The sequence below is a fragment of the Artibeus jamaicensis genome, unplaced genomic scaffold (assembly GCF_021234435.1).
Source record: "Artibeus jamaicensis isolate MK-2021 breed Jamaican fruit bat unplaced genomic scaffold, CSHL_Jam_final contig_415, whole genome shotgun sequence".
Classification (NCBI taxonomy): Eukaryota; Metazoa; Chordata; class Mammalia; order Chiroptera; family Phyllostomidae; genus Artibeus; species Artibeus jamaicensis.
The window spans coordinates 22,228-598,943 of record NW_026521823.1 but is presented as its reverse complement, the minus strand read 5'-3'; the positions used below and the strand labels follow the sequence as shown (position 1 = coordinate 598,943).

Here is a 576,716-nt window from a genome sequence, read left to right as displayed (position 1 = left end):
AATACAACCAGAAACAATGAAATAAAGAACAACCTGACAGTAACCACAGGAGAGGTGGGAGGAGATAAAGGGGAATAAATAGGGATGGGTTGTCAGGAACCCATTCTATAAAGGACACATGGACAACACCAAAGAGGGATAGGATCAAGGGTGGGAAGTGGGGATACCTGGGGTGGCATGGGGTAGTGGAGGTAAAATGGAAATAAGTGTACTTGAACAACAACAAAAAATGTAAAGAAATGAAAAAGAAGATCAAAACTATAAACAAAAAAGTGGCAACAAATTCACAACTATCAACAATTGAATCTAAAAAACAAACTAAGCAAACAATCAGAGCAAGAACAGAATCATAGATATAGATATCACTTGGAGAGTTATCATCTGGGAAAGAAAAGGAGGAGAATTGGGGGAAAGTTGCAAGGATTAAGAAGCATAAATTGGTAGGTACAAAATAAACAGAGGGATGTTAAAAATAATATAGGAAATGGAGAAGCCAAAGAACTTATGTGCCCAACCCATAGACATGAAATAATAGGGAGGGATTGCTGAAGGGAATGGGGATACTGGGAAGAAGAAGAAAAAGGGAGGAAATAGGGACAACAGTAATAGCATAATCAATAAAACAATTTTATTTATGGGCTCACTTTTCTGTTCCATTGATCTATGTGTCTGTTCTTATGCCAATACCAGACTGTTTTAATGATATGTCCTTGTAATATAGTTTGGTATAAGGTATTGTGATCCCTCCTACTTTGTTCTTTCTCAGAATTGCTGAAGCTATTCAGGGTCACTTATGGTTCCATATAAATTTTTGAAATATTTGGTCTATATCAGTGAAATATGTCATTAGTATTTTAATAGGGATTGTGTTGAATCTATAAGTAGCATGGACATTTTAGTGATGTTAATTCTTCCAATTTGTGAACATGGTATATGCTTCCATTTGTCTGTGTCTTCCTTAATTTCTTCAGTATTGTGTAGTTTTCTGAGCACTGGTCTTTTCCCTACATGGTTAGGTTTATCCTAGGTACTTTATTTTTCTCGTTGCTAGTTCAAATGTTATTTTTTACCTAATTTACGTTTTGGATATTTCATTGTTGGTGTACCAAAAAATGTCTTCAATTTCTGAATATTGACTTTGTAACCTGCCATTTTGTGAAGTTCACTTATTAGGTCAAGTAAGTTTTTGGTGAAGTCTGTAGGATTTTATATACACACTATCATGTCATCTGAAAACAATGACAGTTTTACCTTCTCCTTTCCAATTTAAATGTCTTTTATTTTTTTGTCTTGTCTCATTGCCATTGCTAGAACTTCCAATACTATATTGAATAGAAGTGGTAAAAGCGGACACCCTTGTCTTGGTCCTGATCTTAGGGGGAAACTTTTAGTTTTTGCCCATTGAATATATTATGTTGGCTGTAGGTTTCTCCCATATGGCCTTTATTATGTTGAGGAATGCTCCCTCTATTCCCACTTTGCTAAGTGTTTTTATCATAAATGGGTGCTGTACTTTAGTAAATGTTTTTTTTAGCATCTATTGATATGATCATGTGATTTTTGTCTTTCTTTTTTTATGTGATGTATTACACTTATTGATTTGCAAATGTTATACCATTCCTGCATCCTTGAGATGAATACCACTTGATCATGGTATATGATCTTTTTAATTTATTGCTGGATGCAGTTTGTTAATATTTCGTTGAGGATGTTAGCATCTATGTTAATCAGTGATATTGGCCTATACTTTTCATTCTTTGTTGTGTCTCTGTCTGGTTTGGGGATTAGGACATGCTGGCCTCATAAAAAGCACTTGAGGGTCTTCCCTTTTTTGAATTTTCTGGAATAGTTTGAAAAGAATACAAATTAGCTCTTCCTTAAATGTTTTGTAAAATTCTCCTGTGAAACCATCTGGCCCAAAGCTTTTGTGTGCTGAGAGTTTTTTGATTACTATTTTAATTTCCCTAGCTGCTATTGGTCTGTTCAGGGTTTCTGCTTCTTCTTGATTCAGTTTTGGAAGGTTACATGTTTCTATAAATTTGCCCATTTTGCCCAGGTTTTCAAATATCTTGACATAGAGTTGTTGTGGTCATTTCTTATAATCTTTTGTATTTCTGTGTTATCAATTGTAATTTCTCTTCTTTTGTTTCTGATGTTGTTTATTTGAGTATTCTCTCTTTTGTTCTTGATGAGTTTTGTTAAAGGCTTGTCAATTTTGTACATCTTTTCAAAGAACCAGCTCTGGAATTTATCAAAACTTTATACTGTTCTTTTAGTCTCTATGTCACTTAATTCTGCTCTGATCTTGGTTATTTCCTTCCTTCTATTCACTTTGGGCTTTGTTGTTATTCCTCCAGTTGTTGAAGATGTAGGGTTGGGTTTTCCATTTTAAATGTTTCTGTCTTTTTTAGGTAGGCTTGTATTGCTACCTAACTACCTTTTCAGGACTACGTTCACTGTTTCCCATAGATTTTGGACTGTTGTGTTTTCATTTTCATTGTTTCCAGAAACTTTTTGATTCTTTCTTTGATCTCATTGTTAACCTATTCATTGTTCAATAGCATGTTATTCAGTCTCCATGAACTTGACTATTTCTGAGTTTTTTTCTTGAGGTTGGTTTCTAGTTTTAAGTCTTTATCATCCAAGAAAATTCCTGATATTATTTCAATTTGTTCTTGAATTTGTATCCTATCATGTGGTCTATCTTTTAAAATATTCCATGTGCATTTGAAAAGAATGTGCATTTTGCTTATTTGGGTGAAAGGTTCTGTATATATCAATTAAGTCCATTTGATCTACAGTGTCATTCAGTGTCACAGAATTGTTGATTCTTTGTTTGGAAGATCAAATAGATTTTTGTATTTGGAAGATACAATACATTTTTTACAGTGGGACGTTAAAATCCCCTACTATATGTGTGTTGCTGCCTATGTCTTTCTTGAAGTCCTTCAAGATTTTCCTTATGTATTATAAAATATATCTTTTAACAAAAGAAATACTTTGGCAGATGTGGAGTCTAGCCAGATGGAAGCATAGGTAGATATGCTTCACTTCCTAGCACAACCAAAAGAAGGATAACAACCAATTTATTTTTTTCTTTTACTTTAAATATATTTTATTGATTATGCCATTACAGTTGTTCTATTCCCCTCTTCATTCCCCTCCACCCTGCACACCCCTCCCCCACCATTCCCCCCTTTAGTTTATGACCACGTGTCTCAAGTTCTTTAGATTCTATATTTCCCATACTATTCTTGCCCCCTACCTATTTTCTACCTACCATCTATGCTATTTATTTTCTGTACCTTCTCCCCCCTTCTCCTTCTCCCCCTCCCCTGTTGCTAACCCTCCATGTGATCTTCATCTCTATGGTTCACTCCTGATCTAGCTGTCCTCTTAATTTGCTTTTGTTTTAGGTGTGGTTTTTAATAACTGTGAGTTTGCTGTTCTTTCACTGTTCATCTTTTTTATCTTCTTTTTCTTAGATAAGTCCCTTTAACATTTCATATAATAAGAGCTTGGTGATGATGAACTCCTTGAATTTGATCTTATCTGAGAAACACTTTATCTGCCCTTCCATTCTAAATGAAAGCTTTGCTAGATGGATCAATCTTGATGGAAGTGTAGGTGGACACGCTGTACCTTCTCACACAACCAAGTTTAAAAACAACAAAGTTTTAGCAACAAAAATGCAGCCAAACCACAGACAATTGAACTATATGGAAGTCTGACAACAAACCCTTCAGCCAAACCGGTAAGAGGGGCAGAGCCAGCAGCAGAGCGAGGTCAGGCAGGAAAGATCCACCAACCAACTTGGGCGCGTGACCCAGGCACGCGGGCAGCCATGGGCATATCCCAGGTGTGGAGTAGTGGGTGGACCCACAGAGAACGGACCAAGGTCACACATTCTCGTGCAGATAAACCAGTGAAGTAGCAAGCAGTGAGACAGACCCTGCAGGCCCCAGAGGCAGGGAAAGGGCAGAGGAGACTGCTATTGTCCCTCTCTGACCACCCCCAATTTACAACATCACAAACCAGCGACCTGGGTGGCCCCTCTCTGACCACACTCCCACATACAGTGTCACAAACCAGTGACCTGGGTGGCCCCTCTCTGACCCGCCCCCACATACAGTGTCACAAACCAGCGACCTGGGTGGGCCCACTCTGGTGAACACCTAAGGCTCCGCTCCTCATAGTAACCGGCATGATAACAACCAATTTAAAAACAAATGAAACAAGTGAAACTGCCAGAACATTAGACTGTATGGACGTCCGACAACCAAGGAGTTAAAGAAGAAACATTAGTCCAGTAAGAGGGGTGGAGATGGGCAGTTAGAACAAAGACAATGTACAGTGAGGTGTCAGGTAGCAGACCAGGGGGAATATGAAGTGGCTGGAGGACCAGGCAGTCACACATTCACATGTGAATAAAAACCAGGAGGAACAATTGGAGAGCAAGACAGACCACACAACCCAAGTTTTCAGCACCAGGAAAATAAAACCTCAGAACCTCTGGCTATAAAAACCTGTTCAAGAGAGAGCCAACCTGTCAGATGCAGAGTTCAAATCACTGGTAATCAGGATGCTCACAGAAATGATTGAGTATGGCCACAAAATAAATGAAGAACTGAGGCTATACAAAGTGAAATAAGGCAAAATATACAAGGTTCCAACAGTGAAGGGAAGGCAATGTGGACTCAAATCAATGACTTAGAATGAAGGAAGAAAAAAACATTCAACTAGAACATAATGAATAAACAGAATTTTTTTAAATGAGGAGAGGCTTAGGAACCTCAGGGACAACTTTAAACATACTACCAACATTTGAATCAAAGGGGTACCAGAAGAAGAATAGAAAGAGCAAAAAAATTGAAAATTTATTTGAAAAAACAATGAAAGAAAATTTCCCCAATCTGGTGAAAGAAATAGACATCCACGTTCTGGAAGCTCAATGAGTCCCAAAATATTTGGACCCAAAGAGGGACACACTAAGACACATCATAATTAAGATGCCAAAAATTAAAGATAGAGAATCTTAAAAGCATCAAGAGAAAAGGTGAGAGTTACCTACAAAAGAGTACCATTAAGACTATCAGCTGATTTCTCAAAAGAAACCTTACAGGCAAGAAGGGGCTGGAAAGAAATGTTCAAATTCATGAAAGGTAAGGACCTACATCCAAGATTACTCTATCCAGTAGTTATCATTTAGTGTAGAAGCACAGATCAAGTGCTTCCTGGAGAAGGTCAAGTTAAAGGAGTTCATCATCACCAAGCCCTTATTTTATAAAATGTTAAAATGACTTATCTAAAAATAAGATCAAAACTATGAACAGTAAAATGACAACAAACTCACAACTATCAACAACTTAACCTAAAAAAAATAGTAAGCAAACAACTAGAACAGGAATAGAAATGGAGATCATATGGAGGGTTATCAGCAGGGAAGGGGAGCAGTGGATAAGGAAAAAAGTGCAGACAATAAAAAGCATAATTGGTAGGTACAAAATAGACTGGGGGAGGTTAAGAATAGTATAGGAAATGGAGAAGCCAGAAAAATTATATGTACAATCCATGGACTTGAACTATGAAGGGGAGAAATACTGGAGGGAGTGGGGGTGCCAGGCAGAGGATGGTAAAGAAGAGAGAAAATATGATAACTGTAATAGCATAATCAGTAAAATTTACTTAAAAATAAATAGCCTAATGTGTTGGGAAAGCAGAATTGTGCATAATTTTTTCTACTTTCATATTTTAATGTTGTTATGAAACATTATAGAGTAGTAAGTATATATTTTAAATCTCTCTCTCCAGTAAATCTCTCTAGTGGCCACAGTGATGGAGAGCCATGTATTTGGTAAGCACCTGTGGGATTTTGTTATAGATGGTAAAATTCAGAGCAAAAAGGTCTGCCCTCACATCTCCAGGGCAGCTCACTGCTCTAATACAACAAGTTACCAGGCGGCAGGAGGAGCAGTTTAGCTTAGACAAAGAAGAAATGACACCACCATCAGAAAAACAAACCTCCAGGTATGACTCTAAGGTTGACTCTTCTGAAGAGACACCTTATTGGGACACTGGGACTCTTTTTAAGAAATTGCAACTCTACACTGGACTTTCTGGCCAAATTCACTGCAGCTCCCATTCTATAACTGACCCAGTGTTCACAAGTTACCTCTTTTCTGTGTACATGGTAGCACAGTTGGCTTTGGGCTGGGACAATTCAAAAAGCTTTACCAGTGACTGGGGATAACAAAATGGAAAATCACAAAGCACATCGAAATTCTTAGTCATCTCTCTTACAAAAAAACTGCTTACTCCTTTTCAGTTAGCAAAGCACAATAACACTAACCCCTTTCTGCCTCTTCTTCATCTTATCATGACAGCCACCATCCCCAACATCCACCAAGCAGGGGTCTACTCCTAGACATCATTTTTCAGAGTCTAGACAAAAAGAGAGAGTGGAGTTCTATGGTCATTGGTTTGGTTCCTAAGAATCTACCTCTTTTAAAATTACGAGACATAAGAAATTATCTCACTACAGATAATGACCATGCCTTCCCAGAAGGAGGCCGCCTTAATATTGTGGACAATGTCAGAATACCACATAGCACAACCTTCACATTCACATAAAAGAAGCACACATAGTAACAGAGTGTGGCTGCTCTGAAGCAACCCAGAATTATTTCTATGTGCACAGTTCATCAATTTCTATCACTTTCTCTGGAATTTTATGTATGCTCTTATCTCTCATCCAATGCAGCACCTGGCAGAGGTAACTTCCTATGCATGGTCAGTGAATTAGCACAAGGAGGCAGGACAATACAGAGCAGTTCAATAAAGGAGTTTGGTGTGCCTACAGATAGAGCCAGATACCTTGAGTTCAAATCCTACCATTTGTCAATTACCTAAATCTGCAAAATATATATACATCAGTTTCTTGATCTATAACTTGCAGATTGGAACAGTGATGTCAATGAGGATGATGGTGATGATGATGGCAGCAGTGGTGGGAATGGTGATGATGATAATACAGTTGTAAGGAATTGATAAAATAAGCAGGCTAACCCCTAGCTTAGAGTAAAGCACTCAAAATGCCACCATCATTAGATAACTGCAATTTCAGAGCCATTTCTTCCACTGACTTGCTATGTGATCTCATTTTAGTTACTGGCTCTCTCTGCAACTAGCCCCCCCAGCTAAGAAGTGAAGAAACAATCACTATTGCTGTGAGTTGCCATAAAGAAAACTTCACTATGATTATATTTAGACCATCTTCAATGAGGTCATAAATATCACCACCTAATTGTCATTCTGAGGAGCCCTGCAGAAGGCAAGCAGTCTGGATTGGTAACAATGTTAAAGTTAGACATGCAAAGCTCACAGAAGAGCCATCATAGTTTAGCCAGAGAAGAAATGCAGAAAAAAGTATGAACAATATGTTAATTTGTCTTCTGAATAAAAGGGGTTTTCTGATACAACAGAGTCAGAACAACCTTCTTATTCAAGAGAGGCTCAGTATGTTTGACTGCCATGGTTGATCATGTGCACATCTGACCATAGTGTCTTTATAACATCACACAGCATGTATCACCTTGTGAACAACAGGTATTTGGACCCTCATCTTAGAGAGGGACAAGTTCTAGGACAGGCACCAAATCCATACTTGTATAGTTGGAAATCACAGTGGAGATGCTAGTTGTGTGTGAGCTCCCAGGATTGCCTCAGATCCCTCCCTGGCTTGGCCTAATAAATAAATCCCGAATGGTTTAAATCTAAGATTGCCCCTGGATGCACACATAATCTCAGATATGCCACTTCTGTTCTCTGTTTCTTATTTCCCTTTATTGCTTTGTATGAGCTAAGTCATCCTTGCATTCTGTCACACGATTCTACAAGTGACAGTCAGGTCAGGTGACAGCTACTATGCTTTGGGATGCTGAGAGAGGGGCCATAAGTGAAGATAAAGGCCACACTCCAGGAGCACACTTACCCTCCACTGAGAATGAAGGGCAACAGAATCTGCTTTAGCTCTTCTCAGATAAACAGCACCCTGGATAAGATGTAATGCCAAAATGCAGGAGGCCTTCTGCTTGAGGCTCTGTAATCACAATAACTTCATTGAGAGTTCACAGATCATTTTCCAATCCATCATTTCATTTGCTCACAACTTTGGACTTGCCTTCCTCTCCAACAAAACATCTGTGTGGATTACCCATCTGTCACCCTTGACTGAAGTCCCCATGGCTGCCTATACTTACCTTTACCACCGACTTCCATGGTCACACACAGAATTTCTCAGTGGAAACTACTGCACCTTCAAAACCCTTGATTCCAGCATCTTACTCTAAGATAATCATTTCCTCTTTATCCAACTCACTTATTCACTGACTTCCTTTAGGATTATTTCTCAATGTTGTCGAGACCTCCAGTTCTTTGAGCCCTCTGAGTGACTTTTTTTCTTCACTCCCCTCCTAATCCAACTAGATCTATGGCCCATCATGTCAGCAACCCTCTGCCAGAATTCTTAACTCCCTTGCCACTGTCTCTTTTTATCATTCTCAGTGTTTGTAAATGGAGTTTGATGGGCATTTTAGGCAAAATGTCTCTCTGTCACACAGGGCTGCTATGCATAGCAAAGCCCTCAGCCCTGAGCTTCAATAGTATCCCAATCATTGTAACAACCCAAAATCCCCCACAACTCCCAGGTCTCCCTGTCTCCAATCTAGGGACCTACAAGATGACAACCCACCTCACTCCAATTCTCTGGGCCACTGTGGCACAGGTAGACATGGCTCTGTGGGTAGGGAGATGTACTAGTCAGGATTCTGCCAGAGAAGAGAATAGACCACTAGAAAATAAATATTAAGAGATTCATTGCAAGAAATTGGCTTTTGTGATCATTGGGGCCAGCTAGGCAAGTCTGAAATCCACAGGGCAAGGTCTCAGGAAGAATAAACTGAACTCTCAGGCAAGAGCTGATTGATGCTGCTGTTCATATGCAGAATATTTTTCTTCTTCAGAGAAACCTAAGTTCTGCAATTAAGGCCTTTCAAGTGATTGGATTAGGCCCACTGAGATTATCTAGGACAACTTCTTTACTTAAGGTGAACTGACTATAGACTTTATTCCATATCTATAAAATACCCTCACAATCACACCTAGATCAGTGTCTGAAGGAATAAATGAGGACTAAAGTCTAGCCAAGTTGACACATAAAACTGCCCATCACAGGAGACCATAGAATTTACCATCCAAACTTGGATTCTCTTGAGAGTGAAAGCGAGAAATGGTCATAATTATGCCAGGACAAGGATCAACTGCAATAGTCACAAGCAAATTGGGCATATCATCAATGGGAAGGCTAAATATGCTTTATCAAGTCCCCCTGTTCCTTAACAAGTCTCATGAAATGACAAAATATTTTCCAATGGGGCAGAAAATGTTGAAGCTACTATATATGAGCTAGCAGACCTGGAAGGGTCTCAAGCTCATGACCAGGCAGGCTGCAGCAGAAAGCAGAAGTTCAAAGGCCTGGGGGTTGGGGGTGGATTGCTAAAACCTCAAACAATACTAACCCCTATCTAGTTTCTTCCCTGCTTATGTGACCCTTAGGTGATAAATTAGCAGTGGCCTCTATATAACTAGGAGAAAGAAGCACATGAAAGTGGTTGAGGAAATGAGGCCTAGAGCCATATTTCCTCAGTTCAAATTAGTCACTGTGTGACTTTGGGAAAATTACATAAGCTTCTTGTGCCTCAGTCTCCTTATCTGGAAGTGGGAATAATGTGTTACACATTAAGATGTTAGGGTAGTTCTCAGAGATTTAACTGTTACCACCATTACATCTGACAGACACATTTAGAGCTCATCCTGCCTCATCTTCAGCAGCATTTGATCTGTAAATCACACCCTCCTTTTTTAAACACTCATTTCCTGGTTTCCATAAAACAGTACTGTCCTGACTTTCTTCCTAATTCTCTGGTCACTTCCTCTCAATCCACACTTTCCTCCCAAGCAATCTCATCCAAAACCACAAATTCAGTAACCGTCCTAACTCAAATTGCTATCTCTGGGTGAGGCTCTGCTTCCAAGCTTCAGACTCATGTTTTCACCTGCCTGTTGCATGTCTCAGAAGTTCTTAAATTCCACATATCTAAGACTGAATTTATGATCTTCTCCACTAAAAAAACCTGGGCCCTTCTCCATGGTTCTCCATCTCAGAGTAGCACCACCAACCATCCCATCCCACTAATCAGAAACAATGGCTGCAGTCCTCTCCATCACCCTCCATCTTAAGTGATATGTAAGAGATCTCATATGTATCTCTACCTCATTCTCCCCACTACCACTGACCTAGCTCAGTATTCAGCCTTGACCACTGCAGTGCATTTGACTGGCCTCTCCACATTCACTCTGGCTCACCTCCAATTCATTCTCATTTGTAGATCTTACACACACACACCCCTATACAAATGCACATATGCACACAGCTACACATACATACAAACATGTGCATGCACACTTGAAGTTTAAACATCTTTGGTCACCTCTTGTTTCTGTTAGAATAAACATCAGAAACATTGCTATGGCCTGCAAATCCTTACCTGGTCTAGCTCATGCCTGCTTTTCCAGCCTGCCCTCCTCCCATTCTCCCCTCAATCTCTCAACTCCAGTCATGTTGGTATTTCTTCAATCCCTGACTGAAATGTACTGTGCACCCTCCCACCCCAGGGTCTTTGCACACACTATTTTTTCTTTTGGAAACACATTCATTCTACTTTTATTTTGATGTCTTTCTGATCCAAGTTCAAATTTCTTTTCCTCAGGAAACCCTTCCTTAAACCATTTTCCCAATCCACCTTCTCCTTACCCTTTCATTTAGGTCAATTCCCCTGCTATACTCTCTAATAAAACCATACTGTTAGCTCTCAGAGAGTATAATCAGTTTGGAAATACATATTCATTAATGTGATGACTTGATTGTCTCCCTTACTGGAATGTAAATTCCATGACAGCAGGGACCATGCCTCACTTCACATTCCTAGCACTTAGCACAGTGCCTGCCACATAGCAGGTGAATAAACAAATGTATAAAAGTGAATGGATGAATGAACCATGAGATGCAGGTCCCAACCACTGCCATTTTAGGCTTAGTAAACTGATCTGGATATTAGAAGTGACTTGCCAATGATCATACAGCTAATAAGTAATAAAGCCAAGACTTGAACCCTGTTCTGATGACAAATCAAACAATATATCTTTGTCACTTAACAGAGTAATACTTTTCTTAGGGGCTAGTGTAAAACTAACAGTGGAAAAATAAACACCCTGAAAGAACTTTTGCTCTCTGAAAATACAAGTTCTGTACATGGGCACTGAATTAGTATCAATACACTCGACATAAAAGAAATTCCTTCTCAGAGGCAGAAATAAAGGCTCATACAAATTCTTTCACTCAGAGGAGACTTTCAAGATGGCGACAGAGTAGGACGAAGCAGATACCAGTTCCTAGTACAAAAGGGAGAGAAACCTGTCCGATCGGAGGAGGAGAAGCCAGCAAGCCAGCAGTTGCCAAGCATATATGAAAACAAGGGACCAGAAACCTCAATGGTCACAGAGGAACCAGACAGTAGGGAGACAGCAGCGGTACAGTAGTCTTGGGGATGGAGCAAAGAGGAACAGCAGGGATCTCCGCCGGTGCATGGTTGGGGGACCAGCGCCTAGGGGCAAGTGCCCAACGGCGACTGGGGCAACATTCAGCGCCCAGAGGGCTCCCTCCCTGGGATTTTTCGGCCGGGGCTGGCCAAGTGGCCCAGGTAAAGAGGGGCAGAAGGGATTTCAGCCTGCACACAGTTCGGGAGACCAAGCGCCCAACGCACAGTGTATCTGGGCGAGTGCCTGAGGGCGCCTGAGACAGCATCGAGCGCCCAGACTGGTCCCTCAAGCTGTTCCCTCCCTAGGATTTTTCAGCCAGAACCTGCCAAGTGGCCCAAACAGAGAGGAGCAGAGGGGATTTCAGCCTGCACACAGTTCAGGGGTCCAGCGCCTGGCGTGCAGTGTGTCTGGACAGTGCCTGATGGCGCCTGGGACAGCATTCAGTGCCCAAACAGGTTCACTGAGCTGCTCCCTCCCTAGGATTTTTTGCCCGAGGTTGGCCAGGGGACCCAGACAAACACAGGAGCAGAAGGAATTTCAGCCTGCACACAGTTCAGGGGATCAGTACATACCACTCAGCATGCCATGACGTGCGCACAGAGTTTCTAGGTCAGTGCCCAGTCCTCAGATCGGCTCCCAGCTTCCAGTCCATCCCCCTCAGACTATCTGGAAGCCCCAGATGCTGAGGGGTCCTGGGGAAAGAACTGAGACCCTCAACCCCCTCCCTTTCTGGCCAAGAAAAGTGGGGTGACAGGAGAGACTTGTTTGATAGATTTGTAGAGAGGGTGCTGAAGAAAAGGGCCCCAACCAAGGACTCTGTGGTTGCCAGCCCAGGAGAACTGATAGGTACAGCGTGGGGCTCCGAATCCAATAGACACAACAGCCTGGTCTGCTCTACACCCAGCTTGGCAGCGAACCCAAGATTGGGCAGAGGGCCTAGAGCTTCCCCACAGAACCGGAGCAGCTCTGTGCTCAATCCTGAGGGAAGCAGGCAACTAGGCCATCCTAAGCGCCCACAAGCACCGCAAACCAGCCCATGGTGGTAACCCCTGGGAGGGGAGCGCTGTGAGAAAACCCTAGTTCCCCATTGTAGGGAGCTGGGGAGAGGCACCAAGTGTCTGGCTCCTGAGAAAGGGTTCCCAGAAAAATCACAACAATGGACCCTCAGCCAACTGCAGCCAGAAAAACCGGTCCTGCTAGTTTGAAACCAACAAGTGACATTTCCTTTTTTGTTGTTGTTTTGGGGTTTTTTTCTCTTTATTTTATTTTATTTTTATTCTTTTTTTTACTTTTCTTTCTTTTTCCATTCCTTTTCTTTATCTTTTTGCTTACTTAAAGTAATCTGTTATTTCTTTTAAATTTTGTTACTGTTTCATCTTTCAATACTTTTGTCCTCTTTTCTCAGATTTTCTGTATTATTCCTTCTGCTTTTTTTTCTAAACTTATTGCTTTCTTCCATTCTCCTACCCTTTTTTTCTTCCTTTTATTTCTTTCCTTGTCTTTTCTTTCTTTTACCCACAGGAGTCACAATCAACTTGAAAATATGAAAAGATCAGAGCTGGACCCATAGAAGAGGCCTCCCAATAGTAGAGTCAGAGAGACAAATTACACTTTGCTGTAGGAGAGAAGCCAAAAGTTGCTGCATATTTGAGTAGGTGGAAGCAGAGAACAACAGGATAACCAAAACAGACTGCACCACTGAAATTTACAGGCATTCCACCACAGAAGTTCACACCATAAACCCAGGGAATCAAAACAGATTAATCTAAGAAGCTGAGGCTAACAAGAAGAGTCTCACAAACAATGGGAAGACAAAGAAACAATCCCCAAATGAAAGGAAAGGAGGAATCCTCAGAAAGAATGTTAGATGAAGTAGAGGCAAGTCAACTATCAGATACTGAATTCAAAGCACTGGTTATCAGGAAGTTCAAAGAGCTCGCAATGAGCTACCAGAGACTACAGGGGAGCTACAATGATCTCACCGTGAACTATATCAACATGAAAAAGGAAATGGAAACTATTAGCAAGGGCCAAGAGGAAATGAAGAATACAATTTCTGAATTGAAAAAAACAATAGAAAGCATTAAACATGGGGTAGATGACACAGAAGATTGGATTAGCAAGTTGGAGGACAAAGTAGAAAGCATCTCACAGAAAGAACAGGAAAGGAAAAATAGGCTCAGAAAGAATGAAGAGAGATTAAGAGAAATGCAAGACAATATGAAACATAATAATATCCAAATAATAGGAATACCAGAAGGAGAAGAAGAAGAACAAGGGATAGAAAACATATCTAAAAGAGTACTGAGAGAAAATATTCCTAATTTTATGAGAAAAAAAGTCACACAAATCCAGGAATCACACAGAGTCCCAATCAAGAGGAACCCAAAGAGGCCCACTTCAAGACACATCATCATCAAAATGGCAAAATTCCAAGACAAAGAGAGAATCTTAAAGGCAGCAAGGGAGAAAAAACAAGCAACATACAAGGGAGCCCTAATAAGGTTAGCTACTGACTTCTCAATGGAAACACTCCAAGCAAGAAGAGATTGGCAAGAAATATCCAAGTAATGAGAACCAGAGGCCTACAACCAAGGCTACTTTACCCAGCAAGGCTCTCAATCAAGATAGAAGGCCAAATAAAGAGCTTCCAAGACAAAAGAAGTCTAAAAGAATATGCTGCCACCATGCTAGCCCTACAAGAAATACTAAAAGGACTGCTTTAGGGAAAGAAAGGAAAAGAGAGAGACAGCGAGGAACATAGGTACAAAAATGGCAATGAATAAGTACCTATCAATAATAACCTTAAACGTAAATGGATTAAATGCTCCAATCAAAAGACACACAATAGCTCAATGGATAAGAAAGCATGACCCACACATATGCTGCCTACAGGAGACCCACCTCAGGACAAAAGACCATCACAGACTAAAAGTGAAAGGCTGAAAACAAGTTTTCCAAGCAAACGGACAAGAAAAAAAAAAAGCTGGGGTAGCAATTCTCATATCAGACAAAATAGACTTCAAAAAAAGGGCCATAAAGAGAGACCCAGAAGGTCACTTCACTATACTCAAGGGAAGAATCCACCAAGAAGACATTAACATCATAAATACATATGTACCCAACATAGGAGCACCAAAATATATAAGGAAAATCTTAGAGGAATTCAAGAAAGATATAGACAGCAACACAATTATAGTGGGGGATTTTAACACCCCACTATCAAAAATGGACAGATCTTCCAAACAAAATATCAACAAAGATATTGTGGCATTAAACAACACCCTACATGAAATGGACTTAACTGATATATACAGAGCCCTTCATCCCAAAGAAGCTAAATACACATTCTTTTCAAATGCACATGGAACAGTCTCAAAGACAGACCACATGATAGGACACAAAACGAGCCTCAACAAATTCAAGAATACTGAAATCATACCAAGCATTTTCTCTGACCACAAGGGACTGAAATTGGAAACCAACCCCAAAGGAAAAAATCCAAAGCACCCAAAATCATGGAGACTGAATGGTATGCTATTAAACAATGAATGGGTCAGGAATGAAATTAGGGAAGAAATCAAAACATGTTTGGAAACAAATGAAAACGATCTCACAAACAACCCAAAACTTATGGGACACAGTGAAGGCAGTCCTGAGAGGGAAGTTTATAGCAATACAGGCCTACCTAAAGAAGATAGAAACATTTCAAACAAACAACCTTACTCCACGCCTGCAAGAACTCGAGGAACAACAACAAAGACAGCCCAGAGCAAGCAGAAGAAAGGAAATAGCCAAGATTAGAGGAGAATTAAATGACATAGACACTGAAAGCACAATTCTAAGGATCAATGAATCCAGGAGTTGGTTCTTTGAAAAGATAAACAAAATAGGGGTTTCAAGATGGCGGTGGACTAGGACGGAGCAGATACCAGTTCCTAGTACAAAAGGGACAGAAACCTATCGATCGGAGGAGGTGAGGCCAGCAAGCCAGCAGTTGCCAAGCATATATGAAAATAAGAGACCAGAAACCTCATCGGTCATGGAGGAACCAGACGGTAGGGAGACAGCAGCGGTACAGTAGTCTCTGGGACGGAGCAGGGAGAAACAGCCAGTGCAGGGTAGGGGAACCAGCGCCCTGTGGCGAGAGCCCAAGGGCTCATGGGACAGCCTTCAGTGCCCGGAAGGCTCCCTCCCTGGGATTTTTCTGCCAGGCAGGCCGAGTGGCCCAGGCAAAGAGGTGTGGAAGAAATTTCAGCCTGCGTGCAATTTGGGGAACTAGTCGCTCCACACGCAGTGTGTCTGGGCAAGTGCCTGAGGGCGCCTAGGCCAACTTTCAGCGCCCAGAAAGCTCCCTCCCTAGGATTTTTGGGCCCGGACCGGCCAAGAGACCCAACCAGGGGGGAGCGGAGGAGATTTCAGCCTGCACACAGTTCTGGGTCCAGCACCTGGCGTGGTGCTGCTACATCCCTAGGTTTTTTTTTTTTTTTGCCAGAGGTTGGCCAGGGGACCCAGACAAACACAGGAGCAGAAGGGATACACACCACGCAGCGTGCCATGAGGAGCACACAGAGTTTCTAGGTCGGCGCCCAGTCCTCAGATCGACTCCCGGCTTCCAGTCTACCCGCCTCAGACTATCTGGAAGCCCGGGGTGCTGAGGGGTCCTGGGAAAAGAGCTGAGACCCTCAACCCCCTCCCTTTCTGGCCAAGCAAGGTGGGGGGACAGGAGAGACTTGTTTGATAGAGTTTACAGAGAGGGTGCGGAGGACAAAGGGCCCCAACCAAAGACTCTGTGGTTGCCAGCCCAGGAGATCTCAGAGGTGCAGCCTGGGGCTCTGAATCCAGTAGACACGGCAGCCTGGTCTGCTTCACACCCGGATTGGCAGCAAACCCAGGATTGGGCAGAGGGTCTGGGGCTTCCCAACTGAACGGGGGCAGGCCTGTGCTCAATCCCGAGGGAACCAGGCAACTAGGCCGGTGCAGGTGCCTGCAAACACCAAACCAGACTATGGCAGTAACCCCTGGGAGGGGAGCAATGCGAGAAAGTCCTAGTTCCCCATTGTAGGGACCTGGGGAGAGGCACCAAGTGTCTGGATCCTGAGAGGGGCTGGCTGAAAAAATCACAACAATCCACCCTCAGCCAACTACAACCAGAAAAACCGGTTCAGCTAGTTCTAAGCCAACAAGTGACATTTCCTTTCCTGATGTTGTTTTTGAAAGATTATTTTTGTTTGTGCGTTTTTATGTTTTTTTTTTACTTTACTTTATTTTATTTTTATTCTTTCTTTTTTTTACCTTTCTTCCTTCTCCATTCCTTTTCTTTATCTTTTTGCTTTTTAAGGTAATCTGTTATTTCTTTTAAATTTTATTACTGTTTCATCTTTCCATACTTTTGTCCTCTTTTCTTGGATTTTCTGTTTTATTTCTTCTTCTTTTCTTTCTAAACTTAGTGCTCTTTCTTCCATTCCCCTACCATTTTTTCTTTCTTCCTTTTATTTCTTTCCTTGTCTTTCTTTCTTTTAACCACAAGAGTCACAATCAACTTGAAAATATGAAAAGACCAGAGCTGGACCCATAGAAGAGGCCTCCCAATAGTAGTGTCAGAGAGACAAATTGCACTTTGTTGTAGGAGAGAAGGCAAAAGTTGCTGCATATTTGAGTAGGTGGAAGCAGAGAACAACAGGATAACCAAAAGAGGCTGCACCACTGAAATTCACGGGCATTCCACCACAAAAGTTCACACCATAAACCCAGGGTGCCAAAACAGATTAATCTAAGAAGCTGAGGCTAACAAGAAGAGTCTCACAAACAATGGGAAGACAAAGAAACAATCCCCAAATGAAAGGAAAGGAGGAATCCTCAGAAAGAATGTTAGATGAAGTAGAGGCAAGTCAACTATCAGATACTGAATTTAAAGCACTGGTTATCAGGAAGTTCACAGAGCTCACAATCAGCTACCAGAAACTACAGGGAAGCTACAATGATCTCACTGTGAACTATATCAACATGAAAAAGGAAATGGAAATTATTAGCAAGGGTCAAGAGGAAATGAAGAACACAATTTCTGAATTAAAAAACACAGTGGAAAGCATTAAAAATAGGGTGGATGAAACAGAAGATCTGATTAGTGAATTGGAGGACAAAGTAGAAAGCATCTCACAGAAAGAACAGGAAAGGGAAAAGAGGCTCAGAAAGAATGAAGAGAGATTAAGAGAAATGCAAGACAATATGAAACGTAATAATATCCGAATAATAGGAATACCAGAAGGAGAAGAAGAATAACAAGGGATAGAAAACATATTTGAAAGAATAATGAGAGAAAATTTCCCTAATTTGACAAAAGAAAAAGTCACACAAATCCAGGAATCACACAGAGTCCCATTCAAGAGGAACCCAAAGAGGCCCACTTCAAGACACATCATCATTAAAATGGCAAAATTCCAAGACAAAGAGAGAATCTTAAAGGCAGCAAGGGAGAAAAAAGAAATAACATACAAGGGTGTCCCAATAAGGTTATCCACTGACTTCTCAATGGAAACACTCCAAGCAAGAAGAGATTGGCAAGAAATATCCAAGTAATGAGAACCAGAGGCCTACAACCAAGGCTACTTTACCCAGCAAGGCTCTCAATCAAGATAGAAGGCCAAATAAAGAGCTTCCAAGACAAAAGAAGTCTAAAAGAATATGCTGCCACCAAGCCAGCCCTACAAGAAATACTAAAAGGTCTGCTTTAAGGAAAAAAAGGAAAAGAGAGAGACAGAGAGGAACACAGGTACGAAAATGGCAATGAATAAGTACCTATCAATAATAACCTTAAATGTAAATGGATTAAATGCTCCAATCAAAAGACACACAATAGCTCAATGGATAAGAAAGTATGACCCACACATATGCTGCCTACAAGAGACCCACCTTAGGACAAAAGACAATCACAGACTAAAAGTGAAAGGATGGAAACAAATTTTCCAAGCAAATAGACAAGAAAAAAAAGCTGGGGTAGCAATTCTCATATCAAACAAAATAGACTTCAAAAAAGGAGCCATAAAGAGTGACCCAGAAGGTCACTTCATAATACTCAAGGGAAGAATCCACCAAGAAGACATTAACATCATAAATATATATGCACCCAACATAGGAGCACCAAAATATATAAGGAAAATCTTAGAGGAATTCAAGAAAGATATAGACAGCAACACAATTATAGTGGGGGATTTTAACACCCCACTATCAAAAATGGACAGATCTTCCAAACAAAATATCAACAAAGACATTGTGGCATTAAACAACACCCTTGATGAAATGGACCTAACTGATATATACAGAGCTCTTCGCCCCAAAGAAGCTAAATACACATTCTTTTCAAATGCACATGGAACATTCTCAAAGACAGACCACATGATAGGACACAAAACGAGCCTCAACAAATTCAAGAATACTGAAATAATACCAAGCATTTTCTCTGACCATAAGGGACTGAAACTGGAAACCAACCCCAAAGGAAAAAACCCAAAACACCCAAAATCATGGAGACTGAATGGTATGCTATTAAACAATGAATGGGTCAAGAATGAAATTAGGGAAGAAATCAAAAAGTTTCTGGAAACAAATGAAAATGATCTCACAACAACCCAAAACTTATGGGATACAGCCAAGGCAGTCCTGAGAGGGAAGTTTATAGCAATACAGGCCTATCTAAAAAAAAACAAAGCCCTGGCTGGTGTAGCTCAGTGGATTGAGCACGGGCCTGCGAACCAGACAATCGCAGTTCGATTCCCAGTCAGGGCACATACTGGGGTTGCAGGCCAGTTCCCTGCAGGCCAGTTCCCAGCAGGGGATGCATGAAAGGCAACCATACATTGATGTTTCTCTCCCTCTCTCCTTCCCTTCCCCTCTAAAGATAAATAAATAAATAAATCTTTAAAAAAAAAATAAAAAAAACAGAAACATTTCAAACAAATGACCTTACTCTACACCTGCAAGAACTCGAGGAACAACAACAAAAACAGCCCAAAGCAAATAGAAGGAAGGAAATAACTAAGATCAGAGCAGAACTAAATGACATAGAGACTAAAAGTACAATTCTAAAGATCAATGAATCCAGGAGTTGGTTCTTTGAAAAAATAAACAAAATAGACAAGCCTTTAAGTAGGCTCATCAAGAAAAGAAGGGAACGGACACAAATAAACACAATCAGAAATGAAAGAGGAGAGATTACAACTGATACCACAGAAATAGAAGGGATTGTAAGAAATTACTATGAAGAACTGTATGCCAAGAAATTTGAGAACCTAGGGGAAATGGACACATTTCTAGAAAAATATAATTTCCCAAAACTCAATGAAAAAGAAGTAGAACACCTGAGTAGACCAATAACAGCAAAGGAAATTGAAGCAGTAATCAAAAAACTCCCATCCCACAAAAGCCCTGAACCAGATGGTTTCACAGGAGAATTCTACAAAGCATTTAAGGAAGAGTTAACCCCTATTCTTCACAGACTATCCCAAAAAATCCAAAAGGATGGAAAACTCCCAAACTCCTTTTATGAAGCCAGCATCATCCTAATTCCCAAACCAGATAGAGATACAACAAAGAAAGAAAACTTCAGGCCAATATCGCTAATGAACATAGACACTAAAATCCTCAACAAAATATTGGCAAACTGCATCCAACAATATATCCAAAAGATTATACACCATGACCAAGTGGGATTCATCCCAGGGATGCAAGGATGGTTCAACATTCGCAAAACAGTAAATGTAATTCATCACATAAACAAAAGCAAAGACAAAAACCACATGATCATATCAATAGACGCAGAAAAAGCTTTCGATAAGGTACAACACCCATTTACGATAAAAACACTCAGCAAAATGGGAATAGAGGGAACATTCCTCAATATAATAAAGGCCATTTATGAGAGACCTACAGCCAATATCATACTTAATGGGCAAAAACTAAAAGCTTTTCCACTAAGATCAGAAACAAGACAAGGATGTCCACTTTCACCACTTCTATTCAATATAGTATTGGAAGTTTTGGCCACAGTGATCAGGCAGGAAAGGAAATAAAAGTCATCCAAATAGGAAAGGAGGAAACAAAACTGTCACTGTTTGCAGATGACATGATAGTGTACATGGAAAATCCTATAGACTCTACCCAAAAACTGCTCGAACTAATTAATGAATTTGGCAAAACAGCAGGATACAAAGTCAATATCCAGAAATCAAAGGCATTTTTGTATACAAACAATGAATCAGCAGAAGCAGAAATCAAGGAAAAAATCTCATTCGATATAGCAAAAAGAAAAATAAAATATCTGGGAATAAACCTAACCAAAGAGGTAAAAGACCTGTATGCAGAAAACTACAAAGCACTGAAGAAAGAAATCAGGGAAGACACAAACAAATGGAAACATATACCTTGTTCATGGATTGGAAGAATTAACATCATCAAAATGTCCACACTACCCAAAGCAATATACACATTCAATGCAATATCTATTAAAGTACCAATGGCGTATTTCACAGACATAGAACAAACACTTCAAAAATTTATATGGAATCATAAATGAGCCCGAATAGCAGCTGCTCTTTTGAGAAAGAAGAACAAAGTAGGAGGGATCACAATACCTGATATCAAACTGTATTACAAAGCCACTGTAATCAAAACAGCCTGGTACTGGCATAAAAACAGGCACATAGACCAATGGAACAGAACAGAGAGCCCAGAAATCAACCCAACCCTCTACAGTTAATTAATATTCATCAAAGGGGGCAGTAACATAAAATGGAGGAAAGATAGCCTCTTCAACAAATGGTGTTGGGAGGACTGGACAGCTACGTGCAAAAAAATGAAACTTGAGCACCAACTTACACTATACACCAAAATAAATTCAAGGTGGATAAAAGACTTAAATATAATCCATGACACCATTAAAGTCCTAGAGGAGAACATTGGCAAGAAAATCTCAGATATTCCACGCAGCAACATTTTTACAGATATGTCCCCTAGAGCAAGGAATATAAAGGAAAGAATAAACAAATGGGATCTCATCAAAATAAAAAACTTCTGCATGGCTAAAGAAAACTGTATTAAATTAAAAAGACAGCCAACTGTATGGGAAAACATATTTGCCAATGATACCTCAGACAAAGGTTTAATCTCCAAAATATACAAAGAACTTACACGACTCCACTCTAGGAAGACATCGAACCCAATTAAAAAATGGGAAAAGGACTTGAACAGACACTTCTCTAAAGAGGACATACAGAATATCCAGAGACACATGAAGAGATGCTCAATATCGTTAGCTATCAGAGAGATGCAAATTAAAACCACAGTGAGATACCACTTTACACCAGTCAGGATGGCTATCATAAATAAAGCAATAAACAACAAATGTTGGAGAGGTTGTGGGGAAAAGGGGTCCTTAGTTTACTGTTGGTGGGATTGCAGACTGGTACAACCATTATGGAAAACAGTATGGAATTTTCTCAGAAAAATAAAAATTGACCTGCCTTTTGACCCAGCAATTCCACTGCTAGGATTATATCCCAAGAATCCTAAAACATCAATTTCAAAGAACCTATGCACCACAATGTTCATAGCAGCACAATTTACAATAGCCAAGACTTGGAAGCAACCTAGGTGCCCATCAGTAAATGAATGGATCAAAAAACTGTGGTACATATACAAAATGGAATTCTATGCAGCAGAGAGAAAGAAGGAGCTACTACCCTTTGCAACAACATGGATGGAACTGGAAAGCATTATGCTGAGTGAAATAGGCCAGGCATTGAAAGACAAATACCATATGATCTCACCTTTAACAGGAAGCTAAATAACAAAATAAACAAGCAAATAGAATAAAAACAAAGACACTAAAATAGAGAACAAGTGGGCAGCGACCAGAGGGGAGAGCGAAGGGAATTTAAGGGGAAAAACAAGGAGGGATTTTGAAGAACAAGTATGAAAGACACAGGGATGAGGTCTGTGGGGAGGGGGGGATGGGAGGGAGATGGGGAGATGGGGCGGAGGGGGGGTTGGGATGGGAGAAATTGACAAAAGAAAACTGTACTTGAAAAATAACTCAATAAATTAAAAAAAAAAACCACAATGAGATACCACTTTACACCAGTCAGGATGGCTATAATAGACAAAGCAACAAACAACAAATGTTGGACAGGGTGTGGGGAAAAGGGGACCTTAGTTCACTGTTGGTGGGACTGCAGACTGGTACAACCATTATGGAAAACAGTATGGAATTTTCTCAGAAAAATAAAAATTAACCTGCCTTTTGACCCAGCAATTCCACTGCTAGGATTATACCCCAAGAATCCTAAAACATCAATTTCAAAGAACCTATGCACCACAATGTTCATAGCAGCACAATTTACAATAGCCAAGAGTTGGAAGCAACCTAGGTGCCCATCAGTAAATGAATGGATCAAAAATCTGTGGTACATATACAAAATGGAATTCTATGCAGCAGAGAGAAAGAAGGAGCTACTACCTTTTGCAACAACATGGATGGAACTGGAAAGCATTATGCTGAGTGAAATAGGCCAGGCATTGAAGGACAAATACCATATGATCTCACCTTTGACAGGAAGCTAAAGAATAAAACAAACAAGCAAACAGAATAAAAACAAAGACGCTGAAATAGAGAACAAGTGGGCAGCGACCAGAGGGGAGAGGGAAGGGAACTTAAGGGGAAAAAGGGGGAGGGATTTTGAGGAACAAGTATGAAAGACACAGAGATGAGGACCGGGGGGGGGGGAATGGGAGGGAGGGGGGAGACCGGGTGGGGGGTGGGGTGGGATGGGAGAAATAGATAAAAAAAAAAGTACTTGAAAAGTAACTAAATAAAATTTAAAAATAAATAAATAAAATAAAATATCTGGGAATAAACCTAACAAAGGAGGTAAAAGACCTATATGCAGAAAACTACACAGCATTGAAGAAAGAAATCAAGGAAGACACAAACAAATGGAAACATATACCTTGTTCATGGATTGGAAGGATTAACATCACCAAAATGTCCATACTACCCAAAGCAATATACCCATTCAATGCAATACCTATTAAAGTACCAATGGCATATTTCACAGACATAGAACAAACACTTCAAAAATTTATATGGAACCATAAATGGACCCAAATAGGAGCTGCAATTTTGAGAAAGAAGAACAAAGTGGGAGGGATCACAATACATGATATCAAACTGTATTACAAGGCCACCGTAATCAAAACAGCCTGGTACTGGCATAAAAACAGGCACATAGACCAATGGAACAGAACAGAGAGCCCAGAAATAAACCCAACTCTCTACAGTCAATATTCGACAAAGGGGGCAGTAACATAAAATGGAGGAAAGATAGCCTCTTCAACAAATGGTGTTGGGAGAACTGGACAGCTACATGCAAAAAAATGAAACTTGAGCACCAACTTACACCATACACCAAAATAAATCCAAGGTGGATAAAAGACTTAAATATAAGCCGTGACACCATTAAAGTCCTAGAGGAGAACATTGGCAAGAAAATCTCAGATATTCCACCCAGCAACATTTTTACCGATATGTCCCCTAGAGCAAGAAATATAAAGGAAAGAATTAACAAATGGGATCTCATCAAAATAAAAAGCTTCTGCATGGCTAAAGAAAATAGTATTAAATTAAAAAGACAACTGACTGTATGGGAAAACATATTTGCCAATGATACCTCAGACAAAGGTCTAGTCTCCAAAATATACAAAGAACTTACACAACTCCACTCTAAGAAGACATCTAACCCAATTAAAACATGGAAAAAGGACTTGAACAGACACTTCTCCAAGGAGGACATACAGAGGATTCAGAGACACATGAAAATATGCTCAATATTGCTAGCTATCAGAGAGATGCAAATTAAAACCACAATGAGATACCACTTTATACCAATCAGAATGGCTATCATAAACAAAGCAACAAACAACAAATGTTGGAGAGGTTGTGGGGAAAAGGGGACCCTAGTTCGCTGTTGGTTGGATTGCAGTCTGGTACAACTATTATGGAAAACAGTATGGAATTTTCTCAGAAAACTAAAAATGGACCTGCCTTTTGACCCAGCAATTCTACTGCTAGGATTATATACTAAGGATCCTAAAACATCAATTTCAAGGAACCTATGCATCACAATGTTCATAGCAGCACAATTTACAATAGCCAAGAGTTGGAAGCAACCTAGGTGCCCATCAGTAAATGAATGGATCAAAAATTTGTGGTACATATACACAATGGAATTCTATGCAGCAGAGAGAAAGAAGGAGCTACTACCCTTTGCAACAACATGGATGGAACTGGAGAGCATTATGCTGAGTGAAGTAAGCCAGGTGTTGAGGGACAAATACCAGATGATCTCACCTTTAACAGGAAGCTAAACAACAAAAGGAATAAGCAAGCACAATAAAAACAAAGACACTGAAATAGAGAATATGAGGACTGGGACCAGAGGGGAGAAGGGAGGGAATTTCAGGGTAAAAACGAGAGGGATTTAGTATAAAAGACACATGGACAACAGCTAAGGGGGGTGGAAATGGGAGGGAGGTGGGGAGCATGGGGCGGGGGGCTGGGATGGGAGAAATAGACAAAAAACTGTACTTGAAAAATAACTAAATAATTTTTTTAAAAAAGCTCTAACTGGGAAAAAAATTCTTTCACTCAACAGTAATGTCCCCTTTCCTGACTCAAATATAGCCCCTCTCCTTGGCATGTCTGAGAATGTTTCTCTGTTGTTTCTAAGTTTATTTCCCTCAAAGCTTACCTAACAGTGGAGCTCTTCCATTAACTTCAGAAGGAACTTTGAGCTTCCATTAGCCACCAGAAGCAGGAACACGATGAAAAGTGGGTGCTGGATCCTGTGACCAGTGAAGGCCAGCAGGAGAGCTCTGTGGGTAGCACAGACGATCAACAGCCATGGGCAGGTTCACAGCTTTGAAGGGAGAATGACTAGAGAGTTGCTCCATGTCCCATCCAGAAGGTGAGAGGGTTTCTCAGCCACTATTTCCTAGAAATGGGAAGCAGTGGGACTTATTGTAAAAACAACAGATCATCTGGTGGTGTAGATAATTGTAAGTGTGTACAAAGAACAATGGCAAAGAGACCATCATTCTAGTCCTGGCTTTACAACAAACCATCTGAGTGGTCTTGGGTAAACCTGTTCTGCTCTTGGAATGTTAGTTTTCTCTTTGGCAAAAATGAAGGAGTTGGGACAGGATGCCTCTACAACTCCTGATATGTAATACCAAATTTCTGTCCTCATGTAGTAGGTTAGAAATATTAGTTCTTTAGGCTTCAGAAAAGAGTTTTAATACTGAAATGAATTATTGATAATTGAATTATTATTTTTTTTTGCTTCTGCATGAGTTGGAAAATTTCTAAAACAATCACAGACCTTGATATTTCACAGTTATGGAAAATAGAGAAAAATGAAGAAATATATATATATCAAACCCCATTTAGATATTTTTTCCAACTTTCTTCCCTAAAAAGGAACTTAGGAGAACAAAAATATGCAAAACATGATGAATCACCTCACAGGTGGGCAAACAACAAGGGCAATATGGGTGCTGATAATGACCAGCCAGTCCTCAAAGGGATGATCCTTTCCAGAAATCCTGGGCCAGAAAACAATTTGTCTGTGGATTGTAAGCCTTCAGGTTTCATTCACCCACATTCTGTAAAATGCTCTGGTAGATTGCAATTTACCTTCCTTTAAGGACCATTCATTGTCCTATTTTGCATCCCTAAAAAAAGGACTGACTTACAAAAGAAATTGAGCCCAGTATACTGCTCCTACTGTCACCAAAGGAATATGTCTGAACACAAACTTTATCATGGCACTTCTTAGCATAAAACCCTACAGTGGCCCTATACTTCTCTCAGGAGAAAGGACATGGGTATATATACTTTGTACACATTTCACAATTTCCCTAAATGTAAAGAATCACTTAGGAAACTTGTTACCAAAAAATATTCCCCCAACATATCACCAGTCCCTCTCTCTGAGTAAGAACCTCCAGAGAAAAGGCCTAGAGATATGTTAATGCTTATTGTTTTATAATTTGTTTTCTTAATAAATCTTTACTCTTCAACATGAATTCTTTTTCATTAGGAAAAACTGAATACTGTTCCCTAAAGAAATAAGATAACAATGCTGATTGCAACATCACTTTTCACAGCCTAAAACTGAATAGAACCAATATCACCATCAATAAGGAAACAAATAAATAAAATACTGTGTTCATAAAATGGGATTCTATACAATAGTTAAAATGAATGAATTGCTCTATCAATATGGATAGGGTCAAAAACAATGTTGAGGGAAGAGTAAAGCATGATGCAGAATGATGTATTATAGCATAATACTCATGTATGTAAAATATGCTCTAAATAATCTGAAAGGATAAATACAAATGAACAATCTACCTCAGGGAAGGGGTGGAGAGAAAGGAATTAGGCAAGAGATACTGGTTTAAATGTATCTATAGTGTTTATGTTTTTAAGGTTAAAAATGGTTAAATTCTAATGGTTTTAGGTTCTGGGTGATAGAAATACAGATATGGATGTCTACTAAATTACTTTTCATACTTTAAAAATTCTCAATATATTAAAAACAAAGTATAAAATCTTTTTAACATGACGTAGAAACTCTTGGTAATCTGATCTTGCCCTGAATCATCTTCTGCCCCCTTCCTGTGTACACTGTATGTATTCCAGTCATACCAAAGTACTTCCTCTTCTCCTACACAATGGTATGAACAGCTCCTATGACTTTGCACGCAAGGTCCCCTTTGCCTGTTCTGCATCCCTAGAGTTCCACATCTGCCAGCAATTTTCTTCATCCTTCAATGCCCAGTTCTACTGCCACCAGCCTTATGAAATACAATCCACCTTGTTCAAAAAGAAGCAGGCTCTTTGTTCAGAAGTGCTCTTTGTTATACCCTGGCACAGGTCTTATTCTTTGAATGTCCAGCATCTAGCCCAGTGCGTAGCCCAGTGTACAGTCTGTACACTGTTAAATCCTTTGAATGAATAAGGAGTGAAATAGAACATTCAACCAGTTTCCTACAGGCAAAACTCACCTGCATAGATAACATACTAAGTACCAATAAAAAGAAACAGATTTCAGGGGTATGAACATCACTTTCCTTAGCTCTTTGCAACAGGCAAGAAAAGGATGAGAGAAGACTGAGGTAGCCATCTTAAAATATATTAAAAAGCCCTGGCTGGTGTAGCTCAGTGGATTGAGTTCGGGCCTGTGAACCGCACAATCGAGGTTCAATTCCCAGTCTGGGCACATGCCTGGGTTACAGGCCAGTTCCCAGAAGGGGAATCACGAGAGGCAACCATACATTGATACTTCTCTCCCTCTCTCCTTCCCTTCCCCTCTAAAGATAAATAAATAAATAAATAAATAAATAAATAAATAAATATATTTAAATATATATATATTAAAAGCTTTGTATAGAAAATTTAGAATAACTGCTCCATTTCCACCCAGCAGTGAGATAATGAACTGAAATTTTAGCCAGAAAAATATTGATTGGATATTGAAAAGGATTTAATAAGAACAATATACTGTAGTAGGAAAGAACATAGTTTTGGAGTCAGACAGACATCACAATAAATACCAACTCTCCCGGTCAATGACTATTTAACTTTGGCCACTATTTCATCTCTCAGAGCCTCCATGTCCTCATTTTCAGAACAGATATAACATCTACCTTACATGTTACTGTGAGCATTCAAAGGCAGAAAATGTAAATCCCTTGACACATGGTAGTCATTTCCCCTAAATCATGATAGAGCTAAAATAGGAAATTCCTCTTTTGCAACTTTTGAGGTTGGGTCATACAACAGTTGTTTAGTAGAAATCCTAGCTTGAAGCAGAAGGATGGACTTTAAGAACCCCACAGGGACCTTTGTTCCTTCCAGTCTATTATGGCATAAAGCCCCAAGGGCTACCCATGGGAAAGTGCTTTAAATTCCCTGTCTGGAAGGCAGACTATTCAGAACAATAATGTCATGGTTTGAGCCACATGATACTTTGCAGGGCAGGGATTCTGCACTGGTGTTTTTCTCTTATCTCTTTAAAAGAGAGATGTCATTTGTGGTCCTGGTAGCAGCCTAGGCTAAACTGTTTAGCATTTTCAAGTTTAAAGATAATACTTATATTGTCTTTTAAAACTTTCATTGCAAAAGGTGATAGTTAAACTGTCTTTCTTCAGCCCTATCATCAATACCTTCCCTGCTTGCCCCAAGATAATAAACTCTGGGATTGTGCTTGAATTGCCTTTCTCCTTCTCCACTTCTCCCAGTTGCTGACAGAAATGAGGATCTACTCAAGACTCTGAGATTCTTTTCTGTTACAATCCATTCATGCTTAGATCCTGACCTGATTCTAGCAGCCTCCATTTATAATGAGATCAGTCTTTGCTTTAGCCTACTCTAATGGAGAATATATATTTTGGGGACAGTAAGATTAGAATTCACACCTAATTTGAAAATCATATGATCCAGGATCAAGAAGGCCAGCAGAGCTAGAATTGTAAGGCTGGGTTGAAATCCCACATTGCCCCCTACCCTATCCTATCTGCCTCCTGCCCTCTGTTCTTCCCTTCCCCCTCTCCTAACTCCCCTCACCTGTCCCTAGTGGAATGACAAAGAGGTATATTTTCCAGCACTCCCAACCATCTGTTTCATAATTAATAGAGCCCTTCCCCCATTTACACTATTTATACTTGGCTTCTCACGAAGCAACCAAGAAGATGGTTATTTCCTTCACAGAATGTGACAGGGTTCAAAACATAATGAACAAAATGTCATAATAGCTCAATAAGTGCACTTTGTAAACCATATGGAACAAGTAATTTTTTTAGAAAACCCTCTAAATGAAGATTCAATTCCAAAGGGATAAATGCTTTTGGGTTTTTGACAAAGCAAAATATTCTAAAATTTAATTGTATAATAGGACTTTTCCCCACAGCCCTAGCACATATTAATTCTCTTTTCAAGGCAGCACGTTTATTTCGGTTCCAACCTACTTTTTCAATGGTGGGTAATTAGGAAAACTAAAAGTGCATATCTTATTGCTTAATTTACAGTTTACCACTGTGTTCCTAGGCCTTTCTTGGGATGTGTTTTAATGATGCAGAACCAAGAAAGATTTTTATTCAATTTTAACTGCTTGAGAAAAACAGTGAATAAAAGTCAGGTTATACGTCCTGATTTTTAAAATACACCTCATTCTGTTATTTTAAACACCAGTTTTTGAACATGCAAGCTCAGCTCTTGTGTAATAAACTGCACCAGAAGTTCTCAGAACTCTCAGTACCATGTGCTGGTCATTTCTCTGAAATTCAGACACTTATTACATGATTTCCACCTGCATCACCAATAAAAACTTTGTTGGCCATCATGGAAGCCACGAATGTTTATGGGGTGTCTCTCTATCTAAGAATAGGTAAGAATCTACATCAGGGACAAGAACAATTATATAGAATCACAAATTCCCAATGTTGGCAGAAACTTGGGGCACTTCTACTCAATAAAAGTACAATGAAAGCCCCATTTGTAATTTCACATTTTCTAGTAGCTAAAGTTTTTACACATGAAATTAATAGTAACAATGTATTTTATTTAACCCAATATTTGCAAGATATTATTTCAATGAGTAATTCATATAAAATTATTAATGAAATATTTTACAGTTTTTTATACTGTCTTCAAAATCTGATGAGTATTTACACCCACTGACATCTCCATTTAGCTGCTAAATTTTCAATGGCTAAAGTGAAATGTAGTCCTACCAAAACAATAAAGTATGTTTAACAGAAAAAAATATTTTATATTGCTTTGGTTTTTACATGTAATTTTTTCTACAGGTTTATTGAAGTATAATTAGCAAATAAAATTGTATATATTTAAATTGTGCAATGTGATGATTTGCTATTTATACATATGGAAATGATTACCACAATCAAGTTAATTAACACATCTGTCACCTCAGTTATGATTTTTTATTAGAATGCTTGAGATCTATTCTCTTAGCAAATTTCAAGTAGATGATACAGTGTTATTAACTATGTCACCATGATATACATTACTTCCTCGGGATCTACTTACCTTATAACTGAAAATTTGTACCCGTTAAACAACATGTCCCCATTTTCCCTACTTCCAAGATCCCAGCAACCACCATTCTACTTTGTTTCTCTAAATTCAACATTTTTGGTTTTTAGATTCCACATATAAGTGATACAATACTTGCCTTTCTTTGTCTGTCTTATTAACTTTAGCATAATATCCTCCTGGTTCATCCATATTGTCATAAAAGACAATATTTCCTTTTTATGGCTAAATATTATTGCATTATATATGTGATGGATAAAAGAAAATGTGATATGTACACACCATCTTCTTCACCCATTCACTCGTTGACAGACACTTAGATTGTTTCCATATTTAGGTTATTGTGAATAATGCTGCAATGAACATAAAAGTGCAGATATCTCTTCAAGATACTTATTTTGTTTCATATATATATATATACATATATATATATAACCTTAATTAAAATTTAAAAATTAGTTTCTCAGTTACACTAGTCACATTTCTAGTACTCAGTGGCCACGTGTGGCTAGGCTACCATATTGTACAATGCAGTCCTGGAGGCCTTATAATCCAAGCCCACACAGTGGAAGAATCTTGACCAAGGCATCACCAGGCTCTGCACCCTGCCAGTGATGAGACTCCCTACTCCTCCTGCAATATGGCCCAGCCAGTTGTCAGCTCAGTTGCTTAGAAAACTCTTCCTTATTTTGAGCTGAAAACTGCTCCCCTGTCATTTCCGTCTTCAGATCCTAGTTTTGTCTTCCACGAAATATGTTTCTCCCTGGGGGGTGATGGGAAAAGTCCACAAAGCCTCCAGAGGTCAGACAGGTTCAGTGGATCTTCTGGGGTCTCCTCCCTACAGAACAGAGATCTATCTGTCTGCTCATAGGGTATCACGTCTATTTAAGAGGAGTCAAGCTTTATGACAGAGCCTCTTTCCTGCCTCTGTCCCCATGATCGGGAGAGAGAGGAGGGTTGACAAGAAGAGCAGTTAATAGTGTTTTTCCCTGAGGACAAGTGGCTCTGTTCTTTCTTTCTCTGCTCCCACCATAAACAGAGCTGCAGAGCGTGACCCTCCAATGCAGCAGAGAAAGAGCCCACATAAAACAGCACTGGGTACCTGGCACTGAAGATTTTTCAGAGAAAGTACTTTTGGAGGAAAGATGAGCTGAGTAGGGTAAAACAGTTAAACTTTAATACATATATAAACATTAGTTTTTCATAAATCAGGTCAAATGCTGTTATCATGGATTCCTTATCCCATCTCCTGTCAGCATCCTCGCTCCATTCTCACACCCCCACCCCAGTAACTCATTTTAAGATCTCTACATGCATTGTGTCCTAGATTTTCCTCTGAACTTACATAATCTAGTATAGCCCTTCTTATCATACTAACAGAATTTGAGTGGCTTGTCATGGTTTGTTTTACAAAACTAAGATCTTATATACACTTTCCTGCACCTTGTTTTTCTCACCTCCCTTTCAGCACTATGGAAAAGCCAGCCTTTTCTGTATCTGCCCTCAGATACAGATACAGCCCAGTTCTGCCCTCAGATTGGAGGGCTAGCTGGAGACAAAGGACAAGACAACTGGCAGGTGTGCACCCACCAACCACATGCACATGTGCACACTTTGCACACTCTGGAGTTCTGTTCAGTCCTAACCACCAAAGTAGGACTAGCTCACTTGGCAAAGCAGGGTTGATACTGCAAGGAATCCCCATGCCTCAAGGTGGCTGGGAGTGATTCTGCAAGTGTCAGCCTGGCTGTCTTGGAGAACTGGCAGAGAAGAAGTGAAGCCCTTTCTGCCCCCATGCACCCTACACCCGTACCCACAGTGCCCTCACCTTTAGTGCTCTGTGTTGCCAACACACATGCACAGTATCCCCACCCCCAAGGTTGGGGGAGCATCCAGGAATTGAACCATAAGTCCATATTTGGAAACTTATAGGTTTGCAGGTGTGAATGGAATACACCAGGTGTGCCAAGTTGAAAGAAACAATCATGCAGCCAATCCAGGGAGAAGCACTCATTTATCTTAGGAAACCTTCAATCACTACCCATTACTTTGCTTACTTCCCTTCTCCCATCCCTGCCCTCTACCCCAGACCCAGGCAGCGAAATGCCCCCAAGCACCCAGATCTGCCTTTTAGCACCAGTTGTCTCAGGAAAGGAGTGGGAATTATGTTGCCCAAACTTGTTTCATGCATCAGTACCTGAAGTACTACTGAAATCATGGGGAAATGTTTTCTTCATCCATTAATTGCTGCAGATTGTACTGACATTTGTTGAAAAATAAATGCTTAACCACCTTCCCTTAGATTTTTCAGGCCCAAGAAAGATGGTGATGTAAAGCTTTCAGCTAATAGCTTAGTTTATCCTGGTGTCATTTCTTTTCTTTTCTTTCAGCTTATTATTTATGCTTTAAATTTTTTGCACCCTATTGTTTAGCCTGCTTTCCTTGGGAGGATAATTAAGAAAATCAGAATGTGGATGTTTAGGCATTTTTTTACCATTGGGCTGGAGGCAGTAGAAGCATTTAGGGGGAAAGAAGGAAATATGAGAGAAAGAACCAAACACTACTGCATGCAAAACCAAAACCCCAAAATATCATATGTCTGTAAAGTGCATTAAGGTGTTATTCTTGGCATCTGGGACAGCACAACCTATTATTCCAACAGTGGATTCTGTTAGGCAAATGGCTAAATGACAGAACTCTTGCATGTGGACAAATTATCACAGAGCTCCTCTGTGACCAAATGGTCTTATAATTGAAATGGGATCAGGATTCTCCAAAGTGTGTGTGCCCTGCAGCTGACCCAATCTTGTTACACGTCTGTGGGCCTGTGAGACAAATGGGATCAAGAATGAGAGCCAAAATAAAAATGGAAGACAGAAACCAAACACTGCTCCTATTATATAAAGAAGTTAGTGTTTAATTGGACAAGGGTCATGAATTGCAGCCTTCAAAATAAAATAGAGGGGGAAAAATAATAAAACTTTCTTCATGAGTGACTTTTCCTACCCTTGAAGACAATGATAATGAAACTGACAAATATACCTTGGAGGCCAGTTTCAAGAATCAAATCAATTTATTTAATAATTTAGGAATCACTTCCAGCCATCTCTCCCATTAAAATCTAAGGGCCATTGTATTCTCTATTTCCTCGGTTCCTTTCCCTTCTCTTAGTTATGCCTCACTGGCTTTAATAAATAAGTAATACAGAGGGAAAAAACAATTATCTGGAGTGCCTCGTCTTTGCCTTAACCCTGCAGGGATCTCTGATTCTTGTCTACCTGGAAATAAATAGAGTTGAAAACAATCTTTTCTCCCATAAAAGCTGGGGCAGTGGGGTTGGAGACATGTGTGGTCTCAGCAGCCCAGAGCCCGGAGCACTGTTCGAGCCCAAAGAAGAACTGCAGAATAAATAACACATTAAGACAGGCTCATAGAGGCAAAGGCTCATTCCAAAGGCAGAGCATGTACACGCAGGTGACTTTCCAGCTAGTAAATGGCAAGAAACCACACTGACTAGTAGGCGAATTCTGAAAGCATCAAAGTAAACTGTGATCATTTGTAGTTTATTGCTCAAAAACGAGGGCTGTTGAACCCAGCCACAGCTATATTTCCTCCTGATGCTTTGAAGAAAATGGGAAAGAGATTGTTATTATACAGTAGGTCTCAGAAAGCAAACTTGCTGACAAGACAGGATTGTGGAGCTACTCAGGTACAATCCCTCTGCGCTCCCACTTTGGGCAAGCATGCGTCTCCTCACCCTGAGGCCTCAGGGGCCTGGGAGCCCCCCAAATCACTGCCCATCGGGAGTGGGTGAGACATTGCTCCCCAAAGAAGCCACCCAAATAATGGCACAGAAACCACAATTGGCCATTGACCATGCAGAATTCGTCCACCACCAACACCCTCAGCTTCCAGGGCAAAACCGAAGCCTGTTGGCATAACCAGCATCCATGCCCCAGCTTCTGCCTGAGCCCCCACAAGTCGCCTCTCAGAGTCTCCCTTCCTACACCAGTTGCTTCTACAGTTTGCAGGTCCTCCTCCAGACTGTTGCAGGGTTCCTCCCCACTAGAAAGCCTGCCCCACTACACTTCTCCTACCTGCCTTTCTAGCAGACTAAATCTTCTTTTTTACCCTATAAAACATGGTTTAGGCAAAACCCTATGTACACCCAGGAATTTCTTCACATTGCATTCTTGCCACTCACCACCTGAGAATACAATTATCTGCATGCCTTCTTGATTTTGTATCCACAGACCTAGCATGTGCCCTGCACATACAGTAGGTGCTCAACAAACAGGTGTTAATTAAATGTTGAAGGGAGCCAAGCTGGCTCACTGCTCCTAGTCTGAATTTTTCAGTTGTGGTAAAGAGAAGGAAAGAAGGGGCTAGAGTGTTCTGTCTCCCCTGGAAACCAGTGTTTGACTCATCACCCAGCTGCTCTGGTGAAGGTAATTTATCCCTGCCAGAAAATCACAGGCACCAAGCCATATAGCAACTTCTCTCCTTTCACAAATTAATGACGATTATGGTGTTAATCCATAAATAATTCATGAAGTCAAATATGAGATGTCTCTCAGCCCCCACCATTCATACTATGAAACTTCACCTATAGGAGAAATTTAAACACAAACCTGGAAGCTTCTATGGTTTCCAGGAAGTTCCAATGTAGCTACATACCTGTTAAATTTAGCCAAATACTCTTTATTACATAAATACTTGATTGAGTACCCTGCCCATGCTAGGCATAGGACTGGGTGAAACTAAGTAAAGAACACAGTCTCTGTAATAAAGAACACAGGCTCTCTCCTACAACCTATGGACATAGCCAGAAAATATCACAGAGTCTTAAGCACTAAACAGACAACAAAATGAGGTTGTATGGCATAGTGGTTAAGTCTCTGTCCTCTGAAATCAAGTAGTCCTATGTTCCAACCCAAGTTCCTTGGTCTGTAAACTTCAACCAGTTCATATCTCGCTAAGTCTTGGTCTCATTTGTTAAATTGGTATGATGACAATAATAGTATCTACCTCACAGAGTTGGCCTACAGAAGAAAGGCAACTAATGATAGGGATTAACATTAATATCATGATATATAACACACTCAGAGAAAGCTTGGAAAAAATAAGTTTCGAAGGATGTTCAGTAGAGGGTATGAAAGATGTGGAGAAAGACCAGCTACATGATTTTCAGGGCCCAGTGCAAAATGACAATGCAGGACTCCTTTTTCAAAAAGTATTAAGATTTTCAAGATGGTGACAACAAAGCTTTAAAGCAAATGCAGGGTTCCTATAAGCAAAAGGAGCTGGGCAACTGCACAGGTCCTAAGCCCATGAAGCCGGCCCTGGGAAAAGGTGTGGTCCTCACAATTCCCAACACATGGCTGATACTTGAGCTGCAGGAATGGTGGTCTGGGCTTTTTAGGAACTGAACTCAAAGTGTATGAATGGAAGGTGTATCTGACGGAACTACAACCTCAGAAGTGACCTTGCAGGGAGCAAGATACTCTTGGCTGTTGCACTGGGTTGTGTGCACACTTGTAAATGATGTCATTGCTCCCCCCACTCCTCCAACGCTGTCAACAGGCAAGAAAATGCATGTGGCTACTTTCCCAGGTCTCCTATCTGGCATGGGATTTCTAAAAGACGTCAGTGGAATTCCCGGGGTCTGAAAATCAGGACACATGGGTACCAGCCCAGGACCTCGCTCAGGGCGAGTCATCTCACATCTCTGAACATCTGAGTTCCTCACCTGTGAATTGCAGAGACTAAACTTACTACTGATCTCCAAGTCCCTTCAGGATTGAATATTGTTTCTGTGCAGTAACAGCGGGAGAAAGAAAATAAAAGTCTGCAAAGCCAGAGTAAAGTAATAATAATTTTAAAACAAGCTATATACCCGCTGACTTTTTAATATCCCATTTCTGGCATGGAAAAAAAACATATTATGCAAAATAAAATGCTCTTGAAAACTCTCATAACATCCCCATGTGCATTTCATTTAGCAGATGTGGTATATTTCATGTCATTAGTCTGTGTAATAGGGGCTCTGAAGCCCAATCACTGATAACTCTCTATTTAGACCACTCGGCATGGGGAGCATATACTCATATTTCCTGAGCATCACTGGCTGGTTTTATTGCTTAGAACATTTGCATAGAGTCAAGCAATTATCCTCAGAAGGTGGATCATTTGCTCCTGCTTTTCCTTACCTGAAGTTGCCATCTTTAAACTTCCTTCTTGGAATCATCTCCCTGACTCTCAACTGAAACCATCCACTGACCAATACATTCCAGAAACTTGGGAGACCCCAAAGCCTGCCAGGATATGTTCCTCTGGAAACTCACCTAAAGAATTCAGCATCTTAGAATGTTGATTCTCAGACTGTAGTGTGCATGGCAATTACCCAGAGGGCTTATTAGACATGACTGCTGGACGCAACTCCCAGAGTTTCTAGTTCAGTAGGTGTGGGGTGGGGCCTCAATATTTGCAATCCTAGCAAATTCCCAGTGATGTTGATGCTACTAGTCCCAGAATCATGCTTTGAGAACCACTCCATCTGAGAGTACAGAAGTCCCCTCTTATCTATGGGGGTTATATCCTAAGACCCCCAGTGGATGCCTGAAATCCCAAATATCACTATATGTACTATGATTTTTCCTATATAAAGTTTCATTTATAAATTAGTCACAGTAACAGGGATGTCAAACTCATTTTTACCTGGGGCCACATCAGCCATGCAGTTGCTTTTGAAGGGCCAAATGTAATTTTAGGACTGTAACTGCTCCTTAACAGTTAAGCAAGAGCTTGGTGCTTCTGCTGGGTAGAAACAAGGTGCCAGGCCAGATAAAACAAGGTGGAGGGCTAGATTCAGCCCACGGGCCTTGTGTTTGCCACCTGTGCAGTAAGAGATTAAAAACAATACTAATAATAAAGTGGAACAATTGTAAAAATATGCTGTAATAACATTATGGGAATGTGATTTCTGTCTTTCAAAATATCTTTTATTGCACTCACCTTTTTACTTAAAGGAAACATTTTAGTGCTTCTTTTTGGCATATCTAATTTGCTAGCAGCACTATAACGCAAGGGTTATATGTTACGCACTATGAATTGTACACAAGCACTGTGATACTGTAACAGTAGTTCTGATAACCTAGACAGCTACTAAGAGGAGGGGAGTGTCTACAATGTAGACATACCAGACAAAGGGATGACTCACATTCAGGGTGGGATAGAGCAGGACTGCTCAAGATTTCATTGAACTAGTAAGACCAGTGCACAATTTATAATGAGAATTGTTTATTTCTGAAATTTTCCATTTAATGTTTTCAGACTATGACTAACTATGGGTAACTGAATCCATGGAAAGTGAAAACTCAAATAAGTGAAGATTATTGCAAATAATAATAACTTTCTAGTTGAGTCAAATGTCTAAAATAAGATCAGGTGAAAGCTTACATGTATATAATGAATGGAGGGAAAGGCAGTCAGAAATCCTCAAAGGATGGGCCTACTCTAAAGAAGGAGTCACTATCTCCAAAGTAGATTTCCACCTCTGCATAGAGAGATGAGTGTTTTCCTGTGGCCACTCATTTCTGGATGTTGGATTGGGGGTTGGGGGAAGACTCAGCAGAGAGAACCAACCACTCACTCCTCATAGAGAGTTCTCAGTCCAAGAGTGCTCCAAGGGAGAACACCCTTCTCATGTGGACTTGAGCCTGGGCTGGAGTCAAACTCTGAGAGAGGGAGGTGGAAGAGAGAGAACACACATGTGTGGTAATACCGACCATGTTTCCTAGTCCAGACCCATGGCAGCCTGATGTGTTTGTCACGTCCAGGCCAGAAGAGGGGTTGCAAACTCTGGTGCCATGAGGGTAGCATGTGATCAATGCATGAATCAGATAAGGACACTTTTGCTCTTCTGAAGGGTACCCTCCTCCTGACAGGTTTTCAGTTTCAAAACTTTGAAAACTCTGTGCAAACCAAACGCAAGTATTAGCAGGCTGGGCTAAGCTATCTGCAAGGCTGCCAGTTTGGGATCCCATCCCTAAAGTAGTCATTGTATTGGCTGAAATGTACTGGCCACCTACTCCACGCCAGGCACTTTTATCATTATTCCCACTTTACACCTGGGAAAACTAAAATAAAGGCAAAGTGACTGACTTGCCCTTAAATTATGTAGCTGTTAAAGAGAAGAACTGGGATTTGGATCTAGGCAGGGTGGTCACATAGCAGCACAGCAGAGGCTCCTGCTGTGAAGGCCACTCCAGGGGGAAGGGTATGGCATCTCTCCTAAATGCAGCTAGCACGGATTCTCCTGGAAGAAACCAGAACTTGTCAAAGTAGTCTTAGATAGCCAAACAATCTATCATGCAAACTGGGATGTCTTTCAGAATGAAAAGGGGCACTGTTAGAAGCTACGCTGGCACAAGAGGTGTAAACCAAGATAGTCCCCAGTAAACCAGGAGTCACGGAGGCTCCACTGTAGGTCATTCTGGTGGGACTAAGGCTCAAAGATGGTCTCTGCCACTCTGAAGACAGAGAGGAGATAAATGGGGAGAAGACAGGAGCCGAAATAGGATGAATAAACCATGCCTTAGACCATCTAGTTGATGATGATGGGTATTTTTTCCTCCATTTTTGCCTGTTTTTTTTATTGTCCACAAACTCCTGTAAAGACTTATTAAATATGCCCCTCCCTTTCCTAATCACCTTCACCACCACCAATATAGTTAGGTCGAACTAACCAAGAGGGAGAACAGAGTGTTAGGCAGATCCAATCTTCTCTTTCTCCCACCATAGAAACTCTTCCCACTGTTATCATCCTTGGAGGGTCTTGTTTTACAGAGGAAATTTTACCTAAAATCACAATTCCCATTTAAAGTCTCTATAGCAAGATCCTCATCCAGGAATCTATGACTCTAGACTCAAATACCTTGATTATTTTCAAAGAGCTCTCACATATCTCATTTTGCCTTCACAACAGCGTAGGTAATAGGTTATACTACCCCACTCTATACACAAGGCCTGACAAGAGCAGTGACAGCAACCAATGCTCAAATGGAAATAATCAAACCTGATGAAGAGCCAGCTTGATTGGGCTGGTCCATTAACTGGGAATAATTATCATCTCTTTCCTTTAGGACACTGCACAGTGACCACGGGGTGGTCCCTCTTCAGTAAGTAAAATGATTAAGGAAGCATTTTTTTCCATTTTTTATTTAATTATTTTTTAAGTACAATTATCTGCCTTTTACTTCCTTCCCAGCCCACCCCCCCATGCTCCCCACCTCCCTCCCATTTCCACCCCCCTTAGCTGTTGTCCATGTGTCCTTTATACAAGTTCCTCTAAATCCCTCCCCTTTTCCCCCTGAAATTCCCTCCCCTCTCCCCTCTGGTCACCATCCCCCTGTTCTCCATTTCAGTGTCTTTGTTTTTATTGTGCTTGCTTGTTCCTTTTGTTGTTTAGCTTCCTGTTAAAGGTGAGATCATCTGGTATTTGTCCCTCAACACCTGGCTTACTTCACTCAGCATAATGCTCTCCAGTTCCATCCATGTTGTTGCAAAGGGTAGTAGTAGCTCCTTCTTTCTCTCTGCTGCATAGAATTCCATTGTGTATATGTACCACAATTTTTTGACCCATTGATTTACTGATGGGCACCTAGGTTGCTTCCAACTCTTGGCTATTGTAAATTGTGCTGTTATGAACATTGTGATGCATAGGTTCCTTGAAATTGATGTTTTAGGATCCTTAGTATATAATCCTAGCAGTGGAATTGCTGGGTCAAAAGGCAGGTCTATTTTTATTTTCCTGAGAAAATTCCATACTGTTTTCCATAATAGTTGTACTAGACTGCAATCCCACCAACAGTGAACTAGGGTCTCCTTTTCCCCACAACCTCTCCAACATTTGTTGTTTGTTGCTTTGTTTATGATAGCCATCCTGACTGGTGTAAAGTGGTATCTCATTGTGGTTTTAATTTGCATCTCTCTGATAGCTAACAAATTGAGATCTCTTCATGTGTCTCTGGATCCTCTGTATGTCCTCCTTGGAGAAGTGTCTGTTCAAGTCCTTTTCCCATGTTTTGATTGGGTTAGATGTCTTCTTAGAGTGGAGTCGTGTGAGTTCTTTGTATATTTTGGAGACTAGACCTTTGTCTGAGGTATCATTGGCAAATATGCTCCCCCATAAAGTCAGTTGTCTTTTTATTTTAATACTGTTTTCTTTAGCCACACAGAAGCTTTTTATTTTGATGAGATCCCATTTGTTTATTCTTTCCTTTATATTTCTTGCTCTAGGGGACATATCGGTAAAAATGTTGCTGGGTGGAATATCTGAGATTTTCTTGCCAATGTTCTCCTCTAGGACTTTAATGGTGTCATGGCTTATATTTAAGTCTTTTATCCACCTTGGATTTATTTTGGTATATGGTGTAAGTCTGTGCTCAAGTTTCATTTTTTTGCATGTAGCTGTCCAGTTCTCCCAACACCATTTGTTGAAGAGGCTATCTTTCCTCCATTTTATGTTACTGCCCCCTTTGTCGAATATTGACTGTAGACAGTTGGGTTGATTTCTGGGCTCTCTGTTCTGTTCCATTGGTCTATGTGCCTGTTTTTATAGCAGTACCAGGCTGTTTTGATTACGGTGGCCTTGTAATACAGTTTGGTATCAGGTATTGTGATCGCTCCTACTTTGTTCTTCTTTCTCAAAATTGTAGCTCCTATTTGGGTCCATTTATGGTCCCATATAAATTTTTGAAGTGTTTGTTCTATGTCTGTGAAATATGCCATTGGTATTTTAATAGGTATTGCATTGAATCTGTAAATTGCTTTGGGTAGTATGGACATTTTGGTGATGTTGATTCTTCTAATCCATGAACAAGGTGTATGTTTCCATTTGTTTGTGTCTTCCTTGATTTCTTTCTTCAGAATTGTGTAGTTTTACGCATACAGGTCTTTTACCTCCTTGATTAGGTTTATTCCTAGGTATTTTATTTTTCATTTGGCTATATTGAATGGGATTTTTTCTTGATTTCTGCTTCTGCTATTTCATTGTTGATATACAAATTCGCCTTTGATTTCTGGATATTGACTTTGTATCCCGCTGTCTTGCCAAATTCATTTATTAGGTTGAGTAGTTTTCGGGTGGAATCTATAGGACTTTCCATGTACACTATCATGTCATCTACAAACAGTGACAGTTTTGTTTCCTCCTTTCCAATTTGGATGCCTTTTATTTTATTTTCTTGTCTGATTGCTGTGGCTAAGACTTCCAATACTATATTGAATAGAAGTGGTGAAAGTGGACAACCTTGTCTTCTTCCTGAGCTTAGTGGAAAAGCTTTTAGTTTTTGCACATTGAGTATGATGTTGGCTGTAGGTCTCTCATGTATGGCCTTTATTATGTATGTAATGCTCCCTCTATTCCCACTTTGCTGAGTGTTTTTATCATAAATGGGTGCTGTACCTTACAGCATTTGCTGTACAAATGCTTTTTCTGCATCTATTGATATGATAATGTGATTTTTGTCTTTGCTTTTGTTTATGTGATGTATTACATTTACTGATTTGTGAATGTTGAACCATCCTTGCATCCCTTGGATGAATCCCACTTGATCATGGTGTATGATTTTTTGGATATATTGTTGGATGCAGTTTGCCAATATTTTGTTGAGGATTTTAGCATCTATGTTCATCAGCAATATTGGCCTGAAGTTTTCTTTCTTCGTTGTATCTCTATCTGGTTTTGAAATTAGGATGATGCTGGCTTCATAAAAGGAGTTTGGGAGTTTTCCATCATTTTGTATTTTTTGGAATAGTCTGTGAAGAATAAGGGTTATCTCTTCCTTAAATGCTTTGTAGAATTCTCCTGTGAAACCATCTGGTTCAGGGCTTTTGTGTGATGGGAGTTTTTTTATTACTGCTTCAATTTCTTTTGCTGTTATTGGTCTATTCAGGTTTTCTACTTCTTTTTCATTGAGTTTTGGAAGATTATATTTTCCTAGACATTTGTCTATTTCACCTAGGTTTTCAAATTTCTTGGCATACAGTTCTTTATAGTAATTTCTTACAATCTCTTCTATTTTTGTGGTATCAGTTGTAATCTCTTGAGGAAGCATTGTTGTTTTGTGTGAAATTGGCTTTAAGCAGCAGGTCCCCACAAGTGAGCAGCCCCTGGGTTGTGCCTGGTCCTGACTCATCATCTCTCTTCCCTACACAGCTGCCAGCAGATGTCCTTCTCATAGAAGCCCCAGCCATCCAGATGGCATAGAGAGTCTAACTGCCATTGTTAGCACTGATGGTGCATTCCAAAAGAGCAGAGAAAGTCAGCCAGCAGAAAAAAAAATCAGCCAGCAGAGAAAATATCTCTTCTCTCTGAGGAGCCACCCACTGCCTGTGGTTAATACTGAGAAGCATGCCACTATGCTGCTTTTACCATCTGTGTCTGAAGGAAAGGACTAGAAGCCCCTTTCTTGTTTTGAGAACATATGGAAGCCATTAAGAAGGGTGCTCTTGCACTCACTGGGCCAACCCTGAAGAAAAGACATTAGCCTCAAAGACTAATAAGACTGTTAAGACCAACTATTGGTGAATATGTGGCACATTAGGACTCATAATCTGCTGAGAAGCCTGTAAATTGGAAGGACCATTTGGAAATATGTACAAGATCATTTAGAAAAGTTGAACATATTCATTTCCTGTGAACCTGAAATCTCACGGTGAAGTACGTGCCCTACAGAAATGTACACCCACGTGTGCCAGAATGCACAGACTAGAATGTTCATACTGGTGGGTTCATAATTACCAGGAACTTGAAACAACCCAAATGACCATCAACTGTAGAATAGATAAATAAGTTGTGATAAACACATCAGTACTTTTACCATTGTTATTACACAGCAATGAAAATGTCATCATAATCTTAAGCAAAAAGAATATGAAAGACAAAGGAACATGCATAATATGATTCCATTTTGATAATGTTCAAAATCATTAAAATATCAAAACATCCAACATTACCCCCCTTGTTTTAGTATGCATTTGACTGTGGTAAACATTAGCAAAAGCAAGGAAATTATTACCATAAGTCAGTATAGTGTGGGTGGGTCTGAGGGAAGGAAGGACTGTGACGGGGTGAGGGGGCTGGGGGTCATCTGAGGTACAGGCAATATTCTATTTCTTGACTTGAGGGAGGTGGCTACCCAGGTTTTTGCTGAATATGTATATTTTAGATTTTTTTGTTGCTGTGTTATACTTCATACACACATACATACAAGAAAACTCTAAAAGCAAAAAAAAAAACAAAAAACAAAAACATCCCAGGCCTAATGGCAGCTGCCTCTACTAGAACCAAGGTTCAGGAGGGGTGTCTTTGGTGGGTGGGAGGAGAGGATAGCCTGAAAGGGACACATGAGCTGGGGCCACAGAAGAGTTATACCCACATTCCTTTTGGAATTTTTCTAAGTTTTATTCATGAGTTATTAACCATTTTGTTTAGCAAATCGGTTTATCCTAGTGACCTCTGCTGAGGTGGCAGATGGCGCTAAAGAAACCCCTCTAAATGCAGCCCAAGTCTGTTTACTCACCCTCTGCTCAGGCAAGAGTGCAGTTCTCAGGGCTCAGAGTCAGTCGGAGATGGAGAGGAAGGGAGGGAGGAGAAGGTTGAGTCAGCAGCAGGCAGGATCTATGTGGATGGATATAAGCACAGCCTTTAAACAAATAGCAGCCCAGAAATGAGCCTTTTCTGAGAAAGCCTTGCAAGTGCACATAGATATTGAAGCCTGGGAAACCTGAACCGCTAAATTTAATCCCTGGGAAACAGCCAAGGATGTGCTGGAGAAAGAAGCACGGAGAGCATGAATTGGTATGAAAATCCAGCCAGGAATTGTATGAGAGTAAGGATGAGAGCCAAGAGAGTAGAATCTTAGCTCCCTCGTTTCCTCAATAGTTCCATCTGGTCCTTCACCTGCAGGAAAGAGAGAGTCAGTCTGCAAATCAGGGTCTTTTCAAGGCCCTGACAATTCCTCTGAAAAGGGAAAGCCAGAGCAGACGTTTTCAGCAGCTGAAATCTTGACTAAGACAGGAGGGAAAAGAGAAAGTAACGAGATATAGTTCTGTTTAATATTTTGTGAAATGTATAATGGGACTATTCATTAATCAGGTTAAAAGGTGGTTTTCCTCTGTTGTCTATGTTAGTGACAACCCAACTTAGTAAAAGAAAACACTGTGGGAGTCCTTGGGTATGTACTTCAAAATGACATTTTGCATCTCTTACCTTTTTAAATTTGAAGACATTTAGACTCCCATAATCTAACAAAGTCCTCCCCACAGTTCCTGAAAGACTTTATCAAGGACTTTTGAAGCTGTTTCTAATTCATTGCCCCAATTATAATGATGCTTCCAAGCCCAAGGTTGTAGGAAGCTATTCTGATTCAAAAATGACTGTAAGAAATAGATTAAATATAATTCTCCACTAATTCACCAATTATTTATTAAGTGCTGAATCAATGCCAGGCCTAGAACTGGGCTCTGTGACTGACAGTGGAGCTTACTGTCTTGTGGGGAAGGAGGGTGATGAGATCACAACGAAATTTGGGGTGGTGAGAGCTCTGAAGTAGGCAGTGCAGGGGATTCTGGGAGCATATGGAAGAGGCTTTTTCCCTGGCTTGAGGGTCAGGGAAGGCTGCTTAGGGGAGAATGACATATAATCCAAGATATGGAGGATGAGCAGAAGCTGGCCACATAAATGGCAAAGGAAAGCAGTATCCTAAGTGAAGGGAACAGCACGTGGAAAGGCCCAGAAGTTAATATCAGATGGGGCATTCAAGATGCAGAGCGTGTGATGCAGACCCGCCTTGTGGGGTCCACCACATTATAGATGAGATACAAGACATTCACTACCAAGTCCAGTGGAGGAAAAGGAACAGCATGGCTTTTTCTCTCAAGTTGGAGCAAAAGCCACAGCCTTTGCCATTATTGGCCTTTATTGGGTTTCTCAGCACATTACATGATGGTCTTTATTTACTATGCACAGGTTGCTTTAGATGGTTACCTTTTACAGAAAACAAAGAAGCCCATGCTGCTAATCACATCACAGAGGAGGGATATTAGCAAATTAAAAGGGAAAAGTGGTTGAACCAGTTACACTCCTCCATACTGGGGATTTTTAGCATGGATTTTAGGAAGTTACTTTGCAGTAAATGTTTGTTGCAATTCAGGGTAAGGGAGTTTTAGCAAACAAGTCTCAAAGTGGCCTAGGCACATTGCAGGCCTGATTCCCCACAGAATAACCTATCTGTGGGCATGGGTCCTGTGCTTCTCCGAGCAGGAGCTGGGCCCATGCCATGCAGAACAGTCTTCTACAAGTGTGGAACTGAGGAATGGTGAGTAATGAGGCCCTGGAAGCAGCAGGCATCAGATCATAAGGGGTCTCAAAGGCCATTTGAAGGAGTCAAACCTTGCTTTAAGCTTATGAGAATCTAAAGAGTTATGAGCGAATTCTGGATTAGAAATATGTTGGCTACTGTGTAGAGCCTGGAATACAGGAAAACAAAAGACAAGCATTAGGAAGATGAGCTGGGAACCCACATCAGTATCCTAATATGGGATGACAGTGAGCCACGTCCGGAAGTGAAGGTGGTATGCAGATATGTGGGGGGTTGGGGGGAGAATTAGGGAGAATTGATGGTTCTTGGGAACATGAAAGAGGAAGAACCCATACCTATTATATAATTTGAATCAGAGCATAAAGGAAACACTTCAGAACACAGAGCACTAATTTCTAATACAGGCAATTGACCACTGTCTTTTTAGTGTGATTGTGTACCTACTGTGTATTAAGCAGGAACCCATGCTAGGGATTCAAGTGATTCCAACAAGACGCTCAGCAGGCATGCCAGCATGGTGTCATCCCAGCCTCACAGTCAAGGGCTGCAAATTCAGACTGATCTGGGTTCAAATTCTAGCTGCATTTCCTTTCTGCGTAACGAGGAGCAAGACATTTAATCTCTCTAAACCCATTTTCCTATTTATAAAGTAGGAGAACAGGGTCTGCCTTCTAGATTTGTTGGGAAAAATTAAAAAGTCTAGCTCAGTCCAGTCACAAAAGTGTTGTTCCATAAATGGCAGCTATAGTTGTTACTGATAATGGTGGTAGCGAACTTTTCAGTACTGCTTCTGTACTTCAATTCTACAAATCCTGTTTCACCATCGCTGGTGAATCCTGTGCTGACATATAAATATTGTTGCTTGCATTTTTCCTGTGGTTGCCGTGCAAGTGAAAGTCAATGCTGTTGTCCCAAGTGCCCAGCTGTCAACACAGTACAGTTCAAAAGAACATTGATCAGACACTTACAAGTGAGGGGACACAGTGAGATGCCACCAGCATCCGTATGGTCACTTGAATATGATGGTGATGATGATACCTTTGAAATATGGATAACTTTTTCCTCTCAGATCCCATACTCCAAAAGATACACAAACTGGTCTGAGCAGCTTCTCTGGGTCAGCACAGGCTATACACACTAACAATAGAAAGACTGACACACCCCAGATTGCACAAAATGCTCCACACATGGAATTAAAACATTCTCCAGAAATGCTGTTGCCTAGGCAGCCAAACATCCAGTGATGGACTGTGGAACAGGAACTAGGAAAACGTGTCAAGAAGAGTGGCATGACCCCTGCTAGACTGAAAACAGAATGAGGTCAGAGCTGCAGTTAGCTCCCCACAAAACTGACCAGAAGTTATGTCAAATTTTCTTCTTGGCTTCACTACCACTTTCTCCTTCTCCTTCCCCTTCCTCTTCACCTTCCCCTTCTTCTTCCTCTTTTTAATTTGGCCAACAACAGGTCAAAACAGAATCATCCTCCAATAAATGCTCCAACATTGAAGGAAATCAATCTAAAACTGAGCCCCCTGGGGATTAAACTGTATGGAGAATAGATATAATAGCAGTGTAGTAGAGAAGTATTTTAACATTTTAGCCAAGGCTCTCGTGCCCTGAAGTACCCTTGTTCCCTCTACGCACCCCTCTCTCCCCAGGCAGATACTTCTGAATCCCACACTTAGTGCCTCAGGAAATAGATGACACAACAGAAATGCTGAGAATGAAAAGTCGATTCTTGATTTGGGAATTTCAAATTTGAAATTCACAGCTGAGTTTTAGGCAAAGACTTTTGCATTCCAAAAGCTCAGGAGAAAGCTATTGTCTCAACAATCCCACAGAAAATGTGTGCAGGCAAAGGGGAGGAAAAGATCACAAGACACCACAAGATACCGGCTTGTATCTCCACACCAGCCCCAGGCAGGCACAGTGAAGGGCCCAGTGAGGACCCCACTTGGGCTCTTTGGGTTGAAGAGCTTTCCAGGGGGAGCCCACACAGGGGTCAGGTGGTAGTTGGGTGGCTGGGTGGGGACTTCAGGCAACCAGACCAAGGGGGCCTTTCAGCACTCCCAGTGTGATATTGATACAGGGTGCAGCCAGGGGGGCCCCCCCAAAAAGGATTTGGAATGGTGTCCAGAATTCAAAGTGTATAGGAATATTGGAGAGACATATAAGATGTCCCCCCCCCCCCCCCCCACAGGGGGAAGAAAGAATGGAGCCAGGCCATTGAGAGCTATTTTGCATAGCAACAGTTTTGGAGCTAACCTCCGGAGGGTGGTTATTTAACATATCTATAACCTTTAACTGGTTTCATAGATATGTTAAATAGCTGTGGCCAAGTTTGGAGCCAAGGAGGAAGGAGAAGGTAGTAGCTGGGACTCAAGATGGGATCTATGAGCTGTTCTCCTGAGGGAGAAGGAACTAGCAGAAACTCAGAATGTAACTAAGGAGCTGCACACCTGAGTGAGAAGGGAGCTCAGGAGGTAATGAGGGCTGCGCCCCTGAGGGAGGGTGCTGCTGTGTGGGAGCTTGGAAAAGACTGGCTCCAAGACATGAAGGGTCCCCGCTTGGCCAGATGAGAGAGAGCCACGCGGTTTCAGCAGAGTGAGGACCCCCTGTTGGTGAGGTGAAAGAGGGAGCCACGCGGTATTGGCAGGGTGTGGACCCCCTCTTTCCCAGGTGAAAGGGAAAAACCACGCAGCTTTGCCAGAATGGAGATCCCTGCAGCCAGGTGAAGAAGAAAGCCACATGCTTTTGGTAGAGTGCGGACTCCTGCAGCTTTGGTAGAAGAGGCCCACGCGGCTTTGGGGTGCCCCCTTTGCCGCGGGGCCTGAAAAGCAACAGAGACTTTGACTGGAACTGGGTACAAAGGACTCTTGCCAGTGGACTATGAGAGGGTACCACAGTACTTTGGATTAACTCGAGATCCTGCCTGCACAGTGACACAGCTGACGGTGCCAGCAGCCTGCAACACAGACGTGTGCTCTTTTCCTGATTTACGGTACCCGGAGTTGGGACAGTGGGAGAAGTGAGCGCTGTGTGGGTGTAGGTGTACAACCTAAAGGACTTTGATATTTTAGTGGTGGCATTAGGCCTGAATAGCATTAAATAAACATTTTGTTTCCTTTTCACAAACCTCTGGCTTTAAGAGATGTGTTTCCAATTGGCGGCGGACAGAAGGGCCCAGTAGATTTTAGTATTTTGGTTGTCGGGAGGGGCCCCTGTTGTATAGCAGTTTTGGGCATCCCTAGGTGGGCCGAATATTGTATTGCCCCTCCCTCGGACCTCCTCTTGTTCGGTAACAATATGGGGCACAGCCAATTGTTCCATGTATCCAAGAAAAGAACAAAAATGACCATTTAAAAGGCCCTGCAAATGGGAGGAGAAAATACAGCCTCCATCTTCGCTGACAGAAGGCCAGGTGGCTGGTGGGAATGTGAAAGGGGGCACAGGCAGGAGGCGGCCGTGGCAGGCAGTGACTGGATTTCCTCCCCGGGGATCTCATTTGGATTAAGATTCTGAGTCAATTGAGATTGAATTTTCTGGCAATCTGCATAGAGGCTTAAAAAAATTAGGCCATACATATTTTTTTACATTGTTGCTCACCTGATTGTGGCATCACTGTTATTAATAGTGGGTATTACAGATGCCCCTTTGGAAATCACCTACTATGAGCCAGCCACTGAGGGAAGCACATAGTACCAAGCACTTTATGAAAATTGCCCTATATATTCCTCTCAATAACACTCTGAGGGGGCACATTATTCTCTCACTTTTACAAATAAGAAAACCGAGGTAGAGACTTAAGTACCTTGCCCAAAACCTCAGGGCTATTAGGAGGCAGATCCGGCTGCCTCTTAATTTTACCCAGCTCTTTTTCTCCACTGGGGCACAGCCAAGTGGCTGATGCCCAAATAATGATTCTTGAACGACCATTAGCAGGAGGGGTGAGGGAAGAAGGTGCCGAAATTTCATATTACGCAGGGAGACACACTGCTAAGGCTGTGTGTCCAGCCTTCACCCACATCACTGTTCACTTCCCCGTGGTCCAGCACTCTCCAGGATGAGCCATGGGTTTCCCATAAGATCATATGCCCACCTGCATGTAACACTTGCACATGCTAATCCCAGTCTGGGAGGGGTGAGGTCCGCAAGCCTCCTGATGTCCCCCACCAGTCCTCCCAACCAAGTCACCAGGAAGGACAGACCCAATCAGAGTTTTATTTGTGTTTTAAGAGACATCACAAATCCCTGCTCAGTGAGAACTTGGAAGTGATTTATCATTTGAGCAATGGGCTGATGGCTTCCTGCACTCTTTGATTTTAGGCCTCTCATCCTGCCTGGTGGAACTGATGATGGGAAGGCAGCAGAGCCCTGGCAGCAGGAGGGAAGGAGCTAGTTCAACCTTGTGAATAAATAATTCTTTAAGTAAATCTGTTACTCAGATCTCTGAGCTAAAAGGGGAGGTGTGCCCCCAACAGAGTCATTTACAGACAGTCCTCAGATTCCATAATGCACATCGCCTCCTCACAGAGTAGCATTCCAATTGGGAAGCAGTTTTCTCTCACACTGGGATATTAGAGTGCCATCTGAAGATTGTGATTCAGGCTGCATGATTTCAGTGCTTAATTGTCACTATAACAGTAAATCCTTTATCTTCCAAATTAAATTCTTCATTCTAAATCCTCAAACCAATATCTTAAACCTCTTTTTTCCCCATTCTCTATGCCTCAAATTCCATACTATGTTGATTCTTCCCTCGCACTAATCCCAGGAAGTGTGCCTTCCCTGCTCCCTACTTAAACCCTGCATTCAAGTGCAAATCTCACCCTGTCACAATGGATTTGGCCTCTTTGGCCTATCCCTGCCAAGTTTCCTGCCTCTGCAGTTCTTTCCCTTTCTTTTTTTTTTTTTGCAGGGCCCATTTTACCTTCCTCTTGAACTACCAAAGCTCAGATAAGCAACCTGTTTGTCAAAAAATCAACAGATAAATGCTTCGTCATGTGTTTCTTCTAAATCAAATTCAATATGATGATTCACCTTTAAAACTACTTCACTCTGTCCTGCCCCATACTATGGGTTCATTGTTGGTAATGGAGATAAAATTTCCTCCATTGGAAATTTGATTTCTAGTTATAGAAAACTAGATTGATTCTAGTTATACCAGAAGCATTGACTGAGCTCCTGCTCCGTGCCACACAATCTCTGTGCCTGATACCAGGATGGGTAATGGACCTTTCATAATCCTTCATGCCCATCCACATACAAACACCTACACATGCAGTAAGCCCAGTCAGGAAGAGATATGGCCCACAAGCCTCCCAAGGCTCCTCTATGTGCCTGCCTGAACTTACATAGTCTGAACACAACCGTCAGACATCCCAGTGTGCAGGAAACCCACCTTCTGACTGTAGTGCCACTCTTTGTGAGGAGAGGGTGTGCATTGTGGAAGCTGATGGTTGTTTACAAATGATTCTGTTAAGGAATATAAAAATAAAAGTAATGAAACACAAGCTCACAATTATAGTGCTGCTGCAGGCTGTCTCAGGTGCTCCCTGTGTTATCCACTGTTGTCATAATCTCTTTCAAACTCTCAATGAATGTGTGTATTTCCATGACACATTTCAACCATCTCCCAGTCCTGAAAGGCTTCCCCGGAGTTCACTGGGCTTGGAGAGGGAGACATGGCATCTGAGTTAGGTTTTGGGGGTCCCGCCAGTGTTTTCACCTAAATTATTGCATCTACCTGAGATGCCATCTTTAGCCCTTGGCCTGTTTGAATGCACAAAAAGAACTGTCGGCAGTCCATAAACAGGAACTGTAGTTGCCTGCTTGTAGGGGTACAGGGGCCTGTTGTGAATCGTGTGAGGGAAGCCTTTGAACTTGTGAGAGGAAGAAATGTCTGCTTCTTTCCTTCAAGAATGCCATGTCTGAGAGGTTCTCTTTCCTTTAAGAATACCGGTTCTCTCTGAGAGGTTCATGAGAACATGAGTCGAGACAGCAGTAGGGGCAGGCAGAGAGGCAAAGAGTTACCCTCGAGGGGCCTTGGCACAGCACTGCCAGTTCTTTATACTGAATACTAGTCAGTCACAGGTAGTCATTGAAACATTAACTGGTGTTCACCAGTATTTCCAATGGCCATACTTTCCACCACTGAGGCAGATGAGAATTTTGCTTTCATTTCCTCAGGGAAGGCCTGACACAGAAAAAAATGAGAGCAATAGTTTGGGGGGGGGGGGCTTTTAAGTTTCAAAAGCCTAGGACTTTGGGCATAAGCAAAAGATTTGGAGTAAAATGTGATCAGTCAGAGCTAGTTTTTCCTGTTCCTGAGAGTTGGATGAAGTTGGCCCAGCTGGAGAAAGAGAAAAGAAGATGCTGAGTTTCAGAAAACCCGAGCCTCTGAGAAAGGCTCTGTCCCCTGCCCCTACCCAAATCAACCCACACCAGGTACCCCAAGAACCCCCGGGGCCCTGTTTTGTGCTAAGAAAACGCAAAGATCTGGCAGGACCACCAGGTACCTGCAGCCTGCAGAAGACAGGAGCACATGCCTGGTGGGGTGTGCAAGGGAAAGGTCTTGGTCAGCTTTGTGATATTTCTGCAGCCCCAGAGGGACCAGGGAGCAACAGTCATGCCCATGTTTCAGAGAGGACTGAAACAGCTAAAAGAGAAGCAGACTAGGAAAGGAATAGTTGTGACAAAGTTCCAAAAAGTGATCCATATGATTAAACCACTGGTCACCAAGTTAAAATGAGAATGTCCTAGCAAGTGTGTCGACAGATGACAACCCAGAACCAGATGCTCCCTCCCACTTCTGGGACAGTACAAAACCCCTCCACCCACAGCCCAAACTTGGCCCTATTCCAGGAAAGAAAGAGGAGACTCTTAATTGATTCTGATTACATTTCTACCTGTTGGTGTGACAGAGATACAAATTAGAAATTCTGCAGTGATCGAGGACACAAATTAAGCCGTATTTCTTAAAAACATGAGTTTATGGTCTAACCTACTGCATATTAGTATGTTTGTTGCTTGTTAATATCAAGTGGAGTTACATTTTACTGAAGGGTTAAGTCCTAAAGTTGGCCCAGAGTGAAAAACAAGTATCATGACCCCTGAACAACATACTTGCAGGTGCTCCCCCTGTTATCTTCTTCCCTCTGTTACCTTCACCTCTTCAAACTCTTAATAAATGTGTGTGATTTCATGACACATTTCAATCATTGAGGGATAAGGGTTCCAACCCCTGTGCAGCCTAAAATCCACATATAAATTTTGACTCACCAAAAATTTAACTACTTTTAGCCTGTTGCCTACCAGAAGCCTCACTGATTACATAAGCAGCAAATTAACCCATATTTTATGTATCATATATATTATATACTATATTCTTACAATAAAGCTAAAGAAATATTATTAAGAAAAGAAAATCATAAGGAAGCAAAATACATTGCATGTAGTTGTTTTTTCAAATCTACATTTAAGTGGACCTGCATAGTTCAAATCCACATTGTTCGAGGGTCAGCTGTATATTCACAAGTACTATTGAAAATCTCATGATTTACTTATTATTCAATACATTCAAAGTGGCCAGCATTTTCTCCAGCTTTGAGACAGATTGCTGGTTTGTATTTTCCAATCAAGCACCAAATATAGTAATTGTCTTCTGTTTAGGAGTATGTTGTGCCAAAAAAAATAAAAATAATTATTTTCTTTTCAAATGCTAAAAGCATGTATGTTATGATTTGATCACACAGAGGAACCAAGACCTACGAAGGGTGACTCCCAGCTGTGTCTTCCCATCAACTTTAGGGTATACTCTCATGGGTGGAATGAAAGTATAATCTCAACCACAACTTAAATTGTCATTTTTTGTCTCTCGGAAAACCAAACACTGAATCCATGAGTCCTCTCCATATGCGTTTTGTGTGGTTTGTCACCTTTTGACCTAACTTTTTGAATTAAAAAATATTCTGGAAACTATATGTCTAATTGTAACATCACACTAGCTTGAGGCAAGACAATGTTTCTTTACGTTCACCTACAGATAAGTCAGATGTGTTTTCCAGGAGGTTCTGCAGGTGAGTCAGAAGTGTTTACATCACACAGTACACAGCTTCATTGTAAACTCCCCATTAGGCCTCCCTTCTCCAGCCTCCCTCCTCACCTCACAGCTGCTGGGCTTCCTCTCGCCACTATCTCTGTCCAGCATTCCTTCTTAGCTCTCTGTCTCTTCATCCCTGCTCCTTCCTTCCCACAATTCCTAATTTCTCCACCTTTTGTCTACAGACTTTTTCTATTCAAACTTATATCCTCCTGATTATCAATCCATTCAACAAAAAGGCCCCTTCACCCACCAGAATCCACTCTCTTAAAAGGTAAAGGATTACGTGTAACCATCTTTCTTCCCCCATTACACGTTACCTCATTATGAATAAAACCTGAATTTAATTCATATCTTCACAGCTACTACTTAATGAGCTACATAGCTAAATATAATGAGCTGGATACTTTATGTGTTACCACAACTACTTCCTAACAATAACCCCTGACATTCTTTAATTCACAAATAGGGGGACTTGGGGTCAAAGAGGTGAAAGCAAGATGTCCAAAATCACATAACTCAACCTAAAGTCCATAGATTTATTCATTACACTACACTGCTTTCAGCCTGGAAAGAGTAAAATGGTTTTATTACCTGAACTTCCCTTTGTCCAGGGAAGCCAGAATGTTCAGGTAGGTGCCCTACAGTAGCAGGTAACTGAAGATACAGCCTCATTCCAGGATCATGGTACCCAAGAAAAGTGTAACAGAGACTATTGGCCAGCTGATCCAAACTCATCTATCACCTTTCAGTTAGGGGCAGCCATTTGACACAATTCTGATCACTGATATACAAATGGAATCTTCAGGAAACCTTTTCAAAAAGAGACAAATTGAGTAATGCTTTCCTCCTCTTCCTGCCTTCCTTTTTGACCCAGATGTCATGCCTAGAGCTCCAGCAGTCATCTTGTGCCACACTGATAAAAGCCACCCACTAAGATGATAGAACAGAAAGATAGAACCTAAACAACATGGTTGAGACACATTTTCAGCTGTGGACCACTACCATGGTCTGCTTTTAAGGGAGAAAAAAAACTCTTCACTTGTTAAACCCACTATGTATAAGGCTTTCTATAACTTGCATTCAAATGCATTCCTAACTGATGCACTTCCTGTGAATGCTATTCAGTTAATTAGTGGTCTGTCTGCTGCCACAGAACACACCTCAACAGCACTCACTAGCCAACAACTGACAACTGGTCTGTCCCACTCAAACATGCCTCAGTGTCTTCCCTTAAATTTACATCTCAAAACTCTCCTACCTGGGGTGCAGAATGAAACTCATTTAGCAACTATTATATCTAAATGAATCAAAGTTATATAGGCCATACTCATCGAGTGTGTGATTAAAAGAATTAAAATAATGACATGCTCATGGGGAAAGTTCTTTTCATATTTCTATAAATTTTGTTTTTAATGGTCAGAACCCCCTGGGTAAATGGTGTTTCTGCTTGGTTTCAGGGGGGTTCCTGAGGCACAATGAGCTCTGAGTAGCGGAGTTAAGATCAGAAAGAAAAATTCTACTGTGTCACTTTGAAACCACTAAATGGATTCCCTAATGATTCTGGGCTAGGAGTTTCAAACATCTAAAAACCAAAGGAGACACAAAGTCTGCCAAAAAGAAAGCAGGTTGGCAATCAGTGTTTGCCTCATGTTGAATGTCAGTGATGATGTTAACAGGAATGACACTGGCAAGCGGTAGGGTTTGCTGGATTCACACCAGTACTGAAGGACATGGAAGAGCCCTTGGCCTGCCTGGACACTGCTGCCACTCAGAAAACAGACTAACAGTGTCATGGGACTTGCTGCATCACGTCAAGGTTTATACATATCAAAAATTTAGACATTAACCCCTATTTACAACATTTGTTCATAACATACGGCCAAGAACCTTTTTAGTAAATCACTTGAGATAAGCTGTCTGGCCCCAAATAAAAGGTGTTTGCCAATTTCTTGGTAAGGAAAAAGAAGAGCTCTTCATCAGAAGCGTATTAGCATATTTTACCTCGTTAATAACTTCACTGCAGCATTAATTTGTCTAATTATCACATTTGGAATTCAACATGGTATCTAATTAATTCAAAACCTGAAAAACAAATCCAGAATTATAAAGCATGCAACACACTTCTGCTTTAACATTCATTCTTTCCTTTGTGTGTGTTTGTGCAAGCATTTTTGTGTGCCTGGGTGGCTACTTGGTGAAATCATATTCTTTATTCTGTCCCATGTAATAAAAATTCACTTTTAAATAAAATGTTTTCTTCTAATGAGATGATTTTCTCCTAGGCAGAGCAGATTCAGATTCATTTTTTAAGTTACCTTCAGCCCTCTTGCTTTCATTCCATTTTTTGCAGGCCTTTCCTAAGGTTTTCAGGAATACATACTTCAAGAGCAAAAACATCATGCCTTTTTGGCTTATGGAACTGTCATCTCCTTTCTTCACCAGCTAATGCCTTCAGCACTAAGTAAACTAACAGTATTTGTCCACATTTTCTCCTCCATGGAAAGTCTTCTGAACCAATTTTCAGGAGCCCAGAGTAAACATTAGCCCCACACTATCAAAAATAAAAATCAGAGCATATCAGCCAAACCTTCCTGAAAGGTTGAGTTTTTGAAAAATGAAAACTGCAGAAAACTTTAATCTATGTCTCAAAACAATAGCTTTGGACTCAACAATAATATTCTCTCCATTCACCCATGGCCTCTTACTTCCCACAAGAATATCTGATTGTAACAATAGACTATATGCTGCCTCTGTATTGGAAAGATACAGAGAAAGCTTAGATCTATGTGACATTACAGGGGGAAAGTAGTGGTTTAAGTAAATAGTCTTCCCACTATGCTGGCTTTGGGGCTATATATAAAACATTGTTAAAGTTGTGGCTAAGAACAATGAGCTCAGGTGAACATAATAGGAAAATTCAGATTATAAAAGATGCTGCTAACCATCCAATGGGAAATGCAGTTCTGGCAATTTAAGATCTAATAAGTGGAGCCTGCCATTTTGGGGTAATTCATTCTAACTCAAAGAGTAGCTATTTAAAGATGATGAGGCATCACCTCCTCTAGGTCAGATCCCCACCAACAATAGTCTACTTCCCTTGGCAGATAATTTCCTATACAAATACATTTTCAAATGCCCATAAGTTGTATACCTAGTATTTCCAAGTCCTCTATACCATACTCATGAGAAAAAATAGTCTAGTCCAACAGTTTACCTCATGAATATCAGCAATGACCAAGGAAAAAAATGTAGTCACTCCTGAGTTGAGTTTTTCCTTCTGGTATATCTGATGCCCACATGCCCTCGAACCTTCTGAGACCACTTCCAATGTGCCCAAAATGAACAGCTTTAAAATCATTCCAGCAAAATTTCACCCTGCATGATCTTGTGGTAGAAGAAAACCTGGTAAGGTCTTGATGTCTGATCTTCCTATCTTAAGATCAGGTGTAAATCACAAATTTCAAGCTTTCAGAAAATTATGAGTCAATAAACTTTCATCGGAAGAATTAATCCATTTCAATCCAACCTATAAAATGACACCACAGTCAACCCTCTGCTCTGTACTGGAGATGGGCAGAAACTCCAGCCTTACCCTGCTTACAGACACAGGCTTTGACTGAATCACCGGTAAAAGGAGAGAAAATACATTAAAGGCTCTCTCGCGCTCTTCTGAAAATAGGCATGAATTCATATCATAAAGCTGCCACACCATCAGGAAAGATTTACTGTTTATTCGGAAGACACGGAGGCCCAGAATAACAAGGGTCTGAGGTTAAATAGCATAAGCGAGGAACTGTACAAGCCACTCTGGCCACTCCCCACCTCCAAATCTTTATTTCTGTGAGCCTGAGAGGCAGTGAGCCAAGAAAGCATTTTTTTAGGTAAAGAAAAAAGCACTTTTTAAAAATCCTTCATGCTCAATAAAGATTGTGCAGACATAAAATCCCTCATTTAAATGACTGCAGTTTTAATATAAAATGTATTATACAGGAAAAAGATTTTATTACCATTAAATGCTTGCTGCAATCCAACAACAGAGGAAACTGACCTTGATTCTGAATTTCTTGCCTTTTTCCCCTTTATTATCCTGACTGCTACTTACTGAACATACTTTTATTATTTCCCTTCCTTTTTGGAGAAATAATCATTTTCCCGAGAAGGTTAAAAAGTGTGCATTGTTTTCTCAAGACTGTTTTCTCAACAGACAATTTTGCAAATAAGTGCTTATATAAGAATAGAGACAAGACTCTGGAGACCAGACAAACCCAATCTTGGAAAATAATAATAGAAACTGGCTTTCCCTGGTCTTGCAGACTCAATTTGAGGGGAAAAGAGAAAATTCAGAGAGCAAGTAGTAAGGCAACAAGGAAAGTGAAAAATAAAAAAAACTAGCCTTTCTGAAAGTTAAAAATAGGAAATTCTTAGGGAAAAAAGAAGAGACAAGAAACACCACCCTCTTGCTACAAACATCATTGATGGGAGCAACACCAGAACATGGACTCCAACAGCACTGCAGCCACACACTTCTAGTGAGCAATCCAACTGTCTTAATCCAGGGGCTGATTTACAAAAGTGTGGGCAGTGTTTAGGGAAGCACCAGGGACAGCACAGTACCCAGTAGCTAGCACCAGTAGAAAGCATCTCCTTTTCTGGCCCTATCCCCCAAAGTCTCAAGAGGCAAGGAGCTGTTATTAAAACCCAGAAAGGAGAGCTGCATGGAGGGGGCTGCCTGGCAGGACCTGTGGCCTTCAGTGGAGAACCCAACAGAGAGAAAACTGGGGAAATGCCCCATCTGATTTCCCCTCACCTGCTCTCCAATGCCCTCTCTGTGTCTCACACTGGGCAGACCCAACTGTAAGCCAAAGAACAAGGGCACCAGTCAAGATAGGTCAGTCTACCAGGTCACAGAGCAGAGTGGAGAGTAGATCTGAAGACATCAGCATGTAAAGGCTAGGAGTTCAAACAAACAAGAAAACATAAACTCAGTCAAACCAGACTCTCATAATAAGAATAGTAAATTCTCATAAGCCTCTGAGGTCAAACAGCTCTAGATTCAAATAAAGCCCAGTTTTGTCATTAACTGTGATGTTGAAAATCTCACAGACAAACTGAGCCTTAGTTTCTTCCCCTATAAATGAGGATAATGCCACACAACTATATGATGAATCTTAATAAGACAAAGCCAAGCATTTAATGACACTCAGTAACTATGGGTTTCTCCCCCATCCCTACTTTCCTTTCTTCAAAGTGTTAACTGAACTGTGTTTTGTGGAATACAGAAGAGGAGATTGAGTCATATGTCTCTGTAGGTGTAGACACAGCTTCACCACCCACTGGAGGACACAAGGCCACCTCAGCCTGCTATTAAGGTCTGCAGTTTTGTCCAGCAATCTATAGCTAGAGAATAAGCCAGGAGTGCCCAAACCCAAAATTTTGACAGATCCTCTCCCACACTCTCCAAGGGCACTAGTTATGGTGGAGTTGCTGCTGGGAAGGTCATGTGTTCAGGCTACAATGGGGCTGGCAGATCATTTTTCTCCTTGTGGACCCAATTTTTCTTTGATTCACCTTGAATCAGAAACAAGACAGCACTTTAACTGACCAGGTCTGCACAAATTCCTTATAAAAACCTAATGTTAGGCTCTTTTTAAAAGAACGATATCTGTCTGTTTCCTTTTGTCTTCTGAGAGACTACCTGTCATTCCTCAGGGCCATCCCCCCAGCACAAAGATTGCCAGTATTCTAGTTTTCATGAGACACAAGGAAAGAAACTTTACAGCTCTTCGGCACTAAAATGTAATAACTTTCTCCACACGACTGCACAAAGGATTTCTCTGGCAACAAGGGAACAAGTTTCACAGTTGCATAAATATAAACTAAAGTAGAAATCCATCTTCGAGTCTGCAGGCACAGTCAACATTCCCATTTTTCAAGAGTCTCAAGGTCATTCTTTACTATGTGTTCTTTCAGCTTGGCTTCAAAGTTAAGCTAGTTTAATAATTCATGACATCATACCCATTAAAATATGAGTATTTTCTATCAAAGGAAACAGCCTATTGTTTTCCCCACTTTCACGGTGCCAGAGACCCAGACGAGCCCCTGCATAAGAAAGCACTGTTGCTGTGTAACAGCAACTGATGAAGTTTTAGAGAGAGGCTCACAATTTTGTCTGCCGCTGCACACTACTGGTTTTATCGTGAAAAGCCTGTGCCATATGCCAGAGAAGACAGGTTAAGCCTCTTAACTGTTCCTGACAACAATGAGCTTTCATTTGTAAAAAATAAACATCTGCCTCATGGGGAAATAATCCACAAAACAGTGGAGATGGTTATTTGTTTGATTTGTTGTGACAGCGTTAGGGCCTGAGAGCTTTGGATGTCCACAATTTAAAAAATAATAATAATAATTTCTTAAACATTTAAAAAATATTTTGAAACCTTTTAAAGACATCAAAGGAGCACCATGCATGATATACTTACACAGCGAGGAGCTGATGATTTCAAAGATTAGGAAAGAGAAGACCAGAATTCTTCCTGGACCAGCTATGAATCTTGGGCAAATTTTTCAACTTCTCTGGGCCATATTTTCCACATCTGTAAATAAGGGTCAAAATGGAGTCTATTCTACTAAGCCAAGGGTTATTATGAGACAACAATGATTTATGACTCTAGAAGTACTTTGTAAACTGTGCAGAAAAACGAATGTGAAAGTGGTTGTTGGTATTAACAGACAAAAGGGACATTTGGCTCTATGCTTTTAAAAGTCAATAGGCAGAAGATTTATCACCTACCTGGAAAAAGAAGTTTTCTCTTACTTATGCATATTCCCTTGAAATGGCCACAGTCCCTAGTATATCTTAATATGGTTCAGTGAGCAAATGACAATGATCTGTCTCCTGGGAAAAAATGGGCCTGTAGTTATCACTGGTGTTCCTGGGAAGCAGGAAAGATAATAATAATACCTACATCATCAACCCCTATGGTTTGCAAAAATCTTCCAAGTCACTTTTAATATGACGCTTCTAATATCTGTAAGTAGGTATAATTAGTCTTATTTTAGAAATGAGAAAATTGAGATTCAAAGAGGCTCTAAATCATACATAGGTATCAAGGACAGTATGAAACCAAAAGCCACAGACGGAGAATTTAGTAATGACACTCCACTCCTTCTTTGTGCCTCACTGGTCCCGGTACAAACAGCAAGCTTGGCTCCTATGATTTTCTCTATTACTCTGTTTGCATGTCTTTCTTGCCCTCCCAGGCTGTATGTAGATCCTTGAGGAAAGAACTATTTCTTGATTACCTTTGAGCCCCCAATCAATCCTTAAGATGAAATTTGGGGCATAGAACACACATAAAAGTATTTGTTGAATGAAAGAAAAAAGAAAGTAGAAAGTAAAAGAGGAAAATGAGTACTTTTCTCCCTCCTCCCTTCCTTCTTCCTCTTCTTTCTTTCTTTTCTTAACTTGTAGAAAAGTCTCTCCACTTCTCCTGAAACTCCTTAGGCTATGGGAACAAACCCCTCTCTTGGGCTCAATTATGGAGTCTACAGTTAGTTGGAAGGAAGGAGGTGAGAGCAAGAAAGATTCAGGGAGGCTCCAGGCATATACAGCTAACCAAGGAGGGAGTACAGAAAGGAAGATATAGCACGATGCCTCCAGAAATCATTCCAGGAACCAGTCAGGGAGATGTGTGCCAGAGTCTTACCAAACTGTCTATTGTAGTCTGGACCTGGACCACAGAGGGCTTTATCAGTGAATATAAGCAGCCAGCACTGAATCAGAAGTCAGATAAATGAACAGTGTAGTTACCACAGCCTCTGTTCATCATGTGTCATATGACTCACATCTTCAAGCAGATAATCAAATACCTCCTGCACTTGATACTTCTAAAAGAGCAGAATGAGCCAGCTTGAGCATACCATTTTAAAAATATTTTTGCATAAAAGCCTGTTTTAGACATTAACAAACTGCTATTGGCTTATCCCTTTTCCCTGCATCAAAATGGGCACTCTTCCCAGCTTCACCAACACTTCGTTTCCCAGCTTCATAACCTTGGTCATGTTTTTTGTTTGTTCTTTCTTTTCAATTTTCAATTTGAAGGTGTCAAGTATATACAAAAGTATAAAAACCCATATAATACACTCTCATGTAGTCATAACCTAGCTTCAACAATCATCTCTTGGTTGGGTCTTGTCTCACCTATAACCCCACCCTCTCCCCACCCTCATCCTTACATTTGATTATTTTGAACGAAATCCCAGACATTATATCATTTCATCCATAAGTATTTTGGTATTTATCTTCAGAAGATAAGGGCTCTTTTTAAAGCAAAATTCCTGGCACAATTTTAAAGCTATTTCTTCATTCTCACATCCAATTTGTCAATACCACAATAGTTCTTTTTCCATCATGGTATTTCATTTTGTTTGTTTGCATTTCTGATAACTTCACCCTTACCTTACTTCTCAGCATAGAAGACCGAACAGCCTCCTACTCACGGTCTTAACTCCAAGCTCTCCCCTCTACAAGCCAGTTTGTGTTAGATAGCCATTATCATTGTCCGTCAATACCCTTACATTAGCCCTTGTTTAAGTATCCACAGTGAGGACTTCTATTTCCTGTAAATAATATTAGATGAGTTCTCCTGCCAAAACAACTTAAAACTGTACAAAACATATGATTTAATTGTGTTCACAAATCACATACAAAATATATAGTGTAACTATTTTCAAAAACCATGTATAAAATCACAAAACTGATATCTGAGAGAAATGAAGTTCACAAGTTGAGCCCCCAGCTCTACACTAAAGAACAATTCCCCCAGTTGGGCAGCAGCAAGCTCGAGACCAAGCAGAGCACAGAAGTTCTGGTGAGGTAAGTAGGCAGAGGTCAGTGTTTGGGCAACTGGAGTGGGTGGATTCTGTGAGATGGGCACACAAGTTGGAGGAACCATGCAGAGGGGTTCTCAGAAGTCCATGTGGAGATCTCTGCAAGTACTTAGCCAAGGATTGAATTATACATATACAGGGAGAGTTTAAATAAGGCATAAGAGGATTTGGCTATTCTAGGATTGTAAGCAGAGCAGAGATACTAGAGGTTAAAAATTTCTGGGAGATGTTGTCAGCAAGAATGGAGAGACCTTGATAGCACCTGTTCAGCATCTGGTCAGCCTAGACATCCAGCTGAGACACCAGAAACAGCACTCCTCAGGAAGAAGAATCATGTTCTAGAGAAAGGCTTACAACAGGCCTATCTACCAAAATCTAAAACCAAGTTTTTACAAGATTGTAATAATACCAGAAGAAACAGAGATTGAGTTAACAAGTTAAAAGCCTTTGAACACATGTTGGAGTTTTCACAGATACACTCCGAAAAACATAAAACTAAGCCTACACAAGTTCAAGATGATCTACCAGTAACACCACCGGCCACTAAAACAAAAGTCAATAAAAGAATATCACAAGACTTCTGCCAAGATGGAGGCATAGGTGGATATGCTGTGTCTTCTTGCACAACCAAGTTTAGAGATAATTAAATACTAGCAATAGAAAACATAGCCAGAACACAGAAAATTGAACTTCTCGGAAGTCTGTTAACAACAAATTCTTCAGTCTGACTGGTAAGGGGCAAAACCAGCAGCTGGTGGAGCGGGGTGGCACAGGAAAACTCAGTCAGATGGACTCAGGTGCGCAGAATCCAGGCACAGGGTTGGATCAAGCGAGCGACCAAGCGAGCAACCGCGGGGATACAGCGAGGGAGCAGGGCTGCAGGTTGACTGTGGTCACCCATTTGTAGTGAATAGACAAGCGAGGGAGTGGGCGATTGGATGGGGACCCAGCGGGTCCCCACAGCAAGCGGCAGGGAGGGCACCGCCATCTCCCTGCTTTGACCTCACCTCCACGTACAGCGTCATAACCCAGCAACTCTGAGTGGCCCAGCCCTGGTGAACCACATAAGGCTCTGTTCCTCACCCAGCAGCACGAAACAGAAGAGGGTGCCACCATTTCTCCGCTCTGACCACGCCCCCACATACATCATCACAACCCAGAGACCTGGGAGTCCAAGGCTCCACTCCTCACACTTAAAGGATGCAAACAGACCAAAAATGGCTCAAGAAGATCTCAAAGCCCCAGAGCTGATAAATCTAAGTGATGAAGAAATAGCAAAACTCTCAGACGCACAGTTTAAAACACTGGTGATCAGAATCCTCACAGGATTGGTTGATTATAGCTACAAATTAGACAAATATATGAAGGCAAAACTAATTGAAATGAATGGAATTGCACAGGACACCAATAGCAATGAAAAGGAAACTGGGACTCAAATCAAAGGAGTGGACCAGAAGAAAGCAAATAATGGCCAAACAGAAAAGAGTGAAGAAGCAAGAATTCAAAGAAATGAGGAGAGTCTTAGGAACCTCCAGGACATCTATAGACACTCCAACATCCGAATTATAGGGGTACCAGAAGGGGGAAAGGCACAGCCACCAGTGGAAAACTTATTTGAACAAATAATAAAGGAGAATTTCCCCAATCTGGCAAAGGAAATAGACTTCCAGAAAATGCAGGAAGCTCAGAGAGTCCCAAAGAAGTTGGACCCAAGGAGAAACACACCAAGGCACATCATAATTACATTAGCCAAAATTAAAATGAAGGAGAGAATCCTAGAAGCAGCAAGAGCTAAGGGGACAGTCACCTACAAAGGAGTTCCCATCAGACTGTCAGTAGATTTCTCAAAAGAGACCTTACAGGCAAGAAGGGGCTGGAAAGAACTATTCCAAGTCATGAAATCCAAAGACCTACAACCAAGATTGCTCTATCCAGCAAAACTTTCATTTAGAATGGAAGGACAGATAAGGTGCTTCTCAGATAAGATCAAATTCAAGGAGTTCATCATCACCAAGCCCTTATTATATGAAATGTTAAAGGGACTTATCTAAGAAAAAGAAGTTAAAGAAACACAGTGAAAGGACAACAAACTCACAGTTATTAACAACCACACCTAAAACAAAAGCAAACTAAGAGGACAGCCAGATCAGGAGTGGAAACATAGAAATGAAGATCTCAAGGAGGGTTAGCAACAGGGGAGTGGGAGGAGGAGAAGGGAGGAGAAGGTACAGAAAATAAGTAGCATAGACAGTAGATAGAAAATGGATGGGGGGCAAGAATAGCATGGGGAAATATAGAATCTAAAGAACTTGAGACACATGGTCATAAACTAAAGGGGGGGGTAATGGTGGGGACGGGGGGTAGGGTGGAGGGGAATGAAGGGGGGAATAGAAAAACTGTAACAGCATAATCAATAAAAAAATTTTAAAAAAAGAATATCACAAAATCCAGTCTTCATATCAATCCACCCACAACACCCAGTACACAATCAAAATTACTAGACACACACACAAAGTAAAGCATAATGTAGAGTCAAGAAAAAAGCAGGTAACCAAAACCAACCTGGAGGTGTCCTACATATGTAATTTATGAAAGAAGCTGTTATAAATATGCTCAAAGAATCAAAGGAAAATATGTCCAAATCATAAAGAGAAACACCAGAGAATGGAAATTATTAAAAAATCAAAACTTGAAAACTGAAAAGTATAATAATTAAACTGAAAATTTCACTACATGGTTTTCAGCAAATTGAGAGTAGTAGAAGGAAAATTCAGTAAATCTGAATATAAAAAAATAGAAATTATCAAATCTAAAGAAAAAAGAGGGGGGATGCTGGGAAGATGGAGACTGAGTAGGACAGAGCAAATTCTAGCTCCCATACTCATGGATGAAAATCCTGGCAGATCTATAGAGAAACAGCACAATAAACCATCGGTTACCCAGCATTTATGAAATTAAAAGACCAGAGATTGTGACTGACGCTGAAACACCAGACAGCAGCAGAATCAGTTACGGGAGCTGGGGCACACACAGCCCCTGTGCCCCCGCCATAGCAATGGGCCTGGGAGCCCGGGAGTCAGGTACAGGATCTGAGACACTAGACGTCCCTGCGCCACCACCACAGAGATGGGACTGGGCACTGGGGAGTCAGCTAGGAATGATGGGACACTCACAGCCCCTGTGCTGCTGCCATAGTGACAGACCTGGTCTCTGGGGAGTCAGCTACAGGAGCCAGAACACTCAGCAGTGGTAGGCGACCAGCGCGGGGACCAGCGAGAGGACCAGCGTGAGAGTGGGTGGAGATGGAGAACAGCAAGATACCTGAAGGAGTCTGCACAACTGAACTTCACAGGTATCATACCACAGAAGTTCACACCATAAACCCAGGGAGTCAGACAAGATCAATTTTAGAAGCTGAGACTAACAAGAAGAGTCTCAAACAATGGGAAGACAAAGAAACAATCCCCAAATGAAAGAAAAAGCAGAAACTTCAGAAAGAATGTTAGATGAAATAAAGGCTAATCAACTATCAGATACTGAATTCAAAGCACTGGTTATTACAAAGTTCAAACAGCTCACAATGAGCTACCAGAAACTACAGGGGAGCTACAATGATCTCTCTGCAAATTACATCAACTTGAAAAAGGAAATAGAAACTATCATCAAGGGACAAGAGGAAATGAGAAATACAATTTCCGAATTGAAGAACACAGTAGATAGTTTCAAAAGTAGGATAGATGAGGCAGAGGATCGGATTAGCGAGTTGGAGGACAAATTAGAAATCATCTCAAAGAAAGAGCAAGAAAATGAAAAGAGGCTTAGAAAGAATGAAGACGGATTAAGAGAAATGCAAGACAATATGAAACATAATAATATCCGAATAATAGGAATACCAGAAGGAGAAGAAGAAGAACAAGGGATAGAAAACATATTTTAAAGAGTAATGAGAGAAAATTTCCCTAATTTTATGAGAGAAAAAGTCACACAAATCCAGGAATCACACAGAGTCCCAAACAAGAGGAACCCAAGGAGGCCCACTTCAAGACACATCATCATCAAAATGGCAAAATTCCAAGACAAAGAGAGAATCTTAAAGGCAGCAAGGTAGAAAAAAGAAGTAACATACAAGGGAGCCCCAATAAGGTTAGCTACTGACTTCTCAATGGAAACACTCCAAGCAAGAAGAGAATGGCAAGAAATATTCCAAGTAATGAGAAACAGGGGCCTACAACCAAGGCTACTGTACCCAGCAAGGCTCTTCATCAAGACAGAAGGCCAAATAAAGAGCTTCCAAGACAAAAGAAGTCTAAAAGAATACGCCTCCACCAAACCAGCTCTACAAGAAATTCTAAAAGGACTGCTTTAAGAAAAGGAAGGAAAAGAGAAAGACAGAGAGGAACACAGGTACAAAAATGGCAATGAATAAGTACCTATCAATAATAACCTTAAATGTAAATGGATTAAATGCTCCAATCAAAAGACACACAATAGCTCAATGGATAAGAAAGCATGACCCACACATATGCTGCTACAAGAGACCCACCTCAAGACAAAAGACCATCACAGACTAAAAGTGAAAGGCTGAAAACAAGTTTTCCAAGCAAACGAACAAGAAAAAAAAAAGCTGGGGTAGCAATTCTCATATCAGACAAAATAGACTTCAAAAAAAGGGCCATAAAGAGTGACCCAGAAGGTCACTTCACTATACTCAAGAAAAGAAACCACCAAGAAGACCTTAACATTATAAATATATATGCACCCAACATAGGGGCACCCAAATATATAAAGAAAATCTTAGAGGAATTCAAGAAAGATATTGACAGCAACACAATTATAGTAGGGGATTTTAACACCCCACTATCAAAAATGGACAGATCTTCCAAACAAAATATCAACAAAGATATTGTGGCATTAAACAACACCCTAGATGAAATGGACTTAACTGATATATACAGAGCCCTTCATCCCAAAGAAGCTAAATACACATTCTTTTCAAATGCACATGGAACATTCTCAAAGACAGACCACATGATAGGACACAAAACGAGCCTCAACAAATTCAAGAATATTGAAATCATACCAAGCATTTTCTCTGACCACAAGGGACTGAAATTGGAAACTAACCCCAAAGGAAAAAAACCCAAAGAACCCAAAATCATGGAGACTGAATGGTATGCTATTAAACAATGAATGGGTCAAGAATGAAATTAGGGAAGAAATCAAAAAGTTTATGAAAACAAATGAAAACGATCTCACAACAACCCAAAACTTATGGGACACAGTGAAGGCAGTCCTGAGAGGGAAGTTTATAGCAATACAGGCCTATCTAAAGAAGATAGAGAAACATTTCAAACAAACAACCTTACTCTACGCCTGCAAGAACTCGAGGAACAACAGCAAAGACAGCCCAGAGCAAGCAGAAGAAAGGAAATAACCAAGATTAGAGTAGAATTAAATGACATAGACACTGAAAGCACAATTCTAAGGATCAATGAATCCAGGAGTTGGTTCTTTGAAAAGATAAACAAAATAGACAAGCCTCTAAGAAGGCTCATCAAGAAAAGAAGAGAGAGGACCCAAATGAACACAATCAGAAATGAAACAGGAGAGATTATAACTGATACCACAGAAATAGAAGGGATTGTAAGAAATTACTATGAAGAACTGTATGCCAAGAAATTTGAGAACCTCAGGGAAATGGACACATTTCTAGAAAAATACAATCTTCCAAAATTCAATGAAAAAGAAGCAGAAAATGTAAACACACAAATAACAGCAAAATAAATTGAAGCAGTAATCAAAAAACTCCCATCACACAAAAGGTCCGGACCAGATGGTTTCACAGGAGAATTCTACAAAGCATTTAAGGAAGACCTAACCCCTATTCTTTACAGACTATTTCCAGGAGGATAGAAAACTCCCAAATTCTTTTTATGAAGCCAGCATCATCCTAACTCCAAAACCAGATAGAGACACAACAAAGAAAGAAAACATCAGGCCAATATCACTGATGAACATAGACACTAAAATCTTCAACAACATATTGGCAAATCCCATCCAACAATATATCAAAAAGATCATACACCATGACCAACGGTGTTCATCCAAGGGATGCAAGGATGGTTCAGTATTCGCAAATCACTAAATGTAAGTCATGACATAAATAAAAGCAAAGATAAAAACCACATGATCATATCAATAGATGAGGAAAAAGCTTTGGATAAGGTACAACACCCATTTATGATAAAAACACTCAGCAAAGTGGGAATAGAGGGAGCATTCCTCAATATAATAAAGGCCATATATGAGAGACCTACAGCCAACATCATACTCAATGGGAAAAAACTAAAAGCTTTTCCACTAAGATCAGGAACAAGACAAGGATGTCCACTTTCACCACTTCTATTCAGTATAGTATTGGAAGTTTTGGCCACAGTGATCAGGCAGGAAAAGGAAATAAAAGGCATCCAAATAGGAAAGGAGGAAGCAAAACTGTCACTGTGTGCAGATGACATGATAGTGTACATGGAAAATCCTATAGACTCTACCCAAAAACTGCTCAAACTAATTAATGAATTTGGCAAAACAGTGGGTTGCAAAGTCAATATCCGGAAATCAAAGGCATTTTTTTATACCAGGAATGAATCAGCAGAAGCAGAAATCAAGGAAAAAATCCCATTTGATATAGCAAAAAGAAAAATAAAATATCTGGGAATAAACCTAACTAAGGAGGTAAAAGACCTATATGCAGAAAACTACACAGCCCTGAAGAAAGAAATCAAGGAAGACACAAACAAATGGAAACATATATCTTGTTCATGGATTGGAAGAATTAACATCATCAAAATGTCCATATTACCCAAAGCAATATACAGATTCAATGCAATACCTACTAAAGTACCAATGGCATATTTCACAGACATAGAACAAATACTTCAAAAATGTATATGGAACCCTAAATGAGCCCGAATAGCAGCTGCACTTTTGAGAAAGAAGAACAAAGCAGGAGGGATCACAATACCAGATATCAAACTGTATTACAAGACCACTGTAATCAAAACAGCCTGGTACTGGCATAAAAACAGGCACATAGACCAATGGAACAGAACGGAGAGCCCAGAAATCAACCCAACTCTCTACAGTCAATTAATATTTGACAAAGGGGGCAGTAACATAAAATGGAGTAAAGATAGCCTCTTCAACAAATGGTGTTGGGAGAACTGGACAGCTATGTGCAAAAAAATGAAACTTGAGCACCAACTTACACCATACACCAAAATAAATCCAAGGTGGATAAAAGACTTAGATATGAGCCGTGACACCATTAAAGTCCTAGAGGAGAACATTGGCAAGAAAATCTCAGATATTTCACGCAGCAACTTTTTTACTGATATGTCCTTTAGAGCAAGGAATATAAAGGATAGAATAAACAAATGGGATCTCATCAAAATAAAAAGCTTCTGCATGGCTAAAGAAAACAGTATTAAATTAAAAAGACAACTGACTGTATGGGAAAACATATTTGCCAATGATACCTCAGACAAAGGTTTAATCTCCAAAATATACAAAGAACTTACAAGACTCCACTCTAAGAAGACACCCAACCCAATTAAAAAAATGGGAAAAGGACTTGAACAGACACTTCTCCAAGGAGGACATACAGAATATCCAGAGACACATGAGGAGATGCTCAATATCACTAGCTATCAGAGAGATGCAAATTAAAACCACAATGAGATACCACTTTACACCAGTCAGGATGGCTATCATAAACAAAGCAACAAACAACAAATGTTGGAGAGGTTGTGGGGAAAAGGGGACCTTAGTTCATTGTTGGTGGGATTGCAGACTGGTACAACCATTATGGAAAACAGTATGGAATTCTCTCAGAAAACTAAAAATCGACCTGCCTTTTGACCCAGCAATTCCACTGCTGGGATTATATCCCAAGAATCCTAAAACATCAATATCAAAGAACCTATGCACCCCAGTGTTCATAGCAGCACAATTTACAATAGCCAAGAGTTGGAAGCAACCTAGGTGCCCATCAGTAAATGAATGGATCAAAAACTTGTGGTACATATACACAATGGAATTCTATGCAGCAGAGAGAAAGAAGGATCTCCTACCCTTTGCAACAACATGGATAGAACTGGAGAGCATTATGCTGAGTGAAATAGGCCAGGCATTGAAAGACAAATGCCATATGATCTCACCTTTAACAGGAAGCTAAACAACAAAACAAACAAGCAAACAGAATAAAAACAAAAACACTGAAATAGAGAACAAGTGGGCAGCGACCAGAGGGGAGAGGGAAGGGAACTTAAGGGGAAAAAGGGGGAGGGATTTTGAGGAACAAGTATGAAAGACACAGTAATGAGGACTGGGGGGGGAGGAAATAGGAGGGAGGTGGGGAGATGGGGCAGGGGGGGCTGGGATGGGAGAAATGGACAAAAAACTGTACTTAAAAAATAACTAAATAGAATTTTTAAAAAAAGAAAAAAAATTGTGGTTTTATACACAATGGATTTCTATGCAGCAGAGAGAAAGAAGGAGCTACTACCCTTTGCAACAACATGGATGGAACTGGAAAGCATTATGCTGAGTGAAATAGGCCAGGTGTTGAAAGACAAATAGCATATGATCTCACCTTTAACAGGAAGCTAAATAACAAAACAAACAAGCAAGCAGAATAAAAACAAAGACACTGAAATAGAGAACAAGGGGACAGTGACCAGAGAGGAGAGGGAAGGAAATTTAAGGGGAAAAAAGGGGAGGGATTTGGAGGAACAAATAGGAAGGACTCAGGGACGAGAACTAAGGGGGGTGGAAATGGGAAGGAGGTGGGGAGCATGGGGTGGGGGAGGCTGGGATGGGAGAAATGGACAAAAAACTGTACTTGAAAAATAACTAAATAGAGGACTTCCGCCAAAATGGAGACGTAGGTGGAGGAAACACCTTGCCTCTGTGCACAACCAAATCTAAGAACAACTATTTTTAACAGCAGTCACAACCAAGCCACACGGAAAATCGACAATACGGAGTCCAAAGGACAACTAGATACTTAGCTGGACCGGTACGAGGAGCGAGGCCAGCAGCGGAGCAGGTTAGCAAGAAAAAATTCCCGGGGCGGTGCGCGGTGCGCGCAGGCAACCGAGGGCGTTGATCGCGAGCGAGCTGGTTGCCGGAGCGCACAGCGGGTAGGTCCGTGGGTCAGGGGCATCTACGCGCTGAGAAACCAGTGAGAAGGGAAGCCGGCGCGGAGCAGCAGGCTCGCACAATTCCAATCGGATAAACAAGCCCCATGCGCTGGGCTAGCGGAGAGGACCGCCATTGCTCCCTCTCTGACCACGCCCCCACACACAGCGTCACAAACCAGCGACCTGGGTCTCCCCGTCCTGGTAAACAACTAAGGCTTCGCTCCGCTCACTTAACAGCACGAATAGACCAAAAATGGCTCTAGGACAACTCAGAGCCCCAGAACCAATAGACCTAAGTGATGAAGAAATAGCCAGTCTTTCAGATGCACAGTTCAAAACACTGGTTATCAGGATCCTTACAGAACTGGTCGATTTTAGTCACAAATTAGAGAAACATATGGAAGCTAAACTAATTGAAATAAACGGTGATACAAAGGATGCCAATAGTAATGGAAAGAAAATTGGGACTCAAATCAAGGGAGTGGACCAGAAGGAAGAAAAAAATGATCAAACAGAAAGGAATGAAGAAATAAGAATTCAGAAAAATGAGGAGAAGCTTAGGAACCTCCAGGACATCTTTAAACGTTCCAACATCAGAATTATAGGGGTACCAGAAGGGGGAAAGGCACAGCCACAACTGGAACACTTATTTGAACAAATAATAAAGGAGAATTTCCCCAATCTGGCAAAGGAAATAGACTTCCAAGAAATCCAGGAAGCTCAGAGAGTCCCAAAGAAGTTGGACTCAAGAAGGAACACACCAAGGCACATCATAATTACATTAGCCAAGATTAAAATGAAGGAGAGAATCCTAGAAGCAGCAAGAGCTAAGGGGACAGTCACCTACAAAGGAGTTCCCATCAGACTGTCAGCTGATTTCTCAAAAGAGACCTTACAGGCAAGAAGGGGCTGGAAAGAGGTATTCCAAGTCCTGAAAACCAAAGAACTACAACCAAGATTGCTCTACCCAGCAAAACTTTCATTTAGAATGGAAGGACAGATAAAGTGCTTCTCAGATAAGATCAAATTCAAGGAGTCCTTCATCACCAGGCCCTTATTATATGAAATGTTAAAGGGACTTACCTAAGAAAAAGAAGATAAAAAAGATGAACAGTGAAAGGACAGCAAACTCACAGTTATTAAGAACCACACCTAAAACAAAAGCAAACTAAGAGGACAGCTAGATCAGGAGCAGAACCATAGAAATGAAGATCTCATGGAGGGTTAGCAACAGGGGAGTGGGAGGAGGGGAAGGGGGGAGAAGGTACAGAAAATAAGTAGCATAGACAGTAGATAGAAAATAGATGGGGGGAGGGTAAGAATAGTAGGGGAAATATAGAATCTAAGGAATTTGAGACACGTGTTCATGAACTAAAGGGGGAAATGGTGGGGGAGGGGTATGCAGGGTGGAGGGGAATGGAGGGGGGAATAGAGCAAATGTAATGGCATAATCAATAAAAAAAGTTAAAAAAAATAAAATAAAATAAAATATAGTTTATTTTGAAAAAAAACTAAATAAAATTAATTTAAAAATTTTTTTAAAGATTCAGAATGATGTAATAAAATACCTGGTAAAAGTCATTATTAAAATACAGGGTTGGGATAAAGTAGGTTTACAGTTGTTCATGTGAAAATAATAAAATAATTAATAAATAATAATTTAAAAAGAAAAAAAAGAAAAAAGAGGAAAAAAACAATTGCATAAAAGCCTGAAAGATATAAGGACAATATTAAACAGTCTGACCTAGGTATAATTGGAATCCATGAACAGAAGATGATAATAATAGGATGGAAAATTATTTGAGGAAATGCAGGAAGAGAGAGAGACCTGAGCTGTCAGGTGTTAGAGTGGCAGACAAAAGCAACAAGCCAAAAATTAGAGTTAAGCCTTTAATCATTCACTGTAATGGTATAAGCCAGAACCTAAAACTAAAGAAAGCACTAAGGAGTTTTCCTTTTCCCCATGAAATGGCCCACCAGTTGAGAGTCAGGTTCATCAGAGCAAACATGGGAATTGTCTCATAGTTGAGAGAGCCCCAAACAAAAGACTCCAGAAGTTTTATGTACCTTGGAGTCAGGAGAAAGGAAAGAAAACTAGGAATGAAAAAGTACTAGGCACTTAGAATAGAAATACTGTCTTCAAGTTTTCTCCTGTTTTTCCTCCACATAGATGCTTTGGCAGAGACACCTGAAGAAGCAAAAAGTATGAATTTTCAGGTCTGAAATAGGAAATGTAGACTCACATGTAAGAAGCAGGAAGTAGGAAGCAGAACATGGACTCTAACACCTGGTAACTACAGGTGAATTAACACAGAAGATGGAACTCCACTCCAAGATGTTTGAATTTTACTAATAATTCCTAATAAGACTTGAGATCCAAAAAGATTATCTTATGATTAAATCAAAGGCTATGCAGTTTGAATTTTGCAATAGCAATCTCCACCACTATCTGCTGAAGTCTCACATACAGGTAACGTCTTACTTGGTTGATGTAGGTGTCCATGCCTGATTCCAATTCTGAATTTACCACAGTCTTCAATTTACCAGAATCTCCTTTTCACCTACTATCTGTGAAAAATATAGTTTATTTTTATATTCTACTGAATATTATTATGTATTCTATTGTATAATATTTATATCTTGAATTAGGTTTTAATATGTGTTAAAATTATGCATATGATATGATATAATATAATCTATGGTATATTATTATATAACTATTGTAAATTGCAGCATTTTTTATTACATCTTTAAAAAAAGTTTATTGCTCTCTTCGCCAAATATTAATTGCCCATAGAGACTTGGTTTTATTTCTGGGTTCTCTGTTCTGTTCCATTGGTCTATGTGCCTATTTTTATGCCAGTACCAGGCTGTTTTGATTACAGTGGCCTTATAATAAAGTTTGGTATCAAGTATTGTGATCCCTCCTACTTTGTTCTTCTTTCTCAAAATAGCAGCTGCTGTTCAGGGTCATTTATGCTTCCTTATAAATTTTTGAAGTATTTGTTCTATGTCTGTGAAATATGCCATTGGTACTTTAATAGGTATTGCATTGAATCTGTAAATTGCTTTGGGTAATATGGACTTTATGGTGATGTTAATTCTTCCAATCCATGAACACAGTATATGTTTCCATTTGTTTGTGTCTTCCTTGATTTCTTTCTTCAGTGTTATGTAGTTTTCTGTACATAGGTTTTTTACCTCCTTAGTTAGGTTTATTCCCAGATATTTTATTTTTCTTTTTGCTATATCAAATGGGATTTTTCTTTTTTAAAATTTATTTAATGCCTTAGTTTTGTCCATGTGTCCTTTATACTTGTTCTTATGAATTCTTCCCCTTTTCCCTGGAAATTTTCTCTCCTCTCCCCTCAGGTCCCTGTCAGCCTGTTCTGAATTTCAGTGTTTTTGGTCATATTTTGCTTGCTTGTTTGTTTTGTTGTTTAGGAATTTTTTCTTGATTTCTGCTTCTGCTGTTTTATTGTTAGTATACAAAAATGCTATGCAGCAGAAAGAAAGTAGCTCCTACCCTTTGCAACAGCATGGATGGAACTCGAAAGCATTATGCTGAGTGAAATAAGCCAGGTGGTGAAAGACAAATACCATATGATCTCACCTTTAACAGGAACCTAAGCAATAAAACAAACAAGCAAGCAAAATATAACAAAAGACACTGAAATAGATAACAGGCTGACAGGGACCAGAGGGGAGAAGGGAGGGAATTTCAGGGGAAAAGGGGAAGGATTCACGGGAACAAGTATAAAGGACACATGGACAAAAACTAAGAGGAGTGGAAATGGGAAGGAGGTGGGGAGCACTGGGATGCGAGTAAAAGACAAAAAACTGTTCTTGAACAATAATTAAATAAAAATTTTAAATGATTTTAAAGGCCTCTAACAGAAAATGAGCAGAGAATGGAACAGTCCCAAGAGTCAGCACAGTGAAAAGGGACAGAGAAGATCTTAATCGATTATTAGAAGCTAAGTCCTTTAGCTTAAACTGAGAGAAATAATGTCACAATTAGTAAACATTAACTCAAAACTTGAGGCAAAATTAAAAGCATTTTCTCATCAAACCCATAGAAGCAGAGTAGAATGGTGATTTTCAGAGACTGGAGGTGATGACCAGGTGCTGATCACATCACCAGATAGGTTCTGAGCCAAGGTAGCCTTGCCCCAGCTGGGTCTGGGACCTCCAGACTCTTGACTCTCACGGGAAAGAATTCAGAAAAAGTCCCAGTGAGAGTGGAAGCAGGTTTTATTTGGGTAAATAAAAAGATGCCAGGATGCACTGCTGTGAAGGAAGCAAAAGTATGTGTCCAAATGGATACTGGCAACTCATGAGTGAATTGCACACTGCAGTCAGTCAGTTCTTGGGATTTTATATATTTCCAAAAGTAAGTGGCTTATGAACTTTGTGGTACCAAATTCTGACTCCACCTTCTGGTTGCAGTGAGGGTCTGTTCCTACTATGGCCCATTCCAGAAATGTCATGGTGTTTGTTCCTCCTAAGCCTACTTTCCATCTGCAGTGTCAATTTTCATTATAATGATGATATGATGAACTTTGGGGTCAGTCTCTGGTCAGTTTTGCCTTCATCTTGGACTGATCTGCATTTAGCCAGTCCTTGTTGTTGTTGACTTCTACGACCACTGCAGGAGTGTCCTGTCATAAACTGTCTTCCATTTGACCATGCCTGTAGGTGGAGGCTCTGAGAGGACCTAGAGGTTATTTGGCTTATGATGTTCAATTTTACTTCCTCATTCCACTTGTTTGGAGTTTTTCCTAACTTCTTTCTATCTTGTCTCAATCAAAGGGTTCCAAGTTTCAATTATGCAAGATGAATATATTCTAAATAATTACGAGGCCTATGATTAACAATACTATAATGATTACTTAAAATTTTCCTAAGGGGATAAATCTTATGTTAAGTGTTCTTACCACAAAAGAAAAACAACAAAATAACAACAATAACAAAAAAAACATGAGAGGAAACTTTTGAAGGTGATGAAGGCTTATGACACAAGACGTAGGTAATAATTTCACAGGTGTATTCTTATCTCCAAACACATCTAGTTGCATACATTAAATATCTACTCTTTCTGTTTGCCAATCATACCCCAATAAAGAACTTTTAAAAAAAGAATAGTAGGGGTAAAAGAAAGGAAGAATTGAAATGAATGAGTAAGAATTTGCAATGGCCATGAACCTATTAGTCAAATTTTTCTCCTTTGTATATCTGCCTCCCTCCCCATATCAACCTTACTCTCTTATTTTTACTCATTTTTCTCACTCCGTTCTTTACCTATTTTACCAGTCTCTTTCTTGCCATTCTCATTGGCCCCCTAAATCATTTCTCTGAGTTCCCTATAAACTTGAACTCTATCCTCCTTTGGGGTCAGGCATTATTTCTTTAGAATAATGCCTTTCAGGCCCGAGTTTATAATGTGACCCCTTTCAAAGATATCTTTCCATCCCACAAATATAAATCTGCCATCATGAAATGAAGATTTAGGTTTTAATCCTGCCATTTTATTGTTTTTTCCTTACTACTTTGTAATTTGGGTGAATTCTAGTAACAATATATGGGGGATGCCTTGATGTGTTTTCTGATGGTCTAGAGAGCTACAAACAGTTTATAAATAGCCCTCTTTGTTTTTCTGGCTCTTGAATTCCCCAGATGTCAGGACACCAGTTAAAGTAATTTCTGATGGCCTGAACCTGTTATCACTTAAGGCCTCAAGCCCAGACCTTTGCAAATCAGTCAGCAGAGTGGGTGGTTTACTATTCTCACATTTTTTAAGGTTTCTTCTGCTGATATTGTTCCACTTGATTTTCTTTTGCTGGAGAGCATGGGATCAGTGCTGAGGCATCAGACAACAGCTTTTCTCATCATCCCCAGGTGTCTGGGGAATTGATTGGGTAACTCTGCCTGTGCCTGCTCCCTGTTTTCTGCCTCTTTCTATCACTGCCTCTGACTTCTCATTCTCCATACCAAGAAAGGCTGGGATGGGGAGAGGGTGGGAAAGTATGTCCTTTCTAATTTATGTTTCTTTTTATTTATTTTCTGTGCAGAATGTGTACACCCACTTCGAACTCATTTTTAGCTTTTCATCAATAATCCCCTCAAATATTTACAGAGCATCTTCTATCATAGATAGGGCAGCAGCAAATCAAAGCTTATGATCAAATGCGGGGAGGGAGCAGACATTAAACAATTATTCAATTAATAATTTCATTGCAATCGTTAAAGTGTTACATGGGAAAGATGCTGTGAGAGCAGGCAAGTGATGAGCCCACCCCATCTGGAATGTCAGAGAGGGCTTTCATGAAGAAATAACTTTGAGCTGAGAAGAAATTAAGCTGCAAAGTGGCTGGAGGAGGAGACAGAGTTGGAGAGGTGGGAAGGAATATAGCTCTTAGAGACGCAAAGTAAGGCTTCAGGGTGGCTAGGGTTCAGGGAACAGGGCAGAATGCCACAAGATGAATGTGATGAAGTAGGCCAGGGCCAGATCATATTAAAAATTTGGGGCTCTATCAGGAGTAATAAAATCTGAAAGATTTCCAGTCCTCCACATCATCAATTTCAAAGTCAGTTCTGCTACTAAAGAAAACAAATTCACGGATATTGAGACTTTACCTAATTCCTGATGCCATTGGCGGTGTGTAGTAACCCTAAATCCTCCAGCAGCTGCAGCTCTGAGGCTCAACTGTCCTACCCAGGAATGTTCCCGGTTATATCCCGGTTATCTGAAACAGCAGAGTTAACTGCAGGCCTGTTAAACGTGTTCCATCTGGTCCCACTGTGCCCAGGGATAAAGCTCTGCCTTTCCTCTCAAGAAGTTTAGCTTCCTAGTGTATAGCAGGACAAATGTAGTTAACAATACAGTATTCTAATATTGAATATTAGAAATTTGCTAGTAGTTTCAGGAGCTCTCGCCACACACACACACACACACACAAAGTAACCATATGAGTTGATACATCAATATGCTTGACTAGTAATCTTTTTACTGAAGATATGTATATCAAATCATAATGTTGTACACCTGAACTATATGCAATTTTTAGTTTTTAAAATTTTAATTAATTTAAATTTAATTTAATTTAATTTACTTTTTCTTAATTTAAACTTTACCATGTTTTTTCCATTGCCATTTAGTCCCCTCATACATCCATGGCCCAGCAGTCATCACACTGTTGCCCATGTCTAGGAGTCCTTTTTCCTTTATGCTCAGTCCCTCTCCCCCCTAACTTCCCCCTCCCACTAGCTGTCATTCTGCTCTCCATCTGTGAGTCTGATCTCATTTTCCTGGTTACTTCAGTTTGTTCATTACATTCCACATATGAATGAAATCATATGGTATTTGTCTTTCTCTGACTGGCTTATTTCAGTTAGCATAATGTTGTCCAGGCCCATCCATACTGTCACAAACAGTAAAATAAATTTTCTTTATTTTTTTAGCCAAGTAGTATTCCATTGTGTAAATGTCCCATATTTGTTTTGTCCACTCATCTATTGGTGGACAATTGGTCTACTTCCATGTCTTGGTGATTGTAAATAACACTACAATGAACATAGGGGTGCTTATGTTCTTTCAAGTCAGTGTTTTGGGTTCCTTCGGATATATTCCCAGAAGTGGGATCACTGGGTCCAAAGGCAGATCCATTTTGAATTTTTTGAGGTATCTCCACACTGCTTTCCACAGTGTCTGCACCAGTCTGCATTTCCACCAACAGTGCAAAACTGTTCCCCTTTCCTCTCATCCTAACCAGCAATTATTGTTTGTTGATTTGTTGATAGCCATGCTGACAAGTGTGAGATGGTATCTCATTGTGGTTTTAATTTGCATTTCTCTGATGATTAGTGACATTGAGTATCTTTTCATATGTGTATCTTGGCCATCTCTATGTCTTCCTTGGATAAGTGTTTATTCAGGTCCTTGGAGTATTTTTTAACTGGCTTATTTGGTTTTTGGAGTTGAGTTTTATAAGTTCTTTATAAATTCTGGATATTAACCCCTCATCAGATGTATCAGTGAATATATTCTCCCATTCTGTGGATTGTCTTTTAATTTCGTTGAGTTCCTTTGCTGTGCAAAACACTTTTTAGTTTGATGTAGTCCCTTTTGTTTATTTTTTTCTTTTGTTTTCCTTGCCTGGGGCAATATATACAATAAAAATTTCTGTGAGCAATGTCCAAGATTTTGTTGCCTATGTTTTCTTCTAGGATTTATACGATTTGGGGTTTAATATATAAATGTTTGATCCATTTTGAATTTATTGTTTGGTGTGGTGTAAGAAGGTGGTCTAATTTCATTTTTCTGCACATATTTTTCCAGTTTTCCCAATACCATTTATTGACTAAACTATCTTTAGCCCATTGTATGTGCTTGCTTCCTCTGTCACACACTAATCGACTATAAAATTGTGGGTTTATTTCTGGGCTCTCAATTCTGATACATTGATCTATGTGTCTGTTTTTATGCCACTAGCATGCCGTTTTGATTACTATGGCCTACAGGATAATTTGATATTAGGTAACATGATTTCTCCAATTTTGTTCTTGTTTCTCAGGATTGCTGTTGCTATGCGGGAGCTTTTGTGGTTCCATATAAATTTTTGGAATATTTATTTTAGTTATGTCAAATACATCATTGGAATCTTGATGAGAATTGTATTGAATCTATAGATTGCTTTGGGTAGTATGGGCATTTTAGTGATGTTAATTCTTCCCATCCATGAATTCGGTATGTGTTTCCACTCATTCGTATTTTCTTCAATTTATTTCTTCAGTATCTTCTAATTTTCTGACTACAGGTCTTTCACATCCTTGGTTAGGTTTATTCCTAGGTATTTTATTCTTTTTGAGGCTATTGTGAATGGGATTGTTTTCTTAATTTCCCTTTCTGTTAGTTCATTAGTGGCATGTAAAAATGCAACTGATTTCTGGATATTAATTTTGTATCCTGCTACATTGCTGAATTTGTTTATCAGTTCTAGTAGTTTCTTTTTTTTTAGATTTTATTTATCTTTAGACAGGAAGGGAAGGAAAGAAGGAGAGAAATATCAATGTATGGTTGCCTCTCATGGGTCCCCTGCTGAGCACTGGCCTGCAACCCAGGCATGTGCCCTGACTGGGAATCGAACCGTGATACTCTTGTTTGCAGGCCCGCACTCAATCCACTGAGATACACCAGCCAGGGAAGTTTCTAGTAGTTTCTTGGTAGAATCTTTGGGGTTCTCTATGTGCAGTATCATGTCATCTACAAATAAAGACAGTTTATCACTTCCTTTCCAATTTGGATGCCTTTTATTTCTTCTTGTCTGATTGCTGTGGCTAGGACTCCCAGTACTATGTTGAATAAGAAAGGTGAAAACAGACATCCCTGTCTTGTTCCTAATCTTAAGGGGAATGCTTGAAGTTTATGCCCATTGAGTATGATGCTGGCGATGGGTTTGTCATATATGACCTTCATTATGTTTAGGTATGTACCCTCTAGTCCCACTTTGCAGAGAGTTTTTATTGTAAATGGATGTTACCAAATGCTTTTGCTGCATCTGTTGACATGGTCATGTGGTTTCTATCCTTTATTTTGTTTATGTACTGAATCACTTTTATTGATTAGCCAATGTTGTACCAACCTTGCATTCCTGAACTAAATTCCACTTTGATCATGGTGTATGATCTTTTCGGTGCATTTCTGTAGTCAGTTTGCTAATGTTTTGTTGAGGATTTTATCATCTATGTTCATCAGGGATATTGCCCTAGAATTTTCTTTCTTTGTAGTGTCTTCAACTGGTTTTTGGAATTAGGATAATGCTGGCCTGGTAAAATGAACTTGGGAGCTTCCTTCCTCTTGAAGTTTTTGAAATAGTTTGAGAAGGAGAGTGTGGAGCTTTTCTCAGAATGTTTGATAAAATTCACCTGTGAAGCCATCTATTCCAGGGCTTTTGTTTCTTGAGAGTTTTTTGATTACTGCTTCAATTTCAGTAGGTGTAATCTATCTAACCAATCTTCTGATTCCTCCTGATCTAGCTTTGGAAAATTTTATGTTTCTAGGAATATCCATTTCATCTAGGTTGTCCAGGTTTTTGGGCATATAGCTGTTCATAATATTTTTTTACAGTCCTCTGTATTTCTTTGGTGTGAGTTATTTCTCCTCTTCCATTTCTAATTTTACTTATTTGGGTCCTCTCTCCTTTTTCTTGCTGAGTCTGGTTAAAGGTTTGTCAATCTTGTTTATCTTTTCCAAGAACCAGCTTTTGGATTCATTGATTTTTTTGTATCATTTTTTAGACTCTTATTTCATTTACTTCTGCTCTGATCTTTACTATTTCTTTTCTTCCACTCACTTTGGGCTTTGTTTATTATTCTTTTCCAAGTTCCTTTCAGTCTAAAGTTACATTATTTGATCTTTTTCTTGATTTTTGAAATAGGCCTGTAATGGTATGAATGTCCCTCTTAGGACTGCTTTGCCAGTGCTTCACAGATATTGTATTGTTGTGTCCTCATTTTCATTTGTTTCAAGGTATTTTTTTGATTTCTTCCTTGGTCTCATTGTTAACCCATTCGTTGTTTAATAATGTGTTATTTAATTTCCATGTCTTTGTGTGTTTTTCAATGATCTTGTGATTGATTTCTAGTTTCATAGCATCATGGTCAGAAAAAAATGCTTGATGTGATTTCAGTCTTCTTAAGTGTATTGAGACTTGTTTTGTGTCCTAATATGTGGTCTATCCCAGAAAATATTCCATGTGCACTTGGTAAGTATGTATATTCTGCAGATTTAGGGGTAAAATGCTCTGCATGTATCAATTAAACTCATTTGACCTAGTGTATCATTTCAGGTCATTGTCTCCTTGTCAATTTTCTGCCTGGAAGATCTATCCATTGCAGTCGATGTTAAAACCCTGACTATGTCTACATTTCTGTCAGTCTCTCCATTTATGTCCACCAAGATTTGCTTTACATATTTAGGTGCTCCAGTGTTGGGTCGATCAATGTTTACTAGGGTTATATCCTCTTGTTGGATTGTTCCCTTTATTTATGTGGATGTCATTCTTTGTCTTTATCTATAGCCTTTGTTTTAAAGACTATTTTGTTGGATATAAGTGCAGCCACCCCAGCCTTTTTTTCATTTCCATTCTCATTAAATATATTTTTCCATCCCTTTACTTTTAGTCTGTGTGTGTTTTTGGATCTGAGATGGCTCTCATAGAGGCAGCATGTATATGCGTCTTGTTTTCTTACTTGTTCAGCTACCATATGTCTTTGGCTGGAGCATTTAAGTCACCATATTTTTCTGACTAAAAAGTGTACTTTTCCCCAAAAAAATTTGGAGGGAAAATGGGAGTACGTCTTACAGTCTGAATGTAGCTTACCTGGCTCACTGAGCGGGGATGCAGAGGCCTATGTTATTTATGTTATTAAATATTTAGCACATTTTTTTCAAATTGTTTTTCCTATTTTCCTCCTCTAAAACCTAGGTGTCTCATAATCTGGTGCATCTTGTAGTCCTAAAAATACGGTACATTTAAGGTGATTATTGATAGATATACTTGTAATGCCATTTTATTGTTAGAATCTTTCAACCTGTTTTTTTCTTTCTCTTGTGCTTCTTCTTAAAGCAAGACCTTCAACATTTGTTGCATCACTGGTTTTGTGCTAACAAACTCATTTAGCTTTTTCTTGTCTGGGAAGTTCTTTATTTCCCCTTCAAAATTTTTGTGATTTTAAAAATATATTTTATTGATTATGCTATTACAGTTGTCTCATTTCCCCCCCCCCATTATTCCCCTCCACTCTATACCCTCCCACCTGCATTCCCTCTTCCCTTAGTTCATGTCCATGTGTCATACATATAAGTTATTTGGCTCTTCCATTTCCCATACTACTCTTAACCTCCCCCTGTCTATTTTCTACCTACCATTTATGCTTCTTATTCTCTGTACCTTTTACCCCCTCTTCCCCTCCAACTCCCCCACTGATAATCTTCTATGTGATCTTCATTTCTGTGATTCTTTTCCTATTCTAGTTGTTTGCTTAGTTTGTTTTGTTGGGGGGAGGGGTCCAGTTGTTAATAGATGTGAGTTTGTTGTCATTTTACTGTTCGTATTTTTTATCTTCTTTTTCTTAGATAAGTTTCTTTAACATTTCATATAATAAGGACTTAGTGATGATGAACTCCTTGAACTTGACCTTATCTGGGAAGCACTTTATCTGCTCTTCTATTCTAAATGATAGCTTTTCTGGATAAAGTAATCTTGAGTGTAGGTCCTTGCCTTTCATGATTTTGAATACTTCTTTCCAGCCCCTTTTTGCCTGCAAGGTTTCTTTTGAGAAATCTGCTGATAGTCTTATAGTAATGCCTTTGGCAAGTAACTTTCTCCTTTTCTCTCCTTTGCTGCCTTTAAGATTCTCTCTTTATCTTTAATCTTGGATAACGTAATTATTATGTACTTTGGTGTGTGCTTCCTTGTGTCCAACTTCTTTGGGACTCTCTGAGCTTCCTAAACTTTCTGGAAGTCTATTTCCTTCATCAAATTGAGGAATTTCTCCTCCATTATGTTTCCGAGTCAGTTTTCAATTACTTGCTCTTCCTCTTCTCTTTCTGGCACCCTTATGATTTAGATATTGGAACATTTAAAGTTGTCCTGGAGGTTCCTAAGTCTGTCCTCATTTTTTTTAAATTCATGTTTCTTCATTCTGTTATGGTTGAATGTTTATTTCTTCCTGCTGGTTCAAACTGTTGATTTGAGTCCTGGTTTCCATCCCATCACTGTTGGTTTCCTGTACATTTTTCTTTATTTCATTTTTCATAGCCTTCACTTTTTCCTCTATTTTGCAACCATACTCAACCATTTCTGTGAGCATTCTGATAACCAGTGTTTTGAACTGTGCATCTGATAGGTTGGCTAGCTCTTCTTCATTGCTTAGTTGTATTTTTTCTAGAGCTTTGATCTGTTCTTTCATTTGGCCCCCTTTTTTTTGTCTCAGCACTCCTGTTACATAGTAAGGGGCACAGTCTTGGGCATTTGCCAAAGCAGGACAACCCAAGTCACTGTATTGTGGTACTGTATGTGGGGGAAGGGTTAGAGAGGGGGAAAATGCCACTTGTTTGCTCTCAGTCAACTTTCAGTCATTTCCTCTGCTACCCACAAGCAAGTTGGGCCCTTCTGGTGCCGATTTACAGGTGGGTGGTCTTGTGTACATTCTAGAACCCTGTGGGTCCCTCCAATGAACTCTCCTGTGAAGCTGGGAGTTTCTCCCACCACTGCAACCCCTACAGATTTTTTCATTCAGAGGTTTTGAAGCTTTATTTCACTGCTCTCGAGCCCTGGGTTGCACAGTCTGTCTTGCTTTTCAGTTATTCCGCCCAGTTTATCCTCACACAAATGTGGGACCACCCACTCTGCCAGCTGTTGCCTCACCTGCCCTGCTTCTCCAGCCACCACCTTGTCGGGAGTCTTCTCTGCCCAGCTGCCCACCTGTGCCCCTTCTACCAGTATGGATGAATGTTTCTTCTTTAACTCCTTGGTTGTCAGACTTCCATACAGTTCAATTTTCTGTCGGTTCTGGTTGGTTTTTGTTTTTAAGTTTGTTGTTGTCCTTCTTTTGGGTATGCAAGGAGGCACAGTATATCTTATGCCTCCATCTTGGCTGGAAGTCTAGTCTATTTCCCCTTCAATTTGAAATGATAGCCTTGCTGGGTAAAGTAGCTGTGGTTGTAAGTCCTTGCTTTTCATCACCTTGAATATTTCGCACCACTACCTTCTGGCCTGAAATGTTTCTGATGAGCAATCAGATGATAGCCTAATTGGTGCTCTTTTGTTAGCTAACTACCTGCTTTTCTCTTGTATCATTTAGGATTCTCTCCTTGTCTTTAAGCCTTGTCATTTTAATTATTATATGTCTCAGTGTAGCCCCTTTGGTCCAACTTGCTTGGGACTCTGTGAGCTTACTGAAGTTGTTTTCCAGATTAAGGAAGTTTTTGGTCATTATTTCTTCAAATAGGTTCTTAATCCTTTGCTTGCTCTCTTCTCTTTCTGCTATTCCCATGATGTGGGTGTTGTTACACTTAATGTTGTCCAAAATGTTTCTTAAGCACTCTTCATTTTTTAAATTCTTTTTTCTTTTTGCTGCTCTGTCTGTGTGCTTTTTTCTATCTTGTCTTCCAAATCACTGATTCAATAGTCTGCTTCATCTAACTTACTATTTATTCCTTCCAGTGTATTATTTATTGCAGATATTGCATTCTTTATTTCTAACTGGTCCTTTTTATGGTTTCTATGTCATTTTTCATGCTGTTGTATATCCTTATGATCATTACTCTAAACTCTGTATCTGATAAATTGCTTGCCTTCATTTCATATAGTTCTTCTGGAGAATTATTTTGTTCTTTCATTTGGAGTCTGTTTCTTTGTCTTCCCATTTTGACTGTTTCTTTGTATTTTCTTCCTTAGTAGTTAATCTAATAGCTATTAGACTGATCATTTGTTAAACTAATCAAGCTGTAATCAGCAGTCTGGCTTAAGCTCCACAGGGTGGAGCAGAGTAAATCCTGCAGGCAAAGCTTTGGCTTCCCCTCAATCTGATGCCACTTGAAGAGGAGTGCTCTGCCTCAGAAGGATGGCTTCTGCAATATGACGAATTATTTAGCACAAGGATCCTGGCAGCTGTTCCTTCAGTTCTCTCCCCAGAGCCACCAACCCCAGACTCTCCTCAAGCACCTCTAATCCACTCTGCCCTCCCTTTGCTGGAGCCTAGGATAAGTGGCTGCTAAAGAAATTTTGTTCATTGGTCCTTTAAGAGGCTTTTTGTGTCTCTAGCCATCTCTCCTAGCAGGCAGAAACCCTGCTGTTTTTTACACTTGGATGTCATCTGAAATCCTTCCTGGTACTGGTGCTATAGTTTGGGGAGCCTCACTTGGGGTTTAGACCCCACACTTCTCAAGGGAATCCTCCAGCCACTGAAATATCCCTCTGGCACTTCAGCTACTGCCCATAGAAGCCCAGCCTTCTTGCACCTGCCCTGCACTCCCTACCAGTCTTGTGGTGGAGTGATTTCTTTTGTCTCTCCATGGTTATAAGGCTTCTCTCCAGCTAGTGTTCAGTTGGTTATTCAGGATGATTTCTCTGCAATTTATTTGTAATTCCAGATTGATCTTAGGAGGAGTTTCTAAATGAAAATTTTTAAAAAGCATGTTTAAATCTTCCACCTCCCATATGTGGGCACTAGCTGTTGTTCATAAATGATGAGCAGATGGGGCATTGGACAGAGTCTCTGTGCATAGATGAGCATCACTCCAAGGGTACATGCAGTGGTCATCAGGCTGAGGGTTGCTGGGTGGGCCTCCCTGGACAGTGGTGAGACCACCTCAGGCTGCTTGGCTTCTAAGCAGCAACCTGGAGAGGCTACCTTGCTAGGCAGATGGGTTGTGGTTTCTCAGTCTCACTTCTACTCGGCCCCATATTCCCGTCCTCTCTCTAGCCCAGAGTGTCTACATCAGTGTTTCCATTCACACCTTCAGATACACTCCCCATCTTCCTCCACCTGGCTCTGTAACCAGAGTCAAACCCATGTGAACTATATGTACAAGCTCCTTTGCCCTCCAGTTTTAAGTTGAAGTCAGCCCATGGGAAGTACTAAGAGAAAATAAGTGTGGGAAGTTACTGGTTCTGCTGTCTTGTGTCAGTCTCCATGAACTACCTGTGCCATCAACCAAAGGTCATGGTTCTACAGGCAGACCTCTCTGTGAAGTCGTCCTCATCACTAACAGTGACTGCTCCCCCTCTGCACCTTCAGGCCTAGGAGTGATATAGGCCCCTGCTATAGGTGACCCCTTGAACAGGTCAATGTGCCTTCTCACTCCCTCTACCCTCTACCCCCACTTTGTAAATAGTACCTTTATTAAACTTCCCAAGGCACCTACCTCACTTAAGGGTGCCAAGCTCTCTTCCCAGATCCTGACCCATAAGGCACGAGATGGGGAGCAGAGAAATCTCAGCATTCTATCCCCATCTAAGGCCAATACCTGCCTTTTTTTCTCTCTTTTGGCAGATTTTGATTCAGAATCTCTGATGACTGACCTGTATAGGCCCTCAAACAAGCTGCAGGAATCTGGTAGGGAGAAACATATGGGTGGTGTTTCCTCCTCCCTTTCCCCAAAAGGGCCTCCCTGATCTTCTTTCCCTCACCTCCAGCTACACAGGTCTCCTTGCAGCTCCCTGAACATTGAAACAACCCACCGCAGGCTGACAATTCCTTTTCCCTCTGTCTGTGATACCCTTTCCCACCAGCTGCAGATCTGTCCTCAAATGTCATCTTTCCAATTAGACTTCCCTGCCCTCTCTATTTAAATTTGTCCCCTTACCATCTGAAACTTTCTAATACACCCTTTAAGTATTTATTTTAATAAATAAGTACTCAACTTGGCTCCTTGCCTCAGTCGTTCTAAGAAGAACAGAGGAGCACAGAAAGCAAAATTTGATCTCACACACACTTTCACAGAAATGCTCTGTGAAATGCTCCATGAAGGCAGGGATTTTTGTCTGTTTTGCTCACAGCTATATCCCCAATAACTAGAATACACCTTACGTGCCACTTGTTAAACAAATGAAATCCTGGTTCCAGAGATATGGCCCAACAGATATGTAGAAGGGACTTCGCACCAGCGACCATTTTGGTCTCCAAACTTCTGTTCAGTCTCTGAGTGTAGCCACTTTCTGCCAACTCCCATCTGCAGTAAATATCCATGAGTGCCTACAGAACAGAGAACTTAAGCTCTGCTAGGCAGCACCTCTAGTCACATGTGATTTGGCTGCATTCATAGGAAGCTGAAGTATAGCTCTTTCCTGTTTGCATTTTAGAATCTGAATAATGCATTGAAGAAATAAAGTGTCCCTTCATCTGGGAAGATGACCACATTGATCCCAGAGTGAGATCTAACACTTTGAGAAGATACACCAATTCACACTTTATTCATTTTGAGAGCTCCTACTACATACTTGGCTTTGTGCCAGAAGCTGAGAAAGCAAAGATGAGTGAAAGGAGGTCCTTCCTTCTGTTTGCTCTGACACACCACACCAGACTTCTACAGAGTGAAAAAAAGAAAGACATTCTTCTGTAGTGAGGAATCAGCACACTAGACTTTGCCACCACCAGCCAGTGCAACATCACTGAACTGATGTGGAACTAGGAGCATAAATCTCCAGGCATGGTCCATTTCAACATCTGAAACCAGAGAGAAAAATTCCAAAGTCAAGGTGAGTTACTGCCACATGCTGGGACTGCAAGGACCTTGAACTCCCCAAGGCAGAAACAGAACAAAAATCATTCCTCAGGTCCAACACCTGCAGAGTCCCTGGCAAAGAAATATTTGTTGAGTGAGGGAATAAATGAATGAGTGAGAAAAACAAAGCAGATAAAGGTGATAGCAGATTAAAGTCATAGGTGAGCCCAACAGTATACATATTGTCTATCTGTCCTACACTCTTAACACCAACAGTCCCACCCTGGATGGCCACTGAAACTTGTGGGCTGAAGGTCAGTGCCAAAAGAGGGGTTCCAACATTAGAAGAATATGCTCTGTGGTAAAGATTAGAAACAGAAAATGAATCAGTAAATTTAGTTCAGAATTAGTTTTTGGACCCTTAGGTGTCAGCTCAACATTGATTATTCATTAGACAATGCAATTGCACTAAACAAAAGGCACAGCAGGAGCCCTGGGTGGTTTTAAATAGCAACGTTGGCTATTTGTACCCTTCAGGCATGTGTGCTCTGTGAGAAACTAAATGTAGTTTCTCAGGAATAATACCCGGGCACAGCTTTTTAAGATAGCTATTGAATTGCCCAAATACATCATTCTTTTCACATGCTTTCCATTAAATTTCAGTAACTGTCTCCATGAGGTAGACTCCAAGAAGCAGAATCAAGGATGCAGGCTCCAGCATGGCCAAGGGGTGAGAGACAGGTCAGCTGGAGGCCTCATGCCAGGAATTAATCTCTGAATGCTGGACCCAGAGGCTCCCGAGGCTCTGCAGGAATGGGCCTCACTTAGGGATTTGCACAGGCCACCTCCCAGCTGTTGCCTGGTGTTTTTGCTGTTCAGATGGGCTGATCAATACTCTTGTTCCACTGCTTCTCAGAGTAGCACCTGGAACCTGGTTATAAAGCAGCTGAGTGTGGAAATGACAATTTTACGTGAACAACACCTGTGTGCTGCTGTTGCCCGTTTTTGGCATATGCAACACTTAACTGAGTGTCAAAACCTCAACACCACTCTTTAAAACACAGTACTTGTTCTGATTTTGTTGGAATTTCTAAAATGATGATTGGCACAATTTTCATACAATCAATCCCAGAAAGCTTCTACCAACCCCTCTGCAGATGCTTTCATTCCCAAGTATTTCCAGAAAGAACAGTATTCTTCTCTGAATAGTCTGCCAGCTGGCCTGAGAAAAGTAGGTACAGATCTTCTTAAATGCTATATGCATTTGCATACTCTCCCTCCTGCTGCCACAACTTTCAGAAGGGGTTATTTGGTGGTTGTGGGTTTTTTGTTCTACACAATTTTCCCCAAGGCTATTGTGGTCAAAAGACACAGTTATAAAAACCAATGAAAGCTGTTAATACTAGTGATTTTAATTCCAAGTGAATGTTCAGCACTTTTTACATGAAATCCTGTCTGTGTTTGAGGATCTGTCCAAGCCATGCAGACCCACCAAGGCTGTTTTGGAGAAGGCAGAGGAAACTTGACCTCTACCTCACAGAACCAGTCAGCTAAGAATGACACTGTTCCATTTGCTTTCTGCGCTCCTCTGTTATTCTTAGAATAACTGAGGCAAGGAGCCAAGTTGAGTATTTCTTTGTGGTCTTGCCATCACCACCCTCTTGCCATCCCATTAGATTTTTTCATTTTGTGCAGGAATGAAAATAAAGTCACAAGGCCCTAGCTATCCTTGCTACAAGCCTAGAATAGCAACTAGAGGAATAAACAGCTCCACTGCCTCTCCTTGCTCTTTCAGGTAGAATCCTATTACACTTAAAAGTGTCCTTTGAAATTCTGATTAGTCCAAAGCCTTTGAAAGGAAATACTTTTGCAGCAGCCCCACTAAAGCAAAATTGTTCTTCTATCTGACAGCTCCCTGGACTTTGATCCCATACCCTCTGGAAGCCTCTGGTCAGCCTACTTCCTCCACAAGGAGATGCGATGGAGCTCACTGAGATACAAGCCCTCCCAGATGGATATCTGAAGCTGGGAGCAAAGTGCAAACTGGTTCTGTTAAGAAAATAGTTATGCAAATCAATGTAAGAGAACAGAAAGAACCAATGTAAACACAACCTGGAGACACAGAGCCTTCATGTATTCATTCATCATACAAACATTTATTGAGCATCTACTATGCACCTGGTGCTCTGCTGGCTGCTGAGGATACTGTGATGAGAGAAATAATATAACCCTGCCCTCTAGGAACTCAGAGTCTGGTAGAAGAGACATGCATCAATCAAATGATCCCATAAACCATGAATAACACCTGCTGATGACAGTGCACCTAAGTGAGGTCCACAGAGGATCCTCAGAATGTGTGATGAGGGCTTTGACCAAGCCAGGGAAGCCAAGAAAGGCATCCCTGGCACAAAGACAAAAACTAGGAACGTCTTCACAGTAGAAGTTGTCCTGGTCCTTGACACAATCCAACCTGCACAGACACCAGGCAGTCATTAAGCTGCCTCATTAGGCTTATTGTCTGAACTGCACAGGGCTGATGAAGTCTCATCTATCATTTCATATATTCTGAGCATTTATTCTGAATAAGACACTGTGATAGCCTTTTATGAACATTATTACATCCATTCCTTACAGCATTCCTGACAAGTTAGCAGTATTATTATCTACTGACCAAAACAGGTAGAGGATTGAATTTGGCTTATGGATGGCAGTTTTTCAATCTTTGGTCTGGAATGCATGTATAATGGCTGGAGTGACAGCAGCCTCCTGGACGATGAAGTGAATATATCTACTGAGGATGGCAGAAAAACAATCTAGAAGAAACCTGAGTCACAAAACCACACTGTGAACTAGGAAATTAAGGCAGAGAGAGGTTGAGCAACATGTCCAAGGCCAATCAGCAAGTGAGAGACTGCCAGGATGTGAACCTGGGTCTGTGTGATTCCGAAGTTTGTGTTCCTCCCCCTACCCTGTGCCATCTCAAATCAGAGATTGGACATCCTCACATCAGTTTCCCAATATAGCAGTTCATGATTCTGAAAGCTAAAATTTTCTCCTTTAGGTGTAATCAAATCTATGTCTCTTGTTTTGAAAGTAGCCTATTCCTCCCCCCTACCACTTTCCTGAAATATTAGCAACAATTTGCCCACCAATGCTTCATTATACACCACATACATACAGAGCTTTAAATGCTTGAAGACAGAGTGTGAACACATCACCACCACTCTGCCTTCTCTTCTCCAGGAATAACAACCACTTGGCTTCCACAAAGCAGAACTCCTACCCCAGAAGCAACTGCAGCATTGCTTGGGGCATGAGAAGCGTGGACAGGCTCCTAGCAAGGGCTCAGCTACAATGTTCCAGCAGCTGTGGGAAAGGAAAAATTTTTGGAGTCAGACCCAAGTTGCAGGGTTTTTCCATAGCTCTTTTTCTAGTACCCCCTGATTCTTTCCATTTGTGTCCGACTCCCATATCCCATGAAATGGGCTTTGGATTTCCCAAGGAATCCAGCAGAGTCCGTCTCTCAGATGCAAGAAACTAAATTTTTGGAAGAATTACTAAAGGATGCCACCAGTTCTCCCAATACTACTGATTTTAGGGACAGCTTCTGACTGGCAACCAAAAAAAGTGATAAAACTCGGTGTACTTGCATTTGTACCTTGTAAGTCTCATTAGCATGTATCAGAGCTGGGTTCTAGTTCACAGAGCTGTCAGAGGCAGCCTGCTGCCATGAGATGTTCCATCCTGCCAACCCCCAGGGCCTGTCAGTGATATGGACACTCTCTGCATATTTCTCACCATCTTGAGGGTCTCATCACCTTAATCACAAAGTTGGCCTCCCTTAATCAAGATGGGTGGAAAATTCTGGGGGCATACAGAGTACAGAATTACACTCCTAGAAAATGCTAAAACTTTGATGCCATATTCTTCAATAGACTTCTACCCTGTGAGTTGGGCTTAACCACACATGAATGGTGTATTAGTCAGGATTAGGCTCATTTGCAACTGACAGTAGCTTAAGGGAGATAGAAAATTATTTCTCTCACATAAATGAAATCCAGCGGGCTTACAGGGTGGCTCTGTGAAAACTGGGAACTCAGGTTCCTTCTAGCTTATTTCTCTGCCATCCTTGGTACATGACTTCCACTCTTGGACCAACATGGCTAATCTCAGTCCAGCTACCATATATTCATCCTAGACCAGGGACAGGTAAAATACACCCAGAACCAAATCCAATCCTCCACCTGTGTGGGTAAATAAGGTCTTACTGGAACACAGCCATACCCATTCATTTATGCATATCCTATAGCTGCTGTCCAAGTTCAACAGCAGAATTGGGTAATTGTGACAGAGATCATATGACCCACAGAGCTGAAAATATTATCTGTCCTTTACAGAAGTTTGCCCACTGTTATTCCAGATAGAAAGAGAAAGACAAATAAAGCCACAGCAACCCAGGCCATTTCCCTAAATCACCCAGGACATTTCTACTCTCATCCCACTGCCAGAATTTAGTCTCAGGCTGTACCTAGCTAGAGTGAAGGCTAAGAAATGTAGTTTTAATTCTGGGTGGTTGTATTCTTAAGGAAGATTGTATTATTATGGGGAAAAAGGAGAAGGAATTTGGAGATTGATTTGCTGTGCAGAGATGTATTTTGGACCCAGACTCAGAACCTGGACAGAGACAGGCTGACCCCTACTCCAGGTTCATGACTGATTTCAGCCCTAGGTCTTAGCTCTCAGACGGGAGGACAAGGCATGGAAAGTGACCTGAGTGAAGGTGAGGCCCTCCCCACACTGACTGCGGCAGAGCTGCCCGGGCCAGGGCTCCATGCTCCCCTGCTCTGAGCTATTCATTGTGGTTTCTGCTCACTTCCTAGAAAGACCCCCACTCTGAGGCAGATGACCCAGACCCGTACTATCACACCAGCCACGTGGGAGGAGCCACAAACAATAAAAGAGGAGATGATGAGTTGAAGAGGCAGAAGTAGGAAAAGATGCAAAAAAGAGTCCTGAAGCAAGCATAAAACGTTTGTAAATACATATGTGCAAGAACTATTCATCACTTTACTTTCTTTATTAAATCTAACTCTAAAACACCATCCTGCTCAACTGGTTAGGAATTCACAGTATTTGATATAGGGGACCCTCTCCCCAAATTGAGCAAAGATCTGGGGACTTCTGGAGACATCATGGTACCTAAGGGCACCATGGTGTCCCTTCAGGTAAGGCTACAAGAGCAGGCAAACCAGACTCCTTAGATGTGCCACCTCCTCCAAGGCCTTGCCTTCTCCCCAGGCCAGGCTACTTCTTTACTTTCTGATAGAGGGAAACCTCCAGCCACACCTCCAGAAATGTATCTCACTCTCTTCACGCCCTCTGCTCTTCAAGCAGCTTCTATCTTTGGCCCAGAAAAAAAAACATCATAATTAAGAAAATATTAAGAGCCTGACTACCTATGGGAAATAGTAAGAAAAAAAGTGAAATAGTATTTGATAGATATAGGAATGACCAGGTTTAACATCTGTGTTAAACACCTGCCAAGTTCTGTGTATCTCCCTATCTTGTAGCCTATTTGCATGACTGTGAATCCCTTTAGGCCTAGACCCCAGGTTAAGTTTCCTCCTGTTGTAGGGTAAGGAGAGAAGGGGAGCTAGTGGAGTAGTGAATTTGGAGGTTTGGGAAGAGGTGGGCATCTTGAGCGCCCCCTTAAGGTATGTCCTCAAATAGCTTCACCTTGCTCTGGTAATAAGCACACTTAAATTTAAGCCTATGCTAATAGTTGATGTGGAGATTCTTGTCGAGAAAAATTGGTGATTGCTAAGTGGAAAATATCCAGACACTGTGAAGGAATGAAGTTGTACCAAGACCTGTGGCGAGTTCTTCAGAGTGCAGTTAGCAAAGTTAATATTCAGCCTCCACACTTGCCAGGAAGGCTGTGCCAGTTATAAAACACTCAAATATTGCCATACTGGTTGGTAAACATCCACTGCTATGAACTCCCAAGTTCCACCCTAGTCCCTCTCCAGCGATCTTCTCAACTTCTCCCACCATCCAGGAATTAAAGAGTCAATGAAATGCCTGACTCAGCAGGAAGCCTATAGATTCTGCTCCTGGGTTAAGGCCAGTCAGTGTCTATTCTGATTGGTCAGTGTCCAGGTCATACCAGTTGCTGAATATTTTGAAATTTCATTACATGAGAATGTTTTGAAAGGATAGAAACAGGAAGCAAGGAGAGGACTCCCTTCTGGAGTCATTATGCACAGTTGTTTGTGCAGGCTGTTTTCTACACAAGTTCTTCTGAGGAATTGCATTCTAGCTAGTGTTCTGCCAGACAAGTCTTGTGCAGTGCCATGGGACTGCATTCATTCAGAGAAAAGGAAGCCTTTTTTAATATACACAAATGTGTTGTGGGTTCTAGCAGCCAGCTCACCTCAGAAGCTATTTCAGTCATCCAGGTCCAAGTGGAAGAGGACTGACCAAGGGTGGAGACCATAGGCTAGGAAGTCAGAAATAGATGCAAGTGATACTATGGAACATAAGACAATCTTTAAAAAAAAACTGAAGACAGTGTGCTACTGACAAAAAGAGTAATCAGGAAAAAAAGAACCACTTGGAGAAGAGATGGGATGAATTTTGTTTCCTGTCAGCTGTCTGGGAAATTTTAGCTGGGTAGTCAAACCAAATGCCCAGCTAAAAGACAGAGTGGAGCTCAGGAGACGGTTCAGGGCCGACTGATGATGGAAAAGCTGGAGGCCCGCACATTTGAAAATCTTGGAAGGGCCTCTGGGAAAGAACAGAGGAACCAAAAGAGCAGATGGCTCTTCAGAGAGCAAGACCACGGTGAAATTGGGGTATAGATTCATACAACTGAAAGTGCATGGAGTTTTGTACCACCAGAATTGGATTTAAGTTTTGCTTGCCGTTAACCAGCTGGAAGCCCATGCAGACATTATTTAATTTCTCTGAGCCTTGGTTTCTTTTAAAATTATCATGATAATACCTACTTTACAGAGTAAAGTTGAGAGAATTAAACTATGTGAACTGCCTAGTACAATGTATAGCAAAAATCAAGTGCTCAACACTTGTAACCATAATTAAAAATAGTATTACTATTATTATCAGGACTGAACTTCATTCTCAGACTTGCAGAATATGTATAGACCAGGACAAGACACAAAGAGAGCCAGCCAAGAAATACTGAAAGGATATGCAATAAATAACAAACTTCCCAAGATGTGTCCTAAGAATATGCACCTCCGTCCTAGAGACAGAATTTAATATATACATGTGATTTTGATAATTGACATGTAATACAAGCTTATCTATGAATGAACTGAATCTTGGATCCTGGGTCTGCTTGGTCATATCTCTCAACTCACACTTACTAAAATCAACCAGAAGACTATCATCAAAAAGTCAACCAATAACGAGTGTTGGCAAAGATATAGAGAAAAGGGAATCCTCATGTACTGTTGGTAGGAGTATAAATTGTGCAGCCACTGTAGAAAACAGCATGAAGATACCTCAGAAAAATTAAAAATAGAGCAGCCATTCAACCCAGCAATTTTATGTCTACTTATTTATCTGAAGAAAACAAAAATACTAATTGAATAAGATATATGACCCCTAAGTTCATTGCAACATTACTTGCAATAGCCAAGTTTTAGAAGCAGTGCAGTTACCCATCAATAGATGAATAGAAAAAGAAAATGTGAGATTATATATATATATATATATATATATATATGCAATGGAATATCACTGAGCAATAAAAGAGAATAAAATATTGCCATTTGCAACAACATAGGTGGACCTGGAGGGTATTATGCTAAGTGAAATAAGTCAGACAGAGAAAGAGAAATACCATATGATTTCTCTTTTATGTGAAATCTAAAAAAAAAAAAACTGCAAATGAATAAACAAATCAAAACAGAAAAAGACGTATAAAGAACAAACTGATGGTTGCCAAATGGCATGGTTGGGAGTATGCATAAAATTAAATAAGTAACTACATACATAATTACTGAAAAAAATTAACCAAGAGTCCCCTACATGAGCAAAGACAGTGAGTCTATTTCATGCTCCTGAAGGAGATGCTTGTTTCAGTCACATTCAGTCAGTCCCACACATTTTATTGGTGACTTCTTTATGTCAGGCACCAAGGATAAAGCAATGGATGAACTCTTCCCTAACCCATGTTTAGTCTCTAGCTCCTACTGGCCCAAGCTGGCCAGAGCTCTACTCTTCTTCCTTTTGCAACTGCCCACCCCCATCTTTTGAATCAAAGGTGCTGAAAACTTTCCCATAGACTTCAGTCCTAGCCTTTCCCTTGCCCTTCAGCAGTTGCCCCAAGCTGCTCCCCATCCTCACCCTCTCCCCAACCACCACATATCTTATAAAGCTGGCTCCATGTCCCTTCAGTTTAAGCATCCTCTCAGCACTATGGCTGATATATATATATATATATATATATATATATATATATATATATAATGTTTTACAGCACAGGTGGCAAACACAAAGCCTGCAAGTCGAATCCGGCCCTCCATCATGTTTTATCTGGCCCAGCACCTTGTTTCTACCTAGTGGCAGTGCCAAGCTCTCGCTTAACTGTTAAGGAGTAGTTATATTCATACAGTCCTAAAATTACATTTGGGCTTTTGAAGGCAACAATGAGGCTGATGTGGCTCCTGGCAAAAATGAGTTTGACACCCCTGTTTTTCAGTAACAAAAGACAGCTACATTTCTTATGTAATGGAACCCTCACCTCAATTCAGAGATAGGTAGAGCGAGAAGTTTCCACTTCTTTGAACAAATCTGGGCTTGGCCAGGTAGGTCAGTTGTTTGGAGTGTCACCCTGTACACCAAAAGGTTGCAAGTTCGATCTCCAGTCAGGGCTCATACAGAAGGAAACTAATTGATGTTTCTCTCACATCACCATTTCTCTATCTATCTATCTATCTATCTGTCTATCTATCTATCTATCTATCTTTATCTCTCTCTAAAATCAGTAAACATATCCTCAGGTAAAGATTTTAAGAGAAGAAATTTGGAAGCAGAGTGTTTAGATTAGAATCCCAGTGTGGCATCCTGTGTCTCCCCAAATTCTCTAAATCCTACATGAAATTATTGTATTATTTTAATGACTTATACCCCACCAACTTCAAAAAAGTTATGAAGATTATATCATAGTCAGTTCTATCAAAAGATATTTTAGTCCCTGGGTCTTTTGGGTATCGGTTGTTATAAATAGAGATAGAGCTTTGGAAGTACAGTGGCAATTATACTTATACTTAATCCCGAACCCAGTGTTTGCCCTAAAACAGCCCCCTCCTTCTCACAAGGACTTCCTTAAGCCATTTCCTCCCCTTTTTAAGTGAGATCCGAGAATCTGGTTCTCTCTCCTGGACATTTGTCACTAGATTCGTCACCAACCATATTACACTAAAGTTGTGCAATGGTGCAGCTACCTTCCCCACTGTCTATAATGTCCTAGGTGGCAAGAGCTTACAGGCTGGTGTCCAGCACTGTGGGTGGCACCCACAATAATGAATTAAATTCCCCTGGTTCCATTCTTCCTAAATATTGTTCATGATTCCTTCTCTACTGAATACCTTGAAAAAAATTTATTCCCCAGGCTTTCCAGAGTGTCAGGATTCATAGTCATGTTGTTCCCAGTATTTGTTTAGCTGCCCTGAGTACTTCCACCCATATGATTGTAAACCTCTGAAAGGCAGATGATATAACCCAACTGTAAAACACTCAGCAAAACATAGTTTCACAGTCCAAAAGTTGCTTAGTAAAACATTTTTGATCCTGGTAGTCGGTTGATGGTGGCAAAAGTAAAGGCCATTAGAACTCTGATTAATGAAGACACTTTTGTGCAAGCTTTCACCAAGCACTAGCAAGAGGACATGGAATCCCATTACCAATACTCAATTTTTCATTCTTAGGGGATTTCCTCACTAATTAGTCTGAAGCTGTAATTTAGCCTATACTTTAAGGACTGTGTCACATGAGGACACTTCTAATTTATTTCTGACCTTCCTTGAATTTAGAGACACATATGCCTTTGACCAGGCCTCCAGGGAAATTCCTCCCCTGACACTGAATGCTCAAGTGATAATGTGAATGCATTCCTGCTGCAGAAGAAAAGAAAACAATGGTTTTTCCAAAACCTGATAAAGAGAGACAAGCTCAGAGAACATCTCCTGGCATTCAGTCTGTCTAAGGGTTTTGTCTAGCTCTGCTGCTCCATTCCCTCAAGCCTGCCTCCTAATGACTATGAGGCAAGATGAGTTCATTATCAGGATTTTTAAATGGACAAAGGAAATGTAAGCAGAAGTGAAGTCTGAAATATCTGGGTGGAAACTGTCAGAGCCAATGCACAATTTGCTACATCCCCTCTTCCTTCTGCCACAACAAAGAGAAAGTTCCAGATGGTGGCTACTCCATTAGTCTGAGTCCCCAAGTAGAGTTTATGGCACATCCCCCAGCCCAACTGTGACGAACGTGCAGAGTAAGCAAAGAATATACTTGTTTTAAGTCACTAAGACTTGGGAGTTGTTTGTTGCTGAAGCACAACCTGGCCCATCCAGACTATTGTGCTAAATTAAAGAACTCCTACCCTAGACTTTTGCATACTGTATTTTGCTCTTGTCCCCCAAATTTTCTTCTAACAGCCTACTTTAGAGTTGACCTCAGTGAGCAGCCTTTCTGATCCTTATAGACTCCATGACCCCTTATCATTAGAATCCCCTTCCCAAATATTCTACTTGAAACATTCCACTCCTGGAAAAAGCCACTTTACTCCTTCTTTTCTAGAAGTCAACAAAAGCCTCCACTGGGGTTTGATGGAAAGGTGTATAATCCATCACACATCCTATACTGTTCTCTCCTTCCAGCTCCCAGCCCTGAAGGATACAGGATTCAACAGGGCTCCCTGCCCACTGGGGCAACAGGAGTCACCCAGTTGCCATGTTCTGATAGCTTGTCATGTTTTTTCCCAGTAGGGGCCCTGATTCTTCTGTCTAACCCTCTTCTCAGTCCCCTGAGACCCCAGGCCTCTACACCAGGCTCCCCAGGCAAAGCAAAGCAAGGCAAGATTGATGTCCTATAAAAGGCTGGCCATGCCCAATAGGATTCTTAGTTCAATGCATGGAGCAGCCCATTCTTCCTCATTGTGGCTTCTCACACTGGACACAAAAGTGGGAACTCAGATCCAGAGAAGCAAGAATTCAATCATTATCCATCCCCAACACAAATGATCCACCACACTCTCCTGATCTCCCTCTCCCCTAATCTCCTTGGCCCTCTCACGTCACCCCCTCAAAATGTTGCTGAAGTGCCCCCAGGCCTTCTTTAGATTCACACTGTCCTTTGGACAGAGGAGCTGTAATCAAGAGAGGATTCAAACAGTTTTGGGGAAAATTTTTTCATATAAACATTGGCCATGGAGCATCCCTTCTCCCAGTTCTACTCCTACCCATGTGCCTCTTTTCCCACTGGCCCCAATTAAAACATGTAGTGTTTGAGGACTGCAGGCTGGGTAATGAATGCTGCTTAAAAAATGTCACTTAGCATTACTGCCAAAGGTTATTTGCATCCCAGTTCCCTGCATGTGCAGGTAAAAGCCTGCTAAGGGTATAGGCCTAAGAGTAGACTTTTGGGATTTCCGGAGGCTGTTGAGCACTATGTATAATAATGATTTTATCTAAATTCCCTGACAGGTTTCATAGACCAAAACACCTCTGAAAGACAAAAATACAATTATAAAATTACCTAAAAATAAATGCTTCTAAAATATTCAGAAAAAAATCCAGGGCGAGGGGAATTGGGAGACCAATATCTAATCCATCAGCTCATTTTTTTTCCTATCCCACATCTAGGTCTTTTTTTTCCCCAAGGCCGCAGCCTGTCACCATGCAGTTTATCAGCTGTCACTCCATCTCGATTCTAGGTGACATGAGATCAATGGTCTAAAACTGTTCTCAGATCTATGGAGAAATTTATAACACCAGGCTCCGTCATGCACTGGCTGGGCCCAGGCCCCAGGGCTCTGAGGATGAGGCTACTGTGCATTGCATTTCCATTTCAAAAATGGATTGTGACCCACTTGAAGCAGGCAATTTCAAGCCACCAGTTGCAAAGGAAGGACTGAGTCAGAAGTCTTCGCTTACAGAGCAATGACATTGAGGGAAGAACAAAAAAAGACTAGTCAATGGTTAAAATTCTGCCTTTAAAAGGTTCTAGCTTCCTTCTTTAATTTCTTTTGAATCATGTGGGGTTTATTAACAACCAAATGCAGAAATTACAGCAACATGTTTTGAGCTTTAAAAGTAGTTAATCCACTCAGTTTATTTAGCTTCAGAATTCCTGCACAAGGTTAGAACAGAGATTTGTGATTCTTTTATTCCTCATTAAACCCTCTTTTTTTCACCATGAACTCCAATCTAACCTAATTCTGCCTCAAATTGCCCATGAACCATAAACAAGGTCCTAGAAGCCCAGACCATATGTAATATCCCACAGTTTCCAACCAAAGTCCTCCAGGGAAATTCGTCCCCTGACACTGAGTGCTCAAGTGATAAAGTGAATGCTGGCTCTCTGTCCACACCCCCAGGCCACTGCCAGCTGTGAAACACAGGCTCCTGCCCCACCACCATTGTCTTGGACAGATCCTCAACCCTGAGGAATTCCAGACTTGCTTTTGACTGAGCCCAGAGAAGCACACCTTTCTGAGGAAAAAAAAAAACCTGCCTCCCACTCCTGTCCACCTACATCATCCTTGGAAGCAGATATTCAAGAGAAGGTTACCAGGAGGAACTGGAGTCTCCAGAGGACCGGTGCAAGCATCACCTACGAGCTCTTCCCACACCGGTGGCTTCAGCACCCTCTAGCTAAAAGGGAAAGCAGAACTGACAACTGGAAACAGTCCTCTGACTGAACCCACAGATGGCAAGTGCCATCTCAATGCATGCCTCTCTGCCGTGAGCCTCTTGGTGTTTGGCTGGACCACTAACTAGCCAGTCACTCTTTCCTGATCAGTCTTTTGAGAATTGCCCTTCCCCTCCTTCCCGAAGGTCAGTGCACCAGTTCAGTCCTTTTGCTTCACTTCCCTTAGTTGCTCATCTTTCACCATCCCTTTACCCTAGTGCAATGATTTTCAAAAGGTTTGCCACAAAAAATTTTAAAACATATAATACCTGAATATATAGTTAGGGGCACTGATCTCTTTTCCCTTAGATTGTCAAATTAAAAAATGATGACAGCCAACACAATAGCCATCCAGTGTGAATGAATTAAAATTATACCTATTTTTGTCAGATTGGCAAAAAATAAATTTTTGGTGTGCTTCAGAATTGTAATAATCAGTTTATGTGTGCCATGAGATGAAAAAGGTTGGAAATCACTGCCCTAATAAGCTATTGATTTCAGGGGTAGCATCCTTCATAGCTTCACATTGCTTTAAGGATAAAACTAGAACTTCTTCACATGGGTGTCTAAAGCACCTACCTGCTCACTCTAGCTTTATCCACCCCAGTACCTCTACCCACCCTTCATAACACCCTACATTCCAGCTCTCAGTCCTTCGTGTCACTGAGTTTGCCATTCCTTCATCATGGCATGCCCTGTTCATCTGCACCCTTCCTCTCCCCTCATATCCCTAGCTAAGTTCTACTCATCCTTCAAACCTCAGCTCAAAGTCACCTCCTGCAAGATGCTTCTCCTGATTACCACCACTCCCCAGCAAACAAGGACCCCTCTCCTGTGGGTTAATACAAGCATGCAGTGCACACCCAAACTATTGTTCTTGGGGCCGTGTGACACGTGTTCCAGTACTCCGCTCTCCCAAGGACTCTGGACAGCCGCCCATGGTCAGCAGCAGAGTGGGCCTTCATCACAACACTTTTCACACAGATTGCTCTCTCCTCCCTCTTCCATAGCCTCTGTCTCCGGGCTGGCAGGCAGGGTCTATGTGTCTTTTGTTTGTTGTTTTTTTTTAAATAAAATTTATGTTTTAGAACAGTTTAGATTTACAGAAAAATTGTGAAGATATAGAGAGTTCCCATAAACTCCACACCCAATTTCCCCTATTATTAATATCTTACACTACTATGGTACATTTGTTACAATTAATGAACAATATCAATACACTGTTATTATTTAAAATTAATCCTTTATTCAGATTTCCTTGGCTTTTCCCTAATGACATTTTTTATTCCAGGGTACTGCTACAAAAAAAGTGGGATTCAGCTGCCTGCCACCGTACAAGAACATAACACAATAATTGGTGGGGAAGGAAAAAGGTTTTTATTAATAGGTTGCCCAGTTTGTGGGAGCTGGGGCTCCCCTGTTCCGAGCCATTCTCTTCCATAAAACATAGAAATCCCTTTGTTCCCCAAAAGACTGAAATCCAAATCCCAGCCTGCAGACCCCCACCCCTCTATTCTTATCTGCACTTTGGAGTCCAAGGCTGCTGTGCAAACGGGTCTCCCTCTCTCCAGGTCCAGGCTCCCTGTCTCTCTAGGGCACACTTGTGGGGCCAGCATCTTCATCGTTCTGCTGTAGCTTCCTCCCTCTCCCAGGGGCACACTGCCAGATCACTGCAGCCAGTCCTGTGAGGGGCTCCATGTATGGGGCCCTAGCATTCAAGGCTGCTGGTGCCCCTGAGGCCATTGAACCTTCCTGGCCAGCATGTCTGGTGCTGCTCTCAGAGTGAGAGAATGGGAGTGGTCCAGAAACCATGGGCTGTGCATTGTGGGGCCACAGCAACCCACAGGCTGCCACTGACGAGGTGTGCATCCCACACAAGCATGCTCCTGCCTATGCAGGCAGGGCAAGCAAGAGCTGTGAGCAGGGTCAGTGTCTGACATGTCCACAAACAGCCAGTCCCCCCACCTAGGTGCGGGGAGAAGGAAGGAAAAAGGACCGAGTCTTTCCATGCCCTCCATTTTAATTTTTCCCCCAAATTTCTATACCTCGTGGGAGTGTCCAAATACCCAGCCAATTCAGGCTGATGTCCACCGCGAGTGTCAACCTGCACGGTGTCTCTGCCCCACCTTCTACTGCCATGACCCATGATCCGGAAGCAGATAGGAGGGTTTCTAGCCATGCTCAGGGGCACAGCGTCTCTGCTGGGGGTGGGGCGTCACCATGTACACCTTCACAATACACTTGTGTACTGACCTTTCCAGCCTGCACAAACTCTGTGCAAGCTGTGTCATATGTCACGTTAGTTACTTGCCCTTCATGCAGTTTCCGTTGTGATTTCAACCTGCCACCTTGGGGGTTCCTCTGACTCCTCCCTTCTCTGCACAGTGCAGCCTCTCAGGCTGGGTGGGAGTTCCCCACTGCCCAGCAATCTGGCCACACCCCCCTGTTACAATACCACATTGTGGATAGAAATCATGCCCCCCTTAGGCTCTTCCTGAGAGTAAGAGTTTCTCCCTACATGAAGGGTTGCTGTCCACTAAATATTTGAATCTGTGTCTTCAATTATGATACATAGCTTTTGTGGAAATAAGCAATTTTAAAAAAGTCCACTGAAAACTCCTTTTTGTCACCATCTGATCTTAACCAGAGAGTAAGATAGCAAAAAATTTTTATATGACATGAGGGCATGAAATTTACTGCACCCTCACATGACCATTTTCTCCTCCTACCTTTGGGATCTCCACACCTACCACTGTATCTATTAGTATTTCCCAAAGGTGGGAAAACATTAAAAAGAAATCAGAGGGGCAGCTGTAACTACAGCAAAGAAGCAGTAGAGAAATGTGTTTTTTCCTTCTTTCTGAACAAACCCCTTCCTCACCTATAAAATAAAATGTTTTGATTGTATGGCCTCTGATGTTTCTTCCTTGTGCTTCAAAAGAAAATAACTAATGTGTTCGTGGCTTCCTAAACACTTGATACAACTGCATCTGACATAGTTGCTCAAGACAAACTTACAAGCACTGTTATTGTTCCCATTTCACAAATGAGAGAACTCAGGGAGGTAGAGGACAGGCAACTCGCCCAGTGTCACACAGCAAATCCGTGGCAATGTTCACATTTGAACTCAAGCAGGATAATCCCAGAGTGTGCGGTCAATAGCTGTGTTTCTTATCAGGGAAAGTAGATATGCCAGGGCATTCTGACACATAGAACAGACAAAAGGATGAGTGGCCCAAGACCTGGGGCCAATCCAGATCTAGTACTAGCACCGATCCAAAATTAATGATTCAACATAAGTTACCTTCACCCCAAATTGTTTCATTGTCTAGCTGCTGAGTTTGAGTTAGAGCAAGATGGTTGCTCTGTGGCTTGATGCTAAAGTTTAAAAGTCATTATGCCAATATTGACAGCCAAATAACAGCGGAATGCATTTTTAAAGAATATATAAAGTGTTTTGGAATGTAGAAAGAGCTTGGTTACATTTCTAGAGAGTAAAACCCCACGATTTAGGAATTCTAAGAGATTTCTACTGTCTACTGTCATTCTACAAGAATGAATTGGGTGGCCCAGAAAAGATGCTTCTGTTCTCTACTTGGTGGAGCACTTGCTGCCAGCTTCTCTGGGCTGTTTACACGATGGAGTGAACCTGTGGGAGAAACACCGATGGGGCCAGAACTTTTCCCTTTTTAAGTTAAAAGGTTAAAAAAAAAAAAAACCCTCTCTCCCATTCGTCCTTAAGAATTACACTTTCCAGTGAAGTCTAGTTCCTTTTCCTGGCAGATATAATCCTAATTAAAAATAAATTACATGCTGTATAGAACTTGAAATGGAAAAGATAATCCTATTACGTGTGAGAATGTACCCTGATTTTCTTGCCCGCTAAACTGTGGGAGACACCAGATCAGGCCGAGCCCCCCACCCTCACCCGCATTGTCACCGCCTTGAAAACTCTCCGGGAGCCCTAATCCGTCACGTGACGCCCGTGTCAACCTCGGGGTCTGCACGCGAGTTTCACAATGCGGGCATTAGGCTCGGTAACAGAAACCCAGCTTTGCGGAGCCCGGAACATTTGCATTCCGAGAAAACGCCGGCCATTGTGGCGCTGTGTTTGTTCTCAGGATTTCGAGACAGTAGCCGGCGAAGTTGCCGACACCAAGAGAAAGGGGCCCCTTTGAGCCAGTGGAGGCCTTTGGTATGATAACAAGTCGATCTGCGCGGCTTTTGTGGGGCCGGACCGCCTGGGGGAGGGCGGGCTGCCCTCCGAAGCCCCCTCCCCTTCGCCCTCACCTCCCGGGACTCCGAGCCTCCCCAGGCAGTGGCTGCCGGCGCCGCTGCGCCGTTTCAAGTCGTGTTTTCGGAATCTGGAGGCTGCAGGCAGCGGGGGCCGGCGCTCGCTCGGCTCTCGGGCCTTCGCACCTCTGCGCCGGCCGGGAAAGGTTTCAGCCCCGCTCCGCGCTCCCGCCCCAGACCCCCGCCCCGGGCCCCAGACCCCCGCCCCGCGCCCCGCGCCCCGCGCCCCGCGTGGCGGGCGCCACCGCCGCCGTGGCCACTTCCGAGTCGCCGAGGCGTTGGCGGAGGGTTAAAGGCTTTGGACCCGCTGCTGGCCTTCCCACACCCCTCCCTCAACACATACCTAGTTCATTTGTCTTGAGAATGTGAAAGATGACATGGAAGTGTTTTGAGTAAAAATGTTAGGTAGTTCCGATTCTCCCGCCAAGGGAAAAAAAATAATAATAAGCAGCGAGCCGCTGAGCTCCCTGCGCTCCAGCCCGGGACTGAGAGGCGTGGAGGCGCAAGGGGCTCAGGTGTGGGGTGCCGCTCGCAGCCACTGTGGTCAGGCTCTTGGCAAGTGTCTAGTCATGGGAACAGCATGTAGAAACCCTTTCTCGGTGACTCCGGTCCCACTGCCCTCTCCCTCCTTCCCCTCCTCTCGGTGTTCTCGGCTCAGCAGCAGCGTGCAGCGCAGGCCTGACCCCCGGGGCTGCACTGGGGAAGCCGCTGCCCGACTGCCGAGTTCTGAATCCCTTCCGCTCCGGAAAGACACGAAAATGCGGGTCAGGAGGAAAGGCCGGACCCTGGGGGCGCCAAGGGTCACCAGCAGGCCCCAGGCCAGGTGGAAAAGTTGTGGGGTCCAAAAAGAAGACAGAAAGTTCTTTGGGCTGCTCAGAACCCTCCGAGAAATATCTCTTGGGTGCGAGCAGAGACGGAGCTTGCCATTGAATGGCATTAGGAGAGGGGGGAAAAGTGGAAGAGATGCTGAAAATCGGGATCCTCTAGAAGAAATCGCCCTTTCAGTGGCCCTGCGCGGCTGCAGTTGCCTGGACTCCTCGTTTAGTATTCCTACGGCTGCGAGGCGGAGAAGGTGGGGAAGGGAACCGAGAGGCGTGACCGCTCAGAGGAAGCTTCCAATTATCCACCGCCTCCCCCAATCTCCTAAAAGCTTTTATTTATTCATGGCGGGGACTACATTTGTCTGCTCCCACGCAAGCGCCTCCTTCGTTCTCTGCCACCCCCACGACCCACCCAGCTCTCTGCTCTGTCTCCTTATTCTAGGAAGAATACTGTGTCTTTGGCCGGGGGAGAGTGGGGACAGGACACATTCCCTCGGGTTTGAGAGATAGGTTGCTGAGAGCAGGACTGAAATTAAGATAGAAGAATGCTTACTGAATGTAGTTTGATTACCAAATCAAACGTCTTTTTTTTTAATGTTCTAGTATGTGACTTTTGTTGTTACCTTTCCTCTTTCGAGTACATTTTCATAGCTTGCCCAATAAAGCTCTTCAACAAGAATCAGTAAGAATTCCTCTTGGTCCTGTTCAAAGCCCCATCTCCCTAATCTTCAGAGATACTGGAGGGGGATCCCTGTGGGGTCAGCACCATGGCTGACCAGACCCGGAACACACCCAGCCCAGAGCTTGGCAATGCTGAAGCTCAACACTTTCTTAGGCAGATGGTTAAGTTCCCCCAGGTTCGTGCCAGGTTTCAAGGTCATACTGTGATTTTGTTCTTCTGGAGAAGGATGAGTGTTGCTTCCCAGAGCGGCCCTATTAAAACAGAAAGAAAATCCTCTAAATAGGCGGAACAAGGCATCAGGAGGGAAAGTTCTCTAAATGCACTTTAATACGAGTCGGGTATTGTGTGGAATTCAGCGTCCATCACCGTTTAGCCAGAGAGTTATGGCAGTGATTGGGAATGAATAGAGGAACATAATGGATACATGTGGCGTTTGCTCATTATATTCAAGTTAGTCCAACTCCACTGTGGAAACTGTTTAACGTTCTCTTCCCTTAGCTTGTCACAGTGAAATAATACAGACATTGGGGCCTCCAGTGGGATCGCCTGCCACACCATTCTATTTCCACTGCTAACGAGGGCTTCATAAGCCTTTGATACAGTCTGATCTTTGAAACCTTTCCAAATCTCCTCAAGCTTATGCTAAATCCTATTTGGAACTTTTTTCCTTCCCTGTCAGCGCCCAAGGCTTAAGAAAGCCATTTGGACAGTGACATGCATACTAACACATCGCCAGGCTCTTTTCTGAAAGGGAAAGGGCAACTCTGATCACCGGGGCTCACGCGAGAAAAACACAATTGCATACACAAATTTGAATAAAATCAGATTTCCCTTCTTTTGGAATCGAGAGGCTATTCAGGGCGCCGTGGGAACCTGGGGAGGAAGGCGAGCATAACCTCACAGAGGAAGTCTTTGGAGGGGGCTGCGAGCGCTGGGAGGCCTCCGAGGTGCACAACGCAGGGACTGGGTGGGGGGTCCCGAGCCTCCCTGGCGAAATCCCAGCGTGTTTACTCTTAGATCAAGCAGCTGGTACCGAGAGCCACAATAAATGAAACCTGCGCCAACTCCTCTACACGCAGAAAAGGAAAAGCAAACGGAGTGAAACAAAGGAAAGATTCCCTAATTTTCCTTTCGTTTTCCACACGAAGCCTTTCCACATTAAAGGGATTGTCAGAGGCGGGCGTGGCAGTGGCGGGAGGAGAAGATCGCCATTGGCTGCTTGGCTCGGGTTATTTGCATATCGGCTGCTCAAAAAGCGGAGGCGGCGCGCGACCGCGCAGCACCAGCCGGGAAGAGGGAGGAAAAGGTGCCGAGTGAGGGCGGGTCCGCCCGCGTCCTCAAAGCCCGCAGGAGCGGAGGAGCTGCAGCCAGCCAGACTTCTCCCGCACGGAGCTCGCGAAGAGCGTGCTCCCGAGGCTCCTGGGACTCGAGTCCGGACCTGCAAACCAGAAAGGAATCTTTTCTTCAACCTTTTGGAATAGCACTTGGGGCTGGCAGCATGAGTCCAGTAAGGCGCGGGGATAGTCCGTGCCTTTTACCCTTGCAGCTCTTCAGCCTCTGCTGGGTGCTCTCAGTGGCTCAGAGCAAGACAGTGCGATACAGCACCTTCGAGGAGGACGCCCCCGGCACGGTCATCGGGACCCTGGCTGAGGACCTGCATATGAAAGTGTCTGGAGACACAAGCTTCCGCCTGATGAAGCAATTCAACAGCTCCCTGCTACGGGTGCGAGAGGGCGACGGGCAGCTGACCGTCGGGGACGCGGGCCTGGACCGCGAGCGGCTCTGCGGCCCGGCCCCACAGTGCGTGCTGGCCTTCGACGTGGTCAGCTTCTCACAGGAGCAGTTCCGGCTTGTGCACGTGGAGGTGGAGGTGAGGGACGTCAACGACCACGCGCCGCGCTTCCCCCGGGCCCAGATCCCTGTAGAGGTGTCCGAGGGCGCGGCCGTGGGCACTCGAATCCCCCTGGAGGTGCCGGTAGACGAGGACGTGGGCGCCAACGGGCTGCAGAGCGTTCGCCTGGCAGAGCCTCACAGCCCCTTTCGCGTTGAACTGCAGACACGCGCGGACGGTGCCCAGTGTGCCGACCTGGTGCTACTGCAGGAGCTGGACCGCGAGAGCCAGGCCACGTACAGCCTGGAGCTGGTGGCCCAGGACGGAGGCCGCCCGCCGCGCTCCTCTACGGCCGCCCTCAGCGTGCGCGTGCTGGACGCCAACGACCACAGCCCGGCCTTCCCGCAGGGCGCCGTGGCAGAGGTGGAGCTGGCAGAGGACGCACCCGTGGGCTCGCTGCTACTCGACCTGGACGCGGCGGACCCCGACGAGGGTCCCAACGGCGACGTGGTGTTCTCCTTTGGCGCCCGCACCCCACCAGAGGCACGCCGGCTCTTCCGCCTCGACCCCCGCTCGGGACGACTCACCCTCGCTGGACCCGTGGACTACGAGCGCCAGGACACATACGAGCTGGACGTGCGGGCGCAGGACCGTGGCCCGGGGCCTCGCGCCGCCACCTGCAAGGTCATCGTGCGCATCCGAGACGTCAATGACAACGCACCGGACATCGCCATCACCCCACTGGCGGCTCCAGGCGCGCCTGCCGCCTCGCCCTTCGCCGCCGCCGCCGCAGCTTTCGGAGGGGCGGACACGACCTCCTCCACCGGGTCCGAGACGCCAGAGGCGGGAGCCATCTCCCTGGTGCCAGAGGGGGCGGCGCGCGAGAGCCTGGTGGCGCTGGTCAGCACCTCGGACAGGGACTCAGGCCCCAATGGGCAGGTGCGCTGCGCCCTCTACGGGCACGAGCACTTCCGGCTGCAGCCTGCCTACGCGGGCAGCTACCTGGTGGTGACGGCGGCATCCTTGGACCGCGAGCGCATCGCCGAGTACAACCTCACTCTGGTAGCCGAGGACCGCGGCTCGCCCCCACTACGTACCGTGAGGCCCTACACGGTGCGCGTGGGTGACGAGAACGACAACGCGCCTCTGTTCACGCAGAGGGTCTACGAGGTGTCGGTGCGCGAAAACAACCCGCCTGGCGCCTACTTGGCCACAGTGGCCGCCAGGGACCCGGACCTGGGCCGTAACGGTCAGGTCACCTACCGTCTGCTGGAGGCCGAGGTGGGCCGCGCTGGGGGTGCTGTGTCCACCTATGTCTCAGTGGACCCGGCTACCGGAGCCATCTATGCTCTGCGCAGCTTCGACTATGAGACCCTGCGCCAGCTCGACGTGCGCATCCACGCGAGCGATGGTGGCTCCCCTCAGCTCTCCAGCAGCGCACTGGTGCAAGTGCGGGTACTGGACCAGAACGACCATGCGCCGGTCCTGGTGCACCCGGCGCCAGCCAACGGCTCCCTGGAAGTGGCAGTTCCCGAACGCACTGCAAGGGACACAGCCGTGGCTCACGTGCAGGCCCGGGACGCAGATGAAGGTGCTAACGGGGAGCTGGCATTCGACCTCGTACAGCAGGAGCCGCGAGAATCCTTCGCCATCGACCGCCGCACGGGGGAGATCGTGCTCGCTGACGATCTCTCCCACGAGCCGCCGGGCCGAGTGTTTCGGGCGCTGCTAGTCGTATCCGACGGCGGCAGTCCCCCGCTTTCCACCACTGCCACAGTCAGTTTCGTGGTGACAGCAGGAGACGGGCTTGGGCAGGTGGCGCCCGCCAGTGCCGGGAGTCCGGAGCGCTCCGGTCCTCCGGGCTCGAGGCTCGCGGAGTCAGGGCCGGCGCTGCAATGGGATACGCCGCTGATCGTCATAATCGTGCTGGCTGGGAGCTGCACACTGCTGCTGGCCGCCATCATCGCCATCGCCACCACCTGCAATCGCCGCAAGAAGGAGGTGCGCAAAGGGGGGCCCCGCCGGGAAGAGCGGCCCGGGGCGGCGGGCGGCGGTGCCTCGGCTCCTGGTTCCCCGGAGGAGGCCGCCCGGGGAGCCGGGCCCAGGCCCAACATGTTCGACGTGCTCACCTTTCCTGGCAGCGGCAAAGCGCCTTTTGGCAGCCCCGCGGCCGACGCGCCCCCGCCCGCGGTCGCGGCGGCCGAAGTGCCGGGCTCCGAGGGCGGCAGCGCCACAGGGGAAAGCTCCTGTCACTTCGAGGGGCAGCAGCGGCTCCGCGGCGCTCACGCCGAGGTGAGGCCTTCCTTCCGCTGGGTGCCCCTTATCCTGCTCCGCGGACAGACTGGGGGAAGAGACTGGAAGGGTCTGGGTGGGCGTGAGCAATAGAAACCTAACTTCTCGCACTTGTTTTCTTTTTGTTTTGTTTCGTTTTGTTTTGTTTCTTGTCCAACCCTCACCCCCACCCGCTCACCCCCCCCTCGCCGCCCCCCCCCCCGTCCCCCGGTCCTGCGCTTCCCCCCATTCCCTGCTGCAGCCCTATGGTGCCTCTCCTGGCTTCGGAAAGGAGCCGGCGCCCCCTGTGGCGGTCTGGAAAGGACACTCTTTCAACACCATCTCGGGCCGAGAAGCGGAGAAGTTCAGCGGCAAAGATAGTGGCAAAGGGGACAGTGATTTCAACGACAGCGACTCCGACATCAGCGGGGATGCTCTGAAAAAGGATCTCATCAACCACATGCAGAGTGGTGAGGACTCTTCTTTCCTGCCAAGTTCAACGTTCCTCCTCTCCCTCCCTTTTGGCCACTTTACCCCTCTTCTCAATCTCCATTCCCAATCCCACTTCCTCTTCCCCACTTTTTTCAGTACTGGAGTTATGAATCCAGCAGGTCTCACCCAGTGAATTTTAAAACAAGAGGTTGGAGCAGCTCCACCACTTGAATTAAGCACAGCTGCATACTGGTAGGCAGGGGCAAGGCTAGAAAACAATGCTTTTTCTGTTTATTCCTTCCTTCCTTCCTTCCTTCCTTCCTTCCTTCCTTCCTTCCTTCCTTCCTTCCTTCCTTCCTTTCCTTCCTTTCTTTCCTTTCTTTTTTTTTCTTTCCAGCAAAAGAAGCTATGCCAACTTGGAGTTAGGTGGCTTTACAGGAAACAATATTCCTTTCAAATTTTGAGTCACTGGCGTTCATCTTCCTACAGGTTTTCCTTTTCAGCCACCATGACCCTTTCTGACGTTCTGAAAATGGAGGCGTACCAATCTCAGTAATAATTGTGCTGTCTTTTTTTCTCTTTTATGTTAGGACTGTGGGCGTGCACGGCTGAGTGTAAGATTCTGGGCCACTCTGACCGCTGCTGGAGCCCGTCATGTGGAGCACCCAACACACATCCCTCAACTCACCCACCAGCCCAGATGTCAACCTTCTGTAAGAGCACATCGCTGCCGCGAGATCCTCTGCGCAGAGACAATTACTACCAGGCCCAGCTGCCAAAGACGGTGGGGCTGCAGAGCGTCTATGAGAAAGTGCTGCACAGAGACTATGACAGGACAGTCACTCTGCTCTCCCCTCCTCGTCCAGGGAGGCTCCCAGACTTGCAGGAGATCGGGGTACCCCTCTATCAGTCCCCTCCTGGCAGGTACCTCTCCCCAAAGAAGGAAGCCAATGAAAATGTGTAACCCCCCGCTGCATGTCTACACACATACGCAGGTCACTCTAAGAAGCCCCTAAGTTACTGACGGGTTTCAGTGTTGTATATGTAAATATGCAAGATGTGCCTTAAAATGAAGTCGTTGGAAGCTATTTCCAATCACATTGGTACTGTTTGGTATTTGCGAACAAAAATGTAGTTAATGTAATTTTTATGAAATGTGTGCTGTATTTAATTTTTCTTATCATGCTATCGACTTTAATTTCACTTGCAGCTTGCCATTTTCTTAGTGTTTTTAACCTGTACATTGTGTAATGTAATGTTTGTATATAATGAAATTTTGTTATATTTTTATAAAATAAAAGCTAAAGTGGAAGTTATTGCCAAAGGAAATGTCTGTAAGACAAAAAACAAAACATGTTGGAATTACTTAGTGTAAATTTATCTTTTACCTAAAACAACCTAGTGTTTGAGAAGTTTTGCCTTGCCAAGTATAACTTGTATATTTTGAGTCTGTGGTAGATTTGAAGTTCAATGTTATTTAATTGCATTTGGTTTTCTATGAACCATGCCACTTACAAGCACAGTAATAAAGGATTGGTCTTGTGTTTGAAGAATCTGCTCATTTCTTTTCATGAAGTTGCCTACTACAGTCAGACATTCACAAGTAGTTTGAATATCAGAATTAAACCTTAGAAGGGCTAGTTATTTGACCATTAATGTTCACAGAAATACTGAATTTGTGGGATTCAAGTATCAGAAAGCCTCATCAAAGTATTAAAAATATGTGTTGATTTTGAAAAACATGTGCATCTCCATAAACATTAGAAACTCTATGAATTCCTGCCCTTGCTTATTCACTCAACAGATATTTATGTAGCATACACCACAAAGTCAAGGAAACCTGTTAGGGCTGTTCTTCACTAATTAAACAAACATTGGTTGAGATTTTACTAACCATAGTAATTCCTAGGAGCTAGGGTTCAGGATTAAGAGGACATAGTCACAAGGAGTTCTTAGCATATTAGGAATGTTAATATCAAAAAAGACCCTCAAATTTATAAGTGAAATGATATGGTGCTTGGAATTTGCTTTCAAAATTTGTTATATAAAATAAGATTGGTGAATATTTATTACTGTCAGTGCTAGTATAGGTATGTGTGCTGGGAGAGGGTAATTATACCAATCTATTTGTATGTTTGTGTTTGAAAATGGACATAATGGAAAGTTTTTAAGACCTATGCCTTATACTCTATGCATTCATTTCATTTAAAATTAAAATGATAATAAGTGCTAACATTTACTGAACAAGCTTTTACGTGAGTGAAGCTCCTTACAAAAGCACTCTGCATGAATTATCTCATTTAGTCCTCAATCTATCTCCTTGAGATGAGAGCTATCATTATCTCCATTTCACAGATTTTTAAAAAATGGGGCACAGTGAGGTTAGGTAAAATGCCCCAATTCACACAACTAGTAAGTGGCCAGGATGAAAATCAAACGTATTATTGAAGGCAAGAAAATAAAATGAGGGGGAAAAGAGAACATCATAATAGTGTTAACAATAAAAAAGTAAAAAAAAATGAAGCAACAAAAGTTCTTTGCTTGGGGGGGGTTTACTTGAAAGAAACAAAGTGTTTAGGTGGAAAAGTCCCAATGCATTGCCTTTACTGCCTGATTATTGTTTAGCCCTTTACACTTATGAAGTGCCTATGTTCCTTTATTACCAATTATAGAGTGTGAGGCACTGTAATGAATAAAGAAGTGCTCAAAGCTGCCTGTTGAAGCCATAACTGAAACCAGTGGTGTCTCCAAGCTGAACAGCAGGGTGGGCACACACAAGTGCTTCTCCACCCACGGCCTGTGCAAAGTTCTGTGGTTTCTACAGGCAACTGAGCTGAACCTGTGCCTGACAAGCTGATACTGCCCAGAACTCACATTCTGAAAGAAAACATTGGATGTGGCCAGATTATGACAGTTCCAACAGCATGATAACCAGGTGCCAGGAGAGTAGACCTCCTATTCTAATAGCTAAAGCTTTATTCTTGAGCAATCCCAAGAATGCGGAGCAGAAGAATAAATAATCCAGATGAAGTAAAAGACAGAAAACTACTTGAACAACAATTAAATTTTAAAAGGTCATATTTATAAAAAAAGAAGAAGAAATAATTCCACACTACAGTCAAAAAACACCCAGTCTTTGAAGGAAGGTGTTTGCTTGCTTTTGTCCTTCAAAAGTAAAATAATGTCACTGTCATTATTTTATTTCATACTGTGCAAACTATTTCATTATTCCAAAAATTTGCCTTACAAAACCTCTACAACTTCTTTGTCAGTATTTTCCCTTACACATATGACTATTAAAGACCTTATTTTTGCTCGGAATTAAAAAAATATCAAACATGATTCAGTCCTTAAAATTATTTTTTAAAAATAAAAGGGGGTGGGACTCTTCTGGGGGTCAGCAGCAGGAACCCTCAGAGAACCGGGGACTGTATAAAAAAGGCTTCCTGCTTTCCTCCAAAAATGTTTATTCTCAAACACATTTTTAGAAAACACATGTTTTATTAAATTAAATGATATAATATATATGCAGCATACCTAGGACAATGCCTGGCCTATAGTAAAACCCACTACATTCTATCTTCCCCTTTCCTTACGTTCCTTCGGAGCCAGTCTGTACTATAACTGTTAGTGTAGCCCTGCCCCCTAGGGAAAAAGAAACAGACTCAAGATGTCTGGCCTTGTTCTGACACTGGTTTAATCTCTTCACTTTTTCCACTTTCACTCATGTATAGTCAACAATTTACAAACAAGTATGTCTAAAGTAAAGCACACAGGCACACTCACCAGCCTTAGACAATTGTGATGGTACCGCCAATACCTCTGGAGACAGAGACCAACAACCCTTGGACACCTTGGCTGTAAGCACAGGGACCTGGGAAAACCCTTGGGAAAGCAAGAGGTCACCTTGAAAGAGAAAGCTAAAGCCAGACTTTACCTTTTCACATTTTTATGTCTGGCCTCATTGACTCGGGTGTTCTTTGCTTCCTATAATAAAATATCTATCTAAGAAACCACTTCAAAAAATTAAAATGTAAGTGGTTTCAACATCTATTGAAAAATGCATTCTAAGATAGAGCAAAAACAGATGCATGTCTCCAAATACAAATATATACCCACATGGAGAAAAAATACATATATAAAATATATAGAAAACCAGGATAAATTTCATGGCATAATTAGCTAAATATCTGGCTTATCTCACTTGCCAAATATAAGCTTTTATCATCTAAAAATTCCATTTTAGTAAACAAGCATATTCACTTTAGTACTGAATTCAGTAACAATAGGATAATTGGAATGCTGTAAATTTTGAAAGCCAACTGAAGCAAAGTAATTCAATGCTCAATGGGGCACTGTGCTTTGCAACAACTCAGAATAGCTTTGAAAATGCTGTTTAGTTTTCAACAGCTATACAATAACTCAAGAGAGAATTTATTATTCCCTTTCTTCAGAGGGAAATCATCTAAAAGGGAATTCACCCACAAGTGAATTCACCCACAGGTTCAAAGTCATCTAATAAGTGAACAGCAGGTAGAAAGAGACAACAGGAAGGTTTAAAAGCCATCACTTAAAGCACCAGATTAAACATGCTTTTGTAGCAGGGGAAAAAGTATTCACTTGTAATCAGAGTACAGGATTGGCCCCTACAAAACTTATTTAAGGAATCTCAACATGACAAAGTGAAGCCTGCATAATACAGAATTAGAGAAATTTCACTTGCCAACCCAGTATGACACTTGGCAATATCACAAATACCTCACTCGACACGTGCCTCTTCTGACACTATTACCCCAAAAACTACCCCTCTGACAATTGTCTTAAGCTCAGTGAATGGGACTGCAGTTTTTAGACCAAACCCAAAATACAAAAATACATGTTATAACTTCACCATATTTCTTACTTGTACTTATCAAGGTCTGTTTCCAACATATTGCTTAATTGTCCTCTGATATGATGGAGGACAATTATATCCTCCATCAGAGGGTGATTAGATATGATGTTCTCTGCCCACATCCCCACTGCTGACCTCTGAGTTCACCTCAACTGCAGTGGATACTTCTGGCCTCACAATGACAGCTTCCAACTCAAGCATCTGTCTCTGTTGCTTGAGACTTGCTGAAGACTTGTGGTCCCGTCAGTGTTGGAACCATAGAAGCTGGTAGTCTGCACAGGGCAGTCTGGAAGTACTGGAGATTTAAGACCTGCATAGTCATCCTTCAGCCAATCAGGGATAAGTGTTAATGTATAAACACTCCAATTTTCCCATTGCATGCAGGAACAATTCCCATCCACTGAGAGCCCCAAGTGACTTGGAGCCCCAGTTGCCCATAGCAGCAACCCACTTAGCAATGCCCACTCCTTCTCTGTCTCACTTTCCTCACCGTGCTTCCTGAGATCTGCCGCCTACATTCTTGTTTCAGTGCCTGTTTTTAAAGGGACTATCCAAATCGGGCTGGCTGTATAAGAACAAGAATAAGAATAAGGGTATCATTTTTTAGTGATTATTGTATTCCAGGCATTGTACCAAGCATTTATAATTAATTCTCACAACCTTACCAGATAAGAACTCATTAAATCATATTACATATGGGGTGACTGAGACTTGGAAAGGTAAAGTAACTTGCCACAGGTCACTCAGAACTGGCATTAAATTCAATATCTGTCTGATACAGAATAAGGATACCACCTTATTCAAATTTTCATTGCTTCCATCCTGGATTCCAGCAGAAATCTCTTATGGCATTCCCTGGACTCACCATTCAATCCACAAACATTGATGCCATAAAGACCTTTTCAAAACATCTGATCTTTTTGTCACTCTTCTGATTAGTACCCTCATAACTTCCCACTGTCTTTAAGACAAAGTCTGCTGTGCTGTCCATGACATCCCAGACCCTCTGCCTCCCTCCTTGGTCCTGCTGCTGCCCTTCCTCTCCCCAACTCCCTCACCAACACACACACACTTGGCATTTCAGCCAGAAAGATCTACTTGTGTTTTACCTCTCTATCCTATCCTTCTGCCTGGAATGACATTCTATTGCCTCTCTCTCTCTCTCTCTCTCTCTCTCTCTCTCTCTCTACCCCACCTATTCTCTTCTTTGGCCCTTTCTTATTCTTTTTTTAACTTTTATTTATTTATTTTTAGAGAGAGAGAGGAAGGGAGGGAGAAAGGGAGAGAAACATCAATGTGTGGTTGCCTCTCACATGGCCCCCACTGGGGAACTTGGCCTGCAACCCAGGCATGTGCCCTGACTGGAAATTGAACCAGCTACCCTTTGGTTCGCGGTCCATGCTCAATCCACTGAACTATACCAGCCAGAGCTGGCCCTTTCTTCTTGTCCTTCAAAATTGTTGAAGAGTCATTTCACCCCCTCTTCCATCCTCCAGCCAGACAGAGCAGAGTGCACCTCCTGTGTGCTGCCTTAGTATTTACCAAACTGAGGATAATTGTTGCTCCACTTATCCATCTCCTGCACTGATCCATGAAATCAAAGACTGTTTGTGTCCTTCATCTCTCTATCCCTAGCCCTTGGCAAACTGGATGGTACATAATAGGGACTCAATAAAAGCACTTGCTGAATAGAATGATTCACCAAGCCAAGTACAGAAGGTCATGGTTACACACCATAGCCAAGAGACTCTATCTACAAATCAAGATACCTCCCCACAGGTGGTCTGTGCTAAATATGCCTTCAAATCAAATATGACCAATAGATTTCAGCACCTTATCCACCCCAGCTAGTCTAATGACTCCAGGAGTACTTGGAAGACCACTAGCCATGACCATGAAACAAGTCACCTTACCTATCGAAGGTAAAACCCTCATCATCTTCTAGTTTCAATGCAGCAGCATCATTTTAGACCCAATTCACAGAAGATATTCACAGAAGTCTTTGGAAATCATATATGCAGAGGTTTGATGTGGCCTAGTCCAGTTTGGTATCTGGAGCTAAATAATTCAAATAATCCAAATAATTGCCCTGAATAATCTATACGATCATTAAATCTTCACTTGTCTTCTTTAAACACAACAAATCATTAAGTTGATAAAACCATCAAATTGTTTTCTATGCTAATTGTTGGATATTAGTCTCTCATCATATTAGGACTTTTTGTAGTTTACCAAATTTTCTTCATATCAATTCTAGGAAACTCACTGTTGAGGAATGAAGGGTTGCTTCTAATGAACGTCACTAAACCATCCAAGAAAGAGCTGAGGTACTGGAGGTGCTAGGTGAGTGGGTAGGAATGGAATCTTAATTTATTCAGCTAGTGACTTTCAGCTCTCACCTAACCTCGTTGTGATTCATTCTGCTTATCTGTCAAAAAGCCCTCAATCATCAACCTCACTGGAGGTCTGAGAATGGACTAATGAAGATGCCGCTGTGCTGCAGGAATGCTAAGGACTGGGTCAGCATCCTGTGCAAAAGAAATGCAATGTCACCCCTTTGTCCTGGTGTTCCTCCCCATGCGTGTGATGGGACAACTCTCAGGCTAGGACTATGTATGAAAACTAGTAAAAATCACATTCTTCGTAATTCTCTAGATATTTTTATGTACCTATGTGGGACTCTTTATAAATCTTTAAGTATCTATAAGTATCTTTATAAATCCTTCAGTTCCCTGATTAACTTTGAGTGGTTGTCTGAAGTTACTGAGAAGTACATCCCAAGATGGGGATTTTTCTGAAAATCACTTATTAAGAAAGTACTCTGAGAAGGGGAGAGAGGCCAGCAGGAGAGGGCAGGGAATGAAAGCTCAACAAGATGGTGGTCTTAGTTTCAAACTGTCCCATCTGTGCTCTGGAGCTCAAACTGGTCCTCTCTTGAGACAAGGGAGCAGCCTTTTGTTCCCCCCACATCAGTCACTGGCCTCTGGAAAGAGGAAGGAGTTACACTGCATGAGCCCTGATGTTAAGTTGAGGGCAGTTCTCTTGAGAAGGGAGCCATCATGAGCCTTCAGCAGCCAAGACTCACAGTAGCTAGAAAGGCATGCACTGGCCCCATGGGTACCTGCGGGTAGGGCACCAACAGCATTCACTCTAGCTGTGGCTCTTAAATCAGAATCACCTGGAAGGCTTGTTAAAACATGGAGTGCTGGGCTGCAGCCCAGAAGTTTCTGAAACAATACATTTGGGGTAAGTTCCTATATCTGCATTTTTCACAAGTTCCCAAATGATGCTAATGCTTCAGGTCCGAGGACCACTCTTTGAGAACCCCTGCATGATGAGGAATATGCAGTGTTGAGCCAAAATGTATCTTCTGACCTGCTGTGATTCTGTCAGATTTTACCCAGAAGTATTTAAGCTGTAGAATATAATCTTCCAGCAGTGTCTCCAGAAAGTTTAACTCTGTGCTTATCACAAACACAAAGAGCAGACATAAAATCCCAGAGTAGTAAAAAGTGAGTGTGAAGGTTACAAATAAAAGGCAGGGCCCTGTCTCATCTACCAAGGCATTATCAGCACCATACTCCCTCCTTCCATCCTCCCCTCCTTTCCTCACTCTGCTACCATAGAACCCAAGTAAGAGGTTCAGGAGAATGCCAAAGGGGGCATGGAGAAGTCTGCTGCTCCGTGCTGCTCACAGAGGGTTAGCTCCCTCTGTAGTGCTATGCCCAGCTCCGAGAGGTATGCCTTCTGAGGAATATGAACCAACTAGGATATATCCAGACAGGGAGGATTAGGAAATGAGGTTGACTCAATGAAGTAATGTTTCCTGCAGGAGATTTAATAAACCATCTATAATGAGGCAAGATACTCACAACTGAGATAGGCTACCTCAAGAAGTGGTAATTCCCTCTCACTGGGAACTGTCAAGCAAAGGCAAGACCATCAGCTGATAGAAAAGGCTGTTCCCTTGTCTCATGGGAGGACCAGTTTGAGCAAGGAGGTCTCAGCTAGGAGTTGAACCAGGCAACCTTTAACTTCCTTCCCAAGCCTATTAGTTGATAACTTTATGAAAAATTTTGGCATGCTCTTTGTTCCACCCTGCTGGTATTCTTAGGACTTGTCCTGCTCTACCTGATTATCAAATGATAGAAAGTTTAGCACTCTAGCTTTTATTCCAGTTGGCTTGTAAGAGCACCTCAATTCCTCCCAGTTTTCTGAGAAGAGCCATCATAACTCCTGCTTTCCTGGTTGGATGCTTAGCTGATCTCATAGAGTAGGTTTATTATTTTCTTCTTTTATGGTATAAAGCCCAACTCTTGTCCCTGTAAAAATTGCCTTTGATTTGTTGTAAGGTATTTTCCAAAGCACTTTCTAAAATAAACTGCTCACAGTAACAGCCCTCTGAGAGCAGATAATGATAAGTGGTCCCATCTTACAGAAAGGGAAACTGAGAGCAAAAGATTATTAGAAGCAGGTGTTTTCCATGACCTTTCTTTTCCTAATCCTACCACCTCATTCCTCTCTAAAGCTTATTGAATGGGGATATTTATTCAGCATAAGTCTTGAGACTTAAGTTCATTTAAAACCATTTAAGAATTGGGTCACCGGGGCTGTGTTTTGGCCGACCTCTGCATTCATTCATCCCAGACCCATGTTCTAGAATACAAAGGTGCTATGATTCATTTCTGATGTTCAGTTTCACTAATCAGAGAAGCCCATTGCTCTTACCATGAACTGAGTGATATAACAGAAATTCCTAGGCTGAAGGCATTAGTTTCAGATGCAGCTAAAAAAATTATCAATCTGACTTACTGTAGTAGTAGAGATGTAGAGGGAAAAGAAGAGCAAGACTGGGTCGTTTGCTGTTTCTTCCTCCTGACTGTGGGCACAAACTGCCAATTTGCTTGACCGTGTGGACATCGCTCATACAACCAGCCAGACAAGGAGGACTGGATGGGCCTTGGCACTGCACAATCAGTTCATAACTATACCATCGAAATAACTTTTGTCATTCTGGTTGGTGGGGCTCTTGAGTGTTTGTTATTTTTATAGTTTTCAACAATGAAAAAATACAGGTTTGAAGGACCACTCTATTAGCACAGCCAAGGCTCCCATAGGTCTTTATCACACGGTATGGTCACTGTGCCACCTGCCCTCATCTGCACTTCTTATCTTCAACTGAACACTGCTCTGGGCAAGTTAAAGACCAACGTAGCAGTCGTGACCATAATTACAGACCTAAATATATGAACGTATGGATTTCCTGGTCAGAGAGGAGCCTATGAGGGTCTTGGATATATGGATAATGCCTCTAGCAGCCTATCTCTCCTCCAGGAACCACCTCTGAATCAGCAACATCATTCACAGCTAGCACTTATGAAAGGCATGTAGGATGACAATCCAGGCAGTACTTATGCTACAATGGGCTTGAGAGTAGCCCAGGGTCTATGAGGGCTCAGAGTTCAATATGAGCTATCCCCAAGACCTCTTTATGAATACTGGTTTAATGATGTTCACACCCAGTACGTATGACCATAACCCTCTGAATACACATGATCTCTTTTTTTATCTTGGAGGACCTTATCCTTTTAAGCATCAAACATGGTAGAAAAATGAAAATTTAGATTATGGGTTTGGTAAATCAGAGAGGAGCCTGGCTATTGATCTAAATGTAAAGGATTCTGGATGGGCTTGAAATGATTCTTGGAGGGTATAAGGTTAAAGATGTGGTTCTCCAAGTATGCTCATTAGACCTCTAGGGGTCACCTAGAATCATTCAGAAGGTCCAAAAAGGAAAAAAAACTATTTTCATAATAATACAAAGGTGTTATTTCCCTCTTTCATTTTGTTTACAATTGCTCTGTTGATACAAAAGAAATGGTTGGTGCAAATATGATACTTTAGCATAAATCAAGACAGGGGCACCAAAGTACTAATCACTGTATTTCTTGCACTTGCAGAAAAAAAATATCCTCGAGAATGATCTTGAAGAAGCAGTCACAATTATTACTTTTACTAAACACTTATTGACTGCATGTTTTTTTAATATTCTATGGGGCAAAATGGGAAGTACTTAGAGAATACTTTTGCTTCAAAAAGAACTACAATGGTTGTCTCAAAGAAAAATACTAGAATGATTGAGATGCAAGCTGAACAAGCTGCTTTTTCCTGGAATACAATTTTAACTTGAAAGAATGATGGGCAAACAAACCATGGTTATTCGGACTTGAATATTTGGCAGATCTCTCAAAAATGAACAAAGTAATTTGTAACTTTGATTAACAGTGCTTGTTTCAACAATAAAATTTAAATTTTCAAGCTAAAATTACAATTTTGGAAAATTCGTGAGCTTGACAGCTATCTAGTACTAGTGACTAAAATGAGGTCAGTAGTGATATTAACAAATGTCAATATTTCAAAATTTACATGATCTGCATAACTCAGTGAATCAATAATTTCCAAGTGATCAATGGCATTGGTATAATTTCAGATTCCATACTGCAAGAAACACAACTTGTAGAGTTTTGGTGTAGTATCAAAGAGAACCACAATTATATTTTAAAAAGGCTAGTAAAATAGTCTTTCCTTTTCCAATTACATAGTTGTGTGGTACCAAATTTTACTCATATACTTCAACCAAAATAACACATTACTATAGTACAAAATAGGAGCAATCATGAAAATCCAGACATTAAGAAGCTTGAAAAATGTAAAACAATGAGCCTTTCTATAAATTTTTGTTTTGAAAGGATAGTTCTTTTTTATTATACATATTAATATTATTGTTTTTAATTTTATTATTGTTATTTAAATTAAGTAATTTAAAATTTTTTCTCAGTTTTAATTTTTATACAGTAAATTGATATAGGTATAACCTATATTTTAGAAAGTTATTTGAGGTTCTTAATAATTTTTAAAAGTGTAGCCATGGCTGGTGTAGGTCAGTGGATTGAGTGCTGGCCTGCAAACCAAAGAGTTGCCAGTTCGACTCCCAGTCAGGGCACATGCCTGGATTTCAGGCCAGGTCCCCAGTAGGGGGTGCATGAGAGGCAACCACACATTGATGTTTCTCTCCCTCTCTCTCTCCCCTTTCCCCTCTCTCTAAAAATGAATAAATAAAATATTTTTTTAAAGTGTAAAGAGGTCCTGATACCACAAAATTTGAGAACCACTGAATTAGAGTCTTACATGAAGATTGAACTCAATCTTTTATATAATCTAAATATCAAATGTCAGCTTATAAAAAGTAGTCCATTACAATATTAATAGCCTGTATACATTTACCCTGTTCAGGCACCATCACAGTGATCATTTAATTTGCATAACACCTCTGGGAGATAAGTACCATTGTCAAGGAAAACAACTCACAAAGAGGTTATGTAACCTGCCCAAAGTTAAACACTCATAAATAGTAGAAATGGAATTGATCCCAGTAGTTTTACTCCAGAATCTGAACTCCTGGTCTCTGTATTATACTGACAGTACATGTTGGTATTGATGTCAGTAATTGTTGTAAATTAGATTCTGTAGTTTCAGGTTACTCACTGTAATTATTTCCCTCTTATTACCCCCAAGCCATTTATAAGATCTTATTTAATACTCCAAATTAGTCTAAAATGTACTATGGGATATTAAGGAACCAGCTTAAAGGGATGGTGTTAATGGAGAAAGCAGTACCCCCTCCCATTTCTGTGGCGGGAGAAGTATAAATTGACCAGGAGCTCAGAATAATTAGCCGAAAAGTCGAGCAACCCCTCCTCAAGCAGAGATCTTCCCCTCTATAGTCAGCCTTAGAGGATTCATATTATATTTGTCACATAAAATGCTAGTTTCCCTATACATGGACCCCAGCCCTCAAAGAAAAGGCAATCTAATTGAAGGGGATAGAACAAAAATACATGAAATAACAGCCAGAACATATGACAGTAACTAGCCAAGAGCTAAATTAATATGAAACTCAATTGGCTTTTTTAAAGGAAACTTTAGATGATTTTGAAAATACTTTAGGCTCTACAATGCCTCTGGTTACTACTGAAGAGCAGTAATTATTATTGAACACCTGATGTCACAGAATTCTGAGTTAAATTTTTTTACATCTTAATTTGACAAGCTTTTTTCCTTTACTGGTGATCCTATGTTTGGTTTTCGGTTCTTCCCAACACTCACAATGGAGTGCTTTTTTTCAGGATGGGTTTCACTGTGTTGTCTTCAACCACTAGTCCAATACTAAGGGACGCTTGTTCTGTGCACCCTGGAAGGTTGTTGAGAATTTGTGCTGCAATACACAGTACTCTCTTTATGGGCAATGCCTGTCGGTCCTAGCACTGGTCTTCTCTGAGCTACTGGACTGTTTTTCTTTCATGCACATTGTGGATTCTATGTCTGGCTGGGTTTCTTTTTTGTTTTGATGTATAGGTGTGTAGACAGAGTCAAGTTTGTGGTTGGACCTATCCAGGTGGTCTTTTGGTATACAATTCTGTTTTGACCTCACTCTCAGTTCCTTTCTGTTATTTGCTTTCTTCTTAGTTCTTAATAGTAATTGTACTATCTTATATTTTAGTTATTCTTCAAAACTATTTTAAACCTTTACAGAAATAAGGTGGATTATAAATAACTGTTCTGTTCTGGCACCAGCTAGCAATATGGCCTTGAGCAAGTCCTTCAACTCTCTGTACTTCTTATCCATAAAATGCTCCCCCCAGGGTGTCTTCCAATTCAGCTTATGATTCTTAGTAGCAGATAGTGGAGAATTAGGGACAACAGAGAGTTTTAGGGCATGCTTTACAACCTAAAGATGTATGTGTTGAGATTCTTCTTTGATGTCACCAATCAATAGATATCTAGAAATAAGTACAAAAAGTAGAAGGTGTGTTACTGTCATAACAATTCCCTTTTGTCCTTACCTGTGTAGCAAGGACATTTTCACAACTTGTTGAGCCTCTGCTTTGTCCAAGGCAAGATGCTAGGAGGAGAGGTGGAGAATAAAATACAACAGGTCTTTGAATAACATCTTTTTGTCATAACATTGTTAGGAAAAAATCAGTTCCAGGCTTCAGCCACTGTCTGGAGTTTGCATGTTCTCCCATGTCTGTGTGAGGTTTTTTCCAGACACTCTGGTTTCCTCCCATATCCCAAAGATGTGCACTTGAGGCAAATGGATGTGTCTACATTGTCCTAGTCTGGGTGAGTATGAAGGTGGCTGTGAGCGTGCCCTATGCTGGAAGGGTATCCTCTCCAGGGTGGGCGCCCATCTTGCACCCTGAGCTGTCAGGATGGGTTCCCACCACCCATGATCCTGAATTGGAATAAGCAGGCTGGAAAATAATGATCTGACTTGTTTTTATTAATCTTTCTTAAATATATATATATATGTATATATGTATATATTTATATAATCACATTTTTCAATATTTAATATTAGAAGTGTTTTAGATCTTTATTTCAAATTTTGGAGATGTTTTTGTGACCAGAAATTTATTATAGGAACTCAACTCTTGTTTATATCAATTAGCCTATGGAAAATTGGTTTTATCACATGTTATTTTGCTAAAGTTGCAGTTTCCAAGAACCTATCAATGGCAACCTTAAGTGAGTACTTACTAGAGATAAAAATGTGATCCTTGCCCTTGAGAAGCTTAACAAGCAAGGAGATAAACTCTTAGAAAGAGGAGACAATGGGAAGGAGAGGTAAATAGGAGATGTGCTAAGTGAGGGCTGGTTAAAGGGCCAGTGCTCCTTTACCTGCTGGCCACTCAAGCCCAGCCAGTTCTGACTAGAGGAGACCCCAGGGCCTGGGAGGGGAGCCTCTCTGTAGCAGCAGCAGAAGAGGTGCCCTGAGGGGGAGGCAGCTCACAGTGCTGCAGGTGCCAGGACTCCATTCATGTGGATCCATAAGAATAATAACTTCACACATGAGTTAACTTGTCTTTCCAGGCTCTGCCAATTTTATGTGCCAGATGGCACTTGCCTCCCACATCTGATTTACTGCAGGGCAGACCAGCTGCTCTTCAGCCTGTGGCAGGCCCACATCTGGCAGCCAGTTGGTAAAAATCTCTCCACGTGATACTTGTGCCCTCATACCATATTCCCCAGAGCAATTCTCTGTCAAGGTTTTTTATGTTTTTCTCTTCTTGTCTTATTTCTAGAACTGTTGAATACCTGTAGGCAACAGATCCGCTTAAGCACTTTTGTGTCAGAGAACAGGCTCCTACTGTGATAAGTAAATGCCACTAGCATATTCTGTAGTAAAAATACTCACAGATACAGTAAAGAGGCAGACATGTTTGACTGCATAGTCAAGAGCCTTCCCCCCACCCTTATTCTTGTGTTTGCACAACTCCAGTTTTATTTGGGGAGGAAAGTTGCTCCAGGGAGAACTTCAGCCCCCAGCTCCAAAGAAGGTGAACTAATTGTTTCAAGGTCACCTCACTTCTCTTTGTAGGATGAGGGGTATGAGGGTGACCCAGGAACAGCCAGTGATATATGAGTGAAAGTCTCTGGGTGACTTCTGGAAATAATTTTACTGTTAGATAGATAGGTGATAGATAGATAGATGATAGATAGATATGAATGAATGATAGATAATCCAAGAGAAAAACACATGTACACACAGAGTACCTCAGTGTTCACAGTTGCTTCACTCATAATAGGCAAAACTTGAAACAACAAAAATGTTTGCCAGCAGGTAAATAGCTAAACAAATTGTGGTCTATTCAAACAATGGAATATTAATCATCAGTGAAAATGGATGAACTGTATGATACATGCAGCAACATTAATGAATCTCAACACCATCATGCAGCGCCAGTGTCAATGCTATATGTTCCACTTCTCTGAAGGTCTAGAAACAATTGATTTAATTTAGAGTGATAGAAAGCAGATCAGTGATTGCTGGGGGTTCGTAGGAAGGGGATCAAAGTAACTTTTTGAGGTGATGAAAATGTTCTGAATCTTGATTGTGGTGATAATTATACAGATGTACACATTTGTCAAATCTCTTCTAATTATACATTCAAAATAGGTATATTTTAGAGTATGAAATTATATCCCAGTAAACTTGAATTTCTTAAAAAAACATGAATTAGTGAGAAAACATCCTTCCTTCCATGAACATTGTGGTGTAGAGATGTATGTTTGGAGCTGAGGCAACCGTTTTGCAATCACAGCTCCAGGCTGTGTGCTGAGGCCCCTGGAGTGCCCCAGTAAACTCACAGAGGCCTCAGGGGTTAAAGTTTCAAGGGAAAGTGTTAGAAAATGATACCTGGCCCAGCCAGTGTGGCTTAGTTTGTTGGAGCTTTGTCCCATAACAAAAGGTTGTGGATTCAATTCCTGGTCAAGGCACATGCCTAGATTGTGGTTGGAACCTCAGTCCAGGAGCACATAGGAGGCAGCCATTCGATGTTTCTCTCCCTCCCTCTCTCCCGTTCTGTCTCTCTAAAAGCAATTAAAAAAGTCTTCAGATGAGAATTAAAGAGCAACACAGTAACACCCAAAATCTGTCCAACGTCATGCCAACTACTGGATTTAAGTATTTCACAGTTTCCATATTAGGTCTCACTACACTTCTTTGGATGACATATCTTTATGAAGCTAGGTTTTTGGCAGTTGCTGTGATTTTTAAAAAGTACTGTGTGAAAAGCAATATGAAATAGGGATTGAGGGCAATATAAGGTCTGAGAAGTCGTTCATTGCACATCAGGGGCACCCATCCCATTTGTAACTGTAGTTATTGACCAATCAAATAAAAATGATTTTTCTTTCAATGTATGTGTTTTTTTTAAATGGCTACTAAGTTGTTAGGACATAAATACTTATTAAATTCTTTGGGTGTGACTAACCTACTATAGAAATGTTGCAGATTTCTTTTGGCCTAGTGGTGCCAGGCACAAAAATTCTGAAATACTAAGGGCACTGTGAACTGAGAAAGTTTAGGAATGTGGGCAGCAAACTTAAGAATGACAGGCTGATACACTGAGGAACGACTAAACACAGAGAGAAAGAGCTGGAGCCCATGGTGATATTCCTGACTGCTGCCCATACATGCTTTGGAGAACCTGCCTCTACACATTTTAATTATGTGAAATACTTAAATGTTTTTATTGTCCAAGCTCTTATTGTAAGAAAAAAGTCAAAGCAAAAATTGAAAGAAGAATCTACATATTCCACCACTGACTGTCCTCCTTAGAAGTGAGGCATGTATCCTTCAAGTTACTTTTCTATGCATTTGTATTACAGCAAATAGTTGTAGCTTATGTCTGTTGATAACATAAATGTAGCATTTTTATAACCTGATTTTTTTTTGCTTATGGATTAGAGATTTTTTGAAACTGCTGCCGTGTATTGCATTATGTGAATATACCATTCCACTACTGACAGATATTCAGAGGGTATCCAATTTTTAAGATAAGCATCATTGCGATAAATTGCTTTGTAAATGTCTCTTATGCAATGCCAGTATTTCTGTAGCATAGATGCTTGAAGTAATGATTCAAAAGATGTGCAAATTTTACATTTTGAAAGATAACCATCAACTGTGGCAATGCATTCTTTCATCAACAGGGAGAGTACCAGTTTCCCCTCACCCTCCTTAGAGAAGTCCTGATTGTTAACTTCCCAGATGATGAATGTGAGCTCTACCTCCTTCTAAAGCTAGATTTAGAGATGGGAAAAGTCCCAGTCCTAGGCTAACAAAACAGAAAAGGAAATATGTCTGGAGAAACTTCTGGAAAGATTTCCTCACTTCTAAAATGGCCACAAGAAAAGATTTCCTCTTCCTTTGAACCTTATCGGGACTGGATGTAGAATCTGGAACCACCTCAACCCTTTCATTACTATAAAAGAAAAACCTTCAGCTAAAGTTTGGCAGACCAAAAAGAGAGGAAGCATCTGCATCACCAATGTTACTACAAGCCTCTGAAGGTACCACACCTGGAACTACTGTACCTCTTGACTTTCGGTTATGTCAGGTAACAAATTCACTGATTCCTCAAGGCAGTTTAAGTCATGTCTTGAGGCTACTTGCAGCCAAAAGCTTCTATGTGCCATTATTGAATGGTTTCTATGTTTCAAACGTTTTGTCCAACTAATTATGAGTAAAACTTGACACCACATCTTTATTTTAATTAGCACTTCCCTTTTATTAATAATGTTGAGTATTTTCTTAATCCTCACCTGAAGATATGTTTATTGATTTTAGAGAGGAAGAGGGAGAGAGAATGCAAGATTAATGTGAGAGAGAAACATCAGTTGGCCCCACCCCATTAGCGCCCTGACCAGGAAAGCAAACCTGCAACCTAGGTAATGTGCCCTGACTGGGAATGGAACCCCTAACCTCTTTGTGTACAGGATGATGCTCCAACCAACTGAGCCACCTGGCCAGGCCAATAATGTTAAGTAGTTTTTACATACATAGTGACCTTTTATATTTCTTCTATTGTGAAATGCCTATTTATATCCCTTGTCCATTTTTCTGTGTCCTTGTATGTTGATTTATGACTTCTTTAAGTATTATACACATTAATCTTTTGTGTATCTATATCTTTCAAACATTGCCTCCTATAGAATAGTTTTGGTTTTGTTTAGTTTTGGTTTTTGAGTCAGATCCATCATTGTTTTCTGTTCTGATTTTACGGCCTATGTCTTACTCGAATGCCTCCATTTCAACCTGATAATAAAAGTATTCTATATCTTCTTTCAATATTTTATAGTTAGATTTTATGATTAGCTTTTTAATACATCACTAATTTACTTTTGTGATAGTGTAAGATTGAAATCTAGCTTAATTTTTCAAAATGAATAGATAATTTTCTGAACACCTTGAGAGTCACTTCTCCACTAACTGAAATGTCATCTTTATCATAAGCAAAGTTCCATAAATTGATTCATCTGTTCTTGGATCCTCTATTCTGTATTAGTAACCTATTTTTTAGCTTTGCACCAAAACCACACTGTTTTAATCACTAAACTTTGGTTCTGGCTGGTGGGGTTCAGTGAATTGAGCACCAGGCTGCAATCCAAAGTTTCACTGGTTTGATTCTCAGTTGGTGCACGTGCCTGGGTTGTGGGCCAGGTCCCCAATACAGGGGGCGAGAGAGGCATCCCCACATTGATGTTTCTCTCCCTCTCTTTCTCCCTCCCTTTCCTTCTCTCTGTAAATAAATAAATAAATAAATAAATATAAACTTCATAGCATATTTGGATATTGAATAGGGCAAGTATTTCCTTTTTAACTTCATAAAGTGTTTCTCAGTTGTTCATACATTCCCACCCCCACATATTAATTTTAGAAGAAGTTTATCAAACTCTGGGATTTGTATTTGAATTGCCCTGAATTTGTAGGCTGATTTAGAAATAATTGTCATCTTTAGCAATACTGAGTTACTTCACTTAGGAAGTATATTTCTTATTTTATTCAGATTTTGTTTTGTTTCTTTTTATTTGTATGTTTTGCTCTGTAATTTTTGCAATATCCATTTATAGTTCTTTTTTCTTTATCAGACTTGCCCATTTGTGATGTTTATTATATAAGGATTCTTGGTGTTTTGTAGGTTTTTTGGTGATTTGGATCTTTTATCCTTTCCAATCTCTCTCTACTCGGTTATTGCTAGTATGTAAAAAGGCTATTAACTTGTGCAGGTCAGTTTTGTAACTGGTCACCTCATTGACATTTTCTATCAGTTCAGTTCATTTGTTTTCACTTCCTAGCTAGAAAGACATATAAAATATTGTCATTGAGTCATTTTAATGCATTCGACCTTGAATATTTTATCTGATACTAATTTTGCTGTATTTATCCTTTCTGTCAGCATTTTCCTGGGAGATACTTTCCCATACCTTTATTTTCAGCCTTAGTGTGCGTGCATGTAGCATGTGTGCATTGTTTAATTTAGATCCAATTTTTAAACAAGAGTTTAAAAAAATCAAATCTTGGACTATCTGACAATTCATTCATTCAACAAATACTTTTTGAAGGACTCAGAAGTGACCGAAACCCACAAGGATCCAGCCTTCATGGCACATGTATTGCAGCAGCATTTCACCTGCTCACACACTACACTGGTCCCTCTTATGTTGGCTTTAGTCTTGTCAGCTTGTTTTATGTTTTCTCTCTCTTTTTAAAAGGATTTTATGTATTTATATATGTGTGTATGTATATATGTATTTTTAGAGAAAGAGAAGGAAGGGAGAAAGAGGGTGAGAAACATGAGAAACATCAATTGGCTGCCTCTAGTATGCTCCCGAGTACCAAACCTGGAACCCAGGCAAGTGCTCTGACTGGGAATTGAACCAGAGACCTTTTGCTTCACCCAGCCAGCTGAGCTTCACTGGACAGGGCATGCTCCCTTTTCATGTATCTTGTTACTGATTTTTCCCTACTTGCTTTTTATCTAATTGAGATTCTTTTTCCTCTTTAATGGTCTGAAAATTACAAATTTTATTTCTGTTTTTCTAGTAGTAGCCATTAAATTTTGACAATTAAATTTTTCTATCAGTGTCTAGATATAGTATCTGTAGCTTCTACTGAAAAATATGTGACACTTAGTACACTAACAGTGTCTCCCTCCCATGACACAGTTACTCAGAATTTTAGTTCCAGGCTATTGTGCCTATTTTGTATCATGCATCAGTATTTATTCAGATTAATTATAATTTTTACTGATGATGTTGCACAATATTATTTTCCATATTACATGTTCCTCCTTCTTGAATCCATTTTGTCTTTTTGCCACAATACATTCCTGAGGAATTCTTTCAGAGAAATTCTATAAATGGGAAACCTCCCAAGTCATTACATATCCTCGAATGAATATAAAATTCTAGGTTCAAATTATTTTTCTTCAGAACTTTGAAGATTTTTCTGCCTTGTCTTCTAACATCTGTGTAGCAGTAAGAAGTCTGATACCATGCTAATTTTCATTCCTTTGCAGGTACGTTTGACGGAAAAGCAAGGTAGCTCCAGCCAGCAGGAAATTTATCACCTCACACCCAGGAAGTTAAGGTGGGGCTGGCCTCAAGCACGGCTTGAATCCTGTGGTCCCAACAACGACATCAGGATTCTTGTCCAAGCCGTATGGCTTTTTGGTCTGTGTCTATACCGTAGGCTTAGTCTGTACTACTGTGACAAGCTTTCTCTCTATACAAGAAAAATAACTACACACAGCTGCAGCTAACATCCCTTTAGCCACATGGCCCATTAATGCATGCAGAAAATCCTGAAAGGGACTGTGATTGAGCCCTCTGGAGTCCCTGCCCACCCTGAGCTAATCACTCTAGCCATAGAGTAGGATTCTCTGATTGGTCAGGTCTGGGTCCTGGGCCTGTACCTGTGGCCCAGGGGGTGGCCCTGTAATTTATAGTTCCATCTAATGACATGGAAAGAGAAAAAAACTCTCCTTTAAAAAAAAAAGGAAAATGGGTACCCTTGCTGGAAAAAGGATAAAGAAATGCAAACAAGAGGCAAAACCATATTTACTTATCCACTATCATAGAATAAGTTTTCTTTTCTCTCTGGAAGCTTTCAGATTTTTTGTTTTTTAATCCTTGGAACCTATTAATTTTGCTGGGATTTTCTGGTGTGAATCGTTTAACATTAGTTCTACTGGCTTTCAGTGGCTCCTTTGAAATGATGATTCCTGTCTCTCTTTAACTTGAAGAAATCCTTCCTCCCTTTGTTTCTGTTCCCTCACACTGCAATTCCTATTCAGTTGGTGTTCTGGACATTCTGGTATTGATTGTTTTTGTCTTTTAATTTTTCTCTGCATTTTCCATCTCCATGTATTTTTGTTCTGAATTTTTATTGATTTCCTGAGCTTTATCTTCCAGATCACTAATTGGACTTATTTTATTGCTCAGTCCCTTTATTGAATTTCCTATTTCATATTTTTAATTTTGTACTATAACTTTGCTCTCTGGGTTTTTGTTTTTCAGAGCAGCCTATTTTTGTTAGTGTTTCAATGAGTATAGTTGCTTTTTTTAACTTCGCTTCTCTTTCCTGAATTGTCCTTTATTCCTCGAAGATCAGGAGTTTTGTTAACCTTGGTTCTCTCTTATGCTCTTGGTTTTTCTCAAATGTCTAATACTCACTGGTTGTCCTTTCAGCCCAGGATCAGTGTAGGTAGCTGGCAAGTGTTTCTTCTGCAATTGTTTTTGTTTTTCTCAGAAGACCTTGCCTTGAAAGAGTTCTTAATGAGGGGTACATCCCAGCAGAAACATTTGGGCATGGAGTAGGCAGATGAGCTGAAGACATCCCCCAAATGCCAAAGTAAGGAGAATCGTACTCCAGCCATAAAGAACTATGATTTCCTTCTTGGGAGGAAGGTCTCACCTTCTCTCCTGTTTGTATCTCCCACAAAGTCTGGAACGATTTTTTTAAAAGATTTTATTTATTTATTTTAGACAGAGGGGAAGGGAGGGAGAAAGAGAGGGAGAGAAACATCAGTGTGTGGTTGCCTCCCACTTGCCCCCTGCAGGAGACCTAACCTGTCCTGCAACCCAGGCAGGTGCCCTGACTGGGAATTGTACCAGAGATCCTTTTGCTGGCAGGCCTACACTCAGTCCACTGAGCCACACCAGCCAGGGTATGGAACTTGCTTGATGTCATCTTGGTTATTTCATTCTCAATCCCTCCAGTCACCTAAAAGTTTTTTTTAGAAAACCTAGCTGGGCAAGAGGTTAGTGAGAGTTGCACTTGCTCTTCTGGTCTGAACACAGTTTTCAACCCAATTAATAACAATTGTCCCAGAACCTTCTTCCTGTTCATGGTATTTGCTAAAGCTAAGTTCAGAGGCTCCCTTATTCTACAGTTCTTTTCTTCTAGGTGGGTTCTGGACTGTGGTTTTCTGTGATCTTTCTAATCCCATCCATATGAGGAATTTCCTTCAATTTCTGGTGTTAATCTCCTTTCTCTGCATTGAGGGAACTGGAGAGAAAGAAAAGTAGCTTCCTATGTTTGATCCACTCCTTATGTGTTCCAAAGTATTCACTACACAATTTTTGTATGTTGAATACCCCAAGGATCAGTTAAAGGAAGAAGTTTGTTAGAATTTGATTTATATACATGAAAGATATGAGCAATTTTTTTATTGCTTTTAATGTATAGTGAGTGTCACATACTATGTTACTCAATTTACATATATTTCCTCATTTGATATAAACTAATTATCATTAAAAATTTTCTGTGAGCCAGAGATGAAAACTGAGATGGAACAATGAAGAAACCAAAGACGTACAGAGCAATCGTGTAACTAGGCCAAAGTTACACAACTCATATATCACAAAGACAAGACCCAGCCCATATCTCCCTGATCTCAAGACCCAAGAATACTAAATATTATATACATAGTTATCTCCAAGCAAATGGCCAGATTATTTTATGGTAATGTAATTCTGTAATCTTGAGTGTTGGTTGAATTAAGAAAGGTAATATATGAGTATATCTGCTATAATTTAATTGTTTGCAATAGAGCTTAATAGAGTCTGTCAAAAAAGACCTTCCAATTTTCAATTATCCAACACATAGGAGAGTTTGGAACATGCAAAGTGTTGGGAATTAAAAGAATATTAAGTTCTATTTCTCCTCAAGGATTTACATCTTTGGGTGCATACTGTTTTTCTCTGTTTGAGATACTTTTTAGTACATCCTCCCCACCAACTTTTTTATGATTGCCTCCTTCAAATTCCACTAAGCAGTCAAATCCCAGAGCAGTCCTCCTACAAGTGCAACTAAGATAAATCCTCTCCTTCCTGTTCCATCTCTTCTAACTCAACACTTTGTTTTCTCTCTTTCCACAACATGTAATTATTTGATTTACTTGTTTTGGATTTTTTTTGGTCTGTCATTCCCATGTAATTTAAGCTCCAGGAGAGAAACATATGTTTCTTATATCAGTCCCTATTTGTTAAACCATTAGTTAAACTATGGTGTTATTAAAAAGTAAAGTGAAATATTTTTTTCCTGGGCCAACAGCCAGTGCTATGATTAAAGTTAGAGAGAGATATGTAAAAGCAAAGAACCTGGAAAATCTGTAGAATTACTTAATAAATGGTCAGGAGTTAAATGTTGCATCAGAGATGCCCTTTTCTCTAGCCTCTATACATTCTCTTTCCAAGAATCTGCTTCCCTATCCTCCTGCTGAGACCCCAGCCAAACAAGATTAGTCTAAAAGTGGTCACATGATTAGAACAAGTTGGCCAAGTGGACATCTGTATGTCAATCTAATGGTCAATCAGAGTCACTTATTTGGGGAATCTGGCACTAGGACCTTAGGATTCCTGACAGATCAGGAAGCTATGCTTGGTGCTTGTGTGACTTAAGAAAACCTGTCAGTCAAGGAGAGAATGTGAGTTGAGCTGACAAGGGAAGCAGAGATCGTGAGGCTCCACAGAGGCTGCCATGGCTCCTCATTGCTCTTTAGTTCCTGGATTCAGCCTCCTGGGAGCCCCGCCACTGTCTCTGCTCCTGGAGTGTAAGACAAATTTTCTTTTTTGCCTAAGTCAGCTTGAACAAATTGTGACCAAATGGCCTCTGATTAAGACAAGTGTAAAATGATTGTTGGTCCTCACCACCTCTGTGTGTGTGCACACACATGCACACATGTGTGTTGAGGGAGAGATTATTTAACCTCATCCCAAAGGCCTCCCTAGTCATCATATGAACATGACAAAATTCTTTCTTATTGTACAATCAGGTCCTGTCTTATTAATAGGCAACATAAGCTTTAGGGCATGACTTCTAAGACACCCGAAAAGCCCTTTGCCTTCCCCATACTCATCCCACTCTTAAAACTACATCATTACATGTCAATTCTTGGGCTAAGCCTTGTCCCCTGAAAAACTGAAGCCCATCCAGTTTATAAGAGGATTCCTTAAAAGCAGAGCCTTGTCCATTCATATCTGTGTCTTCACTCTACACTGGAAGGTCCAAGAGTGGGACCTGGCACAAGCTCTTCCTGGAATAAATGAGCCAAGTGGGAAAATATGCTCAGGAAGGGAAGGTGAGGGCATCATGTTCAGATATCTTCAGCCTCACCATTTTGAGCAAGGTTAGTTCCAATCACAGGTGAGTTGTAAAATGACAGTCACAAAGAACTGAAAAATCCTGAATTAGGTGACACTCTGCTATCATCCTAGCAGTTTCCATTTACTTTTACAAGCATTAATGCCACCTGGCCAGATTCATTTAAACCAAGAGGAGCAGAAAGATTTACACATGCTGCAGGACTGAAGGGCAAAGAGGGGGAAAAAATAAAGAGCCAGGCAGAAAGTCAGAGCCGTCTGAATCTCTCCCTCCTGCTTTCTCTTTTCCTCACCCTTGCTCTCCGTTACAAGTTTTATTGCCATCCTGACATTATCCGAATTATGATTTGGAATTCATTCAAGTGGATTAACTCATAGTTGCATTTGTAAAATTTGAAAAAACAAATTTAATTTCTTTCTTCAGAAAAAAAAACCTGCAGTGTTGTAAATACAATAAGGGACTATTGGTTGTGTACCCAGTGACTGGAACAAGCAGATGCATGGTTTTAATATCCACTTTCATAAGCCTGGAGGTTAGCCTCCCAACTGTACCCAACAGGATTCCATATGATCTTTTCAAAGAGCTTCACTAATAAGCTGCCATCCTCTATGCAAACAGCCCTGTGAGAAGGAAGAAACTGTAGAAGTTCCATTTACAAATAAGAAGATTGAGGTCTGAAGAAAGGAGATGAGTTTTCCCAACTGCACAGCAAACTCATGGCAGGGCTCAAAGCTCTGAGCTCCCTGTAATTGATCCCTTGAGCCAAGTTTCTATTTGAAATGAAACTCCTTCAGGCAATTAATTCTTAGATTCTAACCTGGCCTTGAGATAGAATGGAGGTAGAAATTCCACAGAGATAGACTTCAACTATACGTTATACAGCATTCATGCACATATACAAGTTAAATTATTTTTTATATGGCTCATGGACAAAGGTTTTAAGAAAAATCATGGCAGTGCCAGGAAGAGTGTTCTTTCTAATAAACATGAGTGGAACACTATTCCACATGGATGGGTGGTCCAACAAGTATTTCTGTAGGCTGTTCTTGTTCTAGCACAGATGTAAATCTAATTGGAACTGTTTTGATCCACATCTGGAATTTTCCAATGAATAGCCTGTTGCCTAATTGGCCCCTTGAGTTAGCAAATGGTTGCTATTTTGATGACTGGATTTTTCTATCTATGGCAACTTTCTACTTCATTCAATTAAACATATATTTATTGGGCAAGGAACAATGCTGGATATCAGGCAAGGCATGGAAGGAGAAAGAAGTTTAGAAAGATCAATAATATGCAGTGTGTTGCTTCCCAGAACATAAAGCCTATTTGTATAACTAACTAACTTAATTATAAGGCAAACAGAATTGGATGCTATAAAAGGCAAAAAGATCAGAAGGCAGAAGAAGAAATAATGAATGTTCTAACAGGACAGCAGGAGGAGGCAAATTATAAGGATTACTGAAGGAGGCAGCATTTGAGATGGGCCATGAAGAATGAATAGAATGTCAATAGATGAAAATGAAAAGGGCATTCTAGACAGAGGAGACAGCATAGCAAATACACCGATGGAAGTAGGACAAGAGAGTAAGTCAGAAGTAGGGGTTAGCATCAGACTGAAAAAGACCTTGGATTTGGTTCTGCAGGCAGTGGGCAGTCCACCAAGCACTTTAGGTAATGAATCAAGAGCTCCTCAGCCAGTCTGAAACAACTGGGTTTTTTCTAAGAAAAAAAAAAGAACTATCTTATTTAAATCACTGTATTTGGAGGCCTTTTTGCCATCCTTGAGTAGCCTCCCCCAACTAATAAAAACACCTTCATTTTACAAAGGAGGAATTTGAAGCTTAGGGAAGACAAGTACCTTAAGTACCTTAACCAGCATTGTGTTACCACTCTGTGGAAGAAGCAGAACCAGACAAGAGAATTAGGCTGGGATATTCCACTAGTTCAAAAAAAAAAATGTGATGATGATGATAGTGAAGATAATGATGGTCATGATGTTGATGGTGATGATGGTGAGGATGCTATTATGATAATAATTATGAAGATTCTTTGTTTTGATAGGCTGGTCTTGAGGAGGTTGCTCATATTCTTTGCATTTTTATATTTTTAAGGTAAAATCACAGAGCATGTAACCACTTTAATCAATTATCTATGGTGATAACTTCCCTAAAACTTAAGAGCAAAGTTACTTCCCAGACTAACAACATTTTATAGCATCATCTAAAAGTTACTTCAGAAAGACAGAACAGTTTATTAAAAATCACTAATGTCTTCAGGGTCTAAAGATGCAAAGTGTTCATTTGGACAATGAGAAATCAACATGCGTTGGCTCATGCTGTCCAAGTTTGTCACACTCTGTACGTGAGATGACTCATGTCGCTGAAACCCAGGTTTAATTAACATGCTTATTCAGTAGTGGTACTTCCATTCTAACAAATTAAATGTTTAAACAGCCAATGCAAACATTTATATCTGAGTCAAAATTGTTTGCACTCTGCCGGTTTAGGCATTTAATTTATTATAATCCTTTCCATAATGCATGCCTTGAAAGTCATTTTTTTTTGCTGAGAAGTATCATTAGTATTTCAACTGATGATATTGAATCTGAGACTGTCAGAATGTGATGTGAGAACTAATTTGGACTGCAGACAAGGGTGATAAGTGAGATAATAAACGAATCTTCATCTGTCCTAACTTCAACAATTGACCAGTTGATAACAATGACAGGTGCCAACTTCGAGCTTGACTTCTCCATAAATCTCTGCTTATGTAGAGAGATGCTACAATAAGAAGAGATAATGATCTTGAAAGGCTCTCAAACATTTGACCATAAGATCCTGACCTATTCCTGCCTGCAGATATTTTTTCAGAATATAGAATTTTGCTAGCTTTTAATAACTTTCCCTTTCCTGGGGCTAAAGAAAGTGAAATCCACTGGAAAGAAAAGCAACAACAAAAACTTTACTGGATCAGTGCTGATTGCACCAATAAAATATCTCAAGCAAACAGCTGAAGAAGCTGGACAGACTGATGCTCTAGGGTAATGACAGTTTGGGGCTCCAGGTGACCACCAGGTGGCAGGGAAGGTCTTCCTCACCCTGTGCATTGGCACCACTACCCCCCCTCACCCCCCAACTGCAAACCCCTGATGGTAGATACCCTGTCTCCTCCCCACCATCTCTCATGGAAACAAATAGGTTCACCCAGATCTAAAGAGTTGACACTTTCACATTTTTAATAAAGACAACTGTTTTATTGTGAATAACATGGAAACTGGAAAATGGTTGGAAATTCCCTTCATAGTTCTTGCTCGAAGAAAATGGAGCACTGTGTTGGAAGCAAGAGGGAAATATCAAAGAGTAACAGATGCTGGTCATGCAAACTCATTAAATCTCAGTTTCATCATCTATAGAATGAGGAGGTGGGCTCCTCTAATCCCTGAGACTTTACCCAGTGATTCTTCCAGACAGAGAGTACAATGGCTGAAACTTACTGTGTGAGCAAGAAGGGGTGGGTGTCAGGGATCAGCAGTCTGTTTGTTGCCATGTGCCAATTAAAGTCACCAGAAACTAAAAAGCTAGATTCATTCCCTCTCTGGCTCTTCAGGCTACCATTTCCTGCTTGGAAGTCTTTCACGGTGTTCAACAAAACATTCCAGATTGTTTATACCCAGAGATTGAATTATCCAGAATTAAACTCGATCAAATTTCATGAGACTATATCTGCCCCAAAATTGGCTAGTGGAAGGAGGAAATAGTTGAATTCAGCCATTCTGTTGCAAAGCAATCAGCTCAGGTCAATCCAGCCTTCTTTGTTTTTCCAAATACTTCAGGTTGTTTAGACAGACACAGGAGAGGTTTTCTCTGAGGGACAGCTTCAGGAACTACCCATTCAAAAGTGCTCTGAGAAATGAGAATGGATGCCTGCCACCTCATCACATGTTTATTGTTTAAATGATGGAGGGTTAATTGAGAAACAAAAGACCAAAATTCTTTCTCAGTGAACATTCATGCTGAGGCATTTTTGCAATCTTTTTGTCTAAGGATTGTAATTAAATGAGGTATTAACTTTTAAAAAAATTAAATATAATAATTATTAGCATTAATTAAGTATTTTTTATATTCCAGGCAGTGCATTAAATGCATTTTAGGTATTGCCTCATCAGTTCTCATTACAACCCTATAAAAAGAATTTGGCACCTCCCCCATTTTATAGAATGTAGAAACTGAGGTGTAGGGAGATGAGGTCACCTGCCCAAGGTCATGAGGCTGAAAAGCTCAAATGCACATCAGTTTGCAAAGTCCCAGCTTTTAAAGGTGATTTATCCAGCTCAATTCTGTTTTTAGTTTTCTCATAATCCTCAAGGATTAGCCCTCTTTTTCTAATGAAACCTGAGGAATTAAATTTCTTTAATATTTATAAAATGTGACTAACTCATTAAACTTTGCAGTGGGAAGCCCAGACTTCTTGTGGTGAAAAGGATTCTAAGGATCACTTAAGGTAGTTCTTGGTTTTTCTGCCATTTACATGAGAGGGCTGCTGGTTCCAGGCTCTGTCTCAAACATGCCACTGAAGGAGATTCTCTTGAGGTTCAGGAATCTACCCTGTCTTAGTCCATTCAGGCTGCTATAACAAAATACCATAGGTTGGGTGGCTTATAAACAACAAACATTTATTTTTCACAGTCCTGGGGGCTGGCAAGTCCAAGGTCATGCTGCCAGCAAATTTGGTGTCTAATGAAGACCTTCTTCTGGGTTGCAGACTTCAGAACTCCCACTGTGTCCTCATATGTCAGAAGGTGGGACAGAGCTCTCCTGCAACTCTAAGAGTACAAATACTATTTGTGAGGCTCCACCTCATGACATAAGCACCTCCCAAATGTCCTACCTCCAAATACCATCACATTGGGGTTAAAATTTCAACATATGGATTTGGGGAGAACACACCCATTTGAACCATAGCACACCCCAGTGGCCTCTGCTACCATGTAAGTGTCTTCCCTCTTAACATTCAATGGGCACAGAGAACAGCTAACTACCACGTTCCTTCTGATACTAAACTTGAGGACTATCAAGTAAATACACAATTCTTCAGCCAGATATGATGTCCAGAGGTCCTCCAGTCCTGTCTTCTGCTTCCAGATAGAGACTGTATAATGGAAAACAAATCACAAATATTAAGGATAATCATTAACTTTTCAGAACACTCACTAGATTGCAATGGACTTTACCTATGGTAACTCATTTCACAGTAAGAGACCAAGGTATACAACTAGAGAGTGGTGAAACTGGGATTGGAATCCACTGTGCTCTGAATTTAATTTAAGTCCCTGCTCCCTCCCTGTGGCCTGGGTTGGTATAGAAAAGACAGGAGAAGGAACCTGCAATACTAGACTCAGGGCAAAGTGTTGAAACAGGAGACTGCACAGGTACCTGAGAAAACTGACATTGTTTTTTAACTCTGAAATCTAGGACTTGGATTCAAAAAGGATAGTTGAATTGACAATAAGGCAAGAAAGCAGCAAGTTAAGAACAAATGGACCAGCTGGTGTGCATTCTGCAGAAATTCTGTACCAGCCAGGAACTTTTTCTTCCATTCTCCCCATTATGCATTCAGCATTAGGCTTCTGTTTTATCTTCAGCATGTTAGTATTACACATTTATATTTTGCCAGTTATCTCTTCTATTAACCTGGGCACTCTGCAAAATGGCTTGTCATTAATAATGTGAACTGGCTTTTTCAGTTAAGACAGAAAGAAAGATATGAAATTGAAGGGATTGTGTTATCTAAGAATTTTCAAAGAAGTGTTTAGAGAGAGAGCTTCTTAGAAATATCTAAGCAGAGAACATCAAATCTTTGACAAAATATATATTAGAAATATTGCTTAGAGGACTTTTAGGGAATAAAGTCTACCAGAATGCATTGCTTCAATATTTCTGACCGACTTTTAGCAGCCACCATATTAGCATCTCATAATCACATTCATAAATGCTATTGCCCAAGTCACAAAGGCATTTAGATGTGGATATTGAGGATATTTTTGTTCAGGGAGGTATTTTTAGCTTTATTGTTTGGTTTGCTAGACTACTTTTATAAAGAGAAGCACAGAATTTTGGAATCAGGCAGATGAGGAAATTGGACCCCGGACAGCCATACTCCCCAGGTGACATGGCACAACACACAGCAGGTCTCAGAGCAGCTGCTCAGCTCCTGTCCCTCCCCAGCCCCGTTATGCCAGCTGTCATGTTCCGCAATAGGACAGAACCAGAGAAAAAGGAGCATCAGAGGGATTAGTCACATTACCTCTGAGCCTAGAGAGGAGCATTCCATGATGGTCATCATCACCCCAGAAAAGGGCAAATAGAATTGATATAAGGAATCTCTGCAGACCAGGGGCTGCAGCTGCAGAGGGCTGAGTCAGTAACTGACACTCCAGGGGCGGAGAACAGGCTTGGTGACTGGCTTGGGAACAGAGATTTATATGAAAAACACCACTTATTAGGAAGCTCTCAGGGTCCCCTCAGGAAGTGAGGGGGGAAAGGATGGGATGTGGGGTCAAGGGAGCCTTCAGTGTTAACGCCAGCTCTACCTCTCACCCTCTCACTGCCTGAAACCCATCTCACTTCACTCTTCTGAGCTTCAGTGCCCCATCTGCATTTTTGTGTGCTTCCAATCCCTATTGTAACAGGGTGCAGTCAAGAGAGGGACTCCAAATAGGGATTTGTAATGGTGTCCAGAACTCAAGGTGTCCAGGAAATATGAGAAAAATATACAGGATGTCTTCACCGCTCCCCCCTACAGGTTTGAGTTGAGGGAAGGGACACATGGAGCAGGGCCATTGAGAGCTGTTTTGCATAGCAATAGCTTTGCAGCTAACCTCTGACATGGTCATTTTAACATATCTATAACCTTTAACTGGTTTCAGAGATATGTTAAATAGCTATGGCCATGCTTTGAGCCAAGAGGATGTAAATGACTTCCACACAAGATGTAAATGGTAGGCAACTTCCCCTGGTTATGGGGCCCGCATGAGAGCTTGAAGATGATTGGCTCCATGCCATGGGGCCACACCTGCCCAGACTTACGATCGCAGCCCAATAAAGCTGGAAAGATACAGGAATGCTGGCAGGTGTAACTGATTGTAGGAGGAGTTGGAAATGGGGCTGCAGAGGAAGATTGGTACCAGGATTTAAACCCAGGCATGGCAGCCATTCAAGGGGAGAACCATGCAGCTTTGGCAGAGTGGGGACCCCTGCAGCCTTGGCAAGAGTGAGGATGATGTGGCTTTGGGGTGCTCCCTTTTGCCACATGGCTTAGGAAGCAGGAGAGACTTTGCTGGGAAGAAAAAGGGTGAGAGGACTCCTGCTGGTGGACCATGAGAAGGTGCCACATGGCTTTGAATTAACTGGAGATCATGGAGGTGACACAGCTGATGGTGCTGGGAACCTGAACCAGGGACTTCTACTTCTCTCCTGAGATACAGTACCCCAGACTGGGCAGAGGGAGAAGTAAGGACTGTGTGCATTTGTGGGTATTCTAAAAAACTCTAGTCTGTATACCTTTTAAGTAAATAGTAATTCCTTTCCTTTTCACAAATCTCTGGCATTGAAAGATCTTTCCTCTGGTGACAGGCATAGAGAACCTAGTTGGGGGGGGGGGTCCTTTCAGTAATAGTAGTATATTGTACATCCACCTTGGCTCTGTTCTGTAACACTATGAGTATGTAAATTTTAATAGTGACCGTGGTTTACATTTGTAAGTTCTTTTAATGCAGTCAGCAAGTAGTCAACCAACCATGACTTGCCTTCTTCATTCACCTTATTCCAAGGACACAAGCAGCAAGCTCTGATTTAGGGAAATGGGGCCTAAGCTTGGATTTCTACCACTAGAGGTAGCCACAAATTATGCAGTGTCAGCCAACATCTGCAGCCTAAACTTTCCATTCCACTAACCAGCTGCCCTGCCTATGTTTAAGTTAATTCAAATACCATCCAATCCAGGGAAACACACTGATGCTATTATAAGGGAGGCCCAAGGCTGACGGAAAGAATGCACCAAATAGCCCAAACAGTGGCTACATTCTGCATTGTGGAGGGGTGGGCCTGCGGAGCCATCTGCCTCCAGCAGGCTTGAAGAAGCGTGCCACACTGCTGGGTTTGGGACCCCAGCAAAAGACAGCTGGCTGCCCTTCCCAAAGGCACACAGTCCACCAAGACCTTGTCAAAAGGTCAGCTTACCACAAAGGACCCAAAGAGGGCCTTTTAGGAACACACCTGCTATCAAGGTAACTATGTCATATACCAGATCAACTACCACAATAGAGAGATCTCAACTGCAGAGCCTGTCTGGAGGCAGAAAAGAGGCCAAAGGGAGCACAAAGCCTAGATGAGAGGCCCAGAAACTTCACACACTAGGTAACCCCTGGTTTTTTGTTTTAAAAGATAAACAGGTATATGAAAATGTTAAGAGTTTGAGCAAAACTGATGCAAATCAGGGAGCATCCAACCTAGCAGATAGAAAGGAACTCTAAGGAGTGGTACAAAGTGGAAGACTTTTATAGGCAGAAGGGAATATGAACAAGGAAGTTATATGAGGCACAAAGAAAAAACCAGGTTGGTTATGGCAAAGGTATTGCTCTTTACAGGACAGCAGGGTCCATGAGGCAAATGACCTAACAGGTACTCTAGTACTGGTCAGGCAACTCCTGACTGGTTTAAAATTCTACTTCTGGATGAGCTGAAGCTATAATTAATTAATTCTCTATTTGGTGACATGGGGCTTAACATATGCAACTCTATTTTGGGCCTGTTGTCTTGTTTTTAACAGTTGTCATAGAGGATCATTTCTCTGGTGGTGTAAAATCTGCAGTCTGTTTACTAAACAAACTGGCCTATAGATTGGTTAACCTCCCTGGACCTCAGATTTATCTTCCTGAGCCTCAGTTTATTTCCTCAGTCCTCAGTTTACCCCCCTGGGCCTCAGTTTTTCTCATAAAAGTCAAGCCCTCAATTACAAAATTTGTTGGTTTTCTTTCAGCCCTAACACCAGAGGTGTCCCTAATTCTAAGCAGAAAGAAATGCACAAATAGTAAGTAACCTAAGTAACAAGTTACTTTGAAATATTAATCAATTGTGCTTTTCTTACTTACGGCAATTCTTCTTCTTCAGTCAGAGGAATTCATATGGCCTTGGGGAGAAATAGGAATGCTTTAGTGGGAATGCAGAAAAAAAATATCTTTTTTGCCTTCAAAGTAAGCTGTTAGTGAAGCCTCTAGGGGAGCTGGAAAGAGGGTTTGTGTCATAACGATGAATTGAAAAGAAGTGGCCTCCAGGTGAGGGTTACCTGGACTGGGTTGGGGCTGAGACAGGATTGGATGCCAGATGAGGATGAGAGGAAGACACCAGGCCTGGTGGGAAAGGAGCAGTCATCATGAGCATGGACCCAACCCAGGCAGTTTCACAGAAGCCAACCCATATTTGACTTCTATCTTCAATCACACCCCACACCCCTTCCATTGGGAAATCCTGTTCTACCTGCAAAATGTATCCAGTATATCACTACCTCTTTCCACCTCCATAGCGACCACCCTGATTCCAGCCACCAGCACCTCTCATCTGAGTCATTAAAGACCTCCCTCTGGGCCTCCATGCTTCTGTCCTTGCTCCCTTCAATCTATTCCCAGCACAGCAGCTGTATACATCAGTCAGATCATGTGACTCCTCTGCTCAGATCCTCCAACGGCCCATCTGATGCAGTGTCAAAGCAACACCTTAAGACAGCCTCCAGACTCTGCTATGATTTGGCTCCTGTGACCTCTGTGACTTCCTGTCCTTGCTGTGTCCTGAACATGCCAGCCAGACTCTCACCAAGGGCCTTTGCACTAGCTCTGTCCTCTGTGGATGCTCCTCAGATACCCTTATAGTTGCCTGCCTCACCGCCCCGCATTTCTGCTCAAGCTCAGCTTCTCATCCTATTGCCAACTGCCCTCTAAACACTCCTGATTCATCTTGACTTGCTCTACTTCCCCTCTTTACATAGCACTAAGCACCTTCTAACATACTATGCAACTTAAGAATTTGTTATATTTAGCACTGATCATCTATCTCTCCCACCGGAACTTAAGCTTGATGAAGATAGGAATCTTTGTTTTATTCACTGATATTCAAGTGCCTGGAGGTGCTCAGTAAATATTTGTTGAATGAATGAAGGAAGGAATCCCCACCACCAGAGCAGTGTCTATGGCTGATTGGCCCAAAAGTCACTGCTTGGCAAGAGCATTGCATCAGCAGCTGTCTATGGACATACAGTCAGCAGGACAAGGCCACACTAGACCCCAAGATTTTTCTTAGCCTTATCCCAATTTGCCCTCTATGAATACTCCCTCTTTAATTGTTCAGGAGGCTGTGGCAGTGAGGAAGGGAGGCTTAAGGACTGATAGCATCTTTTTTGTACTAGTTTGTGCAGAAAAACTTTACTGAATGTGGAAACAGATAGTGCTTAGGGCTGCAGAGAAATTTTTAAATGAATTCACATCAGAGTATGTAAAGAACACTTACAAAACAATAAGAAAAATACAGAAAGCCTAATAGAACAATTAATTCAGCAGACACTTCACAAAAGAGGATATTCTAGTGGATGATAAACAGCAAAGCTGTGCTTTGGTCATAAGGAAAACAAACGCTAACTAAAACTACAAGGTGATACTGTTACCGAACAACAGGAGGTGGTCCGAGGGAGGGGCAATACAATATTTGACCCACCTAGGGATACCCAAATCTGCTGTACAACAGGGGCCCCTCCCAAAAACCAAAATACTAAAATCTACTGGGCCCTTCTGTCCGCCGCCAATTGGAAACACATCTCTTAATGCCAGAGATTTGTGAAAAGGAAACAAAATGTTTATTTAATGCTATTCAGGCCTAATGCCACCACTAAAATATCAAAGTCCTTTAGGGTATACACCTACACCCACACAGCACTCCCTTCTCCCACTGTCCCAACTCCGGGTACTGTAAATCAGGAAAAGAGCACACGTCTGTGTTGCAGGCCGCTGGCACCGTCAGCTGTGTCACTGTGCAGGCAGGATCTCGAGTTAATCCAAAGTACTGTGGTACCCTCTCATGGTCCACTGGCAAGAGTCCTTTGTACCCAGTTCCAGTCAAAGTCTCTCTTGCTTTTCAGGCCCCGCGGCCAAAGGGGGCACCCCAAAGCCGCGTGGGCCTCTTCTACCAAAGCTGCAGGAGTCCGCACTCCACCAAAAGCATGTGGCTTTCTTCTTCACCTGGCTGCAGGGATCTCCATTCTGGCAAAGCTGCGTGGTTCTTCCCTTTCACCTGGGAAAGAGGGGGTCCGCACCCTGCCAAAACCAAGTGGCTCCCTCTTTCACCTCACCAAGAGGGGGTCCTCACTCTGCTGAAACCGCGTGGCTCTCTCTCTCTGGCCAAGCGGGGACCCTTCATGTCTCGGAGCCAGTCTTTTCCAAGCTCTCACCCAGGCCATCTCACTCAGGAGCGCAGCCCCTAGTTTCCATCTTGAGTCCCTCCTCACTCAGGAGTGCAGCCCCTAGTTACATTCTGAGTCCAAGCCCTTCTCCCTTCGGAGAGCAGCCCTTAGTTCCCATCTTGAGTCCCCTAGTTCCATCCTCAGTCCCTGCTAGTTCCATCTTGAGTCCCCATCCACTCCCTTCTTCTTGGCTCCAAACTTGGCCACTGCTATTTAACATATCTATGAAACCAGTTAAAGGTTATAGATATGTTAAATAACCATTCCTCCAGAGGTTAGCTCCAAAACTGTTGCTATGCAAAATAGCTCTCAATGGCCCTGGCTCTATTCATCCCTTCCCCCTGGCGGGGGGGGGGGGGGGGGGGGGGCGGGTGAGGACATCTTATATGTCTCTCCAATATTTCTATACACTTTGAATTCTGGACACCTTTCTAAATCTTTTTTTGGGGGCCCCCCTGGCTGCACCCTGTATCAATACCACTATACATAACCACATGACAAAAACAAAAAGCAAGAAATTAGCAAGTGTTTATGAGAAAGCAGAGCAACTGGTATTCTCTACACTGCTAAAGGGAGCATAATTGGTACAATTACTTTGGAAACCATTAGAAAGTATCCTCTAAAACGGAACGTACCTTATGACCCAGAAATGTCACCCTTATGTATATACCCATCAGAAATGCATGTGTAGCCCTGGCCAGTGTGGCTCAATTTGCTACAATGTCATCCCATACACCAAAAGGTTGGGGTTCACTTCCAAGTCAGGGCACATACCTAGGTTGTGGGTTCGATCTCTGCTCAGGGTGCATATGGGAGGCGACCGATCCATATTTCTCTCTCTCTCCCAAATCAATAAACATATTTTTAATTTCTTTTTAAAAAGAAATATGTATATTCACCAATGGACCTGAGCTAAAACATTCACAACAGTACTATTTGTAACAGCATAAAACTGGAAACTACCTAAATACCCCTACACAGTAAAAGGAGTAAATAAATGATGTTTTATTTGCAATAGAATGCACATACTGCCTGATTCTATGAGTAAATTACAAAAGCAGGCATAATCCATCTGTGGCAGTAGAAGTCAGGATGGTTGTTGTCCTCGTGAGGGAGTGATACAGGGTGCAGCCAGGGGGGCCCCCCAAAAAAAAGATTTAGAAAGGTGTCCAGAATTCATAGTGTATAGAAATATTGGAGAGACATATAAGATGTCCTCACCGCCCCCCCCCCCAAGGGATGAATGGAGCCAGGCCATTGAGAGCTGTTTTGCATAGCAACAGTTTTGCAACTAACCTCTGGAATGGTTATTTAACATATCTATAACCTTTAACTGGTTTCATAGATATGTTAAATAGCTGTGGCCAAGTTTGGAGTAAGAGAGAAGGAACTAGCAGAGACTCAGAATGTAACTAAGGACTGCTCTCCTGAGTGAGTGGACTGGGACTCAGGAGGATGTAACTAAAGTCTGGACTCCTGAGTGAGAAGGTAGTGAGCAGGGACTCAAGATGGGAACTAGGGGCTGCTCTCCGGAGTGAGAAGGCCTGTGTGGGAGCTTGGAAAAGACTGGCTCCGAGACATGAAGGGTCCCCGCTTGGCCAGATGGAGAGAGAGCCACACGGTTTCAGCAGAGTGAGGACCCCCTCTTGGTGAGGTGAAAGAGGGAGCCACGTGGTTTTGGCAGGGTGTGGACCCCTCTTTCCCAGGTGAAAGGGAAAAACCACGCAGCTTTGCCAGAATGGAGATCCCTGCAGCCAGGTGAAGAAGAAAGCCACATGCTTTTGGTGGAGTGCGGACTCCTGCAGCTTTGGTAGAAGAGGCCCACGCGGCTTTGGGGTGCCCCCTTTGGCTGCAGGGCCTGAAAAAGCAAGAGAGACTTTGACTGGAACTGGGTACAAAGGACTCTTGCCAGTGGACCATGAGAGGGTACCACAGTACTTTGGATTAACTCGAGATCCTGCCTGCACAGTGACACAGCTGACGGTGCCAGCGGCCTGCAACACAGACGTGTGCTCTTTTCCTGATTTACGGTACCCGGAGTTGGGACAGTGGGAGAAGGGAGTGCTGTGTGGGTGTAGGTGTATACATAAAGGACTTTGATATTTTAGTGGTGGCATTAGGCCTGGATAGCATTAAATAAACATTTTGTTTCCTTTTCACAAATCTCTGGCATTGAGAGATGTGTTTCCAATTGGCGGCGGACAGAAGGGCCCAGGAGATTTTAGTATTTTGGTGTTTTTTTTTTTCGGGAGGGGCCCCTGTTGTATAGCAGTTTTGGGCATCCCTAGGTGGGCCAAATATTGTATTGCCCCTCCCTCGGACCTCCTCTTGTTGTTCGGTAACAGGAGGACACTGAAATGCAGCAGGAGTGGGGCTCTGGGAAGCTGGTTATGCTGCTTCTTGATTTGAATGTGGGTGAAACAGGAGTGTTAAGTTTGTGAAAATCCATCAAGGAAGATACGCATTCCATGTATACTTTGTTATTCTGTAATTGTATTACACTTTAATGCAAAGTTTTTAAAAAATGAGTCATGTGGGGCACTTTCCTTTAAAGAACTTACTTCTGCTGAGGGAAACCAATGCATGAACCAGTGCCCATGCTGTAAGACAGAGCAAAGGCATTCAAAACAGATATGGGAGTGATGCTCTGAAGGCCAAAGGGGAATGGATTTGTTCTGACTTGAAGGAAAAAGAGAAACAGTTCACAGAGAAATCTGGGACTTAGCAGGGGAGGGAGGAGTAGAATAGATGAGAACAATCCAGGCAGAGGTGTGAGTGCAAAGGCCAGAAGCACAATACAAATCATGATTCATCTGAGGACTGAGTGAAGACAAAGAAGCTGGAGACCGGAGGAGGGGGCGGGGCAGGAGAAAGCAGCCTCTTCGGGCCCCTCCCTTTCCCATTTCCTTTCTGATCCTCACCACCTGCCTCTATTGTGTGCTGGCTTTTCTCTGACTTCTGCAGAACTACAATCTTCACCAAGTATTCAGAAAAGTGTTACATGGACAAAAACATTCAGAAAACACACTTTGCTAAATCTCTCTTAGAGATTCATAAGACACTTCAGCATATTAAAAGTCTGTACCATCCTGCAGTCATGAAACCTGTTTAATTCAATGTTTCCCAAATTTAGTTGACTGCAAAATCTTTTCATTGAACACTTAAGGTACTGCTCTGTTACATCTACTGGGTTTGTTAGGGCGATGCAGCTGCTGACAAAGCAACCCCAAAATTTCAATGGCTTCCTCAATAAAAGTTTACCCCTTACTCACATGGTGCTGTTAGTACAATCCAGGTGTTAGTGGGTACCCTTCCACATGGTGATTCAGGGCCCAGGTTACTGCCTTTCTGTGGCTTTTCTGTTGCCTTTTCTGTTGCTTTTATGTTGCCAAATAAGCAGAAAGGTAAAACAGAACAAAGAAGCATGCCTCTTGACAGTTTTAACCGTTAGTGATAATTAATCATGTGATCCTACCTAGAGTCAAAGGAGTTTGGGAAATGTAGTTCCTGGCTGGGCAGCTATTCTATGGTATTATAGGGACAGCTTAAATTTTGGCGGGCTATCTCTACCATATCTAGCAACCAGATATATTCCTTAAACCATTCGTTTTCTTTATCATTGTGTCTTTAATCATGACATTCCTTTTGCCTAGAAAGTGCTCACACAAACACACACACACACACACACACACACACACACACACAAATCCTCTTTTGTTAATTGGCAAATTCCTATACACCTCTGGGGCCCAGTAGCAAGGTCAGCTTGCTCCCTGAGTCCTTTCAAGACCTTGACTCCATTTCTTCTTTTTAACCTCACCCAAGGACATGTTCATTGATTTTTAGAGAGAGGGAAAGAGAGAGAATACAGATTGGTTGCTTCTCATATGCACTGAGATTGGTGATGGAAACCATAACGTAGGTATGTGCCCTGACCTGGGATCAAACCTGAAGCCTCCTTTTTACATGGGACAATGCTCCAACCAACTGAGCCATCTGGCCAGGGCTGATCCCATTTCTTTTCTCTCTGTGCCTGACTTTGGAGAATGGTCATCAAAACCTTGAGTCTATTTCCAACCAGAAGGGGAGCCTCATATGGGCAGAATCTATACCTCAGCCACCTTCATATCCCAGTACCCAGAGCTATGTTTGATAAACAGTAAGGGCTCAATAGATAGGAAAGGGAGAAAAGAGGGAAGGGAGGGAGGGAGGGAGAAAGGAAAGAACTGTTGCTTATGAAGGAATATAGTGGGAAGAAGCAGCCCCCCCCCAGTCTGTTACTGTATAATTAACAAGGGCAAAGGAGCTTTTTATAAGAGTTTTTCTCTGCGTAAGAGCCCAGGAATTAAACATATGCCACAGTAGGCAATTCATACGCTCACCTTTTCTCTGAGTGTTTTTTATAGATGGCCTTTAACAGCATGCAAATTAGAGCTCCTTCATTCTTTCAGTCCAGGATTGATGCTAATGTAAACAATAATTGAAGTTTTGTATCTGGAAGATGCCTGGGTTATTGTTTTGGTCTGAATGTAGTCAGCCTGAACTCGATGGTATATAATTTAAAAGAACATAGTTAAAATAGATTTTTTCATAATCTGAACAAGATTCACTGTTATAAAAAGAAACTTTCAAAATGCAGCCTAAAAATCTTTTTATTGATATTCTTAGAATAAATATTATTCCCAGATAGATATGTCAGTCTTGCTTCCCCACAAACCACGGGAGGCACCTGACCCAGGTGTGGACACTAGAGAAGCCTCACCTCCCTCAGCCCAGGGTCATACAGAGGTTGGCTGCCCCCACCACCCCATCCGCCAGGAGCCTAGTTCTGGATTCAGAGTTCCATGTGCACAGCTCAGGCAGTATTTGAACCCAGGGCCATAGTGCAAGCCCTTGTCAGGGCTTGTGCTGAGTCAAAAAGGAAAAAATGTGCAGGTCCTAAGGTCAGGTAGGGTGTCAGGGGGTTTCTGAGGAATCTACTTCGACTGGCAGGGAGAACAAATCAAGTCCTGGTCTTGGTCCTGGCTTGTCTTTAAGATACGACATAAACAGTTACTTAACCTTTCTCACCTTATTTTCCTCAGCATTAAAAAGGAGTTAACTCTATCAGAATTTCCAAATAAGATAGTGTATTTACGTCAGCCAGGAGAGACCAGGGGAGAGAGGAAGTGTCCAGATGTTCTTGCTACCCTGGGAGCTCTACCTCTTCCAAGCAGGGGAGCTGGGCCACCCTCACTCACCCTAGAGTGTCCCTTCTGGCATCCCAGTTATTGTCTGTCCACATAAAAATGATCCATTTAGGAGAGCTGCCATAAATAAGAGCTAGAGCCTAAGCTGATTAATGTCCCTTAGGTTCAACAGAGGATGTGTGTTTAGCCAGGGTGTCAGGCAGGATATTGATGATGGCCATGTCTTTAAATGCCTGACCCCTCATTTCACATCTTGACCTGATTTTGAACAAGGCCATTCCCTTAAGAGTCAGTTTGGTCTGATGCTTGATGCCTTGTTTTCAGCAGCTTTTCTTCCCAAGACATGCTGACTTCATTGATAAGTGTTGCTTGCTCCTTATCTACATCATTTTAGAATGTGTTGCCAAGGCAACAGGATTCCGAAATGATTCTCATTACTGTACATGCCCTGACAAATGAGTGTCTGCATTTATATGATCTCAACTGTATTAGCTCTCTCCTTTCTGAGATAGAACACCAACATGTAACAGTTTGCAGCATGCAATTCAATGTGTAATTACATATTGTCTCCCAATAATTATACATCGTCCTAGTGAGCAGTGCAGCTCTGGGCAATCATGCCACATTCACACCTCCTTCATAACACCCTCCCTCACTGAGGAACAATAGTGCTCACTTCTAGATGCCATAAAGAAAAAAGAGATATTTATTGAGTGTATTTATAGAGCAAACCTACACTCTGATTTCTAACGCTACTTTGGTTTCCTTTATGTGAAGCCCTATGACTCCCAGGCCTGGAATGGGCCAAACTGTTACTGTTTTGTTTTATCCACCAGTTTCCCTAGAAGAAAAGTCCCATCACTCTCAGTGCAGACACGTTTTGACAAAGACCTAGTGAGTTCATTCAAACTGGGACAGATTCCTACATATTTTCTAAAACTATGAACCGGGAATGAAACCACAATGTCAAAACAGTCTCCAATTCCAACATGGATGCTTCATCTGGATCACGTACCTGCCCCGTACTCAGAATTATGAAATCCACACTAGCCACTTAGAAACATCACACTGCTTTTCCTCTCCCTGGGGCTATAAAGGAAATCCATGGGGACAGAAAGGCTGAAGAGGAAAACGTTTTTAAATAATGTTAAATCTCTGTGTAGATTATAGCACATAGCTCTTCCCCTGTCTCCCCTCCCCATCTCTCTTCTCCCCACAGAAAAACAAGCTGCAAAGGAGATAACTGGACTATGGAAGGTCTGGGATTGTGAGCACTGAGTTGCATTTTAAAAGAATTGGCAGCTCCAGGTCATTTTAATCAACTTGCATGCCAGCTTGGAAATTTTCTAAATTAGCCGTTGCTAGAGGAGAGCAAGATGTTGTTCTTCTTTCCTAAAGAATAAAACAGCTTGTCATGACATGTTCTCAGTCATAATGATAGGTTGGAGCCACTGTTTGTGGTACAAATCAGAAAAGGAAGTAACGTTTTTACCCCCAAACTCTGGCATGATTAATTTCTGTTGAGGTTTGGGCACCTCCCAGTTTGTCAGTGAAGTTGATGGAGTTCACACAAAAAATCTTGAAAGGCAAATGCAGACACAAAGACCAATTTTAAAAAAAGGTTGGCCCTGGCTTGTGTGGCACAGTTGGTTGAGTGTTGTCCCTTAACCAAAAGGTTTTGGGCTCAATTCCTGGTCAGAGCACATACCTAGATTGTGGGTTTGATCCCTGATCCCTGGTCCCATCCAGGTAGGGATGGAAGGCAATCAATTGATGCTTCTCTCTTATATCAGTGTTTCCTCCTCTCACTCTCTTCCTTCCTCTCTCTCTCTAAAAGCAATGAAAAAAATGTCCTTGGGTGAGGATAAAAAATAAAACAAAACATAAATGAGCTTGATTTTCGCTGGGAAAGGAAGCCTCTTGGTCTTGAGGACAAATCTTAGGAATGCTCAGTTTGCTTGCTATTCCAATGTTGTGCCCTTGAAAAGTAAGGAGGGTAGTGGAAGAGATAGTTGGCACTCCCATCCCCCAGGTGCCTGTATGCTCTGAAGCAGGAATACTCCTGCCAGACAGAAGCTATTTCAGCCATCCCGAATAAGGCTGGCTTTGCACATCAGTGTCTGGCCAGGGTCTGTTCATCCCCCCACCAGTCAATTCAACATCACACCTAGTCAGAATGGCTATGGCACAGATGATTGGTTTTCACAAACCAGACAAGAAGGTTTTAGAACTGTCATTCATCATTAAGTCAACAGATAAAAAGCACATCTTAAGACTACATTTCCAGATTCCAACAAAATGGAATGTTAATTAACATATGCATAATGTAAGGGAGGAAACAGGAAGTTGGGGAATGAATAATTATGGGATGCACAGGAGCGATCCTTTAAAATGCCAAGAAACCCCCAAATAAGCTAACTCCTTCCCTATTATCAATATCTCAGTTTCCCTTGCCAACTAATTCTTCTTAAATCCACTCCTTGTTTGTCACATGGGTAGTAGACTTATCACTATGTTGTATACCTGAAACTATTATAGTATTGTATGTCAACTGTAATTGAAAAAAAATTAAATTATTTTTAAAATTAAAGTGAAAAAATGTACTTCTTGTCCAAGCCCAGCCTTTTTATTAACATACATACCTTTACTAGGTATAGAAAGCAATGACTAAATCTCATGGGGAATTCAAGGATTTCTCTTATCCTTTTGTATGTATTCACAGTGAATATTGAATATGATGTTTTGATTATCTGCCCAAATTACCAACAGATATTTATTGATATTGTACAGAGAATAAGACATTGTGTTATGTGGTCTGGGGGATATAAAGGAACACAAGACACAGTCATTACCCTCAAGCAACTCCCAGTCTTATTGGGAGGCAATGGCTTTCATGTACCACACAGTTGCATATGATTAAGTCCATTAACAAAACACTTGGAGTATAAGTGTTACAGAATAGAGGTCTAAGGAGGGGCAATATTTAGCCCACCCAGGGATGCCAAAAACTGTTACAGACCACAGGGGGCCGAGGACAATATACTAATACCATCTGGACCACCTAGTGGGCTCATCTGTCTGCCGCCAGAGGAAAGATGTCTCTCAATGCCAGAGATTTGTGAAAAGAAAAGGAAATGTTTATTTAAAGCTATAAAGACTTAAAGTAGTGACCCAATGTCCCCATTAAAATATCAAAGTCCTTTTGGATACCCACAGACACCCACAGTGCTTCCTTGTCCCCCTGCCCTAATTCAGGGTACTGTAACTCAGGAAAAGTAGCACACATTCGTGTTTCAGGCCTCTGGCACCATCAGCTGTATCACCATCCAGGCAGGATCTCTAATTACTCCAAAGCCATGTGGCACCTTCTCTTGGCTTAATGGCAAGAGTTCTTTCAGCCTTCTTCCAGGCAAAGTCTCTTCTTTCCTTCACCAGAGCTGCAGGGGTCTGCACTCTGGCCAAAACCATGTGGATCTACCCATAAAGCTGCAGAAAGGGTAGGGTTGCCACTCTGGAAAAGCTGAGTGGTGATTCTCTGCCAAAGCTGCATGGTGATTCTCTCTACCCACAGCTGCAGGGGTCCCCACTCTTCCAGAAGCATGGTTCTCTCTCTTCTTACATGGCTGTGGGGATCCCCACTCTGGCAAAGCTGCGTGACTTTCTCCACTGCCACAGCCATGTGGTTTCCTCTCCTTAAATGGTTGCCATGTCTGGGTTTAAATCCCTGCACCAGTCCTCCTTTGCAGCCCCATTTCCAACTCCTCCTACAATTGGCTACATTTGCCAGCACTCCCGTATTATTCCAAGTTTACTGAGCTGCCATTGTGGGTCTGGGCAGGTGTGGCCCCATGTCATGGAGCCAATCATCTCCAAGCTCTCATGCAAGCACTGTAACTCAGGGGATCTGCCCCCAGTTACATCTTGGATAGAAGTCACTTCTATCCCCCTGACTCAGAGCATGGCCACAGCTATTTAACATATCTATGGAAGCAGTTAAAAGTTATAAATATGTTAAATGACTATGCCAGAGGTTAGCTGCAAAGCCTTTGCTGTACAAAACAGCTCTCAATGGCCCTGCTCCATTTTTCCCTTCCCCAACTCACACCTGTGGGGCGGAAGGGGTGAGGACATATTGATATTTCTTGGACACCTTGAGTTCTGGACCTCTTTACAAGTCCCTTTTTGGGCCCTCCCCCCTCTTAGCTGCACCCTGTTACATAAGTGCTGTAGGCATTTGTGTGCTAGTAAATGACAACTTTAAGAGACTAGAAATGTGAGGAGGGTCTGAAAGGTGAAGGCAGAAATGAACATAGTTTATTTATAGAACACTTCCCCCACTTAGAGCTGAGTGTTTGAGTTGGTGAGAGATGAAAAATTAAATGGGGAAATAGGTTGAATTTATACTGTGGAAAATTTTCTCTTATAACCAATAGTGAATATGTGAAGGACACATAAATGAGAGGCTGAGCCCTGCCTGATGTGGCTTGGTGGACTGAACACTAGCCTGTGAATCAAAAGGTCTCCAGGTCAATTCCCAGTCAGGGAACATGCCTGGGTTGTGGGCCAGGTTCCCAGTTGAGGGTATGATAGAGACAACCAATTGGTGTATCTCTCTCACATTATGTTTCTCTCCCTCTCTTTCTCCTTTCCTTCCCCTCTCCCTAAAAGTAAATAAATAAAATCTTTTTAAAAAGAGAGAGGCTTAAAAAATATGACTCTTGCAGTAATGTGGATGCTGAATTGAGCAGAAGAGTCTGGATATAAGGAGGTCAGTTCAAAGCCAAACACACTGTCCCAGCCTGGAGTACCAAGAACCTACGTGAAAGTGAAGGGCTCAGAAAAGAAAATGTGGGATGAAGATACAAGGTAGGATGGAGAAGGCAATATATCCAAGGGAACTCAAAAGTTTTGAAAAAACTTTTGCTTAGTAACACTTATCAGGCATTATTCTATGAACATTCTAAGACATTATGTGTATTTTTCAATTACCCTCATCACAATCATATGAGGTCAGTTTTATTATTCTCATTTTAAAGATGAGAAAACTGAGGCAGATTCAGTAATTTGCCCTCTTTCAGATGATTAGTAAGAGCAAGGGGAGGCAAAGGTAGCTTTAAACATAAACAGTCTGGCTTTGGAGCATACACACTCAACCATGTTGTCATTGTGCCTTGACATGATAATTGTGCTTTTAATAAAGACAGAGAAGACAGTCCAGCTTTGCCCACACTCTAGGTGAGGTGTTGGAAGCCTCTCTGGTCAAAAAGATTCTTGGAGTTGTCCTTACTGGTGTGGCTCAGTGGGTTAGACATTATTTTGCTGAAAGTTCACTGGTTCAATCCCCAGTCAGGGCACATGCCTGGGTTGCAGGCTTCATCCCTGGTTTGGAGCGTGCAAGAGGCAACCAATCAGTGTTTCTCTTATACATTGATGTTTCTCTCCCTCTCTTTCTCCTTACCTTCCACTTTCTCTAAAAAAAATAATAAACAAATAAAATCTTTAAAAAATGGATTCTTGGAAGAGTTTGAGATATAAGTCTAGAACTTAGAAATTAAGTGAAAACTAGAGATACGGCTTTCAACATCACCCTGCCATAGAGCAGGGAGATACACATTTTAATGAGAGTTTGAGAGTGAGTGAGCTTTCAGAGGAAGAATGAGAAATTATGAGAGTAATATATTGAGCCCTAAAGATTGTGTAGCTCCAGAGTGAAGAGTGGAAGACACATCAAGGAAATGAGAGATAAAAGAAGTCACAAGTGTGAAGAGAGCTCAGAGTTGAGTATCATGTAGGCTTATGGAGAAAAGAGTTTCAAAGAAGATGTGCTATTAAGAGCATCCATGGTTACACAATACTAGGTGATGAGCACAAAGCAACTGGACCATTGGAGGGACACATGTGACCTTCAGGGGTGCCATTTGAGTAGAATCAAGGAGAGGTAGACATTGAAGGTTTAAGGGGGCCCAGGGACAAGAAAGCAGTAACAGCAGATGTGAATGACTGTTTAAGAAGCTCACCAGTGAAAAGTAGAAGTTGGCTTGAATGCATGTCTGAAAGTCTGAGAGGAAATGGTGGATAGAAAGAAAGAGGAGAAATCCAGGGTCAAGGCAGAAAAGATGGCACCAGAGGCTGGCTCTGTTGAAGAGAATGGCTGATAGGGGACTCAAGACTTTGAAAATTTTAGCTTAAGGTAAAAAGTTATAAGTGTAGCAAGTAACGTGTATGGTAAAGCTTTTGTTTCAGAAACTACAGATAAGGCCCATCCTGGCTCCTGGGAAAACAGCTGATCTCCTAGGGCACTGGCTAGAGATCACCACCTGGGGACAAGTTGGAGGCATCTAGACCTTTGTGTTCCAGGGAGACAGATGACCACTGTCCCTGGGAACAGCTGACTTCCCAGGACAGAAATGTTGCAGCTTCTATCACCTAATCCTCCCTGAATCTCAAAGTCCTCACCGCACCTTGTTTATTCCCTGGTATATATATAAAAAAGTCTGGCCTGGAAAGAGAAGGCAAGATGGTCTGTTAGGTTATGAACCCACCATTTTTTTAGATCATTGGCCATCTGAATAAAGAGCCCATAAAGACTCAGTCGCTGTCATTGCTTATTGGGTTTGGTAGTGACAGGCAGCCCGAATGCTGGTATCTTTTCAGTTACATGGCCACCTCATCTTTTGAAACTAGTAACATGGAGAGAGATGACAAACTAGAAATATATTGGAGTGGAGGAAAGGTGACCAAAGATCACTCCAGTAAGTCTTGATCTTCTCAGGGAAACCAGAGGCACAACCTTTGTTGAGTTGGGATGGGAGTGGGAGTGCTTGAAGAGAAGGGAGCATTGTCTTCATGTACCTTGAATGGAACAGTATGAAAGGCACCAGAAGAAAGTGTTTAGCACCAGAGGCTGATGGTGAGAAGTGAATGAAGAATCAAAGTGAGCTAAGTGAAAGAATCAACGCACTTAAAAACCTGAAAAATCAGCAGTGAAAAATATTCACAAGCACTCTTCTCGCACTGGCCTAAAATGGGGCCACAGTCCAGCCAGGCCTCCCACTGTCCAATAAGATCAGCAATGTGTAGGCTCCTCCTCAGGACTCAAGTCCTAGACTCAAGCCTTAATGAGTCACCTGCTCGATATTTTCCACTTCAGGCCTTTGGCTTTCTGGGACCTCAGTCTACTCAGCTGCAAAACTGACTTATGGGATCATGTCAATCACCTAACGTTGCAGAACTGAGGAGAAGAGTCCAAATTCTGCAGGTAAACGAACTGCCTGAAAGGAAATGAGCAGTGATTTCCTCAGGAGTCTCTCCTTCGATGTCATTATAATGTCAGCTTTTGACAGCAAAACAATTTAGGTTGAAGGGTCTGGAGTATCCTGCAGAAGTGCCTGTGCCTTATGAAAATGTCGTCAGTGCATGCTACGTTGCACGTTTCACATACATGAAAACCCCACAGCAGAAGAACTCAGTCACTCAAACAAACTACCCTGATACCTAGCTCCTTGTGTGCATTTGACCTGTGGTGTCCCCCATGACCTCTTCAGGGATTTCAGATGGCAGACAATCCATCTTGGGCTCAGAATCCAGAAGCCCAGAGGGGAGTGCTCTCAGCTTCAACTCCAAATGCCAGCATTTGTGTATCTACAAAGCTCTTCCATTTCCCCCACATTCTCCTCCAGGCAATAGATCATGGAACACAGTACCTCTAGGCCTAGACCCTTTTATTGAGTGCCTTCTCTGTGATATTTACTACAAGATTTGCACATGTTATCTCATGTTACTTCATGACCAGCTTGTGAGGTTGGGGTTATCATCCCCATTTTTATTGCTCATGGTCACAGGTCTGGTCAGTTAAGGGCTGAACCCAAGTCTGTGTGGCACCAAAGTACTGGCTTTTAACCACATTCTAGAATCACCAAGGCAGAGTAGGGAATGGACTATAACCTAGCACATGGGCCTGGAGACTCTTCCCAGTCAGGTATGTCTGAGACCAAGCACTATCTACAGTCCAAGAGCTCTGTAGCCTCACCCAGCTGATAACTAAAGGAAAGTCTTATATAGCATCTGGTAAGATCCCCTTGGACCTTCTAGCCAGGTTAGGCTTAAGCCACCTTGTAGTTGTGGGCCCAGCCACCAAGGGCAGCATGTCTGCCAGTCACTCGCCTGTCACAAAGGCACCAGGATGGTCTGCACTCTCCCAGGCCCCAATGTATCAGCATCAGCCCAAGAAAGCTGGCAAGATGGAGCAGCCTTGTAGTCTGAGCAAGAGCTGGTTGTTCACTTTGCCCTGAGGTGTCAGAATAACTTCCCCAACACACTAAGCCTGCTGTGAGCAGCCCCAGCCAGCTGGACCTGGGTATTCCCTCTGTTTATATGACAGCACCCAGGGAATGCTGCTCCAGAGTTTGGCACCTGTGCCCTCTCTTTTCAGCAAATAGTGACTGCAGGAGAGAGAAGAGAATAGCATTCAGTGACATTCTGAAACAGTATCTTATCTAATCATCACAGCAACCAGGACTATTGTCCCCATCTTAATGATGAGGAAAGTGATACTCAGAGAGATAGGATCAATTGCCCAAAGTCCCTCAGCTGGTCAGTGATAGAGCTAGGATTTGATCCCTCAATTCTCTGGCTCTAAAGCCTAAGCTCTTAGCCTCCCATTCTAATCTTCCCCATGGATCTACTGAGGAAGACAACTCAACTCAGTCTCTGTACTCCCCCTGGCCTTGATCTTAGCCCTGTAGGAAGCTAAACTAGCCTGAGGTTTGCTAATTCAGAATTTGCATCAACTAAACAAAAGCCAAGTGCTTTTTAAAGCACCTTCCAATCTGCAAAGGGATCCAAAAAAATAAGGGTGTATTGCTTGCCTCTAAGGAGCTTACAGCCACCATGAGAAGAAGAGATATACCAGGGAAACAAAAAAGAAAAATAAAACCAGTCTGGCCATGTGAAACGAAGGTGTAGGTGAAGGTGTAGGCAGAAAACCCAGAAGCATTTAGACCTGTGGAGGGTGGGGCAGGGCCAGGAGGTGCTCTTAGGGCTTGCAAGAGGTGGCATGACCCATGGAAGAAGCTGACTCTGCAGGGAGGAAAGAGAGTTCAGGACAACAGAGGGGACAGAAGGTAAAGACATAAAAATAAGAGAGAGTGAAAGTGAAGGTAAAGAATGGCAGGGAAGGAAAGAGAAAAAATGGGGAAGGGAGAAACAAAAGGGAAGAGAAATAAAGCTGCCTTGGAAAAGGCACGTGGGCACCTAGGGGAACTCCTAGTAGTCGCTGAGTTTGTGTGCTCAGCCCTCTGGTAGGAACAGGAGAGAAAGCCTACAGGACCCGCACCCAAGCTTTGGAGAATATTGTCTCTGACTCTGAGCCTGGGGCAAGTGAGTGCCAAAGTAGAAGAACATGTGGAACAAGGTGACATATATAAGCAGAGCCCCAGCTAATGGACTTTTCGAGATGTGGATATGGAGTTAGAGGCTGTGAATGGGGTCTTTCCCCCTGGGGCCCTGTCAGACCAAGCCAGCCTTATGGTTGCTCAGGAGAGCTAATAGGAACCTTAGAAAATTTTGAAAAGATCAAAATTATGGAATACTCCCTGGCCAGCCTAGAGAGTGGAGTAGTATGAGTAAAGGCTGCATACCCCTGATCCCTCATTTCTCTTGGTAGGGAAGCTAAGAGAATGAATCTTGAGAGGCTCAAGCACCACAGTCCTGTCCTCCCCAGCAAATCACAAGTGTAGAAGTGCAATTTCAAATGTGGGTGAATGGAGAGAAGCCTCTTCTCTTCACTTTCATTTCTTCAGCATCTTCTCTGCATCACACCTCTTAGACATTTGGAATGAGATGAAGAGACACAAAGACATTCACATCTCAAAGTTCTCCTGACTGGTGGCCTTCTTTTCTGCTGGGGAAATATCTGACATGCAAAAATATTCCCTCCGTTAGGAATTCTCTCTTCCAGAAGGATTACTCCAAGAATGGAGAAATGATTACCTGGAACATGAATGGAGTGATGAAGACACCCATCAGTGTCTTTACTTCTCTGACTCGATTAGCATTATTTTTATGTTCATTAGGGTTAGACTAAATCTCCACATTAGCCTAAAATTAAAGTTATAAAAATGTTATATTTTTGTTTGAAACTTACCCAACTTTAATACATACTTTGGGGCCGAGAGAGAGAGAGAAGGGAAGGGAAGAGAAGGGAAGAACAGGGAAGAGAAGAGAAGAGAAGAGAAGAGAAGAGAAGAGAAGAGAAGAGAAGAGAAGAGAAGAGAAGAGAAGAGAAGAGAAGAGAAGAGAAGAGAAGAGAAGAGAAGAGAAGAGAAGGATGAAGACGGAGAAGAAAGAAAAGAGTATTTTTTTCTTCAGGTGGAGCAGGGGCATTTGTAGTTCTTCCCCATCCCTATCTACAAATGAAGACATTATGGCCCCACTGCTTTCAAGAAGATCATCATGTTTAATTGTGGGGGCGACTTTGCTCGCAAGTCTCCCTCGAGCCATGGATGAGAGTCACTTATTTCTAACATGCCTGGGAGCCTTACCCACAGATGCCCCTGATCCCTCTGGGGATGAAGCATTGATTTCCATCTTACTTAGGCGTGCATCCGTGGTGATGTGGCTCACAGCCTCTGGATCGAAGGAGGTCCCAAATCCATTCAGGTCCCTGTTTGGACACCAGATGTGGGGGTGACTTTGCTTGCAAGTCCCCCCATGTGCCACAGATGAGAGTAAACATGACTGAGACATTATGTGATCTGCTTGGGAAGGAGGGGTGGCCAGTTTCCCAGAGGAAAAAGGCCTTGAGCAGTGGCCAGTTTCTCAGGGGAAAAAGGCATTGAGCACCTTGCTCCAAGGTCTTTTATTGGGTTGTAATAAACAGGAATATAGGGCAGCAAGGATCAAATAGTAGATAACATTTCAAAGAAATCTGAGGGCTTAGTCCAAGTCAGAGTCTGTCAGGAAGAGTTTTAGGGTTTCTTGCTCGAACCTTAACATATGAATGAAAGCACTCTTAGCAGAGCAGATTTCATAGGTTTATCAGGAAGTCTTTTTGTGATGCCAGATTTTTCCCCAGGGCACACTCTAGCAAGGCAAGGAGCTGCATCCTTCCCCATCAGGTATTCAGGCTTAAGATCAGGGGATTAGAGCCAGGAAGCGCATCTCCCAGAGTACATGGAGACTTGGGCTTTGTCAAAGCTGGGGGGAGAGAGTCCATCACTCCCTCTTTGTTGCAGCCTCCCTGAGTCCTTCCATGATGGCCTCCCAAGTGGTCGTGTCTGGCCTAGGTTGCCCCTCCTCTGAGGGGTCTTACTCATCAAGGACTTCCAACCATGCTTTGGGGGCAGGGAGGAAACTGAGGCAGCATTTGCTACCAGAGACAAGTTTTGTCTCCTGCGGCTCACATTCCAGAGGTCACTGACTACTCCTTAGCCACACGGGGTAGAGTTACAATTCCTAGAACCAGGCAAAGTGGTCCACAACATTTAATAATCAGTACAGCCTGGGCACTGACCATAATTAGTACAGCCTGGACACTGACCACTCAGAATAGATGCTGGACCTGACAACCACATGAATGTTCTACCACATTAGGTCTAGCGAATCTTGTCTTGTTCACACTCAAGCACATGTGTGCACGCACTCACATCAACCATGCCAGAAAGCTCTGCCTCAGCATGCTCATCACAGAAGGACCCTGTACTGAACACCAGATGCATTTCCATTCTAATTTAGTAAGACCTAGCAATTGTCCAAAATTAATGCTTCAAGTGAAGTTTCTTCTACCCTCTAGCTGCAATTCTTAGACACAGCTCCTCTGACCTTTTCAAATTCTTGCTATATTATTTGCCTCTTGTTCAAATAATTAGCAATTACCAGACACCAACTGATTGCAGACAAAGGCTAAATGTAAAAGACCAAAATGGAGTTTAAGATTGGAGTAGTTACTAACAATAAGGGATCAAAGAGATAGACACAAAAACCTTAGTTTTAATTATCTATAAAATGTTCCCTTCATAACTCTAAGACAAGGACTCTAAGTCTCTGTGAGACAATCCAGTACCCAGTGCTTCAGGATGGAAACTCAATTTTATAGGGATATATTCACGATTAGTTTTCTGTTACAACTATGTGGGCAATCAGTTATTAGTCTAGTGGGAAAGAACAGAAACTTTTTGTTTCTCCTCCCTTTCTTCCTCCTTCCTCTCTCTCTTTCCTCCCTCTGTGTCAGTATTTTTCACCTATATTTATAATGGGCTAGGAACTGTACTAGACACAAAGGATATAAAATGAGAACGCTTTCCTTAAAGAACTTATAGCCACTGGGAGAAGAAGACACATAGAAAATTTGAATGCAGTGAAGGGAAGTCTAGAGCATCCCTGGAGCACCTGAGTCAGATGCCCTAGACAAAAAAATAAGATCCAGCTCCAGCATGAGAGAAAGACCCTGAAGAAGGTACCAGCCTGAATGGGCTCTGGACAGACAAGTCCGTGTGGAGTGCTCTGACCATAGGGAGTCTGTGGCTGTGTAAGTTCTGGCAGGCAGAAACAGGAAGCAAAGATGTAACCAGGAAGATGCTCAGTGCCCTCACACCAGCATCTGCGGTGAGACAGGAACTGAATCCCATCTAAAGCACTAGTGTCTGACTCCCTCGCTGTTCCTGCCAAGTAGTTCTACAAGGAAGCTCCAAGGTGTCTGAGATAGCAGCCTTACTCATATAGGAAGATGAGAGCAGACTGAGACAAAGTAGAATAGACCTCCAGACAGCTCCTCTTCGACCTGAAAGGAGTGTCTGAAACTCCACAGTTCTTTGGAATCTAAAAGTCTATCATTCTTATTAAAGTGCAAATTTCCTTGGCAAGTCTTGGCCTCAATTAAGAGAAGTTCCCACCTGAACAGGTAAGCAACCAATAACAGTTTCCTGTGATAGCCCAGGGAGGTCAAAAACACATGGGAACTGTTCTTAGAGAACATAAAGGGGGCAAAATGCACAGAAGTAGAAATATACTTTTGGAAGCCAAAGGAAGCCAAAATGTGGGGAGGGGAATGCCTTTTTGTTCTACTGGAATTTCAACAGGAGTGGGTATCATTTGTGAGCTCCCCCCATATCTCTATCTGAAGCAAAAGTAGACACTTAAGGCTCACTGATTTGGAGCACTTTGTTGTTTTATTCTGCAGACTTTATGGAGCACTCGCTGTGTGTCAGGCTTTGTTCCAGGAGCTGGTGGCTGAAGCAGGAGAGGTGGTGTCTGAAAGGCTTCTTCCTTCTCTTGCAACACTTGGTGAGGTAGGCCTGGGACGAGGGGGAGGAAAGGAGGCACCCTCCAGTTGACCTCTCCCAAAGACCATACACCCTGAAAAGAGTTCTGGACAGCCACAGGATGCACCAGCAAACAGTGTAAGTCAAAAGGCTTACCTAAAGTCCAATGCCTGCAGATTAGAAAAATAAACCAACAGGTGAAATGAACATTATAGTTATAGTAACAACCTGCTGAGCCTCTTAATCTGTCACTTAAATCTAGAGCTTTTAGCTATAATTGAACATCCTACTGTGGCAATTATGAAGAAGAGAAGGAGGAGGTGTCAAAGTTGTGGTTTAGAAAGACAAAGGAAAATAAATTTCCCTTCAAAACTAGTCAATAAATGCATTTGTGTTAAAGGAACGAAGTGCTGGCCTCGTCACTGCAGAGAAAAACAATACATCAGGGCACTTACAAGGCGCTGAGTCACCCAGGCTGCTATTATTCCGTGAGAGTCCAGGAGACTGTTGAGAGCCCCCAAGACTGCAAAAGTACCACTACATTTTTATAAACTTGAAAAGAAGCTGCCTGGTAGATGACTATAAGTATATTATTCTAACTGCTTAATCTTACTGAAAGAAGAAAAGAAAGGAATGGAGGGAAGAAAGGAAGGAGAAAGGAAAGAAATGAGAAAGGAAGGAAGAAGGGCTGCTTCACGTCATACTGATACAGATAGCTGGGGGAGAGAACCAACCCAAGGCAGGGCAGTGTCACATTGCCCTGGTAACCAAGTTAGCCCAGTGTTTAAGGGAGTTGTGCTGAGCATGTGGGAGGCTAGCAAGAGTGATTGACCAAAAATAAGCTCTCCTACCCTCTTCAGGTCCCTGATTGAAGGTGGGACCAGAGGACAGGAGCACAGAGGATAAAGGTCAACATGGAAGTGGGCTGAGGTACTGTCTTGTCAGTCTAGCCTAGGAATAGGAGAGTATTGGCTGGGGGACAAGACCGTCCTGGAACACACAGAAGTTTGGGCCAGGAGATTTAAACTGAGGGAAGGGAGAAATGTTCTTTCTTCTTCTGGGATCCACAGCACAGACATGAGGGCCAGGGTTTGCAGGATCTTCCTGGTCCTGGAAGCTGCATGAAAAATGGCAGTGCTGGACCCCAGGCAAAAGCCTGAAGCCAGATAGCAAGCCACTGAGCTGCCTCAGGCTCCATAGGATGGATAAGGATGGAGCTGGAATTCTGGGCATTGTTTTGAATTTTTTGTGTGTTTCATAGAAGAGATGAGCTTAGAGATGAAGTCTCCAATCTTCACAAATTGTGCAACATTTTAATAAAGACCTCTTTCCTCTCCACCAATCTTTGCCTTCAGAATTTGCCTATGGGTGGAAGCAGGCAGCCAAACCTCACTTTTGTTCAGTAATAGTTTGGTGACACCCAGATGGGACACTGTGGACCTTGAGAAATCCTAGAGATAAATCCAGGCTGCCTGTGAAAGACTGATCTCAAAAGTAGGACTGTGGAGATTTTCCAGTCTCAGGGAATTTCGCTGCACTCCTGCTCAAGGCACCGGCTGCTGGAAACACCTGGCTGGTGGGAGGAAACAGGTCTGGTGGGGACAGGAACCCCAAGATTGGGTGAGCTGAACTGGCATGCACATTGGGGGTTGGGCTCCATGCCATTTCGGTGTGGTTAGGACAACTTGCAGTACCTCTTGGTGGGCTATGCCTGCCATTCAGACTGTGCCATATGGATGCTGTGCATTCAGGCTTTATGCAACTTGAGCTTCACACCATTTGGGCTATAGGCCACTTGAGCATCGCACCTTTAGGGTTTTTATGCAACTGGGATCTGAAGGGGATTGTTTGAGTTCTGGAGGCCATGAACCGGAGTCCAGTGGGGACAGCTCTGGTTCTAGGGGCCATGAATTAGGGTCTGAGGGATACCATTTGAGCTCTGGAGTTAATGAACAGGGGTCTGGGTGAAGACTGTCCAAGTTCTTGGGGGGCCACTGAGGGAAGAGGTCTAAGAAGAAGCCAGGCCCTAAGATTGGATGAGGATCACCCAAGTTTTCGAGAGCTACTGTTTGGGGGCCACAATTTGTGGTCCCAGTTGGCAGAAGATAAGACACTAAAACCTGCTTGTGATAGGGAATTGTGGGTTTAAGTTTTGTTCCTATGTTCTCATTTTTTCTGGACTCTTGTAGTTCTGTTCTTGTGTTTGAACACTTTTGCCATCAGGGGTTGTTCTCTTTTGATTCCTAAAAGCAGCCCACTGGGATGAATTTTAGTAGATTTGTCCATGTACAGCTATCATCCAAAGTCTAAAAAGGAATTGTTTTTTATTGTAACACTGTATGGCCTATGTATTTTGGATCTATAGGGGGAAATGGCCAATAAATGGTTCCCTAAATTACTATATCATCATAAAGTTGGAACTGTATTGCCAAATGTTTGGAGAAGTGGGACAAGTTCCCATATATCTGAGTGGTTGTGTCTTTTCACAGTAGGGAATGTGTTTGCAAATCTAAGGACTTTTAGCTGCCTGATACTGAGTTAGAGTATGGTTCTTTCCATTCTTAAAAGGACAAGAATTGAAAGTCAGTTAGGTTACTGAAAGGTGAATAGAAAGTTTGTGAAAGTCATTGAAAGATATACAGAAGGTTTATAGAAGGTTGTAGTTTGTAAAAGTTTTAGCTTTGAAAAGAAAGAAACTTTAGTTCTTGGTTACAGTTATTCTTTGCTTGCTTTCTTATCTTTTGGGAACTTGGTTTGATCTTTGCAGTTTTGCATACACTGGAAATATAATGTTTCTCCTATATGGGTACCAGTTGATGTACCAGTTTGTGTAAAATAATGTCTCTGCCATTTGAGCTTCAGAATATTTGGATCTTATCAAGGTCATTTAGGGTACCTGTTGGTATACTGATTGGTGTGAGATAATATTCTATGGCTAGTCTCAATCCCTTCTTTTAGCTGTTTTGAAAGGAAATTGAGGTTTGTAAGACTTAAAAGTTCATATTAAGTTAAAAGGAAATTGTATGATTTTAGTAATAAAAGGCATTAGGCATGGAGAGGCAATTTTTGTGGATATTGTAAGGGCAAGGATTTTCCTTTTTGCTTTGCATCTTTCTCCCTGCCTGATCCCTCTAGAATTTGGCATTCTTCATGAGTGAGTGAGTGACTGACTGACTGACTGATGGTATAAAGTTTCTTTGCATATATCTGATAAAACCAGTTTCTAACTGTGATTTTATTAAGCAGTATGTTAACCCTAATGCCATGCCTGATGGATGCACGCTGGACTCTGAATGTCACCAGAAAGCCTTGAGGAATTGAGATCAACTTTTGAAGCTAATGAAAGCCCACTGGAGAAATGGCCTGGTACCTTGTTTGGTCATGTGGTTCAAGGCAGCCTTTCCAGGTAAAGAACAAAAGTTGCTTTCCTGCAAGATGACAAGGAAAAAAATCATAAGACACTTTGGGAACCTGAAGGATTTGAGGGATATAGGTACATATAGTCAAAGCCTTAATGTAGTGTGTGGCTTGGCTTCTGTGCCCTGAAGGGCTGACTAAAGCTCACCCAAATGTTTCCATCTATAAGTTCCAGCAAAGCAGGTTTAAAGAGCCTATGTGATTGATTTTTGTTCTTGTTGTGTTTAAGCAAATAATCAGGAAAAATTAAAGACTGGATTTAATGCAGTCTTTTTTATGACAGTGAGAGAGATCTCAAGGAGAAAAATCATGTTTCAAGGAAAAGCACAATTCCAAGTTGGGAATATTGGACTCTAGTGCATCTGTCTTCAAAGTTTTGTTTTCACTTGGAAGCTGAACTGGTTTCTTATCTCAGCACCTGATGACATCACCAGAAATGTTCAATTTAGAGGCAGGAAGAATTAGTCAAATTGTCACTGTTCAATTTCATTCCAGCAAAGGCCTTGCCACCAGAAGTCTTTTCAAATTACAGTCTTGCAAACTTGGAGACTGGTTTATGATTTTGGGGGCAAATTAACCTTTGTGTTCTTCCTTCTACTTTCATGGAGTGTACGCCTATGACCTCATTTACCTGGTTGCTCATTTACACAATATAGACCTCACTTAAAAAGCTCATCTACATCATTGCCTCCTGAAATGATACTACTGTTTGGCTGAACTGAGATGGTTCAGTTGGTAAAGTATGGGGTAGTCTATCAGTTTTGCTTAAACTGCTTTCCTTTTCTGCTTTAACATTTCATACTGAAAAGGCCCACAATCCTTCACTGGGGTGGAGAAGATCTTAGAGTATTTCCCTCAGCCTAATTTGAGTTCGGTATAGTGGAAAAAATGGCTTCAGACAAGTATAACATGCCTTACACACCTTCCTTTAAGGAAGCCACTTCTTCTTAATCTGGGACAGTGTATAATTAGTCCCTACCTTTGTCACTTAGTTGTTATGGTTCTCCTCATTTTTAGATTATCTCTTCTAACCTTCTTGCCAAATTTGTCAACTATACAATAATAAGGTTGCCAACTTTTCCAGCAATGCATCCTTTGGACATAGTGTACACCATGTCCCAGGGACAGCCAACTGACCTACACTCTATAAGATCCTTCTCCCTCACATAAAGACTACCCTCCATTCCAGGATTCCTTTTTATTAAGAATCTCTGGACCCAGGAATAGATTGGCCAGCATGAAGTAGTTATAGAAGAATGAGGCCTTCATCTACTTGCCCTTGTAAGATTACAAATGTCCAGAGTGTTAGAGGGGGACATTGATACGAATAGACCATGAGAACAAGGGAGGGAACCACACTGAGTCAGGGACAGTGTTGCATTGCCCCAGTAACCAAGCTCACATGTGCTGAAGGAAGTCACTGTGCTGAGCATGTGTGAGGCTAGCAGAGTAATTGAGAAAGAGAAAAGTCCTCCTAACCCCTTCCAGTCCCTGATTAAAGGCAGTACCAGAGGATGGGGGCACATATACTGTAAAGGTTGCATTGAAGCAGGGGGAGGTACTGTCCTGTCAGTCTAACCTGGGAACAGGACAGGATAGGCTGGGAGGGCTGGACCCTCCTGCAGTGCACAGAAGTTTGGGCCGAGAGATTTAAATGAGGGAAAGGAGAAACATTCTCTTTACCCCAGGAATTATGTCACAGATGTGCAGGCCAGGGTTTTCAGGGCCTTGCTGGTCCTGGAAACCACATGGCAAATGGCAGTGTCAGCCCCACATGCAGACCCCTGAAAGGAGCCTGAAGCCAAACAGCAACCCACTTAGCTGCCTTGGGTTCCAAAGGACAGATATGAATGGAGCAGGAATTCTGGGCATTGTTTTGTGTTTTAGTCTTTTGGGAACAGATGAATTTTGTTTGTGTTTTGCAGAAGAAACAAGTCAGGAGACAGGGTGCCCTGCATCCTAACAAATTTTGTAATATTGAATAAAGGCCTCTTTCCTTTCTCACAAACCTTTCTCTTCAGAATTTGCTTATGGGTGGTGGTGAGCAGCTGAACCCCACTTTTGTTCAGTAACAATGTGACATCAGGGAAATGCACATTAAAATAAAATACCACCACACACATATTGGAATGTCCAAAGTACAGATTGCTGAAAACACCAAGTGCCTGTAAGGCTGTGGAGCAACAGAAACTCTCATTCATTGTTGGTAGGCATGCAAAATGGTACAGCCACTTGGAAGATAGTTTAGCAGTTTCTTCCAAAACTAAACATTTTTTTCCACCACATTATCCAGCAATTACACTCTCTGGTATTTAGCCAAAAAAAAAAGTTAAAACTTTTGTCCACACAAAAACCTGCATGTGGATGTTTCTAGTAGTTTTACTCATAATTGCCAAAACTTGGAAACAACAAAGATGCCCTTCAGTAGGTGAATGGATAAACAAACAGCGGTTCATGCAGACAATTGAGTTGTATTCAGCACTTAAAAATGAGCTATAAAGCCACAAAAAGGGATATGGAGTAATATTAAATGTATACTGTAAGTGAAAGAAGCCAATTTGAAAAGGAGTGGGACAGTATACATACTATGTGATTTCAACTATATGACATTCTAGAAAGGGCATAACTATGGAGACGGTAAAAAGATCAGGGGCTGTCCTGGAGAGGGGCAATGAATAGAAGACCACAGATGATTTCTTACACAATGAAAATTCTCTGTATGACACTATAATTTGTCCAAACCTACAGAATGTACTACACCAAGAGTGAACTCTAAGGTAAACAAGGACATTAGGTGATTAGGATGTGTCATTGGAGGGTCATCAATTGTAACAAATGTACCATTCTGGTGGGTGATGTTGCTGACCAGGGAGTCTATGTATGTGTCGAAGCAGGAGGTATATAGAAATTTTAGATACCTTCCTTTTAGTTTAGCTGTGAACATAAGACTGCTCTAAAAAAATAAAGTCTTTAGAAAAGAAGAAAGAGTTCTGACCAAGATGGAGGCATGGGTAGAAATTCTTTGCATCCTTGCACAACCAAAAGGAGAATAACAGCCAATCTAAAATCAATAAGCAACCAGAAGTGCCAGAAAATCAACTGCATGGAACTCCAACAACCACGGAATTAAATCAACAGTCAAACAGAACAACCAGACCGGTAAGGCAGTGGCAGATGGAGAGAACCTGTGGCAAGGCAGCGGACCATTCACGGCTGGCTGCAGGGAGACAGTAGGTGGCCTGCAAGGGGCTGATTTAAGAAGAAAGTGAGACTCAGAGCTTGCTGTGGACTACAGCAGTTGCCTTGGTGGGAGAAACTCCCAGTCTCACATGAGATTTCATTGAAAAGTGAGCTAGAGATGAACAGGGAGCTGCATTGTTCCCTCTCTGGCCCCTCCCCCACAAGCAGCGCTGCAGCACAGCAAGGAGGGTTGACCTGCACTGCTGAATACCTAAAGCCCCACCCCCTTACAACTGAACAGGGACCCTAATCAAAGAAATAGGGCCAAAATGAAAGAACAGAGCAAAACCTCAGAAAGAGAGCTGAGCAGTGAGGAGCTAGGCAACCCATCTGATGGAGAATTGAAAGCCCTGGTAATCAAAATGCTCACAGAACTGATTGAGCTGGGTGAAAAATACAAGAACAAATGAAAGATACCCAAAATTAAATAAAGCAAAATATTCAGGGAACCAACAATGACAGGAAGGAAACCAGGACTCAAATCAATGATTTGGGACAAAAGGAAGAAATACACATCCAACCAGAATGAAGAAACAAGAATTCAAAAAAAAGTGAAAAGAGGCTTACAAATCTCTGGGGCAACATGAAATGTCCCCATATCCAAATTATAGGGGTGCCAGAAAAAGAAGAACAACAGCAAGAAATTAAAAACTTATTTGAACAAATAATAAAGGAAAACTCCCCCAATCTGCAAAAAAATAGACTTTCAGGAAGTCCAGGAAACCCAGAGAGTTGCAAAGAAGTTGGACCCAAGGAGGAACACACCAAGGCACATCATAATTAAGTTTCCCAAGATTAAAGACAAAGAGAGAATCTTAAAAACAGCAAGAGAAAAGGAAAGAGTTACCTACAAAGGAGTGCCCATAAGGCTATCAGCTGATTTCTCAAAAGAAAACTTGCAGGCAAGGAGCTGAAAAGAAGTATTTGAAGTCATGAAAGACAAGGTCTTATATCCCAGAATACTCTATCCAGCAAAGCTATCATTTAGAATGGAAGGGCAGATAAAGCACTTCCCAGATATGGTCAAGTTAAAGGAGTTCATCATCACCAAGCCCTTATTATATGAAATGTTAAAGGAACTTATCCAAGAAAAGGAAGATCAAAACTATGCACAGTAAAATGACACAAACTCACAACTATCAACAAATGAACCTAAAAATAATAAAAGAAAGAAAAACAACAAAAACAACTAGAACAGGGACAGAATCAGAGAAATGGACATCACATGAAGGGTTTTCAGTGGGGAGGGAAAGGAAGGAATGAGAGGGAAGGTACAGAGAGGAAGAAGCATGATTGGTAGGCATTAAATAGATGGGGACAGGTCAAAAATGGTATAGGAAACAGAACTCAAAGAACTTATATGTACAACCCATGGACATGAACTAAGGTGTGGAGGAATGTGGGAGGGGGAGGGGAGATAAAGGGGGGAAAACTCTAATAGCATAATCAATAAAATATACTTTTTAAAAATAAAGCTTTTAAAAGGAGAGGGGAAGCAGGAAAGAGAAAAGAAAAACTCAGTAGAACGTGGCATCAAAAAGTCCATTTATCAGCTCAGAGAAGATCACAATGTCTGAGGGTGATTTTATGAAGATCAAATCTTTTCAGGTTAATCTCACCCAGTCTTCTGGGAGTTCAAGAGGGAGCAATGGTTCATTGCCTTCTGGAAGGAGAGAGGACCTTCGAATTGTTCCATCCCTCTGGAAAGGCAGTGTGATATAAATACAGGAAGTGGGTATGGTGTCTGTATTACTATTAGTATTGGACTAAATTGTCTTTGAGAGATTGTTCTCCTGACTATAAGAGAAATTGGACTGAGGGAGTAAACCATTTGTCCAAATTTCTTCTTTAGAGAAATTGGGCTCCTATGGTCTGAAGAGACACAGCGAAGGGGTCTGGAAGATAACCTAGCAGGCACACTCATTGCATCCTAATCTTCACAGAGAATTAGCTTGAGCACTGGATATTTGATATTTTGAGAGTTTGGTGGAACAAAATTTGCCATAACTCTCCAGAAAGGGCCAAAAATATTGAACTCTTCATATCAAAGCTTTTGTAGGAGCACCAAGAAAGGGCCACTTTCATATCCATCCAGAGTCACTGCCTTTCAAGTAATCAGAACAAATCCTAAAACCCTCTTGCCTTCAAGAATTGTAGTCAGATCCAAGGCAAGAGAAGCAGTAGCCTCCTTCAATGCTCCTTTATATAAATGTGAGTTTCTCAGAACACTTCCTTCACTCATCGCACAAGAAATATAACTACTTGTGACTTATAGGCAATTCAAATCTTAATTCTTATGTATTATAACACCTCATTGAGCTTGTTGTCATAGGACGAGGTATTCTGTGAATGTGCTATGTAATTTAGGCTTACTCCTTAAAGCACCAAATCATAAAAATAAACAAGAAGACTAGTTGTATTGCATACTTTCCCGATAAAATAAACAGAGTACATTTCATACTTACAATTTTATGATTCAGACCATCATCTTAAATGAGAATTATATTGTGTGGTTGTAATTTACATGTGGTAGGTAATAAAAGGTTAAAAGGAGTAATGATTTCTGTTTACCTGGCTGATGGTTTTAATGTAACTGGATTTCTGAGGTAATACACATTATTAAATTCTTTTCTGTTTGTGTGTTCTAGTTTTATCAGGGTTAATGAAGGAAGTGTTAAAATGACATGGCTCAAGGCAAGAAGCTCCAACAAAGAGACTAGAAATTGTGTCAACAATAAGTTCCCAGCATAGTTCAGACCAAGGAGAATAAATATTCTCTGAATAAATATTCTTTTATGTAATGATGGTGGTGGCCATGATATGGAGGGACAACATAACAGTTAAGATTATTTGGTGTAATCAACAGATACCAATTCTGAGTAACTTAAACCAGAAAAGGAATGTACAAGAAGGATTCTAAGTAGGTCCCAGTGTTGAAGTTGTTTCAGGTATCAGGAAGGACTGAACAAGGCTGGTCAAATGAGCTTTGGACCCTGATGTTGCAGGACTCCTCTCCATTCAATCCCAATGCCTGTTTGTCTCCTCTCATAAGTCAATTAATTCTTGGGAAATAGATGATCTCATTGGCCCATTTTGAATCATGGTTCTCTTTCTGTAGCCAAGCAGGTAGAATCTTGTGATTGGCAGCCCCATAAAAAACACAGATAATGAAGAATCCCCAAAGAAAGGAATGTTGGATGTACAAAAAAAAGAGGGCTATAGAGAGCCTCAGTAATCCAAATTGACACAGTATTTCCTCATGTCTCATTCCTCCTGGTTTCATATAAATAAGTCTTTCTGTTGTAAAAGTTTGCCTATACCAACCTTCCCCTGATAGACCATGATAGGCATAATGCCCTGGGTCCAGTGACAACCACACCCAAATCCCCAGGGCAAAAATAGAGGAATTTGCAGATGTAATTAAGATTAGGGACCGTAAAATGCTGAGACTAACTTGGGTTTATCCAGGTAAGCCTAATGCAGTCAGAGAGATGCAGCAGAAGGAAAAGTTGGAGAAATTCTAAGCATGAAAGAGACTCATTCCCTATTGCTGGAGGGAGAAGTCACATAGAGAAAAGAGAAGAAATTAAGCAACCTCTAGCAAAGATCTCTAATAATGATGGGCCTCTGGCTGACAGCCAGCAAGGACACAAGGACCTCAGGCCTACAATTGTCAGGAATTTAATTTAGCCAACAACCTGAATGAACCTAAAAGTGAGTTCATACCCACAGCTTCCAGAAAGGAGCCCAGCCTTGCCCACCCCTTGTTTCAGCTGCATGAGGCTCTAAGCAAAAGACCCAGGTGAGCCACACTGTGCCTGAAACTCTGACCTAAACAGGTGACCTTATACAGGTGACCTGAAACAGGTGACCTAAACCTGAAACAGGTAACCTTATACAAAATTGCATAATAATAAATTTGTGTTGGTTTAAGCCACTGCAGTAATTTATTCTGGCAGCAATAGATAACCAATCAGAGGCCACTCAGATGTTTCAACTACTAAAGCATTAATACCATCATCTTATGATTTTCTTGCTGACTATCTGGGGAGATAAGCTCTCCGGGTTTATCCACCTGGCCACAAATAATTCTTCTATTCTTCTTCCGCATTTTTAGGAATAGATAGCAACAAAAACAACAAACAAAAAAGCATTTATTGAATAACTACAATGTGCTGGGTTCATTATTACCATTATAGTATGCAATCTTCACCAAAAATAAAATAAAATCCAAATGTATTTTACAGATTTAAAAGCCATTTACATCATTGCATCCTAAAACATAGGGATAGTAATAATGATTACTTCATTGGATTTTTCTAAGGACTGAATAAGATACAATGATGTTGCACAACTCACACAAATTCACACAAACAGTGAGTGATAGAGCTGAAATTAAAACCCCATTTGGTCTGACCCTTACTCATCCTCTTTCTAGCATACCACAGTGCCTCAACATCACCACCATGATGACACCCAAAACATGTAGCAAAACAACTAGTATCGTCACTTCATCACCTCAAGACTCTCCAGTGTCTTAAGGTGTCTCCAGGGGTAGTGGCACATGTACTAGACCAGGAGTCACCTGGCCAAGGTCTCAATCTCACTACTGATAGCTCTGTGTGTGTGTGGGGGGGGGGGTTAAAAAACATATTGAAAGTTGCAGCCAGATCTCAATTCTCCTTGTTTTTCAGCTTTCCCTGGGCTCTCTTGGGTCTCCTCCATGCATGCATAATCAGCCAGTCCATCAAGAATATGAGGAGAACTTTTCTCAGCTTCTGTGTAACACTCTTTCATTTCCAGGACTTCCCCCATTAAATAAATTATTGGTGGGCCCTTAGCTCACTCCAACCATAAAGGAAGTCTTAGGCTAGCAAAGTTGCATTTATTCCCAGTTGAGTCCTCCACTTTTAGCCAGCAAAGCTCTAGGTTTACACGTGAGCATGCATGTGTGCACACACACCAAATTGAGTCTGCCGGTTCTGGCTGCAAAGTTGCTCACTTTCATGGCCAGCCATGCACTTTTTAAATTACAATTCTGGCCAGCTGAACCAATGGAAAGGCATGGAAGCAGCTCCTGGCAAAGAGGCCACAGACTCCTGCTGTTCCTACCTGAAACTCCAGATTAAAACCTTCTAAATTTGTTGTTTGCCTTTGGTCAATTTACAGTTCTCTGAAATAGTTTTACTTGACAATTTTTCCAGTTCCATGCTTGTTTTGTGGAGTGGAACCACCGGCTTCCCATGCAGCCATCACTGGAAGTCCTTCCCACCATCTTCTTCAAGTATCTGGAGAAAGCAGTGCTAGGAGCCCTCACTCTCTGATGTCCTTTTTCACTGTCTCAGACCAGCCCAAAACTGTCCCAGAGAGGCAGATGCCTTCCCCAGGTCTATACCCTTCGGAACCATCTCCCAGAACCTGATCACTCTTTCCAGACTTCCTGGCTCTGTCCAGGGATAGGGAAATGGAATGGAGATTTTGCAACTTGAATGACATTTCTGTCATTGTCTAATAACAAAAACGTACAAGTCTGGCTGCCAAAACTCCAGCTTTGACTGCTACTCTGCGTTCTTCAATGCAGTTAATGAACCATAACTGCCTCCAAATACTTTGGCTCTCAGACTATCAAGACCAACATTCCCAATTGGGTATCAGTTAACATTGCATTTATATGAAAGAACAAGAGAGAGCTTTGTTTGTGTGATTTTGTTTTGTGTTTTTCCACTCCAACCTCATTTCTTGTAGCTGAGAGCTTAGCTTTGGACCATTTTAGAGAAAAAAAACAAAACGTTTTAATCTTTGCCTCTCTTTATTTCTGCTACATTACCCCTACATTAATTTCCTCCTTTTGGATTTTTCAAAAAATATGGAAAACAAACAGCCCCCCATAGTAATATATGTGGAAGTCATCTGCCAAGGTGTTCACAAATATAAATGCTACCCAAACATTATTTATAGTCCGAACAAATGATATAGGTACAACCACTTTTGAATGCTTGTACATTTCCATTGTAAATTACTGATATGTGTGAAGTATCTAATAATACTGTACATTTTCTCTAACATTAGCTATCAAATCCATAGCTTCTGTTGCACACTGGAAAAGGCAGGTCTATAAAATTTACTGGTGTTGGAAAGTATTCCTTATTCTCAATAAGATAGGGAATCATTGCTCCAGAGAACCTGGCTCCCTAGCTTACAGCATCTCTTCCCTTTTTTGGTCTAGGGAAGGGCCAATTTCAGAGACAGCCTGTCCCCCCACCATTACCACTACATGCTCATGACATTGGCCAGATGTTGGGTGCAGTGCCCTTATGGAATAGGCAAGATAGTGATCTGGAAGTTTAAAGACTCAACTTCTAACCGAGGTCTGCCTTTAACTTTCTGGAAAATCTTGAGTCTTTCATCAATTTTCTTGGGCCTCTGTTTCTTCACTGGAAAAATGATATCATTAAATGATGTAAAAGAACTTTGTCAATTCAGCCATCCTTTAACTCAACACATTATAATTCTAGGCACCTTATATATACATCATTCCACTCATAAACCCCAGAATGGCATTTTACAGATAGTTGTATTTCCCAGCCAAGTGCCAACAGCCTCTTCACTTGACTAGTGATCATAAAGCAAAATGCAGCTCGGGTATAAGAGGCCAACAGCATCATGGTCCATGTTGAGGAACACTCATAGGCTCACCTGTCCCAAACACAGCCACCACGTCTCAAGCATTTTATCATGTTCTGGGCACACTGATAAGCACAATTTATGTATGAAATCATTTGACCTTCACAACAACCTTGGAGGTAGCTTGTTATTTATCACCCTTCACAGATAAGGAAACCCAAACCCTGCTCTAGTCTGATTCAACATTATCTTTGCATCCATTAAGCCATCTTCCCCTTACAGAAAAATAAATTATGCATTTGTTCTAGAATACAATTTATAAACCCACAAGCCATCACTTTGTTGTTCCCCATCATGAAACACAACAAAATGAAGAAAATAAAAGGTTAATTTAGCTATTACAATTTAGTATTTCTTTCTCTGAGAAAAGTGTCAAATGTCTATGCAATCATCCTTAACTCTCACAGGGAGCAGAGAAGAATGTGGTGATTCAAAGTTTACTACTCCTTTCAGTTCATCTTAGAGAGAGAACACATAAAACAGTGGGGAAGGCTTAAACTGGGCAAAGTTCTTGGTAGCTGGAGGCCTTGAATGATGAGAAAAATCATGACTTCTACACCTGAGTCAGTCTGCCCCATCCCTAACCCTTTTACTGCCTCAGTAGTACCCAGTCCAAAGGAAACTGGGCTCACTCTCTACACACTAAATTTGAACAAGTGTAAGCAAAAAAATGATAATGCACAGGGTTAGTGACATTGCCATGACAGGCTATTCTTCATGTAGAATTTGTGTATATATAATATACATATGACTTAGTGCACAAGTTCTGGAAAGCAACATCACAAAATTAAACAATTCTCAGTAATCCCACTTCTGAGTATCTATCCCCAGAAAATATATTAATAAAAACAAGAAGAATCATACATAAAAATGTCCATAGCCCTGGCCTGTGTGGCTCAGTTGGTTGGAGTGTCATCCCTTAAACCAGCAGGTCACAGGTTTCATTCCTAGTCAGGGCACATGCCTGGATTGCTGGTTCATCCCAAGTTGGAGCATGTACAAGAATGGTCCCAAGTCAGGGAACATATGAGAGGCAACCAATGTTTCTCTCTCATATCCATGTTTCTCTCCCTCTCTTTCTAAAATCGGTAAGCATGTTCTCAGGTGAGGAAGGAAGGAAGGAAGGAAGGAAGGAAGGAAGGAAGGAAGGAAGGAAGGAAGGAAGGAAGGAAGGAAGGAAGGAAGGAAGGAAAAGGGAGGGAGGAAGGAGAGAGAGAGATCCATTGAAAAATTATCTACAATAGCAAAATACTAGAACCAACATTAATATCCACATCCACAAAGAAAATAGTTTTTTCAATTTCACTGAACACCTATTATGTGCTAGACACTATGCCATACCTCAAAATGAATATGGCTCTCCTTGAGGGATGTGCTGAACACTGAGGCTATTTTGTTTCGCTTTCACCTGATTATTTTTAACCATTAGTGTGCATCCTTTTCTGCCTATCCTGTAAATCACAGGGCTGGAAGATTGGGAACTACTTGGCATCCAGGATCCTGGATGTGATTTGTGTTCTGCCAATGGGACATGTTGGCATGAGATTTGGAAGTCAAAAAAGAGGCAAGAGGACCTATTACTCTTCCTCCAATACCAACAATGGACACCTGAGCTTTGTCAGATGTGAGTTTTTCCAGAAACCAGCAAAACTCTTGCCAGCCATCCACTTCATGTTGTGGGACAGCTGGGACCATTCGCAGCATTTTCTTAGAGTTTTCTGAACTCTACACTGGGCAGTGCTTCCTTTCAGATTTTCTGAAAGCCAGCAGTAAACCTCAAAGCTAAGAAGACCCACCCCCCCACACACACACCTGATGCTGATTTTTGTTCCTGCAGACCTAGTTTTGTAAGCACCTAATTCCCTGTGTTAAATCCCTCTGTAATTAAAATACCTAGAGTAATATTTATTTTCCTTAATTCTAACTTACTGCAAAAAGACTACATTCTAGAGCATCACCCCCCAGGAGAAAAATAATGTAAGTCACACGTGCAAGCCATATTGTAATTTAAAGTTTTCTAGCAACCATATTAAAAAAGTAAAAACAAACAGGTGAAATTAATTTAATAATATATTTTATTCAACCCACTATATCTAAAGTATTATCATGTCAACATGTAATCAATATAAAAATATTAATTAGATCACTTGCCCTTTGTACTATCTTCAAGATACAATGTATATTTTACACATACAGCACTCCTCAATTCAGACTAGCCATATTGCAAGCACTTCCTAGCTACACGTGACTATGGCTCTTACACTTTACAACATAGATCTATATAAGAAATGATGGCACAAGATGATAACAAATTGTTTTGCTGCTGTTTAAACTTGCAGGCTTGACAAGGAATTCTGCATCTGCTGCTATGGTTGGCTAATCTCCTCACCTGGTCCTTCTGATGTCTGTCTAGTATAATCTGATTTGCTCCCATGTTGAATTGAAGGCACCCTTGGATGGAGAACAATGGAGCTCTGTAAACACCCCCAAAACTACATGGGAAATCCATCAGACAAGAAGGGAGTCAGGTCCCAGGGTGCTGGGAAGGTCTGCCTTGTGCTGGGGAGAATTCAGTTGCAAGGTAGGAACGGGGTTGTTCCTGGGCAGGGTAGCTCTCTAATGAGACAGCAGACACACTGGTGTGAGCCCTGCTGTCATACGCACTGGGAGTGGGTGGTCTGACAGAAGGGAGGTAGTGACTCGGCTGGAGAAGTGCTGAGCTGGCCACGTAGGCCTAAAACGAAAACCTTATTTATAGGTGTGTCCAACAGCATGAGCAATAGAAACTCAGCTTTGGAGATTTGTATCTTGTCAACAGTGAATCTAAATCAGAAAAGAAAAAAAACAGATGTAAGGATGAATTCTGGAAAGAGCAACAGTTACCAACACCAGGTCAAGCCAGGATGAGGCATGTAGACTATGGACTACCAGAACACATTGAGAGCAACGGATGGCCCAGGAACCAGAAAGCCAGGCGAGTGTGGAAGAGCCAGGTATGCCTGCCCTTAGGCTGGAATCAACTATAGCCTATGGCTGCAAATACATGTTTCTGCTGGCTGCCTTTTGTGTTGTTTCAGCCTAAAAGAGCCTTGCACTGCTGACATATCATTATGACTAATAGCTTATTTGTGAGTTTTTACTACATTCCAGGCAGGCACTGTGCCAGAAACTCTGCTCACAAAATCCCAATTTAATCCTCCCTGAAGTCCGTTGAGGAAAGTACTACTATTAGCTCCATTTTATAGATAAGAAAACTGGTAGACTCAGAACATTACCTGAGGACATATACTTAGTAAATGTTGAAGCTGCAGTTCAAACTCAACAACCACTGCTTTAGTAAAAGTTTGCTGAATTTACTTCAACTGCAAGAGGAAAAATGTAAAGGCAGGGAGTAGACTATTAAAGCCCAATTTTGCCAAATTTGCAAATACTGTGTTGAGGTTAGACCTGGGCAGGGGACAGTGGGAAGCAATACAAATGACATTTACCAACAGAGTCAGTGGCACCCCCCACGCCCATTCCAGAAATTACTGCCTGTGCACACAGGGACCTACTTACAGAGACCTGGTCTGAGGTGAGGGGGCTGGAGCTGCCAACATTGCATTACATCTGAGAAAAATAAATCATTCTTTAGGTAGAAAAAGGTGCTGTTGCTGTGGTAACCACATAATTTTGGCCCAATCCTGGGGCAGTACTTTGAGTGCTAATTCAGAGATTCTTGGTTTTCAGAAAATAAAACAAAGTAAAATAAAATAAAATATAAATATAAAATAAAATAAAATATAATAAAATAAAATAAAATAAAATAAAATAAAATAAAATAAAATAAAATAAAATAAAATAAAATAAAATAAAATAAAATAAAAAGGAAGCACAGTGTCTCAGTCATGGCAGGATTCCACAATCAGGCAGTGTCTCTGCTGGACTCAAAATCTAAACAGATTCTGAACCACAAGCGCCAGGAGGCTAATGAAAAGCAGCGTGCAGAAGGTGAAGCGCCCTTTCATGCCTGACAGTGCCCTGGCTGGGGCTTGGTGTGGATTTACAAGGAGCCTGCCAGAACAAACACAGCACGCCTTGCAACAGCAGCCTGCCATCGGACCCTCACAATGCTGGCTTTTTCTTACCAGTCCATCCTCATTGAGTGAACTAAGCAAAGCCCTGGCAGCTCTGGGTCCTTTCCTACTCAGTCTCCCTCAGTTCTGCCTGTGGCTCAGGCAGATTTCCAATAGCCCCCAGTTTAAACAGAGGCTGGGTTGTAATTCTTCTCCAGTGATGGCATGCTCATACCTTAAGAATTCAGGCCCAGCATGAAGAGTCCTGATACTGCCACCCTGTCCCCTCACTCTAGCTGTTCAGTGTCACCACCTTACTGCCAGGCACACAAACATGCACACGGAAGTCCTAGGACCAAGGACTGCAGTTGGTTTCAACTGCAGTAGCTTCCCCTCCTCATTGGGTTGACTCACAGCACTACCATGTTTTACAGGACACGGTACCACCCAGAACTTCATAAACCAGGCCCTCCTTTTCCATTCTTTACCCCTGCACTGAGGTGACAAACAAAAGTACTCAATGCCTAAAACTGAAAAAAAAAACAACAACAAGAAAAAACCTGCCCAAATTCTAAACCTACCTCAGAAGGGGTCAAAAATAGTGGAGGCAAATCATAAGAATCCATTGACAACAGGTTCCTGATGCTGTATTTTAATATTTACATTTTAGTTCATGAAGCATTTAGTTCATCAAGCATTAAACAGAATTTAAAATAAATGAATGAAAATATTTATCTCATTTTTGAATGCCAATAGGGTAAACTTTATTTGCCTGCATTCAGCTGCTCTTGTGTTTTCACCTTTCTAGAGAACTTTTACTGTTATATCTCATCTGAAGTTTAAGAAGAGTAGAGTAGGTATTATTAATCCACATTTCATAAAGAAAACGCAGACAGCCTCATCAAGTTCAGGGGCTCAGCCTTTCTCTCAAGGTCAGGATCAGAGCACAATCTTAGTGAATCTCAGTCTAGGGCCCTATCCAACTTTTCAGAATATCACTTGTATCAGCAGGCTCCTGTCCCGGGTTGAACCGCCTGAGAGAATTAGGGAGATAGGTTTCCTTTCATTACCGGTAATGGTGATTGCCTCCAGGAGGGCGAACTGGGTGGCTGAAGCCAGGGAGAAGAGGGAGGCTTTCTTTTCACTGCACATCTCTTTGTGCCTTTGAATTGGGCACCAAACACAAGAACCAACTATTCAGAAAATAACTGAAATTTAATTTTAAATGTTAGTTCAAATGTACGTAATTTCAAATTTAAATGTAATTTTAAATTTCCTTTTATAAATCCATTTTATCTTACCCCCAAATTAATGGAATTGAAATATATGTTTTGATTATTGTCATCCTTAATTCTCATTAGAGCTGTGCCTGGGTGTTCCCACATCCAAGTTTAAAGGGAACAGACTGAGAAGGGAGGTGCTGGACACAAAGCTACCCCTCTCTACCCCCAAAGTGCGTAGTTCAGTGGCAATAAAACAGCCAGCTGGTGATCATCTGTGTAGTGAAGAAATATCATGAGGATGGCAGCCTAAAGTATAAGTAAAGATTACATTTTTTTCTTTTTATTGAACTCATTGGACTGATTCTGGTTAGCAAAACCATACAAGTGCCAGGTTCACAATTCCACAGCACATCACCTGTACATGGCATTGTGCACTCACCACCCCAAGTCTACATTCATCACCACTTATTCTTAAAAATTGTATTTAATTTATATTCAGCATTGGAATATGTTTTTACACTATGAAGTATGGATCTATTTTATTCCATAACTGGCAACACTGCAGACTAGATAAACCCAAAACACTAAGTATGGGGGAACTGTCCATATTTTCCCTATGTATCTGTTCAAATGGTTGTGGCTGCAGGAAACAAAACACCTGACTGAAGCTGAATTAAACAATGAGTGAATTCACTGTCCCACAAACCTGAGAGCCACACAGGTCAGGATCTCAGCGTTTGTTGATCTAAGCAACTCAGCAATATAATCAAGGTCCCAGGTGGTTCCATCCCTCTGATCTGCTGGTCTGAGTACTAGCGTCATCCTCAGGCTCATAGCAATATGGCAGCAGGACTTCCAGGCATCATCTCCAGTTGTGACAACATCAAAGGGAGAATGAAAAACCATTTTTCCATAGAACAAGAAAACCTCTCCCAGAATATCCCCACCCCTACACCACCCCAGACATCACTGTATGCCTCATTTCATCACCTGCCATTCGAGGACAAATCAGTAACAGGGGAATAATTGCAATGGACTTGGACTAATCAAAGGGAAAGAAATGGTCATTGGTCAAACACAGGACCCTCTGCATACACCATCACTGCCCCTTCTTGCAGATCTTTTGTGAGAGGCATCACCAGGGAACAGACCAGGGAAAGATTTTTGACTAACACCAAGCATCAGTTTTACAGAGGTACCTCCCTCCTTCCTTTCAGATTTCCTAGTGCTGAGTAGTGGTGAGCAACTATGTATTTTAGTTTCAAGCTTCTTCCAATGTGTTATATGCATATATTACAGAAATACATATAAACAAAGGTAATGTTTCCATCACTAAAATACTGGATTGGCCAAAAAGTCCATTACATTTTTTCTGTATGATGGCTCAAGTAGTGCTGACTTTAACTTCATTCAAAACAATTTATTAAATTGTATCGTGACAGCTATCTTATCAATATACATTTTTAAAAAATCAAAATTGGTGAATTTTTGTGCAGCCATTTTAATATTGAAAATGGAAAAAGATACACAATGTTTTCAGCATATTATGCTTTATTATTTCAAAAAAGTTAAAAATGCAACTGAAATACAGAAAAAGATTTGTGCAGTGTATGAAGAAGGTATTGTAACTGATTGAATGTGTAAAAAGTGGTTTGTGAAGTTTCTTGGTACTATTGATATTTTGGCCAAATAATTCTTTGCTGTGAGGTTGTCTTATGCATTGGAAGATGTTTAGCAGCACCCCTGGCATCTGCCCACTAGAAGCCAATAGCGGGAGAGAGCTGACAGACTCAAAATATCCAAATCAATAAAGTTATTGGTGGAAATGAAAAATGTACCTTTTATTTTATAGAAAAAACTAAATTGACTTTTTGGCCAACCCAATACAACTTAGACTGAATAAGTGGGAGTTCAGTTGAATAAACATTATTCAGTTGAAACAAGATTCACCACAACGGAACATAATAATCAGCAGCTAACCCATGTTCAAGGTGAACATGTCCATTAGGATGGGTATCGTGTTCATTACTGTCATTTCCAGAAATCCACTGGAGCCAAAGGTATTTTTCAACACTAATGATCAGATACAATGTGTAGGATACAGGTGTCAGGGAAAAGTCTCACTGACTCAAAGGTTCCTTGTACAGAGGTCTCGTCCTTGGCTACTGCACTGGCCCCAGAAGCTCAGAAGTAAATACTTGGGGAATATTCTCATTAAAGCCACATGATCCCACAGGAGAAGGGATGGATTGATGTCACTAACTTGCTGAGATAATAACCACTTCAGCTGCACAAAGCCCCATTTGGAGACTAAGAAGAGAATTGCCTACAAGCAATTTACGCAGAGCAGCTAAAAAATAAAACACAGTGTCAAATTGGCCTCTGAAAACCAGTGTGAAAATCTGTTCCTTTTTTTTTCTGAAAAGAAACAGAAGGTACTGCCATTGGCTACATTTATTCTTGGTACACAGAGAAGGGAGAAGAAGAGAAATAGATAGAAAAGAAGTAGACATATGGATTAATATGATTCAACTCTGGGGAAAAGCACCCATCTCAACATGTCAAAATTAGGAAGATCTGTAAATTCGTGACGTTGCCATCAGAGCTGCATAATTTGGCCTTGGTTTTTTTTGGTTTGTTTTTTCCTCACTCAAGGATATATTTGTTGATTTTATAGAGAGAAGGAACAAAAGAGAGGAAATAAACCTCTGCATGTCTGGTCAAATAATTTTTGACAAGTTTATCAAGATTTGTCAAAAGACAGTGGGGAAAAGACAATCTTTTCAACAAGTGGTAGGAAAACTGGATATCCACATACAAAAGTTGAACAGTTACTATTTGTAAAAATTAACTCAAAATGGATCAGAGACCTAAATGTAAGACCTAAAACTATAAAACTCTTTAAAAATAGGGCAAAAGGTTCATGACATTGAATTTGGCAATAATTTCTTAGATATAACAACACAGGTAAGAAGAAATAGACAAGTTAGAATTCATGAAAATTTAACTTTTGCTCATTAAAAGATGCTATCAAAAGAGTATAAAGGCAGCAAACAGAATAAGAAAAACATTTTCAAATTATATATCTGATAAGAAATTCATATTCAGAATATCTAGTAAACTCCTAAAATGTAACAACTAGACAAACAATACAATTCAAAAATGGGCAAAGAACTTGAATTTCTTTTTTTTTTAAAAAACTGTATGAATGGCCAATAAACATATGAAAAGATGTTCAACATCACTAATCATTAGAGAAATGCAATTCAAAGCTACCATAAGATACTATCTACTATCAAGAAAACCAGAAAATAACAAGTATTGATGAGGATGTGAAGAAACTGGAACCCTTGTGTACTGTTGGTAGGACTATTAAATAGTACAACCGCTGTGGAAAAAAGTATGGCAGTTCCTCACAAAATTAAAAATAGAATTACCATATGATCTACCAATTCCACTTCTGGGTATATACCCCAAATAACTGAAAGCAAAAACATAAACAGCTATTGTACATTTGTGTTTATAGCAGCATTATTCACAATACCTAAAATGAGGAAACAACCCAAGTGTCCATCAGTAGGTGAATAGATTTAAAAAATGTAATATGTGCATACAGTGGAATATAATTCACCCTTAAAAATGGAAGAAAGTCTGAAATATGCTACAACATGAATAAGCTTTGAGAACATCATGCTATGTCAAATAAGCCAGTCACAAAAACTGTATGCTTCTACTTATATAAGCTACCTAGAGTAGTCAAATTCATAGAGACAGAAAGTAGTAGGGTGGTTGCCAGGGAAAGAAGGGTAAGGGAAAGAGGAGTTAGTGTTTAATGGGTATCGAGTTTCATGGGTGATGGTAGTGATTGCAAATAACGTGAATGTACTTACTGCCACTAAACTGTACAACTAAAAGCAGTTAAAATGGTAAATTTAATGTTGTATATATTTTTACCACAACAAAGAGTCATCTAACCTAACTCTCTGGTTTCATATAATAAGAAGGTAAGAGAAAGGATTACTGTAAGTGACTAAGCAGAGAGGCACAGCTGGCTGGTGACAGAGACCACAGAGATCTCCTGAGACCTATGTCCCAATTCCATGTTCTTTGACCTCAGAACTCTAATGCTGTGCTTATCTGGAATGATGTACAGATGTAAAATTGTGTAGTGACAAGAGAAGAGGAAACCTAGATTCTGAGGGTAATTCTGCCACTCCTGACTGTGAAACTTTAGATAAAACCTTGACTTTCCTGGGGTTAGTCCTCTTGCCACTAAAACATAGAGACTGACAACATTCTTATCAGTTAAATAAGGAGAATGCCTCCCAAAATATTTTGCTTGGAATACTGATCTCAGGCTATGTCTATGGGGAAGGAAGATACCGTTTTATAGTGAAATATTTGTGAAATGCTATAGAGTATATCTCTTGCAAAGTACATTAGCATGTTAAAGTCTCTGGGAAGTTCTGTGGTAAAGAAATCTGTTCATTTTTCTTTACCCACCTATCTTATTTTGGGCTCCCAAAGCAGATGCTGAGGCAAGAATTTGACAGCAAGTAGTTGATGTGGGAAGTGAAGGGAAACATGGTAAGGAAACTGGGAAGCAAGACGGGAGGGAAAGCAGCTTTGAAAGGTGTATTATTAAACTGGGGGCAGCTGGGGATTGATCCCTTTGAGGAAAGTACAGGAACCAGTGTAGAGTACAGGCCTCAGTTATCCCACCTGAGGGGCAAGATGGCTGGGGTATTTAGTATACATCAACTGTCACCAGTCATAATTATAGACTGTTCAGGGTGGGTGGCAAGGCCCTAGCACCCTTGGCCTATTATGTAAGGACAGACTGGCCCTCTGTGGCTTCAGGAAGGGCTTCAGGAAGGGCTTCAGTCAGAGATTACAGACTCAGGCTGCTAAGATTCAGTCTGATGAGCTGAAGTGGGGCACCAGCAGCAGCTGCTACCTCCTTTATTCCCCAAGTTTACATAACCATGGAACACCTCCAGCCTTATTTATGAATACCTAAAAATATCCTGCAGATCTTTGGGGATTTCTTCTGGTTCCAATGTTCTAATGTACTCTGATTCTTACTTAAAAACAACTTATGATGATATTGGGAAAAGGACAGTCTCTTCAATAAATGGTGCCAGGAAAGCTGGACAGCCACATGCAAAAGAATAAAACTGGACCACTATCTTACATCAAACAAAAAAATTAACTGAAAATGGATTAAAGACTTGAATGTATGACCTGGAACCATAAAATTCCAAGAAGGAAACATAGGCAGTAAGTTCCTTGACACTAGTCTCTTTTTTTTTTTTTGATATGACTCCATTGACAAGAAAAACAAAAGCAAACACAAACAAGTGGTACTATGTCAAAAAAAAAAGCTCTGCAAAACATAGGAAGCCATCAACAAAACAAAAAATCAGCCTATTGAATGAGAAGAGATATTTGCAAATCATACATCTGATAAAGGGTTAATAACCAAAATATATAAAGAACTCACACAATTCAACAACATAAAAACAACCCAATTTAAAAATGGACAGAGGATATGAATAGATATTTTTTCAAAGAAGACATGTGGATAGCCAACAGGCATCTAAAAAGATGCTCAACAACTGCAATTATCAGGAAAATGCAAATCAAAACCACAATGAGGTGTCACCTTACGCCTGCCAGAAAGGCCATTAACAAAAAGACAAGAGATAAGTCTGGGAATGCTGTGGAGGAAAGGGAGCCCTCCTGAGCTGGTAGTAGGCATGTAAGCTGGTGCAGCCACTCTGGAAAACATTATGGAGATCCATCAAAAAACTAAGAACATAATTACCATACAACCCATACATACCAAACACTTCTCAGTATTTATCATAAAAATACAAAAACACTAATTAATTAATCTAATAAAAATAAAGAAAGAAATAGATGCAGAGAACAGATTGGCAATTACCAAAGGGGAAGGAGATACGATGGAGGGTGAAATAGGTAAGGAGGATCAATTGTATGGTGATGGATGATAACTAGACTTAGTCATGACCACTATGTAGTATACATAGATATTGAATTATAGTGTTGTATATGTGAAATATGTATAATGTTGTACACCAATTTACCCCAAGAAAGATTATAAGTTCCTGTTCAAAAAATAAAAATAATAAAAATAATTTACTATGCCTGTTCAGGGCTGATTTAACCATTCCATTTCTAAGCTTTACCCCACAGTCACAGGTGAAGCAAGGCTGGCCTCCTGCCAGAACCAATGTAGAGACAGACGCTGCCCAGGCCTGGCTGGTGGGAAATCTCTGTGTATCCCTCCCTGTCATCCCTCAGATCCATGGGTGTTCGTGTCTCAAGCTTTCTTCCCAAAGATGAAAGGAGAAAGGTGACTGGCAATCCAGTCTTTAAAACAAGAGACTTCCCTTTTCCATTCACAAGTTTGTATTTGATTTTACTATTTCCAATAGCAAACTGACCACCTGAAATATTTTCTTGTGTTCATAAAGAGAACTCTTGTCTGAGCCCACAGAAAATTGAGATCAGAGACCAGTCATTCAGGTCTAATATCATAACTATCAGTAATGAGGAAGAGACAAATCATTAACCAGGTAACTGGGGTAATCCCTCCAGACCAATGGGCTGTCTTTGAAGAAGCTCACTGGTAAGTACTAACCCCACCCAACTGCTGCTGCGGTCTCCTTCTCTTGGAGCCAGGCAGTTGGAAGTCTTGCACTGGGTGAAAAAATCACATTGGCCTTGGTTCAAGCCTCCTAAATCTCTTTAGCTGACAAGTCTTAGAAAGGAATCAAGACCCAGAAAGAGTTAGAGTTTGCCTATTCTTTCCTCACAGTCAGAGGCTTTAGTGCTACTAGGATTTATCTTGAAGTTCCACTTTCAATCTCTTTCTCCCTGCACAAATACCTCAATAGTGATCTGATAATACACATACCTGAACTATATTTATAAAATATGAGCATAAATTATTCAGCAAATCATGTTAACACTTTGAATAAAGGATATGCATGCAAGAAAACATGAAAAATGCCAACAAGAAGTCATTTCAAGTCAGTTCAGCCAAACACCTGGTGCTGTACTGAGCACTGAGGAGACAGCAGACTGGACACATGGGCCTGCTGTTTCGTAGGCCAAATTGGGTTAGACATTGGCAATTTAATGTGGTTCAATCTCCTACCAAACAAATGACTCAAACCTCTGGCTTAAGGAGTTCAGGGCTCAAAAGAAAATATTAGTAAGTTAAACAACCAAGATAGAAACAAGGACTTGAAAAAGTATAAATGATATTCTGAGGGACTGACATGGAGACGCTCAAGGGAAGTAAAGTTTCTGCCTTTTGTAAAAATCTTCAAAATCAAATATTACACAAGTATTGAAAAAGGAGAAAGTCCCTTATAGTCTTATACTTCAAAGGTAATTTATGTTATCAATACTTTACTATATTTCTAAACTTTTCCTATGCCTGTGCTTTTATTTCTTCTTTTTTATTTTTAAGAAAATTTGTTCATATAACTCATATTGATTTACAACCTGGTCTTTTCACTTAACCATAGATCTTGAACATCTTTCTGTGCTATATCAGTATCATTGTCTTCAAACTGCTGCATGGTAATTGATTGTGAGGAATGACCATAATTTATTTTACTCTCCCCTATGAATGGACAAATAAGTTGTTTTTACTTCTTGACATTTCAAAATTGAACATTATTGAACTTAGATCTTTGAATCCTCATATGAGTCTTTTTTCTAGTTTACAATCCTAAAAGTGAAATTGCTAAGTCCAAAGACACAAACAGGTTTGTATCTAACACACTCTGTCAGATTAGAGGAAATAATTTTAAATTGACCTTGAGGATCGGGAGAAAAGGGGGAACAGGATTTTGAGACTTTGGTCAGGATAGAGAATTGTAAGAGTAAACAGCAAGCTGATTCCTGCGACCAACAATTTAGAACGGCAGCAAACAAGGCCAGAAAGATAGTCTGGGAGCTTACTGTGTTTGCAAGGTCCAGACAGCCACAGTTCCTCATGGAGTTTGTTCCCATCCTTCTGTTTTTTCCTCAAACTCACACCGATTGCTATTGTGAATGACTGAACTGTGATTTTGCTGAGGACAATGTGTGTAGCTGCAGTCCTGGGTGAAATAGTGTCTCCACTTAAATAAGAACTCATGAAGATGGCCCTACCCCATTCCCTCTACTTAACCCTGAGCCACCACTATCCCCAGAGGACTAGCCCTTTATTACCCATCAACACTAAAAGGCCAGGGCTTCACCCCAGCTCCAACACTCACTTCTAGCATGACCTTAAGCAAACCATCTACCTTCTCTGCACCTCAGCTGATCAGTGGGCATTAATGCTAATGAAACAGGGTGCAGACTGAATGGTCCCCAAAGTCTCCACAAACCTTGGTTGGGAGATGGGGGACTGTAGATGCTAAGGCACTTTGTATCACAATGGCAATTTGATAGCTAGTTTAATAGCTGTGTTAATAGCTGTGCTACCACCCCTGGGAAAAGGTAGACATGACGTTCAGATTGTATCCTAACTCATGATTTAGTCAAGGGAGGTGGTTTCTCCTGGATCACTGAGTCACTCTTGCCCTGACTGGGGATGGCAGCTGAGGGAATGTAAACTATACAGAAAACTGGCAAATGTAGCTCATAGTGGGAGGAGGGTCTGGGTCAGGATTAAAATTAAGGGTGGGCAACCATGCAGGCGGAAGAGCAAAGATGTAGCTGGTAGTGAAGATAGATTTCAGCAGGCTAATGGTAGTGAGATAGGAGCTGGGCGGGCTGTAGGAGCTGGTCCATCACAGGCTAGCAAGAAGGCAGGCATGCTGCTTTGATTGTGCCAACTGCAAAGCCACCGAGGACTACCTTGCAAGACGCTGACCTGCTGCCATGCAGATCCGGACTCTGTCTGGACATTTGGGACTGGTGCCCTTCCTGGACTTCACTATGATCCAGTGTAACACGGCACATGTATTCTTGGACTATAACATGGAGGCGGATGACAACGTACCCCAGATCCTGAAGTGGAGAGCTATTGCGTGAGGATGGAGACTTTGGTAACTTCCAGAGGGACTGGAGAACTGTTTCTGCAGCTGGCTTAAGATACAGAAATAGGGAACTATGGACTTGGTTTTGGCTTATAGCCTTTTGGGGAACAAGGGAAGAGCTGGATCTTGTAGGAAAAGAGGGCTCTGAGCATTAGTGCTTTGAGTGCCCCCCCCCGATGGCAGAATATTGTAAATAAAAACCTGTTTCTTCCAGCATTGTTAGGTCATTCACCAACGTGCCCCGTGGATGGCCCCTGTCTGCTCAGTTATAATAGCACAGCACTCCATAGGGTTGCCAAGAGGATGAAATGAGGTTGCACCTGTAAAACCTTCAGAAGAGGGCCAGGTGCCTGCAAGAGCTTCAGGATTGTCAGTTTGTGTGATTATTATTATTCTGTGTTAGACTATTTTCAGCCTCTCTACTTTTCAAAAACAGTGAATGAACATCTCTCTATGTGGCAAAGGGAAGAGCATGGGTTTCAGAATCTAGTGGCCTCAAATGTAAAATACAGGGTCCAGCACAAATAACTCCCCCTATTTATTACAAAATATTTTCTTACAAAATCATAAGCATGTATTTCTGTAACATAACAATATCACACTCAAGCACACCGTATGACATTTTAGGTACAATGTTCAAATAGCTGTCCATCTTGTATGAGATATTCACATACCCTACTGAAGCTGGCATTACTTCTGCTGTATAAATAATCCTGTTTACCTTCATGGTTGTTGTGGGATTTAAGATGAGGTATGTGAAAGACATTGCACCCAGCTGGAACTTAATATCTATTAGTTGTTAATATTATTACTTCCAATGTTATCAGGAATGTCCCTTTGCCAATACACCTGCATCCATGTCTTCAAAGGGCGTTAATTCCCTGAGCCTCTCTAAGGTGGCAGACAAAACCCAAGTCTGTGTGTAATACTGTAGATCAAGCAACACTGCTTGAGGTGCTTCAGGCAGACAAGAGCAGTTTGGAAATCAAGAAGTCTGCGATGAGAACACAGGTGGAGCTATTAGTAGTGTAATAACTATTTTCTATGTGTCAACTTGACTGGGCCAAAATGACTGGTGAAACATTATTTCTGAGTGTGTCTTTAAGGATAGTTCTGAAAGAGATTAGTATTTGAATTGGTAGACTGAGAAAATATCATCTCCAATGCAGGTGGGGCATCATCCAATCCTATGAGGGTTTGAGTAAAGCAAAAAGGTGGAGAAAGAGTAAACTTGGCCCTCTGCTCGAACTGAGACATCCATCTGGATTCTACTGACTGCCTTTGGACATTGCACATTGGCTGTCCTGGATCCTTAGGCCTTTGGACTCAGATCAGGACTCTTGGACCTTTCAACTTGGACTTATCCCATCAGCTTTCCTGGTTCTTTAGCTTGCAGAAGCTAGATTGTAGGGCTTATCATCCTCCATAACATCACGAGCCAATTCCTGTAATAAAAATCTTATTATACTTATTTATATCTATATATTTATATTATTTTAGTTCTGTTTCTCTGGGGAACCTAACTAATGCGAAAAGTGTAGACAATGGTAATAGAGTTAACAGAGGCAGGTAGGAGTTCACCTAGGCCCTTCCATTTGTTTGAGGCCTGTGTAAAGGGTCTCCCCTTAAACTTGAAGGTAGGGAAGGTGTTGAGAGATAAAAGAATGCCCTCAAATGCAGAGAATTTGAGACAAAAGCATGTGGAGGGCAGTAGACTGGGGAACCTGAGCCCTGGGGTATACAAAGGTTTCTAGGATATATGGTCTCAAATGGTTTAGAGAGAATTAAGTTCCCTATCTTTCGTTTTCTCCATTTCTGTGCACATTCTGTCCTAGCATGAATCTGCCTGAGAATATGTCATAGCCAAAGGTTTTGGAGATTTTCCTTCTCACTTCCCCTTTCACAAGCACCCATTTCCCATTATTTTGTTGTTGCTGCTATTGTTCATATTGTTGACTATTCCCTAAGTGCATATATTTTCTATATTGGGGCACAATTTTGCCCATAGGGCAGTCTTATAAGACTCCTGTTAAGAGAACAAGGGAAGAATCCTCTCTGTAAATGTCAAGAAACCAAAAGTTTTATGACATCCTGGGTGATAAAAGATGGCCAGATCAGGGCTTTTATTACACTCCATCTAAACAGTGTATCAGAAGGGAATCCAACATATGATGATGGGCTGTATTTTGTGATGTATGGGAAGTTGTCAAAAATGAATTTTAAATGAATTGCTTAGATTACATTTGGCCTTGAGAAAAATGGCCCTCTATTCAGAAAATCTAATTTTTTAGAGAGGCAATTTCAGTAACTAAATATTTGAAAGCAGTTAAATATTTATAGATTCACAATATTAAATATTTAGGTTACCTCTGGTAGTTATATGTTATATATCATCAGTTGTAGTCTCACAGATTCAGGTATCACTCATTACCTGCTTCTTTAGTTATTTTTTTAAGCCCTTTAAAGTCATCTAATTGCTCCAACAACCAGGACACTTTTATCATCTCTTATTAATTATAAGGCTTGGCTCCCAGTGCCCCATCCCTAGAGCTGGATTTACTCTAGAAGTATAACTTTTCCTATAGCTTGGTCCTTTGCCCACCCTACTCCCTGCTTCCAATATCACTACCAACCATCTCCAGCTCCAGCCTGAGCTTGCTGCTACTTGTTTCTCCTGAAGTTCCTACTCTTCTCTCCACCTGAAAAATGAAGAGGCAGGCTTCCCTTATAGATCCCCTTTCTCTGCAGGAGCCAGAGGACACAATTAGGGACTCTGGCCATTGTCTTACAAATCTCATAGTTTGGGTCAAAAGCAATAGGACTGAGATTGCTATCCACTTAATAACATGTTTTAATCATATATGACCCAGATGAGTCCTTCCCACATCCCTTTCTCCTTCTCGTTGCCCATCCCCCTACCCTTATCTTAAAGATAACTCCTAGAGAGAACATGATGAGATGCAAGCCAGGTCTGCATAATACAAAGAGCTGTTGATTCCAGTCCCTGAGGTCCTAGAAATTACCCTACTTCTTCCACCTTCCTCTTCCATTTTGCAAATTCATCTGCTTTCAATAATCTTTTTTTTAATTAAGTGGGTTTAAGTTGGATTTCTGCCTATAATAATCAATGAACATGCAATGTATAAATTTTGATTCCTTTATAATCACACTGGTAGAACAGCTAAGAAGCCTCAGCTTTATTTTTCCATAAAACAATACAGCCCCTGTGATGTGTACTACATGCCAGGAATGCCTAGATGGATGAGGTGCTTATTCACCAGAATCAACAGACATTTTTTGAGTGTCTGATGTAAGTCACTGCCTTCCTGAGTTTGCCACTCAAAGAAGGCACTCACAGCTAATTATGACAAGAGCCATAAGAAAGCAAAAAAATGTTTGTCGTAATGGTTCAGGATGAAAATAATGATATCCCATTCTTGGATAGAAAGAGCTTTATGAAGGAGGAACAATTTTAGCTGGATCATGGGGGATAGCTAGGATCAAGCAGGTGAATATCATGAAAAGGAGCATTCCAGCCGGAGGACTAGGAGAAGGGAAAACAGAAAAGCGGCAGAGTGCAGCGAAGTTCCCAGTACCCAACTCGGAGGACATGTTCAGTGTGTGCACATGAGCTGTGTAAGAAAATACAGGAAGAAGGTGTGGTCACACCTTGCATGAGGCTGAAAGTGTTCTTTTAGTTTAATAGGCAATGGGGAGAAGTCACAAAATGTTTCAGAGCCAAAGAATGACATGATCTGAGCTATACTTTAAGAAGATTTGATCCAGCAGCACTATGTGGATGATTTCAAAGGCAGAGAGAATGGGGGCAGAGAAACTAGAAAGGGAGCTGACGCAATCATTTTAGGCAGGAGGTAATGAAGGATTGGACTAGTGTGGTAGAAATGGCAAGGAGAGAAGTGATGCATGGAAGAGATACTACAGAGTAGAAAACTGACAGAATTTGACAACTTGGAGTATAAAATCCCTCACAAAAGTGTATATCATTTTTATTTGGTGTTACTGGAGATAGTCAAGATTTGTAGACCATCCATCATCAATGCTAAGAAGTTGGATTTTCTCCCCATTTAAAGCAGATTGTCAGATACCCCAGAGACCCCATCCTCACAGTGCAGTGCCTGAGACAACATCAGGCTCCTATATCCTGAACACACTCCCAAATGAAACACCTCAGTAGGTACCTGAACTCTCACTGTGTTCATGAGTTGCCCAGAGAGGTCCAGTAGGCCTGCACTGCACTCAGGGACAAACCTTCAGTGCTCCCCCTGCAAGGGCAGGGACAGAGCATAAGCGTTAGAGGACAAAAAGCAGGCCTGCCTGTGTCTCACCTGCACCATCAGCGTAGAGCCCGACGTGTAAATGCACAGTAAATGAGTGAAGGAATGACTCAGTACAGAATGAATTACAGGGTTTCCTGAGTGCCCAAGCATTCTACTGAGGCCACAGCATCTGCCATTCCTCTCCCTCATAGCCCCTGCTCCCCTTCTGAAGAACTCCAGGAAAGCTGAGCTCTCTGAGGCTTCAGCTGCAGTCTCAGGGGTGGCAAAGAACTACCCCAGCTTTGAGAAGAGGAGAAGCAGGGAGCAGGGGGCCTTGCAGAGTCAGGAATCCAACACTGCTCCACTCCCACCAACTTGGAAGACCACGCAATGCTTGCTGTCTCAAGAGTACACAGAGCCGAATTCATTGAATAATCATTTTTAATTTGAGTCAGTAAAGCATTTGGGACTAACAACAGCATGAACAACTCTCACAAACAAATAACATTCAAGGCACCCAATGCAGTGGCTTCTTATGTCTCAACATTTGTTTCCGTCCTTATCATCTCTCTATTGCTTCAGGCCATGATTTGATGAATTTCTGCACCAGGAAAAAAAACCTTATTAAAATTATGTTGTCAAGTTGTTGTAAGTTTACTTCACCTTACTTTTAATGTGTTTTTAGATGTTCCTTTCCAAGCCCTAAGCTTGGAAACAACCTTGCCTAAGGTCCTTCTGTTTTGTGTTTTTTTCCCTTGTGCAAACAGAAGTGTTTTTGTATAATATTGGGGTCCACGAAGGTCCAGAGGGAGAAATCTCTTGTTATTCCCTCTCCTCTGATTACATGTGGGTTGTGAGGCATTTGAGACTGAGGAATTACAGCAGTCAGGATCCTGCCCCTCCACACCCACCCCACCACACATACACTCAGGCAAAAGCCTTGACCTTTGTTGGGTTGCAGCCATATCAGTGATCTCAGGCCTGCAGATGAGCTAAATAAGAGAATTTCAGGAGCTTCCAATGTGATCCTATGCAATGCTGGACCATGGAGGCGCTGAGGCCTGCCACTTTTCTTCAGGTGGGAGAGGGCCATTATCATGGGGTGATGGTGTCCCCCTGGAAATTAAGCAACCACTGGTGAGTCTCAGCCTTCGTGACCAACAGAAGAAACTAATTCTACACATAGAGGGGACCACCTCAAGAACGAGCTGGTAAATACACCTCTGGGAAACCCTGTCAGCCATTGGCAGAAAAAGAAACAAGAGGTTTGGGGACCTGGTGAGGGGCAGCAGCCAAACCAGTTGGTGGCAGAACTTCAGCACAACTAAGATTAGGAATCAGCACTCTGATCACATTCATCTCCTCAACTCCTGTGTCTCTGTTGTTTGCCTCGGGTTTGTTTCTCCATGCACTTCCTAATAAGATGCCTTTGGGAAAATTCCGACTTTGTTTCAGCTGAAGGAAGGGATGAAAGGATGCAGACAGCTGAAGCAAGTTGACCAATAGCAGTCTGGCCAAGGAGCAGTGGTGGCTGTGGCAGCCACCACTGGTCAGATGGAAGCAGGGTGGGGTGGGTAGGAAAGGAGGAATGTGTGGTACCTGGAGGTAAAAGGCCCTGTACCTCTGGGGTCCTCCCTCTCACCAGCCTGGTTCCTCTGGTCTTTCACCTCCATTAACTGCACTGAAGAACGTGAGCTGGGGCCTGGGAAAGGAGAAAAGTATTAAGATCAGGGATTTGACACTGGGGCAGAATTGGGCTCAATGACTAGCTGTACCACACTTGGCTGAGTGACCTTGGACACAATACTGAATATTTCTAAGCCTCAGCTTTTTAATTCGTTGAAAGGAACTAACATAGTACTTACCCCATGATAGGCTGTTGCCGAAGTTACAAGATAATATGAGATAATATATGTGAAAAATGAGTGTGATTTTATTGCTCAGTCAGCTCATCACCCCCATCTATCTGGGAAAAGCACCCTTCTTTTTCTGGGAATTGCCCTTCTCCCACACCTTCACTATGACAGCCACATGGGAGTTGCTACCTTTTTACATGACCTCAGTAAGTGATCAAGAGGTAACACCCCTTCCAAGGTATGCTGAGTACACCCACAAGTACAGTCATTGTCCAAGGATGGGCACATGTCTTAGGCACATCACATGGACTCCTCACAAGGTACAGGGAGTATAGAAGTTGAAGACTGCAGCTTCAATGACACTGCTCTTCTGTGGTTAGCTCTATGCTCATTCAAATGGTGTTCGTGTCATGTGCAACCCGAAGAATCCTATATAAGCCAGAAGTTGGCGTTTAAAGTGACAGACCCCAAAATATGGCATTGCTGAATTAAGCTCAGTATGGTGGTTCTAATATAAGCCTGCAAATTCCTGGACACTTCTTCCATGACAGAGGAGTATTCTGTTCCCTCCACTTGAAACTTAGCAGGCCTTGGTGGCTTTCTCAAGGAACAGAGTATGGTAAAAATGACACTGTATAATTTCTGAGGTTAGAATAGAGCTTCTAGCCCTGGCCGGTGTAGCTCAGTGGATTGAGCAGGGGCCTGTGAAGCAAAGGGTCACCAGTTCGATTCCCAGTCAGGGCGCATGCCTGGGTTGCAGGCCGGTTCCCAGTAGGGGACACAGGAGAGGCAACCACACATTGATGTTTCTCTCCCACTCCTTCTCCTTCCCTTCCCCTCTAGCTAAAAATAAATAAAAATATTTTTGAACAAAAGATTAGAGCTTCTGCTAGTATTTCTTGGGACACTCATTTCAGGAGCCTTCGGCTACCCTGTTAGAAGCTGAGATCTCTGGGGCTACCACACAGAGGGACCTCGAAAAGAAAGAGCTGACCAAAAAGCCCCAGAGGTCCCAGCCCCAGCCGTTACTCTTTCCAGGTTAGGCAACCCTTTGTGGAATGAAGAAGCCTCGGAGAAGAACCCAGCCCCAGCTGCTGTCTGCAACAACAAGTGAGAACTCCCTAGCTGAACCAAGTCAACCCCAGACTAATGAGCAAAATTAATGATTGCTGTTGTCTTAACCACTAGTTTGGGGTGGCTTGCTGTGCAACAACAGAAAACCAGAACAGCAAATAGAAGGCAGTCAAGATCCCTTCATTCTGATAGCAATCTTCAGTAAGAATCAGTGAAGCTGTTTGTTAAATGATTACTGCCATGTCTGGGGACTCAGCCCACTGAGACCAGAGCTTCAGGAACTGGGGTAAGTTGAGGAAGATTAAATGTTCATATTGTCTATAAGTTGCAGGATCGTAAGAAGCTACATCTGGACCTGATGCAAGGGAACGGGCATCACCAAAGCACAAAATGGTGTCCAAGAGTCAGACATGACTTTGGAACATTTCAGAATGCTGAGGAAATAAGCATGTCTATGGTTTTTCACAGGATAGCTACATAATATAACAGGAGAGGTTTGTGAAAATGCCTCAGAAGTTGTGTGTGTGTGTGCACATGTGCACCCACACGCAGGTACTGAATAGCCAAGGGTGTGAACTGTAATGGATCTATCTTTCCCCTTACCCACACCCCTCCCTTTTTCTGAGAACAACACTCTCTTCCTGCATTAGGAGAACTATCCCTCCCTCTTCACCACAAGGTCTGAGGCTACTATCATTTCACAATAACCTCCTCGCTATCGTGACTAACCAAGTGGTAAAAACCTGGCCAAACTAGCCACCCCCCAGCCTTCTCCAGCATTGTTCATAGCTGACCAGATGGTTGGAGGGAGAGGCCCTTCCTCTGTAGAGTGGAATCTGTAAAGACATAAGGCCAAGTCTGACAGAGGAAATAGTCTATCCTTGTGAACAATTATGCCAACACACAGAGAAAAGAATTGGTATGAGATCCAGGGAGCCCATATCCCTTGAGTCTCTGTTTTTTCCACCATTATTGCTATGAGCCAAAGAGGCATTGCCAAAGAGGCATTGCCAAAGATGTTTAATTAAATCATCTGCAACTGAAAAAGTCCTTAACACAGTTCCAGGAACATAGAAAACAGCCAATGAAGGCTTTCCACACTTAGTGTTTCCTACTGCTGTGCAAGGAGAGAAGTCAACTGTGCTTGAGAAAAGTGCTCAAAGCCACACTTCACTGGGGCTCAGCTGGCCATGAAGTCTGGCTCACCCCTTCACCCTACTGGGAATCCCTAAAACGTAGGCAAGCCCAGATTCCACCCCAGGCTCCTGAATGCGAATCTTTAGCAATAAGTCCTGGGTTCCTGTATATTATTAAAATGATGCCCTGGCTGGTGTAGCTCAGTGGATTGAGAGGGGGAGAGAATTGATTCGGATGCGTAGGGAGGGGGATGAAAGATACATTGATTTTCTCTCCCTCTCTCCTTCCCTTCCCCTCTAAAGATATTATGGGTGGGCTTCTGATTAAATAAGCACAGGTGTTATCTCTACTTCCTCCAAAAACCTGATAAAATGACAGCAAAGGAATTAAAGAACTAAAAATATACCAAAGCAAAAATAATAATAATAGGAAAAGATGAGAACAAGAGATGAGAAATGTCAATATCTTTGTGGGACATGAAAACTATATGGGAGAGGCAGCAAAGACAGCCAGGTCTAAGTGCCTACAGAGGAAGACCCCAGAGGCAAGCCCATGTGCACCCCAAGACTCCTGAAAGGCTCAGCACTTAATAATACTAGATGCCCTTGAAGACAGAGCTACACTGTAGGGCTGCAGAGAGGACTGGTGTAGATCTGTGAAGAAGCCACTCATGCTCCAGATGGCTGCTCCACACACATAGCCAGGCGGCAGCCCCTAGCCCACCAGGTGAAAGATAAGGTTTACCCTGGAAGCATCAGTCAGCCAGATTTTGGAGGCTGGCACAGGTGAGGACAAAATGAGGTGCATCTGAGAAAAGGAGAATTAAAGAAAATACTGCAGGCTAATGAAAAGAGCTTCCTGCCCCCTTCCCTTTTTGCTCCCAAATGCTGAAACTGAAGTTCAACACTAAGACAAGAGTACATACAAGATTCCTCTCTGAGAAAACTAATAAGGCCCAATAGAAAGACATAAATAAAAACATTTGAGTGTCCTCAACAAAAAGTCATGTCCCCATCCATTGATTTCACCATTCCCAATCCTGCCCGTGCACACAGACTTTTAGGGCCTCACACTTGAGTGTTAAAGACCATCAAGGATCCCAGACAAGTGAGGAAAACCATTACGGGAAAAGAGAGACCAAAACAAACACACAAGTCAAAGAACCTGAAAGAAATAAAGAATGCAGGGAAGAAAAGAAAACTTCTTTAACAAATGTAATTAAAATCCTCACAGATATCAGAGAAGGTATTACATCAGTGAAACTAAAATAAAATACTGGTTTTAAAAACCATTTAAGAACAAAAAATATGATAGCAGATAAAAGAAGTGGAATACAAAATTGTAGAAAACTCACAGAAATTAGCATTTTTTAAATGGGAAATAAAAGAGGAAAAGTGAATGCCCATCAAATGTGGGGGCGACTTTGCCCTCAAGTCCCCCCATTCACCACAGACGAAAGTAAACACCTACCAAGACATGATCTGCTTGGAGAGGAGAGATGGCCAGTTTCTCAGAGGAAAAAGGCCAGGAGCCCCTTCCTCCAGAGGCTTTTATTGGGTTGTAATACACAGTAATACAGGGCAGCAAGGATCAAACAGTAGATAACATTTCAAAGAAATCTGAGGGCTTAGTCTGAGTCAGTGTCTGTCAGTAAAGGGGGTTTGCAGAAACTTAGGGAGACATACTCATTTGCTGCTCTGACCCTTAACATATGAATGAAGCACTCCTAGCAAAGCAGGTTTCACAGGACTTTTAGGAATTCTTTCTTATGACAGATTTCTCCCTGGATACCGCTCTAGCAAGGCAAAGAGCTGCACCACCTCCCCATCATAAGTTTTCAGGCTTAAGTGGATTAGAGCCTGGAAGTGCTTCTCCCAGAGGACATGGGGACTCTGGCTATGTCAGATAGCCAAGGGGCAAGGGTCCGTTGCTCCCTCTTTGTCGCAGCCCCCCGAGTCCTTCCATGACAGCCTCCCGAGTGATTGAGTCTGGCTTAGGTTGTCCCTTGCTGTGAGGAGTGGTACCTGTCATCAACATCGACCATGCTTTTGGAGTCAGGAGGAGGAAGCTAAGGCAGCATTTGCTACCAGAGACAAGCTTTTGTCTCCTGTGGCTCACAGTCCAGAGGTCGCTCACTCATCCTTAGCCATGGGGAATAGTTACAGTTCCTGAAACCAAGCAGAGTGGTTCCCAACAATCAAATGATATCCTAAAACATAAACATAAAAAAACTGACCCCCAAAAAAGTACAAGAAAAAATCTTGAAGGGCACATGTTCCCCTTTTCTTTTTTTAAATGTATTTTTATTTTATTGATTATGCCATTACATTTGTCCTATTTCTCCCCCTTCATTCCCCTCCATCCTGCACACCCCTCCCCCACCATTCCTCCCCCTTTAGTTCATGAACACATGTCTCAAGTTCTTTAGATTCTATATTTCCCATATATTCTTACCCTCCCCCCTATTTTCTATCTACTGTCTATGCTACTTATTTTCTGTACCTTCTTCCCCCTTCTCCTTCTCCCACTCCCCTGTTGCTAACTCTCCTTGAGATCTTCATTTCTATGTTTCCACTCCTGATCTAGCTGTCCTTTTAGTTTGATTTTGTTTTAGGTGTGGTTGTTAATAACTGTGAGTTTGCTGTCCTTTCACTGTTCACCTTTTTTATCTTCTTTTTCTTAGATAAGTCCCTTTAACATTTCATATAATAAGGGCTTGGTGATGATGAACTCCTTGAATTTGATCTTATCTGAGAAGCACTTTATCTGTCCTTCCATTCTAAATGAAAGCTTTGCTGGATAGAGCAATCTTGGTTGTAGGTCTTTGGTTTTCATGACTTGGAATACTTCTTTCCAGCCCCTTCTTGCCTGTAAGTTCTCTTTTGAGAAATCCGCTGACAGTGTGATAGGAACTCCTTTGTAGGTGACTGTCCCCTTAGCTCTTGCTGCTTCTAGGATTCTCGCCTTCATTTTAATCTTGGCTAATATAATTATGATGTGCCTTGGTGTGTTCCTTCTTGGGTCCAACTTCTTTGGGATTCTCTGGGATTCCTTTCCATTACTATTGGTTTCCTGTGCATTACCATTCATTTGAATTAGTTTAGCCTTCATATGTTCCTCTAATTTGTGACTAAAATCAACCAGTTCTGTGAGCATACTGATCACCAGTGTTTTGAACTGTGCATCTGAAAGTTTGGCTATTTCTTCATCACTTAGATTTATTGGCTCTGGGGTTCTGAGTTGTTCTTGAGCCATGTTTTAATCTGTTTGTGCCTGTTAGGTATGAGGAGAGGCGCCCTAGGTGTTCACCAGGGCAGGGCCACCCAGGTCGCTAATTTGTGATGCTGTATGTGGGGGCAGGGTCAGAGAGGGAGCAATGGCAGTCCTCTCCGCTTACCCTGCACGCCTCACCACTAGCCCCTGCCTGTTTATCTGAGCGCAAATGTGGGAGCCCGCTGTCCTGTGCTGGGGCCTTCGTGGTCTGTCTCAAGGCTCTGCTCTTCACTGGCACATTATCTACGCACAAATGCACCACCGCAGACAGCCAGCTGCGCAGCACCTTCCCTAGGTCCACCCTTAGCTACCTCACACCTGGGATCCGTGCCCTTGGCTGCCTGCGCACCGCCCAGGTCTGGGATCTTTTTTGCCTGACAGGCTCCACTGATGGCTTCTCTCCTCTCACCAGTTTAGCTGAGCAGTTCATTGTTTTTGGACTCATATTGTTCGATTTTCTGTGGTTTGGTTGCGTTTATTGTTGTTAAAGCTTTATTGTTTTTAGATTTGATTGTGGGAGAACGCAAGGTGTTTCCACCTATGCCTCCATCTTAGCAGAAGTCCCCCTTTTCTGATAGTAAGAGGCAACAAACCCAGTCTCTAAACCCAAAACACACTGGAAAACTTCATTTTTCTCTCTACAGACTTAAACTCACAGGCAATACATGTACTTGCTGAGGGCTTGCTCTGTGCCAGGTACCCACTGCGTTTTACATACCTTCCATCTCATTTAATCTTTATGGCAACCTATGAAGTAGCTGCTATAATTTTTCCCACTTAAAAATTAAGATAAAAAAACTAAGACTCAAACAAGTTAAGTAATTCTGAGGACTGTAAATTCAGCCCAAGACTGCCTATCCTCTTAATTGCTGTGTTATTCTGCCCCTAGTCCATTAGTGCAGACACAAACACAGACACACACAAAGACCTGTGCCATCCCCTTGCTCTTACTACTTGGATAGCCCCTAGCAAGTTTTATTATTTGCCTTTTCTGGTTGTTATTTTACTTTTCAGAAAGACTTAGTCCATTGCACTGCTTCACATTCTCAAATATTAACTAAATTGTCCATTTTCTGCTTTTCATAAAGGGAGCTCTCGTGCACAGAAGTGTAGAAAATAGATCGTCCTTGAGATTGTTTTACCAGCTCACATGGCCCTTTAACCTCCCAGTAATTCTTTGGAAGTCAAAATCCCCTAGAAAAGAAAAACTCGTTCTTGTCCCTGTTTGGTTTAGGTAAGGACCAGCCAGGAAACGACTTTGCAGGGATCTAGACACGGGCAGATACTTGTACTTCCCATCCTCTGTAACATGCAGATACCAGCTTGGGAGCCTATACTGATGGATTTTGGAATAGAAACAAGACTGCCTTTCGCTGAAGAATGCTTCATTTGAAATTGCAAAGATAATGTTAACAGTGTCTGTCTTTGGGCTTCTCTCTAAAGAAAGAGTTATATATTCAGCTGCGCTGAGCCAACCATATCTGAATAAAGGCAATAACAAAAAGCTTTTAAGATATGTTGACTCCTATGGGAACACTATCATACACTGGCTCTAAAAAGCACCGCAAAGCTCATTAAAAATCTCAAAGGCTACATGTTGCTGCACAGCAATAAGAGGACTTTCTTCAAAGAGGCACATTTATGTAATTTCTTAAATTCTGTCTGTCCATCCAGGTGTCTGAGTGTGTCTGTTTCCATAGTGTCTCTGAGGCTCTCCTCCTGCACCATGAAGATTCTGCATAAGCTATGCCCAGCTTCCAGCCAAGGTCTTCTGTTCTGAATTTCAAAGGGTGAAACAGCAATGAGGGAGTTAGGGTTGGCTCCAGTCCAATATGCACCAGCTGCATACTGCCGAAGCAGACAATACAGAGAGTAGAAAACAGGGGAGATACCAACTACAATAGGAGAAAAGGCAGGTACAATGATGAGGCAACTTTCACAAGGTGATGTCCTGTGAAGGAGTTGAAAACAAATCTGTGCTCACGTGAGAACATTATTTTCTTAAATCATCAAATTCTAATTATGCCATTGCCTACTTAAGGGATTATTAGACTCTTGGAAATCACCTGTAGATTAAATGAAACAAATAGCAACATTCAACAAGGAATAGAAATCATTAAATCATTCCAAGGTAGGTAACACTTGAGGCATTTCACTGGATTATTTTAAATTAATTTTTCTAAGTTGTAAAAATAATAAAGTATTTTTTCATTTACCCAATTTTTCCACATTGTTTCATTTTGAGCTTTAAGATACACTAATGGAGTAGATAGGTAGACCCTGTGTCACAAAGAAGGATACCAAGATCACGAAAGCCAAGAGGTTTGCCCAAGGTCTCACAATTAGTAAGAAGAATGGTTAAATTAGTTTAGCACTTTACAAGACACAAAGCACTTTTCAATACATCCTACCCCATGGAGCCCTCCTAACACTCTTGTGAGAAATATGTTCCTAGTAGGACTATTTCTCAGAAATAAACTGCAACTCTGACAGGTGAGGTTTTCACAGTTGCTAACATTGTTCCCTCTGAGATCCACATCCCAAATTCCAAACTCACCTTCTTTCCACTTGAATTCAATCCTGGAGCTACTAATTACAAATCCATTGTCCTTTCTGCTAAACCATCTGCCTTTGAAGAAAATGGAGAGATAAACAGTTACCTTGACTGGTAACTGTTTAGCCAGGTATTTTGAGAGCCTTAGATGCTCATGTTCTGTGTTGATTCTTGCAGCTCAGTGAGTATTGAAGCAGTGGTCTACCCAATAATCAATTTAAGCCAATTTACAAATAGAAGATGCCTAAGAAGCTATAGATGTGTTAACGAGTCCATATATGGCACAATATTTGGCATTTTAGATCCAGCTAAGAAAGGTCATGGCTTTAAAACAACAATGTGCCACAATGGGCTGTCACTAATCCCAGAATGAGGCCAACGTACTTGAAATGAAAAAATGTAAGTAAGGTGATATCAAACGTGGCACTCAAGTGGCCATCTACAAAATGTCCAGTTGTCATGTGTACCCTTTCAGACTAAGTCAGGGTTTAGAGTAGGAGATAAAAATGTATCTACTAACAAAGCCCAAAGGTTATTTTAGTCTTCACTTGGTATTCTGTTCCTTCTCATTTTTTCATTCAAGACTTACCTTATTTTGGCATTTATTTTAGTGTCTAATATAATTTCACTTTTCAAGCAAAATTTCAGGCCTGTCATTTCCACACACTTGTACCCAATGAGAAACAGCTTTGGTGACAACTTTTTATTAAAGGTCCTCATGACCAAACAATAGTGCTTCATTCATCTGAATTGAAAGACAAGGTTGTCTGAAAATCCGCACAATCTTTCCAACACAAATCCCCCAAGGCTGTGAATAGAGCCTCTGTCCAGCCCTCTCACAGATCTGGCTTCAGCACAAAACTTGGCTCAGTAGGTTTTATAAGATTAATCTTCAGATGCCATGAATGCTCAGTGGATTTTGTGTTGACTATGAATATACTGTACAGCGCATTTAATCCTTTCACACAACATGCCCATTAGTTTGGTCTCCACATTCCTGAAATATTAGAAGTTTCTTGTGTGCTCAGGGTGCACTTTTGAGAAATCAAAATGGCTTATTGCTTTTTAAGTTTTACACAAAATAATAAGTACTACTTTTCCTCTCAATATTTTTATTTTTCTAAACAAAATAAAGAAGGGGTGAGAACAGAAAAATTTAATATTGGGTTGCTAAAGTCCAAAGCTTTTCTGTTTTAGTTTATCAAATTCGTGTATAACTATAAAGATGGTCTTTGAATTAATTCTGAATCTCAGTGTCAATAGAAATGTCCTAAGAGAACCACAGGGAACTTAAAACAGAACATAGTTTACTGGGAAGCCAGCTTGTTAGGAAAACTTCCCTTTGAATGCAGCATGAAAGGCTGGTCTAGTTTCTGCAGATAGGATCTTGACTTAGAAAGGGAAGGTAGAGCAGGTGCCTGTGGTGATTCTCAAATTATGCATTTGATTTTTTGCAATTAAATGTAAAGTTAGGAACCACTTGATTGCTCACATTTGTTTTTGCTACAGCTGCTCCCAGAAGAAATAGTATTTTTGCATCTATAAACTGGCAGTAACCCAGCTTTTCTCTGTGTCACAACATATGTTATCAGCAGTTTTCTGTTTCTCATGCACTTGATATGCTCCTTTAAATCTCTAATTGAAATAATATAACATTGTATCTCTGCTGTAATTTAAAAATAAATAATAATTTCTTTTTAAAAAAACTTATTTCCCCATGCTTCCATGTCTTAAACCCTACCAGTTTGCTTCAGTCTGTCACTATTGTGCATCTTCATTTCCCTCCAAATCTGGTTTCTCTTTAATTCAGCACCTACTATACACCTGCTCATTTCCAGCCTGTCAACACCCTTCAGGGATAGGTTTCCAAGTCCAAATTTTACCGATGACTAAACTGAGGTTCAGAGAGATAAAAAGTAACACATCCACAGTCACAAAACTTGTCGGTGGGAAAACAGGGATTTGATTGATGCATTTGAGTGTGCAGTTCCTTAAACATACTCCAGGTCCACCTGGAGTAGGGGAGTACTGTGAACAACTAAGAGCCTCGGCCCCGTGTATAAAGGTCACATGGATCCTAAGTGAGGCTCATTGACTTGACAGGTCCTCAAGATCATCCAGCTCAGACTTCTACCATAATCAGTGACTCCCTCTATAACAGTCCAGCTAAACAACTTCTCAGCCAGTGCTTGAGGTGTTTTTTTTTTTTAAATTAAAAAATGTGGTAAATGGTTGTGGATCACATTTATGTATATTTATACTCCTTTGGTGGCTGGGTTTCTGCAGCAACGTTCTATTTGGGGACAACTGTGCAAACAGCTGTTCTCAGGTTGGATCGTGGTATTCCCACCAGCAGCACGAGGCACCCAGGAGAGATCGCCAGGTGGTGTCATCAGGAATCACTGCCTTCAGTGTTGTTGATGTGCCTTCCTGGGGCTAACAGTCTCGAAATGGTCCCCAAAAGGGCTGAATGGCATCCTTTTAAACTGTACAAACAACATGAAAAACATAACAGACATTCAAAAAGAAGTTCCTTACAATCCCACCAGCCAAACTAATCATCTGTTTCTTTTTTCTTGCTTCCTTCTAGTCCTTGCCCACATGTAAACATGATTTTTAGAGTTGTAATCAAGTATCTGTGCAATTTGCCATTCCGCTTTGGGTGCTTAACATTATGTTATAAGCATTCTCATTTGCTACACAGTCTGCATGATTATAATTGTTAGCAACTATATGATAGTCCATCAAATTGACACAACATAATTTACTTAACTACTCACTCTTAAGTTGTTTCTAGTTTTTCTTTATTATAAATTACTCCACAATGATCATCTTCATTTTTATTGAATTTCCCCCTTCGTTAGGATTATTTCTGATTATTTCCTTGGAGTCAAATATCAGTATACTCTTCAAAAAATAAAGTCAGTGCGAATGGATTCTGCTTTGAATTTTATGACATACAAAAGATCCAAGTCCTTGGCAAAATTAACATCAGGTATAGTTGTTTTTTTCCACATGTTACTTAGTATTTAGGTGTCTAACAACTTTGTGTCATAAATAGATAAGGTTCTGCTCCCAATAACATTACTTTCTAAAAAAAATAAAAAGTAGTTTGGGGGCTTTTTTTGTGGGGGAGCTATATTTCCAATTACAGTTTTATAACTTCACAAATGAACCAGACAAGGGGAGAGTCGCATAGGATGGAGCTGCATGGAACCAAACATAAAGCCTCCTTTGACCTTGCCCTGTGAATTCAAGTAAACTTTTTTAAAAGGTTAAAATAAAATTCAAGTCTTCCTTTTCAAAGAAAGTCTTTTTTTATTTTTTGCTTTTCTGGGGTTTTGTTTTTGGTTACCTTTCCATTTTTTAAGTCTGTCACATTCAGCTCCATAAGGTGGCCTGGTCCAGGTATGGGAGTCATGGAGGTCCAGTTCGGAGATCCAGCCACAGTCCAGGTAGGACAAAGTGAGGCTCGGAGGCATGTGTATGGCAGGTGGAGTAGGAATAGTCAGAAGGGGGCACGTGCAGGTGACACTTCTTACAATGGTCAGGGATTGAAGATCAATTAGGTATGTGCATTAGACAGCGCATTTATTTGCCAGTTCTTTGAAGATTTTCAGAAAAATGATCCTGCCCCAGGTTTAAGTATAGAAAAGATAGACGTCTGCCAACTTGGAGTCATTTGAGGCAGTCCAAAATCGCTGAGCTCACTTGCCAAAAATTCTACCATGTATGAATCATTCTTTCAGTTGACTTCCTGCCTCTCCATCAGCCTCCTGTTACAAGGGACCTGCTCCTGAAGGCATGACATTACCCACAATGTGGTACTGAGGGAAGGGTACTGGGATAGAGAGTCAGAGAATGGAGGCCTAGTCCTTGCTGTGTGGTCACGGTAAGTCACTTGACCTTGCCAAGCCTCCGTTTATTTATCTGTAAAATGAAGGTAAATAATGACTGTCCTACCTGTTTCACAAGATGGTTTTGAGGGCCATGTGAAATCACACGTGCGAACTCTCTTTATAAATTCTGATGTACTACACAGATGTTGAAGGGGTTAAGGGGAGCAGAAAAGGAGGCAGGAAGCTGATCACATCTCCACTTGTTCCTGAACAGTAGAAAGCAGAGCTAAATGAATGGGACACAGGATAGGTAAACGTTGATGTGTGTGCCTCAGGGTTGTCTTAGTGTTCTTGAGCTGCTATAACAAAATAGCACAAACTGGTGGATTAATCAATGAACATTCATTTTTCATAGTTCAAGATCTAAGTGCTGGCAGATCTCATCCTGATAAGACCTACTGTGTGGCTTGCAGATGATCACTTTCTCACCGTGTCCTCATGTGGTATAGAGAGAGAGTTTGGTCTTTGCTTCCTCTTTTATAAGGACACTAATTCCATTACAGGGAACCCCACCCTTATAACCTCAGGTAAACCTGATCACCTCCCAAGGGCTCTGTCTTCATATATCATCACAATGGAGGGCAGGGCTTCAATTTATGAATTGGGGTGGGAAGGACTCAACACTCGGTCTGAGAATCTTGGCTCTGTCACTTTCCAAAGCTGAAGAACCTGGACAAGTTAGCAACTTTGCCACACCTCAACCACCTTCCCTAAAATGAAGAGTCATTCATTCATTCATTCATTCACCAAATGTATTATTGACTGGCTAGTGTGTGCCAGGAACTGTTTTAGATGCTGAGGATAAAAAGGTGAACAAGATAGGCCAAGTCCCCATCCTTGTGAAGTATAGATCCCTGTGGAATGGAGCAGTGTGCCGTGAGGTGGCTCTGAGGAGTGAGTGGTATAATCTACATGGCACAGTAGTTGTGCAGAATAAGTGCTCTAGATTTTGTAGCTGCTATTATCATCTGTCTCACCATTTTTTCCTGGAGCTGGTCCTTTTAAGACACTATATGAATAGAACAAATGAACAGAAATCAGGGGTGTTAACTCAGAGGTTTATTCATACATTGCATCTGTTTGTATTTGCTGTTGTGGACAAAACTTCCAGGGTCGCCCCCATACTGCTCATTGGAGAAGAGAGCCATTTAATCACTTTATCTGTATCATTTAACCATTCTCTGGGCTCCCTTCTCCAGTAAGTTCAGAAGGGCATTGCTTATTTAGAAAATGATACATTCCAAGTTATTAATACACTCCAAGTATTAAAATTTCAGTTGATGCACTGGAAAAACCATGGCAGTATCATAATTTAGGGAGGCCAGGTGGCTAATGAATGCTCGGTGCCCAGGAATATCTTGATTCCTCTGCCCCTCTCCCTCAATTAACAAAAGCACTGATGATCTCAGGGCTGCCTCTGGCCAGCTGGGATAAATCAGCCAGCTGGCAGGTGCCCAAATGATGTATTTTAAGGGCACAGGCCATGTGGCTGTCTATTGCAAAGCAATGGGGTCACTGTGTTTGCATATGGCTTAACTTGCTGTGCGGGGATTCTACCCACTTACTGTGCCCACTGTGGGTTGACACACAATAGCTGTTCAGCAATGATAAAGAGAGGCAGATCAAATGACCCTTCAGAAGTCCCACCTTCATTTCTCTCCATTACTATATTTATTACTTTCAGCAGAGAGAATTCAATTACCTTTTCCTATCAATTTTCACAGTCCCTGTTCTTTGAAAGAATTTCCAACAATTGACAGAAAGAGGTATCTGGATGCCCGTGGATGGAGAAAAGCATAAAAGTCCTTAAAGATGCAACTTGAAAACGATCAGCTTGGCCCATTTGCCTTAGTAATTCCAAGGCAAGATGCGTCAAAGTTATAGTCATTTTGAATAAACTGTTAACTGGGTGAGTTTTTCTCTGAGGAGAAACACAGGACAAATCTCAATGAATGGGATAGTTGGTCATCGTTCTGTTGTGAATAGTGTCTGAAAAGCTGTTGAATATTCACCTCCATCCCTTTAAGCCACCATGTGCAACAGACAGGGCGTAACTAACTTAGTCCCTATTCAGCCCTTCAGTAAACATTTACCAAGGACCTACCATGTTCAGCATACTGTACTGAACACTGGGAGGGTCCAAAGATGGAAGTGTCCCCAGCACGTCTTGCTGTCTTGTAACAGGAATTAGAAATTCACAGAGTAAGTTGCACAAAAGGTCAGTTTAGATGCCAATTGTTCTTTGATCCTATAATCTGTGATCACAGGTCCTAGATATCCTGGACTAGTCCTAATACTTCATTTCCTATGTCATTCCTATAAATCGTTAAAGTATTCCAATAGTCAGAATCTGAACTACATTTCTCAGACTATCTTTTCTGTCTGGGAGCAAGGCAAAAATCCTCTGTCAAACCATGAGTTCTGGGTTTTAGCTAAAAATGATGGTCACCGAACAAATGAGTAGCTCATCCCATAAAGTGACTGGTGGTTTATAATTCTGTAAAGGCTACTCACAAGGAGCATGTTTTTCATGCTCCTGGAAACTAGCCTTTCCAGCTAGTTTTTCTGAACTATGATTGGGCAGATGTTTTTAATGGTCCTGGCACTGCTTTTGATTTATTAATTAATTATGCACCTGTCCAGTGAAAAACCGTGACTAAGATTACAGTCCTGACCTCCCAGAAACTTACATGACAGTCTGGTGGGGAAAACAGACAAATAAATAAGTAAGGAGGTAACTGGGGAAGTGACCAGAACATCATATGTGCTTCGAAGGAATCTGGACTTGACTCTGATGGCACTGAGGGGTCTTAGGTAGATGTGTGAGGGGATGTGAGTTGCATTTTTAAAAAATTGATTTCACGATGGTGCAAAGAGTTGGAGGGGCAAGGCTGGAGGAGGCAGGTAGACAGCAAGGACATTCTTGTATTATCTCGGGGACCACTGCCACATAAAGCCCTATTGACAGGGTTCAGCTCTCAAGAGAGGAAAGGTAAGATGTAGCCAATAAGATAAGAAGTGGCCATCTAGGGGGTGCAGGGGGAGGCTATAGCTCCAATTACTTACACGCAGTTCTATATCCTTACCCTCTGTACGCTTTCTGTGTACTCTGACATGAAGAAGAGAAGGAGGCAGCTTACAGGTAATTGGTTAACGATGACTTAAAAATTAATCTACCTAGGTGGACTGACATAAATTTAAAAGACTCAAAATTAGCTGAACCAAAGGGGAGAAACCCTCCTTTGATAATCCCAAAAGGCAGATAACAAAATAATCCCTGGTATTTCACATTGGAATGTGATTTTTTTAAGTACATCTACTATCAATGCAATGTTTGTCATTTTTCCAATATAAAAATATTGGAAAATGTACAGAAAGCTGATTGCCTGGGACAGCCTTACATCAGAGCCCTCTCGGCCCCCAGGTTGTGGGCATCAGTGTCACCATCAGAAACATCGAGAAAGACTCCAGCTGCCTGAGTGGAAGGACTGTGTGGTAGTGACACTGGGATCCCCTCTCTTTTTTTCCAGTTTATTGAGAAATAACTGACATACATCACTGTGTAAGTTGAAGGCATACAGTGTGATGGTTTGATTTACATGTATTGTGAAATGGCTGCCACAGCAGGTTCAGCTAACATCCATCTTCTCACCTGGACCACTGCAAGAGCCTCCTAAAAAATCTACCCCTTTCATTCCTGCCCCCTTCCATTTTATCATTTTACCCCACAGTGGTCAAAATAATGTTTTTAAAATGCAGACCTGATCATGCGATTTCACTCTATCAAACCACTTAAAGATGTCCCAATACTAAGAGGAAACATTTTTTTAACCCTTACACTGGCTGGGGACCTCACATGCAGAGGCAGCTGCCGCAGTCTCATCTCTTGCCGTTCTTTCTGTGGTTCTCTACATCCTAGCCTCCTCTTGCTCCTTCAAATGGCAAACTCTTTTCTACCTCAGGGCCTTCTAATCCACTGTTTTTCCATGGTTCCCACACCCCTACACTCACCTCCAGTTCTTTCGGTTCTCAGCTGAAACGTCACTTTCTCAGGTGCTGACCTCTTCCCTGGCCAGTGTAGAATAGACGTCATATTACCTTAGGGTACCCTGTACTTTTCCTCATATCTTTTATCACAGATGCAGTAAAACCATTATTTTGTCATTATTGTCTTCTAACTATTTTGTAAGCTTCTCTAGAGCAAGGACCACTCCTATCTGCTTGTTTCTGAGTTCCCAGAGCTGGCACAGGACCTGGCAGGAGCGCCCTGCCTTCCAGGGAAATGAGCCCCTGGATCAGGTCCACGGGAGAGTGCGTGGAGAGGAGAGAGCCTCTGACACGAGCGCCTTCAGCCCCCTTCGGCAGGGACCTCCCTGACTTGCTTCCTTACGGCTGCCTCTACTTGTCTTTTCATCACTTTTAACCATCATCGTGTAAACGTATTACCTTAAAATTGTTGCAAATGAGCCAAACCGGGAAAACGTGCTCAGAGAATGAAACTGGTCTCCCCGCCCACCGCCATCCTTTGTACGCCAATCAGCCACTTTCTGTGTTCTGCCCGCCACACAGCGCATTCACTGTCTGTTGTATGAATGGGGGAGAGCCCTGCATCTACCCCCACTCTTCGCCCTCTCTTCAGTGTCCCTCTCCTCAGAGTTCTTGTGTCCCCAAAGCACCCACACCATCACTTACTCCCCCCAGGCCATCTCTCCTTCTCAAGGTCAATCTTCCTGCTTGCTTTGAACCCATCTCCCCTCTCCTTTTAACTTTCAAACGCCTTTGCAACCTGGGGCAGGGGTGGGGGGAGGTGGGGTGGAGACCTCCCTGATCCTCTAACTCCCTTGATCTATTATTCCTCACACTCTTCTTCCCCCGGGACAAAGTTCTAGAGAGAACTGTGTCCATTTGCTGCATTCACTTCCTCTCCAGCCACCCAATGTTATTTATGATTTGAATGCACTCATTTTTGAATAGTTAATATATGTTCACAATACAGAATTCAAAATGCTCCAGAAGGCACACAGTGAAGCATCTTCCTTTCATCAGTGTCCCCAAGGCCCACCAGCTCTCCTCAGAGGCAATGCCTGCTACCCCATCTTGTATATCTTCCCAGAGAGCATAAGCGTACATATATTCTAGTTTGTATTTCTTTTACAAAAATGAGGCATTTACACATTTGTCTACCCTTAGGGTTTTATTTTCTCTTAAAACATCTTTGAGAGTACTACATGAGTATATCCAACGTTGCTTCATTCTTTAAATGGCATCCCCTCTGAGGACGCACCACAAATTCTCTGCTCTGGACATTGAGGATGTTTCTAGTCCTTTGTTCTAATCATCGCTGCAATATCCTTGCACATACAGGATTTTCCACCCCTCTGAGTGCATCGTGGGCTAAATCACAGAAATGAAGTTGCATTTGCTTTTCAGAATTAATCCACTCTCCATAAAAGTTACACCAATGTACCTACCCACAGCAACATACAGGAGGGCCTGGTTTCCCTTCTTAACCTCCAATAGATTGTCTTAACAAGTGTTTTTATTTGTGTCAGTACAATAAGTGAAAAAGAATACTTTTAACCTGCATTTTTTGTACATGGGGTCAGCATTGTTCTTCTGTTTAAGAGTCATTTGAATCTCCTGTGAATTGTCTGTTACTATCCTTTGCTCATTTTTCCATTACATGATTGGTCTTCTAAGGGTTCCTAAGAACTCTCAGTGGGAGAAAACTAGTTCCTTGATTATGACATGAGTTGTAAATATTTTAGTCACTCTATATCTTGGCAATATGTCTTCTGTGCCCAATGAAACTGCTGTCTTCATTCTTCCTAATTGTGAAATCCCAAGAAAATGCCCTTTCTTGCTTCCATTTTTTCCGGCATGAGAAACTGCTGACCCATCCTTCCTGAACTCTCCTTTTTTCACATCATGACTTTATCTTGGATCATCTGCCAACTCCTATGACTGTGACTTCTTTTACTCCTTCTGAAATTCGTGTGACAAGTGCCCTTGGAAAATAAGTCCTTGAACTCTGCCCCAGGAGTGTCCTGGGGGCCATCCCTTACTGGGGTCATCATGGGAGCTCCCAGCACTTTACATCTCGTGGGAGGTGCAGACTCGCGGCTGAATTCAAGGCAGGCTCAGGATGCCTTGCCCCTTCTTTTCACCCCCTACGTCGGGCTCCACATGTCTAAAATCAGTCATCATATCAGCTCTCTCAGAACTGCTTCTCTCAACTTCCCCATCTCCACTGGGCTCCTGCCACTCTGCTAGAGCTTGTGGGGGAGCAGCATTTGCCATCCCAAAATAAGTCTTTTGGGGTATTGATTATTTTAAGTTTGTTATTTTTGAGAAACAAAAGACTCGGGGAAAACCTTTGATCTTCCCCCAGCAGCCAAAAAAACATTTAGATAGAGGCCCTGCTCCAGTGAGGGCAATATCGCCATAAAGAGCCATAGTTTAATGTGAACTAGTGTGACAGACAGGAAGGAACCTCGCGGGACCCTTTTGATTAAATACTCTCTATGTCCCGTTGTAAAAGATGGCACAGCAAACGTGTGTTTACAAATATTTAACTTTCCGTCTTCATGTGAATTGCCTTCCTGCCCTTTGAAGTCACAAACCACAACACCACCCCCACCAACCACCCCCCCCACACACACACCTCTTTAGCTCAAGGTGGCATATTAGCCCCAACTGCCCCATCTGTCCTTGGGTCTTGTATTCTTATGGAAACCCATACATACATACATAAAAAAATTTAGTTATTTTCCTGTTAATCTGCCTCATGTTAATTTGATTATTAGTTATCCAGCCAGAACAACTTAAAAATGTATATGTAAATATGTGTATGTTCTAGTTATTCTTTTGGACATATCAGTGTTGGGGTGTTGGGAGCTGCCACGGTTGTCTGTTTGAGTTTGTCGACCAACCTGAATGCATTCTCATTCTGGTCTCCCCAGCTCCTTCCCTCCAGACCTTTCTGCTTGGCTTTCAATTTTGCTGCTGCTGTACCCTCTTCCTAAAACTCCTAGAAAAACTGGTGACAGGGGCCATCTCTACAATGCTCTAGTCCCAGGGGATATCAGGAGTTCCAGGCTGATGTAAACTTGACAAACTTTGGCCGTTGTCCCTGTCCACCTACATGGCCCTGTTCTCCTCCCTGTCCTGTTCCACCAGCTTCCCAGGAAAGAAACTGCAGGAAATGGGCCTCCAGCCAGGTGTCACAGCAGAGTCCTCTGACACTTTTAGAGAGCCTTGGACTGTAGAAAGAGTCCTGGCAATTTAGCGTTTCTTGGGGGCGCAGGACTTGGCACCCTGGTCTACCCACCCACCTCACCCGGACCCACACCCCTGACACATTTAGGTTTGCTAGGATGTTTTTACCGCGGTGGGGGCCGGGGGGATGTTTTTATCCGGTGGTCTGGCCATTCCAGGGGCAATGCTGCTGGTGGTCAGTAGACAAGAAAGAGAGAAGGTGTGTCCTTAGTGTAGGACCAGCTCACACTGCTGTTCTGGGCTGGAGAGGAAAGGGAGGAGAGAAGTGAGGCTCTGGAAGGGGTGGGGACCGCTGGGCTGGCCCGGGCGCAGCAGGGCACAGTGTGTACGGTCTTGTGAGGAGCTGAAAAGCCCTGCACGTCGGGGCAGCAAGACAACCTACGGCGTCCTCGGAGCCTCCCAGTGTCTTGCTCCTTTGGCCGCAGCCATGACAGAGACCTCGGACAAAGTTCCTATCGCCTTGGTAGGGCCTGACGACGTCGAGCTTTGCGGTCCCCGGGTGAGTACTGCCTGGGGTCCCCAGTCCAGCTGCAAGGCTGGTCCACACGCAGGACTCAGGCTTCATTCAACTAAGGGTCTGGATCCACGCTCCAACATCAGGAATTTGTGCCACCGAATGTGGGAGGTGAGCGCAAATCGGGCACCCAAATGTGGAGGGTGACGCCCCACGTGAGATCGTGTGCAGGAGCCGCCAGATCCACGGACAGGTGTGAATGGCATGATGGAAAGGGAGTCAGAGGGGGCGTCCTGTGGCCGGCGGGGAGTGCAGATCAACCGGGCGATGGCCCTGCACCGTGAAAAGTACATCCACGCCTGAGTGCCAGGGACCCGCGAGATGGAGCTTGGAGAAAGGGGGAGTCCAAAGGAGCTCAGGGCGAGCCTTTCCCACCCCCACCCCTAGTCCCCCGGGGCACTGCACAAAGATCGCGGGGTACGGGCGGAGCAGACCTGACCTGTCCCCGCCCGTCCCCACCAGCAGGCGTACGCCACAATGACCGTGAAGCCCTCCAGCCCCGCACGGCTGCTGAAGGTCGGAGCTGTGGTCCTCATTTCAGGGGCAATGCTGCTACTCTTCGGGGCCATCGGAACCTTCTACTTCTGGAAGGGGAGTGACAATCAGGTAAGTCCAGGGAGGTTGCACAGGGCCGTGAGGTACGCAGGACCTAGGGGCGCACCTGGTGTGTGGGGTCCTCCCTGTCACTCGCATATTGCCCGCTAGGTGGAGCCAGAGCGCTAGACCGCACGCTCGGGGGCCGTTCTGGGCTGCGGGCGGGCATTTCTGCCCCAGCATCTGCTTCCTCCGGGGGCCTCCATGAGCACTTTGTACCTTCTTCCTTCCAACTCCACTGCGCTGCTTTTGGTTCGCATGACACTTTGTAGTAAAGCAAGTCAGAGTTTTAAGGGACAATATTAAAATGTAGAGTAGAAAAGCAGAGAGAAAATGCCGTGGAGGGTTCAAGAAAAGCACTTTCCTGCAGCTCTCAGCGCCGTGCTTCCCCTGAGCGGTTATGTGGTCGGTAAGGCGTGTCATCTCTCTAGCTTCAGTTTACTCATTCTCAGGGAAGAAATGGAACTAGATGAACTCTAAGGCTTCTCTTGACTGAGAAAGGCAGTGAATTTAAGAACCTAGGACAAAGATAGTGAAAAAATATCTAGACCCAGTGTTGGGAGTTTAGATACTTTTAGATACCGTCCAGGAGTTTTTGTTTGCTTATTTTTTTTGCATGTGACCTATTTGGTAATGGTCTTTTTTCTCCTGTTCTAAGAGGTGGGGAGGGGGATAACCTCCTTAAAAGTGAGAACTCTCTTTAAAAATCCCTTCTGGCCTAGTCACATGTGATTGAATGGTAAATGTTTCGCTAACTGCTGTCCTACTTTCTTTCTTTGCAACTATTTATTGTAAAACTCTATGAGCCCTCAAGGAGTATAGAAAGTGCTTCTAACCTGACTGGGCAGGATTCCAGTGTGTTCTCTAAATACTCTGAATTTTGTTCACCTATGGAACGGAGCGGGGAGGGGGGCATTTTATCTTGATGACCATTGTTAGGCCTGGCATGAGCTTATTTGGACTAATGGAAAAGAATTCCACCTCTGGGATACACACAGAGAGCTGTTTCTTAATCACTATCCTCAGAGGATCTGTGACTGCTGTTTCCCCGCGCCCCCCCCCCCACATGAAATTGAAAGCATGAACGAATGCCAGTGCTTAGAGAAAATGGTGCTGAAAGCAATTCAGCCATTTTACACATAACATCTTCTGCAGTCACTGCCTAATTTGTATTTTTAATTCAAATGCTTAATGTAGATAAGCATGCCATTTAGTGTTGAATCTGTTTTAGAGACTATACCAAATATACAAGCACTGATTTGTAAGATCAGAATTGCACAGTATTTTGTGTGTATTTGAAAAGTGCCTTAATATATTTGTATTTTAAATATGGAAGCTGGGCCAGATACTCAGATTGAAAAGCAGTAACTGAACATGGGGACAATTTCAATATCTACATCTTCATTAATAGCAGGGTTTAGATTGTCATCCCTTGGGAAATTGTATGGTAATAGAATGTGAATGCTATCTTTTAGATGACAAAACCTCAGCGCTACAAGTCACTTGGGTATAAAAATAGTCTTGCTATTTTGGGGGGGCGGGTAAAGATTTGGGTCATGATATATATTAAAATGAATACCCTTTGGCATTTAATTATTCAAGGCAAATACAGCTAATTGACAAGCTTCTAAAAAGAGGGATTGAAATATCATACTGAATAGCCAGGCTTTCTTTATTCATATCTTCTACTTTCCCACAAGATGGTTGGTTCACTGGTTCAAGAAAGCAGTATTAAATTCTAAGAATGCAGAGGAATAGTGAATCACATTTTATTGCCAACAATCAAAGTTATTGCTATTTCCTATATAAGAAGGAGAATGAAGAAAACTGTGATAGTTTGGGTTTTTTTAACTTCCAAGATATTCAGTGCTGACCCATATTACTTAAGTATGTAAAACAAATCATAAAATACCAAATATAGCAAATTCGGCACCACATATGCCTGGTACGTACACAGGTCTGCTTTCCCTGAACACAAGTCTGAGTAGCCCAAACAAAACATAATCGAAACAGGTAAGTCTCCGTCAAACAGAAAGGCATCCCCAGCCAAATGGACTACCCACTTTTTGGGAGTTGTCTGTGGCTCTGCTCCTCTATATTGACTGAACCAGCTGTAATTCACCTCCTACCCCTTCCATGTGGGTGAATGCCCTGAGGACAGGTTTACTGGAAGTCAGCTGGAGGACTATGAGACGTCCAAGTGCTAATAATTGGGGATGAGTGACTGGGCTCAAGTATTGAGGCCATGTTTCAGCCACATTACTGCACATGGAATAAGGCATTGAAATATGGGAAATTCTTACCAATATGAGGTAACTGGCAGCCTCTCCTGTGGGGTAGGGGGTGAGATCATCGCTGGGGGCTTTTCTTCTGAAACTGATTTTTCTAGACATTGTCCTAAACATTATGTAATTAATCTTAGAGAATCCAGGCTTTATTAGAAACTCATTAGCAAATATCCTTGGCTGTAAAAGGCACCATATTGAGCAGAATTTTGGCAAATAATAACTTCACTGTACTTGGATAGAAATAGCCTTAGGTGCCAACAGCTCCATCACTTTAGAGGAAATAATGTGATTACTGCTCCATCAGCCCAGCCTCCTTCCGAGCTCAGGGCTCATACTGTGGAAATCATTTCATTCTGTTTACCACCACTGTCCTCATCGCTTCAGGAGGGTGCACACCTAACACTGCTACCCGTGCAGGCTGTGCACTGCTTATAAAAGACAGTATAGAGCTACAGTAGAAAGGATGCAGTACCCATACATAGTCAGGGAGCTTCTGCTGGGAGGAAGGTGACAACAGGTAATGGTGAAGGAAACTGAAATTAGGATCATAAGCCATTCTCCTAGTGTCAGCATCTTGTCTGCTTTAGACCTGCTAAAAAGGTGGAAACCATTCATTTCTTAAATTTTTCATTGCTTCAGTTGTGAAAGCTTATGCTATCCCCCCAAAAAAGAGCCTCTTGTGGCCTGAGTGAAGGATCCGAGCCAGCAGGAACTCACGTGGTGTTGTCTGCCAAGTTCCCGGTGATGGTCATAATTGCCCATGTGAACAGGAGCTGCTCAGGGAGCACAGGGACAAAACAGAGGCTGCTCTCTGAGCCTCACCTGCAGAAAGCACTGGCTCAGCCAAAGGAAACAGACTTCCCAAACTGGGCTGATCATACAGACCACCTGCAGCACAAAGTGAAACCAGGTTGGCGGGCTCTGCTCCAGCTCTAAATCAAACCCCTGGAAGTGGACCTGAGGCTCAGCCTCGCTTGGGAGCCGGTGCAGTGCAGGAACCGAAGTTCAGCAGAAGGAGGGATGGAGCAGCATCGGCACATGGTTGAGCTGAGCTGGCGTGCCCGTTATCTTCTGTTCTGCTGAAGGAAGGCTGAGGTCTGAAGGGGTGCTGGCTAGCAAAGCCATTTCTCCATCTCCACTGAAGACATAAAGCCATGCCCTGTGGGTCTTATAATAATGAGTTTTCTTCAAGTGATGATCCAGTAACTACAGATCCTTATCCAGTGTGCGTCCATGTTGCATTCTTCAGAATGAGGGAGGAAATCAGACTTGAATGAAAACTGAGCTATTTGTGGTTCAGACCTACTGTCCTGACGCTAAGGAGTAAATGTCTTTCATCAGTTCCCATTCTTTCCCCTTTAAAGAATGTATATATTATATGTCATATGAAATATATAATATGTAAGATATATATGCCTCTAAGTCAGAAAAAATAAGAAAAGAAGCCCTCCTACATTCCACAAGTCAGAGAAAGTTCTAGCAGGGCAACAGTACACTGAGCAGGAGCAAGGTGTGGATAAGTTGTTGAAACAGAGTACCAACAAGATGTCTAAACCAGGAAAAGGCTTTAGACCATCTAATTTAGTGGTAAACTTTTTTTAAAAAGGTATTTAATGGAAGAATGTTTCTTAAGATTTTACTCAGAAATCCAATACGTAAAACAGAAGCCGAGCAACTCTACTTAGATTGTAGATGGATGGGGGGAACGAGACTAACAGTCCCACCTGTTCTGTCACCTTCACCTCTGGGCCACCTCTGTCTTTCAAGACATAAATGAAAAACCACCTCTGAGGTCCAGCTTCTTCATTTTATACTCAAGGCCACTCCTAAGACCCAGGGACAAGCGGTACAGCCACCTGTCTTTCTGATCCTGGACCAGTGCCCTTCTGCAGTGCCAAGCTCCCCTCCCTTCTCACCCTACACGTCTCATAACAAGTGCCCTACAACCCATGCCTGTCCCACAGAGTCATTAAAATGAGTAACTCCCATTTTGAGCTGAAACAGATGTGCACATTGACCTTGCTTTCTGCAAATGCTGCTCTATGTCAGGCAAATCCCAGCCCTGTCTGCAGTCCTTACTATATACCGCATTCATGCCAAATCTTAGCCAAAAGGTTTTTTAAACCTTTCAAATCAAGATGCCTCTGCAGACTTGTTCAGTTAAACCTCTGCCTCATCCATTTTCACTTATCCATCAACAGGGCTCAACTCCAGCTGCATAGTAGAATTGTCCTTTTTAAAAAGAAAATTTATTTACTTATTTTTTAGAGAGAAGGAGAGGAAGGAAGGAAGAAAGGGAGAGAGACATCAATGTGCAAGATATACAGGGATCGATTGCCTTTTGCACACCCTCTACTGGGGACCTGGCCCGCAAACCAGGCAGGTGTCCTGATTGGAAACCTAACCTGTGACCCTTTGGCTTGCAGGCTGGCACTCAGTCCACTGAGCCAGACCAGCCAGGGAAGAATTGTTCTTTAAAAAAAAAAGAAAGATCTACACTCAAGCTCCAAACCTGTAGGTTCTAATTTGAATGAAAACCCAGGCGTGGTAGGTGAAGATTCCACTCAGATGCTTCTACACACAGCCAGGATTAAAAATAACTGAGCTATTTGAATTAGTGTCAGAGAATACCAAATGTTTTACTTTTATTTTTTGAGGTACTTCTAAAGAAATCATTGTATTAAGTGATTGGTACATAGACAAAGTTCTCATATAACAATATATTAATCTCAAGAATGACAGTGTACCTCTGACAAATATGAAAGTTACCTTATACACTGCATGTCGAAAGATAATCCTGGAATTGTTCTAAAAGGAAAGCATCACTGCTCTTATGTTCGCTTCCAGATTTACAATGTCCATTACACCATGAGTATCAATGGGAAACTACAAGATGGGTCCATGGAAATAGATGCTGGGAACAACTTGGAGACCTTTAAAATGGGAAGTGGAGCTGAAGAAGCAATTGAAGTTCATGATTTCCAGAATGTAAGTATATTTCCTGCATTTAGAGAGTTTAACCAGGCAAGCCTGGGAGACTTCTCCAATTCAAAGAGAAGCAGCATCTCTCACTCATACCCAAATGGTAACTGTTTTTTACAGCCCATCACAGCACAACTGCTCCACATATGTCATGCAGCAGATTCTCTCTGAGAAAAGATCACTCTTTGTTTTTAATATTCTTTTTTATTTATCTTTAGAGGGGAAGGGAAGGAGAGAAGGAGATAAATATCAATGTGTGGTTGCCTCTCGTGAGTCCCCCGCTGGGAACTGGCCTGCAACCCAGGCCCGAGCCCCGACTAGGAATTGAATCGCGATCCTTTGGTTCGAAGGTTCGCACTCAATCCACTGAGCTACACCAGCCGGGGCTGTTTTTAATATTTTCAAAATGAGAAAAACAATACCTTGGCATTGAAAAGAACAGGCTCTTGGAACCATGTGAAGTCTTGGCAGAAAGACACGAAAGAGCTGTTTCTTTCGCACAGCTTTCCACAACACAATGAATAAAATACTCAAACTATCTGAGAGAGCTACAGAGTCTTTTTTGGAATTTACAGAGAGGAGGGGGATTTGAATGGTCTAATAATCTCATCAAATAGTGTTAGCACCTATTTATATACTTTTCTCAATGTTTTAGGTTTCTCATTTAACCTAGAAAATTAGCATGGAGAAACCCCCCATTACAGCGTATGTTTTCTGACTACTGCCTATTGTGGATACATTCTAGTCTCCTTTGAAAAAGGTAAACATGTTTGGTTTCAAAAATTCAGTTTACAGGCAATTTGAGACATTAAGCTAAGCATCCATGCTTCAGTGTACAACAGCAAACAAAATGTCACTCCAGGCCTACTTTCCTGTTGGTCAACATAAACATTTTCTTCTCTCTCATGTTGTAAGATAAGCAAGAGGTATCACTATTTGTGCTCTCCTGTTAAACCTGTAGCTGGAGTAGGTGAGCCTTCATAATGAAAATAAGGCACTTGAAAATAATGTCTTTCTGAGCATTTATTGGACCACAAACATCTCATGACCCATCTTCTTTTAATTGATGAGAAAAACTAGAGATGCTTTTCATTTGAATGAAAGAACCCCCTTGTTGATACCAAGACACACTTCATAGACCCTTTAAGTACTGAACAGATCCTAACGTTAGAGCCATGATGATGGTAGGCATTATTCGATGAGGAGGATTAACTACTGACTGTGTTCACAGTGGGCTCCACCCTGGGGACCAGCTCTGTGGCCCTATATGTGCCCAGCTGCATTTCAGTTAGTCATTGCTTTGCAAATGGTTCTGGTCAACCCATGAGGATGATTTCTCTGGACCTATTAAAAATTTTTACTGCAAGATGCAAAATAAGGTGAAAGAAGTTTTTTTTGTATTGCTCAATATAAAATTATAAAACATGACTCCCATTCACATATCATTCAATACAAAATGAAATTGAATATGTATGATGTGCCAAAATACCAGGATATGCAAAAGTAGCTACACAGATGAATAAATATAGTTTTAAAGCATTTTAATTCCAAGCCTATGTCTGTTTTATAATCGTTTGGTTCTAATGATGGTATTGTGTTTTGTTCTCCTAAGCCAAAAGAGCCACAAATATTTTATAAACTGATCAATTCTCTGTGATAACTTCCACTTTTCTCTAAGTCAGAACTGGTGGATCTTTCTTATGGATAGAACCTGTTATGGGTTTAAACAAGCCTGGACTTTGAAAACACATGAATCTGCCACTATGGTAATTGCATAATTCCCTTATATTTTAAACCAAATTCAAGAAGTATTTATTAGGGCCTAATGTGTGCAAGGGATGGTGATAGCAGGGGGATGCAAAGATGACCGACACACTTCCTCCCCACCTGAAGGACCTCCCAGTCCAGTCCAGGGGGCAGACGTCCACACAGAAGCAGCTCAGGTCAGCCACTGATGGGGGGGGACAGCGTGCTGTGGAGCACAGAGCGAGGCCATTGCCACTGAATAGGGAGTTGGAGCAGATTTTACAGAGGGGGTGACGGTTGAATCAGGTCTTGAAGAATTGGGATTTCAACCTGCAGAAAAGTAGGGGCGGGGCTTCCCAGGGAAGAACACTGAATACAAATTCACAGGCCTGCTCTGGAGTTATAAGTAGCCCCGCATGGTTGAAGGTGGGGGAGAGGACGGGGATGCAGGTGGGAGCAGATTAGAAAAGTTTCTGAATTGTAAGTAAACAGTCTCCCCTGCTAACCTAGGACCCCACCAAGATGTTAGTAGAACTGATGGAAAAAAGAACATTCTGAGAGGGAATAACACTGAACAAAGGGGTCCAGGCTCTACATTGTTAAAGAAAAATGATTCAAGACACTTGTTAAAGAAGGTAAGGCAGGTTTTATTCAAGAAGATCTATTGCAGTGGGGTTTTGTAGTAAAGGAAAGATATTGGGCTCAACTCGAAATACAATAAAGAAAAATGGGGATTTATAGCCAGACTGGAAGATGGAAAATTACTAAGAGGTAGAGCAGTTCTTTGCTAAACTGACCTAGCAGGATTTTTGCTAAGGGAAGGTAGGCTAGCATGATCAGATATTGAGGGTGGTTAGACCAAGCTGACTCAGGAGGATTATTGCAAATTTGGAAGAAGCAGGCCAAGACGGAGAACAAGGTCAGCACCTGGTTGACAAGAGGATTCAGAGGAGCCTGACAAGACTTGGGTTGAAGAGACTTTGTCAGTACCCCGAGGAGTACAAAACCTGGGCTTGTTCATAGTATATGAGTTACATTCTAGAACGTTATACCCTGGAAAGCACCAGTGTTGTTGGTTTGTACCAATCCTCTCAGACCTGATGACCCCTTTGTATAACAAAAATCCTGGTTAAAAATCAAAATAGATCAAACTGGTGGGTATATATGGGTATTCACTATACAATCTTTCCAACTATGTATATATTTGAATTTTTTTATTTAAAAAGCTAGAGGGGAATAAAAGATAGCATAACCTACCTAGTAGGTGGGTTATTGATTTCAAAACTCAATGTGGCCCCCGACTATAATATAAAGGAAAAATAAAATGAAAGTTATATTTTTGCTCCCAAGGTTGAATCGCTGTCAGTGGCACAGCTGAAAATACAGACAAACCTAAGTGTGTGTTGGCAAATTATATACCAAGTAATTTTTTCAAACAGTGAACAAAAGTGCCATTGTCTCTTCATTTTCACAGTAATTGCCTTCCTAGGAAAATCATTGTACATTAAAACTATGCCAAAAATCACTTTGTGTTTTTGTGTGAAACCATGTCAGGTTCTAGGCACAGGTACTTCCAATCAGGTTTTTCACCCAGGACCCAAGGCCCTTAGTTCTTCAGGACCTTCCCAGGCTAATTGGGACAAGCACCCTTGGGATGCTTTAGGACGGCCTTCAGGATGATCAGTAAAGATCAGGAGAGCCACCAATCTTTGTGACAACAGAAACTCCCTCAAAGATTTCTATAGTGGCCCCTTAGGGATAGAACCCCTTGCCCTTCTTGGGAACTTCTGGTTTAAGCCCCAGAAATATATGAGATCCCCTAGGAAGAAAAAATATGTGACTAAAATGAGATTACCTAACTCTTAAAAGAATGTTAGGTCATTGGACTCTTCACTCATTATCTTTATGAGCAAATTTCATTATCACCAGCTTCCAAGGCCTAATTTGTTTATAAAAACAAAAGATTTGTTTGACATTCTTCTGCTTTTTGTTCCCTTTGTTTAATCTCTTAATATATCTGGCTGCTTGATATGGATCTGTAGCTAGACATGGTGGTTATTATGTGGGAATTCCTTCCCACAGAACCCATTCTTAGGGTGTTCTAGTCCTCTTTACACCATGCAGACAGTCAGAACTAACTCAATACTCGATTCACAATGTAGGTTGTGAATCCTTCAGTAGAGTCAACTCTCCCCTTTGGGGATATGGTAATGGTTATATAGTGTTTCCTCCCTCACATCTCACATTCAAGGGACATGAGGATTTGAAGTAAAAGAACAGATCACACAGCGGGGCAATTATCTCCCATCCCTGCCTTCTATTTTTCAAACCATAAGCCCTAGATTTACATGCAGAATAAGAGCATAGAGCTTCAGGACATAGCCCCATAGAGAGCAGTGGTTGTCAGAGTGTATTCCTTAGACCAGCAGCAACAGCATCACCTAAGAGCTTGTTAGATATGCAGTTTAGCCCTCACTCCAGACCCACCGAATCAGAAATCCTGGGGGTGCGGCCCCACACTGTGTTTCATTGAACGAGCCTTCCTGGTGCATTTGATGCAAGGGAAAGTGTGAACCACTGGTATAGAAGAAACTTGGATCTAAAGGCTGTGTCTTGGTTCAATCAACCTGCTGTAGCAAATTACCATAGACTAGATGACTTCTAAACAGAAATTTGTTTCTCATAGTTCTGGAAGCTCGAAAGTCCAAGATTAAGGCCCTGGCAGAGTGGGTGACTAGAAGAGCCTGCTTTCTCATTCATAGAAGGCTGTCTTTTCTCACTGTGTCCTCACACAACACAGGGGACGAGGAAGCTCTCTGGGATCCCTTTTGTAAGGGCACTAATTCCATTCATGAGGACTTTACCCTTATGACTTAATCACCTCCCAAAGACACCACCTCCAAATATCACCACATATGTTGAAACACATATGAATTTGGGGAGGACTTGAACCTTCAGTCTATAGCAGACTGTTTTAAAACTTCATTACCCTGAACAAGTTCCTTTCCCCCAAAACTGGTGGTCCTCAAACTGGCTGCACATTATAAATACACGGGAGCTTTTAAGCATAGCAGTGTCTGGGCACCTCTCCGGGCCACTTACATGGGAATCTTTGAGGAGAGGCCCCAGCATCTGTGTTTTTAAATTCCTTCCAGGTGACTTTGGTGCAGTGAGTTGGAAACCTCTACAGTTACCTCTGTAAAGTGAGCACAGTGCCACCACCTCTCTCTGGGTGAGCAGTGGCCCTGGGAGAAATAAGTGAAACCTGTCACATGTATGTGCATGACCAATTAGGCTGTGAGGCAGATCCATGAGGAGCTTCAGGAAGAATGAGCCTTTCCTTCTCTGTTCTCCTGTCTGTCACTTTGTGTCGTTGTGTACCTTAATATGGCATAAAATTTGTAGACCTTTAACACTGTTTTGGCCATTCACTAACCGTGACGCTAACCAGCAGGGGACCATCGACCCTCTGGGGCCAGAATGCACTGCCGCGCTTGATGGGCTCTGGGGGCAGAATCAGCACTGGGCTGTCTGTCACCCAAGGCTGGAGCCTTAGGCTGAGCATCCCCCTGAAGCTCGTCCCCAGGCAGATGAGAGAGGACTCACTTTCCTTCTCACAGAAGACACAAATTACCCAAGTCCTTGATTGGGAAAGGCCTCGGAGCAAAGTTCAGCTCCTGGTGTTATAGAAAGCTTTACAATGTACTCACCTTAGTAATTTAGGAAACATCTGAATTTATGGAATTAATTCACTGGACCAACATTGTTTGAGAATCTTTGTGGGATCACCAAAAAGTAAAAAATTTGGTTAGTGGTCTCAAGAAGCTCATAACTGAGCTAACATTCACAAGGCGCTACCAACCAGGCACTGAGAACTAAGAGCTCAAGGAGGGATAAAGATATTGGGGGGCTGGGTCTTACGGATGTCAGAGGAAAAGGAGTCCCCTGACCCGGGATGGTCAGAGAGAGCTGCACAGACGTGATGGCCTTCTACCTGAGCTTGAGGGAGAGATGGAGCAGTTAACACACTTTGTCACAGCTCAAATGCCACCCCTGGCAGAGGCCTCCCCTGACCACAATGTTAACAGCACCGTCCCTGCTCATTCCCATCTCCCTCTCTGATTTGTGTTCTCCACAGCAGTTAACACCACCTGACTTTATCTCAATTTTTAATTTTTGGTTAATAGCACTAAAAGTTGTGCTTTAGGATGGCAGATTCCATTTATTTTGTTCATCCCTACACTCAGTACCTAGAATAGTTCCTGGCTTGCAGTAGATACTCAACACACTGAAGAAATGAATGGATGGATAAATGGATGGCTGAACATTTATTTCATTTCCTAGGGTATCACAGGAATTCGTTTTGCTGGGGGAGAGAAATGCTACATCAAAGCACAAGTGAAGGCTCGTATTCCTGAGGTGGGCACCATGGCTAAGCAGAGCATCGCTGCTGAACTGGTGGGTACTGGCAGGCTCTAAACAGCGAGGGGAGTGGCAAATGTTTGGAGGCACAGCCCTTTCTGTCTCCAGTTCCTGAACAGGTGTGAGACCGGAACATAAATTCTAGTTCTTCTCTGCTAAAGGAATTTAAACTATTTTGGCCCTTCTGGTTGTTACTAAAAGATCATTCTTACATGATGTAACATATTTAAAGATTTTGGAAAACCATATTTTAAAGTACTTAAAGGGGCTTGGTCTCACATGTCCTATATTTGCCTGAGGGCAGGGAACTCCCTGATCAGTGATGAGGACAACATAAAGGACTTTGAGTCAGAGACGTCTTGGGAGAGTGCTCAGCCTCAGTTCCACTTAGCGTGAGAATTTCTCCTGAAAATCCCCGATAGCTTTGTACCCAGCCTCTGCTGGAAAGTTGCCACAGGGCATCTTGCTCCCTTACCTGTGTGTCCAACAACTTCATGGGAAGTAGTTCTAAATGTTCTGCCCTACATTGAGCTGAGATATCTCCCTCTCTACAATTTTTTCCCATTGGTTCAAGTTCAACCCAATGAAACTAGCTACTCAACATATATCAAATTTTTTTCCTATGTGTCAAATTTGTCAGTTTTTAAAAAGTGTATAATTCTCCCATTTATTATTAATAACTCACCTTTGAGCTTGATTTTATAAACATTTATTTTAAGAACTGCACATAGAGTTCTAAAGACACATTTAACAATAATATCTTACATTTATTTGATACTTTAGGGCTTACAAAATGACATATTCATTATTGTCTTCCATCTGAGTTGTGGCAGTGTCTGGTATAAAGAAAATGGACTTTGGAGTCAGAAAAATGTAGGTTCCAATTCCAGCTCTGACACTGGTGGTGGATGTGGCTTCAACTCTGGGAGCCTCAGCTTTGTCATCTACAAACTAGGGGCATACTTACTGTCCCCATGGCCCTGGAACCTGCTAGATAATGAGTAGATGGCCGTCGCTATAATTATTAATTTTATTATGATCACCTCTGGTCCTTCCAGTCTCCCTGAGAGGGAGGCAAAGCCAGCATCAGCTCCCTCAAGACAAATGAGGAAAAATAAAGGTAAGCAAAGGTGCCTGGAAACTGCCTGATTGTTTGCCCTCATGGGAGCAGCAGCGGGAAGTATTTCAAAACACAAAACAAAACAAAAGCTAAAAACAAACCGGTGTACTTTCTTTCCTACTCCCAGTTTCCCCAGCCATTATTTGTCCTGTGAGAAGGTTTGGGACCTTCATGGCTCCAGTCATTCTCCGCTGATCCTGTTCCAGTTGGCTCCTCAGGAGCTGTGCCCTTCAGAGTGCAAGGCCACGCTCTCTCACTGTGAACCCGCAGTACAGAGCCTAACAAGGAGACCCAGACCTCCTTTGTCCTGACCTTTGATCTGCTCTTACTGCATCACCATTTTTTTAGTCATATCACTCAGTTTCAGTTATGAAGCTGTTGGTGAGCTGTAATTCTTGACATCACCCCTGTAAGTAGACAGGGAACCCGTTCTCTGCTTCCCCTTCCTCAGGCACCAACTTCACAGTCGGAGCTGACCAAGAGCTAATCATATGTTTGCAGTACATATTCTAGGTTTCTTAAAAACAGATTTAAAAAAACACTTTTTCTCATTTTTAAAAACTATAGTTTGTCATTGTAGAAAGTTTGGGAAATACATAAAAGAACAGAGAAGAAAATCACTAACAATTGCATAATCCACAGGTAGCTAATGTTAACATTTTGGTGAATTTTCTTCATGTGTAAGTGTGCATGATATTCTTTTCATAACTGAATTTTTGTATTGTACCTTCTCATTTTTATTTAACTTTAGTTCTTCTAAAATGTAGATTAGAATGCGTATATTATATGTCATCATATGATTATAATTTTAAAAGTTGTTCTTGAATACTCAGGTATCTTAAATTTTTCATCAATTACAATAATGATTCAAAATAATTTTTTGAATACAGAAATAGTTCCCTGTGGTGAATAGTTTGTATTTAAATGAAATAATTCCCTGTGATGAATAGTTTGTGTATAAATCTTTGTCTGCATCCGATTCTTTTCGTGGCCCATAGGAGTAAGTGATTTTTCTTGGGTTTCAGTTGTTTATATTGTACATGGTGGACCCTCTGATGGACAAACTATTCAGACACTATGTGTGTGTGAATCAAGAATGTGTTTGGCTGTCAGTAACAGAAAACTACTCTCAGAGTGACCGAAACAAATAAGACTCTGTTTTCTCCACAGTACGCAAGGTGGAGGTAGACAGCTACAGGCATTTGCCTCCGTTTCCAGCATCTCTGACTTTTTTGGCCTTTCCTTCCAGCTCCTACCATCAACCATACATTCGAGTAAGAAGTCAGGAAGAGGCTGAGCAGGGCCAGGCATGATTTCCCTTTGATACATTCAAGCAAAGGCAGAAAGCTTCTCAGCTCCCCAACGTCCTTCAGCATGGATCTCATGTCTAAAACTGGTCACACAGGCACTCATAGCTTCTGGAGAGTCTGAGAAAGCAAGCGTCTCTCCTGGGACCAGGTGCTTTGCTGCCTCAAACAAAAGCAGGATTGTGTTTCAAGGAAAGGGAGGGAGAAACAAGATTGGGTAGGCAACTGAAAGTAAGGGCCACAAGCTTGTTAACATTCCTAGCTTGCAGGATGCATAGCTAGGCATTATCCCCACCACCCCACTCTGTCCCCACACACTTTAGATTACGATGGGGCAGATTTATGCACTGCCTGCTCTTATACATTTTTCATCAGTTTCGTGTAACTTTAAAAAGCTATTATACCCAAAGAGCATTCATTTCCTGGATGGAGCCATTTAATTTAAGATAAATAAGTGGGTTACCTGAGTGCTCGCTTCTCCAATAACATTGAGTTGTTCTAATGCAGCCATAAGCCTGGGGGAGGAAGCATAAATGAAGTACTGCTTTAGCTAAAAATAAAAATAAAACATTTTAATTTCTCCAAACTATTGCAAACTAATAAATACATGAAAGGAACAACCTGGCAAAATAAATTTGTCTCCTGGGTTATCAAACCATTCTCAGCATCATGCTGCAAAAGAAAATCCAGGGTTTAGCTTTGAAATCTCAGTGGTGTACTTGATGCAAAGAACATCTGAAATATGTTTTGTGATAGCTGGGAAATGTAGAAATGGTTTATGTTAAATAATACTTTGAACTGAAGACATTAAAGAACCAATCACTTGCTTTTTTCATTGTTCAGTATAAAACCCCAAAGGATTTTCACTTCAAATGGAGAATTCCTCTATCCTTTGTATGATTCCAGGGCCATTCAATTGCTTTTGCTCAAAAACATCTTTGATCAAAAATATCACATTAACCTAAAGCTCAAAGTTGGTATCAAGTAATTTTCACTTCTACTCAGGACATTCATATTCTCACATCCCGGCTCTCCCAAGGCAGGCAGGCGTGAGGAGCAGGTGCTGCGTATTGTGAAGAGAGCTACAAAGAGAAGAGATCAGAACCTTCAAGTGTGTGCGTAGGGGGGGCACATATGCATACGCATGGAATTTTTGTTAAGTTTTACAAAGCAGAGTAATCTTTTACCCACACATGAATCTTAATACACAGCATATTCCTTCTTGCTCAATGCATTTCATCTTCACTTACAGGAAGGCAAGATCATGCCAGTAAAGTATGAAGAAAACTCTCTCATCTGGGTGGCTGGAGACCAGCCCCTGAAGGACAGCAGCTTCTTGAGCTCTAAAGTCATAGAACTCTGTGGGGACCTCCCTATTTTCTGGCTTAAACCAACATATCCAAAAGGTAAATTCTCTCTTTTTTTAATACAGATTTCATTTATTTATTTTTAGAGAGAGGGGAAGTGCGGGAGAAAGAGAGGGAGAGAAATATCAATGTATGGTAGCCTCTCATGCATCTCCAACTGGGGACCTGGCCTGCAACCCAGGCATGTGGCCTGACTGGGAATCAAACCAGCGACCATTTGCTTCCCTGTCCGGTGCTCAATTCATTGAGCCACACCAGCCAGGATAACATGTAAATTCTCTTAATGATACTTGGTATTTTCTCTGTCCACATGAGGTTCCTGGAAGCCCCTCCACAGGCCTGAGCTGTGACACAGAAAATGAATGAGGACACAGGGCACAGTGGCGCAGTCTCTCAGTAACTGGCACAAGAGATCAGAGAGGAGAATGATGGCCACCAAAGTTGTCAGGAAGGAAGCAGGCCAGGGAGTCAGAAGCCACTGCAGTCCCTGCTGGTTTTATTGATGATACTGCCACTTCTTTGTGCTCTACCGCTTCATCTCAGTTGTTTGCACTTTTCAATTTTACTTTTTTTTTATTCCTAAAGCATACAATCAAGGGAGTAAAAAGTTATGTTACTGCCAAATCTTTATTATGTTCAAACCTAGAAGTATGGGACAGCCAAAAGCTGCTGTGGGCATATATTGAGATTCTTTAAGTTCAAGGCTCAAGTATCAACCTCCAAGTTCCATGAAAATAAATGAGGGGCCCCTGAGGTTCCGAGCTAGGTTGGAGTACACCTTCCAGCTATTTCCTGGTGATGAAGGGCAGGTGAACCCTGCAGGCCAGGCTCTTTGCCATGGTCCCACGTGTCCCCAGGTCTGCTCTTACTCTTGATTTCCACCACAGTCACCCGCCTGGCCCTCTTCGTAGTTCCGCCTCAAGTGTAGATGAGATAGGCTATGTTTTCTGAAAGATTTTACTGAACACCAAGAGAGAGCAGCATGGGAATAAAAAAATATATATAGGCATTAAAGCCAGGCAGGAGTGGGGGGGTGAGGGAATGAGCAGTTATTGTTAATGGATATAGAGTTTCAGTTTTGCAAGATGAAAAATATTCTGGAGATAGATGGTTACCTAGCAATATGAATGTACTTTATGCCACTGAACTATACCCTGAAAATTGTTAAAATAGTAAATTTTATGTATTTTTATCACAATTTCTTTTAAAAACCTTGTCAGGGTTAGAAAGCCCAGACTTCTGACTCTGCCCTGCCTTATTCCTACAGTTCACAAGTCTTATTCTGTCCCACAGCTTAAATAAGATGGTTACTTTCCAGCCCAGGCACAGCAATTTTGATTAAATTTATTTGCTATCGGCCAGGGCTGCCTAAGAGAATGGGTTAAGAAGGATCCCGAGGTCACATGCAGGCTCAGTAGGAGAGAAAACCATGAGCAGTGTCTGTCACAACTGCAGGGGCTGGAGACAGGCTGCCAAATGGACAATTGCTGTTGCCATCCTGCTGCGCAGTGGGTGCTCGAAACTCACGATTCTATGGCTTCTTTCAAGGTTCTCACTTTCAATTCCCCACCTTCCTCCCCATGGAATAGGCCTTCTTGCTTTCCACTACCCAGAACTACTTCTCCAATACCTTTTCACCTTTTCCAGTCAGGGACAAAAGTTTGCAACTCTGCTACCATGGATAATCGCTCTCCCTAAGCACTTTCTATTTGAGGACAAGGCTCTTACCCAGAGAGCTCAATCATTCATTCATTCAACATTTATTATGTGCCATTTACTTGTTCCAAGCACTTGGAATGCATTGGTGAACAAAATAGATAATAATCCAAGCCCTCACATGTTTTACATTATAGCAACAGGAGACAGAAACAAATGCAAAATTAAAATAAGAAAATTAATATGGCAAGATACAGATGCTATGGTAATATAACAGTAGAACAAGGAGTGGGGTGGGTGTGGGAAGACAGTGCTGTTGGTAGTGCCAGGATTACTGATAGCATGAATACCTTGGGAAAGGGCTTGTTTCCTACATTCCAGATGTGTTGTGCTCTCTCCCAACCCAATGACATGATTGCATTGTAAGTATTCAATCACTACAAGATCCATACAAGAATTACACACATTATGTCCAACACCAGAGAAGAGAAAATCACCTAAGTGCCCTCCAGATTTGAAAAGGATTAAATCAGTGTTGATATAGCCATACAATGGAATATCAAGAGACCCTGAAAATAAGGGACTTTATTTATTAACTACATACAGTGACAGATTACTAGATTTATTGTGGAGATCATTTTGTAAGATATAAGACAGAAGACCCCCAAACTGAACTTATCTTCTTCTTTGTTTTGTTTTTGTTTTTCTCCTACCCTTTATTTTATTTTATTTTTATTTTTTAAATATATTTTATTGATTATGCCATTACAGTTGCCCTATTTCCCCCTTCATTCCCCTCCACCCTGCACACCTCTTCCCCCACCATTCCCCCACCCTTAGTTTATGTCTATGTGTCTCAATTTCTTTAGATTCTATATTTCCCATACTATTCTTGCCCTTTCCCCTATTTTCTACCAACCGTCTATGCTACTTATTCTCTGAACCTTCTCCCCCACCTCCTCCTCCCACTCCCCTCTTGCTAACCCTCCATGTGATCTTCATTTCTATGGTTTACTCCTGATCTAGCTGTCCTCTTAATTTGCTTTTGTTTTAGGCGTGGTTGTTAATAACTGTGAGTATGCTGTCCTTTCACTGTTCATCTTTTTTATTTTCTTTTTCTTAGATAAGTCCCTTTAATACTTCATATAATAAGGGCTTGGTGATGATGAAGTCCTTGAATTTGATCTTATCTGAGAAGCACTTTATCTGCCCTTCCATTCTAAGTGAAAGCTTTGCTGGATAGAGCAATCTTGGTTGTAGGTCTTTGGATTTCATGAGTTGGAATACTTTTTTCCAGCCCCTTCTTGCCTGTAAGGTCTCTTTTGAGAAATCCACTGAACAGTCTGATGGGAACTCCTTTACAGGTGACTGTCCCCTTATCTCTTGCTGCTTCTAGGATTCTCTCTTTCATTTTAATCTTGGCTAATATAATGATGATGTGCCTTGGTGTGTTCCTTCTTGGGTCCACCTTCTTTGGGACTCTTTGACCTTCCTAAACTTCCTGGAAGTCTATTGCTTTTGCCAGATTGGGGAAGTTCTCCTTTATTATTTGTTCAAATAAGTTTTCCACTTGTCGCTGTTCCTCTTCCCCTTCTGGTACCCCTATAATTCGGACGTTGGAACATTTAAAGATGTCCTGAAGGTTCCTAAGCCTCTTCTCATTTTTTTGAATTCTTATTTCTTCATTCTTTTCTGTTTGGTGATTTTTTTTCCTTCTTCTGGCCCACTCCTTGATTTGAGTCCCAGTTTCCTCTCCATTACTATTGGTTTCCTGGGCATTTCCCTTCATTTCAATTAGTTTAGCCTTCATTTGTTCCTCTAATTTGTGACTAAAATCAATCAGTTCTGTGAGCATCCTGATCACCAGTGTTTTGAACTGTGCATCTGATAGGTTGGCTATTTCTTGGTCACTTATTGGCTCTGGAGCTTTGAGTTCTGCTTGAGCCATAATGATTTAGTCTGTTCGCGCCTGTTGTGTATGAGTGGTAGAGCCCTGGGTGTTCACCAGGGCAGGGCAACTCAGTCACTGGGTTGTGATGCTGTGTGTGGGGGCGGGGTCAAAGAGGGGCAATAGCAGTCCCCTCTGCTGCTTCCTGCCGCTGGGGTCTGTGCGGTCTGTGTCACTGCTCACTCCTTTGCTGGTTTATCTGCGTGTGAATGTGTGACCATGGTCAGCCTGCCGCCTTGCTCCCTCACTGGGTCTGCCTGTTGCAACCCCACACCTGGGATCCGCCAACCGTCACTGGCGTGCCTGGGTGGGTCTGGCCAGTTTTTCCTGCGCAACCCCTCTTACCGATCTGGCTGAACAGGTTTGTTGTCGGACTTCTGTAGTTCAATTTTCTGTGTTTTGGTTGCATTTTTTTTTTTTACTTAAACTTTGTTGTCTTTAAACTTGGTTGTGCGAGGAGGCACAGTGTTTCCACCTACACCTTCATCTTGGCCAGAAGTCTCTGAACTTATCTTCTGAAGTCTGGGCCTTCAGAAGTACAGGCTTGTAGTACAGGCTTCCATCACAAGGTGAGTGGGTGAACCCATCTGTACCAGTACCAGCTGGCATTGTTGTGAGAGGCTGCACTAGGCTTCAGTGAAGTTTTTCTTTTTTCAGACTCTTTCAAAGTGCTTGCACATTTCATAATGTGTGGTTTGTGAGCTCACATGCCCATATTGGTCTGTGTTCAGAAGTTTTTTTTACCAAAAACAGCATGATCCTCATGCTCCACCCTCATTATTCACTGGATTTCACCCTGAGCAATTATTTTTGTTTCTCCTGATGAAAAAAGTCCTCAAAGGGAAACGTTTTGCTGATGTGTAAGAGGCGAAAGAAAAAATGGAAGAAGCACTTAAAAGGCATCAAAATCAATGTGTTCAAAAACTGTTCTGAGCAAGATAAAAGCATCTCACTAGGTGTATTGCATCAAATGGAGAGTACTTTGAAGGTGACTGAAGTTAAAACATGTAAGAATACACAATTTTTTATAAATAAATTCCTGTTTTTTTGGGCCCCCCCTCATATAATTGTTGAATCATTATGTGGTACATCTGAAACTAATATAATATTGTCAATTATAATTTTAGAATAAAATTTTTGAATGAGATTTTTTCCAATCTCTCATAAACGTAGTCATGTTTTAGAATAAATTTTCAAAAATAAAACCTCCTCTAAGGATGCTTGGCTCCCCACCACCTAATTCTAAGCCCCCAACTCCAGGGAGTCCAGCCACCTTACCCTTGGATCTTGAAGCTGGCAGGTCATCAGTGTCACACAGTTGTGTTACCAGAGATACTGTGAGTGGCAGCTAGACAGGGTCAGAGAGAAGGGCGAGAGCTGATGTCTGCTGGGCTCTGGTTGTGTGCCAAGCACTGTTCTAGAGCTTTACACTTTGGCCTCATTTAATTTTTACCAATGACCATCTGGGTAACTACTAATATTCCCATTTTATAGATGTAGAAACTAAGGTTCACAGAGATTAAATAAGTTGTCTGAGGTCATTCAGTTAAAAGAAGAGGAGCTGAGATTTGAATCCAGGTCTCTCTGGTGCCTCTCCAACCATGCTTCAGAAACCAAGAAGCTATCTATGGCTATAAAGCATGTCTAAGTTCTCATTTATAACATTTCTTAACCTAACTTTTGAGTTATAATTTTGTGTGTTGTATATTAGACACTATGCTAAACACACACAAATTGCTCATTAACTCTATCACTACCTTGGGAATTAGATACTATTATTATCCCCATTTTACAGCTGAACAAACTGAGGCTCAGAAGGACACAAGTCCATGCTGTGTGGTGTTTTCCATCATTACTCAGTAGCTGCAGGTCATGCTGTGGGATGCCTGAGGAAAGGTGGTGTGCTAGAGCACTCAGTTGGAAGTCAGAGAAGCTTGCCTTCAGCTCCTATGCCTGCTCTTCATTCTGTGATCTTGTTCTTTCTGGAGCCTGATACCTTATTTAAAAAGTATCTGCTTTTTCCTACTCCACAGGATTTTTAAAAGAATCAGTCAAGATTCTTCTAAATCCCCTGAAGACTGTAAAGTATTATACATGTATAGTCACTCTATTAGGAATGTGCAGGACTGTAAGTAACAGAATATCTGATCAACAGTGGTTTCAGCGAATACAGTTTGATTTTTTAATTTTTTTCCCACATAGCCAGAAATCTGGAGATATGTTTCTGGCATTATCAACTACTCAGTGATATCATCATATCTCTTTATAGCTTACCATTTTTCTTTCCATAGCATGCTGGCTCATCACCCTTGTGCCTATCACTTCTAATCACAACTTGGCTCTCATAACACACATATCACACCTACATTCAAGAAAGGAAAACAAGACATAGGAGGCCATATCTGTCCCCATTTACCAAGAAAGCAAAAGCCTTCCCAGAACTGCACTAGCATATTCTATTTATGTCTCAATAGGGCAATGAGTAGTATTTTACTTTCTCAGCCCCTATAGTAGGGTCAGGCAAATAAAACAGGGTATTGAGGATGGATTTTTGCCAGCTATCTTACATTTGACTCAGTTAGTATTATAAAATCAAATTCTGGCTATCTGTATGTTTAACTACTAACCCGAGACTCTAAAACCTCCTTTATTATTACAAAAATCATCAGTACAAATTTAAATGGTATCTAGTCATGTCTGTATTTGGGTGCACTTATTTATGTTTTTCACCCTTCTAAACATAGAACTTTCTTAATTATAAAATAAAGAAATTAACTTGCAGTATTTTTTTTTCAGAAATCCAGAGGGAAAGAAGAGAATTGGTAACCCCAACTGTTACAACTACCACAAGAAAACCACACAGTGGACCACGGGGCGACCCAGGCCCTGGAAGACTAAATAACAAAACCAGACCCAGTGTCCAAGAGGACTTTGAAGCCTTCAACCCAGACAACCCTTACCACGTGCGTACTGGTGTTTGTGTGATGTGCTCAAACGAACGCGTTAGCCCTAACATTGAACTGCTGGTGTCTCTAGTTGAGGCTCTAAGGGAGCATTTAGAGTTCAAATGAGACATTTACTCAATATTTTAAAAATACATCTTCATTTTTTTGTTGCAGGGTTTATAGTTGTGGATAAGAACACTTAAGGATTGCCTTTGTAGTGTAAAATCCTGATTGGTTGTAACCCTTATTCAAAGTTGTTTTCTGTGCTCTCATTTTCTTCAGTCACAGGTAAATCTATAAAGACAAATTCAAGTCAGGATTTTAAAATGTTTCCAAGAGTGTACTTGAAGGTCAACACACAAATGAAAGTATTTTCCCCCTACCTTTTATATCCACTTTATTCATCCCTTCAACAGACATTTGTTGAGAACCTGCTTTCCCAGGCCCTGTGCACACAGGCAGGCAGGAACTTCTGCCCTCAGGGGCTCTCAGTCCCGTCTGGAGACAGTGTCATACTCAGATAAAACACTTTAGACTGAAACAGTGAGAAACCATGTCTGGAAGGATGACACTAACATGCTAAAAACTTCTCAAATCTCAGATCTTCCACGAAATATTATTTACCATTACTACACTTTGCAGGAAGTAGAAGTAGAAAAATTAGTATTTATTTGTAACTAGGGTTATAATGGAAAAAAACAATATATGGCATTTAAAAAATATATAAAAGGGTACACAATGAATAGTGAGTTTCCCTTCTATCTCAGAGCCCTCCCCAGAGCAACTTCTTAACAACAGCTAGTTGGCCAGTTTCTTTGCATAAGTACACACACACACACAGTTGGTTTTTTTTTTAGATTTTATTCATTTATTTTTAGAGAGAAGGGAAGGGAGAAAGAGGAGAGAAACCTCAGTGTGTGGTTGCCTCTCACGTGCCCCCTACTGGGGACCTGGCCTGCAACCCAGGCATGTGCCCTGACTGGGAATCAAGCCAGTGATCCTTTGTTTCACAGGTACAAATTCAATCCACTCAGCTACAACAGCCAGGGCACGCACACACACAATTTTAACACAAAAGATCACACGAATCTCTGGTACCTTGCTTCCCAGTTATGGTACAGTATTTTGAAGACTGTTCTATATCTCCTATATAGATCTACCTCATTCATTTTAATGTCCACATCATATTACATTCTGTGGATAGATGCACAGAAACTTAACTAGTTCTACTTTGGAGGACATGTAAATTTCCCTGTTTACAAATACTGTTAATAGTATACAACCTATACACACGTCTTGTAAGGCTATGGGAAGGTGTCAATGAGGCAAAGCTCTTAGCACAGTGCTTGGCACATAGTACCCACAAATTTGCTCAGTGTTAGCTATTAGTCTCACTATACCTCTTGTACACGTGGGGAAATATATCTAACATAAACATTGACTTGTAGTCTGCTAGGTCAAGATAGATAGAAATTTTATATTTTAATAGAAAATACCAAATTGTCTTCCAAGGAATTATACCAACTATATGTCTTCAAATAGTAATAAAAGGAGTCATTTATTATCAATTTTTTAAAAAATCTTTATCAGTTCTTTTGGGGTATAAAATTTATCTCGTTTTATTATGCCTGTCTTTAATTATGTGTATGGTCAAGAATCTCTACATATACAGATAAGCCATTTGTATATTTTTTTCCTATGCAACCTCTTCAGGTCTATTCTGTTGCATGTGTTGCAAATAAATTTTCTAGTTTATCATTTTAGACTAACATATTTTAGAAATATTTAAAGCAAAAAGTATTTTTTAAACAACCCAAGGCTCATCAGAGTATTTTGGACACCACAGTACTTCATTCCCTAAAACTCGAAGAATAAAAAAGGAGATAAAATCTGAATAGGCAAACAGAAAATTTAATGTAGTTTATTCCCCAGGTGGCTGGGTTAGCTGAATCTGGTTCAGGGGGTAAAGGTGTCAGCCCCTTTACAGGTCAGGAGGCTGACTTTGTCTGCCTGGCTTCCAGACTTGAGCGATCCATATTCTTAAAAGCTCCAATTACATCAATGTTTTTCCTTTACTTCATGTTCACCTTTAAGCAGAAACACCTCCCTATGACCTCAGTCTTTCACATTTCTTTAAAGAAGTATTTTAGAATAACAACCTGAAATTTCCTCCCAATTTTTTAATCCTACCAAGGTTTGCTGAACCCCAGATAAAGAAATGTTTCAGTCAACAGGCTTGACTCTCCCTGCCCCAGAGTCAGCTATGATTATTAATGAGGTGGGGTTTTTTTGTCCTAGATAAACGTATTTCAAGAGATAAGCAAGGAGAAAGGGAGTCTGAAAATATAAAATGGTATATGAGAGTAAATATTGAGATGACAAAAATCGAACATACACTGTATCAGGTGGTATGAAGGAATTCTTAATTTTGTTAGGTGTGTAATGGCAGTGTGGTTGTGCAGGAAAATATTCTCTTGTTTTGGAAGTACATTTTAATGTACTTATGGGTCAAATCTCACAGTACCTTCAATTCTTTTAAAATTCATTTCAGAATTTTATCAAGCAAATTTGACAAAAGGTTAGCAATTGTCAAATCTAGATGCTGTTCAGTATACAATTTTCTTCACTTCCAGTATGTTCAAAATTTTCCTAGTAAGAAGCACCATCTCCCTCCAAAAAAAAATTGAGTGAACTTAGACCAGAAGAGGTGACTGGATTGTTAAATTCAGTTTGGTCAAGCCTATGCTTGGTGCTGCACCTGCCTAAGTCCAGCTACCTCCAGGAAAGGGGCTTAAACTGAATAAAGGATTTACTTAGCAGTAAGGGCTTCTGATGCAGTTCAATACCATATTTAAAAAAATACAGAAACTACATCCCTAGATTTCTATAAATAGTTAAGCCACATAGGTGAATTTGACAGTTTTGGCAAGTTCCTTCCAGTTCTGTGATCTCTCCAGTGGTGAAAAACATAGTTTTGTAGGTAATTTTTACTTCATCGATATGATTTTGTGTTTATGTAGCTCTAATTATGGCACCCAGAAGCTAGCAGGTAGTTCAAGTTCTGGAATTTTTACACATTACATGGTGCCTTTTCCTTAGTGTTAGACCCCTTACATTCAAATAACAGTAGAAGCTAAATGACTCCAGCGCAATTAGAATAGCAACCTGTTAAGCCTGTATCAGTGTGCTCCCAGGAGACCTGAAAGCCATTTACTACAGGATGGCACCAGTGGCCACTGACTTAAAATTAGCAGGGGCAGAAATGCTACTTGTGAATCATGATTCCTTCTTGCTGCCCATTTAAAACAAGATGAGTCACTATTGAATGGTAACCATGGTTCATTTAAAGCATGGAGAAACTTCACTATAACATTTAACAAACAAACCCAAAACACACACACTCACCTTCCTGCCAGTGACAGATTAGGTAGGTGTTAAATTTCTTTATGTTAGAAGAAATTCTGAATCAGGTTGTGACTGAAAACTCCTTAGAAAAAATCAAGAATACTGATTTCTTATAGTAGTGAAACATCCAGGATCTTACTTTAAAACAATGTGTTACAATGTTCTCATTATGAAGAAAACACAAATAATTCTTTTATTTCACAGCAGCAGGAAGGGGAAGGCATGACATTCGACCCTAGACTGGATCATGAAGGAATCTGCTGTATAGAATGCAGGCGGAGCTACACCCATTGCCATAAGATCTGCGAACCTCTGGGGGGCTATTATCCATGGCCCTATAATTATCAAGGTTGCCGTTCAGCCTGCAGAGTTATCATGCCATGTAGCTGGTGGGTGGCCCGAATCTTGGGCATTGTGTGAAGTCACTTCATATACCAGGTGCTGGAAAGGAAGAATTAATCCAAGAAACAACCAAAGTATAAAGTATCTTGATGCTGAAGGAACCACAATGTATTTCATACTCAGTCTGAGTGATGTTTTCACACTTTTAACATGATTAATCTTCTCCATTGCTTTACAGAACTTTATCCAGAATGTGCAGATGTACTGAAAAGGTAGTCTAAAATGTCATAATAATCCTTTTACTACCTGCTATTTTTTGTTTGCTTTGCCCATAAGGCCTGCTTATAAGACCTCCTTCCCAAGCTATTTTGAAATAAACATGAAAATTTACAAATTTTCAAAGATCTCATGTACACTGGAGTTTTTTTTAACCAAGTCACTAATTAAGTTGTTCTGTTATTTGTACAGAATTACTCAGTTATTCTTAACCTTTATTTTCTTCCCAGTGTTGCAAATGTGCTCCCAGATTTCCCAGATATAAACACAAAGTAAAACAGGACACTTAATGGAATTTACCTGAAAGTAAACATTATAAAACTCAATGTGGGAACTCATGGGAAATTCTTTTATCTATTATCTATCTATCTATCATCTATCTATCTATCTATCTATCATCTATCAATCATCTATCTATTTTTTAGAGAGAAGGGAAGATAAAGAAGAAAGAGAGGGAGAGAAACATCAATGTGTGGTTGCCTTTCACATGCCCCCTACTGGGGACCTGGCCCACAAACCAGGCATGTACCCAGACTGGGAATCAAACCAGCAATACTTTGGTTTGCAGGCCAGTGCACAGTCCACTGAGCCATAGCAGCCAGGGTGGAAATTCTTGATCTATAGTATGTGCTGGCATGTGACTACCAGGTGGCTGCCCTAATGTTAATAGCCACCTCCAGGAAAAGAGCATTAGGATAAAGAGGGAAAACATTGCCAAAGATAAATCAGACTTGTGGGAAGAGGACTTTGACATTCTGAAAAGCAGGTCTTCACATTCTTTTTACTGTTTTCAGTAAGTGCTCACTAGGCATGAAGAAGTGTAATATTTCTACCTCTATAGTGCAAATCGGGCTGTTGATGTAGCCCAATTACCAATTAGTTACTCTCCTAGTAATAGGGCTGACAGTGCTGCTTGGCAGATATGACTGAGTTAGAATGGCTTATTTATAATGACATAAAGTCTCTCAGGAACGTTAACAAGAACAAGAACTCTTTTGAAATTGAAATATTCAATCAGGAAGATGAGCAGGTATTTCATATTTTTGACATTAGTTATGAACCCCACAATTTGAGAAAAAAAAAACTAAGGAAAACAAAAGATTTCCAAAACAAGGATTCAGAAACAAAAGATATTGATATCGAGATCTCACTACCATCTCATATTCTAAATACACATTAGCATATATTTAGTGTTTCCCAATTTGTCTGTAAAATCATACAGAATTTTAAAATTCTGGTTATCAGTCAATGCTCGTATGCCTGTATTTAATGGAACACACAGCAAGCTAGGTCTCTGGAAAAAAAAGGTACAGGAAATACACATGCTGGATTGTACGTGATGCTCAGTGTTCTCAGGCAGCAGCTACTTCCTGCAGTTATAAATTTTACATGTTTAATCTTTGAAATGCGTGTCATTCTCCTAAGCAAACCCATGCCAATGGCTCCACACACCATCACCACCCTGCAACCCTGCAACCTGGACTTGATTCTAGAACTGAAAAGGGGGGGAAATGACTCACTGACCCCAGCCCAGGAGAGCCTGTATAGTCTCATGAGATACAGATAATCAGGATTCAGTACACCAAAGGCCTTAATAAAGGTGGAAGCACTGGGCTCTGGTTGGATGGCTCGACTGGAACATTGACCCTGGATTGGGGAACATACCTAGGTTGCGAGTTCAATCCTCAGTTGGGTTGTGTACAGGAAATAACTTGTAGATGTTTCTCTCTCTAAAAATCAATAAACATATATCCTTGGGGTCTCTTCTTGGAGGAAGAGGATGCCTTTGCTACATCTTCAAAGATAAGCATGAATTAGCGATGTGAGGGTGACAGAGGAAGGACATTCCAGGCAGAGAGATCAGTTCTAGTACAGCCAGAGATTTTTTAAGTTAACTGGTTTATTGAGGGACAAGGAGGAAGTTGTGGGGTACAAGCAGGTAAATAGAGCATCCAGGTTGAGGGAGGAAATAGTAAGATGAAAATATAGACAGAAACAGTATCTTATGTTGCATGTTAAGTTGAATTCATTTATTTGGTTGGTAAGAAATAGGGACCCAATCAAAGGTTTCAGGGAAGGAAGGTGCAAGGAGAGAGCTGGTTAACTTTCCATTTTAGTCCTGGTAGCTTCCTGTGTGAGAGGAGGTGCCAGACTTAAGGAAGCAAGTGTGTCACTAGGGAAGACTGCCTCTTGAAAAAAGGCTTCCTTTTCTTTCTTTTTTTTATTAAAGATTTTATTTATCTTTAGAGGAGAAGGGAAGGAGACAGGGAGAGAAATATCAGTGTATGGTTGCCTCTCATGCAACCGTATGATTCCTGCTGGGAACTGGCCTGCAACCCAGGCATGTGCCCTGACTGGGAATCGAACCACGATCATTTATTTTGCAGGCCTGTGCTCAATCCACTGAGCTACACCAGCCAGGGCAAAAAAGCTTCTTTTCAAAGCACCAAAATTACACGAAAATATAGATGAAAAATTTACTTCACACCAGATAATGCAATTATGTTGTATTCTGAAAAGCACAAAGTAGTCATAAAAGTCAACTTAGGGGGGGAAATACCAATGTTTTAAGCAAAGGAGAAGACTCAAATTTGTTTTAAAAGGTAGTAATGGTAGTAGGCTCAAATTTTGTTCAAGATAGAAAACTAAAGGCCTACTCTGAAAGAGAAATCAAGTGTACAAAGAGAGGACACTGCAGAACACAAACTTTTCACAAATTGGTACTAATCTGCAGATTGTTTCACCAGGCCAGTCCAAAAGCTGTTGTGTATGCATGTGTATTTCTTATTTTATAGATTCTGATTTAATTCTTAGTGGTGTTGTACACCAATCCTAATGGACATCACGGGTTGATTTTCAAAGTTTTAGGTATGACTCAGACTGGAAGGGCTACTGTAGTCTTAGATGTGATCATTGTTGTTGAGTAAGAATATGAAGAAATAGTATTGCTGGGGTCTGAAATGTATAAATAGAAGTTCTAAGTTACATTAATATAACTCATTATATGGCAACGAACTTTCACTGCAATTTAAAAAACTTAACCTAATCCTTATACCTCCTTTCTCCACCACCTTTTCACACTAAAAAAGTAAATATATTAGGAATAGTCATTTAACCCACTCAACAGTTTATCTGTAGTTCCAGCACCTACTGTTTACTTTTATTTTATTATGCTATTACAGTTGTCACATTTTTTTCTCCCCTTTATGCTCCTTCCCCTGAATACCCCCCCCTTCCACCAGTATTCCCCATTAGTTCATGTCCATGGGTCGTATGTATAAGTTATTTGGCTTCTCCATTTCCCATACTATTCTTAATCTCCCATTTTGTACCTACCAGTTATGCTCCTTATTCCCTGTACCTTTTCCCTCATTCTCACCCCTCCTGCTCCTCACTGATAATCCTCCATGTGATCTCCCTTTCTGTGATTCTGTTCCTGTTCTAAATGTTTCCTTAGTTTTTGTTTTAGTTTCAGTCGTTGATAGTTGTCATCATTTTACTGTTTATAGTTTTGATCTTCTTTTCCTAAGTCCTTTTAACATTTCATATAATAAGGGCTTGGTGATGATGAGCTTCTTGAACTTGACCTTATCTGGGAAGCATTTTATCTGCCCTTCCATTCTAGTTTTCTGGACAGAGTAATCTTGGATGTAGCCTTTCATGACTCTGAACACTTCTTTCCAGCCCCTTCTTGCCTGTAAGATTTCTTTTGAGAAATCAGTTGATAAGTCTTATGGGAACTCCTTTGTAGGTAACTGTCTCCTTTTCTCTTGTTTTTAAGATTCTCTTATCTTTAATCTTGTGTAATGTGATTATGATGCACCTTGGTGTATGCTTCCTTGGGTCCAACTTCTTTGGAACTCTGAGCTTCCTAGACTTCCTTGGGAGTCTATTTCCTTGGCCAGATTGGGGAAGTTTTCAAATAAGTTTCCAATTTTTTGCTCTTCTTCTTTTCCTTCTGGCACTATGATGCAGATGTTGGAATGTTTAGTTGTCCCAGAGATTCCTAAGCTTCTCCTTTTTTTGTATGGTTTCTTTGTTCTGGTTGGTTCACTGTTTATTTCTTCTACTCTAATCAGAGTCCTGGTTTCCTTCCCTTCACAGCTGGTTTCCAGTACATTTTCCTTTATTTTACTGTGCATAGCCTTCACTTCTCCATTTTGCAACCACTCAACCTTCTATGAACATCCTGATTACCAGTGTTTTGAACTCTGCATCTGATAGGTGAGCAATCTCTTCATCACTTATTTTTAGAACTTCGAACTGCTCATTTAGACTGTATTTTTTTGTCATATAGTTTCTGCACCTGTTATACAGTAAGGGGGAAAGCCTTAGGTATTCACCAGGGTGGGGCAACCCACCTGGTTGTGTTGTGATGTTGTATGTTGGGCAGGGGTCTGAGAGGGAACAGTGCTGCTTGCTTGGCTCTTGGCCAGATTCCAGTCACTTCCCCCACTACCCACAAGCAAATTGGGCCCTTCTGGTGCTGATTCCCAGGTGGAGGGCTTCTGTATGTTCTAGGATCCTGTGGGTTTCTCCAACAACTCTGTGAGGTTGGGAGTTTCTCCCACCACTGCAACCACCACAGGTTTTTACAGTCAGAGGTTTGAGGCATTATTTCTCTGCATTGGAACCCTGGGTTGTGTGGTCTTACTCCCTGCACACAAATGTGGGACCACCCAGTCTGCCAGACACTGCCCCAACCACCCGTCCCCTCTGGCCCAACTGTCCATCTCCAACCCTCCCACATCTGCATGAATGTCACTTCCTTAATTCCTTGGTCTTCAGGCTTCCACACAGTTTGATTTCCTGGTAGTTCAGGTTATTTTTTGTTTTTAAATTTGTTGTCGTCCTTTTGGTTGTGCGAGAAGGCAAAGTTCATCTACCTACACCTCCATCTTGGCTGTAAGTTCAACAGTTTACTTCTTACACTAGATTTTATTATACTCTGAAATGCACGCTATTTTTTTAAAATAAAAATTCCTTGTATAAATGGAATGTTTTTATTTCTGTATAAGCCAAATATGCTGATTTTGTTTTATGCATATTTATTTTACAGAAATGGTCACAATTTATTTTAAATTAACTGATTTATTGAGGAAGGAGAGAGTTGACAAAAATCTACATGCAGATAGCCCTAGCAGTGTATCTTAAACAAAGAGGTATAAATCTGAGTTAATGATGCAATCGTCAGCAAAAATGTTTTTCAAGTGGAGTTTGGGTGTTTATAAAAGAAAGCTGAACAACTTTTAAAGGACTTTTGTACATATATGCATGCTTATATTCACTTGAAAAAGGCCTAATATTAAGAATCAAATTTGTAAAACAATGTTGACTTTTAACAATAAAAGGACTCACCATAGATTTTATTTCAACTGTTTACATTCAAAAGTAATAAATTTTCAACTCACATGTGGTTTTTATGTGTAAAGGTAAGTACATCTGTATGTATACATTTATGCAAAACCTAGTGATTAGCTGATGTTATTTTCTAAGTTTGGCTTATTAAACATTTTCCACATCGTAACAGCTTTTAAATCAAATATGTCAGTCTTTACTAGGGTATAAATGATAAAAATAGATAATGGGAATGGAAGAGTATACAACCTAAGCTATAACTAAGTCCCTAGGTTTAAACCCCAAATTATTAAAAAACCATGTTTCAAGAGGCATATCCCATTAAGTTCCTTCTGAGTTTAGTAATAACTTCACAGATGTTACATTCATATTCTTGTTTTCTTTGTGCTTGCTCCTTTCAAAAAATTCTCTTCATATCCAATTCCTATGGTTGAATCAGGACCCTACAAAATTCACCTTCTTCTCATCTCCAACACTGTTAAGAATTTTAATAGCAACTAGAGAACTTGGAATAAATAACATCTATGTACATACTTAAAAAAATTAGTATTATATTTCCAAGTTTACTTGCAATTACTTTAAAAACAAAACATGATTTCTGTGTCATCCTATCCTTCAGCTTTCCAAGGTATGGATTTTATTGCCAAAAAATTTTCAAAATCCAAACAACACATTTTTTCAACAACCTATATTCTATTATTATAGACTTATTATCCAACTTCTTCTAATGAATTTTTGCTTTATACTGACATAGTCAAATGTCTGGAGTTAAGTCACGCATGAATTTTAACTTTCTCAGCAACACATCATGCTTTTGAAGGCAAGTAGTTTCTTTTCAATTATAACCATATTCCTACCTCTTAATGAGGTAACTATAATACTATGCAGTAAAAAAGATCTCCAGGGAATGTATTCTAACACAACTTACTTGACCTACTCAAACAGCACCATAATTTTTAATATTCATTTAGCATCTATGTGTAATCAGACAAGCAATATCTGAGAGTATTCCAGTTGCTAAAGAAACAGTGCTTCATTTCAGTACTATGCCATTGCTCTCCATGAATACTTTATATTTTAGTACTCTCTCCTCAATTTTAGTGGTATCTCAGGAGTGATACATTAACATCTTGTCCAAATAGTCTCGATTTGTCTCTCTTAATTGAAACAGATTTTCTTTCATCTTGTGCAGTACCACACAGTTATATGGATTCCAATGCTTTGTCATAATGACCTTTAGGTTCTAGTGACAGAGGAACAGAAATAATCATGAGCATCACTCCTCTGCTTTTACATCTATGTAAGGGGCAAATTCTTCAAAGGAACAAGCGCCCAAATAGATTTTTACTCTTTTCTAAAATTTATTGGAAATAAAGCATTAGAGATGATTAGTGCTAACTTCTCATTATTTTATCCTTCACTCCTTGAAATCTGTGGTTTTTAAGGGGAATGCCCCAGGTCATTACATATTTCAGTATCACCAGTCATTAAAAACATAGATTTACTGGGTCTTATCCTAAACCTACTGATTCAAAATCTTAGGAAGGCAGCTAAGAAAGCCTGGATTTAAAACTTCCCAGGTGAGAGTTACTCACCTTCAAGTTGGAGAACCACTATTACAGACTACACAGCAGCATATCCTAAGTTTTACCTGTACCATACCTATACCTTGAGTTTTAGTTGCCTGATACTCAGGGTAACTGTCAGGAAGTCAGTACAAGATTAGGGTAAATAATTAAGTTTTAGGTGAGATTATGATTCTATCACCAACTATCTGAATTTTGTCAAAGAATTGTTTATGAAGAAAACAGTATGCCAGAGTGCTCTGGTGGAAAAAAATACATCTGTGAAATCAAAGGTTAGACACAATAGTATTTAAGATTTATTGAGCACTAAAGTTCTAATTTTTTCTTTGTTTTGCTTCCTTATATTGACAGGGGATAGAATGCAAATACATGTTTAAGGCAGTAATAGGTACCAACGTTACTTCTAGTCTTGGCAGATGGCCCGTAAAAACATGCCCTGCTGATATGATTTTTACCATTCTATTAAGCATAAAATTCTAAGCAACACTTATCCTTAAGTCCCTGTTCGAAACCAGTTATTCTACTTATTCCAATTTTGTCTCAGTATCTATTCTGCTATAACTGTACTTATACTGCAGAAGAAATAGCTTTTCCTAAACAAAGATTATACTAAAATGTGATATTACCTACAATTTAATGTGTAAGGAAAAAAAGGAATAAATAAGGTGAGTATTGAGACTGAAGGCTTCCCACATACCCATTAACTCACTCATATACCACAACTTAAACCACAAACATCAATACCATCAGGTATTCTGCATAAAACTACATTGCAATCCGCTAGATTTATAAATAAATCTGACTCGACTGTATGCATATTTGATAAAAAGTAGGGAAAATTGGGTAATATTTTGACAGCACTGAGGAAAACAGAATATTATATTAAGCTTGGAAAAGCCTTGATCTTTGCTACCATCATCTCATCTCTATTCCTTATCAAGGCACCTCACTGCCCCTCTCACCCATCAGTGATCTCAACCCCTTGCTCACTCCTGTACTGAAGGCTTCATTTGCTGTTCCTTCTGCTGGGAGTGGTTTTTTTTCAGGTACCTGCAAGGCTCATTCCTTCACTCCCTGAAAATCTGTATTCAAATGTCACCTGCTGAGTTCTTGGTCTCCTATCCCCACTTTCAACCACCATAGTGTCCTCTTTGCACTCAATAAGGATACGAAGGAGAATACACACAGTATTCTTCCCTAGCACTTACAAGCACTTAACATATCTTGCTCGTTTCCCCCTATAAGCTGAGCTCCATAACGGCAGGGACTTTTGTTCACCAGTGTGTCCCTACAGCCTAGAACAATGTCTGGCACATACTTGGCACTCAATGTTGCTGAATGAATGAATGCATGTATCATGAACTATATTTTTGCACTTAACCTATATTACTCTAACACCTATATTAAAGTGAAAATCTATGCCAAGAAAAACGGTATATAGCTTTTGACTGAAAAGTATATTTCTATTGAAAGACTTCAAGGATGTTAATGCTAAAACAAAGCAATCCTCACCAGAGAGAGCCACATAGTATTCAGTGCCTCAAAAATTTTGGGGAGATTTTCCAGAGAAAATGTATTAAGCAGTTCACTTTCTTGCCAGAAGTTGGTATACTTATAAATGAAATTGTGTGGCTCACTCTTGGTGTGTAGACCTCTCCATATGCTCAAACCAATTGCACGCCTGGCTTTGTAAATCTCCAGCCTCCCTTACTCTACCCAAATCCCTTGCGCTCAAGAGTTCTTCTAAAGGATGGCTAACCTAATCAGAAAGTAAATTTCAGTCCTTTCTTTAAGGAAACACATATTTTGGTTTAAAAACATTAAGGGCCAAAAAGAAAAAAAAGAATCTGAAAATTATCAAAACAACAAAAGCTTGGATATTACACTTGTTGTGATTAGTTATGTAACTGCTATTTACCTTCTAATAATATAATTGAAGAACAAGCCAGACTTAGCTTTCATGACCTTACATTGAAAACATACTTTAAAAATTACTATTGTATCCATATTGATGAATAAATGATTGACTGTAACGGCATCATATAAAAAAAGTAAACTTTTAAAAATCTAAGTTAGTTTGGGGTAAAGTAACAACAGTTCTAATACTTGAGTATCTACTATGTGAAAGAGACTCTGTTCTTTACCAAACATCCAAAGCTAAGTAAAATAACACTGTAACTGACCAGGACATACAGGATATGACACCACTGCAAAACATCCTAAAATCACTGAAACTGCAAGAGGTGCCCTAATAGAAGCATAAACAAGGAGTGAACATCACCACAGCTGGAGTAGCAAAGAATTCCTGTAGATGGCATGGAATGGGGATTTCAGAATACTGACATACTGTTGGAGATATTTAAAGATTAAGGACATTCTCTGCATGCATGCATGCATGCATCAACCTATCAACCAAATTCTCAGGGCCCATTCCCAGCCAGCCGCTGCCCCACACCCCATCCCCTCTACTTCTAAGTAGCTCATGAGGGAAGAAATAAGTCAGTGGTAGTGACATGATAGAGAGAGAATACATCACAGTCTCAAACATGCTCACAAGACACTATGGTTTGGGTATAATTCTATCACATGATCTAATGAATGCCTCAACCATTAGTAAATAACCCAATCCAGTTGCTACAAAATCAGCCTTTGACAGTAACACAAGATTAAACAGCTTTCCTAGAAGCGGCAATGAGTGCAGTTTTGACACATCAGTAGGAAACGAGCTTCTCAGAATGGGTGGAGGAAGCAATGCAAATACATAGGATATTCAAACAGAGCAGAGGTCTGCAAACTAAAAATAACAATAACATGCAATAGAAACTATACGTGGCCCACAAAGCCTAAAATGGGCCCTATATGGCCCTTTATAGAAAAAGTCTGCCGACCCCTAGAGTTTACTTGTGTGGTTAAAACTTAGGTATACAGTGAAGAACTGACAGATGAAAATAAAAAAATTTCTTGAGGCTGAACTATGAAAGCCCTTGAATAGCAGGTATTATAGGTAGACTTGTTACCGTCCTTTTAGGAATGCCAGTACTCAATAGGACTGAGAAAAAAAAAATCAAGGACTTTATACTAAAGTAGCACTTATTGGTCATACACTTTGAGTCAGGACTTAACTCAAATGCTCATAATCCTGAGAATTTTCCCAGTGTTATAGATAAGAAAAAAATGTCAGATGAGTTAAGTTAGATGTCAGATGAGTTAGTCCACAAATCACACTATTATTAAAATACCAGAACTGGGATTTTACAATTCCAGATTCATGTTAGTATCCTTTCCACAATAAAACACTTGCCTCTGTGGTACAGTAGAAATGAAAATTATCATTTTGTAACTAATAAATAGCAAATAATAGTAAAGCTAAGGAAATGCATTAGGTATCTTTGCATATTTCATGGGTATAAATATATATCCCTAGCTTAAGCTAGCTAATAACTTCATTAAAAGTGTTCATTGGTAGTCAATTATGTCACAGAAAAAGTCAATGCTAAGAGTACAAATGATCAACAAAAACTGGTAACTGGAATTGGGGGAGAACCCCAAACCTGAGTCCACAGTGGTACACGCATGTACTTACTTACCTTTGATCCCCAATGATTACCTTTGGGCTGAGGGGTTGGGATTGATGAACTAACTCTTGCAAAAATATCTACCAGCTTCTCTAGACTGATGGAAACAACGGAATTCGTAGTTCTCAAGATATGGTGGTTTTTGCACTGTTTTTATAAATCCTAGTAGTATTACCATTATGAGACTTAAATTAAAATCAAAGAACTTCCGAACAGAAGTTCCTTAACATTCTACATATAATTTGTACAAGTGTGGGTGGAGGGGGGCAAAATAGAATTATCTTCTGGAGGGCAGGCCCCTTGTAGTACAGACTTCCTTCACTAGAGGAGTGTTCTAGGAACCCCTCTGTATCAGTGTGCCAGCTCGCATTGTTGTGAGAGGCTGTGTTCAGCTTCAATCTTTTCGAAGACTCTTTCAATGTGTTTGTCCATTTCATGGTAGGCACCTGCCCACACCAGGCTGCTCAGTGTTCAGCAGTTTTGACCAAAAAATGTCATGACCCTCGTACCCGAGTCTCCCTATTCACCCATCTCACCCCAAGCAACTTTTTTTTCCTCAGATGAAGAGAGTCCTCAAGGGGAAATGTTTCCTGATGTGAAAGAGGTGAAACAAAAAATGGCAGAAGCAGTAAAAGGCAGCAAAATCGAGTTCAAACACTATTCTGAGCAATGGAAAAAATACTTCAATAGATGTACTGCATCAAATACAAAGTACTTTGAAGGTGACTGACATTTAAACATAAGAATACACAATTTTTAAATAAATTCTATGTTTTGGGGGTCCTTGTATGTTCTGCCACAATTAACACTTTTGATTCTTTTTAAGGTGCTACTGAAGATACTTTTAAGTGCCACTTAAGCAGATGAAAATAACTACTCATTGAAATGTAAAACTTTCCTAGGACCTCTTACGCTCTCAAAGTATAAATTTTTAAAACTATACTAACAATTTTAACTAGCTGATACACTTTCCTCAGACAGAATTCTGAACCTTGAACCTCTGAACCTCAATTTATTTATACATACATACATATATATACATACATACATACGTGTGTGTGTTTAAATTTGTATTTAGTTTTTAGAGAGAGGGAAAAGAAGGGAGAGAAAAATCGATGTATGAGAGAAATATTGATCAGTTCCCTCTTGTATGCACTCCATCAAGGAACTGAACCTGCAGCTCAGTCATGTGCCCTGACGAGTGATCAAACTAACAAAAAGGCTTTCAATAGGATTTAAACCTCTCAGTCTAAAAGCATATACAATAAGCTGATGCTATCTATAACATTAAGCACTGCTCTTTGAACTTTACATAGACAGGTACATAATTATTTCAAAACCCTAGGAGCCAGATTTGCTTCTAAATCCAGAATTTGAGATTTCAGAATACCACAATATAAAATACCATCTACTTTGTGACAACCTCAGCAGGATCTATGCTAATATTCTGTAATTAAACATATTGTTTCTGTAGCAAAGTGTAACTATCCATATTGTCCATGGCAGGTTTTGTACTACTGGGTGACACATACAATCAAACTTGGTTTTTAGAGCCTCTGGATTGGGAGAAATAATTGTGGAATTATATTAACTCATTCAACTCAAAATAGGCCATTTTTATAGACAGAAAAACTAAGGTGCGGACATCAAGGACCAGTCTACTGTGTCGCTCTGCTAGTAAGCAGTGTAGCAAGGATTTGATCCCTAGCAACCACTATACATACTGCCTTTTCACACACTTAACAGAGCATATAGGATTATATGCAATAGTTCATTATTATTTAGTTTCACTGTATGTTAGTTTCTTAAAGCTCACGTATAGGCACTGAAAATGATTTTCCTCCTTTTTGTTAAACTACAAATTGTCTGGGTAACAGCATTGTTTTTAAAACATCTTTTTGTGTAACAAAATCCTATAATCATAGCGAAAAATAAAGTCAATGTGATTGTTATGAAAAGTCTCACTGCCATGTAAGAATTAAAAAATCTAATTTGAAGGCACAGCGAAGGTAACATTTAGAAGATTCTGGACAAGCTAAATTTCAGAATATATATACAACACTAACACAACTAGAACAAAGGGACTAAACCTGAATTATTCCACATTTATTGAAGAAATCAGTAAAACACTGACCCTACCACATGTATTTAGAACAAAAACTTGAAATAATCTTAACATTTATTTGTACAATGAAAACTAGTGTGAGAGCCCCCACATTTAAAGAATTTGATCAGCATAAAGTGCCAGTCTTACACCTACAGCAGTTGTAACATTTTGTTTCTCTGTAATTACCTGGATTTGAGAAAAACAGCACCTTTAACACCAAGCAAGACAATCAGAGGTAGATATTTGTGTTTCTAATAAGTTTTCCTGCTTAAGAAACTGATAATATTCTGATCTTTAGGAGTTATCATTCCACCCCATGTACAAGAATTATTAAATAATTCAACTGCCCTGGCCATATGGCTCAGTTGACTGGAGTGTTATCTCCCACACCAAAGGGTTGTAGGTTCAATGCCCAGTTGGGGCACATACCTAGGCTGAGACTTCAATGCCGAGTCAGGGTGCGTACAGGAGGCATACGGGGTACATGAACACTGATCAATACTCTCCTCTCTCTAAAATCCTCAAATATGTCCTCTGGTGAGGATTTAAAAAAACTGTAATTCAACTTGCACGTTATCTGCTTCATTGTCAAAAAGCAGATTTCTTAATAAAAATCACTATATACCCAACATGTGCCTGAAGCAGTAGTCAGTTGTTAAATGCACAGGCACTGGAGTCTGACAGGTCTGGATTCAAATGTCAGCTTCCTCACTTATCAGTGGAATAAATCTGGGCTAAGAACTTAATGTTAGCCTCATTAAAAAAAAATCTGCAGTAATAGCACACAATCACTACTTGACAACACTTTTATAAATGAGGTAGTGTATATAAAGCACTTAGTGACACCTGGCCCATAAAAAGTACTAGTACAGAAGAGCTACCACTGCTATTGCCCTAATGGGTTAGCAATATATATGATTTCAGTTGATTTGGGGGTCAAGTTTACTGAGGTAGGAAGAGAGGCTAAGAGTTAAATTAATTTCAGAAGCAAATCACAAGGATGACTCCAAATAATAACATTTGTGAGCAATTCAGTATCTCCAATTTATCTTCATGCTCCTAAACATGTCCCAAATAAAACCTCTTGGTGTGTATAAAATGATCTTACAACAGAATATGCATAGTTGGAGACAAAGGAAACCAGATGAATATTGATGACTCCTCTTAATAAAAAGAGGAGGGGATTAAGATGTACAAACTGCCAGTTATAAAAACAGTCATGGGGTTATGAAGTACAACACAGGGAACATAGTCAATAATATTATAATAACTAGGTACAGTGTCAGATGGGTACTAGGCTTATCAGGGTGATCACTTTATAATTTATATAAATGTCTCATCTCTATGATGTACACGTGAAAGTAATGTAATACTGTATGTCAACTGTAATTGAATAAAAAATTAAAAATAACAGAAAATAAAACTACACATGATTTCCTGGCAGAGAAACCATTATTTTGCCCTTTTAGCTTTTATTATTCGCTTTTCCTTGGTGCCTCCCTCCAAGGCAGATATAACTGAAATCTGTATTCTTATGGGACTATAATAGCAAGTATGAGTGCAAAGATACACTTCTCTAAAGCTGATTACAGAGAAAAATAGCTGTCATAGAGAACAAAAACACATACACACCACCCAGAAATTTTCTACCTACTTTTGGAAATGTCATTAACAGCTACAAGTCAGAGAGATGCCCACTAATCTGAACAAGGAAGATCCCAATAGAATGAAAGTGCATTGGGCAGATCAGATGGTAAATTAACAGGCAGTACTGGTTTGCATCAGTCATGTATCCCAGAGGTCAGTGACATAAAGGGATCATGTACGTAAGTAGCTGGGGAAGAAGAAAGGTAAAATGGGAAAGGATTACCAAATACATAAGTATTGGACTAAATTAAAATTAAACTATTCATACAATAGTAACATACCTCCATTTAAAATGTTTACTGAAATTTATCTAAAAAATTTAGATAGAATAGTCCAAGTTTTTTTCATCCTTGTCCCATATAGTAGTAGCTTGCTAAGAAATTCTCTCTCAGAGTCAGGAAGTCAATAACAATAATGATTCAATATTCTGCAGTTACTGACTATCACAAATCTAAGGAATAAAAATAATTTTAAAATTGTAATTATCAGTGCAAACCATCCTTTCCTCTCCATTCCATACAGGTGAAAAAAGCAGATTTTTTTTAAAGCAGCTAGGAATTGCCAATACTAAAGACTGAACTTATTAGTTAGTAACCAACTCCAAGTGGATTAGGATACAAAACAGAATTATCGAAATTGGCCCAATGTTTCAAACCTGTGTTGTATCCACCAAGGTTACTTGATAGCAGATTTTAAAGAAGCAGATCATCCCATCAAGATTCTCTGAAAATAGTGGGAAAATTCTGCAAAGTCATCAAGGTGCAAGTGATTACAGAAATCAGAAAAACAGATGAAGAATTTAAGAGTAAGAAAAAAAAAACAGATTCCAGGATTGAAGTTTAAAAAGAAATATTAAGTGAAAAACATGTACATATTGAGAAACAAAACATTAACCGGGAGTATTATTTGAGATCTGAAAATGGGAGTCTAGGAAAAAAAAGAGACCAATTAATAGCTAAGATAACAGAGTAAAGTTATGGGGTTCTTAATCAAACTGAAGTTTATAACTTTCTGAAGGCCTACAAATTTTCATTATAATGCTGAAAGAAAAGCAGCACTTTAGACAACAATCTAACCTATTTCTTCAAATTTCCTTCTTTACCAATAAATGTACTATATTTAGACCAGGTACATTTTATAATTTTGTAATGTAAATCATGTTTATTAGAAACTCCATTTGGCTGAGCACAATTCTGAATCCCACACCACTACTACACAAACCCTGCCAATAGGTAAGCACTTTAGACATAATGTATCCTTTAAAATACAAGAAAACTAGTACTAATTTCTTTAAAAGTAAACTTCTATTATAATAGTATCATTCTTAACAAAGAAAAAATTACTCTAAGTGGCAAAAATGTTTCTGTATTTAGAATCATAAGCTTTTCTTTTATTTTGGTTTTTAGAAAAAGAAAAAGAGAACATGGATTATTTTTGTTGTTCCAAATATTTATGCATTCATTGGTTGCTTGTTATTGTGCCCTTACTAGGGACTGAACTCTCATTCTTGGTGTATTGGGGATGATACTCTAACCAACTAAACTACCCAGCTAGGGTTCTTGGACTTTTAATCATAACTCTAAGACCCTACAGATTACTCACAGATGCAGCAACTACCAGTAAGACAGAAAGCCTAAACCTGATTAATAAAGCTAGTTAGTGGCAGAGACATCCTAGAGCTGTGATTCTTGTCTCTGGATTCTTCCCTGAAACCTCCTGTGTAGCAACAGCCTACCTACCTCTTAGGATTAATGGTGCTGTGAAAATTTAACATAGGAATGCAAAATTCACTACTGTTTATCGAGAAAATTTTAGCAATTCATAATATCAGGAACTTAATTTTGCATTTTCCTTCGATGTTCAAAAAAAAATGTAGTCTGCAGCTCTAAATAGGCAGAAGGAAAAGTGAACTCCTCCCTCCACCCCATGCTTATACAAGCTGTAACAGGTTTGGGCATGGTCTGGTGTCACCCCACAATTCTCCTGATGAACAACCCTACACTTCATGTTCAATGACCAGAAGAAGCTAAATTCCCACTCTTTCAGAGGCTGAAATGATGGCTGATTTAATTGCCTCCCACTCATTCTATCCTCAGCTACCATGGCAGAGCAGTGCGTTACCACAAAATGTTACTAAATAGATACTAAGCATATACATATTAATGTATCTTCTCAGCAGCTACCCTAAACTAATGAAACCAAAGTAATCATGGGGATGTGACATCTTCTAATAAAGGAAAAAAAAATACAAAAAAGAAATAAACCCTGAAAAAACCAAACCAAACCAAACCAAACCAAACTGCCAGTGCTGTAATTTCAGGATTGTGGCAAAAAACCAGCATGAAGTGAAGATGGGATTTCCTAAATTACTCTTTACTTTACTTCACAGGTTAGCCTTCAGTACAGTTAAATTTGTTGCATGTTAAACTCAGGTGTCTGTGTTTTATAAAGGAATTTGGAAGGTTAGGAGTCTAAATATCAGTGCAATTATAAATACTTCCCATAAAAAGAACCAAATGGGAATTCCCTGTAATAAATAACTGCTCAAAGTTCTCATTTAAAACTTAAGAAAAAGGTAAATAAACCAAATTTCTTCATAGAAAAAAACTGTATTTACAACTTATTTCAAAAGCAGTTTTCGAAAGCAAACATGGTAACACTGAAGTTGAAAAATCTATGCTCAGCTAAAGTTGTCAAGTCTGATAAATTATTAACAGAATACTGCATCAAAAATAAGGCAATAAACCAAGACACCCCATGAACAACTATTCCTCCACTCGTACAACTGTGTAGAACTAATCTTTCTAGTAGAAAATGATACTTCACTCCATTTCAGCATGTCTGAAATCCTTAAAAAAAGAGAGTGACAAAATATGATCTTCATTCTTCATTAGAAACTTAGAACACTTGAAGCAAAATAATTTCTAAAGCACAAAGAGGTAAAGAGGTATAATCTTTGAAAAAGATACTCAGTGTTCAAAATTCAAGAATGCAATATTAATACACAATGGCCATTAGGTGAATATATGCAATACAGTGATAGTAAATTAATTTATTTAGTACTTTTTCCATTCCATATCATCAGGAGGATTGATTTCAACTTTCCTTTTACCTACATCGGACCAGTTGGTACTCAAAACTGTACCACCAGACTCCATCTGTAATAAGAAATAAAAATAGATTAATTCTTGGACCACATAATCAAAATAATATTTTTTTCTAAAACTCTTCTAAACACAGATTCCCAAATATAAGCAATGTTTGTCTTAATAAAAACACAAGAGAATATTCTGATTTAACCTTAAGCTTTCCAGAGAAGTTATCGTGTTCTGTAAAATCTGAAAAGGGAACTCTGGAGCAGGCAGGCAGGAGCAGCATGTTCACATATGCAGCACCACTCTCCCTCTGATCAGCACAGAGGTCCATGTGGACAAACTGCCTTTAGATGAGAATAAAACTGGCTTCCAAAGAAAATGCTGATGTAATGTTTTTAATCAAGGACAATAAAAGCCAGGCAGAGTTAACTCTTTCTACATTTGTTGGGTGTAACTGCAAATACATGCAAATTTATGCTAAAAACTTTTTAAAATCAAGGTGCACACACACAGGTATACGAAATGTTTCGGTAAAAAACTGGTTATCTGTGCAGTATTTACTAAATATCCTACCCGCCAATGCTTGCATATTCATAAATAACTTTAAAAATCTTTCTGGACATTTGTTATTCTAATGTAATAAGAATTCATTGAGTTGGATTACAGCAAAAAAGTGTGAACCTAAGCATTTTTAAATAATCAGCTGTGTTAATGGCAAATGTATAAAGTTACATACCCTACCATTACACCGAAACCTCACTATAACCCATGCCCCATTCTCTCTGCCAAGCTCCCTTACATGAGGTACTTTGAATGGGACCCTCTTTACACCCTAGTTATTTTTATGTCTTTAGTTATATGCCAAACACAAGATGTCCCCATATCTGGCTTGCCTTCTTTGACTCTTATCAGAACTCTGGTAGAAATCTGTCTTCTGTATGAGCATAATTACCATAAATATAACACGTATGACATTGTACTGTTCCAACTTTAAGGGTCGGCCTTCTTTCTTTCTTGAATCTGCTTCCCACCATTGGCTACAACTAAAGCTCTTAAAAACCAAGAGCATATTTTACTAATACTTATATCCTAGATCTAAACACAATGGCCCAGCACCTGGTAGGCCTCAAATAAAATACTGAATAAAACTGGATAAGTCTACATAATAAACTACTCTTAAGAGGACTGAAAGAAATAGATTTAGTTTATAATCTGATCATATTCACTGATGAAATTTATTTCCCTTCTCTACAGATTGTTAGTGCAATTTAGCATTTCCCAAATTATTTTGTACATGATGATCTTTTTGTCCCAATTAGGCTAGAAGACCATACATGATAGAGCCTGTTTTGTTTCTTTTGGATTTCCACAAGGAGAGGAGCAACTTTAAGAATATTTCAGATCAATGTTGCCAAACACATGGCTTATTTTATGGGTGTACATGGTTCAATTACAATTAGCAAAGTTTCTGTATGAAAATGGGTGCAGATCCCATAATCTATCCTTGAAATTTCACACACTGCTACTTTCTCTAGCACACTCTTGAAAGTCAATACTGTGACTGGCTGACTTCTTCTGGGAACATGGAGTAAATACACTTTTTCTTATTCTTCCCATTAAGTACAACTAAAACCTTGGACACTGTGTGTGTGATGAACATAAGAATCTAAAAGGTGAAAAGAAGATGACATCAAGAAACAACAAATGGTGAGTTCCCTAGGTTTTCTTTCTACTTTGTATACCCTAGAGTTGGAGCTAAAGAGGCTTGAAATGCCAAAGGATGTGGGGGAAAAAAAGATCAAGTTCTAATAAAAGTTTGATCTCTGTAGCCAAAGGATGAAAAAAATCATAAAGACAGCCTAGGTAGTCAGAAAACTTTTAGACAATAATTGCTCTACTCCAGCTAAACACCAAAGAAAAAGCTGTGGCCCCACCCAAGTGAGCAAAAGCTGAGTGGGGAGCCTAGACTTCCACCCATGCTAGACTATAATGCAGCCACCTCTCCTGCTGCCACAGTCAATGGAAACACGTGGGGAGGCAGAACTCCTACACCCAGCAGTGACAAGGAGGTACCAAATGTTTAAGGAGTTTGAGGAGGCCAAATACCCGTAATAAGGCAGTGCCTTCACTTCCTCTGCAAGACTAATTGTGAGAGAAATCCAACTAAGACAGAGGTTTTAAATAAGATCAAGAGTCCCACTGCTTAACATGAAAACATCCAGGTTTTCTCTGAAAATCACTTGACACTGGTGAAAAACACTGGGCAAAGTACCAATTGCAATTGAAAAAGAGAAAACAATAGATGCTGTTAAAATTATCTGGAAAAGATTTTAAAACAGTCATGGTAAAAATGCTTTAACAAGAAGTTATGCTTTAACAAGAAGTTATACACTTGTTTGAAATAAATGAAAAAGTAGAAAACCTTAACAAAGAAACAAGACATAAAAAACTACATGCAAAATTTTGGAATTAAAAAATGCAACTGAAACAAAAAGGTTAGAGGATGGGCAAGAATAGAGGGGACAGAAAAACAATCAGTGAACTGAAAGAGAACAATATATATCACCAAATCTCAAAGACAGAAAATAAAGATAAAAGGAAGAGAGTCCCTAGGGGTGCATGGGATCTAACAAAATATCTAACATTTGTGTCATCAAGTTCCGGGAAGGAGAGAACAAAGAAGGCAGGTCTGAAAAAGTACTCAATGAAACAATGGCTGAAAATTTCCCAAATTTGAGAAGTGACATAAACCTTGAAATTCAAGAAACTCAGCAATCCCCAATCAATATAAACCCAAAGAAATCCTGCCAAGACAAAGAATTTGTCACAAGCAGATCTACCCTAAAAGAATACCTAAAGCAGGGGTACCCAACCTCGTTAGAGTCTCTAGGCCACAATGGAAGAAAAAGAGTTGTCTTGGGCCACACATTAAATATATAAACACTCCCTTGATGGTGTAGCTCAATGGATTGAGCCTGGGCCTAGGAACCAAAGTGTCAACAGTTTGATTCCCAGTCAGGGCACATGCCTGAGTTGTGGGCCAGGTCCCCAGTAGGGGCACATGAGAGGCAACCGCACACTGATGTTTCCCCTCCTTTCTCCTTCCCTTCTCTCTAAAAATAAATAAAGAAAATCTTTAAAAAAATAAATACACAAACACTAATAAAAACTTATGAATGAAGGTCCACGCATAATTTTCATGATATCTGTCATCACAGATAAGCGAAAAACTCCTCACATAATAACCCTGATTATGCAAGAGGTCTATTTGATAATCTTTTTAAATTGTCAAACAGGCCCCAAGTTTTTGATCATTAATATAGAAAATGTACATATCTAGGTAATAAAACATCACTTTTTTCTTCTTAGTATTTTTTATCATAAAAGGGCAACATAAAACTAGTGTGGGACATCTGACAATGTCTTTGAGAAATCAGTGCATCAATATCTGGTTTGAGAGAAGTAGTTCCAATTCTCAGTGAGTTCTCAAGGTGCTCATCACATATTTTGGTTCCAATTTTACTCTTAATGTGTTTCATTCTTGAAAATAATTGCTCTCAAATGTAGATGTTGCCAATAGCGATGACATGAGTAAGGTGTGATTGTGAAGTAAGGAATATTTGTCTCTGGGAGGACAGGACCTGTAACATAAAAGTCCAGTAAAGAGGCATGATCAAATTTTTCTTTAATCTGAATCCCAGGTTGCAGGTCTATGCATTCCATTTGAAAATTGGCAGGTAACATATTTATGCACACTGAAAATGGAGTTGCGAACAAAGCAAAATGTTATTTTCCTGGAAATCTTGAAATCTGTTTTCAAATTCTTCTATCAAATGGAAAAGCAAGGCTGAAATTTTTTTGCTATTCACAGGACTGTGTTTAGCCAATGTGTTGAAATGCATAAAATTGTTTGCCTTAATTTGAGCTTGCCATAATTTCAGTTTCATTTTGAACACAGTTATGGTTTGAAACATGGTATTGGTTAAGTTGGTTTTAACTTTGAAGATGCATGTTTAACTTATTTAAACGAGCAGTGAAATCCACTAAAAACGCTGAATCTCTGACCTAGTTCCCATCACCAAGTTCCGGCTCAAATTTGTTTTTTGATACCATAAACAACTTGATAATAAAAACGACTCACAAATCATAAAGCCTTTGCAATATTTGGCCTCAACTTAACCACCTTCCTTCCGAAAAGTAAATGATGTTGCCACAGTCAACATCCATACTTTTAAGGAATTTCTGGAATAGGTGATGATTCAATCTTATGGCTCTTTGAAATTCACAGTCTTGATGGTGATTTGCATTATGTTATCCATTCTGAATGCTTTTATGCTTGAATTTTCTTGATGTACTATGCAATGGTACTTCATTAAACATGACTTTTGGGCTACAACTGCATCATCTCCTATTAATTTTACAAGTCCTCTCTCTTTTACCTACCATCACCGGGGCACCATCAGTAACTATACCAGATATGTTGACAAAGAAAATCACTTTAACATTTCTTTTGCTACTTCATATAAATCTCTTGATTTAGTTGTGTCTTTTAATGACACTAAGGAAGCAGTTTCTTCAGTGACATTATATTTGTCACTAGTACCTCCAATAAAAACAACTTGAAGACCTTTAGCCAAGATGGAGACATAAGCAGATACATTTTGCCTCCTCACACAACCAAAAGGACAATAACAAATTTAAAAACTAAAAAATAGCCAGCACTGCCAGAAAATTGAACTGTACAGTCCAACAACTAAGGAGCTGAAGAAGAAACAGTCATCCAGACCTGTAGGAGGGGCTGAGAAGACTCACAGCAAAGTGGTGGCTGGTGGACTGGGTGGTCCCACATTTGTGCACACAAACTGGAAGGAACAACTGGGAAATGAGAAAGACCGTGGAACCCAGAGTTCCAGTGCAGGAAAGTAAAGCCTCAAAACTTGACTGAAAAAAATCTGTGGGGGTTGCCATGACAGGAGAAACTCCCAGCCTCATAGGAGAGTTCACTGGAGAGATCCACAGGGTCCTAGAATGTACGCGAAACCACTCACCTGGGAATGAGCACCAGAAGGGCGCATTTGCTTGTGGGCAGCAGCAGAAGTGACAGAAAGCCAACAGAGAAATGGGCAAGCAGTATTTTCCCCTCTCAGACCCCCACCCCATATACAGTGCCACAACACGGCTACGTGAGTTGCCCCACCCTGGGGAATACCTAAGGCTCCTCCTCTCTGTACTACGTAACAGGTGCTCCAAGACTAAATAAATAAATAAATAAATAAATAAATAAATAAATAAATAGGGGTGTGTGTGTGTGTGTGTGTGTGTGTGTGTGTGTGTGGCCCAAATGAAGAACAGACCAAAGCTCCAGAAAAAATAGAACTAAGTGATGAAGAGACAGTCACCCTATCAGATGCAGAGTTCAAACACTGGTAAGCAGGATGTTCACAGAAATGGTGGAGTATAGTCCCAAAATAGAGGAAAATGAGAAAGCTATGAAAAGTGAAATAAAGGGAACCCAAAGCAAAGAACACCAGCACTCAAATCAATGATTTGGAGAAGAAAAAAAAGAAACATTTAACCAGAACGAAATGAAGAAACAAAAATTCAAAAAAATGAGGAGAGGCTTAGGAACCTCTGGGACAACCTTAAATGTTCCAACATCCAAATCATATGGTTGTGAGAAGGAGAAGAGGAAGAGCAAGAAATGGAAAACATATCTGAAAACACAATGAAGAACTTCCCCAATCTGACAAAGGAATTAGACTTTCAAGAAGTCCAGGAAGGAGTCCCAAAGTAGTGGACCCAAGAAAGTACACACCAAGGCACATAATAAATATCGCCAAGATGAAAGATAACGAATCTTAAAAGCAGGAAGAGAAAAGGAGACAGTTACCTACAAAGGAATGTCCATAGACTATCAGCTGATTTCTCAAAAGGAACCTTGCAAGTAAGAGGGAGCTGGAAAGAAGTATTCAAAGTCATGAAAGGCAAGGACCTATATCCAAGATCACTCTACTCTATCCAGCAAAGCTATCATTTAGAATGGAAGGGCAGGTAAAGTGCTTCCCAGATAAGATCAAGATGAAAAAGGTCATCATTACCAAGCTCTTACTTATTATATGAAACATTCAAGGGACTTATCTAAGAAAAAGAAGATCAAAACTACGATCAGTAAAGTTACAACAAACTCACAACTATCAACAACTGACCCTAAAAAATGACAAGAAAAACTAAGCAAACAACTAGAATGGGAACAGAATCACAGAAATGGAGATCATGTGGAGGGTTATCAGTGGGGAAGGAGATGAGGAGAATGGGGGGGGGTAGAGAGAATAAGACGCATAAATGGTAAGTACAAAATAGAAGGAGGTTAAGGATAGCATGGGAAATGTAGAAGCCAAGAACTTATATGCATGACCCATGGACATGACATGAACTAAGGTGGGGGAATGATGTAGGGGATGGTACAGGGCAGAGGGGAATAAAAGGGAGGAAATAAATGGAACTGTAATAGAATAAACAATAAAATATATTTTTTAAAAAAGACAAGTTGAGCCATATCTGTAGCATCAGTGCTATCATCCATCGCCAAAGCATAAAAATTTAAAATGAGCAGCTTTACTCTCCAAACTTCAATTAATTTTCCAATTTCTTCGACTCGCCTGGCCATAGTCTGGCATAACAAATTGCTTTTAGAAATATCATCCCCCCCTTTTCCAGGGCAAATTATATCTGCCACACTTTCTGTACATTGCTTAATAAACTCAACATCAGTAAATGATTTTGATTTTTTTGCTATTAAATATGCTGCCACACGACTAGCTTTTACAGTGGAATGCACCTGAATTGTAACTTTTTGAAAAAATTTTTGTTCAGAAGAGACTTTTTTGTCCTTGTGACACAATCCTTCATACATACTGAATTTGGCAGTATGTTTTTACACATAATGCATTTCAAATCATGGTCTCTGAAAACTCGCACAAATTCCCTTACAAATTAATAAGCACAGTGCCTTACTTTCTGCCTCGACAAAAACCTAGTCATATGTCTACTTTTCATTCAATAATCTTCCTTCACCCATAATTTCTTTTTAAGGGTTGTTTTTTCTTTTGAGACACTGTAAGAAGTGATGTGTGAGGTGACACCAAGGTGTAGAAGTACCTTTAATATTCAAGTAAGAATGCTTACCTGACTTATAAGTAACATTAAATGCCTAATGCTGCAACGGTAGGTTGAAATATTGATAATCACTGTCCCAACTTTATGCTATCTAAAGAAACTCACATTAGGTATGACATAAGCTGGTTGAAAGTAAAAGGATGAAACAAGATATACTGTGCAAAAACTAGTCAAAATAGAAAAAATAGGCTATATTAATATCAACAAAAATTGCCAGAGAATGACATTATGTAATTATGTAAAAGACTAACCAACCCATCATGAAGACAAAGTAATCCTAAATGGCTATTAAACATAGCTAGAAAAACATATAAAGCAAAAATTGACAAAACTTAAAGGAAAAACAGAAAAATCCATGAGACCCTCTCTCAATAACTGATAGAATAAGAGAGAAAATCAGCAATGATATAGAGGAATTCAATAAAAATATCAACCAAAAGGACCTAATTGGTATTTATAGAACACTCCACTGAACAGCAGAATACATTCTTCTCAGGTAAAAGTTTAATTAAGACAAATCAAATCCTAGGCAATAAAACAGTGTCAACGGAGTTAAAAGAAAGTAAATCATATGGCACACACTCACAAACAAAAATGGAATATAATTAAAAATTAGTAATAGAAAGACAGCAAGAATATTGCCAAACACTTAGAAAATATACAACATATCAGACAACATATAAGCAGTCTCCAACCTTTTTAACGCTAGGGACCAGTTTCATGGAAGACAATTTTTCCACACACCAGAGATGGTGGGGGGATGGTTTCAGGATGATTCAAGCGTATTACATTCAAGCTCACCTCTTGCTGTGCAGCCTGATTCCTAACAAGCCTGGACTAGTACCTGTTCTCCGCCCTAAGGCTGGAGATGCCTGATCTAAACAATGAATGAGACAATGACGTCTCAAATGAAATAAAAATATATACTGAATTGATAAAATAAAAATATAACATCAAAACTTGTGAGAAACAGTCAAAACCCTCAGAGAGGGAAATTTACAGCATAAACCTACACAAAAGAGAAGGGTCAAATCAACAATCTAAGCTCACATCTGTAGAACCCAGGAAAAAAATAACAAAATAAATCCAAATCAAGCAGAAGAAAATGATGAAAAACAATAATGATTAAAATTTAAAAATATATAGGGAAAAGAAGTTTTTAGCATAAATAAAGAGCTGATTCTTTGGAAAAATCAATAAAGTTGGCAAGCCTCTAGCAAGCTTGACGAAGGAAAATAAAGAGAAAGAGAATACACAAATCACCATTATAGGAATGAAAGAATGTATCACCAGAGATCCTGCAGACATCAAAATGATAACAAGGGAATAGTCCCAACACTAACAACTTACACAACACAGACCAAGTCCTCAAAACACAAACTACCCCTAGTTACTCAATATGAAACAAGTGGCCCAATATGCTCTTAGGATAATTAAAATAATAATTTAACACCCCCCCCCAAGAAATGAGTAAGTCCAGATGGTATCATCAATTTAAAGAATGTTTAAAGGACGAATACCTCCAATTCTACACAAGGTCTTCCAAAAAACAGAATATGAAGCACTTCCCAATTCCTTTTATAAACTTAGTATTACCCTGACACCAAAACCAGACAGAGTACCAAAAAAAAGAATACTACTGACAAATATGCCTCATGAATATAGACACAAAACCCCTCAACAAAGTACTTTAAAATATAATTGAGTAATATATAAAAAAGAGGTATACATTAGGAAAAAGTGGTGTTTATTCCAGGGATGCCAGGTTGGTTCAACAGTAGAAATCAATCATATTTATTATAATAAGTCACCAATGTAAAACAGGCTAAAGAAGAAAAGTCACATAATTATATAGATCAATGAGGACAAAGCATTCCATTAAGTCAACAGACACTCATGATAAAAATCTCAGTAAAAAAATAGGAAGAGAGCAGAACTTTCATTTGACTGAGTATCTACAAAATACCTATAACTAACATACTTAATGGTGAAAGACTGATTTTCCCTTAAGATGGGGATGTCCACGCTCACCTCTCTTATTCAATACAATGCTAGAAGTTCCAGTCAGTTCAATACAACAATAAAAGAAGATAAAATGCAAACATATCAGAAAGAAAAAGAAGAAAACTATCCATATTTGAAGATATGATATAGAAAATAGAAGGAATCTATTTTTGAATCACAAAGAATCTACCAGAAAATCTCCTAACACTAGTAAGTTAAAAAAACTCACAGAATATAAGATAAACATTTAAAAACACCAACTGTATTTCTAGGTATTAACAGCAAACCAATATTAAATATATAAATAATTTATAATCACTCAGAAAAAGAATTAAATACTTAGGTATATCTAGCAAAACATGCACAGGATTTACATGCTAAAAACTGCACAATGCTGATCTGAGGAATCAAAGAAGACCTAAACAAACAGGTTAGAAAATTCAACACAGCCAAGATGTCAATCTCTCCAAATTAATATATAGTTCAATACAATTCCCAACATGATTGTTATATATAGACAAAATATTCTAAAATTTATATTCAAAGGTAAAGAAACTAGAATAAAAAATGTCAAAAATAAATTAAATAGGAATAATGAATCTGCCCAATTTCAACATTTATATAACTTCAGTAACTAAGACTGTGGTGTCCCCTTGTTAGGGGACAGACCTATAGACCAATGAAACAGGACACCCAGAAACAGACTCACACAAAAGTACTCAACTGATTTTTGAGGAAGGTAAAAAGTTATTCAATGAAAAGGAAGAATGAAAAACAAGACATGGAGTGTTAATAAATAACCTTTAATAACATGTTATTAAATAATAAATGAGTCAACAATGACATCAAAGAAGAAATCAAAAGATAGCTTGAAACAAATGAAAATAAGGACACACATCCAAAACCTGTGGGAGACTGGGAAAGCAATCCTAAGAGGGAAATTCATAGCATCTCAGACAGGCCTATCTCAAAAAAACAAGAAAAAGTTCAAATAAATGATCTATCTTTACACTTAAAAGAACCTGAAAAACAAACAAAGCCCAAAGTGAGTAGAAGGAAGGAAATAATAAAGATCCGAGTGGAAATAAATGAAATAGAGTCTAAAAAAAAAGATACAAAAGATCAATGAATACAAGAACTGGTTCTTTGAAAACATAAACAAGATTGACAAACCTTTAACCAGACTCATCAAGAAGAAAAGAGAAAGGAACCAAATAAATAAAATCAGAAATAGAAAAGGAGAAATAAAAACTGACACCAAAAAATACAAAGGATTATAAGAAAATATGAGGAACAACCACAGGCCAACAAACTTCACAATTGGACAAAATTGGATAAATTCCTAGAAACATACAATTTTCCAAAACTAACTCAGGAAGAAGCAAAGAATCTGTTAAATAGATTACACCTAGTAAAATGGAAGCAACAATCAAAAAACTCCCAAAAAACAAACAAACATTCTGAGAACTAACACCTCTCCTCAAGATATTTCATAAAATTCAAGAGGAGGAAAGGCTAAACTCATTTTATAAGTCCAGCATTATTCTGATTCCAAAGCCAGATGAAGACACTACAAAAAAAAATTATAGGGCAACATCCCTGATGAACATAGATGCTAAAATCCTCAACAACATATTAGCAAATCAAATACAGTAATCCATCAAAGAGATCATACACCACAATCAAGTGGGATTTATTCTGGAAATGCAAGGTTGGTACAATATTCACTAACCAATAAATGTGATTCACCACATAAACAAAATGAAGGATAAAAACCACATGATCAAATCAACAGATGCAGAAAAAGCATTTCATAAAATCCAACAACCATTTATGATAAAAACTCTCAGCAAAGTGAATTAAATGGAACATATCTAAACATAATAAAGGCCATATATGACAAACTGATGGCATCATACTCAATGGACAAAAACTGTCCCCTAAAATCAGGAACAAGACAGGAATGTCTGCTTTCACTTCTCTTGTTCAATATAATACTGGAAGTCCTAGCCACAGCAATCAGACAAGAAGAAAAAATAACAGGCATTCAAGTTGGAAAGGAAAAAGTGAAACTGTCTTTATTTGTAGATGACATGATGCTGTACACAGAGAAACTCAAAGATTCCACCAAGAGACTAGTAAAACTGATAAAGGAATTCAGCAAAGGAGGAGGACACAAAATTAATATCCAGGAATCAGCTGCATTTTTATGTGTGAACTAAATCATCAGTGAATTAACAGAAAGGGAAATTAAGAAAACAGTCCCATTCACAACTGCCTCAAAAAGACTAAAATACCTAGGAAAAAACCTAACCAAGGATATAAGACCTGTACTCAGAAAATTACAAGACATTGAAAAAAAAAATTGAAGATAGGTGAAAGTGGAAGCACATACCACATTCATGGATAGAAAGAATTAACATCATTAAAATGTCCAGACTACCGAAAGCAATCTATACATTAAACATAATTCCTATCAAGATTCCAATGACATATTTCACAGAACTAAAGCAAATATTTCAAAAACTTATATGGAACCACAAAAGGCCCCCCACAGCAATAGAGATAGATCCTGAGAAAGAAAAACAAAGCTGAAGGAATCACACTGCCTAATATCAAACTATAAGGCCACAGTAATCAAAAGAGCATGGTACTGGCCCTGGGGGTGTCACTCAGTGGACTGAGTGCTGGCCTGCAAACCAAAAGGTTGCCAGTTGGATTCCCAGCCAGGGCACACACTTGGGTTGTAGGCCAGGTCCCCAGTAGGGGGCTTGTGAGAGGCAACCACACATTGATATTTCTCTTCCTTTCTTTCTCCCTCTCTCTAAAAATAAATAAATGAAATCTTAAAAACAAAACAAAACAGCATGATACTGGCATAAAAACAGACACATAGATCACTGGATCAGAATAGAGAGCCCAGAAATAAACCCACACCTTTATGGTCAATTAATATTCAACAGAGGAAGCAAGTACATGCAATAGGCTAAAGATAGTTTCTTCAATAGTGTTGGGAACACTGGACAGATGTGCAGAAAAATGAAACTAGACCTTCTCACAGCACACATAAGAATAAATTCAAAATGGATCAAAGACTCAAATGTAAGGCCTGAAACCATAGAAATCTTAGAAGAAAACATAGGCAGCAAAATCTTGGACATTGCTCTTAGCAATTTTTATCAGATATATGGCCCTAGTCAAGTAAAACAAAATAAATAAATAAATAAATAAATAAATGAATAAATACACCTAACTGGGACTACACCTAACTAAAGTGTTTTTACACAGAAAAGAAAAACATCAACAAAATAAAAAGACAACCTACAGAATGGGAGAATATTTTTGCTGATACATCTGATAAGGGGTTAATATCCAACATTTATAAAGAACTTATAATACTCACCACCAAGAAAACAAACAACCCAATTAAAAAGTGGACAAAGGACCTGAACAGACACTTCTCCAAGGACATACTGATGGACACCAGTCACATGAAAAGATGGTTAACATCGTTCATCATCAGAAAAATGCAAATTAAAACCACAATGAGCTATATCTCAAACCTGTCAGAACAGCTATCACCAATAAATCAACAAACAAGTGTTGGCGAGGATGTGGAGAAAGGGGAAGCCTTTTGCACTGCTGGTGGGAATGCAGATTGGCGCAGCCACTACAGAAAACCATATGCAGTTTCCTCAAAAAATTAAAAATGGAACTGCCTATGACCCAGCAATTCCACTTCTGGGAAGATATTCAAAGAAACCCAAACACTAATCCAAAAGAACATAAGCATCCTTATGTTCACTGCAGTGTTATTTATAATCAGCAAGATAAGGAAGCAGTCCAAGTGCCCATCAATAGATGAGTGAATAAAACAAGCATGGGACATTTACACAATAGAATACTACTCAGCTGTAAAAAAGAAGAAAATTTTACTCTTTGCAATGACAGTATGATGCACCTGAAGAACATTATGCTAAGTGAAATAAGCTATTCTGAGAAAGACAAATAATACATGATTTCACTCATATGTGGAATTTAATGAACAAACTGAAACTGAATAAGGAGAAACGAGGATAGACTCATAGATGGAGAGCAAGATGACAGCTGGGGTCGGGTGAGGTTATGGAGGTCAGGTGATAGAGGAATTGAGGAAAAACGGCTTCACAGATGTGGACGACAGTGCAGCCACTGCTGGGGAAAGGGACATATAAACGGATGAAATGGTAATGGAAAAAAAATACAATAAAGATTAAAATTTTAAAATAAGGACAATCTTTTCAACAAATGCAGCAACTGAATATACATAAGCTGTAACAAACAAAACCCCTCAATATGTCTCACACTTTATAGAAAAACTAACTCAAAATGGATCATGGACTTAAATGTAATAAGTAAAAATACAAAGCTTTTATGAAAAGAAATGTTGAAAATATCTTTGAGATCTATGAATAGAAGAGTTTTATACTTGACACTGAAAGCACAATCCATTGAAAACTGATAAATTAATATTCATCAAAATTAATTACTCTGGATCTGCAAAAGAACATTAAGGAAATGATAAGACATGCTATACAGCCTGTGAGAAAATATTTGCAAACTACACACCTGACAATTATTTGCCAGATTAGTGGCTGCCAAGGGTTAAGGAAGGACAGGAGTGAGAAGGACGTGGGTACAGCTGTAAAATGACCAGGAGGGATCCTGTGGCAAAAGCAATGTCCTGTATCTTGTGTATCGTGCTTGTAATACTGTACTACAGTTTTGTAAAATGCTTCCACAGCAAATTATAAAGGAATCGAGGAATCTCCCATTTCTTACAACTGCATGTAAATCTGTAACTATCTCAAAGTTTAAATTAAAACAAAATATTTTAAGTCAACAGTGGAAAACACAATCATGACCAATTATCACATGGTAACTTATATGGAATATCTAAACCTCCAATACACTAACTAAATATTAATTTTAATCATCAAATGTTAATTTTAACTTTCTACTATAAATGCCCTAAGAAAGTAGTATTTTCTGAGCTACTGGTAAAAATCAAATGATTACATTTTCAAGCAAAATAATCTTCGTAGTTCTATAGTGATGACCTGTCACAAAATTTTATTAGTCAATAGAGAAATTATTAACAAACTAATGAATAATTAATATGAACCTTCACTTGCCAAACACCGCTCTGGAAGTTTCCCTTTGTGTTATCTCTGACATTGAGACTATATATGATAGTAGAAAGTAAACAATGAAAGCTCATTCAGCTATTGTGATAAATCCAACTAAAATAACTTTCACCCACTGTAACCTTGGTATTTCTTAAGCCATTTCAGTTTTAACTCAATAATAAAAAAAAATTTGGCATTACTTGTTTCTTATATCCTCCACAAGTATCCAACTTCAATAATTACTCTAAGTTTAGAGCAAGAAGAAATGTTCAGACAATGCTTATTCTAAAAGGTCTCCTTCCAAAACTTCTGAAATTTACTATCATGATGTATATTTTTAAAGTTCATGTTCTTACAAATGATTTGTTCATGGCACGCTTCACTTCATCAGAGCCATCTGAATAGATCTGCTGAAATAGTTTGTTTAAAGCTGCATCTCCCTCCAACTTCTCATTCTTTTCTTCTTCTTTGATCTCTCCAACCAATTTATCCCAATTTCTTGTATAATGAGATGATGATGGATATAGGTTCTTTACATCTATGGAGTAAAAAGAAATGATTAATCAACGTGTTGATTATGCCAAGAATATATAAACTTTGTGACCTTGGTATAGAACACCTTAACAAGTAATAGGTGATTGAATTTCATGTTTGAAGTAAGTATCTTTCTGATATACACATCAGTAATTAAATTTACACTTCTAAAAACTGAATCAACATAATGTAAAATCGAGGACTTTCTTTTGAACTCAATAAAGTGTAAACTTTTGGTACATTATGCAAAATTAGATTAAAAACAGATTTATGTAATAGGGGAAACTCAGTGAGAAGTATACAGAAACTTTTATATTTACAGAAAGTTGTAAAGATAGTATAAATAATTCTAAAATTAGTGTTTTTAAAAAGTTGCTACATGAAATTTTTCTTATAAACAATATTTTAAGGTTAAAAATATGATTTTTTTCTGAGGTATTTATGTATCTTTCAGAGTAGAAATAAACTGAAAATATAAATAATTATCCATGCCATTTGGCAGTGAGTTAAGACTTTATATTCTCTCCCCACATCAGAAATATTAGATTACTTCAACAGGAGATAAAAAGGAATTCCTGAATGTTGAACAACACTACATGGGGTAACCTAAAGTTTAATGCCCACAGCATGCACACATAGCAAACAAATGGAGACTGTTCACACCCAGAGAGACTACTAGCCCAGGGACTCAGGGCACTGTCAAGGCTGCCCCAAAGACCAAAGGAACAAGATCTTGGCACACAAACGAACTAAAAGTAACTAAGCTGCCTAGCAGGTATAAGAGCAATTCTGTTCACTGACCAATGGAAATATAATGCAAACCACAATATGAGCCACATACATAATTTTGAAATTTCTAGTAGCCACCTCACTGGAATCAGGTGAAATGTATTTTAATAACATACTTCATTTAACCTAATATATATTCAAAATAGTATCATTTCAATATGAAAAAAATGAAATGTGTTTTATACTTATAGTACATCTCAATTCAGGCTAGTCTTATTTCAAATGCTCAACAGGTACATGAGGTAATAGGTTAATGCTAGCACCTACTATATTGGACAACACAGCTACTAAAGAGCTTTAAAAAAACCTGATTCAAAGATTCACTATCAATATTTTAAGACATATTAATGCTAACCTAAATGTTCTTTAACAACTGCCTCTCTGTATCTCCTTCCTCAAAATAGCTGAGAAACTGGTAACTGTTCATTCTGTTTTTCCATCCTTTCTCTTCATTTATAAAGCAACTTTCTCCCCGCCTACCTTCACCTCAAAACAAAACCACAACCACATAGTTTTGTTCAGGGCAAACATACTATTTCCCAAATCCTACCCACCCTTCCTCTGATAGTAATCTCATCTCTGTACATTATCACTAGTAGCCAAAGGAAATTTTTTTTAAATTGCTGTGAAAATTAAAAGCCTAGGAAATATGGGTTTAATTAATCCTAATGCAGACTCCCCAGAAGGATGGGAGCACATCCTTCTAATCTCCACTGCCCAGATACGTTAACCAATGTGTCCTTATCTGCAGTCTGCAGCTTGCAGCACACAGGAATCTGACAAGCATATTAATTCCTTACAAAAATATAACAGGACAGGAGGAATAGCATCTTTATGAATATGCAAATCAATGACTTCAGAAAAAGTTTGTAAAACTAAAAAAACCTTTACAGTTGATCTCAGAAAAATTTTAACACCTACAGACAGTAGATGAATTACCAAGATGAATAACCTAACTTCTTTGCTCATTCATTATAATATCAAATAACTGCAAAGATATTCATGTCAGGAGAGACTTTCCACTGTTAGAAAGAAAATGCAGCAACAAGCAGTAGAGAAAAAAAAAAAAAAAAAGATTAACAGAAAAATCAGGTCCGGGCTCTGAAGACCTGCATTTAGCCCTAGACAATAAAAAATACCAGGTGATTTTAAGCAAGTTGCTTAACCTTCCTGAGCTTATAAAACAGGAAGAATAATACTAGACTGCCCACTATACAGGGCTGTTCTTAGAATTAAATGAGATATCACATTTAAAGTGTTTTTTTTTTTTAACAAATACTTTAAGCTATATCTAAACCTCAGCCCAAAAATCTCTGGGAGTCAGCCCCAATAGAAACGCATAACATCTTTACTATGACTTTCAAATAAAACAGGAAGAACCTTAATTAAAGATCTTAAATACCAACTTGAGACTTAATTCTTAATTATCCAACCCAAATTTCATTCTTAAAAATTATCTGCTGGTGTTGGTTTCCTGGTTTTGCTAATTATTCTATAGCTTAGTTATAATATTATCATTCAGGGAAGCTAGGTAAAAAGTACATGGGAACTCTTTCTGCAACTTCTATGAGAATATAAAATTAAGTCAAAATAAAAATAGTAAAAATGAATAATCTATTTGCTAACTTACTGTTTCTAAAAGATGCCATAAGGAAATGTGTTTTTTGTTACAGAAGCAGTGAAAAATCTGAAATTAGCTAGAACATAGTATTACCTCATTTTAATAATCAAATCATTAACTCTAATCAAAAAGATATTTCTCTCCACTCATTTGTTTACAGCCATTGCAGTAAAATATAGTCTTAGGTTATAGTTTTAAGAGTATTCTACAGATTAATTTCCCATTAGAAACACCAGCCTATTGCATATGCTTATTTAGTATTGACCTCAACATAAAGTAGTCTGTCCCTTAAAGGTTTAAACATGTCAACCCTAGTTTTCTACTGTTCTCCTAGACTTTCCTTAGGCATTCATTAACTGTTTGCTTCCACCTTGGTATTAACAACATAGTGAAATGGAGAGATCCTTAGTGAAGCCCCGAAATTCCAGGAAGTAAGAGTTGACAGTATCAGAATAGAAGTGAATAAATAAGAAGGGAGAAGGAAGAGGGGGAAATGTATCAGTAAACCACTAATTCACTTAATACCCAAAAAGCAGCAATAGGAAAAGCCAACACAAAAAACCAAACCACTCTTAACTGATGTCATAAAGTGACATGGTACACAATTCTAATTCCCTATGGGCTTTTCCTGCCATTCATTTGTACTCCTAAGAGTTTAAGTCAGAACATTCAAAAGAAATGCTAATTTGTATTCATTACAGAGCAATCTTATACTGGATGTATCTTGTATTGGGAACATAAATAATCAAAGCAGAAAGAACGCTCATTACTAATTTCAACTATGTAACACAATTTGAATGTAAAGCTCATCAAGGCCAGAAAACAAACCTGCGATGAACTGTTTTGGCTTAGGCACATCTTCTTGCCCCTCTAGCTTTTCCCATCTCACAGCCTCTGGCTTTTTCATTTTAATTTCAATCTGGAGGAAACACCAAACAAAATCCATTATTAATGTAAAACAGACACAAAAAAATGCTATTTTCTTAAGTCATCAAAGTTTTATTAGAATTAATAGTGTCCTTGGGAGTTTCCTTAGATTATACAAGGTTAAATTTGAAGACTTTTGAAACATTTATTTTTACTTAAAAGCCCTTCAAAAACATACACACATTATAAACTACAATTAAGAAGAGTCTTGAAATCCTTACGCTTTTTTCCTTCTAAAGCAGTGTTTTCAACCAGGAGTGATAATGACCCCCAAGAGACATATGGAGACACTACTGTAATGGAGACACTGCTGGTTGTCACACAACTGGGGTGGGGATGAGGAGTGCTACTGCCATCTAGTGAGGAGAGACTAGGCAGTGCTACTGAACACCCTAAACCATACAACACATACCCTCACAACAATTATGCAGCCCAAAAGGGCAACAGTACCCCCATCAAGAAACCTTGCCCTAAACAAATTACTGAATTTGCATATACATTAACCAGTTTTAAAATAAACTCACTGCACTGAACAAAAAATAATACAATTAATACTAACATTTCCACAATTATTTGCTCAATAGTTATTAAACACTCACTATGAGCAAGGGATGTGGGGAATTTTTTAATATTCAAGACATGTCCTTGACCATTGGGAGGTATGTGATACACTTCAAAGTTATTCAAAAGGCAAATAAATGTTCTAAAAGCTCAGGAGACATCACACCTAGATGTGAATAGGTAAGGTTTCAGGGTACCTGTGAAGAGCTGGGAGAGGAATGGGCATCAACTCTGGTAGACAGGGTAGGTCTCCAGAAACAAAAGTAATAGCCTAAAACTGGAGTCATGAGGTGTGAAAGAAAAGAGTGTGCATCAGGGAGTAGAGGAGACTAATTTGCCTCAAGTCCAGGATTTATGTTAGAGAAATGAAAAATACAGATGGAAATAAAAGGTGTAAGGTGGACTGAACAGCTTCTGAATGCTAAACCAAGGTCACTTGTTAAAATGTTAACAGCATTCTAAAAGCATCTTTTACTTTAAATTAGCAATTACTGGTAATCTTTCTACAACCTGCATTTAGTGAGAGAATCCTTAAAATTAGCATTTTAAAATATCTTAACAAAACACTTGTATAAAAACAGGGTATACAGAAACACTATCCTTAACTAACCTCCACCACAGGGCACCCTACATTCGCACCTTATGTTCCCATGCTAAGCACTTAGTATCTATAAAAAGTTCCTTGTTATACCTGAAGAGCAGCATACACTAGCACTGGCATCTACTGAAGCCATTACAACCTGAATAATTGTGTAGTATGAACAAAGAGGCCTTTATAAAGCTAAAGCCAAAACTCTTAGTAACAATCTGTTTCAACTGAGAGACAATGACCCGAACCTGAAATTATACTTAATCCATTTATTAAAACGGCTGCACAAAATAAAACCATTTCAAGAAGCTTTTTTGAAAAGGTAAAAACGGGTGAGGATACACTAATTTTCTACGAGTTCCTTTTTATACCTACTTCACTTCTGATGCTTTAAAAATGAAGTGTAAGTCTTTATTCTGGCAAATACTTCTAGAAACCACCAGTTCAATTTCAGGTTATCTTTACTACAATCATCAATAAGCCATTCTATTTTCATTTAAGTCAAAAATAATTTAAAAGTTAACTTAAAGCTTTGGTATTTTGCTTGAATGTGGTTCTTATATGAACAGGGAAGGCTTTCAAAGCATAATTTCCCAAAGCAGTATGCACAGGTTAGTAATAAGTGTGCTGGATTGTCAGTTTTCAATATTATGTGTACTAACCCTCTAAGGTCTCCTTTGCACAGTAGAGTGTTTAATTTTTTCCAGTGAAAGAAACTTCAGACTTAGAGAAGCCATTATACTTATCAGGTCTTGGCATCCAAACATCTCCTTCTTAATAAATGCTATATAAGCTCCCACTTAATGCTACACATTTGACAGGGAAGGGATCTTTTCCAGACACTAGAAAGCTGTGTTTACTAGTAAACTATTCTTTTCTAGCAAGCTTTCAAGAACTACCTGTTTCAAGATGGTAGTTATGTAATAGTGTGCAGGGGGGGGATAGGGATTTGGAATGGGGTCCAGAACTCAAGGTGTCCAGGAATATATTAGGATGTCCTCACTCCTTCCCCCTAACACAGGTGTGGGGAAGGGACAAAAGGAGCTGGATCATGCAGGGCTGTTTCCTACAGCCACAGCTTTGCAGCTAACCTCTGGCATGGTCATTTAACACATCTATAACCTTTAACTGGGTGCATAAATATGTTAAATAGCTATGGCTATGCTTTGAGCCAGGGAGAAGGGAGTGACTTCTACCCATGTAACTAGGTGGCAGGTCTCCCAAGTTACAGTGCCTGTGTGAGAGCTTGGACAAGACTGGCTCCACACCATGGGGCCACGCCTGCCCAGACCCACTATGGCAGCCCACTAAAGCTGGAAGGATACGAGAGTGCTGGCAAGTGTAGCTGATTGTGGGTAGAGTCGGAAATGGGGCTGCAAAGGATTGGCACAGGGATTTAAACCCAGACTCTGCAGCCAATAAAGAGAGCCACATGCAGCTTTGGTAGGAGATCAAACGGCCGTGGCAGTGCAGGAGCAGCTGCAGCAGTGCAGGGGGAGAGCCACGTGCTTCTGGCAGAGTGGGGACCCCTGCAGCCATGTGAAGGAGAGAACCACTCAGCTTTGCCAGAGTGTGAACTCCTGCAGCTTGGGTGGAAAGAATCACCGTGGGGCTTTAGCAGAGAACCTCCACTCAGCATTGGCAGAGTGGCAACCCCTGCCCCCTCCCAACAGCTATGGTGGAGAGAAGAACCACATGGTTTTGGCCAAAGTGGGGACCGCCACAGCTTTGGTAGGAGGACCATGCTTTTGGGGTGCTTCCTTTGGCAACATGGCCTGGGAAGCAGGAGAGACTTTGCCGAGAAGAAGGGTGAAAGAATTCTTGCCAGTAGGCCCTGAGCAGGTGTCACATGGCTTTGGATTAGAGATCCTGCCTGGAGGGCAACACAGCTGATGGTGCCAGCGGCCTGAATCATGGGGCCTACTTATTTTCCTGAGTTACAGTACCCCAAATTAGGGCAGGGGGGTAAGGAAGCACTGTGGGCATTTGTGGCTATCCAAAAGGACTTTGATATTTTAATGAAGACATTAGGCCACTACTTTAAGCCTGTATGGCATTAAATAAACATTTCCTTTCCTTTTCACAAATCTCTGGCATTGAGACAGGTTTTTCCTATCTGGCAGTGAACATAACGAACATGGTAGGGGGTCCTTTCGGTAATAGTATATCGTGACCCCCCCTTGGCCCTGTGCCTGTTGTGTGTGCGCGTCTGTTCTGTAACAGTTTTTGGCATCCCTGGGTGGGCCAATAATTGCCCCCCCCGTCTGTTCTATAATAATTGCCCCCCCATCTGTTCTATAACAGTTACAAAATAATTGTTCCCCTTAATAATAATATAATATTCAGAATGCAATTTTCCCAACATTTTCTTACTCGGGTCTTTGTACATGTAATTGCTGTATCAAACTCCTTTGTTCAATAACAAAGTATCTCAGTCTTCCCAAAGCCAGAGTACACATCTAGCTTCTTTACTTTTATACTTAAATTATTTTGTAATCATTTTTTAACATGCAACAGATGGTAATGAATGAAGAGAAACCGCAAAAATCTCCGAAGTTATTATAGCTCAATTCAAATATTTACTGGGTGCCAACCTGAGCCAGGCACTATGCTGATACATAAGGTCACAGCCTCTATTCTTCTTAAATGAGTCAGAAAAGACATTTCCCATGAATGAAAAATGCCAGAATATACCACATGTAGTGACAGCCTAAGTATTGGGAAATCTAGTCATCTGGAAGGAAATATGTCAAAATTTCATCCGTAGTAAGACTGGGTGACTATTTTCTCAGCTTCTTTATATTTTTCCAAATATTCTATAACATACATTTATTGCTTTTATAACCTGAATAAAAATCTAATTGGGATAAAGTAATAACAGTAGTATTTACTGAGTATGTGTTATATAACTTGTGTACAAAGTGCTTCACATATCATCTTACTCAACAGAACCCTAATAAGAGTACTATCCAAATTTTAGAGATGAGGAAGCCAAGAGACACAATAACTTGCCAAAAGTGTCTTTTCTGTTATAAGTCTTACTTATATCCTCAAAAATAAGCAGAGATTAAGACAATGCCGACTTGTGTATTTATAAGAGTCAAAAATAGGTGAAACTTACTGGATATATGACCTTGTGCAAGTAACTAATTTCGCTAAGCCTCAGTTTCTCCTATATATGGAATTAATAGCCTCTATTTCACTCAGGGTTCTTAAGAGTATTTCATTGAGACCACTTATAATAAGAAGACAGAACTCTGGCAAATAATTGAATGCTCCATCAGTCTCTATCATCATTATAACTACTTTAAAAATCTGAGTAAATTATTTAACATCTCTGGGGTTCAGTTTCCATAAATGTAAATAGGTGACGAAAATACCTACACTATGCAATAACTGTGAGGACTGCATAGGATAATACATGGCAGTCATACCTATTATATTCTCCACAGGCCAAACAATATGGGACTGGCTAAATAACCTCCAATAAATGTATACAATGAAATACTTTACAACTGAATATTTAAGGGCATGAAAAAAGTACCTTGTATTCCTATTTTAGTCCAAGTAACGTTAATGTATGACTAAGTTTAAAAAGACAGCTACAGATAGTATATATAGTAAAATCCCTTTCACTTAAAAATATATAAATATACATTAATAGAAAAGGTGGCAAGAATACATTTCAAGATCTATAATTTGTAAATATCGGCAACTGCAGTTATTTTTAACAAAGTTCACTATCACCACACCACAGTCTCAAAAAGACAGAACAACCCCCAACCCCCCATATCTGTATGTTCAAAAAACCAGCAGCATTCCCAGACGCCATCAATTCACAGAAATTCTTCTATGAATATTAAGAAAAGAAACCACTCACTCTAAAACTTTTCTAATTTTAATGAGTTAAGGAGGGAGAAGGGAGTTATTTGTCTCTAATTAAAGAAATACATTTTCATTTCCCACAGTTCCAGTTAAAAGCCTTCACATTTTATACTGATATAATACAGAAAAACTACTTTGACTAAAATAGGAATACAAAAACATTTCCACAAGGGCATGTTTATTCCAAAAGATTCTGAGAACTCTAATTTTTTAGAGGTAATGAGTATTAATCTTTAAAATGAATATTTCACATCTGTCACTGAAGTTATAATCCTGTGATTATGACCAGAAAATACTGTCATGAAATTAACAAGACAGAAAAAAAGGACGATGCAGTTTCTTAATAAATAAAATGAATTAACAGGCAGATATGAAAGCTGGTATTCAGAAAAAGATAAAAACAACTATAAGAGATACTGGAAAAATATAAATTCTGACTTGGAAAAATATTAAATATCATACTGTAAAATACTTAGTTAAGAAGTGCTATTTCATTAATTTAAGGGTCCTAGTTCCAATTTTCATAGCAAATCATATTAATGTTTCACTTGAATTAATAACACTTAATCAATGGTTATACATGAATATGCAACATTCGCTCAACTTCAAAGGTAGGGAACAAAATAACAGAATTTGCAAAAGAAAAAAATAACCCTTTTAAACGACAGTGTTTACACAAACTCTCATTTTAAGCAAATTCCTGAGAAAATGCATCCTTTTCTCAATTCACATAAAGGATTCAAGATACCTCCTTAACACATGTGAAAAGCAAATTACTTCACTACTTTTCTCTTAAGTGTCATCACTTAATGACTCCCAGTAACCTAGAGAATTTTATTTTCAATATTTTAACAATAACCTAGAGGATTACTAGGAGGATTACTGACTCCCAGTAACCTAGAGGGTTTTATTTTTAGTATTTTAACAATGTCTCCCTCTGCTGTGAGAAAAAGGACTCAAAGTTTAATTTCCCTTAGATATAATTAAGTATGACAGGCTCTTGAATTATATTGTCTTAACATCATTTTGTTATAAAGTTGATAACATGTCACAGGAACATGTTAACCTGTTTGTATCATTGTATCAATCAGCCTACAGTAAAACTGGCTTCATCAGGCCTTGTTTCACTTAAAGTCACTACTTATCAATGACTTTAAGTGAGGACATACTGTACAGCTTAAAAGTTGGTACTCTAAGAGAGTAATACATCTTGCTTTGAATTAGGGCAAGAAAAATAATCATCCTTAGAATCTTTATCCTTTAATCCAAAACTCAGAAAAAACCTAAACAAAGAAGCACTAAGTTTATAGAAGTACAAGCATTCCTCCTGGGACAGACTGAACGATTTAGTAACTATGTGAACTTGGGAAAAACATTTAAAGTCCATGAACTTCAGTTTCTTTTCAGCTGTAAAACTAAAAATGCTTATAATCTGCCAACTTCATAGTATAACATCAGAATCCAGTTTAAATTCATTCACTGTATAATTACTGAGCACCCACTATATAAAATGCACAGGGCTTGGGTTGCCAAATTCAGCAAATGGAACATACTTTATTTACTTTAAAAAAATCACTCAATGTGTATAACATTAACTGGTCATCCTGTGCTTTATTTGGTAACCCTACCTGGAGCAGGTACAAAGACAAAAATATGATATGCTTCTTATCTTAAAAAGACTAAGCACAGTTACTAAGTGTAAGGGAAATAAAATGTATATATAATCAAATTAGTACACAAGAAAGAAAAGTAGTTATATAGCATTTAAAGACAAGAAAAAGAGCAAAAAAGAAAAAAGGAAATTGGGAACAAAGTAAGAGGGGTTAGGGAATGGTCAGAATCAACAAGTACTGACAAGACTCAAACAGAAAAAAACTGTTACACGAAAAAACATGAGTGTTTAGTTATATCCTCAACTTTAGCCACACAAACTTGTGTATTTACCATATATACTATTCTTTTTCTTTTCATTTTTTTAATTATAGTTGACATACAATATTATATTAGTACGGCATAGTGATGAAACATTCATATAACTTACGAAGTGATCCCCCTGATAAAGTCTAGTACCCATCTGACATCAGACCTAGTTAATACAATATTACTATTATTTCCTATGCTAAACTTCATATCCCTGTAATTATTTTTATAACTGGCAATTTGTACTTAATCCCTTTCACTATTCCACCCATCCCCTGAACCCCTCTTCCACCTGGCAACCATCAATCAATTTGTTCTCTGTATCTACCACACATACTATTCTTCCTAAGTACTGGGTTGGCCAAAAAGTCAATTTAGTTTTTCCCACAAAAGACAAGACATATTTGGCTATCTCCTGCTATTGGCTTCTAGTGGGTAGAGGCCTGGAGTGACCTAAATACCTCCCAATGCACAAGACAGCCAGATACACAAGCAACGAATTATTTGGCCAAAATATTAATAGTACCAAGAAACTCTGCAAATCACTTTTAACACATCTGATCAGTCACAGCACCTTCTCCATACACTGCACAAATCTTTTTTGTGTTTCAGTTGCGTTTTTACCTTTCTTGAAATAAAAAGCATGATACACTGAAAATACTGCACATCTCCTTCCATCTTCAATATTAAAATGGCTACACAAAAACTCACCAATTTTTATAAGTTTTTTAAATGTATGCTGATATGACAGCTGTCACAATACAATCTAAAAAAATTGTTTCTAATGAAGTTGAAGACAACTAAGCACTACTAGAGCCACTGTACAGTAAAAAAGTAAATGAACTTTTTGGCCAAACCAATATATGGAGTGGCTCAGTAACACAAATTTTTAAGTAACTTACCATCTATTCGTACAAATCTGTTTACGTTTAAAATACTTCAAAAGAACATGCACTGACCTCTTGAAAGAAATATGTACAAAAATGCCAAACTCAATTTTCTGACCTTTCTCCCTTTCCAAGTCTAGACAGGTTTTTGTGCTTAATTACTTTATCCAATATTTATTAAATAAGTTCTACACAATGTGGATGGGGCCAGTAAGACTAAAATCTTCTTGATAAGACTCATCCCTTTTCTCACTTTCTGTGGTCCAAGCAACTGTTTCCTCTCTCCGCCCAATAATTGCACAGCTTTATACTTTGTAATCTGCAAACAAGTGTACAGATCATTTTTAACTAGATGCAAATAAAACAAACAAACAAAAAAAAAACCCTGCCTCTTTTCTTTGCATTTCCTGTTCCAACCCTCTTCTTTCTGCAGGCCACTACCAGTCTTCATGACACACAGGCTGACCTTGAGTCTACCCTATGATAGAGAAATTCACATGTTCTGAAAACTTAAGACTCAATATTTAACAATATATTGCAGGACATGTAGAAAGGTGTAGTAATGAAAAACGTCTATTATATCATTCATTCTTGTTAACCTATCATACACCTTCACACAATTTTACAGATAAAAGGAGGAGTTCATCATCACCAAGCCCTCATTATATGAAATGTTAAAGGGACTTATCTAAGAAAAAGAAGATAAAAAATATGAACAGTGAAAAGACAGCAAACTAACAGTTATTAACAACCACACCTAAAACAAAAGAAAACTAAGAGGACAGCTAGATCAGGAGCAGAACCATAGAAATGAAGATCACATGGAGGGTTAGCAACAGGGGAGTGGGAGAAGGAGAAGGGGGGAGAAGGTACAGAAAATAAGTAGCATAGACCTTAGATAGAAAACAGATGGGGGGTAGGGCAAGAATAGTAGGGGAAATATAGAATCTAAAGAACTTGAGACACATGGACATAAACTAAAGGGGAGGAACGGTGGGGGAGGGGGGTGTAGGGGAGTGAAGGGGGGAATAGGACAACTGTAATGGCATAATCAATAAAATTTTTAAAAATTTTTTTAAAAAGAAGAAATTCAGAGCTTATTTAGTCCATATTCCTCCTTTTTATAGATGAAAATTTAGTCCTCTAGTCGTTGTGGTTAGTATGAATTTACAGGGCAAGCAAGATGCAGTCAGATTTTTTTTTCAGTTGTTTTTTCTTAATAAATTATACTACAATCTAGACATTTTGATTAATATATAAAATATTCTCTGAATTTTAATTCTATTATATAGTTTACTTGTTTTTAAAAATATAAAAAAATCTAAGAATTATACAAACTACAATTTAAATTGTTCATTAATACCCCACATCAAAGTAACCTAAAATTCAGCTTAACTAAAAAACAAACAAAAGTGCAGATTAAACCTTATAGTGGTTTGCATTTTTAACTTCATAAGGTAGAGTGAGAAAAGTATTTGTATTTCAAAACAGGTCAGATTGACAAGCTCAAGAGAAGAGACATTTGTCAGCATCAGATCTGAGAGAGAGGCTGTTTACTATATCTTTTTTGAAAAACTTTATTAAGAAGTGTTATACCTATCTTAATAAATACACAAACACCACTGTGGTTAAGTAGATTTTTACAATCTATTTTGGCAGGGGAAAATTGTTACTCGAAATTTATTGTTATTTACCTGATCCTTTCAGAGACATATAGCTGAAAGATCTATAAGCTTATAATCATATAGGTGATTAATTGACCAATGTTTCTATATTCTGAAAATATTACTACTGACAATTCAATTGTCTTACCTTTGTTGAAAGTACTTTAAATGTGCTCTGTTCTGGTATTATAGGATGAAGAAGTCTCAGTTTCAAACTATAATCCTCTCCAGAAGGAATTTTCACCAAAGCAGACAACTAATGAACACAAAATTAGGAGGACATTTTATAAATTTATATAATGAAGGATAAAATACTTAAATACAATCACAGAACTTCAATAACACTACAGGCTAAACACTTTATATGAAAGTATCAAATTTAAGAACCTCAAAATAATCCTTTTTTTTCATCTGGTGACCTTCACACAGATTCTCATATACATAATAGCAGAAAATAATGTTTTAAAACATATACTTAATGTTTACTCAAAGATAGAGGAATAATATGATACAGAATAAAGTATCCACATGCAAAACATCTACTTCTACCACTCACTCTTAAATATATATCATAAAGCTATAATAAATTCTAAGAAATTAAGATATTAAGTCATATTCATTTAATATCGTAAATTTGATGATGTATAAATCACACAAATATACCTTTCTTCATGAAGTATACCATATATATGTAAACAAATCACATATCTTACTAATATCTTTTATATTTGTCAACCAAGTTCTACTTTGAATTCCAAACATAAAGAAAAAAATGCACATCTAGCTATAACCTACAGTATCTATACTCTTGTCTCAAAGTTAAAATAATTCAAATTGAAAAGCAACGTTTTAGACTTCCATCAGCATTTCCCACATTATCTCAGGATGAAATGACATATCTGATAAACTGCAGTAGATTATTTGCAATATACTCTATTTGCAAATAAAAGTATTTAATCTCAACATTAAAAAATTGTTCAAAGACTAATGACCTCTTTTTCTGAAAATTCCACATTTACATCATTCTTCTGAACATTCTTGATCATGAGTGTTACGATTACTTGAGATTCAGTTTGATACCAGTCATACCTATTAAAAAAGAAAAAAACTTAAAACAGAAATTCTCATTTTCTTAAAGTTGTTGCTTATGTTTTGTCAAGATAAAAACTACAATCTGATAACAAGAGCTCCACCCTAAGGAACAAAATAGTGAAGCAGCTGTTGATTCACAACTAATTTTATGTAACTAATTAATTTTCTATGATCTGTAACAGGCAGAGAAGAACAGTAAGGCAGATGATGCCCCAAACCTTTCCACTGGACTTAAATACTTAAATGATTTTGGGGGTTCTCAGTTGTATCTCTAATTCTGTTGTGCTTACACTTATGTTAAAGAAATGAATTTTAAATGGCTAACAATTATTTTACATCATCACTAGGTCTGACACTCTCATTTCAATCTAACACTAAGTGAAGCACATCTATGCCTTTTTAACAGAGGAATACATGTAAGCTGACAGGGGTGAAGTAATCAGTCAGTTCATGGACCCAGGTCAGCTTGCCTGACTCCACACTCTTAAGATCTCTTAACTGAAGCCGGAAATAAACAGCCCTGAGCACAGGGAGCAGAAGCAAATAAGCCTAAATTAAAACAACTTAAACTTTAACTCATTCTACTAGGCACAAATTAAATATAGTATCTTCCTTCAATCTCAAGGTACGTGGGAAAACTAGCGTGCTTAGAGATTCTGAGTATCTTTCACGCCATAAGTTCTAAAAGTGAAAGAATCCTTACTTTCTAATAAATTAAACTAGATTTTTAAACACCATGAGGGCAAAGCTATTTCTCTATCATGTCACTATCACTTTCCCAAGACTAAGCACAGTGCCTGGTATACAGTATATTTATTAAATCAATGTTGGACTAGTTTATGCTCCAAAACCCATAATTATTTGATGTTATGTGTTCTGCCTCTGCTACTACCACCAAGCTAGTCAAAGTTCCTTGTATAGTTGGTACTTGGAGAGCCACAGTCAACCTCCCGGGAAAGAACATGAGCAAATTACTTTGTTTCAACATTTCCAAGCCATTTTTGGTAGTTAAGATGCACCTTGATTACAGCAATGAACTTTAGGAGTCTCACAGTTTCCCTCTGAAATTCAGTGAGGATGCAAAGTTCCAAATCAATGCCTTGTGTTTCTGTTACAGTCCTAAGATTACAAGTTATACACATGGCTAATAAATAATTTAAAATAAATTCAAATACTTGTGAGACGCTTATTCATTATTGTAATTGCAGCCCTCAGGAAGTTATCTTCAAGTCATAAAAAATTTACTACGAACATAAAAGACAGGTAAAGTTTACACTTCTATCAAGCCTACTACTAACTTACTTACCTGTGTATTAATAACTTAATTGGAACAGTCTCTTCTTAATACATGGAAAGGTAACATAACATGAAACCAGGTGAAACAAGTTTAAAGCAGAGAAATGATCTGAATTTAACCTTAAATATAAATACTAATACTCATAAGTAAACCTTTTACAATGACTTTTTTTGGCCCTGACCAGTGTAGTTGAGTTGGCTGAATATTGTCCCACAAAGCATCTGGCCACTAGTTCCGTTCCTGGTCGGGGCACATGCCTGGGCTGCGGGCCAGGTCCATGTCAGGGGTGCGCATGCAGGAAGCAGCCAGTCAATGTTTCTCTCCCTTTCTCCCTCCCTTTACCTCTTTCTAAGAATAAACAAAATCTTTTAAAAAATAGTTTTTCTGGGTTATAACACAATTTTTTTTAAAAACTAAGAAATACTTAAAATCACAGGGTAAGGACTTGGCTACTATTAAAAATACAGTTCTTTCTTTTTCCTTCAGACATATTTATCATGCACTGTTATATGAAAAAGAAACACTTACTTGATTTTTGACTGATGAGTCCTCTGGGATACAGACTGATTTTGGCAAGTTGAAAGGGAAAGGTTTTTACAAATTAGCTTAGCAACTGTACTATCGAAATGTATGTATTATTTATTTACCCAGTACTATAGTTAACTTTGATATGGAATAACCACCTACATGAAAATTTCCTTCAAAGAAAAAGCCTGGTAACTGTTAAATAATACTAGGCTTCACCAAAATTTAGAATATTCCGCATTTTATAATTTTATGAGTTTCAATTTCATAATAAATTCTTTTAAAATAAAAAATAGCATAAAAACAAAACTTTGTAAAGGTATGACTGAAAAAGTTTACATATAAAACGTCCAGTTTCAAGACTGAGTAACTCTCTAAACTGAAAATAGCAACATTTAAAAACCAATTTTTATAATACTGTATAACCTTCAGGCAACAAACTCTGCTCTGGAACATACAAAGCAACATTTACACAGTGCCTTCCTGGTAACACCTTGCTCCATTTATGGCCTCTCCCCAATAAATATTCTACATTGCCTATCAAGAAACAAAGTGAATGAATCTTGACCAATCCAAACCTTCCTAAATTACATGTGTTCCAGTTAAAACTATGTAAATTTAAAGAACTTGTTCAGAGTTACAGCTGTCCTTTAAACTGTCCCTAAACAAAAAGGGAAGACAGGGGGTTTGAAGGAAGAAAAATAAAACCACTTGAGAGAGCTGAACGGATCTCAGATTTAGTCTCCAGTGTTAACTATTGAGAAACACTTGAATCTAGACTATACCAAGTGGAAGCACTAACAAAACAGATTATTTCAGTTCATTCTGGCACCAAAATAAAACTAGATTAAACTACAACAGTGACAACATGCACTGGGTCTAAACAGCTATTTGTGTTATTCAAATGCCACTGTGTTCTTTTCAGGCGTAGTTCCAATCCCAAATATTGTTAAGACCTGGACAAAAATACTAACAGGTAAAGGAAGCCAACTTTTAAATACCTCCTCTAATCCATTCCCCAACTCATCATCCCTAGGAATATGAACAAACCTGGAGATATATGGATAGCCAGCTAAGCCTCACTTTTGGCAATATTCAAAACCCTCATCACTACATCTGCACATAACTGGCCTGATGCTCTCACAACATGGTGAAGCAGATTAGCTCTAGCAGGCCCAGTACACACATGAAGAAAGCTCCAAGAATTAAGTGATGTACTCAACGCCACAATGTAATTCTTTATGACCAAGACATGTATCTTCCATTAGAGATTAAAAAAAGACTCAAAAAAGGTTAAGTAACTGCCCATTTAGAGAGTTAGGACTCCACACCTATCTCCTGATCTCTCTCGTCATTTTATTTCTTGACTAAATACATAGAGGATCACTGCTAAAAACCAATGGTCATAATTTAACTATCTGTCTTATATATAAACCTAAATTGATTAAAACAAAAGTTGAACACTTTTCTTCTCTACCATAAGTTTTAATAATGGAAAAACTTGAAAATTTTCCTGTCCAAAACAACAACATAAAACTAAGACAGACGAACATTTCCAAATTTTAATATTTGTGTTTTAGCTTATCATGAGCAGCCCTGCAAGTACTTCAAGGCAGCAATTGTTCAGCCTAACCATGATGCTTTTCAGCAGAGAAAACAATCTTCCTGATAATACTAAAAATGCAATGAAAGAACCCTATAACTTTCATGACTATAAACTTCTATACTTATTTCACCAATGTTATTTCAGTTACTAAGAGAACAAGTATTTGAATGGTATTGCTTAATATTTAACTGAAAGATCATTCTGAGTCCCATCTCAAATATGCACGGTAATAACATAATTAAGTAAAAACATGAATGATAAAAACTTTGGACTTACCACGTTGGATTGTGGCTCTAGTAAAAAACAAAAAAAGAAAACATTTTCAGTTAATAGTACATTTATAGGCAAAGCTGTATATGTGGTTTCTCTGGCACACACATACTGATTAAGCAAACCAATTCCCCATACATTCCAAATTTTAAAAAGTGTTTAAATTTTGCACCTGAAACCACTTCCAATTCCTTAGTAATTACCAGTGATACCAACACAAAACAAATTCATCCAAATTTGCCTTTCAAAATAACAAACTAGGTGAAAATCAGAATATATTTGGAAGATTTCTGGGCAAGATAGCAGCACAGGTAAACACAGTACTCACCTGCTCCCACAATCACATCAAAATTACAACTAAACTACAAAAACAACATAATTCAGAACCACCTGAAATGTGGTTGCATGGAAGTCCTACAACTAAGGAATTAAATGAGCCACACTAAGACTGGTAGGAGGGGTGGAAATATGGAATGGGCTAGTTCCACACCCACATGTGGCCTACAAAAATTAGGAGGAATGTCTTGGCTGCAGAGGTCCCTGCTGAGGAGTGAGAGGTCCCCAACACTAGACCCCCAGCCCAAGGTTCCAGTGCCAGAAAACAATTCCCCATAACCTTCTGACTGTAAAAGTGAGCAGGCACTGAGACTGAAGGAGACAGAGGGCTTCTGAAAACCCAGAAAATTCCTCTTAAGCGGCCTATACACAGATTTACTCAGATTCATTCCTTCTGAGCCTCAGAGCTGTGCCAGCTGCTTGCTTAAAAGGTACCACCACCTCCACAGGGAGGAACTGAATTATCTGGCATCAGTGAGAGAGCTGGAGGACAGCTTTCTCCTGGACAAAAGTGATGGCAAAGGCCACAGTATCTTTTCTGAGCCCTCCCCACATAGAGCGAGGAGGCAAGTGACACATCTGAGACTCCATAAAACTGATTCATACCCTACCCTGTTTACCCTACCCTGCTGATTCCCTGAGGCCCTGCCCCACCCAACTGTTGGTCCCAACCAAGCTGGTTCCAGTGGGTTTTCCATACAAATGACCTTTCTTGCCTTAGCTTCACATTTTCCAAAAATCTCTCAAACAAGAAGCATCTGACCTCAGCAAGCCCCATATATATCACTTGCTTAGTGGACCCAGGCCCAAACTAGCAGCATCTGGCCTTGGTTCATAGCTTGGCTTTACCTGGATACCTCCAAGCCAAGCATAAGTAGCAGCCAACTGTACATAGCTTTGTAGCTCATGACAGATGGCCCCAGAAGAACACAGGCAGTAGCTGGTCTTGGCCTGTACCTCCTGGGAGGCCCTACAGCCAGTGCACCCAATGCACAGCTTCAGACTATGTCAAAACCACCACCACCTAACCACCTCTACAAGTGACACATTTGGGGGCAGACCAAGTGAGAACCAGAGCCCTGCTGAACTAAGTCCTATTCTGTGGAGTGGGCTTCTGCACAGCTGATCCTCCAAGGTGGTTGGTAATCAATTAGCAGCTGATTGGACTGGAGTACTGATATGCCAACAGCCATCAAGGTTCAATTACAAGAGGAGGTTGTACACATCCCACACAGGGGGCTTACCTTAAGTACCCAGCTTGGGTGACTGGGGAGGCTGTGCCCCTGGACCCCACAGAACACATAAGATATTAAACCAGTTTACCAAGCCTGGTGGATGTAACAACTCTACCTAATACATGGAAACAAACACAGGGAGGCTGCTAAATGAGGCAAAAAAATTTTTTAAAAACCAGGTCCCATGTGACAGAACCAAATAAAACTTCAGAAAAAGAACTAAACAAAATGAAGAAAGAACCAGTCAGAAATGAAAAATATACTAACTGAAACAAAGAATACATTGTGTAGAATCAACATAGAGTAGATGAAGCCGAGAATCAAAACAAAGATTTGGAGGAAAGGAAACAGAAAACATCCCATCAGAACAGCAAAAACAAAAAAGAATCCCCAAAAATAAGGTGTTGTAGACTGCTCTGCCTGGTTCTAGGAATTGTATCTCGACCCCTTGTGGCTAAGGGTGAGAGATGACCTCTGGAATGTGAGCCACAGGAGACCAAGCTTGTCTCTGGTAGCAAATGCTGCCTCAGTTCCTCTCCCTGCCCCCAGAGCTTGGTTGGAAGTCAATGACAGGTAAGACTCCTCACAGTGGGGGACAACCTAAGTAAGACTCCATCACCTGGGAGGCCTTCATGAAAGGACTCAGGGGGGCTGCAACAGAGAGCAATGGACCCCCCCCCCGCCCCACCACGCTTTGACATAGCCTGAGTCCCCATGTTCTTTGGGAGAAGCGCTTCCTGGCTCTAATCCCCTTAAGCCTGAATACCTGTTGGGGAGAGGTGCAGCTCCTTGCCTTGCTAGAGTGTGTCCTGGGGAAAATGTGGCATCACAAACACTTCCTGGTAAACCTGTGAAATCTGCTCTGCTAAGAGTGCTTTCATTCATGTGATTAGGGTCCAAGGGGAAATAAGTATGTCTCCCAAAGTTTCTACAACTCTCTTCCTGACAGACACTGACTCATAGTAAGCCCTCAGATATCTTTGAAGTGTTATCTACTGTTTCATCCTTGCCGCCCTGTATTCCTGTGTATTACAACCCAATAAAAGGCTATGGATGAGGGGACTCAAAGCCTTTTTCTCCTTGGAAAAACTGGCCACTGCTGGCTTTTGTCTCCCCTGAAAAACTGGCCACAGCCCGCTCCCCCTCCCCAAACAGATCTACCATGTCTCGGCCATATTTATTCACTTGTGTCTGTGGCACCAGGGAAACTCATGAAGAAGCCGCCCCCACAATAAGGATAGTGTAAGGATCCTCTGGGACAACTTCAAGCATACCGACTTCTGCATTATGTACGTGGTGAAAAAAGAAAGAAACTGAAAGCTTATTTGAGAAAATAATGACAGAAAACTTCCCTAACTTGGTAAAGCAAATAGACACACAAGTCCAGAAAGCAGAGAGTCCCAAACAGGACAAACCCCAAGAGGCCCATACCAAGACAAATCATAATTAAAATGCAAAAGGTTAAAGATGAACAATCCTGAAAGCAGCAAGAGAAAAGCAATTAATTATCTACAAGGGAGCTCACACAAGACCGTTAGTTGATTTCTCAACAGATATCTTCCAGACTAAAAGGGACTGGCAAGAAATATTCAGTGATGAAAAACAAGGACCTACAACCAAGATTACTCTATCCAGGAAGCTATCATTTAGAAGCGAAGGACAAATAAAGAGCTTCCCAGACAAGAAAAAGCTAAAGGAGTTCCATCAAGCCAGTACTATATAAAATGTTAAAAGGTCTTTTAAGAAAAAAAAACCATTAAACTTCTGATCAATAAAATGGCAATAAATACATATCTACCAACAATTCAATCTTTAAAAATATATATAAAAACAATGAGAACTGAAACAAATTCATATATATAGACATTTTGATGATTCCCAGATGGAAGGTTTGGGGGTATGGGTGGAAAAGGTGACAAGATTAAAAAGTACAATTTAGTAGCTACAGAAGAGTCATGGTGATATACATACAATACAGGGATTAGATTCAATAATATTCTGATACCTATGTATGGTGTCAGATGAGTGCAAGATTTATTGAGATGATCACTTAGTAAGTTATATATACCTATCGTAAGGGTACACTGAAACTAATATAATAATGTATGTCAACTGTAATTTTAAAACATTTTTAAGCCCTGGCTGGTGTAGCTCAGTGGATTTAGCGCGGGCTACGAACCAAAAGATCGAGGTTCAATTCCTAGTCAGGGCACACGCCTGGGTTGCAGGCCAGTTCCCACCAAGGGACACACAAGAGGCAACCATACATTGATGTTTCTCTCCTTCTCTCCTCCCCTTCACCTCTAAAGATAAATAGATAAAATTTAAAAAAAAAAACATTTTTAAATGATTTTAAAAAATTGAACTTCTGGCCAAGATAGAGGTATAAGTAGATACACTTTGCTTCCTTGCACAAAGAAAAGAAGGCCAACAACAAATTTAAAAACAAAAACAACCAGGGGATTTCTGCCGAGATGGAAGTGTAGGTGGAAACACTGTGAGATGGAGGCATAGGTGGAAACACTGTGCCTTCTCGCACAACCAAGTTTAAAACCAACAAAGTTTTAGCAACAAAAAACGCAGCTGAACCACACAAAATTGAACTATATGGAAGTCCAACAACAACGAACCATTCAGCCAGACCTGCAAGAGGGGCAGAGCCAGTAGTGGAGGGGGTCGGGCAAAAAAGATCCCCTGACCCAGGCGAACAGAACAGGCAGCCGAGGGTGGGTCCCAGGTGTGGGTAGCAACGGGCAGACCCAGTGAAGGCGCAAGGTGGCAGGCTGACCACGGTCATACATTCCCACGCAAATAAACCAGCGAAGGAGTGAGCAGTGAGACAGACCATGCAGGCCCCAGCAGCAGAAAGGAGCAGAGGGGACCCACCATTGCGCCCTCTCTGACCCCGCCCCCACATACACCATCACAAACCAGCAACCTGGGTGGCCCTACCCTGGCAAACACCTAAGGCTCCCCTCCTCATATGTAACAGGCTCAAATAGACCAAAATATGGCTCAAGAAGAACTCAAAGCCCCAGAGCCGATAAATCTAAGCAACCAAGAGACAGCTAACCTATCAGATGCACAGTTCAAAACACTGGTGATCAGGATGCTCACAGAACTGGTTGATTTTAGTCACAAATTAGAGGAACATATGAAGGCTAAACTAATCGAAATGAAGGGAAATGCACAGGAAACCAATAGTAATGGAAAGGAAACTGGGACTCAAAGCAAGGGAGCAGACCAGAAGGAAGGAAAAAATGACCAAGGAGAAAAATATGAAGAAACAAGAATTCAAAAAAATGAGGACAGGCTTAGGAACCTTCAGGACATCTTTAAACGTTCCAACATCCGAATTACAGGGGTACCAGAAGGGGAAGAGGAACAGCCACGAGTGGAAAATTTATATGAACAAATAATTAAGGAGAACTTCCCCAATGTGGCAAAGAAAACAGACTTCCAGGAAATCCAGGACACTCAGAGAGTCCCAAAGAAGGTGGAGCCAAGAAGGAACACACCAAGGCATATCATAATTACATTACCCAAAATTAAAATGAAGAAGAGAATCCTAGAAACAGCAAGAGATAAGGGGATAGTCACCTACAAAGGAGTTCCCATCAGACTGTCAGCTGATTTCTCCAAAGAGACCCTATAGGCAAGAAGGGGCTGGAAAGAAGTATTCAAAGTCATGAGATCCAAAGATCTACATCCAAGATTATTCTATCCAGCAAAGCTTTTATTTAGAATGGAAGGGCAGATAAAAGTGCTTCTCAGATAAGATCAAATTCAAGGAGTTCATCATCACCAAGCCCTTATTATATGAACTGTCAAAGGGACTTATCTAAGAAAAAGAAGATAAAAAAGATGAACAGTGAAAGCACAGCAAACACAGTTATTTACAACCACACCTAAAATAAAAGCAAACTAAGAGGACAGCTAGATCAGGAGTGTAACCATAGAAATGAAGATCACATGGAGGGATAGCAACAGGGGAGTGGGAGAAGAAGGGGGGAGAAGGTACAGAAAATAAGTAGCATAGACGGTAGGTAGAAAATAGGGGGGGCAAGAATAGTAGGGGAAATATAGAATCTAAAGAACTTAAGCCATGTGGTCATAAACTAAAGGGGGAGGAATGGTGGGGGAGCGGGTGTACAGGGTGGAGGGGAACGAAGGGGAGAATAGAACAACTGTAATGGCATAATCAATAAAATATATCTAAAAAAACAGATCTGCCAGAAAACCGAACTGTACAAATGTCTTGACAACCAAGGAGTCAAAGAAACATTCATATAGACTGGTACTCGGAGACAAAGAAATACAGCCCAAGTGAAAGAGCAGATCCATACTCCAGAAAAAATAGATAGCCAACCTATCAGATGCAGAGTTCAAAACACTGCTAACCAGGATGTTCACAGAACTGGTTGAGTATGGTCACAAAATAGAGGAAGAAGTGAGGCTATGCAAAGTGAAATAAAGAAAAATATACGGGGAACCAATAGTGAAAGGAAGGAAACCAGGAATCAAATCAATGATTTGGAGCAGAAGGAGGAAGTAAATATTCATCCAGAACAGAATGAAGAAACAAGAATTCAAAAAAACAAGGAGAGGCTTAGAAATCTCGAGGGCAATTTTAAATGTTCCAACATGCGAATCATGAGGGTACGAGAAGAAGAGAAAGAGCAAGAAATTGAAAACTTATTTGAAAACATAATTAAGGAGAACTTCCCCAATCTGGTGAAGGAAATAGACTTCCTGAAGTCCAGGAAACTCAGAGTCCCAAAGAAGTTGGACCTAAGGAAGCATACACCAAGGCACATTATAACTACATTACCCAAAATTAAAGATAAGGAGAGAATCTTAAAAGCGGCAAGAGAAAAGGAGACAGTTACCTATAAAGGAGTACCATTAAGACTATCAGCTGATTTCTCAAAAGAAACCTTACAGGCAAGAAGGGGACAGAAAGAAGTATTCAAAGTCATGAAAGACAAGGACCCACATCCAGGATTACTCTATCCAGCAAAGCTATCATTTAGAATGGAAGAGCAGATACAGTGCTTCCAAGATAAGGTCAAGTTAAAGGAGTTCATCATCACCAAGCCCTTATTATGTGAAATGTTAAAGGAACTTATCTAAGAAAAGATAAAAAATACAAACAGTAAAATGACAACTCACAAATATCAACAACTAAACCTAAAAAAACAAAAACAAAAATGAACTAAGCGAACAGCTAGAACAGGAACAGAATAACAGAAATGGAGATCATATGGAGGGTTAGCAGCGGGAAGGGGGACAATGGAGAAGAAGGTGCAGGGAATAAGAAGCATAAATGGTAGATACAAAATAGACAGGAGGAGGTTAAAAATAATATAGAAAATGGAGAAGCCAAAGAACTTATACGTACGGCCCATGGACATGAACTAAGAGTAGAGAAGGAGAGATGCAGGCTGGAGGGGAATAAAGGGGAGGTAAAAAATGGCACAACTGTAATAGTATTATTAATAAAATATACTTAAAATTTTTTAAACAAAAAATATCATCTCACATTTTTTGGGGGTGAGTAGGAGTCAAGAGACCTGGGCTTTGTCAGGGACATAATGAAGGGAATGAGGAGATGAGTAGTAACTGCTCATAGAAACAGGCCCCAGATTTCTGGTAAAGATGGAGGCATAGATTAAATGGCTCACCTCCTTGCACAACTCCAGCAAAAATTACAAGTAAACTTCAAAACAACTATTACCCAGAATCCTCAAAAAATCAAGCTGTATGGAAGACTGAAAACTAAAGAATTAAAGAAGTCACATTCATCCAGACAGGTAGGGGGGGCGAAGATGTGAAACGAGGGGTGAGGGGGGGAGGGGGTCCCATACCGCGTGTGATGCATAAAAATCAAGAAGGATACCCAGCCCCACACCAGACAAGTCAGCCTAGGGTTCCCATGCCAGGAAGGTATATCCCCTAACTTCTGGATGTAAAAATCAGTGCAGGTTAGAGCAGTGGAAGAAACTGCAAGGATCCTCAAGTGTGTCCTCTTAAAGGGCCCACAACAGAGTTGGGACTTACACAGACACCCTCCTTCTGGGCTCCAGGACCAGGGCAGTAGCTGGAAGGGCACCAGTCAAATACCAGGAGAAACTAAAGGTGTGCGTTATCAGGGCACATGTTGGGAGACAGTTTCATCCTGGACCAAAGCGCAGAGGCCAGGAAGCAGTGTTGTCCCCTCTCCAAGCCCTCCCCTACACAGTCACAGAGAGGTAACACAGGCTGCCCTGCCCTGACAATTACCTAAGGCTCCATCCCACACAACTTATAGGTACACTTTATTACAATAGGCCACGCTACTAAGGCAGGGAGTCAAAGCAGCTCTATCTGATACACAGAAACAAACACAGGGAGGCTGCCAAATTAAGGAGACAAAGAAATATGGCCCAAATAAAATAACAGAACAAAACTCCAAAAAAAGAACTAAACAATGGATACAAGCAATCTATCAGATGCAGGGTTAAAAGCACTTGTTATTAGGATGAGCTCAAGGAACTCACTGGTTATGGTTACTTCAACAGCATAAAAAAGACCTTTCCGGAAATGTAAGTCAAACTAAATGAAATAAAGAGAAATTTACAGAAAAACAACAGAAGTAGATCTCAAGAATCAAATCAATGATTAGAATACAAGGAAGAAAGAAACATTCAATCAAAAAGGAAGAAGAAAAACAATCCAAACAAACAGACTGGTATAGGATAAGGGGCCTCTGGGACAACTTCAAACATACCAACATTCGAATCATAGGGATGCTAGAAGGATAAGAGAAAGAGCAAGAAATTGAAAGCTATTCTGAACGAAAAGTTCCCGAATTGGGTGAAGGAAATAGATAAACAAGTCCAGGAGGCAGAGTCCCAATCAAGATGGACACAAGGAGGCCTACACCAAGACACATCATAATTAAAATGCCAGAGGTTACACACAGGAGAGAATCTTAAGCCCTGGCTGGTGTAGCTCAGTGGATTAAGCACGAGCCTGTGAAGCAAAAGGTTGCTAGTTCAATTCCCAGTTAGGGCGCATCCAAAGGTTGCAGGCCTGGTCCCGATTGGGGGCATGCAAAAGGCAACCACACATTGATGTTTCTCTCCTTTACCCTCTGTCTAAAAGTAAATAGGTGTTTAAAAAAAGAGAGAGAGAGAGAATCTTAAAAACAAGAGAAAAGCAAAGAGTTACCTACAAAAGAGTTCCCATAGAGTGTCAGTTGATTTTTCAAAAGAAAATTGGCAGGCTAGAAGGGACTGGCAAGAAGTATTCCAACTAATGAAAAGCAAAGCCCTACAATCTAGATTACTCTATCCAGCAGAGCTATCACTTAGAATGAACGGGCAGATAAAGTGCCTCCCATGCAAGGTAGAACCATAGGAGTTTATCATCACTGAGCCATTATTATATGAAATGTTAAAGGGATTTATTTAAAAAAAATAAGATTAACATTATGAACATTAAAATGGCAATAAATTCACAACTGAATCTAAAAAACAAACTAAGCAAACAAGCAGAACAGAAATAGAATCATAAATATTGAGATCTGGAAGGTTATCAGTTGGCAGGGGAAAGAGGAGAATGGAGGGAAAGGTGCAGGGATGACAAGGTACAAATTGGTAAAGTACACAATAGGCAGGGGGATGTTAAGAACAGCAGAGAAAATGAAGTAGCCCAAGAACTTACATGCATGATCATTGGACATGAATTAAGGCAGAGGTATCAAACTCGTTTTCACTGGAGGCCACATCAGCCTTGCAATTGCCTTCAAAGGGCTGAATGTGATTTTAGGACTGTATAAATGTAACTACTCCTTAACTAGGGGCAAGGAGCTCTACATTTGGCCCTTTGAAGGCCACTGCGAGGCTGATGTGGCCCCCGGGGGGAAATGAGTTTGACACCCCTGAACTAATAATAATATAACTTGCCAGACAGATTGCAGGGTACCAAGTAGAAAGGGGCAAATGAGGAAAATTAGGACAACTATACTAGCATAATCAAAGAATATATTACAAAAAAAAAAAGAAAGAAGGCCTTGGCTGGTATAGCTCAGTAGACTGAGCATGGGCTGTGAACCAAAGGGTCACTGGTTCAATACCCAGCCAGGGAACATGCCTGGGCTGCAAGCCAGGTCCCCAGTCTCAGTGGGGGCCACATGAGTGGCAACCACACATTGATGTTTCTCTACCCTCTTTCTCCCACCCTTCCCCTCTCTCTAAAAAATAAATAAATAAAATCTTTAGTTAAAAAAGAAAAAAAAAAGGAAGATAGTGGTCCATGGGTTGTGCAGGGTGTGAGACACCCCAGGAGGAACCAACCCATCACCTGAGAGAGAAGGATCTGACACTTTACAGGTTACACCTATTTTTTTAAGTTGAACACTGGGGTAAATCAGGCAGTCATTGAAACCTGAACCTTGAAAACACTATGCTAAGTGGAAAAACCCAGTCACAAAAGACCACATACTGTATGATTCCACATATGTGAAATGTCCAAAACTGGCAAATCCACAGTGACACACAGTAGATTAATGGCTGCTTCAGGCTTAGAGTTGTGGGAGTTAGAGAGCAACAAAGAAAGGGGACTACTAAAGATTATGGGGTTTCTTCTGAGGGTGATGAAATGTTCTAAAATTGATTATGGTCATGGTTGCACAATTTTTTTTGATGGTTGCACAATTTGGTGAATATTAAAAACTATTTACCCTTTAAGTGGGTGAGTTGTATGGTATATGAATTCTATTTTAATAAAGCTATTATTAGAAAATAATAAAGTTTTTTAAAAAGAATACCTTTGGATATCCCTATCTAAAGGAACATGCCCTACTTGCAAGTTATGAAGTTAAAAACAAATTTGTTTAAATCAAAAAATGTCAAACATTTACTTCTTTTTTAAAATGAAAGATTATGGGAAACCTACATGCTTACCATTCTGAGCTTCTTGACACCTTTTAATCCAGACCATAAAATCAGCATCCACACCTAAAAAGAGCAAACTGACTGTAAAATCATTCACCTGCACAATCTAACATATTTATTCAACAAATACTTAATGAACACCTACTATGTTCCAAACAAATACTTAATGAATACCTACTATGTTCCAAACAGTGTTCTGGGCACTGAAGATTCAGCAGTGAATTAAATACACAGTACCCATCCTTATAGATCTTACAGCAATCCGAAGGTTAGTTATAAATATACCAACAAGCTATAATATTTAGTTGTTCATGAAGAATTTTAATTTAAAAAAATTAATTTTATCCAAAGATCACCTTAGTAGTTCACAGATATTAATCTACATTTCCTCTCACCCCTCTCCTCTTAAAGGTGTTTCCTTTGTCACACAACAAAATCAGACCTTAAGGGAATTCCCAATACACCACCTCAGTTAGGATGCAGTGGAAGCGTGGAGTGGAACTCCAACAGCTGGGTTGAAGTCTAGAAGACTTGCCTACATCTCTTCTGTCCTAATTTATAAGTTCCATTTGCAAAGTTGGGCCTAATGCCCTTTCTCAAGTAGGTATACAGTAAAAAAGCAAATATTCAAAGCAGTAGAGTGTAAATTTTTAAAAATATAACCATACAATACTTCAGAGCAGCATTTCTCAACCTCCGTACTACTAATTTTTGGGGCATGATACATCTTTGTTATGGAAGACTGTCCTGTGCATGGCAGGATATTTAACAGCATCTCTGGTCTCTACTCATTAGACTTCAGTAGTACATTCCCCCTTCACTAGTCATGATAATCAAAAAATCTCTTCGGATACTGCCAAATGACCCCCAGGAGCAAAATCAAAATCAGGGAGTTTGGAACCATTACTTTAGAGAATTGTGATAACACTCTATCATGAGATGAAGCTAAAACAATAGTATACAATTAGGATTATGTGGTCTACCATTATCTATGACATTACTTACACAACTACTTTTAGTTTTCTGCAGATTTTTTTATTCTTGGCCCTTATTATTTCTATATATGTGCAAATATATACAAATATCTGTACTGCTGTGATAATTTTCATATATAAGTATCCCTTGCTTTTGGAAAATTCACAGTACACCACTTCACCTCTACAGAAGACCGAAATTACTACTTGTTTTCACTAAGAGAAAATTCAATAGGATTTTCAGTTTTATGCAAAGAGCGGAAATAGCATCCAGCATTTGTTTTGCATTAGCCATTAAAAAGGCAGTGAGCAACCAGAGCATCAAGAGTGGCCCCACCAAGCTCCTTCCCCAGGAACTACAATCAGCATCTCAGCAACGATCTAACATGGCTTTGAACTGTGTCTGTGAGCATGTTTGCTTTATCTCAATTTTGTACGTGTGTTAGCAAGATGTATAATAAGATAGTAGAAAACCCTAACAGAGCTTATAAGACCATGCACTTTATGTAAAACTGGACATAACTGAGGATTCTGATTGTGATGAACAAGATAAAGGAATTCTGTGTACAATGAAACTGCCTGCATCCACTATTCATATTATTTACACACAGAGAGAAAGAAACTTGAAAGCTGCTTAAGTGACTATTGGTTCTACAAATAATGAAGTGGTTTCTTTCAGCTGCTATCCAGTAATAGATAAAATAAGAAGTCTATTGCCTGAGTAGATTAATAGGTGTACAAAGCATGGTGTTGTTATCTTATACTTCAGAAGAAATCAGTCTTTTTAGTAAGTCAAACTACACAATACAAACATTATTTTTCCTTTATACAGGCTGTGTATTTATCGTATCATTCCTGCTTTTACTATCTGTTAGTGTTATTTTTAGGTTTCATGTGTTACTTTGTATAATTTAGTAGGTTATTTTGGGGGCCTAGGAATATTAAAATTTTTTTGCATATACATTATAGAAATGATCTACTTTCTGATGGTAGAGAAAACCTGTATTTCTCTCAAAAAGATGACATTAAAAACTCACAGTATTCTCAAAGCTTTGTTTCTTCTGTGCCCTATCACAGTATACCTAATACTTTATTTCTCAATAAAAACCTTCATTATAAAAGTTCCTATATAAGCAATATGAATAAAACTTAAAATAGACTTCTGAATATCAGCACAAATTAAACTGTCACTTGTATATTAGAAAAAAATAAAACCAGACTTTTATAGAAAGCATACTGAGTGTTTTCAGTTTCTAATGTTAAAGTTTATCTGTGATTTAAATACTAAATGGCCAATTTAATCAATATTTAAGTAAACTCAAACTCTGCAATCAACACAAAAATACCATTAAAAGGAGTAAAAGATGGTATTGGGTTTTGGTAATTAACCTGAGATTACATTAACAAAATTTAGCTATAGTCTTTTTGACACAAGAAAAATAACATTAATTTATCAACATATAATTCTAATACTTACTATCTAATTTCTGTCCTTCTGTAAAAGTTTCTAGAGCAGCAGCATAGCTTTTTTTATGGTATTCACATATCCTGTATGAGCATATTAAAAACAAATACCACACACATGAAATTATGAAAAATAGCCTTCTTCCTACTTTAAATATCCCAGCATTCTCTATTGTTAAAAGGCTGTAAGCATGTATTAAATAAGTCAAGAGATTTTCTAAAATACTCTACCTAACATCTAGTATAATTCCTATTAATATCCAATTTTTTAAACTCATTTCAGAAGGAATTTCTTGATCTTAATTGTATACACTTGCTCCTTCCAAAGTATAGTTACATAGAAAGGAATTAAAGAAATTTCTTAAAGAAAAGTCACTCTTTTCAACAGAAACAAGCTGGGAAACAAAATACACAGATAAAGAGCACTCATTAAATGTAGTCTGTCCAGCTTGGCTGAGAAATAGATGTTCTCTAGTCAAAGACAGTAAACTCCAAATGAAGAACAAAGAGAGACTTGAAATTCATCAGTTTTACCTGTAAGTTACTTCTATCATCACTATTTTAAAGTATACTGACTACACACCTCCTATCACATACTGAAGTTAATAGAAGCATAAGTTATATGTAAAATTGAATCCTATCTCAGTTATAGAATGTATAAACACAGAATTTACTACTTATATAAAGTTTACTATTAATTTCAACAAACTAAACACCTATCTATTGTCCATACTCAACAGGACAAACAGTTATTGCATACCCTTTTCTCAGCATAGCAGTGGGATTATTTGGATTAAGTTCAAGAGATTTCTTTGCATCAGCAACAGCGTCTATATATGAAAAAGAAAAAAAGGAGTTTTTAGTCAGTTCATCACAGATCCTAACAAATATTGCACATAAAATTTGAACTGCTCTTAGACTTTTAAGTTGGTAAAATGGACAAGTGATTTCAAATTAGAGAACGCTAACACTAAATATGATCCAATAAATATTACCCTCCTATCTTCTTATTAGCCTAATATTTAACTTCCTTTTTGGAGAGCTTCAGGCAATAAAACTGTGTGTCACGAACATCATCTAATTTTCTCATTAATGTCATTTATGCAATTTGACTCAAGATATTTAATTCTTCCTTACCCAGATTTTCTATCCAGAATGAGGTAATTAACACAAGTAACAGAGAAATACATTCCTTATAAAAAAATGCAAGTAACAGCACCTCATTGAAATACTTTGTAAAACAGTAAATATAATGCTATTCTCCTGGCAAATCCAGTAACTACAAATGAAATTTGTATAAATTCTCCACCCACTGAAGGACGGACACTCATAATATTAAATGGGTGTTATCCAGCTACTTCACACCTTGTATGAAAGACCAATTTAAAAATCCTCAAACATTATCTCTGTTTTATTTGACTCATATCTTGGGCAAAACTTATAAGTAACATTAAAGAAAATGTATTTTGTAAGAAAATTACCACAATAATTCCCAAGAAGGATGTGACAATAAGCTCTTTGACAATAATTTTGTGCATCATCTGGTTTCTCTTCCAAAGCCTTAGTCAGCTCCTACAAACACAAACATGTTGAGCATAAGTAAATGTTTTTTAAGTCACTGGACTCTAATTAAACATGGCTTTTAATCAAATACACTACTTTAATAAGCTATCTGGAACAAAGTTAACAGGAAAACAAGCTAGGAGCTTTTTCTTTGCAAGAGGATTAATATCTGCCCTTCTCCTCCCCTCCCCACAAAAGCCTACAATATAATGTAGTATCTATGTAAAGCACTTAGCAGTTCTTGGCCTATAGTAGGAACTGGATAAATAGTACTTATCACCTCATTTATTCCGAAGAATTTACCTGATATACATTGACCACCGCAGATTTTCTCCTTCTAATTTGGAAAAGACTCACAGATCATGTACAATTTGAGATACCTAGAAAATGTGAAGCTGTCCAATTAAAAAAAACCCTGGAAGTTAAATCTAGAGTTCAGGAAGGTTAACAAAATCAATGAATACACAATCCAGTTTGGCTGGCCCTCTCTTATCTATCAATGGCAGACAACCCTAACAAATTACAGCATTACATTGAAAGCCCAGAAATATAATACCTCATACTATCAACTGATTAAGAGTTAGCATTAGAGAGATGAAAATTATTGTCACTCTGACTACTCATAATATATAGTATGTAATTGGTAGCTAGAACAATAATGATAGAAGAAAAGATAGCACAATTAGTGAGGCCAAGGACAAATGGAGGCAAACAGGAAGAATTTGATTTTCTACCTACGACTCACATGCCCTGTGCATTTGGTAGTATTTTTATTTTATTTACTATTATTTTGTTATGCCTAACCCAAGGACATGCTCATTGACTTTAGAAACAGGGAAAGGAAAGAGAAGAAAAGAGAGGTATGGAGGGGGATGGAGGGGGAAGAGGAAGAGAGATGGAGACAGAGGGAGAAAGAAAGACAACCAATTAATGTATCTGTCTAGACACATTAATTGGTTGCCTCCTACATGCACCCTGACCAGGGACCCAACCCACAACCTAGGCATGTGCCCTAACTAGGAATCAAACCTATGACCTTTCAGTTTATGGGACAACGCTCCAACCAACCAAGGCTAGTAGTCTTCTTAAAAGATAAAATTAGCCCTGGCTGATGTGGGTCAGTGGATTGAGCACCAGCCTGTGATCCAGAGTCACTGGTTCGACTCCCAACCAGAGAATATGCCTGGATTTCAGGCCAATTCCCCATTAGAGGGCACATAAGAGGCAACCACACACTGATGTTTCTCTTCCTCTCTTTCTCCTTCCCTTCCCCCCTTTCTAAAAATAAAGTTAAAAAATCTTTTTTTAAAAAAGGTAAAATTATTTCAATAGCCACATACTGATTTTGCTTTAACCTAATAGTGTAATGATTCTCACAAAGAAATTATACTTGATAATCATATACCTAAAATCCAAACCACTTTTTATCATCTCAACCCTTATTGTCCTGATCCAAGCCATAATGAAAATCAGATCTTGTTACTATGTCTATGTTCAAAACTCTCCAATGTCTTTCTAGTTGACCCAGAGCCAAAGCACAAGTCCGTCCAATAACCTAAAGGGCCCTTCTTGATATAACTCTCTGCTATCTCTGATATCATCTCTTACTACTCTTCCCTTTATTTTATTCTAGTCCATTCTAGTCCAACGGCCTCCTTGCTGTTCCCACACAAGCAGGACTCTGCACCTGCTGCTCCCTCTCACGAGAACGCTCTTCCCTCAAATGTGCACAGATTCATTCCCTCACTTCCTAATTAGTGACAAGACTGTGCCAGAGAAAGGATTCAAATCCAGGTCTGTGTGTTTCCAAATTGGATTTTAACCACTAGAAAGCACTGCCTCTTGGTAATGTTTCTTTACTCCAAGTTCTTTTTCACATACTGTCTGTCTGACATTTGTATTATGTTTTCTAATACTTTGAAACTCCTAAGTTAAATAATACCATCTTGCATTAAACTTTCAATTTTGAAAATAGCTGGTAACTTCTCACCTACCTACTCAAATATTATCTGCAAACCAAATTTCTAGCCTCTCCTCAGCAAAGTAGATATACCATGGGTCCAAAAGGCTGTTACAGATTATATTAATATCTAAATCATCAATTCAAAACACTACTTTAAACACATATTTAACAAAGGCTAGACACTGTGAGTACAAAGACAAATTACATTCCTTTTCTTTTAAAGTCAGGTAAAAACTTATGAATTTCAAACAACCAACATGCAAGTAACCTTTAAAAATAAAAGTCAACTGTTGGTTAAGGACACTTTACAGTAACTCAGTTAAATGAGCAATTGACTTATTAGGCTATTACTAAAAAACTTTTCTCAAAAACTGAACACAAACTTAATTATGATACATGTGAGTCATGAATGGAACAATAATCAGTTTATTATAAGTACTGCATATAATAAATTCAGAAAAAGTGAAGATAAAATAACAAGTTGTGGCTGCATTAAACTACACCTGACTTGTGGCTTGTTTTCAGAGTTCTGTTTCTGTGACAATAGTTGCTGGCTGCTGGAATACAAAGGGACTAAAGGGAGGGGTCTGAAAAGGCAAAAATATTCAATCACAGTAGCAAAAAGCTATTATTTAATGGAGACCAACTGAAAATATACTGTAAATATGTCCAAAGTTATACTCAGATAAAATGAGATGTTACAGTGAAGCAATTTATAATTCTCAAAAATAAAAAAATAAAAAACCTTGTGAATTGTAAAATACAATTATGCTGAAATCACATAGGTAAGAGCTAAGGTAACTGTGAAGGAAGTCCCTGGTAACCCAGAATAGGGGAAAAACTCCTTTTCAAGGCAGTAAGATTGTTTAAGACTTGGATCTCTTAGAAACAGATTTCTAAATTTTTTAAGTTGTAAGCTCTTTTAAAATAAAATGTCACCCCAATACATTCAATAAGAAATAAAATAAAATATAAAAATAAAATGCTATCTGACAAGGAAATTGTTTTAAGGTTAAAAGCAAAAGCAGTGTTGCTCAGACTGACAAAAAATTCAAAGGACTTTAGCTCTGGGTATCTCAATTTAATACCATTTTCTGTTTTCTTCTAGCTACAGCTAATTCCCAATCACGGATAATAAAGAGTATCAACCCTTCTCCCTTCCTCAACGGCCTAACACTCCTGGAGAAAAACCACACATCACCATGGAGAACTTGTACCAACACATTTATGCTAACCAGCTATGCTCTCAACAAAGTTATCGGTGGTCAGATACTTCAAAGTCAGCTACCAGACCTTTAATTATATCATATAACCCCAATCCTACCCCCTCCTCCAGAAGATGACCCCAACGCGCAGAACCCAGACTTACCTCTTCTAAACTATATAACCTGGAGCAAGTTAAAACTCTTTAGCCTCAGCTTCCTTGTTAGAAAATGCAAATACCCACCTCACAGTTGTTGAAAGAATTATGGTAAGAGTCATTTAGCACATTTGGGTGCCTATATCTCCCAGGCACTACACTAAGAACACGGTGGTAAACAATATACACAAAAACTCCTGCCCTCTTGAAACTACACTAAGGCCTGCACTAAATATAAGGTGGTCAGAGAAGATGGCTTCTCTGAGAAGGGGACATTTCACCTGAAATGTTAGGTGATAAGCATTCCCAAGCAAAGCATGAGGTAGGTCAGGAGACAGTATATTTTAGGAAAAAGGAACTGCAAGCCCAAAGGCTACTCAACAGGATTGAGCATGACAAATTCGAGAAACAGAAAGAAAGCCAAAGTGGCTAGAATACAGAGAGCAAAGGGACTCAACATATACCTCCCGTGACTTATCTTCATAATAACCCTTTCAAGGTCCTATTTTGTTCCAATTTAGAGACAGGTATTCTGATCCAGAGTGATAACAGGGACTTTTCTGAGGTTACAAAGTTATCACGAAACCAGGATTTGGACACAAGTAGTCTCATTCCATGCCCACTGTTAGAGTAAGTTGTGCTACATTTATACAGTGGAACACTACAAAGCAATGAAAAAGAACTACCACTTCATACAGCAATATGAATATATCTCACAAAATGTTTAAAGCAAGACAAGTACCTACACTCAACTGAGTATCTAGCCTATGACTCTGTTTATGTGAAGTGCGAGAACAAGCAAAACTAATTGATGGTGATGGAGGTCACAATAAGGGTTGTCTGGCGGGAAAGGAAGATTATTGGCTGGGAAGAAGCATGAGAAAAACCTGAGGATAAAAGTATTCTATATTGTTTCTCTGTATCATATACACGTATGTAAAACAACTTTATTAGTTGCAAACTTCAGATTTGTGTTATCTACATGCTGTACTTCAATAAAAAGTTAAAAAGTAAAACAAGTGAGATGGAAAGTAACATCAATAACCTTTAAAATCGCCTTTTATGAACTGAATTTCCAAAGGCGGAACTGAGCCGAAGAGGACCACAACAAATGTAAATTCTGAAAATAGGTATTAGCAGACATAAGTAATTGTAAAGAAAAATCTCAGTAACATGTTATTCTACTACTGATCCCAGAGGCCTCATCAGTAAACATCATAGTACAACTAATTAATCAACCACTTTATTTGAAGGCCTTCACATCCAGAATCAAAAACATATTTTGACCGAAGAGGCACTAAGGGACCTAGCCTGCAGTTTCCTCCCCTATTGCTCTCATACTCCTTTTTCAGACCACTGTAGTCAAATGATCCTTTTTGCTGCTCCTTGTACCCAGCATCTTGATTCCTAGCCAGGATTTTTAGCATTGCATGAACGCTTTCTCCAGAGCTTCCACACTCATTCCCTCAGGTCTCTGCTCAGATGTCATCTTCTTAGACTCTATTAGCACGTGGCAAATTATTTCTAAAAGTCATAGGTATGAAAACGATTCTCTTGACTCAAACTGCTAACCTTAAGTGTGTTAGATTGTAACAACAGAACAGGGTTTGGGTTCTTTTCCTAGTGTTTTAAAGCAAGAAACACCTGGATAAATTTTGTGACCCACTGCATTATACAGCCTTAGCTTGGGCTTTGGCTTTCCTTACTACTTCGTATTATTTAACTCTTGCCCTTTTACTCCCTTATATACCTTTATTGTCTTTCGCTTCATACAAAGTGCCTTGTAAGTCAATTAAATATGTAAGTAAAGCCTTCAGTGGATTCCTCGCACATAGCAACGCCCCCCCCAAATATTGTTTTGATACATAAACAAATGAGTCAATAATGGATAGTAGCAAGACATCTGGAAATTTTCAGGATCATAGGAGAAATTATGGTTGTTATGGTAGTCTGAATTCATATACTTTGCACATCGCCTGGTACATAAGAATGGCAAGGATACTTGTTAAACGGAAAAACCGAATTAAATACCATCAAGCCTAGACTTCACTTTTCCTTGTAGTCAAACATCATTTAAAATAAATATCCTTCCAAGCCAACCATGAATGTCAACTACAGAGACAGTTTTTCTCAACAGATACGAATATACAGGCAAGGTCCAGGAGTGAGAGGGGGAAAGGGACAATATGAAACAGAGAAAAAAAAGAGGCCGAGTTTGTCAAAATCTAGGATGAGACGCCGCAAAAACAGTCCACCCGCTCCCAGACAGGCATGTGCTGGGACGAGGCGGGGTTCGCCGCGTTCCCCAAAGGAAAGTAGACCAGGCTGAGACGGGTCTACTCACCTCTAACGCCGCCTGGGGGTCCTCGTCGACCAGAGCATCTGAGAAGCTCGGGAGAAACCTGCCAGGAAAACAACGACTTCAGCAGAGCTCACTAATCAAGGGAAGGGGGGAGGGGATAAAAATAAATACCATAAAAAAGAAAGAACATGTACCTCCGAGCTGTTGCAGGTCCTGCTGCAGCGGCCGCCATCCCTAACAGTCACTGCTGCTTTGGCTGGGGTTGCTACTGCCGCGGTTACCAGACCCGCCGCCGCCCAACAGGGAAACTTCTGGAGACGACCAAACCGAGCTTCCGTCCTAAGTAGCCAACCAGCGGCCACGCAGCGTGCCGAGGTGGGGAGGAAGGGCGAAAGGCAAGCGCGGGGCACGCTGGGATCTTGGCGGAACCTGTCTCCGGTCCCACCCCGCTTCCGGTGACCAACTCCTAATCCCCGCCCCTCGCAGCGAGGGCTACGGAGGCTGTGGTGGGCCTACTAAGGCCGCCTTTCACCGCGCGCCCATTCTCTGATAAGAGACTTATAGGGTAGTAGCTTAAAAGATTTTTCGTAAGGTTCTGTGTCCCTCGAGAACGTGTGATCTTTGGGGGCGTTTGTGTGTCTGTTAATAACAAACCACATTGTGCTCCACTGTCCCAATTCCTCACAGCTCCGAAGGTTACCGGAAGCAGCCCGTGCTTTCGAGCCCCGTGACGTCATCTGCCCCTAAGTGTTGTTTTCCAGGAGAAAGTTCCCTTGTGCCAGCGCGTGGCTCGCGGGATCTACGCGCTGGAATCCCGAATGCACTACTCGCCAGAACTCGTTCTGCTCCTGAAGAGGCTAGACAGAGTGAAGCTGTTTTGGGGTCCGGTGCGGGTAGAATGTTTTATTTCTCAGAACAATACAGGCCCAGGTTTTCTTCCCAGTTGGCTTCCCAAATTAGGAAGAGAAACTTTTTTCTTCGGAAGGCACTGAAAGGAGGAAGGTGGCCTGAAGTTGTCTAGGTGCCGCTTTACTTTCCGGCCTAGTCAGTCAGGCTTTCGCTCAGCAGCCTTTGATGCATACCGATCAGATGAAGCTTCCAGCAAGTTACTTTGCAAGGGGTGGGAAAAGCAAGAGGGAGTGGGAGTAAGCGGCTTAGTCAGTAGAGATGAAGCAAGTACATAAACTTGAATGTTAACACATCCAAAATCTAAACTAAGCTCAGGGATGCAAAAATGTTAATGCCCTGCGGAAACTTAAACCAGTTCTGTTTTAAGTAGTAAAATGAAAGAAGGGGAGTATGTGATAGCAAGGTGGGCCACCTGTGGAATATAAGCTATAGGAATGGATTCCTCAAAGATGCGATAACTGCCAGCTTCCAAAGATGAATAAGAATACCGTAGTTGATGATGGAAATGGGAAAGATAATTCCAGAATAAGATGTGTGTTACAAAACAATGTGAACTCTGAAATTAGTAGAGCCAAAATTCAAGTTAGAAGTAGACTGGTTGGAGTGAATGACTGCCAGGTCATAAAGAACAAGATGTGTGTTCTGCTGAGAAGCTTGGATGTGATTCTCTTAATGATGCTAACCCATTATTAGGATTTTTAATCAAAAAAGACAGTAAAGTCAAATTTGCATTTTAAGTAAGTGTATTATGCTCTCTGTGCTGTGGAAGAATAATTAAAGAGAAAAGGAGAATAGCTGCTGGGGGGACAACTGCTGTTTTACAGATGTGGGGGAGGGGGGAAATTTCCCTTTCCCTCCTCTGGTTCTTTTGGCTGGCCAAATAATCAAATCAAATCACGAGGAGGCACGTTGACAAGAGAAAAAATCGAACATCATGTGCATGGGAATCCCACATACATGAAAAAGTCAGAGACCATGCATACTTGAGAGGTTCAGAGATAGAAAGGAGGATTGAGGAATATGAGACATTTTGAGCTGGGGATGAGGTAAGGTGCCTTGGGAAATTAAAAAGGCCATTGCAGGATGATAAGAGCAGACATTCAGTAATTAGTAGTTTTCCCTGTCCTATAAATAGGTCGAAAGAAACGATCTCTGATAATCTCTTATGGGCAGGCTTCTAATGCAAATTCTTCTACTACTTGGGAGAGGAGGGCAGAAGTTTCTCTTGAGCCTGAAGCTAAAATTGTCTTTACAGCAAAATAATCAGCAGGCCACTGAGGCACATCTTGGGGTGGCTTGTTCTGGACCCCACCTCCCTGCCACAAGCCAAAGTGACACTTAAATAGATCAACATTGTAGAGATGGAGAGGAAGGTAAGAATTACAGCAATATTTGAGGCAAAACTGGTTTTACTCATGTTTTATGATTAATGCATTTTGTATCATATATAAAAAAGCTTTACCTATTATGCCAAGACTATGAGGACAGTCTGTATTTTCTTCTAGATACCTTTTTTTTCATTTTTAAAAAAATATATTTTATTGATTGTGCCTTTACAGTTGTCCTATTCCCCCCTTTACTCCCCTACACCCTGCACACCCCTCCCCCACCATTCCTCCCCTTTAGTTTATGTCCATGTGTCTCAAGTTTAGATTCTATATTTCCCATACTATTCTTGCCCTCCCCCTATCTATTTTCTGCCTACCGTCTATGCTACTTATTTTCTGTACCTTCTCCCCCCTTCTCCTCCTCCCACTCCCCTGTTGCTAACCTTCCATGTGATCTTCATTTCTATGGTTACACTCCTGATCTAGCTGTCCTCTTAGTTTGCTTTTATTTTAGGTGTGGTTGTTAATAACTATGAGTTTGCTGTGCTTTCACTGTTCATCTTTTTTATCTTCTTTTTCTTAGATAAGTCCCTTTAACATTTCATATAGTAAGAGCTTGGTGATGATGAACTTCTTGACTTTTATCTTATCTGAGAAGCACTTTATCTGCCCTTCCATTCTAAATGAAAGCTTTGCCGGAAAGATCAATCTTGGTTGTAGGTCTTTGGATTTCATGACTTGGAATACTTCTTTGCAGCCCCTTCTTGCCTGTAAGGTCTCTTTTGAGAAATCCACTGACAGTCTGATGGGAACTCCTTTGTAGGTGACTGTCCCCTTATCTCTTGCTGCTTCTAGGATTCTCTCCATTTTAATCTTGGCTAATGTAATGATGATGTGCCTTGGTGTGTTCCTTCTTGGGTCCAACTTCTTTGGTACTCTCTGAGCTTCCTGGATTTCCTGGAAGTCTATTTCCTTTGCCAGATTGGAGAAATTCTCCTTTATTATTTGTTCAAATAAGTTTTCCACTTGTGGCTGTGCCTCTTCACCTTCTGGTACCCCTATAATTCGGATGTTGGAACATTTAAAGATGTCCTGAAGGTTCCTAAGCCTCTTCTCATTTTTTTGAATTCTTATTTCTTCATATTTTTCTGTTTGGTCATTTTTTTCTTCCTTCTGGTCCACTCATTTGAGTTGAGTCCCAGTTTCCTTTCCATTACTATTGGTTTCCTGTGGATTTCCATTCATTTCAATTAGTTTAGCCTTCATATGTTCCTCTAATTTGTGAGCAAAATCAACCAGTTCTGTAAGCATCCTGATCACCAGTGTTTTGAACTGTGCATCTGAAAGTTTGGCTATTTCTTCATCACTTAGATTTATTGGCTCTGGGGCTCTGAGTTGTCCTTGAGCCATGTTTTGATCTGTTCGTGCCTATTACGTATGAGGAGTGGAGCCTTAGGTGTTCACCAGGCCAGGGCTACCCAGGTTGCTGGTTTGTGATGCTGTATGTGGGGGCGGGGTCAGAGAGGGACAATGGCGGTCCCCTCTGCCGCTTTCTGCGGCTGGGGCCTGCTCAGTCCGTCTCACTGCTCGCTCCTTCACCAGTTTATCTGCGTGCTAATGTGTGACCGCAATCAGCCCTCAGTGGGTCCAACGCCTTGCACCCTCAGTAGGTCTGCCCGCTTCTCCACACCTGGGATCTGCCTGCGGCTGCTGGCGCACCTAGGTCGCGCGCCTGGGTCGTCTGGTCAGGTGGATCTTTCCTGCCCCACCCCGCTCTGCTGCTGGCTGTGCCCCTCTTACTGGTTTGGCTGAAGGGTTCGTTGTTGTCAGACTTCTGTGTAGTTCAATTTTCTGTGGTTTGGCTGCGTTTTTGTTGCTAAAACTTTGTTGTTTTTAAATCTAGTTATGCTAGAAGGCGCAGTGCTTCCACCTACGTCTCCATCATGGCGGAAGTCCTTAGGTACCTTTTTATTTTACCTTTCACACCCAGGTCTGATTTCTCACAAATTAGCTTTTGTAAAAGATATGAAGTTAGAATCAAGGTTTATTTCCCCCATATGGATATCCAATTGACTCAGTCCTACTTATTAGAAACCACCACCATTTCTCATTTCCTGCACTAAATTTTTCTTTTTAAATAATTTATTTTTCAATTACAGTTGATATACAATATTTTATTAGTTTCAGGTGTACAAGCCAGGGTTTAGACACATAACTTACAAAGTGATCACCTCAATAAATCTACTGCCCATCTGACACCATACATAGCTTTTTTAAAAAACTGATTTTAGAGCCCTGGCTGGTGTGGCTCAGTGCATTGAATTTCAGCCTGCAATCTGAAAGATCACCGGTTTGATTCCCAGTCAGAGTACATGCCAGGATTGCAGGCCAGTTCCCCAGTTGCAGGCCTGCAAGAGGCAGCTGAGAGATGTATCTCTCCAACATGATTTTCCCTCCCTCCCTTCCCCCTCTCTAGAAGTAAATAAATAGAATCTCTTTAAGAATTTATTTTAGAGAGAAACACTGATTTGTTCCATTTATTTATGCATTCGTTGGTTGCTTCTTGTATGTGCCCTGACCAGGATCAAACCTGCAACCTTGGCGTATTAGTACAACATCCAAACCAACTGAGCTACCTCGCAGGGCCCCATACCTAGTTACTGCAATAATATTGACTATATTCCCTATGCTGTATTTCACATCCCCATTACTATTCTGTAGCAACCACATTGTACTTCTTAACCCTTCACATTTTTCACAATCCCTGCAATACCCCTCCTACCTGGCAATCATCAAAGTGTTGTATGTATGTCTGTTTCTTCTCTACTTGTTTATATAGTTTGTTTTTAAGAGTCCCTAAAGAAATGAAATCATATGGCATTTGTGTTTCACTAATTTATTTCACTCAACACAATCTATGTCCATTCACGTTGTTGCAGATGACAAGATTTCATTCTTTTTTATGACTGAGTCATATTTAATTTATATATGCCCCACTTCTTTATCCATTAATCTATTTATAGACACTTAGGTTACTTCCACATCTTGGTTATTGTAAATAATACTGCAATGAACGTATGGATGATTATATCATTTGATTTAGTGTTTTGGGATTCTTTAGTTAAATACTCAAAAGTGGAATGGTTGGATCCATTTTTGGCTCTTGTTATAGCCTCTTTTTAAGTGTATTTTGTTGGATATAAGTGTTGCTACCCCAGCTTTTTTTTCATTTTCATTTTCATGAAATATATTTTTCCATCCTTTTCAGTCTGTGTGTATCTTTCAACATGGAGTGAGTTTCTTGTGGATAGCACATTTAAGTGTCTTCATTATCCATCAGCTATTGTACCTCTTTTGATTGGTGCATTTAATCCATTTGCATTTAAATTCATTGTTGGTAAATATGTATTTATTGCCATTATTTTCACTTTTTATCTTTTTTTTCCTCCTCTTCTTAAAAGACCCTTTAAATTTTTATGTAATACTGGTTTGGTGGTGATGAACTCCTTTAGCTTTTTCTTGTCTGGGATGCTCTTTATTCTGTCCTTTGATTCTCAGTGATAGACTTGATGGGTAGAGCAATCTTGGTTATAAATCCTTGCTTTTCACCACTTTGAATATTTTGTACTAATTTCTTATGACCTGCAGAGTTTCTGTTGAGAAACCAGCTGATGGTCTTATGTGAGCTCCCTTTTAGGTAATTAACTGCTTTTCTCTTGCTGCTTTTTAGATTCTCTCTTTGTCTTTAACTATTTGCATTCTAATTATGATGTGTCTAGGCATGAGCTTCTTTAGGTTCATCTTATTTGGTACTCTGTGCTTCCTAGACTTGTGTGTCTACTTCTTTTAGCACGTAATGGAAGTTTTCCATCATTACTTTTCAAATATGTTTCCAACTTCTTGTTCTCTCTCCTCCTTCCCACGGCCCCACTATGCAAACGTTAGGATGCTTGAAGTTGTCTGGGAGGCTCCTTACACTATCCTCATACTTTTTTGTCTTTTATTTTTACTGTTCTGATTGGGTGTTTTTTGCTTACTTACTTCCAAATCTCTGATTTGATCCTCTGCTATATTCCCTAAGCTTTATCTACTCTATTGTGGATTCCTTATAATGTAGTCCTCATTTCAGTTTGTGCATTCTTCATTTTTTAATGATTCTTTTTTTGTTTTCTAGTTCTATTTTTATGTTTTTTACCTGTTTGTTGAAGTTTCCACTAAGTTCATCTACTCTTCCCCTAAGTTCATTGAGCATCATTATAACCAGTGTTTTGAACTCTGCATCTGGTAAACTGCTGGTCTCCAATGTGTTTAGTTCTTTTTCTGGGGTTTTCTGTTCTTTTATTTGAGACATGTTTCTTGTGTCCTCCTTTTGGCTGCCCCTTTGTGCTTGTTTCTATGTATTAGGTAGACATTCGATATCTCATGATATTGGTAGAGTGGCCTTTGGGTCACGTGTTTATAGAGCCCAGTAGCACAGTTTCCCTAGTCACCTGATGGATGTTCCAGGTGTATCCCTTGTGTGGGTTGTGTGTGCCCTCGCTGTAGTAGAGTCATGACTGAAGTTGGCACATCAATGGGAGAATAGGCTGTGAGAACTTACATGGTCCCTTGGAGGATCTATTGTCCAGGGACCAACCCCACAGAGCAGGACTCCCTTCACCAGAGCACTGGTGCCTGCTGAGTCCACCCCTCAAGTGTGATACTTGTGGAAGTTCTTCAGTGTGCTCTGAAGCTGTCCACCATGTGTGCTAGCTCTAGGACCTTCTGGAAATAGCAGGCCAAGGTCAGCCACTGCCTGTGCCCTCCCTGGGGCTACCTGGGAAGAGCTACAGAGTAATCTGTGGGAGGCTGGACCTTAGATTGTTGTGGGCTTAGAGGTGCTTGAAAGAGTCCAAATTGTGAACTGAAGCCACTGTTGCTACTGCTATTGCTGGACCTGGAACCACTTAGCAAGAGGTACAAGCCACATTGAGGCTAGATTCTGCTTGTTTGAGAGATTTTAGGAAAGTGTGGAGCATAAGCCAACAGCACTTGTTTGTATAGAAAAGCTGCTAGAAATGGCTTGAGTGGGCCCAGAAATGAATGGGGTAAGTAAGGTCTCAGGAAATCACCAGAGAGGGCCAAACAGTGTTAGCCAAGTTGATGGAGATGCAGATATGACCACCACCTGTTTGAACTGTGAGGACAGTACTGATCAGAGGAACAATGGCTTCTGTCGGCACTGAAACATAGGAGAAAAGCTGCCCCTGTAGTCCTTGCCTGGATGCCAGACAATTCAGTTCCTCCCCATTTGTCCACCATCTCTGAGCTTTTGCCCTAGCACTGGAGCTGAGAGTGAGTGAGTCTGAGTAAGACTGTGAAGAGGATCTTTAGGAGGAACACCTGGCCCTCCAGAAGCCCCACAGCTCACTTCACCACAATCTCCACAGGTTTTCACTGTCAGAAGTTATGGAGATTTCTCTTAACTGGCACTGTAACCCTGGACTTGGGGGCCTGGTATGGGGCTTGGACCCCCCCCTCACTCCATGGGAATATCTCCACAGCTGAGATATCCCTCCTGATTTTTTAAATATTTTATTTATTTATTTTTAGAGAGAGGGGAAGGGAAGGAGAAAGAGTGGGAGAGAAACATCAATGTGTTTGCCTCTTATGTGTCCCCTACTGGGGACCAGGCCTGCAACCCAGGCATGTGCCCTGACTGGGAATCGAACCGGCGACCCTTTGCTTCACAGGCCAGTGCTCAATCCACTGAGCTATGCCAGCCAGGGCTCCCTCCTGATTTTTTAAATACCACATGTGGGTATGGGAGCAGCCCATTTCCTATACCCAGAGAAGTGTCTCTGCCCTTCCTGCCAGTCTTGATATGGCTTTTTCTATATATTTTTAGTTTTAGGACTTCTGTTCAGCTAGATTTTAGGCAGTTCTCAATGATGGTGGTTCTGTATTTTAGTTGCGATTTTGATGTGGGTGTGGGAGAATGTGAGTACCACATTTACCTGTGTGGTACCAGAAGTCAGCTAAGGCTCCCCCCATTAAATTCTTATTAATCTGTTTAAAATAGATGACCACATATATGTGGAACTGTGTTCATGGTTCTCATTCTGTTTGTCTGTTTGCCTAACCTTGTACCAGTATCACAGTGTTCTAATCAATGTACCTTTATAATACATCTTAAAGTCCTGTATCATTTGATTGTTGATAAAGTCCTATTGGATCTTCTAAATCCTTTGTATTTCCATTATTTTACAAACTTTACAAAATTATTTTCATTTATTTATATATTTTATACTAAGCTTGTCAGTTTCCAAAAACAAAACGCTGCTGGGATTTTAATTAGGCTTACATTGGCTCTGTAAGTCTGTTTGGGAAAACTGACATCTTAATATTGAGTCCTCCAACCCATGAATATTGTACTACGCTCCATTTATTTAAGTGGTTGCTAATTTCTCTCAGCAATGTTTTGTAGTTTGCAGTGTAAAGGTGTTAAATATCCTTCATTAGATTTATTCCTGGGTGTTTGGGTTTTTTATGCTATTTTAAATGGCATTTAACATTTTTTATATTCTACTTGTTTGTTGCGGTATATAGAAACACTACTGATATTTATATATTGACTTTATAGTCAGCCATCTTGCTAAGTTCTCTTATTATTTATAATATTTTGTAGATTCTTTCAGAATTTCTATGATCACAGTCTTGTCATCTATGAATAGAGATTATTTAACATCTTTCTGTGCAATCATAAATTTATTTCTTTTCCATGCAATCTGTCAGTGGATAGGAAGTCTACTGTAGTTTGAATATAGTAAAAATGGACTTCCTGTTTCATTATAACATCAGTGGAAAATCTTCATTATCAAATACCTTCGTTGAAATGTTCATATATATTTTTCTTTAATATGTTAATGTGAATTATATTCATTGATATTCAAATGTTCTAAAAATAGCCAATATGCATATGAAAGGAAATTCTATATCAATATCAGGAACGTTAAAATCACAACTCAGTACTAAACATCCCTACCAGAATGGTCAAAATTAAAAGGAATACTGCCCTGGCTTGTGTGGCTTAGTAGATTGAGTGCCACCTTGTGAACCAAAGGGGTTCTGGTTCGATTCCCAGTCAGGGCACATGCCTGGTTTGGGCACAGGCCCCTAGTTGGGGGTGTGTGAGAGGCAACCACCATTGATGTTTCTCTCCCTCTCTCCCTCTATTCCCCTCTAAAAAATAAATAAATAAAATCTTATAGAAACTAAAAGGAATTTCAGTATCAAGCATTGGTAAGGATATGGAGCACTATATATTGCTATTGGCATAATTTGGTAAAACTACTCTAGAAAACTTGATATCATCAACTAACACTAGTCATGCATCTACCCTGTTACCCAATAATTCTACTACCGGGTATATACCCAAGTGAAAAGAGTACTTATGTTCCTGTACAAGAATATAGATTGCAGCATTATTAACATACCAAAAACTGGAAATAACCCAAATGTTCTTCTCATAGCACAAAAATACTAAAAAGCAATGATTGAGAATGAACTACCATACCAGTACATAGAAGAAGAGTGGCTGGGTGCCTGATGCACCTGTGTGCTTTATTGTGAACCTTTTGGTAGATGGGTCTCAACGGGGCATGCAAGAGGACACCACCAATACTGTTTATGATGCCCCCAGGGGGCTCTGGGCCCTGTTTCCCTGCCTGGGGGCATTGGCATAGGCAGATATTTTTACTGGTGGGGAAAGAATGCCCCTTTGTTTTCAGGAATTCACTTGCAAATGAGGAGCTTGCTCAAGTCTCTGGGCAGTCTGTGAACTTCCAGTCAAGATGGTAACATAAATAAATGCAATACCTGCCTCCTCCCACAACCACATGAAAATTACAACTAAACTACAAAACAACCATCATTCACAAGTGCCTGAATCTGGTTGAATGGAAGTCCTACAACTAAGGAATTAAAGATGAATCCACATTAAGACTGGTTAGGAAGGGTGGAGATGTGGAACAGGCTGGTCTCACACCCCAACCCCATGTGGTAAATGAGAATTTACAGGAATATCTTGGTTGCAGAGGTTTTCTCTAAGGAGCAAGGGGTACCAACCCAATACCAGGGTCCCCAGCCCAGGGTTCCACTTCCAAGAGAAGAGGTCACCATAACTTCTGACTATAAAATTCAGCAGGGATCAAGGCTCAGAGAGATAGAGGGCACTAAGTGCCCCAGGAAATTCCTCTAAGGGTCCACACACAGACTTACTAGGACTCACTCCCTTGATAACTTTCAAGCTGGGAAAGCAGCTTGAAAGGTATCAGAGACAGAGGAGGGAATGAATTGTCTGGCATCAGAGAGGTAGGGGAAAGCATCTTTCTCCCAGACAGATGTGCTGGCCGTTGTTCTGTTGATGAGTCCTTCCCCCACAGATCTGGCAGGAGGTGCCATATCTGAGACTCCATTTACCTGGCTTACACTGTTTGCCATCCCTGGAGATTACCAGAGGACGTGCCCCACCCAACTTTCAGGTCCACCCGAGTGGTTTCCAGTGGATTTTCCATAAAATTGGCCTTTCTTGGCTCATGCCTCAAACTTTCATAAAATCTCTCAAACAAGCAGCATCTGGTTTCACTGAGCCACATACCTCTTGTTTAAGGACTCCAGGCTCAGCAGCAGAAGCAGCTGGCCTAGGTTTACAGTTTGCCCTCACCTGGGTACCTCCAAGTGGAGTGCAAATAGGCGCCATCTACAGATCACTTTATTCCCAACTGACCTGCCTTCCCACTACCAATTCCTCCCATCTCTCTCCCCAACCCACTTAGTTCATGTCCACGGATCATACATATAAGTTCTTTGGCTTCTCTATTTCCTATATTATTCTTAACCTCCGTCTACTTTGTACCTACCATTTATGCTTCGTATTCCCTGTATCTTTTCCCCTATTCTCTCCCCTCCCCCTCCCTGCTGATAATCCTCTGTGTGACCTCTATTTCTGTGATTCTGTTCCTGTTCCAGTTGTTTGCTTTGTTTGTTTTTTTGTTTTAGGTTCATTTGTTGATAGTTGTTTGTTGTCACTTTACTGTTCAGTTTTGATCTTCTTTTTCTTAGATAAGTGCCTTTAACATTTCATATAATAAGGGCTTGGTAATGCTGAACTCCTTTAACTTGACCTTATCTTGGAAGCACTGTATCTGCTCTTCCATTCTAAATGAAAGCTTTGCTGGATAGAGTAATCTTGGATGTAGGTCCTTGCCTTTCATGACTTGAATACTTCTTTCCATCCCCTTCTTGCCTGTAAGGTTTCTTTTGAGAAATCAGCATATAGTCTTATGGGCAGTTCTTTGTAGGTAACTCTCTCCTTTTGTCTTGCTACTTTTAAGATTCTCTCCTTATCTTTAATCTTGAGTAATTTAATTATAATGTGCCTAGGTGTGTTTCTTTTTTGGTCCAACCTCTTTGAGACTCTCTGAGCTTCCTGGACTGCCTGAGAGTCTATTTCCTTGGACAGATTGGATAAATGCTCCTTAATTATGTTTTCAAGTAAGTTTGCAATTTCTTGCTCTTCGTCTTCTCCTGGCACCCCTATTATTCAGATGTTGGAATGTTTAAAGTTGTCCCGGGGGTTCCTAAGCCTTTCCTCATTTTCTTTCAATTTTCTTGTTTTTCATGCTGTTGTGATTGAATGTTTATTTCTTCCTTCTGCTCCAAACTATTGATCTGAGTTCCGATTTCCTTCCCTTCACTGTTGGTTCCCAGTACATTTTTCATTTCACTTTGTATAACCTTCACTTTTTTTCCTTCATTTTGTGACCATACTCAACTATTTCTGAGTATCCTGATTACCAGTGTTTTGAACTCTGCATCTGATAGGTTGACTATCTCTTCATGGCTTAGTTCTTTTTCTGGAGTTTTGATCTGTTCTCTCATTAGGGCCATGATATTTTGTTTCCGTGCAGATGTTACAATGTAAGGGGGAGCGCCTTAGGTATTTGCCAGGGCAGGGCAACCTACATTGTTGCATATGTGGTATTGTATGTGGGGGAGGGATCAGAAAGGGAACAATGGTGCTTGGTTGGCTCTCAGCTGGCTTTCTGTCACTTCTACTACTACTCACAAGAAAACTGGGCCTTTTGGGTGCTGCTTCCCAGGTGGGTGGGTTTGTGTACATTCTAGGACCCTGTGGATCTAATACCCATGAGGCTGGGCATTTCTCCCACCACAATCCCCACAGATCTTTATAGCCGGAGGTTTTGAGGGGTTTTTTTTTCCTGTGCTGGAACCCTGGGTTGTACAGTGTGTCCCACTCCTGTTGTTCCTCCTGGCTTATCAGCATGCCAGTGTGGCACCACCAGCCACAGCCTCGCCTATCTGGTCCTCCAGTCCCCGCTTTGCTGGGTGTCCTCTACAACCTGGTTGCTTGTCTCTACCCCTCCTACCAGTCTGGATGAATGTTTCTTCTTTAACTCCTTGATTGTTGGACTTCCATACAGTTTGATTTTCTGGCAGTTCTGGTTATTTTTTGTTTTTAAATTTGTAGTTGTCCTTCTGGTTGTGCAAGGAGGCAAAGTGTATCTACCTACACTTCCATCTTGGCCAGAAGTCCAAAGACAAAATCTTAAAAGCAGCAAGAGAAAAGCAGTTAGTTACCTACAAAGAAGCACCCATAATACTGTCAGCTGATTTCTCAACAGAAACTTGTAGATCAGAAGGGACTGGCAAGAAATATTCAAAGTGATGAAAAGAAAAAACCTATAATCAAGATTATTCTACCCAGCAAAGTGTTATGTAGAATCAAAAAACAGATAAAGAGCTTCCCAGACATGAAAAAGCTAAAGGAGTTCATCACCACTAAGCCATTATATTAAATGTTAAAGAATCTTCTTTAAGAAATAAAAAAAGATAAATATATATTTATATATACACAAAAATGGTAATAAGTACATACCTATCATCAAATGAATCTAAAAAATCAAACAAACGAACATGCAGAATGGGAATAAACTCAGATACACAGAACATTTTGAAACTTGCCAGATGGGAGGGGTGTTGGAGGGATGCATAAAAAAGGTGAAGGGATTATGAGTACAAATTGCTTGTTACAGAATAGTCATGTGGATGTAAAGTATAGCCTAGGGAATATAGTTAATAATATTGTAATAACTAAATGAAGTGTCAGATGGGTACTAGATATATTAGGATGATCAACAGTAAGTTATATAATGTCCACTCACCGGGTGTACACTTGAAACTAATACAATAATACATGTCAACTGTATTTTAAAAAATGATTTAATAATTAAAAGAATAATGAATACCAGTATATATAAGGATGATGAGTTAAAGAAACCAGACAGAATACAGACTGATTCCATTTATATATATTTTTAAAAAAACCTACTCTGAGGGGCATCAGAGATTTATCTGCCATCAGTGATTTATTTGGGAAAGGCCATGAAGGAAGCTTTGTGGATACAGGAATGTTACATAGCTTGACCTGCGTGGTAATTGTGCCAGTGTGTTCAGATGTAAAATTTTATCAAGTCACACCTAAGAATTGTACACTTTATGCTTCAGTAAAATAAGGGAGGATATTTAAAATAAAAAAATATCAACAACTTAAAAATTTTTTAAATCATGACCTTTACAAAGCAAAAGAATTTTAAATACTGAAAAATAAATCTGACATAGTATTGCAAAATGTATACATTGAGGATTATAAACCATTACTGAAATTAAAGAACACTTAAACAAATGGAGAGGCACTCTATACTCATGAGTCCAAAGACCAACTCATGTTGACTCTTCCTAAATTTGTCTGTAGATTCAACATAATCCCAAGCAAAATTGAAAGTTTTTCCCCATTTAGAAATTAAAAAAACCTGATCCTGAAATTCAAATGAAATGCCCAAAACAGAACAGCCCAATAAAATTGCAAATGTAACAAAGTTTGATAATTAACACTACCTGATTTTAACACATCATTCTGTATTGGCACAAAAGATAGTAAATCAATAGAACAAAATGGAGTCCATAAATATACCCATACAAATATGGACAACTGATTTTCAACAAAGGTCCAAAGGTAATTCAAGGTAGAAAGGATGGTCTTTTTAGATTTTTCCATTAAAAAATAGTTTTTCAACAAATTAGATATACAAAAGCAAGACAGTGAACTTCAATACATACCTTGCACCATCTACAAAAATTAAAATGGATCTTGGACCTAAAGGTAAAACTCAGAACTATAAAACTTCAAGAAGAAAGAAAATTATTGTGACCTCAGATTAAGCAGAGATTTCTTAGACATGACACCAAAAGCCATGTGTTCTTGATCCATAAAAGAAATTGATAAATTAGATTTTACCAAAATTAAAAAGTGTCTGCACTTTGAAAATATTCACAAATTCTATGTCTGATGAAGAGCTTGTGTAACAGAGTAAAATGCTTGGTCTTTCTGACTCCATCTTGTTTAAGTCTGAGTTGTTCCCATGACCTTCAGGCTAATAGCTCCTGGTTTTGACACGCTAATCAGTAGAGGAATTCTGCTCAGGTCTTGAGTTTTTACAAAAACAGCCCTCCTATTTTCCCTCATAAAAGAAGCCTAAAGTCTGCTTTCTTAATATGGATTTGGGGATTAGGTCTCCTGTCTTCTTGGTTGGCACCCTCTTGATCAAAAAACTTGTCCTTACTCCAAACTGATACTTTGAGTTTCGACCTTTTCAATTTTCTGGCACATGACTTAGGACCAGTAATGCTTGTATCCAGGATATATAGATTTCTCAAAACTGACAAGAAAACAACAGAATTTAAATAGGCAAAAATTTTTAAAACAATCTCTCCATCTAAGAAGATTCATGCATGGATCACAAAAAAAAGGTGTTCAAAATCCTTAGTCATTAGTAAAATGCAAATTAAAAACACAATGTAATATCAGTGCAAATTCATTAAAATGGCTAAGATATAAAAGACTGACAGTGTTGAAGAGGATATGGAGCAACTGTAAGAGTCATACACTGCTGGTGGGAATGTAAAATGGTACAATATCATATCACACATACAGATGACTCCTAGGTATTTGCCCAAGAGATATGAAAATACATACCCATACAATGAATTGTACAGAAATATTTATAGCACATTTAATGGTAATAGCTGAAAACTAGAAACAACCCAAATGTCCATCAACAGGTGCATAGGGAAACATACTGTAATATACCCTTGGAATGTGACACAGCAACAAAAGGAATGATACACACTACATGGATGAGTATCAAAATAATTATGATAAGTAAAATAAGCCAGACAAGTATAGTACATAATATTTGATTCCATTTACATAAAATTCTAGAAAATGCAAAGTAATATATAGTGACAGAAAGCATATCAGTGGTGGTTTGAGGGGCAAAATGGGCCAAAAGCAGGGAGGAACATCGAGAAAGCAGTGGTTATAAAGAGGCACATGGAAACCTTTAGGGTAAAGTTAACCCAAACATATGGATAAGTTCACTGCTCGATTATGGTGATGAGTTCATGAGTTTATACCCTTCAAATATGTACAGTTTATTATATATCAATTACAGCTTTAGGAAGACATTTTAAAAATAAGTTCAGAGCTGCATTAAAAAATTGATAATCAGGCCTGGCCAGTTAGCTCAGTTGGTCAGAACATCATCCCAATACACTAAGGTTTCGGGTTTGATCCCTGATCAGGGGACATGCAAGAATCAACCAATGAATGCAGAAGTAAGTGGAACTACAAATTGATGTTTCTCTCTCTCTCAAAAAGTCAATAAATAAAAACATTTCAAAAAAGAATTGATAATCATCAGATAGTAGTTAGCAACATGAGAAATAGGCATGAAAACAGGAGAATATGTAGTGTAGTCACATATTTAATAACTATTGAGTATCTACTATCTATAGATATTATGCTTGGGATTGAGGGTAGTAAAATGACTACAATATTTCCTCTTCATAATCTAGTGTTGGTGTGACACATATCAGCAGATAATTAGTGTCATATGTGCCCAAACAGGAGAAATTAAAGGGCTCCATCACAGCAGTGGCAAGGTTTTAAGGGCTCAGAGAAAGCTCTCAGGGGAAATAATGTCTAAGCTGAGGCCTAAAGAACAGGGAGGAGTTAGCCAAATAGAATAAGATAACCTGTGCCAAGCAGAGTGATGGCAAACTCAGAGGTCTGGAAAGAAGGAACACAAAGAGTTGAGAATTATAGCTTCAGGGCTATTTTCTTTCTTAAGATTATATTTATTTATCTTTAGAGGGGAAGGGGGGAAGGAGAGAGGGAGAGAAACATCAATGTATGGTTGCCTTTTGTGCGTCCCCTGCTGGGAACTGGCCTGCAGGGAACCGGCCTGCAACCCAGGCATGTGCCCTGACTGGGAATCGAACCGCGATCGTGTGGTTTGCGGGCCCGCGCGCAATCCACTGAGCTACACCAGCCAGGGCACTTCAGGGCTATTTTCATAAGCTGCTTCAAACCCTCTATCTAATTTGGTATTCTAATTTTGTGTTTTTCTGAAATAAGGCCCCCTTATCCACTCAATCACCAAATTGTATAAATGCGGGCCCCACAAAATCTGGATTTGCCCTTACGTAGGAGATTGGTCCTTTTGGGGGGCAGCACAGATTCTAAGCTCCCTTCTATGTTTGGGGGAATTCCCTACATCTTAGCTCCGTTGTGGCAACTCCCTGTATGGGAGCTGAAATGCCAAACAGTTGAGAAGCTGAATTTGCTTTCTCAACTTTCCTTGGAGTTAAAGACCTGGACACTTGACCTAGGCTCTGCCAGTCACATAAGTTAGTAGCTAGTTGATACATGCATACAAAAAGAACCTTGGTTAATACTCTGTAGGTGAAGTTATATCAAAATAAAATTTCTATAGCATTAGAGACAGTGGTACAAAACTCAGTGTTTAATGCTTGGGAACAGTGGCTACAATTTCCTCATCTGACCAGTTGTGCACGTAGTTTTGCAATTTGTTCCTAGCTATGTGACTTAGATTGGCCTTGATTCTCTAGTCCTTGTCTATTCTGTGAGCTGCACAATATTCTTCTAATAAAATCTTTTATGCTGAAAACCAGCATCCATCACTGTTGCTAACAACTAAGAACCCAACCGACAATTTGGTATTTGGAACTGGAATACTACAAAATAGACCCTAGAATGTATAACAAGCCAGATAGAAGAGGCAGAATGGAGGGCACTGAGGACACAGTGCTGGAAAAGTAGGGACTCAGTCAGGACATGAAACTTAAACCATCAAGAAGTATATTCTAACCCTGGTTGGTGTGGCTCAGTTAGAGTGTCATCCCATAACCAAGTGGTTGATGGTTCCATTTCCATTCAGGGCACATACCCAGGTTGCAGGTTCATTCCCTAGTTGGGGCATGTATGAGAAAGCAACCAATTGATGTTTCTCTCACCAGACCTCACACTGGATGTGGCTGTGAAGACAAGAACTAGGGAGGCACAGCTGATTTGATAAAAGAGGATTGCATATCACCTTGATGAGCCTAGTCTTGAATGATACTTGACTGATCACCCTTTGGGAAAGAATGTGTTTCTTGTAGGTATGAACATTTTTGAAGGTGTACGTATAAGAAGAAATATGTGTACAGGTGACAGTGGGCTGTACCATTCCACCCTTATTCCTAGTTATGGGGCCCCAATTTTATTTAGCTGTCTATCTTCCTAATACATGACTAAATCCATAATCCTGCTTCTTTGGCCAGTAATTGGTTTAAGGGGTATATGACCAATCTAGCCAGTAAGATGTGAAGAGATGACTGTTCAGGATGTTCTGGGAAAAGTCTTCTTACTGATAAACGGAAACACATACGGAATTACGGCAGCTATCTTGCAACCATGGAAAGAGTCATCATGGCAACTAAAGCAAAATCTTGATGGTAAAGCAGAAAAATGGAAGAAATCTCATTGTTTAGTATTGCTACTGAGCTCCTGAATTAACCAACCTGGAAAACTCCTAGTTCCAGATTTCTTGTTTTGTATTATTTAGTAATTTTGAATTATTTTTTTCTTGCAATTTAAAGAATCCCAATCCTGACAGTGTGATTTGGAGAGTAAAATTTGAAGATAAGGCTGGCAGGAGAAGAAGAGGTTGACACCATGCAGGGCCTCAACACTATCTGAGGACAGTAAGGAACCACTGAAGGGCTTGACATAATTAAACTGGCACTACAGTAGCATTAAGGAGAACAGACTGGAAGTGGACAAAGTGAAGCAAAGGGAATGAAAAGCACAGTGACCACAGATAAAACCTGAGGGAACTCCAACCTTTGAAAAAGTCTCTGGAGAAACTCAAGAGGAACACTAAAAAGTTATTATAAAGGCAGGAGGAGGACATGGATTATTTGGACACTAAAGTGAAGGCAATAGAGAGTTTAAAGGAAGAGTGAGTTATAAAAGGTTATCAAATGCTAGAGAGGTCAAGGAAGACAAGGATGGAGATCTGCCATATAAAAATTGATCACTATTTAGTGACCTTTGCAACAGTAATTTCAGGGTAATAATGAGGGCAAATGCAATACTAAAGAGGACTAAAGAATGAATAGAAAGTAAAAAAAACAGGTTAAGGACAGTGACAGTCATATCACAGGTGCTTCTCTTAATACATGTTGATTAATGATTTAATGTACAAAGGCCAAGTACTGAGTGAGAGCTATGCTCCTATTCAGTTTTTAGTATGATGAGATTACGTTAGGGGATGCACAGCTAGAGAGAGTTCTGGGGGAGAAAAAAGTTTTCAAGGAGAAAAGCATGCCAATTTATTTAATATTAGTTTTATGTGACACGGGAGCCTTCATAAAGAAACGAAGACTCAAAGAAATGGTTAAGCATGAGTATTTTCATACTAGGTTTGATGAAGAGTGGAAAGTTGTTGAAAAAACAATAGAACAAAGGGGCATGAGCAAATGGCAGTGAACTGGGGAAACAGCAAGGCCTGTTCATTACAATCCTTCTCAGCATTCTCCATCTTTAGAGGTAAAAATGCTCCTCTTAAAATTGTATTTTGGAAGAGTATTAACTGTCATGAGAAAACGAGTAAGTGGCTCTGGCTGGTGTGACTAGGTGGGTTGAGTATTGGCCTGTGAACCAAAGGGTCACCAGTTTGATTCCCAGGCAAGGCACATGCCTGGGTTATGGGCCAGGTCCCCAGTTGGGGACATGGGAGAGGCGACCACAAATTGATGTTTCTCTCCCTCTCTTTCTCCCTCCCTTTCTCTAAAAACAAATAAATAAAATGAATAAGTGAAAGTAACTTCTGGATAGAGAGGTATAAGATTGAGATTTGAATTTTCTTATATTTTGTTTCTCTTACTCTATTCTATTCTGCTAACCAATTAACTGATACAATTTCTAGTTAGAAAACTTGTTTTTAAAATTATGTTTAATATTATCACTGAAAACGTTTTATTATTTTCAAACTTTTGGGGTGTTCTGATCCATGGTGTGATGTCTGGAAACTGCCATTTGGCTTGGTAGAAAGGAAAAATGAGAGGATAACAATCTGCAATTCTAACTAATGAGATCTGTTATATAAACATTTACCAACACTGTAAATACTAGAAACATTTTCTGTATACTTGTTCTTATGAAACATTTGCTTGAAAACACAAACACTGAGAATTTTTACATGATTTATTTAATACCAATTTAAGGTACAAAACTGTTTAGAGGATTCCAAAATTTAAGTTTTTGTTTAAATACAAATTCACTCTGTAATATGAAAACATGTAACATTAGACATCTAAACAAAATGATTTTTTCATCTACAAAAATTTTTCTTATACTAGAAAATTTGCAGAAAACAATTTTTGTGAAATTAAATATACATTATTTACAGCTGAAAAAGTTATCTAAAAATTATTCCAGAAACTTGGATATATATGTATATTATCTTTGTATGCAATCTCCCCCACTCCCAACTAAAAAAAGATCCAAAATATAAAGCACTTATGCTTTTATAGCAAATGACTACTCAAACAGTAGCCCAGGGCTTGGTTGCTTTCTGGGCCTCTGAGAAAGAGTCTTGACTCTTTCAGAACAGCAGTTTATCATTTAGCACTCAACCACCTAAGTTTACTAATAGACAACAGTGCACAAGGGCCTAAAGAGTTAATGAACAAAGTATTTAGGAAGAATTCAGTTTAATAGCAATGTTACAAATAATAGAAGAATGAATTTTGTATGGCCACTTATTTTCTGCAATATTTTAACTATACTTACATTAGAAAATTGGCTGATAATGTTTTAATTGATACAATTTTTAAATATAAGAGTTGGAATCATAAAATTTAGAACTAGAAAGAAAATTGAAGATCATCTTCTCTAATCCAAATGCATTCCTTCTTTCATGAGAGAAATGAAACCAAAAAAGAACAAGTAGCTTGCCCAAGGATACAAAACTAGTTAGTGGGCGAGCCACTTTTAGGCTGTTTTTATACCATCCTGCTTCTGAAAAAGGTTCAGCCACACCATGGGCACATTGCAATTTTTAATGTCATATTTTACATATCATAGTTCAATATACAGTGCAACTGTATTCAACTGAAAATCAATCTAGGGAAACCATAATTTTAACAAAGCATAAAATAGGTATCTAGCATTTGAAAGAGTAAAGACTTAACACAAGTGGAATGAAAATAGTTCCTATATTAAGTTTCTTGTTATCTTCTATGTAAGTACTGTATTTACAAAACAATAAGAAAAGATAATACAATGTAAAATTTAAAAAGAACTTTAAAATGCTTATGATATAGCACAACTAAAAAAAAATCTCAAAAGAATGTCTTCATAGTATAAAACGCCTGTTGCTTCACAACTGCATTCTGAAACATTTGGCAAACGAAGAAAAACAGTGTGGTTTTCCTCTCTCATCTAACAAAGTCAAAATTAACTCTATTCTTTTTAACAACTACAAAATTAGGAACATCTTTAGAAATTGTCTTAGAATCAGATAGTTTGCATTCAATTGGAAATGTTCAATTAAAAAAACAAGCATCCATAATTCTTTTGGTTATTTGAATTAAAAAGAGTTGGGTTCCAGCAGTTCATTTTGTTTTACAGCTACCTGAGAGGTAAACCCACTGGAATTGGAAACCACCATCACGTAAGGCTGTGCTTGTTGTTCAGTCTTCTCAGTGTCTTCTTTCAAATTATCTTCAACCTCCTTTTTCTCTACATCCTGTGTAAGACTTTTTGTTTCTTGAGTTTTGATAACTGAAGTGATTACAGTGCCAGGTGGGTGGGCAACCAGTTGTGAACTGCGAGGAGAAAAGGTCACCACAGGTGTAGTAGCACTGAAGGATGAAGATGAAGCCACACTCACGGTTCCATTGCAAATGGACGGCACATTGCTGGTGAGAACCTGCTGTACATGAGCAGGGCTCAAGACAATCGAAGGAGGAGAACCTGGCTTCTGAGACTGTAACATGACATTTTCTTTCAGCACTGTCATGGGTTGTGATTGTGGAATGGCTTGTAAAATAAATTTCTGAGACCCAGCACCCGACGATGGATCTGTGCTGGCTATAACTGTTGTGATTGGCACTGTCTGGAGTGTTACTGTGTGCAAATGCTGATTCCCAGGAGATACAACCACTGGAACTTGGGCTGGAGCTTGTATAGTCCTATTGAGATTCAGAAATAAATTTGAGAAAATTAACATAGTCCACATCATTTAAAACTTCAACACTGACAAGTCTTTTTGCCAAAATACAAATTATGTATTTCAAATGCTATGTTATGTATTTTCAACACAACAAAACAAACATTGTGCTGGATCCTGTAGTAAACACTGTACATACAGAAATATCCAAAATGAAACTCTCAGGCCGTTAACTATGATAGTATCTGGTTCAAAAAAGTCTGTACAAAGTACCACATTAACGCAAATGGGGAAGTGATTGTGTTGGGGAAGGAGGGAGATACCAAAATGTTTAGCATGAAAGTTACGTATAAGCTGCTTGAAAGAAAATTAGGAATTTTAAAACAAACATAGTGAATCACTCTCATTACTGTATTTTACTGTGTATAATGCACACTTTTTGCCTAAATTTTTGAGGAAAAAATAAGGATGAGCATTTTACATAGGTAGTATTAATTTGTTACTGTTATATAAAATTTCTTGTACCTTGTATCTGTTGTTGTGTCTTGTAATTATTTGTTACATAAAATTTGTTGTGACATAGGTTCAAAAGTAAATGCTAAAATTCCTTTATAGTACAAAAACCAACAATCTAAATATAAATTAATAAAAAACTGAATTAAAATTAAAGATTTTTTTCCTGAAAGTTTGGGCCAAAAACATGGGTGTGCATTATACATGGCAAAATACAGCACTTTAGTTTTTGAGGGATAAAGACATCAACATACTCATCCACAATTACCAAACTTCATATGATTATAATTGCATCAATTTGTTTTTCTATATAGAGGAAAAAATGTTTGACTAAAAAAAAAACCCACCTCAGCCTTTTAAATTCATGTGACAGAATTATCAGAAGAATTTTAACAGTTCAGTTCCTATCATATTACATAACAAGTCATGAATATAATTACCTTGTGAGGTTCTTTAGGCTGGCAGAGAGAATAAAAAATAAAGACAAGCTTTGGTCAAATAAATAGAGGTGTGTTTTAGCAGTTTTCTCAGCTCAGATGTTTGTTAAAATTTTAATCATAAAGCTACAATTTAATCACACTCAACATAAAATCCATTTTATTTAATGTTGTTAATCTCACTTATTGAGTAAAGAGGTACATAAATGATAGTCAATCAATCAATCAAATTTTAAAAGTCTGAAGCTGCAAAATTTATAGTTACATCCATTGTTAATAAAAAACAAATGTAGCTGAAAAAACTCAGCATCTGGATCTCAACTGTGTTTCCTCTGAATACTGTAAAGCTATTTTACAAAAGATAAACTATTGCTACTTCAAATGGTTAACAGCTAGATTAGTCCCCATACACCAAGTGTTAACTATTGCCAGATTATTACAAGGTAAATTTTAGTAAATTACAGTTACAGTGGTCTGTCGTATATGTAAGAAATGAAACTGTGGAGGAGAAAACAAATGTGGTGCGTAGAAAGATTGAAAAAAAACCCTGAATGTAAATCAGAAGTTCAAAGGAAATGGAAAGACACAGAGTGGTGACTTAGAGCTCACGCATTCATGCAAGATACTGACTCCCAAGTTCAGACTGCCACCAAAGTCACCATTGTCAAGATCAGTCTACAGCAGAATATTAGCAGATCTTGTGAAGGACAGCATTAGAAGAAGACTGTAAGTCAGAGAGTGAAGATATAATAGGCGGGAGGGTGTGGCTAAGAACAAAGGTTGGATATACTAATATTATCATGCGGGCAGGGATGAAATGGAAGGATACACAATAACTTTGGGAGCTAGGGAGCTTTTCCAAAATACACTGTGCCTCCCTTCTCTCCCTGCCTACTTGGATCAGGATTATCTTGTGTGGAATCTGAGCCTGAGTATGGTACCTGAACCTATAGCTAAATACCATTTTTTAAAAGATTTTATTTATCTTTAGAGGGGAAGGGAAGGAGAGAGGGAGAGAAATATCAATGTATGGTTGCCTCTCATGCGTCCCCTGCTGGGAACTGGCCTGCAACCCAGGCATGTGCCCTGACTGGGAATTGAACCTCGATCCTTTGGCTCACAGGCCCGCGCTCAATCTACTGAGCTAGCCACGGCACCATTAAAAAAAAAAAGATTCAAGGGCTTCCCATGCCAAGAGTTCATGTACACGTACATATAGATAAAATAGTATTTGGCATACAGTAAGCATACAGATTGTAGCTATAATTATGTATAACCTTACAGCTCTGGAAGTACTATTATCCCCATATTACATGTGGAAAAAATAATGCATAAAGTTGAACAGTTTGCACAGGTGACCAGTTAGATAAAAGGTCATCCAACTGCAGAGCCTTGTGGTTAACCATTATAACACACTGTTATTTCCTAAGTTTTCAAATAACTTCAGCTATAGGTGAATATTTACTATTATATCTTTAAACTGTAGATACCTACATATCTTTAGTACACCCCTCTTCCCATCCTCTTTCCTTCTCTTGTCTCTGGCACAAGAGATAAAGTGCAATAAAGTGCTTGGAAATTTTTCATACTGCTAATCAGAGCTAACACTACAGACTTTATTCAAATTAGGAAAAAAAATGTCCCTTTATTGAAATACCTGATTGTCATCTGCCAGGAAATATATCCTTATGTGGGATGTAAATATACTGGTTTATTTAGACAAATTCTAAAACAATTTTTACTTATAAAAAATTCAGAGATTAAAGGACAATATTATGCAACCTTTTCCCAACTGCAGGAATTTTTAATATTTTTCTTATTTAACAAGCTTCCAGTTGCATCTGGTGAAATTACACTATATAAAAAAGGTTATGTTATAGTTAACTACTTTAAAAAAATCTCCTGCCCTGGTCGACGTAGCTCAGTGGATTAAGCACAGACTAGGAACCAAATGCTGGCTGGCTTGATTCCCAATCAGGGCACATACCTGGATTGCCGGCCAAGTCCCCAGTAGGGGCCATGTGAGAGGCAACCACACACTGATGTTTCCTCTCTTTCTCCCTCCCTTTCCCTTCTCTAAAAATAAATAAATAAAACCTTTAAAAAATCTCCTAAGCTTGTAACCAGCTGGTAAAATACTGGTAATTTAAAATTCCTCTTTCTGAAGCTAAGAAAGATATACAATACAGTTGGCATTGTGTAATGACAGGGATATATTCTGAGAAATGCACCATTATATGATGTTGTCGTGCGAACATCAGAGTGCATTTATATAAATCAGCAATTTTCAAATGGTGTGGCACAAGAATTTTTTAAACATGCAATATCTGATTAGTTAGTCAGGGGCACCAGCCTCTTTTCCTTTAGATTATCAATTAAAAAATGACCACAGCCAACACAACAGTAGCTGACCAGTGTGAATACCCTGTCTTGAACCATTCATATATGTCATATAATAGTATTGTATGCCATATGTATTGGTCATGTGGCATAATAAGGCTGCATCTAATTTGGTAATTCTTGGTATCAGAAATCCTTACATACAAGTATAGGTACCTGATATTTTCAAAAGTCACTCTGAAGCAAAAAGGGTATGTAATTACTTATTATTTTATTTGTTGTAAGTCAATCAAAATGATACCTATTTTTGTCAGATCAGCAAAAAATATATACTTTTTGGTATGCCACAGAATTTTAGTAATTAGTTTATGTGTGTTATGAGATAGAAAAGGTTGAAAATTGCTGACATTAATCTAGGTATGGCCTACCACATAACGAGGGTATATGGTATAGCCTATTCCTCCCAGTCTGCAAACCTGTATAGCATATTACTGTACTGAACACTATAGGCAGCTAACACAATGGTAAATATTTGTGTATCTAAACACAGAAAGGTACAGTAAAAATATGGTATAAAATATAAAATGGTAGACCTAGATAGGGTACTTACCATGAGTGGAACTTACAGGACTGAAAGTTGCTCTGGGCGAGTCAGTAAGTGGTGAGATAATATGAAGGCCTAGGACATTACTACACACTACTGTAGGCTTTATAAACACTGTTCCACAAACCTTTCCACTATTTCTTTCCAATGGTGTCATAAATAGAACATTGAAGCTGTCAATGTAGCTGTCAATGTAGCTGATATAGAACATTGAAGCTGTCATGAACAGAGATGTAAGCTGAACTGACTGGAAATACTGAAGAGAAACTTGCTGAGTAAGGCACAGATCACTATAATAGTGACTGTCAGGAGGGAGTAAAAGGTGGCCTGAAGATCATGAGGAATAAGTCAAGGCTGAGAGATAAAGGAACACAGGGGATTGTCATGGCAGTGTTGTTTTGGCCATTGAATGTTGGAGCGGTGGTCAGATTAGGAAACTCTGTGGTATTCATTAAAAAAAGAAAAAAAGAGGTTGGCCCTGTCCAGTGTGGCTCAGTTGGCTGGAGCATCATCCCATACACAGAAAGGCTGTGGGTTTCATTCCCAGTCAGGGCACAGTCCTGGGTTGTGGGTTGGTCTCTAGTTGGGGCGCATACAAGAGGCAACTGATAGATGTTTCTCTCTCATGTCCATGTTTCTCTCCCTCAGATGAGGATAAAACATGTTATTTAACATGGAAAGGGTTTAGAACTGAGTACTCAATATTTTGACTGAAATTTGTTTTTGGTTCTATGACCCTACCTGGCAAAAAGGGCTCTCTCTGTCATCAAACTAATGGAAGAAATAAAACCCATCTATACCTTTCATCATTACAACCTGAAAACATTTCCAAAGCACAGGTAGGTCCCACACTATCACAGAGAGGTTTTACTAAAGTGGCAATGACACAATACTTGTTAAGATAGCGCCTGTGGACCTGTGTCCTTACAGGACCTTAGGTCCTTAACAAAGGATTTACAGCAATGCACTCAGAAGATGATCAAGCTGGATTTGAGATGGTTGTAATACCCTTTGAATATGTAACAACTGGAGGGACAGGCTTTCTGTGCTGAAAAAGGTCAGTGTCTGCCTGGAATGTAATCTGTAGGCTCAAAATTGAGGTACTCTGAGTAAGTGGGAATCTACTGCCAAGCCCAAGTACTGTTCCCATCAAGAGAAAAAGAAACTCCTCCTGAACCATATATCCTTCAATTTCTTACAGGAAATTTAGCCCCGCACCATCACACACATCATATACGTCATATCCATCGCTGGTAGAAATGTTATGTGTGGCAGGACTATATAACAGTTTTGTTGAGTATCTACTCAGTTGTCAGGAAGTGTCTTTTAGTTGTTATAACTTTGTATAAGGTTATCTTTATTTTGTAGATGAGGAAAAGGAGTCAGAGTAGTTAATTAATATAATTCAATGTCACATTTAATAACTCAAGGCTGGAGGGCTCCATTACACTGCTTTAGAGGTAATTTACACATTATACATTTTTAGAGGCTAATCTTAGTGCTTCAATATATATTAAAGAGAAAAAAGTTGTGCTAGGTTAGTATATGAACTTCCAAGTTTATCAAGGGACAATTTTAGGAATATATTTTACCAGAGGTTTATTTTTGTTATTTCTTTTAATAACATGAAACCAGAGTCAAAATTAAATTTGTAAAACCACATCACATATACCAAAATCCATTAAGAAAAGCTTAATCTATTTCAACATAAATATATGCAATTATATGAGATAAAAATAAATGAGCAAAGGAATTGAGAAAATAAAAGACATGTCACTACTTCATTGTAAATAACTGATATAATTCATGTGATTTATGTGAATTGACAGGCAGTATAGCAAATCATTAAGCCATTGCTTTGCACTAAACTGCTTACATTAAAGCACTATCTCCACCACTTACTAGAGGTCTCCCCTTGCCTCAGTTTCCTCATCTGTAAAATAGGAATATTATCTACACCTCATTGAGTATCAGATATTAATATATGTAAAATGTATGAAATAGTGTTTTAACAGCTCTTGTACATTAATTTAAGTCATATGTATGACTTAACTTACAACTACAGAAAAAATCCTTAAAAGGTCTTTGATTTTTATTAATAAGTAGTCATAAAGTAAAAAAAGATATAGCCAAGTTATTTTTTAATTTTCTTTGAAGTAATAATATAGTTATTAAGGATAACATCTCTATTCTCAAAAGTTGAAGATTGAAATCTTTAGGGGTGACATGCCATAATGATGTCAACTTACTTGACAAATTGCCAAACAGAAAAAAATGGCATAAATAAATATATAGAGAGAAAACAAGTAAGGCAAAAGCTATCAATTAAAACTTAGGTGGATGCTCTAAGACAAGCAACCCAATTTAAAAATGGGCAAAGGACACTTGAACAGACACTTTCTCCAAGGAGGACATACGGAGGATCCAGAGACACATGAAAAGATGCTCAATATCACTAGCTATCAGAGAGATGCAAAAAAAAAAAAAAAAACCCAAAATGAGATACCACTTCACACTGGTCAAGATGGTATCTCGACCAACATAACAAAGCAACACACAAGTGTTGGAGAGGTTGTGGAGAAAAGGGAACCCTAGTGCACTGTTGGTGGGATTGCAGACTGGTACAATCACTATGGAAAAAAGTATGGAATTTTCTAAGAAAACTAAAAATGGATCTACCCTTTGACCCAGCAATTCCACTGCTATAGCCTAAGAACCCTGAAACACCAATCCAAAAGAACCTATGTACCCCAATGATCATAGCAGCACAATTTACAATAGCCCAGTGTTGGAAGCAACCTAGGTACCCATCAGTAAGTGAATGGATCCAAAAACTATGGTACATTTACACAATGAAATTCTATGCAGCAGAAAGAAAGAAGGAGTTCCTACCCTTTGCAACAGCATGGATGGAACTGGAGAGTATTATGCTAAGCAAAATAAGCCAGGTGATGAAAGACAAATACTATATGATCTCACCTTTAACAGGAACCTAAACAACAAAACAAACAAAGAAGCAAAATATAACCAAAGACACTGAAATAGAGAACAGGCTGACAGTGACCAGAGAAGAGAGGGGAGGGAATTTCAGGGGGAAAGGGGAAGGGTTTACAGGAACAAGTATAAAGGACACATGGACAAAAACTAAGGGGGGTGAAAACGGCGGGGGGGGGGGGGGGAGGTGGGAGGGTTAGGGGGTGGGCTTGAATGGGAGTAAAAGGCAGAAAACTGTACTTTTCAAGTACAGTTAGAGAGAAAACAAGTAAGGCAAAAGCTATCAATTAAAATTTAAAAAATCATTATAATAAAGGAATTGTATTATAAGTGAAAAAAATAACACCTAGGTGGATGGTAAGTAGATATTCATTGTACTATTTCAATTTTTCCATAATTTGAAATTGTTCATAATAAAAAGTTAGGGTAATTAAAATTCAATTTAAAAAAGAAATCATTAAATAAATTAATGAAAAACCTATAATATGTTAAAATTTCAGAGTTACGTACAATTTGTTTGAAACTTACTTAACACTTTTACTCTCCTTCTACATAATAGAAAGAAACAACATAATAGCAAAACCTGAATAATTATATTCAGCAGTTGTTAAGTGTTCAAAGAGTGTTGCTATTATTAACTTCTGCCTTATCACAGCTAATAATTTCAGGGAATAAAATGCATTCAATTAGGCCCTGGCTGGTGTAGCTCAGCGGATTGAGTGCGGGCCTGCGAACCAGACAATCGATTCCCAGTCAGGGCACATGCCTGGGTTGCGGGCCAGTTCCCAGTTGGGAACTCATGAGAGGCAACCATACATTGATGTTTCTCTCCCTCTCTCCTTCCCTTCCCCTCTAAAGATAAATAAATAAAATCTTTTTTAAAAATGCATTTAATTAAAGCCTTGACTGCTTTAAAATAAGATTTGGGAGTAGAAAAAATATATATAACCAGATAATAGAAGGGTGTTTTTAAAAATAAAAAGAATGATTAAGAATGTATTCAAATATATACATATATACATACAAATATAGAAAAATTTCTACAATAAGAAAATATGTTTTAAATTTTTTTTAATTTAAATTTTTATTACTTCATTCCATAAGTAGTCCACTTAGAGAACTCATTGGTCTATGAGGAGATTAAAGAATGAATATATATACTCCTTCAAAAGAAATTCTATAAATATGGAGATGTTATATACCAGATAACATGTTAGGTGCTGGCAAAAGGACAATGCATAATATCTGGCTCCTACAGATTTAAATATATAGGAGGAGACAGGCATTAAAGTAAACTGAAACACCTGGTCTGTGCACTCGACTGAGGTAAAGGCAGGAAAGTCAGCTTCATCAGGGGAGCAAGGAAAGAATTACAAGCAGAGGGTGAGAGCTAACAGTTGAGGCCACAAAAATTGGACTGCACTCTGTGAGCAACATAGATCTAACAAAAACTGGAAGAAGGTAATATAACAAAGCTATGAGTAGTACTAATATACGGGTTGGACTGAAGAGAAAAATTATTATAAGCAAGAAGCAGGCAGAGTCTACAGAACTCTCAGAGACCATGAAGTAAAAATTCTGAAAGGCACACCAAAGATAATTAACAATATTTTCATGTCTGGTACTGAGTCTTAATGAGAAACTGACATTCAGAGTAATAAAGTATCTAATATAATATCACAAATTACTATCTTTCAGAAATAGAGTGATATGTTTTTTTCTGAAGGGGTTATTCTCAAGGTCTATAAAGGAAACTCTGATTACGATGCTAAAAAAACACCAAATGACTCCAAGAAGGGGTTCCAGTGATTAGCTGTGGGCGTTGTATGTTTCATATCAATACAAATACATATGATAAGATGATAAGGAGCCTAGAAAACAATAAAAGGAACCACATACTTCCAATTATACAACCAGTCATCACATGCAACCAATAGAATCTGACGGAAAATAAAACATTAAAAGGAAATAGAGAGAGCTAAATAAGTACTTCTTTAATGTCAGCTAAAGATGTATAATTCCTGTCCCTTATATTAAAAAAAAATGTGATCTTTACATTCCTTGCAAGTCCACTAAAGATCTTAAGAGAATTCAATTTTCACAATGTCAAAGGTTTAAATGGACCATACAAGAAAAACTGAACAAAGTCTACTTAATTCTAGTAGCATTTGCTTACTTTGAGATCAACTGAACAAAAATCCAGCATTTATGTTCTGGAATATACAAATATAAGACTGAAGTTGATTAATGAAAGTAATCAAAGAATCATTTTTATTAGATTTGGAAGGGCTCCTATATTTATTATAATTCATGTTCTGAAAATTCATGACAGTAGAAACAGAAAAATGGAATGCTGCCAACGTGTATCTAATTTTCTCCCTCTTTCCCTTCCCCCCATTCTAAATCAGCCAAAACCAGTCTCAATTTTCTGCAAAAGATCACTCTAAAGCAGATAGGAATTTTTGGTCAATCTATTGTTTCGTATCTTTCCTGAGACTATGAAGCAAATTTGGTTTGATTAAGCCAACTTCTACCCTCTCAAAGCCTGAAAAAGATGACATTAGATTCTTGGCCTCCATTCCTGTTTGAACTTTTGAAATAACTGTCCCATAATAGGATTTTCCCAAGAAATACATTTTTTCTTAGAACTTAATGTATTCCAAAAGGTCATAATATGTCCATTGTTGTTGAATTTTTATAGATTCTGATTTTGAAAAAAAGCTAAAACCATTCTCTGGGTTTTCTCATATGTGGATCCCTTACTGTTTGGATCATCCAGTTATAAAAAGGTATAATGCATTAGACTTAAACTGATAGAATAACATCAAGTAATGTCAAAGTATAAAAATAATGGAAACATTGATACAATCATAGGTCTGATATAACGTATAATATTTTGATGCCAAATTGATCTGTTGAATAAAAGTGCTAGCTTGGAATCTTTATCATTTTTATTTTCACTCTGAATCTTGACCCACTTAACAAAAATTGGCTCTGATCAGGCATGTTACATAGTAATACACATTGATAAACTTTAGTTTTCTCACCTAATACTCTGAACAGAAGAATTTAATGTTTCATCCTGTACACAGCTGATGAGGGCTGCTTCTCCTTCTGGGACAGTGTGTACTGGCTGCACTACATGCACAGTCCTGAGGAGCTGGGTGGGATATGGAGACTGTGCAGCCTGCACTGTCCTCAGAACTTCTGACGGCTGGGTGACTTCCACAGGATCTTTGCTTTTTGTAGCTTTACAATGCCCTGGTTTTAGAACTGTATTGGCTCCTTTTATTCCCGGACTTGAAGATACTCTTGATCGGCCTCCTTGGTTCCTGCTTGAAGTGGTTGTTGCAGACAGTGATGGATCTGAAGACTCTATGCTGGAACTTGGATCCTCGTCATCTATATAAATAAGATCTTTTGGCATTTCTTTAAACTGATACACCAAGCGCTGACCTTCTACTTTGGCCAGAATACCCCTTTGGTAATAGTACCTATTCAAAACAGACAATTTCATCAACATTTTATTTAATTAAATAAATTAAAACAATATTCACCCAAAAAAATTCCTAACTGTACACTAAAGTTAAAAGTTGGAAAAAAAGTGAGAAAAGACATTCTAAATATAGTGCAATGAAAACATTATTTTCTAAATACATGTAAAAACACATTTACTCACAGATAGAGCAAAGTCCTTATTACTGACTAAATCTAAAATCAATTCTTATTAGGGGATTATTGATAAAGTATATAGATTATTCTAGCATTCATTTTTCTTTCTTCCTCTACCCTTATGCTAATAGTCAAATCTAGTACCAACCTCAAGAAACTATTTCCCTTCCATAGTTTCCTATAACATCCCTACCAGTTTAAATTGATTCCGTAAACCTAATTCAGTTTTCCATTTAAAATTGAATGTACAAATAGAAGGGATTCAAATTTTGTCATTAACTTTAATTAAACTAGTTACCAGAAAGTGTAAGTTAAAAAGAAAACTGTAACTAAATACATAGTTCTAGTTTCATAAGGTTATCAAGTTACCACATCATTGCTATTTCTAATAATCTTTCTCAAATACATGCATATGTTGACATGATCACAGAAAAACTAAAAGTGAGTTGAAAAATAAAATTATACCCTAGTTGAAAATGTCTAATATTATCCTCAAAGCAATAATTTATTACAGCATAAATCACACCTGAGATTTATTTTTAAAAATACACCCCTTACTAAGTACCTACATCACCATTATTTGTACTTTGTGCTAAATTTAAACTTAATGGCTCAAAACATATAAGGCCCTTGGTCAATTTACAATACCTAATGATACCTTAACATTTTCTGATCCCTTTATAAATAAAATATCTGTTGTTTGCATGAAGATCTTTTTTGGAAGGCACACATTTTCTGGATGGAAATAATATTTCAATTTAAATGCACACTGATTTCTATAAGTAGTGTGGTTTTAGCACTCCAATAAATAAAATTCACCATTTTTCAAATTCCTTAACTTTTTAGAAGTTATCTATATTTTAATATTTAGGAAATAATATTCTTAACACAATGAACCACAAAAACTTCACATACCTGAGAGCTCTTCCCATGGTCTCATAATTCATATCAGGTTTGTTTTTGTGCTTTCCCCACAACCTGGATACTGCTTTAGAATCTACCAACTTAAAAATGCCTTTTTCTCGCTGGGTCCATTTGATATATTTAGGACAAGTAGCTTTGTCCTGGAGGAGTGCCAGTAAAAATTCCCAAAGATAAATTGTGTTTCCTGAAACAAAAGCACTTTTACACTCACTAAAATTTCATTTGAAAGAACACAACAAAATACAACTAAAAGTCTTACAAGTTACATCTATAGTTAATACAAAAATATCACAGAATTCAGTTAGTATTGATAATAGTTCTAATTTTTAGGGCCTAGATTTTTTATTAGTTCCACACAAGATATCTCAAAAGAGCAATCTTGCTAATTAGATTTGAGATGACTTAGGGAGAAAGCAATTTGAGACAATTTTTCCCACTTCTTTAAGAACCATTACATGAAGAAACAGTGAAAAGGCTTGTATGAAACCTTTCAATAGTTGTTCTCTTTATATGAGAGGCAGTCGATTAGCATAACAATTTTCTTCAAATTTGGGCAGTAGTTATTAAAATACTAGAACTCCAACACAATGTAATATAATGTCTAAAAACTAAAAACCTAACCTAGCTTAACTCTTCCAAGAGTTAATACCTAATGATACCTTATTAAATGATACCATCATTATTAAATGATGAATGGATTATTTTAACAGATGAATGAAAATCTTTTAAATGAATTTCTTGGGCTATATTATTACCATGCTCTTTACAAAAAGTGTCGACTGTATCTTATTAGCATGTGGCAGCAATAAGATCCATTTTAAATATGTCAGGAAAGCTGGTGGTTTCTGTTTACAATATAAAGACATTTTAAAGCAATCTGAATGTTATTTGACCTGTTAAGTATTACAGGAAAATTACAGTAGTACTTACCCTTCCCATCTTTGTTTTTCTTCTTCACAGATATGTTTGGTGTAGTGGCTGGGGAATCTGGTCGTGGTGGTTTAGTTTTTCTTCCTGAAAGCAAAACAGCTCTGCATATATATTTTGCCCTCAAAAGTGTAAACGTGTGCACAATTTTGCTGTTAATAATTGCTATTTTGTCCTTTATCCTAAATTTCAAGTGTCAAACACTTTACACTAGGATCATATTGGTCTCCTTAAGTGCTACTTACTAAAAGGAAATTTTCATTTCAGTAAAAATTTAACATTGATGTGGGTTAGATCACAAATACTCTGACAATGATATTTTGGCTTATTTGTAAACATGAGGTTAAATTTGAAACACTGCAGCTTGTCTTTGAGTTGACAACACTGACAGTGCTTTCTTAAAATTCAGGGCAATATTCCTGATTCTGATAAAACTTGGCCTAAAAAAATATGCCATGTAGGTATGTGTCTGCTGTTGGTTATATAAGTTTTTTAAGGTAGGAAAAGTGAATTTTTATCTTTATTCTCTTCTAAATATATCTCTGCACTGTTAGTTCTCAAATATTAAAAACTTCCCCAAAATCTAGAAATATAAAAAATAAATGAGGCAAAAACTCTGGTGAACCACATAGTCAGTTTTCATTTTACTGTATATTTTAAAACACCTAATTTTTATATATTTACTTCTGTTTACAACGAACAAATTTTACGGTTATCCTTCATCCAACCTCTAAACAAGTCCAATCCAACAGCGTTAAATTGTATTTTGTGTAGCCTTAATCTGGATCAACTAACTATGCTAAAGCGTTGTAATCTTTTGCCACTTCCCTAGAACCACAATTTGTTGGCATCACTGCCTGTGATTTAGGTAGAAATGATAATGCTGTACAAACAGACTACCATTAAGTATGTGAGAAACAACAAATACTAAGCATGACTGGATACCTGAGTTAGTAGCTATTACCCCAACATTCTCGAGGGGTAAGACTTCGAGGGCTGACTCCCTCGAAGGTGAACAAGAGTCAGAGAGAAGGGGGTCAAAAATGTCACTCTTCAGATCCCTCTTAAGACTACCACATGTATAAGGAACCTAGTCAGCCAGGTTCCACTTTCACCACTGCAGACGTCTACAGAAAACCCATTCATGAGGCGGTTTCTTTGGGCTGATTGTGTTAATAATAACAAGTATCAGAAGACAAGACTTCAGTTAGCTCCTACCCCTCCTAACCACTCATTTTGTTTTCTATTGATATTTACCTGTTTTTTCCCAATAGATACTATTTTCTTTATCCCATTGTTTTCCTCTACTAGTTTTAGTCATGACAGATACTACCAGTAGCCTTCCCAATATCCAGCCTTTCCATCACTTTCCTTACCATTCAGGATGGCAATATACACAGCTTTACGTGAATTATATTGTAGCTTAGTTTGGTATAATTTTTTTCTTTTATTGATTCTAGAGAAAGGGAAAGGTGGGCAAGGGGGAGAGAAACATCAATGTGAGACAGAAATGCCGAAGGACTGCCACTTGCACACACCCCAAATGGGGACCGAACCTGCAACCCAGGCATGTGCCCTGACCGGCAATCAACAGGAGATCCTTGGGTCTGCAAGACGATGCTCCAACCATCTGAGCCACACCAGCTGGGGCAATATAAAATTTTTAATTGACAATTATTTCTTGTCGTTACTTTGAAGATATCAGCCTCTACTGGGAGATTCTAAGCTGCCAATTTAATAATCAATTCTCTTTAAGTAACATACTAGTTTCTCCCTTGTTTGTTCTTTTTGCAGGGGCAGAGACTGTATTTGGTGTTTTGAATTTTTACTACAGGGAATTTAGGCCTGCATTTATTTTAGTTATACTACTCAGGATTCACCATGTTAAGACTAACATCATTATGGAATATTCTCAGTCATTACCTTTGAATATTGCCTTTTCCTTATTCTATATAGTCTCTCTTCCTGGAGCTTTGAGTAAATGGAGACCTTTTCTTTTTTAAATTATTTTTTTATTGATTGATTTTAGAAAGAGAGAGGAAGGAGGAAGTGGGAGGAAGGGAAAAAAGAGACAGACAGACAGAGACATCAATTTGTTGCTACACTTATTTATGCATACATTGGTTGATTCTTTAATGTGCCCTGACCAGGGATCAAACCTACAACTTTGGCATATCAGGATGATGCTCTAACCATCTGAACTACTAGGCACAGGCATGGGCTAAATGGAGGCCTTTTCACTCAGTCCCCATATTGCTAACTCTTTTGTATTTGTTTATTCTATATCAGATCTATATTGGAGCTCAATGATTCTCCAGTAGTGACTACTCTTCTGTTTAACCCATATATTATGCATTCTATTTGGTTCCTTCTCATATCAGTCTTTCACCATTAAGTAGGATACTAACTTTATACTTTTTAAAAAACAGCTTTTTTGAGGTATAATGGCTATACAATAAACTGCAGGTTTAAAGTTGGTAATCTGATGAATTCTGACATACATACACATCTGCAAAACTATCACTGCATTCAAGATAATTAACATATTCTTCAGCTTCAAGAGTACATTGTGCCTTTCTGTATTATTTACTTCTTACCTTTCCCTACCCTATCAACTCATATGTAACCAACCATTCATACATTTTCTTTTTTAACTTTAATTTTTAAAATTAAGTTTATTAGGATAACATTGGTTAATAACATTAAAAAAGTTTCAGGTGTACAATTCTATAACACATCTCCATATTGCATTGTGTGCTTACCACCCAAAACCTAGTCTCTTTCTGTCACCATATGTTTGACATCCTTTTGCCCTCTTCATCCTTCTACCACTCTTCTCCCCCTCTAGTAACCACCATACAATTGCCTCTGTCTATGAGTTTGCTTGTTTGCCTTGGTTCATTTGTTGCTTTCTACTTTATATCCCATATATGAGTGAAATCATACGGTTCTTGTCCTTGGCCACATTCATCATTTTTAAATGATTAAGTAGTATTCTATTGTATAAATGGACCACTTCTTCTTTATCCAATCATCTGTCCAAGAACATGTAGGTTATCTCCATATCTTGGCTATTGTGAATAATGTTGCAGTGAACACAGGGATACATATATTTTTATGGATAAATATTTTCACATTTTTAGTAGATATGCAAAACAGGAATTGTTGGGTCATATGGTAGGTCTATTCTTCATTTTTGAGGAATCTTCTGTTTTCCATAGTTGCTGTACCAATTTACATTTCCACAAGCAGTACACTTGGGTTCCTTTTTCTCCACATTATCCAACACTTGTTATCTTGTGTCTTTCTGATGATTGCCATTCTAATAGGTGAGAAGTGGTATTGCACTGGGTTTTGATTTACATTTTCCTGATGATTAGCGATGCTGAGCATCTTTTCATGTACCTGTTGGCCATCTGTACATCTTTAGAAAACTGTCTACTCAGGTCCTCTGTCCATTTTTTAATCAGATTTTTGTGGGTTTCTTTCTTTCTTTTTTTTTTTTTTGCTATTGAATTGTTTGAATTCCTTACATAGTTTGGCTATTAATTCCTTTTTTATTTCCCTCTAAATAGAGAGCTTCTTCTTAAAAAATTATTTATTTTAGACAGAAGGGGAGGGTGGAAGAAAGAGGAGGAGAAACATCACTGTGTGGTTGCCTCTGACATGACCCTACTGGGGACTCTGACTTGGTCAGCAACCCAGGCATGTGCCCTGACTGGGAATTGAACCAGTGACCCTTTGGTTCACAGGCTGGTGCTCAATCCACTGAGCCACAACAGTTAGGGCTATTAATTCCTCTTCAGATACATGATTTGCAAATATTTTCTACCATTCCATAGGTTGACTTTTCATTTTGTTGATTGCTTCTTTTGACATGCAGAATATTTTTAGTTTAATGTAGTATCACATGTTTATTTTTGCTTCTCTTGATTGTGCTTTTTGTGTCATATCCAAAAAATGTTGCCTAGCAGCTTCTATTATTCTATCTTGACTAGAAAAGGAAGTACTACCTGGTATTCTTTAAGCCTTATTCTTTGATAATATTTTTTAATTCTTTTGCTTTAATAATTGCAAACACACTCATTGAACATATCTATTTGGTAATTCTGTTGTCTGAAGTTTTAAAGAATTAACCCTAGGGTTTTCTATGTCTACTGGTTCTAATTCAAGAAGTGTCTTCAGCATATATTCTGTAACACTAAAATGTGAGTTCACCTTCAACAGAGTTTTATTTGAGGAAATCCCATGCAGCCTTGCTGAAATGCATGATTTGTCAGGAGAATTTTACAAGAACTTCTGCCTGGTGTCCCAATGTTATTGCTAGCCTGGGCTTTCCTTTATGTAAATTACTTGGTTGGGAATTCCTCAAGACAGTGACAGTTTAAATACTAGTTGTAAACCTAGGTTAAGGCTAGTGTAGGATTATGGATTTCCAAAGGAAGAATTTCTCCACTCAGAGCTGCAGCTAAGAAATATAAGTTTCGTGATATCTGTCTGTGATAATGGGCAATTGTTTTTCTTCTGAGGTAATAGCCTTTCAAAGACCCCAGTTTTATATTGAGGTCTTTGTCCAACACGCCATACTGCATTGGACCCAGTCTTAAGCATCTGCCTCTACAAGACCAATAAAACCCAAAGCCGCCTGGATAGCAAGATTGACATATCCTTCACAGCCCTTCAGAATTGCTGCAGTTTCAGCTCATTCATACTGTTTTCATTTTCTTCTTCATTTTTGACTCTTGAAATTTCTCCTACTTTTACATGAAGTTAGGTTACTTGGTGGCTGGTAGTGATGCCATTAACCAAGATAATAAACAAGCTGAAGTAGAATCAGAATGCAGTACAGTGGAAAGAGTGTTAGACTTTAAAATGTAAGAATGGTCCTAAATTGTGGAAAGTTGAAAATCCCATTTAATACATTCTTACATTTTCCTCTTCAATTACTTACTTGTTGATGTCAACTCATATTTTTCCCACTAGAATATTATACTGGAATCTATACGTACATCTGCGGTTTTCTATGTCCTATGAGAGGAAGCTGACCTGCTCCTATCCCCAAGCTCTTTCTGAGTATGGATAAAAGGGTTTTGATAAAAGACTGAGGCTTTAAAAAGTTGTAAAATACCTTTTCTGTAAGATCAAATATTTTAAACATGTAAATAATTGAAGTTTTTACAAAAGAAATCTAATATAAAGGAATACATCTTATGTTTTGTGTCCTCAATTTCTCCAGTGATATAGAAATATCCTTAAACAAAATTTATAGACTTGATTTTTTCTTCCTAAACAAATTAACTACCCACCTTTCTTTCTCTTAGGTTGTTCTGGTGAGGAGGCTCCTGGTGAGTGTGCACCTTGAATCTGCTGAGTTTCCATCACTTCAGGAATCCCATCTAATGTGACGGATACATGCGTGATTGGGGTAACGACAATGTCGTCTTCAGATGAACTAAAAATATTATTATCTAATGGAAATAAAATTGACTAATTATCATCAACTTTGTATTATATATCAAAATAATTTCATAAAAGAATTTCCTATTTCTAGGAAGAATAAAGTAGAAATAAAATCTTAAAATTTGGTCCTTGCTTTTTATTTCAAATCGGATACCCTAAATCAATCCAGGCTTGACTGAACTATTTCGATTTCTCCCTTAGTTGACTTCCTATCACCAGTCTCTCTCCTCTCTCTTCTCCATTCTTCACATTGCTGCTAAAGTGATTCTCTGAAAACTAAGTCTGATCTGACCACATTCTTCTCTAGAAAAACTTTCCACCTGAAAATTGAAAAGAAAATGTAAATGGACATATCTTTCCATAGTTTATAGGACAGAAAAGATAAGAACAACCCAAACTCCCCAGCATGCCATGTAAAGCTTCCACAGTCTGGATCAAATCTACCTTCCAATCTTAATCTCCACTCAGCTATACCAAAGCATGTTTGCATACAACACTTCATTCTTTTTTACAGGTCTGTCTTTGGCTCAATTCTTTTCTTCTACTTTGAATACCCTTTCCTGTCTCGTCTACCCATTTAAAGCTTATTCGTCATTTATAGTCCAAGTCAAAATACTCCCTCCATAAAGCCTGTCTCTGATGCTCTCAGCTAGAGTACTCTCTCCTCCCAGAAAATGTTGTTGTACATCTACATGTTGTTGTTGGCTTTTATTTTTGGTTTTTACAATTATTTACATAAATAAATGTTTTCAAATTTTAAGACTGAGGAAAGAGGTTGTATCCATTCACTTATATAATACTATTGTCTAGTGCATTGGTATGCATAGAAAATATTCCATAAATATCATGAATTGCTTTAGTATTAATTAATTTTTAGTTTAACTACTTTCTTGTTAGAAAAGCCCAAAGGAGAACATGCATTTAAAAGCAGATAAGAATGTCTGTGGCCTGATGAGAAGCCTGCCCACATACTGTGGCAGCTCCTTGGAGAACTTCATGGGATGAAGGTGGTGAAATAAAATGGGGCTGACAGAAAGCTTGACTGAGAAAATAGATTTATAGGAACCTCCTTACTGAGGCCTTGGCAACCAGAGTTTGAAGTTTCACCATTCCCCTTGGACCCTTGTTAATGTCTGTATCATCAGTCACCCCTGACCTCAAACCCCTCAGTTTCCCCCTTCCCTTGAAATAAAAGAAGCCTGAATTCTGTACTTTCTCAAGATGGTTCTTTAGGACACTAGTCCCCATCTTCTCAGCTCACTGGCTTTCCAAATAAAGTTGCTTTCCTTGCTCCCTCTGCCTGCCCTCCTCCCACAATAAATAAATAAAAGCAGACCAAATGAGGCAGTGAACTTTATGCCATGAAGTGCTAGAAAACTTTTAAATGGATGTTTCCCATTCACTAATGAAGATCTACAGAAATCACTAAGTAATAATAGTTTGGGCCCTAAGTACCCTAATCCTTCTACCAGTAAGGTTAAGGTAAGAAATTCTGCAAAATTTGCCCTTTGACAACTATATAAATTACTTTTTTATTCCTAAAGGTCTCACTCCCCAATTTCTTTTAATAAGTCTTGTTTAATTGAACACTTTTGCAAAAGTTCATCAAGTACTAATACTCCTGGAACAAAAAAGTATAAAATATGATCTTGAGTCTCTTTATATTTACCATTTAATAGAGAAAGATGGCAAGAATAATTGTCAAAGTATATAAACATGGATAATCATTAACACATAACTACTCACTCATTCGTTTTTCATCCAGCATAGAGCCAGGAGAATCCATATTGAGGAGTGCCTCAGCAGCCTCAATAGTTTCAATTGTTTCATCTTCATTATGACAGGAAGCTTCAACTATAATATATTTAAAGAAAAAACAGAATTAGTATAAAATGACTAGATTGATTTTATTAGGTCCCTTTCAGTTCTAACACTGATCCCAACACTCTTGGAATGAACTAGGGTCTCTGTTAATCTCTGACTCTTCTTCCATTCCTCTATAGCTGGTGAATTGCCACCATCTCCAAAAAGATTTAACCATAGTCATATTATTAGAATCTAAATGCCCTTTGGTAATTCTGGTGTCATTCTTTTCTTGTATGTACTGTAGAACACTAATTCTCCTACAGTGGAGACTATGCCTTGTCTAAGTTTTTTGCTTAATGTTTAAAACACACTAAAATGTAAATAAACACTTAAAAATGTTTTAATAGCACAGCCCTGACCAGGGAGGCTCAGTTGGTTAGGTGTCGTCCCACAACCTGAAAGGTCACTGGTTGGATTTCCAGTTAGAGAACATGCCTGGGTTTAGGGTTCATCTCCACTGGGGTGCATATAAAAGGCAACCAATTGATTTTTCATTTTTGCACCAATGTTTCTCTCCCCTTTATTTCTCCCTTCCCTTCTCTCCAAAAATAAGTAAATAAGATCTTAAAAACCATTTTTTAATAGCACAACCTTTTTTCAAGTAAAATTTTATGTGGGTTCTGGCTGGTGTGGCTCAGTGTGGACTGAGTGCTAGCATGGGAAACAAAGGGTCAATGGCCTGATTCCCAGTCAGGGCACATGCCTGGGTGGTGGGCTGGGTTCCAGATTGGGTGGGGGCACATGAGAGGCAACCTCACACTGATGTTGCTCTCCCTTTCTTTCTCCCTCCCTTACCCTCTCTCTAAAAGTAAATAAATAAAATCTTTAAAAAAAAAACCTATGTGGAACTCCAATGTATAAATGGATGAAAGTGGTATTTTATCCTTATACATTTATTTTATAAGTTCAAATTTATATCAAATGGTATAAGATAAGTCAATGAAAAAAATGAAAGTGTTTTGATGAACATGAAAATTTGAAATCAGGTGTTATCTATAGATAACAGCTACAGTTATTAACATAAGCCTCAAATCAATAAAAAATCATTTGATCTTTTCATTGTTGAAAATTTCAAACAAAATCAAAATTATTAAACACAGTATAATGAATTCTTACATATCCATTCTCAGCATCCACCATTATCAACACGCAGTCAATCATCTCTTATCTATATACCACTCACTGCCCTCAAGATTTATTTTAAAGAAATCCAAGATAGCATGTTTTATCTCTAAATATTTTAGTATATTTCTAAAAGATAAGGAATCTAGCACAATACTATTGTCATACTAAATTAGTAACAATACTAACAGCAATTCTTTTTTTTTGTATCCATGTTTATTTTTTCTTTTATTTTTTTACTGATTATGCCATTACAGTTGTTCTATTCTCCCCTTCGTTCTCCTCCACTGTACACCCCTCCCCCACCGTTCCCCCTTTAGTTTATGACCACGTGTCTCAAGTTCTTTGGATTCTATATTTCCCCTACTATTCTTGCCCCCCATCTATTTTGTATCTACTGTCTATGCTACTTATTTTCTGTACCTTCTCACCCCTTTTCCTCCTCCCACTCCCCTGTTGCTAACCCTCCACATGATCTTCATTTCTATGTTTCCACTCCCGATCTAGCTGTCCTTTTAGTTTGCTTTTGTTTTAGGTGTGGTTGTTAATAACTGTGAGTTTGTTGTCTTTTCACTGTTCATGTTTTTTTAACTTCTTTTTCTTAGGTAAGTCCCTTTAACATTTCATATAATAAGGGCTTGGTGATGATGAACTCCTTGAATTTGATCTTATCTGAGAAGCACTTTATCTGTCCTTCCATTCTAAATGAAAGTTTTGCTGGATAGAGCAATCTTGGTTGTAGGTCTTTGGTTTTCATGACTTGTTGAAAGTTTTGCTGGATAGAGCAATCTTGGTTGTAGGTCTTTGGTTTTCATGACTTGGAATACCTCTTTCTAGCCCCTTCTTGCCTGTAAGGTCTCTTTTGAGAAATCCACTGACAGTCTGATAGGAACTCCTTTGTAGGTGACTGTCCCCTTATCTCTTGCTGCTTCTAGGATTCTCTCCTTCATTTTCATCTTGGCTAATGTAATTATGATGTGCCTTGGTGTGTTTCTTCTTAGGTCCAACTTCTTTGGGACTCTCTGAGCTTCCTGGATTTCCTGGAAGTCTATTTCCTTTGCCAGATTGGGGAAATTCTCCTTTATTATTTGTTCAAATAAGTTTTCCACTGGTGGCTGTTCCTTTCCCCCTTCTGGTACCCCTGTAATTCGGATGTTGGAGCATTTAAAGATGTCCTGGAGGTTCCTAAGACTCTCTTCATTTTTTTGAATTCTTGCTTCTTCACTCTTTTCTGTTTGGCCATTATTTGCTTTCTTCTAGTCCACTCCATCGATTTGAGTCCCAGTTTCCTTTTCATCGCTATTGGTTTCCTGTGCAATTCCATTCATTTCAATTAGTTTCGCCTTCATATGTTTCTCTAATTTGTGTCTATAATCAACCAGTTCTGTGAGGATCCTGATCACCAGAGTTTTAAACTGTGCATCTGAGAGTTTTGCTATTTCTTCATCGCTTAGATTTATAGGCTCTGGGGCTTTGAGATCTTGAGCCATTTTTGATCTGTTCACACCCGTTAAGTATGAGGAGCGGAGCCTTGGACTCCCAGGTCGCTGGGTTGTGATGCTGTATGTGGGGGTCTGGTCAGAGCCGGGAAATGGCGGCCCCCTCTGTTAACAGCAATTCTTAATATCATCTGCAGTCCTACCTAGGATTCATGTACAGTTTATAAAGCATTCTATTCCCATCTCTTTCTTCCCCCTCAGTGTCCCCAAAATCCAGTACTCTTCCCTATCTTACTGCAGACCAAGGAGGGCTACTACAAGGTTCTTTGCTTTCTCTAGACATTGAGGGCTGCTACAAGGTTCTTTTCTAGCCATTGCTCACACAAGGAAGGAAGTGTTAAAGCTGGAAGGTAAGAAAGGGGAGAGAGAGCCCTGGCTGTTGTGGTTCAGTGGATGGAGTGCTGGACTGCAAACCAAAAGATCACCAGTTTGATTCCCAGTCAGGTCACATGCCTGGGTTGCGGGCCAGGTTCCCAAAACAGGGCATGTGAGAGGCAACCGTGCATTGATATTTCTCTCCCTCTCTTTCTCCCTCCCCTCCCCTCTCTCTAAAAATAAATAAATCTTTTTAAAAGGGGGGGGAGAAGAAACATGAGAAAAGCAAATCTGGTTTTCAAGACATGTTTGATTTCTGGACCCATTCCTTACCAGTTCTGCTTTCCAGGAAGGAAGGAAGGAACCTGTCTGTACCTCACCATTAGCTAGCTATCTTCAAGTCTAAGCCTAAGAGAATGAAGCACTGAAAGGAAGAAGCAATTCCTTCTCTTAAAGATCTAAGATCTGCTTTCCTTTCTTTGAAGACTAATATCTTCCCTGATCACTAAAACTGGGAAAACCCTGTTTGCAACCTACAGAGAGTACAGCCTTCCCCTAAGGCATCGAGAATTCAGAATAGTCTGCAAAAATGTCACTAGTTGCCCAACAGATAAATGCACAATGGTGGTCATTCTGTTAGACAAAACCTATACATCACAGTCAGCAATGAATAGAAACCTGTAACTTGATTAATTTAATTCCTTCATCCATAAGGGAGAAACAAATTTAGACTCATCAAAAAACTTCCACTGGGTTTCTGCAAACAAAAAATATGAATACATCTATATATAAGAACATGCTTTATAAAATTAAACGAATCAAGGGTTGTTTGCCAATATTTTCAATGGGGGCTCAGTCACTTGGTGTGTGACCTCAGGCAAATCATTTAATTTTACCTCTCTAATTTCCATTTTCTCTTTATGTTGTGAGAATTGAGACAATGTATTTTTAATCAATTATGTTAATATGATACACTGAGAAGGTGACAATGCCATTTTGATGATATCCCTGCATTCCAATCATGAGAAAAACATCACACAAAATTGACAGACATTCTATAATATCTAACCAGTACTCCTCTAATCTGTCAAGGTTATGAGAGACAAGAAAAAGGAACAGGCACAGACTGGAAGAGACTCAGAAGAAATAACAACTAAATGCAATGTGAGATTCCAGATAGGATCCTGGAACAGAAAAAGGACATTAGTATGAAATGGGTGAAACCTACACATAAGGTCTAGGGTTTAGCTAATAGTATTGTGACTAATGTTAATTTTCTGTTGTTTTTAATTTAAAACTATTTGAATAACCTTTGCTTCCAAATAATTGACTTTCTCTAATACTTCAAACACTTCTGTATGTACATGTATAACAATACAAGTGTGTGCACCAACTTCTAAAACTGATGAAAACAGTACTACCACTATACCTCTTCTTACACTACAGAGTGAACTCTTCATATTTGACACATCCTCCTACTTCTGACTGACCATAAGAAGAATCTTCTTTAAATCTCAGTACCTTATCCTACATTTGCTTCATTGCCTCCTGTTTTGCTTTAAGCAATGGCAGTAAAAAACAGACAAACAAACAAAACTTTCCTATCTTTTCATCTACCAACAAGTTCTCATTGCCATCAGGAATACAGAGCTAAGCATATAAAAAATGCTTAGAGAAGACTTGATGAATTGAGTTGGTTTGGCTCCTCTCGCAAGCCTTCTTATTTTCTCACGTTCTTCTCAATATATTTAGAAAAGAAGAAGGGGAGGTCAGAAAGAACTATGGAACATAGGCAGATGAGAAAGAAAAGGAAATTTCCTTCTCCCTGCAGAGCTCTAGCCTCTGCAAGTAATAGTTATTTAACATCAAGTTAGGGACTTTGTATGCTCCCAAAATTACAGGGCTAGAACATTGCCTAAAAGGAGGCTGAGGTAAAGTGCTGCTGGAGGAGGCACACACACCTGTAAGGGTTATGTTTTCATCGTCATCATCTATGATCTCTTCTTCAGCGACATCCAGGGAGCTCTCAGTAATCATGTCATTGGGCTCTTCCACACAGGCTAGACCTGCATAACTATTGAGAATATCAGCACCAGGGACATGTTCCACTATTACAGCAGGAAAAATAGCTGGATCACCAAGCTGAGAGAGGTAAGGGGAAAAAAGAATTGGCAAAATTAATTTTTGTTAGATATAACCAAAAATTATTTTATACTGAACATCAATATAATTTTTATACCATCAGCTACTTATATCTTCACAATCCCTTTAGATCGAAGTGATTATATACCTATTAAGATAACAAACTTCCACTATTAATCTTAAGTCTTAACAACCAAGTTTTCACTTGAAAATTCTATAAAAGTATACTTTTAAACCACATTAAATTTACTAATATCTTTAATGCATGAGAAATTGCATATATGAATATATGATTAAATACAATCTCAACAAAAGTTTGACAGAAAAATATCTGTGAGTTTAAATAAGTATTGCACTATCACTTGGTACACAAGCTGTGTTTAACAACTTCTGACTCAAATGGGAAAATTAACTTTCATTTTCTTTCCAATAATGAGATCTCAGAATTTTAGAACTGAAAGGATCCTTAAAGTGTAATCTATTCTAGCCACCTCATTCGACAAATCAGTAAACTGACCCAGAGAGGGTTTTGAACCACCTGCTGAAAAATCAGTTAACTGTTCATGAAAAGAATTCAATGTTAAGAGTGAAAAGCATATAAAAAGTTTTTTGAATGTATCAATATAATGCATACATGGATCATAATACTAAGTAATAATGAGGGCTGTCTATAAAAGAATTACTTTTCAAATATAGTAAAAATGTTTTGATATTTATCAACTTCTTTTATATTGCTCTACCTATCATTTGTAATGGTATTATTCATTTGGTACACTTTCATTTAACAGTTCTCTGTAAATCATCATCCCTCAAGTGACTAATATGAAATAAACAGCCTACTGATGCAAAAAAGGGAAAAATCATTTAGTGACAAATCTCATTAACTTACTATTTCCTTTTAAAACATTTCAGACTTAAAAAGATTATAAAAGTAATACAAATAATTCTCCTACAAACACCATCCATATTCCTGTAATTTTAACACATAATCATGTCTATCATTTTCTTTCTATATTATTATTTCTACACCGACATTTTTTTCTGATTTCTTTGAAAGATATAGACATACTGGTTCTTTAACCCTAAACACTTCAGTGTGTTTCCTGAAAACATGGATATTATCTTATATAAAGAGAGCACAATGATCACAACCAGAAAAGTAATAGTGATATAGTACTATCATTTAATCCAGGGGTCCCTAACCGGTGGCTGGCCTGCTAGGAACCAGGCTGCACAGCAGGAGGTGAGCAGCAAGAGAGCCAGCCAGTGAGCAAACTTTCACCTGTATTTACAGCCGCTCCCCATCACTCATATTACTGCCTGAGCATATTACCTCCTGTCAGATCAGTGCCAGCATTAGATTCTCATAGGAGTACAAACCCTACTGTGAACTGCACATGCAAGGAATCTAGGTTGCATGCTCCTTGTGACAATCTTAATGCCCGATGACCTGAGGGAACTGAGGCAGTGATGCTAGTGCAGGGGAGCAGCTGCAAATACAGATTATCATTAGCATAGAGGTTTGACTGCACTGAGACCATAATAAATCAACTGCTTGCATTATCAAAACCCCATTGCAAAACCCAGATTGCAAGTGACAATCTGGTGCTATATCTGGTGGCAGGCTTAGAGTGGCAAGTGAGTTAACATTCCTCAATTGTACAGTTGCATCTGGTGGCAAGCTTTGACAGAATCTGACACATTTTAGTCCGCATGTGGCCTGCTCATTTTTTAAAAAATTTTTTAAAAGATTTTATTTATTTATCTTTAGAGGGAAAGGGAAGGAGAGAGGGAGAGAAACATCAATGTATGGTTGCCTTTCGTGCGTCCCCTGCTGAGAATTGGCCTGCAGGGAACTGGCCTGCAACCCAGAAATGTGCCCTGACCGGGAATCGAACCGTGATTGTCTGGTTTGCAGGCCCGTGCTCAATCCACTGAGCTACACCAGCCAGGGCTCATTATTTTATTTACCATTTCCATCCAAGCCTCTTTCCCCATACCGCTCACTTGTCTCAGTCACAGTTTTGGTAAGTCCAAGTGCTGACCCTACCAAGTGGTGAGCTGTATAATTATTTCATTATATATTACAATGTAACAATAGAAATAAAGTTCACAATAAATGTAATGCACTTGAATCATCCAAAAACCAAGTGGCCCCAAACCCTTCTCTGCCTAGGTCCCTGGAAAAACTGTCTTCCAGTCCCTGGTGCCAAGAAAGGTTGGGGACCACTGATTCAAGCTATAGATCTTATGCAAATTTCTGCAATTGTCTCATTAATGTCCTTTTTTAAAAAAAAGGAAAAAAATTCGGTTCAGGATCCAATCCGACCATAGGCTTCATCATGTTTCTTTATGACAACTCTTTTAATCTGGTACAGTTTCTTAGCTCTTAATCTAGAATGGCTTTTCAGTTTTTCTTTGCCTTTCATGCTCTTGAGACTTTTGAAGAAAATGGGTAATTTGTTTTGTAAAATGTCTCCCAATTTTAGCCTGTATGAAAATAACTCATGATTAGATTCAGTTTGCATTTCTGGTAAGAATACCAAGGAAGTAATGCTGTATCCTTTCAAACACATCATATCAGGAGGTCCAGAACAACTATTGTCCCATTACTAGTGATATTAACTTTGATCACTTAGGGTGACATCTACCAGATTTATCCATTATAAAGTTACTATTTCCCTCTTTCTTTTTTAAGAACTTTTTAATGATTATGCTATTACAGTTGTCCCAACCTTTTTCTTCCCTTTATCCCCCTCCTCCCTGTACCCTCCAGTCACCCTCCAGCATCCCCCACCTTAGTTCATGTCCATGAGTTGTACATATAAGTTCCCTGACTTCTCCATTTCCTATAGTATTCTTAACCTCCCCTTTTATTTTGTACCTTCCTATTACGCTTCTTATTCCCTGTACCTTTTATCCCCATTCTCCCCCTTCCCGTCCCCATGGGTAACCCCCATGTGACCTCCATTTCTCTGATTCTGTTCCTGTTCTAGTTATTCACTTAGTTTTGTTTTGTTTTTATGTTCTGTTGTTGATAGTTGTAAATTTGGTGCCATTTTACTGTTCAAAGTTTTTGATATTCTATTTCTTAGATAAGTCCCTTTAACATTTTGTATAATAAAGGCTTGGTGATGATGAACTCCTTTAACCTGACCTTACCTGGGAAGCACTGTATCTGCCCTTCCATTCTGAATGAAAGCTTTGCTGGATAGAGTAATCTTGGATGTAGGTCCTTGCCTTTCATGACTTCACATACTTCTTTCCAGCCCCTCTTGCCTATAAGATTTCTTTTGAGAAATCAGCTGATAGTCTTATGGGCATTCCTTTATAGGTATCTGTCTCCTTTCCTCTTGCTGCTCTTAAGATTCTTTCCTTATCTTTTTTTAAAATTTATTTTCAGCCCTGGCTAGTGTAGCTCAGTGGATTGAGTGCAGACCTGTGAACCAGAGGATCAAGGTTCAATTCCCAGTCAGGGCACATGCCTGGGTTGCAGGCCAGTTCCCAGCAGGGGACACACAAGAGGCAACCATACATTGATATTTCTCTCCCTAACACCTTCCCTTTCCCTCTAAAGATAAATAAATAAAATCTTTAAAAAAAAAGAAAACATAGGCAGCACAATCTTGCCTATAAAAAAACTTTATTTTCATTGTTGTTCAACTATAGTTTTCTGCCTTTTACTCCCATTCCAGCCCATCCCTCCCAGTGCTCCTCACCTCCCTCCCATTTCCACCCCTTTTAGTTTTTGTCCATGTGTCCTCTATACTTGTTCCTGTAAAGCCTTCCCCTTTCCCCCTGAAATTCCCTCCCCTCTCCTCTCTGGTCACTGTCAGCCTGTTCTCTATTTCAGTGTCTTTGGTCATATTTTGCTTGCTTGTTTGTTTTGTGTTTAGGTTCCTGTTAAAGGTGAGATCATATGGTATTTCACTCAGCATAATGCTCTCCAGTTCCATCCATGCTGTTGCAAAGGGTAGGAGCTCCTTCTTTCTTTCTGCTGCATAGAATTCCATTGTGTAAATGTACCATAGTTTTTGGATCCATTCACTTACTGATGGGCACCTAGGTTGCTTCCAACACTTGGCTATTGTAAATTGTGCTGCTATGAACATTGGGGTACATAGGTTCTTTTGGATTGGTGTTCAGGGTTCTTAGGCTATAATCCTAGCAGTGGAATTGCTGGGTCAAAAGGCAGATCCATTTTTAGTTTTCTTAGAAAATTCCATACTGTTATCCATAGTGGTTGTCTTTCCTTATCGTTAATCTTGGGTAACTTAATGATGATGTGCCATGGTATGTTCCTCCTTAGGTCCAATTTCTTTGAGTCTCTCTGGGCTTCCTAGACTTCCTGGAAGTCTATTTCCTTCACCAGATTGGGGAAGTTTTCCTTGATTATTTGTTCAAGTAAGTCTTCAACTTATTGCTCTTGTTCTTCTCCTTCTGGTAGCCCTATGATTTGGATGTTGGAGTGTTTGAAGTTGTCCCAGAGATTCCTAAGCGTCTCATTTTTTTGAATTCTTATTTCTTCATTCTGTTCCAGTTTCCTCCCCTTCACTATTGGTTCCCTATATATTTTCCTTTATTTCACTTTGTATAGTCTTCATTTCCTCTTTCATTTTGTAACCGAGCTCAATCAATTCTGTGAGCATCCTGATTACCAGTGTTTTGAACTCTGCATCAGATTTCCCTTTGTACTTAAGTATCTTATGGGAAGATAGCTCAAGACTATGTAACTATCCTGTTTCTTAAACATATCCTCATAATCTATTAGCTCAAGACTATGTAAGTATCCTGTTTCTTAAGTCATATCCTCATAACCCATTATCTTCTTAAATGTAGGAAAAAGTTACTGACCATACATAGTAATTTCAGGTACTTTGTTATTTTCCTTCAATAAGCCTGCTGCATTAAAAAAGCTATTTGTGATTTCATTATATAACTAAGCAGCCTCAATTTTTAAAAATTAGTATGTTTGTAGCACTGTACATTGAGGTTAACTATTACTTCTATCATAATAATGTCATTAAATAATTAAATACAAAATTATGGGAGATGCTAAACAGATACCATTAGTGCTTTCTTGAATGCTGTGCTCGAAAATGTACAATTAGTAGCCTTTAAATATATTTGGATTACTTTATTTAAAAGTGTCTCTTCCTATTTCAGAAATGGGGAAGTTATTCAGAAGTAAACTGGCTCTCAAAAATAAGCTTTAAACAGAAAGTAGAAGCCTCAAACATTACACTTTAAAACACACACACACACACACACACACACACACACACACACATACAGGAAAGTATATAAAGTGGCCAAAGCATAGTTGAGTCTGGCCTCTCCTTTCTCTTTTTTTGAAAGATGAATACTACAATCTAACCTAGCATGAACAACATGCAGTTGTTAACACATTTCTCTTCTCTCCTACAAGTTCAAGTCAAGCTCGTAGTATTCTAACAAGGCTGAACCTAGAATTCAGTTGATTTTTACATTATTTCATTTTTTTTTACCTCAACGTCCTATGTACTAAGTAAGAATAAGGCTTACCATCTCCATCCACTAGCAGATGAGAAATTAGGTTAAGAAATTTACTCAGGGTCCCCCACTAAGTTAGAGGCACATCAATTTCAATTCACAGGATCAGTCCTCACCCAAATGAAACCGAGGTATTCCCTCTTACCCAAATCTGTTTGGCCCCTGAAATTTGGATAGTAAACGTTAAGAATGTGGTTATTACAAGGGACATCTCCAAAATCTTATACGAATCTATGTAGTTTCAAATAACTAGATATACTTGTTAGTACTTTCTCCCTTATTCTACTCTGCTAATCTGTAAGTGAACTGGAGGAATTGATAATTCTCCAGAATTTGCAGGTCTCAGAAACACCTCATCAGATACCACCATAGTCAATGCTAGCTACTTGTACTCCAGTATTCATGTCCCTCCCAAGAGGCAGCCACTGCTACCAGTTTTTAATTACCTAACAGAGAAATCTATGTATAATCAACCATTTTCTAATTTGCTTTAACACTTATTTTTTCATTTAAGTTCAGATTTTTAAGCTACTTAAATAAAAATGTCAAACACAAAAGTACAGAGAAAAATTAGTTTCCTTTGAAGTAAAAGCTTAATTAAGAATAAAAAGGGTCACATGATTCTGCGATTTAGACACGCGGTGAAAAACAAAGATTGTGAACCAGGAAACCTAGAGCCTTCTCTAATCCTACTGTCATGACCTTATTTTCCTCACTTTAAATGTAAGAAGAGCATCAGCCAATTCTGGAAGGGCACTTCCAGGTTTTCTCTTGTTAATATGTATTTTAAAGGCATGGATCTTAAGTTTATAACATTACAGTAGAAGAGATATTCATTCTTTGGACTAAATGGAGTGGGGGAGGGAGTAGCATACACCCTGGACACATATCTGCTGTCTCTGCTACTGCCATTAGCTAATAGCTAATATTTATTAGCACTTAATATATGCCAGGGATTCTGCTCATTGCTTTACATGGATCACCACCTTACTTAATCATCATAAAATCCTATGAGGGAGATACATGGGATTTTCTATTTTTTACACAGGAAGTAATTTGCCCCAAGTCATATAGTTAGTAAGTGGTAGAATATTAGCCACTTACTCCAGGGTCCATGTTCTTTACCCATATAATATTACAGTCAGCATTAAACATGGTTGGTTTTGTTGGCATATTTGGCTCTGTTTAGAAAAACAGAATAGGTAAGAAGCATGCTGAGGTATGACTTTCAATATTATTTTTTGTAGGGTTCTCCAATCTGAATCTACTAGAAACTGTCTTGTGGGTATAGCCAGTTCCTCTTGGGCCCCAGGGACTTCCTAGGATCACGTGCAATTTAGCCATACTATCTTCTAAGACACTTGCTCCTTTTATGAAAAGCATTGGTCATCCTTTTCTAGTCCACTGAAATAAAAGATATATATCCAAATTTGTTCATCTCTAATTTCTCAAGGGTGCTAATAATTCATATACAAGGAAAAGACCAACTCTTGAATCTTAGGTAACACCTCTGAATCTGTATATACAAAATAGGCTGACCCTTGAACATTGGTTTGAACTGTACAGGTCCACTTATATGTGGACCATTTTTTTTTCAATAAATGTACAGTTGTCCCTCCATTTCCCCAGGTTTCACATCTATGGATTCAAGAACTGCAGATTGAGAGCAGTCAAATACAATATTTTCGATCCATGGCTGGGAATCTGCTTATGTTACGAGCCAACTTAAGTTATACATGTTTTTTTTTACCTAACCCCTTAACGCCCCCATTGGAGGCTGGCCCCCCTAAACCCCAGGTTGTTCAAGGGTCACCTGTACATCTAGGAAACTCCTCTCAGATGACTGGAAAGAATCTCCCCTCTATAACCATAAATGGAAGGAAAATACACACTCCAGAAACTCCAGTGTTGATCTGGGTTCATAATAAATTCCTGCCTTTTAAATTGATTGACTAGCAACTGGCTAAAGTCTAAACCAGGAACCTAAGAACTTCATAACCACACATCTAAAATTCCTTATAGAGAAATGGTTCTCGACCTCTTAAAGGAATGGCAAAATTTCATATGCTGGATTTTCCTAGATTTAAATTTTAAAAATAAATGAAATATTGGGACTTACATTAATTTGTTAGGGCAGCTATAACAAGGTACCACAGAGTAGGTGCCTTAAGCAACAAAAATTTATTGTCTCACAATTTTGGAGGCTGTAAGTATGAAATCAAAGTGTTGGAATGATTGGTTCCTTCTGAGGGCTATGAGGGAAGGATCTATTCCAGTCTTCATTTTCACATGGTATTCTCCCCATATGTGTGTGTCCAAACTTTCTCTTTTTGTATGTACACAAATCACACTGGATTGGGGGCCCACTCTACTCCAGTATAACCTCATTTTAACTAATCACCCCCACAATGACCCCACTGCCAAATAAGGTCACATTCTGAGATACTAGGTGTTAGGATTTCAACATATGAATCTGGAGGTGGGGGTGAGGTGGGGAGAAGCAACTGATCCCGTAATCAGACTCATAATTTAACTTTCATTTGACAACTGGTTTTCTTCAACCTAAATAACTTCTGTAGTTTATAGCAATAAAGATATATATGTTCTTATTAATACAGTGTGGGTTCCATATTGGTGGATTCAACCAACTGCAGATGAAACATACCATGGAAAAATGTTACGCTGTTGCTAATATGTACTATGCAGTAAGACCTGTAACAGCTGCATCTCTGCTGAACACGTACAGACTTTTCCCCCTAAACAGTACGGTATAACAACCATTTACATAAAATTTACACTGCATTAGATATTATAAGCAATCTAGTCATGATTAGCATTAGAGAGGATATGCATAGGTCATATGCAGACATTATGGCATTTTGTATAAGAGACTTGAGCACTCTTGGATTTTGGTATTTGTGAGCGGGGGGGGCAGTGGGTGGGTTTCTGGAATCAATCCCCAGTCATAATGAGGGATGACTATATTTCTAGATTGAGATTAGACATTATTTCTTCAAGTTTCTGTGTTGATAATTATACCAAACCTTATCCATACACCTTGGTTCTTTCTATATCATTACAACCAGACCCCTTTCCAAAATTTATATAAAAGAAGAACTTCAGGAAGGTCAGAGGTATTCATAAAATGGCCACATTCCTAATACTTAAGAATAAAATCTGTTACCTCCTTTTAAGACATGAAGGTGTTAACACATCATTAATTTCCTAAGGAAAATACTGCATTTCATTTGGCTAGCTACTTTAAAAAAATATTTATCCAAACATCTTTAAAATCTCTCCTCATTGAAAAAATCATATTAAGTATTTTCTCTCTATTACCTTCTATTTCAATCAGGGAATCTCAGTACATTCACCAATGGTTATCAACCTTTACTACATACTGGGAAACATCCAAAAATATCAATACCTGATCCTACATGGGATCAAGTAAATCATAGTATCTGGGGATGTTTGTTGCTGGGCCTGTTATAAAAGCCCTTAGGTAAATCCAGTATGCATGCAGGGTTCAGAACCACTGCTTTAAAGAATCACAAGATTCAAAACTGCATTTTCTAAACTGAGTCAACCCCATTTATGTCGGTGTCTGAGATACTAGTATAACCCCTGCAAAACCCCCAAAGTTATTATATCATGAGATTTCTGGCTGTCTGGCAATTGCAGATTATTTTTCCATTTGTTTTTGGAGTAGGACCAAAATGCATTGCAAATGATGGGTGTGAACAGAAAGACTTTTTGGGGATTAAAATCTATCAAAGATCAGAGTTTTCAAAGCCTCAATTTCTATAGCCAAATTAAACTATAGTGATAAACTGACTTTCAACTGTTTTATAACTTTATTGAAGGTCTTAACAGCTCAAGAAAGAAAAATACACATAACAGTTTTCCTTCCTGTTAGTTTCAGGCAAATTTAGGACAAGAGTTGGAAGCTAAATTTTAACAATTTTAAAGCAATAATAAAGATCAAACCAATTTTTAGCAGGAAACAGAGACAGTTCCCCAAATTTCAACATTGTTCACTATATAGCTGACATGTGCTACGGTTGATGACATATGTGGCAATACCATCAAGTTAAAAAGAGAAGGAAAGTGACCAATTTGTAAACAGTACAATATGTTACTACCCTGACTAGACTTGCTTGCTTCCTCAACATACCGCTTTTCAAGGCCTTAGGTAGATAGTTAAGAAACTACAGATCATTACTCCAACTCTATTAAATAAGTTTATTCAATAGGCTTTTGGATATAAAAAGCAAAAATACTTTCAAATAACATGCTTGCCAAGCTTCTCGAACAGAGATGAATCTGGTATGCAGTTGCGAAACATCCTGCCTGACAAGGTCCTTTATGAAATAGCTTAAAGTGAAATAGCTATCAAATGTTTTCCTGAAAGAAGACTAGGTTAAGAACAGTCTAAAAATTTCCCCAATGTATATATTCCTTTTTTAAGAAAGGTGCAAAATCAGCATACTTTCAAGTGGTTTATGTGGTTTATACCATACTTTTGCCTCAAGAAAAGGCAATACCAAAAGTGGCATGGGGACCTTACTTGTCCTATAATTTTCAATAGCTGTCCCCAACCCAAGGCCACCTAATTAACATGCAAACTAAACAGTGCATTTGCTATAAAAACACATCTCTGAAATGAATTCCTGTGTCCTCTCTTCCAATCATAATGCTGTCCTGAAGCCTTATTAGAAGATGACAGTTTGAAATAACCTCCTTCACCTTTGATTTTAAAAACAAAAACATAAAAACAAAACCCCAATACCTTACTCTGTCGGGATAGTCTGACCACATTTACCATGGAGCAAATGCAGTAGAAATACACATAGTGAAAACAGAATATAACAACAAGTGCTCAGACTCTAGAATAAAAATGACCTTTAAAATAGGCTAGAATGCACCATGAATGCCCTGGGTGTTTGAAAGGAAAATTATTCATTTTCTCTAGGCTTTAGTTTTCATTTCTATCTACAGTAAGAATGACACTATCTTCTACCGCTATTGTAAGAATTAAATGATGTAAATTTATCCTTTTTGTATGGTATGGCATATTGTAAAGATTCAGTTAAATATTTTAATGATCAAAGTTCTTCATGTTTGATTTAGATAGAAATAAACACTTAGAATTTGGCTTACTAGTTATATGCAGATATCATCACATTGTGTATCTTTTCTTTTTTTTTAAGATTTTATTTGTTTATCTTTAGAGGGGAAGAAATGGAGAGAGGGAGAGAAATATCAATATATGGTTGACTCTCGTGTGTCCTCTGCTGGGAACTGGCCTGCAACCCAGGCATGTGCTCTGACTGGGAATCAAACCTCGACCCTCTGGTTCACAGGCCTGTACTCAATCCACTGAGCTACACCAGCCAGGGCCACATTGTATATCTTAAATACAAATACCGTTATAAGTAAATTATATTTCAATAAACATGGGGGTAGAAACTTGGCTTAAATAAATAAAAATCTTTTTAAAAAAAGAAAAGCAATTGTAACAGTTATTCAAAAAATATATATATAGCTGCAATACATATTGCTGAATACACTGGTCTAACTTATAAAACACACTTTTCCTGCATAAAAAAGTAGTACGTGAATATAATTTTAAAAAATTTTAACATGCAAATATATTTAACAGAAAGTAAAAAAATCCTACTTACCCTATTTATAATCACTATAACAACAAACTTAATATTCTTCCAGATTCTCTTTATCCTTCAAGATTCCTCCTATTGATACAGGGTGCAGTGGGGGGGGGGGGAGATTTGGAATGGTGTCCAGAATTCAAAGTGTATAGAATATTGGAGAGACATATAAGATGTCCTCACCCCCCCCAGGGGGAAGAAACTAATGGAGCAGGGCCATTGAGAGCTGTTTTGCATAGCAATAGTTTTGCAGCTAACCTCTGGAATGGTTATTTAATGTATCTATAACCTTTAACTGGTTTCATAAATATGTTAAATAGCTGTGGCCAAGTTTGGAGCCAGGGAGAAGGGAGTGGACTTGGACCCAGGATGTAACTAGGGGCTGCACTCCTGAGTGGGGAGCACTGGTGTGAGAGCTTGGAAAAGATGGGCTCCAGAACATGAGGGGGTAACTGCCCAGGTGAAAGGGAAAACCACGCAGCTTTGCCAGAATGGAGATCCCTGCAGCCAGGTGAAGAAGAAAGCCACATGCTTTTGGTGGAGTGCAAACCCCTGCAGCTTTGGTAGAAGAGGCCCACGCGGCTTTGGGGTGCCCCCTTTGGCTGCATGGCCTGGAAAGCAAGAGAGACTTTGACTGGAACTGGGTACAAAGAACTCTTGCCAGTGGACCATGAGAGGGTACCACAGTACTTTGGATTAACTAGAGAGATCCTGTCTGCATGGTGACACAGCTGATGGTGCCAGCGGCCTGCAACACAGACGTGTGCTCTTTTCCTGATTTACGGTACCTGGAGTTGGGACAGTGGGAGAAGGGAACGCTGTGTGGGTGTAGGTGTATACCCTAAAGGACTTTGCTATTTTAGTGGAGGCGTTAGGCCTGAATAGCATTAAATAAACATTTTGTTTCCTTTTCACAAATCTCTGGCATTGAGAGATGTCTTTCCAATTGGCGGCGGACAGAAGAGCCCAGTAGATATTAGTATTTTGTTTTTGGGAAGGGCCCCTGTTGTATAGCAGTTTTCAGCATCTCTAGGTGGGCCAAATATTGTATTACCCCTCCCTCGGACCTCTTGTTCGGTAACACTATCTCATATCTCTTCTAGCATAATGGTTAAGAGTTTGAGCTTTCTTGAGTCAAAGACTCTCCATTTCAATATAGGTGCTGTCACTTTACAGTTGTGTTTAAGAGCAACACTTTATTCCTTCATTCAAGCTTTCTCAGATTCCTCTCTATAAAGACTTTCCTTATTCATCAAATCTGGATAATAAAAATTATCATACTATACAGGGTTATTGTGACAATCAAATGAGAAAATGCTTTGCATCCACAGGGCCTAAGCATAGGTAAGAAAAATAAATATCAGCTGCTATATTTGAACAATATATCTTCAGATTAGCCTATTTATGTTTTGCCAGGTTTTTGCATCAGTGCTATGCAAAAACCTTGCTTTGTAAAAATGAATGAGGAAACTTCTCTCTCTGAACTGAAACTATTTAAATGATTCATTGTAATTTAAAATAAGTCACCCATGGAACTCTGGGCCTGTCAGTTTTCTGCAAGTGGTGATTTTTTTTCCCCTGGCAATTTCCTTAGGTGGTATTGTTGTTACTAGTGCAATTTTCATTTTCAACACAGTACCAAATATTGATTGCTACCATCCCCAAATTTTAAGAAATACTTCAATGCATAACCTCAAGGAATATATCAAATACCTACACAATTCTGCATCATCTCTTAATAGAAATATAAATGAACAAATCAAGAACAGTCAAGAAAATTAATGGAGAAATAAACACCTAATATGACAAATTATCAACTAATAGATAATCTAAAAGAATGTTATTAAGTCAGAACTGGAATCCAAGTAACTTTAGTAAATAACCTAGATTATTTTGAACAATACTCTGGATGTCTTTGTAACTCTGCCCTAGGAATCTGTTACAGAACTCTAACAGTAGTTCTTCTACTTAGCCAGCAATAAATGAGATAATATTCTACAAGAGAAAATGGAAGAAGACTTCCGGTCAAGCTGGTGGTATAGATAAATGCAGTACTCACATCCTCCTACAACCACGTTAAAATCACAACTACAATACAGAGCAACCATCATTGAGACCTGCTTGAAACCCAGATGTACATAAGTCCTACAATTAGGGAATTAAAGAATAATACATTGACTCTGGTAGAAGGGGTAGAAATGTGGATCAGGCTGGACCCATACCCAAGTGTGATGAATAAAAACCAGGCAGGCTATCTAATAGGTACCTCTGAGGAGTGGGGGTCCCAGCCCATCAGGTCACCCAACCCCAGGTTCCAGTGTCAGAAGGAGAAGTCCTCACAACTTCTGACTGTAAAAATCAGCAGGGATTGTGGCTGAGATAGAAGAGGGCTTCTGGGTCCAAGGCAGTTCTTCTTAAAGGGCTTATGCACGGACTAACAGAGATTCACTCCATCTAAGCTCTAGCACTGGGGCAGCAGCTCGCAAGGCACCAGGAACACATGAGGAGGGAATAAATTGTCTGGCATCAATGTGATAACTAGGGGAGGCAGCTTTCTGCCAGACAAATGTGCTGGTAGAGGCCACTGTACCTTTTCTGAGCACACCAAACAAAAAAGCCAGTAAGTGGGGCTGTATCTGAATAACAACCTGGCTCACACTATTTGCCCCCACCCTGGTGGTTCCGAGACCCCACCGCAACCAACCTTCGTCAATGGCTTTTCCATACAAATGGCATGTCTTGGCTCATCATTCAGACTTTCTTAAAATCTCTCAAACAAGGAGCATCTTGTCACATTGTGCTCTGTACCTAACAATAAATGGCCCCAGGCCTGGCACTAGCAACAGCCTGCCTTGGTTTGCAGCCTGGACCGACAAGCCCAGGACATCTATCTAGCAGCCATACCCAGATTTCTTTGTAGTTCATGCTGAGTGGCCCCAGGTAGGGCATAGGTAGCAGGCGACCTTGGATTGCAACTCTGGGGAGGCCTTGGAACCAGTATACCTTGTAGACAGCTTCAGACCATGTCAAAGCACCTCCTAGCCACATCCACAAGCGACACACTCAAGAGGTGAACTCAGTAGAGATCACAGCACTGTTGATCTAAGTCTTGCTCTGTGGAGTGGGTCCCTACACAGCTGATCCTCCATGGTGGTCAGTAAGCATGGCCAGTCCTTGAAGCCAACTGGTCTGGGGGTAAATTCCTCCCAATGACAGGCCAACAGCAATCAAAGCTCAACCACAACAGCAGGGTATACACAGCCCACATGGTGGGGTGTACTTCGAGTGCCCAGCTTGGGTGATAGGGGATGCTGTGCCACTGGACCGTATAGGACACCTACTACATCAGACTGGGAGACACGGCAGCTCTACATAATATACTGAAATAAATACACAGAGGTTGCCAAAGAAACATGGCCCAAATGAAAGAACAGAACCAATCTCCAGAAAAAAAAACTAAATACAATGGAGACAAGTAGTCTACTAGCTGCAGAGTTCAAAACACTGGTTATAAGGATGCTCAATGAACTTAGTGAGAACTTCAACAGCATAAAAAAGGGCCAGTCAGAAATGAAGATACAAACTAGCTGAAATGAAGAATGATTTACAGGGAATCAAGAGTAGAGTAGATGAAGCTGAGAATCAAATCTATGATATGGAATATAAGGTCACAGAAAACACCCAATCAGAACAGCAAAAAGAAAAAGAATCCAAGAAAATAAAGAGTGTAAGAAGCCTCTGGGACAACTTCAAGAATTGCAACCTCCCTTCCAACATTTGCATCATGAAGAGGTTGGAAGGAGAAGAGAGAGAACAACAAATTGAAAACCAATTTGAAAAAATAATGACAGAAAATTTCCCTAAGCAGGTGAAGAACACAGACATACATGTCCAGGATATACAGAGTCTCCCCCCAAAAACGATGCACCATAATTAAAATGCAAAAGTTAAAGACAAAGAGAAAATCTTAAAAGCAGCAGAAGAAAAGGAGTTAGTTACCTAAAAGGGAGCTCCCATAAGATTGTCAACTGTAATTGAAAAATAAAAAATGAAATAAAGAAAAAAGAGAAAGTGAAAAGACAATCCATACAATTGGAGAAAATATTTAAAAATCACATAGCTGATAAGAGATGTGTGTTCAGAGTAGATAGATGAGTTTAAAATGGGGGGAAAGATTTAAAATAGACATTTGTCCAAAAGGCCTAGAAGGTTGTAGAAAGATTCTCAACATCATTTGTCATTAGGGAAATCAAAACCATGATGAGAAACCAGTTCACACCCACTAGGATGGCTAAAATAAAAAACACAGGCAATAACAAATGTTGGTGAGGTTGTAGAGAGACTGGAAACCTCATACCTTCCTGACAGAATTGTAAAATTGTGTATGTGCTTTGAAAAATAGCCTGGCAGTTCTTCAAAAGGTTGAACATAGAGTTAACAGGTGACCCAGCAATTTCACTCCTAGGAATCCAACAAGAGAATTCAAAATATGCCCATACAAAAACTTGTATATACATATTTATAGCAGTATTATTCATAATAGCCAAAAGGAGGAAACATCCCAAATGTCCAGTAATAGATGAATGGATAAACAAAATGTGGTACATCCACGCAATAGATTATTCAGTCATAAAAAGAAATGAAGTACTGATAACATGCCACAACATGGATGAGCCTACGAAACATCACACTAAGTGAAAGAAGCCAGATACAAAAGGACATATATTATATAATCCATCTACATAAAAATGTTCAGAATAGGCAAATCTATAAAGACAGTACATCAGTAGTTACCAGTGACTCAGAAGAGAAGAATAAGAAGTGACTACTAGAGGGTAAAGGGTTTCCTTTTGGAGTAATTAAGCATTTTAAAATTAGATAGTGGTGATAGTTGTGTAACCCTGTGAATTATTTCTAAAAACCATTGAATGGTATACTTTTAAAAGAGTAAATTATGTAGTATGTGAATTATATGTCGATAAAGCTATTGCTATGTGAATTGTATGTAAATAAAGCTATTAAAAATAAAAAATGGGAAGAATACTATATCACAGGGTCATTTGTGAGAATCAAGGTGTATGTGGAGAAGACTGAAAATTATAAAGGGCTCTACAAAATGTTAGGCAGTGCAAAATATTTTTGCACTTTACTCAAGACTAAAGCAGGTAGCATTTTCTTGACACAGAGATTAGTATCTAAAGGACACTATCAATATGCTTCTATCCATCCCTCATTTCCCAATGGTTCTCTGTCTTCCATGTTACAGCCAGTGGCTTAGTGCGTATAAGACAAAAATGATTCAAATCTCTGGTAATTAACATAATCAAAGTACTTCATTAGTCTAATTAAAAGGAAACTCATTAAAATGCTGTGTAAAGTACCTTCCAGTCTCTCTCTTTGAGAGTTCTTTAATATGATATAGAATAAAATGAAGATAAAATAGTATTCCTAATTTGGTAGTGGTGGTGGTAATGATGAAGGTAGCAGCTACTATGTACTAAGTACTTCATATGATTTATCCCAGTTAATCCCCATCACGTTATGCTGTTTGGTTGACACTGGTCAACCAGCTAGAAGAGGCAGCGCTAAAATCTGCACCCAGGCAATCTGACTCCAGAGTCCAAAAGCATAACCTCTACAATAGACTACAAGTACAGATGCTGCTGATAATTACACTCACAATAAAAGTTTTATCTTACTTAAAAGCTTGGGTTTAAAATATATTATGTTTGAACACTGCATAAGAACTATGGCTGAAAAAATCTGTTTTACTTCTGTTGGCTCCAGTAAAGGTAAGTGTTTCTGAGGAAGCCTAGCTTCTCTTCTGCACAGCACCATGAAAAATAGAAAGGTCTTAGTGAAATGGTCTGTTCTCCAGAGTTCCTCAAGATAATGTTTGAAATTCCATTGTAAACTACTGAGGAATTGATTTATTTAAATATAATCCCAGTTTAGGTCTTTCATGCAACCGGCCTTTAGTCTTTGCCCAGATTCTCCTTTTCTCAGCAAGGATAAATTATGATTTGGCCCTGAATCTCAAAAAGTAAAATAGTCACTGAAAACAATCTTAGTTTTGTTATTAGAGCGCCTCCTTTAAAAGTTCAATATATTGGTGGGTTGCATGTGTATGTCTGGCTAAGTGTGAACAGAATCAATTATGAGGTGAAAAGAAAAATAAGTAGATTTTGGGAGGTATAGGTAATTTTAACCATGTTTAAATGTTTCCTTACAAACTAACTAGATAACACCACAGCAGTCACTACTAGATTGATAAATGTTTTTTAAACACGCAGATTCTATATATAAGTATTTAAGTAAAATCATAATTAAAGAGGCAATTCCTACTTCTAAAAGATGAACTTCTGACAAGAATCTTATATGTTATATATGACTCATTGAATAAAATAAGGCAGGGCATTCTTGAATAAAAGCAGTTTAGCTATAACAAAGCCTCTTCCAGAATGGAAAAATCATACTAGCTAGCTGATCAAAAGCAATGACAAAAATTAGAATCATTCAAAAAAAAATCTAACAACTCCAAGTCAAGTCAATCTATACCAAAACAAACAACATGTTATATAATGTTAAAGGAAAGTGCTCCCCCACAGAATGAATCTGCCAGATTTTAAAAATCCTGAGTGACAAGTTTATTGGCTTAGTCTAGGACCAAGCCAGTCATAATCAAATACATTGAAAAAATAAAAAAGAAGAAGAAAACAGAAAACAGGAAGAAAAAAGCCAAATGATTTTGTTTAACTAATATCCACGTCATAAAATCTGCCGTCATTACTGCACATAACCAAAAATAATTGAGTAACTGACAAGAAATATCAATTTTCAGAATTCAGTATTATTTCAAAGTTGTAGGCAGTTAATCTAGATATACACAAATCGATAACTTAAAAAAAATTCTCCCGGGTTAATATTTAGTACCAAATTACTCCTAAATGTACTTAAGTGTGAGGCAGGGAAGAGGGTGGGGAGTTACCAGTTACTTGAGCTTCCTAGTAGCTGCTTTCTTAAACATAAATGGAAGGTTTTCCTAAGTGTTCTTGTGTCGTTTTATGGCCCATACCAAGAAGTACAATGGGAGAAGTGCACATCATTCAAAACTGTAAAATACAATAAATCTTTTAAGTTGTCACCTACAACATCACCTCTTAGAACAGGAAAATTCTCCTTCCTTAACTCCAATCCCCACAACATCCAGGCAACTTCCCTGGGCCTGCTTCAAACCTTTAGGGCTCAGTGTTACATTAGGAGGGCACAGAGGAAACATATTAAGCTCATAAATGTATTACCAGTCATTACATTATACTTCTTTCCAAAAAAGAGAACTGCCCTAATATTAAGAATTTTGGCCACTGTGTTAACAAAACACCCTGCCCGTATACTAACTTACTTAATATTAAGCCTATTAGAGGGGGGACAGGGAAGATGGCGACGGAGTAGGCTGGAGAGCAGATTCCATTTCCCCATACACACGGGAGAAAATCCTGGCAGATTCTACTGAGGAACAGTGCAAACAACCAACAGTGCCCCAGCATTTATGAAAATAAGAGGCCAGAGATTGTGACGGACATTGAAGGACCAGACAGCAGCAGGTCAGTGGGGTCTCGGAGACCTGAGTAAAGACGAGTGGCAGCAGAAACCGCCGGCACCCTCGGCCAGCGCCTAGCGGCCTGGGTGGGTGTCCAGAGGCCTCGGTCTGTGACCAATGCAGGGGGTGTCTGCCACAGGAGCCCCGGCACCCAGCGGCCTCGGTAGGCGACCAGCACTGGGGGTGAGTGCAACAGACTCTTCAGGAGCCCTGGCTCCTGATGGGTCTATGGCAGACTCTTTGGGAGCCTTGTGCCTGCTGCAGGGTCCTTGGGAGAGAGCCGGGTCATCAGCTCCCTCCCTCCCCATCTAAGCAAGGCTGGGCAACACCAGGCAGAGACCTGTCTGCTTGAGTTTACAGAAAGGGTAACAAGGACAAAGGGCCACGTTCGGCAAAGGGCCATGTTCAACTGTGGACTCTGGGACTCTGTTGTGCCACCCTGGGAGAATTAAGAGGCGCATTGTTGTCACTGGTCTGGCTGGGGATTAGGCTTGGCTGAGAGGCAGGCTTTCTGGAGAGGTGTTTTTGGAAAGTGGACTGAGGTGTTCTCCTGCAACTGCAACATGTCTTGCTTCCCACCCAGCCTGGCAGCGATCCAGAGGAGGTGCGAAGCACTGGAGTTCCCCTACAGAACTAGGAAGGATCATGCCAGATCCTGCAGGACCCAGGCAGCCTGGCGGGCACCCGCACCCCAGTCCAGCAGCCTGGCTGGCGCGTCCACCTGCACCCCAGCCCACAGAGAGGACCCCTGGGGAAGGCGCTCTGAATAGATCCCCTCCGTGGAGTGCTGGGAAGAGGCCTGAGCTAGCTCTTGGGAGAGCACTCCCAGAAAGACTACACCAATCGACCCAAAGCCTGCTGCAACCAGAAAAACCAGTTTGGACAGTTTAAAACCAACAAGGGATTTTGGGGTTTTTTTTTTCTTTAGTAATTTTTTTTTAGAAATCTTATATCTTTTTACTTTTATTATTGTTTTATCTTTCAATACTTTTTTCCTCTCCTTTCTTCTTTCCTGTTTTAGTCCTTCTTCCTTTCTTTCCAAACTTATCGTTTTTTCCTGCCTTCTCCTGCCTTTTTTTGTTTGTCTGTTGCTTTGTTTTCTTTTACCCACAAGGGACACAAACAACTGGGAACCGAGAAAAGACCAGAGTGGGGCCCAAAGAGAGGGCACTCCAACAGTAGAGACAGAGAGACAAATTTCACTTTGCTATAGCAGAGAAGCCACAAGTTGCTGCATATTTGTATTAGTATTTTTTCATCATTCTCACTTCTTTTACATTTTAATAGTATCTTTCTATTCCTCCTCTTTCTCTATAGGCTTCTTAGTCTTGGCTGGTTATGTTATATTGTTTGACAGGTTTCCCCTGTTCTCTCCTCCACAGTGTATTGCTAATTTTCTATACTTCATGCCACTTCTTTCCCTTTAGAACACTACCCTAAGTTCTATAACCCCTATTCACACAGATCACATAGAGCCTGTCATATGATTGTTGTTCTATATTATTGTAAATAATAGCTGTTCTATACAACTGTAAATACTTCACGACACACCTCCCAGACCTTAGCCCACTTTACAGTTCCTGAATTCTATTACTGTAGTGATTAACTCTATTTGCTCTCACACTACACCTATTTACTATTCTTTACTCTCACTTTACCTCAGAATCTGACCTCATACACTCTGGCCTGCAACCTCACTGCTTTCTAGATCCAACTCACAAGCCTTCCCTCCCCAACAAGAGACTTATCTTTTGTCCATCCTTTCTTAAAAGTGGCAAGTTGGGTTGAAGATTACGGTTAACACTATATATAGCCCAAAGATCTTCTATCTCTTCTCTACTGGCTATAACTATAAATATCATAAAATACTGTTCTGCTGTCATAAACCATTTTGTCCCTCCTGCACCTGATCTCACACACACACACACACACACACACACAGAGTAGGTGGAAGCTGAGAACATCAAGACACCTGAAGGACACTGCACCACTGAATTTCACAGGTATTCTACCACAGAAGTTCACACCATAAACCCAAGGAGTCAGAACAGATCAATTTAAGTAGCTGAGATTAACAAGAAGAGTCTCGCAAACAATGGGAAGATAAAGAAATGATCCCCAAATGAAAGAAAAGGAGGAAGCCTCACAAAGAATGTTAGATGAAATAGAGGCAAGTCAACTATCACATATTGAATTCAAAGCACTGGTGATCAGGAAATTCAAAGAGCTCACAATGAGCTAACTGGAACTACAGCAGAGCTACAATGAACTCACTGCAAACTATATCAACATGAAAAAGGAAATGGAAACTATCAGCAAAGGCCAAGAGGAAATGAAGAATAATATAATTTATGAACTGAAGAACACAGTAGAAGGAATCAAAAGTAGGATCAATGAAACAGAAGATGGGATCAGCAAGTTGGAGGACAAGGTAGAAAAAAAACTCCCAGAAAGAGCAAGAAAAGGAAAAGAGGCTCAGAAAGAATGAAGAGGGATTAAGAGAAATGCAAGACAATATGAAATGTAATAATATCTGAACAATAGGGATACCCGGAGAAGAAGAACAAGGGATAGAAAAATGTATTTGAAAAAGTAATAAGGGAAAACTTCCCTAATTTGATGAGAGAAAATAATCACAAAAATCCAGAAATCACAGAGTCCCAATCAAGAGGAACCCAAAGAGGCCCACTCCAAGACACATCATCATTAAAATGGCAAAATTCCAAGACAAAAAGAGAATCTTAAAGGCAGCAAGGGAGAAAAAGGAAGTAACACACAAGGGAGTCCCAATAAGGTTAGCTACTGATGTCTCAATGGAAACACTCCAAGCAAGAAGAGAATGGCAAGAAATATTCTAAGTAATGAGAGCAAGAGGCCTTCAACCAAGGTTACTTTATCCAGCAAGGCTCTCAATCAAAATAGAAGGCCAAATAAAGAGCTTCCAAGACAAAAGAAGTCTAAAAGAATACCAAACCACCTCTGCAAGAGATACTAAAAGGACTGCTTTAAGGAAAGAGGAAAAAAGAGAAAGAGAGGAACACAGGTACAAAAATGGCAATGAATAAGTACCTATCAATAATAACATTAAACGTAAGTGGATTAAATGCTCCAATCAAAAGACATAGAATAGCTGAATGGATAAGAAAGCATGACCTACACATATGCTGCCTATAAGAGACCCACCTCAAGACAAAAGACCATCACAGACTAAAAGTGAAGGGCTGGAAACAAATTTTCCAAGGAAACAGCCAGGAAGAAAAAGCCAGGGTAGCAATTCTCATATCAGACAAAATAGACTTCCAAAAAGGGGCCATAAAGAGAGACCCAGAAGATCACTTCATAATAAGGAAGAATCCACCAAGAAGACATTAACATCGTAAATATATATATGCACCCAAAATAGGACCACCCAAATATATAAAGAGAATTTTAGAGGACTTCAAGAGAGATAGTGACAGCAACACAATTATAGTAGGGGATTTTAACACCCCACCATCAAAAATGGACAGATCTTCCGAACAAAGTATGAACAAAGATATTGCGGCATTAAACAATGCACTAGATGAAATGGACTTAACTGATATATATAGAACCCTTCATCCCAAAGAAGCTAAATATACATTATTTTCAAATGCACATGGAACATTCTCAAAGATAGACCACAAGAGAGGACACAAAACAAGCCTCAACAAATTCAAGAAAACTGAAATCATACCAAGCATTTTCTCTGACCACAAGGGACTGAAATTGGAAACCAATCCCAAAGGAAAAAACCCAAAACACCTAAAATCATGGAGACTGAATGGCATGGTATAAAACAACGAATGGGTCAAGAATGCAATTAGGGAAGAAATCAAAAAGTTTCTGGAAACAAATGAAAATGAACTCACAACAACCCAAAACTTATGGGACACAGCAAAGGCAGTCCTGAGAGGGAAGTTCATAGCAATACAAGCCTATCTAAAAAAGATAGAAACGTTTCAAACAAACAACCTAACCCTACATCTACAAGAACTCAAGGAACAACAACAAACAAAATCCAGAGCAAGGAGAAGGAAGGAAATAACCAAGATCAGAGCAGAAATAAATGACATAGAGACTAAAAGCACAATTCTAAGGATCAATGAATCTGGGACATGTTTTTGGTAAAGATAAACAAAATAGACAAGCCTTTCAGTAGGCTCATCAAGAAAAGAAGACAGAGGACACAAATAAACACAATCAGAATAGAAAGAGGAGAGATTACAACTGATACCACAGAAATACAAGGAATTGTAAGAAATTACTATGAAAAACTGTATGCCAAGAAATTTGAAAACCTAGGGGAAATGGACAAATTTCTAGAAAAATATCATCTTCCAAAACTCAATGAAGAAGAAGCAGAAAACCTGAACAGACCAATAACAGCAAATGAAATTGAAGCAGTAATCAAAAAACTCCCATCACACAAAAGCCCTGGACCAGATGGTTTCACAGGAGAATTCTACAAAGCCTTTAAGGAACAGCTAACCCCTATCCTTCACAGACTCTTCCAAATAATCCAAAATGATGGAAGACTCCCAAACTCTTTTTATGAAGCCAACATCATGCTAATTCCAAAATCAGATAAAGACACAACAAAGAAAGAAAACTTCAGGCCAATATCACTGATGAACATAGATGCTAAAATCCTGAACAATATATTGGTGAATCGCATCCAACAATACATTAAAAAGACTATACACCATGACCAAGCGGGATTCATCCCAGAGATGAAAGGATGGTTCAATATTTGCAAACCAGTAAATGTAATACATCATATCAATAGATTTGGGAAAAGCTTTTGATAAGGGAAAACACCCATTCATGATAAAAACACTCAGCAAAATAAGAGTAGACGGAGCATTCCTCAATATAATGAAGGCCATATATGAGAGACCTATAGCCAACATCATAATCCATGGGCAAAAACTAAAATCCTTTCCACTAAGATCAGGAACAAGACAAGGTTGTCCACTTTCACCACTTCTATTCAATATAGTATTGGAAGTTTTAGCCACAGCAATCAGGCAAGAAAAGGAAATAAAAGGCATCCAAATTGGAAAGGAGGAAACAAAACTGTCATTGTTTGCAGATGACATGATAGTGTACATGGAAAATCCTATAGGCTCTACCAAAAAACTGCTTGAACTAATTAATAAATTTGGCAAAATAGCAAGATACAAAGTCAATATCCAGAAATCAAAGGCATTTTTGTGTACTCACCATGAATCAGCAGAAGCAGAAATCAAGAAAAAAATCCCATTCGATATAGCGAAAACAAAAATAAAATATCTGGGAATAAACCTAACCAAGGAGGTAAAAGACCTGTATGCAGAAAACTACACAACACTGAAGAAAGAAGGAAGACACAAATATATGGAAACATATACTGTGTTCATGGACTGGAAAATAACATCATCAAAATGTCCATACTACCCAAAGCAATTTACAGATTCTGTGCAATATCTATAACAGTACCAATGGCATATTTCACAGACATAGAACAAACACTTCAAAAATTTATATGGAACCATAAATGACCCCGAATACCAGCTGCGATTTTGAGAAAGAAGGGCAAAGTGGGAGGGATCACAATACCTGATACCAAGCTGTAACAAGGCCACTGTAATCAAAACAGCCTGGTACCAGCATAAAAACAGGCACATAGACCAATGGAACAGAACAGAGAGCCCAGAAATAAACCCAAGTCTCTATGAGCAACTAATATTCAACAAAGGGGGCAGTAACATAAAATAGAGTAAAAATAGCCTCTTCAACAAATGGTGCTGGGAGAACTGGACAGCCAAGTGCAAAAAAATGAAACTTGAGCACCAACTTACACCATACACCAAAATAAATTCAAAGTGGATAAATGACTTAAATATAAGCCGTGACACCATTAAAATCCTAGAGGAGAACATTGGCAGGAAAAATCTCAGATATTTCACACAGCAACATTTTTACTTGTATGTTCCCTAGAGCAAGGGACATAAAGGAAAGAATAAACAAATGGGATCTCATCAAAATAAAAAGCTTCTGCATGGCTAAAAGAAAAAACAGTATTAAGATGAAAAGAGAACAAACTGTTTGGGAAGACATATTTGCCAATGATACCTCAGACAAAGGTTTAGTTTCCAAAATATACAAAGAATTCACACAATTCCACTCTAAGAAGATAAGCAACCCAATTTAAAAAAAATGGGCAAAGGACTTGAACAGACATTTCTCCAGGGAGGACATACAGAGGATCCAGAGACACATGAAAAGATGCTCAAGATCTCTATCTATCAGAGAGATGCAAATTAAAACCACAATGAGATACCACTTTACACCAGTCAGAATGGCCATCATAAACAAAGCAACAAACAACAAATGTTGAAGAGGTTGTGGGGAAAAGGGGACCCTAGTTCACTGTTGGTGGGATTGCAGACTGGTACAACCACTATGGATAACAGTATGGAATGTTCTAAGAAAACTAAAAATGAATATGCTTTTTGACCCAGCAATTCCACTGTTAGGCATATATCCTAATAACCCTGAAACACCAATCCAAAAGAACCTATGCACCCCATTGTTCATAGCAGCACAATTTACAATAGCCAAGTGTTGCAATCAACCTAGGTGCCCATCAGTAAATGGATCAAAAAATTATGGTACATTTACACAATGAAATTCTATGCAGCAGAAAGAAGGAGCTCCTACCCTTTGCAACAGCATGGATGGAACTGGAAAGCATTATGCTGAGTGAAATAAGTCAGGATGTGAAAGACAACTACCATATGATCTCACCTTTAACAGGAACCTAAACAACAAAACAAACAAGCAAGCAAAATATGACCAAAGACACTGAAATACACAACAGGCTGACAGGGACCAGGGGGAAGAGGGGAGAGAATTTCAGGGGAAAAGGGGAAGGATTCACAGGAACAAGTATAAAGGACACATGGACAAAAACTAAGGTGGGGTGGGGGCAGAATGGGAGGGAGGTGGGGAGCACTGTGGGGTTGGACTGGGATGGTGGTAAAAGACAGAAAACTGTACTTGAACAATAATTAAATAAAAAATTTTAAAGCCTATTTAATTTATGAACATTATTGAAGGCATCACTTCTAAAATTTACACTCTAACAAATCATTAACAATCAGTTTTATTTTTTACTTCACTAAATCAAAGGACATTATTTCATCAATAGGGAACTGATTTCAATAGGGTACTTTATGTGTTATGTGTTAAGTGAAATGGCAAGGAGGCAAAATTTTTAAGAACACATAGCTAAACTGAGATGCATGAAAGACTAACTTTCTATTTCCCCAGCAAGGACGCTCCAGGTAATTGAGTACTTTCTGGGAAAACGGAGGTTGCTAATTTACCCCCAGAAAGAATTCACTAACACGACAGCATTTTGGGGAAAGATACACAGAATGGATAAATACAAATATTGATTCCCTTCTCTGAGCCTCACTTTTTTCTTCTGTAAAATGAGAATTAGAGTACCTACTTCATAAAACCATTGGGAGAATTTAATAAGAAAATCTTTATAAAGCATATAGCATAATGTGCAGGACAAATCATCAGTAAACACTAGTTACTAAAATTCATCACTGAATATTTCTGGAGCCCATCTACTCCATTTCCTACCTCCATGCAATGATCTCATCCATATTCTTTTTTTTAATTGTTGTTCAAGTAAAGGTGTCTCCATTTTCACTCCACCAGGCCCTCCCACCCCATCCATCCCCACCTCCCACTCTTGAACCTATCCCCTTTGGCTTTGTCCATGTGTCCATTATACAAGTTCCTTGATGGTCCTTCCCCACTATCCCCTCTTATCCCTCTCCCATATCCTCCCTGGTTACTATTCTTTTTAAGATGCTGTCCCAGGGTCTCTGTGTGATGGGTAGGGGACATTAAAGGAAGATCCTGCAAAAGTGAGTAATAAAAAGTTCCTACTACTCCCCTTACCAATTCTTCCTTCATAATAACCATCAGCTTCTTTGCTGCCAATAGGGGGCAGGGAGATGAGCCAGGCCAAACACTAGGCAGTAGGGTAGGGCTTTCCCTACACATAACCTAAAGAGGGCCTCAGGTCCTATGCAAAGTCAGAGTTTCCCCATAGATAATCTGGGTTGTATTGGGGTATTGGGGGCTCTAAGTCATAACTCCTTTAATGAAGGCTTTTCCAAAAATATGGAAAAGAAACAAGTGACTTCTGTATGTAATTTTACAAATGGCCAAACTTTTAATGGGCTTGATAAACCTGATCTGCCTAGATTAAAAAAGGAACAGGTAGACTGCTACATATAACCTAGAACTGTATGTACACAACAGAGAAATCATTATGTCTATGTACAGATTAGTAGCATCATTCCAATTTCCTGTCCTCCGATACACCGGTGCTGAACAAGTTACACATAGAGAACACTAACCACTCATTCTGTTTACTCTAATTTTGACCCTTGACCTAAAAGAATTTTACCATTCCAGCTGAAAAATGGCAGCTTAGGGTGATCTATATTCTTATGTGTATATTTTCTCAGTCTATAGAATACAACCTCATTCTCAAAATGCAACCAGGTCAAAAATTTCCTCAGCAATTTGAAGGAGTCACCTAAAAAAAGGAAAATTCTATATGGAGGTTAGTTTTTCTGATTCTTATTTTAGAAAGACAATTTAAACCTACAACATAGTAGACACAAAAATAAACACATCTGTATGCCTACCAACCAGATTTAATAAATGTGATCACTGTCATTTAATGGATTTTACTTATTTACAATTTCAATGACAATGTTTAAAAGTTATTTTGAGGTGGTATAGACATATAAAAAATTTAATATAAAATTTAAAATATACATACTTCATGAATATTTGTTTCTGGTCTTGGAACTATGGTGATATGGCCACACTATCCGTGCACTAAAAGAGAATGCGGACAAATAGCTCCCAGAAAAACATACACTGTAGCCAAGAAGGCTGTAGGGCATGGCATCACCTCTCATCATTCAAAGGCCTTCTGATATGATAAGGGCCATAACTGAGCACATATAATCAACCCACATCATTTTACCAAAAGGAGTAAGAGAGAGAAGAAAAATCTTTAAGAGGACTCAACCAATAAATGTATTATAAATGATGTTAAATATTTTGGGAGATATCAGTGGGGAAGAGGCATTCCCCTTCTTCAAGTAGTTTAGCACTTATCTTTGGAAATTAGTAACGTATATAGATAAAAATTTAATATGGCAAATGTGTGACACTGACAATAAGTGATGTGTAATCAACCGGATAAAGTTGTTAATTCCTGAAAGGATGATTTTAGAATAAATTTCTGTAATAAGTAGGTTTTGTCCCAAGATCTTGAGAGATGATTAGAACTTAAGTAGGTAACAGGTATGAATGTGGGAGATCAAACAATGAGGAAACAGTAAAGTATTTGAAAAAATTACACAGTAGGCTACCAAAATTAATGTAGTACAAAAAGAGCATGAGACAGTCACACTATTGAAAAGCTTTTAAGCATAAGTTAAGGTGTCTAGGCTGATTATACAGTCAATAGGAATCCATCAAAAATTTTGGCATATTATACTGTTCTAGAACACTTCTTTTTTTAAAATATTTTTTAAATTTATTTTTAGAGAGAGGGGAAGGGAAAGAGAAAGAGTGGGAGAGAAACATCAGTGTGTGGTTGCCTCTCATGTGTCCCCTACTGGGGACCTGGCCTGCAACCCAGGCATGTGGCCTGACTGGGAATCAAACAGGCGACCCTTTGGTTCACAGGCCCGCGCTCAATCCACTGAACTACACCAGCCAGGGCCTAGAACACTTCTTAACCTGCCAGATAAACTGGATCTTCCTTCGGATTCAATTCAAATTTAACATCTAGGGTAAATGTTTACCTAAGTCGCAATGCAGTCAAAGCCTCCATTCTCTGTATCCATAGTATTCCGGGCTTACCTCTGTTACACTGAGCAATAATTCTTTTTTTACTATTAAATATATTTTATTGATTATGCTATTACATTTGTCTGATTCTCCCCCATTCCCCTCTGCCTTGTACCCCCCCTCCTATCCAAATCTCCCCCCCCTTTAGTTCATGTCCATGGGTCATACATATAAGTTCTTTGGCTTCTACATTTCCTACACTATTCTTAACCTCCCTGTCTATTTTCTATCTACCACTTATACTACTTATTCTCTGTACCTTTCCCCCCTCTGGCTCCCTCCCACACCTCCGATGATAACCCTCCATGTGATCTCTATTTCTGTGATTCTGTTCCTGTTCTACTTGTTCACTTAGTTTGGTTTTGTTTTAGGTGTCATTGTTAATAACTGTAAGTTTGTTGTCATTTTACTGTTCATATTTTTTATCATCTTTTTCTTAGATAAGTCCCTTTAACATTTCATGTAATAAGGGCTTGGTAATGAAGAACTCCTTTAACTTGATCTTATCTGGAAAGCATTTTATCTGCCCTCACATTCTAAATGAAAGCTTTGCTGAATAGAGCAATCTTGGATGTAGGCTCTTGCCTTTCATGACTTGGAATAGTTCTTTCCAGCCTCCTCCTTGCCTGTAAGGTCTCTTTTGAGAAATCAGCTGACTGTCTGATGGGAACTCCTTTGTAGGTAACTGTCTCCTTTTCTCTTACTGCTTTTAAGATTCTCTCCTTACTTTTAATCTTGGGTAATGTAATTATGATGTGCCTTGGTGTATTCCTCCTTGGGTCCAACTTCTCTGGGACTCTCTGAGCTTCCTGGACTTCCTGGAAGTTTATTTCCTTTGCCAGATTGAAGTTCTCCTTCATTATTTGTTCAAATAAGTTTTCAATTTCTTGCTCTTCCTCTTCTCCTTCTGGTACCCCTAGGATTCAGATGTGGGTACGTTTAAAGTTATCCTGGAGGTTCCCAAGCCTCTCCTCATTGTTTTGTATTCTTGTTTCTTCATTCTGTTCTGGTTCAATGTTTCTTTCTTCCTTCTGGTCCACACTGTTGATTTAAATCCCAGTTTCCTTCCCTTCACTCTTGGTTCCCTGTACATTTTCCCTTATTTCACTTAGCATAGCCTTCATTTTATCATCTGATTTGTGACCATATTCAACCAATTCTGTGAGCACCCTGATTACCAGTTTTTGAACTGTGCATCTGATAGGTTGGCTATCTCTTCATTGCTTAGTTGTATTTTTCTGGAGCTTTGATCTGTTCTTTCATTTGGGCCATTTTTTTTATCTCATCCATGCCTATAATGGGGGGAGCAATCCATGGTGGGGCAATCCATGTTGCTGTGTTTTGACACTGTATATGGGGGAGGGGTGTGAGAGGGAACAGTGCAGCTTGCTCTGCTCTTTGCCAGTTTTCAGTCACTTCCCCTACTACCTACAATCAAATTGGGCCCTTCTGGTGCTGATTCCTGGGCGGGTGGGCTTCTATATGTTCTAGGACTCTATTGGTCTCTCCAATGAACCTCCTGTGAGACTGGGAGTTTCTCTCACTGCCACCTCAACCCTCACAGGTGTTTTCAATTAGAGGTTTGCGGCTTCATTTCTCCACACTGACACTCTGGGTTGTGCAGTCTGTCTCACTCCCCACATGTTCCTCCTGGTTTATCTGCACAGGAATGTGGGACCACCCATTCCATAATCTTCCACCTTGCCAGGTCCACCAGCCACAGCTTTGGCCACCCTGGCCCTCCAGCTGCCTGCTGCCTTGTCATTAGTCCTCTCTGCCCAGCTGCCTGAATGTTTTTTTTTTTTCTTTAACTCCTTGGTTTTTGGACTTCCACACAGTTAGATTTTCTGTCATTTCTGGTTGTTTTTTGTTTTTAAATTTGTTGTTGTCCTTCTTTTGGTTGTGCGAGGTGGCACAGTGTGTCTAGCTACGCCTCCTTCTTGGCCTCTGGGTAGTGATTCTTAAACACTGCATGGGAATTACTGGGAGAGATTCTCCAAGATGATGGCCTAGGTCACAGCTTGCAAACACAATGCCCGCAGGCTGAATCTGGCCCTCCACCTTGTTTATCCAGCCCGGCACCTTATTTCTACCTGGCAGCAGTGCTGAGTTCCTTGCCCCTAGGTTAAGGAGTAGTTACACTTATACAGTCCTAAAATTACATTTGGCCCTTTGAAGGCAACTGCAAGGCTGATGTGGCCCCCGGTGAAAATGAGTTTGACACCCCTGGCCTAGGTAAAGGCCAGGTTTGACACCCCTCACCTCCTCACATAACCAGGTCAAAATTACAACTAAACTACAGAAGAACCAACACACAGAATCATCAAACACTGAGCTGAATAGAAGTCCTACAGCTACAGAATTAAAGAAGAAACCACATCCACCCTGACTTGTAGGAGGAGCAAAGATGCGGAAACATGGACCAGACTGGTCCCATATCCATGTGTGGTAGATAAAAATCAGGAAGGGTATCTCCAGAGTGAGGAGTCCCAGGCCCACAGCAAGCCCTCTACCAGGTTTCCTGTGCCAGGAAGATAAGTCCTTACAACTTCTGGACATAAAAACCAGTGGAGACTGAGTCCACAGAATAAACTGATGGATTCCCAAGCAGTTCCTCTTAAAGGGCCCTTGCACAGATTTACTCAGACTTACTTTCTGTGAGCTCAAGCACTGAGGAGACAGCTTGAAAGGCATCAGTGACATACAAGGAGGAACTGAAGTGTCTGGCACCAGGGCTAGAGCTAGAGGATGCTCTTGTCCCAGAAAGAACTGCTGACAGAGGCCATGGTTCCTATTGTGAGCACCCCCTGCACAAAGCCACAGAGCAGTGGGCACCATATCTGAGCCTCCATCAACCTGGACCCTACTGTCCCCCCACCCATGATTCCCTGAGGCTCCACCCCACCCAACTTACAGGCCCACCCAAGCACTTAACAGTGGCTTTTCCATATGAATGGCTTCTCTTGGCTCAAGCTTCAGATCTTCTTAAATTCTCTCAAAGGAGCAGCAGCTGGCCTCTGTGAGCCACTGTACCTCTTGCTAAGGCCTGTACCTCCCAGGCCTGACACTAGCAGCAGCTGGTATGGTTCATAACCTGGACATGCTGGGGTACCTCCAAGCCAAGCACAAGTAGCAGATCTACAAATCACTTTATAGCTTATGTCAAATGGCCTCAGATAGCACATAGAGGGGAGCTGACCTTGGTCTGCACCTTCTGAGAAACCCAAGAGCTAGAGACTATGTTCGAGCACCACCACCCAAACACCTCCACAACTAACATACTCGGGGGGGTAGACTCACAGTCACCAGAGCCCTGATGAAGTAAGTCCTGATCTACGGAGTGGGCACTGGCCTCCATGGAGGGCAGATGTTGGTAGTTAGTGGTCATAGCCAGTCCTTGCAGCTGACTGGCCTGGGTAGATCCCTTCCAATGACCTGCCAACAGCAACCAAGGTTCAACTACAAGAGGAAGGTGTACTCAGACCACATAGAAGGCACACCTTTAGTATCCAGCTTGGGTAATAGAGGAGGCTGTGCCACTGGACTGGAGGCTGTGCCACTGGACCGACCGTACAGGACACTTACTACAGTAGGCCACACTACCAAGATATGAAGTCAAAGTAGCTTTACCTAATACATAGAAATAAACACAAGTAGGACACCAAAATGAGGAGACAAAGAAACATGGCTCTAATGAAAGAGCAGATCAAATCTCCAGAAAAAGAGCTAAATGAAATGGAGATAAGCAATCTACCAGATGCATAGTTCAAAACAGTCATTATAAGGATGCTCAAGGAACTTAGTGAGGACCTTAGCAGCATAAAAAAGACCCAGCAAGAAACAAAATATACACTAATTAAAATAAAGAACAATTTACAGGGAAAAAAACAGCAGAATGATTGAAGAGAATCAAATCAATGATTTGGAACATAAGGAAGCAAAAATAACCAACTAGAACAGCAAGAAGAAAAAGAATCCAAGAAAACCAAGGTTAGTGTAAGGAGCCTCTGGGACAATTTTAAGCATACCAACATTTGCATCATAGGGGTACTGGAAGGAGAAGAGAAAGAGCAAGAAATTGGAAATCTATTTGGAAAAAAATAAATGAAAGGAAACTTCCCTAATCTGGTGATTTAAAAAAATGTGGAAGTCCAGGAAGCACAGAGAGTCCCAAAAAAGATGGATGCAAAGAGACCCACATCAAGACACATCATAATTAAAATGCCAAAGGTTAAAGATAAAGAGAGAATCTTAAAAGCAGTAAGAAAAAAGCAGTTAGTTATCTACAAAGGAGTTCCCATATGACTGCAGGCAGATTTCTCAAAAGAAAATTTGCAGGCTAGAAGGGACTGGCAAGAAATATTCAAAGTCATGAAAAGCAAGGACTCACAACCAAGACTGCCCTACCTGGCAAAGCTATCATTTAGAACAAAGGGGAAAAAAACTAAAGGGGGGTTGGGGGGAGGGGGTGTGCAGGGGGGAGGGGAATGAAAGGGAGGAAATGGGACATCTCTAATGGCATAATCAATAAAACATATTTTTTAAAAAGAGAAAAGAAAAGAAACAGCTTCCCAGACAAGAAAAAGCTAAAGGAGTTCATCATCACCAAACCATTATTATATGAATTGTTAAAGGGCCATATTTAAGAAAAAGATCAAAACTATAAACAGTGAAATGGCAATAAATGCCTATCCATCAACTGAATCTAAAACAACCCCCAAGAAACTAAGCAAACAAGTAGAACAGAAACAAACACTTAAGATACAAAGAATGTTTTAATGGTTGCCAAAGGGGAGGCAGGTGTGGGGCAATGGGTGAAAAGGTGAAGTGATTAAGAAGTACAAATTGGTAGGTACCAAATAGTCATGGGGATATAAAGTATAGTATAGGAAAGGGAGTAGCCAAAGGACTCATATGGCTGACCCATGGACATGAACAATGTAGTGGGGATTGCCTGAGGGAGTGGTGGGTGCTGGGTGGAGTGTCAAAGGTAGAAAAAATGGGACAACTGTAATAGCATAATCAATGAAATATAATTTTTTTAAAAAGAATTACCAGGCAGCTTGTTAAAAAAAAAGGCAGTGTTTAAAACCCTTTTGCCTCTGGGAATCGATGGTCAGAGCAAACCAATTTACACCTTAAGAATGTCAGAAAACCACCTTCTTATTTACGAGATTCTCTAAAAATACTTGTTTCACTTTCCCAAGCATGCCATTAAAGTTTTCACTAGTGAGCTAAATTTGTAAAACATCAATATGATTTGCTAAGTTCTACTTAGAACTAATAACTGGGGAAAAACATGATATAGTGAAATATTGAAGTTATAAAAAGCATTAAACAACAAGTTGTTTTCCAATAAATTAAAATTCTGGGATATTTGAGCATATAGTCAGGTTTCCTTCTCTCCAGAACCTTTATCCACAGCCTTCAGCTTCCTTCTTATTCTCATACACTCACCAGGCAAATGCACCTGTTTAATAAGGTCAAACTGAGGAACCTTCAAGTAAGAGGTTACTGCAATTCAATACTGACAGTGTTGCTCTCCCACAGAAGGACCTTCCTCATTCTCAGGTACAAATATTCCAAGTCTGTAACTGACAGCAAAAAACAGACTTTGAGGTTGCTTGTTAACACCAACAATGTGGATATTTCCTTTTCAAACTCCCACCCACAAATCCTGCCCAAAGCATTTCTTCCAAGCAATTTCGAAAAGAGTATGAATTGACATAAAGGAAAATCATCAAGATGGTAGCACCCAGACATTAATGGTGTCAGTTTCCTTAGACAACTACAGTTATAACCACAGACCATAACTGAAAACAGGAAATACATTCTAATCTGGTACCTTCAAACAGTGACTGTATAAAGAACCAACCAATCAAACTAATATAGGACTATAAAGTGATATTTATGAAAGCAGTGTGATACTGGCACAATACAAAAACAATGAAAGGAAACAGAATACACTAGCAAGTTCAAAACTGAAGTCTATACATATGGTAATTTAGTATATAATAAAGGTGGCAGTATTATTGTAAAAAGCACAGAACATTCAATAGGGGGTGAAGGGCCAGAATCCTCATTTGTGGGAGAAGAGAATCATCAGATCCTTATATATCATAATTTGTACAAGTAGATTTCATCTGAACTGAGGAGTTAAACATATAAAACATGCTAGAAGAAAATATTTAATAATTTAGGTAAGAAAAGCTTAGTGAACACCAAAAAGGTAAAATCCAGTAAGAACAAAATATCAGTCACAAAAAGAGAGTTAACCATTAACTGTACAATGAATTATAAGACAATGATGCTGATGTAATAGTCATAATATATTTTAAAAAGCTATTGGGCAAAAGGATATTAATAAGTAATTTGAAGGAAATTCAAATGAAAAATTTATAATTAACAATTCAACAAACTCACTGATAATAGTCAAGGAAAGGCAAACTAAAACAGTGAAATGTAATTTTCATCAGAAAAGACCAAAAAGAAAAAATAAAATTTCTATTAGTGATGGTTTAGGAAACAGAGTAATGATGGTAATAGAAACTGATACAGCCTTTTTAAAGAATCGCTTGATAGTATGTTTATGTTTTTAGCAAACTCAGTAAATTTACTTTTATAAATCTTACAGAAATAATCATACAGGTGTACAAAAATATAGTACTATACATAATTACACACACACACTGACAGTGCATGGTAAATACTAGCTTTGTACGAAACATGGTTCTAAGAGCTTTATATACATCAACTAATTTAATCCTCAAAACAACCCTGTAATATTAAATCTGTTATTATCATCCTCACTTTGTAGATAAGGAAACCAAGGAACAAAGAGGATAAGAAGCTTGCTCAAGGTCACAGAGGTGAGACAAGGATTCAAACCCAGGTTCCAACTCCAATATCTGAGCTCTTAATCATACCCAGACTAGGACATTTATTTCGGTATTGTTTATAATAGCAAAATATTGTGAAACGGTAAAATATAAAATGATCCATCCATCAGGTGAAAAAATGGTAACATTAAGTGTAAACAAGTCACAAAAAAACAGTTTGGCAAACTTTCATTTGTAACTTAAAAACAACCTCTGGGTATAGATTTGTATATATGTATATCATTCTTTTGTTTAGGTCTTTGTCTAAAAAAATTAAACATCAAAGAGCCAATACTGGTTTCTTTGGGGAAAAAATAGAATTAAGGAGTGAGGAGGAAGAGAGACTTGCACTATTTATTTTACATAATATCATATGAAGTTAGTCCAGAAAAAGTCTAGCCATTGTTAATATAAGGAGAACAGTTTGTGTGACATCCAATGTAACCTAGCAGCCAAGGCGAGTGGACTGGAATAGGCATGCATGAACAATGATGACTTCACTGTACTAGATAGTGGGGGCAGTAGATAGATGTTGAGTAAGCATGTGTACAGTGCAGCCATGGCATTCAATATGACTGAGTGAGTAGAGCAACAAATCTGCGTCAAATTTTGTCTTAAGCCTGAGCATTCTTCCATGGAAACTATTCGATGACTTGTTTTTTGGCAAAACATCAAATCACCCAGGTAACTCGGCCTCCTTACAGCCCAGATTTGGCACTCTGCAACTTCTGGCTTTTCCCCAAACTAAAATCACCTTTGAAAGGGAAGAGATTTCAAAGTGTAGATGAGATTCAGGAAAATATGACGGGGCAGCTGATGGTGACTGGGAGAACTGGGTGAGGCCTCAGGGTGCCTACTCTGAAGGGGACTGAGGTGTCATTGTTGTATGTACAATGTTTTTTGCAACCTGTATCTTCTGCAATAAATGTCTCTTTTTCATGTTACATGGCTGGATACCCTCTGGATAGACCTCATATAAGGTGACTTCTATTATAATTGGCATGGCACTATTTTTAAGTAAAAACAAATTTAACAAGCAAACAAACAAGGAAGTGGAAGCACAGGTTAGATAAGGTGCTAATAATAATAAGATTGGCACTACGAGATCTTACCTCCATATGAATCAGTTTCAGTTTGCTATGCCATAGACTGAAGAACTCTAAACCTGGCTAATTGCCCCAAACATTTTGATGCTGATTATAATATGGTAAGATTGTCATATATTGTTGCAAGAGTGTTCAACATCATTAATGAGAGTCAAACTTCTTGGATTCAAATGCAGCTCCACTACTTACTAGCTATTTGGTTTCAAGCAAGTCACTTAACCTCTCTATGTCTCAACTTCCTCATTGTAACATATGAATAACAACATTTGCCTCATATATTTAATATTTGTAAAGTCCTGTAGTAATACCTGCACAAAGATAATAATATTCCTGTTATATAGAAATAAATAACTTTAAAAATACACATATGTGCATATTTTGATGTTAATCTAAGAGCACTATCCCCCTCCAAGCACATTAGTAACCTCTCCAAGATAAACTAAGTGCCTCATACATAGTAAGGGTAAGTATTATTTTACAAAACTTTTTAAAGGCTATATAGACACATGTATAAATACCACAGCATAATGTGAAATGTATTCCTCATGGTCAAAAGTGTGTCAAAGCCCCTGCACTGGGACATACCAGTGAGTGAGTGGCTTACAGCTTTGTCCTCTGCAGCCACATCCCGAGAACAAACCTCACCACATCAAGCCTGGGATCTTTCATCTAAAAGGGCTTCACAGTAAACAATTTTCAAACCTTAACATCTACAGAAATGGCTTGCTTTAAAACAAATTCAAAGCACTTTCTCCCCTCTAAAATATCTAGATTAAATACATATAACTATTAATATGTTTTTAATTGGGACCAAGCAATCCTCTCCCTCAAACTTTTTGCATCCATACCCAAACCTCATCTTGATTTTAAGGCACTTTAATCCAAATTCTGATCTTCTGCAGGTTTATTTATCATTTTTTAAAAAATTCTGTCACTTCAATGGATGATACAAATAGCTAAGAAATTATAATGCCCTGCCAAAAGTAAGAATCAGCTTTACTACCTGCAGTAACTGTTTCTAGAATTAAAGCAAACACATTATAACTGATCTATTAAAGATAGGTATTTGAAATTAGGCTTCTTTCAGTATATAAATCAACTATCTAGGTGTATTTTAAACCTACTGGTCCTCAAAATATTTTTCCCAGTACACTATGTCTAACACACTATTTCTCCCACATCATGTCCCATATAACGTCTTCTGAATTAAGTAAATTACAAAGTCCAAAAAACCTCTTACCCACCCCTGCCCAAAAAAGGGGGGGATACAATTAACTGAGACCCTTTTCTCTTGGACCCTTTTTACATTCCAGAAACAGTAATTTGTACATCTTAATTCAATAAAGTATAAATTCAATAAAGCCGATTTGGAAATTCTTCAGTTCAATCCCCTCATTAAAAAGATGGTAAAATCTAGATCTAAAGAAATAAAGTAACTTCTTCAGACACACATGCTTTGGACTGAAATGATATATGATTATGAAACTGCTAACATCTTTTCATTAGCTTGAAGAAATAGCCTAGAATTATAAATATTAACTAATTACATACATTACTGTGTAACTGCAAGCAACTATTCCAGCCCACTGCACACTATTAAAAAATTTACACGTCTGTTAGTATGTCTTCTAAAATTTTTTCAAATAATTTCTTAAGGTATGTAAGTCTCATTTTACAGAAAAATGATCCTAAGTCCAAAAGTATTACTTCCTTATTACAGCATCACAGCTAAGGTAAGATTCTGCAACAAATTAGCAAGTATTTAAAACATAAGATACAATTACCTACAAAATTTTATTATCTAAATTTTTACATTAATAAAGTTTCTCCTCCTGTCTTTTAAAGTAAATTCTGATCCAAATGGAGAAATCATAATACATCTATTAAAATCTGATTTTTTTCTAGGTCTCATACCTGTTGTTCATCCTCCATGATGTTACTAGCAAATTCAAATACTAGGTCGTTCTGTTGGACAACAGCAGCCATAATAAAGCATTCCTCTTAGATCCACATGAGAAAAATTCCAAGCAGGTTCAAGTATCAGGCAGCAGAATCCAGTGACAATTTGTGTTAAAAACAAAACAAAATAACCCGGCTGAGTCTGTGAAGTTATTGTATACCCAGGTTTTCTTTAGGGAAGGTACTTCAAATTTTCTTGGTTTCTTTAGGGAAGGTCTTCAAATTTTCTGGTACTATATACAAATTTTTCTGGCAATTTTCTTCTCTAGAACTTCTTTGCCTGAAAAAAACAAAAGCTTAAGTTAGTTACGAAAAAGCAATCATACCCACTTAGAATATAACAACTGATATGGAGGGCAGTGTCTCAAAAGTATTTTTGTTAATGTTTTTAAACAAAATCAACAAAACTAATGAACACGGGCTTTAAAAAAAGTTAAATACATATTTTCTTTGAACATGTCATTCCTACTGAGATAAAAACCACGTCTCATTACTGAAAATGAAGCTATTCTCCCTTCCCTCCAGTTAAACTACTGTTAAAATACCAAATATTTAAAAATGTACATCCAATTACCCAGCAATAACTAGGTTTGTAATTACAGTAAATGACATATATTTTCTTTTTTCCACTAACCCAGTAAACCACATACATAGGAAATGCTACTCTATGAGTAATTTCATAATGTATATTTTGCTATAATAGAAACATTCAGACAGTATCCCTAATTAGCCCTAATATATAAGAATTTTAAAAATCTGTCTAATACATTTAAAGTTTAGTACTATTGTATGAGCTTTTAAAAATAAGCAGGAATTAAAGACCACTCTTTCCGTTCTTTAAAAAGGTTTCTGATAAGTAGAATGCTTTACCATGCTTAAGCCTGTCTTCAGTGGCTTCTTTTTTAATGCACTGAAATCTATCCTTATCTCTAGCACAGGCTTGCAAGCAACAGGAAGGAAACAGCACTTGACCACGTCATGGCAAATTAGAACATGCAAAGAACTGCACTTTACAATGGTAGAAAAAACAGAAGCGCAACTCAAGAGTGAAAACAATTTCACAGTGGAGGGAGAAATGCTTAAAAAGTACCTTCCAAAGATGCTTGCCTATTTTATTAAAAATTACCACTGTGATCAAAAGTAAAAGGAAAATTTTAATTTAGAAGTTTATCTTAATTTTATTAAATGTTGTATCATATGGTTATGGCCATAAATGAGAATGAAAAGACAAAGATATAAAAATATATCACATTAAGTAATATCTAGTTTTTTGAAACAACATTTACAATTTAATTTTAAAGAGACAAGTTCAGGAATGAAGCTGAGCTGGTAACTCAGCTTTATTTCCCTGAAAACTTAAATCTAGCTAGCATGTGCTAGCCAAATCATATACGAGTTTCCTAATTTCAATAAAGCCAATTCCCTATATATAGTCTGTATGCTAGGGGTAATCATGGATTGTACCTTGATTAAATATTGAAATAATATAAGGGTTAATAATTCAGTTCAGGTGATATTTCTACTGACTAAATTCTAACCCAGCAGTTTCCCACACTCACCTACTCCACCCCTTTTAATGAGTTAACTGTAACACTGGGTATTTTTAGAACATTCAGGTAGTTTTTGAGCAATGCACCATATCTAAAGGTGAAAATAAAATGCTCTGACCTGAATTGATCACAGATATAAACATAAGACATACACTGACCTTAGACAAGTGTTACTTATAATCTTTCCTTTACCCACCCAACCCAATTCTTCTATATGGTTTACTCAATTCTTGTGTAGGTCCTTATTGGGCCTACACAAACCACAGTTATTTCTTGCCTCCCTTCTCAAATTGTTATTCCCATTCCAGGAATACTGGTTCTAATTCTCAGCACCCATTCACATCTTTTCCATTCTTCAATGCACAACTGAAGTACCATTTCTTTCACAAAGGTTCCTAACCTCCATGCATTGACCTATATGGACCTTCAAATATACAGCCCTTACTGCCCATGCCTCAAAGTTAGCATTACTTGTACATTGTCTCATATTTGAAAATTGTCCCCTAATTCAATTGAATAAATGTTTGAGTTTCTATTATTTGCAAAGCAATATGCCAGATATCAAGATAATTAGAGCAAAACCCTTTTGGACTTTCTGGGTAAGTAACCATTGCCTAAAAAGTTCTTCTGAATTGTACACCTGAAACCCATATAACTTTATTAAACAATGTCATACTGATAAATTTAATTAAAAAATAACAAATAAAAATAAATAAAAGTTCTTCTGTACCTATCAAAATTGTTGCCCATAGTAATAATAAAAATAATTATATTAATGATATATTATTTTAAAAATCTATCATTAGATATCTAAGCTATTTTTACATATATTCTTTATAAACGATGACTGTAGTACTTTTGATAATGAGGAAACCATTATCCTAATACAAGTTTTCCTGTAAAAAGCTAAATTATCGAAAACTACTAAAAAATCCACTTGTTTGCAAACACAAAGTGACACTGTACTAATGATGATTGTGAACACATCTATGTAAAGTTAAGTTTCACTTTCTTTTCCACTACAATTGCATACTTTTTCTTAGCAGCAATTACACACTGCTACTGTGTTTTAATGATTTTTTCAAATCTCAAAAATAAGAACAAGTAATCAACATACACCTTACAATGAAGAGCAATAATCCAAAACTAAAATGACTGCCCATTTTTACTAAGCCATTTGTTAGGACAGAGACACCTTTACTCTGGTATGTAGCTTTTGTTCATTTCTATGTAGACGTTCATAAACTGAAAACGTGTCAGTAAAGAAAAGCTCTTGAACTCTTTTGTTGATTTAATTAGCCCTTTGACAATGTCTTTTTGCACTCTTTCTCCTTTTTGCTCTTCCTCTTCTCTGAATCAATATATAACCTATGGCACCAAAGGTGGTTCTTGGGAAGAAATTTTCTCATTCCTGATCCAGTGTTATCACCTTTACATATTAGAGGTATTTAAATAACAAAGCCCCTGTGTTTTAGATGAGCCTGAACATCTACATTAATGATTCAAATTATCATGAGTAAACCGAGTCTCTGTGCCCAAGGTCTCCAAGTCCAAAAGCACAAAAGAACTACAACTAGAATCCTCATCCTCTAAATTAGGACTCTGTGTATGACTACAGTACATAGCCTTGCCACTAAATATACCCAGTATTTATACTTAGAAGTTTGGAACATAGATTTCTAAGTAAATATTACACTAAATGGGGGAAAAAACAAACCTCCATATCTAATTCAGCTTGATCTCCAAATCTACTCGCTATGCTATTAGATAAATCTATCTCAGTGTCCCTCAAATTCAATGTGTCTAAAACATGTTGTCCAAAACTGAACTTATCATTTTATTCCTCAACATTGCTCTTGTATGGATAAATGTGGGTATTCGGACTGAGGAGAAAAAAAGGCCTCTGCTTTATTCTAACAAATTATAAGGTCTTCAGTATATTTTAAATTTGTTTAAATTTATTATTAGCTATATATTATTATTAGAAGAGTGGGAACACTCTTCTGTGTTAATAGTTTTCAAACATATTTTATTTTCAAAGTGTCAGCCTTTAAAAAGCAGGAAAAATAAGTGAAAATTGCTCATTCAACACAAAGACATAAACAGTTAACTTATTTGCAGTTTGAGAGTTCATCTAGTTGGGCATCTCTCAAATAATAAAAACTTCCCTACCAAGTTCTCATGTCTTTTAACTGGGTCAAGACCAAATTCTTATTTTTCAAGGAGACATTCCAGAGAAATGCCTCAGCAATAAGATTCCTAGCTTCTTATCACACAAATAAACTCCAGACTTAAGGTAAAATGGTAAAGCAAACAAAACAAGAGCACATGCTCTGGAGTCAGACCACTTAGGTTTGAATATTCTTCATTGTGACCTTGGACAATTAACATAGTTTCAGTCTCCTCTTTCTGCAAAATAGGTGTGATCCACAGTGTCCTCATTTTATAAAATGGGTATAATGAATAAGACCAAAATCTAGAGTTTTTATGAAGATGAGATACAAAAGGCATATGCAGAATGCCTGGAATATAAATGTTACTCAATTACAAATTAGCTTCATTATAACTCTAAGTGTGCAAGAGATATGTAACAGGTGAATGCCAGGTAACTGATTATTCCTGAAGTCTCACTTCCACACTCCCTGGAAGTTCCCTTTATTACAATTATTTGCCAGAATCCAACAAAGAACACCAGAGCCCATTACTAACATAAGCATAATTCTATTCCAGTGCCTGACGATTTGACAACTCTGATAACTCCAGGTGCTTCGGGGCTAGGACCTCACCCTGTCTGGCAAGCTTCTCTGTAACAGAGTTCCATTGTGTCTCTGTTCCAAACAAAATGAATGTACTGATTGTAAACACAAAACCCTGAGCAAGCCACACTGGCTACTACAACCAATTAAAATTGTTAATTTGCGTTTATTACAAAAGATTTCAGATATTATAAAATCAAAATCAGTTTTTAATATTGCTAATGCTTGCTCATTAGGGATGAGCAATCCCTGATTGAATGTAATTTAGGTTTTCTTAAAAGGGTTTTAAACACAGGGTCTAAAAACCTATTAATTCATAACTATATTTAAAAAATCATTGCTAGCCTTTGGAAGCTACTAACCCACCAACTTATGATACTCAACAGAAAATTTGATAAATAAAAAGGACCAATCAAACAGACAAAAAAGCAAAAGGGCTTTAGATAAGACAATTCTGTCCCAGAGAAGGTAAAAGTAAGTCACCAGCTTAGAGCAACAGGGTGGTTGAATGGCTACCTCTAATGAAGTATTCAGACAGTGTTTGTGCGTGTATAAATGAATAAATTTACATATGTATATATTTATAGGGTTGGGAGTATCTACAGAACTAGAATTCTGTAGTAACCCCAGATGCCAAGTACATTCTCAACATATCAACATACCTTTTTTTTTTTTATTAAATAAATTTATTTATTTTTTTGAATTGTTTATGCTGTTACAGTTGTTCTATTCCCCCCTTCATTCCCCTCCACCCTGCCCCCCAACCCCCCCATTACCCCCCCTTTAGCTTATGTCCATGTGTCTCAAGTCCTTTAGGTTCTGTATTTCCCATACTATTCTTGCCCCCCCCATCTATTTTCTATCTACTGTCTATGCTACTTGTTTTCTGTACCTTCTCTCCCCGTCTTCTCCTCCCACTCCCCTGTTGCTAATCCTACTTGAGATCTTCATTTCTAACAACATACCTATTTTAAGAAAAGTTGGTATATTTGGAAAAAAGATTACATTAAAATACAACAGAAATTAAAGACAACAGAATCAGTAACTGAGAGAAAGAAGCTATTTAAATGAGAAGAAAGCAATAAACCCACAAACTGTAATGACTGGAATTTGGTTTTTTTTAAGATTGTATTTATTTATTTTAGAGAGATGGGGAAGGGAGGGAGAAAGAGAGGGACTGGAAGATCAATGTATGGTTGCCTCTAGCACATCCCATACTGGGGATGTGGCCTGCAGCCCAGGCATGTGCCCTGACTGGGAATCAAACTGTCAATGCTTTGGTTCTCAGGCCTATGCTCAATCCACTGAGCTACACCAGCCAGGGCTGGAATTCTTATATAATAGACCATAGTTAGGCCTTTTCATTTGTTTTCTAAAATACTAGAATGCTTCATATTAGCTCCTAACAGAAATGAAAATAATAAGTCGGTGGTATCAAAATAAAATTCTGCACAATCTTCCAAGAGCCTGCCTATTCTAAAAGTATAAATTCACACAATTTTAGATCTGAAAAAGATCAAAGAATTACCTACAACAATGCATTCACTGAAGAGCTGATTAATTTGGGCTGGAGCACCCTTGATTTGTCTGAGGTCACACAGACAGCTGATGGTAACAAAAGCTAGAGAGAACCCAGTATCTGCATTAATAGAACTTTGTTAGTATTTTCCTTTAGCAGAATATCTAGAAAAATAAGAATTCTTATACAAATATCTATAGCAATGGTCTGTACACTAATTCATGTAACCTCTTGATGGCTGTGAAATCATGTTCAATCATATCTTTACCTGGAACAACAGAAGCAAGAGTTTGTAGATTTTTCTATTATTGCCTTATATCTTAAAGTTTTACTATTATTGTTCTTTTCCTAGCACTATCATACCATACCATCTTGCTTTACCTTCACTGTGCCTAAAAAGTGAAAAGGACATTATCAAGCCTTTTTATAAAGCTACCACAACTTAACTCATTAAAATACTTTAAATTTTTAGTTACATTTTTCTTGCTAGCCCTGGAAATACAGTATTACTATGATTTACATTAAAAAATTTGTGTATGTGGAAAAAAAATAACCACACTAAAATGTATTTATAGTATATAATCAGATTTCAGCTTTTCCAAACAAGGGTAGTTTCTCAGTTCCTACTAATAAGAAAACAGACAAACAAACAAAGACACCACTTGGAAAATAAATCTCAAAATATAGCCCTCTCTAAATCATCTACTCCATACACAAAATAGAATGGGAAAAATACAAGTTAATGAACATCACAAGAGAAACAATCATAACTTAATTCAAAAAGAAAATGTCTCTATAGTCTGGCCTTTAAATTAATTTTTTTAATATTCTAATAATTTAAGAAAAAATTTAAAATATATTCTTAGAATCCATACAAATACCATATATATTACCACCAATATCTTTTAAGTAGTTATTCTGCTTTAGGCATCTTTCATTGTAAGTGGGGGGCACAGGGATGATAAAGAAAAGTGATCTAGACCTTTTTCAAAAGTAGTGTGAATGAAGCACCAACTGGTGTTTTTTTTAATAGGAAGTCTCAGAGTCAGGCTTCTGGTGACATATGTAAAACTGAAGCAGGCCTTGGAAACCTGAATAAGTCTGCCTTAGCTTCAACCATGTTAGAAACCCCCCCCAAAAAAACCCTCACAAAATTAATATGATCAGACAGAACAGGCTGACTGACTTCACATTATGCTTTCACCTTTATGCTGACACCCAGAACAGTTTCACGATTCTGAGGACAGCCTGCAATTAATTACTCACTACTCAGACCTGAAATTCCAGTTCTTTCACATTGTTCTCCACTTTCCATCATTGGCCACTTGGCCCTACCTGGTGTCAGATTACACTCTGGCAGCATTTATAGCACCTTGCAAAACAGCCAAACAGATCACATACCTAGCTAGACCTGTGGTCTCAAGATTAACCCTTTTTTTGAGCATGTTCTGAAAACGAGAGAATTTAAAACCAAAGAAAAATATGCAACAGTAATCAAATACTGTTTTAACCTTGGTCATGAAAAAGTTTAATTTCTTTCTGAAAAGGCTGAAAGTGAAAATTATCAAAATGGTATTAATTGATGCTTTTTATTTTGCAAGTAAACTGACTGAAGATACTTTTTTCTCTCTAGCACCACAAATTTGAACTGTGACAAAAATATACCTATCCAGAAACACAGACATGCTAAAATGTGTTTATCAACAAAACTTGTTCAGGTAATTAAAAACTTTCTCTCTATAACAAACAAGAATCAACTTGCAAGAAATTCTGTTTCACTTCTGTGGTTGTTTATTCTGCTTTTGAATATTTTCTTCTTCTTAGAAGATACACTCTAGTGCAATGGTTCCCCCCGCCTCTGAGAACATAAGCAGATTCTCATCAGTAATAGTCTTTCACGCTGGCCCAAATTGAAGGGGGAAATCTAGTGAGATGTTGTTCAATTCCCCCAGGAGATTTTGCTACATGACACCTCCCGCCACCTCCAACTTCCACATTACACGATACTCTTCTAGAAGAAACTGTATTGTGTCTTAAGAAGTTCTACTCTTAAAAAAAGACACATCATAAGCTGAAACCAAAATTTAAAGGTCATATAAATAGCTTAATTGCCATGGACTGCATTATTAGGTGGTAGCTGTTCCATGTATTCGGTGGGTGGGTTTTTACTACCTTTACTCAAACACCCTTGCAGTTGGGTTCTTCACCCTGCAGGAAGAGTAATTTATCAAAAACGGTAATATGACCAACTTAACTCCTCTACTTAAAACTAATCAGTGGCTTCCGCTACCTACAGTAAAAACTTTGAATCCATTAAGAGAGCTTAAGTGGTTCTTCATGATGTCTCAAAAAGTATGAGAAAAACATGGCCAGTCAGATTTGTAAAACAGGATATCTGAACACATAAATTGGAAAGGTGGACGGGAATTGTCCACCAACAAAACTTAAAGTGTCACATCTTTAGTACTCTTCTCTTTCATCTCAGAAACAGGTATTCCAGCATTTCTGCAATTTATAGTCCCTCATGGCCCACTCTCCCACCCCAGTGATTATGAAGTCAAAGTCAGCCTGCCCCATTTCCCCCTTAAACCTTGTTTGTAATACCCTTTCTCAGGTTTCTGTCTGTGGTCACTGCCACGTTCATGTACTCTTGGATGATCATAATCTTTTGTATCTGTGATCATGGGGTCCTCTTCCAAATCATAGGGAGACTAAACTTAAGGATATGAACTCCAGAGAGGAAAACATTTTCGCCTTTTCCCAAATTCCAATTAATTTGATGGACTTCGAAATTCCTTGTGCACAAAACTTTCTGGCTCCTGATGTGTGAGACTACCCTATTGTTTTCATAGTGTACCCCTTTTCTTCTTTAAATAATAGAAAACTACTTTCAATATGTTTTCAAACAATTTCTGATGTCCAATTTGAAGATCCTTAAAATGGGGTTCTTCCTACAATTGTTTTCATAAATGTCTGGCACTCACCTAAGATTCTAAACTCAGTGGCACCAAAAAATTAGAAGCAGCAAAACCACAACATGACACATGAAAAGAAGAAGTAGAAAGCACAGGCTCAGTATTATAATTTATATACTTAAAATACATATTTATAAATTATACACATTAAGTATACTTTCCTATTGTATAAATTGTAGAAGTAAACCTTAAGTACTATTCATAATAAGAAGATTTATAATACAGAACAGTTAAAATTTAGGACTTTTAGTTTTCATAATATAATTTCTCAATCAATTTTTAAATCATTTGAAATTTTAGTTATTGTTAACTAAAAAGTGTCAACAACCCCTTGCATTAGATTTTCTCTGATAGAAAGATTTTATTACACTTATTTGATATATACCCAGATCTGATCAAAAGATCTCTCTTTTGAAAATGGATACTTTTCCATTAGCAAAAGAAACTATGCTTCTATCAATTGACTTGGTAGTCAAAAGTTGATGAATATTTACTGAAATTCCCCCCTAATGTCAGTACTATGGTTAAAAAAAGATAATACATGAACTTGATCCCAGGAAGTTTAAAATGTAGCTCAGGAAATAAGACCAAGAGAGAAAACTGAACACCAAAGACAGTATTTATTTAAATGCTAATAAAGCTGGTCGATTTTGTAGTATTTCAGAAGAGGGTATAGTCAAACAGGTCAAGGAAGTACTTCCCAGACAATGAAGGACATAAACTCAACCTTGAAGGAAAGTAGGATGTAGAGAGACCATAGAAAAGGAAAATACAGTAGAATATACAGCACAATGTGTATGAGTGTGTGCAGAAAATCAAAATAACCAAAGTGAGTTTGGAGACAGTAGCTTGACAACAGCTGAGAGTTGATAATGGGAAACAGAAAATGTGGTTAAATGAGTAAAACAAAACTAAATTGTAGAAAGCTTTCAAAGTCAGGCAGCGGAAATTAGGCTTGATTTGGGAAGAAGTAGAAAGTTCCTGAAAGTGTTCAAATCAGATTGTGACAACAAACTGTGGTCCCTATGGTTACAAAGCCCAATGCAAGTCACATACCTGAGATCTGGTGACTACCACCCAAAGATTATAAGAACAGTTTAAACAAACATTCCATAGTTCGATTGTTACACTATAGTTTCCAGACACCAATACGTAATCTGCCCTCCTTAAATTCTTCATTAATTGCTTATAATAGAGATTCTCAACAACAGTTTTAAACTGCCTCAGGGTGTGAGAAAATTATTTAAAACAAACAAAAGTCACTTAACTAATTCAGTTTACTTCAAGTTTTTGTTTTTCGCCTCAGGATTGGAAGAGGGGATAACAGGAAAATAAGATTTTCAAAAAAATATGGTATTACCCAATTATCTTTCTTACAAGTTATTCAATTGAACATCAAAAATGCCCTACAACCATTTGGATACTAGTGAAAACTTTGAAATACATGAACTAGCTGCATCTATGGATAACTGTATTTTGTCATTTAGTATTAAATATTTTGAATAAATAATGCTGATACAGTTATTCGATTAAGAAAGATGTGATATCCATGATGGGCAAAAATTTCCTAGTCACTTAGTAGATACTGCTACCACAAACATGCAAGGAATCTTTACTTTATTCCAGGGTGATGTTTAAAGATTTTATTTTATTTATTTATAGACAGAGGGAGAGATATATCTCACACACCCCCAAGCTGGGACCTGGCCGGCAATCTAGGCATGTGTCCTGACATGAATTGAACCAGTGAACTTTTGGTTTGCAGAACAGCACTCAATCCACTGAGCCACACCAGGTAGGGGCTCCAGGGTGATGTTTAGAAGACAGATAAAAACATCCACTTGGTCAATTAAGGCTTCATTAAACCTGGCTCTTTATTAAGAGGTATTTTCTATTTTATAACTTACTCTTAAAAAATTCAAGAATTCAGAGTTGCCTTAGTAGATGTAACAGGCACATATTAGATTAAAAATATTTCAGCATAGAGATACACCTAGGAATTGTACAACAGCACAATATGGTTAATTTGTGTTATCATTTCTTAGTAATACCTTATGTTTAGTAAGTGCTTTACAATTTATGAAGCAAAACATATATACTACTTTAACAACTACTGATGTTTTTGCAGATACAAAGAAAACCATGATATCCTTAAGGAGCTTAAGCAACTTAGAAATTAAATATGTAGAACAAAGTAAGAGCTACCATTTATGTGTGCCAAACCTTATGCTAAGAAGTTCACTACATCTTTCATTTACTCTTCACATCAGTAACATTCGCCTCACTTTATGTATATAAGGGACATAAGGATTGAGATTGCCAACAAAATAAGGACAGGGACTTTGTCACGGTCACCATCATACTTCCATATCTTACACAGATGGTCCATGATAAATATCTATCAAAGGAATACTCAGGGTGTTCAGAGAGAGTTTAGGCAAGTGTCTGACTTCAGCTCATGCTCATTCATTTATTCATCCATTCAACAAATACACACTTAGTACCTACAATATACTATACTCTATTCTAAGTGCTAGAAATACAGCAGTGAACAAAACACCAAAATTTCTACTTTTATGAGGCTTCTAATCCAGTGATCCTAATCAAAACATTATGTTCCCCCTTAAAAGTATTCTGCATTAAAAATGTGGGATTGTCAGGCCGTACAGGCTATCTCCCAACCTATGAATAGAAACTTCTGCCAGTTTCTTTCCATATCTCCCACAACTTCCCAAGCCCCAACAATGGACACAGAAATGTGGCCTCTCCCACTGTAAAAGGCACTTAAGAGTTGTGGGGAAAATGTTTTACCTTTCAGACAATTTGTAAGTACATAAAAAGAGGGGAAAGGAAAATCTGGGGGAAAATAGATTGAGATAAATCCAAAGGCAGACTTCTAGGCAAAGCTGATTCAGGCAGGGGTGTCTAACCCTTGGCTCATGCACTGCATGTGGCCCAAGACGGCTATGAATGCAGTTTGACACAAAATCATAAATTTACTTAAAACCTTTTTTTTTTGCTCATCAATTTTTGCTAGTGTTTGTACATTTAATGTGTGGCCCAAGACAACTCTTCTTCCAGTGTGGCCCAGAGACGCCAGAAGGTTGGACACCCTTGAGTCCTAGAGGGCCCCATTTCACTTGCATTTTTAATTTGACTTTGAAATTATTGAAATTTAATAACAATAAAGTATATTGGGATTAAAGAAAATTCCCTTTACAAATAAACACTTCAAGGAATAAGAGAAAATTATTACTGTACTTGCCTTTTCCTATACACTAGGTGGCCTTCAGAAATCTTATCAGTACTATCTATATTGTTTTATTTATTTAGCAAACACTCACTAGAGACCTGTATGCCAGATAAGAAAGACAAGTGGCTCGGACACAGTTTTTCCCTATGGGCAATATTCTACCAGCTAGAACAAATGCTAACCACAATAATGTACATAATACAGCAGAAGTGGGTACAAAGCATATTCTCCCATGTTATTCAGTAATTATTTAGTATGGCCTATTTCTCAGAATTATAAACTACCTGGGCACAAAAGACATAAATTTTTCTATATGTTCATTATTAACTAATATAATTTAAAGGATTATTAAGACTATAGTGTTGAAAGTCAAATAAGGCCATATGATCAAAGGACATTTACTTTAATTAATAAAAAATTTACTTACTAAAATTCATGATTAAAATGCTTAAAGATTAGTTTTTTAGCATTTTATAAATTTTACATGATGTGATATGCTCACTTGCCACACTAAGTAGTAGTAGGCTATACTTCACTGACAATCCTCAGAGTGATAACATATGTATTTTCTGATTCAAACACAGTAATATAGCAACACCAAAAAATAAATGGTACAAAAACAGAAAGCCCCATATATAAAATGGCACTCAAAAACCCTATGAACTATTTTCCACATGTCAAGCCTAAATCGGGTTTTAATAAACAAAAAACTACTCAGTTGCTTCTTTAGAAATTCCTTAAAAATGAAACTCATATAACTTTATAATTTATTCTTCAATCTTTAAAAAAGCAGATTTAAATCCTTAGATTTGATTTTTCTTTTGATCATTTAAATTTGAATTTTAGAAATAAGATAGTAACCTATATCAATTTTCAGGTGAAAAAACTATCTGTATATGAAATTTTTCAACACATTCCTAGAATAGGGAGGTCTAACAGTCAATCCTACACGCAAAAAAAAAAAATCTTGCTCTGTTAATAGTAAGACTGCAATCTACAACCCCAAATCGCTGAGGCACATAAGACTTACAGACAACAGAGAATACAGGGAGAAGCAAAAAGTGTTCAATGGAATCATTCCCTCTATTCAGTGAGGAAATCAGAACTGCAATGAGTATTTAGACATTTTCATCAGATTAATCTAGAGACAAAAGCAAAAGATTTTTGATGCTTAGCAATTTAAGAAACTAAAGTATTCTTAGCTACATTTTTTTAGTGGACAATCACTACTTCTAACTAGGGTGGAAACACTAATAATTTCACTAAGATACCTGATTTCAATAAATAGCAAAAAACAAACAGTGGGAGGGCAAAAGCATGAGAGAAATCACAAAGAAATTATTTCTTACAATTAACCCATAAAGAAATACTGTAGAGAAGAGCCACATTACAGTTCTTTAATCAGCTTGTTGATTTTAGCATGAAGAAATGAAATTCAGTCATGTATTTACTTATCCAACACGTATTCATAACATCTATTATATGCTAGGTACTGGGTATACAAAAGTAAAGTAGTTCACTGCCTACAGAAAAAGATATGTAAACAGATTATGCACAATGTAAATAAATAAGTCAATCAAGTGATGAGAGAGTAGAGAGAAAGAAAGAAATACCTGTGAGAACCTAAGAAAACCTCTAAAAAAAGTAACATGTGGGCCATTTCTTTAGGGATAAGTAACATCTATTTTTTCAAAGTGAAGAGAATGTGAGCAGAAGAGGTGGTGGACATTCCAGGTAGAAGGAACAGAGGTAAACTTAAAAGCTTAAATCATTCTATAATTGCTGAAATAGCAATTTAATGGAAACAAATTCTCCCCCTCCTCCCAGCCAAAATAACACAAGGCCTAGCATCAGAAGACCTGCATTCAAATCCTAGTTCTGCCATTTACTAATTATATTTTCTTGGATAAGTCAACCTCTATGACTTCCTTTCGTCATAAACTGGTAGCACAAAATGCTTTAAAAGTATTCAAGAATCTTGATAAACCCAAATACAAAAACAAATACTCAGAATATTAAAATTTCAAGATCAAAATATTAGCTTATCATTTCATATGGAATGTATACCATAAGTACAAACAACCAATCTGTTATGGTCTACAAAGTTTTCACAAAATTAAACACTTTGAATTATGCAAAAGTTGTATTTTCTATAACACATCTAATTGTAATCTATACGTTCCATAGAACACAAAACAAGCCTCCAACATACCCAAAATCAACTAAGTAACCAAAGTTTAATGAAACAAGCTTTATACTTAACTGGTCTCCTAATGGGACATTAAAGCAGCAACTGTACATCTGTGTCTCTGTTCCTCTCATCGTGGTTTAACTGACAGGAAGCAGAGAACAAGATATGGCATACAAACATCAAGTATTTCCTGCCTTCTCTGCTATATCTTTGTGTCTTGTTTTATAAATAGACCAATAGTTTATGTGAAAACATATCAAAATATGGTATCAGAAATACAAAATATGAATGATGAAGAGTATTTATGAAAACAGCAAATAAAAAAGTATTTTGAGGTTGGATTCCATGTTCATTTTGTGCACAAAGAGTCATTATTATAGTTTAATGAAGAAGTGTACTTAGTATTAAATACCTTATAAATTAAAACTTGAAAATCATAATGGCTGAGTAAAAGCAATCAAATGCTTGAACAATAGAATAATCTCTCAAACTATTTTATCCAACTAGTTGAATAAGTAACACTTCCCCACCTAGATATATGAGATCTGTCCAGAAAAAGTCCAGCCATTAATATAACGAGAACAGTTTGTGCAGCATCAATGTAACCTGCAGCCAAGAAGAGTGGACAGGATTGTCCTATATTCATTATACTAGTCAGTGGGGGTGGGAGACACCTGCTGAGTGAACACACTATGTGGCTGTGGCATTCAAAATGAGCAAGTAGAGCAATGAATCTGCATTAAAATTTATTTTTAGAATTTCATTTTTACTAGTTATTAGTCACTAATATACAAATAAAATGTGTGTACAAATAAAATATATATGTTGCTATCAAATATGTAATGTTTTTATCTCCGCTTATTTTTTATTTAATCTTTATTGTATTTTTTCCATTACCATTTAATCCCCTTTTACCACTCTCCCCCCAGCAATCACCACATTGTTGTCCACGTCCGTGAGTCCTTTTTCCTTTTTGCTCAGTCCTCCCACCCCCACCCACCCCCACCCGCCACTAGCTGTCATCTGCTCTCCATCTATGAGTCTGTTTCTGTTTTGCTTGCTAATTCAGAAAGATCTTTAGATTCATGAGTAAAATCATATGGTATTTGTCTTTCTCTGACTGGCTTATTTCACTTAGCATAATATTCTCCAGGTCCATTCATACTGTAGCAAAGGGTAAACTTTTCTCCTTTTTAACAGCCAAGTGGAATTCCATTTTGTAAATGTCCCATAGTTGTTTTATCTACTCATCTACTGATGGACATTTGGGCTGCTTCCATATCTTGTCAGCCATACATAATGCTGCAAAGAACATAGGGGTGGTTATGTTCTTTCAAATAAGTGTTTTTGGGTTCCTTCAGATATATTCCCAGAAATGTGATTGCTGGGTCAAAGGCAGATCTGTTTTTAGTTTTTTAAGGTATCTCCACACTACTTTCCACAGTGGCTGCACCAGTCTGTATTCCCACTAACAATGCAAAAGGGTTCCCCTTTCTCACATCCTCACCAGCACTTCTTTGCTGATTTACTGATGATAGCCTTTATAACAGGTATGAGATCTTTGGAATCTCACTGTAGCTATAATTTGTTTTTTTTAATATATTTTATTGATGATGCCATTACCAGTTGTCCCATTTTCCCACTTTATTCCCCTCCAACCTGCACACTCCCTCCCACTGCACTCCTGTCCCCCTTACTTCACATCCATGGATCATGTATATATAAGTTCTTAGGCTTCTACATTCCCTATACTATTCTTAACCTACCCCTGTCTATTCTGTACTCACCATTTATTCTTTTTATTCCCTGTACCTTTTTCTCCATTTCCCCAGCCCCTTCCCTGTTGAAAACTCTCCACATGATCTCCATTTCTCTGATTCTATTCCTGTTCTGTTGTTTGCTTAGTTTGTTTTTGTTCCTTTTTAGGTTCAGTTGTTAATAGTTTTGAGTTTGTTGTCATTTTACTATTCATGTTTTTATCTTCTTTTTCTTAGATAAGTCCCTTTACCATTTCATATGATAAGGGCTTGGTGATGATGAACTCCTTTAACCTGACCTTCTCTGGGAAGCACTGTATCTGCCCTTCCAGTCTGAACGACAGCTTTGCTGGATAGAGTAATCTTGGATGCAGGTCCCTGCCTTTCATGACTTCACATACTTCTTTCCAGCCCCTTCTTGCCTATAGGATTTCTTTTGAGAAATCAGCTGATAGTCTTATGAGAAATTTTTGAAAGGTAACTGTCTCCTTTCCTCTTGCTGCTTTTAAGGTTCTCTCCCTATCTTTACTCTTGGATGATGTAATTATGATGTACCTTGGTGTGTGCTTCATTGGGTCCAACTTCTTTGGGACTCTCAGAGTGTCCTGAACTTCTTAGAAGTCTACTTCCTTTGCCAGATGGGGAAGTTCTCCTTCGTTTTTTGTTCAAGTAAGTTTTCAATTTCTTGCTGCTCCTCTTCCCTGATGGCATCCCTATGATTTGGATGTGGGAATGTTTAAAGTTGTCCTGGAGGTTCCTAAGCCTCTCCTCATTTTTTTGAATTCTTGTTTCCTCATTCTGTTCTGGTTGAATGTTTCTTTCTTCCTTTTGGTCTGAACTGTGAGTCCCATTTTTCTTCCCATCATGGTTGGTTCCCTGTACATTTTCCTTTATTTCACCTTTCCCTCTATTTTGTGAACATACTCAACCAATTCTGTGAGCATCCTGATTACTAGTGTTTTGAACTGTGCATCTGAGAGGCTGGCTATCTCTTCACCACTTAGTTGTATTTTTTTCTGGAGCTTTGACCTATTCTTTCCTTTGGGACATTTTTTTTTTGTCTCGGTGCATCTGTTATATAGTAAAGAATGGAGCCTTAGGTATTCGCCAGGGCAGGGCAACCCAGGTTGTGGCACTGTATGTAGGGGAGGGGTCAGAGAGGGAACAGTGATGATTGTTCAGCTCTCTGCTAACTTTCAGTCACTTCTATTGGGTACTTCTGGTGCTGATTCCCAGGTGGGTGGGTTTGTGTACATTCTAGGTCCCTGTGGTTATCTCCAAAAAACTGTCCTGTGAGACTGGGAGTTTCTCACTCTGCCTCAACTCCCACAGATTTTTTTCAGTCATAGGTTTTGAGGCTTTATTTCCCCATGCTGGAACCCTGGATTGCATGGTCTGTCTCACTCCCCAGATGTTCCTCCTAGTTTATTTGTATGCAAATGTGGGACCACTCATCATGCCAACTGCTGCCTCACCTGGTCCACCAGCCACCACCTTGCTCTGAGGCCTCTCTGCCCTGGATGCCTGTCTCCACCCCTCCTACTGGTCTGGATGAATGCTTCTTCTTTAACTCCTTGGTTGTCAGACTTCCATACAGTTCGAATTTCTGTCGATTCTGGTTTTTTGTTTTTAAATTTGTTGTTGTCCTTTCGGTTGTGCAAGGAGGCACAGTGTATCTACTTACACCTCCATCTTGGCCAGAAGTCTGTGGTTTTAATTTGCATTTCTCTGATGATTAGTGACATTGAGCACCTTTTCACATGTCTACTGGCCATCAGTATGTCCTTTCTGGAGAAGTATCTATTCAGGTCATTTGCCCATTTTTTAATTGGGTTTTGTTTTTGGGTGTTGAGTTTTTTAAGTTCTTTATAAATTTTGGATATCAACCCCTTATCAGATGTATCAATGAATATGTTCTCCCATTCTGTGGGTTGTCTTTTTATTTTGTTGATGATTTCCTTTGCTATGTAAAAAGTCTTTAGTTTGATGTAGTCCCATTTGTTTATTTTTTTCTTATTTCCTTTGCCTATGGAAATATATCTGATAAAAAATTGCTATAAGCAATGTCTAAGATTTTGCTGCCTATGTTTTCTTCTAGGATTTTTATGGTTTCAGGTCTAGCAGTTAACTCTCTGATCCATTTTGAATTTAGTCTTGTGTGTGGTATAAGAAAATGGTCTAATTTCATTTTTCTGCACATATCTGTCCAATTTCCCCAACACCATTTATTGCATAAGCTATCTTTAGCCCATTGCATGTGCTTACTTCCTCTGTTGAATGTTAATTGACTATGAAGGTGCAGGTTTATTTCTAGGCTCTCTATTCTGTTTCATTGATCTATCGGCATCAAATTTTAGTTAAGCTAGAACATTCCTCCACAGAAACTATTCGGATGGTTCAGAAGGCTGCAGCTATGGCCAACTGGTGATTGGCAGTTTCATTACAATCACACACATCACCTCTTGTGCAGTATTTCTGGCAAAACATCAAATCATCCAGGTGACTCAGTCTCCTTACAGCCCAGATTTGGTGCCCTGTCACTTCTGGCTTTTCCCAAAACTAAAATCACCTTTGAAAGGGAAGAGATTTGAGACTGTAGATACGATTCAAGAAGATACAATGGGGCAGTTGATAGTTACTGGGAGAACTTGGTGAGGACCCAAGGTACCTACTCTGAAGGGGAATAAGGCATCATTGTCCTATGTACAATATTTCTTGTACCCTGTATCTTCTTTAATAAATGTCTCTATTTTTCATAGTGCATGGCAGGATACTTTCTAGACAGACCTTGGACAACCCCCTCTCAAACCCTGCCTTTACCTCTGAAAAAAAGATAAGTATCATAAAATAAATAAATAAATAAATAAATAAATAGCCTTCAACCAACTGGCTTAAAACAAAGCAGGATGAAGAACTTGCCTCTTTGATCTTTAGTTATTTTCTTTTTTTACCACAGTTTGTTAGCACTCTTCTGATTATAATTTGTATCCCCAACCAAACTGTATCTCTACTCTGTTGCCTACTTCCTTATATATCCCAAACATATTTACTCATTTACATTCAACTTTCAACTAAACACAAATTTTAAATAAAACTCCATACTTCAGAAAGTCATGGGATATAATGTATAGCATGGTAGCTATAATCAATAAGTACCATAGTGAATATTTAAAATTGCTATGAGAGTAAATCTTAAAAATTCTCATCACAAGAAGAAAATATTTTAGCTTTGTAAGGTGACAGATGGTAACTAAACTTATTGTGATGATCACTTCCAGTGTTACAAATATCACATTTTTAGGCTGTATACCTGAAACTTATATAATGTTATGTGTCAGTAATACTTAAATCAAAAACAAAATTTTAAAACTTTTTAATTAAAAAATTTAAAAGATCAATTCTTATTGTGATATGTAATTTTAGGCAAACTTCCAATTAATAACAACTAAAACAGAGATGCTCATTTTTCATCACGCTTAGCTGCCTCCCAAACTAATAATTTTTAAGAATCACCTTAATTCATCAATCATATGCCTTATATTCATTCTACAAAAACTTGAAAACAATGAGCCTACATTCTCCATTCATAGTGGTTAATAAGCTATAAGCTCCCACAAGTACAATTTCACCAGACTTTAGTGCTATTCCTATCTTAGTTGTTATTCAAAAATGAATCAATACTTTATAACATACAAGCCTATCTTCAGCTTCTTGTGACTTCCCTTTGCTAAACAGTGCTTAATGTACATGACACCATGCTCATAAAGTAACTTTTCTTTTAAAAAAACTTTTTTGATTTTTAGAGAGAGGGAAGGGAGGGAGAAAGAAAAGAGAGAAACACCAATCTGTTGTTGCCTGTGGTACACACTCCAATAGAGACCAAACCTGCAACTAGGCATGTGCCCTGACTGAGAACCCAGCTGGAGACTTTCTGCTTTGTGGGACAACACCCAACTAACTGAGACACACTACTCAGGGAAGTAACTTTTCTTAAATGAACAGGCTGGGAAACAATTTCATTTTTACCCAGTGTTTTTCAGTGGAAGGATCTAGTTCTTTACTTTCAAGAGTGTAAGGTTACTATTTCTGGTGCCTTCACAGCATACCTTTAGTATACTTCTTTTTGCTTATACTTGTAAATATATTACTTCAACTGTTCCAAATCCCTAGGAATAAGTGTTCCTGAACCCTAAGGAAAGTACCCATTTTCCTTACACATTAGATGCCTCCCTACTGCCTCTGGCTCCAATGATCAAATTACTCTAAAAGATGAGAAATCTCAGAGCAGCTACAGAGAATCTGTGTCCAGCACCTTCTCAGTAATCAAATATGCTAACAATGGTGTGCAACTATTTTATTCTACCAAGGCCAGATAAGTACTACATCTTCATTTCAGTTTATTCCCAGGACTAAAAGGTTGTAAATTATCTCTAATGACACATAAATTTGTCTCTCATCCATCCAAGGATCAAATATAACATCCAGCTTATTTTATTTGTTAAAGATTTTATTTATTTATTTTTAGAGAGAAGGGAAGAGAGGAAGAAAAAGAGGGAGAGAAACATCCATGTGAGAAACATCAACTGGTTGCCTTTGGTATGTGGCCCAACCCAGGCATGTGCCCTGACAGAGAATGGAACTGGCAATCCTTTAATTTGCATCATGACACTCAACCAACTGACACATCATTAAGACCTAACGTTAAAGTTTAGAAAGTTCACATACAGCATTTTGATTAAAATTATTAATACAACAAATCATCTGTTTCTAAATAAAAACTGTTGCAAACTCTTTCAAACTAAAACACACAAAATTAATTTCAATTAATTACTCTAATTTAAATCTAAAATCTTCACATTATATTTCTTTAGGCTTTAATGCATAAGTATGTATGTTTTACATGGTATATATTTTCTAAGATTTTATTTTTAGCAAGGAGGGAAGGGAGGGAGAGAAACATCAAATGGTTGCGTCTCACACACCCTCAAATGGGGACCTGGCCTGCAACTCAGGCATGTGTCCTGACTGGGAATTGAACCGATAACTTTTCAGTTCACAAGCCAATGCTCAATCCAGTGAGCCACACCAGCCAGGACTGCATAGTATATTTTAAACTTTATATAAATAGTATCATACTGTATATATTCTTTTAAGATACTTTAATGAGTTTCTTTAAGACATAAAATTTTGAATAAATATAAAGTTCATTTGGAAAGAAAGTAAACAATATACATTCTGTAGAACTTAGTGCTTAGAAAAATATTACTAAAGACAAGTCATGATTATTAGGATTCCATTATAAAAAGAGAAATATCTAAGATGCACAAAATGGACTTCTGGTCAATATGGCAAAATAGGGACTTTTGCCAAGATGGAGGCATAGGTGGAGACGCCGTGCTTTCTCCCACAACCAAGTTGAGAGACAACAAAATATTAGCAACAGAAAACACAGCCAGAGCACAGAAAATTGAACTTTTCAGAAGTCTGATAACAACCAATTCTTCAGCCTGACCGGTAAGAGGGGCAAAGCCAACAGCTGGCGGAGTGGGGTTGCAGAGAAAAACTCGGTCAGATGGACTCAGGTGCACGGATCCCAGGCGTGGGGTTGCAAAGGGCGGACCCAGTGAGCGACCCAGTGAACGACCGGCGTACCCAGCGACGGCGAAGGGCGGCGGGTTGACTGTGGTCCCTCATTTGTGCGCAGATAGAGAGAGTGGGCAACAGGCCCCAGAGGCAAGAGGCAGCAGAGGGGGCACCATTTCCCCGCTCTGACCCCGTCCCCACATACAGTATCACAACTCAGCGACCTCAGTGGCCCTGCCCTGGTGAACACCTAAGGCTCTGCTCCTCATAATTAATGGGCACAAACAGACCAAAAATGGCTCAAGAAGATCTCAAAGCCCCAGAGCCCATAAATCTAAGCAACAAAGAAATAGCAAAACTTTCAGATGCACAGTTCAAAACACTGGTGATCAAGATACTCACAGAACTGGTTGATTATAGTCACAAATTAGAGGAACATATGGAGGCTAAACTAATTGAAATGAAGGGAACTGCACAGGAAACCAATAGTGATGAAGAGGAAACTGAGACTCAGATCAAGGGAGTGAACCAGAAGGAAGAAAATAATGGCCAAACAGGAAAATATGAAGAAACAAGAATTCGAAAAAATGAGAAGAGACTTAGGAACCTCCAGGACATCTTTAAATGCTCCAACATCCGAATTATAGGGGTACCAGAAGGGGGAAAGGAACAGCCACCAGTGGAAAACTTATTTGAACAAATAATAAAGGAGAATTTCCCCAATCTGGCAAAGGAAATAGACTTCCAGGAAATCCAGGAAGCTCAGAGAGTCCCAAAGAAGTTGGACCCAAGAAGGAACATACCAAGGCACATCATAATTACATTAGCCAAGATTAAAATGAAGGAGAAAATCCTAGAAGCAGCAAGAGATAAGGGGACAGTCACCTATGAAGGAGTTCCCATCAGACTGTCAGCTGATTTCTCAAAAGAGACCTTATAGGCAAGAAGGGGCTGGAAAGAAGTATTCCAAGTCATGAAATCCAAAGACCTACAACCAAGATTACTCTATCCAGCAAAACTTTCATTTAGAATGGAAGGACAGATAAAGTGCTTCTCAGATAAGATCAAATTCGAGGAGTTCATCATCACCAAACCCTAATTATATGAAATGTTAAAGGGACTTACCTAAGAAAAAGAAGATAAAAAAGATGAACAGTGAAAGGATAGCAAACTCACAGTTATTAAGAATCGCACCTAAAACAAAAGCAAAAGAGGACAGCTAGATCAGGAGCAGAACCATAGAAATGAAGATCACATGGAGGGTTACCAACAGGGGAGTGGGAGAAGGAGAAGGGGGGAGAAGGTACAGAAAATAAGTAGCATAGATGGTAGGTAGAAAATAGAGAGGGGGGCGGGCAAGAATAATATGGAAAATATAGAATCTAAAGAACTTGAGACACGTGGTCATAAACTAAAGGGGGGAATGGTGGGGGAGGGGGTATGCAGGATGGAGGGGAATGAAGGGGGAAAATAGAACAACTGTAATGGCATAATTAATAAAATATATATTTTTAAAAAATATGGCAAAGTAGGCAAACACTGTGTTTACTTCATCCCACAACGACAACAAAATTACAACTATAGAACACCCATCACTGAGAACCTGAAAACTAGCTGTACAGAAGTCCTACAACTAAGGATATACAGAAGAAGCCATGGGAGATTGGTAGGAGGTAGGGGCCATTTTCCCCACACCCACATGGGGGTGATAAAAATCTGGAAAAATATCTTGCCTCTGGAGGTCCTGTCTGCGGATATTTCCTCTGAGGAGTAATGGGTCCCAGCCCTATCCCAGGCTCCACGACCCAGGGTTACAGTGAAGGAAGGGAAACTCCCCATAATTTCTGGCTGTGAAAACTAGCTGGGATTGCAGCTGAGTGAGACAGAAGGCTTCTAGAGTCCAGGCGTTCCTCTTAAAGGGCCCTCTGTGGATTTACTTGCTATTTAATAAACTCACTCCCTCCAAGCTCCAGCACCAGGGCAGCAGATGAAAAAGCATCAGGGATTTACGAAGAGGAACTGGCTGGTCTAGAGGCAGAGCGAGGGCTGGAGGGGCAGCTTTCTCCTAGACAGAAGTGTTGGCAGATTCCATTATTCCTTGTCGAACCCTTCTACTACCCAACTGGCAGGCCCAGGAAGGTGACGAATCTGAGTCTTTATCAATCTGGCTTACACTACTGGCTCCACTCCATTGATTCCCTGAGACCTTGCCCCCTAAACTTGCATGCCCACCCAACTTGGTTCCAGCAGCTTTTAAATACAAATGGGAAGTCTTGGTTCCTGGTATATACTTCCTAAAATCTCTCGAAGATTTACAAACCCCAAACAAGTGGCAACTCACCTCAGCATGCCCTGTACTTCTTGCTAAACAGCACTCAGCCCAGCATTAGTGTTAGCTGGCCTCAGTTGGCAGCTTAGCCCTTCCCAGGTACCTCTAAGACCAGCACAGCCAATGACCCTTTGCAAATTAGTTGTGGATTATAAAAGGTGGCCCCAGGCTGGGTACAGGCAGCAGCTGACCTTGGCCTGCACCAGAGCTGCTCCTAAGAGGTTCCAGAACCAACACACACAGCGTCCAGTTTCAGACCACATGAGAACATGACTCAACCACCTCTACAAACAACACACCAAAATGTTAGACTTGGCAGGCACCATAGCCAAGCTAAAGCAAATCCTGGTCCATGGAGTCAGCCCCTGTACATTAACTCCTCCATTGTTGTCACAGCCACTCAGACTGAGGGTCAAACCCTCCCACTGACATACCGACAGAAATCAAGGCTCTACTACAACCAGAGGGCACATACCACCCACACAAGGAACACACCTAGAGCATCCAAATTACGTGACCAGGGTAACCTAATCCGGGACCAAACTATGTATGGCTACTCTACCAAAACTGGGAGGTGCAGCAGTTCTATCTAACACATAGAAACAAATACAGGGAGGCAGGCAAAATGAGGAGACAGAGAAACATGTCTCAAATTAAACAGAACAAAACTCCAAAAAAATAAAGTAAAATAAATGGAGAGAAGCAATCTACCAGATGCAGAGTTCAAAACACTGGTTGTAAGGATGTTCAATGAACTTAGGGGAAAAATAAATATATTCATCCAAATGTTCCAATGAAAGGACATAGGGTGGCTGAATGGATAGGAAAACAATACTCATATACATATGTACCTACAAGAGACCCACTTCACATCAAAAGACACCGACTAAAAGTAAAGAGATGAAAAAAGATATGTCACGCAAACAAAAATTTAAAAAAGAAAAGCTGGGGCAGCAATACTGTATGAGACAAGAGACTTTAAAAACAAAGGCATACTTTTCAGCTTTTGGCTTGAAGGAGACTAAGGTGCAACTTTCTTCACTCATCCTGAAATCACATTCATCCAACACCAGCCACATCCACCATGCTGCTGAAGTTAGACCCCAGTGAGATTAAAATCACATACCTGAGGTGAACCAGTGGGGAAGCTGGTGCCACATCTGCCCTGGTACCCAAGAACAGATCCATGGGCCTGTCTCTAAAAAAGGTTGGTGATGATATCACCAAAGCAACCAGTAAATTTAAGGGTCTGAGGATTACAGTGAAACTTGCATTAAAACAGTCACAGGGATGTAAGGTACAGCACAGGTAGGAGTTCCAGCCAAGATGGAGGACTAGGTAGATATAATTTGCTTCCTCCCACAATCAAAAGAAGGGTAACAAACAACTGAAAAACAAAACACAACAGAACTGCCACAAAATCAAACTGTATGGAAGTCCAACAACCAAGGAGGAGTTAAATAAGAAACATTCATTCAGACTAGCAGGAGGGGTGAAGACAGAAAGCCAGGGCAGAGAGAGTGTGCAACACAGGGCAGTCCCACATTCCCATGCAGATAAGCCAGGAGAAACAACTGGGGAGCGAGACAAACCCCACAACCCAGGGTTCCAGTACAGGGACATAAAGCCTGAAAACCTCTGACTATAAAAAGCTGTGGGGGTTGTGGTGGGAAAAACTCCCAGTTTCACAGAAGAATCCATTGGAGAGGCCTGAGGGATATAGGATGTACACAAGCCCACCCACCCAGGAATCAGCACCTGAAAGGGCACAATCTGCTTGTGGGAAGTGAAGGAAGTGATGGAAAGTGGGACAAGAGCTGAGTAAGCTAGCAACTGGCATTGTTCCCTCTCTGACCCCTCCCCCACATACAGCACCACAACGCAGCAACCTGGATTACCCCACCCTGGCAAATACCTAAGGCTCTGCCCTTTACTATGTAACAGGTGCATCGAGACAAAGAAATATGGCCCAAATAAAAGATCAAAACTCCAGAAAAACAACTAAGTGACAAAGAGAGAGACAACCTCTCAGATGCAGAGTTCAAAACACTGGTAATCAGAATGCTCACAGAAATGATTGAGTTCAGTTACAAAATGAAGATAGAAATGAAGGCTATACAAAGTGAAATAAAGGAAAATATACAGGGAACCAACAATGAAGGGAAGGAAATGGGACTCAAATCAATGGTTTGGAACAAAAGGAAGAAATAAATATCCAATGAGAACAGAATGCAGAAACAAGAATTCAAATAAATGAGGAGAGGCTTAGGAACCTCCAGGACAACTTTAAACATTCCCACATCCAAATCATAGGGGTGCCAGAAAGGAAGAGGAACAGCAAGAAATTAAAAACTTATTTGAACAAATAATGAAAGAGAATTTCCCCATCTGGCAAAGGAAATAGACTTCTAAGAAGTTCAGGACACTCTGAGAGTCCCAAAGAAGTTGGACCCAAGGAGGAACACACCAAGGTACATCATAATTACATCATCCAAGAGTAAAGATAGGGAGAGAATCTTAAAAGCAGCAAGAGAAAAGGAGACAGTTACCTTCCAAAGAGTTTCCATATGACTATCAGCTGATTTCACAAAAGAAACCATATAGGCAAGAAGGGGCTGGAAAGAAGTATTCAAAGTTGTGCAAGGCAAGGACCTGCATCCAAGATTGCTCTATCCAGCAAAGCTGTCATTCAGACTGGAAGGGCAGATACAGTGATTCCCAGATAAGGTCAAGTTAAAGGAGTTCATTGTCACCAAGCCCTTATCATATGAAATATTAAAGGGACCTATTTAAGAAAAAGATAAAAAATACGAACAGTAAAATGACAACAAACTCAAAACTATTAACAACTGAATCTAAAAAGAAACAAAAACAAATTAAGCAAACACCTAGAACAGGGCCAGAATCACAGAAGTGAAGGTCACATGGAGGGTTATCAGTGGGGAGAAGGAGGGGGAGAATGGGGAAAAATGGCACAGGGAATAAGGAGCATAACTGGTAGGCAGAAAATAAACAGGGGTAGGTTAAGAACAGGAAATGGAGAAGCCAAAGAACTTATAATATACAACCCATGGACATGAACTAAGGTGGGGAGAGAATGCTAAAGGGAAGGGGGTACAGGGTGGAGAGGATAAAAGGGAGAAAAAAGTGAAACAACTGTAATATCATAATCAATAAAATATACTTAAAAATAATGTACAGCATGGATAATATAATCAATAATAATGCAATAACTATTGCATATGGTGGCATATGGGTACTAGACATATTGGGGTGATCACTTCAGATGTTATATAAATGTCTAATCACTATGTTGTACACCCAAAGCTAATACAATATGTCAACTGTAACTGAAAAATTAAAAATAATTTTCAAAAATAGAATGTATAAAGCAGCCTATTTGCAATGTTGCCTCTCAACAAAAACAAAAACAAATAAAAAAAACTGCCTTTCTTCAGAAGATGCTTCATTTCAGAGATGCCATTTATGGAGATCTGAACAAGAAACATGAGGGTCCTAGCCCCAACAATCTCTTTCTAAATTTCCTAAAAGGTGCAGGCTTTATCATCACCACTGACACAGTGATGGTTTTGTCAGCATGAGTATGTTCTAAATTGCTGTAAGAAAATCTCTGGCTAAGTTTGTTTTAAAACTCGCTTCTTTAATTCACTCTGAAGCTAAATCATACACAGCAACTCAAAGTTCTCAAATTAAGTCTCTGGCTGGGTAACTAGGTTAGTTGGAGCACTGTCCTGATACACCAAGGTTGTGGGTTCAATCCCTGGTCAGGGAACATACAAGAATCAACCAAAGAATGCATGAGTAAGTGGAACCACAAATCGATGTTTCTCTCTCTGTTTCTCCCTCTCTCTAAAATCAATTTAAAAAATTTTAAGGAAGAAAAAGTTCTCCCAATTAAAAAGAATACAATAGGAATGTGTAAATCAGAAAATGCCTAATGAGCCCTGACTGGTGTGTCTCAGTGGGTTGGGTGTCATCCCTAAACTGAAAGGCAGCCTGTCCAATTCCTGGTCAGAGTACACACCTGTGCTGCAGGTTCAGTTCCTGGTTGAGAGCGTGCAAGAGGCAACCTTGTTTCTCTCCCTTATTTTCTCCCTCCCTTCCCCTCTCTCTAAAACTAGGTAAATAAAATCTTTTTTATAAAAGGAAAATGCCTAATGAGGAATGAAATCTATGGGAAGATGTTAATTTGAAAGTATATTTCAACTATTACCATGAAGTGTATAAAGATGACTGAAATCATTGCCAAGTCCTTTTACTATGAAAATTAAACTCAAACTTATTGCACAGAAAGTCCTTAGATTGGAAGAGAAGCTAGTAATTGCCTTCTTCTGCCTGTTAATTTTCCTTTTCTTAATCACAAAGTTACCAACTAAATGGAAATACTGGGGCTCAGAATCAACTCTTGCATTTTCTTTGAAAAATGCTGATTTTTCTCATTAGATAGGTACCAAAAAATAGAAAAATACTGTATCATAACTCATATTTAACATAAAGTTTAACAAACTTATACTCTATCACAAATTGTAAATACCATCATTTCCTTAACCAATTGTTATTTCTGGATATTTGGATTATTTCCAATGTTGCAATATTATAGTGATTCTCAAAATATGGCTCCAGAGACATTTTCAGGTAATTTATGAGGTAAAAGCCATTTTCAAAGTAATACTAAGGTATCATTAGCCTTTTTCACCATGCTGATATTTCCAGTGATTGTGCAAAAGCAAAGGTTTGTGCCTTTGTATGAACAAAGGTTGAGTCACCAAACCATACTAGTCATTCATTGTATTACCACTTAGAAACTCATATTTTTAAAAAGGCAGTTTCACTTTTCTTTACTTAAATCTCAACCATTAAGTACACCTTTTCAATATTCTTATAAAATTGGAAGTATGCATAAAGTATTTCTGTTGAATAATAAAACAGAATAGTTGGCTTAAGTAAAAGCACTAATGCTATTATTGTTTTGAGTTGTGAGCTAAATTAGCTGCTTTTTCATGGAATGCCATTTTTACTTGGAAGGACTGCTTATGATTTAGAATTGCATATTTGGCAGACATTTTCTCAAACATATTAACAGCATTTCTCACCAATGATAAAATGTAAGTTTTCAACAGAAAAATCGGAATTTTGGAAAACTTGTGCCCAATACTTGGAGCTTGTCAGCTTTCCCATACTTAAAAGACTTCTGATAAGATCGGTGTGATATTTTAAAAATTTGATTTTTAAAAATATGTCAATACTGATATATTCAAATTACCAATGAATGATGTTACAGAATCTTGCTCAGGTAAAAAAATTTATTTATTCAAAGTGCAAGACAGATGAATATAATTTACTGTTACAGAAGACAAAAAGTTTATTGTTAGGGTTTCAGAGTCTCTTAGCCCTAACCTTTAAGGAACCAGCATTTGATGATTTGATGAGTTTTTGTGTAGTATCAAAGAAGAAATCTACAATTATATGAAACAGCTATTAAAATATATCCCCTTTTCCAACTACACATCTGGGTGAAGCCAAGTTTCCTTCATATTCTTTAGCCAAAGCAACGTATTACAACGCATTTCCTGCAGAAGCAGGTAAGAGACCCTAGCTGTCTTTTGTTAATCCAAAAATTAAAAGGAGTTGCATTCCTTTCCATACAGATTATGCTTTGGGAAACACCATTGTCTTTTGGAAAAATAATTGCATGAGCATGTAATAAATTTATTTCTTATTAACATATTAATATTAAATTTTAATGTCTAATATTGGTAAATATTGATCAATATAACCCACATAAACAAAAGCTCTTTGGAATCTTCAATAATTTTTAAGAGCATAAGGAAGATATATAGTTTGAAAAGATTGAAGAGTATAACACTTGAGAACTGCTACACTATTACAACCAGTGGTTCTAATATCATGACAGCTAAATCTTTGTTCCCACCCTTATATTTTCTTTTGGATAATCTAGGATACAGTCCTAGAACTGGAGTTTTTATACCAAATGGTATGTAGATTTTCAAAGTATTTGACATAGGCCAACTGCCCTCCAAAAGGCTTTTTCCTGTTTTTTACTGCTATCAATAGAATGCATGCATGTGTATTTAATGGCATTCTCACCAACCCACAATACTTTAACTGTTGTCAATATAATAGTTGAAAAAATATTTCCCTTAATTATATTCCTTTACCAGCAAGTTTAACATTTTTATATTAAATATAAGTTAAATATAAGTATAAACATAATTACATCAAATATATTAACATAATCACTATATTATAATTAATATATCAAATATAAATATAATAATATTCTCCCCAATTTTAGAAAGTTTTGCTACCCTTTGTGGAAGAAACTTAGGCGAGCACAAGGAGTCATGGTGAAGGTGATCATCTATGATCCTCTTCATTGGGAAAAAACTTTCAAACTAGTATTTTTATTAATTGTTTTAACTAACTGTTCTGCCTTAGAACATGTAGTTTTTTAAAAACTTCAATTTAGTTAATGTAAAACTCTGCTTTATTATCGATATGAAAAAGCACTAAATCAAATGCTAAAAGTACCAATTATCTATTAAGTTGTCCAATCTTGGGAAAGTTGCTTAACCACAATTTCTCACATAAAACTTTAGGATGGAGAAAAAAGACTTATCTGTTAAAATAATATTTAAAGCACTGGTTGCAATAGCTCAGCGTTCTTTTGGTGTCAGGATCTCTTTATACCTTTAAAGATTATTGAAGACCACAGTCTAATGAAAACTTATTGCTTTCATTAAAAATTGTGTTTGAAATAAATAAATCATAGTTAACAAGTGACAGACACTCTAAACTGTTTAGTCATCAAATATATTTACGTCTCCAACCTAATCTGAAATGCATCAATTGCCTATCTGTTTAGGGTTCTGGAGGATTTTACCCCCCTGGACCATATACCATAGTAAAAACTGAATGGGTAAAAAGGCATCAATAAGCAGGCACCTGTTACTAGGAAAGACAATGAAGAACTCCAAATCAACAATCCCCAACCTTTCTGACACCAGGGACTGGTTTCATGGAACACATTTTTTCCATAGACCAGGGCAGAGGGGGTGGTTTTGGGATGACTGAAACACATTATATTTAAGTTCACCTCCTGCTGGTAACCTGGTTAACCTTTGTGGCCCAGAGGTTAGGGAAATCTGCTCTAAATCATGTAAAACTACCCATTCTCTCCATACTCTTTGTAAACTCTTCGCATACCTCAATGTGATGATACTGCTCTAGAGAACTCTTGCACGTAAGTTCCAGTAACCAACCAAGTGCAGGAATGTTCCCAAACTTGAAACAATCTAATGCCACCAACAAGCCGTAATAAATACACTTTGGAATAGGCAGACGATGGAACACAACACTGCAATTAAAATAAATCTCACAGAGTTGAATGAAAGAAGCAAGTTACTACAAAATATATATGGTATGACTGCACTTAAATGAAGTTCAAAGTGGTAAAATTCAAATGAAAAGCTTATCACAAAAGCCAAGACAGCAGTTATTTTTAAGAATAAACAAACATGAACAGGACTGGGGACTTCTCATTAATGTAATGAGCATGCTATATTTCTTAACCTATGTTGTTGTGACATGGGTAAACACTTTATAATTATATTTAAAATGTACATGTTTTATGTTTTCCTAAATGTAGGTTTTCAGCTTTAAAGAGAAAAGGATAATGAATTGTCCCATTATAATACTAAGCATCCATTTAATATTTTGATGAAAATAGTATGCATATAAACTAACAATTATTTTATCATTAATTCATTAATTTAGAAATAGCATAAAGGAGGGAGACAAAGAGGGAGAGAAACATCAACATGTGGTTGCCTCTCATGTGCCCTCCACCAGGGACCTGGCCCACAACCCATTCATGTGCCCTAACTGGGAACTGAAACCAGTGACCTTTTGGTTCACAAATCCATATTCAATCCACTGAGCCACACCAGCCAGGGCTAAACTAACAATTATTAAGTCAACATCTCATTTTTATAGTTTTACTATAAAAATTTTTTAAAGATTTTATTTATTCATTTCTAGAGAGAAGGGAAGGGAAGGAGAAAGAAGAAGAGAAACATCAATGCACATGAAAAACATCGATGGGTTGCTTCTTGCATGCCCCCAACCAGGGACTTAGCCGGCAACCCAGGCATGTACCATGACTGGGAATCAAACCAGTGACCTTTCAGTTTGCAGGCTGGTATTCAACCCACTGAGCCACACCAGCCAGAGCTTACTATAAAATTTTTAGTTTCACTGTTATAACACTGTTTTCTAAAACAAAGGAATAATGATGGGGACAAAGGCAGGGCAGGGGGGGTGGGAATTGGGACAACTGAAATAGCATAATCAATAAAACATACTTTAAAAAATTGTCCATTCAACTTTACACAAACACTATGACTGTAATAGGATAGGGCGTCTATCACATAGATAATGAACTTCACATGGCTTTACATCATGCAAGGTCATATTGGTTCCTGCTATATAGAAGAAATTCTAATACATAGGATAGAAGACAGGACAAGGATAGATACAAGAAAACACAGATTTTATAAAACAAAAGAAGTACTCTAAGTTTGCCTCTGGGCAGGAGGACCGAGAATGGGACTGGGTAGAAGAGGGATGTTGCTGGTAGGCTCTTCTATTCTATTAGATTTTAAGCAATGTACATATATCACTCTGCTAACTTTTTAAATACTCACCTGAGGATATATTCATTGATTCTAGGGAGAGAAAAATGGAGAAAAAGAAAGAAACATTGATTGGCCACCCTCTGCAAAAACCACGGCCAGGGATCAAACCCACAACCAAGGTATGTGTCCTGACCCAGAACTGAAGCTGAAATCTTTTGGTGTACAGGAAGAGGCTCCAACCCACTGAACTACCTGGCAAGGGCACTTTGAAAACTTTGTTTCAAAGTTTTAAAACTTTGAAAAACTTATGAAGTCAATCTTCATACAAACTCTAAAGGGATTTTTCTTTTTTTTTTTTTTCATGCTAACAATCAATCTCAGGCTACAAAATATAGAGTTAAAAAAGAGCTTACCAAGCTCTCTTCCCCCTCAGCAATTAAAGGATAAATGGAAAAAGGGTTCTGAAGTCCTATACAGGGAAGAGAATAAAAGTGAAAATGAAAGTTTTAAGAGTTTTCTGATAATGAATATGGCATTAATTCAGGTATTAAAACTAGAAGAGAGGGAATCAAAATGTTTCTGCAGAAATTTGTACAATCAAATTTCAGCTGCATAATTTCTCCCTCTCTGACAACAAAGCAAACAGCACATGAGTTATTTTTTTTCCATAAAGAGTAGGATGTGTAGACATTTGTAGTACAGATCAATGGTCATTTTTACTACAGTACATAAAGCATTGAATAAGACACAAAGATGAAGGTGACACAAAAAATTGTCTCTTTAGTAGGTTCTCCATACTAAAGGGAAAAAATATTGCTCCAATAGCTGAAAATTGTTTTAACCATTTGAGTTGACCCAGTAGCATTACTAATTTAATATTCATCATTTATATGAAGCAAAAGAACAAAATAATCTGTTGGAAATACAACTGATGAAAGCAATAATTATTTTCAGACGATTCAACTAATGGGACTCTTCTTCCCATCTATTCAAGAGTCTATGAACATCTATGTCTCATTAGATGGGATGTAATTATAAGGCAAAATCCATGAATATACAATCAGTGATGTAATTAAATGTCGAAAGAAACCTCGAAAATTATATCCAAACATCACATTGGAAAAGATATTTCTCCCTCACAGACTCAAACAATTACAAATAATAATAGTGTATTTTCCCAGAGAGAGAAGGCTTTCAAAGACTTGTAAATGCTATCATAAATCAGGAAGGGAATGTGTTTTTTCCTAGAACCTCAGGGATAAGGGAACAGAGAGAGAGAGAGAGGGAGACACCATAAAGCACCGAACAGAACTTATAGGAAAATAAACTAACATTGCCAGAGCAATGGTTCACTGAGAGATACAGAGCAGGCCAATTACATTAAAAAAAAAAATTAGTTTCATTATATATTGTGGTCAATATAGCAGTGGGTTGGGGAGTAGAAGGGGGAGAGCAGAATTAGAGAAGAGGAAAGGAGAGCCACAAAGTTGAAAGACAAGGCCCAGCAAAAAATGGAAGAGAAAGGGACAAAAGATAGGGAGAGGAGGATAAATAAGTCCTAATATTGATAATAAACTACTGCAGTCACTTTTCTTACTTACTATGGGCTGTGGGCTTCAAACTACAGGGTGGGCAAAAGTATATTTACAGTTGTTCACATGGAAAAATATATATTACAAGACTAAATAATAACACAAGAGTAAACTCTGTGTTATGCAAACTCACAACTATAAACCTACTTTTGCCCACTCCTGTATTGTTGCTTAAAAATTCACACATTAAAATGCTAAATAACTAATTAATTGCTCCTCCTAAATCTGTCAAATCTATTTCTGGATGTATTACATATAAGTACCTGTATCACAAGCATTTCACTAAAAATGCAGATTGAAAAGTCAAACCCTAGGTCTAATGAATCAGAATTTCCTGGGTTGAAGCCAGTTGACTGTTATACCAAAGGTTGGAAATTATTGTTTTAAAATGTATACTACCAGGTAGGTGTTATTTTTTTCTTTGAATGGTTACAATGAGCAGACACCAGACAAGAGATTAAGCTGAGGGCCACATACCTTTTAAAGATTTGCCACTCCTAACAATATAGCAGGACCTGCCCAACTGAGCAGTCAAGGGTTTAATGCAGCAGATATGAGCAAATAATAGTCAATTCATATATACTTTGTAGTTTGTCAAAGGTTGAAAAAAGATAAATAGAAGAAAACATCTCTAATCTCAAGAGCTTAATGTTCTTTTTCTTGTTGATGAAGACGATCTTCTTTTTTTTTTTTAAAGGATTGGGATAGAGAGGCTATTTTTTTTTTAGATTTTATTTATTTATCTTTAGAGGGGAAGGGAAGGAGAGAGGGAGAGAAACATCAATGTATGGTTGCCTTTCATGCGTCCCCTTCTGGGAATTGGCCTTCAGGGAACTGGTCTGCAACCCAGGCATGTGCCCTGACTGGGAATCGAACTGCGATTGGAAGACGATCTTCTTAACGTAAGCAAATGCACATTCTTCAATACTCATAATTCCTAAAGATCCATAAACTTTCCTGTTTTGAGTCTCAATCATAATTCACCTCTAGAGAGGCACTCTGAACCTGAATTGAACTTCTTAGTGGTTTGGTTCCATTCTTTACTTACTTCACCTATGTTACCAAGCCCTGTTTTTCCCAGTAAGAATCTAAGTTTGTGAGGATAGAACCCATGTTTCCTATTTTCTAGCTTTTTGTGCCCTGTTTGTTGTTTAGAACAATGATGACCACGTTGTGGAAAATTTGATATTGAACTGGAATAGAAGTCTCAGAAATTTAGGCAATTCAACAGTCATATGCAAAGTAATTTTTAAAAAATTTCAACTGCCCCAATAAAACAAAAAAAAAATTCACAGACAAAGATTTTGTATTTCCCAGAAGATTCTAAAAGTGCCCGGTAGGTAAACTCTCACTAAAAGAGAAAAGATATGACAGAATGAGACTACTAGGTAAGGGGAAGTTAAATTCAAGCTATTATGTTATAGCTTACAGACCTCCATATTTTGTACACTCACATCCAAAGTTTTATACATACCCCACCATATACACACTATAATACAACAAGGTATCATATTAAACAGTATTTGCCCTCCTAAAAGAATGAGGTAAAATTAAAGCAGAAATAAACCTGTCTTTTCATCTATACATTTAAAGTGAATTCCCAATTTCTTGTATTTTCACGTTAGGCCCATCATAAACAAACAATGTCAAAAACAATGCTTCAACTATGAAAAACTTCTAACGGTGTAAAAAACTGTTGTAGAAATTTTTTTAAACAATCATCTCTCTGAGGAAAAAGAATAGTAGATTGAACACATTTTCAAAATCCGTGATTAATTCATTTGGTTGCATCTTATCACCAAAATTATCAGCAAGCAATTTAACTAAGGTTTTATTTACTCTTAAGTAAATACAGACCATTTCAAACAAAGCATCATTTGTTGGAGTGGACTAGCATCAGTATCTCCAGGCTGGAAACCCTACCATTAAGCATGGCACAACCTTGAGCAAGTCACAGGACCTTTTGGGGCTGTTCCTTCATTTATAAAAGTGAGGCAGTTGAACAATCTTCAGTCTTTTTTAGCTCTACAGTTGTATAAACTGGTAATTCTAAGTTTAAGTCTGATGACTCAGTTTAAACTTAAATTCAACCTTATCAGAGGAGAAGAGTGGAAAGGAGACTACCTAGTAAGTCTTAAAGGCCTTTCCTTTCTTCTGTGCATTCTTTTTCCTCCCTTCTCCTTGAAGCCCCACCTCAGTCTTCTTTACATAAAAAGAAACTGAAACATATGAGCATTATTTTATTTAAATTGTAATAGTATCTTGATTTTAAGAAACTAAATTCTTCTACTCTCTTTAATAAATAAAATCTTAATTATTTGCTTATTTGTGTGCCCCTTGATTTTTCTCATATAGGTCACTGGCTTTTAAAAACTCAAAAAACAATTTTTTTAAGGCACAAAAGTTTCATTGGATTTTTCAGACAGATCAGATCAGAAGTAAATACAGCCTTTGCTTACTCAAAGGCTGACCAAGTCGGCAATACTGAAACAAAGATGATAGCAAATGGCTAAGAGTAAAATGTCTGTTGTGCATATCTTATAAGACCACAAAATTAATCTGTTAATATCAACAATCCTTTCAAAATATTAAAGATATAATAATTGACTGCCTTTCTATCTTCCCTTTTGTCTGACAGGCCTTCAAGCACTTAGAAAGTGAACAACAAATTCCTGAACAGCTGGCTAAATACCATCATAGTCAATGGTAAATGAATTGGGAAGTTTTATTTCTAAAAACTTTATTCATAATCACTGCATATTCTAATTTTACTTTCATATTTGGTTCTATAAATAATTTTCATAACTAAAACACTACTATATCCAGCTTCTCAGAGTACCTAGGACTTTAAGGCACACCAGAATATACAATTGCCAAAGTCTCATAATTTCTATGATAAATATTTCAGGAAAAAACTGGACAAACTTTTCTATCATAAAAGGTATTACTTGTTAAAATACAAAATAAGCACATATTAAAATACAAAACAAGCATATATTAAGAACAGAAAAAAAGGTCAAAACTCTTTACTTTTTCTTTTTACACAAATTGAAATACTGTGTTTTCTTAGTGTCTAGTTATGCTTCTAAGGCTGTTACTCAGAACAACTTTCCAGTGTTAATTATAGAACTTTATTATTTTTTTCTAAAAGTAAATGAATCATTCTAGATTTTCTTCCTCTTTATGTCACTTTTACTTCTTATCTAAATGAGTGTTCATTTTACTTAAACTTCCATTTTCAAAATTCAATGTTCAGTATCATTTCATTAACTTAAGAGAAAGAAAAAAAGGAGAAAACAGTCAAGGAGCAACACCTATAACTCAATTGTCCCAAAACCTCCCCTACACTAAAATGCCAAAACAAAACCACTGCTTCTGAATTTTTTTCTTAACATGAGTATCACACATGAATAGTACAGTTTATTAAACTATAACTTCTGGCTACCCTGAAAATCCAATTACATTTTTTAAATTAAAATCTGACTTAGTTTGCCTTGTGATATAAAAAAAGAAAAATTTCCTTTCTTCTCAAGTCACACAGGAAAAAAAATCACACAAAACATAAAAAATGCTTTACCAAGAAGATCTAAAACTTTCCAGTATTTGAATGCTTTGTTTTCCCTAGTAGTTAAAAAGTACAGTCAGGCATGTGACTGACTACATTTTCTCAGAGTTAGAGAACACATTCAGCCATGTTCTTCGACAGGTAAGAACCACCCTCCATTCACCAGCTCAGGAAGAAGCCAAAAGCAAACACCCAAAATCATAACATTACCTTCAAATATTCTCATTATCTTTAAATATTGTCCTTTGGGCTTGAAAATAAAAAAGCAATCCGGCAAGTTTTATGCTGTTAAAATGGCTCCTGTAGATTGGGGAAGTGGTGTCTGTGCTTCAGCTTATGAGTCATACATGAAACTAAGTGTTTCTAAGGGAGGCACGCCCATGTTGCTGTGGACCCAATTATTCTGCTAGGTCAAACATGCAAATCTACAGGTAAAAATGGGGGGAGAGGTATAGAAAAAGGAGCAAGGTAGAGCCTAAGAGCAAGATCTACCTTGATTAAACTATTACTCAGCTCATATTAATTACCATATTAAAATGAATAATAAAATACAATCAGAATCTACAAGGAGGCAAAATTAAAAACTGTATGTTGTATTTTTTACATCTTAGTTTTTAAAAGTAATTTTAATGTATCAAGTAAATAAAACAAAGGAAAAGAGCATGGGAGGAAATGGAAGGAAGATAACAAACTTTCTAGCTTTTAATGTAAGTAACAATGAACTGGTGAATTTAACCTGGCTACTCATTAACCTTTATATGAAAGGGGTATATTACTATGTACTCTGGAACAGCTAGCAAACTGCAATACCAGATGCAGATTTATAAGTTCACTAAACAGATATCCATAGAAAATTCAAAGTTCAGTGGGAAAATAAGTGAGAATGAATCTGGTTTGTACTAAAAAATAATACCAAACTTGGGATTAGAAAGGAACTAAAATTTAATGTAACAAAATTATTTTGAATTGAACTGCAAGCTTGTTAAAACTCTATTTTAAAATAACTACAATGCAATCATGGTTCATAGCTCTACTACTTCCAAGACATGGCCACAATTTTCTATACCTTTCAAACATAAATGAGAGCATACTATGTGTTGGGCTGTACCATACACATCTAGCATAAGGGTGCCAACAAAATATGTGGCCAGTGAAGTTTTGCTCTCCAAGCCACCATATATCTGACAAGGTACCCATGCACCTTGTCAGAATATTACTACAATTACTTACCCTACCCCCATGTGTGAATATTTATTAATTTATTCTAAGAGCTTAAATTGATCAAAATAGCTTGAAAACTAATGCTTTCCAAAAGCACTTTAAATGGTGAAGTGCAAGTCACTAGCTAGCCTTCATCCTAATATTTTGTAAAAATTAAATGGAACTTGGCAAGGTGTTCTCCCTTTAGTCAATTACTTGGAAATAATTATTCTGCCTTACAAGAGGCACAGCTGAGAGGACAAGCTATCACTGACTTAGGAACTGTACAGACTGCTACAAAATGTAATGACAATGAACCAACTTGCTGCTCATTGAGTACTTATTTATTCCATTCCACCGAACATTGCTTGATTGGTTTATCTTGTTATTAAAATAATCCCCATGGTTAAACAAATTATTAATAAAAATTATACTAAAAATAAAAACATATCACTTTTCTATTGTCAAGTGCCATATTTTGTTTAATTTAGCTCATTTATCCAGAATGACTATTCAATACCCAAACTCCAAGAAAAAGGTCCTCTAAGCAGTCACAGGAAATGCTTCCTGGAAAACCCAAGTCATTTCCCAGAGCTGAAACTTATTTTAGACAATATCCATAATAAGCCTAGTAATTTAATTATCTTTTAGCTAATTAGAAATTATAAAAAGTGAATAGAGAATGGGTGATGTCAAAAGAAACAAGTGACAAAGCTGATAATGTGAGAAAAAAAATTTAAAACTACAAAACTACTGTATAAATAAGTATAATGTAAAAAGCTGGGATCTGAAGCTACCCTATAAGGTCAACACATTCTACATTCTCCCAAAGCATATCACTTTGAGTGCCTCAAAGTCAGCACTATCATGACAAAGGTTTTTAAAAAGCAAAATGAATGACATAAAGTGTGTAAAATTTTTTATGAAGCATGGATACATAAAAGGATAAGCTTCTGCTACTGAGAAAACCCATTTATATAAAAATGATTATTTGATAATGGCAAGTATTTGGACTGTAATTTAAAAGAAGTGTTTTTGGCCACACATATAGATGGGAAGTAAGAGACACAAAATGAAAATAATTACCCCTCTTCAATAGCAACAAGTTATCTTAGCTATTGCTAAGGAGATGATTCCAGAGTTGCTGTTATAATATATTGCCCCTTTGACCAGGGGCATCCCTATTAGTATTATTTTACCACCCACAGGAACTGAATCTTGGTTGTACTTACAGTCCCAAGAAATCAATCCACACAGGGGAAAGAAAAAAAAAGGCAAAACAGCACACGTTCTAGAGCCAATCTTCTTGAGTTCAAATCCCAGCTCTACCATCTACTAGTTGTATAATCCTGGGCAATTACATAACAATCCTGTGCCTTAACTTCTTTATCTATAATTTAGGCTAACAGTACCCAAAGGATTATTGGGAGAATTAAAATCAGTCCATGCCCTATAAAGAACTTAAACTCAAAAATAAGAAAACAAACCAATTTTTAAAACAGTCAAACCACCGAACAGAAGAGATACAGACAGGGAATAAGCACAGAAAAAATCAACATTATTACTCAATAAGGAAATATAAACTAAAGTCACAATGTCACTATACATCACTAGAATAGCTTTTAAAAACAGTGCTGGTGAAAATATGGAGCAAAAAACAACCCTCCATATATTGTTCGTGGGAATGCAAAATGGTACAGCCTATTTGGAAAACAGTTTGGCAGTTTCTTATAGAGTTAAAAATATACTTATTATATAATAACCCAGCAGTCCTACTACTAGATATTTACTCTTGAGATATGAAGATATATATCTATTAAGAAAAAAAGCACTGACTGGTGTAGCTCAGTGGACTGAGCGCAGGCCTGCGAACCACACGATCGCAGTTCGATTTCCAGTCAGGGCACATGTCTGGGTTGCAGGCCAGTTCCCAGCAGGGGATGCATGAGAGGCAACCATACATTGATATTTCTCCTTCCCTTCCCCTCTAAAGATAAATAAATAAAATAAATTTTAAAAAAAGAAAAAAAAACTTCTACACAAATATTTATAGCAGTTTGACTCCTAACCACCTAATACGGAAAACTCACATGTCCATCTATTGGTGAATGACTGGGCACGTTGTCTTATATCTGTACGATGGAATGCTATCAGCAGTAAAAAGGTATGAACTTTTGAACTGCTGATAAATGCTACAACATGTATGAATCTAAACACATCAGGCTGAATGAAATAAGCAAGACTCAAAACATATACTCTATGATTCAATTTATATGACATTCTGGAAAAGGCCAAACAAAAAAGACAGAAATCCTATCAGTGGTTGCCCTGGGCTGGAAATGAGGGAAGGGGATTAATTACGAAGGAGAACAAAGGCACTATTAGGGGAATAGAAATGTTCTTTTTGGTGATTGTAGTACTGGTTATGTGGATTCTGAGAAAGAAGATTCCTACTAAGAAAGACTTCTAGTACTGGCTGGTATGGCTCAGTGGGTGGAGCACAGGCCTGCGAACCAAAATATCACTGGTTCAAGTCCCAGTCAGGGTCCATACCTGAGTTGCAGGCCAGATCCCAGGTTGTGGGATGTGTGAAAGGCAACTGATTGATGTCTTTCTCCCTCTCTTCCCCTCTCTGTAAAAATAAATAAAATTAATAAAATCTTTTTAAAAAACAAGGGAGCGGGGCAGTGAGGGGCCACTTGTGGCTAACTGACCTGAATTTTTTTTTAAAACAGCCAAGCAGACACAAAGGCCTCTAATGCAAACTGCACTTCAGGGAGATACCTGCACCAAACTACCTGCCGCTGAACTGCACTGCCTGTCTGCACTTTGTGTCATGTGTCATCTGAGCCAACTCTTATTAAAAAGTTCCTGGAATCCTATTTCAACCAACAGGACTAAGGCTTTCCCCACCCAATCAGGGCTGTGCAACTATATTCCTCCATCAACATCTTCACCAACCAATCAGAGGAGCTCCATTCTGACCAATCAGGAAAGTGCCTTATTGGACCAGTCAAACTACAAGGATTTGTTGTCCTCCTTGGCTTGAGGACAGCCCAATCAGGGGCCTGGGTAGGGACTTCTGTCTATATAAGCCAGCTCCTTACCAGCTCTGTGAGTACACTTTCCCTTTCCACTAAAGAATGAACTGGTTGCTCTGAGTTGAACTTATTTGAACAAATAATAAAGGAGAATTTCCCCAATCTGGCAAAGGAAATAGACTTCCAGGAAGTCCAGGAAGCTCAGAGAGTCCCAAAGAAGTTGGACCCAAGAAGGAACACATCAAGGCACATCATCATTACATTAGCCAAGATTAAAATGAAGGAGAGAATCCTAGAAGCAGCAAGAGATAAGGAGACAGTCACCTACAAAGGAGTTCCCATCAGACTGTCAGCTGATTTCTCAAAAGAGACCTTACAGGCAAGAAGGGGCTGGAAAGAAGTATTCCAAGTCATGAAATCCAAAGATCTACAACCAAGATTGCTCTTTCCAGCAAAACTTTCATTTAGAATGGAAGGACAGATAAAGTGTTTCTCAGATAAGATCAAATTCAAGGAGTTCATCATCACCAAGCCCTTATTATATGAAATGTTAAAGGGACTTATCTAAGAAAAAGAAGTTAAAGAAACATGAACAGTGAAAGGACAACAAACTCACAGTTATTAACCCACACCTAAAATAAAAGCAAACTAAAAGGACAGCTAGATCAGGAGTGGAAACATAGAAATGAAGATCTCAAGGAGGGTTAGCAACAGGGGAGTGGGAGGAGGAGAAGGGGGGGGAAGGTACAGAAAATAAGTAGCATAGATGGTAGGTAGAAAATAGAGAGGGGGGAGGGCAAGAATAGTATGGGAAATACAGAATCTGAAGAACTTGAGACACGTGGTCATAAACCAAAGGGGGGAATGGTGGGGGAGGGGGAGTGCAGGGTGGAGGGGAATGAAGGGGGAAATAGAACTGTAATGGCATAATCAATAAAATATATTTAAAAAAAAAAGAATGAACTGGGTCTCCCTGGCTGAGCAGAAACACTGAAGAGGTGCTGTGGGAGCAGAGAGCAGACCAGAGCAAAGTGGAGCAGACCAGCACCAACCAGCACTGACTAGCGCAAACCAATGAAGACCAGAGCAGAGTCATGTTTTCACAACCATGCTGTATCACAGTTGAGCTGTTTTGCATTAAATAGTTTCCTTCTTCACCACATCCCAAATTGGGGACTCCTGTTGACCACTGAATTGGCAATTGGCACCAACGACCATTGGCTACCAGTTATATGATCAATGTATGTTGTCAAAAATCATGGAACTATACACATAAATAGGGAAAATTCTATTATATGTAAACTATACCTCGATAAACCTGACTTTTTTAAAACACCCAGTTCATGTGTATAAAGTGCTTAATATAGTACCAGGCACCTAGTAAGCACTTCATAAACATTATCTAATAACAGATAATTGCTTTGTAGTAGAAGCAACTAGTATTAAATATTTCAGATGACAAACTTTAAACTCCCACATAAATAAAATGTGGCAACTTAAGACTTATGTACTGTAGGCTCTTTTTTTTTTAAAGACTTTATTTATCTTTAGAGGGGAAGGGAAGGAGAGAAGGAGAGAAATATCAATGTATGGTTGCCTTTCATGAGTCCCTGCTGGGAACTGGCCTGCAACCCAGGCATGTCCCTGACTGGGAATTGACCCGGGATCGTGTGGGTCGCAGGCCCGCACTCAATCCACTGAGCTACACCAGCCAGGGCTGTACTGTGGGTTCTTTTATTTCTAAAATTTGATATATATCAAGTCACTATATATACCTTAATACAAAGCTGGCATGGCTGCATTGGGTAATTTTCAATATTTATATTTGAATTAGATGAGAAAAATTAGGTGGACTGAATGACTTTATTAAATGCTCACTAAAGTTAAGACACTTTCTTTTTTTCTTTAAAACAGACCTTATGAAAATCTGCACTTCATAAACATTATCTAATAATGTCAAAAGAAGTGTCAGCCAGGACTGACTTCTTCCTATTTATTATTACTGCTTATCCTTGAGCTCAAATTTGAAACTTTTAGTACATGAAAATATAGAGTAGTCTAATTTTCATATTTAGAAAGCCTGGGCATAAAAACGAATAGCTTTCTCCTGGCTGGTGTATCTCAGTGGATTGAGTGTAGGCTGCAAACCAAAGGATTGGGGGTTCGAATCCCAGTCAGGGCACATGCCTGGGTTGCAGACCAGGTCCCCAATAGGGGGCACAGAGACAACCACACACTGATATCTCTCTCCTTCTCTTCCCCTCTCTCTAAAAATAAGTACCCGTATTTTTCAGATTATAAGATGCACCCCCCCCAAATTTGGGAGGAATAATGGTTGTTAATGCTGCCGTTAAGTTCTGTTTACATTTACATTGGTGAAATATTATGTTATTTATTTTACTATATATTTTACCACATTTTTTGCTTCAATTTTTTTCCCCTGTTTTCCTCCTCTAAAACCTAGGTACATCTTATGGTCCAAACTGCGGTAAATAAAATCTTTTAAAAAATGGCTTTGTTTGAATCTGACCCTAGGTCCCAAACCGACACGCTGTCACCAGCAGAGATGAAAGGAGACCAAACCACTAAAATGATAAATGACCCAAATTAATACTGCTACTAGTTAAAAATAAAATTTAAGAGGCTAAGATTTACTGTTATAAATCTTTCAGTGAGACAGAACTAATTTTGTTGATGCTAATAGCTCTCAAAGTATGAATCCAGATTCTGAGCAATGTGTAGCATTTCTAAATGTGAACTTAATGTAAAACACAGTTAATCTTCTATTATTTATTACTAGCTCTATTAAGCCAAGGCCTCCTTCCTGTGTCTGTACAGATTACTAGGACCTATCCACAAGGAAAGTCTTCCTGGACAAGTGTCTGTGTGTTTTAAAAAGCATACCAAAGGCAAAAGGGCCCAAGGCTCTGTATAGTTTTGCTTACTATTGTGTTCCTACCAATAACACAGGGCCCCAACACATAGCAGAAACTCAGAGATGAGATTGAGTAACTTATCTGAAATGCTTCACTGAGGGTAAATTCTTGCATTTCAGGATTTTACCACATTGAAATATTTTTTAAAAACATCATTTGAGCCGTGATTTGACATAACTGAATTCATGTAATTAACTGTGTTGTAAGATTCTACTATCATGTTATTTTGGGTGTTATTCTTTCTTCTGTTATGAAAAATAACCAAGAATTGATTGTACAATTATATTCTTTATGTTGCTCCTAGGTAATATGCTGACTGCAATCTCAAATTGCTTCATAGATGCATATTTTATCCTACAATTGAATTTTAAATTCAATATTAAAGACAATATATCTTCTACTTCAGTGGACTGTAACCAAGGATGCACCTCTGAATTATCTGAAGTTTTTTTTTAAGATACATGCCTACCCTGAAAACAGATTCAGTAGGGTGGGTAGAGCCCAGACCTGTAAGAATCACTGCTCTGTTGCTCTGTACCCCTAGTACATAATGTAGTTTGTATTCCTCAGACAGCTGCCACTCAAAAAGACACTTGTCACCTTACCATTCAGTTATCTCTAACTATGGAGAGGAAAACCTAAACTCCTCCTTTGCTATTCTTCAGGCAAAAGCATCATATCACATAAATATAATAATGTCACAACATCCTAACTACCCCTTACCCTCCAACCAACAGCCTATTTTCAATTCACCTTTCGCTTTGCTATCAGAGAAATCTTCCTTAAAGAACAACTCTGAGTGATTTATCATTCATGACTAAAAAACAAACAGATTCCCTAGAGGTAAATTTTTTTTTAAAAACCAAGGTTATAGTAATTATTCTCATGAAGAATAATAATAGCAAACACATATAATACTAAATTTTAGGACTGTTCAAAATGCTTTACATATATTAGCTAATATATGCAAAAATACCTATAAAAATAATAGTATCACCCCCATTCTACATATGAGAAAACTCAGGCTCAGAAAATAATATGCCTAAAACAACAAAGTCTTTAAGTGGCAGATGTGATATTTGAACTAGACAGCCTGGATCCAGAATCTGTGTTACTTTTTTTTTTCAATTGACTTGAGAGAGAGAGAGAGAGAGATAGAATGGGAGAGAGGAGGAGGGAGAGAGAGATCCATTGGTTGTTCTACTTACTTACACATTCATCGGTTGATTCTTGTATGTGCCCTGATCAGGGATCAAACCACAGTCATGGTGCATCACAACAACGCTCTAAACCAACTGAGCTACCTGGCCAGGACATGAACCTACATTCTTTTTTTTTATTATTTTATTTTATTATTTTTCAAGTACAGTGTTCCATTTTTCCCATCCCAGCCCATCCCGCCCCGTGCTCCCCACCTCCCTCCCATTTCCACCCCCCTTAGTTCTTGTCCTTTTGTCCTTCATACTTGTTCCTCCAAATCCCTCCCCTTTTTTCCCCTTAAATTCCCTCCCCTCTCCCCTCTGGTCACTGTCCCCCTGTTCTCTATTTCAGTGTCTTTTGTTTTTATTCTGCTTGCTTGTTCGTTTCGTTGTTTAGGTTCCTGTTAAAGGTGAGATCATATGGTATTTGTCTTTCACTGCCTGGCTTATTTCACTCAGCATAATGCTTTCCAGTTCCATCCATGCTGTTGCAAAGGGTAGGAGGGCCTTCTTTCTTTCTGCTGCATAGAATTCCATTGTGTAAATGTACCATAATTTTCTGATCCATTCATTTACTGACGGGCACCTAGGTTGATTCCAACACTTGGCTATTGTAAATTGTGCTGCTATGAACATTGGGGTGCATAAGTTCTTTTGGATTGGTGTTTCAGGGTTCTTAGGATATAATCCTAGCGGTGGAATTGCTGGGTAGAAAGGCAAATCCACTTTTAGTTTGCTGAGAAAATTCCATACTGTTTTCTGTTGTGATAGTACCAGTCTGCAATCACACCAACAGTGGACTAGGGTTCCCTTTTCTCCACAACCTCTCCAACACTTGTTGTATGTTGCTTGGTTTATGATGGCCATTCTGACTGGTGTGAAGTGGTTTTAATTTGCATCTCTCTGACAGCTAGTGATATTGAGCATCTTTTCATGTGTCTCTGGATCCTCTGTATGTCCTACTTGGAGAAACGTCTGTTCAAGTCCTTTGCCCACTTTTTAATTGGGCTGCTTGTCTTCTTAGAGTAGAGTCATGTAAGTTCTTTGAATATTTTGGAGATTAAACCCTTGTCTGAGGTATCATTGACGAATATGTTTTCCCATAGAGTTGGTTCCCTTTTTATTTTAATACAGCTTTCTTTAGCCATGCAAAAGCTTTCTATTTTGATGAGATACCATTTGCTTTTTCTTTCCTTTATGTTCCTTGCTCTAGGGGACATATCAGTAAAAAAGTTGCTGCATGAAATATCTGAGACTTTCCTGCCTATGTTCTCCTCTAGGACTTTAATGATATAGTTAAAGGCTTATATTTAATAAAGCAAAAAGAAAAATAAAATACCTAGGAATAAACCTAACTAAGGAGGTAAAAGACCTGTATGCAGAAAACTACACAACACTGAAGAAAGAAACCATGGAAGACACAAACATATGGAAACATATACCATGTTCATGGATTGGAAGAATTAACATCATCAAAATGTCCATACTACCCAAAGCAATTTACAGATTCAATGCAATACCTGTTACACTACCAATGGCATATTTCACAGACATAGAACAAACACTTCAAAAATTTATATGGAACCATAAATGACCCCGAATACCAGCTGTGATTTTGAGAAAGAAGAACAAAGTAGGAGGGATCACAATACCAAGCTGTAACAAGGACACTGTAATCAAAACAGCCTGGTACTGGCATAAAAACAGGCACATAGACCAATGGAACAGAACAGAGAGCCCAGAAAGAAACCCAAGTCTCTACAGTCAATATTCGACAAAGGGGGCAGCAACATAAAATGGAGTAAAAATAGCCTCTTCAACAAATGGTGTTGGGAGAACTGGACAGCTATAAGCAAAGAAATGAAACTCGAGCACCAATTTACACCATACACCAAAATAAATTCAAGGTGGAAAAAAGATTTAAATATAAGCTGAGGTAAAATTTTTTAAAGCTAGAGCTTTTATTATGGTTTCTCCAAGGCTTCACAGTATGACCTCAATTTAACTATTTTCCAGCCCTATCTTCCTCACTCTTCACCTCTCCCCACTACCTATCTCTGCTTCCCTCTCTCTTTTACACACATGCTCGTGCGCGCGCACACACACACACACACACACACTCACTCCAGCCTTCTCATATCTTCTGGGTTACTCCACTTCTATTTGTTTGCCTTCCCTAAATTTGGAAAGCACTTATTTCCTGCCCTATCCCTTCTCTCTGCCTACTGATCCATCTTTAGTCTCAATTTAAATGTGTTCTCTACATGAAGGCTTCCCTCAATAGCCCCATTTTAGAGGGAAAGTCTGTAGAGAGAAGTGATTTGACCAATGTCAAGTTAATGACTGATTTAATGTAATCCTAGGTACTCATTCATTTAAATATTTCCTGAGCACCTACTATGTGCCAGGCACTATTCTAGGCCCTTACTATACAGCAGTGAAGAAAAGAGGCACATTGATAAATGATCTCTACCCACAATGGTGCCTATAAGCTAGCAAGGGAGAGAGACAAACATAAAATATATGTTAATTTTATGTAAAAGATATAAATATAATATATGGTATGCTAGTGATAAGGACAAAGAAGGGAAAAATAAAATAACAAATAGGAGAACATAACATTTTAAATAAACCAAGTAGGGAAGACTTACTTTTACCAGGTTACTTTTGGGTAAAGACCTCTGGTTATGTAGGTATATCTAAGGAAGAACACCCCAGAGAGATTGAAGTCTGTGCAAACACTCTAAAAGGGAGCTTGCTGGTATGATGTTCAAGGAAAGTGTCCAGACAAGTGTAGTTCAAGAAGAGAAAATGAGGAGGAGAGTAACAGGAGAAGAATACTAAAACTAATATAGAGCCTGTTTACAGATTTTAATTGGAGAGTTTTGAGTATATAATAAGTCATAAGGTTTGACTGCTATGTTGAAAACAGATAGCATAGGGGCAAAGATGAGAGGAAGGAGAAGATAATGCAATAACCTAGAAAAGATAATAATAATTTAGACAAAGGAGGCAGCAGAGGAGAAAGACATAATTAAATTATGGACTTTTTTTTTACAGCAATAGCCAAGGAGATTTTTGAATGGATGGAAAGTGTTTTGCATGGGAAAGAAAGGCTTCAAAACTCCATTTTTGGCAACTGGAAGGCTGTAATTGATAAAACTGAAGTAGAAAAGACTACAGATGTCAAATTGGATATAGTGTCCAACTGAATATACTGTCCAACTGGAGTTGAAGACAAAGTCTTAGGCCCAGAGTAGAGGTCTTGGCCAGACATATAAATTTGAGATATATATATATATGTATATATATGTATATACATGTATATATATGTATATGTGTGTGTATATATATATATGATATTAAAACTACAGATATAAAAAGTAACAATGACAGACTCTTGGGACACCCAAATATTTAGAGGTAGTGGTGATGAAATAGAACAAGCAAAGAGGGCAGAAAAGACATTCAGAAATGCAACAGAAAAGCAGGGCGAATCTGGTATTATCCTGAAATTTGAGTAAAAAGTGTTTCCAAGAAGGAATGAGAAACTGTGTCAAATGATAACAAATCAAGTAAGATGAGGTCTGAGAAATAAAATGACAGCTGAATTTAGCAACACGGCCATCACAACTGATTTTGAAAGAAGAGTTTTTCATGATGCTGTAAATATTTTTTAAAAAGAAAAGAAACAATAGTAAAGGGATTAACCAAAGAACATTTATGCACAACCTACATGGACAACAATACAGGGACTGGCTTGGGCAAGGGAGAGGGTGGGACTGGGAGGAAGTGAGAAAAAGGAGAAAAAGCAGTAACAACTGTAACAGAATAAAAAATAAAAATTAAATTAAAAATAAAATTGTTGTGAAGGGGTCAAGAAGAGATTTGGGGGAGGGGTAGTGAGGTGTGGTAGTGGTTGTTGAAGAAAAGCAGTGCCTCTTCTACTGCCCAAAACATACCATTTTGTACTGCACTTTTTATGTACAAGTCTGTGTCTAAATTGATAAACTGGTAACCCACCTGAGGGCAGAATTGTATCACACAGCTTCTACAAACAATTGTGACTATGAACAAACTACTTCAAACTACCACAGGATTTCCATTTCCTTTTTTGCAAAAATATTGGAAGAGTCTAGAGATCTAGTAATTTCAAAGATCCATTTCAGTTCTGACCCTTTATGATTCTCTAATTTCTCTAAGACCTCTGAATAGTGCTTGAGGAACTGAGAACAAAAGTCACATTAAGTCTATGTTTTAAAAAAGTGCTCATCGAATTTTTTATTGTTTATTGAAAGTAATATATAAAATTACTAACATATTCAGAGTAACTTACAATTTTAGAAAATCCCCCAAAATTCAATTATAACTTTACCAATGAAAGAAAAAAAAACCACAACCACCCCCAAAATCTAGAATTTACATTCTATAAATTTTTTAACTTTATGGCAGTAAGATATTTAGGCAAATGGTCTTTTAACACGAGTCCAAAAAAGTTTACCTTTTGGTAAACTTTGATTTGGTAAACTTTGATACTTATTATTTATCTATTAAAAAAGTTAAACAAATTAAAGACCCCATTTACAAGGAGATTAAGAAAAAGCTTGTATTACAGCTTTAATTTTTAGGATGGATGTAGTCCATGTTAATTCATAAGTGAAGGTCCACTGGTAATTTACTTGGCTTGACTTTCCGCTTTAGCCCTGAAGGCTAAAATTCAACAACATGAAATAAACACTGTGCTCTTATTTTTGCTCTTTAATACAAAAAAAAGAGATATAAACAGGGAAATTTAATATAAATAAAAATAGGGGAATTTTAGGATATATTAAAGAAACAACATTTTCTATGTCTTTTAATTACATTGCTGATCAAAACAGAGAAATGAACAAAGTAACACTAGCAACTAGTCACATAGTCCAATGGTTAAAAGTCCAATTGGCTGTAGAGTGGGTGACTCAGGTTTGAGTCCCAAGTCCATTATTAACCAGTTTGACCGAGAACTTTGAGCTTCTGTTTCAGCTTCTGTAAAAGGAATAATGATAACCCCTATTTCACACACACACACACACACACAAAATCACTTTAACTGCTTATTATAGTGTAAGCATAATGTGTTCTCAATGCTTATCAAAAGAGAAAGATGAACATACTGGTAGTACATCCATACTCAACAATAAAATGGGATGAACTATTGATAAATACAACTTGGAAGACTCTCAAAAGCATTATGCTGAGTGAAAGAAACCAGTGTCAAAAGGTTATATACTATCTGATTCCATTTATACAACCTTCTTGAAGAGACAAAACTGTAATGATGAAGAAATGATCAGTGGTTGCAGGGATGTGAAATAGGGGGAGGATGAGACTATATACAGAAAACATGAAGTACTATTGGGGGATGATGGAATTGTTCTATATCCCGATTATGGTGGTGGCCACATAAATCTATGTGTTAAAATTCAAAGAATTATATACCCCAAAAGGGTCTATTTTACTTTATAATGATTTAAAAAGTAAAATAATTTTTAAAAAAATTCCAACACCCACAAAACCCATTGTTCCAGTCCATAGCCATGAGGAAATACAGACAAAATCATATCAAGGGACATTCAACAAAATACCTGACCAGCACTCTTTACAGTGTCAAGGCCAAAAAAGACAAGGAAGCATCACAGATTTTGAGAGTATTAGGGAGACATGACAACTAAATGCAATGTAGTATATCCTGGACAGATCACAGAACAGGAAAGGAACATTAGTGGAAAAACTACGAAAATCCTAATAAAGTCTGTAGTTTAGTTAACAGTATTGTACCAATGTTAATTTCTTAGTTTTGATCACTAAACTGTGATTATACAAGATGTTACCATTAGTGACAGCTGGGTGAAGAATATACAGGAACTTTCTGTAGTATATAATATTTATGCAATTCTCCTGTAAGCATGAAATCATTCTGAAATAAGTTTTTAAAAAATTAAATGCCAGAATCTTTAAGAAAAGTAAGGGTTGCAAATAATGTCATAAACCAAAAATTTATTTATTTTTCTTTCAAAAACAAACCAGTACCATCCTGCATATTTTGATTATCTTAGTGTAAGTTTGATTACCTAGTGCAGGTTTTACCTACACTAAGATGATACATATTAACTGAAAGGGATAAGACAAGCTCTACAGTAAATTATATGACATATTAGCCACGCTCGTTCTAATGTTTATGTTTATGACTTTAAAAATCCTATCAACATTTGATTTCTCAATTAAAGAATGATGTCTTTCTGCCTTGGCTGGTGTAGCTCAGTGGATTGAGTGCAGGCCTGTGAACCAAAGAAGCGCAGTTCGATTCCCAGTCAGGGCACATGCCTGGGTTGCAGGCCAGTTCCTAGAAGGGGACACATGAGAGGTAACCATACACTGATATTTCTTTCCCTCTCTCTTTCCCTTCCCCTCTAAAGATAAATAAATACTTTTAACATATTTTATTGATTATGCCATTAGTTGTTTTATTTCCCCCTTCATTCCTCTCCACCCTGAACACCTCAGCCCCACCATTTCCCCCTTTAGTTTATGACGTGTCTCAAGTTCTTTAGATTCTATATTTCCCCTACTATTCTTGCCCTCTCCCTATCTATTTTACACCTACTTATTTTCTGTACCTTCTCCTCCTTCTCCTCCTCCCACTCCCCTGTTGCTACCACTCCATATGATCTTCATTTCTATGGTTCTGCTCCTGATTTAGCTGTCCTCTTAGTTTGCTTTTGTTTTAGGTGTGGTTGTTAATAACTGTGAGTTTGCTGTCCTTTCACTGTTCATCTTTTTTATCTTCTTTTTCTTAGGTAAGTCCCTTTAACATTTCACATAATAAGGGCGTGGTGATGATGAACTCCTTGAACTTGACCTTATCTGAGAAGCACTTTATCTGTCCTTCCATTCTAAATGAAAGCTTTGCTGGATAGAGCAATCTTGGTTGTAGGTCTTTGGATTTCATGACTTGGAATACTTCTTTCCAGCCCCTTCTTGCCTGTAAGGTCTCTTTTGAGAAATCAGCTGACAGTCTGATGGGAACTCCTTTGTAGGTGACTGTCTCCTTATCTCTTGCTGCTTCTAGGATTCTCTCCTTCATTTTAATCTTGGCTAGTATAATTATGATGTGCCTTGGTGTGTTCCTTCTTGGGTCCACCTTCTCTGGGACTCTCTGAGCTTCCTGGATTTCCTGGAGGTCTATTTCCTTTGCCAGATTGGGGAAGTTCTTTATTATTTGTTCAAATAAGTTTTCCACTCGTGGCGGTTCCTCTTCCCCTTCTGGTACCCCTATAATTCAGATGTTGGAGTGTTTAAAGATGTCCTGGAGGTTCCTAAGCCTCTCCTCATTTTTTTGGAATTCTTGCTTCTTCAAATTTTTCTGTTTGGTCATTTTTTTCTTCCTTCTGGACCACTCCCTTGATTTGAGTCCCAGTTTCCTTTCCATTACTATTGGTTTCCTGTGCATTTCCCTTCATTTCAATTAGTTTAGCCTTCATTTGTTCCTCTAATTTGTGACTAAAATCAACCAGTTCTGTGAGCATCCTGATCATCAGTGTTTTGGAACTGCGCATCTGATAGGTTGGCTATTTCTTGGTCCCTTAAAGTTATTGGCTCTGGAGCTTTGAGTTTTTCTTGAGCCATAATGATTTGGTCTATTGGCACCTGTTACGTGTAAGCGGCAGAGCCCTAGGTGTTCACCAGGGCGGGGCCACCCAGGTCGCTGGTTTGTGATGCTGCATGTGGGGGTGGGGTCAGGGAAGGACAATAAAGGTCCCCTCTGCTGCTTCCCCCCTACTTGGGCCTGCATGGTCTGTCTCACTGCTCACTCCTTAGCTGGTTTATCTGTGAGCAAGTGTGTGACCTCGGTCAGCCTGCCACCTTGCGCCCTCACTGGGTCCGCCCGTTGCTACCCCATACCTGGGATCCGCCAATGGCTGCCTGCGCACCTGGGTAGGTCTAGGGAATCTTTCCTGCCCGACCCTGCTCCACTGCTGGCTACACCCCTCTTATGCCCTGACTGAAAGGTTCGTTGTTGTCAGACTTCTGTAGAGTTCAATTTTCTGTGTTTTGGCTGCATTTTTGTTAATAAAACTTTGTTGTCTTTAAACTTGGTTGTTGGAGGAGGCAAAGTGTTTCCACCTATGCCTCTATTTTGGCAGAATTCCTCAAGATAAATAAATTAAATATTTTTTTAATTAAAAAAAAAGAATGATGGCTTTCTTTAAAGAAATTTCATATATTTTCTACCTCTTAATATTCTTTAATAAAAAAAAACAACTTCAATACCATACCAGCCCTCACAGAATAAATTCCAACAGAAGATATTTTTATACCTTGATTTTGGTCTACCTAACTAAAAGCCTTACTTGTGGTTCATACCCACTTCCTACCACAGACCCTACAATCCAGCTTTGTTGAACTTCCTGTTAGTTCAGAGCATGTCACACCTTCTCATTTCAGATTTGCTGGCCTTCCCCACCCAGTGAATCTCCTGCAAAGTCTTTCTGTCCTCCATCATTAAAAGGAGAACTGGTTCATCCTTTGTGCTCCCACAATATTTTATAAATGATCTAACAGATGCATGAGTCACATGTTTACCCATTCATACATCAATCTGTTCTACTTATACATTCAGTGGTTGATTCACTTTAATTTTTAAAGTATATTTTATTGATTATGCTATTAGAGTTGTTGCAAATTTTCTCTCCCCTTTATTCCCCTCTGCCCTGTACTGCACCTCCCTTGAGGATCCCTCCTTCTTAGTTCATGTCCATGGGTTGTACATGTAAATTGTTTGGCTTCTCCATTTCCCATACTGTTCTTAAACTCTTAAACTCCTTCTGTCTATTTTGTACCTGCCACTTATGCTTCTTATTCTCTGTACCATTTTCCCCCATTCTCCCCACTTAGATCCCTCCCCACTGATAACCCTCCACGTGATCTCCATTTCTGTGATTCTGTTCCTGTTCTAGCGGTTTGCTTAGTTTTTTTATTTGTATGTTTGTTGGTCGGTTGTTGATAGTTATATGGTTGTCATCATTTTACTGTTCATATTTTTTATATTCTTCTTTTTCTTAGACAAGTCCCTTTAACATTTCATATAAGAGCGAGTGATGATGAACTCCTTTAACTTGAGCTTACCTGGGAAGCACTTCATCTGTCCTTCCACTCTAAATAATAGCTTTGATGGATAGAGTAATCTTGGATGTAGGTCCTTGCCTTTCATGACTTCAAATACTTTTTTCCAGCCCCTTCTTACCTGTAGGGTTTCTTTTGAGAATTCAGCTGATAGTCTTATGAGCGCTCCTTTGATGGTAATTCTCTTTTTTCTTGCTGCTTTTAAGATTCTCCTTATCTTTAATTTTGGGTAACTTAATTATGTGCCTTGGTGTGTTCCTCCTTGGGTCCAAATTCTTTGGGACTCTCTGAGCTTCCTGGACTTCCTGGAAGTCTATTTTCTTTGCCAGATTGGGGAAGTTCTCCTGCATTATTTTTTCACATAAGTTTTCAATTTCTTGCTCTTCCTCTTCTCTTGGAACTATATTTCGAATGTGGGAACATTTAAAGTTGCCCTGGAGATTCCTAAGCCTCTCCTCGCTTTTTTCAATTTGTGTTTCTTCATTCTGTTCTGATTGAATGTTTACTTCTTCCTTCTCCAAATCATTGATTTGAGTTTTGGCTTCTTGCCTTCACTGTTGGTTCCCTGTATATTTTACTTTATTTCACTTACCATAACCTTCACTTTTTCCTCTATTTTGTGACCATACTCAACCATTTCTATGAGCATCCTAATTAACAGTGTTTTGAATTCTGCATGTGATAGGTTGCCCATGTCTTCATTGCTTAGTTCTACTTTTGAAGTTTTGATCTGGTCTTTCATTTGGGCCATATTTGTCTCAGTACACTTGTTATCTTGTACAGGGTAGAGCCTTAGGTATTCACCAGGGCAGGGCAATCCATGTAGCTGCATTGTGGCACTGTATGTGGGGGAGGGGTCCAAGTAGGAAGAATTCCACTTGTTTCACTCTCTTGGCTCTCATCAAACTTTCAGTCACTTCCCGTGCTACCCACAGGAAAATTGGGCCCTTCTGGTGCTGACTCCCACATTTGTGTATGTTCTAGGACCCTGTGGCTTGTCTTGCTCCCTAGTTTTTCCTCCCAGTTTATCTGCAAGCAAATGCAGGACCATCCACTCTGCCAGCCACCACTTTGCTTGCCTCAGTCCACCAGCTGCCGCCTCACCAGTCGGGTCCTACAGCTGCCTTGTCATGCACCCTCTCCACCCCTGCTGCCCATCTGCTCCTCCTACCAGTCTGATTAATGTTTCTTCTTTAACCACTTGGTTGTCAGACTTTCATATAGTTTGATTTTTCTGGCAGTTCTGGTTATTTTTTGTTTTTTAATTTATTGTTCTCAGACTTTTGGTTGCTCAAGGAGACAAATTATATCTACCTATGCCTCCATCTTAACTGGAAGCTCATTGGTTGATTCTTGTACATGCCCTGACCAGGGATCAAACCTGCACATCAGGATGAAGCTCTAACCAACTGAGATACCTGGCCAGGGTGGTACAAACAAAACATTAAAAGTTAAAATATTTTAGATTTATAATCCTTTTAGGAAGTATTTCTTGGACATATACAATGCTCTAAGTATTTTAATGTTCTCAAATTTTTATCTCCATGTCTTGGTCCTGAAGTCCAGATTACTGAATCCAACTTGACAACCCCATTCAAGTGTCTGGTATTCTTCTCAAACTTAACACATCAAAAATTAAATTCCTGATATTTCCTCTATAACCTACTCTACCCAAAGTTTTCTCCAGTCATCTCAGTAGCAATTCAATACTTCTAACTGCTAAGACCAAAAACTGTGGCTTTTGACTTCTCTTTCTGTCATATACCCATAGTTAATCTGTCAGGAAATCATGCTGGTTCAATCTTGAGAACGTAAACAGAACCTTATACCGACTCAACTTCAATGTTATAATATGCTCCAAGCCAGTGCTATCTCTCACCTACATCACTACAGTCATATAAGTAGCCTTTCTGCTTCTATTCTTCTCTCTCTACAATCTAGTTTGGAAGCAGCAGTCAAAAGTAATCTATTTAAGAAAGTAAGTCAGGTCATATCACCTTCCTACTTTAAAACCCTCCTATAACATCAAAATTACAACTAAACTATACAACAGTCATCACTCAGAACCATCAGAAATCGCTTTGAATGGAAATCTAACAACTACGGAATTAAAAAAACCACATCCATCCAGAGTGATAGTAGGGGAGAGGATGTGGAACAGGCTGGTCCTATATTCACATGTGGTAGATAAAAATTTGAGAAGGATATCTTGGGAGCAAGGATTCTCAGCCCAACACCAGCCTCCCCACCTCTGCCACCCCCCAGCCCAGGGTTCCAGTGCCAAGAACATAAGGCTCCCTAATTCCTAGATGCAAAAACCAGCAGGAATTGAGTTGGTGGAAGAAACTGCTGGAATCCCAATCAGTTCCTCTAAAAGAACCCACATATGTAATTACTCCAACTCACTTCCTCTGAGCTCCAGCACGGGGGTAGCAGCTTGGGGAAAGGCAGCAGTGGCATATGAGGAGGAACTAGCGTGTCTGGCATCAAGGCGAAAGCTGGAGGACAGCTTTCTCCAAGACACAAAGGCAGGCAGAGACAGCTGTCCCTTTTCCGAACCCTCCCCCTACAAAGCCAGAGCCAGGAGGCAGGTATCTGCGTAGCATACTGGAGACTACATCAACGTGGCTAACACTGTTTGCCCCACCCTGTGAATCTCCTAAGGCTCCATCCCACTCAATTTATGGGCCCACCCAAAGTGCTAAAAGTGGCTTTTACATAGAAATGGTTTGTCTTGGCTCACACTTCACAATGTCCTAAATCCCTTCAAACAAGGAACAGCCAGCCTCAGTGAGACCCCAGCCCCCGTGCCTCTTGCCAAGTGGCCACAGGCCCATCACTGACAGCGACCATCCTAGATTCACAGCTTGGCGTCATCTGGGAACCTCCAAGCACCGCACAAGTAGCACCCATAAGCAGATTGCTTTATAGCTCATGCAGGGTGACCCCAGGTAGAACACAGGTGGGGGCTAACCCTCGCCTGCACCACAGGGGAAACCCCAGAGCCTGTGCACCCAGTGGACAGCTACAGACCAAGTTAGAGCACCACCACCCTGCTCCTGCACTGCTGATCCTCCATGGAGGGCAAAAGTTGGTTGTCAGTGGTCATAACCAGTCCTTACAGCTGACTGACCTGGATGAATCCCCCCAGCAACTTGACAATAGCAACCAAGGCTCTACTACAAGAGGGAAGTGTAGTCAGCCCACACAAAGGGTGTACCTTGAGTACCCAGCTTGGGTGATAGGAAAGGCTGTGCCATTGGACCCTACAGGACACCTACTACATTAGGTCACACTACCAAGACAGGGAGTCACAGCAGCTCTATCTGACACATAGCAACACAGGGAGGCTGCCAAAACAAAGAGACAAAGAAACATGGTTCAAATGAAACGTCAAAATTCCCGAAAGAGAACTAAACAACATGGTGATTAGCAATCTCTCAAATGCAAGGTTGAAGACACTGGTTATAAGTATGCTCGAGGAACTTAATGAGGACCGTAAGAACATAAAAAAGATCCAGTCAGAAACTAAGGATTCACTTAGTGGATCACTAATTGGAATAAAGAACACTTTACAGGGAAACAATAGAGTGGAAGAAGTTGAGAATCAAATCAATGATTTGGAACATAAGAAAGAAAAAAGCAACCAATCAGAACAATGAGAAGGAAAAAGAATCCCCAAAACAAGGACAGTGTAAGCAGCCTCTGGGACAACTTCAAGCATTCCAACATTTGCATGATAGGGGTGCCAGAAGGACAAGGGAAAGAACAAGAAATTAGAAATCTATTTGAAAAAAGTAATAAAAGAAAAGTTCCTTAATTTGGTGAAGAAAACAGACATGGACAGAGAGTCCCAAAGAAGATGGATGCAAAGAAGCCCACTCCAAGACACATCATAATTAAAATGTCAAAGGTTAAAGGTAAAAAGATAATCTTAAAAGTAGCAAGTAAAAAGCAGTTAGTTACCTACAGGGAATTTCCATAAGACTGTCAGCTGACTTTTCAAAAGAAACTTTGCAGGTTAGAAGGGATTTTAAAGAAATATTCAAGGTGATGAAAAGCAGGGACCTACAGCTAAGATTGCTCTACTCAGCAAAGGTACCATTTAGAATCAAAGGGCAAATAATGAGCTCCTCAGACAAGGAAAAAACTAAAGGAGTTCAGTATCACCAAACCTTTATTATATGAAATGTTAAGGGACTTATTTAAGTAATGGAAGATAAAACTATGAACAATAAAATGGTAATGAATACACATCTATCAACAAATGAACCTAAAAAAACTAAGCAAACTAGTGTAACAGGGACAGAATCATGGATATGGAGAGCATTTTGATGGTTGCCAGATGGAAGGGAGCTTTGAGGGGTATGGATGAAGAGGTGAGGGAATTAAGAAGTACAAATTGGTAGTTACAGATTAGCCATGGGGATGTAAAGTACAGCATCGGAAATGTGGTAGCCAAAGAACCTACACATGACCCACTGACATGAATAAGGTGGGGATTGCCTGAGAAAGTGGAGGGTGCTAAATGGAGGGGCATAAGGGGGAAAATAGGACAACTGTAATAGCATAATCAATAAAATATAATTAAAAAGTAAAAAGTAAAGCCCTCCGATTAAAAACCAAGATGGAGGCATAAGTAGAAACCCTTCGTTTCCTCACACAACCAAAAGGAGGATAACAATCAATAAACAACCAAAAGCACCAGAAAATCAAACTGCATGGGATTCCAACCACCAAGGAATTAAAGAAAAAATCAACCAGAACAACCATACCCATAAGGCGCAGACTGCGAGGGCTAACTCAGAAAATCCATGGCACAGGACTTCCATGGGGTCGGGGCTGGCTGCCGGGAAGCTGCAAGGAAGGGGTTGACAGAAGGGGACTCAGAGGTGGCTGTGGGCTACAGCCTGGGTTGTCACAGTGGGAGATTCTCCCAGTCTCACACGAGTCCAACAGAAAGTACGCTAAGGACAAGCAGAGGAGCTGCACTGTTCTCTCTCTGTCCCCTCCCCCACAAGCAACATCACAGTGCCACAAAGAGAGTTGCTCTGCCCAGGTGAATCTCTAAGGTCCTGCCCCTTACAAGCTATCAGCTGCGCCAGGACAATATAGCCCAAATGAAAGAACAGAGTATAATTTCAGAACTAAGTGATGAAGAGACTGCCAACCTATTCAATGGAGAATTTAAAGCCCTGATAATCAAAATGCTCACAGAACTGATTGAGCTTGGTCGGAAAATGAACAAAACAAATGAAGGATACCCAAAGTGAAATAAAGCAGGATGTTCAAAGAACCAGCAGTGACAGGAAGGAAACCAGGACTCAAAGCAACAATTTGGAGCAAAAGGAAAAAAATTCACATCCACCCAGAAGAAAATGAAGAAACAAGGATTCAAAAAAGTGAAGGGACTCTTACAAGCCTCTGAGACAACCTGAAACATTCCAATATTAGAATTATAGGGGTACCAGAAAGAGAAGAACAACAGCAAGAAATTAAAAACTTATCTGAAAAAATAATGAAGGAAATCTTCCCCAGTCTGGCAAAGAAAATAAGACTTTCAGGAAGTCCAGGAAGCCCAGGGAGTCCCAAAGAAGTTGGACCCAAAGAGGAAGACACCAAGGCACATCATCATTAAGTTACCAAAGATTAAAGTTAATGAGAGAATCCTAAAAGAAGCCAAAGAAAAGAAGACAGTTACCTACAAAGGTGTTCCCATTAGACTATCAGCAGATTTCTCAGAAGAAACCTTTTGAGGGGCTGGAAAGGCAAGAAGGGGCTGGAAAGGCAAGAAGGGGCTGGAAAGAAGGATTTGAAGTAATGAAAGGTAAGGACCTACATCCAAGATTATTCTATCCAGCAAAGCAATCACTTAGAAAGGAAGGGCAGATAAAGTGCTTCCCAGATAAGGTGAATTTAAAGGAGTTCATCATCACCAAACCATTATATGAAATGTTAAAGGGACTTATCTAACAAAAAGAAGAACAAAACTATGAACTGTAAATTGACAACAAACTCACAACTATCAACAAATGAATCTAAAATAAAAACAACAAAAATGAAAACTAAGCAAACAACCAGAACAGGAACAGAATCAGAGAAATGAGCATCACACAGAGGGATTTCAGTGGGGAGGGGGAAGGGAGGAATAGTGGGGAAAAGGTCCAGGGAAGAAGCAGCATAATTAGTAGACATAAAGTAGATGGGGAGAGACAAAAATGGTATAGGAAACAGAGAACTTAAAGAATTTATATGTCCAACCCATGGACATGAACTAAGCGGTGGGGGGAATGATGAAGGGTTGGGTGGGGGCAGGGTGGAGAGGGGGATAAAGGTGGAAAAAATGAAAAAAACTGTAATAGCATAATCAATAAAAATTACTTTAAAAAAATTAAAAACCTATGTGAAAAAAATGACAAAATTTCACTAACCTGGTGAAGGAAATAGACATACACGTCCAGAAAGTGCAGAGGGTCTCAAAGAAGATGAACATAAATAAATAAATAAATAAATAAATAAATAAATAAATAAATAAATAAAGCCCTCCTATAACTCCTTATTTTATACAAAAATAAAATTCTTCACTAATTTCTTACAAGAATTGCAAGATCTTACCAGCCTCTGTAATTGTATCTCTTACTACTACCTACTTGCTACCTCTCTTCTAGTCACATGACCTTCCTTACCTTGCTATCCCATGAACACATCAAGCATTCTTTCCCCCTAGGTCTTTGCATAGTCTTTTCTCACTGCCTGAAAAATGTCTCTGTTAGATATCCAGTTAACTGACACCTTTACTTCCTGGGGTAAACTGCTGCAGTAATAGGTACTAACTTGTTCATACTTCTCTGTATGAAATATGACTTTGCCTCTTATCCCATCAAAATGGCAAGTCTACTTCTCCATTCCCTAAATATGGAATTGGCTAAATGACTTGCTTTGGTCAATGAAACAATAAGCAAACCATAAGTAGAGGCTTAAAAAGTATACAACACAGAGGCTTACCCTGCTTTGCTGCTGGGATCCCTTCCGGCACCACCAGATTATGAAAGCCACACAAAGAGGCCCCAACCATGTGAGTAAAGCCACCTTGGATTATGTGTCTAGCACCAGCTGAGTCAGCTCTGATCTAAAGAATCACCTGACTAACAGAATCATTAAAAATAATACAGGTGATATATATAGTTGTTCAAAAATTATGACTTGTTCATTAAACACTGACAGAAGCAAATACAACTGTTGAAATTCAACAAACGCTTTACCAAAAATAAAGTTCTTGCTCCACTTAAAAAAACAAAACTAGAAATCTTAGGCAGTATATTGTGGGCATGTAAAAAGACAGTACAATATGCAGCTGCAACAGTGGCTTATACTCAAAGAAAACAACCTTGGCCTCTTCATCAAAGACTGACCAATGAACATCCAATTCTGTTTTAAGTTGAAATAAAATGTTTAAGATAAAAAATAATTCATGCACTTAATTTATATAAATTTTACTTTAAAAAACATACAACTAGCCCTGGCCAGTATGGTTCAGTTGGTTGGGGCATCATCCCATAAACCAAAAGGTCCCAGGTTTGGTTCCTGGTGAGGTCACATGCCTGGGTTGTAGACTCAGTCCCCCAGTCAGGGCGTGTGCGAAAGACAAGTAATGGATATTGCTCTCCCTCTCTCTCTCCTTCCTGTACCTCTCTCTAAAATCAATAAGCATATCCTCCTCTGGTGAGGATTTAAAAAAAACAACTAAAATATTAAAACTATAATCTATGATAAACATGTTAATGTATTCAGGTGAAAATGTACTAATTCCTGCAATTTACTTTAGATAGAAGAATAAATATATAATTAAAATATTATAAAATATTAATAGCAAAATTTATGTGGTTGGTATATGAATGTTCATTACCAAATTTTAACTTTGCTATGTGTTTAAAATTTTTCATAATAAAATATGGAACAATAAAATTATTTTTTAATTTTATTTTTCCACTAGTTTACATTTAATATCATTTTGTATTAGTTTCAGATCTACAGCATAGTGGCTAGATAATCACATACTTTACAAAGTGATCCACACAATTATTTCAAGTAACCACCTGGCACCACACAAAGTTATTACAATATTATTGACTATATTCCCTATGCTGCACTTTACATCTCCATGACTATTTTGTTAACTACTAACCTGTACTTCTTAATTCCTTCCCCATTATCACCCAGCCTCTCAATCCCCCATCCCTCTGGCAATCATTAGTCTGTGATTCTGTTTCTGTTTTGTTCGTTGGTTTACTTTGTTCTTTAGATTCCACAGAGAAGTGAAATTATATGGTACTTGTCTTTGACTTTTTTCACTTAGTATAATACCCTCTAGGTCTATCCATGCTGTCACAAATGATAAAATTTCATTTTTAATGGTCAAGTAATATTCCAGTGTGTGTGTGTGTGTGTGTGTGTGTGTGTCTGTGTGTGTCTGTGTGTGTGTGTGTGTATGCCACAACTTTATCCACTTTTCTATTGATAGGCACATGGGTTGCTTCCATATCTTGGCTATTGTAAATAAAGCTGCAATGAACATAAGGATGCACATATCCTTTCAAATTATGGTTTTGGCTTTCTTTGGATATATACCCAGAAGTAGAATCACTGGGTCCTTCTTTGTCTCTTATAATAGACTTAAAAAAAAAAACAACTATTATTAATTGAATCAAACACTCTATCAGAAAATTGGGTACTGGGCATACACAAAAGATATTTTAAAAGATGCTAATTTTCACAACCTGAAAGCAGAAAAACAATACTATTTTTCACTTGATTGAGAGCACACAATAAAATGATTAGAGAGACTATAGTGATAATAAATGGTCTCATGCTTTCCAAGAAGGTAAAAGAATATCATTCCAGAAAGCAATTTCACAACCTAAAGACCTTATTATATGTATCTTTTCACCCAGTAATTTCAGTCCTAAAAATTTATTCTAGTAAAATAAACACATATACAAAGTCATAGGTAAAAGTTCAGCAATATTATTCAAAATACTAAGATACTGGAAACAAACTTACGCAGAGCAGATGTTACAGAACTCATATCTCATTACGTGAAAAATGCCATATTACTCAGTTTACAATGAATACCTACATAAAACTGTACAGATATGGAAAACTTTTCAGAATACATTTAGGTAAAACATGCAAGTTACAGAACAGCAAATGCCACTATACAATCTATTTTTTATATGCATATGGTCCACATTTCAATGTCTTAAGTAATGATCAACTAAAAACAGTTAATGCTATGCTGGTTAGTAAAATTTATGATTTGCATTAGCTGTCTTTGTTGTTTGGTACTCAAGTAGTTTACATGCCTGGCACTGTTCTATCGACTCAGGATACAGTCAGTTTCCCTCAGACCCAGGTAAATAGTTCAGGCATAGCTCCTGCCCACTAGTGAGGCAGGGTGACCAAGAAAAGTGACATGCAGGGTGACCAAGAAAAGTGACATAAAGGGTGACCAGGAAAACCTACTTTCAATACAGATGGACTCTGAAAATGTGACAGCTATTCTGAAAGCTGAATGATAAGGAGCCAATCATGTAAAGAAGCTGTTAGCAGAGGAGCAAAGGCAATGGGAAAGGAGGAAGCACCAAAGTTCTTGGGGTACAGGGAGGAGGGAAGTATGAAAAATTACTAGAGAAGATGCATTGCATTTACAGTCAAGAAAAACAGATGAAGCTAGTTTCATCCTAAGACAAACAAATAAAAACCCAAAAAGAATCTGTACCACTATTCCAGTCATAGAAGGGCAAAATTTTTTTAATCTTTCCTTGCTAAATGCTTGACATACATCATAAGAGAGGTATTAAAAGACATTCAGAAAACTTCAAAGTAGACCATTCTTGGGGCAACAATTCTCTAAAGTCAGTCCACAGAACAGATGCATGATGATCATCTAAAGACCCTCACTCAGTAAACACTCATGCACACACGTGCGCGCACACACACTCCTAAGTCATGCACCTAAGAGTCCAATTTCATAGGCCAAATGGACCCAGGAATCTCTGGTTTTTACTGCCCAGGTGACCAGAAGTTTAGTACTATATAGTGAAAAACAGACCTCTGTACCTCAATAGGACTGATTGTACCTGAGTGTACACAGTCCCCGAATACCATACCTAGATTAAGTCAGTGGGAAGGTCATATATGTATTCAATAGATCCTATTTAGGGAATGAGCAAGGTGTGTACACATTTTTCAAATATTTCATAGATCTAAGAGGGTATTTTTTATATTCGAGCTTTTCCTTGCCAAAAGAAAAAATCCTCCATGATTTCACACCCCAACTGTCACATATACTCCCAACTCCATTTACCATTCTTACTTTCTCCCTTTACAGCCAGTCGTCTTCATAGATTTGTCTATACTCCACTTCTTCATTTCCCACTCATTCTTTGACTCATTCTCAGCTAACTTAATTAACCTAATCTAACTTACCCTATTATGCCACCAAATCTAACTAAAGCCAATGATTACAGAGGGCTAAACCCAATTAACATTTTCAGCACTTATTTGGTTAAACCTAATAATTACTCTTTCCTGGTTTTACTCCAATTCTGGACCACTTCTCTACAGTCTTCTCCACTCCACCTCCTCTAACTCATCAGTGAACACTGGAGGTCCCAAAGGTTCAGTTGAAAGCCCTGTTCTCATTCCTCACTCTCCCTGGGCAAACTCATCCACTTTGGAGTTTTCAACTATTAAGTCGAGTATAAATCACCTCTTCTCAATTACCCTAGACCACAGGTGGCAAACGCAAGGCCCACAGGCTGAATCTGGCCCTCCACCTTGTTTTATCTGATCCAGCACCTTGTTTCTACCCGGCAGCAGCACTAAGCTCTCACTTAACTGTTAAAGAGTAGTTACATATACAGTCCTAAAACTACATTTGGCCCTTTGAAGAAAACCATGAGACTGATATGGCCCCTGGTGAAAATTTAGTTTGACATCCCTGCCCTGGACAATTGCCTAAAATTCACCTTTCAAGTACATTTTACTACAATTACGGGCCACATTGGCAACCAATATATCATCCGATAAATTAAATTAAATCAAACCATTTCCCCCTCTGACATACAAGCACCAAATTAAGCAAGTAATTTACAGTAAAAGGCCACACTATACAAAAAGATACATAATTTTTCTCCTTAATTTAACTCCATTCCACTTCCATACTCCCTAGCTTAAACCCCATCAATGTCTGCCCACTCTGCTTAAGATAAAATTCAAAATCTTTAGCATGCCCTATAATACCTTGTATGACGACACTTTCCATCCTCATCTCCCCCATCACATTTCACCTCAGTACAGCACTCGGGCCTTCTTTCATATCCCAAAGAATACCTATTACTTTCTTTCCTAGTTCAAAGCATTTGCAAAGTGCTACTCCCTCAGCCTCCCCTTCATTGCCAAAACCCTCTTTCTCCCCACCAATGCTTATTCATCCTTCAGGTCTCTATTTAAATATCATTCCTTAAGGAAGACTTTTAAGTACAGCCTTTTTTCCACCTTACTGTTAGGATGTAACCCTCCAACACACTTATCCATTCAGTCAAAGTCTGTCTTCCCCACCAAAACCATAAGCATCAAAAGGATCTTGTCTGCTTTCTTCATTTTTCTATCTCTAGAACCTAATACCAGGATATTGGCCAAATTGGTAACTTCAATCTCATTATAGATGCTCTTTAAATTTTTACAATTTGTATATCCAATACAAATTCATATCTGCCTTTTAAATTTTTGAGTTGTGGTAACACAACATAAAATTTACCATTTTAAGCCCTGGCTGGCGTAGCTCAGTGGATTGAGCTCGGGCCTGCAAACCAGACAATCGTGGTTTGATTTCCAGTCAGGGCAGATGCCTGGGTTGCAGGCCGGTTCCCTGCAGGCCAGTTCCCAGCAGGGGACACACGGAAGGCAACCATACATTGATGTTTCACTCCCTCTCTCCTTCTCTTCTCCTCTAAAGATAAATAAATAAAATCTTTAAAAAATTTTACCATTTTAACCATTTCTAAGCTTGTAGTTCAGTGGCAATCAGTACACTCACATGCAACCAGTTTCCAGAACTCTCTATCTTGCAAAATTGAAACTCTATACCCAGTAAGCAACTCCTCATTCCCCCTGACCCCAACTCCTGGCAATCACCATTCTGTTTCTGTCTCTATGATTCTGGCTGCTCTACGTACCACATGTAAGTGGAATCATGAAGTACTTGTCATTTTATAACTGGCTTCCTTCACTTAGTATAATATCCTCAACATTTGTCGGAATTTCCTCCCTTTTAAAGGCTAAAAAATATTCTACTGTAAGTACACACATTTTGTTTATCCATTTATCCATTGGTGGACATTCTAGTTACTTCTACCTTTTGGCTAGTGTAAATAATGCTGCTATGAACATTAGTATACAAGTATCTCTTCGAGACAGAACCAAAATCCCCGTGCCCAATCCTTCAAAAGGCCAAAACTCAAAATGTCTGAGTTTGGAGTAAGGAAAAGTTTATTGAGATGACACCAACCAAGATGAGAGACCTGCTGGTGCTACAAATTCATCTTGTTTGCTGGACCAAGCCTAGAATTTTTAAGGGGCTGGGGGAACAGGTATGCAGAAGGGCTGGTGGGACAAGTTTTAACTGGAGGACCTTGGAACTTGGCCATTTATGGTAAAGGGACGTCAACACCCAATCCTCCAGGGCAATGGACCCTAACCTTCTGAAAAGGTTCTGGCATTCAAGTTCTAGTCATATCCTGGTCATCAAACAGGATAGGACTATTCTGAGCTGGTTTTGTGGTTACACAGCCATGAAACTGCTGAACCATATAATTCTATCTCTAATTGTTTGAGGAACCTGCCATACTGTTTTGCCTAGGAGCTGAATATTTACATTTCCATGAATAGTACACAAAGACCCCCAATTTCTCTACATCCCCGCCAATACTTGTTATGTTGTATTTTTTAATAGTAGCCACACTAATAAGTATGAGCTGACAGATTTGCTTTTTATACAAACTTTATGTGCTCTCCTTTTCTACAAACATGTGGTAAAAAGCCCTCTAAAAATATTCTCCATAAACAAACACATCTGAGAAGGTACTGAAAAATAAAAAAGAAGAAAGTCTTTCAAAGCAGGATTTTAAGGGACAATGAAATTGTGATTGGTGTGAAATGACAAAAAATAAAAAGGAGGGTGACAAATAAAGGATAGGCATTCCCACTCAAATCTGAAATTCCCTGATGCCAACTGCCTGCTTAGAGTTTTGAATTACTTAAGCCTATGCTTTATCTCCCATCAGAGTATTTCCCCTCAGCCCTACCCAACCTGTGAGCTGGGACTTTGCCTGTGTTCAATGCCTTCCCATCATACTCTTCCTTTCTACTTAAGCTCCTTCAACTGGGTCAGTGCCTGCCCTATTCTGTGGATGAATGAGTGGCAGGGCCCCCTCATTCCCAATTGATAGGGTCATCTGTGTCTTTCAGCATAAGGAGGTATCAGTGATAAACACTGATGTTAGGAAAGCTGGGGTAAAATCAATCCCATTATAACCCTGAACATTTGAATTAGTTAAATCTTAACACAGAGGAAAAGTTTCACACAAAGTGAGGTAATCAACACATCCTAAATCAAAAATGTATCCTGGTCATGGTATTTTGAATTGGAAAGAAACTTGAACTCCACTAAAAGATTAAACTACAAATAAAGATTTAAAGATAACCTAAAACTTCTGGATCTAGAAGTCTTTAGCTAAATACCCTCCAAGAGATCTAAAATAAAAGGAAAAAAGTTTTAAATAAAAGGTATTTATGTAATAACAGTTTGCATTTAAAAATTAAAAACCTATTAAAATGTTCACACATGCACCCAACACACATACAAAACTTTATGGAACAGTTGTTGCTGCTTTATCAAAATAAGTCATGTACACTGGAACTACTTTTCAAAAAACAAAATTTTATATTTACATTTTTTAAAACAAACTGGAGTAAAAAAAGTAAAAGGGAACAATAACTACTATTATAGATTTAATAAATTACCATTCTAGCATAAAAGGCAGATACCGTGTGATAATAAAGTTTCTTACCCATAGGCTGAATATTAAACTAAAAATTTCTTTAGGAATTCAGTGTCATTTACATTTTTTAAAACAACAAGATAATGAAACCATTAAAAAAGTTAGAAAACAAATATATCTCAAATTTGATTATCTGCTAGTTCCAATATTTAGGAAAGAAGCAAACAGACTATTAAGTAATTTTGAAAGTTATTTTCCTTAAACATACCTAAGTATTGTAATGCTGTTTTTTTATATGGCAAACCTTATGGGCCTAGATAAACATTTGCATTTAAAAAATTCATAGTCTACTTTGCTTAAAATTACACAGTATACATCAACTGTAGAATGTAAGATATAAATGTAGCAAAAACTAATTTAAAAGTCACCCACAATCCCATACACTTACTTTAAAAAGGGAAAATAAAACAAAGCATTTAAAATTTATTACCATGTTGTCATGCTGTATTTTTGAGAAAAACTCAGGAATATTTAAAATCATCAACATTATATTTTTAAAAAATCTCTCCATTACCAAAATGTAAGATCCCCAAGATAAAATACCAGGTAACTTAAGGGCTAGGACTTCAATGGATACTCATCCATTCTCTTCCTCAGCCTGGATACCACAATCAGAAAGAATGTACAATTGCTGACCTCAGAATGATGCTGCAGCCCATTTCTGCCTAAATGGTAACACAAATTTCAAACGCTAAAACCCCACCCCTCCTGACACCTTAGGGAATACTAGTTGTGCAAGCCACTTACAACATCAGGCTGTAAACACAGCTCATCTACTGGAAAGATTTTTGTAAAGTTCAAGACAGAAACGTTTCCTGAGTTGCAGAGAGCAAATAAGTTTCACAATAACCATTTCATTTTGATTCAAGCTAGTTTACCAGATTAATTTGTGAGCAGACTACCTTCTAACAAAATAACTTATAATGAAATCCAAATTGTTTACAATTCCATAATTACGATTAAGGAAACTCATCAAAGCATGGAGAATTTCTAACAATAAAATCTAACTTCACAAAAATAGGAAGTAAAGACCATTTTCACTTAGAACAAAAAAAAAGTAAAGGCAGTTTTCACATATTTTTCAAAAAATATAACTCTCAAGGACAATACCATACGTATTATAAAACAGAACAAAAATAGAACAATATAAGGAAAAGAGACCATTTACGATAGGCCTACATGCCAAATGTTTTGAAAAACAAACTCTTGGATATGAAATTTTTGGAGGACAGAAGCATGCCACCCAAAAAGCATTCTTGAATTTCTTTGTAACTTTTTAAGCTATTATTTTAAATTATATTTAAAAGCCTCAGAAAACAAACTAATTTCAACTTTTTATTTAATGAGCATAACTACATATACCAATGTTGAAGAACATAGACAATTCCAAAATAGTGAATTTCAAGTGAATGAAGATTTAGTTCTAAGGTGTATTGCCCACAGGGTGGCAGTCTCACACAGTCTTAACTTTGTCTCTGGATTCAACATACAAATTTCAATGTTTGAAAAGCCACATACATACACACAGGAGGGCAATAAAAATGTAATGTCTAACGATCCTAGATACGAAAATTGCCTGTCCTCTAAGAAAAAAAAATCATATGCTTCGTAACTTCCTAATTTCTTTTAGGAGTGTTTATTTCCTGATATCTTAAATGTACCTCCTTTGATCCTTTGTTTTGCTGCAACTGTCTTATTTAGGGAAGACATTAGAAGCAAGGTTGTTGGATCATTCCTGTACTACAGGAGACCCTGACCATAGTAGAGGTCTAACCTAGGGAAAATGGGAGCAAGAGTAGAAATAAGAATATGGAAGTAGACACCACGAACACAATTCTTCCATCCTCCAGTACATCCTTCACACTACTAAGTTAACGTCATTAAAACACCATATTACCCAAAGTCCCCTCTCCTAAGTAAATTCCTTATCCCAAAATTCAAGGACCTTCATAACCAGAACCTTCCAAAATTCATAATCAGAACCCAATATCTTCTATTCTAAATGCTCTGCAAGAGTTGCCCTGGCCTATGTGGCTCAGTTAGTTGGAGAGTGAACAAAAGGTCATGGGTTCAATTTCTGGTCAGGGCACATGTCTGGGTTGTAGGTTAGGTTCCTGATTGATTCTGATTCTGTCTGTCTCATATTGATGTCTCTCTCTCTAAGCATGTCCTTGGGTAAGAATAAAATATTAACAAATAAATAAAATTTAAATGCCCTGCAAGAGTCAAGGGGATTAGTAAAATAAACTTCACTTTGAATAGACTTGCAACTTCCTGGTTTTCACTGATTCAAATATTTTTTAAATACTCACCAAGTGCCAAGCACTGCTCCAAGTGCTGACAATACTGAGGGGAACAAGTCAAAGTCTCTGCCTCAAAGTTGTACTCCTGACTCGACAGTCTTGAGCTGAGAACTGTTAGAGGAAAGGGGATAAAACCCCCAGACACTACCAGCTGTTTCCCAAGTATAGGCCACTGGAAGAGCACTAGGGGTTGGGGGATAACAAAAAGATACCAGAGGACATCTGCCAATAATAACATTGTTGGCTATAGATCCTAATATTTTTGCAGCCTTATCTCCCATTCCTATGTTACTTGTTTCCTCAGTTCACTCAAAATCTTCTATCTGGCAACTTAAATGTGCATGTACTCCTGCCTCACCTTTCACCATATCACCTCCATCAGCAAAAGCCTAACCTGACTCAAAAGCCCATCATCTCAAATGCTGCCTTCTAGAGGAGATCCTTACCAATTCCTTTCACACAAATCCAGGTATTTTGGAGACCTTCAAACCCTTATAACCACCCCTTGGTTTAGTCCCCTCTGTACATTTATCCCACTACGCTTTGTATCATAATTAAAATATCTGTATAGTTTAATCTCCTTTGTTAGCTACCTACTGAGCACTTGCTGCATTCCTGGACTATCTAACAGCTAGAGTTGTACTGTTAAATTATTCTGTAATTATTTTTAAATATTTAATATCCAAATGATAAATGCAAAATGTAGAGACAAATATTTTATAAGCCTTTTATTGCTTCAATCTTTTTAAACAGTTTTGAGATATAATTTACATACCATAAAATTCATCCATTCAAAGAGAAGAAATCAAATGTTTTTACAGAACTGTACAGCAATCACACGTAATTTTAAGGCATTTTAATCATCCTAAAAAGAAACCTTGTCCCCACATTACCAGTCACTTCCCAACCCCCTATTAAGGCCCCCTCACTCCCCAATGCTAGGTAACCACAGTCTATCCTCTTTCTCTATAGATTTGCCTATTCTGGAAATTTTATATAAATGGTACCATACAAGATGTGGTCTTTTCAGCCTAGCTTCTTTCACTTTGCATACCATATTTGAGATTGATCGATGATGTGGTATGTATTAGTACTTCACTCCATTTTATTGCCAAACAATATTCAATTGTATGCATATACCATATTTAATGTATTTATTCATCAGCTGATGGGCATTGGGTAGTTTCCACTTTCTTCTTATGAATAATACTCCTATAAACATTCATGCATAAGTTTTTGTGTGGGCATAAAAGTATGTTTTAATTTTTCTTAGTTATGTACCTTAGGGTAGAACTGCTGGATCATATGGTAATTCGGTGTTTAATATTTTGAAAGAACTGCCAAACTGTTTTCCAAAGTAACCACATCATTTTACATTTTCACCAGAAATGTGTAAGAGCTCCACTATCTCTGTTGTTTCAATCTTATATAGAGTAAGAATGTTCTCATTATACAATATCCTTACCTTATAGAATTTATATTCCACTGGAATAACAGAAGTAAACAAAAAATAAATAAACATATTAACTTTAGATAATAAGAAAAAGGAGGGGGCCAAATATATGATGATGGAAGATGATCTGATTTTGGATGGTGAGCACACAAATGCAATATACTGATTATGTATCATAGAAATGTATACTTGAAACCTATATAATTTTATTTACCAATGTCATTCCAATAAATTTAATAAAATAAAAAGGAGAAAATAAAATAAACTAAACATAAATAACAAATCAAAAGGGAGTCCCTAGCAAGCGTGGTACAAAAAGACCTGTCTGAGAAGGTAATGTTGATCTAAGATGTGAAGAGCTGGAGGAGAAATATTCCAGGCAGTGAAAACAGCAAGAAATAAAAATGAGAAAAGAACAAATCTGGAAAGCTCAAGGAACAAAAAAGGAAGCCAGTGTGGTTTAAGCATAATGAAGAGGCACAGAAGGTAGGGGATGAAGTTGGGGAGGTAAGCAGAGGCCAGATAATCTTGAGCCTCAGAGAGGATGATAGTAAGATCTTTGGATTTTTTTAATGGCATAATTTTTTCATATCTTATATTTCCTTAAAAATAGGTGTTCATCTATGCAAACACTTGCTGAACTTTTACACATCTTCTAATTGCAACTAGTAGTAGCAAATATTAAGGAGACCATTTGGGTAAATCCATGCCATTTAATTAGCTATCACTTTATTTTGTGGCCTAAGACAGAACCCCCAAATATGAACACTGGTGGTGTTCTTATAGTCATACATATGAATTACAAGCCTATAAATGAATGCTTACAAATTTATCATCTACTCTTAACCAATTTAACTTGTATGTATGCCTTACTGATAGTAACTAGCAGCTCTGTCTTAGGATATTAAAGTCATTTTCAATAAAGCAAGCCAATAAGAACATAGTTGCAGATCATTCTCATAATTTAAACCTAGATTTCATTTGTTTCATTGAATTCTAATTGACTGCTTTTCTCCATTCTACAAATTAAAAAATATTCAATTGCTAAATATAAAACCCATATTCACAAAATATTCTACATGTTTTTACAGTGTTAGAATCTTTTAAACGTGCACTTTCACACAGGCTACATTTGGTTTTTTCAAACAGACAAAAAATGTTATTAAAACTCTAATGACATAAATGTCACATCTTTGATAAAAGAACCTGTTACCTAGTCCCAGCTTCATCTCCCATGGCTCCTCCAGGCACTGTGTGCTCCTGCAGAACCACACTACTTGCCAGTCTCATACTTGCTCCCCCACCTCAGCTTTATGATTCACATTCTCCATCAGGAGAAATCCAACCAGTTCTTCAAGGTCCAGGCAAACACTCTCCCTTCCATGTCTCCTCTCCAGTCCTCATCCCAGAGTAGAACTGATTTCCTTCCTCTGTGCTCCTGCAGTACTTCCACAACTCAAAAGCTGCCTTGCTGCCTGGTACACCACTATAGGAAGCCGCATTTTAAACAGAACCATTTAAACAGAACCACTGTCACCAAACCACTCCCCTCAGCATACCCTCAAGTACACAGAGTAAAACTTTTTGCAACTAGTGGGTGCTCAGTGGAAAAATCACATCCACTTTAGCACCATTTAGTAGAAGTACCATATGATAACCAAGTCATTACAAAATGCAAGGTCAATAATTAAGCCCTCTTTGCAGACAAGTAAGGGAGAGCAGTCTTTCCTTCTAAATTCAGATGTCATTCTTTAGTAAATGGTTGCTTAGTAATTACACAATCCCACTATTTAAATGAAACTTTTCCGCTCTCATAACCTATTTAAGAACTTCTCGAAAAAGTTTGTGAGTGTTATGCATTACCAAGAATCTGTAGATTTAAACCCAGATCACGGAGAAGGTGAAAGATCTACACAGGTCATATAGTTAATCACAAGGACCAAAATATACTAATTATATTCTGTATTCTCTCCAGTAGTTCCTAACATGAAGAACCTGAATGAACAGCAGTGATTTCAAAAGCATCTACTGCTGCTTGGTATAGAATACATGTTCAAACATGTGAAATAATAAAGATAATTTAAATTTTTTAGTTGTGGAGGTTTATAGTGTAAACATAATTAATCCTTAACCATGTAGTTCATGTTAACAAATTCAAAACTCACCGTGCAGTTAAACCTGTAAAAGAGTTTGGGGATTCTACATGTTTTTACAGTGTTAGAATCTTTTAAACGTGCACATACTAACAACCGAAAACATGGGGCCTTCTGCTCTTAGTTATGGCACTGACTAGAAACCCTGCACAAGAGCCACTTTTTCCTTCATTTGTTCTCAGAGGCCCAAGAGGCTAAACATTATATAGCTCGCCCCATTTTCTAACTTCAGCTTGCATTCAGGATAACGCTTTTGTTTCATTTACAGCTCGCATGCTGCTGACACAGCTGCCCCTTCTTCGTAATAAACACAAGGCTTCTATATTTAAAAATACAGTGAAACTTTGTTGTAACATCCTCCCCCCCCCCCCCCCCCGTCTCCGGCCAATATTCTCTTCGAAACCCCACCTCCACCCCAGGGTTTTCTAACATCGGCGCTCAAAGAGTTAGACCGACCCTTTGGAAAGTCAATCTTCCTTTTTCGACACATCTTATCGTAGTGTTATTTTTCTTCTCCGCAACCCGTGTGTATGTGTGTGTATGCTGTGTAGTTTTTAAAAGAAAAGGGAGGGGGGGACTCCCCTCTCCGAGTCCTTCCCCAAGCAAAAGAGTCTGAGGCCGTCGTGAACGGCAGCCGGCGCGCCCGGACGAGCTGGGACTCGGTCGCCGGAGGGGCGCGGGCGCCGCGGCGGACCCGGGCGGGCGCGCGCGCGGCTGATTCCCCGGTGACGGGCAGCTGCGCGCAGGCGAAAGCGCGCCGCGGGCACTCGGGCAAACAGACCTGCGGCGCCGCGGAGCGGGGAAGTCGCGCCCGTCCCGGGCGAGCGCCCCCTGGAAAGCTGCTTTGTGTTGGGGGTGGGTGGGGGTTCTCGCTACTGCCCGGGAGTAGCGAGATCGGGGCTTTGAGCGGGGCGCGCACTCCGAGGCGCCGAGGGTTTGAGGCGAACAAGCCCCGCGTCGCTCGCGACTGTCGGAAGGGGTCGGCGGAGAAGACTCGGGGCCCCAGGAGCGCGCTGGAAGGAAAGAAGGCGAGGCTGGAGTTAATCGGCACCTCCCGAGCGCCTGGAAGTGGATGGCTGAGGGCCGCAGCGGCGGGAGGAAAGCCCGGGGAAAGTGAAACTCGCTCCCGGCCACTGAGCCCTGCCAGCCCCCGGCGGAGGGAGAGGCGGCCCCGCGCACTCGCCCCGCCAGTCTGCCCGGCTCAGCACTCGTGACACCCAACGCCGCAACCCCAGTCAGGGTGCAAGGGAGAAGTGCACGAAGGCTCGTTTTCCACAAAGTTGCCCACTGTGGGGTAGGAAGGGAGCCAATCGCTAGAAATAAGATGTTAGTTGCCCAAACCTTAAAACAAAACAAACGAAAATTTCTACGTTCCCATACCGGGAGTCGAACCCGGGCCGCCTGGGTGAAAACCAGGAATCCTAACCGCTAGACCATATGGGAATCGCTGGTTAGAGAACCTTGGTAACTCACCTGACAAGCGCCCCAGCCACGGTCCCTCGTCTCCACCTCTCCTCGTTGCTACTAGCGCCGCCGCTTCTGTGCTAATCGAACCGCTCCCGCCCCTGCTCACACGCTCCAGAGCCGGGGAACAAGCCCGGACCCAGCGCGCGGGCGTCGCAGAAGGGGAGTGCGTCCGCTCCGCCGCCTCAGGAAAGTTCTGAGGCAAACCTCAGCAACTCGCGTCCCGAAACCAGCTGTTTCACCTTCCCTTTTTTTTTTTTCTTTTTTTTTTTTTTCACTCTGCCAACAGCACCCAGCCTACAGGTCCAGGTTGCTCCTCTGGGCGAAGTGCGTGCGGAGTACTTGGCAAAAGTTGAGGGCGGCGACGTCTCGGGGAACAGCTGTTTGCGTTCGGGGCGGAGGCGGCGCGCGAGCTCTTGGGCCACAAGCCAGCGAGACTAGAAGAAGGGTGGACGTACTGGTTCCCAGGGCGAGAGAGAGAAGACGGAATGATGCGGGCACTAGATGTTTCAGGTTCGGGGCCTTCAGTTTACGTCCCGTCGCGCTTTTGCCCCTTCTCGGTGACCTCAACTGCTTTATACTGACCCCACCTCGTAGGAGCTCTGAGTACCTCCCCTGTAGGGGGAGGGGACGAGGAGGAGATTTTTTGAACGCGGATTGAGTCGTTTGAGCACCCGTAGTTGGGGACCGTGGAACTGAGGTCCGGGCTTTGGAGGGTGGTGTTGCTTCTCGGGACCTTGGGTGGGCCTTGCTCCTGGCCAGGCTGCTTATCGCCTGGTGTGGGGAAAGCCGACTTGAGCCGGACCCGAGGGCAACGCGCGGAGCGGCTGGTCCAGTCATGTGAGTTGGGTCTCAGGCTCTAAACAAGGATGTGTTGTTTTTCCGAGCGGCCCTTTCTTCACTGAGTCTTTCCCTCCGCCCGCAGTCCCCTTTCCGCCCCTGTCCCCAGGCTGGAGGCGTGTCGGATGCGCCTTTAACTCGCTCGGGACCGACCCGGGACCGGCTGCTGGGGTTCTCTGGCCGGGGTGGAAATGCTACCTCTAGGAGTGCCCTTGGAAAACAGGATGGGAGGGAGGCTGGTGGCCGGTTGAAATTGGATGGCCGCCCGCGAAGCGACGGAGTGCTCCTATCTATCACCTGCACAGTCGGTGGTCGCCAGCCTTTTGGTTTCTGCAGTGCCTGAAACGGGATATTGTGAAACTTTAGGGTTGGGCTGTGGCCACCGCTGACTCCTCTGCCCACTAGAAGCGGCCAGTCCCGGTTAATGATTTTTTTTTCCTTGTCTTGCCAACTGAGAGGTCCCTTGGCTTTTCGAGCTCTCTCTTGCCCTGAGGCTCAAGAACAAATTGTATTAACTGATGGTCTCTGAGGACCCACAGTCTCCCACCAGAGGAATCTTGTGCTTTGTTTATTCTTTTGATGGAACTAATTTGATTTAAAGTAAACTTAATGAGTTTATTCAGGCCTCCATTACATCAGCCTCTCAAAATGCCAGAAAACGGAACAGAAAAGATAAACCTAGAGGATGTTTGTTATTTCTTTACACTGATGACATTAACAAATGAGTTTTAAACCGGGTGCAGACTTGTCTCTCGATAGCAACAGTTTCATTTGACTGCTTCAGTCAGGTAGCAGAGACTTGTATTTCAAAGTCTAAGAAAATGTAAAGCATGTAAAGTTTTAACTTTTTAAGTTATAAGTAAGCTCCGACTTGTTTTTCCCTTTTTCAGGGCAGACTACTGGAAGTCACAACCAAAGAAATTCTGTGATTACTGCAAGTGCTGGATAGCAGACAATAGGCCTGTATGATAATTCCACTATTAGAGATTCTGATAATGTATTTATGTGAAGTGTTCCTTTTTGATCAAGACTCAAGACTTTACAGACCATTTTCGTATATATTGCTTTAGGTTTTCAAAACATTGAAAGATTTCTATTATCTTTTCATTCCTTATAGAAGACCTGTGTGCTTGCTTTCTTTTCATCAGCCTAAATTTGATTATAGATTTATTAAGCCCAATTATTTCACTATGGCTCTCAGTCACATTCAGGAAATGAACATCGAATGGGTAATCTCATCATTGTGAAATATCTAGCTATGATGGAGTTGTTTGTAACACTAGCACGTACAAGTGGAAAGCCCTTAATATGTAATAAACACTAGTTTTTCTTGTTTTTCTGCTCTAGAGATAATTAAATATATTTAATACAAAGCTTTATGTCTATAAATGCTTAAATTTGAAAGAACATCATGACTTCTGTCATGGAATATGAAAGTAGCAACTCTGTTAAGCAAGTTATATTACTGTATCTTTTAGTGTAGTTTCAGCTTTTAAGACATAAAAAGCAGCACTGTTGCTTTTTTTAACACCTCTCATGCATGTACTTATTATATACTAGGGTATTTTTGAAATATGTTCGTTGCATATACATGTCCTTTTTATTTGGTAGAATTGGATGCAAAAAAAGAATAGTAGCCCTGTCTGTAACAATGTTGTATTTGTTTGGTAGACATTTTGTCTACAAAGAGTTTGGTGATGATTTTCTTTGGGGTTTTGTTTTGTTTTGAGTCTTGTTGAGTAGTTGCTAAAGTTCTTGACTATCTTTTTTGACTTAGACTACCATTACAAATAAATGCCACAGATTTTAAAACCTACACAAATCACTGATACTCACCCTTATTTAAAGGTACCCAAGAAGTTTAATGAATTGTGAGTTAGGTAGAATATAAAATTCCTCTAGGGTAATTGTTCTTTATCTCTTTGAATTGCTAATACACATGAGTTTAACCATTAATTAGAAACAAAATTAATTTATTTTTGAATGGTCCTATAATAGTCTTTGTGGGGTATAATCAATTTTAGGAAAATTAATATATGAAAAATAAAGGATGAACATTTACCTTAAAAGTCACACTTTTAAAGAGGAATTCACAGTGATATGTTAGAATAGCTCAGCTAATGCATTGTGTAAAATTTGACAAAATGTGTTTTTACAAAGTTTACCAGATAATTCTAATTGCATACAACCATAGGGAGCATTCTGGCTGTTTTAAATAGGTAATAACATTTACTCAACCACCTTTGTCCCCATTCATCCAAGTTACTGTCATTCCTCATAGATTACTACTTTTCCCTGTAAAGGTTATTACTTTTTCTAATTTTCTTGTGTATCATTCCATTGTTTCTATATGGATATAGATACAGGTTTTTATTCTGTATGAATATAGTTTCTTATTCTAACATACATAAAGGGTAGCATGATATATACCCCATTCTGCACCATAGTTGTTTTTTTTTTATTAAACAGTATGTCCTGGAGCTCTCTCCACATTAATTTTTAAGGAACTTTTTTTGTTCTCTATTTCAGCAACCTAATTTGGAGAGGTAGTTTCAAATTGCCCTGGATAAAAAAGTTTTACATTATGTACCATTACCACATTATATAAAACTATTTGTTTACTATTTTTAGGATAAATTTTTTCATGTCTACTTTTCTCCCAGTTTGGTAGAAAATGGTTCTAAGGATGATTATTTATTGTCCTAATGTGGCAAATAGAGCAGTATAAATTCTATATACCTACAAGGTTTTGACATTTTATGTTGAGAGGTGTTTCTAAAGTTAAGATGTTTTCCACTCCTCTTTTGGCTTCATGTTGAGTCCTCATTATAGTTGTGTTCACTAGATTAGTCATCAAGTGTACCTTGTGTTTTTCTCCATTAATATGGTCGCTGTACTTTATTTTAAATGCTAAAGAAGACCTAGTCAGTGGGCATGATAATAAATAATGTAGTTCAATTCTGTAGCATCATTTGATAAAAAGGGCCAATTTGCATTAAAATTATATTTTATCTTTTCTACCAGTCATTTTAGTTTTAATTTTATGTTCCATTCCCAATTTTACTGTTACTTTACTGTGAACATTATGATGTTTATGTAGTTTTTTCCTTTGTGTTTTTCTTTTTTTTTCCATTTTTAAGAGTGTTGAATTTCATGAAAGAGGAAAGAATCATAAGGAAAATGTGGCAAAGCGGATCAGTGAGGTAATTTAGTTTGCTTCTTTTTTTGACAATTTTTCTATGTAAATATCAGTCCTTTGTCTAGCTTTTACTGTATATGTCTTATGTAGATTAAACAGAAAAGCCTGGATAAGGCAAAGGAAGAAGAAAAGGCATCAAAGGAGTTTGCGGCAATGGAGGCAGCTGCCCTGAAAGCATACCAGGAGGATTTGAAAAGGCTTGGCTTAGAGTCAGGTAAAAAAAAAAACAGCCAACGTGTTTTAAAAGTAACATCAGAGGTCATGCTAAGTTAGCTTTTATTGTTTCCATGAGGAGGTTATACACTCAGGTTATATTCTGAGTGCTTTTCCTACAAATCATAGCCCTATTTAGACTGGGAGTTTGCTTGAGCCCTTTTGTTTTGCTTTTTTTTTTTTTCTTACACAAATTCTTTTAATAGGTCACCAGTAAATATGTTTGACCCACATTTCTGGAAGATAGCTTTTATTTGGGAACTAATTTTTTTTCTAAATATTCAGAATTTGACTATGAATTGCCATTAAATTTTCTGATTTTTTATCTCTTGATAAAAACATCTTTTTAAATTTAGTAACATAGTCATACCATTGATAGATTCCTTTTTTAAAGAGAATTTTATTTTATTTTATTTTATTTTATTTTATTTTATTTTATTTAGATTTTATTTATTTATCTTTAGAGGGAAGGGAAGGGAAGGGAAGGAGAGAAGGAGAGAAATATCAATGTATGGTTGCTTCTTGTGAGTCCCCTGCTGGGAACTGGCCTGCAACCCAGGCATGTGGCCCTGACTGGGAATCGAACTGCCATCGTGTGGTTCACAAGCCCATGCTCAGAGAATTTTATTTTTGAAAAGACTTTTAAAGTGCTACCAATTTGTTTTTTCCCCCATTGTGTACATACTTATTAATCCAAAAATCCAACAGACTATATGTTGCTAATTAACAGTTATGTGATAAGGACATTACAAAATTTCCTTTTATTTTTTTTTCCACCCACCACTCCTCCCTACCCCAGGCATCCCCCCCCCCCCACCCTCGATCCTACCTACCTTTGGTTTTGTCCATGTGTTCTTTATACATGGTCCTTGATGACCTTTTTCCCTTTTCCTCCTGTTACCCTCTCCCACCTCCCCCCTGGTTACTGTCAGTTCTTTATTTCAATGTCTCTGGTTATATTTTGCTTGCTTGTTTGTTTTATTGATTAAGTTCCACTTATAGGTGAGGTCATGTGATATTTGTCTTTCACCACCTGGCTTATTTCACTTAGCATAATGCTCTCCAATTCCATCCATGCTATCACAAAGGGTAGGAGCTCCTTCTTTCTTTCTGTTGTATAGTATTCCATCATCTAAATGTACCATAGTTTTTTGACGCATTCATTTACTGGTGGACGCTTAGGCTGTTTCCAACACTTGGCTATTGTAAATTGTGCTGCTATGAATATTGGGATATATAGGTTTTTTGGAATTGGTGTTTCAGGATTCTTAGGGTATAATCCCAGCAGTGGAATTGTCAGCTCAAAAGGCAGTTTCATTTTTAGTTTTCTGAGGAAATTCCATACCATTTTCCACAGTGGCTGCCCCAGTCTGCATTCCTACCAACAATATACTAAGGTTCCCTTTTCTCCACAACTCATCAGCACATATTTTTTGTTGCTTTGTTTATGATGGCCATTCTGACCAATGTGAAGTGGTATCTCATTGTGGTTTTAATTTGTATCTGATGGCTAGTGATGCTCAGCATCCTTTCATATGTCTCTGGGCCCTCTCTGTATGTCCTCCTTGGAGAAGTGTCTGTCCAGGTCTTTTGCCCATTTTTTTATTTTAATTGTTATTCAAGTGCAGTTTTCTGCCCTTTACCCCCATCCCAGCCCATTTTTTAATTAAGTTGTTTATCTTTCTGGAGTGGAGTCACGTGAGTTCTCTATATTTTTGGAGATCAAACTCTTGTCTGAGGTAGCATTGGAAAGCACATTTTCCCATATGCTTGGTTCCCTTTTCATTTTGCTGATGTTTTCTTTAGCCATGCAGAAGCTTTTTATTTTGATGAAGTCCCATTTGTTTATTCTTTCCTTTATGTCCCTTGCTCTAGGGGACATAGCACTTTTGTTTTGCTTTTAAAGCTTCATATTTTAACACCTCCATTTGTGACAACTAAATAACCCTGGTAATTATTTAATCCTAATTCTGTCTTAGGTCAGTGGTTGATTTCAGAGACATTTGAGTTTTTTAGGTATTCTGATTATTTGGCTAAAAGCATCTATTTATTAAAAAATAGGCATTGTGCCCTGACCAGTGTGGCTCAGTTGGTTGGGTGCCATCCTGCAAAGCAAAGGGTTGCTGCTGGTTTGATTCTGGTCAGGGTACATGCCTGGATGCAGGTTTGGTCCCCAGTCAGGGCAAGTATAAGAGACAACTAATTGAAGTTTCTCTCTCACATCAGTGTTTCTCTCCCTTTCTCTCTCCCTTCTGCATTCTCTAAAAATAAAATATTTTTAAGGCATTGCATTATAACTGTATAGTTCACTTTATATGGTAAAAGCCATATAGATCATGTTTGTTTATGTGGTTGAATAACAGTGAATTGGCTTTTTGTGGACAAATTACAAATTAACTGACTATTGCTAGAAGATAGATGATACTGTTTTCTTTTTGATTTTTTAATTGAATATATTTGATGTAAACCTGGTGTGAAGTTAAGGTACACAATGTATTGCTTTGATACTGTTATATATTGTAATACTGTCGTCATTGTAATGATGTTTATTACATTATCTAATTGTAGTGCAATATTTTTTACTGTATTCATTACTCTGTGCCAGTGATTTTCACCTTTTTCACTTCATGGAATACAGAACCTAATTACTAAAATTCTGCAGCACACCAAAAAATATATTTTTATCAATCTGACAAAACAAATAGGTATAATTAATCCTCACCTGAGGATATGTTTTTATTAATTTTAGAGTAAGAGGAAGGGAAAGAGAGAAAGAGAAACATTGATCATTTGCTTCCTGCATGTGCCCCAACCAGGGGTGGAACCTGCAACGCTTTATTAGTGTATGGGATGATGCTCCAACCATCTAAACCACCCAGCCAGGGCAATAATTATAATTTTGATTCATTAATACCAGATGGCTCTTGTGTTGGCTATTTTCTTTTTTTTCTTTTCCTTATCTGAAAATGACTGCTTGTAACAAGTGTATAATAAAGGGTATAAAATGCCATAAAAATACCAAAATGTATTTTTTCTTTTTTTTATTTTATTGATTATGCCATTACATTTGTTCTATTCCCCCCTCCGTTTCCCTCCACCCTACACACCCCTCCCCGACCATCCCCCCTTTAGTTCATGAACACGTGTCTCAAGTTCTTTAGATTCTATATTTCCCCTACTATTCTTACCCTCCCCCTTATCTATTTTCTATCTACTGTCTACGCTACTTATTTTCTGTACCTTCTCCCCCCTTTTCCTTCTCTCACTCCCCTGTTGCTAACCTTCCATGTGATCTTCATTTCTGTGGTTCACTCCTGATCTAGCTGTCCTCTTAATTTGCTTTTGTTTTGGGTGTGGTTGTTGATAACTGTGAGTTTGCTGTCCTTTCACTGTTCATCTTTTTTATCTTCTTTTTCTTAGGTAAGTCCCTTTAACATTTCATATAATAAGGGCTTGGTGATGATGAACTCCTCGAATTTGATCTTATCTGAGAAGCACTTTATCTGCCCTTCCATTCTAAATGAAAGCTTTGCTGGATAGAGCAATCTCGGATGTAGGTCTTTGGTTTTCATGACTCGGAATACTTCTTTCCAGCCCCTTCTTGCCTGTAAGGTCTCTTTTGAGAAATTTGCTGACAGTCTGATGGGAACTCCTTTGTAGGTGACTGTCCCCTTATCTCTTGCTGCTTCTAGGATTCTCTCCTTCATTTTCATCTTGGCTAATGTAATGATGATGTGCCTTGGTGTGTTCCTTCTTGGGTCCAACTTCTTTGGGACTCTCTGAGCTTCCTGGATTTCCTGGAAATCTATTTCCTTTGTCAGAACGGGGAAGTTCTCTTTTATTGTTCAAATAAGGTTTCCACTCGTAACTGTTCCTCTTCCCCTTCTGGTACTCCTGTAATCGGATGTTGGAGTGTTTAAAGATGTCCTGGAGATTCCTAAGCCTCTCATTTTTTTGAGTTCTTGTTTCTTCATATTTTTGTGTTTGGTCATTTTTTCCTTCCTTCTGGTCCGCTCCCTTGATTTGAGTCCCAGTTTCCTTTCCATTACTATTGGTTCCCTGTGCATTACCATTCATTTCAATTAGTTTAGCCTTCATTTGTTCCTCTAATTTGTGAGTAAAATCAACCAGTTCTGTGAGGATCCTGATCACCAGTGTTTTGAACTGTGCATCTGAAAGTTTGGCTATTTCTGCATCACTTAGATTTATTGGCTCTGGGGCTCTGAGTTGTTCTTGAGCCATGTTTTGATCTGTCTACGCCTGTTACGTATGAGGAGAGGCGCCTTAGGTGTTCACCAGGGTGGGGCCACCCAGGTCCCTGGTTTGTGATGCTGTATGTGGGGGTGGGGTCAGAGAGGGTGCAGCGGCAGTCCTCTCTGCTGGCCCAGTCCGCCTCACCGCTCGCCCTCGCCTGCTTATCCCAGGGCAAATGTGGGAGCCCGCTGCCCTGCGCCGGCCGCCAGGGCCTACGAGATCTGCCTCAACGCTCGCCTCTTCACTGGTTTATCTGTGTGCAAATGTGCGACCGACTGCAGACAGCCAGCTGCGCCTCTTCCCTGCCTGTAGCTAGCCCACACCTGGGATCCACACCCTCGGCTGCCTGTGCAGCACCAGGCTAGGGGGATCTTTTTTGCCCTACCCACTCCACTACTGGCTTCGCCCTTCTCACTGGTTTAGCTGAGCGGGTCGTTGTTTTCAGACTCCATATTCAATTTTCTGTGTGGTTTGGTTGCATTTATTGTTGTTAAAACTTTGTTGTTTTTAGATTTGGTTATACAAGGACGCAAAGTATTCCCACCTACGCCTCAATCTTGGCAGAAGTCCCCAAAATTTATTTTACTAAATTCTTCTACGTTAATATTTAGGTTGCTCAGAGTTTTTCATCGTTAGAATGCTTCAGAACATCCTTACGTATGCGTGTTTTCACATTTATCCCTATAAGTTTACTTTAGAAGTAAATCCATATAGAGGTGAGACTGCTGAATCAAAGTTGAATATATTTTATACATTAATAATTAATATCAACCTGTCTTCAGTAATGTCTCCAAGGTGTATACTTTTGCTAGAATGAAATTAATTTATTAACTGGTTTTGGGAGTAACTGGGTAATCCTTTAGAAAAAAGTAAAGCCATAAAAACTAACTACCTATGTTTTGACTCCCATTGATTAGACTAACACTGGATTTTGTTATTCTTTTCAGTTCGTATTCATCTAATGCAAAAAAATTACTTTTATTTGTATATCTTTAAATATTAGTGAAGGTAAATGTTAATTTTCTCAATTACCTTTGTACTTTTTGCCCATTTTTCTATTACAGTATTGGATTTAAAAGGGATTTAGGAACATTAATCTTCTGCTATGTTTTTTATAAATATTTGTCATTTGTTTTACTTGTGTATATATTTTTGTTTTTATTTTTACCATACAGAATATTTGAATTGTATGTAGTCAAATTTAACATTGTTTTACTTTGTGTTCTTTTTGTAAATACCTTCGATCTGGAATTTCTATTGGTGTAAAAATATTGGCAGTACCAGGTCAATCAAGATAACTACACAAAAAAGAAATCAGTTTCTGCTTCCCAGTCTGCTTTTGGATAGAAAAATCTCTTCCATGGAATATTTTAAGAACGCTTGCAGTTTGTGAAGTGGATTTGAAGTACCTTAACTTTCTTCCAAATAATTAGCCTGTTAGTCCAACATCATTTATTAAATTATCTCTCCTTCCTTCTAGTAAGAAACACCAGCAGTCTGCATTTGTATCAATTTTTGTACTGTTCTGTTTCAGTCATATGTTTCCCTGTTCCTGGGTCAGTTTTACACTGTTGGTCTATTTTACTATTACTTTAGGATAAGTTTTAATACCTGATAGTGCTAGACTTCTCATTTACTTCTTTTTTGTAATTCTCCTGGAATTACATGTTGGTGCATGTTTAGTCTTCCACATGAACTTTATAATAATGTGTGGAGTTCCCAAAAGAATCTTGTCACATTTTTTATAGGAATAACATTATTAACATTTTGTCCTTGTGTGGCAGGGGAGAGTTATATTGTCTACTTCACTTTTCTCTTGTCTTCTAGAAATACCTGAGCCAAGCATATCACTAGAAACCAGCACTGCTCCACCCACCTCTGCATCAAATCAGCAGAAAGAAAAGAAGAAAAGGAAAAAAGAACCTTCAAAGGGCAGATGGGTAGAAGGCATAACCTCCGAGGGTTACCATTACTATTATGATCTTATCACAGGAGGTACGTCATGTAGGCATACAACTATATAGAGAATGATACCTGATGGTTTATTTTGTCTTTAGACTTCTCATTAATATTGGAATATTTAAACAGTGAAAGACTTATAATTAATTTTTGCCACATTAAAAAAAGTATATATGTCCCCTTTAAAAAGTTGCCCTTCTCATAGTGACTCAGTGTCATAGTTAGTTTTTAACTAAGCCTTAATAAAGGGTTCTTTGCAAATAAACTGAAGCTTTCTATTTTCTCAACAAAACCGTCTAAAATAATGAACTACGTGTAAATAAAGCATTTTACATGGAATAAGGTATTTCAGGTCCATTTCACAAATCACAGGGGTCCTTAAAATAAAATTCTGTAGAAGAGATTTTCTATCCAAAAGCAGACTGGGAACCAGAAGCTGATTTCTTTTTATGTAGCTATCTTGATTGACCTAGTAAAGTAGCCCTCCCTCCATTAATGCCTTGGATGTCTGTATCTGATAAAATACATGAAAGTGTTTCTTGGTAAGAGTATCAGAAACACCTTTTCATTTTCCTTTAAAACTAAATGTATTTGGGATTTTTATTCCATATAAATTCTGGCATAAATAAATGAATTTGTTATACATTTACTCTCCAGAAACATAAAATTTAGTATCAGAAATAAACAACTAAGCATGATACAAGGAGAAATATTGAAGAGCTATAACATAATAGAGATGTAATTAAGATTATATAGGAGCCAAAAAAGTGAGGAATTAATTGTGATTATGTGAATCTGAGGGATTATCACAGAAATTACTTACGAGCTGATGATAAGTTAAAATGAAGATGTCATGAATGATGTCATCATACCATTTGTATCCCTAGGCACTTAACACCTGGCACAGTGCAGACACTCCGTTAGTATTTTGATTGAAAAAAATTGCAGTAGTTTGTTAGGAGGGTATAGCAGGCATCCCAAATAGGCAGAACAATATGACTCTAAAAAAGATTTGAACGTTTGGGAAATAGACCTAATTGGTGGAGGTAGAACCAGGTTCTTTGAAGATGTCATGACAAAAGAAAGAGGCTAGAAAAATAGCTTGGGGCCATATTATGGAAGACTGTGGAAAGATGATGGTGCTCTTTACTGAGATAAGAAAAATGCAAACAGAGTAAGTTAAGTGGGACAGTAAGAAATTCACTTTTGGTTATATTGAGGTATTGAGGTAGAACATTCATGTGGCAGTTTTCAATAGCCAATAGGTTATTAGGGTTGGGAGTTAGGAAGATAAATTGAAGCCGGGAATGTAGATAATATGCTAACTTTTAGGAGTATGTGAGATCACAAGGAAAAAGAAGAGAGTAAAAGTAATGTGGGTGGATAGTACATAAATTAAAGGAATGAATAGAAGAAAAGCCAGGAGAAAGAAGTTAAGAATGGTCAGGAAGGCAGGAAATGAGATCAGAGTTAATCATGAAGCAAACGTTGGGCTGTATTATTGTGATTATTAAGATGTTTAGAATCACAATTTCTGACTACATAGAAATAGTAATAATCACTCAGAACTTAGTGTTTTGTACACAATAGCTTATAAAATTTAGCAAAATTGGATTTTTTAAAAACTTTTTTTAAGCAAAAAGATTTTCTAAATGCAATATATTTTGCTTTAAGCATCTCAATGGGAGAAACCTGAAGGATTTCAAGGAAACTTAAAAAAGGTAACTGAAGTACATTGATAGTGTCTTTGTTTTATTCTTTTAAGTGATTGGCATCTGGGGTCTTTGTAGAGTTTTTTAAAGCAAAATTTACTTTGTTTTAAAAAAAGTTTGGTTTTTTTTTAAATTTTAGAAAGAGGGAAAGGGAGGATAAAAGAAAGGGAGAGAAACATCAGTGTATGAAAGAAACATTGATCGGTTGCATCTCGCTCACCCCCAGCCAGGGACCTGGTCCACAACCCAGGGATGTGCCTTGACCAGGAATCTAATCAGGGATCTTGGGATTTGTGGGAAGATGCCCAAGCCACTGTACCATACCAGTCAGGGCTAAGCAGATTTACTTTCAAATAAGTTCCACCTGTCCGAACCTCTTTGTTTCTTTCTTCCTATAATCCTTTTGTTAGAAGGCTGGGTGGAGGTTAGAAGTGACGTCTATCCAAAAACTCATTGTAGGACAAATATTATCAGTTGTTATTTATATGTCCCTTGTCCATCTGTGAAAAATTATTCCTAGCTTTCAGAGGTGACACATTCTCTTCCTGATAGTTGGCTTGAAATTAACACAAACCAGACTTTCTGGAGATGATTGGTACCAACACCCCTAACTCCCAGGTTTCAAGAGGAAAGGAAAGAGTGGCTAATTCTGCCTTTCTTATCTAATATATCACCATATTGTTTTCAGTTTATATGTTTTTTTTTTTTCCTTTCTCTAGACAGCATTGAAGGCTGTTTGGGTAGAAGCTTTAAGTGAAGATGGTTACACCTATTACTATAATACAGAAACAGGAGGTAAATATTACCTTTGGTTACCTTAACTATCTAAAATTGTACCTGAAACTGCATATTAACTTTCTGATGAGTCATCTGCATGAAAAAATTGTTAGTAAATCTAGTGATAAATTTATTTTTACAGCAAGTTTGTATTATTTTTTATAATTTAAAAACAATACAATGGAAAAGGAAAAAGGGGTTTTTTTGACTGGCAGAAATAGGTTTGTTTTTTTTTCATTAATTGTTCAGTTACAATTGCCCTCATTTTTTTCTGCCGTTACTATCCCACATCCTCCCCTCCCCATCTTCCACATTTGGTCCTTCCCTCCACCACCACCTTTGTCTTTGTCCATGTGTCCTTTATACATGTTCCTTCACTCTTCCCCTTCTTTCCCCTGTTGTCCACCTCCTCCTTTTTGTCCCCCTACCCCCATGCTCTGGTCACTGTCAGTTTGTTCTTTATTTCAGTGTCTCTGTTTCTATCTTCCTTGCATGTTTGTTTTGTTGATTAGGTTCCACTTATAGGTGAGATCATATGGTATTTGTCTTTCACTGCCAGGTTTATTTCACTTGGCATAATATTCTGTAGTTCCATCCATGTTGTCATGAATGATAGGAGTTTCTCCTTTCTTCTGTGTAGTATTACATTGTTTAAATTTACCAGTTTTTTGATCCATTCATTTACTGATGGACATTTAGGCTGTTTCCAGCACTTGGATTTTGTAAATTGTGTTGCTATGAACATTGGGGTGCATAGGTTCTTCTGAATTGGTGCTTCAGGGCTCTTAGGGTATAATCCCAGTAGTGAAATTGCTTGAAAAAGGATTTCTATATATAGTATGCAGTACTATGCATTGTAATCCTCAATGGGTACTACATTCTTTTTTTTTTAATCCTCACCTTAGAACATTTTTGCATTGCTTTTAGAGATGGAAAAAGGGGGAGAAAGAGAAAGAAAGGGAGAGAAACACTGATTTGTTGCCTCCCATATACTCCCCAACTGTGAAATGAACCCACAGCCTGGTGCTGCATGGACAATACTCCAACCAACTGAGCCATACCAGCCAGGGCAGGCATTCACAAATTTAAAAACTTGAGTCATTTATACTTTCTCTACCATTACTCTGATTTTTATTATGATTATTTTAGACACGTAATCATTACCTTGGCAAGTACTTTACAGATTACCTAGTTCAACTTGCCTTTTCCTTTTTTAAAATACAAAACTGATGCTGTTTTAGCAGTGGCTGAGATTGTCAAATTTTCACTTTTACTGGTTTAATAATGTTTCAGTTATGTATTTATAAAATATGCCTGATTATTACTTAATTATTAAGTTTTTCACATTTAAATTTTACCTAATATAATTGCATAAAATTTGCTTTCAATTAATTGTGTTTGATTTCCACTACAGTTACACTTACCAAAATATTTAGAATATTGGTGTAACTTCGGCAGGTTTTTGTTTTGCTAAGTCCTTTGCATAGCATTAAATCTTTTATGAGGAATGGCCCTTTTAACCTCTTAAATAGATACCTAGCCTTCCCACCGATAGCAGTGGTTACATCTCAGTTCAGGTACTGAATCTTTATAGAGATTAAGTAATATATAATGCAGTTGTAAGGTTAGATGTGAGCTAGGTGCACAGCCTCTTTCCCTTATCAGCTATATGATTGTAGACAAGTCATTGAGCCTCTATAGTTGCTCAAGTAAAATAGAGGCAATCGTGTATTCTGTGTGGTCATGAGAAGCAGGTATCTATAAAGTTCCCCAAAACAGTGCCTGTTGTTTATTTCCTGAAAGTTCTTTTTGTTACTTACATGAAATAGAGACATAGAAATGTTTTTCTTTATAAAGTGTTTGAAAGTACCCTATAGTAATAAGAGATTGTATGTATTGATTTGTCCTCAAGAGTTTCGTTTTTTTGTCTGGACCAGCGTTGTTATTAATAGAGCCCCCTCTGTTCTTAAAACTGTCCCAATTGGACAGTAAATTTTGAGATCCCTTTCATTAAACTAAAAGAAAGAATAACTGCAAGATAATTAGAAATGCTGTCACTTTACTGAAAGCCCAGTGTACCACTGGGTGGCAGTACAGTTCAGTCATGTTTTTTCCGCCTACTATAAAAGACAAATTATATTCATTTAGATTTTTACAGTATGATTTCACTTTGTAAACATCCCAGGAAAACTTTGTAGTAAAAAATTCCAGAAAATCTGATTAGTGCTCATTATTACATATGTTTTCTGAAATTGGTGTCAGTTAAATTGTGGTAGTCCTTAGAAACTATTGACTAGTTCTTGCCACTGGGGCTTACTTGATAACATCTAGTGAATCAGGATTGTTTGAAATAAAATTCTGAGAGCTACAAGAGCAAGAGCTTACAAAACTTTTATTTATTACTTTCTTGATCAAGTGATGGTGTGAAATATATACAGTATTTTCATTTAAAAAGTGACAGCATTATATTGGGAATTACTTCTGAATTGAGTTGGTACCCAAATAACATGACTATTAAAATGTGTTGAATAGAATCCAGATGGGAAAAACCGGATGATTTCATTCCACACTCTGGCGATCTGCTTTCTAGTAAAGTGAATGAAAAGTCACTTGACGCCCTAGAAAAATCCAAATCATCAGATTCACACAGTGATTCTGATGGGGAAAAGGAAGCAGAAAAGATAGAGGTCACTACAGAAATACCAAAACTAAAAATAAAGTTCAAGGTAGGTTCTGGATTTATTCTTCATAAAAGTTTATCACTTGATAAAAAGCTCTACAGACTTTCTTCAGTTTTCTGGTAGAAGATAGACATAAAACCAAGACCTATATTTTGGAAAATACTTATACCATTTATTGTTATCTATTTGCTAGTAAGACAGTAAATTTTTTTGACAGTAAATTTTTTAGACCTTTTAAGCTTGAATTGCCTCTAACAGTGAGAGAGCTGTCTGAATATGCAAATCTGAATGTCTAGGCTACAAATGCTATTTGAGTATCATCATACTGGCAGTAATTCAAATATCAGACTGGGTGCAGTAATCTAGGAAAATGACCTTGGAGAATTTAAATGAATGGGTGCAGTAATCTAGGAAAATAACCTTGGAGGATATAAGTGACAGGCAGAGAAAGAGGAGCCCAAAAGATTAAATGAGAAAAGAGTGATTATAAAGGTGTGCAGAAAAGCAGAAGAATTTAATATCACAGAAGTGAAAGGAATTGAGTGTGTCACGGATTAATTAAGCCAAAGAAAGAAAATGTCCATTGAATTTTGCAGTAATGAAGTCCTTGATCCCCTGCTAGTAATTTCACCAGTTTGGGATGGCAGAACTCAGATTACAGGGGAATAAAAAGTGGTTCATTATGTAGTTATGTATGGTTTGGATATGAAATAAAGTAGAAATTAGATGATAGTATGTTAGCTACATACTGACTCTTAATCATGAGAGCTTTGTGGTGGTGCTGTTTTTGTTGAGAGGGACCCCAAAGGAGGTATAAAGGGAATACCAACAAGGGTTGGTGAGTAGATTGGTCTTGTATAAGGCATAAATTCATTTTCTGTAAGAAGGTAAGGTTTTTATTTTCTATAAGAAGGTATAACTATGGATGGGTTGGTATCAGAAAAGAAACGGAAAGAGTCATGCCATTTAGTCACAGTTTACTCATTCTTGTAAAAATCAGCATTGCTTGCTGAGAGTGAGGAGCTTTGGTGAGCTTGACAACATAAATGGATTGAAATAGTTACTGAGCTGGGATGGAAGAGGAAATGAACCAAGTAAGAGGATTGACAGGTGGTGCTGAATGCCCAGCCATGGTGGGAAAGTAAAAACAGATTTATACAGTATTACTGGTCCTGCTTTTGTGACCTTTCCAGGGACACAATGGATCCCAGGTGCCAAAGCAGACAAGACACAAAGCATTGAGCCATGGTTGAGATTGTTTGCCTAAGAGGTAAAGGAATATCAAGGATGCTGGAGAAAGGGTACTTTGAGGCCACATCTAGGATCTTGTCTTTGCCTGAAATTTCTCTGCCTACCCCATAACTCTTGGTAAAATTTAGGGTGCAGAATGTATCCAGTTTGTAGAGGAGCAACAGCAAAGATCTTATACAATAGCCATCTCACAATGTTTATAGTCAAGTTTAGATAACCCAAAATTCAACCTAGGACAAGTAGTATTAATTTCAAACAAACAAAATATTGCAAAATGCAGATAGACAAGGACAAAGCACTTGTAATACTATCATATACAACATTTAGGTGATTAAATATGGACACACCTAGTTTCTTTGCACTTCACAGATGATTTTTGTTTTATAAAACATGAAAGTAAGACTCTCCACTAGCAAAAAGATTACAAGACTCCCTTTATTCCTGTGGTATGCACCTAACCCACAATATCGCTGAGGTATGCCTATACAGTAAAGACCAAAGTCATTGGTTTTGAACCTTGCAGAAATAAGGCTAGGGAATTTTTAAGCTCTAGGACAGCAAGAGTTTAAATAAAGAGAGCATGATGCCAGAGTTGCTACAGTTATCAGTGAAAATGGAGTAATGGCCAGAGATCATTAGATCATAGGAGAAAAATCAGGAAAACTGTATAGAAGGTGGTGTTATGAGCCTCAGAAGAGGAGGCATTATTACATGAGGATTAAGTATAAAGTATGACCTTAGTAAAAAAAAATTTTTTTTTAACTTTATTTAGTTACTTTTCAAGTACATTTTTTTTAATCTATTTCTCCCATCCCACCCCACCCCCCACCCAGTCTCCCCCCTCCCTCCCATTCCCCCCCCCCCAGTCCTCATCTCTGTGTCTTTCATACTTGTTCCTCAAAATCCCTCCCCCCTTTTTCCCCCTTAAGTTCCCTTCCCTCTCCCCCTCTGGTCGCTGCCCACTTGTTCTCTATTTCAGTGTCTTTGTTTTTATTCTGTTTGCTTGTTTGTTTTATTGTTTAGCTTCCTGTCAAAGGTGAGATCATATGGTATTTGTCCTTCAATGCCTGGCCTATTTCACTCAGCATAATGCTTTCCAGTTCCATCCATGTTGTTGCAAAAGGTAGTAGCTCCTTCTTTCTCTCTGCTGCGTAAAAAAAAAATTTTTTTAAGTCATGGCCTGGAAGTGGTCAAGATTGGTAAGAGAAAGTAGATTCTGACTTCTAGTCCTATGCTGCCAATAGCATGAGGGAAAAAGTTAATACCCATTCAAAGAATTGCAAACTAACAGTATCCCAGGACTTCTACCCATAGTTGTACAGTTGCAAAGAGGTTGAGGTCTAGTGCATGCTCCACTTGCTAAACTGGGTCACAGGGTTTTGATATCCCAGATGAAAGGAAGCCATAAAGGCACCACCCCTACTCAGGGACATGGATAGGAGCTGTTTGTACCTCCAGAATGTGTCTTCTAATTTTACATAGTTGCCAGTTGTGTAGGACAGTAAAGTTATGGCAGCATACTCAATATAAAGACAGATTTCAGTTAAGACTGTTAGTTTGAGGCAGTTCTCTTAAATGGATAATGGATATAGAAAGGTCCAATGGCATGACATTAAATTCAAAAGGAGCACAGTGTAAACGAAGGTCAGTGTTGGATATCTAAGTAAGAGAAAGCAAGAAAGAGAAGAGAGGATTTAAAAAGGTTAGTATATGTCTTTAACCGTAGAGTATTAATAAGATCATGTTCTGTTTTAAAATCAGCCTCAGCCTTGATATATTAATGTTTTACATGTAGTGAAAGACCTAATCAAGCATCAACTTTTTAAAGTACATTTGTATTATATGCATATTTAAACTATTAAGTGAGTTAATGTATTATTACTTACAAATCAATAACAAGACTCCGTTGAAGAAATTTTGTGTCTGTCCTGATAATGTATTATTTCTTGGCTTTGACATTTTAGGAAAAAAATAAAAATAATGTTGAAGGAACTGAACCAGAAAAACAGAAAGGAAAAAATATCCAAGAGCAGAATTCATCAGGTTCAAATGAAGAAAAATCCAAAGCTCATAAAAAATCAAACCCATATGGAGAATGGCAAGAAATTAAACAAGAAGTTAAGTCTCAGTAAGTAGCTGAAACATAAGCCTACTATTATTACAAGTATTATATATTCTATTACTTCGGTAAATTACAGTGACTTGTTTAAAGGATAAAGTGTTTATTATAAATGTAGCTCATTTCTTTTTTATTTCTAGAGAGGTTTTATTTTTCTCTAATATTTAAAAATGTTATTTAATAGTTATTTTAAAAAGTAAGCTAATGATTGTATTCATTTGTATCAAAACATGGCATTCCTATTAACCAGACATTCATATACTCGTGTATGCACATATGCGGATTCTCACATTCACCATTATTATTCTATTAGAGAAATAAATATCTCTATATTCAATAAATGCTGTATATGATACACCAAAAAGCAAGAAAAAAGTTCTATTGCTGTCTTGAAAATGGCTTATGACAAAGTTTAACCAGAGTTTTTAAGCCTGTTTCAAAAATCAACAGTTTTATCAATTAGAAAACATCTTGGTGCCCTGGCCGGGTAGCTCAGTTTGAGAATCATCCAAGACACCAAAAACTTGTGGTTTCAATACCCAGTTATGGCACATCTCTAGGGTGTAGGTTTAAGCCCCACTCAAAGCATCCACTAGAAGCAACTGATCAGTTTTCTCTCTCTCTTCCCCACTTCTACTCCTACCCTCCCCCCTCTCTCTACCCTCCTTCCTCTCTCTCTAAAATCAAAAGAAACATCCTTGGGTAAGGATTTAAAAAAAGGAAAGACCATGATGTCATTGTAAACTGTTAGCATTAACCAGTTATTCTCCAAAGCATTAATGCTTTGAAATGGTAATATAAGATGACTACTCTCTTGATAGTTTTTTTTTAATCTTCACCCAAGCCCAAGGATATGTTTTTTTGACTTTTAGAGAGAAAAGCAGAGAGGGCAAGAGAGAGAAAAACATCAGTCAATTGCCTCCCAATCAGGGATGCACCCTGATCAGGGATCGAACCTGCAAGTTAAGTATGTGCCTTCACCAGAGATTGAACCTGCAACCCTTTGGTGTACAGGACAACACTCCAAGCAGTTGAGACACCTGGTCAGGGCTCTGTCAATACTTTTGTAAAGAAAATAATTTATTGTTAAAACTGTATTTTTATGAAAAGGTCATATTTTTTCACAAGAGAGTAATTGAAGTTTTGAACACCTTTATGTACTGCTCTAATTGGAATTGATTTCTAGGAATAACACACCATAATATAGCTTGGAACTGCTATTAAAATATTACTATTATGGATTTTGGTCGTGATGGTAGCATAGGTAAATGTGGTACTCGGATCCTCCACAGCCACATCAAAATTACAATTAAACTACAAAACCACCATTATTCAGAAATGCTTGATATCTTGCTGAATAGAACTACTACAACTAAGTATATGAAGAAGCCACATGGAGACTAGTACAAGGGGTGGAGACACAGAACAGCCTGATACCACACCATGTGTGGTAGATAAAAATTGGGATGGATATCTTGGCTGCAGAGTTCCCCCGGAGGATCCAGCAGTTTCAGCCCCACACCAGGTGCCCCAGCCCTGGGTTCCAGTGCCTGGAAGAGAAGTCACCATAACTTCTGGCTGTAACAACCAGCGGGGATTGTGGAAGAGTGAGAACAGGGCTTCTGGAGTCCCAGGAGTTCCTCTTAAAGGGCCCACACATAGACTTACTCAGACTTACTCTGAGCTCCAGCACTGGGGCAGCAATACAAAAGGCATCAAGTGAGCTGAAGGCTAAGCGAGCTGAAGGCTAAGCTTTTTCCCAGAGAGAAGTACTAACCAAGGCAACAGTCCCTTTTCTAAGCCCTCCCACCACAGATAGGGCCTGTGGGTACCATATAAGAGTCTCCATCAACCTGCCTGTCATTGTTTGTCCTGTCCTGGTGACTCCCTGAGAGCCTGCCCCACTCAACTTGCAGACCAACCCAAGCTATTTGTAGTGCCTTTTCCATATGAACAATATATCTTGGCTCATACTTCATACTTTCCTAAAATTTTCCAAGTGTAATCTGGCCTCCGGGTGCCCCATACCTCTTGCTGAGTGGCCCCAGGCACAGCACTAGCAGCAGCTGGACTTGGTTTGTGGCTTGGCCTCACCACATCTCCAAACCAAGCACAAGTAGTACCCACCTGCAGATCATTTTGTAGCTCATGCCAGGTGACCCTGGGCAGAGTACAGGCCATGGCTGACCTTGGCCTGCACTTTTCTGGAGGCCTCAGAGCCAGTGCAGTCAGTGCATAGCATCAGACCATGTCAAAGTACCACCCAACCACCTCCACATGTGACACACTCAGGAGGCAGACTCAGTGGGCACCAGAGCCCCACTAAGTAAATCTTGCTCTGTGGGGTGGGTCCCTACACAGCTGATCCTCCACCATGGTCACAGCTAGTCCGTGCAGTTGATCAGCCCAGGGGTAAATCCATTCTATTGACATGCTTATTGGCAGTCAGGGCTTAACTACAACAGGAGGGTATACACAGCCCACACAGTGGTGGAGGGTTGGTACACCTGGAGTACCCAGCTCAGGTGAATGGAGAAGCTGTGCCACTAGATCCCTCAAGGCACAGGCTGCATGAGGCCACTCTACCAAGACCAGGAGACAAAGAAGCATGTCCTAGATGAAAGAACAAAAATCCAGAAAACGGGAAAAAATCTAGATGCCCTGGCTGGTGTGGCTCAGTGGATTGAGTATTGGCCTGCTAACCAAAGGTTCAGTTGCTGGTTCAGTCCCCAGTCTAGGGCACATGCCTGGGTTGTGGGTCATGTCCCCAGTAGGAGGTGCACAAGAGGCAACCACACATTGATATTTCTCTTTTTCCCCTTCTTTGCCCTCTCTAAAGATAACCTTTTAAAAAAATCTACTAGATGCAGAGTTCAACACACTGGTTATAAGGGTGCTTGGTCAATTTAGGGGAAGAGCAGATGAATTTACAACTTCAACAAAGATATAAGAAACAAAAACAGAACTAGAAAATAGAAACAACCAGTCAGAAATTAGTACATTCATTGAAGTGAAGAATTTATTACAGGGAAACAACAGTGGAATAGATGAATGAGGCAGAAATCATCCAATCAGAACAGCGAAAACAAAAAGGAATCCAAAAAAATGAGGGTAGTATAAAGAATGTCTGGGACAACTTCAAGCATAGTAACATTCGCATCATGGAGGTGCTGGAAGGAGAAAGAGTAAGGAATTGAAAATATATGTGAAAAAATGGTGGAAAACTTCCGTAACTTGGTGAAGGAAATAGACATACAAGTCCATGGTGTACAGAGAATACCAAACAAGATGAACACCAAGAGGCCCACACCAAAAACACATCATAATAAAAATGTGAAATGTTAAAGACAGATTCTTAAAAGCAGCAAGAGAAAAGCAGTTTTTTACCTACAAGGGACCTCCCATAAGCCTGTCAGCTGATTTCTCAACAGTAACTTTGAGACCAGAAGAGATTGTCAAGAAACATTCAAAGAGATGAAAAGCAGGGACCTACAACCAAGATTACTCACCCAGTAAACATGTCTTGTAGAATCAAAGGGCAGATAAAGATCTTCCCAGATATGAAAAAGCTAAAGGAGTTCATCATCACCAAACTAGTATTAATAAAATGTTAAAGGTTCTTCTTTACGAAGAGAAAGGGAAAAAAGGATAAAAAATACTAATAAAATGGCAATAAATATATATCTACCAACAATTGAATCTAAAAAACAAACAAGCAGAATAGAAACATAGATACAGAGAATATTTTGACAGTTGCCAGAATAGATGGGATTGCATGGATGAGTGAAAAAGGTGAAGGGATTAAAAAGTACAGATTGGTAGTTACAGAATAGATATGGGGATATGAAGTACAACATGAGGAATGCAGTCAGTAATACTGTAATAACTGTATGGTGACAGATGGGTATGAGATTTATCAGCATGATCACTTACTAAGTTACATAATGTCTAATCAGTGGGTTATATACCTGAAACTAATATAATGTTGTATGTCAACTATAATTGAAAAATAAGTTAAAGTCAGGAAGTTGTTACTGTTTTGAAATGTTAAAATTATATATGTCATTTAGTGAAATATTAGGAAATATGTGTTTAATACTACATAATGCCAGGCACCATGGTGAGTATATTGACTACATTGAAGTTGCAGAAATAATAGAGTGCATTACTTCAGCCCATTACTTCAGTGCATTACTTAGAAATTACTAAGTGATTTCTTAAGTGACTTACAATAGGAAGATGGTCCTACTATCAATATCTTCTATGTTTCAAAGTTGAGATTTCTCAGATTTTGAGTAACGTTTCTTGTGATAACTATATTGTAATAACATCCTTATTAAATTTTAACCACTCAGTTTAATGTGTAATGGATTGTGTTGAGCCTAATTTCTAAGCCTAATTGTGTCTAAGCCTAATTTCTTAAGGATTTTTCTCTAAAAATAACATGTTTACTATAGAAAATTTTGAAAATGGAGAAAAGCATATGAATAACTTATTCAGTTACCCATAGATAATATACTAACATTTTGAAGTATTTTCTCTAGATCTTACCTTTTTCTGTACTTAGTATTATATTATTAATATCCTATTTTGTTAAAATGTTATAAACATCATTTTTAATTGCTACATAATATTTAATCATTTAGGTGTGCATTGATTGTCCTCAGCCTTTCCCTTTTTGTTAACATTTAGATCATTTCTACACTTTTTGTTTTTATAACTTACTCTGATTATTGCATGGATATATTACTCTGTGCACATTCCTGACTATTTCTAGAAATAGAATACCTGTTTAAACGTTAGGAGCATTTTGCAAATCTTGATACACAGTGCTAGATTTCTTTCCAAAAGAGCATACAAATTTTTTACTCCATTAGCAGTTTCTGAAAGTTCTTATTCCATTAGGTTTTCTTAGCAAAAAAAAAAGGCATATTTTCAGTATTCTATATTTGTATCCAAAGACATATATCTCTTTTTACTCAAGTCATTTGTATGATTATACAGTTTTTCTAACTGCCACTGTATAAGTGTTACATTTGCATTTCTTGAATATAAGCTAGGTAGTCACTTACTGATTCTCTGCTATAACCCCAGAACTAAAAACAATACCTACCATATATTAGGTACTTAGTGTTTATTAAGTACATGAATACATTTTTACATGTTTTGCTTTTTTTCAAATGTGTATTTAATCAATTTTTTCCTATTATTTTTTAACTAGTAATTATAGTATGAAAAACCTTATGTATCCAGTTGTGCTATTGAGTTATGTTATTACTTACAAGGCTGACTTACTCTTTGCGGTCTTGTGTTTTCCACACGGAAACTTTTCTGCAAATATTTTGTTATTTTTTCTTGTGTTTTTACTCCCTATGTATGTCAAGTTCCATTTTTCTTCTAGATTTTTAAATCCATTGCTATATAATAGTGATGATAGTGGGCATTAATGTTTTCTCATTTCAATGGAAATGTTCTAAAATTTATATTGAGTTAAAATTGAGATCTATCATAATATCTGTCTGTCGTTTTGGCTTATGATAGATCTTAAGCCTTTCAGGTCATTTTTATTATGTTAAGGATTATGCTTTATTTCTAGATTTTTTCCAAGGATTATTATCAGAAATTGACTTTAGTATATATATTTCGATAGTTGTACTTTTGATGTGGGAAACAGATTGGGAAATGGTGGTCTCTAGTTTAGGGTTTTTTTCCTTTTGAAAATGTGTTATATCTTTATTAAGTTTGGTATTACACTTATGTTAAATAAAATGAATTAAATAAATTTTTATTTTTTAATGTTCTGGAATAGTTAAAAGTTCCTCTGGGATTAGAAAGTTTAAAAGATATCATTAGTAAAATCTTGTCCTGGAGTTTTGGAAGGGAGATAATTTTTTATATCTCTTTTAGTGTCTTGGTTACTATCTTTGTGACTTTGGACAAATTGCCTTATCTCTTTGAGTCTCAATTTCTTCATTTGTAAAATGGGATAGTAATAGTTTCTGATTTCTAGTTTATTGTGAGGAATATATTAGAAAAGCCAAATTAACACATTTAGGACCACATACACACTTGGTTCTGGATCACCTAAGATTTCAACTGTTATGTACAGCTGCTGCTGTTCTTGGAGAAAGAGTGGGGCATGGGGATTATAGTTTCAGCTACTCATTCTTGAATACTAGTCAGTTTCAGTAATTATATTTTTTCCTAAAATCTTACTGTATAAACTTTCAAATTAAAACATGCTATAATACATTAAACTTCCTATAATTTTTGTCCCAGCATTTTGAGATAATTGACATAGAACATTGTATAAATTTAAGGCATACAGTGTGTTGGTTTGATATACTTATATGTGTGTATTGCAAACTGATTACCATTTTAGTGTTAGCTAACACCTCCATCACATCACATAATTATGTGTGTGTGTAATATGAACATTTAAGATCCAGTCTCTTAGCAACTTTGAAGTATATAATATAGTGTTAACTGTAATCACCATGCAATGCATTAGATCCTTAGAACTTTTTAATCTTATAACTTGAAATTATAAGTTTGGCCACTCTCCTCGTTTCCCCCACCCCTCAGTCCCTGGTAACAACCAGTGCACTCTTTCTTTGAGTTTAGATTTTTCAGATTTCACATATAAGTGATAACATACAGAATTTGACTTTCTCTGTCTAGCTTATTTCAGTTAGCATAATGCCCTCAAGGTCTATCATGTTGTTACAAATGGCAATTTTCCTTCTCTTCTTTGGCTGAGTAATACTGCATTTATCCATTGATAGATGCTTAGGTTGTTTCTATATTTTGGCTATTGTGAATAATGCTGAAATGTACATGGCTATGTGGATATCTCTTCAAGATCTTGTTTTCATTCTTTTGCATGTGGTTATTCACTTTTCCCACCAGTTATTGAAGAGAATATACATTCCATGTTGAATATTCTTGGCTCCCTTGTCAATAGTAACCCTGTATATGATGACTTATTTCTGGGCACTCGATTCTGTTCCATTGGTCTGTGTGTTTATTTCTATGTCAGTACCATACTATTTTGATTATTACAGCTTTGTGGTACCATGTGAAATCAATCAGGATATATGATGTCTCTGGCTTTATTTTTCTTTCTCAGGATTGCTTTAGCCATATGGGGCCTTCTTTGGTTCCATACAGATTGTAGGATTGTTTTTTCTGTTTCTGTGATGTGCCATTTGAATTTGAATTTTGATCACTATTGCATTGAATCTACAGATGGCTCTGAGTAGTACGAACATTTTTAACAACCTTAATTCATCTGATCCATGAACAGATTTATATGTTTTCTTTAATTTCTTTCATCAGTGTATTACAGTTTTGTACAGACTTTTCACCTCCTTGCTTAAATTTATCACTAAGAATTTTATTGTTTATGATGCTATTGTGAATGGGATTGTTACCTTTATTTTTTTAGATGTTTTGTTAAGAGTATATAAAAACAACTGATTTCTGTATGTTAATTTTGTATCCTGCAACTTTACTGGATTCATTAATTAGTTTATCAGTTCTTTTGGAGTCTTCAGGATTTTCTATACATAAGATATCATCTGCAAACAAACAGTTTTACTTCTTCATTTACAATTTAGATGCCTTTTATTTTCCATTCCTGATTGTTTTGGCTTAGACTTTCAGTACTGTATTAAATAAGAGTGGCGAGAGTAGGCACCCTTGTCATGTTCTTCATCTTAGAGGAAAATTAGTCTTTCACCATTGAGTATGATGTTGGCTGTGGGTTTGTCATATATAGCTTTTTGATGTTGAGCTATGTTTCTTCCATACCAAATTTGTTGAGCATTTTTATTATAAAAGGATGTATTTTATCCAATACTCTTTCTCCATCAGCTGAGATGATCATATGATTTTCATCTTTCATTTTATCAGTGTGGTGTGTATCACAAATGATTCACAAATGTGGAATCATCCTTGCATCCCAGAATTAAATCCCATTTTGTTATTATGTATTATCCTTTTGTGGTTTTGAATTTTATTTGCCAATAGTTTTTTGAGGATTTTTGCATCTTTGTTCATCAGGGATATTACTGTAGTTTCCTTTTCTTATATTTTCCTTATCTGGCTAGATATCAGGGTAATGCTGGCCTGCTATAATGAATTTGGGAATGTTTCCTTCTCTCCAATTTTTTGGAACATTTGAAGGATTATTGATGTTAATCTTTAAATATTGGTAGAATTCACCAGTGAAACTATGTGGTCCAGGGCTTTTTGTGTTGAGAGGTTTTTGTTTGTTTGTTTTTAGAGATTTTGTTTATTTATTTTTAGGCAGAGGGGAAGGGAGAGAGAAAGGATAGGAGAGAAACATCGGTGTGTGGTGGCTTCCACAACCCAGGTATGTGCCCTGACTGGGCATCAAACTGGTGACATTTAGGTTCACAGGCCAGCACTCAGTCCACTGAGCCTCACTAGCCAGGGCTGTGTTGAGAGATTTGTGATTACTGGTTCAATATTCTTAGCTGTTACTACTATATTTAGATTTTCTGTTTTATCATAACTCAGTTTTGTTAAGTTGTATCCATCCATTTCTTCTGGATTATCCAATTTGTTGGCGTATAATTGTTGGCATACACGATGTTATTGTCCTTTGTGTTTCTGTGCTATCAATTACAATGTCTCCTCTTTCATTTCTGGTTTTATTTGAGTCTTCCCTCTGTTTACTTAGTCTAGCTAAAGGTTTGTCAGTTTTGTTTTTCTTTTCAATAAACCAGTTCATAGGTTTCTTAATCTTTTCTGTTGTTCTTCTGGCCTCTATTCCATTTATTTCTGCTCTAATCTTTGTTTTATTCTTCCTTATGCTAATATGGGCTTTGTTCTTTTTCTAGTTTCTTAAGTTCTTTCTAGGTATAAAATTAAGTTGTTTCAGACCTTTCTTTTTCTGTACTGTAGGCATTTATCCCTATTTACACCCCTCTTTTAGAACCACTTTGCGGCATTCTTTGGGTTTTGATGTATTGTGTTTCCATTTTCATATTTTTGAAAAGATGGTTTGATTTCATTTTGCTTTCCTCTTTAACCCATTAAGTGTTCAAAAGTGTGTTACTTTACACAGATTTTCAGATTTTCAGCTTTAGTCCTATTACTGATTTCTAGTTTTCTTACCATTCTAGTCAAGAAAGGAACTTGGTATGATTTCAGTCTTCTTTTGGTTCATGATTTATATGATCTATCCTGGAGAATGTTCCATGTGTGCTTGAGAAGAATGTGTTTGTTGCTGCTATTGGACAGAATGTTCTGTATGTTTATTAGGTCCATTTTTATGTACTATGTTCCAAGTCCAACATTTCTTTGAATTTCTGTTTGATGATCTGTCCAGTGCTGAAAGTGGTTTATCGAAGTCTCCTGTTGTTATTGCATTGCTGTTTCTTCTTTTGGATCTCTTAGTGTTTGCTTAATATGTTTAGATGTTCTAATGCTGGGTTCCCATGTATTTACAGTAGTTTTCTCTTGATGACCCCTTTATGATTATAGTATAATGAATGACCTTCTTTGTCTCTTATTGGCTTGGCGTGTTTTGTCTAAGTATGGTTACTCCTGCTTCCTTTTGGTTTCCACTTAAATGAAATATACTTTTACATTCCTTCACTTTGAGCCTTGTATGTGTCCTTAAATCTTATGTGAGTCTCTTGCAGGCAGTATATGGTTGGTTCTTACTTTTTTATTCATCCAGTCACTCTGTGTCATTTGACTGAAGAATTCAGTTCATTTAAATTTAGAGTAATATACAGATATACTAATGCCATCTTAATTGTTGGTTTTTTTTTTCAGTATATCTTACTTTGTTAATATTCTATTACAGTTTACATACAGTACTATTTTGTATCAATTTCATTTACTAGCAGCATACATATATCATATTTTTTGGACTATAAGACACACCTCATCTCCCCATTTGGGAGGAAAATGCAGCAGTAACCCTGCTCCTGCCTCCTGTTTCCCTGTTTCGCCACTGCCGCCCCGCCCCCCTGCCACAGCAAGCCAGGTATGCTACATTCAGACCGTTAGACACACCACCCCTTTTCTAAATTGGAGGGGTGTCTTATAGCCCCAAAAGTGCAATATATATTTTGTAGAGAGAGGGGAAGGGAGGGAGAAAGATAGAAATACTGATGTGAGAAACATCAATCTGTTTTCTCTCATACACACCTCAACCAAGAGGCAACTGATTAATGTTTTTAATCACATGTGGATGTTTCTCTCCCTCTCTTCCTCCCTCCCTTCCCCTTTCTCTAAGAACAAATAAATAAAGCCTTTTAAAAAAGAGAAGAATAATAGGAGGGACTTTTCTTGATGTCTCAATCTAAATAAGTGTTCAGTATCTTAAGTAATGTATTTTAAAATAGTTTCTTACTTCAGAATGACTAACTCCTCACTATTATTAGAAAGATGATCTTGGGGTTTGGGTGGACCCACCAGTTATGTGAAAGTTTGTCTTACTCTGTCAAGTAATGGTTTTATTTTTATTTTCTATTTCAGTGAGGAGGTAGATTTAGAACTTCCAAGCACTGAAAATGAATATGTATCTACTTTAGAAGCTGATGTTGGTGGAGAACCTAAAGTGGTCTTTAAAGAAAAAACAGTCACTTCTCTTGGAGTCATGGCAGATGGACTGGCACCAGTTTTCAAAAAGAGAAGAATTGAAAATGGAAAATCTAGAAACTTAAGACAACGAGATGATGATCAGTAATTGGAAAGAGCTTTTTGAACTTTTTTTTTGGACAGAAAGAAGACCACATCTTAAAGGCTTATCTATATTATTTCTAAATACTTTAATGCTAAAAATCTAGATTTATTCTAAATGTGTTTTATGAATTTCAAATAAATCTTTTTCCATGTAAAATTTGTTTTTGTTCCTAAAATGGAAGCCTGCCACATTGCATTGTTTTGCAGTGTATTATGTTCAGTGTCTAAAAATTGCTAATTGTCATAATATAAGGTGCTGTGTATCTGTTACTTAAAACTTGGAAAAACAGGCCTTTATTCCTGAGAATAAAAATGTTCATTTTTATTCTCATGAACATAATTATCCTGCACTGAAAATGCATTACTTCTGTACACTGATATTAACTGTTACCCAAGAAATATGAATCAGACTATATAAGAGATTTCATAGCCCATTGAGGGATTCAGTTCTGAGAATACTATCAAAAGGCTAATTAATGTAGGAAGTGTATGCGTAATGGTTTATGTTACTCAATTTAAGATCGAGGACCAAGAACAAGGACTGCTGCTCAGGTAGAGTACAAATTGGACCATAGCTACAAAGGTGTATTTGCCCAGTTCAGTTAGAGATAACAACCATTGCCTAAGCATTTTTACTTTGAGCTAAGTATTATGCTAGGAACTGAGGATATTAAAGATCAGACATATTCACAACTATTGTGAATATTTACTTCTTCACCTTCTAGCATAGTCCTTCCCCCCCCCCGTCATGCATTCTTAATTTAGTGGCCTTATTTATAGGTAGTGGAAAATGTTCTTGAAGGTTTATGTAAAACTGTAGATAAAAGCTTGAACAACAAGTAAGGTCTCTGGCTTCAGTTAGACCAATTAGAAATTTCTGTTTTCTGGTTCAGTTTCTTACTTGGAAGTAGATACCTTCTCTTCATTACTCCTAATTCTTAAAGTAATATTTTTTATAAATTGTATAGTATTTAACATTTGGTAGTAAACACTTGGCTTTGTAAGGTTACTAGTGTACATGTAAGAAGAACGATAGCTTATTAAAATTTTATAAAAGTACTGGATTTTTTAAAATAATACTGATCAGAGCCAACTTAGCATTAGAGAAATAATATTTGCAGATTTGTGTTTCCATTTGTTCAGTTTACTTATTTGGGTATTTTTATGAATGCATAGCATTATAAAGAAGTATTTTTGGTCCTCTATGGCCCGTTTATCATCTAGCTAAATAATTTTTATGGCTTGACTCCTCAGTTGGAAAAGATTGTAAGGCTATAAATGCAATGCTGCTGTATTTTACCCATATTTAGCTTATACAAAATACACAATCGAAGACTTTTTAAAACCACACCTCATTATGTAGAGTGTTCCACTTTGATGCATTCTTTAACTCCTTTGCCTTTTTAATAAAACAGTAGTATTCTTAAAAGTTTGAAGGTACATTTTCTTAAACTGGTTTTAGGATTGTTCAGAAAAGATTTGAGAAACACAAAAATCTTAGTAAATCAAATTTGATTTATAGAATTTGTTTAATAGAATATTAACGAAGTAAGATATACTGAAAAAAAAACCAACAATTAAGATGGCATTAGTATATCTGTATATTACTCTAAATTTAAATGAACTGAATTCTTCAGTCAAATGACACAGAGTGACTGGGTGAATAAAAAAGTAAGAACCAACCATATACTGCCTGCAAGAGACTCACATAAGATTTAAGGACACATACAAGGCTCAAAGTGAAGGAATGTAAAAGTATATTTCATTTAAGTGGAAACCAAAAGGAAGCAGGAGTAACCATACTTAGACAAAACACGCCAAGCCAATAAGAGACAAAGAAGGTCATTCATTATACTATAATCATAAAGGGGTCATCAAGAGAAAACAACTGTAAATACATGGGAACCCAGCATTAGAACATCTAAACATATTAAGCAAACACTAAGAGATCCAAAAGAAGAAACAGCAATGCAATAACAATAGGAGACTTCGATAAACCACTTTCAGCACTGGACAGATCATCAAACAGAAATTCAAAGAAATGTTGGACTTGGAACATAGTACATAAAAATGGACCTAATAAACATACAGAACATTCTGTCCAATAGCAGCAACAAACACATTCTTCTCAAGCACACATGGAACAGTCTCCAGGATAGATCATATAAATCATGAAGGATTGTAAAAAAAAAAAGTATTTTTTTATGAAAATTTAGAAAATTTTGTTTTGGAAAAGAGAACCTATCAACTTTACCTAGCCTTTTTTTTTTTAAGAAATTAAGCATTTAATATTATTTCTGTTTTTATTTTCTATTATAGTATTTTTAAATATTTATTTATTTTTAGAGCGAGGGGAAGGGAAGGAGAAAGTGGGAGAGAAACATCAATGTGTGGTTGCCTCTCATGTGTCCCCTACTGGGGACCTGGCCTGCAACCCAGGCATGTTACCTGACTGGGAATCGAACCGGCGACCCTTTGGTTCACAGGCGGGTGCTCAATCCACTGAGCTATACCAGCCAGGGCGTATTTTTTATATATTTGTATATAGTTAATAGGTGGGAGATTGTTATATATTTTATTATAAATATCCAAATAACAGCGAATTAAGGTTTTTTTAAAGTCCAAATAATCTCTGAAGCCCTCCCCATGACCTTCCCCCAAAGCATGTTAACACTGAATGTATGTGGGTAATCATTATGACACCTAGGTCTATGAGGTTCACTCTGGATGAAATGCTATTCAAAGAAGTATGATCCAAACAGCCACAAGTGATTTTTGTTTTCTAATGCAGTTTTTATAAATTCTGAAAACTCTACTGTGGAGACAACCGTATCTGATTTTTAAGTATTCAGAAATTATAATAATTAGTGTGCCATATATATTCACAGCAGCATTATTTACAGTAGCCAAGATGTGGAAGCAGCGGATAAACTGGTACATTTATGCAATGGAATACTACGTGGCTGTAAAAAAGGAGCTCACCTTTTTCGACAGCATGGATGGACCTGGACATTATTATGCTAAGTGAAATAAGCCAGTTAGAGAAAGAAATACCACATGATCTCACTTGCATGTGGAATCTAATGAACAAAAACTAACGAACAAAATAGAAGCAGAGGCAGGATATATGGAATAGACTAACAGCTGTCAGAGGGGAGGGATTGGATGAAAAGGTGAAGGGATTAAAGAACATGCATGCATAACTCATAGACAACTGTGATGATGGCCAAAGGGAAGGGGAGCAAGAGTGCATGAAGGTGGTCAAAGGGTGGGGAACGGGGACAGTATAATAGTGTCAACAATAAAAAAAATAAGTTTTTATATAGACATATAAAGTAGAATTTTCTTATTGTCACTATGCTGTTACCACACTTATTCCACTATTGTGTTTTCATTGTATATTTTAACATCTGATAAAGCAGATAATCCTCATTCTACCTTTCTGTTTCAGAATGTTACTATCCATGCATTACTTCAAGTAACATTTTGCCACACAGCCACCTCCTCATTGCCCAAAAAGACTCTCTCATACCATACCGTACTTAATAGTTGCCCTCTTCCTGACATTGATTCTTCTGTCAACATAGTCTTTCACTTAACTATTTTTTTAATCCTTACCTGGGGACTTGCTTATTGATTTAGAGAGAGAGAAAGGGAGGGAGAAAGAGAGGGAAAGATACATCAGTTCCCTTTTGTATGTGTCCCTACTGGGAACCAAACCCACAACTTAGGCATGTGCCCTGACTGGAAATCAAACCTGCAACCTTTCTATTTGTATGATGATGCCCAACTAACTGACCACATCAGCCAGAGCATCTTTCGTTTAGTTCTTTTATGTCTCTCTAAATTTTGTAGTTTTCTCCCTATGGGTCCTACACATTTTTTTAAATTTATTTTTAGAGAGGGGAAGGGAAGAAGAAGAGAAATACCGATGTGCAAGGGAAACATCAATATGTAAGAGAAACATCGATCAGTTGCCTTTCATGTGCCCCCAACTAAGGACCTGGTACACAACCCAGGCATTTGTCTGACTGGGAATCAAGCTGGCAACATTATAGCTTGTAGCATGATGAAAAATCCACTGAGCCACACCAGTCAAGGTCGTCCTACACATTTCTTGAAATGTGAGCTGCTTTCGGGCAAGAGCTTTGTCTATGTTGTTCACACATTGTTAGTACTTAATATTTGTTGTTTAAAAAAATCAGAAAAAATAAGCAAAAAATACAGATAAAATTACAACTGGAAGTCAATTTTTACCAGATTAGCAAAGATCAAATAATTTGTCAATGTTTGTGAAAATGTGGGAGAATAGGTGATCTTATAAACTGCTAAAGTATACAAGTTCTGTCTAGGAAAAAATCCAGCTATTGCTAATATAACAACAGTTTGCGTGACATCAACACAACCTGGCTGCCAAAGTGCACATGTATTAACAGTGACAACTTCACCATACTAGTCAATGGTAACAGTAGATGCCATTGAGTGAGCACGTGTACTGTGTTGCCATTGCATTCCTAATGACTGCATGATTAGAGGAATGGATCTGCATCAAATTTTGCATTAAGCTTCCATGGTTCTTTGTGGAAATATTTGGATGATTCAGAAGGCTGCAGCTATGGGCAACTAGTGATTGGCAGCTTTATCAGAACAACATACCTACTCGTGCATCATGTCTCATGCATTTTTTTGGAAAACATCAAATCACCCAGGGGACTCAGCTCCCCTACAGCCCAGATTTGGCACCCTGTGACTTCTGGCTTTTCCCAAAACTAAAATTACCTTTGAAAAGGGAAGAGATTTCAGACAGACTGTTGAGATTCAGGAAAGTACAATGGGGCAGCTGATGGCGATTGGGAGAACTATGCTTACTTTAAAGGGGACTGAGGCATCATTGCCCTGTGTACAATGTTTCTTGTATTCTATCTTCTTCAATAAATGTCTCATATTTCATATTACATGTTAAATGTTTTCATATTACATGGCATGATACCTTCTGGACAGACCTTGTATGCTTTTAATCTTTTTATGATGTTTTGATATTTTAACCAGCTTGCTAGCCAGAGAAAGACTGCCCTTTCCAGGGCCATCTGTGTTTTAGAGATAGCAAAGGGCTTGCCCCAGAGCACATCTTTAACATACAAACCAACCAATCCCAAGTCTATGGACCCTACCACCTTTTTATCTAACCTACCAAGCCATTATTTATTCTGCCCTAAATCATCCAGGGCTAGCCACCAGGCAATGAGAGATCACTCCTATTGCCAAAAGCCCACCATTATTATTGAAACTAGCCAATCCCATAATGTTTATTCCACCTGCCTTGCCTTTCCTGCAAAAGGCCAATGAAGGCTTTGGCCTTGGTTTTCCCCTTACTCTTGTCTTCTGCCAAAACCCTATGGCCCTATGGCCCTCTGTGGCATGTGGTAACCTCTCTGAGATCTGTGAGTGTAATAAAGTTCTTTGCAAGCGTCACTCTCATCTCTAGTGGCCCCACCTACTTTACCATGCCATATTCCAACAGTATATTCATAGAACAGTATAAATTGATTCAAACTCTATAAGGAACAATTCATCAAAATCAAATTTTTAGATTTTGGTATCTGTTAACTTGGCATTTCCACTTACAGGAATATATCTTGTAAGTACCAAAACATGTGAGAAGTGACATGTAAGACTAATGTAGCCTTACTCCTAAATCAGACATTAGAAACAGCCTTAAGGCCTATCTGTACAGACTGGCTCATTTAAAAGGAGCTCTGTATGTGCTTTTATGGATTGATCTGCATGATACATTGCTAGATAAAAGAAGCAAGATTGAGAAAAGGAAGAAAAGTGTACCAATTGAAGACAAAAGTTCTAGTGCCAGACTGACTTATATCCAATCCCCATTTGTACCTAGCAGAATTTAATAAGATTTAGGCAAGTTACTTCACCTCTTTGTGAAGTACCTCCATTTTTTTTATCTGTAAAACGGAGATATTTTTACAAAATAAACTAGAAACAAGACTCAAAGATACAAAGAACAGACTGACAGCTATGAGATGGGAGGGGTTTGGGGACTGCATGAAAAAGGTCATGGACACAGACAAGAGTATGGTGATTACTAGATAGAAAGGGAGTTGGAAGGAGGTAAAAGAGAGTAGAGAGGGATAAATGGTGACAGAAGGAGATGACTTTGGGTAGTGAACACAATACAATATACAGGTAATATAGAATTGTTCACCTGAAACCTATATAATTTTATTAATAATGTCACCCAAATAAATTCAATTAAAAAATTTTTAAATTAAGGATATTTTAGAGCAGCTTTAGATTCACAGTAAAATGAAAAAGAATACACAGAGTGCCTATATGTGTACCCCGTCCTCATACATGCATACTCTCCCCCACTATTGATATACCTTACCAGAGTAGGACAGTGATTACAATATAGCCAATCATATAAACTTTATCTTTGGTATAATTAATAAAGATCATTGGCTACAACATTGAGTAAGGTTTTTTACATTTTGCTTATTTATATTTTTATATATTTGTGTATTTATTGGTTTATGGACATATTTGATAACCTGGTAAACTCTATTAATCCCATTTCAGAATAATTATTTAAAGGCCTGAAATAAAATACCTAGAATTACACAAAAAAATTAACAAAATAATTGTATTCATAATAGCATCAAAAATAAAATACTAAGAAATAAATTCAAGAAAAATATAAAATATGTATCCAGAAAATTATAAATTATTGTTGAAAGAAATTAAAGAATACCTAAATAAATAAAGGCTATCTTCCATATATCATGGATTGAAAAATTTAATGTTGTTAAAACAGAAATATTCTACATTGTTCTAGACTCAACACAATCATTATAAAACGTCTAGCTGGTCCAACAATGCATATGGAAATGTAAGTGATGAGGAATAGCCAAAAAAAGTCTTAGAATAATAAAATTAGGAGATTCACACATTCTGATTTCAAAACTTAGAAAACTGCACTAACCAAGACTAAAACTGTGTGGTGCTAGCATAAGCACAGACACATAAGGTAGAAAAGAATTGAGATGACAGAAACAGGCCTTTATTTTTATGGTCATTTGAGCATTCACAAGGGTGCCAAGACCTTCAAAAGGGGAAAGAACGGTCTTTTCAACAACTGAATAGCTACATACAAACGAAAAAAAGTTAGACTCCTTTGTAACACCATACTCAAAAAAATAATTTTAAATGGATCAATTTAAAATGAACATAAATGTAAAACTATAAAGTGCTTAGAAGAGAAAACAGAAATAAATACCCATAGCCTAAAATTAGAGAAAGCCTTCATAGGCATATGCTAAAAGTATAAGTGATGAAAGAAAAAGTTGATTGGATTTCATAAAAATTAAAAACTTTTGTGCTTCCAGGGACACTACCAACAAAGTAGAAAACTAACCTGTAGTGTATTAGGTTGCTGGGGCTGCTGTAAAAAAATACCACAGCCAGTATGAGTTAAACAACAGAAATATATCTTCTTACAGTTCTGGAAACTAAGTCCAAGGTCAAGGTGCAAGCAGATTTGGTTTCTCCTAGGGCCTCTCTCCTTGGCTTGCATACAGCTATGTTCTCTCTCCATGGGCCTCACCTGGCCTTTATTCTGTGCACAGAACCCTGGGTGTTTCTTCGTGTATCCTAATCTCTTATTATAAGGACACCAGTTAGAATGAATTAGGGCCCACCCCAACAGACTTGTTTTTAACTCAAGTTCCTCTTTCAAGATTTTATTTCCAAATGTTACAGAACAGAAAGAGTTTGTCCACCCAGTGCTACCAGAGCCACCAAAACATCAAGGCTACCAGAGACACCAAGAATTGTAGTGAATATTGGTTATTATAAATGGCACCACCCAGGAAAAAAGGATGCTAAAGCTCAAAAGCCCAAACTCTAATGATGTGTAGGTTATAGATTACATAGGGAAAAATCACAAAACACCATGGGTGTTATATTGGGAGTTGACTGGTTGGAAGTGAGATAAGGGTAATGGATATTTCTTCAGGTTTTGAGGACAGTGTTATAGGAAAGTAGCCAGGGGGTTGTTCCACCTTAGAACTCAGGAGCTGAAACACAACTTAAGTCAAGATGTTGTGTTTAGGGACTTCTGCCAGGATGGAGGCATAGGTGGAAACACTGTGCCTTCTTGCACAACCAAGTCTAAAAACAATAAAGTTTTAGCAACAAAAAACACAGCCAAAGCACATAAAATTGAACAATATGGGAGTCCGACAACAACAAAACACTCAACCAGACCGGTAAGAGGGGCAGAGCCAGCAGCAGACTGGGGTCGGGAAAAAAAGATCCCCTTATCCAGGCAAGCAGACAGCCAAGGGAAGATCTCAGATGTGGGGGTAGTGACAGGCGGACCCAGTGAAGGCAAAAGGCAGTAGGCTGACCACGGTCACACATTTGCGCACATAAACCAGCAAAGGAGCAAGCAGTGAGACAGACTAGGCAGGCCCCAGCTGCTTGAAGGAGCAAAGGGGACCCGCCATTGCTCCCTCTCTGACCCCACCCCCACATACAGCATCACAAACCAGCAACCTGGGTGGCCCTGCCTTGGTGAACACCTAAGGCTCCCATCCTCATTCGTAACAGGTGCGAACAGATCAAAACATGGCTCAAGAACAACTCAGAGCCCCAGAGCTGATAAATCTAAGAGAACAAGAAATTGGCAACCTATCAGAGGCATAGTTCAAAACACTGGTGATCAGGATGCTCACAGAACTGGTTGATTTTACTCACAAATTAGAGGAACATATGAAGGCTAAAGTAATTGAAATGAAGGGAAATGCACAGGAAACCAATAGTGATGGAAAGGAAACTGGGACTCAAATTAAGGTAATAGGACCAGAAGGAAGAGAAAAATGACCAAACAGAAAAATATGAAGAAAAAAGAATTCAAAAAAATGAGGAGAGGCTAAGAAACCTCCAAGACATCTTTAAACGCTCCAACATCTGAATTATAGGGGTACCAGAAGGGGAAGAGAAATAGCAAGTGGAAATCTTATTTGAATAAATAATAAAGGAGAACTTCCCCAATCTGGCAAAGGAAATAGACCTCCAGGAAATCCAGGAAGCACAGAAAGTCCCAAAGAAGTTGGACCCAAGAAGGAATATACCAAGACACGTCATAATTACATTAGCCAAGATGAAAATGAAGGAGAGAATCCTAGAAGCAGCAAGAGATAAGGGGACAGTCCCCTGCAAAGGAGTTCCCATCAGACTGTCAGCTGATTTCTCAAAAGAGACCTTACAGGCAAGAAGGGGCTGGAAAGAAGTATTCCAAGTAATGAAATCCAAAGACATACATTCAAGATTGCTCTATCCAGCAAAACTTTCATTTAGAATGGAAGGACAGATAAAGTGCTTCTCAGATAAGATCAAATTCAAGAAGTTCATCATCACCAAGCCCTTATTATATGAAATGTTAAAGGGACTTACCTAAGAAAAAGAAGATAATAAAGATGAACAGTGAAAGGACAGCAAACTCACAGTTATTAACAACCACACCTAAAACAAAAGCAAACTAAGAGGACAGCTAGATCAGGAGCAGAACCATAGAAATGAAGATCACATGGAGGGTTAGCAACAGGGGAGTGGGAGAAGGAGAAGGGAGGAGAAGGTACAGAAAATAAGTAGCATAGATGGTAGGTAGAAAATAGATAGAGGGGAGGGCAAGAATAGTATGGGAAACAGAGAATCTAGAGAACTTGAGACACATGGTCATAAACTAAAGTGGGGGGAATGGTGGGGGAGGAGTGTGCAGGGTGGAGGGGAATGAAGGGGAAATAGAACAACTGTAATGGCATAATTAATAAAATATATTTAAAAAAGAAAAAAAGAACTGTAAAAAAAAAGATTATGTGCTCTATTGAGATTTAATATTCCCTTCAGGAGTATTACTGCTGGTATATCAAAGGTATGTTAATTTAGATGCACAAATAAATTTAGTGTAGATAGACCATTTAAAGATGAATATTTTATGAAGTCATGCAATAGATTCTTTTTTTTTAATTTTTATTGTTATTTTTTAAGTACAGTTTTTTGTCTATATCTCCCATCCCAATCCCCCCGCTCCATGCTCCCCACCTCCCCCCCATTTACTCCCACCCTAGTCCTCATCCCTGTGTCTTTCATACTTATTCTTCCAAATCCCTCCCCTTTTTTCCTCTTAAATTCCCTCCTCTCTCCCCTCTGGTCACTGTCCCCCTATTCTCTATTTCAGTGGTTTTTGTTTTTATACTGCTTGCTTGTTTTGTTGTTTAGCTTCCTGTTAAAGGTGAGATCATATGGTATTTGTCTTTCAACACCTGGCCTATTTCACTCAGCATAATGCTTTCCAGTTCCATCCATGTTGTTGCAAAGGGTAGTAGCTTCTTCTTTCTCTCTGCTGCATAGAATTCCATTGTGTATATGTACCACAAGTTTTTGATCCATTCATTTACTGATGGGCACCTAGGTTGCTCCCAACTCTTGGCTATTGTAAATTGTGCTGCTATGAACATTGTGGTGCATAGGTTCTTTGAAATTGATGTTTTAGGATTCTTGGGATATAATCCTAGCAGTGGAATTGCTGGGTCAAAAGGCAGGTCCATTTTTATTTTTCTGAGAAAATTCCATACTGTTTTCCATAATGGTTGTACCAGTCTGCAATCCCACCAACAGTGAACTAGGGTCCCCTTTTCCCCACAACCTATCCAACATTTGTTGTTTGTTGCTTTGTTTATGATAGCCATCCTGACTGGTGTAAAGTGGTATCTCACTGTGGTTTTAATTTGCATCTCTCTGATAGCTAACGATATTGAGCATCTCTTCATGTGTCTCTGGATATTCTGTATGTCCTCCTTGGAGAAGTGTCTGTTCAAGTCCTTTTCCCATTTTTTAATTGGGTTAGATGTCTTCTTAGAGTGGAGTCGTGTAAGTTCTTTGTATATTTTGGAGATTAAACCTTTGTCTGAGGTATCATTGGCAAATATGTTTTCCCACACAGTTGGTTGTCTTTTTAATTTAATACTGTTTTCTTTAGCCATGCAGAAGCTTTTTATTTTGATGAGATCCTATTTGTTTATTTTTCCTTTATATTCCTGGCTCTAGGGGACATATCAATAAAAATGTTGCTGCGTGGAATATCTGAGATTTTCTTGCCAATGTTCTCCTCTAGGACTTTAATGGTGTTATGGCTCATATTTAAGTCTTTTATCCACCTTGAATTTATTTTGGTGTATGGTGTAAGTTGGTGCTCAAGTTTCTTTTTTTTGTACTTAGCTCTCCAGTTCTCTCAACACCATTTGTTGAAGAGACTATCTTTACTCCATTTTATGTTACTGCCTCCTTTGTCGAATATTAGTTGACTGTAGAGAATTGGGTTGATTTCTGGGCTCTCTGTACTGTTCCATTGGTCTACGTGCCTGTTTTTATGCCAGTACCGGGCTGTTTTGACTACAGTGGCTTTGTAATACAGTTTGATATCAGGTATTGTGATCCCTCCTGCTTTGTTCTTCTTTCTCAAAAGTGCAGCTGCTATTCGGGGTTGTTTATGGTTCCATATAAATTTTTTAAGTGTTTGTTCTTTGTGAAATATACCGTTGGTACTTTAATAGGTATTGCATTGAATCTGTATATTGCTTTGGGTAGTATGGACATTTTGATGATGTTAATTCTTCCAATCCATGAACACGGTATGTGTTTCCATTTGTTTGTGTCTTCCCTGATTTCTTTCTTCAGGGCTGTGTAGTTTTCTGCATACAGGTTTTTTACCTCCTTGGTTAGGTTTATTCCCAGATATTTTATTTTTCTTTTTGCTATATCAAGTGGGATTTTTCTCTTTATTTCTGCTTCTGCTGATTCACTGTTGGTATACAAAAATGCCTTTGATTTCTGGATATTGACTTTGTAACCCACTGTTTTGCCAAATTCATTTATTAGTTTGAGCAGTTTTTTGGTAGAGTCTATAGGATTTTCCATGTACACTATCATGTCATCTGCAAACAGTGACAATTTTCTTTCCTCCTTTCCAATTTGGATGCCTTTTATTTCGTTTTCTTATCTGATTGCTGTGGCTAAAACTTCCAATACTATATTGAATAGAAGTGGTGAAAGTGGACAGCCTTCTCTTGTTCCTGATTTTAGTGGAAAAGATTTTAGTTTTTGCCCATTGAGTATGATGTTGGCTGTAGGTCTCTCATATATGGCCTTTATTATATTGAGGAATGCTCCCTCTATTCCCACTTTGTTGAGCGTTTTTATCATAAATGGGTGTTGTACCTTATCAAAAGCTTTTTCTGTATCTATTGATATGATCATGTGGTTTTTGTCTTTGCTTTTGTTTATGTGATGAGTTACATTTACTGATTTGTGAATATTGAACCATCCTTGCATCCCTTGGATGAATCCCACTTAGTCAAGGTGTATGATCTTTTGGATATATTGTTGGATGCGATTTGCCAATATTTTGTTGAGGATTTTAGTGTCTATGTTCATCAGTGATATTGGCCTGAAGTTTTCTTTCTTTGTTTTATCTCTATCTGATTCTGGAATTAGGATGATGCTGGCTTCATAAAAGGAGTTCGGGAGTTTTCCATCCTTTTGGATTTTTTGGAATAGTCTGTGAAGAATAGGGGCTAGCTCTTTCTTAAATGCTTTGTAGAATTCTCCTGTGAACCCATCTGTTCCAGGGCTTTTGTGTGATGGGAGTTTTTTGATTACTGCTTTAATTTCTTTTGCTATTATTGGTCTATTCAGATTTTCTACTTCTTTTTCATGGAGTTTTGGGAAATTATATTTTTCTATAAATGTGTCCATTTCCCCTAGGTTCTCAAATTTCTTGGCATACAGTTCTTCATAGTAATTTCTTACAATCTTTTCTATTTCGGTGGTATCAGTTATAATCTCTCCTGCTTCATTTCTGATTGTGTTTATTTGTGTCCATTCCCTTCTTTTCTTGATGAGCCTACTTAAAGGCTTGTCTATTTTGTTTATCTTCTCAAAGAACCAACTCCTGGATTCATTGATCCTTACAATTGTGCTTTTAGTCTCTATGTCATTTACTTCTTCTCTGATCTTGGTTATTTCCTTCCTTCTACTTACTTTGGGCTGTTTTTATTGTTCCTCGAGTTCTTGCAGGTGTAGAGTAAGGTTGTTTGTTTGAAATGTTTCTATCTTCTTTAGGTAGGCCTGTATTGCTATGAACTTCCCTCTCAGGACTGCCTTTGCTGTGTCCCATAAGTTTTGGGTTGTTGTGAGATCGTTTTCATTTGTTTCCAGAAACTTTTTGATTTCTTCCCTAATTTCATTCTTGACCCATTTGTTGTTTAATAGCATACCATTCAGCCTCCATGATTTTGGGTGTTTGGGATTTTTTCCTTTAGGGTTGGTTTCCAGTTTCAGTCCCTTGTGGTCAGAGAAAATACTTGGTATGATTTCAATATTCTTGAATTTGTTGAGGCTTGTTTTGTGTCCTATCATGTGGTCTATCTTTGAGAATATTCCATGTGCATTTGAAAAGAATGTGTATTTAGCTTCTTTGGGGCGAAGAGCTCTGTATATATCCGTTAGGTCCATTTCATCAAGGGTGTTGTTTAATGCCGCAATGTCTTTGTTGATATTTTGTTTGGAAGATCTGTCCATTTTTGAGAGTGGGGTGTTAAAATCCCCCACTATAATTGTGTTGCTGTCTATATCTTTCTTGTATTTCTCTAAGATTTTCTTTATATATTTTGGTGCTCCTATGTTGGGTGCATATATATTTATGATGTTAATATCTTCTTGGTGGATTCTTCCCTTGAGTATTATGAAGTGACCTTCTGGGTCACTCTTTATGGCTCTTCTTTTGAAGTCTATTTTGTCTGATATGAGAATTGCTTCCCCAGTTTTTTTTCTTGTCCATTTAGTTGGAAAATTTGTTTCCAGCCTTTCACTTTTAGTCTGTGATGGTCTTTTGTCCTGAGGTGGGTCTCTTGTAGGCAGCATATGTGTGAATCATGATTTGTTATCCATACAGCTATTCTGTGTCTTTTGATTGGAGGACTTAATCCATTTATGTTTAAGGTTATTATTGATAGGTACTTATTCATTGCCATTTTTGTACCTGTGTTCCTCTCTGTCTGTCTCTTTTCCTTCCTTTCCTTAAAGCAGTCCTTTTAGTATTTCTTATAGAGCTGGGTTGGTGGCAGCAAATTCTTTTAGACTTCTTTTGTCTTGGAAGCTCTTTATTTGGCCTTCTATTTTGAATAAGAGCCTTGCTGGGTAAAGTAGCCTTGGTTGTAGGCCTCTGGTTCTCATTACTTGGAATATTTCTTGCCATTCTCTTTTGCTTGGAGTGTTTCCATTGAGAAGTCAGTAGCTAACCTTATTAGGGCTCCCTTGTATGTTACTTCTTTTTTCTCCCTTGCTGCCTTTAAGATTCTCTCTTTGTCTTGGAATTTTGTCATTTTAATGATGATGTGTCTTGAAGTGGGCCTCCTTGGGTTCCTCTTTAATGGGACTCTGTGTGATTCCTGGATTTGTATGACTTTTTCTTTCATCCAATTAGGGAAATTTTCTCTCATTACTCTTTCAAATATGTTTTCTATCCCTTGTTCTTCTTCTTCTCCTTCTGGTATTCCTATTATTTGGATATTATTACGTTTCATATTGTCTTGCATTTCTCTTAATCCCTCTTCATTCTTTCTGAGCCTTTTCCTTTTCCTGTTCTTTCTGTGAGATGCTTTCTACTTTGTCCTCCAATTCACTAATCCAATCTTCTATCTCATCTCCCCTATTTTTAATCCTTTCTACTGTGTTTTTTAATTCAGAAATTGTATTCTTCATTTCCTCTTGGCCCTTGCTAATAATTTCCATTTCCTTTTTCATGTTGATATAGTTCACGGTGAGATCGTTATAGCTCCCCTGTAGTTTCTGGTAGCTCATTGTGAGCTCTTTGAACTTCCTGATAACCAGTGCTTTGATTTCAGTATCTGATAGTTGACTTCCCTCTATTTTATCTAACATTCTTTCTGAGGGTTCCTCCTTTCCTTTCATTTGGGGATTGTTTCTTTGTCTTCCCATTGTTTGTGAGACTCTTCTTGTTAGCCTCAGCTTCTTAGATTAATCTGTTTTGACACCCTGGGTTTATGGTGTGAACTTGTGTGGTGGAATGCCTGTGAATTTCAGTGGTGCAATCTCTTTTGGTTATCCTGTCATTCTCTGCTTCCACCTACTCAAATATGCAGCAACTTTGGCTTTTCTCCCACAGCAAAGTGCAATTTGTCTCTCTGACTATACTATGGGGAAGCCTCTTCTATGGGTCCAGCTCTGATCTTTTCATATTTTCAAGTTGATTGTGACTCTTGTGGATAAAATAAAGAAAAGACAAGGAAAGAAATAAAAGGAAGAAAGAGGAAAAAAGGGTAGGGGAATGGAAGAGAGAGCAATAAGTTTAGAAATAAAAGAAGAAGAAATAAAACAGAAAATCTGAGAAAAGAGGACAAAAGTATCGAAAGATGAAACTAATAAAATTTTAAAGATATAACAGATTATTTTATTTTTTTATTGATTATGCCATTACATTTGCTCTATTCCCCCCTCCATTCCCCTCCACCCTGCATACCCCTCCCCCACCATTTCCCCCTTTAGTTCATGAACACGTGTCTCAAATTCTTTAGATTCTGTATTTCCCCTACTATTCTTACCCTCCCCCCTATCTATTTTCTATCTACTGTCTATGCTACTTATTTTCTGTACCTTCTCTCCCCTTCTCCTCCTCCCACTCCCCTGTTGCTAACCCTCCATGAGATCTTCATTTCTATGGTTCTGCTCCTGATCTAGCTGTCCTCTTAGTTTGCTTTTGTTTTAGGTGTGGTTGTTAGTAACTGTGAGTTTGCTGTCCTTTTACTGTTCATCTTTTTTATCTTCTTTTTCTTAGGTAAGTCCCTTTAACATTTCATATAATAAGGGCTTGGTGATGATGAACTCCTTGAATTTGGTCTTATCTGAGAAACACTTTATCTGTCCTTCCATTCTAATTGAAAACTTTGCTGGGTAGAGCAATCTTGGTTGTAGGTCTTTGGTTTTCATGACTTGGAATACCTCTTTCTAGCCCCTTCTTGCCTGTAAGGTCTCTTTTGAGAAATCAGCTGACAGTCTGATGGGTACTCCTTTGTAGGTGACTGTCCCCTTATCTCTTGCTGCTTCTAGGATTCTCTCCTTCATTTTAATCTTGGCTAATGTAATGATGATGTGCCTTGATGTGTTCCTTCTTGGGTCCAACTTCTTTGGGACTCTCTGAGCTTCCTGGATTTCCTGGAAGTCTATTTCCTTTGCCAGATTGGGGAAATTTTCCTTTATTATTTGTTCAAATAAGTTTTCCACTGGTGGCTGTGCCTTTCCCCCTTCTGGTACCCCTATAATTCGAATGTTGGAATGTTTAAAGATGTCCTGGAGGTTCCTAAGCTTCTCCTCATTTTTCTGAATTCTTATTTCTTCATTCTTTTCTGTTTGATCATTTTTTTCTTCCTTCTGGTCCACTCCCTTGATTTGAGTCCCAGTTTCCTTTCCATTACTATTGGTTTCCTTTGTATTACTATTCATTTCAATTAGTTTAGCTTCCATATGTTTTTCTAATTTGTGACTAAAATTTACTAGTTCTGTAAGGATCCTGATCACCAGTGTTTTGAACTGTGCATCTGAAAGACTGGCTATTTCTTCATTGCTTAGATCTATCGGTTCTGTGCCTCTGAGTTGTCCTAGAGCCATTCTTGGTCTATTCGTGCTGTTATGTAAGCGGAGCGAAGCCTTAGTTGTTTACCAGGACGGGGCGACCCAGGTCGCTGGTTTGTGACGCTGTGTGTGGGGGCGTGGTCAGAGAGGGAGCACTGGCGGTCCTCTCCGCTAGCCCAGCCCGTCGAGTCACACCACTCATCTCGAGCTTGTTTATCCGATTGGAATTGTGCGAGCCTGCTGCCCCATGCAGGCTTCCCTTCTCACTGGTTTCTCCGCACGCAGATGTGCAACCAACCGACCGCAGACAGCCTGCCACGCCTCTTCCCTGTGTGCTCCTGTAGCTAGCCCTCGATCAGCGCCTTCGGCTGCTTGGGCACCGTGCACCACCCGGGAATTTTTTCTTGCCAACCTGCTTCGCTGCTGGCTTCGCTTCTCTTACCGGTTTAGCTGAGCATTTAGGTGTCTTTGGACTCCGTATTGTCGATTTTCTGTGTGGCTTGGTTGTGATTGTTGTTAAAAATAGTTGTTCTTAGATTTGGTTGTGCACAGAGGCAAGGTGGTTCCTCCACCTATATCTCCATCTTGGCAGAAGTCCCCTAACAGATTACTTTAAAAAACCAAAAAGATAAAGAAAAGGAATGGAAAAAGAAAGAAAAGTAAAAAAAAAGGATAAAAATAAAATGAAGTAAAATAAAAAAAAACAAGAAACAAAAAACAAACAAACAAAAAGAATCCCCCCAAAACAACAACAAAAAAGGAAATGTCACTTGTTGGCTTCAAACTAGCCGAACCGGTTTTTCTGGTTGCAGTTGGCTGAGGGTCGATTGTTGTGATTTTTTCCACCAGCCCCTCTCAGGATCCAGACACTTGGTGCCTCTCCCCTGCTCCCTACAATGGGGAACTAGGACTTCCTCACAGAGCTCCCCTCCCAGGGGTTAATGCCATGGGCTGGTTTGCTGTGTTTGCAGGCACCTGCACCGGCCTAGTTGCCTGGTTCCCTTGGGATTGAGCACAGACCTGCCCCCATTCTGTGGGGAAGCTCTAGGCCCTCTGCCCAATCTCGGGTTTGCTGCCAAGCTGGGTGTGGAGCAGACCAGGCTGTTGTGTCTATTGGGTTCAGAGCCCTACACTGTACCTCTCAGTTCTCCTGGGCTGGCAACCATAGAATCCTTGGTTGGGGCCCTTTGTCCTCAGCACCCTCTCCGCAAACTCTATCAAACAAGTCTCTCCTGGCACCCCACGTTGCTTGGCCAGAAAGGGAGGGGGTTGAGGGTCTCAGCTCTTTTCCCAGGACCCCTCAGCGCCCTGGGCTTCCAGATAGTCTGAGGGGGGTAGACTGGAAGCCGGGAGCCGATCTGAGGACTGGGTGCCGACCTAGAAACTCTGTGCACACGTCATGACACACTGTGTGGTGTGTATCCCTCTTGCTCCTGTGTTTGTCCCCTGGCCAACCTCAGCCCAAAAATCCTAGGGATGGAGCAGCACCGCGCTAGGTGCTGGATCCCGAACTGTGCATAGGCTGAAATCCCCTCTGGTCCCCGCTGGTTGGGCCACTTGGCAGGTCCTGGCGGAAAAATCCTAGGGAGGGAGGTCTGGGCACTGAACGCTGTCCCAGGAGCCATTAGGCACTCGCCCAGATACACTGCCCGCCAGGCGCTGGACCTCATGCAATAGATTCTTAATAAGCTCAGGTTCATCGCTAAAATGTCTACATGCTAGCAGTTTCTGACTTCATCATAATTTAAAAAGTGGATTGTTTCCAATATCAGGGCAGTCTTAAAGTGAAAATAAAAGCCACAATGGAAATTGCGACAAAAGCCACTTTTTCTTATAAATAAAATAAATGTAGTGCATGTTTTTTTAAAAGTAAGGTAAAACCTGCTAATGACAATTAATCTAGCATATAACATAATTGCTTTTTTTGGTCTTATAAATCATAGTTACCACCTTGGAATATGACTGTTAATCAATAAACCAGAATGTATACTTGTTGTGATTCCAGCTCTGAACTACAAGTTATGGAAAACAGAAATGAAATAAAAAGCCAGACCTCTAGTATCACAAAGGAAGGAAGGAAGGAAGGAAGAAGGGAAATAAGGAAGCAAGGTAGCAAGGAAGGACAGAAGGACGAACAATAGATAGGGCTGGCTTAAAACCTTTCACTATAGAAGTTATAGGCCTGGGTCCTACCCAGTTAGTAATTTATGATCAGATCCCTCTGTTAGGTCAATTTTTATCAAACACCTTTTTTCATCCATAATATTGTCCTGATTAATGTAGCTTAGTAATACATTTTGAAATCAGGAAATGTCATATCTGGTCTCTCATGAAGATTGGACAACACAAGTAATGTATTGATCATGGATCACCATATCTATTAATGCTATTTTGTAGTAGACCACTCTGCCTGATTTTAGGAATTGTATCTCTACCCCATGTGGTTAAGGGCAAGAGACAACCTCTGGAATGCCAGCCGCAGGAGACAAAGCCTGTCTCTGGCAGCAAACACTGCCTCAGTTCCTCTCCCTGCCCCCAGAGCTTGCTCGGAAATCAATGATGGGTAAGACCCCTCACAGCGGGGGGCAACCTAAGCCAGACTCGATCACCTGGGAGGCCTTCATGGAAGGACTCTGGGGGCTGCAACAAAGAGCAATGGACTCTCGCCCCCACCCCCCAGCTTTGTCAAAGCTGGAGTCCCCATGTTCTCTGGGAGAAGCACTTCCTGGCTCTAATCCCCTTAAGCCTGCATACCTGATGGGGAGAAGTGCAGCTCCTTGCCTGGCCAGAGCGTGCCCTGGGAAACATCTGGCACCACGAAGACTTGCTGATAAACCTGTGAAATCTGCTCTGCTAAGAGTGCTTTCATTCATATGAGAAGGGTCCAAGAGAAAACGAGTATGTCTCCCAAAGTTTCTGCAACTCTCTTCCTGACAGACACTGACTCAGACTAAAACCCTCAGACCTCTTTGTAATGTTATCTGCTGTTTGATCCTTGCCGCCCTGTATTCCTGTGTATTACAACCCAATAAAAGGCTATGGAAGAAGGCACTAAAGGCCTTTTTCTCCTCAGAGAAACTGGCCGCTGCTGGCCTCTTTCTCCCCAGAGAAACTGGCCACAGCCCACACCTCCATCCCCAAACAGATCTCATCACTTCTCGGCCATATTTATTCACTCAAGCATGTCCATGGCACCAGGGGGACCTCACGAAAGTGGTTGCCCCCACACTATTTATAATTTATGTTTTCTTTTCCCTCCAGTTTTGCTGAGGTACAACTGACCCAAAAAGTAGTTTACTTAAAGTGTACAGTGTGATGTTTTGATAGTCAAAACATTGTGAAAGGATTCCCACGATGAAATTAATTACCACATTCATCACCTCAGTTACTTATTTAAATTTATTTCTGAGACCACTTAAGATCTATTCTCTTAGAAAATTCAAGTATACAATGCAATGTGATTAACTATAGTCACCACACTATACATTGAATCCTCAAAACTTATTCATCCTATGACTGAAAGTTTGTGTCCTCCAACCTCTCCTCATTTCCCACACCCTTCATCCCCTAGCAACCACCATTCTACTCTCTAATTCTTTGAGTACAACTTTTAAATTTTTCCACAGATTCCACATATAAGTGATACTATGCAATATTTGTCTTTCTGTAGTGTGTCTGGCTTATTTCACTTTGCAAATGGCAGGATTTTCTTCTTTTTTTCTTTTTAAAGATTTTATGTATTTATTTTTAGAGAGAGAATGGAGAAAGAGAAGGAGACAAATATTAATTGGTCGCCTCTCCTACAGACTCCAACCAGGGCCCAAACCTGCAACCCAGGCATGACAGGGAATGGAACCAGTGACCTCTCTTGTTGCCAGACAATGCCCAACCAACTGAGCCACACTGGTCAAGTGTGGGATTCTCTGTCCCTTGGCACTCTCCCAGCCACCGTGGATGAGAATGAGTCATCCTGGACACAATCTGTTGTTCCAATAGAAAAGGGGGTGGTAGTTCCCTCTAGTGGAGAATGTCCTGAGCTCTTCTCCAAAATGGCTTTTATTGGGATTGGTATGCACAGGGGTATACAGTATGCATGCAAACCTCATCAATCAATGTCCAAAGGCTATAGTTATAGAAAACAGATATTATCTATAGATAGCAACTGAGGAAACACAGGCGTCTGCCTCAGGTCAGGGTCTGTTAGATATGCTGAAGCCAGAGGGTTGTTAAGGCATGGTTCATGAGAATTTCACTCCCGTATGCTTTGAACTTAAATATCTGGTTTATACCAACGGGGCTATATAAAGCAAAGCAAGACTTCAAGGGATACAATGTAGTCTTCAGACCTGATTTTCCACAGGAACCCTTGGTTTTAGTATCAGGTCATGCCTGCCACCTGCATTTCCAGTGTTCAGGTCAAGACTTACAGGCAAGGCCTTGCTTGTGCAGAGCTACAGTTTCTGATATCACACAAAGTGGTCCCCAATATCTCCTCTTTTTTGTTTGTTATGGTGGAAATGGTGGGAAGTCCAATGAAGCCTGTTACTTGCTTTTCGCATATACAATCTTTGGAAAACAATTTGTAAATAAATCTCAAGGCACAAAGACTACACTGATCAGGAGGTATCCCATAACCCTCATGATCCAGACAGGTAAGTTTAGGCCCTCAAACCAAGTTTTGAGGGCCTAATTTTACAAAGGGGTACATCCAGGGGGTTATTATTATCCCCATCCTTTTCTCTTTTAAAGCCTATGGCTCCTATTAGGGAGACATTAGCTTGAGATTCCTTACTGTTAACAACATATGCATATTATTTTAAAGTTATAAGTAGACACAGAGTGTCAGATAGTCTGGAAAAACAAGCAGGCAAATGTTCTGACACATAGACAGTATTTATAGGGACAGATAACCAATGTTTTTCTTCTAATAGTCCATCTGGTGGGAGCCAGATGCCTCCTGTCCATTTGGTATCATTGCTAGATAAAGGAGGCTCTGAATTCCACCAGGTACGGAGCTTAAAATGGGTGGATCCAGGATACAAAGCAGAACAATATGCTCCAGTAAATACGCTGAGTCTCAGCAGCAAGGCCTAAGCCTCCAAAACAAGCTAACAGGACAAATATCAACATGGTTTTGATGGAATTAGAGGACACTACTGACAAATACGCTAGAACTTGATTTTCAGGAGTGTCTTCTACCCCTATATCTTCCCTGACCTCTTCTGCCCTGTTATTAAGGGTTAAGTCTCCCCAAATTATCCCCTTGGGCTCAGGTGGTGGCGTGGTCCCCGTGGCCTGCTTCCCCCAATTCTGGTGACGTGTCTGGATCTGATCTCAGTGCTCAGTCATAGCCATCTGGGACAGCTGGTTGGTCAGATCCTTGAGACACTGGATCCTTTCCATCTGAGTTATTCAGAAGAGTTGGTGGGGTCAGTCTCCCATGGTAGGATTTTACTCTTCTGGTGGGTAGCCACAAAGGACCTATAGGGACTGAAATACAAGCATACCCTCTTCTTCATGTTAACAATTCAACCAGCCCCTCCCATTTCTCTTCTCCCAAAGGACCGCTGTACAACACTAGTAGAGGAAGCTCCTTATTATCTACCTGTTGTTGATTGAAATGTTTCTCTATCAGTGTATTAAGAGAATTATTGCAGTTAAGCAAATTGTAAGTACATGGCCAGCATTATCAGATTTCTGGGACAGGTGTCCTGGCTCCCCATTTTTTGTTTATTAAGAAGAGTTTTTTTTTTTTTTTTAAATATTAAATTTTATTTAGTTACTTTTCAAGTACATTTTTTTCTCTTCCCCCCCCCCCGCCCGGTCTCCCCCCTCCCTCCCATTCCCCCCCCCCAGTCCTCATCTCTGTGTCTTTCATACTTGTTCCTCAAAATCCCTCCCCCTTTTTCCCCTTAAGTTCCCTTCCCTCTCCCCCTCTGGTCGCTGCCCACTTGTTCTCTATTTCAGCGTCTTTGTTTTTATTCTGTTTGCTTGTTTGTTTTATTGTTTAGCTTCCTGTCAAAGGTGAGATCATATGGTATTTGTCCTTCAATGTCTGGCCTATTTCACTCAGCATAATGAGTTTTAAAGTATGATGGGCATGTTCAGCAATTGCTTGGCCTGTGGGATTATAAGCAATGTCTGTTTGTGTTGAATTCCCCATCTTTGTAGGAAATCTTGAGTAGATAAGAATCTATACCCTGGTCTGTTATCAGTTTTAATTTGTTGTAGATGGCCTAGATGGCTAAAAGCCTCAAGCCAATGGGCCTGGATGTTAGCTGATTCACCTGTAAGGGCATAAGCCTGTGATGCTCGGGTGAAAGTACCAACAGAGACATGAATAAGTTTAAACTTTCCAAAAGGGGGGTAATGGGTGACATCAGTTTCCCAAAATATTTGTGGCTCTAGACCTCTGAGATTAATTCCAATAGAGGGCAATGCCTTATCTAAAACCTGACAATCTGGACATTCTTTAATAATGTGTTTGGCTTGAGAACATGGGATTTTGAACTCTTTGTGAAGTACATGACTATTTGATGAAAAATTGATGGGAAGCAACAGCCTTTTGAAAGGTATCTACTATGCTCAGTGGATCATCAGTTCAGGTATTGCCTTCAGACATAAAACCAGGAAAGCCTGTATGGGAACACATATGTATAACAAACAAAATATGTTCCCTTCTATCTAGCAAAGTTTGCAGTGTTAAAAACAGGCTGAGTGGAGCAGGGTCAATGGACCCCTTAAGGAGAGCCTGGTTTATATGAAGAAGAGTATACACAGTATAACCAGAGTCACAAACTAGATTCAAGGGCTTGTGAGGCTACTGTTGGAAAGCCATAAGGGCTTCTGAGAGCTCGCCTCATTGAGCGGAAATATGACCATAAGAAATATTACTCCTTATTTTCTTGCCAGGTGATGGCTGCTTTCCCTGTTTTTCCTGAGCTATCAATGAAAACACTCCTTGCTTTGGGGATATGGATCTTGATCTTACTAATTTTTTCTTTCAAATCCATATTAAGAATTGGGATGTTTTGTAAAAATTTGTCTGAGGGCAGGCTAATTTCTATTTTGCCAACAAAATCTGTGATGGCACACTGAAATTCTAGAGACTGACAGGACAACTGTTGTAGGATTTGGGTAAGAAGGACATGAATGATAGCTGGATCATGACCAAAAAGTTGTTGCGTCCTCTTGCGTCCTTTAGTAATAAGCTGCCATAGAACTGTAATATAAGTGGTAACAGTATGTTGAGGTTGATGAGAGAAAAATAACCATTCTATCATGCCTAACTGAGGTAAGAATTGGCCAATTAATCCTATGGGGGTACCTAAAGTTGGGAAGCAGAATAGCCTAATGGGAAATTGGTGGTCAACTCTTGTGAGGTGTCTTTTATTGGTATGTTGATTGACAAGGTCTAGTTCTAGCTCTTAAAGTCCAGAGCCTGGAGGGATAAAGTTCTGGAGGAATTTAGCCTTTTAAGGTACTGAATAAATTAATAAACTGATGGATGGTAATTTCTAGACTAGGTCAAATCCAGTTAATAACACCAAATAGTTGCTGGAGGTTATTAAGGGTTGGGGATTTTGGTGGATTGATTTTAAGTGTTTGAGACTGAATTGTCTGGTGAAAAAGAATATGTCCCAGGTATTTTCGAAGCTCAGATTGTTGGACTTTTTCAGGGGCTATAACTAAGCCTGCATGAGACATGGCTTCTTTTAGGTAAGCATAGGTCTTGGCTAGTATCTCAGAAGACAGGGCAGCAATCAGAATATCATCCATATAATGATATATTATAGAATTAGAGAAACTTTTCCAGACAGGCCCTAAAATTTGGTGGACTAAATGCTGGCAGATAGTTGGGTTATTTAACATGCCTTGAGGCAGAACTTTCCAGTGGAATATCTGTAATGGTTGAGAGTTGTTAAGAACTGGGACAGAGAAAGCAAATCTCTCTGTGTCCTTTTCAGCCAGAGGAATTGTAAAAAAGCAATCTTTTAAGTCAATGACTAGGACTGGCCAATCTTCAGGTAGGCAGGCTGGATTTGGGATTCCAGGTTGGAGAGTGCCCACTGGTTGAAGTATCTCATTGATCTTCCTAAGATCATATATAAGTCTCCATTTCCCCGATTTTTTAGAAACTACACAAATCAGAGTATTCCACAGGCTGCTAGATGGCTCAATATGTCCTGCTTCTAATTGTTGTTTTAGTAATTCATCAATTTTTTCTAATCTCTCCCTTTTTAATGGTCACTGATTGACCCATACAGGCATATCTGAGAGCCATGTGAGGGGCAGAAGAAATATCTGAAGTGGCCATTAGCAAAAAAGCAGAAGGGTGATTTCCATTCCCCACTGAGTAAGATCTCTTTCCCAAATATTAAGTGGGGCTGGAAGGACATAGAGCTGAATTTGTCTGTCCTATTGGTCAGGGCCACAGCACCTGTGGGACCAGACACTTCTGTGTGCCTGAGAAATACCTCCTGTGCCAGTTATGGATATGTTGGCCTTTGTTAGCAGCCAATCTGGAGGCCAATATTGGCTGGAAATTACAGAGACACCTGTACCCATATCTAGTAGGTCATGGAAGGCTCTGTCTCTGTTACTTCTAAAAGAGGTTTATTTAATTTAATGGAGGCAGTCCAAAAGACAGATTGGTTATTAGTACTACCAAAGCCTCCTTCCCCTCTCTTAATACTTTGAGTGTTTGCACTGTATAGGGAAGAAGAAGAAGTTGGGCTATATGAGTTTGGGCAGAAACAACATGATATCAAAGGCTCTAATCATAATTTTGATTTCTCCCTGATAATCAGAATGAATTACTCTGGGCTGAACTAAAATCCCTTTAGCAGTAATGCTAGATCTTCCTAAAATCAATCCAACAGTGCCCTCAGGCAATGGTCCCCATGCTACTGCAGGAGCTATGAGGATGTTATCCTGTTATTTTTTTTTTTAAGATGAGTTCTTAGATAGTGACCAAATCCAATCCTGCACTTTCCTTTGTGGTGGTGCAGGATAACCTGCGACAGCATATTCCTGAGTCCAAAACAATTGGTTGCTGCTGCTTAGAAAACTGTTAGACACTTCTCCAAGGAGAACATACAGAAGATCCAGAGAAAAGATGCTCAATACCACTAGCTATCAGAGAGATGCAGATTAAAACCACAGTGAGATACCACTTTACACCGGTTAGCATGGCCATCATAAACAAAGCAACAAACAAGTGTTGGAGAGGGTGTGGACAAGAGGGGACCCTAATCCACTGTTGGTGGGATTGCAGACTGGTACAACCACTATGGAAAACAGTATGGAATTTTCTCAGAAAACTAAAAATGGACCTGCCTTTTGACCCAGCAATTCCACTGCTGGGATTATATCCTAAAAACCCTAAAACACCAATCCAAAAGAACCTATGCACCCCAATGTTCATAGCAGCACAATTTACAATAGCCAAGAGCTGGAAGCAACCTAGGTGCCTGTCAGTAAATGAATGGATCAGAAAATTATGGTACATTTACACAGTGGAATTCTATGCAGCAGAAAGAAAGAAGGCCCTCCTACCCTTTGCAACAGCATGGATGGAACTGGAAAGCATTATGCTGAGTGAAATAAGCCAGGTGTTGAAAGATAAATACCATATGATCTCACCTTTAACAGGAAGCTAAACAACAAAACAAACAAGCAAGCCAAATAAAAACAAAGACACTGAAATAGAGAACAGGGGGACAGTGACCAGAGGGGAGAGGGGATGGAATTTCAGGGGGAAAAGGGGAAGGATTTACAGGAACTAGTATAAAGGACACATGGACAACAACTAAGGGGGTGGACATGGGAGGGGGGTGGGGAGCACTGGAGGGGGCTGGGATGGGAGTAAAAACAGAAAACTGTACTTGAACAATAATTAAATTTAAAAAATTAATTAATTAAAAAAAGAAAACTGTTGGAGTTGGGGACACCGGAGTTCCGGCCCCTCTGCCCATTTCCTTGAGGTGGAAGTGGTTTTGCCCTTTTTTTCCATATCTGGATCTACATTGACTGGCACAATATTTCCTTTTGCCACATCATGGGCAGTCTTTAGTGGGTGGGTTTTGGTGGTTATTCTGTTGTGTTTTTTGGCACTCCTTGACAGGTGTGTCTTGGTCTGCCACAATTAAAGCATTTAACTTCCTTCTTTATCACAGACACTAGCAACATGGCTCGATATTGCCCCATGCCAACATTTTGGCAAGCTTTGATAAATTTATTAACATCAATGGTGGTTAGTCTGAGAGGATTGAGTACAGCCTTATAATCATTATTTGCATTTTTATAAGCCAATTATAATAAAAGGGTCTCAGCTGCTTCCTGACTTTCAACCTATTTTTATATTGCCACTTATAGTCTGTGAACAAAATCTAAATAAGCCTCCATAGCTCCTTTCCAAATATTAATGAAGGAGCCTGGCCCCTGAGCATTAGCTTCCAGAACCATCTTTAGGGCACAGAAAGCATCCTGGGCATTGGGAGAAAGCTTGAGGGTCCATTTTCACCTGCTCTTCAGCAGATTCATATTGATCAGTTCCAAGAAGCACATTAAGTCAGACTGGGTTTCTGCTGCTGTTATTCTCACCCACTTGGCAGCAGAAGCAATCACTATATTCTGAATATCATATAGTAAATTGGGTGGGCATAGACAGTCTGAGCTAGGGCAATCCAATCACAAGTTGCCATCTGATATCCTTCAGTGATGGCTAACGTGAGCACCATAATGTAGGGTAACTGAAGCCCTTGTCTTTAATACCCTTTTTAAATCTTTGTATATTTCAAAAGGCAAAGGTTTATTCGTTGGCTGCCTGCACTGTTTAGTGACAACAAGGAAAGCAGACAGAGCTTTCCAGTCTCCAGCTTTCACAGCCTCTCAGAGACATTGTTGCATGGCGGTAGTAGTCTAGCTAAGGGTTGAAGATAGATCTAATAGAGGAGGAGGAGGGGGAGGAGGGGGTTGTCCCATGGTGGAGCCGAAGGAGGGCTAGAAAAGCCACCATTCTTCTCCATTTGCAGTGGTGGGTTTTTATTATTCAGTTTGGTAACCACACCCACCGCCATCCTATGGGTCCCTTCTCTTGTGTCTAAACTTTCCTGATTTTGAGTTTCTAGTATGAATAGGGGCAAGAGCCATTCCAATTAGGCTCCAGGTTAATAAATTCTGATGTCCTGTAAGGGTCCTGTTTTCCTCATACCACTTCAGTTTTTGCCCCATGTTTTCCCATACTTCTAAATCTAAAGAGCCTTTATCTGGGAGCCACGGACAGTAGCTCTTTACTGTCTGTAATAAGATAATTAAATTCTGTTCTTTAACCTGACATCTCTCAACCTTAAGAAGCTGCTGAAGCAGCCAAAAATATATCTCTTGCCCCTTGGAAAGTCCCAAGCTCATATTGGCAGCTGGGATAGTTTTACTTTTGGTTTTGTCTTCCCTCACCCTCACTCCACTTATCTAGTTTTGTAAGCTTCTTCTGACTGACTGCTGGGGAATGAAATGGATGTAGTGGGTTGAAGTGTGATGCTTGTGAGGATGGCTCCCAAGGGTATCACCCCTTGGTCATCCCTGCCTCTCTTACATGCTTCAGTTTCTCTCCCAGTTGTCTATAACATCTGGGAGGACTCAGATGGCTGAGTGACCAACTCTTATATCATACTTCCCTGGACGAGCCAAAAGTTATATTACAGTTATTGGAGTTCCCTATGAGGCCCTGCATATCTTAGGGTTTGACCCCAGACACCTCTGCAAGGCCCCCACTCATATAGGGACACCTGTGAACTCAGGCTGGTGAGAGGAAATGCCTCTTTTCTTTGGAGTCCTCATTTAAGGGATTGGAGCACTCATTTAAGTCCTAACTATTAGCTATTGAGCTGAGGGTAACTTCCTAGTATACCTAGAGGCAGAAAGAGGAAAGAAGATGAACTGAAAGCAAAACGGCTGCAAGAAGAGAGGTAGCCCTGGAGGAAATTCCCCTTGCCCTTATGTCAGACACACTGGAAGCATAACCAAAAGTGCTTGCTGGTGCCACTATCCTTTACTGGGGGATGAAAGGTGCCAAATCCCATCTGTCTAGATATGCCTTCTGAGATAATGGCTCAAAGCCTCTCCACCAATGCAGGTCTCAAATTGAGGGCCCCATGTTGGGTACCAGATGTAGGATGCCCCATCCTGAGGAGCTCTCCTGGTCCCCGAGGATGAGGATGAGTAATCCTGGACACAATCTGTTGTTCCAATAGAAAAGGGGGTGGTAGTTCCCTCTAGTGGAGAATGCTCTGAGCTCGTCTCCAAAATGGCTCTTATTGGGATTGGTATGCACAGGGGTATACAGTATGCATGCAAACCTCATCAATCAATGTCCAAAGACCATAGTTATAGAAAACAGATATTATCTATAGATAGCAACTGAGGAAACACAGGCATCTGCCTCAGGTCAGGGTCTGTTAGATATGCTGAAGCCAGAGGGTTGTTAAGGCATGGTTCATGAGATTAGGAGTTCACTCCCGTATGCTTTGAACTTAAATATCTGGTTTATACCAACAGGGCTATATAAAGCAAAGCAAGACTTCAAAGGATACAATGTAGCCTTCAGGCCTGATTTCCCACAGGAAACCTCAGGTGTAAGTATCCAGTCATGCCTGCCACTGGCATTCCTGACAATCCAGTTGAGACTTACAGGCAAGGCCTTGCTTGTGCAGGCTTACAGTTTCTGATACCACACAAAGTGGTCCCCAACAGTCAAAGCTGGATTTCTTTCTTTTTAAAGGATGAATAATAATCCATTATATATATATATATATATATATATATATATATATATATATACACAGTTTTTATCCATTTATCCATTGATGGACATTTAGATTGTTGTCATATCTGGACTATTTTGAATAATGCTGCAATAAACATAGGAATCCAGATATCTATCTAATCTCAAAAAAGATCTTAGAGATGTATGTTTCCTTTGAATATATATCCACAAGTGCATATGCTGGATCTTATGGTAGTTCTAGCTTTAATGTCTTAAGGAACCTCCATGCTGTTTTCAATAATGGCTACACTGGTTTACATTCCCACCAATAATGCTGAAAGATTCCTTTTTCCCCCAAACTATCTCCAACACTTATTACTTGTCTTTTAGACACTAGCCATCCTGACAGGGGAGAAGTGATATTTCATTGTGGTTTTGATTTGTATTTCCTAATGATGGTGATGTTGAACACTTTTCCATATACCTACTTGTTGGGAACTGCTCTGCCTAGTTTCAGAAGCTGAACCTCCACCCCCCCCCCCCCCCCCCCGTGGTTAAGGCTGAGTGAGCAATCTTTGGACCCAAGCCACAAGGAGACAAAGCTTACCTCCCTGAGAGGATCACCGCTTCTGCTCCTTTTACTTCATCCATAACTAGCCCTCAGTGCTTGATCAGTTAGCCAGTGATGGGTAAGATTCCCCAAGAGGGTAATGACCTAAGACAGGCATGATCATGGAGAGGCCCTCGGGAAGGACTTGGGGGGGCGATAGCAAAAGAGGGTGATGGACCTTTGCCCCTCAGCTTTGACATAACCTGAGTCCTCATTCTGTCTGCAAGAAGTCTCCTAATCTCTTGGCTGCCTTACTTCCCCTGCCTTAAGCCTGGAACAATGCCAGTGGTGGGTGCCACTCAGTGCTGGAAAAGGCGGGTTCCCTAGGGTGATCAGACCTAAGAAAGAATATGTAAAATCCTGTGAAAACTTTGTTTAGAATGCTCTCAACTAAATGATAAGGGTCCAAGCAAGAAGCGAATATGTTCCCCAAAGTTTTATGGCCATTTAGCTACCTGACCCTGACTCAAAATGGGCCCTCAGAGTTCTTTGAATGTTATCTATTGTTTGATCCTTACTGCCTGACGATGATTAATGAGCTTTACTTGTATTCCTGTGTAAAAGAAACCCAATAAAAGCTCTTTAAGGAAAAGGCTCTTGGCCCTTCTCCTTTGAGAGGTCGGCCACCTTTCCTCCCCAAGCAGATCATGTCTTGGTAGACTTATTCTCTTTTGTGGTGGGCTGGTGGCGGGGAGGAGCCTGCAGGTAGAGCCCTGACCACACCTACTGGTCATGTAGATAACTGCTTTGGAAAGATGTCTATTCACATCAGCTGCCCATTTTTTAAATTTGGTTTATTTATTTTGCCATTGAGTTGTATGAGTTCCTTATATATTGTAGATTTTAACCTCTTATCAGATACATGGTTAGGAAATATTTTCTCTAGTTTCATATTTTGTTGATTATTTCCTTTGCTGTGCAGAAGCTTTTTAGTTTCATATAGTCCCACTTTCTATTTTTTGCTTTTGTTGCCTTTGCTTTTGGTGTCAAATTTTTAAAAAGCCATTGTTTTATGGCCCAACATATGATCTATACTGGATAATATTCCACATACTTTCCTTTTTTGTTTTTTATTGTTGTTCAGTTATAGTTGTCCCATCATTTTTTCCATTCTCACCCCTACCCTGTCCCCTCCACTCCCACGGTCTATTCCTCCATCCTTGTCCATGCCCATGAGTCCTCTATTTGTGTTACTTTGCTTGCTCCCTCCCCTTCTTTCCTCCGTTATGGACCCCCATTTTGGTCACTGTCAGTTTGTTCTTTATTTCAATGTCTCTAGATATATTTGGTTCATTTGTTTGTTTTGTTGATTAGGTTCCACTTATGGGTGAGATCATATGGTATTTGTCTTTCACCATCTAGCTTATTTCAGTTAATATAATATTCTCCAGTTCCATCCATACTGTTGCAAAGGGTAGGAGTTCCTTCTTTCTGCTGCATAGTATTCTATTAATATTCCACAGTTTTTTGATCCACATATTTACTGATTGGCACTTAGGCTGTTTCCAGCACTTGGCTATTGTAAATTGTGCTATGAATATTGGGGTGCATAGGTTCTTTTGAATTGGTGATTCAGGGTTCTTAGGGTAAAATCCCAGCAGGAGGATCACTGAATTGAAAGGCAGTTCCATCTTTAATTTTTTGAGGAAATTCCACACTATTTTCCACAATGGCTGCACCAGTTTGCATTTCTACCAATAGTGCACTAGGGTTCCCTCTTCTCTACAACCTCACCAGCACCAGTTGTTTGTTGATTTTTAATGGTGACCATTCTGACCAATGTGAGGTGATATCTCATTGTGGTTTTAATTTGCATCTCTCTAATGGCCAGTGACATTAAGCATTTTTTCATGTCTCTGGGTCCTCTGTATGTCCTTCTTGGAGAAGTATCTGTTTGGGTCCTCCGCTGATTTTTTTAATTGGATTGTTTGTCTTCCTGTTTTCTAATTAAACAAGTCCTGTTTAATTGGAGTTGTGAGAGTTCCGTATATATTTTGGAGCTCAAACCTTTGTTTGAGGTATCATTGGCAAATCTGGACTTCTTCCCCCTTTGCCCACCTCAACCCAGCCCCCACCCCACAGTTGCCCATGTGCATGGGTCATGCACATATGTTCTTCATCTGATCCCTTCATTTGTTTTATCCAATTATCTTCTCCTCCCTCACCCACAGCAACCACCAGTCTGTTCTCTATATCTGTAAGTCTGTTTCTGTTTTGTTTGTTCATTTATATTTTTTAGATTTCACATATAAGTGAAATTATATGGTATTTGTCTGTCTCTGACTGACTTATTTCACTTAGTTATATATTACTTATTGAAGATGGTTGAATATATTGATGTGGTTACTACTTTTATAGTGTCAAAGCCCAGGCAACTGCAACATACTATAATTTCTTTTAAATAAAGTTATGCAATTGTTTTTTTAAAAATTGAGTCAGCCTTTTAAAAATTGACTCTTTTTTAAAAGTCAGCCAAGATGGAGGCATAGGCAGAAAAGCTTTGCTTCCTCGCACAACCAGAAGAATAACAACCAATTTAAAAACAATAAACAACTAGAACTGCCAGAAAATTAAACTGCATTAATCTCTGACAACCAAGGAGTTAAAGAAACATTCATCCAGACTGGTAGCAGGGGTGGAGAGTACCTGTGGCAAGGCAGCAGATCACATGGGCAAGGTGGGGCTGGCTGATTTGGAAACTAAAGACTCAAAACCTGTAGCTATAAAACATTGTGGGGGTTGTGAAGGCAGGAGAAACTCCCAGTCTCACAGGAGAGTTGGTTGGAAAGTGGGGCTAGGGCAGAGTGAGTGAGTGGTATTGTTCCCTCTCTGACCCCTCCCCCATAGACAATGATACAATGCACAAAGAGGGTATTCCACCCTGGTAAATACCTAAGGCTCAGCCCCCTCACAACATAATAGGTGCACTGAGACAAAGATATATAGCCCAAATGAAGAATGAATTAAAACTCCAGAAAAAGGACTAAGCGACAAGGAAATAGACAACCTGCCTGATGCAGAACACTGCATCAAAACACTCGTAATCAAAACACTGGTAATCAGGATGCTCACAGAATTGGTTGAGTTCAGTTGCAAAATGAAGGAAGAAATGAAGGCTACACAAAGTAAAATAAAGGAAAATGTACAGGGATAAACAGTGAAGGGAATTAAACTGGGATTCAAATCAACAATTTGGAACAAAAGGAAGAAATAAGCATACAACTGGAAAAGAATGAATAAGAATTTAAAAAAATAAGGAGAGGCTTAGGAACCTCTCGGACAACTTTAAGTGTGTCAACATTTGAGTCATAGAGATGCCAGAAAGAGAAGAGGAAGAACAAGCTATATTAAAAACTTATTTGAAAAAATAATGAATAACTTCCTTAATCTGGCAAAGGAAAGAGACTTCCAGGAAGTTCAGGAAGCTCAGAGAGTCCCAAAGAAGTTGGACCCAAGGAGGAACACAACAGTAGGCACACCATAATTACATTAGTCAAGATCAAAGAGGAGAGAATCTTAAAAGCAGCAAGAGAAAAGGAGAGAACTACAAAAGAGTTCCCATAAGAAAAGAAACGTTGCTGTCAAGAAAGGGCTGGAAAGAAGTATTACAAGTCATGAAAGGCAATCACCTACATTCAAGATGACTCTATCCAGCAAAGCTATCATTTAGAATGGAAGGGCAGATAAACTACTTTTCAGGTAAGGTCAGGTTCACAGAGTTCATCCTCACCAAGCCCTTATTATATGAAATGTTAAAGGGATTTAGAAATAGAAGATCAAAAAGAAGTAAAATGACAATAAACTTATAACTATCAACAACTAATCCTAAAAAAACAAAAGCAAAGACTAAGCAAAAAACTAGAGCAAGAACAGAATCACAGAAATGGAGATCACATGGAGGGTTATCAGTGGGGTGGGGAGAATGGGTGAAAAGGTACAGGGAATAAGAAGCATAACTGGTAGGTACAAAATAGACAGGGGGAGGTTAAGAACAGTATAGGAAATAGAGAAGCCAAAGAACTTATATGTACAACCCATGGACATGAACTAAGGGAGGGGAGAATGCTGGAGGGTGGGGTGGTGCAGGGCAGAGGGGCAGTAACGGGGAAGAAATGGGGCAACTGTAATAGCATAATCAATAAACTATAGTTAAAATAAATAATAAATAAAATCTTTTAAAAATTAAATCGAACCACTAGGGCCTCAATGGTCTTGATACACAGCAGTAATAAAAACAAATTGACTTAAGAGAGAAAGGGGAAGAGAGAGAAAACACCAATTTGTTGTTCCAGTTACTTATGTATTCATTGTTTGAGTCTTGCATGTGTGCTAACCCAAGATCCAATCCACAACATTGACTATTGAGATGACGTTCTAACCGACTGAACTACCTGGCCAGGCCAAGTCATGCAATTGTTTACTAATCGGTATTACAATTAGAAATGCACAGAGGAAGTGTGTAATGAAATATTTATTATGAGATCTATGTTGGACCTGGGTGGTTCCTGACTCTCCCTAGCATGTGACCAAAACTTGCAGAAGAGAAAATATAGCAAAACATACACGTAAAATCTCCTTAGAGTATCCACCATTAGAAAATAGACTCTCCCTTTTAAAAACTACATTTATGGCTAGTTGAGGGCCCATATGCACCCTGTTTTATTGAACTGATAATGAGTTTTCTATGATAACTAATTCAGTTTAATAAAACCTGTCTCACTTCCTGCCACTAACATGTGAGTGGAAGGAATGGGAGAGGGAAGTACCTGATTTTGGACCATTTCAGAGCAAATCTGTTTTTGTAACACTACTGTCATTTGCTGATTTAACATGAAATTTAAGAAATGAGCAAGGAGAAGAAAAACACAAGCTCTACCAGAGCTCTTTAGAGTTTGTCTTATAGCAACTAACTTTCAAAACTTTCTTAAAAACATGGACAGAAAACCCAATGAATTCACATGTGCTTGTGAAATGGTGACGAACTTGAGAGAATATGAAAAGGTTAGGAACTGAAATGTGTCACGCTGCTTTATTTTCCCGAGCCTGCATTGGTTTGAACATATTTACTTTCTAATTCTTTACCATTTTTATAGAAGACAGAAATATATACTGTGAGAAATGTGATTTATAATAGCATCATTATCCCATAGTTGAAAATACTGAGTATTTGGTAGTCTGGCAAGGATATGCCCATTAGAAGTAACCTGTAGCACTGGAGACCAGAGGGTTGCTATGACAACCAGGCAAAAGGGTTTAATAATAGCACTCCCTCAAAGCAGGAAAATTGACAGAAAGATGAGAGCTCTAAATGCAATGGTTTCTCATGTAAATGCAAGCAAGCACCAAATACATTTATTTCTTTGTTCAACAAATATTCATCAAGTGCCTATGCTGTTCCTGGCTCTATGTTAGGATCTGTGGGAAAAAAAGATGTGGTCCTTCCATGATGGAGGGCACCTTCTAGTGCAGGAGACACATAACATAATAAAGAGTAAACAAATCAATAAACTGAATAATTCCAGCATGTGAGGCAGGCCTTACAGGAAAGCAATGGGACTGTGATATAAAACAAGCAGTGTAAGTACAAAATATGGAGAAAAATCCAGTCACAGCATATATTTAAATTCTTGCCCTTAGGCTTCTAAGAGATTTAGTAGAAGTGAAACAGAAAATGGAGTCTTATAGTCTTTGTTAACATAAGAATAGAAACAGAACTACAACTGAAATACTACTTACTCCTTATTTGCTAGCAGAGGTTAGGATTCTTTATGAAAACAAGGGTTGAATGTGTTTTTAAAATAAATATGCATATTTGTAAGGAAAGTTATAATGATAAAAGTTATATCACATATGTGACAGAAGCAATTATTCACAAACATAAAATGGGACATGATTAACCTGAAGTCATTATAAGAATTCATCAATCAAGTTTTTTAAAAAATATGGAACATTTCACGAATTTGCATGTTATCCTTGCACAGGGGCCATGTTAATCTTCTCTGTATCCTTCCAATTTTAGTATATGTGCTGCCAAAGCAAGCACAAGAAACTAAGGTTTGATTAGACTATTGTGGCTAATGGTCTGCGTTTCAACAGAGTGGGAGAGGAGTAGATTACACTCACATAGCACAAATGATCTAGGCACAGAAAATGCTAGAATGTTGCTAAATAGCCTAGCTTGCTCTAAGAAATTGTCAGTTTTTATTCCTCTATTAATTCTTTTATCTCTTATTTAACAGAAGCAACAATTATTAAGATAATTAATAGTGCAATTGATTATACAGAGCCATTTTTTAGTTTTCTTTCCCTTTGGGAAGTTGGAACATTCCATGATATAATGCTAAGACTAGACTTTGATTCATGATCTAGGTTACCAATATGCAAGAGTCTATTTAAAGTTTTAGGTGATCAAAACAAGGTCAAGTTCCCTTGCCTTTTCTGTACAGAGCAACAGCAAGAACCTAGGAAGCTCTCTCTTTCCTGGGTGGGAGGCCGGTCCATGTTGTGTCAACTGTAGTAACTCCTCGGATGGTGATACCACTTTGGCTGCCATGTGATAAAATCTGGCCTGACACATGGTATGGTGGATTGCTACTTAACCTAATAACCTTTGTTGCCCATTTAATAAGGAGTCCCTGAACTTTAACTATATACATATTAACCCAGAATAAAAACTGCCTCTCCAAAGCACCGCTGTGAAAGATGTGACCATGTGGTTAACATCTGACCAATGCCATGTGCCCAACTTCCCTTACAGAAAAGAGTCATGTCCCACCTCCTTCCCCGCTTCCTCATGACTAGAATATGCCCACAAGGGTGAACCAACTTGTACCATGTGGACCAGGACAACACTCCTAAGCAAGCTGAAAAGGAAAACAGAAAAGCCTGAACCCAAATGGTTTCTAGATCAGGGATAAAATAGTAGATTGAACTTTTATATGAGAAATGTCTTATTAAAAGTCAGGTCTCTGTATATATAACCACACCTAGATCCTAACTAACGTATAAAGTGAGAGAAGACATCTGTGAGATCTTCTCTGTACAAAGAAGGTCCTGAAGACACTGAGATTCTGGTTCAGGCTGTGCCTGCAATAAATGACATTGCTGGGTTTTTCAGTTACAATGGGCAAAAAATTCTACTTTATTTTCTTAAGATGATCTAAATTAAGGTAATATTGTTTACAATTGAGAGTACAAGCTCTTCTCTTTCTTTAACACACAAACATGCCTGTTTTGGAAGAAAAACTGCCTTTTAAATGCTCCAACATCCGAATTATAGGGGTACCAGAAGGGGGAAAGGCACAGCCACCAGTGGAAAACTTATTTGAACAAATAATAAAGGAGAACTTCCCCAATCTGGCAAAGGAAGTAGACTTCCAGGAAATCCAGGAAGCTCAGAGAGTCCCAAAGAAGTTGGACCCAAGGAGGAACACACCAAGGCACATCATCATTACATTAGCCAAGATTAAAATGAAGGAGAGAATTCTAGAAGCAGCAAGAGATAAGGGGACAGTCACCTACAAAGGAGTTCCCATCAGACTGTCAGCTGATTTCTCAAGAGACCTTACAGGCAAGAAGGGGCTGGAAAGAAGTATGCCAAGTCATGAAATCCAAAGACCTACAACCAAGATTGCTCAATCCAGCAAAGTTTTCATTTAGAATTAAAGGGCAGATAAAGTGTTTCTCAGATAAGATCAAATTCAAGGAGTCCATCATCACCAAGCCCTTATTATATGAAATGTTAAAGGGACTTATCTAAGAAAAAGAAGTTAAAGAAACATGAACAGTGAAAGGACAACAAACTCACAGTTATTAACAACCACACCTAAAATGAAAGCAAACTAAAAGGACAGCTAGATAGGAGTGGAAACATAGAAATGAAGATCTCAAGAAGGGTTAGCAACAGGGGAGTGGGAGGAGGATAAGGGGAGAGAAGGTACAGAAAATAAGTAGCATAGACAGTAGGTAGAAAATAGACGGGGGGGGGGCAAGAATAGCATGGGAAATATAGAATCTGAAGGACTTGAGACACATGGTCATAAACTAAAGGGGGGGTAATGGTGGGGATGGGGGGTAGGGTGGAGGGGAATGAAAGGGGGAATAGAACAACTGTAACAGCATAATCAATAAAATTTTTTAAAAATTATATACTGGACCAAAAAAAAAAAAAAAAGAAAAACTGCCTGATATTTACATGAAGTCTGTTTTAACTGGTGTTCCCAGAATTAATGATTAGTGTACCCCCCGCAAAAAAATATTCCTGATTGAGAAACGGTTTTGGTTCTAAGCAACAATTTTAGCTTTAGGAATAAGAATGTACAAGTTTGACTCCAGTAGAGATAGATGACTCCCCACAAGCTGCTTTAGGAGAAAATATATCTGAGATATAGACAGAATGTTATGCAAAACATATGTTCCCTTCTCTCCCTGTGCCTCAATGTTGAGTCAAGGTTTAAAGATGTGAGGAATGGAAGTTTGATAAGAGGCCCAGGAGATATCTGGCTCAGTGTCAAGGAGGGGGTCCTTCTCCCAATTCTGCACAAAACCTATTGCTTCCATGGTACTCTGAAAACCTATTTTCATGCTACTCATGGTACTCAGCTTTTGTAAACAGAATTTTTTAATTATGTTTTTATATTACTATTAAATTAGTTTATATATATTGAACCCTTTTTTTGGTTCTAAGAATAATATTAATTCTCTTGGGATTCTACTGATACATTTTCTATAAATAATTCTGCCTCTTAACACTATCCTGCTTTATCGAATTTATTAAAATAAATGTTCCTTTAAAGTTAGTTAGAATGATGAAAAGGGTGTGGAAGTTTTTAAGCAGGTATGAGAAAGAGAGACTGCCACAGTGCACTTACTTTGTGTCTGATGAGCTTCAAAAGTGTCATAAATAATTTAAAATATTAAATTATAAATACTTGCCTTGTGGGGAGAATAGATTAAAAGCTTTTCCAAGATTCTCAACAAGATTAGGTATGAACAATTTTTAAATTCCAGCTCAACTAAAAACAAAAAGTTAACTTCAATATTTAATCCATATATAGACAAGCTAATTGTTAAATTAACTTCTATTTCATCCTTTTGGAAGCTTTAATGCCACATCATTTGAACTAAAAAGAACTTGCAAAAATTTGGGCCCTTTCAGCTTTTCAGAGTACAGAAACAGATACACAAGATAATTAAGGTAATTCCACATCTAATAATAGGAGTCTGCAAACAACACTGTATTGAGAATTTGCTAAAAGATGTAATGATTAATTGGAAAACAAAGACAAGGGTGCTTTTCTGTTAAGAAGGGATTTCAACACTGCTAGTTATGTCATTCACTGCAGAAGCAAGGGTTGGATACATTCAACAGAAACACTGAATTAAAAAGTCAGAAAGTCAGGGTTTTAGTACCAGTTTTATTTGTAACTAACCACATACAAATCACTTATCTATAAAATAATAGTTAACATCTATTCCCTAATTCCCAAATATATCACAAAACCAAAATTCTTCCCAAGAAATCTCTTTGTCAATAAAGATATTACTACCATTTGTCTTAGACTTTAAATGAAAGGTTGAAAATGACAAATTGGAGAATCTGTCTTTTATAAATTGGTTACATACCTTAGTTCTGCAGATGAATAATATAGATGAAATCAACAATGTCCTATTTCAACACGAAAAGACAAAAAGCTATCGAAAAGAAGTTACTGGTAAAGAAAAAGTTGGTAAAAAATAACACTACTGAGAAAAGGCTTTGTGATAAGTACAGTGCTTATAACACCCTTGATGGCAAATGGAACAAAATTTAGCCCTAGCCAACTAAAAGTATGTCTGATCTTTTAAAGGAACATATACTGCTAAGAAAGCATCTTATTTCACTAAAAATATTAAATGGGAATGTTCTGTAGACTCTTAAAAATGGCCAATAAAAATGGCTGAGAAGATTTTTTTTAAACCTTGTGTGTTGTCCTCTCTTCATTTTCATTCTATGGTATTTCATTAAAAAATTCAGTTTCCCAACTGTAAGAGCACACTCCTCAGCACTCTGCCAGGGTGTATGAAATGTTAGTATTCTGGTACCAGCAAATACACATAGAAGAGGAATTAGCATGTTACTAAATGAAGATAATTCTAATTGGGTATAGAAAATTTTAAACACTATAAGCATCTGGTCATGTATTATGTATACAAATAATAACCACAGCTAGTAAACCTTAAGAGGTAATTAAGAATTTATATTTTCCTGTATTTAACAATGTCGGTTTTATGTGATGTAGTCTCTATTTCTGTACTTTTTCTTACATACAGTGACAGAAACAAAGACCGGAACATTAATTCACAAAGAAACACAGATGAGATACAAATACCCTAATAAAATAACCATGTGTACCACTGTGTTTCATAAGTACCACTGGAAATATTTTAGACGAAATATACTTTCACTACTGGCCCCAAATGCCATCATCCACTTATGTTATTGAACTGTAAAGTTTTAGTACAAAAATACCTTTAAGCTGATAATAACATTTAGTGACTTACAAAACTGACACTATTTCAGTGCTACACAAAACAGTTCTATACTTAAAACTTAGAGTTTTAAAATTCTTTTCTGGCACTTGATTTTATAGTTGATAGATACAATAACTATTAATCAATAAAATACTGTTCTTAGCTTATACATATTTTCAAAACCAGTATTGCCTCGCAAAACAGTAAAGAATGATCACATCTTGCTGACCGATCTTCTAAGATGAACACTAAAACTATATAGCCAAAATATTTTAAGAATCACAATAAGTTAAGACAATGGATAAAAATTTACATAATCATGTCCAGTGAAAAAAAGGATTATTCCTCTAATTCAATGAAGCATGTACCACGTATAGATGAAAAAACTTGAACATACAAAGCAAGTTACTGGGTTTTTAAGCTTTGTAGATGACAGGTGACACTGCTAGAATGGAATTATTTTTAGATAAAAAATTGGTCACTATTTGCAAATACACATTTTATATTACAAATTTAAAACTGAAATTTCTTTTCCAAGAGTAAAATCCTGGTTTATTTTGTTTTTACTATCAGTGAATGCCATTCTATAAAATATTACATTCAGTAACATTACAAATCAGCATTCAGTCACATTAAACAAATGTGCACTTTTTTTTCTCCACAAAAAAGGAGGAAACTAAACTAAAACTTAGTAAAATACATTTAGGTTAGGACACACTTTGTAAAAATTCAGTTTAAAGTTTTGGAAATCTAATACTGTTCTCAAGGAAAATATATACTTTCAAAACCATATCTAGTAATTCCTATCCACTCAGTTTTCTGTACTTGTGGCGCTAAACAAAATGTACTTGTGGCGCTAAACAAAATGCAAGGCAAAATTAGCATAATCAAACATAAACATACCACACAATCAAATCAATACTGGACTTTTAGCACAGTAAATTATTAAATAGGTTTATTTTTTGGAGTGCTTAAATTCTCTAACATTAAATTACATTAGTCTTTCAAACAATATTTTTTTAAATAAAACCTGAAATCAACCAACCTTTCTTTTTTCCTGTAAAGGGAAAAGGTATTTCTTTAAGATACTTTCCAAAGCAGTAAAACCTTAGTGTCTCAACGTAGCTACAACAAACTGCTGATCCTGTGCATATCACTGAGGCGCTACCTGGACCCACAAATCATCATCAGATAAAGAACTTGAACTTCCTGTCTCTGAATCAAGCTCACTGAATCCACCTAAATCCCATTCAGTACTAGATTCACTTGGTATCTCCTCTTCCTCAGTGAGGAAACTCTGACCAGGCTCAAGGCAGGAAAGATAAACACGAGCTGAGAGGCAAAAAAAGTTAGAATCAAATTGGAAGAGGCCTAATGTGGTACCTATATTAATCCACTGGTCCCTGCTAATGTCATATTCATAGACAGTCACCCGGTTCTTTTTCCACTGTGGCGTGCGTGAGGTGATCAACAACAATTTTTTATCATGATTGATGATCCGATAGTTGGTGGTCTCTGACACCAAAGGAATATTATTAATCTGTCTCCACTCTCCTCTGACTGGATTGTAGACCTTCATGACTGGGATGTCACAGATGCAATAGATCTCATCATTGAAGACACAAGCTTCCTGAAAGTCATGGCGCTTAAGGGAAACACACTTCAGCCACATATTGTGGCTAGGATCATAGCAGAACATGCGCTTACTGTTGAGAGCATAAAGATAGTTCTGAATTACCATTAGGTCAAAGGAGATAAAGGAATGGGGTAATGGAGCCACAAGGGCCCACTGGTTCCTCTGAACACTGTAGCATTCCACTTCCTTCAATTTAAGTCCAGTAATAGGGTCTCGCCCACCCAAGATGTAAATGTAGCCACTGAGGTAGGCCACATCCATGCCCTCACGACAGAGCAAGCGATCTGCAAGTTGCTGCCAACTATTCTGGGCTGGTTTATACACCCAGAGGTCTTTCCTTGGCTGGGCAGCTAGATAGATGTCATAGTCCGGAGAGATACAGACTGCTAGGGTGGTTACTGTCCGAGTGTGAGCAAGGCAAGTCAAAGGTGACGGCACTTTGAAAATATCACCAGAGTATGGGTCACAGCACAGAAAGGGATCTCTAGGGTGCCCAACGAAGATCACCATCTTCTTGGCACACACCCCCAGCCTCTGGGGTGGATTTTCTGCTGTGGATACAACATAGCTGCTGCTGCTGCACCCTGGCTTTGGCACCACAGACTTGTACAACATGTCACCATATCGCATCTGCAGGGCCCCTTTGATAAGGTCCAGACAGTACTTGTTCACAGTGGTGTTGGTCAGAAGCCCTTTCAGGTAATCCTGATCTGCATCAGTGAAGTGTGTCCAGCGGACACACTTGAAGACTTCTGCAGCGCTGGGACCCCGGTCCTTGGGAGCCGCCTCCAACCACTGCATGGCCACATGACACACTGTCTGTTCCTGCTCGATGTTTAGACTATCCAGGCGCAGGACACCCAGCAGCTGGGCCAGAGTCAGATCTGCCAGAGTCTCCTCCCGAATCGGACCCATCCGGCTGAGCTGCTTGAAATTGTGAGCTATAAAGGACTGGGCCTGTGATCGCAACTTGCGATGGCCGAAGGCATCAGCAAACTTGAGGATGGCGGTGCAGTTAGCCAGGTCAAGGCGGCGGGCTAGGAAGGAGGCACAGGCTTCCCGAACATACTCCAGCTGTAGCATGTCAGAGGCGGCATAAAGGCGCTGCACGTTGGCTTCACTCAGAGACACACGACCCGTGTAGCAATATTCAACCAACACCTCAAAGGACTCGGCATCCACATCGTGCATGGTCACATTCGCCTGCTGGCTCTCGTACATGCCGCCAGTGAACATGCTCTTGAAGTAAGGACATGAGGCAGCCAGCACATTGCGGTTGCAAGGGAAGAGGCGGCCTGTGCCAGGCCCACTACCAGGCATCACTACCTCGATGGTCACATCACATAGCAGCCGCGCATCATAGAAGGACTTGAGCTGTGCCAGCAGGGCTGCACAATGAGCAGTGTCTTTCAGCTCTTCCGGGCCGGTGAAAAAAGCCGAAACCGTGGACTTGTGAATCCTTTTGGGTCGTTTCCCACCACGGGGACTGGCAAGGCGGCGGGAGCGCGGAGCATCTTCCCGGGACTGCATGGTGGAGATGGCGGCAGGTGTTGAGGGCAAGAATGGGTACTAGGCTAGGACCGGATGCTGCCTCCTGCTATCGCGGACACAAAGATAGCAGTGTCTCTGGAGAGACTGCAACACCAGCCCATTTACTTAATTCAGCCCTGTGCCAAGGTGCCACCTGCCTTTATCACGTAGACCGTGCCAACTCACGCTTCTCCAGTTCCATGACCTTCCTCCACCTCCGCTCGCCCTCACTGAACACACTGGCTGAAGGCAAGTGAGCCGCCTCCGCCGCGCTGGCAATACCGCTAGGCGTCAAGGAGAACTACGGTGCCCAGGCGGCCTTTCGCGCCTCGAGGCATGCTGGGGGCCCTCCAGACCAGCGGGCATAGGCTGGTGACCAGAAGCCGCTTTGCCTGTTGGGAGTAGTAGTTTCAATAGTATCGCGAGATTTATCGGCCGTTCATTGTTTCGGAGGATGAAATGAGAAATAGTTAATCCTCTCTATTCGGTATTATGGTAGAATTTTGAGTACAGAATCCACATTAGACGCCCGTTCTAGTATTTATCAATTGAGTTCTCATAGCGTTATTGTAGGATTAGATGAAATAAATTTCGTAGGATTCATAGGGTTCTCTGAATATGTATTTATTAGAATAACTAAAAAATTACTTAGTACCTGTAAAGTTTCAATGTTTAAGCTTTTCTTCTAGCATTTATAAAAGATGAAGTATCCACTCATTTGAAATCAAGAGTCTGTAGGAAAAATTTTAAAGACGTTTAAGTTTCTGCAGAGATCCTTTTAAGTTTTGTTTATATTTTTTTAAATAACAGATTTTATTGTTCAGATTAGTTTTAGGTTTATCAGAAAACCCAGCAAAAAGTTACAAGGAGCTCCTGTATGCTCTGACCCTTCACAGTTTCCTGTACTGTCAATAGCTTGAATTGGTATATGTATTTATTACAGATGATAAATTAATGCAGATTTATTATTAATTAAAGCATATAATTTATATTAGGGTTCACTCTTTTTGTACAGTCCTATGGACTTTGAAATATACGTAATGTATCCACCATTGTTTAGAGCAGTTCTCACTGCCCTAAAAATTCTGTGCTGGAGGAGCGTTTAAGATCTTGCTCCTAGCATACTTCATCAGTTTGGCTCAAATTCCTATAAAAATTCAAATAAAACAAACAAAATGCCAACACACACACACATATGTATATATACTTAGCACATAGGCACAGACAACAGTGTGGTGACCGCCAGCAGGGGGGTGGGGGTGGGAAGTGAGAGGTAGGTGGAGGTGGGCAAAGGGAGGGGAAATGGGGACAGAAAGAGACTTTACCTGGGGTGTTGGGTGCAGGATGCAGTGTGCAGATGATGTTTCATTAACATCATCTCTGGTTCATTGTACACTTGGAACCAGAATAGTTTTGCAGACCACTGTCACCCTAATAAATTCAATTTTTAAAAAGATACCTTCTTTTAGCAATAGTCATCTCAGGTTTCTCATATTTTTTTCATGGCGTGATAGCTCATTTCTTTTTATTAGTGAGTAATATTCCATTGTATGGATATACCACAGTTTACTTATCCATTCACCTACTGAATAACATTTTTGCTTTGAGTTTTTGGAGTTGAAAATAAACCTGCTATAAATATTCATGTGCTGGGTTTTTTTGTGGACATAAGTTCTCAACTTATTTTGGTAAATACCCAGGAGAGTTACAGCTGGGTCCTATGGGAAGACTATGTTTAGTTTTGTTAGGAACTGCCTAAAGCCATCTCTTGGTTTGGTTTTGTTACTAGCTATTATTTAAACTTAGTATTATAGGAAACTGTCAATCCACTTCTCAGGGGTCTTCAAAATTCTCACCAATTATATGCTTTACTACTAAGGTGAAAATTCAGATTATTACCTATGAAAAGTGTCAGAACTTTACAAAAGACAATTTACAACTCTAGTGGCCTATTTGAGAGACTAGGAATTTCCCTAGCCTATTTGCACTCTTAGTGCTCTAAGATTTCTTCTCATCAATGGTCAGCTTATTTTGCTTGGTATGAGGAGGCTGAAAAATAAAATATCTCCTGTCTCCCTTGAAGTGTACAGTCTCTTAAAGAATGCCTGTTGTACCAGGAGTCCTCAATCTCAGGACCCTGTCCTCTAACAGGACTCGCCATGTGACCAACCAAGCCCTTTCTCCTGCCCCTTTATTCCTCCTTTTTCTGTGGATTCTCTTTCTCTTCCTTCCATGTCTATTCCTCCTTTTTACTCCTCCCTGCCTCCTTGAAATTGCTTTGCTCCCAATTCCCCAAAACGAAGACACTTATTATTGGTCCTTCCCAACCTGCAAGAGAAGGTCAATTACCTGAGCATACACCTGAGCAGGTATTCATTAATTCTTCATTTCACTGAAGGATTTATGTTTGATCATTACAGTTTTTCTGGACCTCCATAAAAATAGGGAAGAATCTAGTAATCAGTTTGGAATATATTCTCTTATGACCCATTATTTATAACAACTTGTGCCATTACTAGTGGGTCCCAGAGATGCCGCTTTGTTTGAAAAACCAAATGGGCCACTCTTCAAAAGGACTTTCAAAGAAATCAGAACATTTTGAGGCTTACATACAGGTTAACATCATAAGGGAAAGGGCTTTTCCCTTATAATGGGAAAGAATTCATTCCCACTGTCTTCCTTCAATACTTAATTGGTTAGCCTTGGCTCCTGTAGCTCAGTTGGTTGGAGCATTATACTATAGACCAAACGTTCATGGGTTCAGTTCCTGATCAGGTCACACACCTGGACTGCAAGTTCAATTCCTGGTCAGGCACATACGAGAAGGCAACCAATCGATGATTCTCTCTCACATGATGTTTTTCTCTCTCCCTTGCTCTCTCTTTAAAAGTAATGAAAACAAATGGCCTCAGGTGAGAATCACAATTTAAAAAGTTTTTACATTGATGGGTCAAAGATAAAAGATCACAGAATATAGAGATGAATGTGTCTCTAGAAATAGTTTAGGAAATGTTTGGGTTTTTTTGCACTTTTATATTTCTTTTTAAATTTTTAAAAATATTTTTATTAATTATACCATTACAGTTGTTCTATTTCCCCCCTTCATTCCCCTCCACCCTGCACACCCCTCCCCCACCATTCCCCCCTTTAATTTATGACCATGTGTCTCAAGTTCTTAAGATTCTATATTTCCAATACTATTCTTGCCCTTCCCCTATCTATTTTCTACCCACCATCTATGCTATTTATTTTCTGTACCTTCTCCCCGCTTCTCCTTCTCCCACTCCCCTGTTGCTAACCTTCCATGTGATCTTCATTTCTATGGTTGAGCTCCTGATCTAGCTGTCCTCTTAGTTTGCTTTTGTTTTAGGTGTGGTCGTTAATACCTGTGAGTTTGCTGTCCTTTCACTGTTCATCTTTTTAATCTTCTTTTTCTTAGATAAGTCCCTTTAACATTTCATATAATAAGGGCTTGGTGATGATGAATTCCTTGAACTTGACCTTATCTGAGAAGCACTTTATCTGCCCTTTAATTCTAAATGAAAACTTTGCTGGATTGAGCAATCTTGGTTGTAGGTCTTTGGATTTCATGACTTGGAATACTTCTTTCCAGCCCCTTCTTGCCTGTAAGGTCTCTTTTGAGAAATCAGCTGACAGTCTGATGGGAACTCCTTTGCAGGTGACTGTCCCCTTATCTCTTGCTGCTTCTAGAATTCTCTCCTTCATTTTAATCTTGGCTAATGTAATGATGATGTGCCTTGGTGTGTTCCTCCTTGGGTCCAACTTCTTTGGGACTCTCTGAGCTTCCTGGATTTCCTGGAAGTCTACTTCCTTTGCCAGATTGGGGAAGTTCTCCTTTATTATTTGTTCAAATAAGTTTTCCACTTGTGGCTGTTCCTCTTCCCCTTCTGGTACCCCTATAATTCAGATGTTGGAATATTTAAAGATGTCCTGAAGGTTCCTAAGCCTCTCTCCATTTTTTTGAAGTCTTGTTTCCTTGTTCTTTTCTGTTTGGTCATTTTTTTCCTCCTTCTGGTATACTCCTTTGATTTGAGTCTCAGTTTCCTTTCCATTACTACTGGTTTCCTGTGAATTTCCCTTTATTTCAATTAGTTTAGCCTTCATTTGTTCCTCTAATTTGTGACTAAAATCAACCAGTTTTGTGAGTATCCGGATCACCAGTGTTTTGAACTGTGCATCTGAAAGTTTGGCTATTTCTTCATCACTTAGATTTATCGGCTCTGGGGCTCTGAGTTGTTCATGAGCCATATTTTGCTCTGTTTGCACCTGTTAGGCATGAGGAACGGGGCCTTAGATGGTCACCAGGGCGTGGCCACCCAGGTTGCAGGTTTGTGATGCTGTATGTGGGGGTGGGGTAAGAGAGGGACAATGGCAGTTCCCTCTGCCATTTCCTGCCACTGGGGCCTGCGCAGTCTGTCTCACTGCTTGCTCCTTCCAGTGAAGGAGCACGAATGTGTGACCGTGGTCAGCCCTCAGTGAGTCCACCGCCTTGCGCCCTCAGTGGGTCCAACGCCTTGTGCCCTCAGTGGGTCCGCCCGCTTCTCCACACCTGGGATCTTCCCACGGCTGCTGGCGCACCTGGGTCACGTGCCTAGGTCAGTCTGGTGGATCTTTCCTGCCCGACCCCACTCTGCTGCTGTCTCTGCCCCTCTTACAGGTTTGGCTGAAGGGTTCGTTGTCAGACTTCTGTGTAGTTCAGTTTTCTGTGGTTTGGCGGCGTTTTTATTGCTAAAACTTTGTTGTTTTTAAACTTGGTTGTGCGAGAAGGTGTAGTGCTTCCACCTACGCCTCCATCTTGGCGGAAGTCGCCACTAGTTTAGGAAATGTTTGGAAGGAATACTGCAATGACTGACCCCTTTCTGCACTAGTCACTAGCTTTATTAAGGCTATGACCAGGAATTAGAATATTCAAAGCACATTGTGAATTAAAGAAGTGGTCTATCTCTGAAATACATATACTAGCTCAACATCAGAAAGACTGTTGCAGAAAAGGTCAAATCAAAACAATGCAAACTCAAGACTTTATAACTTATTTTGAAGGAAATAAGCCAGGACAATCTGCTTTCTTCAAAACTTTCATAGTAAAAGATGATGCTATAAAGAAAAGGGACATAATACTTGGTATTAACCAACCTTAAAATGCAAAAGTTAGTAAAAGTCAAAAAATCCATCTCAGTGACTTTCCTCAAAGAAATGCTCCTTTTGGGGGGAACAACTAACTCTTTTTAATTTTTAAATTACAGTTGATGTACAATATTATATTAGTTTCAGGTGTACAACCTTATAATTAGACATTTATATAACTTACAAAGTGGTCATCCTGATAAGTGTAGTACCCATCTAATACCATAAACAGTTATTACAATATTATTGACTATATCTCCTATGCTACACTTTATATCCTATGACTATTCTATAATACCAATTTGTATTTCTAAATCCCTTCACCTTTTTCACCCATATTCCCCCAACCCCTCTCCCATCTGGAAATCATCAAAATGTTCACTGTATCTAAGTCTGTTTCTGTTCTGCCTGTTTATTTATTTTTTTTTAAATTCCACATGTAAGAGAAATCAACAACTAACTCTTAAGGAGCAAAGGGGCATAACAACTATCATTAATGCACATCCCACCAACTTCCTAGGGAACACAAGGGCAACAATTTCACAATTAACACTGCTATTCCTCCAGAATACCTCCAGAACCGTATATTGAAGCCCTAATCCCTAATAATTCAGAACATGATCTTATTTGTAGCTAGGGTTTTACAGAGGCAACCAAGTTAAAACGAGGCATTAGGGTGGGCTCTAATTCAATATGACTAGTGTCCTTATAAAAAGGGAAAATGAGAACATGAATAGAAGGAAGATGATGTGAAGAGACAGAAAGAAGATGGCCATCTATAAGCCAAGAATCTTCCCTCACAGCCTTCAGAAGGAACAAACATCTTGAACTTGGACTTCTTGCTTGCACAAGTGTGAGATGACAAATTTCTTTCATTCAAGCCACCTATTCTGTGGTACATAACAAAGTACCATGTCAGTCCTAGAAAGCTAATACAAATACCTTTTATTTTCACACTACTACCCTCCCTGAGAGTACACAAACCATTCCTGCAGTGGGACATGATAATCAACCACATGACTTGCCTTTGTCTAAATTTCTTTTTGCCTCACTAGTACCTCTCACTACACAGCATAGCTTTCTCTTCACTCTACTATTCCAGTAATCTTTCTGGGAAGATATTCACTTTCCTACAGGAACATTAGTATGTTCTTTTCTCTCCCCAATGCCTCACCCTTGAAGCCCCTGACTCCACACCTATATTTTTGCTCTTTTATGAGTCTCATTGAGCATCTGACTTTTCTTGTTCCCAGAAAAACACCCAAGCACATTTACCATATTTTTAGGACTATAAGATGCACTGGACCATAAGATGCACCTAGGTTTTAGAGGAGCAAAATAGGAGAGAAAAAGTTTTGAAGTAAAATGGTAAAATATTTACTAACCTGTGACCCCACTCCACTGCCAATCCCCCCACCCCACAGCAAGCCAGGTAAGCTACACATTTGGACTCTAAGATGCACCTCCCCTTTTCTCCCAAATTTAGGGAATAAAAGTGCATCGTGTAGTCTGAAAAATATGGGTAAGTACAAATTATGTTAACTAAAATACCTGACTTCTCTGGGCTGCTCACTCCACTGACATAAGGTAAACCTTGGAGAATGAACTTCTTGAGGTAGAAACAGACCCTTCCATGAAATTCCCAAGATTACTATAATATACTTAAAATTAGAAGCCCTTCAAAATTTTCAACCTTTCAACCTATGCAAGGCCTATCAATATATCCTATGATACTATGACCCCCCACAGTAAAGAATCCCAATGGCAAGGGATAATGACTAGCCCAATGCTTGCAAGGAATAAAACAGTTAAACACAGGTTTCCTCTAGCTCCTAACCCCAATACCATTCTGGCTTTTATACCAGTCAACATCACTCACTTCACAGTCATCAATTCGTATATATTTTTTCATTATACCCCTTCACCCTGACTCACAATATCCTTTTTGCCATCACATGAAAAAAAATCAATATCCTACGAAGATTGCCATGCCTTAGGAGTTTATTGCCATGCCTTAGGTCTTAACCGTTTCTCTAGGACCCTAAATACAAACTTTGAAATTTAACCTGGCCCTGCAACTCTTTCCTTATCTAGTATGTAGATGACCTTGCTCTCTGCTTACCTGATTTTTACCTCATTTGCTCCAAGCTTTTGCCCACAACACACACAAAGTTTCTAAAAACAAAATGCAAATATTTCGCCCCCTCAAGAGCATTACCTAACACATGTTGTCTCCCTCTAAGGGAAGATTTTTTCCCCTAAATGTATTAACCTCATCATCAACTCCCCATTCCCTGAGAACAAAACACAAACCTGAGGGTTTCTAGGATTAGTTGGCTATAGCTGAAACTGATCCCTAGCTTTTTCACTATTGCCTCTCCCCACATGCCTTGACCAAGGAAACAGCACAGAGCCCTCTAATTGGGACTCCCCTTCAAAGTCTGCATTTCAAAACCTGAAAACTTCTCTATGCTCTTCTCTTGCTTTTGGACTTTCCAATTACTCATCACCCTTTCCCCTTTTTATACACAAAAAGGAAGGATATGCATATTCTTGTTTTCAGAATGGTTAGAAGCTTTTCTCTGCAAACAATCTACTGCCACATTTGTAGCTAAGCTTGGGGATCCCTTTGTTCATCTCTTGTGGTAGAATTCACTTCATAGCCTAAAATATTACTATTTTCACCACCCTCAATCATCTGGAAAAATGAAACAGGCAAACAATGCTCTTAAATTCAAAGTAGGCAAACTCTCTGAGCAACACAACTGGCCCCAAGTCTTGCACTTAGCCCTGTTCATCCTCCAGTCAACACTGATTAGCTCCTTATGAAATAATGCTGGCAAGCCAATGAGGATTCCTTACCTTCTCTGGTCCTTAGGTGATCCTAATTTAATCCAACACCTATCCTTAAATATTGCAGAAGTCCTATTAAATACACTCATATTTATCATCAACAGGTCAGGTGTCCTTTCCCACTACGGCCCTTACATGATCTTCATACTGGAGATTTAATTGACTGGAAAATATACCACCAAAAGACCAGTCTTGAATCCAAGTGCAAGGGATTTTACCCTGCGCCCTAACTACCAATAACTGCTACAAAACTAAAGGAATACAACACATCCTTTATGTTTCATAATTTAAAAGTGCAAGGCAATTCTGGCTTTGCACGTAAGGAGCTTAGAATCACCACTCTCTCCTACCAACAAGTACAAAGCTGAAAGAACTGAAAAATCAACGGCACTTCCTGGATCATAAGAGATGGGAGGACACAGCTGCCCCCAAGCTTGGAGAGACAGGCCAATACAGGCAGTAACTCCTTACCAGAGCAGAGACCCAGGAGCAGAAACTGCTGCAGGAACCAGTGCCCAGTAGGAAAACCTGAAACACAATGGATGAATTGCTGGAGGCTCAGTGTAGATAACTTTAGAATTAAAAATTCCAGAGGACCCAGTCATGGAGGGCCCTCATCATATTATAAGATTTACTTGCAGGAACTTGACAAGTTTTCACAGCAAATGTGAAAGAAAAATTCCCTCATACTTCTAAAGGTAGAGGGGAAAGGAGCCATTTTTAAATGCATCAGAGCATCTGTTCTTAACAAATGCTGGTTAAATGCCCTCAGGAGAAACGAGTTAACCAGAGCCTAACTGATGTAAAGAAAGTAATACTCAAGTCCACTAAGCTCTAGCCTTGCAGGTGGGAGAACAGAAATACCCAACTTCAGCCCACTTTATCCCAATTCTACTTCACCTAAGGGGAAAGAAAAGAATAAAAACACTTTCAAAGCTAACAGTTCGGAGGCATAGGTTTGCTAAAAGATTGTAACATAATCACAGAACAATAGAACATTTTGTCCTCCCCTGTATCATACCACCACATTACTAAAGGCCTATTATTTATAGCAATTCCTTTTACTGAGTATATCATGCCCAGCTATCAAGGAAAAAATTAAAAGACAATTTGAATGAACAGAGTAAACAACAGAAACAGACGTGGAAGGGATGTTGGAATTATCAGTCTAGGAAGTGAAAACAAATATGAATAATAAACTAAAGATTCTAAGAATAAAGTAGACAGCATGCAAAAAGTGATGAGCAGTCCTAGCCAGGTTGCTCAGTTGTTTGGAGCATCATGCTGTACAGCAAAGGGCTGCGGATTCTATTCCTGGCCAGGGCACATACCTAGGTTGTAGGTTTGGTCCTAGGTTGGGGCATGTACTGGAGGCAACTGATAGATGTTTCTCTCACAGAAATTTCAATCTCTCTCCCTCTCCCTCTCTCTCTAAACTCAGTAAAAAAAAAAACCCACGATAGGCTTGGATGAAGATTTAAAAAAGGGAGCTGATGAGATATGTAGAGAGATGGAAAACCTAAGAAAGAACCAAAAATAATTGCTAGAGGTTCTGATTTAAGATGGCAGCATAGGAAGATCTTTAACTCACTCTCTCCCATGGACCTACTAAACTTACATCTATATATGGAACAATTTCCTCTTTTAAAAAGAAATTTAAAAGTGGTAGACCGACCCCTTCACATTGGGAAAACCAAAGGAAAACCTTTCAAAATGGGTAGGAAAGGCTAAGACACAACCTAGCCAGAATTCCCACTGCTTGGTGCCAGGACCCATTGTAAGGGGGCCCAACACCTGGACCTTCACTCTGAGGTGTGAAGGGTTTGTAACCCACATTGGGGACCCTCACCTTTAAGACCAGCGCCTGAGAGACAAGTCCCCCACATATGTAGCTTATACCCAGAGACTTGTGGGGCTGTAGTAAACTGAGACAGGACCCGTAGAGGGCTCCTGGGACAGACTCACCTGCCCAGGGTGTAGCACAGAACCAGCCCTTTGAAAAGTGCACAGACTTTATGTGAAAACATTGGTTAGAGGGGCAGGAGTCTGCTGGGAACATGCCAGGGACAGAGGCTGTTGGGTGCCATCTTACCACTCTCCCTCCTCCTTGCAAAAGCCAGCAGGCACCATTTTCCCCTTTTCTTTCCACTGGGTGCCAAATTAATGCCCCAGCTGGCAGGTGGTTTTTCCTGCACTTTCTTCCTTGCTAGAGCCAGTGATCACCAGTTTTTCCCATTTATTTCTCCATTTTATCCCCTTTTTCTTTCTTCTTACAGCTGGTGCCATCTTTGTACTCTCTCTCTCTGCTGTGCCCCAGAGTGCCAGTATCTCTCATAGTAGAAACTTCTACACAAGTCTGGAGACCTAGTTTTCAAGGCTGCCACTCAGGGAGTTCCCCTTTATCACCTAACTTTGGAAGCTAGAGAGGCCTTTGCGCTTGGGTCCGGTGGAACTATAACAATTGTAGAGACAGTTATTGCCAGACTACCACTCCCAGGGCATAGCACAAGTAGCAGACTGAAACATGCTCCTGGTCTTTCTGTAAAAGAGCCTACTTGTTTTTCCTTGAGCTGCAGACTTAGGTGCAGGCTTCAGGCTTGGCACATATCTAAAGCCTACAGAGGTGCTCTCAGGGAACATGTTCCCGGGTGCTATCTTCCCACTCCCCCTCTGTCTTACTGAAGCTCATGGGTACCTCCAAGAAAAAAGCTTAATCACTCATCTGGAGCCCCCATTTTTGCAAATGCTGCCTGAGGGACACTTCCAGATCATTTGGCTCTGGTTACCGGCTGGACTTATACTCGTGGCCCCATAGGAATGTGTGTGTGTGTGTGTGTGTGTGTGTGTGTGTGTGTGTGTATTTGCATTCTTTAAAAGCTGCTACCTGAGTGTATGGCTTCCAATCAGCCTGAATGTAGGTGCTGAAAGAGATCCTCCCTTATAAGACACTAACTAGTCTTGGGCACACCCTTTTCTATTGAAAGCAATTAAAAATAATATAGGTTGCTTGGACAATCATAAAAGGTTTGATGGAAAACCAAGAGCTGAGGCAGAGAAAAAAGAGATAAGGTTCATCTTCTATATATAGCCACTCCTTCAAGACTAGGAGACATGGCTTTATCTAACATACAAACCAACATAGGAAAGTCAAGCAAAATGAACAAACAAAGGGATGTATTCCAAATGGGAAAAAAAGGACTTCTGGCCAAGATAGAGGTGTAGGTAGATACACTTTGCCTCCTTGTACAACTAAAAGAAGGACAAAAATAAATATGAAAACAAAAAATTACCAGAACTGCCAGAAAATCAAACTGTATAGAAGTCTGACAACCAAGGAGTTAAAGAAGAAACACTCATCCAGACCGGTAGGAGGGTGGAGTCAGGCAGCCAGAATGGAGAAGACACATGCTGAGGCAACTGCTGGTGGGCCAGAAGGCCTCACATTTGCATGCCAATAAACCAGGAGGAACAACTGAGGAGTGACACAGACTGAACAACCCAGGGTTCCTGGAAAAGAATGCCTCAGAACCTCTGGCTGTAAAAGTGTGTGGGGGTTGCAGCAGGAGGAGAAACTCCCAGCCTCACAGGAGAGTTCATTGGAAAGATTCACAGGGTCTTAGAATTTATACATGCTCACCCATCATGGAATCAGCACCAGAAGGGCCCAATTTGCTTGTGGGTAGCAGGGAAAGTGACTGAAAGCTGCCCAGAGCAAAGCAAGCAGCATTGTTCCCTCTTGGACCCTTCCCCCACATACAATGCCACAACACAGCTACTTGGACTGCCCTGCCCTGGCAAATACCTAAGGCTCCCTTAGGTACCTCAGCACACCCTTACAATGTAATAGGTGTGCTGAGATGAAGAAATATGGCCCACATGAAAGAACAGGTCAAAACTCCAAAAATAGAACTAAGCAATGAAAAGATAGCCAACCTATCAGATGCAAAACTCAAAACACTGGTAATCAGGATGCTCACAGAAATAGTTGAATATGGTCATAAAATAAAGGAAAAGGTAAAGACTATACAAATTGAAATAAAAGAAAATGTACAGAGAACCAACAGTGATGGGAAGGAAACTGGAACTCAGATCAGTGATTTGGAATAGAAGGAAGAAATCAACATTCAGCCAGAACAGAATTAAAAAATAAAAATTCAAAAAAACAAGGAGAGGCTTAGGAACCTCTGAGACAACTTTAAATTTTTCAACATCCGAATCATAGGGATGCCAGAAAGGAGAAGAGGAACAGCAAAAAATGGAAGACTTATTTGAAAAAATAATGAAGGAGAGATTCCCCAAACTGGCAAAGAAAATAGACTTCCAGGAAGTTCAGGAAGCTCAGAGGGTCCCAAAGAAGTTGGACCTGAGGAAGCACACAGCAAGGCACATCATAATTACATTAGCCAAGAATAAAGAAAAGGAGAGAATCTTAAAAGCAGCAAGAGAAAAGGAGAACTACAAAAGAGTTCCCATAAGACTACCATCTGATTTCTCAAAAGAAACTTTGCAGGCAAGAAGAAGGAGCTGGAAAGAAATATTCAAAGTCATGAAAGGCAAGGACCTACATCCAAGATTACTCTATCCAGCAAAGCTTTCATTTAGAATGGAAGGATAGATAAAGTGCTTTCAAAATAAGGTCAAGTTAAAGGAGTTCTTCATAACCAATCCCTTATTATATGAAATGTTAAAGGGACTTATCTAAGAGAAAGAAGATAGCCCTGGCTGGCATAGCTCAGTGGATTGAGCGCAGGCCTGCAAACCAAAGGATCGGGGTTTGATTCCCAGTCAGGGCACATGCGTGGGTTGAAGACCAGTTCCCAGCAGGGGTCCCACGAAAGGCAATCATACAGTGAGGTTTCTTTCCCTCTCTCCTTCCCTTCCCCTCTAAATATAAATAAATAAAATCATTTTAAAAAGAAGATAAAAAATATGAACCTTAAAATGACAACAAACTCACAGCTATTAACAACCGAACCTAAAACAAACTAAGCAAACAACCAGAACAGGAACACAGTCACGGAAATGGATTTCACATGGAGAGTTATCAGCAGAGATAGGGATGGAAATGGGTGAAAAGATACAGGGAATAAGAAGCATAGATGGTAGGTAGAAAATAGACAGGGGGGAGGTTAAGAATAGCATAGGAAATGGAGAAGCCAATGAACTTACATGTGTGACCCATGGACATGAACTAAGAAGGTTGGGGGGAATGCTTGTGAGACGAGGGTGCAGGGCAGGGTGAATAAAGTGCAGAAAAATGGGATGATTGTAATAGCATAATCAATAAAATATGCTTAAAAATTAATAAATTTTAAAAATGAAGAAAGATAAAAGCTTAGGGGAAAAACCTTAGTAAAATACAGATAAGCAAAAATATATAGAAATAAAAACACTGTAACAGAAATGAAGAATGCCTTATTATTAGTAGACTGGAACAGCTGAGGGAAAGGATCTCTGAGCTTAAAAGTAGATATCAATAAAAATTATGAGAACTAGAAAGCAAAGAGAATAAAATCTGGGGGACTGAGGTGGGGATAATAAAGTGACGAAGGTAACACACTCAAAACTAGGAGAAAACTAAAAAAAGGTGTAATGTACATTCAATGAGAATACTAGAAAGAGAAGAAAAAAATGGAACAGAAAAAATATTTGACACAATAATGACTGAGCATTTTCCCAACTTAATGTCAGACGCCAAAGCACAGAGTTTGGAAGAGTTTGGAAGCACAGAGTAAGGAAGTTTGGAGAACGACAAACAGTAGCAGATTTGGGGAGATTTTGCTCAAAGAGTACAAATTGCAGTTAGAAGAAGAATACGTTCTGGAGATCTAATGCACAGCACTGTGATTATAGTCGACAGTACTGTATTTATTATATAATTCAAATTCAAAATTCTTTGCTAAGAAACTAAATGTTCTCACTACAAGAAAGAAAATGATAATTATAGGCATGATGGAGGTATTAGCATTATGTGGTAATTCAACTGCAATATATAAATGTACTAAATCAACATGTTGGACACAAACTGACAGTATTACAAATCGATTATTTCTCAATAAAAATATATGTTAAAATAAAATTATACAAGTCAAAAACGGGAATCTACGTAAAGATAAAAAGAGCTCTAGAGATGAAATACATGTAAGTAAAATAAATATTTATTTTTATTATTTTAAATTTATATAAGAGATAACTGTTCATAGGAATGATTGCAGCAATGTAGTGGGTGATTATAGCCTATAGATAAATAAAATGAATGGCAACAAGGTTCTAAGGAAAGAAGGAGGAATTATCGATTGGTATAGGAATTGGATATTGAACTCAGATTTGTTGTAAATGTATGAGTATATTGCAAACTCTCAGGAGAACGTTAAAAATTTTAAAAAGAAGAAAAGAGAGTGATGGGGACCACGTTGTATGGTATTGGTAATTGTAGCCCCTCACAAGCCAGGCCTTGAATAAGGGTCTGTAAGTCTTGACCAGAATTCTGGGGATGCTGGAAGGCAGGCATGACTCGGCACTAGCACCGAGGGTTCCCATGGGAAATCAGGCCTAAAGAATGCATTACACCCCTTGAGTCTGGCCTTGCTTTGTATAGCCCTGTTGCCAGGAATGAGATATCTAAATCCAAAGCAGAAGTGAACTCCTAATCTCACCAACGGTGCCTTAACAACCCTCTGGCTGTCAGCATATCTAACAGACCCTGACCTGAGGCAGATCTCTGTGTGTCCTCAACTGTTATCTATAGATAACATCTGTTTTCTGTGACTATGGCCTTTAGACATTGATTGATGAGCTTTTCATAAAGGCTGTATATCCCTGCACATAACATGCACAATAAAAGCCTCAGAAGAAAGGACTTACAGGCTCTTCTCTAAGAGATTAGCCAGTCTTTTCTCCCTATGCAAATCTTGTGTTAGTAGCCTCATTTCATCCGTGACTCCGGGGGACACTGCAGGATGGGATCCCCCACAGGTGAGAAAGTAGAATTACAGTGGAACTCCAGTACTCATCATTAACTTGCTCTGAAACTCAAGATGAGTACCAAACGATTAAACATTTTCTCTTGCAGGGCTGCAGCATGACTCATACAAGTTCTAGCAAGTGCAGTGAGTCCCGAGCAAGTGCTGAGTGCTGAAACTTTTTTTTCCTTGTCAAAAGGTGACCCATACAGGGTTTGACAAGTTCCGAAGCTGATGAGTACTAAGGTATGACTGTATATAAATGCACTTCAACTCCGCTGTCAGAAACTGATGAACCCAGCAGGCAGAAAATTGTAAGGATATAGTTGAACTGAATAGCACTGTCAGTCAACATGATCCAATGACAATACTGCATTCACAACAGCGGAATACACATTCCTCTCAAATTCACATGGAACATTCACCAAGATAGACTACATTATAGACCATAAACATTTAAAGAATAAAAATCATATAAAATATACTTTCAGACCACAGCAGAATTAAACTGGAAATAAATAACAGAAACATTAACTGGAAAATTCTAAAATGTATAAAGATTAAACAACACACTTCTCTATCCCCCAGATTTACTGAAGTGATTAACAAAAACTATACATATTAAGTTGGAACAACATAATTTTTAAAGGTGCATAACATGATGATTTAATATTTTGTGTAATCATTATCATAATCAAGTTAGCTAATACATCCATCACTTCACATAGCTACATTAATTTTTTTTTTCCTTGTGGTGAGAGTACTTATGATCTTCTTACTCCGGCCAGCGTGGCTCAGTTGGTTGAGCATCCTCTCACAAAGTGCAAGGCCACCAGTTCGATTCTCCATCAGGGCACATGCCTTGGTTGTAGGTTTGTTCCCTGGCTGGAGTGCATTCAGGAAGCAACTGATTGATATTTTTCACATTAATGTTTCTTTTTCTCTCTGAAAAATAAATGAATCTTCTTAAAAAAGATCTCTTACCTGATTTCAAGTTTACAAACAGTATATTAACTATAGTTACCATGGTATACATTACATCCCAAGAATGTATTCATCTTACAACTGAAATTTTGTACCCTTTGACAAACTTCTCCCTATTTCCTTCACCCACGACTACTCGCAACCATCATAATATTCTCTGGTTTTATGAATTCAAGATTTTTACATTCCACATATAAGTGAGGTTATATGTTTGTCTTTCTTTGTATGGTTTATTTCACTTAGCATAATGTCCTCCCAGTTCATCCATGTTGTTGCAAATGGCAGGATTTGCTTCTTTTCATGACTAAATAATATTCCACTGTATAAAAAACAGTCATGCACAACTTAACAATGGGAGTCAGCTTGAGAAATGAGTCCTTAGGGGATTTTGTCATTGTGCAAATAGTATAGAGTATACTTACACAGAAACGCTATAGCATACTACATTAACTGTATGTGGTATACTTTCTTATGACTGGCAGTAGGTTTGTTTACACCAGCATCACCATGAAGACATAAGTAATGTGTCGTACTATGATATTATGCTATGGCTATGATGTCAGTAGTCAACAAAGCACTTTCAGCTTCATTATGATCTTATGGGACCACTGTCAAAAATGTGGTTTGTTGTTGACCAAGTCATTGTTATATGGTTCATGACCATACAAAATTTTATTTATTCATCCATGGATGGACACTTCGGTAGTTGCCATATATTGACTATTGTGAATAATGTTGCAATGAATCTGGGAGTGAAGTTATCTCTTCAAGATACTGGTTTTATTTCCTTTGAATATATAATAAGAAGTGTGGATTGTTGGATCTTATGGTAGCTCTATTTTTAATTTCATGAGGAATCTCCATACAGTTTATCATACAGCTGTAACAACTTATTATTTTAAATTATTATTGAATTTATGGGGATGATAGTTTAATAAAATTATATAGGTTTCAAGTATACAATTCTATAATAGATAATCTGTATATTATATTGTGTATTCAAAGTCAAAACTCCTTCCATCACCATTTATCTTCCCTTTACATTCTTTTACCTCCCCCATCCCCTTTTCTTCCCTCTGGTAATCACCATACTGTATCCGTGAGGGATTTTTTTTTTTTTTTGCTTAATCCCTTAGCCTTTTTCACCTAGTCCCCAACTCCCATTCCATCTGATAGCTGTCAGTTTGTTCCCTGTACCTATGAGTTTATTTCTATTTTGTTTGTTAGTTTATTTCATTCATTAGATTCTACATATAAGTGAAACCGTATGGCATTTGTCTTTCTCTAGCTGGCTTATTTCACTTAGCATAATACTCTCCAGGTCCATCCATGCTACTGCAAAAAGTAAGGTTTCCTTCTTTTTTATGACCATGAAGTCAGTATTCCATTGTGTAAATATACCAAACTTTTTTATCCACTCATCTACTAATGGGCCCTTGGGATGCTTCCATATCTTGGCTATTGTAATTGTAAATATCTGAGCTGTACTAGTTTAAATTTCTACTAGCAGTGCTCAAGTGTGCCGCGGTCCAGCCGCAGTGGGTTAAGGGGTCCCACAGGTGAGGGTAGGCGTGGGCGCTGGGCAACAGACGACAACACGCCTCAAAGGACAGTGAAGCTCTGTTCCGTTTATTGCAAGTACAAGTAGGTTTTTATATTTTCATTTTAGGTAGTGATTAACACTTGCAGTATAACATGATCATTTAAGCAGAAAAAATTAATACAAAGGTAATCAGTAAAAGTACGAAAGTTCTCATAGATTTAGTTATAATAAACAAAGATTATTTTAACCAGGAGAGCTATTAATCAGACAATTGGAAGTATCTTATTGTATGTTAAAGTTTCTCAGAATTTGTCATAGGGCAAAAGGATACGCTAGATTGAGTAGAGAAAATAGGAAATTTATTATAAGGCCCTTGTGATGTCTAACTTAGCTATCTACCTTTGTTTTGCTTAAAATGTTTTTCCGTGTACCATAAATTCTGACTCCCTAGTAACTGTTTAGTATGTAATAACTAACTAGCTTTTGTTATTACTTTGCCTGTCTAGTTGATATATATTCTTATTCAAGGTAAAGGAGGGGCTATTCCTATGTTTCAGGGGGCTTTCAAGGGTACTTCTTTTAAGTTTCTCTAGGAGTTCTTTTATAGACATGTTTTGTACTTTGATTCCCTCTAAGAAAGCAGTGAGATCATCTCCTGATTTCCTAGAGTAGTCTATCTTATCTTGGGTGTTTTTCCAATGATCTGTTATTGATTAAGCTTGAATTCTCAGATTGTTCTGGTTGTTTCTTTGTACCTATATTCCCTGACGTTTCTAGTATGATATTATTATTCTGTTCATTGAGCCGGGAAAGGTCTAGGCACACTATCTGAATCACTGCCAGGGTATTCATAATGATTAAAGCAGAAAAGGGTCATGATCCCCAAAGCAAGCACAATCACAATAGGTATTGCAGGGCCTTCCATGCCACGTCCACCAGGTTGGAAACTGCTTCCTTGAAGTCTTACACCCCCTCTCAGGACCTTGTCATGGAGAGAGGGATCCAACAGTGGACACGGCAGTGGACGTGGCATTTCCCTCTTTTTTATTTTTCAGCCGAAATTGATGAAATTCCAACGTAGTTTTTCAAAGGGAGGAGAGGATTACTCAGAAGACAACTGGAAAAACAAGGATTAAAATTAGAATAATTAAGCCAGTGATTCCAATATGTATTAAACTAGACCACCACATGACAGGGTTGATGGATTCTTGAATAGACTTCCAGATTCTGTCTGCAATTTCAGAACCTGGTGCAGTTAAATATGCCTGACTAATTTCTGTAATTTTGGTATGTAGAACTTTGAGATCAGGTCCTAACATAGTATCGTGCCAAATACCTTGCAAATGAGTTTTCACCTGAGGCCAAGTGGTGGAATTTTGATCATAAGACAAAGGTGTGACACAAATCCATTTAAAATCTGCATGACAACTAGTAGTCATTTGAATCTTTATATTTTGAATCTGGTTACCTAAATATATAACTGTATCTTCTAAGGCATTTACTCTAGTTTCTAATTTTTTATCAATTTTTTCTTGTAGAATTAATGCGAGGGAAATATTGTGAGAGAGCTGATTAACATGTTGTGCAGTATGTACTTCTTGTACTAAAGCGGTAGTTGATAATGCAATAGAGGTTATTATACTGATAAAAGCAGTAATTCTTAATATTAGAGCGGCTACAAATCTTTTTGGTCTTATTAACCCATCTATTTTTTCTAGTATATATAAACCTGTATCAGCATACCAATCTCCTGAGAGGACTACTCACATCATAACATGAGAAGGCTGAAAAACTATCATGAATGTAGTCAAACTCTTGGGTAGTCCTGAATCAATGCAATTAGTTAAAATATAATTAGAACAATTAATATAAAAGGAAGACCCTTGTTGTTCAGTATAAATAGGTCCTATTAAAATTGCATGGGGAGTATTGACACAGGCTTTAGGAAGTTATTTTAAAGATACGCAGTAAGGCCTTGTGTCTGAACTCAGGGTGAGAGAGTTTTAGGAAGAACAAGTTACAAAGTGTTATTAGAATCAATAAACAATTAATGGTTCCAAGGATCCACATTCTTAGAGTAAGTCTATTAAACCAATGTTTTGGGGTTCAGCCCCAAAGTCAAAATTGTCACAGAGGGTTTCAAGAACTTCTTCCTCCGCTAGGCATTGAATGTCTTGTAACTGTTGTAGCTTTAGCTGCAATTTATCAATTTGTCCCTTCAAGTTGGTAGAAAAAGTCTCTCTTAGGTGATGTTGAATACCGCTCCAGGGCTGCTAGCTGGAATTCCACTTCAGGGAGATGACATACAGCTTGGAGAAGTCTGGATTGAGAGAGTCTAATGGGTGGAGGTGGGTCATGGCCAGGGAAGCCTTTTCTGTGATATGGCTTCACCTTCATCGCTGCGGTTCTAAGAGTCATTCTGGAAAACAAACAAGTATACCCTCTTCCCCAAGTTAAAAGTTCCACAGAGCCCTGCCAAGTGCCATCTCTTAGTAGATTTTTAAATAAAGGTGGCTTGGACTCTTTTGTCTGGAAATGTCTTATAATTGGAGTACAGAGCAATATATCAATATTTAGAAAATTATAGGTAAATATGGCCAGCAAAATTAAATTTTTGGGGGGAGGACTCATGACGCCCCTTTTTGTTTTTAAGAAGATCTTGTAAAGCATTATGAGCTCGTTCTATAATTGTCTGACTGGTTGGATGGTAAAGTATTTTTTGTTTTATGTTGAATATTCTAATGTTGAAGAAAAACTTGAGTAGAATAAGCAAGGTATTTAGGCCATTATCAGTTTTAATTTGCTGAGGCTGTCTTCAAGCCAATGGACTTGTATATTTTTTGCAGATTTTCTTTTTAAAGTAGATGTATGTAAAGTGCCAGAAGAAGTATCAATAGAAATATGAATGTATATAAATTTTCTAAGGAGAGTGTAATGAGTGACATCTGTTTGTCAAATTATTTGAGAACTTAATCTTTGAGGATTAACTCTTGTAAAATGAGGATATTCTTTAAATGGTTATATGTCAAGGGCCTTCTGTGACTTGATTGACTAATCGTTTTTCCTTGGGAATAGAATAGCCAGTTCTTTCCCAAGGAAATGATCAGTGTTTACAGGTACTGAGTTAAAAAATGGTACTGTTTTCCAGGGAGAAGGGCTAGTTCTCCCAGGGAGACAGTATACTTAAGATCTCAGTTTTATAATAAAGGTCACAGTTCTGGCATAAACAAGGAGGATTTTTAATATTTCCTTAATATGTCATATTTTTATGTCACGTATATCATGTTTTATATTGATAAATTTATGAATACATTCATAACTTTTAGAAATAGTTTTTTCTCTATTGGCAAATATTTTTATTTTTTTGTTAATTCTTATTGATTATTGTAAGGGGGGGGAGATGTTAAGCTCCACACCTCTTGTTCTTAAGATTAAAGTAGTCTCTGAGTCTCTAGAAGTAGGATTCAGAGTGGTTAAAAGACACATTTTTTTGTGTGTGTGTGTGTGTTTGTGTGTGTGTGTGCTTTTTTATTGTCTGGGGGTTTTTTGTTTGTTTTTTTTTAAAGATTTAATTTAAATTCTTTTTGAGTAGAATCTTTATGATGTAATAATATTGGAGATCTCATTTTACTCATTGAAATAGTAATGACTGAGATGTTATTTTTTAAAATAGAAACAAAAATAAAATTCAAGTAAATTAATATTTTTAAATTAAATCCTCTAAAGGAGGGAGTGAGATACTAGTCTTTATCTTATACTGTCTGGTGCTGTTTCAATCTCTGCCTAACTCTTCCTAAATAACTAAGTCTAAAGATTCCTTATCAGGGAGATATTTAGCAACTTTAAAAAACTGCTAAATTAGTATAAAACATTGCTCTTGTTCTTTAGAGAGCCTATACTTGTTAAAAAAGTTTCTTTTTACTTTTGATTTCTGCCGTTTCAGATTCTGTAGCCTGTTTTAAACTTTAACTAATTAGTTATTGGGGAGTACAGTGTGGTGGGTCAGAAATGTGCTGTTGGTGAAAACCGCCAGGGAGGGCTGCCTGGTACCCAGGGCACCCTAACCCTGCTTATGGGTTTCAGGTTTTTCCCATGCGTCTAAGACTGCAAGGGAAGGCTCGAAGCGCCAGGTGACCAACCTTTATATTGCGCTCCCTGACCGAGCCCAGAGTTAAATTACTGTGATTGGAATTTTCTGTGAAGCCCTTCGTCTCAGACACCTCCACAAGGCCCCTACTCACGTAGGGACGCTTGAGATCTGAAGGCGGAGGGAGTTACGCCTCTCATCTTCGGGGTCCGGTTGAAACTAAAACATTCATTTATTATGTTTTTCTGTTCACAGGCAGGCGGAGGGAAAAGGCAGAATCAAAAGGGCTGCAAAAGCAGCTTTTAAAGAAAGAATGCTCAGAGGTGTTTGTAAAAAAAGCTAATTGAAAGGAAAATTTATTGCTCTCTCTCAAGCCTACCTTTCCTTGTGTGGCCTGTCATGGGTGGCTTTTATTTATTATGAAAGGAAATGTTTTCATGTTGTGGGTCTAAAGCGTCTCTTATGAGATTCCAGAGAAAGAAAGTGTCAACAGGGATATCCTCAGGCCCGTGGTCAGAACAGTATTGCTTAATACTATCACCAAATTTGAGCCAAGTATCTAGACTTAAGGTTCCTTCCCCTGGGAACCACGGGGCGCATTCTTGTACAAAATGAAAAAATTCTCTAAGTTTTCTTCCTGACACATTTACTCCTCTCTTATGGAGCACATGCTTAGTTATATCAATAAATAAACCTCTTTCTTTAGATTCAGAATGTCCCATGATTACTCACCCTTTGCTACCTGGTCTATCTACCAGGGGGTCTGCAGCACCCGATCGGTGAGAGCCTAGCCTACCCGAGAATAATTTAAGGGGTCTTACCTGAGGGTCCCTGTTTTCGGGCGCCACCTTATTTCGCCTACCCTCACCTATGGGACCCCTTAACCCGCTGTGGCTGGACCGCGGCACAAGTGTACCCTTTTCTCTATATCCTTGCCAACATTTATCTCTTGTCTTTTTGATACTAGCCATCCTAATATGTATGAGGTGATAGCTTGTAGTATTAATTTATATTTTTCTGGTGATTAGTGATGCTGAACACCTTTTTAGTCATTTGTATGTGTCATTGGAAAAAAGTCTGTTTGGGTCCTTTGCCCATTTTTCAATTTGTTTGTTTGTTTTTGCTATTGAGATGTATGAGTTCCTTATATCTTTTGCACACTTATCCCTTATCAGATATATGGTTAAAAAATGTTTTCTTCAATTCTATAGGTTATTTATTTTGTTGATTGTTTTAATTTTTATTTTATTTATTTTTGCTGTGCAGAAGCCTTAAAGTTTGATGCAAACCCATTTGTTTATTTTTGCTTTTCCTGATTGGGTATCATATAAAAAAAAATGCATTGCTAAGACCAATGTCAAGGAGCTTTCCCCTGTTTTATTCTAGGAGTTTTACTGTGCCAGGTCCCTACATGAAAGTCTTTATCCTTTCCAAGTTAACTGTTGTATATGGGTCCAATTTCATTATTTTATATATGGTTATCCATTTTCTAACACCAATTATTTAAAAGACTATTCTTTATCCATTGTATATTCTTGGTGCCTTTGTCAAAGATTAGCTGGCTATATATTGAGGGGTTAATTTCTGTACTCTCTATTATGTTCCACTGGTCTGTGAGTCTGTTTTTATGCTAGTATCATATAGTTTTGATGACTGTAGCTTTGTGATATTGTTTCTAAACAGGAAGTGTGATGCCTGTTATTTTGTTCTTGTTTCAT

The 576,716-nt window shown here is 39.3% G+C and overlaps 6 protein-coding genes, 1 long non-coding RNA gene and 2 other non-coding genes across 19 annotated transcripts; 4 read left to right on the top strand and 5 right to left on the bottom strand.

Moving 5' to 3' along the window:
- Positions 1 to 109,833: 109,833 nt before the first annotated feature.
- Positions 109,834 to 113,904, top strand: PCDH8 (protocadherin 8). 2 transcript variants are annotated; one of them, XM_037141257.2, is made up of 3 exons: positions 109,834 to 112,202; positions 112,735 to 112,942; positions 113,495 to 113,904. In XM_037141257.2, exons 1-3 carry the CDS (start codon positions 109,869 to 109,871, stop codon positions 113,866 to 113,868), a joined length of 2,916 nt encoding a protein of 971 aa, XP_036997152.2. In that variant the 5' UTR covers positions 109,834 to 109,868; the 3' UTR covers positions 113,869 to 113,904. The 2 variants fall into 2 exon arrangements, with proteins under 2 accessions (XP_036997152.2, XP_036997150.2); XM_037141255.2 differs by having other exon boundaries at positions 109,834 to 112,493.
- A 107,152-nt stretch (positions 113,905 to 221,056) lies between these two features.
- Positions 221,057 to 247,782, top strand: CNMD (chondromodulin). Of its 6 annotated transcripts, none has more exons than XM_037141243.2 (7): positions 221,057 to 221,296; positions 221,777 to 221,917; positions 227,041 to 227,181; positions 233,266 to 233,379; positions 237,023 to 237,176; positions 243,538 to 243,704; positions 247,299 to 247,782. In XM_037141243.2, exons 1-7 carry the CDS (start codon positions 221,225 to 221,227, stop codon positions 247,509 to 247,511), a joined length of 1,002 nt encoding a protein of 333 aa, XP_036997138.2. In that variant the 5' UTR covers positions 221,057 to 221,224; the 3' UTR covers positions 247,512 to 247,782. The 6 variants fall into 6 exon arrangements, with proteins under 6 accessions (XP_036997138.2, XP_036997136.2, XP_036997137.2 ...); XM_037141241.2 differs by having other exon boundaries at positions 247,296 to 247,782; XM_037141242.2 differs by having other exon boundaries at positions 221,774 to 221,917.
- A 17,237-nt stretch (positions 247,783 to 265,019) lies between these two features.
- Positions 265,020 to 318,076, bottom strand: SUGT1 (SGT1 homolog, MIS12 kinetochore complex assembly cochaperone). The gene is made up of 13 exons (XM_037141247.2): positions 317,923 to 318,076; positions 317,771 to 317,828; positions 312,022 to 312,112; positions 311,301 to 311,370; positions 310,554 to 310,624; positions 308,112 to 308,165; positions 297,599 to 297,615; positions 295,720 to 295,754; positions 293,795 to 293,891; positions 292,951 to 293,058; positions 283,198 to 283,288; positions 279,782 to 279,963; positions 265,020 to 265,140 (listed from the first exon to the last, which is right to left on the bottom strand). The coding sequence occupies exons 1-13, from the start codon at positions 317,958 to 317,960 to the stop codon at positions 265,039 to 265,041; spliced, it is 1,014 nt and encodes a 337-aa protein (XP_036997142.2). The 5' UTR covers positions 317,961 to 318,076; the 3' UTR covers positions 265,020 to 265,038.
- Positions 318,077 to 318,501: 425 nt separating this feature from the next.
- LOC128627487 (uncharacterized) lies at positions 318,502 to 331,701 on the top strand. The gene is made up of 3 exons (XR_008391670.1): positions 318,502 to 318,610; positions 319,893 to 320,010; positions 330,497 to 331,701. It is a non-coding gene; the product is annotated as an uncharacterized LOC128627487 (long non-coding RNA).
- A 5,957-nt stretch (positions 331,702 to 337,658) lies between these two features.
- ELF1 (E74 like ETS transcription factor 1) lies at positions 337,659 to 480,450 on the bottom strand. 5 transcript variants are annotated; one of them, XM_053665548.1, is made up of 10 exons: positions 441,089 to 441,238; positions 417,447 to 417,515; positions 403,086 to 403,410; positions 364,243 to 364,423; positions 359,226 to 359,333; positions 357,326 to 357,487; positions 352,023 to 352,106; positions 351,084 to 351,276; positions 349,544 to 349,990; positions 337,661 to 339,630 (listed from the first exon to the last, which is right to left on the bottom strand). In XM_053665548.1, the coding sequence occupies exons 3-10, from the start codon at positions 403,155 to 403,157 to the stop codon at positions 339,027 to 339,029; spliced, it is 1,851 nt and encodes a 616-aa protein (XP_053521523.1). In that variant the 5' UTR covers positions 403,158 to 403,410; positions 417,447 to 417,515; positions 441,089 to 441,238; the 3' UTR covers positions 337,661 to 339,026. The 5 variants fall into 5 exon arrangements, with proteins under 5 accessions (XP_036997147.2, XP_053521523.1, XP_036997143.2 ...); XM_037141252.2 differs by lacking the exon at positions 417,447 to 417,515 and having other exon boundaries at positions 337,659 to 339,630; positions 357,326 to 357,415; positions 441,089 to 441,239; XM_037141248.2 differs by lacking the exons at positions 417,447 to 417,515; positions 441,089 to 441,238 and adding an exon at positions 479,922 to 480,450.
- On the bottom strand, positions 479,820 to 479,891 carry TRNAE-UUC (transfer RNA glutamic acid (anticodon UUC)). Its single transcript has one exon. It is a non-coding gene; the product is annotated as a tRNA-Glu (tRNA).
- Positions 480,451 to 480,570: 120 nt separating the features above from the next.
- WBP4 (WW domain binding protein 4) lies at positions 480,571 to 511,066 on the top strand. Its single transcript, XM_037141254.2, has 10 exons — positions 480,571 to 480,752; positions 481,643 to 481,715; positions 483,893 to 483,955; positions 484,042 to 484,165; positions 490,246 to 490,413; positions 492,052 to 492,098; positions 492,809 to 492,884; positions 495,399 to 495,592; positions 498,763 to 498,926; positions 509,436 to 511,066. Coding segments are annotated over exons 1-10 (1,122 nt in total). The 5' UTR covers positions 480,571 to 480,750; the 3' UTR covers positions 509,647 to 511,066.
- Positions 511,067 to 545,682: 34,616 nt separating this feature from the next.
- On the bottom strand, positions 545,683 to 545,789 carry LOC119064604 (U6 spliceosomal RNA). The gene has a single exon (XR_005085436.1). It is a non-coding gene; the product is annotated as a U6 spliceosomal RNA (small nuclear RNA).
- Positions 545,790 to 549,162: 3,373 nt separating this feature from the next.
- On the bottom strand, positions 549,163 to 553,701 carry LOC119064592 (kelch repeat and BTB domain-containing protein 6). The gene has a single exon (XM_037166376.2). The coding sequence runs from the start codon at positions 553,422 to 553,424 to the stop codon at positions 551,412 to 551,414; it is 2,013 nt and encodes a 670-aa protein (XP_037022271.2). The 5' UTR covers positions 553,425 to 553,701; the 3' UTR covers positions 549,163 to 551,411.
- Positions 553,702 to 576,716: the final 23,015 nt, after the last annotated feature.

What these genes read in the sequence shown, in the direction of transcription:
- PCDH8 (XM_037141255.2), top strand. Translation starts at nt 109,869, where the DNA reads ATGAGTCCAGTAAGGCGCGGGGATAGTCCGTGCCTTTTACCCTTGCAG. An exon ending in TCCGCGGCGCTCACGCCGAG is followed by an intron (nt 112,494 to 112,734) that starts GTGAGGCCTTCC and finishes TCCCTGCTGCAG; the next exon opens with CCCTATGGTGCCTCTCCTGG. An exon ending in CATCAACCACATGCAGAGTG is followed by an intron (nt 112,943 to 113,494) that starts GTGAGGACTCTT and finishes CTTTTATGTTAG; the next exon opens with GACTGTGGGCGTGCACGGCT.
- CNMD (XM_037141240.2), top strand. Translation starts at nt 221,225, where the DNA reads ATGACAGAGACCTCGGACAAAGTTCCTATCGCCTTGGTAGGGCCTGAC. An exon ending in TCGAGCTTTGCGGTCCCCGG is followed by an intron (nt 221,297 to 221,773) that starts GTGAGTACTGCC and finishes CGTCCCCACCAG; the next exon opens with CAGGCGTACGCCACAATGAC. An exon ending in AAGTTCATGATTTCCAGAAT is followed by an intron (nt 227,182 to 233,265) that starts GTAAGTATATTT and finishes TTCATTTCCTAG; the next exon opens with GGTATCACAGGAATTCGTTT.
- SUGT1 (XM_037141247.2), bottom strand. Translation starts at nt 317,960, where the DNA reads ATGGCGGCCGCTGCAGCAGGACCTGCAACAGCTCGGAG. An exon ending in CCTTCTTGGGAATTATTGTG is followed by an intron (nt 311,371 to 312,021) that starts GTAATTTTCTTA and finishes TTTCATATATAG; the next exon opens with ACGCTGTTGCTGATGCAAAG. An exon ending in GCCAAAACAGTTCATCGCAG is followed by an intron (nt 279,964 to 283,197) that starts GTTTGTTTTCTG and finishes TTTACTCCATAG; the next exon opens with ATGTAAAGAACCTATATCCA.
- ELF1 (XM_037141248.2), bottom strand. Translation starts at nt 403,157, where the DNA reads ATGGCTGCTGTTGTCCAACAGAACGACCTAGTATTTGAATTTGCTAGT. An exon ending in TGAAAACATAACCCTTACAG is followed by an intron (nt 359,334 to 364,242) that starts GTGTGTGTGCCT and finishes AATATATTATAG; the next exon opens with TTGAAGCTTCCTGTCATAAT. An exon ending in ACAACCTAAGAGAAAGAAAG is followed by an intron (nt 352,107 to 357,325) that starts GTGGGTAGTTAA and finishes TTTTGCTTTCAG; the next exon opens with GAAGAAAAACTAAACCACCA.
- WBP4 (XM_037141254.2), top strand. An exon ending in GGATAGCAGACAATAGGCCT is followed by an intron (nt 481,716 to 483,892) that starts GTATGATAATTC and finishes TCCATTTTTAAG; the next exon opens with AGTGTTGAATTTCATGAAAG. An exon ending in CTATAATACAGAAACAGGAG is followed by an intron (nt 492,885 to 495,398) that starts GTAAATATTACC and finishes TGTGTTGAATAG; the next exon opens with AATCCAGATGGGAAAAACCG.
- LOC119064592 (XM_037166376.2), bottom strand. Translation starts at nt 553,424, where the DNA reads ATGCAGTCCCGGGAAGATGCTCCGCGCTCCCGCCGCCTTGCCAGTCCC.